Source organism: Ambystoma mexicanum, chromosome 2p (assembly GCF_040938575.1).
Source record: "Ambystoma mexicanum isolate Mex_15411 chromosome 2p, UKY_AmexF1_1, whole genome shotgun sequence".
In the NCBI taxonomy this organism is placed as follows: domain Eukaryota; kingdom Metazoa; phylum Chordata; class Amphibia; order Caudata; family Ambystomatidae; genus Ambystoma; species Ambystoma mexicanum.
Window position 1 is genome coordinate 624,773,339 of NC_090923.1, and position 576,716 is coordinate 625,350,054.

Sequence of the window (576,716 nt, forward strand, 5' to 3'; positions counted from 1 at the left end):
AAGCTGGATTTAGAAATGATGTGAAGTCTTCACGTATGGGAGTCTCCCGCAGCCAGGTCTCCTGTAAGCAAATGATAAATGCACTATCCAGTGGCACCTCGAAGTCCTGATAAAGGTGCATGAAGCCACGAGTGTAATATCATACTTACCCCAATATAGCAACATTTTTGTCCAATTTACAAATTTCACCTTAAAACTCTGCCATTTCCCACCTTCAAGCATCATTTTTAACACTTCGATATGCTTTTTGCAACATTGTTTTGGGGTTTGTCGACGTTCGCGAACATCTGACGTCATTGCACACTTTTCAGACGGTATCACAGGACCACGCGCAGCATGATGACGTGTTCGCAAACGCATCCGCGCTTTGGGAACAGGTCTGTGCTTCACAAACAGTTCAGAACTGCATTTTCAGCTGATCTAGAAACTTTGAAGCTCTAAAAGTATCCTTCACAGCTCCTACACCTATTCTTATTCATTATCCGTTAACAATCTAGCACACAGCACATACTTGGAAGAATATTTGCAAAACTGCTATTTATCTTAAAAATGGCATCAGCTATTACCATCCCTCCTCCCCAAGAGCCACCACCAGCTGGAGGACCCACACAAGCACAAAAAGCACAGTGCTTCAAAAGACAATGAAGAGGCCCAAGAAGAGGAGGTAGAGGAAGTGCCTACCTCTAGCACCCAGAGAGAAACACGGGTGTGGCAGTTCTTTACCATTGTTGGGAATGTACCAAAGGCTAAAGCTACCAAAGAGAAATGTACTGAGTGCAACGTTGTACTCAGTCACATACTGCCTGGATAGTACTTGTATAGGCTCACCTCCATGCGCCTCCACACCAAATCCAATCACCTCAATGCTCTCAGAAATGTTGTTCCTTTCTTGGGCAGTAGTAGGCTGTCTTCCTCTACCTCATCTTCCTCAACCAATACTGTAACCACACAGCCTACTTCTGTGGGACACAAAATCCCACCAGCTACCTTACAAGCGAAAAAAGAGGCTGTTGATCCATATCTTTCAAACACAACAGTACTCTGTATATACTGCAGCATACCACTCTGTAGGGGGGAGCAATTTCAAAGTGTTTTTGAAGCTGTAATGAAGGAGCATGAGAAACACTGCCCCCTACCTGAAATGTAACACACGCATCTTCCCCTGTCCACCTTCCCCTTCATATTTGTGGTTGGCGCCTCTTCCCTCATTTCCCTCCCCACCTTAATTTCTGACCTCTCCTGCAAAAAAAAATGTTTAAATAAAAAATACCAAAAAAAAAGAATGTTCCTTTAAGAACCACCTTTCACAGTAAATAAAATAGAACTACAAATCTTATAGACTCCATCTAATTTACATTCCTCAGTAAAGCAGATAGCCTCAATAAGATTCCAACATTTCTATTAGCATTTTGTTTTATGCTAATGGTAACAATGGACAATTGTATACTAGAGAAAAATATAAAAGGATAGAAACAAATTTCTGTCCCAAATACTTTTCTCTAAAATACAATAAGGACAATAATCGATGGACCTTTATAACTATCCGCAGTCTCCACAGTCCCCTTTCCAGGCCATGGATGATTAAAAGACCCGGATGGCACATGCACACAATAACACAGGGCAGTCCTTCTACCCTTTTTTAATTTCATATTTGTAACACTCCCTGAATGCCTGCTTTGAAACAGTCACACATCCATCCACCAATCACTTCCAGAAACAGTACATATAACCCTATAACCCTATTAAGCTTCCACACACCAACTGCCACTTAACAACCTTCTAAAAATCTTTTGCATCTGCATTTCCCTTACTTATACAAAACAAATTGTACACAGTGCTCCTATAAATGCGCATATGCATTGTTCAGTGGGAAAAGTGCATAAATAGAAGGGGCAGTACGGATGGGCAAGTGCCATAAGAATCCAGGAGGGAAATGCCAAGGGATGCCAAGGTGGGACGCCACTGGCTAACTACTGGAGCAGAGGAGTCCCAAAGGTGGGATGCATCTTAACCGTAACATCCCTTTAACAAAGATTTTTCTGTCAATTTAATAGGTTTTTATAAGTGAAAATGTTTCATGGTATTACATCGCTGTATACAAGTTATTAATAATTCCTCTTTTCATATGTATCTCGACTGGGAAGAAACAGAAAAAAGATGAGAAATTATAACATCAATTTATAGCACCTAATGCTCTTTTGTCCTAGCCTAAGATCGAAGAGAACCAAACACATGGGTGATTTAATCACCAGAAATTACCAGCTAACTGTAGATGAATGGTGGGAACCCTGTCAGGCAGGACACTATTTTAAGCTGATTTTTGAGAGAACTAATTTTATGAAAAGAATATTGAAATTTACCTTAATTCATTAAAAACATTTTAGGTTCTGTGCATTGTAAGTGTTTTAAAAGATAAATGAAGTATTAACTAATTGTCAATAAATGATGTATGTAATATTGCTTTTTTTAGGTAAACGTTTGTAATAAACTAAATACTTTTAATAAAAAATAAAAATAAACTTTAAGAAACATTTTTGCAACACATACTTATGTCTGTCGTTATGCTGGGGATGGAAATAATTGTTAAATTGCCTACAACATAAAGCTCAATCATGGCCCCAGACGAACCAAACCATCCCCATTATTCATTGCACCTATCCTGCATCCTAGCTCAGTGTCCACTATACCCTAATAATGTAACCAGTGGCCAATGCTCATGGCATTGCTGTATATAAGTTATTAATAATTCCTCTTTTCATATGTATCTCGACTGGGAAGAAACAGAAAAAAAGATGAGAAATTATAACATCAACTCTCTTGTTAAAAAAAAAACTCTTGGATTCCTAAATATTGTGCCAAAGTATTTAATACAATTCCTGAGTTCACATCACAGAAATCTATTTTTAAGATTCAGGTTTAACATTTTCCCAACAAAAGAAATCCTCTTTGCAAGACACCAAGCAGAAACAAACAATGCTTGTTGTAGATTTTGTAGGGAGAACGAAGAATCCTTGCAGCACCTAATGCTCTTTTGTCCTAGCCTAAGATAGAAGAGAACCAAACACATGGATGATTTAATCACCAGAAATTACCAACTAACTGTAGAAGAATGGTGGGAAGTGGGAATGCTGTCTTGCAGGACATGATTTTAAGCTGATTTTTGCAAGAACTAATTTTATGAAAGAAATATTGTAATTTACCTTAATTCATTGAAGACATTTTAGGTGCTGTGCATTGTAAGTGTTTTAAAAGATAAATGAAGTATTAATTGTCGATAAATTATATATGTAATATTGTAAGAACATTTTTTTGCAATACATACTTATGTCTGTCATTATCAGGAGTGCATGCTGGGGATGGAAATCATTGTTCAATTGCATACGACAAAAAAGCTCAACCATGCCCACAGCCGAACCAAACCATCACCATTATTCACTGCACCTACCCTGCATCCTAGCTCAGTGCCCACTGTATCTTAAGAATGTTACCAATGCCCAGTGCTCATGGCTTGCTGCCGTAGCCAGTTTCCAAATCCATGGGGCATGGGCTTTGGCAATGCCACAATCCCAATAAGCAAATCAGAGTACACATTTGCATTTGCCGAGGTCCAGGCCCACTACCCAGAAAAATAAAACACAAGACATATTTCCAAAAACACGTTTTCACCGCAAGCAGAATATTTTTTCTCATTCAAACCTATCGCATCAGCCATGCTGCATGCCCCAATAAGCAAATTACAGTACACATTTCTCCATGCTGACGGCCAGGCCCATTGCCCAGACACCAATGTTATATCACTGCGTTGTGTACTTACATTTTCAGACTTTCAAAAAAATAAACAGAGGACATATTTGCAAATCCATGCTTTCACATTCTTGCTGACCCTCCTTGTGCATATTTGCTGCAATCCCATCCAGCACTTCAACCTGTACCCACGTGCAGATCGTTTTTTCCCATTCAAACCTATCCCAATTTTGAAAAACGTTACCACATAGTTGGTCCCTGATGGCCATGCCCACTTTAACCCCATTGCTGGTCCCTCGTGGTCATGGCCAGGACAATCTGGCCACTGCCAATGGCCACAGGCTATACCCAAGTCACCAAAGGTATATCCCTATTTTTTGTACCTACATTATGACACTTTTCAAAAAATATAATACAGGCACATTTGTAAAACCATGCTTTCAGGTGCTTGCCAATGCTCCTTACACAAGTTTGCTGCAAATCCGACCATGTTGTATTTTTTGAAAAGTGTCAAAATGTACATACATAAAATAGTCATATAACTTGGCCCCCACTTGGCAAAATACATTCAGACTTTGCACAAACATTCAAGGTTGGGTCTATAATCTTTCTGAAAACGTTTGTCCACATTCGTCAAACGGTGACAAAGTTATAAACCATCTAATAAATGTTGAGACCCCCCTTCAATTTTGCCCCCTCTTCAGAAACTCCCGATAAACTTTGCAAAAACATTCATATCTAGGTCTAAAATCGTTTAGCAAACCTTTGTGCAGATTTGTCAAATTGCACCACATTCATAAGCCTTTAAAATATTTTGGGACCCCCCCTCTAATTTTGTTCCCTCTTGATAAAACAGCACCGCACTTTGCAATTCAGAGTTAGATCTAGAATGAAATTCCAAACTTTCATGCAGTTTCATTAAGTGGCGCTAAAGTTATAGGCCATCCAAAAACTGCTTTTCACCAATACTGTAATTCAGAAATAGGCATGTATGCCCCCGAACATATCAGATGTTCACGAACATCACAGGACTGGCCCGTACATCCGGACTGTTTGTGGATGAAAACGTTGGGAAAAAAAAACGTTTGACGGTTTTTAAGGCCATATCCCATCCGATCCTCATCACCACCTCACCTCTCTAGAGATTATTTCATTAGTTTGACAAGTGCAATGTTGTGTTTTTTAATATGTTTTTACTGCAATATTTGCAGACAACAGGCGCTGCACGCGAATACAACATGACAGGCCATTTCCAAAAATCTGACGCACCTCACGCTTTTCACCATCCATTTAGCGGGAGTGTCTAATGTCCGTGGACATCACGTCACCTTCTGGGCCAATCGGAGGCCCATCCACCAACCGAACATGGAAGTCAGTCCGCGGACCAAACCCAGAAATCACCAATTTGTTTTACCTACTTTTTGGGCATTTATAAAAAAAACTACTGGACGGATTTACACTAAATTTACAAAAGCATGCTTTTGGGACCAAGCCTCCGCTCCTGCCGCGAATTTGGTGAAAATCCATCCAGCGGTCTGGGCTGTAGGTGTGAGCACATTTTATTTTCCATTTGGTCTATAGGAAAAACCACGCATTTTGGAACCCCCCCTATAACTTTGCCCACCCAAAAAGTGCTCTTCCTATTGGTTGAGCAACCTAGCCATAACTACACGGCCACTACCGCAGGCCGTGTAATATATAAATATCTAGCTACACATTTGCAGCTGAGCAGTGGAGAGGGGTGTTACATGAACCTACTTAATAAACCTCTACCTGGAAGCATATCTCATGCCTCTTATTATTTTATCTGACTTCACAATTCTTGGTGTGCACAAAAGCCAGTGTCCAGTGGCTGTGCCTGGTAGGAAAGTGGCAGAAAGCTTTCTGGTTTCTACAACAGAGCTCTGCTATCCTTGAAGATCTGAATTGGGTGCACTCGACGAGAGGTGGCTCACCGGGCTGCAACCTGCAGCGGATCCTTGTTCAGCTCGACAACTCGCTGCACACTGGTGACGTCAGAGAGCGGCAAACAGAGTTTGAAAGAGCGTTCAGAGGCTGCTTCATGTGGCAGAAGGAAGTCTCTGTGTTCAAAGAAAAGCACCCTTCAGCGTGTGTTGGTGTGCAAGTCTACAACAGAGACTCCTGTCCTGATAACTTGTCATCAGACGTGCCAGCGAGGGATACAGATATTAGCAGGTCCCAGTACTATGTGACTACTAATAGGGGTGAAGATTACGCATGTGCAACTTTTCACTTGTTTATGTACTGAAGTAAGATGCAAGCAGTGGCAAAGCCAAGGGATTGATGTGAGATACAAGAGTACTATCTCCCACTGTTAGAGCTACTAGTGTTTGTTGTAGGCTTAATCAAATACACACCTACTTCCAAGGAGTCATGCACAAACTATGTTTGTCTTCGGGATATTCAGGGGTACTGTGGGCTCGTGTTATGAAACCATGACTTCCCTGCCATCCCAATTTCTACCCAATTCAGGTGATCCTGCCGTGAAATGGGAGATATGGAAAGAAGATTTTTTGAATTATTTTATGGCCATTCATGGGCCTACGTTCAGCATTGAAAGCCACAGGGCCTTACTCCTGCATTGCAGATAGGTTGAAGGCAGGCGCATACTCAAAAGCTTGCCAGAGCTAGCCACCCCCAATTTAGCCGCTGGTGAGGAAGTTCTCAAGAAGATGGACAAACACTATGAAAAGAGAGTGAGCATTATTTATTTATTTATTTTATTTATTTGCATTTTTAAAGCGCTCACACAGCCCGCGGGCATCGAGGCGCTGTTAAAGGAATTGTTTTTTTTTTGTTGCGCAATTGTTTTTTTTGTCTTAGTTGCGTATTTATAACGCGCCTAAATACCCAGAGGTTTCTAAGCGGACCCGGGGATCAAACCTGTGTTGCTTCGTGTCGTCTTGCTTCCAAGGTGAACACTTTGCTGCTAAGCTATCGTCCCGGGACTCTGTAATTATATTACAGAGATACTATTTTAGTACCAGAGATCAGATTGAGGGTCAATTGATGGAAATTTTTGTCACGGCTCTTTGTGAACTGGCAAACAAGTGCAATTATGGTCTCACTTATGATAAAAGGTACAGGGATCAATTTGTAATGATGGCCTGGAAACCCCCAGATTTATGCAGTAGGGCTGAAGCCAGAATATTCAAACTCAATGATGGAAAAAGTCAAAGTACAAGACAAAACCCAGCATTATTAATATCCAAAAATAAAGCAGGACCAGCATACAAGCAATTGAGTCGTAGGTGAACCCCAGGAGGTCCTTAAATTAGTAACATGTCATACTCAGGATGGGATGCAGAATAACTCTTACACCAATAATAAGACCGACTCAGGAAGTTTGGCAAAAAGTCTCTCCCTTATTTTCAATTGTCTAAAACAGGGAGTTACAACGGACATCAACTGATGTTGTACAGCATTCTCAACACATTTCATAAAAAAGTATACTTTTATAGCAAAAACGTGTCATACGTGACGTCATACTACCTTGCAAACTAAGAAAAACCTATGGTTGTGGTTGGCTTAAGGGGACCATCTAAGTATACTTTCTATATAGGGACGGGTTGTGATTGGGTCTCTACAGTCAGGTGGACAACTTATGCCCACCCCGAGTGCAAGTCATCTACGACAGTTATTAGGTACACAGTGTATCATTGGCTCTCAAACTATAAGGCCCTTTGTTATATGGCACTCTAGAATTGGTTGGCACGCTTGTGCCCTTCTAAAACATTCGGCTCACTAGCAGCTCGTAAGCTGGTACCCCAGGTATCAGAGGGTGGGGTCGACCATGTCTCCCCACCCAATTAGCCCAACATCTCTCATCGCTCATGCCGTCTGCCATTTACATATTCTTTGAACTTGTCCTTGCAAAGTATCCTCGCCCCAGAGAATAAAAGGGAGTATAGGCACACTCTTATCATAGTTCAGGTCTGTATGCCCAACTCCAATTACCATCCTTGACTCACATGACAGGAGACCGTATTTCTGGCTGTTTTGCAGCATTTCATTGTCATGAATTAATAAACTTGGCACTCATGTTGTTCCGTCTTGCACCTTAACAAGGGCTGATTCAGCTTCTCACGTTCACTGTTCCTCAAGGATAGATAACCAGTTATTGGCCGTTCCATCTTTTGACACCAGGCCAGACAGCTCTTCCAGGCATTTCATGCTCTTACCTTCATGTTGCTGCGATGCAGCTTTCCAATCTGTCTTTCTTCGTGGGTCTGAACTTACTAAATATGTGGCACTGATGTTCAGAAATGTATATAATGGCGGCACCGCCTACAGTCTATTCACTACGTATAGCTAGCCTTTAAGATCACTTAGTCTACTTGCGTTGCTGCATCTGTATAGTTATAAAATGGCTTGCATTTTCTGCAATGCTCTTTACACATGCAATCTTCATTCTGCATATGAAAGTCGAGGACTCCGGGAAGGTAAGTATGACTGCGGCCGAGTCGGGAGCAGATGGCGGTGCTTCCGGCGATGAAGCGAACACAGGTTAGCCTTGCGCAGTGACTGCAGAGTGAAAGCAGATGACTGTGCTTCCGACGATGATGCAATCTCAGGTAAGGTATGCACAGCGACTGCAGAGAGGGAAGCGAGTGACAATGCTTCCGGCGATGATGCATTCCAGGTAAGATGGTCATGGTGGCTGGAGGTGTGCTTGGTGGAACCAGGTAGGTGTTGAAGGGTTCCGGAGACTGGAAGCGCACGTGCTGGATTAGGTAAGAGTCTTCTGGTTGGCGGTAAGCGTTACGTTGCAGTTAGCAAACTAACACAAAGCGGCAGTATTCGGGTGGGGCCGGCTTATATAGCCTGGCCCCAGCCACTCCCTGTAAGCTACGCCTTGTGGCCCCACCTAGCTCCTCCTTCTACCTTCTGCATGTGCTTTCCCTGTGATAATCGGGCCTGCCCGGCCTTGCTGCATGTGCCCCTGGTATTCTGTGTGCTGAGCACACTTTGAAATGAGCTTGGTGCCATAAGCGCCAAGACTGGGTCCATTGGGACCCTGTATGTAGTGGAGGGCTGGTCTCCTGCCTAGTGACCATGACAGCACCCCCCCTCAAGGCCCCTCTCATGGTGGGTCTTCCCTCTGGTCCCGGTTTGGTGGGGTTGTTCCAGTGGAATCGCCTGATAAGTCGCGGGGCATTGACAAATTCATCAGGTTCCCATGTACGATCCTGAGGCCCGTAGCCCTCCCAGTCGATGAGATCGTAGAGTTTTGAACTTACTTTTTTGGAGTCAAAGATGTTCTTCACTTTGTATTCAAGTTCACCGGCAATGATCTCGGTGGTGGTTGTGTTGGAATTCGAGTGTCTTGTTCTACTGGCTTTAGAAGGGAGACGTGGAAAACAGGGTGGATTCCTAAATTGGGTGGTAAATCCAATTTCATGGCCGCAGGATTTATGATGGCCTTGATAGAATATGGCCCCAAGTATCACTAAGAGGGGGGCTTAGTTGCCCCACCTGACAGAGACCCAATCACCTTTCCAACAAGTATGGAAGGTATACCTAGATGTTCCCGTTAATCCAATCACTTTCCCAAATAGGTTGTTGTAGTTTGCAACATAGATTGACATCAATGATGATGAGTTTTTAGTATATAAGCTATGTTTTTTATGAAATGCATTCAGTAAGAAGATCGAGCAAGTTCGTTGATGTTCGTTATACTCCCTGTTTTAGACCATTGATATTAAAACAGACACACTTTGTCAACTTCCTGAGTCAGTTTGATTATTGATGTCTGAATATATTCTGCATCCCTATCCATCTCAAAGTATTGTTAGCTTGTCTTAGAGGGCTTGTGTAGGTACACAAGTTCAATGGTGATTGTGGTGATGGGGTTACATGGTCTGTAAGTGAGGTCGGAGTAAGAAAAAGAAACAGAAATAAACCTCACGCTGATGTGTTAAATTCGGAAAACTGCTGACACGGTCATCAACCCCGATTCAAACTATACCATAATAGACTACAGTGTGTGTGCACAAGAGAAGCTTTAAAGAGAAGTCTTTACTTTCACCAAAGATAAAAGCAAGTGCGTATGGAGGAGTGCACATAACATGTGTTGGATACTTTACGGCAGACATTGAGTGTCTTGGCTGGGAGATAGTAGTTAATGTGTATGTGTCTAAGAGGGGAGGTAGTCTTCTTGGATGGTATAAGCAATGTGACCTAGGGATGATCATCAATCCCAAGGTCCGGGTTCACATTTCCACTGTCTCCAAGGAGTTTTGCAAACCAGAGCAGTGCTTCGACTGTGTATTTAGCAATAACATTGGATGTTTGAAAGGATGTTTTCCTCAACATTATGCCACCGAGGGATGCTGTTCCTGTTGCATCCAAAGCACGTTGTGTTCCCATTACCTTGAGAGAAGAGGTTACCAAAGAAATTAAAAAAGTCTCAGGGAATTATTGAAGAGGTAGAGGCATCAGAATGGGTGACACCTATAGTAGTGGTTCGGAAGAGCAATGGCAGTGTTAGGTTGTGTGTCGACCTTAGAGCACTGAATAAGTGTCGTAGTTGACACTTTTCTCTTACTGAACATTTGAGAAAAGGTGGGCATGATAGCGGGGGCCAAACGGTTCCGTACTCTGGACCTTGCCTCTGCCTATCACTATATTGCTTTACATACCACATCCAGGGATTACACTACACTCATAATGCAACAAGAGACTTTCGGATACATAGAAATGCCCTCTGAGGTGGTGTCGATAAAGCCGTCTTCCAGCGCATAATGCATACCATTCTTGGAATTGGTGGAATTAGTAGAGTATGGTTTTTCCAGCATGACATTTTGGTCACAGGGAGGTCGGAGAAGGAGCATGATGCCAGGTTAGCAAATGTTTTGCGGAAACTAATTGAAGTTGGTTTGACATTGCAAAAAAGTAAATGCAGGCTTAGGATGTCCAAGATTGATTATTTGGGACACAAATTAAGTGTGCAGGTTATTTCGCCAAAGGAGAGTCTTGAATCAGCAATTGTAGGCATGTTTATGTTTATGTTTATGTTTTAGCATTTGTATAGCGCACCAGGTACCCTAAGGCTTAAGGGCGCTTAGAAACGACAACACAAACAATACGAAAACATACAGGAGTGGAAACCAACTCCAAGACAGGTTCATATGCGGAAATCTCACACAGGTCTGGTCCGGCCTACGAGAAGAGTGCGGTTTTCAGCCCCTTTTTAAAGATTTCTACAGAGGTGGTAGTCCTCAATGTAACTGCCAACGAGTTCCACTAAAGGAGTGCTGCTGAGATGAAGGCTGAGTCTCTGGATTGTTTAGTTTTCAAACGTGGCATAGCCAGAGTGTTTGTTTCATCCGAACGAAGGGATCGGATGTTATTTTTTACTGAGACTAGTTCTTTCAAGTAAAGTGGCATAACTCTGTGTATGCATTTTTGAGTGATAAGGAGAAGCCTAAACATAATCCTGGCCTGCACCGGTAGCCAGTGCAGGCTGCGCCGAGCCTCCAACACATGGTCTCTTCTTGATAGGCCTTTCACTACCCTAACTGCGCCATTCTGTAGGACCTGCAGCCGATGAATGTCCGATAACGGCAACCCTACAAGTAGACTACAACAATAGTCGACCAGGGTTTCGGCATTAGATTCTGATATAAAAGGTCTAAGGGAGCGAAACAGCTTAAGAAAATATGAAGCAGATGAGACCAAATTATTCACTTGTGCGTTCATACTCAAATTATTGTACAGATAAATGCCTAGAGTTTTCACCTTACTCATAACCTCAATATGGCAGCCATCTGTGATGAAAGATTTGTAGCTGGAACCTAGCTTATCTAATTTGGCCTCTGAGCCAATAATTAGAAGCTCAGTTTTTGAACTATTTATGGCTAGACCATTCAAAACCATCCAATCCTGAATTTTCTTGTATATTTCATTAATTCTTGATTCGTCTTCCATATGGGAACCAGATATGGCGATGACACATTGGGTGTCATCCGCATAATTTGCAAATATGATCCCCTCGTTCTCGAGCATCTGGTAAAAGGGAATCATAAATATATTATAGAAGCATGGCGACACGCAGGCTCCTTGAGGGACCCCATACGTGAGTACAGTCGGCTCTGCTTCTGCAATGTCGCTGGCCACTCTGTTTTGTCTATTCTTCAAGAAAGAGATGACCCAATTAGTTGCTTCCTCCGAAAAATTGGCGTTCTGCCTTAGCCTGGTGGACAGTATGTCATGGTCCACCAGGTCAAAGGCAGCCGACAAATCTAAGATCATAAGGAGTGAGATATGACCACCATCCATCCTCTGTAGGAGATGGGATTTAAGTGCCAGCAGAGCTGTTTCGGTGCCGTGATTCAGACGGAACCCCGACTGAAATGTATGATAAATCTGATTTTGTTCCAGGAAGATCGCAATCTGATTATAGGCCACTCTGTCCAAAATACTCAACAAGAACGGAGTGTTGGTAATGGGCCTATAATTAGAAGCAGTGAGGAGGCAGAGATTAGGTTTTTTTAGCAATGGAGTAATCCATGCTTTTTTTATATTGCCGGGAACTTCATTCGCTGAAAGGGAAGCATTAACAAACTTGGTTAAGGCTGGAATGAGAACTGGGGAACAATCTTTAATTATAAGCGAGGAGCAAGGATCTCCTTTACAGCTTGTGCTTTTTAATTTAGAAATTATCTTAGACAAATCTTGCTCTGAGATGGGTTGAAAGCTGAACACAGCTTGATCCTCCGGTTTTCTGATGGAGGTTAAGGCACTATTTTCTAGACCCTGAGTCGACAGATTGGATTTCTTCGCCTCGATCCCCTCTCTAATTTTAACCAGTTTGTTGGATAGGGCGGATTGAATCTCCGTACACCATGCCTCATCTTTACTAAAAGTGGCTTGAGCAGGTCTAGGTGCATGAGCCTGTTCTTTTAAGATTTTAAATAATTCCCGGGTATCTGATTTGGCTTCTCTAATCCTGGTGTCGAGGATTCCTTCTTGGCATACAGCCAATTAAAGATAAACAGGCTGTTACATCATTTTTGCGAGTGGACGAGTATTAGTCCAAGTTTGTGAACAGTTTTGCAGACAAGTGCAGAAACATCAGAATTTTGGTTTGGTCTTCAGAGTGTCAGAAAGAATATATGGATATTAAAGAATGTTTTGTGCATGCACCCGTGCTAAGTATCTTTGACACAAGTTGGGAGACCTATGTGAGGACTGATGCTAGCAACACTGGTCTTGGTGCTGTGCTGCTACAAAAGCAATTGGGTATGGAGAGAGTCATAGCTTTTGCCTCGATGACACTCAAAGGGGAAAAAGCAAGATACTCGTCTTTGAAAAAGAGGCTGTGTGTGTGGAGTGGAGTATTTAAAGGTTCAGAGCTTTCTCGCGGGGCAAGGAGTTTACAATGTACACTGACCACAAGCCCTTAGTGATCATGTTTACTTCAAAGGGATTAGATGCTTTGTCTCGAAGGATTATAAGGTGGGTCACTTCACTGCAAGGTCATCAGTTTGCCGTGGACCATATTATGGGAAAGGAAAACACTCTTGCTGATTTTTTGTCCAGGGCCAAGAGTAAATGCGTAGAAAGTGAGTGGGAGTCTGAAGATGATTTAGAGAGGTAGATTTTTCTTTCCTGTGGTCCCACCATTTTAGAAAGTAATTGGAAGGAAGCGAAAGTAAAGAAGATACCCTCGGCAATGTAAAAGAATTCTTTGTAGTTACTGGGCGGGCTCGCCTAGTGAGAATGGTTTGGAAGCGTTCCTCAGAGTTAGGGACAAGTTGCGTATAAAAGATGGGAATCTTCTGAGGTCAGGTCATGTTGTACCTCAGCAAGGGATTAGAGCAAAACGTCAGGTCAAGAGTGCAGTGTTTAGCACCAATATCAAATCTCCCAGAATTTGACCGGCAAGGAGAGACTGGCCACGTCCCCGTCTTTGGGTTTAAAATCTGTTGCAAGACCCCACACGGGTGAAGCCAGCAGCAGGTCAAGGGCGCAGCGTTTGGCACTGCAGGTGCTCGGCGCTGGTGGGAGAGACCTGCGACAAATAACATTTGGCAAGTAACTTTGATCCTGCCTTGTTTAATGCTCTCCTGCAATTTATAACAGAGTCAATTGTGATAAGAGTGTCCACTAGCTAAAGCAATAATTGGAAGCTTCGGTGTGCAGCAGCTCAAGACGTCCGAAAATGCCCTGGGGGAGCTGCGCCTATCAATCATTGCCACAGGTGGTGTGAAACCGGTGTTGTTAGTACTCCTTTGGGACAGGTGCCCCTTGACGCTGTACCTGCAGGGCTTGCATTCCTTTGGTTTTATGACCAGTGGCAATCTGGCACTGGTGTTGTGGACGGGCAAAGGATGCGTAGGACCTTGTGTCTTCGCTGCCTCTATTTAGCGCTGCTCGATTGCTCGGATTTAGAAGGCACGGTGAGAAAGAGGGGCGGGATTCAGGCTCTGGGTGCCCCTTGAATCAGTCATATATTCTTTGCTACATTGATGGTATCCTATTCTTAGTCATTAAGAGTTGGTGCAGGCACTTATTGCCTGGTTCGAATAACTAATTTGTTTCATTTTATTTTATGGTAGTGTTAAATTGTCAGTCGCCTGTTTTGATTCTTCAATCCTGTTTGAATTTCGTAATTTTTTATTGATATTAGAAAACAAGCTGCTACCATTGAACCATGTCAAAAAGGAAGGCTGTTTCCTCTGTGTACCCCAAGACAGAGAAAAGAAATGATATAGAATGTGTCAACCTATTAAGGAAGTCAATACCCTTAAATCAGAAATAAAGGGATTACTATATGACAGATTGCCCAGAAGGAAAAAAAGCTTGACGACAAACTCGGACTTGCCAGTTAAGGGTGCTGGATGCATTTGTGTTAGTGAGGATGCAGACTGCGAGCTAATAGCGGGTCTTTCTGACACCCCCCCCCACAATGCCTACTTCTATAAATGTAAGCCTGCAATTTTCCCGAGGCCCCCATTTGAAGTAGGAAAAAGGGTGGGATAGGAGGGAGTGGGAAAATGATGTCTTACCTGTCAATAAGGGCGGTGGGGCGGATGGCAGAGCAATTGATTTACTAGAGGTTCACCCGTGCAATGGGTCTGTGGACCCCTCTGTACTGATTGTAGTACCACAAGCCCCACACAATCAATGGAAAGTCTCTCTCAGGAGGGAAGTGTGCAGGAAGGTGCAGGGGAAGAAATTGATAGAGGTGGTTATTATATATCTTACTATACCACTGTCCAATTGGTTTACCCCTCTTGACAACTTGAGCTCTGCTATTAACTGCCCAAAGAAGGAGCTGGTGAAGCCTGCCAAAAGGAAGATTGTACTCAGGAGCAAGGGCACTAAACCTACTAGAAATAAGTGTACCCGCAGACCTCAAAATGCTGCTAACAGGAGAACCAATGACACTGCAGAATTAAACAATCTGGCTGAGTCAGATACTCTACCATCAGGCCAACCGCAACAAATGGGACCCAAAGCCAAAGAATTATTTTATAAAATAAAAAATGTAATAGCAAATAAAATTGGCACTTACTTGCAGGAACTGGTTAAAGGAATTAGCTCTTTTAAAGACAGCATAGATGCAGTGTCCCTTAAAGTTGAGTATTCCTGTAGCCCTGGGCCATCAAACTTTGAACAGTCAGTAGGGATTCAAAATCCCTTAGTGGGGAGGGAAAACACTAGTATTAGCTCCTTAGGCACTGCAGTGAGGGGCCCGCCAACAGTTGAGCTAATTTACCACACATGCATCCGGGTTTTAATAGTAATTCAGCACCATCCCAACTTGCAAGAGGCCAGGCACTGTCCCCTGTGACTAATCCAAAAAACTGTCACTGCTAATAGTAATTCAGTACTGCCTTTATCCCCAGAAGAAGCCATGTATTACCTCCTTGGACTACACCATTAATAGCAACTATTAGACAGTTTGAGGTCAATACCCCCATCCTTTAAAAGGTAAAAAGCGAATTGGGCACTCTGATGCGTGATGGCAAAGCCTCCTTTGTTACAATGTTTAATATTCTGTGATTAGCTGAGGTCACCTTTGAAGACCAAGATTCTTTAAAGAATAAATGTATCCATTGGATCAGATATGTTAAAAGATGCCTATCCATTATCAGAGCAGACATTGTGAATTGTAACCAGGTGCATATAAATAACGATTTGCATGATTGTATTCAAATTTGTTTTCAGGACTTGGGATCTGGTGGATGGTCTATTGGCCATCGCCCTCCAGACATACCCGCCAGCAGGCTTGTCAATAACCATTAGATAGTATGCCCCCAGTCAGAACTATTTTAGGAGTATTACAAGCCAAAGGCAATGCCTTGAGGATCTTCCTAGGTCACAGAGTATTTTGCCCTGCTATCACTCAACTGGATTTTAGGAAAGTAAGAGCCAGAACCTGAAAAGGAGGGGGATTTAGAAGCAGTAGACTGACTGAGGCAGGGAATCACCAGACCTGTACATTAATCCCCCTTGTAAAATCCTCTCATGGAACATTGCAGGGATTGTAAAGCACTTTGCTGAAACCGGTTGGATCGATTTTTGTAAGGGGTTTCCAATTAATCTCAAGAAACATTGGCCATCGAGTCGGTTGACCTGCAAGTGTACCAATCCTTTCAGATTCCATCCAGGGAAACAACCTTCAACTGGGAAGTAGCTATAAGACCCACTGGCCTGAAAGACCTGAGCATCTAGTCATGCATACATCTGGGGGAGAATGCATGCTTTTGTTTAATGTTTACAATAGGCCTACATTGCCTCTAGGGCTGGATACAGTAGAACAAATACAAGATCTGGTTAGTTCTGGGGTAAGGACTGTCCAACAGAAGACTCATTAGTAGGGGGGGTGATTTTAATCTGCAGCTGGAGCCCATTATTGAATTGGACAGGCTGTGGGAGAACCAAGACATTGCGTCGGATATCTATCCATGGTGGCTATTAAGTCAAGGAGGGTACATCACCACATAACATATATGGTCCGTATTTTGTAGAGTGTGGAACTAAAGGCCTGTAATAAGTGATTTCCAAATGATCAGCCAGCTAGTGTGACTTATGTTGCTGCCAATGGCTCCTATACAATTGACTATATCCTGGTGATGGCCAAAGACTGGAGCAAGGTGAGCTGCTTTGAAGTGAGGGAGACATTTGATAGGGATCACAAACCATTGTGTATAACATTTAGATTAGACAGCGGTCCACAACCTTATCCCAGCATTCACCATGGTAAAGACTAGTACTGTGGCTGGGCATGCCCATAAGACCGGAAAACGGTCTAGTGTTACGGAACAAGATCTCAAGACAATTATTTATGATGCTGTCCTGAATAATTTTGGAGAAATTTGCAGAAAATTTGGCTGGGTTGGGGTTACCCAGTCTACTGGAAGGACCTAGTGGGAGTATCCCGTATGTGTTGATAGTAATTTGTAATAATACCTTTAAGGCTTTTACAATATATTAGTTCAAAATACAAGTTCTTTAGAAAAAGAGTGTTCCATTTTTATAAAAATGAAGCATTCATAGGACATAGGCATTTCTTTTTGTTGTCCAAAGCATTTCAGTCTCGAGGACCATCTTTAAGGACCCAATTTCTACAAGCGATAAACAAATATCATAATCAGTTTAGGGGGAATCAAGATAGTATCACATTGAGGTGTTTCATACATGGGTAGTAGTTACCTGCCTGTGGTTCTAATCCTCCTGTATATGCTTCATAGCGTGTGGTCCTTTTAGCATCATGGCTGTGCTGTTTTTGATATGTACGTTCTAGTACGTCTCTGCAGTCTGGTGGTGACCTGGAATGTGAATACTGGAAGTTGCGGTCTGATTCTGGTTATATATACAGGGTTTAAGAAATTACTTGTGTAGTTTTAAGTATCAAATAGTTTGCACAGAGCAAGAGGTTACCCAGATGAAGAAACCACAAGGTCTCTAGAGAAAATAAAAACACATCACAAGAGAGACAAGAGTAACACTAAGAAACAACCTCCACTTAACTTCATCACAAAGTACTCCCTACAAAGCAACAGGATAAAGAGAATTGTTAACAAACACTGACACCATCTCTCACAGGACAGACATATGGGGAAGCTGTATGAAACGCCAACTGTATTTGCCTATATGAGGAGCAAGAACATAAACGACATGGTGGTCAGAAGTGAGACCCACAGACTACCAAAGAAATCGCGCAAGCATTGACCCTTCCCATGCTTACAGTGCACCAACTGAAGTCTAGTACAGAAATGTGGTGCCATATTCCACCCTAACTCATGTAAGAAAATGTTCCTAAAATGTCACGCCACATGTGACGGCAACAACATCATCTATAGCATAAAGTGCCCCTGTGGGAAATACTATGTTGGGCAATCCACAAGAAAAGCTAAACTACGATGTAACAAGCATCAGTCAAACAGTCAAACATCAGGACAGGTAATACCAGATCCCCGGTCACAAGACACTTTCTCGAAGCCAGACATCACATATCTCAAATCAGATTCCAAATATTAGAAACCATTGAAAAAAAGAGAAGGAGGATACAACATCCCAAAACTTCTGGACCAGAGAGAAACCTTCTGGATAGAAAGATCAAGTCATTACAAACGGGAGGAATGAACGAAGAATACTATTAGGCTTGTTTTCTTCAGAAACCCCAAGCAACCAGAAGCAGACAGCACTGTCAATTACCTCCAGACCACAAACAGCATTAAGTGTACCTTTAAGGCTTATAGAAATCACCTTATAGGTGGCATATGTATTGAGTAAAAGCTACCATAGCACTACTATCTTTTGACTTCCCTTAGAAACATTGTGCATATCATATGCCCAAACAGTACATTTTCTTAATGCAGTAGACCTATGAATGAATGTAATGTAGAAATGTATACCACACTGCGCAACCAGCTAAACCCATTGCACCAATGGCTAGAACCAAACACCATTGGCACTAAGAATACAGTAAGTTAGAATGCAATATGTGTCACCATTTGAATGTAATGTAATACTCAACGTATTGTAAACCTGAAACTAAAAACCAGATATCTATGACTGAACTTTCCACCTATACGAACCACGACAACATGAGTAATGGATGGAAATTGAGACTGGCCAATAGCAGATCTTTCCCACCAAACCTTACATCCTATAATATCATTCTGTATTTTGTTTACCTCCCTAAGCGTACAGTCAAAATAATCCAACATTCTGAAAATGCATATTTTATTTTGATAACTTTACCCCAATTGTGTAAAATGTTATACGTGTTTACACCTATTTTCTCAAATTCAGAATGCTGTATGTGTTAGCACCCCCAAGCTGCCATCACAATGATATGCATTTTACCTTTTCCTATCTCCTATATTGTGATCAATCACCTGTACTGCACAATTGCAATGTCAGACATTTGTTAGGATGTAAATTCGATCTCACCCATATTATGTCATAACGTTATTAAGGTCCTCCGGTACTCCAGTATTTACCCACTGGTTGATATTCTGAACCACAACACCTGAATCTGACTTTTTTTACAACACGCATCATACCAACTAAAGAATGTTCCAAATACCATCATAAATAAACAACATGGGGTCCGGCGCGCAATGTCATCGACGTGATGATGTCATCACGCACGCTAACTTCGGCGCAGTTTTTTCACATAAAATGCTGATCTCTAGTCACACAGGTCCATTCCCCACGGATCCTGCTGACTGGAGGCAGATAAATCAGAGAAAGCACATGAGGTAAGAACCAGCACTAGACCAGGCACCATATAGTTTACTCATGGCACTATGGGGAATTCAAAAACGAAGATACTGATTAGGTTTTCATCCCCCAGATATAGCCACCAAGTCAACAAGAAAAGAGGAGCAGTGGGATGAAACCTTGCTAACACAAGGTATGTATAAATTATTTGATAAGGGCCCGTCACAGTGAAATGCGCTGCGAGCCTGTTGAAAATGTTGGCAGGAGAGCGCTTCCGACACCAATATATTTAAGGCGGCTGGCCAGCTCATCATTTGCGCTACAGCTCAGCCCAGTGGAAATGTGCACGTCACCTTTGAGAATAAGGTGACCCGCCTATTTCCAAAAATGGGTTATCAAAAAATAGCATATCCTCTGCTTTATTTTTAGATGACCAATTTTTTGAGGATCTGGGCCAAAATGTACATTTTTTTAATTTTTTTAAAATAATCACAATATGAGAGGGAAAGGAGAGAGAGGGTGGAGTGATGGGTCGGATGGGGATCAATTTGAAAGAAAGCAGAGGGAGACCATTGGGTCAAAGGGGAAAGCAGTGGGCAACAGAGCAGAGAAAAAGCAGTGGGGCAGTGGACCAGAAATCAGAGCGGGAGCAGTTGACCGAAAAGAGGCAGTGAGTTGCAGATTGGGAAAAAGGATGAGTTAAGAGTGCAATAGAATGGGAGAAAGCATGCAAGATGCAGAAATAGCAAGAAAGAATGAAGGACTGTAGACTGCGGGAGAAATTGAGGAGCGTACAGTGCAATTATGATTTGGAGTGTGGCAGGGACTGTGGAGTGCAAATTGTGACTTGGCAGTGTGACAGCATGTGGTATGTGCATCACTGAAAGTGAGATTCAGGAGTTTACATTGTGATACTGGTGAGTGTCAGGGGTGTTGGTGAGACAGATGTATGTGGGTATTTGGGTGATTGGAGAGCATAAAAGGGGAATATTTCCACCATTATAACTTATAATGATCAATTGCAGAGAATAATATTAAATAGGCATGCACATTAAACCAGAAACATAGTGCAAAACTAACACTTCTGTCAAGCCAGGGACATCTGGGACTCTTCTGATTAAATTGATACAAAAAGGTAAACATAATAACAATCTGGCTCTCTTGTAGTCCTGAACACTGCCTCTTTCCTGCTAGACTTATACCCTCCAATCAATAAAAAATGTGCTGACAAATGGTGTAATAAATACAAGTTTGTGAAGCAAACCTTTCTTTTTTATGCAGCAAGTTTTACAATTTCATGCCGCAATATCCTGGAGGGTCTGCTTAATGTGTTAAAAAAACAATGGGCATGGCCAAAGGCTGTGGGCACTGCCCATTGCCGGTTAGTGTTGTAACGCAATCAGATAGTCCAACAGTGATGTCATAGATGATGTAATTAATGATGTCACCAGTGATATCATCAGGGATGTGATCATTGTGGTCATAGACTGCACAACAGGGGCGCAAAGTTAAGTTGGCTTATCTGAATTTCAGGGGTTTTGTTGCGTCAAGTTCTCACCTTAACATCGCTGCAACTAATGATTTTTCTTTGAATTCCAAGGGTTTTTTTATTCCATAGATTTATTAACGCACCACTGGCCATGGCCAGTAGGCACAGCCTTCAGCCATGCCCACTGTCAATTTTACAACACTACCAGACCACTAGCCATGGCCATAAGCCATTGTGACTGTCCATTTTAAATCACTACCAGACCACCAGCCTTGGCCTTCGGCCATGGCCAGTGCCAACTCTATATTTCAAAATACTTGCTATACATCGCTCAAAGACATTCATCAATCACAGACTGAGTCTGACCTGTTTTGACAGTGGTATTGTTATGTATAACAGATGGCAGGCTATGAGAACTGTCCATTTTAAAACACTATCAGACCACTAGCCATGGCCTTCGGGCCTGGGTGTGTGCAAACCTGTCCAGTCTTTGAGGTGTGTAATATAGTCTGTTAAGGAGCTTGTATTGCATACACCTATGCCTGGCATTCAGAGAGGTGGTCCGAGTGTGTGCACATTTTCCCCCACATTGTGTCCGTGATGGGGAGGCCCAGCTCCTCACTCCACGTATCTCGCGCCTTGATTGGCACGTCTGTGGGGTCGGCCATCAACAGTTTGTACAGCGCGGATACTATCCCCCTAGCACCAGCCGAGTTGGATATATACTGGATCGCAGGTGAGTCTGGAGGCTCATCTGGGTATAAGGGCCACCAGGCGTGGAACGGCCGCTCTCAGCGTGTAGTATTGTAGCAGTTCCAATGCAGTACCTAGGTGTCCGGGGCGCCACGTCTGCGGAGTGATAAACTTCCCGTCAGGGTAAAAGTCGGTCAGGGCCTGATAGCCTAGATCATGCCAGTGTTTCATCAAAAGCTTATCATGTGTAGGGCTGAGGCCCGGGAACTGCCAGATGGGCAGCCATTTGTAGTACGGGTGGTGATCAGGTTGTATCTGCAAGATATGTTTCCAGGCCCTAACAGTGGCCGCCACAGGGTCTGCCAGGGCGTCGTTGTGATATGTGTGATGGAGGATGAGGGTGTTAACGCTCTTGCTCGCTAGTTTCTCGAGCTTCACATGCGGGGTGGGGTCGGAGAACGTGTACCAGTATGTGGCGTGTTGGGCCTGCGCAGCTGTCCAATATTTGGCAAAATCGGGGGCGGTGAAGCCCCCGTTACCATAGGGGAGAGTCATGTGTTGCCATTTCTTACGAACGGCGCCCGAGTGCCACAGAAATTGAGCACACGCAGCGTGTAGATTCTTGAAAAAGAGAGTGGGGGACTGCGCCATTTCAACATTTGAGCCTCAGCAAGCTGCGCCACAGCCGCATAATTGTCAGCCAACAGTGAATCTTTAGTGAGGGACACCTGCACTCCAAGGTACCTGATGCCTCCCGGTGACCATCGAAGGGGAAATTCGCAGGACGGTTGTGTAGTGGACGGGGTGAGCGGGAAGATTTCGGATTTGGAATAATTTATGGTGAAGCCCGAGAAAGTGCCAATTTTGGTTATGTCTCCCAATATCGGATCTAGGTGGGCAGCCGGGTCTCTAATATATAGGAGCACGTTGTCGGCGTATAGAGAAATGATCTCGGGAGAATCACAGAGACGTATACCTTTGCGAGTATGTTTGTTCCTTACGTTATCAGCCATGGGCTCTATGGCGAGCGCAAAGAGTATCGGAGAAAATGGGCAGCCCTGGCGGGTACTTCTGTGGAGAGCAAAGGGGGCCGAGGCCCTGGAGTTGACCAGGACTCTGGCAGCGGGGCTTGTGTAGAGGAGTTTGATGTACGACCTCATGCGTGGGCCAATTCCCATTTTGTGGAGCACCGCCCACATGTATTGCCAGGACACCATATCAAATGCCTTCTGGGCATCGAGGATGACCGCCACGGCCTGTGCGTTGGGGTCAATTCTAGCCAGAACATTGAACAGGCGATGGATATTTAGGGCGGTAGATCTGCCGGCCACAAAGCCACTCTGGTTGGGGTGGACTAGGTGGGGGATAATGGGGAGAAACCTATTGGCAATGATCTTGGTGAATATTTTAGTGTCAGTATTGATCAGAGAAAGGGGCCTATAAGACCCACATTCGTCCAATGGTTTGCTTGGCTTGGGTAGTACAGTTATAAGCGCCTCACGCATGGATGGGGTAGGATGTTTGACTCTAGGGATTAGTTCCACACCTCCAGGAGTCTGGGTGCCAGAATGGCTACATGCTCCCGATAAAACTCCTTGGGGAGGCCGTCGGGGCCTGGCGCTTTGCCCCTGGGGCAGTTCGAGATGACCGTGGTTATTTCATCAAGGGTGATAGGGGCCTCAAGGAGGTCACTGGTCGTGCGGGAGAGGAGGGTCATGGGGATCTGATCTAATAGGGCGTCGGTGTCTTGTAGGCTGTGTTCTTGCTCTGGGCCATATAGGGTTGTGTAGAATGTGGTGAATGTCCCGAGGATTTCCTGGTCGGACCAGCACATGGTGCCTCGTGTGTCCTTGACGCAATCAATGCGGTTCCTGCCCCCCTCAGTACGGACCAGTCTGGACAGTGTTCGACCCGGCCTATCCCCCTCACCATACTTCCTGGCTGCCACAGGGCGGGCGAAGTACCGAACCTCTCTCAGGGCGTGTGACTCGAATGTTTCTAATTCCGCTCTAATTTGTGCCAGTGCAGTCGGGGAAGGGGAGGAGGCATATGCCCTCTCAAGCTCTTTAATTTCGCTTCTGACTGTTGCAAGCTATTTTTTCTGGCCTTGAGGACCCCAGCCTCTCTAGATATGCACATCCCTCTGATGAAGACCTTGAATGCCTCCCAGCGCACTCCATCAGAGGTGTCATGCATGTTGTTGCACTCGAAGAAGGTGTTGATATCAGCTAAGATATCGGCTTTAAAGACTATGTCTAGCAGGGCCTCCGACTTAAATCTCCAAGAGGAGCGGGGGGGGGCTGGTCGTGTCCCAGTGTTATCTGGAGTGTTACCGGTGAATGGTCTGATAGTGTGCGCGGTAGTATCTTGGTCTCCATGACCCTGCCCATCATGCAGCTCGATATGAGGAACAGGTCGATCCTGGAGAGGCTATCATGTACTGATGAGTAAAAAGTGTACTCTAACTTGTGGGTTGAGAGCTTTCCATGCATCTCTGAGATCCAGTGTGTCGATATGGGCGTGTAGCCTGGGGGCTGCGCGTGGCGGGGCTCTGCGGGCCGTCCCGGACCTATCCAGGTCTTTGTCTAGGATCAAATTCATGTCCCCGCCCCAGATGATGGGAAACCCAATGTATTTCAGAAGCGTGGTGGTGATGGCATCAAAGAACTCAGGGGCATCAAAGTTTGGGGCATATGTGTTCACTAGGAGGCATTCCATATTGGCAAGTGAGCAATGGAGGATCACATATCTACCCTCAGATTCAATATGGCTGGAGCGCAGGGAAAACTGGACTGACTTATGGATTAGGGTTAGGACCCCCCTGGATTGGGTGGAGTACTTCATGTAAAATCTGTTGTTGCCCCACGTGGGGGCGAGACATGCTGCTAGGCGGCCGAGAGCGTGGGTCTCTTGGAGAAAGAGGATTTTGGCGCCATGTCGCTAGGCATAGGCAGTTATCCTGCGGGCCTTAGTGAAATTGCTTAGGCCGCGAACATTCCATGTGACAATGTTTAAAGCCATAGCAATATATTATGGAACATCCCAGTAGTAGTATTCGTAAGGATTGTCCCTCATGCACCTGCCGTGTGCACAGCAGTGTTGAGTTAAGGTCAGGCATCTCTCAGCCATGTTTTTAACTGTTAACACAACCCCAATTACGCCACCCCCCACCCTCACTGCCCAACTCCAACATGCAGTGCAGCTCCCCCACCCCAAAACACACCCGATGCCCCTTGGGCTTGCTCCGACCGGGAACCAAAGGTCGGAGGACCAGATCCAACGTGGATAGGGCCACATCCTAGCCCAACAGGGGCCAGTCAATAGGAAGAACAAAATAAAAGTGAAAGCAAACATTGCAACGGCAACGGGGGGCGCTAGTGCCGTGCGGCCGGCATGTGTGGCTTGATGTGGGGCAGCAGACGCTTTCCCGAGTGTATTGTTGCAGTAAAACAGGTATCATAGGCAGCCTCCGAGAACCAGAGAAGACGCTCTGGCAAGATGACATCGCAAGAGAGAGCAGGGCACAGGGATAGCTCCAGTAGGCAGGTGAGGGAGAAGGCAAAGAAGCAGTGCAGGAGCTAGCCCGTGGCCCGCATACACATGGCAAGAGGCCGCCGTTATTGAGTGGACATGGTGGGGTTGCCATCAACACATCAAAAAAGTCATGGATCCGTGGACATTTTGAGAACATCGTAGGCTGTGTAGTCTATGGCGTGTGGTCGGCTCGTGGCCCGGGGAGAGGTATATGTAGTTCAATAAACTTCACCGCTTCGTCAGGGACAGTGAAGAAGATCTTACCATCATGGGTAAAGCTCACCTGGTCCGCGGCAGTGGGACGATGGGATCCTCTGTGTCGTCGGCGCCAGGGGGGTCTCAATGATCACTGACGCAGAAGGTGGCATCCACAGTGTGGCGGCGTCTGCAGCAGGACCCACAGGCACTTGCGCGATTTCACAGAGAGGCGGGGAGGGGACCCAGGAGGCAGGCAGGCCAGGCGGGAGGGCCGGATGTTAGGCAACAGCCGGGGCTGGGTGGGATGCTAGGCCCAAATCCGGCAGGGCCGCCAGCCAGGTCCCAGGTGGGCCGATCGAGACCAAAATCGCACAAAATGTCCAGTGCAGTGGCAGAAGCAACTCGGCCAGCTGATCCTTCACAATATTGGGAACCGCAGATGGGAGCAGATGAATGCCGAGGCCGCATGAAGCTGAAAGGCTAGGCAGCCATCATGGGCTGCTCCACAGCGCCACCCTCCGGACTCAGATACATTCTTAACCAGGGAATGTTGTTGCTACTAAATCCTGCTCAATGATTTAATTTTCAGGCTCTGCTGGTACAGCATTTTGCTCCTGGGTAAACAGACAGCACACGCACCCCCAGATCAGTGTTGGTTTTACTTGTTTAACACATCAATGCCACAGATAACGAGTACTTCTGTGTCCATCGATCTATAGATGTTTCATACACTAGCTGTAGCCTGTGTTAGAGATTTTGGTTACCCTGTTACCAGTACTGCATTATGTACGTTTTACATATAGGCCCACATTGAATCTGGACAATGAAATTCCTCAAATGTGTGATCGTGGACAAATCACACCTCCCTCTGTGCCTTGGTTGTTATATCTGGCTGAAATGAGAGCGCCTGGATACACGGGTGTTAGACGCATCTGAAGGTTGTGTGCCATCACTTCCCATGATGTCGCATGACCCCACTTCCTGTGATGTCATAAGAGGCCAATGGTCGTGTGATGTCACTTGCGCCACCCCTGGCATTTAGGTGAAATGACGCCCCTGGAGTACCTTTTATTCAACAACAATTACAGAGAAAACCAGTTCCAGGTGCTTGTTCTCAATCATGAAGGATTTCGAAGGAAAGCCCCAAAATATCTACATCATTATTCCTCGTAAGACTTCTAGGCGTCTGTGCTTTTCCAGCTGAACCTGAGCACCCTCTTGCCCTCCGGATCAGGTGCTCCACATTTTGGGACAGAAGGTTTGCTGCTAGAGGGGATTCATGGTGCAATTCTATAACAAGACTGGAGGCGAGCATTATGCTTCATCTTCACTTTATTCTACTCTTCACAGCAGTTCAACAAACACAATAAAACTCTTGAAAAGTGTCCAACAACAAAACTTTTCTCTTAAAACTACAAAGTCCATGAGCCTCTGCAGTCCAGGCTCCTTCTGACAGCCACAACCCACTTCCTGTACATGGGCTCCTCCTCTTCTTTTACTGCTCTTCAAGCAGATAAGTACCATATTTTTCCTCTCCGTGTGTCTGGAGGGATTGACTGGAGAGAGTGGTTATTGGGACAGCTGATAGCTTTACCAGTTCAGGGCTGTGCGCTAATAGGCGAGCAGAGATTGTTTCTGCCTCTATAGGCAGTGTTCAGAGAGTGCGCGTGGGTGGCGCGTCAGGCACGGTAGGTGTTTGGTGTTAGGGGACGGCGACCTCGTCGCAGGATCCCACAGGTGAGTAGCGTTCCCGTGGGGACGCAGTGGAGTGGGCTCGCGAGGCGGCGACCCCGTGTCGCATTACCGGCACTTCGGGGGTGCGGCTGGCCTCGCGAGCGGCGCAGGGAGCTCATTGCTGCTCGCGCAACGGCCCCCTCCTTTGGAGGGGAGGAGCCAGCACACGCAAACGCGGGAAGCGCCGATCTCAGAGAGCCCCCACCCGCGGGTGGGCGGAGCTACGATCGGGAGGACGAGCGAATAGCACTCCCGCGAGCGAGCCCCCACCCGCGGGTGGGAGGAGCCAATCGCGAGTTCTGCCTCGCGCAGAAGCCGATCGTCGTTTGAAGCGACATTATTGAAGGAAAGGCTTCGAGAGGTAGAGATCACAGCTTTAGCTGTAACTCATCACGCGATCCCTCGGTCGCAGCGCTGCAGAACAACAGCTGAGGGAGATCAGCTGGAGGAAAGGGGCAGTGAGAAGCCTGGTACAGAGGAAAGACAGCGCATCGAAGCGAGGTGTCTCGCAGCTGGCCAGAAGGCAAAGGAGGTCGGTGCAGCCACGAAAATAAAAAAAAAAATATATATATATATTCTATAGCAGTGCATCTGAGGGAGCAGGGGCGTGCTAAGACACCTGTGGCAGGTATTTTAGGCACAGAGCACAACAGCATAATGTCGGAGTTCGAGTGGAGCGAGGAGGAACAGAATGAGGACCTCGCTGCCAGCTTCAAGAAAGTGCTGGGTACCTCCCTAGTAGATGCAGTGGCGGAAGGGGTCAGGCCCCTGCAGATGAGACTGGAGTCGTTGGAAGCGTGGCTATCCCAACCCAGTACAAGCACCAAGACCTGGGAAAGCACGCCCGCAGAACCCTCAGAAGAGGGGAGTAAGGGGAGTAAGACAGCCCTTAAGAGAAAATTCTCTGACGACCCCCGGGGCTCTTTGGAAGGGGCAGAAGGCAAGGCCCCAGAGGTGGTTGACGCGTTTGCAAAGTTGAAGGAGGCTTATTTGCAGCGTCAAACAGTGCCGCACCTCTTGACCCCATCTCCAGGGGAAGAAAAAGCTGGAGAAGACCCTAGCTCGGAAGAAGAGCTGGGAGAGGATCGGACCTCTCAGGGAGACGAGGAAGTCGCGGAAGACGACTGGGCCATCCCAAGCGGGGGAAAGAAGGTGCGAAAAGAGAAACATCTTCTGGAGCCCCAGGACGATATGTTCGACCCAGACAGTATCCGCAACCCAAGGTCCTCGGAATGGCAGCCATGTCCCCGGGTGACGCAATATATGGCAGCAAGGTTGTGCAAGGCGCTAGACAAAGAAGTAAGACAGCGCCTGCGGGCCGAGTGTCCACGCCCGGCCTTCCGGGTAAGGTAGCTGAGGCCCCCGAACTCGACCCAAAGATGTTGACCTTTGTTTCGAAATCAGTCAAGGACCCGCGCAAGGGCATCGATAGATCCTGGAGAAGCTGCCAGGAAAAAGTTTTGGACCTGGCCGGCCCGCTGGCGAAGATTATGGACCTCGCAGAGAGGGCAAAGGATACCGGGGAAGAGGTGGACCCAGAGGCTCTCGCCGGCTGGGCCCAGAGGGCAGTCTGCCTTCTTGGAAACGCTAACAGCGCCATTGCGTCAGAGCGGCGAAGAGGTCTCCTTCTGAAGATAGACCCTAAGCTTAGTGATTTGGCTTCTTATGAAGCGGGAGAAGGAGCTCAGGGCCTCCTGTTTGGTGAGTCTTTTGGGAAGGAGATGGGACGCTTTGTCGGAACGTATGCGTCCTTAGAGAAGGCCCAGGCATCGATCCGCAGGATCTTCCCAAGTAGAGTTTTTGGCGGGACCGGCCGTTTCAGGGGTCGAGCAGCCGGTCGCGGCCAAGGGGGAAGAAGATCCCATACATCCAGAGCCCAGTACTGGGAGAACAAGGGCCAAGACACCTTTTTCCCGTCCAGAGGGAGGTTCCCGAGAGGACGCAGGTCCAGAGGATCAGGGCGAGGCCAAGGTTTTACACCAGGTGAGAGCGAAGGTGTATCCCCCCGTAGGGGGGAAGACGCGCAGGTTTTTAGAAAATTGGCGCGCGCTTTCAAGCGATTCCTGGGTATTGCAAACAGTCAGAGGTTTGCTCCTAGATTTTGTAGAAAACCCAGTACAGTCCAGCAGACCCCAGAGGCAGAAGCTAGCGCAGGCAGAGCAAGCATGCTTAGACAGCGAGTTAGCGCAATTAGTGCGCAAGCGAGCGATAGAGAAGTGCGAGTCAGCGCCAAGGTTTGTGAGCAACATGTTCCTGGTCCGCAGGAAGGAGAAAGTGCGACCAGTTATAAATCTCAAAGAGCTCAACGGATGGATTGTATACCGACATTTCAAGATGGAGGGTATCCATCAGCTAAGGGACTCCCTGAGAGAGGGAGACTGGTTGACGCGTCTCGACTTGAAGGACGCATATCTGACAATCCCAGTTCTCAAGGAGTACAGATCATTCCTAGCTTTTCACTGGCAGGGACAGTTCTGGCAATTCAAGACGATGCCATTCGGTCTTGCATCAGCTCCTTGGGCTTTCACGAAGCTGATGAAGCCGGTAGCGGCGGCAATCAGAGAGAAGGGAGTGAGGATGATCATTTATCTGGACGATCTCTTACTCTTAGCAGAGGATCGGGCGGTGCTGGTTTATCAGACACAGTGGGTGCAGGACCTTCTAGGATCACTAGGGTTTCTGGTGAATACAGAGAAGTCCGACACCACGCCAGCACAAAGGTTAGATTTCCTGGGGTTTGTGCTAGATACCAGGAAAGCGACTCTAGAACTCCCACCTCGAAAGATAAAAGATATCAGGAGGGAGATCAGGGCATGCTTAGAGAAGCAGCAGGTATCACTCAGGACTTTGGCGCGGATAGTGGGGTTGCTAGCTGCATCTATCCAGGCCATATTTCCAGGCCCGTTGCATTACAGAGCGCTGCAGAGGTTGCAGATCAGACACCTCCAGCAAGGGTTGAAGTATCATCAGTCGGTACCCCTAGATTCGGAATCCATTACGGAACTAGAATGGTGGTTGAGGAATATGGACGCCTGGAATGGGCGAGCCATATTCGGAGACAGGCCAGATCTGATCATAGAATCAGATGCCAGCCGGAAGGGCTGGGGAGCCAGATGTGGGTCTTTACAGACCGGAGGCAAGTGGAGCGAAGAGGAACTGCGCCTTCATATAAATTGTCTGGAGCTCCTAGCGGGTTCATTTGCGATCAAGGCATTCACGAGAGACAGAGTAAAATCTTGTGTCCTGTTGAAGATGGACAACATATCGGCGGTACGGTATATCAACCACCTAGGGGGGACAAGGTCCAAGATGTTAGCGGAGCTAGCAAAGGATTTGTGGCACTTCTGCCTAGAATCGAAGACGTCAGTGACAGCAGAATATCTACCAGGCGCCCTGAATGCGGTGGCGGACTGGAACTCGCGGTATCTGACGGACTCCAGCGACTGGAGACTAGATCCGGTAGTCTTTCGAGAATTGAACGCGAGATGGGGCCCGGTGCACATAGACCTATTTGCCTCCCGGCTCAACGCTCAGACAAGGAATTACTTCAGCTGGAGGTTAGACCCAGGGGCACAAGGAACAGATGCCTTCCTGCAGGAGTGGTCCGGAGGCACCCACTACGCTTTCCCTCCCTTTGTGATGCTGAACAGAGTTCTAGCGAAATGTCGGAGGGAGAAGGCGGAGCTGGTGATAGTTGTGCCCGGGTGGAAGTCCCAGGTATGGTTCCCGACGCTCATGGAGTTAGTGACGGACATACCCAGGGTACTACCAGATGGAGAGCGACTACTCACGGACCCAGTTGGGTCATCTCATCCTCTGAGAGTGAGAGGGACACTCCCGTTAGTCGCGTGCAGGATATCAGGAGACGCTGGGCGCTGCCAGGAATTTCGAAGCAAGCTGCGGAGCTTATCGCTGAATCCTGGGCGCCATCCACTAGGAGGAGCTATGACGCAGCTTGGGCTAGGTGGTCCAGCTGGTGTAAGAACAGAGGTGTTCATCCCATTTCAGCGCCTGTAGTGGAAATTTTGAACTTCTTAGCGCATTTGTTGCAGGACGGAAGGGCCTTCCGTACTATAGGAGTATACAGATCGGCCATTTCAGCAGGCCATTTGCCGATTGAAGGAGGGCTGGCAGGAGAACACCCTGCAGTAGTAAGGCTCATTAGAGGAGCAAAGTTTAAAGTGCCACCGGAGCCCAGATATAGCTCGACGTGGGACGTAGCGATAGTGCTACGGTTACTAGCGGATTGGCCATCATATAGGTATCTCTCACTCAAGCAGTTATCGGGCAAGCTAGCTATGCTATTGTGCTTGGTATCCTGTAAACGAGTGTCGGACGTGAGAGCATTGGAGGTGTCCAGGAGGTCGTTCGGGCCGGAGGGAGTGACTTTCTCGATAGTGAAGAGAACTAAGACAGGGACCACCTCGGTACATTATCCCTATTTTCCGAGTAATGTGAAATGGTGCGTTGCACGTTGCATTAAGGAATACGAGAGCAGGACGGCGGAATATAGAGCAGTAGGTACCACGCAGCTTCTGATAGCTCGTAGGAAGCCTTTTCACGCAGTAACTGCTGCAACTATCGCGAGATGGGTCAAAGAGATTATGCAGGCTGCAGGAGTGAATGTGAGCATGTATGGAGCTCATTCTGTGAGAGGGGCAATGGCCTCGAGGGCCATAAGGGCCGGTGTATGTTTAAGGGAAATAATGTTAGCAGCAGACTGGTCGTGTGAACGCACGTTTAAAGAGTTTTATTTTAAACCAACAGAGAATGTAGCAGTTACGGTGTTGGGGGAGCTTTGAACAAGCATAATGCTCGCCTCCAGTCTTGTCATAGAATGTAGATTACCCCTGCTAGCTGCGCAGGGAGTATTCATTCTATTAAAGACTAGGAGGCGAGCATTAAATTCCCACCCGAGTATTGTACTGTCGATTTACATTTGTATTGCTCTTATGTTAGTAAATACAACACGTAGACACCATCCTAAAGATTTTCTATTTGTTTTGATTATTAGGGGAAGACCAGAAGAGTAACTGAAGACAAAGGAATCTAGAAGGCCGAGTTTCCGCAGTTGAGTTATCAAGTTGATGAAAGCCTCGCGTCGTTAGCGAGGAACAGTTATGAGAGTTATATGGACATTCAGAGCAAGTAAAAGCAGAGGAGGAGCCCATGTACAGGAAGTGGGTTGTGGCTGTCAGAAGGAGCCTGGACTGCAGAGGCTCATGGACTTTGTAGTTTTAAGAGAAAAGTTTTGTTGTTGGACACTTTTCAATAGTTTTATTGTGTTTGTTGAACTGCTGTGAAGAGTAGAATAAAGTGAAGATGAAGCATAATGCTCGCCTCCTAGTCTTTAATAGAATTAATACTCCCTGCGCAGCTAGCAGGGGTAATCTACATTCTCTCCTAGACTAGACAGCACAGGCAGTCAAGTAAACCTCTCTAATGTTCGTAAAGTGGTAAAAAAACAGACTCCTTACACAAGCCTTCAACTATTCTGTCTCTCTCTCGCTCTACGCCCTATGCCATCCGGCTGGTGCCTTGAAGCATCTTGCTATATGGTTCCGGTATTCAAGGGCGGTTTTATAAATAAGCTAACTGCACACTTTTTTTCTTTTCCCATCCTTTAACCTACCACTGTTTTGATCCGTTTTCGCTTCGCGTTTTCTTATATATGTTTCATATATCACAACCCATCATTTCAAACTAATGAGCGGATAGTAACCTATGATCCATCAATAACGTTCTCCCCTTGTCTAAACACCTACAGCACCCCTTAAAAGTTTTTCATAAATAACAGCAGAGTAGAAACACAAATCATTGCGTTAACGGCTTTTATTAGATTTATTTAGCTCCATTTCATGTTGCACTGAGTTTAAAATCATGAGCAGAAGTTCATAGCAGGTGGATCAGGGCGATTTCATTCTCAACAAAGAGCAGGGCCTTAACATTTGGCTCAGCTGGACAACTGAGCACCCAACAGACCCTAGGGGACTCTGACCATTTGGGTATACATGCTCAGAAGAAATGTAATCACTGCAAAAGATTAGTCCAACCCTTCCAACCCTCCCAAAAGTAGAGGGTCTTCTTAAAGTGACATATCAGGGCAACGTCGGGAGACTAGCGTTTACGTGGGAGGGACTGCACATAGGCTTCCAGGTTGAGCCTACCCATTCATAGAGTGAGGTATCGACACGTTGTCCACCCTCTCACTGTGGCCGGAAAATGGAGGTCAACATTCCATCGGTGTTATCCAGCTCAGATGTTTGCAATGTACTGACTTCTGGAAGACGAGAGTCTCCAATACTTTGGATAGTTACACAATTGTTATGGTACACCTAAGATCACACTATCGCTATATCTCACTGAAACACTAAGAAATCCTGACGCACCTACAGCTAGCAGTGCTTATATCTTATGCCATAGTGTTCATCTCCAGCAGGTCATGTGAATGTGGAATGGGGACTTTCCCCACTTACACCCACACTGACCAATGATGTCAGTTTTCTACTGAGACATCCAGCTATGTTCTCTCTACCAGAGCGGCACGAGGCTAAGTGCAGTCTCAATCACAAAATCACAGCATCAGTTTGGCTCTTATATAGAACATTTATGCAAGGTTCTTTGCATTATATGTGCTCTATTTAATTATAACAATATCCGTATAGAAAAACCTGTAAAATAATGTTGTTAATGCATAGTAGCTGTGACATAAAAAGAAGCACGCAATGACAACATGGCATGATCTCTGAACAGCGAAAATCTAGCTTTCTACATTTCACGGTTTGCCATAGATAATTGTGCCATTGGGTTGGCTGTATGTCATATGGTACAGTAAACGGGTGTGTTTCGGGAAGGTGGCAGGGGCAAGCATGTGATCAGAACACTACAAATTGATTCAGTTGCGCATACAACAGTTTGCACTGAATAGTAAGGAATAAAATACTTCCAGGCATGCACACATTCCAAAACTGGCACGTTCCTGCAGAGTTTAGTACACCCAAAGGCGAGTGGCGATTGTCGGCACAGAACTACTAAGTAAATTGCAGTATCCAGTTTATCTCATATATGATGCAGTTTATCTCATATCTGATGAGGGAGTTGAAATTGGTCCTGTCAAGATTTGAGCCGCTACCTTGAGCTATAAATCGATTTTACACAAGTGGCAAGACCTAAAATCCTAAAAGAAAAAAAAAAAGTGGCGAGACTCATTGAGACTCATTAACTTACCAATTGACTGTGGTGTCACCGGAAATTGACATATAATGGTGACCTCTGCAAAAAAGTGTGGGGGGGGGGGCTTCTGAAAAATGGGGGACTCTGTTCACCCACGTGTACCCTGGACTTTAGCCCTGATTTTACATCCGTCTGAGCTGCTGGCCACTGTACGGTGACAAATACGCACGGTCTTAAATAACAAACCAGCGGGAAAAAAATACTGTTGAAAATCAAAAAGAAAATGCATGACGACAAATTCAAGACCAAGCAAAATGTCCCCTGTATAAGCAGATATCAACAAAGAGGAGAGTTGGAGAATAGAGGGATGCATTCAAGGTGATTCTGACGGCCAACATGTTTGGAGATTCTAAGGTTGGCTTGGTTTCACAATGATTTAAGTGCTCATGTATAGCGCTGTTCTGCCACTTGTGGTGGCCTCACTGTGTGTGGCAGTAGAAAAACGGGTTTGGAAGGCATTCGTGAGGCAGATGCGAAACTTGTGGTGGGGATGAGTGCAGGTTGGAAATACATGTTTCCTGTATGCCAATCTGGTTGCTACTGGTTTGGAGGAACCTCTTGGGAGAATGTCATCCACATGGAAGAGCCCAAAATCTAATAGAGTATGTTGTGAATAATCTAACATTTCTGGTTGTTTCTGTGCGATTGTTTTAGCATTTACTTTAGCATGTGCCGGCATAGCTGCCCTTACCACACTCACACCAACAATAGAGCTACTTCCCACACTCACAGTTCACTGCATGATGCTCCCACTGCTGTCAAAGCCCACTGGGAACTGCCTATATTTCAATCACATTGCACTGGCAACTGGCTTCCCTGAAGTCACATCATACAGAGAATTAAGCTACTCTTACTAGAGGCAGAAAACCGTGCAATATATTGCTATTGTACCAACATCACTTGAGTTTTTTTTGTTTAAAAAATCTGCTGTAAAAACACCCGCAAAAAAAAATCCTGCAATGAAATTACATGGAACCGTTTTGGTACCCAGTTTATTTATATTTGAAGAGCCAAATACCTGGCCTGGATCCGAAGAGACGAAAGCCCAGGTTAACAAGGAAAACCTCCTGGGTACTACTAGGTGCACCCCAGTAGTCTTAACAACATTCATTTCCAAACGTCTATCCTTTTCTACAGTCAAGAAGTCTCACATCCAACAGAGCTCTCTTAAAGGCCTTTAATACACCCAAGTGTCTTCTTGCAATTCAAAGAAGGCAGATGTCGTGCCAAAGCATTACAGACTCAAGAGTTCACCATCAGGGCAAAATCTGTCTAATACATAAAGCTAAATGTAAGTCTGTGTGTATGTTTGTCCGGCTATACAAATCCACACCGTTGAACCCACATCTACCAAATGTTGTATGGATTGCTCTTTTGTCTGGGGCAATATCGTAGTCTATGTTTGGATGCAAAAATCTTATATGCAAACATTTTTGGGATGTGTGTGTGTAGTTTTGTCCGGATATACAAATCCACATGGTTGAACACACTGCTATCAAATTTAGCATGGATTACTCATTTGTCGGGGGCAAGACTTTAGTCTATGTTTGGATTCAAAATATTCACTCCGTAGACACCCTTATTTTCTGATGCTCATCCCGATTCACTACAGTACGTACTAGAAGGAGGCAACATTTGGAAAAGTCTCTGAAGCAAAAAGTTCGATATGTTGGTTATTCCTTTGAAATGTATTACTACTTTATACAGTTTGAAAGTGTTCATGAAAGCATTTTCAAAGGGAATTTAAAAAAAAAAATGTTCACGCCACTCCAAATATTGAAAATGGCAAGGTTACATTTTACTTAAGTTCATTCACGAGAAGAGAGCACAATCAATCAAGCTTTCTTGGAAATGTTCTCAAATGTGCTGAAGCCATTGAGTGACTGAAACATGCTGCACAAAAAACGAACATCACTTGGAAAAACTCCATCTGATGCAAAGCGAAAAACAAGATCAAGGGCTTCTGAAACACAACAACAAACAGCAGCATGAATTGCCGACCAGAGGACAAGAGCAACTTCCTCCAGGGCAAATAAGATGCCAGTTTAAACTGAAGCAAGACTTGCTGACATGAGGAGAAGAGCAACATCCTCAAGAGCACATGAGACAACAGAACAAACTAAAGCAAGACTTGCCGACAAGAGGACAAGTGCAGCATCCTCCAGGGCACATGAGACACCACTGGATCAAGACAAAGGGCAATGCTGGGTACCGCAGCTAGTCGTCTATATATCAGTCATAACTTATGGGTCTCATCACTGGGCCACCTTTGTGTCCACTGTGACAAATCCCTAGATGTCGTCACTTCTCCCCAATGGGGAGCACCTTCCCATGAGGCCATGGTGGTGAGGCCACTACCCAACAGTCCCCTTGGGGGTGGTGCATAAAGGGAGGATCTCATGGTGATAGGCTCTCCCTCTGGGAACAGGGACAACCATCTAGGGTATTGCCGAGGACACCACATCCTCACTCTTTCTCCTCTTCTGAGAGCTCAGTACCTTATAGAAACATGCACTATTGTAAGACTCAAAACCTGGTCTATCTGAGAAGTACTGGGATGAAAAAGAACATACTAGCCCCAAGTAGATCTAGGACTGAGAAGAGATGGTCCAGAGGAACGATAAACATCACACACGGGAAACAGAAGGACTTAAACCTGTTACCAAGAGTATGTTGACAACATAGTATAAAGGTCGCTAAAAGGACTAGACCTTTTGTCGAATGCAGCCGAAGGAGGCATCAGGTGCAAAGGATCTCCAGCGCAGGAGATTTGAATCCTCTCCGGGAACAGGTGCAGGACACAGGCAGGGAGCCACAAACCTTTCTGGAGGGTTTTGCAGGAGTGTTCCCGTGTCAACAGCTCAGAAGAAAAGGAAGCTGAGCAGCCAGAGAATAGGAGGCTGAATGACCACAGACGAGTCTGGTGAAGCAGAGAGGCAGAGTCCAGCCCCAGGACACCCCAGCAAAGTGCTGGGCGATACAGGAAAGCCGGATGGTGCACAGGGACAGTCACCAGGTTGGCGGAGGCAGCACCCTCGCAGCCTACTAGCATGGAGGCAGCTACAGGATCCCTGGAGGTCCAGAAAGGTGCGAAGGCAGCACCCAAGGCACATAACAGGGGTTGGGGAAACCCCCAAAAATATAGAAGGTTTGGGGACCCCCAACGGTTACACAGAGGCAAGTCCTCTTCCTTGTGGCAGCACTTGGTAGGAGAGTGAATGAAGTCGGCCAAATCATCAGAGCAGAGAAATATGGGTATGGCACCCGTACCCAAATCGAGAGAGAAGTAAAAGTCATCTTCCTTGTGGCAGTACTTGGTAGGAGAGGCAAATAACAAGGACAGAGAAATACAGGCCTGGAACCCGCACCCAAACAAGGAGAATGATACAAGTCTTCTTCTTCATAGCTGTACTTAGCAAGCAAGGAGACCAAGTGGGCTATACTGGGGAAAATGTGTCAAGGATCATACTTGTCCATGAACTCTTGAAAAATAAGGAAAACAGTAAAACAAAGTTCATCAAGAGAAGCCAGTCATTCCCCTTGAGTATGGCTGATGGTAAAGTGTCTGTGAAACCAAGATAACAGGAGAAGGCAGTCATTCTCCTGGTAGTGCTACATCCACAGGGAAAATACAAGAAGCCTGGGGAAGGGAGGCATTCCCTCAGGTTGGAGAAAAGCCACAGTCAAGCGAAGGGAGTAATTCTCTTGACAATTGAGAGAACTAAATAAGGAACCTTGAGACCAGGGGAAGAGAAATCATTCTCCCTGGCAAGACACATACTGTGTTGGGAACAAGTGTTCCAGGGGAAGAGAGTCATATCCCCTGGAGGGTGTGCAGTCATAATGTCGAATTCAATATAGTCGAAAACAAAAATGTCGACAATATTTAGTCGAAAAAAATAAATGTCGAAAATAAAAATCTCAAATTTTTCTATGAAAATGTAAGTAATACAAACATATAAATAATATACTAATACAATTGTTATATTTAAAATATGCTTTTTTATTTAATAATAACAATTTCTAATATAATATTTTTTTATTTAATATATATATGATGTAATAGTTTATTTAAATTGTAAACTAAATATATTAATAGATATATAACATTCAATAACATGTATGCTTTTAACTTCAATGTGCATTATACTTTTTGTCATGTAGAGGGTGTTAGAGGATTAGAAACATTCATATAACTATATATATATATAATGTTTGTTTTTGTTGTCTTACGCACGTTACGTCCCGTCCCCTTACGTTAACTGAGCGCCATTTTTAAAGCCCATTTGCAAACCGTTTTCCTTGCGTTCGCGTCTCCGATACTTCGTGCTCGTGATTTTATGATTTTTTTGAACCAAGTGGGTTTTTTTTCATTGGATTAAGTGCCTTTTTCATATTTTTTGTTCCGGTTCATTGTGGATTGTGGATTTTTTAAATGTATGGGTTAGTTTTGGAGTTCCGTATATTTTTCCTTCCTGGATTGTTTTTACTTTGTCTTTTTGTGGATATTTACATGGATCGTTGGTGCAGACTCGGATTTATTGAGCTTCACGTCGGTGTTATTGGATGTACTCTCGTGCCACACTGGATCGCAGATTTCCACGAAGCGTAAATTTTATTTTTTTCTTAGGTTAAGTTCCACTGTACTTTTATTTAACATTTCAAATTAAATGCCACCGAATTTAAGAATGTGTCTTTATTTTGTTTGTTAAAATCTTGTATTATTTGTTCTAGTTTATTTTCGTAATGCCTGTATTTTTTACGTTTTGGTTCTTGGTTTGCTAATGAAATTCTTTGGGATATTCTAAATTCCTGGTGTTGTTCTTCCATTTGCAAGTCCTTCAAAAAATGCCACAAATTAGGATTCTTTGTATTGAAATTTTTGTTTAGTCTACTATGCCACCCCTCTAATCTATTATTGGTGCGTGGTTTACTTTCTAATGTAGCCTGGTAGCAGTTCCACAAGTGTACAGGGTATTTTGGTCTGCGCCGCGTTCCACTTCGAGTTAAATGTCCGATCCAAGTGGTCTCAAAATAGTTTCAATAGGTAATAAATCTGTATTTTCTGCTTCATGATCTTTGTAGTATTCACTCTCAATTAAATTTTCGTAAAATTCAACAACATGATTCTCCTGTACAAAAGCTAATGCAAACAGTTTTTTAATGTTGTATTGGTAACAACTGTCCTCTGTATATTTACTGCTTAATCCTAATTTCTGTAATTTTCGCCATATACTTTGCGTAAAATGAAAAAAACACCCCTGAACCCTTGTTTCTTTGTACACTGATTGAAAACCCTTAATTTGCGCCATTTCGTAGTCCATGATTATTGTAGTCGGTTTAGAATCAGGTATAGTCTCTTTGATTTTGTCGAACATGATTTTATATGTTTCCTCACTTTTTCTCGGCATTAAAATATATACAAGTGGAATGATTTTGTCATTTATTGTCCCATGTACGGTAAAAAACTGGTGAAATGGTTGCTGTCACTTTGCCAATGTTGACTCCTATTTAGATGTTGAAAATTAGCAGCAGTAGAAAATATCTTTTTTCGTTGTTTACCTCCAGTGTGGCATGGTGGAAATGATCTCCTTTGGCGGTTATTTTAAAAACATCCGGGATTGTTATTTCATTAAATAGCATTGGCGCCGGTGGTAGATTTTCCTTCTGCTCCTTTGTACGGTTTATTGTTCTTTGCATTAATTTCTCCGCTGGTAAGTGAGCTGATATATGAGATGGCAATTTATCACACACACCGGAAAGTACTGATCCACTAGTTTCACCCTGACTGTCCAAGGCTTTTCGTTTTAGTTCCGATATAGTTTTTTTAATAATAATATTCGTCTGATCAGGTAAATGATTGTGTTCATTTTTGCTCTTTACATCGGAAACCTCAGTAATAACTCGTGCGCTGCATTTACTTTTGGCGTACTCTACGCACTTCCAGTAAGTGCGATTTTTTTTTCCGGACTCTTTATAGAACACGTATCCATTTAAAACTAACTGTTTTCTGCCTTTTTGTGTGGTGATGTATTCCTCTTTTTTCCCCATTGTTTATTCTAAAATAAACGAGAAAATAAACTGTTTTACCTTTTCTGTTATACATAAACGAGAAAATAACGTATTTTACCCTTCCTGTCATACACTATTATATTGTGAGATACCTAAATGTTTAGTTATGACAACATTACCTGTTTTAGTCAGAAGCAACTTCAATCGATATCCTGCAGTATGTTCTCTAGTGAGGTTCTGTCAGGTAATGACGGTTTTCCACAACCGTTATTGGGTTTGTGGTACCTATGCAAGGTTCTTTACTCGTGGTTGTCACCTACTAGTTTAACCCTTTTTTATCCTTTTGTGTCAGGTATGAGGGGTCAGGCGTGAGAGGGTGGCCGGGGAGGTGGTCCTGGTGGGTGGTGTAGGGTGAGGGGGGACTGGGGGGAACCCCCCCCTATTAAATGGTACTAGTGTTGATGTTTTACATTCGGTTATAGATATTGTTTTTTTTTTTTTCGACATTTTTTTTCGAAAAATTGACTTTTTCAATTATATGTATATATTTTCGACATTATTATTTACGACATTTTTTTCGACATTTTTGTTGTTCGACGTTATTTTTTCAACATTATCACTATAAACCCCCCTGGAGAGAGGAAACTGTGAATGTTCTGATACAGAGTGTTATAGGGTTGGCAGTCCTTTGCTTGTGAAGTATTAGGACCAGAAGAAGGGAGTCATTCCCCCGGGTTAAGAACGTGCAGTCAGAACAGTGCCACCCAGTCCAGGAGAAGGGGGTAATTCTCCTGGACCAAGAACATTGAGGCAACCTTCTACTTAAGTTGTAAGGGACAGAATTAGAGATTTTGAAACGGGACGGTGGACTCTTCAGTTTACAAGGACATTCTCACAGACCCCCTTAGTATATTAGTTGAGGCAATAAAGAAAGTTACGGTTTCTCTTTATTTTCTGGAATAATAAAAGTCTATAACAATCACTATACCACTCGTGTGTAAGCCCCGTCCTTCTTCACCCTTACACCACATATGATAAAATGATCCCAAGGGAAACAAAAATAAATTGTAAAGTAGGTAAGATTATATAATAATTTTGCAGTAGGCAAGATGCTCCAAATAATGCGCTAATACAATATGAAATTGCCCGACTATAAACTCACCATGTCAGAGATGAGCACTCAACGGTGAGCTTTCTACCCACATTACATTGCAATACTGTGCAATGACATCAAACCGAGACGATGCTGCTGCAGTGACTTTTCTAACCCATATTATTTCCCCTAACCCCTCCTGGACCCCAACCTTAACCTTACAGCTAACCCTACCATAGCCATTGCACCTTGATAATGTAAAGATGCAGACAATGTAAAGATAAGAAGAAGCAAATGCATGAAGAAGTAAATGTCTGAAGAAGTGAGCGAAGAAGTCGTTTTTAGGTGAAGTAAAGTGGGGATACCTAACCTGCACTTAGTGCAGAGGCATCACACTTGGGAACCTTTCTATGTGCCTTAGCACCGCATTAGAAACTTCTCTTACTTCAGTGACTTCAATGCTTACTCTAGTGACATTGCACTCTGAGCTGCTCTTACCACGCTAACATCCCAGTGGGAGCATCCTCATTGCAGTAAAATCACACGGGAAGGTGTACTTATTGCAGTATCACAACACCAGGAGCTGCCATATAACAGCATTTGTATAAGGGATACTGTACCAATGATGCACACAGCAAGAGCAGAGACACACAAGTGTAGCAGGAAAATAAAAGAAACACAAATCCCACTAGGCTTTCCAGAAGGAAAATTAAAAGTGAAAAACAGACCAAAAAATGCAAACACTTATGAAACTGGTTTATTACAAGCAGCTAAACTGGCCCTTTAAAATGTAAACTCGGAGAATACAAACATGACCCCTTCCCTTCTCCCCTGTCAAGTGACTCCAATCAAGCAATCCCACTAAGTCAGTGCCTCGTCTGGGACGCCCAAGGGAAGCCCTTATTTATATATTTTTATGACAAGTTATACTCTGGATGATAAACCCTTGTATAACACCCCTCTCTATGAATCCCCCTGACCTCACTGAGCCAAGAAGTAGGTTTGTTTTGCAATTTAAAAGATTTATTGGAAAAATTAAACAATATATATATATCACACTTTTATAATAAATTAATATTTGATATCACACTTAGGCATATGAATATAATGTTGATCGACAATAGATAATCTGACACTAGCACACTTCTTTACAATCAATGAGGAGTTAGTATAGGAAGGATAAGGTAGCAGAAAATACTTTTAAGGTTTCAAGGAAAAGCAATGAGGGAAAAATGCAGCACAGAAATAAACTTGATATGATTTCAACAAAAGATAATATGATCACTTTTTCTTTGACAATTCCCTCCCCCCCTATGCAAGGTAAGGAGATGGAAGGAGAGCCCACAATTCTCAGGAATACAAATGCAATACGAATTTCCAGTTCCCCCCAGTGAGCTTAGAGGAAAACGGGTATGATTTTAAAGCAGGCAAGATCCTTTTAAATGTGGTGGCAATGAAATGAAAAATATGCTGAAATGCTTTTAATTCCCTCTAGAGGTTCAGGGTGAGTGAGAGATACTTTAAATCAGTTCAGGTCAGCCCTAGCAATAATTCAGGGATGGTTATCAGGTTGAAAACGGGATTCAGTAATGGAAACACGTGGTTGAAATGAAGCAAACTGTCAACTCGTGGCATTTTTTTCCGAGTGCGTCAATCGCGATTACGGAGGAACTATAAGGAGTAGCTTAGAACTATAGGCTTGTTGGAGAGCTTAGAATCTTAGCTTTAAGATGAAAGTTAAACCACGTTCCTAGCACCTACGACTCCAAAGATACGGACGATTTTATGAAGGTAGTTTTTCAGAAATGAAATAATGATTCAAAATGGCAAAATGACACTTTACAGGTTTAAAATCGGAGAATGAACACACGATTCCTATGATGCAGTTCTGGACAGGTTCAAATGTTTTGAATCAGATTATTTTAAGCTACGAAATTGGTTTTGCACAGTTCTGGCTGAGTACTCACACTATGAATTTGAAATAGGCCGTCAGGGTCTGGTCAAGTTCGCTCTCTCTGGTACTGGTTCTGCTCATAGCGATCTGGTCTTGGTCTGCTAGCGGCACTTCACAGCGGTCTGGTCTCTGGTTCTGGCAAAAGTTCTTGGCACTGCACAGCGGTCTGGTCTCTGGTTCTGGATACATCTCTGCTTTCTGGGTGTTTCTGGCACAGGGTTCTAGCCAGAATCAGACAGCTCAACCCGGCTGTTTGAATAATTTGCAAATGATTTTGAGGCCTGCTGAAAAAGGATTTAGTTGGTGGTCCAGGCCTCTCTGCTTTAAGTTCTGGAGTTAAGTTCTGGATCTCTGGATGTAAAGTCTGGAATCTGGATGTAAAGTCGTCCGTCAAAACGCTCCGCAAGGAAGTGGAAAGTGAATGTCTTGCCTGTCCAAGCAGTCTCTTTTTATGTGTTTTGAAAGTGGGTGTGTCGGCTCATTCTGCATGCCCAACCCTCTCATGATTTGATATGTCAAGAATTCTCTGTGACCTGATTTGAGAAGGGATAGTGTGTCAGAGTGAGTCAGAGTCTTACAGTCTATTGAAGAAACGCCCCTTTTCTTTTACTTAGAAAATGAATTTTTCATAACAGGTTTCCCAGATACACACGTTGTTGAAATTACATACACATTTCACAGATTAATTTAAGATACACTCTCGCCCAACACTGATCCCCCTCAGAGTCTGTGTTAAAAAATGGCAACATTTTGTGCTTTTTAGTGACTTTTACCATATTGGTTTTTCCTCAAAATTTACACAGACCTGCACCCCTTCCCTGAGCATATTACTGGAAATTACTATGTCTCTATCCTAAACACAGTGTCTGCAATATTAATAAATAGTGGGGTTCGGTCCCAGAACACCGTACAAAGTGGAATTTGGGCTCAAATCGTGAGGGCATTTTTCATTTTCAGGATCCCCAAATTGTACATTTCTGTGAGCTTAATACAAGATTTTAGAAGCATTTAACTTAAACATATATTTGCTGCAATATGAATCCACAGTCCTGTCTGGCCCGCCCCTAGGAACTGTGGGAGTCAGGGATCACATGTCTCTCCTTTCAGGCAGAGCTTAGTTTACAGTCCACACCCAAAATCAGCATACTCCATTCAATTGAAAGGGTCTATTGTGTTGGGTCCAGCAGGCTGCAGGGAAGTCCCCTCCCTCTCAATCAACAGGGCCATGTGATATTGCCTCCTGGTGTGGGTCTCTGGGGTGTTAAGAGTTCTCAGGAAAGGCATGTCTTTTGAACTTTTAATTACATAAGACCCCCTTCTGTTCACTGCACAGTTCTGCTCAGGATTTATAGAGCGCCAGCGCCGGTCAGTGTCCAATGCCGGTACTGCACCTATTTTTGACAGCTGTCTTGAATTAATACATTTCAAAAGGAAAGGATTTTACTTGATAGTATATGATCCTTGCTTGACGTGGCATTGATGTGGATCTGTAGTAGAGTAAAGTAAAACACTCAACCATAGTTGGATTTTTGTTTGGTGGTTCCGGGCCCATGATCTTAGCAATTTTTGACATTAATAAAAACGGGTTTTCAACAGAACCATCTTTCTTTGCACTGGTGGGTGGCAGGTCAGGGGACCATTTTGCTGTGTGCAAAACTGCACGGTTCTCCTGGATTCTGGCGCAAATGTGGGCTTTTCCGCCATCTTGGATTTCCACAGCACCAAATGTTGCAGCATAATAGTCCAAACATGGGTCAGGACACCCAAAACCCCTCCCCGCAACTGACACAGGTAAGGTATTAAAGGCACAAGGAGAATTCACCATCTCCCGCCTACTCAAACGATCACAAAGAAACAAGGGGAGGGCCGGCTCACTTAACATCTTGGGTTTGATGCAGGGTTGGCATCTTTGGGAAACTGTACACAAAACAGGTTCTGCAGCTTTCCATCTTTTAGTATTCGGGAAGCTGCTCTATGAAGAAATGTTTCTTTTTCAGCAATAATAACCGTCACCCTAGTTAAGGATGGCTAACAAGGTCTTTATGGTTATATTAATGTATACCACGCACTGCTACCACTTGCATGGTCTCCAGGCGTTGATATGGCTCTGCAAGAAAGTGGTGGGGTAGGTTAGTGAGGGAAGGAGGATAAGGTAGAGGTTGTGCTCCTATGTTCGTGCTTGCAGAACCAGGAGAAACTAGCATCTGTGCCCGTCTGCTTTGAGTGTGCTTGGTTGTGTGCACTGGGGTTGTGTCTGGAGGGGCAATGTCGTGTCTGGTTGTTTGTTTGTGGCAGTGTGTTCATTCGGCCATTGTGTGCATTGTGTGTAGTAAGACTGGCCCATTAGGGCATGTGTGGGAGGTATACTAGAGAGGAGAGAGGAGCAGGGATGTTAGTAGTTAGTACAGTGTTGTCGTCTTATTGTTGGTCCAGGGTCCATACTGTCCCATGATTGCCTTGTGTCCAAGCTAAGAGTAGTGGAAAGTGCCTGTTTTTATGATCAGCTCGGTGAGTTGAATAGCCAGGTTTTCAGTTGTTTTCTGAAGGTTAGGTGATCTTCTGTCATTCTTATTTCCTTTGGGACTGAGTTCCATAATTCCGCTATCAAACGGGAAAAGGCAGCTCCTCTGAATTCTTTTTTTTCGTAGTGTTCTTTCGATTTGGAGGTGATTGCTCGATCTTAGGTTTCTTTCTGGTTGGTAGCGGTTCAGTTTGGCTTGGAGAAATGTGTCTCCTTGACCATGTAGTGATTTGTGAGCAGTGCAGAAGGCTCTGAAGTTAATGTTCTTTTTTTCTGGAGGCAAGTGTAGGCATCTCAGGACTGGTGTGATGTGATCTCTTCCATTTAGTCTGAGGAGTAGTCTTGCTGCAGTATTTATGACACAGTTTTTTGCGAGACATTCGGGCATTCCAAGGTAGAGGCTGTTTGCATAGTCTTGATAATATCAAGGAGATGATTGTGAGCATTCATTGTGGCAAGGAGAGGTAGGGGAGTATCCCGCTAATTAGCCAGAGGAGGTAGAAGCATTTATTTGCTATTGCGTTGACCTGTTGGTCTAGTGAGAATCTGTTGTCTACGAGTATGCCCAGCTTTTTTATCATAGCGGATCTCTCCGGTGGGGTTCCCATGCATGGCAGCCAGTTCAGGTGTGTGTTTTGCGTCATCTTTGGGTGGCTGAGAGTGGGATGAGAGGGGGGGGGCAAAATCATGGTTTCTTTTTTGCTCATTTTTAATTTGAGATTGTTGATTAACATCCAGGTGTATATGTCTGTGAGACTTTTGTTGAGGGTATTTGGGTCTAGTAGATGAGTTGGTTATCGTCTGCGTAGTTGTAGGCAGTCAGTCCATGGGTTGGAATGAATTTCATTAGCGGGGGGACATGTAGATGTTGAAGAGGAGTGGGGAGAGGCTAGATCCTTGTGGTACATTGCAGGTGATGTTTTTGCTGTTAGATGTAAATGGCAGTGTAGGGGATCAAGAGTAAGACTCAGACACAGTGGCATGTTAAGTGTTGGTTACAGACTTTCATTTATCATAAAAGAAAAAGGGGTTTGGAGAAATCCCATCTATCCATGATACTAAGAGGGGCTTCCCTGTCTCAACAAAATGAAGGACCATCTGTGTCTGGATGTTAAACCAAAAAGCATGCTCTGTCCTGTGTCCAAAAACCCTAAACTGATCCTTACACATTATACTCAATATAATGTGCAACTCCTGGAATTCTGTAAGCTATACACTTATAGCTTTCTTTCAAAGTTCCACAAGGAAAGAGGTCTGTCTTCCCTTCCCCTAGATTTCTTCTAGTGGTTTGAATATCGCGTTCTCATAGTTCAAGTTAGCTCGAGGGGGAAGACTCTTCCCTTGAGTCTGCTTTAAGCACACATTTCTTTTGAATGTTTCCTTCTATCCCTTCTCTGGATCTCCGTTATCCTTAAAGGTGTATGGTTCTTCCCTTGTCTATTGACGGCGTCTGTTCCACAATTTCAAGAAGGGGTTTTGATCCCTGAGCTTTCTTAATCCTCTCCTGCCAGGATATTCACAACTTTGTTACGTATCCTTAAAAGAGGTATAATACTTCAATTTTTATATTGGTTATCACTATTCAACAACTTCAGGACGGGGGGGGTTTACCCCTGACTTTGTTCACTTCTCTTCTTACCCCTGGTTTACTCTCCTGCCAGGGTAGGTGTAAGTGATTTCAATCCGGCACACACCTGCATCAATGCCTACCATGTAATGCACAACTGAAATCCTTATTTATTTTTGTCTAAAAGTTCTTTTATTCTGAACGATGTACCACTCATATCACGCCCCTCTCCTGGAACCCCCGCCCCCATCCGGTCACACTGAACCAGGAATGAGGTTGGTTTGCAAAGTTAAAATATTTATTTATGTATTTACAATTCAATCACACTATGTTTTAAGGGGTATACAATGATCACCAATGGGGTGATGTAACACTAAATAATCTCTTTAATACACAAGGAGTAATAGTGAGCAAAACAATTCAGCACAGAAACAATACTTTTGTGTGTGTGTTCAGATCAGATAGCACTGTGGTTAAGGGTTCTCCCTGCACACCCCTCAACCCCCAATAGGCAATGTAAAGAGATAGGAGGAGAGAGCAGGTATTCAGGAATGTCAAAATTCAAACAAAATGTCAATCCCACTTTCCCCCAGCAAACCCAAGAGAAACGGAATTTACTGTCTAGCTGTCAGAATGGCTTTTAAAGTTATCTTGAGAATGGATTGGGCAAGAACACTAAATATGATATAAATTGCTGAAATTGTTAAACATTCTTACGGGAGCCGCTTTGGATAGTTGCAAACAAACACTAGCAATGATTTGATAGCAAGAAACAATTTGAAATCTTTAAATTCAAGTCAGAAGTTATCAACGTGTCAGAATTTCCCGAAACGAAAATTTGTGGCAAACTTTTCACTGTGCAATAATCGCAATAATGGGAGAACCGTATGGAATTGGGATGCGGTTTTAGATGCGATTTAAAGCTGTGGATGTTAGCTACAAGCATTTTTTTCTAGCACAAAAACTGAGGCGTTATGGACGTTTTAGTGGAGGTTGTTTTTTCGAGATAGGCGCATGAATGGAAAACAGGAATGCACTTTTAAAATGACAAAAAGGGTTTCTTAAACTAGGATAACTATGAATACAACAAATACCACACAGGAACACAGCCACTTGATCAGAATGACTGCCTGCAGTGGTCCCGCCTTTTTCAGATGAGAAAAGATCAGCGCAAAGATAGTTTTAGCAATACTAGTCAAGAGGAAGATAGGAGGGATTAGATAGAGGGTTCAGACAATTCAAAAATGCTCCTAACAATAACAGGCTCTGAAGACAAGATAGGATGGGTTTAAGATGGGGATTAACTAAGCAAGGTACATAGGCTCGTGACACAGTTCTATCTATAGATACTCACTAGATATATTTTTAAACAGAACCATCAGGATTCTGGTCCGTCAAGATTCTGGTCAGGGAAGGGAATCTGGTTCTGGGACAGACAGCTGGGCACATCGGATTGGATCTGCAATCAGCAAGGCACTCTGGTCACAGCACAGGACTGGACTGGATCTGCAATGGCTCTGGTCACAGCACGGTACAGGACTGGATTGGATCTGCCCTTTTTGGCTCTGATGATAATTATTTCAGCAGGCAAGCAGTACATGTCATGATGCCTACCTCCAAGGAGCCAGGTCCGACCCAGCAACCCCAGAGGCAGGCATCATTTCCCCCAGGGGAGTGCCAGCGGGCCCAAGCTGGGGCCCTTTGGACGCAGTCCTGGCGCCTTAGGCGCCAGGCTCATAAAGCTAGACATGTGTTCAAGTGTTTTAATGTGCACTTTTCTGATGCAGACCATGCTGCCACATCCAGGCCCTCTTGAGGCCTGAATGGAACTACTTTACCTGTGGGACTACTTTCCACCCGGGTGTGGTCGGGGAAGGATACATACCTGATTGGAGGAAGGATACACACTTGGGACTTCTTCCAAAGCTATTTAAACCACACCCGATCAGCAACTCACGCTTCGCGTTGTTCTGCTCCTCGCAGCTGGACGCTCACCGTGTCAGCTCCTGCATCTGGACTTCAGCCACGCCTGTCAGCATCCTGGGTCACCTACAAAGGGAGACAAGAGACCTTACCAGCTAAATCTGCACCACGGAGACATCACCGACGATCCTGAAAGGGAAGACATTATTTTTAAAAGCATTTCGTTACGATCGCTGCAGCGCTGCATTTCACTCACCTTTCCTGGGTTCCTCCATCTTCAGCAGCGATCATCCGGATACACAGCCACTTCCCAGAGCCTAGAGAAAAAGACAAGAATAAGAGGTGAGAGAAGGAAGGGAATAAGACTTACCTGTTGGGTCATTCCCATTTCATTTCGGGTCTTGCCGCTTCCAGGCATTTTCCGGACCTCGGCCCCTATGGGGAAAAAAGACAGACATTGAATGAGCGTATGCAAAGACAGTTCCCGAGCGCTCATCCAGAACTAACCTGCCATTTACTGGAACTGGAACTGCACATTTCACTTCAGGTCGGCGCCATATCTCCGGCATTCCGAACCCCGGCCCCTAAGGGGAAAAAAGACATAAGCATTAGCGCTTGCTGCAAAAAGACAATGAACATTATTATTAAGCTTGGACTTTTGAACTTGCAACAGAACTTTTACAGAGCCTTACCTGAATAGTCAAGCTACCTGAACTCCCATCAATCCTCAATCCAGTGAAGTAACTGGATTTCAACGCGCCCCTGCATCGGAAGCAGGATGGAGAGCTCATCCTTCCTGACCCTAAGGTGAGACTTCACGGGGAATCGTGGAAGGGTATCGTGGAGGGTTGGAAGAGAGTGGGAGGCTTGAGCATAACTCAGTCAGTAGGTAATACTCCCTTTTCACGCACAGGGGAATATTCCTGCGAGCCGGAGAAGCCAGAGTAGAGGGCCCTTCCTGTCCATCTTCAGAGTCCTGCGCTTCACCATTGAAGAAGCATCAGCACTCGAAGCCAGACCTGCGCCTCCGTGGGAATCAGGTGAGCATTACAGTACAGCGCAGCCCGGCTGTATTTTGATGCTCCCTTTAGGTGGTGGGATTCTGGTTCTGGAATTTAAGGCCTAGCTGAAAATGGTTCAGCTATGCAATGGGCCTTTCTGCTTTGCCAAGTTTCTGGAGTCTGGAGCAAGGAAGATGTAGCGTTCTGCAGCAGGGTGCTTCGCCAGCACCGGGATAGTGAGTGAATCTGTGTGTCTTTATCTACTCTCTGTTGTCTCTATTTATGCTATGATAAAGGGGGTATGTGTGCTGGTTTAGCCTAACCTCGCACCTTTGACAGGTGATTGTTCAGGGTCTCCTCTCTGCCTTGATAGGAGGAGAAAAACAGTGCATCACCTTTATGGTGTGGGTTTATGAAGCTTAGAGTCCACCCCTAGCCTCTTGAACACAAAATCTACTTTTGACACAATACATATTTACACGTGTGCAACCTCTATAACAATCGCATATACAGATTACATATTTTGTGTAGCAGCTACTCCTCAAAACCCCGTTGCTGTGGGATCTTGTGTCTGCTTTGCACCAAATTTTGTCCTTTTCATCTGGAACACAATGTCCCATTTATCAGCAAATTTACACAAGTGGGCGCATATAACATAGGCATAAGTGTATAAAGTTTCATACTTCTAGCAGAAATACATATGGAGTAAAATCACATTTCCTGCCGTTTCTTTCCAGAACATGTCACACGATTTTGCCAACTCTTAAAATGTGCAGAAATAATTTAGATTCACAAATCTGTTACTTTTGTATTTTTTTTCAATTTTAAGTGGCAAGTTATATGTATTTAAACAAAATGTTCTTTGTGAATGTTCAGCCACAGATGGCTGTTTGGGTCCGCCTCTTTTTGTCTCTCTTCAGTCCAGAAGCATCTCCTCCCTGTTTGCTCTTGGCAGAGGCCATTTACAACTGTCCTCACACCTAGTATTTCCTGCTTTGCAGCTTGTCATTTTTTCCTTCCCCACTGCAGACCAAGTTCTTCCCAAACCTTATAATTATCACTTTGGTGTGATTTCCTGGTGGAGGGAGAGGCCTTGCCTCTGTGAGGAAAGCTGTATTCCAGTTTGGTAGCTTTAGCCAGCTTATTTTAACTGTTAATTCTGTTGAATTTTCCCTTAGCATGCAACAAACTTGTGGGATCAAATCACAGCTAAATACTTATTCAAGATTTTAAACCATGGAATCAAAACAATTACAAGATCGGTACTCTCAATAACAGGCCTCTTAGATTGCAAACACTTGATTTCAGTTCATACATGGTACTGCGACCAGATTTTGACAGATCCACAGGCAGGCCACTTCTGCTGTGGAAATCCCTTTATGCTTTCAGCTTTTCAGGACCTTGCAAGTTCACAATGATTTCTTATACTAAGTGAATTGTAGCACCCAGCAAGAATTTTGGATGTTTGAGGGTGTTTTGTACCGGCTTTCTGCAGTTTCAGCAACAAAGAAAAAGTGATTTAAAGCAAGATTTGGGCTTTCCTTTAGCAAAGAACTGCTTTCTCCTTCTGTACTCCATTTTCACTTGTTGTGGAGCCCAGTGACATCTTTCAGGAGTGAGATCTCTGTTCCACCACTGACACATGGGTGGCAGATTGGGCAGCCATATTTTTGTGCTTTGCACAGCGCGATTTTCAGAGGTTTTGGCGCGCACAAGGGTTTTGCCGCCATTTTACTATTTTTGTCACCATCAGAACACAATGATTCTGCATAGCAAAGCAAAAAGTGGGTCAAAACATCCCACAGAGCCCCCCCTGCCGACTTGAGTTTGACCGCCCGTCAAGGGGAAGTCAGTAGATTGGGATGTTCTTTCTTTCTTTTTGGTCCAGGTGGAGAAAGTCGCCTGCTTCTCCCATCAGTGCTGGATCGACATGTTGTCCTTGCCGGTTCTGGATGGGAGTATGGAGCGATACTCTGGGCTCCTTGGGTCTTTCCTCCTGGTCTCCGAGTGGTCCTCCTTGGTAATTAGAAATTCTTGGTTCCAGCGCTATGAGACAGAACAGAGCATGGTTATGGAAATTTCCCCACTACTACTCATGTAGTGGGGCAAATGCATACATTGAATACAATTTACAATATTTCCCGCCTGTATTTACTAATGGTTTCCACAGGATGATTCTACTAGGGGGCCGGAATTTCCCCCTCTGGGTTTCCGGTTGGCTCCTCTATTTGCCGCAAAGTATGCCTGGGATAGCAACTGTTCAGCTGATTTATGTGGACCCACTTGTCTTCCCCTTCTGCCAAACTGCCCTTGGGGATGCAGATTTTGTAGGCGACTGGTGAGATTCCGTCCACAATTTGGAAAGGACCCTGCCAACTTGGGAGAAATTTACGCTGTTTGGCTTGGTTCCTTTGGAAATTGTATAAGTAGACCCGGTCTCCTACTTGGTATTCTTTTTTAGTTGTCTTAAGGTCATAGTAGGTCTTCATACTGTCTGCAGATCTTTCCAGAGCCCGCTGAGCATAGGCAAAAGCATGTTGAGGTGTTTTCTCAGATGCTCAACATACTCATGAGTTGTGGAGGCATTTATCAAGGTCTGCTCTTGAGTTCTGTAGAGCAGATGCTGGGGTAGCACCATCCTTCGTCTAGTCATCAGCTCAAATGGAGACATTTTTGTTGCAGAAAAAGGGGTAGATCTGATGGCCATCAGTACAAGGGGTAATCGAACGTCCCAACTTGGCCCAGAATCTGTCACAAACATTTTTAATATGCTCACAATAATTTTGTTGTATCTCTCAACCCCACCACTAGAGGCTAGCCAGTAGGCAATGTGTAGTTTCCTTGTCACCCCAAGTATCTCCCACATCTTTGTCATCACTTCGCTAGTGAAGTGACTACCTTGGTCTGACTCAATCCTTTGGGGTAGTCCAAAACGCGAGAAGATGTGATTGATTATCAGGGCAGCTGCTGTTTCTGCCTTGCAATTTGGGGCCGGGAGACATTCCACCCATTTAGTGAACAAGCATGTCACGGTCAACATGTACTTGTTCCCATTAGAGGAGCGAACCACGGGCCCGATAAAATTGACTTGTACATCTGACCAAGGCAGTGTCATCCCCCTCTTTTGGAGGGGAGCACGGTGTGCGAGTGATGTTGGCTGAAATTGTGCACACACAAGGCACCCCTTCAAGTATTGGTCGAGGTCCTGCCCCATGTGTGGCCAGTATGCAACCTCCCGCAAGATTTCTAGTGTCGTATGAAACCCCCGATAACCGGCTGTGGCCGCATCATGGGCGTGACTTAGCATCAGGCTTCGGAATGAGGTAGGGACCACCCACTGGTCATGGCCAGCTATGGATCTCTTTACCAGCAAACCGTCTTGGATTTGGACATTTTTTGGACATTTCATCAACACACTGAGGTCCTCTTTCCCAATGTAATCGGTATCCGTTAGGGGAAAGTTCTCAGGGTCCTCAATGTGTTGATAAAACTTACCAATTATTGGATCCCCTTTTTGAGCCGTAATCAAATCAGCATCTGGGGCCTCCTTACTCTATTGTGCAGTTCAGAGTGCATTATGAGCATTTGTCTGGGACCTAGTGATAGCAGTGACCTGGATTTCCCCCAACAGGGACTCGATCTCAAGTAGATCCCCTTGGATGGCTCCGGTTTTGGCCAGCTGATCAGCTAGGTCATTTCCAGTTTTGTCTGGTCCCTCTACTTTAGAATGACCCTTGATCTTTTTCCAGTAGATGGTCATCCCATTCGAGGTAACCAGATCATCGATATTTTGTATTAATATTCCATGTTTCAATGGTTTATTAGCGCATAGCATGCCTCTGGTTTTCCTGTTAACCAGGTGCTCCACGAACCCGTTCCGTACATAATCTGAGTCTGTGATTATGACCAGTTTGTGAAGTTGTGGTTGGGCAGCAGTGAGGATGGCTTGATGCACAGCCATCAGCTCTGCCACTGGACTACTTCAGGGACCGATTTTGGACCAGCGGAGGGTTCTGGGGCATCATTCACCCATGCATTGCCCACGCCGGCCACAAGTTCCTTTTCCCTGTTGTTGTCAACATGGTAGGAGCACGCATCCACATAGACAGTGGGCATTCCCTCACACTGGTCTTCTTCATAGACTTTGTGTGGGGAATTAAGTTATGCCTCCATGTTGTCCTTGATTTTAAGACTTTTGTCCTCGAGACAGTTTTCTCAGGCACAATCATGCAAGTCAGCCAGACCTTGCGCGAGGGGACTCTTCTTGTTTTGGCCATATCTGACCTCCACAGGAAAGCCCTGCATTGACAGAATCCAGGAAGTAATTCGGGAATTACTCACATTTCCGGGTCGTATTCTGTCACTCTGAAGATATTGCAAAGGTTGGTGTGGAGTCTCCACGATGATGTGTTCCCTCTGGATAAACAGGCGGTAATTCTTCAATGCCCACACCGTTGTCAGGAGTGCCTTCTCACAATCGTTAAATTTTTCCTCCACAGAGGATAAAGTCTTACTCGCATAGGAGATTACTTTATTGACCTTGTCATGCTTTTGATATAATACTGCAGTCAAGCATGTTTTTGAGAACCCTGTCTCCAAGAAGAACTCCTTGCTTTTGACAGGGTAAGCTAGGCAAGGCGCTTGTGAGAGGCTTCTTTTGAGTTGTCTTACTGCCTCGGCTTGTTCTGGACCCCACTCCCACTTGACCCACCTCCAAAAGATAGATCAGGGGTCTTGTGATCTCTGCGTAATCCTCAATGAACTTTCTGCTGTAATTAGTTAGTCCAAGGAGGCTCCTTAGTTCTCGCAGAGTTGTGGGGTCTTTTATTTTCTGGAGGGCTTCTACTTTCTTTTCCTGGGGACAGAGACCCTGAGGAGTTCTCTCATGCTCCAAGAAATTGACACGGGTTCTACACCACTGTGCCTTTTGAAAGGAGAGTTTTGCTACGGCAGCACTCAACTGTGTCAGAACTAACAGATCTCCGCTATGTGTTCCTCCACAGTTCAGCTTTTGACTAGAACATCATCTACATAGGCCAGGTTACCTCTTTCACCACCCAGGTCGGGCATGGCCTTATGTAGAAAGATGTTAAATTCATTGCCGAAGTTGATTTATCCGAAGGGAGTCCGGGTCCAAGTGTACTGCTGCCCCCCAAAGGTAAAGGTCAGCTTGTATTGGTCCTCCCTACTGACAGGTACAGTCCAGTACCCATTGGTCAGGTCAATGGCCGTGAATACCTTTGACCCCCTGAATCTGGGCCAGCCCTTGGTCAATGTAGGGAAGAGGCCATCAGGAAGTATGGACCAGTTTGTTGAGCTGCCTTAGGTCTGCACAGAGTCTCCACTGGCCGTTTGGTTACAAAATCCTCAGCACCGGATTATTGAAGGTGCTGTGGACTGGACGAATTATCCCACGGGACTCAAGGTTCTTAATTATTTCAGTAATGGACTCCATTGATGCGAGAGGCAAGTGATAATGCCTCACAAACACTTGAGTCATGCCAGCGTCCGTGGGAATTGTTGTTGTGTCGATGTCGGTGCGACCACAGTCATATGAGTCCACCGCAGAGATCCTGAAAATCTAAGAAAACTTGCTTCCATTTTTGCTTTTGCTCCAGAATCTCACAGGCATTAGCTAGGTTGACTCTCTCTTCAACCATCTGCCTATGAAACATAGAAAGACTTCTGGTTTTGCTATCTCAGCGGCCTCCTCCAGCTGGGTGGAGAAGTCTCTGGTCAGAGTGCTGATTTGGACTTATGGCTTCTGGTGGGGGAGGCAGTCCTTGTGGACTTGAAAGATCACCTCATCCCGCCTGAAGGCACAGGTCACATCTTCCTTACCATAAGGGCAGGAGTACAACACCAGGAAATTCCCCCCATGTCGAGTGAAGATCCCGTATGGTGTTGTGTCATCATCGCTATCACTGTCAAAACAGTCCTTGGGTATTGGTCCTAACAGTTCATTACCTAAATCTATGGAAAAATGTCTGTCATCAACCGCCATTCCAATAATGGTGCCTGCGCCCAGAGTGATACTCTTTAGGTCACTGTAAGCCACCTCTATTGGAATGGTGTCGTGTTCTAAGTTGACTAGAGGTGTTGGGTTTACCCCCAACCCTTGCTGTTGGGAATGAGCTTTCAGATGTACATAGGCATCAGGATTTTTCAGTTTCTGTCCTCTTTTAATTTTTACTTCCAGTGAGAATCTCCAATATGAATCTCAACTGCATATGGCAGCAGTTGCGCTGACCGAAATGCTTTCTCTGGGTCATCAAAGTCCATGGGATTACCCGCTAACCGGGACCAAGCTTTGAAGTTTATCAGGTCCAAACTAATGGCAAAGCGATTGAGAATGTCACTGCCTAAGTAAAATGCAGCTGGGACATCTTGCACGACCCAACAATTATGGACTATGCACTTGTTACCTATGTAAGTTTTGAGCATACACCTGCTAGGCAGGAGATGTTTGGAATTGGGCGTTTCCAGGTCCATTTCCCATTTGTCTACCAGTTGAAATGTGGGAATGGCTGGATCTTTTGGGAGTTTGCAGAACATGGCCTCGCTGATGAAGCTCTTACCATTGTTCACACACACTCGGGCAAGACCAGAGTCCTTCCCCTCATTTAACTTAATAGGGATGAACAACTGCTCTCCAATGTTCTGAATATCAGCCAAGCCTTGAGCTGATTTCTCATCTTTTTGGACTATAGGAATGGGAATTTCTGATTGTGAATTCGTATAGAATTTCAGAGTGTTTCCTTCCAGTGTGGAGTGCCACCTTAGACTGGAAGGAAAGTTGATTTTCAGAAATAGAGAGGACTCCCCATCACCAGTTTGTCATCCTACTGCAATTACTGTCACGTCTGGGATTTGATTATTCTGGAAGTGGAAATCAATTTGGTCAGGTTTTTGTTCAACCATGTGGCATGTGCCATTTGAATTAACATGGTTGACACTCTGTTTTAATTTCATTGGTCGGTTAGTCTGGGTCCAGAGGACCTTGTTTACACAATCTAGGAGGGGAGACAATCTACGCAGATTGTCATTCCCTAGTAAAGATGGTGTTCCCTCTGGAGTCACAACTATGACCGGGTGCTTCACCTTGTGTCGCCCAATTTTAATGTCTAAATCAGCAGTCCCCTCGACAGGAATTTCCTTCCCGTCGAAGTTCTGAAGTTGTCCAGGAAGAGGGGTGAGAGGAATTTGGTACTTCTCCCCGCTTCCCGAAATCAGTTGGTCAAAGGCCCTTTTTGACAGAAGGGTAGCTTGGGATCCAGTGTCCACCAGTGCCAAAATTGTACATTTCCCCTGTATTTGGACAGGGGCATAAAATCTTCCCTCCTTTTCCTCAAGGGGGCAAAGATAAAGCACATTTTTGGCCAACTGGTGGGTTAATTTCCTTGCTTTGGATACCGACAGAGTTGTGATTTGGGAAGGATTCTGTTTGGGATCTTGGGAACCTGTAAGAAAAAGGTGACAGCTAGATATGGGGGAAGTATTAGGTTCCACTGGTTCTGATTCTGGGCTGCCCCCCCCTTTTGGAGGCAGTCACTAGAATGGGTTTTCACAAGGGGATTTTTGTGCTGGTCATTCTGGGGTTTGATGATGGGCGGTTTTAACTTGGTCCCCACATCTACCCAGTCTGGATTTGGATCCTTTGGGACCCATTTTTCTTTGGGAGGAGTTCCCCCATCGCTGAAGGAGAAGGGCCTTTTCCCAGGATCCTCTGAGGACCCCTCCCCTTCAAATTGGGAGATTTGCACCTCATCCTCAAAATGAGCCTTTTTAGGCTCTTTATTTCTCCTACCTCCCTCTGTTCCTTGGGTTGCAGACTTTTGGGGGACAGGAGATTTTGGTTCCGGTTCCTGGGTTTCCAGGGGCTTTACACAAGTGGGAAGGAAGCTTCCTCCAAGGCTTCACACCCCCCTTCCCCTTGTGCCTCCTCCCTGGGAACTGGTGGGTTGTCGGGGTTCTTCCCCGTCATTGTTCTGGAGCACCAGACCCTGAATTTGAGGAATTCTGAGCCGCCATGCTCATCTGAGGGTTCTGTTGAGCCCTCAGCATGCGGCCCAGATCCTGTGCCATGTTCTGGACCTGGCACTCTAGTTTGGACACCTGCTCCGGCTGGTACGGGGTCCTCAGATCTACTCTGAGTTGATCCCGGGAAGGGTAACTATCCCTTCTCGCATAATACCCCTGGTTAGGAAAATATGGGTATCCTTCCACCCTTGGCCTCCCCTCTCCCAGATAGGGCTGTCTGGGCTCAGGAAAGTGGGGAAAGAAAGAAGGGTTGTTTTGGGGGTTGAAGTTTGGCGGATACCGGGGAAAGAAATTTGGTCCGGCATTTGGGGAATTACTGCCCTCCTGGAGAAAGTGAAGAGGGACATTTACTGCTGTCTGGTTGGATCCCCTCACCCCCCTTGGGCTGGAGGAGTCCACACATAGCCCACGATGGGTCTATTTCCCTTGTAGCATGGGCTGATGTAGTCAGGGGAGTTAGGGGTCCCATTTGTGGGGTTAACTCCCTGGCTCCCTGTTTGGGATTGGCCCGAGGGCCTTCTGAGTTTGGGGTTGGTCGGATTCTGAGCAGGAAGGTTCTTAGGCCCCCCATCTCCAGATCTAAAATGGGGGCAACCTTCACCTCTGCCACCTTAGCAGCAGCAGGGGTGCTGGTTGGTTTGGGGCTCTTGCTAAGATTTTTACTTTCCAACGGCTTCTGTACTTCATAGATGTGCATTGCTTGTTCAAAGACCCAGTCTAGTGATCTTTTCTCATGAAAGTCCCTCACTAGCTGGGTCATAATGTACTTCGGGAGAGCATGAAAGAAGGTGTTCACAAATTCCTTACTGTCAGTGCGCACCCTTCTAGTGGTCTGCGCAAAGGCGCATTTCAATTCCTGAACAAATTCTTGTGGGGCCTGGTCTTCCCCACATTGTAAGTTGTAGGCTGCCTTGCGAGCCTCTTGAGGGTTCCTATGAATGGAAAAATGTTTCAGGATGGCCGCCCTATAGGTGGACCATCTGGAATGGTTCTGATACTCCAGCCTCGCAAAGAAGCTGGAGTACTCAGGAGAAAACGTCCCCTTTACATACTGAATACAGCTTTGGCTGTCCTTCAGATGGAAAGTCTCCATCATCTGCTCAAATAATTCAAGGTGCTCCCAAACCGAATATTTGGTATTTTTGTGGTAAGGCTTGATGACGCTCCTAATAGCTTTTATTTGTTTCAGGGGATCCTTGAGTAAAGCCCTCTTAACTTTGTTAGCCTTTTTAGTTCTTGTCACCCTGGTCCACTCATCCGCTGACTCAGAGGCACTGCTACCAGAGGTGGCTGTCTGGTCTTCTAGACTCTCCCAGATTCTGCGAGCTTGGGAATGGCTGGGAGAATGTGGGGGCCTAGTTCCTCTGGTCCTGTGGTGCTCAGAAGAGTCTTCTGACTCTTCCTTGCTCCCCGCATTGACTGAGTACCCCCCCCCCACTGTCCTAGCTGGGAAGAGGTTTTTAGTATGCTCTTAGTGGGCCTAGTCTCATGGAATTTCCCACCAAATTCTACTGCCTGATCTCTTCGTAAGTTATATTTCTGAGGATCCATTTCTCTGATTCTCCCCTCACTGGAGTCTCCCTGATCAGAGAAGATGGCCCTAGCACTTGGGAACCTGTACATAGATGCCCGCCCATCCATTTCTGGGAGGCGCTGACCTATTAGCCCCATATTTCCCATTGGGTTGAAGTCTACCATCCCCATGGCCCTTGGCTCATGTGAGCCAGTGGACATGGGAGTGGCAGAGTCCATTGAATTGAAGAGATTAAAGTCTCTGGTGCCAGTGTTCCTGAGGTTATGCTCAGGGGTTTCCCTCTCCCATCTGACCTCATCTCTCTCAGCTCCGACTCCCTGATGGCATGCAAGAATCTGACCGTTTTGTTCTTCTATTAAGGCCTTACTGGTCTCTATTAGTTGTTCCTGAATGGCTGTCTATGGAGCCTGTCATTTTTCTCACAGAGAGCCTCACTGTCTCTCTGTGCTTCTTGCCTGCATTGGGAGTATTGGCCCAATTTTTGCTGCAGGAGACTCACCCCCTGAGTTCTGTCCTTACTGGCCTGATTACTCTTTTCCAGAGCATCTTCCACCCTCCTGGTATGCTCTAACAGCTTTTCATAGTCAATTTTGCGTTCACCCAGTCCCTGAAGGGCCAGGTGATTTTCTTCCACCTTGGTTTTTAAATGACTGACTTCCTGGCCTAAGGCATCCCTTTCCTGAATTAGAGTATCCCTCTGTGCAGCCAGATTGTCCCTTTGTTTTCTAATGGCACATAATTTCTGGCGATCCTCATCAAAATCTGTTTGAGTGTGGAGATCCTTCACTATTAATTTATTATTTTCCTCCTTCATTTCATCAATCTGATTTTCTAGGGCAACTATCTGCCCTGCGCAGACTCTATTATAGCTTAATTGCTGCTCCAGATTTTGTTGGCTCTGTTGTAGAGAATCCAACCTTTCTTGGCACTCTTTTTGCAGTGTCAGTAATTTGGTATCCTGCTCTACCTTCTGTTGCTGCAGGAGACCCAGATCTTCCTTCAATTTTGTCAGGTACTGTCTGGTTTCTCTCTCTGAATCTTGGCTCTTTTGTAGCCTTTGCTCTACAGAGTCCAAATCAGTTTGGGTCTTCTCTAGGGATTGTACTTGCCTTTTTGCCAGGTCTAAGTTTTTGGCATATTTTTCCTGTATTACTCCAATGTGGAGGTACAGGTACGCCGCTATTTTGGCAATTTTACATTGCTCTTCTTTTACCCTTGGAGCCATATACAGTTCACCAAGTGCCTGGTGTAATGGACCCTGGTCCTGCCATGTATCTAATTATGTGGCAGTGGTTTGTTGTTTGATTTTTTTGATTTCCTGCAGCCAAACATTCTCGTCCTGCTCAACCCATTCACCCCTGACAAACAATTTGTGGAGTAGGTGTTCTTTTGCCATATTCATTTCCACTGGGTCGCCATTCCGGAAATATTTATTTCCTTCTGACCTCAGGTTATTTTTACATTTGCAAACAGGCCAAACTCCTTTGAGTATTTCTATTGAAGGGTGTTTTTACAGTGTAGCACAGTATGGTAGCCCAACAAGGTGTATGTACCCCGTCAGTAAGCACGCTGTGTTGGACTGTCACAAGTGGTATGTCTAATTCAGGATCTCGCGACGAGCCCCCAAGCTGTAAGTGATTTCAATCCGGCACACACCTAAGTCAATGCCTAGCATGTAATGCCCAACTGAAATCCTTATTTATTTTTATCTAAAAGTTCTTTTATTCTGAACGATGTACCCCTCATATCACGCCCCTCTCCTGGAGCACCCCCCCCATCCGGTCACACTGAACCAGGAATCAGGTTGGTTTGCAAAGTTAAAATATTTATTTATGTATTTTCAATTCAATCACACTATGTTTTAAGGTGTACACAATAATCACCAATGGAGTGATGTAACACTAAATAATCTCTTTAATACACAAGGAGTAATAGTGAGCAAAACAATTAAGCACAGAAACAATACTTTTGTGTGTGTGTTCAGATCAGATAGCACTGTGGTTAAAGTTTCCCCCTGCACATACCTTCAACCCAAAGATAGGATGGGTTTAAGATAGGGATTAACTAAGCAAGGTACATAGGCTAGTGACACAGTTCTATCTATAGATACTCACTAGATATGTTTTTAAACGGAACCGTCAGGATTCTGGTACATCAAGATTCTGGTCAGGGAAGGGAATCTGGTTCTCGTACAGACAGCTGGGCACATCGGATTGGATCTGCAATCAGCAAGGCACTCTGGTCACAGCACGGCACAGGACTGGACTGGCTCTGCAATGGCTCTAGTCACGGCACAGGACTGGATTGGATCTGCCCTTTTTGGTTCTGATGATAATTATTTCAGCAGGCAAGCAGTACAGTATTTTGATGCTCCCCTTAGGTGGTGGGATTCCGGTTCTGAAATTTAATTTAAGGCCTAGCTGAAAATGGTTCAGCTATGTAATGGGCCTTTCTGCTTTGCCAAGTTTCTGGAGTCTGGAGCAAGGAAGACGTAGCGTTCCGCCGCAGGTTGCTCCGCCAGCATCAGGATAGTGAGTGTATCTGTGTGTCTTTATCTGACCTCTGCTGTCTCTATTTATGTTATGATAAAGGGTGTGTGTGTGCTGGTTTAGCCTAAGCTCGCCCCTTTGACAGGCGATTGGTCAGGGTCTCCTCTCTGCCTTGATAGGAGGAGAAAAAAAACAGTGCGTCACCTTAATGGTGTGGGTTTATGAGGCTTAGAGTCCACCCCTAACCTCTTGAACACAAAATCTACTTTTGACGCAATACATATTTACATGTGTGCAACCTCTATAACAATCGTATATACGGATTACATATTTTGTGTAGCGGCTACTCCTCAAAACCCTGTTGCTGTGGGATCTTGTGTCTGCTTTGCACCAAATTTTGCCCTTTTCATCAGGAACAAAATGTCCCATTTATCAGCAAATTTCCACAAGTGGGCGCGTATAACATGGGCATAAGTGTATAAAGTTTCATATTTCTAGCAGAAATACATTTGGAGTAAAATCACATTTCCTGCCGTTTCTTTCCAGAACATGTCACACGATTTTGGCGCCTCTTGAAATGTGCAGCCAAAATTTAGATTCACAAATCGGTTACTTTTGTATTTTTGACAATTTTAAGTGGCAAGTTATATGTATTTAAACAAAATGTTCTTTGTGAATGTTCAGCTAAAGATGGCTGTTTGGGTCTGCCTCTTTTTGTCTCCCTTCAGTACAGAAGCATATCCTGCCTGTTTTCTCTTGGCATAGGCCATTTACGACTGTCCTCACACCTAGTATTTCCTGCTTTGCAGCTTGTCATTGTTTCCTTCCCCACTGCAGACCAGGTTCTTCCCAAACCGTATAATTATCGCTTTGGTGCGATTTCCTGTTGGAGGGAGAGGCCTTGACTCTGTGAGGAAAGCTGTTATTCCAGTTTGGTAGCTTTAGCCAGCTTATTTTAACTGTTAATTCTGTTGAATTTTCCCTTGGCATACAACAAACTTGTGGGATAAAATCATATCTAAATACTTATCCAAGATTTGAAACCATGGAATCAAAACAATTACAAGATGGGTAACTCTCAATAACAAGCCTCTTAGATTGCAAACATTTGATTTCAGTTTATACATGTTTAAAGTTTAATCAGGCAGGCCCCTGACAGCTGTCATTCAGGAGGCAGAGGGTACTGCGCCCAGATTTTGACAGATCCACAGGCAGGCCACTTTTGCTGTGGAAATACCTTCATGCTTTCAGCTTTTCAGGACTTTGCAAGTTCACAATAATTTCTTATAATAAGTGAATTGTAGCACCCAGCAAGATTTTTGGATGTTTGGGGGTGTTTTGTACCGGCATTCTGCAGTTTCAACAACAAAGAAAAAGTGATTTAAAGCAAGATTTGGGGTTTCCTTTAGCAAAGCACTGCTTTTTCCTTCTGTACTCCATTTTCACTTGTTGTGGAGCCCAGTGACATCTTTCAAGAGTGAGATCTCTGTTCCACCACTGACACATGGGTGGCAGATTGGGCAGCCATCATTTTGTGCTTTGCAGAGCGCGATTTGCAGAGGTTTTGGCACGCACAAGGGTTTTGCGGCCATTTTACTATTTTTGTCTTCATCAAAACATCAGTGATGCCGCATAGCAGAGCAAAAAGTGAGTCAAAACATCCCACATATCTCACTTGGGTGCATGTCATAGACTCGCACACTGCCTGGTTCACTCTCCTGCCAGGGCTTTCCCGTTCTCCATCCACTCTCTCTCTTGCATCCAGGGAATAATGCTTATAAAGTACTATATCACCAACCCTTTCTTAACAAAACTATTCCAGTACCTTTAATTAGACTCTCTCGCGCTGTCGAGGGTACGCAACAATTGTCCTGAAGCGCCCCAGTGTCCCATTTGCTCTCACTAGGCTTACAGGTCTTCACTGGCAGCTTCGGCATTCCTCATGTCTCACTGTCTTCTTTGCTCTCGGCTTTCTGACTGGGAGTGTGTCCCTTTAGCCGCTTCATTCCCGCTTTACCTTCCTCTGATTTTGCCAGATCCAGCTGCCTGTGACAATAATGCAGCAAATTTCTCTCGACTCAGTTTCTCTGCATGCCGTTCTCACCAGCTTCTTTGCTGCGTTCCTGCAGTCTGCTCGCTTCCGGCATCTCAACCAGCGTCAGAACAAGTTGGATTCAGCAGCAGTCTAGTCTCTCTCCTTCTGTTCAGCTGTGTCAGTTTTAAATGTGCTAACATTGGTCAACATTTTCCAAAGACTAGAACGCAGCATTGGCTTACGGTTTCCTACCAACCTCATTACTCCATCCCTCTTCCTCGTCTCACTACGGGACAAAGTGGATGGCAGGGTAAACATTTATCTTAGAAATGAAGACCCAGGGATCTACAACACAATAAGCCATATGGGAATTTTGCAAAGGCACATGCGTGTCATTAAGGAATTACAGCTGATGGCTTATTCAGATTCAGTATTCTTCTGTCTCCCTGGAGTTTGTCCTCCCTTACGTGGTCTTCCCACAGATAGCCAACCCCAGAGTCAGAGTCAGATAGCCTTTGCCTTTCATTGGCCACAGAGAAGTTTCTCGCCAGGGAATCAGTGATGATGTTGCTAGATTCGTCCCAGGTGGGAAGTATGTTCAATCCATTCGGTTGGTGAGGAAAGATATTAGCCACTATAGGGCAGAGTATTTTAATGCCGCATTCCTCCAGTCTCTGGATTAGTGTTGTGCTGTTGTCTGCGTTTATTTTGAGGTCGTCCCATATGGATGGACGTGCTGATTCCTCTCATGGGTCTGAAGCCGACTTGGGAGTTGTCAAGTGTTCCGTTGGTTTCTAAATGGTTGAGTAGTGTTTTGTAGATGTGGTTCTGCAGTAGTTTCGCTGGGTAGGGTAGATTTGAGAAAGGTCGGTAGTTTGTGGGGTCTTCCGCACTTCCAGTTCTGTGTTTTAGTAGGGGCTTGATGTATGCTAATTTGAAGGTTTTAGGTACTATTCCTGTGTTTAGGGATAGGTTCAACAATAGCTGCAAGTATGATGCTGGAGTTCCGTGGTTGAGGATGTCTATGAAGATGCCTGGCGGGCATGGGTCACTGGGGATCTAGCGAGGTTGGTGTCTTTTATTAGTTTGATAAATGTTTCTTCGTCTATGGGCGCCAATCGGTCGAGTGTTGTGGTGGTGTGCTGGTTTCTGGTGGTTGTAGATTTGTGTTTATTGTTGCATGGCTTGGGTCAATAGTCTGTTGAACTATTTCTATTTTTGTTCTTCGATGGTTTGTGATGTTGTCACATAAGGATTGTGAAGGTATGACGTATTTGTTGCATGATGTTGGGTTTTTGATTTTCTTAATGATTCCAATTAGTTATTTGTGTGGGTTTGTTGCTGAGTGGAATTTTGCAGTGTAGTATGTTTCTTTGCTTTAAAGACTACCGATTTATACATTCTGAGTCTTTGGCATTTCTTTTTGTCCGATTGGTTGTAATGGTTTTTCCATTGTTTTTCGAGTTTGCGGTTTAATTTCATGAGTCCCCCTCAGTTCTTATGTGAACCCTCTTTCTGCCATTTCTTTTGCAGTGGCTTTGAAGCATTTTGCTGTTGCTAATTGGTCTAGGGCCTTTGCGATGCAGGTGTCAAGTTTTTCTAACGCAGAGTCTGGAGTCCTTCTGTTTAGCTGGTAGAGGTTTGGTTTGGTTGAGGATCCTAGGTCAAGACTCTTCCAGTTTGTTTTGTTAGTGGCATGTAGTATTGAGTTTCTGGGTACATGCGGTTTGGGATTTTGAGGGTGGATGGGATGAAGTTGTGATCAATCCCTATGATTGGTATCGGTGGGGCGGTGGTCGAGAGTCCATCTGTGCAGAGAATTGCGTCCAAGGTGTGTCCAGCACAGTGGGTAGGTCTGTACATTTGTCTGAAGTGTGCCCATTAGGGCGCAGAGGGAGTTTGCTGGGGTTTCGTTTTTCTCCTTCTATCCAGATGTTGAAATCCCCCAGAACAATAATGTTATCATGATAAGTGGATGTTAGGAGGTATGACATATTGTATTTGTTCTTCATGTATAATGGTGTAATGTACAATCCTTGGTGTGAGTTACTCTAGCTATAACTTCATTTTAGGTCATTTTAGCAGTGCATCTCATAACCCATGGTTACTGTAGAACTCAGGGGCTACCCTCTGCTAGAAGCCCAAGGTTCTAGAGTGGGAAAGGGGATTTCTGTGAAGGGAGGAAGATGGTTGTGCTGCTCCTGCTGGAGGCTGTTTCTCCCTTGGATGCTGAACCTTATCTTAATAAAGGTTTTAAGACACACACTGAGTCTCATGTGGGTTTGTTCCGGATTTAACAGTTGGCGACGAGGATGGGATAAAAGGGAGACAGCCCCCGGCATTCAGATCCAGGTCGTGACTTTTGGTGATTGAGGCCTGCTCAGTTATATGCGAGCTTACCATTGAATAAACTGCATGGGTTGTGATTTCTGCAATTCTGCGATTTCTACAGTTGGCGGTGGATTTGGGAACCAGCAGCTTGCCTAATCAAGAGAGGACTGACAGCACAAATCAGCGGTTTGATCAACAGAAGTGAGCTAAATGAGCTGAAGTTTTGTTCCACACTACACCTGGAGCCGCCCAGTGACCGCAGAGTGATTTTGGAGCCGATTTTGGAGGTTTAACATTGGAGTGTGGGGATAAAACCGCTGCAGCATTTTTTACAGAAGCGGCCACGCACAGTGTTTATTTTCAATACAACCGCTCGAGCGTGTGGCGCCCACGGCTTCGGGAACTGTTTACTTACGAGGGCCGCATCTCGAGCCAGAAGTCCCCGCAGATCCAAAGGTGACTAATAGCAGCCACACGTCATCACGGTCTGCAAGGAAAGGACCTACGACGTGACGGCCGCATTGACCCTGCATTGTTTGTGCTGCCGCACGTCATCACGGTCCAATGAGAAAAGGACCTTGAAGCGTGGTGGCCATCTTTGTTTCGTTTCATTTCTTGTTTTGTTGGTTCCCTTCTACGTGTGCACGTAGCTTTGGTACAGCAGCAAAATTGGCTGATGGAGGATTCAATAATTCTGTGGTGAGTGTTAAACAGGTTATTTAATCTGCATATGTTGGAACACACTAGTTGAGAAGGCAGTGTGTTGTCCACAATAGTTTATATTTTTTGGTGTTTTTTTTGGTGGAAGTGGCACTCAACTAAGGAGCGCCCATAGCCATGTCTAATGTGCCTTCTCCATTTTTTTTCCTATCCACACCAGGTGACCCCAAGGTGCGCTAGGCAGACTGGAAAGAGGGCTTCAATAAATATGCCCTGGCTGTATTTGGTGCCAATTTCTCCAATGAGCACAAGGAGACATCATTGTTTCATTGTTTGGGAACTGCAGGACAAGAGGTTCTAAAAAAGCTGCCAGAACCTGTTAACATCCCTGATGCAGGTCCTTTTGAGAGAACATTGGCGAAGTTGGATAAACATTATAGCATAGAGGAGAACATTATTCCGGAGAGGTATAAATTTGCCACGAGAGGCCAAAAGAGTGGAGAGAGCATAGAGGATTTTATTACAGCTTTAAGAGGTTTGGCAGTTAAGTGCAGATTTGATCATTGTCAGGATGAGCACATAAGGGATCAGTTAATGATCAAGTGTTCCAATGACACCATCAGAAAGGAGTTATGGAAAGAAAGGAACCCCACTTTGGATTGAAATTGCAAAAACTGTGGAACACACAGACAAGTGTATAAAACTACTCCAATCAGACACAGTGAGCAATGAGACGTTCAAGTCAGAAGATAGCGAGGTAGCAATCCAAAAGGTATCGAAGGCTACTCAAAGACAAAGCGTAGGGCCTTCCAGGCCTCCTATGCATATGCAGAAAAGATTTGAGGATCGCCGGCAGAATAAAGGCTTTGCTGGCAGAGGCTGGAGTCGACAGTCGGCACCACTGAAAGATTTCAGAGGAATGTTTAAGGAGACAAATCCTTACAAACATTTCAGGGAGAATGGTCCGTCCAGGATTCCTCCGGGAAGGAGGTGTTTCAGATGTGGGAGTATGTCGCATCTTGCATTTGATAAAGAGTGTTTTGCTATACATATCATATGCAATGATTGCGGTATGAGAGGGCATATTGCCCGCTGTTGTAGGAACTTTAATAGTAATTCTGGTCAGGTGCATGAAGTCAGTGCAGATCAGGAGGATGATTTGTACTGTGAAAATGGCAGGGAAGTATTGTTTTCTGTGAATGCTGTTGATGGGAAGATAAAAAAGAAAAAACCTTATGCATTGTGTTAGTTCGAGGAGTGCCAGTATCGATGTTTATAGACAGTGGTGCAGATTACACACTTATAAGCGTACAAGTATGGAAGGAGAAGTTTGGTTTGTGTACATTGTGTGAGAGTTCTGTCAGAGCGAATGCGTATGGGGATGTTCCGATAGAGATCATAGGAAGTTTTTAAGGTGATCTGCAGTTTAAAGACCGGAAGTCTGTAGGGACTGTTTATGTTACCAATAGAGGGGGAGAGTTGCTTTCATGGAGCGACCAAGCTGAATTGAAGATAAGGCTCGAAGCAAGTCATCCAGAGTAAGTGTTGTCGGTAAAGGGTGACGGCACCACCCTAACACAGGCAGATTCTGTTTCTAGCAAATTGGGGTGTTTGAAGGGGTTTGTCCACAAAATTCGATTAAAAAAAGGTGCTATCCCCAAAATTGCAAAATTGTGCACCATTCCCCTGGCACTCAGAGAAGATGTAGAAAAAGAATTGAAAAGGATGGAAGGTGATGGAGTAATCGAAAGGATTGATGCATCAGAATGGGTTAGCCCGATAGTGGTTGTTAAAAAAAAAACAATGGATCATTGAGATTATGTATTGATCTAAGACATCTGAATAGTATGGTGGTAGCGGACAGGTTTCCCTTGCCTAGAATAGATGACCTATTGGTGGTGTTTCTAGCTCTACAGTGTTTTCCATGTTAGATTTAGAATCAGCCTACCATCAGGTGGAATTGCATGAGGATTCTAAAGATCTTACGGCTTTTATTATGCCAATTGGGCTTTTCAGGTGTGTTCGCATGCCATTCGGCTTGATATCGGCAGCCAGTGTCTTCCAGAGTATAATGCACAGATTGCTTGGTGGAGAGAAGGGCATCATGTGCTATCAAGATGATGTGCTTGGGTGTGGTAGCGATGAGGTTGAACATGATGAACGTTTGAGGAAAGTATTAGGCATTCTGAAGGAAGCAGGTCTCACAGAGGCCAGAGAAAAATGTATTTTCAAAGCAGACAAAGTGGTTTATTTAGGCCATGAAATCACTGGTGAGGGTGTTAGGCCCAAAGAGGAAGCTGTAGAAGCTATAAGGAGGATGGAAGCACCTAAATCTAAGGGAGATGTTTTGTCCTTTCTTGGCTTAGTAGAATTGTATGGAAAATGTATCAGAGGGCTTTCAGATATGTCAAGGAATGTGAGGAGGCTTTCACGTAAGGGAGTTGCTTTTAAATGGGTTGATCATGGTGAGAAAGAATTAGTGAAGATAAAGCTGTCCATTGTCAATGCACCTATTTTGAGTATCTTTGAGGTGAGGAAGGGAAACGCACCTTACTCTTTGGAGATGCCAGTGAATACGGCATTGGCGCGGTACTCATGCAGGAAGATCATGTTGGTTTGCATACTGTGGCATTCGCATCTAGATCTCTGATGGGCCCTGAGATTAGATATTCTGTTGTAGAAAAGGAAGCTCTGGCATGTGTCTGGGGTGTAGAAAAGTTTAGAATGTTCTTGTGGGGCAGAGAGTTCACGATCTGCACGGACCACAAACCTTTAGTTGGGATTTTCACTAAAGGTGGTTTGGAAGGGGTATCGAGGCGCATTATGAAGTGGGTAACGGCCCTGCAAGGTTTACAATTTACCATGCTTCATGTCAATGGTGAGACCAATGTTGTTGCAGATGCATTGTCTAGATCGGTGCATAGAGAGACACAAACCAGTGACAACGACTTGGGTTCTGAAGAGAGTGTGGACATTTTTCAGGTTCATGAGACATTAAAGAAGGATGATTGGGATGCTGCATGTAGCGAAGATACCATTTATCAAAGACTGTTGTCATTGGAGTTGAATGGGAAAATGAAAGGTTACAAGGGTGGTGACTTGTATGGATTTTCTAAAGTGAAGGAGGAGCCGTGGGTTCAGAATGGCTACTTATCTAGGGGACATCAAATGGTGGCACCCTCCAGCATGAGGAAAGTGATAATAGATTTGGCTCATGTTGGTCACCTGGGTCTTGCTAGGACTAAAGGGTTTGTGAGATCAGAGTTTTGGTGGCCGGGGGTTGACAAAGATACGGAGGAACAAGTCAAGGATTGTACAGAATGTGTTGAAGGTAATAAGGGGTTCAGAGTACAAAAGATGCCCATGGTAGTGAGGGAATGTCCTCGTGTTCCGTGGGATGAGATTGCTCTAGATCTTTTGGGACCATTTAACATAGGGGGTGGAAGAGACAGTTACTTACTAGTTGTCATGGATTTGTTGTCCAAATGGCATGAAGTCTGTGTATTAAAGGACATCTCTAGTAGCAACATTGTAAAATGTATGGAACAGTTATTCTGGAGAGAAGGATTTCCCAGGAAATGTATATCGGACAATGGTTCCCAATTGGTGTCCAAGGAATTTAAGGAGTTTCTGAGCAGACATGGGATAGTGCAAATGAACACAGCGTTATACCACCCCCAGAGTAATGGGTGTGTAGAACTCTTCAACAGGACTCTTATGGAAGCCATCAGGATTGTGGTTGCCACTGGTGGAGATTGGATAAGAACAGTGATGGAAAGAACATTTCAATATAGGTTAGCCCCTCACAGCGTCACAGGGGTATCTCCCTTTGAGGTATTACGAGCTAGGAAGCCTAATTCACACATATGTCCTGGTTGGATGGGGAGGTCCAAACTTGTTGGGGTAGACATAGAAGATGTGAGAGGGAAGTTTCTGGAAACTGGGACCAGATCTAAAGAGCGATATGATCATAAGCATTGCTGCAGAGAATTCAGAGTTGAGGAGGGTGACTGGATTAAAATTAAACTACCTACTAAAGTGCGAAAAGGGGCCTTGTTGTTTTCAGAGCCCAAACAAGTTGTTAAGGACTTAGGTTCTTCGGTATTAGTCAAGGGAGGTGGCATTTGGAACAAGGAGAGAGTGGCTCCTTTGAGGTCAACTAAGAAAGGTTGGGTGAGTGGTAGTGGGTGAGAATGAGAGAAATGTATGTATATTTTACATCATTTGAGGGTTTGCTAGGACAAGCACATGTATTGCTTTACATTTTGTGTAATTTTCTATTTGTTTTTCTTTCTTTTCAGTTATACATTTTAACAATTTTGGTTAAGAAGAGGTGGTGTTAGGAGGTATGACATATTGTATTTGTTCTTCATGTATAATGGTTTAATGTACAATCCTTGGTGTGAGTTACTCTAGCTATAACTTCAGTTTAGATCAGCTTAGCAGTGCATCTCATAACCCATGGTTACAGTAGAACTCAGGGGCTACCCTCTGCTAGAAGCTCAAGGTTCTAGAGTGGAAGAGGTGATTGCTGTGAAGGGAGGAAGACGGTTGTGCTGCTCCTGCTGGGGGCTGTTTCTCCCTTGGATGCTGAACCTTTTCTTAATAAAGGTTTTAAGACACACACTGAGTCTCATGAGTTTGTTCCGGACTTAACAGTGGAGAGGTTTGGAATGGCATCAGTGAGCCTTGTTAAAAAAATTGGGGTTGTAGGATGGCTGTCTTTAGATCATGGGGAACAGTACGTTGGTTTGGTCCTTGAGCTGTATGTTGATTTCGGAGTGATTCTCAGTCTTCTATGTCAGTTGGCGGGGTGGCGTGATGCAGATACGGTCTTTGTGTGCCATTGCAATTCCACCTCCTCTTCGGGTTTTCCTCTGTTGGAATGCATCAATTTGAAGTTGTCTGGTATGGCTCTGTGGGAGATTGTTTTGTAATTATCCAATAGCCATGTTTCTGTGAAAAAGAGTGTTTCGGTGCCATCCTCGCTTAGGATGACATGACGTACCAGACAGGACAACCTGCCCACCAATATAGTACCCCTGTGGATACCTGTTGCAACCTGCACATGCTAATGAGATTTAAGGGGGGTAACTTACATTTTTTCCCCTAGGATTTCTTTGATTATGATGCTGCCTAGTCGTGTAGTCCTTTTAAACTCTTCATTATGCTCACGTATGGAAAAACAGTGAAAAGGGACTAATGCAGCCCAGAAGCAGCAGAACAAAAGGCACTTTTTCTTTTTAAAAAGACATGGGAGCTGTGCATACAGTACACATCTGAGCAACCTGATTGGCAGCCGCACCAGACCAGTGTGTTAATGGTAGGTTACCCAAGAGGGTGCTCATCAAATTTGGATGCATTGCTAAGAGCGCAAACCAATTTTCCTTACTGACACATCTGCTTCACTAAGAAATCCATGTTGCAATGAAGACCTGCAGGCAACTCTCATGGTTTGTCCGAGAGCTGTGACACAGCCAACAACTGCAGCTAAAACATTCCCAAAAATTACTCTGCCATACATTATCACCTTAGTTTCTCATCTAGATTCTCACAAAAATGTCAAATGTAAAGTCTGGCAGCCAAAACCCCACCTGTAGTTTCAGTTCTGACATATCTTTATTAAGGGTTTTTAGAAGAAGCTTCATTAGTTTGAAAAGGGCACAAAAAAAGTGGATTAGTTTTTCAGATGCACTACTATTCAATTTTTCTAAAACATTTTATTTTAAAAGGTTTATTCATTTATTTTAAAAGTTTCTCTTTTCATTAGAAATAAATGTTTTTAAAAACACAAATTTCTTTAAATATAGGGAATATTTGGAAGAGGATAAAAGTCCTGCAAAGCCTTCCCCAGACTCATCTCAGGCTCAGTGCTGTAGCATTTGTATTGAGAGCAGACCTGCTCACGCCTGTCCCTCAGCGGGCTCACTTCTGGAATCATAGAGCAGCCAACTTGGGACAAGTCACCACTGATTGCATGTTTGTGTGTTTTACCTGGGACACATGGAGAGTTGAGAGAGACCTATGTCACTGTACACCATTTTGAATACATATTTGGGTGCAGACAGCCTGCACCAGAGATAAAGTCAGCTTGGATACGAAACTGGTAGTGCTTGTTTAAAACTTAAGTGCCCGCCCACCGCCCCGGGAACCAGACTTCTAGGACATAAAAGTAGTGTCCGGTGCTCACTTGGACTGGGTGTTGGGGTTGACATAGATTTGACTGTGTCCCCATTGTCTCCAAATTTCAAAAATATTCTATATGCATTGTGGAAAACCGCACAATTTCTTATGACCCATATATACATTCTAGGGGCAATAAAAGGTTTAAAAATCATACACAATGCTTTGCATTTCCATTTGATTACAGTGACTGTGCTGGTTGTTACTTTCAGGGCTTTAACAGCACTCTCTAGGGGAGGGACAACTTTTTTACCTTCGTTTTCCTGTCTACCAAGGGAGGATACAGTGGATCAGGCCAAGGTTTGTCCACTCCTATATTATGACAGGAGGGTATAAAATGCAGGCACACAAGGGATGATGGCACACCTAAACCAAGAGAGGTTGGGAAAATACTCCATAACTGTTACTCTGACATACTTCAACAATCCTTATTGCTAACACAGAGAATCTCGCTATGTCGAAAGGTGCCAGGAACACACCACAAAGAGGCTGAAACATCTGCATGGCGTATAGGAGGAACAAGAATCAATAAAGAAACCGGGTATTGCTCATTTGCAGCTTCTCTGACTGACAGGGTCACCCAACCGCCCTCCACAGTTTAATCCTTCTCCCATCCACGGTGAGACTTGATGTCAGTTCATGTTTAAAGACTTTGAATATCCAACACTTGAGGTACACTCCTGGGGCTGTAGTCGTAGGAATGCAATTAGCAAGGTTCCTTGGGATGTGGAAGCATATTGTGAAAGTTCTTCAACATCACTAGTCCAACTCTATGGTGCACCAACATGGTAGCTTAATGCATAACACTATGACACTGCTCTGATCCTCACATCTGCATGTGGGATATGCAATACCATTCAAACCCCAAAGATGTGGAATACTGCATTCTGTCAAATCATCTGAAGCACACACTCATACTCAACGCCCAATGATAATACATATTTCCTAATACCACCATAAAACATCTAATATACGCCTTTGGTCCTTGACTTTGCCAGTTACATGTCTTTGTAATACATTGAGGAATTCCACCTCATCAGTGTCCCTAAGAATATGACATTATCATTGAACATGTTCCCCCTTAGGTTTTTTAACACTATTAAGCAATCAGATTGTGTAGCTTTCTCCATAGATAGCACGCATCCATTATTCTATACTTTTATAATGGCTTTTCTGGACAGACGTTTGCCAAAGACAACTGAGGCCAGTTATTGCATACCAGCGTTCCTCTGGCCTTCTAAACATCCGGCTAGCACTTCCTTGCAAATTCTAAGTCCTTAGTCCCTCAATTTGATCATAGATACCAGGTTTATTGTGCAAGACCAAAAGAGAATCATGAATGTGAGTAATGCTAGTGTCAAAGCTTCAAAACCTCTGGGAATACCCACAGACAGAGGTGCCCATTAGTTTTAGCTTGTCTGTGCAATGAAAGAAGGTGTCCTCTCATTGAAAATCAGTACAGCTCCCAGGTAAAATGAGAGAATCTGCTACAAACCTCTACACCAAGGCCTATCCTTCATCAGATCTAGGGAATGAGGATAGGAAGACAGACTGGGGGAACGCTGAAGCAAAGGGATACCCTCTGTGTAACCCAAGCACCTCCACTTCCATTAAGAGGTGAGATAAAAACAGGGCTCTCCTCAGTGCCACGCTGGAGTGAGCGGAGCCCCTCAACCCCTCCAAAGAACAGAAGAATCTCCTGCAGTAGGTGGGGGTAATAAGAAGGGTCCCATCCTCTGTGCCACAAAAAGTTGAGCAACCAATACCAGAGAGGTTACCACACCCCTAGAATCAGTAGGTCTGGGGTGTGAGGATGAATAGGCGGTCCTCCTCCTTGCGGATCCACTTCATTAGTTTGTTGATGCCGCTGACAGCTGAGGCTTTGGTCCCCAATGGGCTGTAACACATGTAGAGCTCAAAGGCGTTGGTCACCTGCCATGAAAGCAAAAAAGAAGTTAGTTTCTCTCAAATTCTGAAAATAATTAGTACAAAATGTCTAGATTTTAATTAATGTATTATATATGGCATAATCAAAGTCTTACAATCCATGCAGAAATGATATGATATGCATTACTCACCATAATAGCATTTCTGATGATTGTATCTGCTTAGATTCACATGCAGCGCCTACAGTCCGACATCTAGTGGTAATCGCGGAGTATTGCATCTTTCTTTCGCGGATCGAAAGGGGACGTCGACATGGGCGTGACTGTAACACTATCCCTAACGTGACGTGTAGTGTACCCAAAATCCCTTACGCGTCGCAGTCACTCTTTTTTCCGCTGTGAGGGAGCATTATAGTCAGCGTGAGTGAGTACAGAAGAGAAGATGTAAGATGTCTATGTTCCTTCTACTCCATGAGGGGAGGAACGGTGGTCACATTTGAATCCAAGCAGATACAATCATCAGAAATGCTATTACGGTGAGTAATGCATGTCTTCTGATGCTTGTTAATCTGCTTAGAATCACATGCTGTGCATAGACTAGCAAGCAGTACCCAGAGATAGTGGTGGGATGTGAGAAGGAACAGTAGCAAAGAGACGTCTTAGCACCGCTTGTCCCACCTGAGCGTCAGACCTAGAGTGTGTATCTAGACAGTAGTGTTGTGTAAAGGTGTGTGCAGAACTCCAGGTTGCTGCTTTACAAATGGACTTGAGAAGAACATTTGCAATGAATGCTATGGTAGCCCCTGTGCCCCCAGTAGAGTGTGATCTAGGCGTGAACGGCAGATCTCTCTTGGCAAGAGTGTAGCACAGTGTGATACAGTTTAAGATCCACTTTGAAAAAGATGATTTAGAGACAGGTTCCCCTTCTCTACCAGCTGCCACTGAAATGAAAAACTGGTTTGTCTTTCTTAGCGGCCCTGTCTTTTCCTGGTAATAATTTACCGCTCTCCTCGCATCTAGTGTGTGGAGGCTTCTTTCTGCCACGTTAGTGGGGTTCTGGAAAAAGGTGGGTAGTTCTATAGACTGGTTCACAAACCATGGGAGAGTGCGCAGGACCTCCTTATCCTTGTGAATTGTAACAAATGGGTCTTGAACTGAAAGGGCTTGCAGTTCTCCAACTCTGATCACCACCAAGAAGGCGGTCTTGTAGGTGAGTGCTTTAAAGCTAGCCTTGTGCTTAGTTTCAAGGAGAGGCCCCATCAGTTTAGTGAGTACAACGTTCAGGTCCCATTTGGGAGCTGGGTTGGAAACAGGGGGATACATTCTCTTTACCCCCTCCATAAATGCCTTTATTACTGGAATTTTTCCACCACAAAATTTTCTTTTGGGACGTGGTGTATGCTGAAAGTGCAGCCAGGTGGGCCTTTAAGGAATTGAAAACTAGGCTGTGAGATAAGTACAGGACAATATATGTTGGTGTGCATTCAATTGAATTGATGCTCTTGCCATTACACCAGATGACAAAGCGTTTCCATTTGCTGGAGTAGCAAAGTCTGGTGTTGGGTTTCCGTGCTTCTCCAAGTATGTCCATACATCTTTGAGGGAGTTGGAGGTGCCCGAGTGCCTGAACTCTATGACCTTTGGAGCCAGGCTGCTAAATTGAGAGTTTGAGGGCATGGATGTAGTGTCTCCCCCTGATCTTGTGACAGCATGTTGTAAGGGCGTGGCAGCTTCCTGGGAAGGGTGACTAGCATTGCCATGAGATGGGAGAACCAAGGTTGGCCGGCCCACATCGGGGCCACCAGAATCATCCTGACTGGTTCCTGGTACATCTTGTGCACTATCTTGTTGACCAGGGGAGTCATGGGGTGGGGAATAGCATAGACACATTTCCCTGACCATGTTATCCAGAGACCATTCCCCTTGGAGTGGTTCTGCAGGTACCTGGAGGTGTAATCTGGGCATTGTGCGTTCTCCAGAGTTGCGAATAAGTCGTTCTCTGGGAAGCCACAGGCTGCAAAGACGTTGAGATCAATGTCTTTGTGCAATCACCTCTCGTACTCTATGGGTAGTGGGAAGTCTCTGCTGAGTACATCCGCGAGAAGATTGAATTCCCCTGGAACATGTGACAGAAGGAACATCTTGTGTTTGAGAACCCATTTCCAAATGTTCTGTGACAGTTTGGATAGCCCTGGAGAGTGAGGGCCCCCTTGCTTGTTTAGGTAAAACATGGCTGTAGTACTGTCCGTGAGGAGTAAGACTGTCTTACCCTGGAGGTGTGTTTGGAATGCTTTCAGGGCCTTGAACACTGCTAGCAGTTCCAACAGGTTTATGCGATTGGTGGCTACCGCTGGGGGCCACACGCCATCCGCCATCTTTTCCCTTGACCACCACTGCAGAAACTGATCGAGGGCTGCCGAGACAACCACTAGATCGTCCCATTGTCCGCTGGCCTGACACCATTGGCTCAAAAACCGCTCTTGCATGGGGCGCATGTGCGCATGTGGAGCTAGATAAATGCCGGAGGCCATCATCCCTAACAGTTGCATGGCCTTGCATGCCTTCACCTCATGGCTGGCCACATAGTGAGGGATCTGGAACAGCATATTTTGAACCCTTTCGTTGGAGGCAAAGACAAGGCCGTCTTTGGTCAGAATTAGAGCCACCAGAGATTGTTTGACTTTGCTGGGGTCTAGGCTGGACTTGTTCTTGTTGATCGAGAACCCTAGATTGAAGGAGTTTTATCGTCTTCTGGGTGTTTGTTAGGCATGTTCTGTATGATTCCCCTGTTAGCAGATGGTCGTCGAGGTAAGGGTAGACTGGGTAGATGGATTGCCTGCATAAGTGAGCGGCTACTACCGCCAGTACCTTCGTGAATACTCTGGGAGACGAGGCAATGACGAAGGGAAGAACCTTGAACTGATAGTGCGCGTCCTCTATCATGAACCTTAGGTACTTTCTGTGCGCTGGCAACATTGAAATATGAAAGTATGCACCTTTCATATCCAATGTTGCCATCTAATCCCCCTGCAGCGGGATTACGTCCTACAATGTTGTCATTCTGAACTTTTGCGGCTTGACATATTGTTTCGCTGGGCGCAAGTCTAACACAGGGCATGGTGAGATCCTTTTTGGGTACAAGGAAGTACACTGAATAAATACCATTGTTTACCTGATGAATTGGGAAGACTTCTATGGCGCCCTTTTCCTGTAGGATCTGCACCTCTTCCAGCAGGATTTGTAGTGTGCTGGTGAAAGGGGTCTGCTCTTTGGTGGATGGTATCAAGGTGGCCGGTGGAATTCGATACAATAACCGTGGGTGACTGTCTTGAACACCCACTGGTCTGATGGATGCGTGAATGAATGATGACAGCTGTCCCCCGACCGGCGTTGGAGGGGACCCGGACTGGTGAGTCATTTTGATGCAGAGACCGGGAAGCCTCTCGGGTGGACTTTCTGCCTCTACCCTTGCCTCTGCGCAGCCCACTTTGTTGATATTGGCTGTTGCCAGTTGAATCTTTTTCCGAAGGACCATGGAGTAGCCCCTACGCCATATTGTCAGTGTGGAGATAGGAGAAGGACTGACCCCGAAAGGAACTGCGAGAGTTAGCACCACCCTGCTGTTGAAAAGGTTTGGCTGTAATCAGATTGAGGGATTCCAATGTCTCATGTTCCTTTTTAGCAGTTTCCAAGGCGTCGTCCACAGCCCTACCAAGCAAGTTAGACTCCTCTACTGGCTTATTTATGAAGAAGGCCTGGGTCTACGGTTTGAAACCTTAATTATTTACCCAGGCATGTCTCTTGAGGAGAGTTCCCTGTGCTAGAGTGTGTCCTGCCGTTTCAGCAGCGTCTAGAGTGTTTTTGAGGATGTTGTGGGTCACCTGTCTAACCTCAGTCATAACCGCCAGCAGGCATGATCGTGTGGGTTCAGGGACCTATTGGAGGCCTTTTTGGAGCAGGCCCCATTGCACGCCACTATATTTAATCGAGAATGGTGGTATTGTTTGCAATTCTGGTAGAATAGGCTGCGGACGTGGTAATGTGTTTGCCCAGGGCATAGCGTTTTGTGCAGTCCTTGTCGGGGGGAGCCACTGCAGTAGACAGTGGTACCACAGCCCTTTTTCTGGTGGTTTTAACAACCAGAGAGTCTGGCATGGCCTCGAATGTATATACAGTCAGACGGAGAGGGGCAAAACTGTTTCTCAACTCTAGGGTTGACAACCCTTTTAAGGGAAGTAGACAGTAAGGAAGGAGCAAGGCGTTTCTTCAGCAGAGGAATAGCTTGACTTGTAGGAGGTTTTTCCTTAAGAATGTCCTCAACAAAATCAGAGTCCTAAACCAGCCTTCTGTGTAGCGATCTGAAAGTGGTCTGCTGCCCTCTTCAAGATGGCATTAAATACCATCTGTCCATCTATTGGCGATGGCTGCCTTTGCTGAGGTGAGGAAGGCTGGTCCAGATAAATATTGTCTGGGTCTGGGGTAGGAGTGGGTGAGAGCCAAGGCACTTCATCAGCTGGTTGATCTTGTCCCCAGTCTGGGCCCTGGTCAGTTGCGTCCTGACCAAAAGGATTGTCCTCATGAATAAAGGGATCTTCATAAGCGTCTTCTGACTCCGAGAACTACTCAAATACCTCCTCCTGATGGGTCTGTGTCTGACATGGGAGCTTCTGCAGTTTTGGTAAGATGGGGCAGGAGTCCTCCTCCCTAGGTCTCTTGGGAGTAATACACCTTTCAGAAAAGTCTACGAATTGTGACATTTTATCCATGTAATTTTCAAACCTCTGTCTAGTCCACAGGGATGACATAGGAACCTGGAGTAGGTAAGGGCTCTTCATATGGTGAGTGGGGGGGGGGTTACCAGTTAAAACCCTAGGGGGTGCTTCTAGGCCATTCCACTGCTAAAACAATAGCCGTGAGATTCTCACATAACTTCGGCGGCTGTAGGCACTGTCGCGGCTGTGGACTCTGCCGAAACCATAGGAGCTGATGCGCTCTTAGACAGCGTGTCAGCACTCATGTATTTTTTAGTCAAACGCCTTTATGAGTGGATTGCCCAGTCGCATACTGAGAAGACGGTTGTGAGGAGGGCACCGGACCGCGAGGTTTCGGAAGGCACCGAAGTTTTCAGCCGGCGTGTGGCGCTTCCTCGACGTATCCGTCGAGGAGGGTCTGGAGTTTGTGTGCTTTTCCTTGGGTGGTGCGTGTTTGCCCCTATCGTCAGGGTGTGAACTCTCCATAGCAGTACCGGTGGTCTGCCTGTTGGGCCGGGGACAGGCACCTGGGAAGATTCAGTTGAAAGGTCTATGGCCTCCAGATCGAAGCAATGCGATGGGTGTCGTTCCGGGGGTATTTTCAGTTGAAAGATGGACAAAACCTAAATGGTGTGCTCTCCATAGCAAAGGTAAAAGGAGGCAGCCAGACCAGACAGGGTAAGGGAGGTGAAAAGGATATGCATTCTCAGAAAGAATCAACCCATTGCCCCACTCTCCCTACTGTAAGGGCCAGGCCAGACGGTCGACAGACGTCAATCGACGCACCAGTCGCTGAACAGCAGTGGAGGTCTTTGGCGTAGGGGTCCAAGAAGTAGTCATCAGGGAGAATAGTCAAGGACTAGACGACCATCGGTTGTGGGACAATGCAAAAACTATTTGCAATATCAACTATTTGCAATATCAACTCTTGCGAGCTCTGCATAAGTCGACCAACTAGTTGGGCGGAAAAAAAAATCTGAGGGACCTTGACACATGATGGATTTTGGGTACACTAGAGGTCACGTTTGGGATAGTGTTACAGTTACGCCCATGTCCACGTCCCCTTTCCATCCTCGAAAGTTGCAATACTCTGCAATTACGCACATCATGTGATTACAAGCAGGTTAACAAGCATCAGAAATATATATATATATATATATATATATATATATATATATATATATATATATATATATACACACATATGCAAATTTAATAAAAACATTATGGGCCGAGTTGCTCAAAAGTTTTGTCCACTTCGGTGTGACCTATGCATACAGATTTGGACAAAGCACCTGCATTCTGTATGTGGGTCGATCCACCAAAGGGAATCTGTCCATGCAAAATGCTTTTGTGGTTTAAGATGAACTCAGACGCAGAACGCGGACAAGAGCTGGCTTTCCACAGAACAAAATACATCTCAATTCACAACAGGGTGTTTGATCTGCAGCTCATTTCCCTGCACCTTAATTCCCCCATTTCAAGCCAGGTGCAGGGAAAAGGGCAATGCTGCTACCACTGATCTGTCTAAAATACAAACTCTCTACTTTCAACTCACAAGGGTACACATGTATTAATAATGCATTTGATGTGTTTGATTGTCCTTTCAAGCGTTAGTGACTGCAAACGCTCACTGACCGCACGTGGGACGTAGACTGACCCTCGTACCTACCCATGAGAGGTGAGTGAGCAAATTCAAGATTAGGGAACGCTAGTAGCACATGCAGCATGTCACTCCATCTTACAAAACACATCCGTGAATTGGGAGCATGGCAGGTTAAATCTGGTAGCACAGAGGGGCGAGGGAATAATGCCCTCATAACTCTGCACCCACGGATATTTGAGAATCTGCCCTCTTATATGTTAATGTATTTTATCGAGGTCTACATTTACATTTGTTAGTACTATATTTGTACTCATCTGCCTTACAAAATGACTGTCGCCTCAATAGGCACTTTTAGCTCTAACTAAATCAAATCAAGTGACATAATATGTAGATTAGTTCACATTTCAAGATCAATAGGTTTAGATGATCATACATATTGTTTAGGTTCATTTCAAAGATATTGCCTCATGCCAAGCGCAATTTTAATTCATCATCATCGTCATCTTCCTTTTATTTCGGGGAAAAAAACATCCCATGAATAGTACATACAGAAAAAAAGAATATAGAATATAATTTATATCATAAAATATAATATACAAATCCTCTCATGTCATCAAACAACACAAAAAGAAAATATAACAAATTAGGAATAAAAATGATAAAATAAATATTATCATCTAGTTCAAATTTGCATTCACATATAAGAGGATGGTCCTGCACACCAATTAACATAGCAGTTAATGCTCCCATAGAACAATGAACACCTAATTGATGGAATAAACTCAATGGAAGAGAACTCAGTTTTCAGTTCAATCCACTTAAAACATTCCCTTATTCTCGTTGCACCTTGTAGGAATTTCATCAAAGGCAATGCTGCGACTTCTGTACTAGATCACAATAAATTAATGTTGACTGGTCGATACTGTCGGAGGCCAGAGTTCCTCTATAGATAAAAAAATGTTGCGTCCTGAGAGGACTATTTGGAACAAAATGACAAAAAATGCAAAAGAGTTTCAAAAGAGGTAATACAATATGGACAGCTGCTGTCCAAATCGATGGTTGTTTGCCAACTCTCTCAGGTTGCATTTGGGTTAGACAGTTAAATTGTGATTTGGTTACTGAATATAATAATGTATGTATAAAGAAAAACCTCGATATGAAGCCATATGATTTGTTACGAATAGTAGTTCTACATGGGACTGATAGATTTTTTCATGATTTCAGCCTCTAGTCTATTGTAAATATAATAATTAGGGAACATAGATTTCCATTTCGTTACAGTACCTTTCCCAAAAGGAACACTAATATCATAAAAACAATAGAGGTTGAAACAGTGGCTAATTCACTGTGCACATGTGCGAACCAAGTAATTGTCAAGGCCCTCTCTCAATGAAACATAGCTCAGGATTTGTTTACATAACAAAGACTGTGGTTTATTACAAACTGAAAGATAAAAGGCTAGAGGTATTATGCAGCAAGTCCTCAATAAAATAAATATTCAACTCCCTGAATACTGCGTAATTAGCTGCAGAAGGTGGGAGACCCGATAATAGTTTACAAAAAACATTTTCAGATACCATGCAATTCTCTAGGGTTTCCATAGCCAAATATGCCACTCCAAAATGTGCACATGATTTTGCTTTCGCAATATATATTCTGAGCAGTAAGTCCATTGGTTGTACCTTGTAATTACATGCAAATTTAAAGATTGCACCACTTTCTTGCCTCATTTTCAATGCCTCTTGATTAGCTTGATTTTGGTAGTTACGATTCGACAAGAACCAGAATACCTAGGTAGTCAAAAGATGTACCTACGGGTGCCGTTTTTATATCCGAAAAAGTCCTCCCCTTCTTCTGCACCTTCGTGGAGGAACACATGCTTAGATTTACTGTCATTGACTTTTAAATCTCAATTGGCCATACTGTCTGTATGTGCACTGAATAAGCTTTGCAAAGAGCTGGGGATTCTGGCCAAAAGGACACAGTCACCAGCGTACAACAAATTTGGAACACCTTTGTCCATAATCTTTGGGACATCCTTGTTCAAATTCAACACAGAATGTATAAATTAAATAGAAGTGGAGCCGTGTTGCAGTCTTGGTGCACATCCGATTGATTTGAAAGTAAGGGGTGTAATTACCAAAATGTTCTACTCTTACCTTAGCATAGTTGTCTCCATGGATGTAAATAAATACACTAAACAGATCTCCTGACATTCCCATTTGGCTCAAAAGGGACCATAGGTTTTGATGAATGATTGAGCCAAAAGCTATTCTTAGGTCCATAAAGGGGAGATAAAATGGATCCTTCCAAATAACAAAAAATGTACTTGGCTACTAGCAAGTACAAATTTAATGTTTGATATTCCATGCCTTGGCATTCTTTAAAGCCAAATTATGTTTCTGGCAGAATGTTGTCACTAATCCAGTCCATAAGTATATTTAAAACCACCTTTCCAAAAATCTTAAGAGGAATCCAACAAAGAATTGGCCTATAACATGCAGGATCACCTGTGTCCCCCCTTCTTGAACATTGGATAATCAGAGTTTTCCAAGATTTAGTGTAAGCACCTGGGTTAGTATTGCATTAAATAAATTACATTATAAAAGGCCCCCGAGGTCTAATTGATTTTTAAACATGTCTGCAGGAATGAAATTAGAACCCAGAGACTTGTCTTATTTCATAGAGTGAATTGAGTTTGACACTTCTAATGGTGTACATGTCAAATAGCTAGGATTACCAACTTCAGTATTGATTTTAGACTGATTAGCAACATTGTGTAACTGGTCCGATTCCCCCGCATACACAGAAGTACATTTTTTCCATGATTCAATGTACCCTACTAAATGCTTACAATGTGCCATTAGATTAATCGGAGTATCAAAATTGAACAAATAGTTAAACATTTCTCTCACAATGTCATGATAAAAAGCAGACCTTACATGGTTTCTTAAAAAGGTGATCACAGTGAATTCTACAGCAATTAGCAGGTACGTTTCTACACTAGTGACATTGGTACAATGTAGGTGGAACTCTTAATTGATAAGTACTAAACTGATAATGGTTTAAAACCTAGGTTATGGATAGAGGTGCGAGGCTGCTTCTAAACACACCGAGCGATCAATTCATGGTGTTCGCCACTGCTTAATTTTGCAGCCGTGCCTGAAAGCGGCCCCAAGGCTTTAAATACACAATGAGAACCAGGTGGTATGCGGGAAATAAGAACATAGTATAGTGCTTTTTTTCAACAGGACTGTTATAGATGTATGTTGAATAATTGTATGATGGGTTGTAATTATTACATGGTTTTAAGATGAGTTGTCGTGATGAATCAACATTTCGGAGAGAGACAAAGCAAAGACTTACCTCAAAAAGTACATTTTAGCAATCCTTTTGTGCAGCAAAGTAACAGCTTCACGAGTAGTTTCACAAAACACAGAAAGATTAGCGACCACAATTCAAGAAGGACGTTTGGGTATTGTCTGACCAGGCATCACTTGACCTTATGAAGCATGTCACAGGAAGCAGGGAGCAGCACCGGATGCGAAAAAGTGGCAGAGCTAAACACCCCAGAACTGATATAATTTGTAATAAGGGGACAGAAGTAACCTACAAATCAAGGTTCAGGAGAAGTGTAAGAAGAGCAAAATTGCAGGAAGGAAGCCAGTTATCTAGAGGAAACATCAGACTGTTGTACAATGAGGCTGACAGAGACAGCATAAGGTTCCAAATATGTGGCTGCAAATCAAGGATGCTGGTGCCTGAAGAACCTCCTAAGCACTCTGCAAAGTGCCATAAGGAGCACTGAGAACCATGAAGTGCACCTAGAAACAGGAGCACAGAACCTTTCAAAGCATGTAGGGACAGAGAGGTGTGCTGGAAATCCTGAACATCTCCTAGATGGGGGTGCTGAGAACTTGGGTGTTATGTGCTTGTCCGAGAAGGAGACCCAGAACACGGGAAAAGAAACTATAACCTGAGAGGGGCACTGGGACATGTCAGAAGTGTTTAGAATGAGAAAAAGGGGGGGTGCAGTACAAAGTGAAATTGCGTGAAGCAGAAAGTTACTGGAGAGAGGTCAAACAAGAAACTCACCTTCCAATCATTTGCGTGCTCTCAGCCACAGGTTTTTAATGATGGTTTTGTGGATCTACCCCCCCCTCCTCCCCGCACCCAATATATTTTATTGCAGGATCATAATGCATTCCAGTACAAACAGTGCCCATTCCTTGTATGCATAGCATTTTCTAAAGAATGGAGAACATGGCCAGTCAATGGTGAAAGCAATCCTGAAGCCAACTAGATGAATAGGGTTAGTAGCGTAATCACAAGATGCAGAAGGCCGAGAGGTGGAGGTTGTTACAAAGGATTGCAGCACCTATCAGGAAATACCCATATCCCACCTCCATTTGCCTTTTGTCCTTCATAGTTTGTATGTTATCGCTATGGCCAACATACACTGGTTGGAGGAGTCATAGCACTTCTTCAATATCCGAAGCCAATACAACACTTGCTCATGCATGCAGACCGCCCAGCAATGAATTCTCTTACCATTACAGAAACCTTTGCTATTTTATCTATTATGTAAGCTAATACTTTTTCTAGTGTGAAGATGAGGTAAGTTTAGGCTCTAGGAATAGAACCTGCCTGTGCTAAGCTCCATTTGCATTGTGATTGTGAGTTTTGGCAAGATCACAGGAGTGGTTTCAGGGTTTAGCCTAAGCCCCAGTTTGGTAGGTAGAAAAAAAGGTCTTTTTACTCCCGGCTATCTTGTTTGGATTGTCCGAAATAATTATTTGTAACACTATGGTTAGTACAAAAAAAATTGCTTTTTTATTGGTGTTTTCTTGAGTAGTTCATTCAAAAGAAACATTTGTGTTTTAAGAAACACTGTTTGAGACTTGCTGTGCAAGTTTGGTCAGCCGACACGTGTTTCGCCCCATAGGGTCTTTCTCAAGGCTGAGCAATGTTCAAGAGTGCCAAGTGATATGTGGTTCGTGACAATTAGGTGACAAGTAGTAGTACATTCATTTGTGGTGTTTAAGTGATGTGGAAAAATAGTGACAGGTTAAGTACATAACATCAAAACACATTAATGTGTTGAAATTGAGGAAATTGGTTTTCAATTTGAAAGAAAAGCGGAGAGGAAGAAGAGAGAAAATTCAGCAAACTGTTGGGTTCAGTTAATTGGTAAATAGGGATGAGGTGGGATGCCTCTTACCATGTACTAATTGCTGTGTGCCCTCAGTGGGGTCCTGTTGTATTATGGACTGTCCTTAAGGCAGTCCTGGCTCCTGTTGGGCCCTGGAGGGAGAGGTGAAGAAAAGATTTGAGGAATGGGCTGAGGAGTTCCATTTAGAGGCATGGCTGGGCACTAAGTCGGTGTGCCCAAGTGGCTCTCCCTTAACGTGTGTAGCGTGTATAAAGGGTGCCCCAGGCTGGTGTTGCTTGCTGGGGCCAAGTCCCATTGGCGGTGTGGAAAATACATCAAGGGCTTTTCTTGAAGAGCTCTTGTGTGTTCCCAGCCGTTACAATGTCTGCTGTTGCTAATGCGGCATTAAAATCACACCACAGGCATTTTGCAGGGCTCGTGTGTGTTTCTCCGCCGGGTTTAAAGGATAGCGAAGTAGAGAGCTGTTATTAGCTGCCGGTTCCTGTGGAATACGGCCGCATGCTATCAATACGGGTGGGAGGTGGGGCTTACCTGTGTGCTCTGTCCGGCGTCCTGGGCGGTGCTGTGCTGCTCTACCATACCGCGCAGGGAGCCTCCATTTAAGAATGGTCCAGGTTAACGTTGAGTCACGTATGGTCGCTAATCGCGCATGCACGATTGCGTAGTGTCTCTCGGCTGATCCCAGCGCATGCGCATCAGAACTAAAGACCGCGCATGCGTCGCGGATCAGTGGGGGACACTAATGTGTTTGAGTTGTATGTGTGTATTATGGGAAGATAGTGGCTTCCCTGTGGCCCTGTGGGGAGCAAGGAGCGATGATCAAGGGGATCATGATAGGGAGACCCATGGGTATTGAGGCTATGTGTTAATATAGCCTGTGTTTTTTATTTTCTGGCTGGGATGGTGGTCCCAAGATCGCGATGATGGTCCGAAGTGTCATGGAAGGGGTTTCACTAATGATGGTGGTTGGGTGATGCAACTCGGGTGGTTGATGTCCGAGTGGCATTTGTCTAATCTGACTGGTAGGTGTGAACCTGTACATGGTCTGAGTAGCATAGTCGTGTGCTGGGCAGAGGTTGCCTAAAGAATGTCAAGTCCTTGTTCCTAGGGGAAAAAAAAAAAAAGGGGACAGATGAGAGAATAGGAGATTACAGAAAAACATTCAGGTCATGATCTTTGTTCAGGCCGTTTTTAACACATCTGAAGTGACAAATCAAACGTGCTTCCTCTTGTCTCAGTTTTTGGATTCTGTCTCCTCCTCTGGGGCCCAGCCGGACAGTCTTGAGTCCGATGAACCTAATGTTGGAATGATTTATCTGTATTACAATTTCTTCTACGCAACTCTTCGCAGGAGGAACTTGCTGAGCCCCTATTCCTTTCAGACAAACACATCATAGCACAGGATTGGCTCAGTAAACTTAAACCAATTGTTTTCACGAGATGCGGGACATGCTCAATGTGCAAGTATGCAACCCAGACCAAATGTGCCACATTTTCAGGCTGCCCAATGTTTAACATCACTGCGCACATCAACTGTAAAAGTAAATTTGTGATATATGCAATAATCTGTGTTTGCAATAAAATATACATAGGCAGCACCATCTGAGAAACACGCTTCAGGATAAGAGAACATATTAACAGCATATATTCACAAGATCCTAAAACTACCATTGGCAAACCACTGGCAGAAGAATCATCAAATGGACAACAAGAGTGACATTAGGTTCATCGGACTCAAGACTGTCCGGCTGGGCCCCAGAATGTTTTTCTGAAACCTCCTATTCTCTCATCTCTCCCCTTCCCCCCCCCCGGGAACAAGGACTTGACATTCTTTAGGAAACCTCTGCCCTGCTACTCAGACCATGTACAGGTTCATACCTACCAGTCAGAGATTAGACAAATGCCACTCAGACATCAACCACCCAAGTTGCATCACCCAACCACCATCATTAGTGAAACCCCTTCCATGACACTTCGGACCATCATCGCGATCTTGGGACCACCACCCCAGCCAGAAAATCAATAACACAGGCTATATTAACTATATTAACACATAGCCTCAATACCCATGGGTCTCCCTATCATGATCCCCTTGATCATCGCTCCTTGCTCCCCACAGGGAAGCCACTATCTTCCCATAATACACACATACAACTCAAACACATTAGTGTCCCCCACTGATCCGCGACGCATGCGCTGTCTTTAATTCTGACGTGCATGCGCTGGGATCAGCCCAGAGACACTACGCAATCGCGCATGCGTGATTAGCGACCATACGTGACTCAACGTTAACCCGGACCATGCTTAAATGGCGGCTCCCTGCGCGGTATGGTAGAGCAGCACAGCACCGCCCAGGACGCCGGACAGAGCACACAGGTAAGCCCCACCTCCCGCCCGTATTGATAGCATGCGGCCGTATTCCACAGGAACCGGCAGCTAATAACAGCTCTCTACTTCGCTATCCTTTAAACCCGGCGGAGAAACACACACGAGCCCTGCAAAATGCCTGTGGTGTGATTTCAATGCCGCATTAGCAACAGCAGACACTGTAACGGCTGGGAACACACAAGAGCTCTTCAAGAAAAGCCCTTGATGTATTTTCCACACCGCCAATGGGACTTGGCCCCAGCAAGCAACACCAGCCTGGGGCACCCTTTATACACGCTACACTCACGTTAAGTGAGAGCCAATTGGGCACACCGACTTAGTGCCCAGCCATGCCTCTAAATGGAACTCCTCAACCCATTCCTCAAATCGTTTCTTCACCTCTCCCTCCAGGGCCCAACAGGAGCCAGGACTGCCTTAAGGACAGTCCATAATACAACAGGACCCCACTGAGGGCACACAGCAATTAGTACATGGTAAGAGGCATCCCACCTCATCCCTATTTACCAATTAACTGAACCCAACAGTTTGCTGACTTTTCTCTTTTCTTCCTCCCCGCTTTTCTTTCAAATTGAAAACCAATTTCCTCAATTTCAACACATCAATGTGTTTTGATGTTATGTACTTAACCTGTCACTATTTTTCCACATCACTTAAACACCACAAATGAATGTACTACTACTTGTCACCTAATTGTCACGAACCACATATCACTTGGCACTCTTGAACATTGCTCAGCCTTGAGAAAGACCCTATGGGTCGAAACACGTGTCGGCTGACCAAACTTGCACAGCAAGTCTCAAACAGTGTTTCTTAAAACACAAATGTTTCTTTTGAATGAACTACTCAAGAAAACACCAATAAAAAACATTTTTTTTCGTACTAACCATAGTGTTACAAATAATTATTTCGGACAATCCAAACAAGATAGCCGGGAGTAAAAAGACCTGTTTTTCTAATACTTTTTCTAGCTCTGACAATCACCTTGTTTTATACCGTCACAAATCTATATACAGCACAAATAAAGCAACAATTCATTATTCACATGTCCATTATTATCTTGACTGGGAACAAATGAGGATGAGTCCCCTCTACGTATGTACACAGTATGTATAGGTGATTTCCTAAGAGACAATAGTGGGGCCATAATGTGTTTTTGTCGTTACTACAGTACAGAACGATAGACACCAGTGCTAAGGAGACATATACATGTCTCCCGAAAGCATAGCACCTTAACATTCCTGTTTATATAGAATGCCATCAACACACTCAAGGTTGCCCATGGGGTAGTCCTTGTTGAAAGAAAAGGTGTGGCTTCTACCCATAGCACAGTACTTAAACTCTAGTTTTACTAGGGTCAAATGTCCAGCTTTTCAGCTATCATGCCAATTCTGTCTGCGCAGAGCATTAATCCGAAACTCTTCTTCCCCAAGTTTTTGTATATTTTCATTATCTGCAATGCAGCTCTTCTAAATTCTGCGATGGGCACACCTTTCGATCCTGCATCATCTTTTCCCTTCTTTCCAACCTCCTCATGCATGATGTGTGAGACAAATAATAAATGTTAGACACCTTTTTCAACAATATGCAGTTACAATACTAACATATTCGGAGGGCCAGCATCATAAATGCTTTTTAAAGTGACAATTACCTACATTGAGGGCACCTGCGACATGACTAACTTAAAGTAGCCATGATGAGAATGTGGGCACTAATGTCATATTATTGTTTTATAGTGGCAATGAGTAGAACTAGCAGGGATGCCACCGTTAGGAAAGGATTTTTACTCTGGCAGTGATTACAAATATGATGACAGCAAAGTCAGGAAAGGGTTTTTCAGTGCCAGTGGTTACATGTATTGTGAGCAGAGGCATCCCGAACCACTGTTTTATATATGATATATGATATGATATATGGCATTTATAACGCCAGGGATGGTTTATATTGTGAGAAGAGGTGTAATGAAAATGTGTTGTAAAAAGGTCTTGTGTACTTTGGTGTCCTTGCATCTATTGTATTTTTGTATGTGCTATTTGTAAGCTGTATGGCATTTTATCCACTGTTTAGCAATATAAAGTGCTGTGAAATTTCACAATTTCTACATATTATTTAAAACATTTTGTTGAAGGAAAAATCCCGGTCCCCAAAACTACCCTGACATTTAATATGTTGCTGGATAAAATAGTCCCTCAGTAGAGAAAAAAAACAAAAGCAGGATTTAGCACATGGAGGACCTGGGACTGTAAGTAGACAAAGATAGAGAGCTAAGGGAAAGAGAAGGGCAGTAGAAGGAAAATGAAAGAGGAACGTTAGGGAGAGGCCAAGCAATGAAGAAATGTGATGACCAGATAGAGAAAATGAAAGAGAAGGTGCGATTCAAAGGAGAGATGAAATATAAATAGAATGGAGAGTAGTCAGATGCGTGGCAGGAAGGCCGAGGAGAAGATGAGAAAAGTCAAATAAATTCGAACAAACCAGGGCGGAAACAAGGATTTTCGTAGCTTAAAAAGCTGGAAATGCAAGAGCGCGCAATAGCAGAGATGTGAGAAAAAAACATAAGAGAAGTGTCAAGAATAACGCTGAGGTACCAAGCAGAAGAATACATATTAAGGGCAGTGGGAGGAGAAGAAATGGAAGGAGGAGGCAGAGGAGTAGGAATAGTAGCATCAGCCAAGAAAAGAACCTCAGTCTTTAGATGGAGTTAGTGGTCTTCCATCCAAGACCGGTTAGCGAGAAGAGGCGAAGAATGACCAGAGTGACCAGAAGCCGAAAAAGAAGAGAAAGAAAGGAAAGGCTGCGTATCATCCACGTTACAGTGGTGGGAAAGACCAGAGGCTGAAATAATAGAAGCAAAAGGAATCGCGTAGAGAGAGAGAATATAAGTGGACTTTAAACCTGGGGACACCATATTGAAGTGGGGCGATAAATGATGTTTGGCCAGCCTAGGAAACAGAAAGCTTGTGATTAGTGAGATAGGAGTGGAACCAGTTTAAAACAGAATCCTTAAAGCCAAAACGAGAAAGTGAACAAAGAAGAAGAGAGTGATCGACAGTGTCAAACGTTGCTGACAAGTCAAGAAGAATTGGAACAGAAGATTACCTGGAGCAGTGGCCATAAAGAAGAGAGTTGCAAACAAAGAGAAGAGCAGTTTCCATAGAGTGAATAGGGCAAAAGCCTGATTGATGTAGTGGGAGAAAAGAGGCAGTGTTGAGGCGAGTGGAGACTTGAGAATAAACAATGTGTTCCAGAAGTGAAGAAAGAAAAAGTAGAAGTGAAACAGGGCGATAGTTGGAAGGCAGCGAAGAATCTAATAAAGGTTACTTAAGAATAGGGAGAGTAGTAGCCTGTTTAAATGAGGATGGTAAAGTAGAGGACTGGAGATATAGATTTAAAAGAGTGACCAGATAAGGAAGGAGAGAGGGACAGACCTTGCGAATAAGAGAGATGGGGAGAGGGTCATAGGGAGCGGCAGTAGAATGGGCCTTGGAGAGAAAATATGAAATCTCTGAGGCCAAAAGGAGAAGCAAGGAGGACACGAAAGGGAAGCGAGGGAGATAACATAGAAGAAGGGTTAATGGACGAACAGAGAAGATTGACTATAGAACAGAAATAAGAAGCAAAATCGGAAGCAGAAAGGAAAAAAACAGGTCAGGGGGAGGGAGAAAGAATGTGTTTCAGAGTTTGAAAAAGACAATGAGGATGAGAAGAAAAGGAGTTGAGAAGATCAGTGTAGTAATGTTGTTTAGCTGGAAGTAAAGCTGAATCAAAATCTGTATGAATAGAGGACCAATTAAGAAGATATGGGGGGACTGGGACTTCATCCATCGACGTTCGGTGCAACATAGAATATGCCTCGAGGAACGGAGGGTAGGTCTAAACCAAGCTGAGGTGATGTATGTGATGAAGAGGAGAAGGAGCATAATAAAGAGAATCAAGAGTGTCAGAAATAGCCGAGGAGAAAAGAGGGAAAGAGTGGATAGTGTTTCAAAAAGAGGAAGAAGAGACAAGAGTATAAATCAACGCAGGACTGTCAAAAGAGCAAAAGTCCAGGTGGAGAAAACTGGGGGGAAAGGAAGGATAGAAAGTTGGAGGAGAAGGAATAAGTGAAACGGAAAGGATACAATGATCAGAATAGTACATGGGAAGAGCAGATACTGACGTAAGAGATAATGGAGAGAAGATCAAGTCCAGAGAAGATCTGATGATTTAAGAGGGGTGAGTAGGGACATTTGTGGGATATATTGACCCACTCAACAGTATTTCTCCACATCACCAAGCTGCATTTGTGCAGAAACAACAAAATAGCTGCACTGGCTCCTGTGAGCGTCATGGCCTCAAAACTACATTTTGCATTAACAAAATAAACAAAAACAAGAAATGGCTGCATCGTCCTGCCAAGAACACATCAGGCAGGATGGAACAAGGGGACACACGGAAAGAGCGTGCCAGTGTGTTCTGACATATACAAAAGGAAGAAAGTGAAAAGGCAGCACTGCTTTGCTGAAAACCCCAAAATTCCCATTGAAAAGGACACTTTTTCACCTTTTAAAAAAATGCTGCTTTGACCCTAATTGCATCTGTTCTTTCTTAAACCACTGTGATCAATAAGGCCCTCCCATGTCCAGGATATCTCATTGGGCTTCAGCAAAACCAGGCATGATTTCTGAATGGCAGGCTCTGTCAAACCAACTTTGAGAAAAATCAACAAGGAGCTTCACTTTTCCCACACAGGAAAATGCGTTCATTTCTTTACAAACGTATCAAAGCTCAGTAGTTCAAAAGAGACTCCAGCTATCTGATCCATGTCAGTTTCAATGCATCTCTGCTTCAGACAAAACCCCTGCACTCAGGAAAATAACCACGGCTGCAAGGCAATATTGGGAAGTCAGATGGCAAAATCGAATTTGAAAGGAAATGCTAGCAGTTGACCACATATATAAAAATGGGCTTTGCAAAACTAAAGGAGAAAAAGTAAACTGTTGAATGAGAGCCTGCTATTAAAGCTTCCCCCTAGGAAGGGAGCCACACCATAAACTTTCAGCTGAGACTAACACCCCACTGATAATTACTAGGTTGGAAAGGTTTTAGGCTGGGCTGAACCCACTGACAATGGAACTACCAGGGCCAGGAAGTGTGAAGAGGGGTAGGGGGCAATAAACCTTCAATCAAGCTGTAACCCCCCACCTTGCTCTGGAGGAAGTGACAGTTGGTGGCAGCTGAAGAAAGAAAGAAATGGTCCAGTGACAAAGGATTGCCATTTGCTTCCAGAGACCATTTCATAAATAAACCTTAAAGACTTATCACTGCAGCAAGACTTTGTAAAAATCCAAAAATGTTATAGTTTAACTATGATTTCATGGGCTTTCCTTTTAGACATGGTAGAATTCAATGACACTTTGGGGATAAAATGGCAAAGTATTGCAGATTACAAGAAAAGCATCCATGTTGCAAATGCACATTTTTGTACATACATCCCTTATGATCCCATTGAAAAGCGCAAAAAACTGGTAGAAGGGCGAAACAAGGTCTCACAAACTGGAGGATTGGACCGCTATGTGCTGCATAAAATATGTAACCTGCTTATGTAAGTGTTTAGATGTTTCCACTGTATGAAGGTGCCATTTAGGGCAAACAAGGATTTTAAGTAAAGTAAGTGTGGGAAGTTTTGGACATTGTAAAACAGACATCATAAATCTGACATCATTTTCTGGAAATCCAACCAGCTGAGACCGAGTCGGAGACTATCACCCTTGATGATGTCACTATGCACTATAAATAAGAGTCCCTGACAAGACTCTAGGGACACACACTCTTCCCGACGTTCCTGTGCTGTGTTCCCGATCCTGATCCATCCAGATTCCAGATCCCAACTACAAGGCCAAAGCATTGCTGACCCTACTCCAGGGCCCACTGCAAAACCCAAGCAGTGCTGATCCTATTCCCAGCAAGGCCTCAATTCTGAAACCTCACTAATCTCCCAGTAAGAAGGGGAAAGCTGTGGTATTCTTTTGGGAAGCATCCTGCACCAGCCTGACTTACTGCCCCCTAACTGCATGCCATCCAGCTGACCTATAGTATCCAGTGACCAGAATTGCCATTCCAGTCCAGTGCCCTCCGGTGACCAGAACTGTCCAGCTGTGGACTGCGAGTATAATCGTCACCCCCTAGAAACCCATAGCCTATCTTGTATTTGTCCTTATCACACTCTCTAAGTCATCCTATCCTTATCCTGATAACTTGTTAAAATTGTCAGAATCATTCTTGCAACCCTGCCCTTTATTTCTAGTGCTAGCACCATCACTTTAGTAATTTTGTCTTGTGTAATCCTTAGCCATTAGTCCTATTTCGAGTGATTGGACTGGTTCCGCCAGGTTTGGCGCTGGGGTGACAGGGTTGAAATCGCTAATCAACCCTGGATCTGACTGTGTCCTAGTCTGAATACTCTAGTTTAAAGTAAAACTGTTCCTGTTGTCACAACCGATTTCCTTCCCCCTTTCACAACTTCATTTTTCTCAAAGCAAACCTTTCTATATCTTGTATAACTCCACCAATTTACCAGCTAGAGATCAGTATATTTCACCCGTTTTTATAAAAAATGTTTGGGTAATTTCAGGCGGGAATTGAAAAAGTGTAAAGTTTCCAACGTATCATTTTGCTGCAATCTGTTTTAAACTTTCCACTCATTTTCAAACTGTATGCTCTTGGTAATCCATTCTTTGTGATTATTAGTGTCTTTGTATTGTTGCTTTAGTGAGTAATTATATTTGCTTCAAGGTTTTTAACACACATTCATTATTTATTTCTCAATTTCTGAGTGTCATTTCATAACATTGCAAGGGGTTTAAAATCTGTTTTTCTCTCTTATTTGGGCAGCGAAGGTCTGATTTGGATTCAGTTTCCTGTTTCTTTTTCCTGATTACCTCCTGCTTCTGTTTATCCACTCAGAATTGATTATTTGTGGGTTGAGGGAACATTGCAGGGGGAAATTCTAACTTGGGTGCTATCTTTCCTAAACCAAAAGGTGCTCCTATTCCGCTCTGCTGTGTCTATGTTCCACTAGCAAGTTAAACCCTGTGCATTGCTCACATTCTCATTGTAATTATCACCGCATTGGTGATTGCTGCCCCATGTTAAAAAGTGTACGATTTCTTCTGAATTTTAAAATAAATAAATATTGTATTTTACCAACCGGCCTGGTTCATGGTCCATTGTGACCCGGGGTATTTGAAAAGGGGGTGCGATATGAGTGGTGTACCATCTCAATATTGAATCTATATAATTGAAAGAGATAAGCATTTCAGTTGTGCGCTGCATACTAGGCCAAGACCAAGGTGTGGGTCACCTGATTGAAATACCTAACAAATTTGGGGGCTCGAGTCCGGGCTTGAGTTTGGTTACCACCCGTGCAGTCTAACACAGCAGACTAACCTGCAAGGTAGTGCTACTTTGTGTGGTTGGAATACCGGGTTACACTGTACAAGCACCCCCCAAAAACAAATACTCTAAGTACCAGGCCTGTGTCTAAAAAAATTCAAGCTAAATCAACCCCAAAATAGACAGAAAGCCACTGAATACAGGTTACCCATAAATAAATAAAGAACATGTCCAAAATGACCGTAGTAGAAAATCAAAAAGGCTAGGGAGCACCTTCTGCACAAGATATTTGTCAGAGGTAAATGGCCAGAACAGGATGAAAAAGTCTGGCTACAAGAAATAACACAACAGGTCTCCACCATAAACCTCTTTACATGGCAGGACGGTGGCCTATTACACCAAGCTTTGAGTGTTTTATATATGACCCCAAAAATTAAAGAGAAGCAAATTAAAATTGCCAGAATCATGGCCTACATGCATCGTGAGTGATGCAGGAAAGGCATGAGGAAAATGAAACTCTAGCGCAGAATCAATCTGAACTAAAATTAGCAGACCAAGAATTACAAAAGAGGCAAGAGTTGGAAGTAGAATCTAGAAATTACATCATAAAATTAAAAGAGGACTTGGCCCTCCAACAACAGAAAAATGTAGACATACAGGCCCAACTAGAAGCAGAAAAAATAGAGTGTCAGGAAAAGGTTGACTTTCTAGAAGAGAGTCAACAGAAGCTGACTCAACAATTAACTTATAACAGGGTCTGCTCAGGACAAAACTATGTTGCAAGACCAGGTCGAATCGTTGAAAGAGGAAAATAATAAATTAATTATGAGAGACCTGCACTCTCGAGCAGAATTAGATCAAGAGCGCCAAAAAAATAAATACCATCAAGCAACAAAAGGAGGACCTGGCTGAACAGAGAGGCACCCTGAATCAGGAGAAAGACGCCCTATGCCAGGAAGTAAGCAAATTGAAAATAGAGTTACAGGGGAGTGAGTTAGCCCTCTAGAAACTAAATGAACTCAAAACAGAGTATCGGAATCTACTGGGGCACACCAGACGGGTAGAAGGTGCTCTGGAAGGGAACACCCAGACCAAAGATGCAAAATCTCAGGAGGTGAGTCTCCTGCAACAGAAATTGTCTCATTATTCCCAAACCGTACAGGAAGCGCAGAGATATGATGAAACCCTCTTTTAAAAGAATGATGGGCTCCACAAACAAGTGGCAGCGCAAGAGTGGGTCATAGAGGCCAGTAAAGCCCTGATAGCTGAGAAAAAGGCTAAGATCTTTGCTTACTATGAAGAAGTAGGGGCGGAGAAGGAGAAACTAGCAAGGTTGGAGAAAGAGGATGCTAGATTTAATCCTAACTGAAGGGACCCTGAACAGGTAGAGAGGGACAGGGCAACCCATGATCATAGCATAAGGACCTCGGTACTAAGGGACTCAAACCCATTTAACACTTTGTGCACTGCTGACTTCATGGCTGCCGGTTCGCATGAACCGGAAACCATGAGGCCATCACAATTTAATAGACCAAGCATTATGGAACAGACCGGTCAGCGCCCCCCAGAAAGTGATGGACGGGCGTCCCTGTATAGATACCCAAACATTAAGGCTGATGTCTCTGACAAGGAAGTCTCCTATGAGGGGAGAGTCAGGGAATTAGATCCATAGAAATACTACTTTCCAAGGGACCAGTTGGTTCAATTTGATGAAAAACCAAGTGAAATGAGGCCTGAAAGGAGCATCCTGAAGACCTCTACCCAGTTAGGGCAGTTGGGGGATACTCTGCCAACCCTTGGAGCAGGGAAGAGTCAGAAGACTACTCTCCTGAGCACCACAGGAATAGAGAAACTAGGCCCCTCCATTCTGCGAGCCCCTCTCAGGCTCACAGAATCAGAGAGTGCCTAGATGACCATGAGGGGACCTCAAGTAGTAGCGCCTCTGAGTCTGAGGAGGAGTGGACTCGGGTGACTAAGCCAAAGAAGGCAAATAAACTCAAGAGAGTTATGACAAAAGACCCCATTAGGCAAATTAAGACCATTAGGAGTGTCATAACCCCATACCATAAAACACAAAATGTTCTGTTTGGGAACACTTGGAACTCTATGAGCAGATGATGGACACTTTTCATCTAAAAGACCACCCGAACTGCATAGAGTATGTAAAATGGACATTCTCCTCTCCCCTCACCCCCCACCCCCCCTGAGTACTCCAGCTTCTTTGCTGGACTGGAGGTACCAGAACCATTCAACATGGACCACCGTCATGAAACACTTTTCTGCCCACAGAAAACCCCAAGAAGCTTGCAAAGCGGCCTACAATCTGCAGTGCAGGGAAGTTCAGGTCCCACGAGAATTTGTGCAAGAGCTCAAGCGCGCCTTTGCACAAACCACTAGGAGGGTGCGCACGGATAGCAGCTTTCATGCACTCCCCAAGTATATCATGACCCAGCTGGTGAGGGATTTCCATGACAAAAGATCTCTGGATTCGGTCATAGAACAGGCAACCCGCATTTATGAAGTCCAAAAACCTGCAGAAAATAAAAATCTGAACAAAAACCCCAAACCAGCCAACGCCCCTGCTGCTGCTAGGGTGGCGGAAGTGAAGGTTGCCCCCATTTCAGGCCTAGAGATGGGGGGGCTTAAAAATATACCTGCACAAAATCAGCAAAATCAAAGACCCAGAAGGCCTTCAGGCCAATCACAAACAGGTGACAGTCAGGGAGGCAATCCCACAAATGCGACCCCTAACTCCCCTGATTATATCAGCCCCCGATACAAGTGCAACCAACCAATCTTGGGGTATTTATGGACGCCCCATGGGGGGGTCCAGCAGGTAAGTAACGCCCTGGAAAACTTCCCTCCTAACTTCCCCCAGGAGGGCAGCAATCCCTAAAAATGCTGGGTTAAGTTTCTTTCCCCGGTACCCACAAACCCCCAACCTGCAGGACAACCCTCCTTTCATTCACCACTTTCAAGAAACCAGACAACCCAATCCCGGAGACGGGAAGCCAGGGGTGGAGGATAACCAAAATTCACCATATTTAGGGTACTACGGGAGAAGGGGTAGTTACCCTTCCAATGACTCCACTAGAGTTGAACAGAGACCCCCGTACCAGTCGGAACAGGTGTCCCAACTGGAGCGCCAGGTCCAAAACCTTACCCAGGATCTGGGTCGCATGTTGAGGGCTCAACAGAACCCTCAGATGAACAAGGCGGCTCAGAACCCCACAAAGCAAGGGTCTGGTACCTCAGAACAATGACGGGGAGAGAACCCTGACAGTTCACCGGTTCCAGAAGAGGAGGCACGGGGGAAGGGAGGTGTAAAGCCCTAGAGGATACTTCCTTCCTCATTTGTGAAAAGCCCCTGGATACCCAGGAACCGGAACCAAAATCTCCTGCCCCCTGAAAATCTGCAACCCAAGGAACAGAGGGTGGGTAGGAGAAATTAAGAACTCAAAAAGGTCCATTTTGTGGAAGAAGTTAGTGTCCTCCGATTTGAAGAGGAAGAATCCTTAGAGGATTCTGGGAAAATATCTTCTCCTTCAGGGATGGGGGGGGACTCCTCCCAAAGAAAAATGGGTCCCAAAGGATTTAAATGAAGAATGGGTGGATGTGGGGACTAAGTCAGAATCGCCCATCCTTGAACCCCAGAATGAGCATCCAGGAAACCAATAGTAACAGAGGAATCCCAAACCTCACGAAACTTCCCAAATAGCAGAATGTAAACATTTTCTTTCAGCTCACCAAACTCCAACACAGAACTATACCCAAACTACCCCTGTGTCGGAGTCAAAAATAAGGAAATTGACCACCCAGCTTGCCCAAAATGCACATTATCTTTGCCCACTTAAGGAGAAGGAGGGTAGATTTTAAGGCCCGGTCCAAGGACAAGGTACATTTTCGGCACTGGTGGACACTGGATGCCAAGCCACTCTTCAAAAAGGGCCTTTGAGCAGCTAAATTCAGGAAAGGGGGAGAGATGCCAGATCCCTCTCACTCCTCTTCCTGGACAACACCAGAACTTCGATGAGAATGAAATTCCTATTGAGGGGACTGCGGATTTGGAAATAAAAAATTGCCCGACACAAAGTGAAACACCCGATCATAATCGTGACTCCAGAGGGTACACCCTGTCTACTGGGGAATGACATCCTGCATAGGTTGTCCCCCCTAATAGACTGTGTGAACAGGGTCCTCTGGACTCAGACTAACAGGCCAAGAAAATTGAAACAGAGTGTCAACCATGTGAGTTTAAATGGCACATGCCACATGGTTGAACTTGGTCATATTGAGTTTCATTTCCAGTACAATCAAGTACCTGACGTGACAGTAATTGCTGTATGACAACAAACTGGTGATGGGGATTCCTCTCCATTCCTGAAAATCAACCTTCCTTCCAGTTTCAAGCGGCATTCCACACTGGAAGGAAATACTTTGAAATGCTGTACCAATTCACAATCTGAAAATCCCAATTCCATAGCTAAAAGTGATGAGAAACTAGCTCAGAGTTTAGCTGACATTCAGAAAATGAGAGAACAGTTGTTCATCACTATAAATTTAAATGAGGGGAAGGAATCTGTTCTCGCCCGAGTGTGCGTGAACAACGGTAAGAGCTTCATCAGCGAGGCCATGTTCCGAAAGCTCCCAAAAGATCCAGCAATTCCCACATGTAAATTGATCAATAAAAGGGAAATGGGCCTGGTAAACCCAGTTCCAAACATCTCCTGCCTAGCAGGTGTATGCTCAAAATTTCTATAGGAAACAAAATCATAGTACATAACTGTTGTATGTATAACTATGCAAGAATTAACTATTACACCGATCAGCTTGACCAAAAAAGAACTGCGACCAGCCTCCAAATTTTTACCACAGTTTCCTACAGACAACATGATTGATGCTTTTTATAAATCAGTAACAAAGGACCTGTATGAAATAGAAGATGGACAGAGAAAACTGGGAATACCGAGAAAACATGAAAATCTGACAACTTTGGAGAAAAATGCTTTAAAGAAACTGCAAGGAAACCGTGCAATTGTGATCAAGGAGGCAGACAAGGGTGGAAATATAGTGATCATGAACCGCCCCGACTATATTAAGATGGCTCTTAACCATCTAAATACACCCAATTGCTATGATAGACTACTTAAGAATCCCAAGACGGAAATTATACAGGACCTTGGAAATGCAATTGACGGATGGTATAGGCAAGGCCTCATAACTGATGAGGAGAAAAGATATCTCTTTATTCCAAAACCAATTCTACCGACGATCTATTTTCTCCCGAAAGTACACAAAACATTTGTAACAATTCCAGAAGGCAGACCAATACTTAGCGGAATAGGCTGGGCCACGGAACATATTTCGGAGTATATGGACAACCTATTAAGACCGAAAGTTACAAATGTACAAGCATATTTGAAGGATTCAACCGCAGCAATAAACATTATTGAGAGTATTCAATGGCAACCAACCTATCTACTCGCAACTTGGGATGTTAAGGCGCTTTATACGTCTATAGGATATGACCTTGCCCTAGATGCAATTGACCATACTTTTAAAAATGAATCAGCATCTTATCTCCCATTTGTTTGCATGCTTAAAGAAATGCTCATGGCTACTCTAGATAATAGTATCTTCATGTTCAACGACAGTTTCTACAAACAAAAACGAGGCGTAGCTATGGGGGTTAAATATGCACCGGCCCTAGCGAACCTAGTGCGGGGCATGTTTGAAGACCTCAAGATCTATACTACAGAGACATTCGGCCTACATGTTGTTAAATGGACCAGGTACATTGACGACGTCTTGTTTATATGGCAAGGAACACCACAGCAATTAGAGCTTTTTCGACAAGAAATAAATGCCAACGAATTGGGTATAGAGTTTACAGGGGAATACAGCAACACTGAAATAAAGTTCTTGGATTTAACAATCTATGTATCAGGCAATAGCCTGAAGACTCGAACATATCGCAAGAGCACTGAAGTAAACTCCACGCTACATGCTACCAGTTGTCACTATGCACCTGTTATCCGCAACATCCCCAAGGGTGAATATATTAGAGCGAGAAGGAACTGCTGTGAACAAACAGACTTTGAGAAGGAATGTGAAATCCTGTCTACTAGATTCAAAGCTAGAGGCTATCCGGGAACAAGCATCAAAACGGCATACCAGAAAGCTCACCAAATAACAAGATCACAAACTCTTTCACAACGCAACAAACCTACTCAAGACAAACAGGTACAATTTATTACCACCTTTTGTACCAATAACCAGTTGATTAAAAGAACCCTCAGAAGACACTGGGGCCTGCTCAAATTGGACCCACACATTGGACCACAAATACAAGATTACCCTTCGATAGTGTATCGACGGGCGAGGACCTTAAAACTGAGCCTTAGTCCATCATTGCTACCTGACGAGAAAGAGGAGAAAACAGAGAGCTGGTTACATCCCAAAGTAGGGTTCAGAAAATGTGGAACATGCACCATGTGCAAGCATGCGGTTCCCATGACTGACTGCTTCGAGAATAAAGATGGCATGAAAATAAGGGAGCAGATCAATTGTCGCACGAAATATGTGATCTATGCGATTATATGCATTTGCAGCAAAATCTATATAGGAAGTACGATCAGAGAAATACGCACAAGAATACGAGAACACTTGGCAGTGATTGGAAACCAAGATAAGAATCTACCATTGGCAGAACACTGGCAGAGTCTTCATCAATTGGATTGTAAGCAGGACATCAAGTTTATTGGTCTAAAAAAGGTATCCTTGGGATGCAGAGGTGGAAACCAGGAACTAAGATTGCGACAAGAAGAAGCAAAGCTAATCAAGTATTTCAGATGTATTGAAACAGGTTTAAACACAGACAATGAGATGTCCAATTTTTTTATAATATTAACTCAAAAAGAGTGAACCAAAAAGGACTTATGCCCGAAAATGTAGAATCATGCCATTGAAAAGATTGAATCATACACTGACCTTTGTGTTTTTACTGAAATAAGTGCTCCATGTACCAGTTGTTTGTATGAAATTGGTAACTATTGAGTTTTCCGTATATATTTGTGGACATATATTTAAAATCAGAACAATTCACTTAATACAGCAGTAACTACAATTCCCATAAGACATTGGAAAAATAGATGTACGTGAATTCACCACATATAAAAACTATATTGGTTTCATTAATGAAACAATGTTTAATTTTAATAATAATCAAAAAGTGTGTGAACCAAAAAGGACCCACGCAATAAAACTTGTAACTATGCCATTGATAGTGTTGAACCATTTATTAAACTTTGTGGTTATACACAAGCAACAGCTCCTATGCATTTACCGTTTGCACAGAATGTGTAAGTAATTGCATTTCCCTGTATATTTGTCCATATAGACTCGCACTAACAATGTAAAAATAAGAACAATACATACTGAGTTAAAGGACTGATCAAAAGCTACTAAATATAGCAGAAACTACATTTCCCATGAGACTATGGGTGAAGGGATTAAAAGCCACTAAATATAGCAAAAACTACAGTTCCCATGAGACTATAGGTGAAGGAGATACACGTGACTCTATCACACAATAATAAAGATTTATTAGGTTTTCACACGAGCCAACAACAAAAAGGGCTCCGTTTGTAAAGTTAAATGCATAACTATGCGTTTAAATTGCATCATGGAACTAAACTTCGTGTAACCTCATGACACAGGTTAATAGAGGCAAAGTATCCCAATCTATGGCTGACGGCAGGGAGAAGGTGGAAAGCGAAGTAGGATGAACAAATTACCTTGGTAACAGCATACATACTCCCCATTCAGTAGGAGGCGAACGCCTAGTAAATACACGACGCTTGATGCCAGAATTGTGACTTTTCAGGTAAGCTCTAACTAAGCATGAGACTACCCATTCCTACCTTCCTATCAGTCTCAGATCCGCAAAAGAGACGAGACGGCCCATGGAGCCGCACTAACTTTAGAATAAAAAGTCAAACATACAATGAACTGCTGTTAAGAAGTGAAAGTGTATATGTGCCGTAGCCGGCTTCCATGCTATGTAAAAAATGCATTGTGAAAGGCAGAACACATAGAAAAAGGATTACTTATGAATGTTGCAATTTTTATCAATTTATAATTTCGTTTTGTAACTAAAACCCTTAAAAAAAAGCAAATGCACCTGTCGCCTAGATTCGAATCCCTAAACCAGTAAATGGCGAATTGCGAGCGGGAAAATGAGGGAACCAACCCATTCCCAATATTTCATTCTTTTTACCTTAGCAGGACGTACCTCGTCCACGAGTCTGACGGGACTCTCTCCATTTGTATCACCCACGTCATTTAGAGAAACCATGAACAACAAAAGATCGGTAAGCTCTATTTTAGACAATACTTGCATTTAATAAACAAATGATTCTTGGAAGGACAAACGACATTAACCATATTGCTAAACTATTTTTGCCCCCCACCCCTCTTATTCAATTTTTAAATTTTGTTTAACCCCCTTTTATTTCTACTCTTTCTTTTTCTTTTAATTTAATTTACCCCACCCCTCTCTTTCTCCATCTCCATCGGAACACTAAATCACCACGCATGCACCTACCTTGCAACTGGACAATATATTGGTATGTGCGCTCTTTTTATTATTGTATTATTTTCTCATGATGGACATTTATGATGACAAATTTGTTTATTTCTGCATTATGATATGGTTTAAAATATTGCTTTTTGAATTTATTTCTTTTCTTTTTTTTTTTTTCTTTTTTCTAAAATAACTGTGAAAATTGAATTTTTGTTGGTTCTTTACTGATTCTTTACTGATCAGTTTGGATAGTAATTTGTATAAGAATAATTGCCCAGATTTGAGAAAGGCAAAGTTAGAGTGCCGAAACACGTGTCATCAATATGGGCTGCAACTAAAAGTAAACAAGGCTGAAAATGAACAAACATAACTGCTTTTGAACAATATTTTTTTGGTGGCGCAGTAATGGATGCGTGTAGAACTTTATAGTTTCATTTTTGACAAGCGAAGTGGGGGAACTCTGTGTCTTCGCTTTCTACACACATCATTGCGACACGATTGAGTTATTACTTTTGTATTAAGTCGCGGAGGTTTAAGAGTGCAGCTAAAAAAGTTCCCCAAATTTGCAAATACATAACTGTTGTGTCGTGCGAGATGTCCCTGCTGCATTTTATTTAGGCAGTGACATTCTCAAACGTTTTGCCATTAATTTGGACCTGATCAATTACAAAGCCTGGTCCCGACTAGGTGGTAATCCCATGGACTTTGATGATTCAGAAAAAGCATTTCGGTCAGCCCAATTGCTGCTGTATGCAGTTGAAGTTCAAATTGGAGAGGAGGTCACCATCCCAGGACGGACACGATTATTCCCAATTGAATTAAAAATTAAAAGAGTACAGAAACTGCAAAATCCTTACGCATATGTACATCTCAATGCCCATCTCCGACAGCAGGGGTTGGGGTTAAACCCAACACCATTAGTCAATGTAGAACACAACACCATTCCAATAATGATGGATAACAGCAACCTTAGGAGCATCACTCTGGGCGCAGGCACCATTATTGGAATGGCGGTTGACGACCGACATTTTTCCATGGATCTAGGTAATGAACTGATAGGACCAATCTCCAATGACTGTTTTGACAGTGATGGTGACAATGACCTACAACCAGACAGGATCTTCACCCGGCAAGGGGGGAATTTCCTGGTGTACTCATCGTGCCCTTACGATGAGGAAGAGGTGACCTGTGACATCAGGCAGGATGAGGTGATCTTTCAGGTCCACCAGGACTGTCTCTCCTACCTGAAACCCTCTGTCTAGGTCAATACTCTAACCAGGGACCTCTCCACCCAGCTGGAGGAGGCTGCTGAGATAGCAAAATCAGAAGCCTTTCCAGGCTTCAGGCAGATGGTTGAAGAGTGGGTCAACCTAGCTTATGCCTGTGAGACTCCGGAGCAAAAGCAAAAGTTGAAACACGTTTTCTTAGATTTTCAAAATCTCCTTGCGGTGGACTCGTATGACTGTGGTCGCACCGAAATCCATACAACAATTCCCACAGACCCGGGAATGACTCCAGTGTTTGTGAACCAATACCGCTTGCCTCTCGCATTCATGGAGTCCCTGATGGAAATCATCAAAAACCTTCAGTCCCGTGGGATAATTCGTCCAGTCCGCAGCACCTTTAATAATCCAGTGCTGGGGATTTTAAAACCGAACGGCCAGTGGAGACTCTGTGCTGATCTGAGGGAGCTGAAAAAATGGGTTCACATGTCCCGATGGCCTCTCCCCTACATTGACCAGGGGCTGGCCCAGATCCAGGGGTCAAAGGTATACACTGCCATTGACCTGATCAATGGGTACTGAACGGTGCCTGTCAGTAGGGAGGACCAATACAAGCTGGCCTTTACCTTCGGGGGGCAGCAGTACACATGGACCCGGACTCCCTTCGGATACATCAACTCCAGCAATTAATTCAAAATCTTCCTACATAAGGCCATGTTCGACTTGGGTGAAAGGGATATCCTGGCCTATGTGGATGATGTCCTGATAAAAAGCTCAACTGTGGAGGAACACATAGCGGAAATCCGTTATGTTCTGACACAGTTGAGGCTTTTGCTGGAGCAAAACTGTCCTTTTAAAAGGCACATTGGTGCAGAACCCGTGTCAACCTCTTGGGGCACGAAATAACTCCTGAGGGTCTCTATCTGTCCCCAGGAGAAGAATGTGGAAGTACTCCTAAAACTGAAAGACCTTACAACTCTGCGTGAGCCAAGAAGCCTCCTTAGACTGACGAATTACAGTAGGAAGTTCATTGAGGATTACCTAGAGATGACAAGACCTCTGATCCATCTGTTGAAGGAGGGGGGGTCAAGTGGGAGTGGGGTCCAGAACAAGCCAAGGCAGTAAAGCAACTCAAAAAAAGCCTCTCACAAGCGCCTTGTCTAGCTTACCCTGTCAAAAACAAGGAGTTCTTCTTGGAGACAGGGTTCTCAAATATATGCTTGACAGCAGTATTATATCAAAAGCATGACAAGGTCAATAAAGTCATCTCCTATGCAAGCAAGACTATCTTCTGTGGAGGAGAAATTCAACAATTGTGAGAAGGCACTCCTGGCAACAGTGGGGGCATTGAAAAATATCTGCCCGTTCATCCAGGGGGAACACATCATAGTGGAGACTCCACACCAGCCTTTGCAATGTCTCCAAAGTGACAGAATCCGGGATGGAAATGTGAGTAATTCCAGAATTACTTCCTGGATTCCTTCAATGCAAGGCTTTCCTGTAGGGGTCAGATATGACCAAAACAAGAAGAGTCCCCTCGCGCAAGGTCTGGCTGACTTGCATGATTGTGCCAGAGAAAACTGTCTTGAGGACAAAAGTCTTAAAACCCAGGACAACATGGAGGCGTACCTGAATTCCCCACACAAAGTCTATGAAGAAGACATGTGCGAGGGAATGCCCACAGTTCATGTGGACGGGTGCTCCTACCATGTTGACAACAACAGGAAAAAGGAACTGGTGGCCGGCGTTGGAAATGCCTGGGTAAACGATGCTCCGAAACACTCCGCTGGGTACAAAATCGGTCCCTGCAGTAGTCAGGTGGCGGAGTTGATGGCAGTTCATCAGGCCATCCTCACTGCCATCCAACACTGGTCGTAATCATTGATTCGGATTATGTCCAGAATGGGTTCGTGGAGCACCTGGTTAATTGGAAAACCAGAGGTATGCTATGTGCTAACAACAAACCGCTTAAACATGGCAAGCTTATGCAAAATATTGATGACCTGGTCACCTCTAGTGGGATGACCATCTATTGGAAGAAGATCAAGGGTCATTCCAGGATAGAGGGGCCAGACAAAACTGGAAACAACCTAGCGGATCACATGGACAAAACCAGAGCCATCCAGGGGGGATCTCCTTCAGATCGAGTCCCTGTTGGGGGAAATCCAGGTCACAGTTATCACTAGGTCCCAGACAAATGCTCGCAATGAACTCTCAACTGCCCAATGGCCTAAGGAGACCCCAGATGCTGATTTAATCATGGCACAAAACGGGGATCCGATTATTGGTAAATTTTATCAACACATTGAGGACCCCGAGAACTTTCCCCTGATTGATACCGATTACATTGGGAAAGAGGACCTCAGAGTGTTGATGAAATGTCCAAAAATGTTCTGAATCCAAGACGGTTTGTTGGTAAGGAGACCCATATCTGGCTGTGACCAGTGAGTGGTGCCTACCTCATTCCGAAGCCTGATGCTAAGTCACGCCCATGATGCGGCCACAGTCGGTCATCGGGGGTTTCACACTACTTTATAAATCTTGCGAGAGGTTGCATACTGGCCACACATGGGGCAGGACCTCAAACAATACCTGAAGGGGTGTCTTGTGTGTGCACAATTTCAGCCGACATCACTCGCACACCGAGCTTCCCTCCAGAAGAGATGGATGACACTGCTTTGGTCAGATTTACAAGTATATTTCATCGGGCCCGTGATTCGCTCCTCTAGGGGGAACAAGTACATGTTAACCGTAACATGCTTGTTTACCAAATGGGTGGAATGTCTCCGGGTCCCAAATTGCAAGGCAGGAACAGCAGCTGCCCTGATGATCAATCACATCATCTTGCGCTTTGGCCTACCCCAAAGGATTGAGTCAGACCGAGGTAGTCACTTCACCAGCGAAGTGATGACAAAGATGTGGGAGATACTTGGGCTAAAAAGGAAACTTCACATTGCATACCGCTGTCCTCTAGTGGTGGAGTTGAGAGGTACAATAAAACCATTGTGAGCATTCTAAAAAAGTTTGTGGCAGACTCTGGGCCAAGTTGTCCTGATGGCCACCAGATCTACACCTTCTTCTGCAACTAAGATGTCTCCATTTGAGCTGATGACTGGACGAAGTATAGTGTTATCTCAGCATCTGCTCAACACACACAGGAGTAGACACTGATAAACGCCTCCACAACTCATGAGTATGTTGAGAATCTAAGAAAACACCTTCAACATGCTTTTGCATACGCTCAGCGGAATCTAGAAAGATCTGCAGAGGGGATGAAGACTCAATATGATCTAAAAACTACCAAAAAGGAATACCAAGTAGGAGACAGGGTCTACCTGTACAATTTCCAAAGGAACCAGACCAAAGAGCGCACATTTTTGCCCAGTTGGCATGATCCTTTTGAAATTGTAGATAGAACTTCACCTGTCGCCTACAGAATCTGCATCCCCAAAGGCTAAATGACAGAAGAGAAATGGGTCCATATTAATCAGCTAAAGAGTTGTCACTCTAGGCACACTTTGCAACAATTGAGGAGCCCAGAGAGAATCAAATAGAGGAGACATCTGAAACATGAGAATAAGAAAAAGAAGACCCAGTTTTCAGTATAATTATGTAACAGAATATTTTTCTTCATTATCAATTGTCATCATTATCAATTGTCATCATTGAATGCCTGTGTATCCCACTGCTGTCAACCTGATTGGAGGGCAGTTAGTGGGAAAAGGTAGTAATCGCTCTGTGTTCTCTTTAGTAGATTTGTACTGGTTGCACCTTCATACCATGGAGGACCTCCTCAAGGACCTGGAAAGTAGAAACCCAAGGAAGTCTGGGGTTGTCGCTCAACACCATAAAGGAAGATCCAAGAGGAAGCTGGTGGTGTCATTCAATGTTCCAACCAGAGACAGCAAGAGGAGCGTGACGCACCTGATGGAAGGACTCATACCTGACTGATCCTGCTTTGCCCCATTGAGGAATCCCATTGGGGTGATTCTCCCTCTACTTAGAATCGCAGAAAAAGTCGGATGAGGGGTATGTGGGATATATTAACCCACTCAACAGTATTTCCCCACATCACCCAGCTGCATTTGTGCAGAAACTGCACTGGGTCCAGTGAGTGCCATGGCCTCAAAACTGCATTTTGCAGCAACAAAAAAAAAATGGCTGCACCGTCCTGCCAAGCACACATCAGGCAGGATGGAAAAAGGGGACACAGTGAAAGAGCGTAACAGTGTGTTCTGACATATACAAAAGGAAGAAAGTGAAAAGGCAGCACTGCTTTGCTGAAAACCCCAAAATCCCCATTGAAAATGACATTTTTTCATGTTTAAAAAAGAAATGCTGCTTTGATGCTAATTCCATCTGTTCTTTCTTAAACCACTGTGATCAATAAGGCCCTACCATGTCCAGGATATCTCATTGTGCTTAAGCAAAACCAGGAATGATTTCTGAATGGCAGGCCCTGTCAAACCCACTTTGAGAAAAAGCAACAAGGAGCTTCACTTTTCCCGCACAGGAAAACACGTTCATTTCTTTACAAATGTAGCAAAGCTCAGTAGTTCAAAAGAGACTCCAGCTATCTGAGCCATGTCAGTTTCAATGAATCTGCGCTTCAGACAAAACCCCTGCACTCAGGAAAATAACCATGGCTGCAAGGCAGTATTGGGAAGTCCGATGGCAAAATCGAATTTGAAATTAAATGCTAGCAGTTTTCACCACATGGGTAAAAATGGGCTTTGCAAAACTAAAGACGAAAAATGCCAGTTTAAAAAGTAAACTGTTGAATGAGAGCCTGCCATTACCTAGCAATGTGAAGGGGTTTGTGGCTGGTGAAAATGCATACATGGGCTATTTTATTCCACAGGCTTGTTTTAATTCAGAACCAAATATCAGAAAATAAAGGTTTTAAACCGCTTTGGCTGGATTTGCAAGCTGTCAAAAACAGGTTATTCCGGTTGGCAGAGTTAAAGCTTTCCCCTAGGACTCTCGGCAGAGACTAACACCCCACTGATAATTACTAGGTTGGAAAGAATTTAGGCTGGGCTGAACCCACCGACAACAGAACTCCCAGGGCCAGGAAGTGTGAAGAGGTGTAGGGGACAATAAACCTTCAATCAAGCTGTATCCTCCACCTTGCTCTGGAGGAAGTGACAGTTGGTGGCAGCTGAAGAAAGAAATAAATGGTCCAGTGACAGACAAAGGATTGCCATTTGCTTCCAGAGACCATTTCATAAATACATTTTAAAAACTTTTATCTCTGCAGCAAGACTTTGTAAAAATGCGAAAAGGTTATAGTTTAAATATAATTTTATGGGCTTTCTTTTAAGACATGGTAGAATTCACTGACACTTTGGGGATAGAAATGGCAAAGTATTGCCGATTACAAGAAAAGCATCCATGTTGCAAATGTGAATTTTTGTACATACAAACCTTATGATCATCCACACCCATGTAAAAAGTTATAGAATTTTGAGTAATATAAATCCCATTGAAAAGCGCGAAAAACTGGTAGAAGTGCGAAACAAGGTCTCACAAACTGGAGGATTGGACTGCTACGTGCTGCCAAAAATATGTAACCTGCTTATGTAAGTGTTTAGATGTTTCCACTGTACGAAGGTGCCATTTAGGGCAAAAATTGATTTTAAGTAAAGTAATTGTGGGGGGTTTTGGACATTGTAAAACTCACATCATAAATCTGACATCATTTTCTGGAAATCCAACCAGCTGAGAGCGAGGCGGAGACTATCACCCATGTTGAATCCAGTTGTTAGAGGCATGTTTAGTTAAGCCTGCCCCAGCCATATACTTTGATGTCACTATGCATTTTAAATAAGATACCTGACAAATCTCTAGAGATACACATTCTTTCTGACGTTCCTGCGCTGCGTTCCTGTTCCATCATCCAGATTCCAGATCCCAACTACAAGGCCAAAGCATTGCTGACCCTACTCCAGGGCCCACTACAAAACCCAAGCAGTGCTGATCCTATTCCCAGAAAGGCCTCAATTATGAAAACCCACTAATCTACCATTAAGAAGGGGAAAGCTGTGGTATTCTTTTGGGAAGCATCCTGAACCAGCCTGGCTTGCTGCCCCCGCTAACTGCACGCCATCCTGCTATCCAGCCATCCAGCTGACCTTTAGTATCCAGTGACCAGAATTGCCATTCCATTCCAGTCCAGTGCCCTCCGGTGACCAGAACTACCCAGCTGTTTGCCAGGTGCGCTGCCGTGTAGTGACCAGAACCTGTTGACGGTCCAAAAATCCCAAAACTAAAAAGTGGACTGTGAGTATAATCGCCACCCCATAGAAACCCATAGCCTATCTCGTCTTTTTCCTTATCCCACTCTCCAAGTCATCCTATCATTATCCTGATAAGTTTTAAAACTGTCAGAATCATGCTTGCAACCCTGCCCTTGATTTCTAGTGCTAGCGCCATCTCTTTAGTGATTTTGTCTTGTGTAATCCTAAACTATTAGTTCTATTTCGAGTGATCGGACTGGTTTCCGCCAGGGTTGGGCGCTGTGGTGACAGGGTTAAAATCGTGAATCAACCCTGGATCTTACTGTGTCCTTCTTTGGTGAGCTAGCCTCAATATTCTAGTTTAAAGTAAAACTTTTCTTGTCACAACTGATTTCCATTCCTATTTCACGGCTTCATTTTACTCAAAGCGCACCTTTTTATATCTTGTAGAACTCCAAATCAGTGTATTTCACCCGTTTTTATAAAAAGCCGTTTGGGTAATTTCAGATGGCAATTGAAAAAAAAAGCAAAGTTTCCAACATATAATTTTGCTGCAATCTGTTTTCAACTTTCCATTCATTTTTTAACTGTATGCTCTTGGTAATCCATTCTTTGTAATTATTAGTGTCTTTGCATTGTTGCTTTAGTGAGGAATTATATTTGCTTCTAGGTTTTTAACACACATTCATTATTTATTTATCCATTTCATAACATTGGATTATTTGGGGAGGGGAGGTCAGATTTGGATTCCGTTTCCTGTTTCTTATTCCTGATTACCTGCTGCTTCTGTTTATCCACCGAGAATTGATTATTTGTGGGTTGAGGAAACATTGCAGGGGGAAATTCTAACTTGGGTGCTATCTTTCCTAAACCAAAAAGTGCTCCTATTCCGCTGTGCTGTGTCTATGTTCCACTAGCAGGTTAAACCCTGTGCATTGCTCACATTCTCATTGTAATTATCACCCCATTGGTGATTGCTGCCCCATGTTAAAAAGTGTACGATTTCTTTTGAATTTTAAAATAAATAAATAAATTGTGTATTTTACCAACAAGCCTGGTTCATGGTCCATTGTGATCCGGGGTATTTGAAAAGGGGTTGTGCTATGAGTGGTGTACCATATCAATATTGAATCTATATACTATAAAGAGATAAGCATTTCAGTCGTGCTTTGTATACTAGGCCAAGTCCAAGGTGTGTGTAGCATGACTGAAATCCTTAACAGATTACAGAGGGGATAATATACAAGAATTGCAAAGAGCGGGACTGAGGAGTGAAGAGAGGACAGATTCATTCAAAGGATAAGAAAAGAGGAAGATTTGAAGGGGAGGGACAATAGAATAGGAGGAGTGATAGAGAATACAACTGCCACTGCATACAAGTTTAGTCGAAGAGAAGTGTCAATGTTAGAGTGGGCTTTATTACATATGGAGCACTCATTCCAAAGACCTAGATTAAGAGACGGCAAACAGTTAGACAAAGAGGGCTAGATGAGATTGATAATATTGGGAAGTGAGGCATGAGTAGGAGCGAATAGAACAGGACATGCCCAAGGAAGAACGGAGACTAAGCAAACAGAAATGTAGGAGCAGCATACAACAGTTTGCCTACTTGGGGAGGTTCATTCCACCCCCAGCTCTACAGCTTCCCCTTGCACCCTCTTACTCATAACTTGACAACCCACATACATTATTTGTTAATGTTAAAAAATAACTTCTTTCAGGAACATGTACTATGAAAATTCAATTCGTTAATATGTTGTTGAGATGATGAAAACATTCAAACTATTTGATGTTTGGATGGTCTGAGAAAGCAAATAAGTTCAACGGGCTACTTAATTCTACCCTGAAACTGAGTGACTTGAAGGACATGTTCCTGGGTGTGAGCACCCCAGACATTTTGAAGTAGAATAGAGACTAGATATTGGACCCAGGACACTAGGCCCTTCTAGAATAGACCCCTCACTTGATTTTAACTAGCCTTCTATCCCGACACTTTTTCCCTTAAGAAATCCTACTCTTTTTTGTGGTTTAATTACTATTCTAGATCCTGTAGAAGTGTCTCCCCCTTCTGTGATCCTAGGACTTTTAAGGGTGCAGAATTGACGGTGATGGATCATGGTGATTATTAGAAACTTTTATTCAAGCGCAAAAAAGGAAAAGAAAACCCTATCTTGCCCTAACTCTAAGAGGGGGTTTGCTGCCTCAACTAAAATAACTAGTGTCAGAATGTTCAAAGCAAAAGTCACAATGTCCAATGTCAGGATCCCAACTCTGTCCCTCACATTCTAAGTTTAAACTAAATGAAAAGAGGGTCTTTCTAACCTAAAGGGGTGGCTCCCTTCCCCTGGGCAAAAACAGTTCTGAAATCTTCTTAATCCTGAAGTATTGGGGAATATTTCCCTACCCCAGCCTTGTTCAGGTTCTTTGCAAACAATCATTGGGGAAACCTGTGTACCCTTGTTGGCCCTTCTCCGGCTTCCTTTTCTGCCACTCGGTCCCCGACCCCGACTGGCAGACCTGGTTCCTTTTCACCAGGCACAACAGGCTCCTTGCAAAGCTCAAATAGTTTTTGGGGAAAACCCTGTTCCCTTGTTGGGCCTTTCTCTGGATTCCTTTTATGTCCCCGACGCTGGTTCGTTACTCCCACCAGATACTGCAACAAAGAAGACTTGCTTGGGATGCACTCCCCAAGCTGTGGTGGGTCCCTGACCCTGGTTGGCAGACATGATTTCCTCCAACCAGGTTCTGCGACGAAGAAGAATAGTGTGTGATGCACTCCCCAAACCTTGTTATCACATACAGACTTGGTTTTCATGCCTGCCAAGTACTGTATTTATTTTAAGTTACTCACAGTTCACTTTGTTTGGGTGCAGGTATCTGACTTGCACTGTGAGTTTCCAGCAGTATCCCTCCAAACTTGGTTCGCAGTTCTTCCAAGCAGTGTTCTCTTTACATAAATATGGGTCCCAGACCCATTAATGTCGCTTCTTAGACTAGTGCCTGTTCCCACTTTCTCCATCCCTTTAAAGAGCTGCTGGCACTTCACCGTTCATCAGCCTACCTTATTTCGTGGTACGCGATGTTCCCGGGACGTCCTGTGCACCTACCGTCTGCGGTCGGGCTTCCTTTGGTCGGCTCGCAGCTCTGCCATGCCTGTTTCCTGTTGGTCAGCCTGGGACGGATCCTCCGTGGCTGCCGACCTTTAGGGGTACCAAGGGCGTCTTCCCTGCTGCTCACTGCTCAGTCCCTGCACACCAGGACAGCTTGACAGCGACCTTCTTGCTCGGCTCCCGGTCTGCCTTTCTTCTTCCCAAAGAGAACTCTGTCTCTGGGATCCTCCAGGGGGGGCTTAACATCTGTTCAAGTGCTTTGATTTTAACGTGGCTTCTTCCAATCAGCTGATGAGAACCACTAGAATGGACAACGTGGTTCCGATAGGCACTCGGTATTGCTCCGTGCATCCTACTCTTCCCAGTATGCTGGGGACCCTCCTTGTATCAGCACTCTCTAGTTCTGTTTCACAGAGCACATGGCATAGGAGGGTAGGGGTGGGGAGGGAGGAGGTGAAGGAGAGGTGGGGGGGTTGTAAGGATACTGCATTCTCCCGATATGGTGGTCACTGGATCCAAAGGGGGCTTCCCCTCCCAACAAGATCTATCTGCTGTGTATCACCCCACAGGGGACTATCAAGGAGCGGCCTCACCACCCTGGCCTCATGGGAAGGCCCTCCGACCCCCGTAGGAAGCAGTGATGACATCCTGGGATTTGCCACAGACTCCTAACAAAAACATTTTACAGGTAAATTATAGGTTTACTGTCTATCAGTGAATGGTTTCTCACATGTAGTTGCCTTACTTTTCCAGAAAGTACATCATCCTTACCCATGCCAGGAGGTTCTCACTGGGCCCTGTGTAGTAGATGTTTTTCAGTGGATGGGAAGAGTTGTGTGCTCTACTGTGCAAGTACTGGTAGAGCCCTAGAAGTCTCTCCTTCTCCTCTTCAGTAACGTACGGTGCTTCTATTTCAGGGCTAGTAAGACAAAAAAGGTCCTGAAATTAAAATATGGCCTCACAGACACAAATTGTATTTAAACCAACTGAGACATTATGACATTCGCCAATTTGTTATCCTTTTTTTTTTCTTTTGTGCCCTTAAAATTTGTCTGATGGACAGCCCAAGAAACTGCAATGTTTCACATGTGAAAAATAAGGTAATCGATTGAAGAAAAGAACAAAGCAGAAATAAGAATATGTCAGCCAATAAATGGCAAAGAGGCCACATATCCATTTAATACAGTAACCCTACCAAAGGTAACAGACTAATCGGGTCTCAAAATGTACCCATTTCCTATCTCTCCTTTGACTTAGTCACCTGACCTGTATCTGATCACTTACAGGAATGACAGAAGTTCATATGCCATGTGCCTCCCATCCTTGTACAATTGCTGACAATTAAAACGAAAGAAACCCACAAACAATTTCATATGGTCCGAACACCATGCTACAGCGCATGAGCCCTGAAATATCAGGAAAGCCAAAAGCACTCTTGGAGAAAGTAAGGAGCTCAAATGTCACAAATGGCAAAGTCCCATCTCTACAACTCCAAGACAATTGCAGTCAGACAACAATTGTGGGTGTTCATGGCACAAGACCTTCCCAAAAATAACCAAAAGACATAAGGAAACAGCAGGTCCTGAAAAGGATAACACGTTCTTAGTTGATAGTTTAATGGCGGTGGAGGATCATGATCAACAAACTGTCACGCAGTCGCTATTCCTTACTATTTAGCATATATGTCAGACCCCAGAGCACTGAAGGAGACGATATGTTGTCAGTCAAGATATAAGTACTTAACAGTAATGTGCTGCACTTTCATAAATATGCCCAATTACCAAACTCTGGTAGAACGAAGGTGTGTTTATAAGAATGCCTCAGGTGAATAATACATGTGTTCATTCTAGTTATCAATCTGATGACATCTCAATACAGTGATAGGTGGAGATCATGAAAAATAGTGCAAATCGCTGCTCAGGATTAAATAAACATACTTAAATAGTAAGGCGTGATGTGGCAGATGTCTTGCCCTGTCAGAAAGTGTTCAAAAACTGAAGATTGTGATAGCTAGACACACCCTATGTGATGATATACTGGAAAAGAGATTCAACGGTACTGGTCAATGATTGACTTCAGTTCAACACTGTGCACAAAGCAGCTCAACACTGGCTACATACATATTCTTTCCAACAGGCTGAGAGTTGGCCCTTGCCAGGTGTGCTGGATTTTATTTTACATTCAGGTAACGGAGTACTCTCTTTACAGTGAGAAAAAGACATAATAAGAAGTGTCATAACCCAAAACAAAAACCAAAGTTGGTTGAACGACTTGCACAGGGCAAGGGGCACTCGGGATCCCTTCCACATGCTTCCTTCTCACTTTGAGGTGCCAGGACAATAATCTCCATAAGCGGTGGCCTTTGATTAATCGTTGCCATGAGCCCATTCTCTCCAGGGTCACTTTCCTTCATGTTGATTCCTGTATGGCATTCCAATTGTAGGCAGGTTGGAGCTTGCAAAAACTGATTTGATCTGCAGAGACATGCACTCTCTTGCTCTTTTACTCTCAGATAAGGTTTTAAAGCAGAGCTATGTTATGTTATCCAACTGAGTTTCTTGATGGTGTACTTGTCAAAAGGGAGCTAACACCTCACAGTGCTCATCCCTGCAAGAGGAAATCCCTACACTCAAAATCTTTAGAAGCATTCTGAACTTTAAATTAATGATTTTCCGCTGAAATATCTCCATCCTTCAAGTACCATAATTCTGATAAATCTGCTTAGATTACAGTGTTATCCCTAACTCCGATGTTATCTATAAAACGCTAAACCATGTTTAGCAGGCAAACAGCATAGACTCCTTAAGAGGTAAATGAAGTATTCCTTATGAAAACCCTTGTAAAGGTAATTATATAGCCATGTACTCCCCAAGGTCAACAACTCATTTCATACATGGCGGCATACAGCTGGTAGTAATATTTGGTAAAGTATGACTTATGTAAATAATGTACCAGTAGGAAAAGAATCAGTCTGAGCATAAGATTAAGGTTATGCATGTAGATTGCAATTTCAGAATGTGTCACTCACTGTAGTGACCCTTGCGCTGACACTTTTTCGTTCGCCATCCCCGCAGACTCATTGGGATACCCTGGGCTGGCTACCAGGAGCCATTCTTCTTTATTTTTGCTTGCAGAGTTATCCGTTCTTATGTTCATAAAAAAAACAGATATTCAGTCTACTGATAGTCCGGTTGGACAGATGGTAGTTACCCTTAGGATTCATTTTACAAAGGGCATTTGGTCTTTTCTCGTAAAGCACTGCTAAAACTGGAATCCCTACATCCTTTGCGATTCAGGCTGTGAGGGACACCGCTGATTCTGCAGTACTATGTCCCTCTAGTTCCAAGACCACTCATAGGTTCTCGCGACATTCATCCATGAATGTTTGCCCCAGATACGATGTTCAATTTCATAAACTGTTCTGAAGAACCTCATCGGTCGGGGTGATAAAGATGCTGTCTTCAGCATGCTGCACCTGAGATCTAGGCTTTAAAATTCCCTCAAAATAGAGACAGGGGGCACCAATCAGGGGAAAGGGTTTCTGCACCTTACTTCCGAAGACGTGTCACCTATTCCTCTATCTAGGTTTTCAATTTGGAGAAGAGAAAGGACATAGATTCAAGGAGTCAGTAGATGCGCAGATGACCGGTCTGTGGCTGTGCATGCCCACTCAGAGCCAGTTTTCTAAATCTTTGATTCATGCCAGGAAAGCCATATTCATTCCTGTGTTCCAGGACCCAGGGAATCCCTATGAAGGTAAAGAAAGTGGGACAAAAGGTACCAGTATCTCTGCACCCATATAGTAGCTCCTTTAGTATTTTGATCATGTTACCAAGCAACTCCCACGAACCATCGAGTCCAAAGTGATGCTGTTTTTCCTTTATACATTTTATAATAAGTTCGAATGATGAAAGGCTTTGTGTCAATGTGGCAACTACAAGAGAACTCCAGTTATGGTGGTAAAAACAGTACATGTTGAAACCAATGACAATATATCCAATTCTGGAAGTGACAGTCAGCAACCCTGTAGCAGTCCCCTGGACTGATCCATTTAGTTGGCGACAGCTATTTACATCTTTGCACTAATTACTTAAGTCATCAGAGAAACTATCTATGTACCAACCTACTATGCCCATACTATTCAAGAGGTAAGATTTTAATAATCTGTCAATCAATTAAGTCAACCAGGCCTAATGGCGAGAGATTCTCTTTCCCTGGTGCGTGTAACACAAGCCACCTCCTAGAGATGACCAGTACTTTATTATATCTGTACCAGTAGCCTGCTCCATCCAGCCTGAATAAAGGAAGAGTTGGAGCCTATGTGCCCATCGTTTGGTGCAGTCTATAAAAAAAGCCAGAGACTGACCTTTTTTGCAGCCTTCTCTGCCAGTGCTACAAAAAATGACTGCAAATAGTTTTCATGTGCACAGCACACGAGGTTGCAGCGGCAGCATCCCCATGGCACACCCACTCCCAAGACTTTGAGGATAGGCAACTGCATTTACATAAAAGGGAGCAGAAAGGATAATTTTACATGGCTGATTTAGAATTCTCGCCACACCTTTTATTGGCATACTGACGGATAGGAGTGCAGATGCATGTCGGATCAGCACCACAGAGGTGTGTCCTCTCCAATCAGATTGTTTGTAATGTGGGCAATAACCGCATGCATTGCCCAGCAATTTGATAGGAATCGGTGCACTGCGCAGCAGCTGAGCTTCTGCTGGTACCTTATTCGCTTTGGCGAGTCCTCTCAAGTGGTCGCCATCCACGATAGAAATGTGTGAAAAAGTTCCTTTTTAAGCAAGCTAATAGCATAGCCATTATATTTTATAAACGTGTTTATGCTTCAAGCATATCGCATTTGAAGTTATTGAAAATATTAAATAAGGGCATACGTTTTTGGTGCGGTGTGGATGGGCCGCCAAGCTTTTAACTGGTGAAATGGCTTACTATGATGGGCTGTATGACAGCTGTAGTAAAATGCATCATAATGCAACCACCACAAGCTACCCCCTCCGGCTGTTTCTCAATTCCACAGTTTATGAATCAATCTGCAGCCAACACTTAACAAAAAGAATACATTTTGATTTTTATATTTTCATACAAAAAACTGGAGACTCGCATGCAGTTATTTATCAAGACACATTTCTCATCTTGTAGCAATTCATCTAATAAAATAACTCGCAAGACATACACATTCAACATTTCAAAGTGCAATAGAGTAACTCGGGGTTAGCTCCCCTTGGGAAGATTCCTTACTTGCTTTATAGGGCCCTCCTGGCTCCCTTGGATCTCTGCTTCTCACTGTCTCACTTGATTCATAGGGGTATCTGTATCCCCTCTTAATATATCTTGGTTTTTTGTGTGCGGCTTTGAATCGTTTGGCTTCCTTACTTGCTTTATAGGGTCCACCTGGCTCCCTTGGTTATCTTGTCCCCAGGCTCGAGTTTTTTTAGGGCTGCAGTAACAACTTTTTATTTATGTCTGCCTCCCTCTCTGGACCCGGTTGTCCCTCATAGGATCTACCCTCTTCGTTTCTTCTCCCGTTCTCACGGTCTGGTCTCTGTGCCCCCCTCTACTGTGAGCAGCCCACGTCCCTTCTCTGTAGCAGGTCCTGCTCCAGCAAGGTGGCTTTTGACCCGGTGACGCTGGTATTCTCCCAAGCTCCTGGGCATGCTCTCCTGAACACAAGCAGGAATGTTTCTTTAAATCGCTGCTATGTTGCTTCCTCTCTGGTTTTGCATGGTGCAAGTCGGGGACTCGTTCCTCTCTCGCTCGCCGGGTTCCTGGTCTCCAGGCCCACCACATCCTCCATGTGGTCACGCCTTCCCTCAGGGCTGGCTCTGCATAGCCTTGTGCCTCGTTGGCCATATTTCCCGTTCTCTCGGTCTCCCTCCCCACCCCCGGTTTCTCCTCAGGTCTCTCTCCGGACCTCCTTCCGAGTCCTACACACCACAACCGGCTCTGCTCAATGATGTCGGTACGTATCACTTCTCCTCCATTCAAGGGTGAAAGTCATTTTATTCTTGTTACCAGATACCAAAGGGGTGTATTCAACTGCTGTCAAGTCTATTGAGAGGCTAGTATTGCCTTGAGGCAACTGTTTAAATGTACTTTCTAGATCATTTGGAGTTGCAAAGCTGACAGTCAGATCCACTTCTGGTATTCCTATATAAGCAGACAATGTCTCAGTTGTAGGGAGTCCCTGTTGCTTAGAGCTGTTTTACATACTGTCTCACATCTAACTATCCCTAAGAAAGTGTTGAGCATAGTTTCAAAATTGGAACATGTTGTGTTCACATATAAGCAACCATAAAAGCACCTTCTGGACTGCACATTGTCCCCTGCTATGTTTCCCCATCTAGGTGTCCCTGAGATGGCGCATTGAGTTGTCTCACTTTGAATACTATTGTGTTTCATATCTGGGAATCCCTGTGAAGTACATCACCACATACTGTACCCAGTGCTGTTCACACAAATATCCGCAACAAAAGGCTCACCATTGCATTAAACACTGTCTCACATCCAACTAACGCTGGGAGGGCATGCAGCATTGCTATTAGGTTGTGCCATGTTGCGTTCCCAGATACGTATCCCTGGGAGGACCTTTGCTTTGTGGTATATGTTGTCTTGCTCCACTTCACATCTGGATACCCCTGCAATGGCACATTGCATGGTTTAATTTTTATCTAGTATTAGGTCACATTTCTGGAAGGTGCGTTGCCTCATATTGTGCACTGTGTTGCACAAACATGTGTATCGCTAACAAAAAGGCTGACTGTTCTGTGTTCTTGCAGGGTCCCTCGTCGCGGGAGGTGGTCACTCCTTCCGGCTTGGCACCATTCTTTGCAGTTCACCAGTTTTCTCTAGCTTTGCTTGGGTACCGTGTTTCAGCACCATTGGCTTGCTGCTTCAGTTGCGAAGCGGCCTCTCTCCCCGAGACCGCAAGGGTGAGAATCCCCAGCATTCCTGGAATCGTCAGAGTTGCGTGGGCTCTCCGTGTGAGTTGTGGTCCTGCCTCCAGGCGACCTAAGCTTCGCACAGCAGCAGCTCCTGCTCGGCATGGTCTCCCTCTTGCTGGCTTCCTTCCAATGGTTGCCCTCTTCTGCCGGGGCTCCACCTCTCCTACAGGTAAAAGACTTGCTCCTTAAATGCTCCACTTGATAATGTGAAAGCTTTTATTGGTCATGGACTTTTGTCCCATAGAGGGGTTAGCAACCAGATCCAGCATTTTTAAAAGGGCTCACTTCTTTAGCAATATGGTCAATGGGCATGTATACAACAACCCTGCTGGACATGGAGTTTAAGGGAGAAGGTACAGTTTGTTTTACCGTGGGTTCCCCACCAGTGAGATCCCGCTTGCCCAAACCCCTAGGTAGTGGCTCACCTCCCTAGTCTCAAAGGGGGTGGCTCCCCCTTGGGCAGAAGGGGCAAAGTCCCTGGATTCATCACAGTGGTTTGTTGAAGCCGATGATGGCCACTCTTACAGAGCCCAACAACATCTTGCACAACCAAAGGTGGGACAGAAAATGCAGTGCTCCAGAGTTTGATCCTTTATTTCTCAGAGGAGATCCACCACCAGGCTCCAATTATGTCAGCAGCTAGAAAAGATTTCCATTTGCCTCGTCTTGTTCTGCTCCTCTGGACAAGGAAACGGGCAGGATGTATTCTATAGGATATTCAGGTGGGGTGTTTTTTTCTCTAGAGCCCTGGGATTCTTGGGTAGTGGTGATGTCAGAGAAGGAGGCAGTGTTTTTCATTTCTATTTTATTGTGCATTTGTTAGTAAAAGGCCTTCGGTCTAAATGGTTGGGGAAACATTTCAGTGAATTTTCAACTCCATCTCCTGATGATTGGTGGAGGGGTGGAGGGTGGAGGGTGGAGGGCGGGAGGGATCTCTCTGACTTTGGCTATGTTGGCCTTTTTGAAAGAAGTTTTTGAATTGATGGCAGACAAGCAACAGCTTTTACTATGACTTAGGACCGGTCAAAAGGGATAGGAAAAGAACTGAAGCTACAAAGTTTTAGCTTTTTCCGCTCTTGACTTTAAGACGGTGTATCTGGCACTGGTTTCTAGTGTCTCTTTAGTATTTAACCCCTTGCTCTTGATTCGTTTCTGACTTGATTTGATTAATTTCTGTACAGGGAAAGGGAAAATTGTTGTGTATTCTGTAAAACATTTGTTTTTTTTATTTCCGTTTTAATTACTGGTTTTGCTACTTGTTTTATATTTCTATTCTAAAGCTGTAAGGTTTACTTCTAAAACTAAAAGCGAATGAAAAATAAAAAATTACTTTATTGTGCATTTGTTAGTGCATCTCTTTATACATGGCTATGTATTGCAGCCAACACGTTTGTATCCAATATAAAACATTTGTACTGCAATAACCCAATGGTACAGACAAGAGGATACTGGTTAAATGCATTGTTGACATATAAAACAATTGTGCATGTAATTTGTACACAATGGCATGTTATTTAGCGCGCATGTGTTCTGCAAATGTGGTATAGCAGAGTGAAAAGAAGGGCCGGAATGGAGGCAGGTAGGTTCTTTAGTAATCGAACCTGCATCGCGCAACTCCCTGCTGTACAGTCTCCAAATAAATGTCACCAACTACAAATTAAACAATTACAAACTGTAAGCACATAACATTCTAAATGGAATTGCCCAGAAAGAACGTGGTTACTTAACATAACTCAACACATATTTCCCCTCAAAATAATCAAGGGAACAGGACAGAGGGAAAGGAACAGGTATAAAAGATGCCACAACTGGGAAAGGTGATATATACAAAACTCTGGGAAGAAATAGCACGACAGGGTGTGAAAAAACATATGTACAACAGAACAATTGCTGGGGCCCATTGGGCTGTTGGGGTTTACACAAAGTCCTTGAACCTAGCAGACACTTTCTGTATCCTCTTACCCTGATAGCAGTACCCTCCTTTTCCGCCATGCCCCTTGCAACACTCATCCCCACATCTCTCTTACATTCTAATTGGTCGTCCCTACTTACTGCAGTGCTCCCCTTATATGGACCCAACCTACCTATAGACCATACTTCACCACCCTCAACAATGACCACTCCATCTCTCATTGCCGTGATCCTCTTGGGACCTACAAACCAGTGCTCAACACATTTGAGGCATTCTGGGTATTTTCATGAAGACCAAATCACCCAGTGCCCAAATGAGATCTTTCACACCATGCCAGTCATCAACCACTTTCTTGTAAGGTTACTGTCCTTGTTCCACCACTTTCACAACAGCCAACCGGTCCACCAATACAGGCACAGCTGCACACATCCACCCAGGACACAACTTAGTTCCTGGTTCACGACCGTTCAGGGACAAAAAAGACGATATTTTGGTCACTGAATGGGGAGTTGTACAATATGCCTATACCATTTCCCTCAACTCAACCCACAAGGGCAGTCCAGATCTTAACGCCAACTGAATGCCACCCTTCAAGAATCTATTTACACGCTCCACTAAGCCATTGTCCCTGGGATGGTACAATGTGGTGCAGATGTGCAAAATGGACTACTCCTCCAAGAATTCCCTCATTATCTCAGAGCAAAACTAAACAACATTATCAGTCACCAATGTCATGGGAACACCTTCCCTGAAAAACACATCCTCAAAATACTGTATTAACTCCACCATGGTAGCCTCCCTTACTACTCCCCATTCGAACTCGCTTCCCAACCCTCTTAGAACAGAATCCTCTTTCCACTCCTTCAAGAGCAAAGCTAAACTGTGGCTTATTGCGCAAGACACTCAAAATCTCCACCGTCATAGCATTTTCTTCTAAGTAACCGGAATGTATAATCTGTGTCCTGCTCTTTTGTTTTTAGTTGTTTGTTATGTCAATGTAACCTAAGATATGCACCCAGATGCATTTGGGCCAGGCGCGCTATACAAATAAATAAAATACAAATACAAATCTACCAACTTCTCTCTGATACTTCCAGGGGGAATACATTGTGTTCCACTTCTGAGTTTCGTACCAAACAAAGACAATTCATCCTTAACTTCAAGTTAAGGTTCAAGCTTCCTCCCCAGAACCTCCTTGCTGGGCCACCCTACCACAGCCCACTCCATAACTGATCTTAACACCTCTTCTTGTAGACGTGAACTTTCCCATTCCACCTCGTCAACTGCTCCTTGTTAAATATTTCCTACTACACAAACCTCTCCACCCAACAATTCTTCTCCTACAGAGTACCATACTGGCAATGTCAACAAGCAAGCTGTCACACAGTTTAGTTTTTCCCCCGAGGTAGCCCCACCGCATAAGACAACATCTGAACGAACAGCTTGTGATCAGTTCTGACTATGATGTTCTGGCCCCCAAACAAAAAAACTTAAAGGGTAGCATTGGCCAGTACTCTGCCAGGGCCTCCATTTCTACTACTGAGTAGTTACTTTCTGCACCCCTGAGGGTTCTAGATGCAAATGCCACTACATGTTCTTCCCCACCACCATCACTCAGTTTAAGGGATGCTCCCAATCCCAAAATACTGGCATCTACTGTCAAATATGTCCTTTTGACACTGAATTTACAAAGCGAGAGGGCTCCCGCAATGCTCTCCTGTATACTTGCAAATGCCATCTTGCATTCCTCTGACCACACATACTTCGTGCCCTTCTTGAGGTGAGACCGGAGACGAGTCGAAATCACAGCAAAGTTTTGCAAAAATGTGTGATCGTACTCCGAAAGCCCTAGAAAATACTGCAATTGATCCTCGTCTTTGGGCTCTGGTGCAAGAGGGATTGCTTCCACTAGACTGTGTTTGGGCACAATACCAGATAATGAAATGCAGTGACCTAGGTATTCTACCCTTTCTACCCCAAACCTGCATTTACTTCACTGTACTGTGAGCCCAGCATCCTTCAATCTGTACAGCACTTCACTCAAGATGTTGTCATGCTCCTCAGCCGAATTAGCATATATTAGCACGTCGTTGTAACGCTCACCTGATTCTCGCAGAGGCGCCGGTCTTGACTGGGCGACTACCGTATCTTCAAAGGTGATGTGCAGCACCCGGTTGGCTCTTTGGGCTGGACCTCTGTGCCCTGTATGCCTGATGTGCAGAGTGAGATGTCTGCAGATAGAAAATACGGGGTTAATGAACTGGGGTTATTGGGGTGTCCCTATCTCTTTCCTCTTCTCCTCTCCTGTAGACCCCCACAGGTTAACGCTCTCACCTTAGGTAAGTGAATGCCGAGCTCTCCATCTGCCTCGGGGCAGGGTGCTGTAACCAGTTTCTTCACTGGATAGGTAGCGCAGGCCTCTTGACTTCAGAGGACTGCTGTCCGTCGTTTACTGCACGAACGGTAAGTTTTGAGTAACTCAAATGTCTTTAAAGTCTTTAATAATGATGTCTCTTGTTTTGCAGGGTTCCGGCGATGGCGGATGACGGGCTGAAGTGAGTTGAAGATGGAGCCCGTGTGACGAATAGAAGAGCCTGGAAGCACGTAAGTAAGCGCTTGTTGCCAGCTTCACGAAGCGCTCTAACTGTCTTTTTATTTTGCAGGTACAAGTTCGGAGCGGCTTCAGGGTGCCGGGATACCCACTGGGTTAGATGTGGAAAGGAGTAATGGCACGTGAGTATTAAAGTTCCCCAATGTCTTTAAACGCACCTTGTTTTGTCTTTCAGATGCGAGATGCAGCGCCGACGGCCTCCGGAGTGCACGAAGAGTAGGTAAGCCTTTGCCTTTCAGATGCCGGAATGCTAACCTGTTCTTTCTTGTCTTTATAGGTGTTGCTGAAGACTGGATTCAGGATGGTAAGCCTTTTTCCTTAGGCCCAGGACCGGATGCAGAAGACACAATGAGCGTTCTGCTGCAGAGGGTGCAGAATAACGCAAAGCAAGATTCATCCACCGGGTGTGGTTTAAATAGCCTCCTGTAGTGCTTAGGTGTCTCCTTCCACAGCCACGCCTAAGTAAGAAAAGAGTTCCTGGTAAAAAAAAGAGTTCCTGCCTTCCAGAAGAGTTCCAGTGTTCTGAATCTAGGGAGTGGCTCCAGCCCCACGCAACAGGAAAAGTAGTTCCAAACAGAAGAGGATAAGAGGCTCAACTGGCAGGCAAGTAAGCAGCATGGTCTGCTGCAGGTAAGTCCACCCAAGCATTATGAGCCCGGCGCTTCCAGCGCTAGGACTGGGCATATTTATGAGCCTGGTGCCACTGGCGCCAGGACTGGGTCCAAAAGGTCCCAATTGGGACTGGTTGGCACTCGGAACCTGGGTTATGGATCTGCTTCCAAGGGAGTTGGGAAAACCCTGACCTTTTGGAAGCAGAGATCATGACAGTACCCCCCCTCAAGGCCCCTCCCAAACCGGGCTTCTCCGGGGGTTTTGGCTTGTCAGGAAATGTTCGGTGAAATCTTTTGATTAGGCGAGGAGCGTGGACATATTCAGCAGGTTCCCAGGATCTCTCTTGGGGGCCGTAGCCTTTCCAGTCAATTAGGTAGAATAGTTTAGATTTGGAGATCTTGGAGTCCAGAATGCTTTTGACTTCAAACTCGAGTTCTCCATCAACTAGGATAGGTTTTGGAGATTTGGTTAGTCGGGTTTGAGGTTGCACGGGTTTTAATAGAGAGACGTGGAAGACCGGATGTATCTTCATGTGCGGGGGCAAGTCCAACTTGACCGCTACTGGGTTTACTATGGTAGTGATGGAATAGGGACCAAGGTATCTTGGGTTGAATGTGCGTGGCCCTTTTAGAGATAGATATTTGGTGGATAACCAGACTTGATCCCCTACTTGATAGTGAGGGGCTTCCTTCCGATGTTGATCTGCTCCTTTCTTGTATTGTTCTTTAGCCCTTTGAAGGTGAGAAACAGCTTCCTTAAAGGCTTGGGTGATTGTAGAATGCAGGTAGTCTACTGCTGGTGTTTCAAGATCTTGGAGGGGATCCAACTCCGAGGTTCGAGGGTGACTGCCGTACAAAAGAAAAAACGGGGTTTTCCCAGTTCCCGAATGGACAGAGTTATTGTAGGCATACTCGGCTATCCAAAGGATATCTTTCCAAGTTTTTTCAGTTTGTTGCAGCATGCAGCTTAAATACTGTTCCAGAGTTTGATTGGTCCTCTCGGTTTGTCCGTCGGTCTGAGGGTGGTGACTGGTCGATAGTCTCACATCAATTTGAGCCGACCGACAGCAACTTCGCCAAAAATGAGAAATAAATTGACTACCTCGATCCGAAATTAGAACCGAAGGAAAACCGTGCAGTCGGACGATGTTTTCGAGAAATTCTCGGGCCAGAATTGCTGCTGTTGGCAAGCCTTTGAGCGGAATGAAATGCGCCATCTTGGAGAATAAGTCCACGATTACTAGAATCATATTGTATCCGGAGCATGGAGGTAGATCGGTGATGAAGTCCATAGAAAGCGTATGCCAAGGGCGAGGTGGGATGTCAATAGGGCGTAAGAGGCCTGCTGGTCTTTCCTTTTGACTCTTGTTTTGGGCGCATACTCCACAGGACATTATAAAGTCTCTGATATCTTTTTTCCAAGACGGCCACCAGAAGTAGCGCTTGATCTTTTCTGAGGTCTTGGCTATACCGGGATGACCTTCCATTAAGGAGTCGTGATAACAAGAGATTACTTTTTTCTGTAAATCTGTGCTGGGTAGGTATAATCGTTCTTGGAAATACAATAAGTTGTCCTTTACTGCAAAGTCCTTTCCCTGCAGATGCCAATTCTGTATGTCTGCTGGAGTTACAAGTTGCCTGGCTTTATCCTTAACTTCCTCTATGGATTCTGTGGTGATTACACCCAGAATTCTCTGTTCGGGAATGATTGGTACAGGTTTAGGGTTGATCAAGTGTTCTTCCACTCCCATCCGAGAAAGGGCATCGGCTTTACCGTTCTTGGTACCAGGTCGATAGGTAATTATGAAGTCAAACTCGGCAAAGAATAATGCCCAACGGAGTTGTCTAGAGGATTGGGCTTTTGCGGTTTTCAAATATTGCAGGTTTCGGTGATCCGTAATCACAGTAACGGTGTGTCGGGCCCCCAGCAGATAATGCCGCCAAGCCTTAAAGGCAGACTTGATAGCCAGAAGTTCCTCGTGAGTAATCGTGTAATTGACTTCAGGAGGCGAGAATTTGCGGGACCAAAATGCCACGGGATGCAACTGATTGGTTACCGGGTCCTTTTGTGATAGAACTGCCCCCATGGCAAGGCTTGAAGCATCAGTTTCCACGATATAGGGGAGTTCGGGGCGAGGGTGTTTTAAGATTGGTGCAGAGATAAATTTAGTCTTCAAATCCTGGAAAGCTTGTTCCGCCTCGGTAGACCATTCAAAACGTTTGTTTTTCTTTAATAAGGCAGTGATGGGCTGGACTATTCGAGAGAACTCGGGGATAAACCTGCGGTAAAAGTTAGCGAAGCCTAACATGCTTTGCACACCTTTTACGGAGGATGGTGATGGCCATTTGAGAACTGCATCGACCTTCTTTGAATCCATACGCACTCCGCCAGGTGATAATATGAATCCCAAGAATTCAACTTCAGTCACGTTGAAAACACATTTTTCCAACTTAGCGAAAAGTTTGTGTTGACGCAATCTTTCGAGGACCATTTTCACGTGTTTCCGATGTTCAGATTCCGATGAAGAATAAACGAGAATGTCGTCGATGTAAACAACAACACACACATCTATGAGCTCTCTGAGGACATCGTTCATAAAATATTGAAAGGCGGCCGGGGCATTGCAGAGTCCGAAGGGCATGACCTGATATTCAAATAGCCCATACTTGGTGCGGAAGGCCGTCTTCCATTCATCGCCCTCTTTTACTCGTACCAAGTGGTAAGCTCCTCTAAGATCCAGCTTTGTATATATGCATGCTTTTCTGACTTGGTCCAGGAGTTCAGGGATCAAAGGTAACGGATATCTATTCTTGACGGTGATCTGGTTCAGGGAGCGATAATCGATACAAGTTCTAAGGTCTCCTTCCTTTTTTGGAACGAAGAACAAAGCTGAAGAGGCAGGGGACTTGGAGGGACGAATAAACCCATTTGCCAGGTATTGATCCAGGTATTGTCGAAGGTGAAGGTTCTCAGGCTCGGTGAGGGCATAAATTCTACTACAAGGAGGAGTAGATCCAGGTATCAGGTCTATCTGGCAGCCATAAGACCTATGAGGAGGTAGAGAGTTAGCCTGCTCCTTCCGGAAAACATCTTGGTATTCTAGGTATTCGGGAGGTAACTGGGGAGTCTCTGAAGAAATTGCTGCCAGTGCAACACCAGGTGGAGGGTGACACGTAGAGACACATTCTGGAAACTGGACCGTTCTTGCTCGCCAATCGATCAGAGGATTGTGTTTCTCTAACCAAGGTATTCCTAGAATAATCTGGAACTGAGGGGCCTTGATCACATCGAACACGATCTTCTCATGGTGTCCATCTTGACTTACTAGCGTCACCTCTTGAGTGGTATGCGTTACTGGCCCGGAGGCTATCTCCGTACCATCCACCGTAGTAATGACGTCCTTTACAGCCTTGGGACAAAGAGTTAGATTCATCCTCAAAACCATTTCATGATCCACATAATTGCCGATGGCACCGCTGTCGACGTAAGCTTCAATTGCATGTAATCGACCCGGATTATCAGGGCTAATGAGGACCATAGGTATCACGAAATGCGAGGTCACGGAACTGGTTTTCACGCTTGGCAAGAGGACCTCTATTCTTGTCGGGCAAGGTCGTTTCCCTGCTCAGAGTTTGTAACTGTGGTAACTGCAGCTCCTACTGCCTTCTTGGCAGGTTTCACCGGACAGTCTCGAAGAAAGTGCCCTGAGTTTCCGCAATATAGGCATAATTGCAACTGTTTTCTCCTTTCCCGCTCCCTTTGTGTTAGAGGACCTTTCAGACCCCCTATTTGCATGGGTTCCCCGGAGTCTACTCCTTTGGAAGGAGTGGGCGGTTTGGAAAATACTCGAGCATCAAACTTGGAACGATCGGCCTTCCTGTTCTGCAGTCTGTGATCTATTTGAACGACCAAGTCTATATAATCCGAACAGTCTTGTGGGGGATTCACTACTTGGGCTAAAACGTCTTTGAGCTCTCCACGTAGACCTCTATAAAACAGCGTAATCCTTTTGTCCTCAGGCCATTGAGTTTCCACTATTAGTCTATTGAAAGATGCAATATAAGCCAAAAGGTCTTGATTATCCTGTCGCAACGAAAGAAGCTCATTGTCCAAGGCCTGCCCCTGTGCATGTCTTGCGAACAGTTTTTCCATACTAAGCTGAAAGGCTTGAAAATCATGGAGAACCGGATCATCTTGATTAACTAGAGGGATCGACCAGTCTGCCGCATTGCCACTAAGGTACGAAAGTACAAAAGCTACTTTAGCTTGATCAGTTGGAAAGGCTGCTGGCCGGCATAAGAAGTGCAACCGGCACTGATTGATAAATACCGCAAACCTCTTTGGGTCACCAGAAAATCGTTCGGGCGGAGCCAGAGGTACATTCCCAGGTAGGTTGATCTGCACTGGATTCATAGAGGATGTTGAAGGAAGATTTGCCCCTGATGCGGGTAGCGGGGTCTGTCCGGCTTGTGACTGTAGCAATTGTCTAGCAAGATCATCTGTTCTCTCCTTGGAAATAATTAGTTCCCTTCTTAGAGCGTTCGTTTCCTGACGAGCTGCATGCACTTCTGCCCTTAGTTCCCCAAGTAACCGGGCTAGGTGGTCAGTATCCGAGGTTTCCATAGCGCCTGGGCGAGAGTTTTGCGGTAGGCTTTGCGTTCTGTAACGCTCACCTGATTCTCGCAGAGGCGCCGGTCTTGACTGGGCGACTACCGTATCTTCAAAGGTGATGTGCAGCACCCGGTTGGCTCTTTGGGCTGGACCTCTGTGCCCTGTATGCCTGACGTGCAGAGTGAGATGTCTGCAGATAGAAAATACGGGGTTAATGAACTGGGGTTATTGGGGTGTCCCCATCTCTTTCCTCTTCTCCTCTCCTGTAGACCCCCACAGGTTAACGCTCTCACCTTAGGTAAGTGAATGCCGAGCTCTCCATCTGCCTCGGGGCAGGGTGCTGTAACCAGTTTCTTCACTGGATAGGTAGCGCAGGCCTCTTGACTTCAGAGGACTGCTGTCCGTCGTTTACTGCACGAACGGTAAGTTTTGAGTAACTCAAATGTCTTTAAAGTCTTTAATAATGATGTCTCTTGTTTTGCAGGGTTCCGGCGATGGCGGATGACGGGCTGAAGTGAGTTGAAGATGGAGCCCGTGTGATGAATAGAAGCGCCTGGAAGCACGTAAGTAAGCGCTTGTTGCCAGCTTCACGAAGCGCTCTAACTGTCTTTTTATTTTGCAGGTACAAGTTCGGAGCGGCTGCAGGGTGCCGGGATACCCACTGGGTTAGATGTGGAAAGGAGTAATGGCACGCGAGTATTAAAGTTCCCCAATGTCTTTAAACGCACCTTGTTTTGTCTTTCAGATGTGAGATGCAGCGCCGACGGCCTCCGGAGCGTGCGAAGAGTTGGTAAGCTTTTGTCTTTCAGATGCCGGAATGCAGTGTGAAGACCTCCGGAGTGCACGAAGAGTAGGTAAGCCTTTGCCTTTCAGATGCCGGAATGCTAACCTGTTCTTTCTTGTCTTTATAGGTGTTGCTGAAGACTGGATTCAGGATGGTAAGCCTTTTTCCTTAGGCCCAGGACCGGATGCAGAAGACACGATGAGCGTTCTGCTGCAGAGGGTGCAGAATAACGCAAAGCAAGATTCATCCACCGGGTGTGGTTTAAATAGCCTCCTGTAGTGCTTAGGTGTCTCCTTCCACAGCCACGCCTAAGTAAGAAAAGAGTTCCTGGTAAAAAAAAAAAAGAGTTCCTGCCTTCCAGAAGAGTTCCAGTGTTCTGAATCTAGGGAGTGGCTCCAGCCCCACCCAACAGGAAAAGTAGTTCCAAACAGAAGAGGATCAGAGGCTCAACTGGCACGCAAGCAAGCAGCATGGTCTGCTGCAGGTAAGTCCACCCAAGCATTATGAGCCCGGCGCTTCCAGCGCTGGGACTGGGCATATTTATGAGCCTGGTGCCACTGGCGCCAGGACTGGGTCCAAAAGGTCCCAATTGGGACTGGTTGGCACTCGGAACCTGGGTTATGGATCTGCTTCCAAGGGAGTTGGGAAAACCCTGACCTTTTGGAAGCAGAGATCATGACAGTCGTCTTGAAAAATTACAATAGTCGCCACCCCCACTGGTGCTTTTTCCATCACTCGTTGAAATACTGCAGCCGCTAATGCCAATCCAAACAGCATTCAGCAGTATTTGAAGGCTCCCTCTGGGTGACGAAAGCTGTACGTTCTTGAAAACTCCTCGCCGTAGGCTGCTGAGAGGTCTATTACTGTAAAGCGATTTGCCACCCCCAACATTGCTAATACTTCTGAGATGATGGGCAAAGGGTGCATATCCACTAGAATGCATCTGTTGAGGTCCCCGAGGTCTACACAAAGTCAGAATTTCCCATTTCTTTTTGCTACCAGAACTACATGGGACAGCCAATCAGTACCTTCCACCCTTTCAATGATGCCCTTCTGTAAAAGCATATTGAGCTCATTCCTCAGCAGCTCTCGCAAGTAGTGGGGAACAGGGCGCACCTTGTGGACAGCAGGAGAAGTGCCAAACTTCCCTCTAATCAGGTATTCAAAATCCTTAAGTCTTCCCAACTCTTTGGAGAACACCTCAGGGAATGTCTGCAAGGCATTCCTACCCTTGTATTCAATGCTGGTCAGGGATTTGCCCAAATTTTCGATTTCGACCTCAGCATAGCCATATGGTCGAATGCTATGCTTGAGAAGATCCTGAAGGTTTCCTTCCAAAAGGTTTGTGAATGTTTCCCCTGAAATTGTAGTCCATGGGGAGCCACTGTCCACTTTCATGTTCAACAATTTGCCGTTTATTAAAAAAATCATCCAGCGGTCCCTTATTGCGCCCATCAACCTCATAGACTGCAAACACGTGCTGGGCACCCACCTCTGCAACGGTTGAGTGGTTTGATTGAGTCAGTTCTTGCTCTGGCCTAATCAAAACTTGTTCGACAGCATGTATTGCTCCCTCCTTGCAGACGTGGGCGAAATGTCCTTTACATTTGCATTTTATGCAAATAGCATTGCGGGCTGTATAGAACAGGCTGGATTAAAGATGCCTGGGGCTGCCACACTTGAAACACTTTGTATCACTGTTACCTTCATTCACTCTCCTGCTCCTGATTGTGGACACTTTGTCATACTGTTTCTCGACTTGCATGTTTCTCATATATTGGGCTGTCTGCTCCATACTCCTGACCAACTCAACTGCCTGCTCCAAGCAGAGATCCTTTGCTAACAATTTCTCCTGTACCTTGACACTATTGATGCAACTCACAGGCTGATCCCTGATAAGGAAGTTGGTCAGGGGACCAAACTCCCAGACATGGCTCAGTGTTCGCAATACTGCAATATATCTTTCAACGGGCACCAACGGTTCCTGGTGCCTCTGAAAGAACTTGTGCGTTCAAAAGTTACATTTTTCCTGGGTTCATAGTGTTCATGGAGTTTCCTCACAGCTACAGCAAAATCATCCAATGCTCTCAGTCCAATGCCTGCAAGCCGAGGCAGGCCATCAAAAACCCTGCGTCTTTCAGTTCCTAAATTATGGAGCAATAGAGCTTGCTTCCTTGAGAGTGCAAACTTGTCCCACACACCCATTGCAAGCATATACAAATCGAACATATTCTTCCATCTCTCCCACCTGATTAGGAGAGTGCCGGGCTCAGCCAGGAAGAGGGAAGGAGAAGGATTTTCTGCAGCCGCCAATGTTCCACAGGAGGGCAATTGGACGCTAACACAACTATAGATAATGACTTATAGAGTTCACAGGATTTGCTGACAGTGTTCAATTTCTGCGGGGACAAATCAGCAAAATTGAGGCAACAGTTATTAAGGATCCTCTTTACAGCATGTGCTGGCTTGAGCAAAGGCTGCTATCTTGACCGGTGCACACAAAAGCATCCAAAACAAACCCACCTTACAGCACCCGCTTCCCTGGGTAATGCTGCCTTACTTGCGTGTGCCAGCTGAACTCAACTACCAGTTCTGAAAGGCTGCCTGGGACACGCTCCTCTGGCTAATACGGCAACGTGCCACGTTGCTAAGGAGAGTCAGAGAGGACACACAATGCGGTGGGGGTGGCCTTTTCTGTAATCCGTAGCGCAAACTCACACGGATCAATCTGCAGAATTGGCAATGCCTCCCCCTGCAGCTTCGGAAACTTCCAGGATGTGCCGGCAATGCGCCGATCCTTCAGCACACTATCGAGAAGCCCGGGCAATGTGCAGTTTCCCCGTCACAGCTCCCCTCAGCACAACAGCAATTGTTGGGGCTTCACAGCTGCTGCCAACTTCAGGGAGGGGGGACCTCCACAGGTCCCTTGATCCGCCGCCTCCAATGACCACGAGCCTGTCCCCATTGAAAAGAAGGGCCGGAAATGGAAGCAGGTAGTGTTCTTTATAAGTAGGACCTGCGGAGCACAGCTTCCTGCTGTACAGTCTCCAAATACATTTCACCAACTCCAAAGTAAACAATTCCAAACTGTAAGCACATAACATTCTAAATGACATTGCCTAGAAAGAACGTGGTTACGTAACAGAACTCAGAGAACCTTCAACTGTAGACTGTCGCCATAGGGGTTGATAGACTATTTGTAATAGAAAAGGACCCCCCACACACTGCCCATGGTGAGGGCAGCACTGCCCTACAGCAATAGAGCCACAATTCAATGTTACTTGTCAAACAACTTCTTAGAAATGTTTTTATTTTAATGTGAACTCCAATGGCAATGCATTCCGGACCACTAGGGTCCTTCTTCAGGGAAATATCTGCCAAAGTAACATACAAGAGTAGTGAAAGGAAAAGATACAGAGTATAATGGATTAGTACATATTGCATGCCCACCATATTGTATAGCAAAGTAAACAAAAAGTAAACAAAAGAAAGAAAAACGAAGTGAAAAATCAAACATGATGAATAAATGTACGGTTAACAGAATTTTGTCAAACTACTCATAATACCCATTCTCCTTATTATGCTGCAGAATACAGCAGAGTTGCATGAAAAATGTGGTCCAGCTGTCACAGTCACTGATATAGCAGTCATCTCTGCGCCTGAACACAATGCGCTGCATGATTTTTATAATGTTTTAAACTAGTCATCTCTGCTAGTAACTGAAGTCACCAAATTCGAATTACTATTCGCATTCAATGTGTAATGCCTTTTTATTTTCATGTTTGCACAGACCACACACCACAGCGCTTCGAAGCCCTAACAATGGCAGTGGGTGCTATAAAAATAACAAATAATATATCTCACAGCTGACTATGCTTAGGAAAGTGTGCTGCATTATTTCTGCCTTGTGCTCCGTTATGTTCCCAGATAGGCATTACTAAAGTACTTTGCATTGCTGCATATTGTTCCCTCTTGTTTGACATGTAGTTAAGGAAACCAGACTGAACATATTACCTCCACCACTTTATAGTCCAAAATCCAGACATTCTTGGAGTAAAGCATGCTGCGGTGTACTCTCGTTTCATGCTTTCAAGTTCCCATAAGTAAGGGATAAACCATGAGGGCTTGTCCATGATGGGCATGGTCTGGTCATTACAACTTAAAAGTCCACAATGGCGGGTGCTCCTGCACCATGCCGTTAAGAATACAGAGAACCGAGAAAAAAATGGCTGCCTATACTCCAATGAAAACGGGTCCACACTTTGGTCGCCCTCTCTTTTACTGTGACAAGCACCTTCAGCAGGGACATCAAAAAGGCTGAATCGTAAGGCTAAGGCGAAGTAAAAATGACGCACTAATGACTAATTGCAAGATAATAGTGATGGGCACCAGTAGCAACTCTACAACAAGAAGATGCTAAACACTGATTCACTGAACTGGACTCTTTACCAACCAGCCAATTGGCAATTTGACAGAGTATAGAAAATGGACACAATCACAATATTGGATTTGTAAAAACAGAATGCCTTCAGCTTCCACTCAGCAAGCAGAGTGACCTGGAATGTGGCCTGAAGGTTCAAAGGAGCAGCACCATCGAAGAGAAAGGAGTAGTTTCTTACCTGTAACTCAATTTCTCCAGCGTTGCTATCATTCATATATTCACAGCATGTGAATCCATGAAAGATCCAATGCTGGAGAAGTGCGGTATCCTGGCCCTACCTTCCTCCCTCATTGTGCACATGCTACATGCCATACAATATATATAAAAGTAGCCGCGGCACTTTGGACTGTTAAAGGCCCGCCCAGGAAACAAAACTAATGACGTTGCTAAATCAACACCAATGCTGCAAAACAGTGTAGCTAAAAGAGGTTGCACGATTGGCCAAAAATAATCATGGCGCTAAACAACCATCTATGAGCTGAAACTATGCACCTTCGTTAACTATGCACAAAACATATTGTGGCATTAAATCGCTCTCTATGAGACAAAGTTAATTGTGGATCTAGAGCACCATCTCTGAGCCAAAAAATGTTGTTGCTCAAAACACCACCTATAACCTATGAGCCAAAGCTAATTGTGGAGTTAAAGCATCATCTATGAATCAGGACTGATTGTGGCCCTGAAGCACAATCTATGAGACAAAGCACATTGTGGTGTTAAAACGCAATACAGGAGCCAAAACTAATTGTGACACTAAAGCATCATATGCCAGTCAGAGCTAATTATGGTGCTTAAGCATCATGTATGAGCCAAAGCGAACTCTAGTGCTCAAGAGCCATCAATAAGTCAAAAATAATTGTGATCCCAAACCATCACCTATGGACTAAAATGTATTGTAGCACTAAAGTGACTCCTATGAGAAATATTTGTAGAACTAAAGCACCACCTAAGATCCAAAATAAACTTTCACTAAAGAACAATGACTCCCAAAAATGTATTTCTGCCTTCACCATGCCATCCTTCTCTCACCTTCCATACAAATATTTCTGCTCAACTAGGTGGCACGATGGAACCACCTATGTGCCAAAACTATCATGATAAAGAGAAGGCTTTCACCGCAGAACAGACTTTTCTCTTAAACCATATCAGACGTCATGAGTTGTGGGACTCTCAATTACTTCTCAAACATTGCATCAGGATTCTCAGTCATAATGTAGGATTCTCAGCTCTAAAGTAGGAACTGCCACGTCTGTAATTTACAAACTCTAACCAGTAACCTTGGTGGATTGTGTGATGTACATTGTGATGGTTGCAGGGTTCAGAGTAGCTGCACGGTGTGAGGATGCAAATAAATTGAAATACTTTTAAAGTAGCCAGAAGTACAGAACCACTTGTATCCTCAAGGACATGGTCAACAAGTCACTAATACTGCAATAGCTACTACAGTAAGTACAGGATTCCGCTGTTTATTTCTGAAAACTCAACCATGGCATGCTCCAGCATAAGGCATAAACAAAAAGTCTAATCCAAACTATAACATTGGATCTGACCCCTCTCCCCGTCCTATTCCGCTGTCAAATATATTTTTGTAAACTTTTGAACATATGTCAATGAATATGATAAACATGCTGTAATGGGTAACCTACAAAGATATGGGGATGAAGTATATATGTCCTATTTTTTTGAAAAAGACTTAGCACAAAGCCGAAACACGTGTCAACAGTATCTAAGGGCAATCACACAAATTTATACAATTTGCAAATACAAGATTGTCGTAAGAGTGCGGATGAGAAAAGACCACTCTTGAAACAGGTTAGGTTGAAACTAGTATGATTTATTAAGCTTGGTGTCAATAAACTGTCTCTTGTAATAGTTAGGGCAGTTGGCTCTCTCTCTCCCTCTTCCTCTCTCTCTTGACAGTCCTTGAAAGGTGGGGTTACGATTTATGGAATGTGTGTCCTCGTGAGCTGTTGCAGCAGCTTGTAGTTCAGGGCCTCAACCCCGGAAACGACTTCTTTATCTAGAAACTGGACATCACCCCATTCAAAGAGTGGACGTGGTGATAACTGACTGGGTCACATTTCTTAGAAGTAAAGATGTATTGCTCTTTTAAAAGTCTATGGCCCTTATTGTCCCCAGTAGGCCTCTTCTCATAGTTCACCCTTTTAAATGTCTTCTCCTCAGTGTACACAACAGGTCTCTCCTCACCGTTCACTTTGGCCCTTTATGAGCGAGTTGCGTTTAGCTTTCTATTCCCCTTTTGAAACACAGAGGAATCCTTCCCCTCCTCACCTCGTCAGGCCGTCTGCCTCCGCTGGAAACGGCTGCTGGGAACGAGTCTCCTCCTCGTTTTTCTCCACTTCGGCGTCTCTGCGAGACCGACTGTCTCCGGAGACCTTCGTCCCTTCACTTCCCTGGGCACACCGTCAGCTGTTCTCTGACGGATCAGCTCACAGCGTGTTTGGGAGCCGCGCCGCATCAGTTCCCTCACTGCGAAGCTCTGCCCCTCCGACGGTGGGGGCCGGAGCGCAGGAGCGAACACCGCTCAGCTGTTGGGTTGTGCGGCCAGGACGCACAGCTGACTGTCAGTTTCGGCTTCGTGCTTCGGATTCCAACAAAGGCGCTCTGCATCGGGTAACTCGGGAACTTAACTTGTAAACGTTTAACGTTATCCAAACGTGCTCAACAGGAGCATTTAACTTTAGGAAAACAGTCTCTTTTCCTAATATGCCCACTCACACGAGGCCGCTTCTTCGTGCGAGTCTCCTTCCTCCTCACCACTTTCAGCTACCTGCCGGCCCAAAGCGAAATACAAAACAACAATCAAAAGAAAACCAGAATTGTTCAAGGAAAGTTCCTCTTTTTCCAATCTTTCATTTCTCATTGGACTAGAGCCCTGACTTTCCATGGAAGACCCTCCCATCACGACATCATGCCTTGCTGACATCACAATCCACTCAGCCTTCCTGGATGACTGACTGCACCATCACTTAATTGGCTCTGATTAATGCTCTGATCTGCACCTTTCCTTCTTGATTTGTCACAATTGTGTAAAGACTAACCCAACTGTGGCGCAATTCTTTGGTGTGAAAAAGTATCGATCCAAACTATAACATGTCTTTGGTCATGAACGCATATTTTCTCTGATATGTAGAATTGTCCCTCTCGGGTCTGAGTAACTTGCATAGCTTGGAGCGTATGCAGCTTCCTTAATGCACGATGCAATTACTTGCAAGTTGTTAGGCTGCTGCTCTTCTTTATTTTTACTGGGCACGGCCATCTGATAAAAGAGCATGCAGGCTTCCACACTATGGGCCTCATTACAACCCTGGCGTTAACCATGGCGTTAACCATGGCGCTATTAGCGCTATGGTTGACACCGGTATTTTACCAACTCCGCCATGGTGAATGGTGGAATTACCGCCCCATTCCAAGGTTGGCGGGGCGGTAATTCCTCATTCACCATTGGCCCTTCCCCATTCCCATTTTTGCCCCAGAGGGCTCAATGGGAATGGGGAAGGCGGTAATTACGGTACCGCAAATTGAGGTACCGTAATTACCTCGAAAGTCCCTTTGCGGGTTCCTTCCTTAACGGCTGGTAAAACCAGCCATTAAGGTCGTGACCCGCAAATGGACCTCGTAATTAGGCGCTAAGGGTTTAACGGCGCCGACACCTTTTACAGCGCCGTTAACCCCTTACCGCCTGGGTCGTAATGAGACCCTACATGCGTAATCTTACCAAATTTAAGTTAATGCAACAAGTTAAGGTATCCAAAATGTGGAGTATTTGAAAACGTGTAAGAGAAAATGTGGGTTAGGTTTAGTTAGCAAAACATTTGTTGACATTTGCACCGAACCTCGCTGGAAACGCATAAGAAAGCAACAGACAGGAATAATAAAACTTAATGATATATAAAACACAGGAGAGTTATACAGTCCTGGAAAGGCGAGGTATCTTCACAGGATAGGGCCCTTGCATGAAGAGCCATGTTTTGGGGCCTTTGCGGCAGGACCATAGGAGGATTCAGATCTTAGGGAAAGCGGAAAAGCATTCCAGTGTTTTGTGTTCACGACTGGGAAGCTGTTGACCCCTGTTCTGTGAAGCTTGAATCTAGGGATGGATAGGAGGCGTGAATAGGCAGCCCTGGTAGGTCTATAGTGTTATCACGTCTGCATCATCAACTACGTTCAAGAACCATCTGTTCTGCTGTAGTCCCAGATTTTTCTGCCCGACAACATGCAATGGCAAGCCGTTATGTTGTTTTGATGTTTGATTGACCCATAATCACATTTGTTTCTTTAAAAAGGTATAAAGCGCACACCAGAAAATAAACTGTTGCAATGCGCTGGGAAGAACAAAATGGACGTTGTGTTTGTTAAGGATCTGTCTAAGGGATTCAACAAATAGGTTGAAGAGGAGTGGAGATAGAGAGGAACTTTGTGCAACGCCGTACTTGACCGGAGAGTGGTATCAGATTAAAAATGGGGCATGGAGACAAAGTGTGTCCTGTCAGTTAGGAAGGAGGTGCACCAGTCAAGGACAATGCCTGTGAGTTTCATCCTATGGTCTAGAATGCAGAGTAGAATGGAGGGGTCGATGGTGTTGAAGGCTGCAGAGAGGTCAAGGAGTACAAACAGTGCTGTGTGTCCTTTGTCAGTGATGTTGTAGAGGTCATCGAGGATGTGAAGTGTAGCAGTCTTGGTGCGTTGTCCAGGTCGAAAGCCAGATTGGAAGAGTGGAGTAGGTGGTTTGTGGTAATTTGTTGTTGTAGTTGGGTAGTGGCAAAGCGTTCCATGATTCTCGCAACGCATAACAGGATAGTCATGGAGCCGTAATTTTCAGAGTTTAGAGGTTGGGGGATGGTTTTGAGTGCAGAGTGAATAGTGCCATGTGAGAGACACGAGGTGATAATGTTGAGCCAGTGGGAAGCAAGGGTGGTGATGCAACTGGATGCAACTGGAGGGGCCATGCATCAGCTAGGAAGTGCAGAATTTCTTTTGGCAGTAAGGGTGATGAGGACATTTGCATCAATGGTTAGGAAGGAGTATGTTGGTATGTTTGGGATTAAGGGGTGGGAGAGCAGAGGGGAGGATTTGTTTGATGATGTGTATTTTGGAGTTGAAGTAGTCCATGAGGGAGATGCAAACTGCGGTGGATGGGGGTGTGGAAGCTGCAGATTGTGGTTTGGAGAGAGATTTGACAATGTTGAATAGTCTGTGTGTGTGAATGGTGGCAGATTGCAGTTGTTGGAGACAATGGGTGGCTTTGACACTCTGTATGGCTGTTTTGTATTTGAATGATATTCTGGTGGTGGGGCATGGATTCTTTTGCCAGGCTCTTTCTAGGCATCTGGTTTCCTGTCTGATAGACAGAACCATGGTTGATGATGGTGGGGGCTGCAGGGTTGTTGTGTTTTATTTGTGGTGGGGGGCAATTTTGTTGGGTGAGTGTGTGGTGATGGTGTTGTAATTGTTAAGGATAATGGAGGGATGTTTATTTGGAGAGGTAGGAGGTGGTAAGAGTGGTGCTAAGCTTGTGTCTGTAATGTGTTTGATTTGTCTGAATGGGGGGCAAGAGGGATGTGTGGCAGGTTGGGGGATCCCGTTTGTATAGAGGGTGAAGGGGTTGCAAAGTGGTCTCGGTACTAAGTGAGTGCTGATGTGATAACACACTAAGACTCCTCACCTCAGTACCTTCTATTTGTACTGCTTTGGATAAGTATATAGGGTATGAGGGAAGGTTTTGGAGAGGAATGAGGTGAAGGAACGGTGAGGTAACTGGAGAAAGAAGGACTACGGTCATGCGCCTGGTGGGAATACGGTGTTCTCCCGATGTCGTCACTGGTCCCAAAGGGAGTTTCTCCTCCCATGAGATGCACCCGCTGAGTACCATTCCCAAGGGGACTATCAGGTAACAGCCTCAACACCCTGGCCTCATGCGAAGGTGCTTCCCCCTTCGGGAGCAGTGACGATACCATAGGATTCGTTACAGAGGTGAAACAGTGTTTCATAATTTTAATGCTTTTTAATAACTGTTACCAGTTGGTGAATTATTGCTGAACTAAGAGTAACTGTAGTACCACATAGAACTATATATATTGTGCTGACTATTTGAGTAGAATTTCATAGTACAAAGTGAGTTATTTATTTGTATACATCCACAAGAAAATCCAAATGGATGAGGCGAAGGACAATGGTAAACTGGCTATGCTCCTGCTGTTAGACCTATCGGCAGCATTTGATCTGGTCGATCACCAGATCCTCACTGATCACCTGTCCACAGCAGCTGCATTCTCTAGCAACGCCTCTACTTGGATTCAATCATTCCTGTCCAATCGTACCACCAGCGTCTTCACACCCTCTGCCAGAGCCGACCCAATTCCCATCTATTGCGGCGTGCCGCAAGGCTCTTGTGTCTCGCCGATGCTTTACAACATCTTCACGAAGCTCTTCTTTGACCAGCTTGACAACCTGGGTGTCAAATATACGAACTACGCTGATGACACCCAAGTTCTCATTAAGCTGTCAGGGTGCTATGAAGAGGATTTCAAACTAATCAATGACATATATTTGGAGATCCAGGCACGGAAGGCAGACCATAGCCTATAACGACGAGAAGACTGAACTCTTGATCGTCGGATCCCAAATACGGTTAAACAAATTAGACCCACTTTACAAATCCGTCAACATTGATGGAAATTTGATTAAAGTTGCCAAGGAAATCAAAACTCTGGGGTCTACATAGACTCCACCCTCTCACACAAGAAGCAAGTGAATGCAACCGCCTCCACTACTGCATACACCGACAAGCTGATTAACGCATGCAAATAATTACTGTCACCTAACAGCTGCATTACATTAGCGAGGGCCCTAGTACTGTCCAAGATCGACTATTGCAACACCCTCTATTTATGCACCTTTGAAGGGAACCTCAACAGACTCCATGTCTTACAAAATAACACCCTGTGATCTGCATTGAACATCCCCAGATCCAACCATATCACCAGCCACAGACAGGATGCCCATTCGCTCCCGGTACACAATAGAATATTCCTCCGTACACTAGTCATAACCCACAAATGTCTGACAAACTCTGCCCCTAAGTACCTATCAGAGAAATTCAACAAACACCAATCAGCCAGACCTACTAGAGCTCTGTACTCACACTGCCTTTCTATCCCGAGGTTCAATCTAAAAAGAGCTGGAGGAGCCAGCTTCCCGGTACTAGCCGCCAAACATTGGAATGCCCTCCCCCTCACCATCAGATCGGAACCTTCATTCTGGACCTTCAGAGCCAAAGTAAAGAGATTGCTCTTCGATAAGAAACACTAACAGTCAGCTAACTTGCTCATCAAAATACGTGCCTGCTTCATCCTTCTGTATGTCTATTTATAAAACTGGCAGCCTAGTACTGTCGCCTCAACTGTAACCCCCGGCGATTCGTCCTCTGGCATACTTGTATTCTTGTCTGCATTTTATCAACCTTTTGACCAACCTGTAACCACTGGTCGACTTGCACTTATTGTTTTTTGTAATTCCTGTATTAGCCTGTAACAATTGCCTAAGTTCTAGCACCCAGTTACCTCAGGGTTCGGTGCATCTTACAAATAAAACTAAACTAAACATAACTTTTATGTTAATTAAAAACAGTGTGTTGACATTCCTTTGTGGGAGCTTGGGGATTCACTGTACCCAAGAACCATCCTGCATCATCTCCCTTGAATCTCAGCCTTGGCTGCTCATCCAACATTACCAATTGAGAGCCTTGGTTGGGTGCCTCTGTGCCTCTCCCCCAACCATATATAGGGTAGTGGTACAGATAACCCCTCCAGTCTTTACAGGTGGCAATAAGTCCGAAAGTATAAAAACGATGCCAAAGTCAACCCAGACAAACCAGCTACTTGCTCCAGACATTTCATGAAATAAAGGTTTCAGACATTCCCAAATGTAATCACCAAGTCAAAGGGTATGCGCAGGGAGGGGTCACCCACATTAGCCGAGGCAAGATTATCATCCCAGACATCGCCCAAGGCAGACTTTGTACCATGTTTGAGCCTGAAATGTCACCAAAATTCCTCCAAAAGAGTATGAAGGTGCAGCTATTTTTTAACAAATTATTCAAGAACTTTGGGAATTCAATGTAAGCCAGGAATAGGACAGTATTCTGAAAAACCTTGTGGGCCAAGAGATGTGCTCTGTAATGGGTTAATGTGGCTGCCTATCACTCGTACCCTTTTTTTCTATTCATAGGTTTTGGTTTTACAGACTGGTGTAATAAGGCACTTACGTGTAATTCCTCCAACTGAAGGAAAACTGGACTGCAATTCCCACAATCAAATAGTTTGTAAAAGCAAATGCATGTACTGGAAACATTGCTAACCCAGTAAAATGGAGCCATAGAAACACCTTAAGATTGGGGCATCAACCCCTTCACAAATTTGGTCTCAATGCCTTTATATTTATAACAAGACAAGTGAGAAGCTATGGTTTAAAGATTTGAGAGCAGGCGGTGCTGTGGTGAAGAGACCAAGATGGCTGCCTCACATTAGAGCTCTGTGATCTGGGTTGCTTACTTACCTTCATATGCCTTGTTAGCGACTCCTAGTGTCTGCACATTGAGACTCCATGGTGTCGACAAGTGGTGTGCTCCCCATACCCTGTACATTACGGACGCCACAATCTTAAACTGAGTTGCTGGTGCTAGCTCGAGTGTGCTGCACAGAACAGACGAGTTGGTGACCCGCTGAGGCCGTACTGTAGGATCGCCACCGTTTGCAGTGAGCCGCGGCGCTCCAGGCATGTGGCGAGTTGGTGGTGTGCTTGACAGGGGGACTCCCCGAGCAGTATTTTAACTCCCTTTCTCAGTGTTGGTGAACGCAACGACATGTGGAAAGTCTGCTGCAATTGGCTGCCCTGACCCTCCTTCGGAATATTATCCTCAGTGATGTCCTAGCACCAGCTCGGACTACCATGAGCCTGTGGTACCGCTCATTCATTAATCAACGCACAAGCGTTCTGTGCCAAATGCTCCTGCCTGGGAATTTGCTGGACTAGGATCCCTTGGATGTTTCTGTGATCCTCTCCTGCTGTGCTGCTTGCATCCAACCCTAGTAGGACTATTCTGAAGCCCTTTTTACACCATGGATGGACTTTGGCCCTCCTTGTCCTTGGTGGGCACAGCGTCGTGAAGGATTACAAAAGGAGCAGCTAAAAAAACAGGGCTGTACAGAAAGTGTCACTAAAGCTAAGGCAAAAACAAGGGGGGGTTCTGGTTGAGACCCTAACCCAGGACATAGGCCGGTAGTAGAGAAACTCTCAGAAGCCCCTTGTTTGTGCACTAAAGCTAAGGCTCCTCAGGACAAAATGGCTGCGTCGACAAGCGTCACTCACTCTGCTCCCCCTGATGACAGATCAGAGATGCAAAAACGTGCAACATACATGCAGGATGGTTTCACTGTGATTAATACGAAATTGGATGATATATATATATATATATATATATATATATATATATATATATATATATATATATATATATATATATATAACTTCCCTCACGGCACAACTCAAGAAAGTGGACACAAGCCTCAGGTTAAAACATGAGTGGGGCTGGTGGAGGGTAATGTGACTGTGCCCCAAACTGCAGTATCCTTCCTCACGAAGCTGGAGCAATCCACCCTCAAGAAATGTGACGATCTTGAATCCAGATTGAGACATAATAATATTATCTTAATTGGGATTCCTGAGATACTCTCCAAGGGCACCAGAAACTTAGGTGGAGACAACCTTGCACAAAATCCTAGGTAACCCCATGTTGCCATCTACGTCGCGACAGAAATGTGAATATTAGCTTGTGTCGCATCTAGAAAGAAATGTGCATACATCTTGACAGAAATGTGAATATTAGCTTGCATCACATGTAGACAGAAATATGAATATCAGCCTGCGTCACATCTAGACTGGAATGTGAATATTAGCTTGCATCACACCTAGACAGAAATGTGAATATTAGCTCCCGTCACATCTAGACAGAAATGCAAACATTCGCTTGCGTCACATCTAGAGAGAAATGTGAACATTAGCTTGCGTCACATCTAGACAGAATTGTGCATACTAGCTTGCCTCACATCAGACAGAAATGTGAATACTGGCTTGTGTCACATCTACACAAAAAGGCGAATATCAGCCATTTGTCACATCTAGGTGAACTGCATTAGTCAGCCATTTGTCATCTTTGGGCAAACTGTGGTGCTTAGCCATCACCCGCATCTGGGTGAAATAATACTAACACTCAACCCTTCGCATACACCTCTCACATACTGCACTAAAGACAACCAGAACTCCTCAGTACAGCAAATCACACGTAAATTACAACACTGCAACAACAAGACATTGCACACATAACCTTGCACAACACCACACAACAGCCGCCTACGAATCTCGCACCAAGCACAGTGAACGGTCCATCCGAACTGAAGCTGCCAACAGCACATCACGGCTCCCTTGCTCTTTTCCCATTCGTCCCACTAACCATACCCTCTGCGCTCCTTATTTTTTCACAGAACGGCCAGAGCACGGATAGACCACGCAAGTGGCACCCGTGCGCAGTATAAAAACCTTTAACATGAACATTAGATGGGGCTCACAGATCCCTGGTGCCACTACCGAAACCAGGCACGGCCGTGCGACCAATCATTGCCCGGTGCCTAAACTATAGAGAGAGATACTATCCTGCGCACAGCCAGGGAGAAGGGTGAACTTAACCTGGGGATAAATAGGATACCTATTTATCCAGACTTTTCGGTGGCCATTCAACAAGGGCAGAAAATATTACTTGGCATCAAAAATGTTTGTGTGATGAGGGGGGTGAAATACTCCATGCTATATCATGCGAACTTGAGGTTTGAGTTCTGCGGCAATATGTATTTCTTCCCCATTCCGGAGGAAGCAATCTCATTTATAGAAGTCAACTTTATTGTCTCTAATCTGGATTGATGTAATTCCCCTGATTGGCTACTGTAAAGACTGGAGTGGGGTATCTATACTCCTGCTCTCTATATGGCAGAGTAGAGGCACAGAGCGCCCCAGCCAAGATTCTCTATAGGGTAGCGAAGGTCGAGCAATCAAGGCTAAAGCTCTCAGTAGATGATGCAGGCTGGTTCTTAAGTACAGTGTAGTCCCCAAGCACCCACAAAGGAATGTCCACACACTATTGTAGTGAAAACACAGTTATTTATATAAATAAGGTTCACGTTACGTACACAATTATAACAACACACTTCGTGCTCCGACAATTCTAGAACGGTAAATATATACAGTTTCTTTGTGGTACCACTATTACACCGATTCCATTAAAATACATCAACTGTAGACAGTTCAAATAGCATACAAATCAATATAGCAAAAAGTATCGACCATAGATTTAGGAGGAAAACAGGTTAATAGACAATTGGCAGAATGCTGTGTCCCGTTTACCTAGACACAGTTCTGTGCGAGGATTCCACCCCGCCTGGGCAACCTGTAAATAAAGATATAACACAAGCCCAGTCCATATATTGTCTATTAGCGTCTTATCTCCTTCTATAAAAGTTCTACCGCCCCAATGTACCTGGTTTAGCAGAGTTCGATGTTGGGTCGTCGACGGATCCTGCTTGAGTGACCCCGTTTAAGCCAGGAGTCACGGATCATCGAGATCCCACAAAGAAAAGGTGAACAACAGCGTCGGGGCAGCAGCTTCGGTCCTGGCGGTGCTCGTCGATGATCGATCGTGGACGTTCTGCGAAGATGAGGCGTGCGGTGCACCTTGACAGTGATAGTTCGTTGCCGCAAAGAGTTACTGAAGAACTTCGGGTGGCGGGAAACCCAACGGCGGATTCTCCTCGGCACATCAGTGGCCTTGACTTTCTCTGGCGGGACAAAGCGGTTGTCGTTGAGGATCGATGGGAGTCCTTCGTTCAAAGTGTTCTTAGGCAATGGAGCGTTGCAGCTCCGGTCGACGACGATCATCGTCGATGGTGATGGACTTCAAAGTCTGGGTGCTTTGCTTTGTGATTCCGCAGCAGTATCCATCTCCAGTTGGCAGCCTTTCGAGGACTGACGTCCAGGGTGCTTTGGCGCAGGTTAGCTGGTGCACGCTGGTCCCTCGTATCTCTGGGAGAGGTCTCCTGGCCAGGTCCTCTCTTGGATTAATTCCTTGAAGACACAGCAGCTTTCAGATTGGCGAAGGAAAGCAGCAGCAATTCTTATTCTTCCAGTGGACTTCCCTTGAATGCATGGTGTCTGTCTCTGAGGGTGCCGGGCCTGGTTTGGCTCCTTGGAGGCAGGCATCATGACACCATTCTCCTCCCTCCAGACACCCACAACAAGGAATGTGTATTGGGACAAGTACCCAGCCATTCAGCACTCCACACTGCATTCATACCAGTTTCGGGCAGGGCTGTCTCAGTCTTTGTGTCACATACAGAAACCAGACACCCATAACATGAAGTGCATATTGGTCACACACTCCATTCACCCAGGTCCCACCCAAGGGTGTACCCACAACATACAGTCACTGGGAAGGCTCTAGCCAGTCTGGCCTGGACTTCCCCACAATACCATACATGGAACTTCCACCGAACTGCCATTCAGGGGGAAGGGACAGAGTCAAGGCTTTCCAGGACTTTGGGGGAAAACAAGGTAACAGGCAATAGACAGAAAGAGGCCACAGGGGACATCTTGTCTCCTATCAGGAATCAACTGAGTCCAATGGCAGGGCCTGGGTATCCCAAAACAGAGGATACTCAGAGCACCTGTCAAATTCAGCATGGAGCTGCCACCAGCCCACACCCTGCTCTGTGTGCAACCCAGAGGTGTCCAAAACATACACTCGGCGTAAAGAGTTGTATCCCCACCCATGGGTGCCATAAGGGTATCCCAAAGGTCTGTTCACCAAACCAAAATGTGGAAGAGCCGCACCGCCAGGAGTCCCACATGAACTCCTGCGTGGAAAACAAGACATAACATACATGATAAAAGGACTACAGGTCATGTCCCTCCAAAGCATTTCCAGTATCACAGCTACGATCATGAATCTCCTTTGCTATATACTCTGGATAGTCTCTTGATGTCACCCTTGTTGGCTATGCAATTAATGCAGCAAACGCAGACTGTCAACTATGTGACAGGGCACAACGGATGCAATACCCATCATTATCTTGCTGTTTGAGGGTTTATTAGGGTTCCCGGGTCATGGCCCGATGGGGAATCTACCCTCATGCCCCCCAAACAAAGTTGCTGGTTTGTGGGTAGAGTCTACACTGCCTATGTTCAAAGGGTGGTGAGGGTGAAGGGTCTGGGCTTGTTTGGGTTTAACATTGGAAAAGTCATACTTGTCATGTTCAATACAATGTTAGCTTGTTTATTCCTCATAAATCATTTCTGCAATGTTAGACTATTTACATACTTGTCTTTTAGGTTGTGCTGGTTCACATATAATGTCAAATGGGGGTAGAGGTGAAGTGCATGAGCTGAGATGTCTGTGGTTTGAGTTGTTGGCCATTAAGATGCAAAAACTGTTTACCCATTCAGAGCGTCACAGCACTAAAATATTTTTTCTACAAGAAACCCATGCTCTAGATGGTTTAAGTGTTGGTTTTGCAATGTCGTGGGGTTCACACAAGTACTAAACATCATACTCTTCGCAAGGGAGAGGAGTACTGATGGTCATACACAAGTCCCTGATGTTTCAGCACAGAAGGGAGCATATTGATCCCCTAGAAAAGTATGTGGTGGTATACAGTAGACTGTTTGGTAGAGCAATTCTGCTTGTAAATACCTAGGGTCCCAACACGGACGATCCGCAGTTCTATATTCATATCATTGAAATATGTGCCACCTAGCCACTGGTTCCTATACTATGGGGAGATTTAATACTATTTTGGATTTCACGCTGGACCTTCAATCCGAGGGATCTATCCAAGGCAGCCTGCATGATAGTAGAGGGGTTGAGAACGCCGTCAGTCCTGGATGCATGGCACACAATTTATCCAGACACCCGTTACGATACGTTTTACTCCTCTGTACAGGATTACTTTTCAAGGATAGACCTATGGCTAGTGTCTTCTACTTTTATGACTGATGAGACCTCAGTGCAGATGCACCCTAGAACTTACTCAAACCATTCGCTGTTTTACTAACTTTGAAGCTCTGTATCCAAGCTACTCTATTCTGCCCCGGGAGATTCAAATCCTATGCTCTTCGAGATATTGTGTTCGAGGCAAATATGCACGATAACATTAAGCTCTATTTTGAAAATAATACAGGCACAGTTGATACATACAGCTCCCTGTGGCAGGGATTTAAGGTTTCCATTTGGGGTATTTCTATTGCCACTGAATTTGGGATCCTGAAAACAATTAGAAATGATATTAGACAATGCGAGGAGACATTGCACAACTTGGAACTTGAACAGGTTGCTACTCCCTCCCCCTTCAGCATAAGCACAGATTAAGGAGACAATAGGTGAGTTCTGTCGACATGCAGACGGAGGTGAGGTTTTTATGGGGTGCCAGCTGTTGCAAAGCGCGAAGGGGAAATGCCCGGCAGAAGGTTGGCAACGATGCTGCAGCAGGATACGAGGCACGGCGGGATCCCACTCATTATCAATAAGAAAGGACGCATGGTTCACACAAGCAAGGAGGTCAACACAGTGTTCCGTGAATTCTATGCAGCACTCTGTGCTCAGGCAGATAAAAGCACCATAACTAATGTGGTAGGTTTTCTGCAGAAACTGCCCCCAACGAGTCTCTCTCGAGAAACCCGCAATCAACTCAACCTACCTATCACTATCGTTGAGGTGTGCCACGCAAATGATGATCTACCTTCGGGGAAGGCCCTAGGCTCACATGGCCCGAAAGCAGAATTTTATAAACATTACAAACTCATGTTGGGGCCCCACCTCCTTGAGGTTTGGGAGGAAACCTTAAGTAAACAGCTACTCCTGTCATCCATGGGGGAGCCGATCCTCACTGTCCTTCTAAAGTCTAATAAACCAGTGTTGGAATGAGGATCATATAGGCCCCGGTCTTTGATTAACACTGGTATAAAAATACTGAGTCCGGGCTATCCGGTTGCTTCCTGTAATAAGCCATGTTTTTGGATACTATTGCGACTGAGAGGGGTACATGACAAGGGTGTCCCCTCCCCCCGCTGTTAATAATAGAACCTCTAACAGACCTTATTCATCATAAGCATTCATGTAGGGGTATTAGTATAGCGGGTGTTCCCGAGATTATATGCAGATGATGTGGTCCTCTTCATCAGGAACCCCCAGGTCAATATGAGGCGAGTTATGCAGGACGTGGTGCGCTTTGGCAATTTTTCCGGTCTCCGTGTCAACAGTAGTAAATCGGAGCGGTTTCCTCCAACACCATTGACTCAAAAACCACTGGCTGCATCAGGTTTTACCTGGTTCTCGAGTACCATTAGAAACCCAGGGATAATCAGGTCTAGTGACCCAGCCGTTTTATACAGTGCCAATTATAGTAGGTATCTGACCCATTTGTCTACTAAATGGTCAGGCTGGGCACCTAGCTCCCATATCTCAATAGCAGGCAAGATAGCCCTATTGAACATGATTGTGTTAACGAAACTATTATACCTCTTTCAAAACATTCCAATGCCAACAGGGCAATATTTACGCAAGGAACTGGACTTGTTGTTCCAGGCGTACATGTGGCACTCTGGGGTGGTACGACTGAAGTGGTCCAAGCTGGCTCTGCCATATGATAGGGGGGTTTTATGGGCCAGACTTTCGATTGTACTACCCTGCTGCGCAGGCGCAATACACTGCTTACTGGTACATGCACAATGCTATGTATGTATACTCATGTACGTATTGTCATAAATGCAGCAGGGAAGAACGACCTTCACACCCTTATGCTTGCTTCTGGTGATTCTGACAATTGTCGCTTTGATCTGGCCGGTGCTACACTTTTTGCCCAGAGAAGAGTCCAGAAACTTGCTAACTCACTGTATTGCATTGTAGGGATGTCCCGCACTAGAATTGTCACCATCTCCCCCCTGCTTCTAATGAAGCAATATTTAAAGATTGGACCAAGCTGGGTGTCATGACAATAGGGAGATATGTAGGTCAATGGGCATTTCATAGACAAAGATGCTCTACCCTCCACTCCTCGACATGGGGTGCTTCTCTTGCTGCAATATAATAGGCTGTGAGCAGCGTTTCAGAAAGCGTGCCCTATATTTCCTGCAGAGCCGGTAGCTGATCCTTGTGTGGCATGCATTACACGGGTAGGAGGGGTTTGGAAAATTGTGTCAATTAATATAAATGGGCCGAGGATCTACACGTAGACATCAATGATGAAATGTGTCAAAAAATGTGCATGCTTACACGTCATGTATCTATGAACTCCTGATTCAGTCTAATCCAGCTAAAGGTGCTCAGTAGGTAACACTACACCCCAGGTAGGCTGGCTTTGTTTACACAGAATCCTAGCGGTAAATCTCCGAGATGCAGAGACGATACTGCCTCATACCTAAATATTCTGTGGTCCTGCCCTCTGCTTAATACATTCTGATGTGCCAGTTGTACTACCCTGAGCGATATTACAAAGCAACATATACAGCCCAACCGAGTCATATGCTTGTTCGGTCTATTCTGCGGATGGAGTGGATGGAACGGATGGAGTGCATGGAACGGATGGAGCGGATGTAACTGATGAAGTGAGTAAAACACATGGAACAGCTCGAATGAATAAAAAGGATAGAACAGATGGACCACACTAAACAGATGAGAAGGATGAAATGGATCAACAGATTGGATAGAGTAGTTTATGTAGATGAAGGATCGAATGATGGAATGGATGGAAAGACTAGTAAACTAAATGATGAACCGTATGAACAGACGAAGCTGAGTGAATGGACAGAGTGAATAAAACGGATAGAATAGATGGTACAGATGAGCACTAGATCTCAAGCGCCTTACTGAAAACCACCATATCACACTACCACGCTTACTCTCTCCTATACACCACCACTCAACTAGAACACAGCGATACTATGACACATTCGGTATAGCTGTTCTCATACTAACACCCGCCACATACTCCACATCATCCTAATTAAACACAGCTAGCTGAGCACACACCGCTAGTCTAAGTAAGTGTCTCCACAGGCCTAACGCAGCCAGAAATCAGTCTGGGTATCTCTCAACCACCACACCTACCGCTAAGAAGCAGCTATCATGCAAGTGCCACACCAGCTGCACACATGTCCGGTGCACCCACACACCTTATGACTCTCTCTCTCTACTGACTTGAACTACGGTTCCAGAGGGCCTTCCACCTACCAGCGCTTTGAGATCATACCAATAATACATAAGGCGCTATATTAATGCAAAATAACATAACATAACATATCCCCCATTACTCGTAGATTGTTTAATCTTGGCTTTATTCTAGTCATGTGATGTATTCTATGGCAGTGGACGCATCCTGCTGCCCCGCGCATTGAGCAGTGGATGAAAGATGTGCTTTGGGCCAATGATCAAGAGGAACTGTTTATATCACTGCTTTCTATGGTCGGCCGACACAAGGACATCTGGTAGTCTTTCAGAGATTATCTGCTTACATTGCATATCCCACAGTCTTGATGAATACTGGGATTTGTATGAGATACCACCTTTGTGCAAAACGTACAGGGTTTTATATTGTGATTTTGAATATTATGATTGTATTATGTGCCTATGGTCTGATCATTATGATATGATGGGTTATTTATAACGCGCTTAATACCCTGAGGTTTCTAAGCACAGACCCAGGGATAGAACCTGTGTTGCTCCGTGTCGTCTTGCTTGCAAAGCGAGCATGTTGCCCCTGAGCTATCCTCCCAAGACAAGCACATGGTGACTTAATATGCACAGCTTGATCATTCTGTACATTGACTGAGTATTTCTGTAATGCCAAGTATGTAAATAAAAGGTAAAACATAAATAAAGGTGAGAGCAGTGTCCTGTGTCTTCCACTTCTGAATGGGCCAAATGAGCTCCCAGCGGGAGCAGTGGGCAACATCGTAATGGAAGTTTAAAAGTTCCAGGATACGCAAAAGGGTATGAGTATTTAGGAGCAGCCAGCGTGGATGGAGTAACTAAGGACTGCCTCAGTTACTAGAGGAGTTTGGCAATGGGACCAAATAGATGGACCTGGTGATCCTTTGCTGCCATAACTGGGGATTCGCCAGTGATAGTATCAGATTCTTAACTGCATTATACTATCATTGCTTCCCATTTAACGTCATCTACAGAATTTGCAAACAAAAATCGAAAGCGACAATTGCACAACATTGGAGACTCTCCACTTGAAGTGCCTTCTGAATAAAAAATATATTTTCAAAGTTGCGTCTTACGAGGATTGATGGAATTAAAAAGAAAGCTCCTTTTAAATTGCGTAACTTGCACTAGAAACTCGTCAGTCGGAACGATAGAAGGAAGCTTTGTTAAATATGATGAGAATGTGCAATGTTGCCCAGAGATCCCAGTTAAGTAAACACGATGCTCCAGTAGAACATGTGCTTATACTTGTACTAACAATTACTCCACTGGCTACAAGCCACATTTTCCAATTTTTGGACAAGAAGCCAAATCACATGGTGACTTCTACTTTGTTAAGTAAATTGATGGCACTGAGCCATGACTGGAGCTCCAGCAAATCTCACATCGCAGATGAAACGTACCATTAAAACATTTTGCAAGTAACTGTTAAAGGGCTGATTGATTGGGAATAAAGCACATTAATAATTGACGTTATGAGAGCTGCATCTGGCAAATCGTATTCCAAGTTTTAAGCAGGAATCTAGAATGAATGTGTTCCTTATTTGGTGCAAGAGTAATGCTCAGCTAGCAGTGGGTCTCCTTTATAGCTTTTCAGAACTCACAATTGTGAACCTTTTTTTTTCTATCCACAAACCTTTATCCCAGCAAATGTGATCACCGACTAAGTGATATAACATGCAGGAATATTGTGAGGAGCAGAATGCAAAATGGCTCAGTGGCCTACTTGTCAAAGGGAGATAAAATCTTTCATTTTGGCAATAGTTCTCTTTCCCCTGACTGAGATACCAGAGTTTGATGATGCAAGCCAATGATGAAAGTTCGAGGCCATGAGAGGGTGGAATTTCTCCCCGCCCCTCCTCTCCCACACACCAGACATTTCACATGCCAGCAGTAGGACTAGCCAATAATCTCCCACCCAGCCTACCAAAATATAGAGGCAGAACTGTGCAGTCCTCGAAGGTTGTATTACTTGGAGAGGGTGGGTGTTGTGTCAGTATGAGGCAGCAGTGTTGCACATTTTGTTTTGTGTTTCAAGCCAATGTCATTGTTCATACTTGGATTATATCCTAAGGCTGGGCGAGCACAACAACCTTTATACTGTCTGAAGCCAATAACATGGATTAAGGGTAGCAGGAAAAGGGGAAAGAAACTGCACCGACAGAACCAACCTACATGGCAGGGTTGAATACCTTACCAAAAGGATGGTCTTTAGACCGCAGAGTCCTACCGCATAAGAGTCAGTGCCTCGTGTACCTGGTAAACCTCTAGACTTGCAGGGATAGTTCTCCCCTCATCCTCTATTATGCGCTGAAGTAGTCAGGGAGCAATGGCTTGGGCTGTCCCAACCCTTGTATTTTTTATCTTACAAGTCCTAGGCTCAGGGTAGGGTGGATGAGACACTTCTACAAGATCTAGAACAGAAATAAACCAGGGGAGAAGAGGGTTTTTTAAGGGGAAAATGCTAACTGAAATCCAGTGGCTTATCCTACAAGGTCCTGGGTCCAAAGTCCAGTCATTATTCCACTTAAAATATTCTGGGTTGTCCGCACTCAGGAAGATGACCTTCAAGTCACTCAAAGTGCCCCATTACACTTTTGTCTTGGCCTCGTCAGACAATTGCAATATTAAGTAGTTGGAATTCTTTAATTATCCAGACAAAATATTTATTAATTGCATTTTCAGAGTACAGGTTACCAAAACAAGAAATGTGTTGACATTAACAAATACATATATGTGGGTTGTCGGGGAAAGGGATTTGGGGATGTGAGAAGACGAGGTGGGGCTGGTGGAAAATAGGGGATGTAGTAGTCCCCTCCACTCCCGCCCCTTTTAAACAAACTCAGGGATAAGAGAAAGAAAATTGGGAAACTGCAGATCGGAACAGTGGCGGTCAGGGTCCTAGATCAGAGTAGTTTCCTTGGATGCTGTAGCCTTGATGAATGCCTACTGTGTGCAAGTCCTTTTCCGTCACACCTCCTGCCCTAAGGGTCCATCAATGCTTAACTGAGGAAACACCTGTAGCCTCCCCTCTTGAAGAAGGGGTTCTTGATCCATTATGAAAGAAAAACCTGTTGCTTCTTCTCTTGTCCTAGGAATTTTTGTATTGGGCAGGCTCCATTCATTCCCCCCAGCCAACAGTTTCTCCAAGGATGCAAATTTCTCTAGTTGGCGCTGAAGGATTTGTAGTTACCACCTGTATCGCTGGAGACCCCTGCAGGCAATGCTCCAAATACTCCTCTCAAGTACTGGCTCTTGCCAATTATATGCCAAGGCTCCCAGCAGGCTTTCTAGCCTAGACTTCCTTCTGAGCCTTGGCTGTTATACAGCATAGTTCAGTTGGCTTAGCCACTCCAGGTTCTGCATTTTTCGCACTACAGTGGCCTGTGTCTTGGCCAGTTCCAGTTATGTCTCTCTAGCTCTTCTCTTCCTCCTATCTTTGCTACACAACTGACACCCTGGACCACCCTCCCAATATCCTCAAGGTCAGGAGGCTTCTGCCTCTTTTCATAGTCAGGCTTTGGCAAGAATTGCTTCAATGAGTGTCCTGAATAACAAGGTTTGCCCCTGCCATGTCCTCCACAGCCCGAGGTCTCAAAAAGCTGGTATGCTGTTTTGGGATCAGGCAGCAGTGTCCTGGTGGTTGACCGTTCCAGCGTCTTCACTGGAAATGCTCTGTGTACATATGTATGGCCACAAAAACTCTTCATGCATGACATGAGTGCCTATGCTTCGCCTGCTTCATTTTTGCAGTTACCTATATTTGCAGTGCGGCTGTGTGCTTTAATCCATACTGGGGCTTGCGCACCGAGGTGCGCCGATTGCAGTGTCCTGCGCCATGCATGGATCCGTAGTCTGGGCCAAGAGCTGCTGGAATACATTTTTCCTGCATGGGTTTGGCTCACAAAAAAAATGTCATAGGGTCGATTTTCTTGTTTTTTTTCTCCAGTTATCACTACTGGCAGAGTTAAGAGCACCTCTTCCCACTCGGCAAAGTACATGTCCTGGTAAGCAAATTAAGGCACAGCAAGCAAAGTCGCAATTTCCTAGCACATAAAATCAGCTGGGATGCTAAGAAGGGCAGATTCCTAATCATTACTCCCAAATTTAAATAAATTTAAACTGGAGATAATAAATCTATGAATTTGCCAGAGCAAATGAAAAGCTTTATATTAAACCTGGACTTCAACCTTTCTGACGTGAACATATGAAATACCAACATCGTCCAGCCAGTTTCTCCCTGGTCATACATTCAATGGCTGAACAGGTCTAGATTATAGACTTTCCCCTAAAGAAAAGAACGCAAATTCTTTCTGGATAGCAGAAACAAACTGACAAAACTGGAACAAATCATCTTGAATGGCAATTACTTCTTACAATGAATGTCACCTCATTGTAGACATCAATGGGGTACAAGTAAGGGATTGGCGCATTATGAGAACCACAAAACACATTTTGACTTGCTTTTTACTACAGTACAAATAGTTTCACGATTAGCAACAGTTTAAAAAAAAAACTAAATTGTAAACGAAAATGTTAGTCATGTTTTTTTAGTATAGTTTTTTAAAAATTAAATCTATTTCATTATTTTCATAGTGCAATAGAACAGTTACAGATAGCATGACTATGTCGTCATTAGCACTTACCAACATTAGTTGCCGACATGAGTTTTGCTTTTACTTTCTCACCAGTCTCGGGTCCAGTCCCTCCCCATCGTCTTTCCTTTTCTATCTTATTCGTATCCTTAAAATTACCTGTACAATTAATAATCAGCAGAGCAGTGCTCAAACTTCTCAATGCATATCCCAGCATAGATGCCGAACCGTATTCTCCAGCTCCCCACCCGCTGCCCCCGTCTTCCGCCTTACATGCTCCCATCAGTCCCACGTTCCAACCTCTGTAAGTTCTTCAGTCTTACCATCTTGTCTCGCCTTGATTAAGGTGGCTTTAGATCCGTTGTTGATATCCAATCATTGAGCATTTGTCCCCAATCCATCCCTGCCCCCTCCTCCTCCTCCTCCACCCTCATCTGCGTTTTCAATACAGACATCTGCGCAAATCCTCACTTGTGCACACCTCTAATCCATGCTTGCACCTCTGGTACCGGCTGGGTTTTTCCAGGATATCGCGATGCGCAGTTTGGCTAGTATTAATAAAAATTGGGTCATTTTTCTCTTGTTCTGTCCCTCCTCTTCTTCCCCGGTAACAACCCTAGCAAGCAAATCGTTGGTGTTCACCGATATGTCCCTCGCACCAGCACATTGATCTTTTCCATCACCATACCCCAGAACGCTGTGATAATTGGAGAACCCAACACCATATGCCAAAATCGTGCTGAGTTTTCTCCACATCTAGGACAAGTGTCATATAGGCCCTATGTAAAATGTTATATTGGATCAGCCTGAAGCATGCGTTTCTAGATTTTTTTTTTACCTGTTCTAAAATCCTAATCCATGTGCCCTCCGTTATCTCCTGCCCTATATCCCTCTCTGACTTCCCCTTGATCTTCATATCCAACCTCGTTTTTCCCTCTCGAAGAACCCCATATAAATGACTGATGGCTCGCTGCTCCCTTCTAGTGTTAATAGAGCATGTAACTCCAGATCTGTGTCCGGCTCATCCGGAATCCCCTCCCACATAGCTATCTTCTTCACCACCCATGCATACAATAGGAAGGATCCCCAGTGCATTGCATATTTCTCCCTCCATTGCTCAAACATGAGCAACCAACCACCTTAAACAATATCTCATAGTTTGCGGCATCCTCCACTCTGTAGCCTTGAGAAACATCCATCTTTCACCAACTCCCATAATCTGCCATGAAACCCTAGGGGGGAGTTCAGGGTTGTATACCGCTTACCCTGGGAATTACATTTGTAACTGTTCCACACTGTCTTCAGAACCTTATATATATTCTCCCACCCCACGATCCTATAGATTCTCTTAGTAACTCAATTCCCTGTCGATGTGTCAGGAGTGTTCCCAGCAACAGCCTCACTTACCCCTTCTCCGAATCATCCCATCTTCCGACCGCCTGCAGCTGTGCTGCCATAAAATAGAATTCGTAGTCCAGATGGGACAACCCTCCGCTGTGAGAAACTGCAGGGTATCTGACGCGCTAGTCCCTGGGGATCTCCCTCTCAGGTGGCCAGGGCACGGCCATCGCCTTTGGATTCAGACCCTGGGGTTGGACCAGTGCGGGAGGATCACCTGGGTGGGGGGGGGGAGGGGGAGTCTTCGGGGAGTGGGAGACCTGATGGAGAGATGCGGTATCCCCACTCTATAACACCTTTACTCGATCCTACCAGGTAGAACACCAGGGAACTCTAACTCCCTCCCCCCTTTCCTACACAAACACTTTCACACAGACAGCCCGCTCTGGGAGAAAACAGACTCATACCCAAGCATTGTACCGGACATGTCCCACTACTATGGTCAGGCGAATTCAGGCAATCACTGTTAACAACTCACACGTGACTTCCATTAAGCTTCCCCACACGGATAAAAGGCGGTCCACGAGAGCACACTCAATGAGGCAAAGCACACGAAGGAACAGCATTTTCCAGATGGCAGCTGAACGAGGGGAGAAAAGTGGCAAACCGAGAAGGGAGAGCAAAGAGGGAGATACCCTTGACCTTTCCGGCGAGAAACGTTACTTTCCAGAAACCTTCAGATTAAAAGGCGCAAGGCCAGGAAACCAGACTGAAGCATCCTGCATTGGGTGTCGGAGATACCCGGAGCCCACCTGCATGACTGTCCGAGTCAGGGAGGAGCAGCAACTGCTGGGGTATCGTCCTTGGCTCCAGGATCAAAGCAGAGCCAGAGAAATCAACACAGCCGGTGAGACCGATGCAAGACCTGTCTGGGTTGAAGTCAAGGTTGCAAGCGGCACCAATGTATGAAGAGCGCAAGGGCGAAGAATATTAACGCATGTGATGAAAGACGCAAGTAAAGCTCAATTGCAGATGAATGTTTGAACTTACATATGAATTTGAGAAGGAACAGAGTGGTCCAGCACTGCGGGTTTGCTCAATCAAAGGTCTCTGCATGATGTATCCAGCAAAGAAGTGGCAGAACCAAAAGCAATAAAGTGCAACATATGGACAAAGTGAATCGAAGTGGTCCAGTGATGGTTTAAGAAAAATCCATTGCACAGTCGAAAGTCTGCAAATTTGGATAACAAAAAGAAAGAAAAGTAAGTGAGATTAGAATTGTGAACTTGTGTTTAAGGGGATCCGAGCCCGACTGAGGGAGACCCATGGTAAAAAATAAACTTGAGAACTTGTCAATGTGAAAATCCTGATGAGAAAGGAACTTTGGTAGTTGTTTGTTATGCCAGGCACTCGGCAATAAGAGACTTTTAGTGGAAAAGAGACTTTGGTGCAGAAAGACCAGATACCTACGTTTTGAACTGCATCCTCGTGGCAGAGAAGCCATAGTGTGCCCGAAGCTCGGGTGTGCCACCTTGAACTGTGCTGAAAACATGGGGAAGGAAAGCCAACTGCTCAACTATCCTGACATATTGTTTCTTGAACACTTTTCTTTTTGCATACATCATTGTCCCGCACCATTTGTATTTGAAAGTAATGATTGGCAATAGATATATTAGTATAGGCCCTTTTATTTTGACAGAGACCCCCACTAGGACTTATTATTTGATGGCCGTAGCTTGCTCCCAACCTTAGATTTAGGGTTAGATAGGTGTTCAAACAACCCATTGAAGTTCAATAAACACTCTTGAACTGTGGAAACGTGTGCCTGTCTTCATTGTTTGACACCATGGGCCTCATTACGAGGTTGGTGGTAGTCATGGCGCCATTTGCGCCATGACTACCACCAATAACGGTGCCGTGTCTGGTTTGGTGAGATGGGGACTTACCGGTCCAGTCCGACCTTGGCGGGACCGGTAAGTCCCCATTCACCAAACCATTCCCCATTCCCATTTGAGCCCCCATAGGGCTCAATGGAAATGGGAAAGGCGCTAATAACGGTACTGCAAATTGCGGTACCGTTATTGGCTCTGATTTCCCTTAACGGGTCCCGTCCATAACGCCTGGTCAGACCAGGCGTTAAAGGAGGGACCCGCTAAGGGAACTCATAGTAGGGCAGTAAGGGATTATCGGCACCGGTCTCCTTACCGGTGCCCGGTATACCTTACCGCCCTACTCGTAATGAGGCCCCATGCCTTCCTTACAGTCCGCACGGACATCCTCCGTCTCCCATTACCCCACAGCAGCTGCCCTATTTTACTGTCCAACATCTTACAAAAGACTTACTCCATCATGTACGGAATGTCAACAAAATAGAACAATAATCGGACAAGGCTCACCATACTGCACAAGGCCACCCTTCCCATCAGAGATATCGGCAAGGTCTTCCAAAAGTCAATTACATCACTCACGCCCGCTAATGCCCTTCCCGTATTATATTCAACTGTTTCCTCTATCTCATGAAAGATCTGCACTCCCAGGTAGTAGAAGGACTCACAGTTGCACTTAACGCCCCAATCTGGGAGCTCTTCTCTCTCTTTCCTCCTTAGGGATACCAGAGGGAACAGAACAGACATGTCCGTTTTTATGAGGAATCCTGATAGCTTCCGATACTGCCCCAGCACCTCCAACAAGATTGGCACATTGACCAGGGGGTTGCCCACATACAATAAGGCATCATCTGCATAAAACGAGATGCTGTGCCTAATACCTCGAATCGCGATCCCTGTTTCCAGCATACACTTCCTGAGAGGAGTGGCGATACCGGGCAACCCTGCCTTGTTCCCCTCTCCAGCACGCATCGCTGAGAAACTCAACTGGGCACCTCCCTCCTAATTTACCACGCCAGTAGGAGACCCGCCTCATCCCCTCACTGTGTATCCCTATGGCGTACCATTCCCCGTCATATCAGAGGGGTGTCTCCTGCAAGTCTTGATGTCTATGAAACTCCACAGCTAATTCCTCCCCTACCCAGCGCCCACCAATTTACTCTGCTTCAAGGCATTTAACTTTTTGCTCCGCCTGCTTCAAAGATTCAGTGAGGATCCTGCATACTGCCACCACCTTAGATATACATCCTCCCCCCTCAGTTGTACCTTGAAGGCGTTGCATATCACCCCCACATTTGCGACCGACCCCTCAATCTCGAAAAACTGAACTATTCCTCTCTACAAGGCACCTCCTCCAGCACCTCCATTTTCAGCAGTCGCCACAGTGGTATATGCAGGTGCCTTCTCGACCATTTGTATTCTGTGACCAACATGATCTGATAATATCCGCCCCAGGTACTCTGTATTCAAAAACCTACCCACATGCACCCTCCCAACGAATAGATAATATAATCATGAGTATACATCATGCACCGGGGAGTAAAAATAGTAACCCCGTTCCTCCCAACGGGATACCCGCCATAGTTCTACCAAGTGTAAATCCCGTATAACCCCACGAAGCGAGTCACAAGACGTTGATCTTATCGGGTCATATGGGTCTGTGTGATCTGTGCCATCCAGCCAGCAATTAAAATCCCCTCCCCAGATGAACATCCCCATCCTATCTTCCCTGCGACCTCTGTCTTGCTGATTAAAAGTTTGTCGGGGTGTCTGCGTTTGGTGCATAGGAGTTCACCAGACAGAAGGGTTGCCCTCCAGTGCCCCGCGCAGTATCAACGTTCTGCCATCCGAGTCCATCCACGTGTCCATGATGTGTATCGAGGTATCGCCCCTTATCCAGATCAAGACTCCCCCCACATAAAAATAATATGTGGACCCAAATACTCTACCTCCCCACTTACAACTGAGTTCCGCCTGGTCTGCACCTAACAAGTGCGTCTCCTGGAACAGCACTATCTGTATTGCATTCCGCTTCAGGAATGCCCCCACTTTAACCCACTTTACCCAGTGCCCGAACATTCCAGGTCCCCATCTTAATTGTTGTAGTACCTGGTCATTTCCGTGTCCATGTATGTCCATGTATGAACCCGCCATCCTTCCTACATTGTTCCCACCCGACCCATGCGGTGTATATCACATTCAACATCGAAACAATAGCACCATAAACAAACACTTTTTTAAGCTGTAACCTCCCAACTGCTTTCCCACCGCATCCCTAACTTCACTCCCCACTTACCTCCCCATGCTCCTACAGTAACACCTTCTCGCCATTCCATATGCCCCAACGTTCCTGAGAATCAATCACTGCCCCTTTTCCACCTCTCCCCTCTAATGTAACTCACTCAGTCACACCAACTCGGTCCCACAAATACTGTTTTCTCATTCTTAAAGACAGCAAGGTCAATTTGCCACAGCTCCCCGGGTCAAACCGAACCCCAATCAGCCTTCCCCATTCAAGCCGTCGGCTTTTGCAGGTCTTCCATCATTCCCCTGGCTTCCAGCCAGCTCCAGACTTATGCTGCTGTCAGAAAAAAGAAGGATTTGCCATCTGCTAGTACTCAATTTTGCAAGAAAGAACATCATATAGCACATATTACAGTCTCTCAGTTTGCTCTCGACAGGGAAGGATCTCCTTTGTTTCCAGATTTCCTTTGTCAAGTCTGGGAATATGAGGATTTTCACGCTGTCTCAAAACATTTCCCCAGTGTCTTGCTTACTGTAGAATGGAATCTCTGTCCATAAAATGTAACAATTTTGCCACAATTGCACATGGAGGGTCGCCCGGAGGCGGCGGGTGCACCATCCCCAGCACCCTGTGCGCCCTTTTCACTGTAAACAGTTTGTATATCCCTCTCAGCTTAAAGTCCTCCAGTATACGCCTTTCCAAAAACAGCTACATGCATTGGCCTTTTTCTCCTTCTGGTACCCTGATCAAGCAGATTCTACACCTCTTAGAGCGGCCTTCCGCATCTTCAGATCTCTCTTCGAGCGTCCTGGTCGCCCCCACCTGGTCCTTTACCTGATTCTTCAATAGGGTCAGAGCTTCCTCAACATCACTCATTGTTTGCTCCACTTGCGTCACCCTTTTCAGTCATCTTCCTAATGTCCACCCTTATAAGGGTCACATCCACTCCAACTTCTTGGATCTTTCCCTCCAGGGACACTTGCGATTTCCCTTTTGCCAACAGGAGGCTTTCCATGGTGACCCCCTCTGGGGTGTCCAACATCCCCTCTTGGTCGCTTGCTGCGTCTCACAGGGGCGTCCCCTGCATGGGTCCTGTCCCCACAAACTTCATCTTCTGCTGCCCTTTTACAATATCTGTGGCTTGCAACTCCCCTTGCCTCTCCTCTGCCTGCCCAGGTCCACTGAGGCTCACTGCCAGCTCCTAGAGAGCACTCCACTACCTGAGCGTGTTGCTACTCACTTGCACACACACTTCCCCAGCCTTGGCATAATGTTCTGAGGGCTACTGGGCAGCAGAGCCTAAATGCACAGGATGGCCCCCGTTCTGCTTATGTTCTGGGCAACTCACTCCACCAGCCATGGCTTAATGTCCCAAGGGCTGCAGGGCAACAGACAGGATGGGTCTCATTTTGCTTATGTCCTGGGCAACCCACGTGTGTTAGCCTGGAGCCCCACACCGGCTCCCCAGTGCCGACGCAGGTATGCCGGCCAGTTACACCATCTAATCCACTATTCTAATGCCGTCGTGCCTCTGGAGCGCACCCTTTCTTGTCCTCCATGCCTCGGATCCCCAGGTAAGGACCTTCGACTGGAAGTCGCCTCCGCTGTGTGTCTGTCTGTTTTCGCGGCACTCAGTTGCCCCTGCAGGGCTCGCGACTAGTCGTCCTGGAGGCAGTTATCTCTGCGCCGCCATTAGCACACACCCCAGTTCCATAAATATCCTCTGTTCTTCCTCCCCCTGTTACTATTGGGAGCTGCCAGGGCCTCTCTGCAATTGCCGACTGGCCAGTACACAGGCCCGCCACTATACTCCCGACAGCGGTGTGTGCAGGCCTTGATCCTCGTCGTACGTGGACCTGTCAGCAAGGGAGAACCCACATCCAGATTGCCCTCACTCGCTCCTGGCACTGATCTGAGGGTCAAAGTGGTGTGATCCGTGTTGAAAACTGATGTTTTAGCAGGATTTCGGTCAGGGGGCCACAGAGCTCCCGAGCTTCACTGCCTCATTGCTCGGCTTAGGCCAGGCCCATCATGTTACATTAATCTTTAAACTCACCTTCTGAAAGAGAATATTATAACTCAATACTTTGCCTATGTATAAGCACCTTTTAAGAAAAGTTTACAATCCTAAACTGTGTACTCATAGGTCCCACCGAGTAAATTATTCCTTCCTCCTACTGTCCCCTTCTTTGGATCCTCGCACAGTAAATTGAAGTGTCTTCTATGGGAAGGGGTAGTGAATGGCTTCTTAGGAAAGACCAGTTAGAAAGATGAGAAGGCCATAGTAACCATGATAGAAGGCCTGGTTTGGTACTTGGAGGATGCCAGAATAGAAGGACTGTTTGATTAATGGGACAACTGTGCTGGCCAAGAGAGAGGTGGGGGGAGAGGAGGGGTAGTCACAATGCCCAGCATATAGAGTCATTGGGCTTCGATACAACCTTGCCGGTAAGCTTACCAGCACCGTTGTTTCCAGACCGGCAAAGTACAACTCTGCTGTGCGGGTGCTGTCCCACCCAGAGATTTTCACGGAAGCACCGGCACCGTTATTACCGGTGCCAGTGTTTCCATCGTCCCCATTCCCATAGGGACTTTCCGGCCCCCGTGGTTGTAATACCCTAGTGTTACCGGCAAGTCAGGTGCCAGTAACTGTCTGTGGGTCCGGTGGTTACCTGCCGGTTTTACCAGCACGGTTACCGTCGGACCCGTAATGAAGCCCATTGAATATTATAGTGGTGATAGTGGGTGTGGACAGACCAGCAAGGACCGAGAGGCTTGGCTTCTAGTACAACCTTAAATAAGGTTGATATGTAGTTTAAAATGTCCTTTGCACTTGCCAACCCCTACCCTCTTCTTACCTAGTCCTCTTCAGTCCCACATCCATCGGGGAGTAGGGCAAATAACTGTTAGGAAGAAGATTTTTGATCCAAGCACATAGTTATAAAATCTCTATCTAGAGGAGCTTATCTTTGTATGCTTCCGATCCCAAAGACTTATGGCTAAGGATTACCATGCATTTTAGATATGTGTTTGAGGAAGTGGGTGTGTTAATGCACCTTCAAAAGAATATTAAAAGAAATGTTTTTTCTCCTGTAAATAAAAATGTTGCTCTATTTGTGGCAAAGGTGTGGGAAGCAGCACTGAAAAGAAACGTGTTAACTTTACTATAAATTATATGGCCTTAAGCAAAGTAGCATAGTTGTGCTGTAACTCAACTAATACGCACATGGGATACTTGGACACTGATATTTCACCTTCTTGGAGTGAATATTGTATGTTAAATTAGAAACCTACAGGACAGTACAATATGAACTAGTGGAGGTCTGTCTATTAATTGGCATCATGGTTCCAATTTCAGAAAGGAGCTCATTCCTGTGCAAGGATAAACAGATGTTTAGTTCTCAAACAAGAAAGCTAGCAAAAGTCACATTTACAATGAGAATTCCTAGAAATGAGATCCATACCTCGGGTGGCGCGTCTGCATACATTATGTGCCAATTGCGGTCTTTTGTATGTTTGCAAACCATAATCCAGCACTGCACTTTCCACTTATGTATGAACACTTGCTCAATTTCAAACCTACACACATGGATTCAGATGGGTTTCCCAGTTTATGTAAATAAACATTCGTAATGCTGAAAACATGGTGACACTGAACTTTTCTGTTCCCTCCCTCCTGGATACCAAAGCAGTGGTGGTGCATATCCAGGACATTAACTAACTTGCAGTTTCCCGCAGACTCTCCAGCAGTCAATCACTTCAGATCAAGCAAGGGCTTATTGGCGTTTGCTGAAGAGGCCCCCCCGCCTCCAAGGGGATGGAGCTTCACACATCACCAAGTCAGAGGATCAGTCCTAGCATCATTAGAAAGTCAATTGATAACCCCTATAACGGTCATTAGAACACAGACTCGATACAAGACGCATAACGCCATTAAGATGGGTTCAGTCGCCCTGCTGCTGGCACTGCCGTAACAACACAACTCTGCAGATCATAGGCCAGCAATTACAGGGAGATGCACTGTTGCAGGCACCTGTCTTTGCATATCCTAAGAAACAGGCACGCAGGTAGTAGATGAAGGGGTCAAACATCAAGCCAGGAAGAGTGATGTGTAGGGACCCCGATGTAGAGGTAGGGAAAGGACAAGATGCCAGTGATTGAGAAGGGGCGGGGGGGGACAAGTCTGATGGATGAAAAGGATTCAAAAGGTGTATAGCAAAAGATGTCGCCTTCCACTCAAGAATACACTGGGCTTTCAATACCACAATGTTTCAAACCAACTTTGAGGACATCTGAACATTTGCATCAATAACACACCAGCTCGAAGAATGAGATATGGGCATGGAAGAAGCCACTGGAGTTGAACTTGGGCAGGCAGATGGGTGTCCAGGTCCCACAAACGAGTTCCCATTGAAAAGGAAGACCTCTACTTGCTGCTTTCAAACTTTCTCTTCTCCTCGAATAATAAAAGATTTGGTCCCCTGTTAAGCTAAGTTTAAAACCAAGACTTTTCGAAGACATCATTTTTTTTATATATGGCATCTACAAATGAAACCAAATCATGTGCATCATAAAAAATTCCACAAGCTCACTTACCAGGTAAATAGCCCAGAGCTCTTGGATTTGTAAATGAAGTGTCGGAGTTCTGGGATGCCTACTTGGGAGACACTATAAAAGGGACACTCCAGTGCCTCCTGTAAAGGTGTATAGGCTCCCCGCTTTTTTAGGCGCTCCAGGAATCTCTGCTTACAGTCCGACACAGTGAAAAAGTCCTCGCGGTCAGTGGAGATGAGAAGAAGGCAAAGATCTGTCTTCTGCTCGAGGTATGAGATATGGGCATGGAAGAAGCCAGTGGAGTTGAACTTAGGCAGGCAGATGGGTGTCCAGGCCTCACCTTCTCGGAATGAAGTGGAAGAGCTAATGAGGTTAAACAGTAAATGGAGATCAATAGGATGGAGGAATTGGTCCTTTTTCCTCACCAAGGTAACCAGCTGGTTCTTGGACAATAAAATAGAAAATACTAGGTTCTTATCCTTTGCTTGCTGGAGGCTGCTGCTCACAACATCCCTGATGCTAGCGCTGAGAGGCAGGCAGCGGACTGCACCCATTAAGAAGCTGGGGTCATGGGACATTAGGTCCAATAGGTTGTCTGTGATGCGCTCAGACCCTGCCAAAAGACGTCGGAGATCATAATTCTGCTTCTGCTGGAAGATATGGTTCAGCTGTGTCCCAGTTAAAAGGCTGAGGATCTGGTAGTATATGTAGAGGAGCTCCTGTGCAATCTCTTGCTCAGACTGCCGTGTACGAGCCACCGCCACTAGCACCAAAGGACTTCTGCGAACGAAGACCACCTTGTACCCATCTGTTCCCGTGGGAAAGTAAAAAGAAACATCAGATGAGCACCTTCATATGCAAGACATTGGTGGGATTACAAATGCAAGTCAGTCAACTCATGACATAAATAAGAGGAGGAAGCGGTCAGTGAGGATAAACAGTAATGAAGTAGTTAACGCAGATAGAGATAACTGGGCTAGATAACGCAGCATTGAGATATGTAACAACATTCCTTGTTCAGTTATCAGCCACTTACATTAGTTTACAAAGGAGTAGTGATCCACAGTAATGTACATGGTAGTTTCTTAAAACACCACGAACAAAACTGGAAATTGTATGATTTGCATTGACGTGCCTATTTTGGACAAGCCCTGCATGTATGCAACTAAAACAAAAATGTTAATATTGTATATGTGGGCTAGTATGTTTCCAATTAGTTGACTTTGGCACCCACTACATTGTAAAAACCATGTAGAAATCTCTATATTCCTGCTTTTCGCTCCCTCGTGTGTCAAAATTGATAACACTAAGAACAGGTACTCCCACTACAAAGCCCTACATACAAATTCAAAGCTAATATGTAAAAAGGTTTCTGCAGTGTTCGTATATAACATTATGTTATTCCCGGTGAGGAGGCTGCTGCTTGAAGCAATGCATTTCTATGAGCTTTATGGGTTATGTATGAATGTATATATGGGGTTGCTTATGTAGGGGATACTTGGTATTCCTTCTCTATTAGTGGGTTTCTCATACTGATTATGTGTATGCACACTCCTGATGAAACGCTATGAACATACAACACATTGCCATGACAGTCAAGTCGTATAGATGAACGTGTTTTGCTTTGTGTCATGGATGGCTTTAAAAAACTCCAGAATCCAAATGATTGTTCAAGGGTTATTATGTGCAGATCATAAAAAGTCTTTATAATGATTGTGTGAAGCTACAGGTTGGCCAACCTAGTGAGTTTCCCTGCATGGTTCTCCTACTTCCCGTTGGCTCCCTCCACCCTAACCCACACTTCCCTAACGCCCAGGCAAAAATCAAAACTAGAGCTTGGTAACCCGTATTGTTTAGTCTAGCTGAACCTTTACGTGAGGGCCAAAACATGCTCTGTCTTACGCACTGTCCGAAAGGTTCTTTGTTCTAGTGTTCTCCCAGGATTATATCAGCATGGTTCAAGATTATGCCCGTTTCAGATGCTCTCCCTCTTGCTCCCATTGACTCCTCTCCATCATCTTGCAGCTCCTCCTACTTGCTTCTCTCTCCATTAGCCTCTATTCCAACTACCCTCAACTCACCTCCTATATTGTCCCCCACTCACTCTCCTATCTCGCTCACCCCTCTCCCCAACACTTACCCCCAACACACACACACACACACACACTACGTCAAATTTTCACTCAGCTAAGTACCGCTTTCCCACGTGCAGTACCTTGACCTGCACTTGCATCCACCACTGCCACCAACTCCTCGGCACTCAGCTACTATGTCCCCCATCCTCTTGATCTTTTGGTCCACCTCCTGACCAAGCCCAGACACCTTGCACTCTGGTTTGTCTTTGTGGGCACTTTATACCCATGGCTTTCTATTTCCTCCCCCTCATCGTCCACCGTCCAAATGCTCTATAACTTACCTGGCCCTAAGGGCCAATTTAATCCTGTATTTCTCCTAGAGTGTGGGCCTATCCAAGGTCATATTTCATAAAGCCCAGGTTGTGTGGCCCCCGCATTCCTGCAAGAGTGAGGGCAATACATACAGATAGAGGCAGTTTAAGAGCAAGAAGAGAACATCAACAGAAGTGGGTCTGAGCAGAGGGAGGACAGGAAACAGCCAGAAGAAAAAGGGATGAGGAACCAAGCAAGTGACTGGCTGAATAGAATAGTCAGATTTAAAGGAGGAGATATGAGGCACAAGTCCATGGAGATCCTTAAAACAATGAAATGAAGAACAGGAAATAAACATGGGCTGTGTCGAACAGTACATTTAGAATAGAAATGCACTTAGGATATTCATCAGAGAAGGGTGGCAATCAAGTTCCATTACAAATGAGATCAGGGTAAAAATTATCTTCCTATTAATGTGCAAATAAAAGCAGAGTATGTATGATCAGTAGAGATTATATTACTGAAACAGTTACCGTGTGTCCCCTCTTGATATTTTATATAACTACAAGTTGAAGGGAGCCACTCAGAGAACTACTGGGTCACGAGCCTGCATGCCCTGCTATGCCAACAGTAAGACCTGAATGATTCAGAAGGAGAAATCTGTCAGAGCTTCTCATGAAGCCGGGGCTGTGTTTACCATTCACAGGAAACCACAATCATCAGCCGAAAGCACAAAGATTTGATTTACATTTTATTCACCAGTATCGCCTGAAAGATTATGGGAATCAAAACTGCAGTCCTACTAGTTTCAAATTGGTGACCAGACCTATTGTAACATCAGGAGGCAGAGCTGTGGATTGTCCGCTCTCCAACTGACCCCACATGGGGAATTTTAAGTCCACATAGCTGTAAATCAATTCATGGACACTTGAACAGCATACACACCTGCACACAATCATACAACCCAGCAGCCCTATTTAAGCAGATGCTTAATGGTTAAGTGCAGGTGTTCAGTGTTGGAGTATGTAGAAGACAGTGTGGTAGGCAGTGCAAGAGAGTAGAGTGTGATTGGGCAACAATGAGGTAGAAAGGAGAGAAAGAAGTAGATAGGATGGTGTGGGAGAGAAGGGGAGTGTGATGGAGCAGCAAGGAGGTTGAGAAGAGAGAAAAGGAGAAGGGGTTGTACATGGCAAAAGAATAACATGGTGGAGCAGGGAGGAGGCAAAGGAGGATGAGAGGAGGAAAGAATAGTAAAACAGGGCAAGGTGAAAAAGGACGAGAAATGTGGGATATTTTGACCCTTTCCAATGTGCCTCACTACATCACTTTACTGCCATGGTGAGGGAAACAGCCCAAAATGACTGCGCTGACTCCTGTGCGCGCCAAAATCTTGAAACTGCGTTTTGTAATAACCAAAAAATGGCTGCACCGCCCTGCCAACCCTATTTCAGGTGGGGTAAAACCAGAGTAATCACTGCAGGAATGTGCCAGTGTGCTCTGCAACATTCAACATGGACCAAAGGAAAGAAGCAGCAGTACTTTGCTGTAAACCCAAAATGCCTCTTTAAAATGTCAGCTTTTCAACCATAAAAAGTGCTATTTTGGTGCTAGATCCATTCATTTCTACTGAACCATTGAGATTAAAAGGGCCCTGCAATGCCCAGGATCATCCAGTGTGGTTCAGAGGAACCGGGCCTCATTGAATGACAGCTCCTGGCAACAGTATCTTTGTAAAAGCAAACCAGGGACTTGGTTTTCATTTTTCCACGGGAAGGCAAACGGAGCTAAAACTTTGCAACAAGTATAGAATCAGCTGTGCAGAGAGAAACTCTAAACAAAGGCATGATACATGTATCCAGGCTGCAAACAACTCCAGCACTCAAGGGAAGAACTAATGCGGACTAAAATGTGTATTTGCTGCCGATGAAAATCGGATTTAAAGAAATAAGTTTAATGTGCTTTTTCAGGAATGAAGAGCAAAATCCCCTGTTGTAAAGTATATTTTTGTGTAAAGGCTTAATTCTTAAAGAATGTCAAAGGATTGCTAATGTTAAAAATCCACCTATAAGCTGATTTAATTTTATAACTTTAAATGAAAGATTTAAAAGATGAAACTTAGAGCTAAACCCAGTGTAAGTTAATCAACTATATAAAAAAAACAACCCTGCTCTGACAGTTCTTAGCCTGAGAAAGGTTGACACGTCCACTGCTGGCAGGAAAGGCTAATTGCTGCTGGGAGGCCTTGATTACCCATGACAAAGGGACTTCATTAGACATTTGTCTTTGCCTCAGGCGAAGACAATAGCAGGCTTGGACACTCACCCTGCCAGGGGAGGGGCAGGAAGCTCCACTCTCCAGGGAGGGGGCACCTCATTCAACTTCAAAGGATTTGCCATTTGCTCACAAAAAAAAAAAAAACTGACATGTGACTTTTGGGTTTAAAATGCTAATTTTGCCACTGAACTTCAAGACATTTAACTTGGCAGCAAGAATAAGAAAAAGGATGAAAAGTACATACACCTAAATTTGAATTTCTGCTATTCATTTGAAAACTTGGTAGAATGTCTTACTGCGTAAGGAACAGAAGTTATAAAGAATGACCAATTGCGCAGAAACTATTAATGTTGCAAATATAATATTGTGTACTCATATTCTAGGGGTAATCGCGCATATATGTATAGAATTGGGAAATGTTAGGCCAAACCTTTTATGGTAAAAATTGCCAAAATTCAACAGAAAGACTAAACCAGGTCCCACCGACTTGGGAGTTGGATTGGGATGTGACCCATGAAATATGTAATTTATGTATCTGATTTTCTTAGAGAGCATAAATACATAAATATTTATTTGTGGGAAAGTTAGATTTTGGTCCCAATAACTATGGGAGGTTTCCAGATCATCTCATAAAACATGACAACCATTTCTGTCATCCAACCAGTAAAGAGCAAGACAGAAACTGTGCTCTTGACCAATCATAGCATTGTGGGTGTGGATAGTAAGTCTGCCCCTGCCATAATCTTGATGATGTCATTTAGCATGTTAAATAAGGGAACCTCACAACACACAGAAACACACTGATTCTGATTTCCGCGTGGCGCCCTGTTCCTGAATTCTCCATCTTAGTTCCTGATTCCAGATTTCTTTGCAAAGCCAAGGCCTCTGCATTGCTGAACTCCTTTCCAGCTAGGCCCAAATTCTGAAGCAATCCCAAAACTTAAGGGAAGCATTTTTGATCCAGTCTGGCTTGCTACAACTAAATACTTGCCTACGCCAAACTCACCATCCCACTGATCTCCGGTCTCCAGTAACCAGTGCAGTCCAGTCCAAGGTGCCAGTCCAGGTGACCAGAACTCACCAGCTGACCCAATTCCGCCAGATGTGCCCTGCTGTCCTTTAGTCCCAATGCGTGTGATGACCAGAGACCCTGACAGTCCAAAATCTTAAATTAAAGTGGACTGTAAGTATTAATAGGAATCATAGTAAACCATAGCATATTTTGCCTTGCCCTATCCCAATCTCTCAACCATCCTATCTTTACCTAAAGAACCTATGATATTGTCCGAATCATTCTTGCAACCCTGTTTGTAATTCCTAGCATTAGCGCCAATGTTCTCTTCATTGTTTTACTAGACCATAAGCCATTAGTGATTTTGATTAAATGAAGTAATTCCCATAAAGAAAACGGGGTATCCGCCACATGAAGGGTTACAAGCGGCCATGTAACTGCGGAGATTCACGGGTGGTATTCTCTTTTTCTAAGCCATTAAATCTAGTTTAAGTAAAATTAACCTGTCATTTTCAAACCGATTTTCGGTTTTTCTCTGCTCTATTTTTCTAAAAACATCTCTCATTCAACCTTGCATTACTTCCTCAATTTAATAGCTAGAGACTTCATTTCAACTCTGACAACCATAAGACATGTAGCTACATCCCAACACAGAAACCCTGTTTTTCTTAAAAACCCGTTTAGTGAATTTTAGGCGGGAATTCGCATTTCTGCAAAAGTGTACATGTGTGATTGTTTTCCATCATTTCCAAACTTCCATTAAGATTCAAAGTGTTTACTGTTGCTCATACTATAGCTTATATTTGTTAGGATCTTTCCAGTGTTGCTCCCATAGGAATGTATATTGATTTAAGGATTTATGCACACTTTTCATTGTTTTGCTCAGCTCAGCAATTTTCGGATGTCATTTTGAAAGTGTAAGATTTCCAAATCGTTTTTCTCTCTTGTTTGGGGAGGGAAGATTGTATCTAAATTCTGTGACTTGTTTTTTATTCCTGAATACCTGCTGCCCCCTTATATCTGTGTAGAATTGCTCATTTGTGAGTTGAGAAATTTGCAGGGGGAAATCTTAACTCAAGTGCTATCTTTCCAACAAGCCCAAACTGTTCTTTTCTCTGTGTTTTATACTTTGTGTTGCTAAAAGTAAATTCAACTGCATTACCTACTTTCTTATTTGTATTGTCACCACATTGGTGATTGCTGCCCCATATATTAAAACGTGTGATTTGAATTTTAAATAAATAAGTATTACCTTTACCAACCAGCCTGACACCTGGGGGTATTTTGAGAAGGGGTGTGATACGAGTGGTAGATCACTCAGAATATTGAAAATATAGACACTAAAATAAGTATTCAATTTGCGCACTGAATACTAGGCTGAGACCAGGGTGTATTGCCTGATTGAAATCCTTAACAGAAAGAACAGAGGAGGGGTAAAGGGTGAACAGGAGGGAAAGACAATGATGGAGAAGGGGGAAAGAGGAACAAAGAAAACAGGATGATAGGACATAAATGGCAGTAGGAAAGTGGGCAGACATTAGCAGAGATACCGGAGAGAAGGAGAAATTAGGTGGGGGGGGGCATCTGGGGGTGGAGACTGTAGAAATGTGGAAAGGGGTGGGAACTGGGGGAACACATCTACTCCCCAGAATGTCACTCCAAATAACGTGTATCCACTGGTGGGGAGGCTTACGCTAACAGAATGCACTTAGAAGCCAACAGGCCAAATGATAAATTACACCATTAGAGGTAGGCCTGATAAACTCTTAGGGTGGCACCATTCGTGCATTTAGCACAGTGAATGGTCCGATCAAAAGGCTTAAGGATATCAGGAGTGAGTGCCCAGTGGAAGCTTACATGATGACCACTGCCAAACTTTGAGGGCTGAAGCAACAGCCAAGACACACTCTATGAAAGCCAATAAAGAAGTGTGGGGCACTATAGTTCCCAGTAACTGAGTCAATGTTTTTCTAACCAGAAGGCGGGTCTGAACGGAGGACGGAAAACCATGCTCCACTCCGTCATTCATCTACGCAGAAAACCATTCAAGTGTAACTAAACTGCATGCACCTTAACAGCTTCGCACCTTACCTGGCCCCAACTGCCAAATCACTTGAGTTCATTATATACCACATGCTCTCCTTTTGACAACAAATCAACAAAAAGGAACAACCCAACTAGTACTAGATAACGCTCCTACAGAAGATAAAAACCCTGCCTTCCACCCGAGGACTTCAAAACCGCAGTAAAGGTCCTGCTAATCTTCCACATTAATGTAGGGAATGCCCTCCTCAATGCATTCCGGCAATGCACCTAGTCTCACCTATTACGGAAAGTGAATCTGTTGTCTGTGTCTTGCTTCATGATGCCTTCACAGAGCCCCTAGGACTCCAGAAGAAGAATTGGTTCCAGTGAGGAGAGCTCCTTGAGCCCAAAAGAAAGAAATCCAGGTTAGACGTAGAGAGACAGAGAGAGAAGGGGGGAGAGAGAGAGGACGGAGCCAGAGAGAGGCAGTGAGAGCGAGAGAGAAAGAGAGACAATTTGACCCCAGAAGAGAAGACGTGTAGTAGAAGAAGAGAGCCCTGTGAACCCAGAAGCGGGGTGTGCTTCAGTGAAAAGAGTGAGGAAGGCACTATATGCCTAGGTGCAGACTGTATCCTTAGGGCACTATATCCCTGGGTGCAGATTAGTGAACAGGCTAACATATCCCTGGGTGAGGGATATGGTAAACACTTTTTATGCACTAAGAAAATTGCTTAATTGTTACTTTGAATTGATTGATTGTGAAAAGTTCTTAATACATAGGAATATTGGTACATGCCACGAATAGTAGGCGGTCGATTGACCCCGTTAGACTGCAAAGGGGTTACCTGTTGGTGACAACAGGGTAGATTGGTATATGAGTAAGCAGGGCACTATATCCCAGGGTGCAGATTAGTGAGCAATTCACCACATACCTGGGCAGCATAATCCTGAGTAAAAGAACAGAGGCATGAGCCCCTGGGCCCTAGAAGAGGGAACTCAGTAAGAAAGGGACACTTGGCTTAGGGAAGGAGAGAGAGAGAGAGAGAGCGAGAAAGAGAGAGAGAGCGAGAGCGAGAGCGAGAGATCTCTCTCTCTCATATATATATATATATATCTATCTCTTGTGGTCCCCAGAAGAAGTGATAAACACTGAATGTTAGAGCGACAAAAACAGGAAACCTTCCTGTCTGGAATATTCTGAATGCCTTTTTGGTCAATGTCCTTCATTTATAATCCTCAGTTTAAGAACTACAACTCCAGAGAAACGTTATGTTGCAGCCATCCTGGACCATAAATAGTCATATGTTTTACTATTGTTTGATAAAAGCCTTTACACTTATTCTGCTGTCAGTAGTTGTGTACTCCCTCGGCCATGTGACACTTGTCAGACAGAAATAATGCACCTGAAACCATTTTGGTTTGTGCTCTGTAATAAGGGAAACGAGAAAGTGAAAAGAAAGAAAAGAAAAAGGTAAATAACTTTTCATGTTTAAATTGCAGTAAGGTACACCACTTTCACATGAGAAGCTTTACAGAGTGCATGTCGTAATACTCATGGACTTCGCTGTCTGGCACTGGTTGCTTATAAACACAGTGATATATCACATTAACCGAATACACGCCATCATAGCTACAGCCTTATCTGCCTAATAACAAAGCCCACAAATGAAATGCCCATGGTAGAATGAAGAACACTTTACTAATTGAAATGTAAGACCTTCACTTTGCACTGCCTCACTAATAACATAGAATGTTCCAGCAAGCTCCTATATTTACCACAATTACGATCTAAATCTATAACAGAGTGTTGAAATGTGAGCGAGAGGCGACTCCCCTGAATTTCCTGGTGAAATTGTCCTGTCTGGACCCGACTTTTGACAGATTGAAAGAGTTTTGTTTAATCTTATTTTGATTCTTTGTTTTCAAAAATATACGTGCAACAGGCAATTCGAAAGTGTTATGTGACCGCCACGACTACCCTGCCGTCCTCACCAGGCGTTATAACCGGGGATAGGTTCTGGGTGCCAACAAGTGACTCGTATGAGTGCATTTATCAGCGTTTTGTTGGTCTTCCCTCAGAACCTAGTATATATGTGCTGCGATAGATCAGAGACCACAAGCCACAGTTTCAGTTCAGCTGTATAACAGGCCATGCCTAGGTAAATGTGACTTTGGTGGATTTATATGAGTCTTCTTTCCATTGCGAGTTGTCTCAGATCCTATGTCCTCCGTAAGATGACATTTGTAACTTTGACCTCATTTGTTTATTTATTTTATTCTCTGGTTTTCTTTCTTTCTTTCTATAAACCGCTTCCCTTTCTATTTTTCCCGATTTTCACCTTTTGGATTAGGCTTTTTCCGTGTTCTGTCTTTCCTCACCATGTGTTTTCAGCTCCTGTGTGCTTCCCCTTTATCCTTGTCTCAGCACTATGGCAAGTGGCATGGTGAAAGAGCAACACTAACGAGCCGATGTCGGATCAGAACCCTGGTCTTGCCACAGTGTGGAGAGGCATTGTGTAGAGTGGTATGGACCCATGTGTAATTCTTTCCTCTTCTTACACTGGTAAGAATGGGAATTGGTCTGTCTAAGCAAGTGCCACTCCTCCTAAAGGGAGTCCAGCTTCTTATATGTACATACATTACTTGCTTAAAACTAGTACATTTCTGCAACAATGGTGATATTTTACAAAGGATAATGCCACAAAGCAATTCCCTAAAGGGAGAGACCTACATTTGATTTGAATACAATTATACGATTACAAGGCACATTGGAGTCGCATGGAGCCAAGGCCCACCAAAAGCAATGCAATACTTTTTTTGACTGGTCCACTGAAACCACTAAACGACAGAATCAGACAAGAGCACTAAAAAGATGCACATGGCATGTTACAAGGCCACCTAAAGGAATGAAAAGACTACCGAGTGCCACAGATGGTATGAATACTCGTGAGGCTCAGCATCAGTACAAGGGCTGTCGCCCTGGTCTTCCTGGGGACCCTTCCCTAGCACAGGCGTCCATGTCTTCATGTTAGAGCTATTGATCGGTGACCTCTAATGTATGTCTTTATCTGGACTCCATAAGACGCTGGCTAACTGACTCCCCAGGGAATTTCCATCTGTCCCTACTCTAGCCAATCGCTAGTGCTCTACGGGATACAGGGGTATGCAGCAGAGGAAGCGCTTTTTTCATTTGCGCTCATTTTAGAAATGTGCAGGTCAGCTTATTCTCAAAGGTGACTTGTGCGTTTCAAGGGTGGCTGAACAGTAGCACAAGTATCCAGCACCTACGCGAGTGCTTGGAGCTTATTTCAGAGGCACAGCACCCCCCCGCCCTGACACTGTGAAAGGCAGTACAAAATAAAAATGCATTTCTATCCTTGTTTAAAGGCGAATGGGAGAGCAGTTGTTAGTACCACTGCTCTCCCACTTCAAAGAAAAAGCGTGATAGGTTCGGAAATGAATCTATTGCATTGGGCCTTCCCCAGCAACTAGTTCAAACAGGTTCAACTGAACAGATTTCAAATTTGCGTATTCCAAAGCGCATCCCATCTGTGGATTCGGGATGCGCATTGAAATGCACAAAAATGCCCTCCAACTAGCGCAAATGATCAAAGGGAGTGAAAAAAAGCATCTCGATGTCAGCATCTAATATGCAAACATTCAGAGGCCATTTATGGACTTGGGTGCACTTTTTTAGGCACAAAGGATGAGATAGGTTAGTGCATTTTCTCACTGGCGCCAAAAAAAAAATAATTTGTGAACCAGGCCCATTGTGTGTTCTATAGTGAATGCAGAAAGCTGTACAGGATGAATTGGTCAGAACAGAATGTAGTTGTGAACAACATTCAGGCAGCAGTTTTAGAACTTGAGCAGAGCACCATAAAACATCCCGACACCTTTTGTAAATAATGGGCACCGAATTACACAAGCCCCTTTTGCCAGCCCATAAGGACATCTCTGGACATGATCATTGGCCTTGTCACAAGAACCAATTTGACAATTTCGAAAACCAAAAAAGGTTATAGCCGGCTCTATCCATCATGCAAGGCGAACCTCGCCAACAAAATCTTCTGAAGATATTCCAAACCTTGTTGAATCCACCATCTGACAGACCACTAGCACAGGCATCAGCACCCTCTCTTCAGCCTGATGAACAGACTGAGCTAAACAGCCCAAATTCTACCATTCGTGACCCTCCCAAAATACATATAGTCAATCCACTCACATACAATCACCAGTGAGCCCCTGAACCCAGCCACAGACAGCCCCCACTCTGGAATTTCACAGAATGAAGCACTGAAATATATTTGATACCCAGACTCAGAATGGACAACGCCAGCTTTTGATGGGTGCCTCCAACCCCTCTCCTTAAGCTAGCTCCCAAGCAGTCCCGCTGCGACAACTGTCCAGCTTTGGCAACACGCTAGTGACTGGCCATGTTCCATGGAGATCTGTTTAACCCTGCTCAGCAATTCCAGGAGAAAGCAGACAGTCCCGTTAGGTTCCAAGTAGCATTTCTGGTAATAACAGACTGTTACAATCCGATTTGCGTTGACCTACAACCCAACTACTCTGAGCTGCTCTACTCCAAGAAGCATGTACATTTGCGTAACAAAAATGCAATGGGCCTCAATAGGAACCTGCTCAGAAAATAGAAAGCTGTCACGTTGACATCGCCATGGGTACGGGAGGCGGGTGTTGGAAAGGGGAACTGATATGGGGAAGGGAAGTGACAGGGAGGGGGCGGGGGAAGGGGCAGAGTAATGTTGGAATTGAATAAAGTAAGACATATTGTTGAAGACCTACGTCCGTGTTATTTCCTGCTGCGTCACACGCACTCTCTGGCCTACCCACGCCACAACACTGACGACGAGGAAGGCAGCCTGGAGTGCGCGGCTGCACCGCAGGAAGGAGAGCAAGTGGTCGCTTGGAGGCGTCGCACACATGGTGAGGAGCGGGTGCGCCCGAGGCCGCGAGAACGAAGGGGGGGGCGTCCCACAACGCTGCAGAGAGCAGCATCCACACCCAGGCCGCAGCAGCGATCACGACGTGGCGGGAGCTGTGGAGCGTGAGAAGGAGGCAGCAGGGAGGCTGAAACATCACCCGGGCCGCAGCGGTGATTCAGAACAGAGGCACGTGCCATCCTACGGAGCTCCAGATCACAGCAAGTGCTGTGGAAGCCCCGCCCACCCAACCAGAGACACGGCTCATGGTGCTTGTGCCTTTTAAAGGCGGCCATCAGACCCCAGCGAGTGCAGGCTCGACTAAGGCCCAAGAAAGGTGGCATAATGAGGCAGGGGGCCTCACCCCAGGGACTACTATAACTGATGGTGCTCGTCCCTAAAGAAGGCTGCCATCTAAACTGGGGGAGCATCGGCAGGAAGCAGTTTTGATTCAGGAAGTACCCAATGCAAAGATCCATCCCCAGAACAGGAGAAATGTCGGGGCAGGAGAAAAATCAAGGGGCACACGCCCAGGACAACGGGCCCCCGGCTCCAGGTCCACAGGCACCAGATCAAGCACCATACCGTTTACCAGACACACTGGCCGCACAAATGCCCAGCGTTTTTGACGTCACCGACACCAGCAACATGGGTCCCAGATGGACCAAGTTGATAAGAGACTTCGACCTATACATGGGGGCCACTGGGCCAATCGCAGATGCACAGCAAATATGCCTGTAGAAGCTCGCAGTAGGGTCCGCCATGCGCGTCATCATTGACGAAATGCCCCCTGACTCCATAGACTCCATCCAAGACCTCAAGGATGCGCTGGCAGCCTATTTCGCTCTACACACCAACATGGATTATGAGAGACACCTGTTTCACAGTACCAAACAAATCAAAGGTGAGACGATGGATGCTTACGTAATGCACCTACGCACTAAGAGGAAACACTGTGACTTTCCTAACTACTCCAAGACCGAGGCACTGAGGTCTCAGATCATATCAGGGTGCGAATCACAGGCCTTCCGGAGAAAGCAGTTACAAAAATCCTGCACGCTGGAGGAGATACTGGCACTCGCCAGGGTCAAGAGGGCCATAGAGTCAGGTGGAGAGCTTCGGAAGGGCCAACCCGGGAGAGAACCTTCACAGGCTCCAGTTAGAGAGGAAGGCGGAATAACTTTTGTGCTGCAAGTGCGGGTTTGAATATCCCCATGATGGTACATGCCCAGCCATTGGACAACGTTGCGCCTCCTGTGGCGAGGACGGTCACTTCAAGGCGGTCTGCAGACTGTTCAGGGATAAAGGGAGAGACCGAACCAGAGACAACCCATCCCGACCCAAGGTGCGAGGCACCGGATCATCAGGCCTTCTCCCGAATGCAAGCACCCAAAACCTGCCTACTCAACCAAACCCTGATCCACGAGAAAGACTCAGGGGAGGACAAGCAGAAGAGAGACGAAGATAGGTCATGCGTGCAAGGCCAGAGCGCAGATCAAGGCGCCACGTGCGGTACCTAGTAGAACAGTTCCTCACAAGCTCGTCGGGGAACGACCAGAAGAAGAGAGCATATGTGTACGCCCTAGGCAACCCCACCGCCATGGCGCATAGCCCTACCCTAATCATCAAGTTGAATGAGCAACCGACATTCTCATTGACACGGGAGCCACAGTGAATGCGGTCAGTGAAAACATCTACAAAGAACTACCCCAGCAGCCAAAGCTACACCCCGCAACAGTAGACATATACGCCTATGGCGCCAAAGCACCCCTTAAATGTCTAGGACAATTCAATGGTCCCTGTCACTACAAAAGGACACGAGATGAAAGTACCCATACATGTTCTGGCCACCAAGACAGACAGCGGCTGCGTTCTAAGCTTCAAAGCCGCCGCTGACATGGGACTCATTTACATCTTGTACAACATCATGGTCCACAAGTATATCGACCCAGTGGAGATGGTCAGCAACCTATATCCCTGTATATTCAAAGGCATTGGCAAGCCAAAAAACAGACAGATCAAACTTCACGTGGATGACTCAATACGCCTGGTAGCATAGCCCTGTAGAGGGATCCCCGTCAACATCCAGAAGAAAGTAGAGGATGAGCTACACAAACTGCTCGAGCATGACATCATTGAGCACACCATGGGCCCCACCACCTGGGTATCCCTGATTGTGCCCGTGCCCAAGAAAGGGTCAGAAGTCATATGACTGTGCGTGGAAATGAGGCGCCCAAATCAAGCCATCAGACGGGAGTGGCATCCGGCTCCCCGCATCACGGACATGATCCACCTACTGAACGGAGCCAAGGTATTCTCCAAACTGGACCTAGAGAAAGGATACCATCAACTTGTACTGAGTCCCGAAAGTAGGAACATCACTACTTTTGCCACGCACATGGGCCTGTTCCAGTACAAGAGGTTGAGCTTCGGGGTGTCCTCAGCCACAGAAATATTTCAGGCCGAGGTGCATAGTGTCATCAAACACATTACAAACTGTCTCAACTACAGTGACAATATCCTGATTTTCAGCACAGACGTAAACAAGCACGACGAGATATTCATGAAGTGTGCAAAGCCCTGAACGACGCAAATCTCACCCTGAACCGCAACAAACAAGAGTTTTGTAAGAGCACATTAAAATTCTTCAGACACATCTTTTCAGAGACGGGCATGACACCTGACCCGGAAAAAGTGGCAGCGCTAAACGAAACCTCAGCCCCAGCAAACGTATCCGAATTGCGCCCTTTCCTAGGCCTGGCCAGCTACTGCACCGATACATTAAAGACTTCGCCTCCGTCAGTGTGCTGTTGAGACAACTAACTCGTCAGAATGTTGCATTTCACTGGACGGGCGACTGCCAGAGAGCCTTTGAGGTCATCAGGGAAAGAGTCGCAAAAGCGGAAAACATGGCATACGACCCAAGCCGCAAAACTGAACTAACAGTGGACGCAAGTCCAGTGGGAAAGGGAGCCATATTAGCCCAAGTGGACTCGAGAGACCCCTCCCAAAAACACATTGTTGCATATGCTAGCAGGAGCCTCTCTTCCACAGAACAAGCTTACTCTCAAGCCGAGAAGGAAGGTCTTGCGGTAGTATGGACGTGTGAGCACTTCCATCTTTTTTTATATGGGAAGCCATTTCGAGTCATCACAGATCACCAGGCCTTGCTGTTCCTGTACGGAAATCCCCAGTCAAAAATGCCACCTGAATTTGCCGGTGGGGGTTAAGGCTACAGAACTATGCTTTTGAGATAGTCCATCGGCCGGGGAAAGGTGAAAACCCTGCGGACTTTCTGTCCAGAAGGCCCCAGGAGGGGTGTGCGCTGGAACCCTCTGTGGCGGACAGGTACCTCAGATCCCTTATACACCAGACCACCACGGAGGGAGTCGATACCGCGATAATAGCGCGAGAAACAGAAAATGACCGAGCCTGTCAAACTGTATGTGAGGGACTCGAATCGGGCATGTGGTGGAGGGTAAAGGAGAGAGGGAGAGCAGCAGGGGACCTGATACATGCGGAAGTGGAGCGCCTCATACAAGTGAAGGACGAGCTCGGACTATCTGATGACCACTTTCTGCTGAAAGACTGCAAACTGGTAATCCCCTCAGCCCTGATGACAAAGATCATCGAACTAGCTCACGAAAAACCACAGGGGCTTGGTATCCACCAAGCGCATGCTTCTTCAGAGCGTTTGGTTCCCCAACATGGACTCAATGGTGGAGGCTGTTCTGAAAGCTTGTCCCACGTGCAGCCTCATCACCCCAACTGACACCCAGAACTGCTGATCATGTCTGGCCTGCCGCAGGGAATATGGGAAACGGTGATGGATGAATACTCACGATATCCGGAAGCCCATTTGATATCATTGACCGCAGCTCATCACGTCATCCCTGCACTAGATTGCATCTTCTCTGCGTATGGAGTTCCCAAGGTTCTCAAGACAGACAATGGCCCTCCCATCAGAGGGCATCAGTTCGCCCTGTTCACAAATTACCTGGGGTTTCACAATCAGAAAATAACCACCCTCTGGCCCCAAGCCAATGGCATGATAAAACGCTGCATGGCAAATCTAAAGAGAGCGTTACAAATAGCCAAATTAACGGGACAGCCGTATGAACAGGTACTGAATCAGCTAATGAGAGATTACAGAGTAACACCCCATAGCACCAGGGGAAGACTCCTGCGGAACTAATGTTTGGACGGAACACACAAACGCAGCTTCCACAAGCAGACCAGGTCAGTCACCCGCCTGAGCTAGACAAGGAAGTGCGGGAGCGGGATGAGACGGCGAAGACTTGAATGAAGGCATACGCAGACACAAGCCAAAGTGCGAGAGCGCCTCCGATTCAGGTGGGAGATGTTGTAGCTGTGAAACAGCCACAAACGCATAAGCACACATCCACCTATCGGGAGGAACCCCTACTAGTCACGCAAAAGAAAGGCTCCATGACACCCCCCAATGTCAAGAAGGGACAGTCACTCGGAACTCCTCTCACTTTAAGGGAATCCCGGCCCTGGGATCGAGGCGTCTAAGTGGGCTGGCGCGGGGGCGTGGCTAGCCGCCATGTAAGCAGGACTCTCTCCTTGTAGCTCCGTATGATGTGCCCTTGATTCTGCTGCCGAACTGCGGCTTTATCCCACCACTGCCGCTGCAATTCGCGACACCCGAAGCTAAGCACCCAGAGCACCTGCATGCCAAGTCTGGAGACGCTACGACCTTCGGGAGCAAAGATATCCGATCAGCACTGAACTACGCCGGCACCCGGAAAATGGCGCCCACCTAGCCGAGGACGTCGCACAGGAGACACGGCGCACATGAACTGACTGCACCGTGGACTGGCGAAGCCTGCGACACCCGAGACGAAACTGCACACCCCCCGCGGCGACGGCCTGCACTCCGGAGTCCCCCCCGAGTCCCGCGGAGACTCTTGCGGGGCTCGACACAGAGTGACCAGCGACGGGCGAGGGGGAGCGGACGGCAACCAAGCCCCGAGCGGCCCGAGAAGAGACGGGTCGCCGGAGTCCCGGGGACCAGACCAACACCCGAGTGGAGGGCCGGCACCTGGGGGGAGGACTGTGCGCCCTCCGCGGCGGCGTCGTGTGCGCCGGCGCCCCCCCCGAACCCCGGGGGGATTCTGGAGGACTCCGACGGAAACGGCCAGCGACGCGCTACGAGACCCCCTGGGAGTGAAAGGCCCCATCGAGCCCGCCCACAGAGGAGGACCCGGAGTCCGGAGCTGCTGGCGAGGGCTGGGGAGACCAGACGGCAATCCGGCTCCGAGCGGCCCGACACGAGTCACCGGAGCCCCCACGGACCAGACCAGCTCCACACCCGGGGCGAAGCGAGCGCGGAGAGGACCGCCCAACACACGCGGTAAGGAGGGGAAAAAGGGGGACTCCAACCGCCACCACTGGCACCCCAAGAAGAATAAGTGGCCCCCCCCCCTACATAGGCGCCCCAGCTCGCTACACCACATCAGCCGCAGAGACAATTGAGACCCGTGGGACGCCGGCCGGGAGCCTGCCCCGGGGTTGCCGCACTGGGGGGCCGGCCCTCGACCCGGCTGGTCGCTGACCTACGACTGCGGCCGCCGCCCGGGGCACGTACGCCAGGCCTGGAGGCGCGCCCCTCCTCTACTGGACCAAGAGGCACAGCACACATAGACTGAGGGAGTTACAGCCAAAACACTCCACTGGCCCCACAGTACACACCGGCCTGCCCGGCCCAGCAGATCAAAATGTCAGTAAGAGGCAACAAAAACAAACAGCGGCAGACAACCATGGAAACATATGCGGCCTGCGGCCCAGCCAACCAGGACACTGACACCACCAGTATAACATCTCCTCCGGAAAAGACCCAGGAGCCGGCAAACTCACAGCTACTGGAAGCCATTAAAGCCTTACAGAAGACGATGGAGACCAAAATTGACGCCGTGGCAATCGACCTAAACCTGCTACGACAGGATGTCTGCGCCATAGCTAATCGCACCGAAGCACTAGAGACCCAAGTCCGCGAAAACACGGAGGCGAAAACCCAATTGCTTAACGACATGGACACCTTGGCGCAAAAGGTGCAAAATTTAGAAAACAGGGCAGAGGAGGCTGAAGGGCGGGCGCGCCGCAACAACGTTAGACTCCTCGGACTCCCTGAAGGTATTGAGGGGAATGACCCCACGAACTATATCGAAAACCTCTTATTGCAAGAAATCGGAGCCGGCAAGCTGTCGCAGGGCTTCGCCATTGAACGGGCGCACCGGTCCCTCACCAAACGACCACCCCCCGGGGCCCCGCCCAGGCCTGTAATAGCCAAAGTACTCAATTACAGAGACAGGGAGGCGATCCTCGCATTCTCGAGAGCGGGTGGCCGCATACAACGAGACTCAGCCAAAGTGGCCATATACCCGGACTACACATTCCAAGTCCAAATGGCGAGAGCCCAATTCATCAACACCAAGGCACGACTGAAAAATGCAGACCTACGCTATATGCTACTCTACCCGGCCAGGTTGAAAGCGCTACACAACAGCAAAATACTACTGTTCGACACAACAAGGGAAGCCTGCGAATGGATGGACAGGGAGCAAATCCCAGACATTGAACCCAGAGAGCACAAGCCGCGGAAGCAACGCCCCAGATGACACAGGCCACTCAACCCTGGAGCTCGTCCGACATGTGAATCAGGACGCATCGCAGCAGCATCGATACCCACAGGAGCGATATGGGAGTTTGTTAACTCCCCACAAGGCAACAACCGGAGAGCTCCTGCTGAAGGACCCCCAGAATTTTGGGTGCATTAACCCGCCCGTAGGGCGCCTGAAGACCTAGGTCAATGGTGCGGAAACGGGAAAGTCAGAACGAGGGGGACCTCGCTAGACGTGTTCTGTTAATGGGAAGTTTAAGTTTGTTGGGAAGGGAATCCCAGTTTAGAGGACCCAGTTGGAAAGTAACGAACGTTAAGTTAGTGGTTATTGTTCGCTTAGATGGGTACCCCAATAGAGGTACCCAGTTACGGTTACAAGGGTTACAGACCAGGCCCAACCGCTGCAGGCCCGCCTCGGGGTTAGCTGAAGCCACCCGCAATCAAGGCATAGACCATGGCTGACAAAATTAGAATAATGTCCTGGAATGTCCGGGGTCTAAATAGTTATGTCAAGCAGCATCGCATCCTCTCCTTCATGAAGCGACACAAAACTAGTATCGCCCTCCTCCAAGAGACACACCTTAACGCACCCAAACTCGCCGCACTGGCCAAAGCCTGGAGGGGAACCTGTGTTGGCACCACGTTCTCCTCATACGCAAGAGGAGTCTTGATTTGGATTGCGCCATCCGTCCCCATTGTCCTAACGCACACCAAAACGGATAACGAAGGCAGAATGGCCCTGATACAAGGCACCATAGAAGGAAAAGACCTGTGCCTAATCTGCACTTACGCCCCCAATCATAACGCCACCGTCTTTTTCCATTCACTATATGCTCGCCTGAGCCCTTACAGGGAAGGCCTAATACTATGGGGAGGTGACCACAATTGCACCCTAGACCCGCGCATAGATAGAGCAGATAGCAAACACTCCCACCCCTCCCCCCCAGCCAAAGTACTCAACGCCCTAACACAGCAATTCGCCCTGAAAGATTTGTGGAGAACACAACACCCTGACGCCAGAGCTTACTCCTTTTACTCCCCACCGCACAACGTGCACACTAGAATCGACACCCTTTTTGTCAGCGAGGAACACCTGCCCCACTTTGAGCACACCCAATACTTAGCTAGGGTGCTTTCTGATCACTCACCGCTGATCACCACAGGGTCCCTGACAACCCCTAGACCCCCTACCCCAACATGGAGGCTCAGAAGTGAGGCGCTCCTCGACAAACCCTTTAATGAACAAATACGACAGGGTACAACGAACTACTGGCAAACTAACATTGATAGTGTCCAACATATAAGCACAGCGTGGGAGGCATACAAAGTGGTAATAAGGGGTGAAATGATAGCTGCCACAGGAGGAGCCCAAAAGCACATCACATCCCTACTTGAGCGCACCGAAACTGAGTTGAAGGACCTGGAATCTGCACCATCCCCTGACCCCTCCCACTTACATAAAGTGATCGAACTCAAACAGGCATGTCTAAAACACTGGGAGACACTAGGGAAGCTAAGTCACGCGAAATACACCGAAAGAAACCACGCTCTAGGTGACAAACCCGGCAAACTACTAGCGTGGCTATATAAACGTGAGACCCCTAAAACACCCATCTGCCTACTCTGAGACGAGGAAGGCCTGAACATCCACACGCAAGCCGAGATTAATCTAGCGTTCCAAAAGTATTATCAGGCCCTATATTCCGACCCCACCCCCCCCACGGACACGGACATAGAGGACGCCCTCGACTGTATCAGGCTACCACACCTGGACGAGCATGTAACCGAGGCCCTAGACAACCCCATCACACCTGAAGAGGTCATGGCCACCATTAGATCAATACCCACGGGGAAAACACCAGGACCCGACGGGCTCCCCGGGGAGTTTTATAAGAACTACGAAGATATATTGGCCCCCTTGCTATCCCAGGTATACAATGAGGCATACAAATTAGGCCACCTCCCCGACACCATGAACGAAGCGGTCATCATCCCCCTGCTGAAGCCTGGCAAAGATAGCCTGGACTGCGGTGCATACAGGCCCTTATCCATGCTCAATGTTGACTATAAGATACTAACGGCATTACTAGCAAAGAGACTACAGGCGGCCATCCCACATTTGATACACAGAGACCAAACCGGGTATGTGCATGGACGGTCCATCACTGAGAACTTACGGAAACTACACCACGTCATACACAGCACGGACAACAAGCCTGATAGGAGTGCAGTGGTGTCCCTTGACGCCACTAAAGCGTTTGACTCGGTCAGGTGGAAATGGCTCTATGCCACCATGACCAAGATGGGAATCGGGCCCACCTTCTTAAACTGGGTCAAGCTCACCTATGCACACCCCACCGCCAGAGTCCGAACCAACAACACCTTCTCAGATAAATGGTGCCTCTCCAGAGGAACCAGGCAAGGGTGCCCCCTATCCCCCTTACTCTACATTCTGGCCATTGAACCAGTGGCAGCATACCTTAGGCTCGAATACGGAGACGGGGGCATAACAATAAACGGAGTGTCCCACTTGGTGTCCATGTACGCGGATGATATGCTTCTCTACCTGAAAGACCCCGAGCACATATTACCATACATACTTGAGACCCTAGAAGGATTCTCTAGATGCACGGGGATCCTAATTAATCAGGATAAATCCTGCCTATACCCCTTGGCAGCCCTAAGCAATACCAGGGTAGAAAACCTCCCCCCATTGGCACTCCGGTGGGAACCCACCACATTCAAATACCTGGGCATCAACATCCACCGCGACCCCAAAACAGAGCACATGATAAACACAGAACGGGCTAAGGAGGGCCTAGCTAAATCAATCGACTTCTGGAGCAAGCTGCCCCTTTCGGTGGCCGGTAGAGCGGGGCTACTCAAAATGGTGGCACTACCGCGACTGCTGTACTACTTCACCAATGTCCCGTTCTACATCCCACCACAATTCTTTAAAGAACTTAACAAACTCTGTCGAAAATTCCTATGGCACGGGGGGCGATGCAGAGTAGCCCTAGAAACTACACAAAGACCGTACGACAAAGGAGGCCTCAAAATCCCCAACTTTGAGCTCTATTACCTGGCGGCCCAACTGAAACATGTAATACAATGGATGGCGGATGATGCCACCACAGACACCCACCTACTACAACCCAGAAACTCCCCGTGGCTGCTTAGAGACTTACTCTGGACTGAGCCGGAAAGGAGTCATCGAGACACATACCTAATTCACCTGGGCATCCGTACCTGGAAGAGGGCCTGCAGAATCGCCAATCTGGCAGACCCCTACTCCCCACAAATTCCAATAGTCGCAATGATGTCACACAGACCAGAAGACCAGAAAGTGATCCGGAACATATGGGAACCCCTGGGCATAGCCACCCTTGGAGACCTGGTAGACGACCGAGGCATTCTCAGTTTCACCGAACTGCAAGAGGCTACGGGAATGCCGCCCGGTCAATTCCTCCTACACAGGGCAGTAGCGAACAAACTCACAAAACGATGGCCAGAGATAGAGACCCTTGACACCGGACATGAACCCATCGAGAACCTGTTAAGCGCGGCGGAGGGAGGCCACGAAACCTCGAGGCTCTACGAAACCCTACTAAACTGTGCCACGCAACAAAGTCTCAAGAGTAGAGATAAGTGGGAACTCGAACTCGGCGAGAGATTCGAGGACAAAGAGTGGGATGCAGTGATGCGCTACCACAAGAAAGTTTCCCGGAACGCACGGTTCCAGCTTATACAATTTTACATTATTCATAGGGCTTACCTCACCCCACGAGTCATCTCCAGATTCAACGACACAAGCGCCGCAACTTGCCCCAAATGCCAGGATCCCTCTGCGGGAATGACCCACATGTTCTGGGGATGCCCGGCAATCCAAACATTCTGGTCACAGATCCAAACCAGGGCAGCAAATGCGGATATAACGCTGGACGTGCAATCCCCCAAAGCCTGCATCCTGGGCCGATACCCCAGGAACAAAAAAAACAGGGCACTGAACAGACTCAAAGACCTCATGTACATTTTAGCAAAAAGAAGAATTGCTATGGCCTGGAAAAGCCCCAGGGCACCCGGGGTGGCGTTGTGGTGGGAGGACCTACACAGATGGACCACAGCTGAGACAGGAGCATGGGAACTGGCGCAAAGACACCAGAAAATCGACACCTCAGACGATCTACTGCAGTGGGTGGCTCTTACGGTATCCCTGTTCCACCCCAAGGAGGACAGCTCCACTGAGGGAGATATAGACAGCGCAAACTGACCTGGAGGCGCAAGACTGCAGCGTGGGGTTATGGGCTTGGTCAGGGGGGAGGGGGGAAGGGAATGAATCAATCCTCCATGGGTTAAGAGGATACTATGTTTGTATGTTCTTATTGTTAAGAAAATAATAAAAGAAATTTAAAAGTGGGCTGGCGCAAGCTCACCCGGACTATGAATCTGATGACCCATTATCAGGGAGACCACGGGGATACTGAGGACTCTGATCAAGAAGCTCCGTTGGAGAGTGAGGTTGGTGGGCAGTCTCCAGTGAACTTCAGTGCACATCCGCAGAGGGCTCGGAACAAGCCGTGCCGGTGGATCGAGGAAATGGACTAGTGTGGTCCACCAGAACGACACCCGTTGTGAAGAGTCTGGTAACTGTTTAAAATGAGGGAGTGTCACGTTGACGTCGCAATGGGTACAGGAGGTGGGTGTTGGAAAGGGGAACTGACATGGGGAAGGGAAGTGAGGGGGAGTGGGCGGGGTAAGGGGCAGAGTAATGTTGGAATTGAATAAAGTAAGACGTATTGTTGAAGACCTGCATCTGTGTTATTTTGTGCTGCGCCACATGCAGTCTGTGGCCTACCCACGCCACAACAAAAGCCAGTGAAGCTCCCTTCTGTGGGTAGAAATGTGCTTCTGTCTGTTGAGTTTATTTACAATTTATTTATTTAATGTATTAATTTATTTACTACACGGTGTGTAGTAAGAAGAGGTATTTCCATATGCGGCTTAGATTGCGGATGACAATTAATATGCATGACATTTCTGTGAACTTTGCACTCCACTCTGGAATTTTGTCAAATGATTTTGCCGTCCTGTGTGGTGGGTGTTCGGTTATATGCAATGCAAGTAATGCAGAATGCCTTACGGATTACGGAATCAGTGTTTAGTTAAGGAGACAGCGAGTTCGGGAGTCACCCACTGTCATTTTATTTATAAATAAATGGAAAGGGAAAAAAACGTGCAGATGCACTGAGATGATCGGTCCTCCTCATCATCATGCCGCAACGTAAGCCTGCAAGGTGCACTCCTCTGTGTGGCGGCGGGGAGTCGCCTACGTTTAGTGGCTCCCCGCTGCCAAATTAGTGGGAACACCAAAACTAACCCTTGGTGTGTATGCATTTTGTCCTCTATGACGAATGGACAAGCCTTCTGCAGGGCAGTAAATGGCAATGGTGTGCAGGACAGGTTCTGTGGACACAGTTGCTCTGGATATGCTATGTGGTTTTAACAAGGCTAGTAGTCGTTCTTACATAACGTCCATTTCCCAGCAAGGGATTTCAGAGGCTGTTTTAGACTCCACATCTACCCACTCATATATATTTTAGACTTCCTAGTTAAAATATATTAATACTAATATCAGGGAGTTTCTCCGATGGGAAAATATTTTCTGAATGCAGTTAGAGGCATCCGGATATATTGGCAATTAGCCATGTTTATGTAAAGCGAATCCTAGCAACTCGTGCCACCGGACTCTTCTCTGGGGGCACACATGCACTCGGATGTGGGTAGCAGTGGCACTCACATCTAAGCTTCAATGGTGAATCTGTGGCACGATCATTTTGGCGGTCTATACACCTTCTTGCATTGCAAGAATAATGCAAACACTCATGGAAGGTTATTTATGACGCGCAGCATGTAAGGGAGAGCTGCACATTGAGTTAAGCGCTGTCTTACATATGTAAGCCAGCCTACAGTTTACAAGTTCGAGTCGCCTGCTTCCAAGGCCGATAAACTGAGGGCTGTTAACTGGCATAATAAAAGGCATCTACTTGTTAATGTGATTAAAGCGGGCAGAATACAGCATGAATCGCTATATAAAACCCAATATTTGCAATATATTTCCATGTCTATTGAGCAGAGAATAGGTCTGATGTGCTAAGTAAAGAACGCTCTGCTATAGGTGCACACACTCACTGGATGGGACGCACGTCCAGAGCTTGAAACACATCGGTTATTGTGTTCCCTTTCAGATTGGCCTGTAATCCTGACGCCTCTTTAGCCAATAGATCAGAAACATGTGTTTTCAAATACATTACTTGTTGTTGCATAATTTTTATTAGAAATATTGGACTAATTCTTCGAATCCTCCTTACCAACGGCAACGGTTAGTTTGCTTGCCAATGCCTGCAGTCTGGTGACTCGGAAACGGTTTCTAAACCCCAGGCTGGGCCTGATTCACAGAGAGGGACTACGGGGCTGGGACTCGCGAGGAGATTTGCGCCATACCGATTCCTCCATTGCAGGTCCATTTAAAAAAAAAAAAGCAGGCCTCTCTAAATATAGATGACGCAGTGTAATAAGCACACCTCCATAGGACAAGAGAAGGAACCAGGCACAATTCCTGGTTCCTGTTTTGTGCTGTATGAGAGAGGCACCAGAGGCCGCCACTGTAGTGGGTAGAGTGAGGAAGAGCAGAGTACGGACCATTTGGGGCGACAAGGGTTTCGGGGGTGGGAGGGGTGGCCAAGGCTATCTGTGCCCTGGACCCCCAAAACTGTTTAGATGGCCCTGTTCTGGATGTGCTGAGGGAGGGCGTTCCAAAGTGTGGGAGTGATGGAGGTAAAGCAAGCGCCTCCAGCTCTCTTCCTGGCAAATCTGAATGTGCAAGGCAGATGTGGAGGAGGAGCGGAGATTGCGTGTGTTATGGTTCTTAGAGATACAGTTCATGAGGTAGTGGGGTCAGTATTGAGTAGGCAACGGTGGGTGATAGTGACAGGCTTAACGTCAATACGAGCTATGATGGGGGAGCCAATGTGCCTCCCGTCTGATTTGTGAAATGTGATCGGAATGCTTCAAACCCCAGACAGCTCAGAGCATTATTTTGGAGCAGTTGAAGTTAGTTGAACTCTTTTGAAGAGGTCCCTGCTAGGATGGCATTGCAATAGTCAAATGTGCTGCCTATGATGGCTCTGGCTAGCGTGAGGCAGTTGTTGGGAGTAAGCAATCTTCTGGAGAGGTTAATGAGTTTGGTGGAATAGGCTGCAGAGGAAGCGATTCCTTTGACATAATTTTGTTCAGCGTCCAAATAAACACCTAGTGTTTGGACATGGGTGGAGACGGGGATGGTGTTACCATCGATGCAAAAGGAGGAGAAGGCAGGGCTGAGGTGTTTGAGGTGGTGTGGGGAGCCCACAATAAGGATCTCGGTTTTTTTGTCATTCAGGCAAAGGTGGTGAGTGGCCATCCATGCCTGTATGATACTGAAGACACAGTTGATGTTGGAAGAGTCTTATTTGTAGCTTCCGGTGATTGTGAGGAGGACTTGAGTATCATCGGCGAAACTGGTATAGGGTATGTTGAGGCTGTCTATGTGGCCAAAGAGGGGTTTGGTATACATGTTGTAGAGGGGCGGGGAAGAGGCAAAAACCTTGTGAGACACCATAGGAGACTGGTTTTGTGGGGTCAGCTGATTCAGACCCTGCAAAGATCCCAGTGGACCGGCCAGAAAAGAAGGATTGGATCCATAAGGTGGCTTCAGGGGAGAGGTTGAAAGTTGAGGCAAAGTGTTTTCAGAGGATTTCATGATCTACCCGGTTGAAGGCTGCAGAGAGGTCAAGTAATAGGAGGATTGTAAGTTCTCCATTATCCCTGACGTGGTCAAGCTGGATCTTGAGGTCGAGAAGGGCAGATTCAGTGCTGGGTTTGGATCTAAAGCCTGATTGGCGGGTGCATAGCAGATCGTGTTTTCAAGGTGCGATTGAAGTTGTGTGTAGGCAGTGCGACTTTGAGTAGATATGATATGATAGTTTATTTATATAGCGCCTATACATAATGTGTTTCATAGGGCTTAAAGAAAGGCTACTGTGGTGATAGGGCGGTAGTTAGTGAAGATGGTGGGGTCTAGAGTGGGTTTCTTTAGGAGGGGCGTAACCCATGCTTCTTTGATAGCAGAAGGAATTGCATTAGATTTGAATGATACATTAATGAAGTTGGCTATGGTAGGAGCCAAGGGTTCTGCACACATTTTGACAATGCTGGCTGGGCATGCATCGCCAGCACAATGGGAGGATTTCAGGTGCTGGACGATAGAGAGGACTTCAGAGGGTAAAACAGCTGAGAATTGGAAGTGAGGAGGAGGGGTTGTGGGTGTGGCGACTCAGAAGGTCCATGGCAGGGATGGAAGTAGGGATTTTTTGAGAATAGCTTTCTCCATTAATTGCTGAGTTTTGGTGTGCCGGGACAATCGGGTGAGTGTACACCATGATTTCTCTTTGAAGTTATCGGAAGGTGGTGTTTTTTTTTTCCAAGCTCTCTGAGAATTATGAAGAGCTCTTTGGTATTTGAGCTTGCATCACAGATTCTGGTGTTGAAGAGATTGACTTTGGTAGTAATGATAGCTGTTTTATAAGTGTCAGCTGAGCACTGGAAGGCTGTTTTGTTTTGGGAGGTAGGGTTCTTTCTCCAGAGATGTTCAAGGGCACGTTTATTTTTCTGGAGAGAAGCTAGGTCATCGGTAAACCAGTTATGGGGGGCTCCTTTTGTTTTTTTCTGGAGGTGGTTTTGAAAGGGGCATGTTCGTCAAGGGCATTTAGTAATGCAGCTATAAGTAGGCTAAGAGGACATTGGGTGTGGACTTATCTGGGACTGATGTGAGTGAGGCTTGGATGGTGGGAGTTAGAAGGTTGGCTGTGAGTTTACGGGTGTGTCTGGCAGTGAGGCAAAGGGGTTGTTTGCTGATAATATGAGTGTTTTTGGTGGTGGGGGTGAAGGAGAATAAGATTAAGGAATGGTCGCACTGCATTGTTTTGCAGCACTTGACATTTCTTTATATTGGTAGATGAGACTCCTGGCAATAACGAGTTACAGTAGTCTACCCTTGCCAAGACAGCGGCTCGAATGATAATCGCAGTATTGTCTCTAGTAATAAAATGGACGTACATTTTTTAGTAGGTGGAGATAATGTTTACAGCTTTTTGTCACTAGATTGACGTGGGCAACTCAATTTAAGGAGGCTCCCAGATAGATGCCCAAAGTTTCCACCTTACTTATTACTGGAATACAACTTGTGGCTATTTGAAAACTAGAGTAGGCAGTACTTCGTTTAGCCTCTGCAGCCTTTGAACTAAAAATCAACAATTCAGTCTTGCTGCAGTTCAGGCAGAGCCAATTGGAAGACATCCAGTCTCCGATTTGAAGATATATAGAATAAAGGGCTGCAGAATCAGTTGAATAGTCTCCTGTTGTCTCAATGACAGCTGGGTGTCATCTGCGTCGTTGGTAAAAAACGTGCCTAGATTGTTGAAGAGGAAACATAGTGGCCGGATGTAGAGGTTGAACAAGATCGGAGACAGACTTGCCCTCTGCGGTACTCCGCACCAGATGGGTGTGGTAGGAGAGCATGCCTGACCACACTGGATACATGAATCATGGTCAGACAAAAAGGAGAGGAACCAATCAACGGCTTTGTCGTAACATTGACCTAGGTGGCGCAAGGTCTGTTTAAAGGTGCCGTGATCCACCAGATCAAATGCCGTGGATAAATCCAGAAAGGCCAGAATACCTGCTTTGCTCTCTTCTGTGATGTGGAGCATGTGTGCCTGAAGGTCCACTAGAGCACTTTCCGTACTGTAGTTGGGCCAAAAGCCTCACTGTCTAGGATGGAGGATGCAATTTGCTTCGACGAAGGACTGAAACTGCGTATAGGCCACCATATCCAGGACTAAAGCAGGAAGTTACAGTTGGTAATAGGTCTGAGATTATTATGGTCTTTGGGGTCAAGGCTGGATTTCTTTGGCAATGGTGACAGTTTTGATACACGTGGGAACCTTTCCTTCTCAAAAGGAGGCATTAACAAACCAGGTAAGCAATGGGCCAAAGAGCACCTGGCGTTCGAGGATAATTTTAGGGACAATAGTATTTTCTGAGAATGCTGTAGGTTTCACGGACATGAGGATTTCTTCCATCTCACATGTATTTATTTCTAAAAGGGAGAATCAAGGGTGACTTGACACTTCGTGATCTCTAAACGAAATGCTTTTAGATGTTACTTCTATCTTCTCTCTTGCCTTAATGATTTTTTCCTCAAAGGCGGCCTGCACTGTCAGTGTGTCTTGAGTTGTGGGTAGGAACGGTATTTGGAGAGCATTAGGTTTCTCAAGCAGTCTTAAAGTTTCAAACAGTTTTCTGGTACTGTTGGCTGCTTGTTTTATTTCGAGGTAGTAGAAGTTCTTTTTGCTATCGACCACTTTGTTTTTGTACGTTTTATCCACCTTTTTCCAGGCCTCTGTTATGCTCTGTTTGATGCTTTAACCAAATGGATTTAAGCTTCCATTTCACCCTCTTGAGTGCAATCAATTCAGGACTAAACCATTTTTCATGGCCGCGGTTATCTCTAATGAGCCTGGTTTTTAAGAGGCGCTTCCTTATTAAGAAGGGTGGTTAACCTTCTTTGATATAGGAGAGTGAGATGTTCGGTTTCTGATTGCAGCAGTACACATTCGTATTAATGTAACATACCATTTGTTAAAGTCCCAGTCTGGCCACAGGAAACAGACAGACAGAGGGAGTTCAAAGAAACTAAAAACATCGGCAGAACATTTGAGAATACTTCTAAAGCCCAACAACTGAAAATCTCATTTTAAAATCACTGCAATCTTGGGTCATCTTTTACTTAGTGTCTTCTTTTGTTCTTGGAAATCTTTCGCTATGTATCGACTTCAAACTGTGCACAAATGCTTAGATGGAGCAACATATTTGTCACATAGACCTGCTAATAGTCAAGAGGTGGAGAACATCGTACTTAGAAGGATGAGTGAAAACGTCTGTGCATTAAGATAGTAAAGAAAAGGGTGGGGGTCGCTAGGGGGGGGCCATCAGACGAGATGGCTTCCTAAGTGGCTCCGACGGAGTGACAGTGAAAGAAGCTGCTTGGCCCCTTTCCCGGCGACCTACTGCCACCAAAAAGCATGCTGGTGTGTAGTACAGAGTCCAGCGCTGTTATGGATCCGTCTCCAAGCTCTTGATGTGGCTGCAATGAGAGGATCGCCTGTGATGGTCCCTGTGCCGCGTTGCCGAGAATAGGCATCCCACCCCATGGCACAACCTGCCTATAGAGCCACGTGAATCAACTTTGGAATGGGCCCGGTGTGGCGGGGTGCTCCGGGCACACAGCTGCTGTCTCGCCACCCCTGGCTCACCCATCCGGCTAAGTTGCCTTGCGGGCGATGAGCGCTGGGGCCGCCAGCTGTGAAGGCGGATCTGGGACTGATGGACCTGGGCCGGGATGGTGAGGGATGTCTCTGGTTGAGTAGCGTGGGCCTGCCTGTGGCACTCAGCTGAGATCCCACACTGGGAGAGAGGCAGTGAGGAGCGGAATGGACTGGGTCCTGAAGGTGGGCTGCCAGCAACTTCTGTGTGGTGCACTCGAGCCAAGGGGGCTGCGTTTCTGGCCCCGGTGGTGAGGCGGAGGATGATGCCTGGAGCGTGGCTCTTCCTTTGAGACTGAGCCTGAGAGGGAACCAGCCAGCGGATGGTCTGTATACCTTTTATGGGCATATGATCCCCTGGGCACCGCTGGCACTGTGTTCAGTGATGGTCCGCTCATTATTCATGAAGCTGCTGCTCCCGGTGCAGTCCTCCTGGCCACCCTCATTAGTGGATTATGTGGCTGGACTGTTGATAACAGATCCTCAGTAACTCTCTCCTGTGGCAACTCGGCCTAAGTGCTCCCCTGTCAGGGTGCGATATCTGTAGCGGGTGCTACATATGTGAGGTTTTGTCCATCTGCAGCACATTGTGGAGTCATTGTGTGACTATGTGAGAGGGGACATTGGGGCTTTAATCTGACTTCTCGCTGTTCCCCTCCTGCCCATTGTGAGGGTAATGTTGGCGATTGCTGGGTGGCCTGCAGCCTTCATCACCTGTCTATTCGCCCTGGCGCATCTTTCTCAGTGTTTTCTCTGGCTGGCTGTTTTGGAGCAGTGGAGAGGGGGCTACCTCCGGGCTGGCTGTACCCATGACTGCAGGTAGTGGGTGAATTACTGTGGCTTGCACCTTGGCACTAGGAGTAGCAGGGCCCACTCCTGTGTTTGATGAGTGAGGGTTTGGCGGTAGCCTTTAATCCAGATTATGGCTAAAACGCTGAAAACAGGGAAGCAAGGAGACATCTTGGCTATGCTGCAGGCCACAGACAGGAGTAAGCGCACTGATGTTGTAACTGCCCAGGTACATGGGGTTGACCATCTCCCAGCTACGTTCACGCAGATGTCCACGAAGTCTGACCTGCTGAATCTGTTGGTCGAGATTCGGAAGGAGATTCATAAAAGCACGGAGGAACTCTTCCATAAAATCCTGGCACTTGACAAAAGAGTCTCTAAGACGGAACACAGAGTGTCAGAGGTGGGGGATGCAGTCTTATGAGGTGGGTGAGTGCTCCACTCGTCTGGAGGCTTTGGAAGCCTGATGCAATGCCCTGGAAGATAAGCAGAAGGTGGGAAAAGTAATTCCTGCAGAAATAATATTCGGATCAGGGGGATTTCTTCAGCAGTGCGGCACAACGACCTGTCTGTCTTTGTCACTGCCCTCTTTCACTTCATTCTTGAACTGCCGGAGGACCAGGAGATGGAACTTGACAGGACTCATCGGGTCAGATCTTGCACAGCTCTACCCCCAGGATAGACCTGCAGATGTTCTGAACCGGGTCAACTTCTTTAAGCTTAAGGAACGCATTATGGCTGCAGCCAGGCCTTTGACTTCTGTCACCTTTCGCAATATGTCTCTCTCCCTGTACCAGGACCTACCATCAATGACCTTGGTGAAGCGCAAGGCACTGCAACCGCTGACTGAGTGTTTATAGTCAAAAAGAGGTGCCATATAAGTGGGGCTTCCCTTCAGGGTAGGTGCTGGGTGATGCGCACCTGGTGGAGGCGGAGAGCCTGTTGAGCCCGGAGGGGGCAAGTGGGGCATCCTCTGAGTGGGAGCATGGTTCCAGGGGGGTGGCTGCTTCGGTGCCCTCACAGAAGTGGCACAAGGTGGGCAGGGGCAGGCGGGTGAAAGGCCCTTGTGGAAAGCCCTGACCACTCTGTGGGTCTGGAGCATTATCCATAGACAGAGGTGGTTCCCTGGTGGGGAATATGTTGGTGCGCCTGTGAACATTGAGTTGAGTTGTATCAGGTGGGAGGGGGCCATTGGGTGGTGGGGGGGCAAGGCGTCACTTGAGGTTGTGATTTTCTCTTTTTTTCTTTTTTCACCCTCCAAGTCGGGTTCCCGACGCAATTTCCAGATGTCTGGGAAATGCTCATGTTTGAGTTTGCTTGGGGCTTGGAGGATAGGGTGAAGCGGAGGGGGGGGTTGATTTGTAAATGTTTGTTCTGGGTCAGACGGTTATGTTATGCAACTAAGTTGTGGGTAGGATGGATGGTTACGACTGGTGGGGCGTGTTTTGGTCCATGGGGTGATGCTGGCTGAAGTAGTGGTTGACACTGAGGGGAGGATCTGTTGGTGACGGGCCCATGGAATGTACATGGCTTGAATTCCGCTATGAAAAGGAAATCAGTGTTGAGTAAAATTAAGGGATGTGTTCCTCTCTGTTGTGTTTCTACAGGAGACTCACCTACTGGTGCAGGATGAGAAGCGGGTGAAGAATAGAGCATTTCCGCTGCAGTTCTTTGCCTCTGGCGTAGAGAAAAAACAGGGGGTGGCTGTTTTGGTGGGGGAGCAAATCCCGCTCTCGAAGGTTGAGGTCCTTCGGGACCCGCTGGCATGCTATGTATGCGTCAAAGGTCTACTATGGGATAGGATGTTTACGTTGGTGTCCCTCTATCTTCCAAATGTTGGTCAAGATGCATTTTTGGACAATGTCATACTTAATGTTCTCCCTTTTGCTGAGGGGCAGGTTCTGCTAGGTGGGAACTTTAACTTGGTGCTCAATCCCCGATTGACAAATCTCTCCCCCCTACCAAGTTGGACTTAAAAAATTCAGCAGCCTTTGGACTTTTCCTTTCCGGAACTAGGGTTGGTTGATATATGTAGACTTGCGCATAGAGAGGATAAGGACTTCTCTTTTTATTCACATATATGACCCAGTACCTAGAGACTGTCTTGACCAGTAAGTTGGGTGAGCTCATCTCCAATTACTTTAGGGAAAACAAGGATTCCTGACCCTCGCAGGACACAGTGTGGGACACTGTGAAGGTGGTAATCAGGGAGGAGCTAATTAGCAAAACAGCAGCCTACACTGAAGCAAGGCAATTGGTTTGGGTGAGATTAGAAAAGGAGGTTACCCGAGCTGAGCAGGAGCATAAGAGGTTGGGCTCTCGCAGGGCATTGCGTCAACTCCAGGTGGCACAGGAACAACTGGAGTTGCATCTGTCTGACAGGACTGCTCAGGCAATATTAAAAACCAGGTAGTTTTACTATGCCAATGGAACAGAGCCAACCGCCTCCTGGTGGCCCAAGTGCGCAAGCTCGAAAACCGGAACTCAGTGTTAGCCTTGCGGGACAATCAAGGGGTGGTGCACAGGGGAGAGGTCGATAAAATGGGGATTCTTGAGGCTCATTTTAGCTCTGTGTTTTGGGGTGACATCCCATTGACGGCGGCCCAGGGAGAATATATGGGAGATGCACTCCTGCCTACTCTCTCCTGCGAGGATCGGGAGTCCTTGGAGGCATTGATCTCAATGGATGAAGTAGCGTGGGCAATTAAGGCTTTGAAGAATAAGGCTCTGGCTCCCGATGGTTTCACAGCTCCCTTATACAAGAAGTTTCGGGACCTCCTGGTTTCCCCCTTGGTATATCTATTTAACTCTTATGTCTTCCGGATGAGTAGCTTCGTCCATGGGGAGCTCTACGACCGTTTTGATCTCCACGCCGGATAAAGATCTGGTACTTTGTGACTCGTATCACCCTATTACCCTCACTAATATGGACTCAAAGCTCTTCTCAAAGATTCGGGCCCGTCGGAAGATTGAGGTTCTTCCCAGACTCATAGATAGTGAACAGACAGAGTTTATTGTGAGTTGTAGTGCACAGGATAATGCGCAACAAGTCCTGGGTCTGCTGGAAGCAGGGAGTTGCTAGAGGATAGATTTAGGCATTTTCGCACTGGACACCCATAAGGCTTTCGACAGGGTGGACTGGGGATACCTCCATGGTTCTGGTGTACTTCGGATTTGAGCTCGGGTTCATTAGTTCGGTCATGGCAATCTACCAAAACCAATATACACACCTTAGGGTTAATGGCGCACTGTCGTCCCAACTGTCAATCACCAGGGGCACGAGACAGGGCTGCCCGTTATCCCAGTTGATTTTTGCCTTATGTATGGAGCTGTTTGCTAGTCGAATTAGAGCTAATTAGAGCTAATTGGAGTCCCGTAGAGTCCCAGTCTGCCCAGGATTCTTTGGTGAGAGGAGCTGCAGCTACGGAGTGCTTTGCTTTCCTGTGTTTTGACTTTGGAAAACTTTGTTAAACTGGCCCTTTAACTGGTTGACTCCACCTTAAATAGGTGTTGCTGGCGCAAAGCACCGCGCAGAGTCCCGTAGAGTCCCAGTCTGCCCTGTCCGCTTCAGGACGGTGAAAAGGACGGTGGAAAGCAAGTAGAAGTCTCTTCTGCTAACTGCGGCAGAATGGCAGTGCCGGGCCCTCAGACACGGCTAAAAATGTTGTTTGAACGCTGGCAGTCGAAACTGTCCAAAACATCCGGACTTGGGATGACCTCCAAGGCAAATGCTGAGGTAAACGCTGGAAAGTTATTACCTAGTAGCACGCAGATAGTCTTGCCATCCTTACAGTCTCTCGCCTCAGCCCATTTAAAAACCAATATGGAGTAAATGCCATGCACGCAGCTTACTATCTTGCAGCTGCGTCCCGTCGTATAGCTAGAAGGCACACCATGTCCATTGGGAGGGGATATAACACAGGCACCACAACGTTCACATGCCGACTCACTTGGAATCGAAGTCATGCCTCTTAACGGCAAAAGAAATGACTTAATATGTGAAGCCCTAAATAGTATAATCATCGATCGCACGCAGTTCCAATCTCCGTTCGATGTCACGGACGTTGAATTAGTGGAAATACATGTGCCTACTAGCTCTTTTGAACAAAGGAAAGTGTCGTTCGACCCTCAGCTACAAGACGAACAAAAGAAATACATTGTGGGACTTGAAGTGTTTCAATCACCAACGCAGGTTGAACTTGCAGCTGCAAAACAAACGGTGTCCACTTCGCTGTCAGCTGACCAAGCTACGGCATTACTGTCAGTGACATCGGATATGCCTGGCACATGTATTAGCATTCATTCACCATCTCATTCCCAGCAGATGGTGTTTGCTTTTCCGGACAGCCGAGATGAGGCACGGCCCATCAATCATGAGGCTGTCAACTCCAATGATAAAGTCAGCCTGAACTGTGAGTCGGGTGAAAGACCAAATGATTGTGGAATTGGTGTGGCCGGTTTACAGCGAAGCACTGCTACTGCATCGAACAGGGAGGCACCATACCGGCCTGATACTGACTTAATCAAAGCAAAAACCACAGTTTCCGACCTTACCCAGAGAAAAATGTCGGACCGACTTAAATCGAGTTTCGACGTTGCCGAGCGGGAAGCTCGTTTGACCAAACACCTGACTGAAGATTATCTGCAAATCAAAGACAAATTGGTTAAAAGCTTTATACTACCAGGTAAAAAATCATCCTTAAAAAGTGCTAGCTATGCAGAAGCTCGCTTTTCAGCAAAAAATAGAGAAAGAACAAGCACCCCAGAGTTGAAAAATGTGCGAGCGAATGAAATCTCTCATGCTGTAAGAGGACTACCGAATCTGTCAATGCACCACAATTGTTATGATTCCATACCGGCGATGTCACAAAATAATGTAGACGAATCAGCAGCATCTAACGATGATCCAACAAATCAGCCATATAAAGACCAGACATATAAAGAGCAAGACACGGAAAGCGCCCAGAAGGCAAACATATCAGTGGCTGCCTCAATCCAGATACGCAACAATGTGTTGGCTGCCACATCCTTTGCACTGATACCTTTCGTAAAATTGTACGAATCTTTGAATGAATCAATAAGAGATCAAGGTGCACTGCTGTCCAACTTGGACAACAAATTGACCAACTTGACACACAGCTACTCCTTATTACAACAAAAGAGTAAAATGGAGGCCAACCTATCACTGCAATGGCAACAGATTGGGCAATTTAGCAATGAAAGAGCAAACTAATTCTGCTGACCTCATGGACGCCTTTCTTGAATGCATGAAATGGTTTCGCCATCTTGACAAAAATCGTCTAAATGATCTTCCCCTTTGTAATAATTTACACGCATGTCATCACGTTAGTGCCAGTGTTAAATCAGATAAAATAGTCACCCCACGAGAAGAGATGGGACACATTGGTCAGCAAGCACCTTCACCTGCACAGGCTGTACCAGCAAGGGCTTTGTTATCAGCTGTTGTATCGGCAGACTCATCTAAAACGGTAGAAAAAACCCAGGATCAGACTCCACCTATTGTGATAGTGGAGTCGGGTACTTCTCCTGATCTGCCAGTAGCAAAAGTGCAAAATGCGACAAAAGAAAATCAGTGTAATACCTCTGGTATATTTCTGGGTAGCGCAAAGACATTGGATCTATCCACGGAAAATATTGACGTAAACAACAAGCAGAAGGTAGCTGCAAATAAACGTCGCAAAAGCAAAATCCGGCAAAAACCAAACAATTCACCATGTCAACACCATGCAAATTGGGTCTATTTCAGCGAGTGACCACTGAGAAGACTCAAGCGCCCTTAGTAGATAAAGCCAAACAGGACTGTGATTTGAAGAAATCTGAACGATTGAATGCTCGACTAGAAATACATTTTTTTTAAAAACACCTACGGTTGGACTCAGAATCAAAATCAGTTGAGATAATAAAGGAGCCAATGGATCTAGGTGAAAGATCAACATACTCTATTGATGCTGATGACGAATCCCAAAATAGAGGAATATAATGGTTCCCATGCAGTGAACTCAAGTGCTTTGACTCTTGTGCCAGAATCATTAAATCACTCGCCTTGCGGCTGTAGGGCGAATAAAAGTAAAATGAAACCAATCCCCACTGGAGATGGGGACCAAAATTTGGATCCTAAAACGGTTTCGAGGAGTCTGAATTATCAACCAAAGGTGGCACCAAAAAAAAGAAACCAGGTAAACGCAACTTTAAATCCAAGACTAACACAAGCGCAAAGGTCAAAACAAACTGTCCAGCAACCTCAATTGCGCGCTAAAAAAAACTGTGTCCAAAACAGTGCGACTGGGAAAGTTTGGATTGAAAATATCTTTCTGGACGGAAATTAAGTAAACCTGAATAGAAGAAATGTGATGCGCTTACTTCACGTAATTCCATCATTGCGAACAATTACCTCAGAGGACATTCGAATAGTAGAATATATATCGGAGACCTGTTACGAGAAAGTATTACTACATATTAGTTCATAAGCGGTAGAAAAAACATTGCTGTTGGCAAAAGACGAACTTCTCTCTTATGGATTTGAGATTTCATTCCAGAAAGAAGAGAGTATAAAACAGCGGTCAGAGAGCACGTCTTCGGTTGAAGATTTCCGTACTACAAATGAAAAGCGGAGAGATATACTAAAGGAGGCATTTAAAATACATCCTGCAGTGTCTGTCAATGCTCCTCAGACTAAATTGGGAGCAAAAGTGGACATGAAGCGTCGGAAGTAACTAGACTTGCACAATGGAAAGGTTCTTTGCGGGTTGGTTTCATGGAATACATGTGGCTTTATCCATCTCTTTCAAGAGCTCCCTTTTTCCCTAGAAAACAACGTTGCGTTGTGCTTACAGGAAACGTGGCTACGCGAGCCGCCGGTAAGAGATGGATATTCCATGCTATTAAATCATGCTGGGAAAAACCGGTTTGGTTGCCCATTCTCTGGGCTACTAATAATGGTGAACAATTCTTTTGGATGGGTAATAAACAAAACATACATGCCTAATCTGTTTGTCCAAGGGACTTCGATGGAATTTAAGCCAACTGACTTCAAAGATCCCAAAAAGTTACTTTGGATAAATACATACTGGAATCCGAAGATGATCACAAACCAGCTGCTATTTTAAAGCAATAACATCAGTCATAGACAACAGTTTGCTGATATGCCACAAATTGCAGATAATCATATGTGGTGACCTAAATTGTTCTTGGTTCGATGACAATCAGTCGGGGAACTGGTTTACAAAAGAAACACCTGACTCTAATGCAGAGCGAAGACATCCATGGAGTGCGGCTATGAAAACCCGTGATTGTGAAATGTTAAATGGGACGACGAAAAGTGATAATCCACCTAGGTCAATCTGGCACTGCGGATCAATGCACAAAACCTTGGATTACATATGGATCTCAAACAATGTGTGGGCCGAGATTGAAGACTTTGAAGTCTGTAGGTGCTCCAACAGTGACCATGATCCGTTGCATTTATCCTGGATGTGCGACAGATTTATACCTGAGGGAGTATATGAGACGGCAGTCGAAGTCAATCACGGTGGGAACTGATTAAGAATTAACGCAGCCCAACTAGACGTGCTTTCCCAAAATTTACAGATGGGAAGCCTGTCTCCAAGAAGCAAAATAAATTATGCGCCGATGTTAACAAAATTTCGTGTTACAAATAAACCAGGAGTTAGATCATCCCATGAACGGAAACATGATTTTAGCCATACTGTACACAACAAAAAAGAGATGTTACGTAACGATCCAAGACATGTCAAGAGACAACAAAGATGGAACGTAGAATCTGAAATTAAAAAGAGGAAGTCGAGATACAGAAATTGGTTAAAATCTTTTTCCTTTTTCAGAGATCAGGAAAGAGGCAAACAAATGTTAAAGTTGATCTTCAATCATAAGTCAAGAGAAATCTGGAAGATCTTAAACCAAGAGGCGTTGCAGTTCAACGGAATTTCGAAGATGACTTGGGAAGAACATTTTCACAAAGTATTCGGAACTGCACCATCTTGCAGTAATGTCCAGATGGCTGGAAGTAGTGAAAATTGGGATGTGATCGAGAGTAATTCAACATCTAAAAAACTCAAGAGCCACACGACCTGATGGCATTACAAATATCATGCTGAAAGAAAAAAAGAGCAATGGTCGTGCTTTATCGCATACCTGTTCTAACTAATTGCATCAGGTAAAGAAGTACCTGACTCATGGCGAACAGCGGTTGTCATACCGGTGTTCAAGAAGGGCAGTCGGGACAACCCCGCAAATTATCGCCCGATTGCTCTTCTTGATACCATTGGAAAAATCTTTGCAACTTGCTTACAACATAAACTAATGAGATGGGCCAATGGTGCAGGCCTGATGGACTGCAGACAAACAGGTTTTACCAAAGGTGTGAGGACTGAAGTAAACCTCCTGATACTAAGTTTGCTGAAATTGGAGACGCTGAAAAAAACGTCAAAGCTCTTTTTGGTATTCACCATAGGCTGCATGACACGTGTTGTGGCACCATAATCCAGAACTTGCACAGCCCACATAGATCACGGTCCACCCTTCCCCCAGGACCGATGAGAAGGGGCACTCTTTTTAATCATATTGTATTAAGTACAGATTTGCACTAAGTTTTCCGTGCACTTGATAAATGGCATTTTGTTATTCCACAGAAGCCCTTTTTATCCCATTTAAGCGCACTCCACGTTTAGTGGGACCACCACTAGGTCTACTCTCACCAGATCTGCTAAGACCTACACCACCACCTCCCTAGTCGCACACCAACTATGGGCTAGAGAGGAACCGCACCCCTGGGGCACCATTTAGTAATCCTACTTCCTCATCCCCTTACAGACGTGACCGCGCCTGTTGACAAGATGACGACTGCATCCTAAAGAAGTGGATCCTTCCACCTCTTAATCTGAGCCACTAAGCTCCTCGGATTCGGTAAGCACCGGCATCCGCCCTATATAGTATTCATAACTTTTCTCTGCTAGATCTTTGCTGACCACGTACATCCTGACACGTTCTTTGTCTGTTTCACTCCTACAGACCACATAGGACCCTCCACTTGTAAAGACACTCCTGTCCTGATGAAGGCCTACACCATTAGAGCTCACCTAGCTCCACGCAAAATGGCCGAAACACTGTCGTGTTGACATGTATTATATGTTGTTGTTCAACTCCTGATTGTGCCCACACTCTATGCCGCCCCCTGTTTATGATTCCACTGAATTCTCTAAGCTTCCTTCCCAAGGAACCTATAGAGAATGAACAAACTGTACAAGTAGATGTCTCAAATATTGACTACTCGATCATTCATACTTAAGTACTACACTTTGTATGTCCTCAAATGTGAATGTCCTATGTTTTTTGAAAAATACCAGTGTATTACTACACCACTGCACTTCAAAATAAAACCGTTTGTACAGAAGAACAGTTTCATGAGAATTCTGTGATCACCCACACAAAGGGTCACCCACTCAGGGTGTAGCAGTGGTTACTCTTCAGCAGAGATTGACCTGACCTTGCTCATTCATTTTTTGATGGGATTGAAACTAATTCTGGGTTGAGGCAGGAGTGCCATTTCGCCCCTGCACTCTTTAATCTATATGTCTCAGACATTGCTGAATTCCTCTCTCCCCATCTATTTGTTTCCCCAAAACTGGCTCACTTGGCGATTCTATGGATAGCATTTGCAGATGATTTTCTGCTTCTAGATAACACCAATATAGGGCAACAAAGACTCCCATCTGTTTTCTCAGGTAATGCCAAGGACAATGGTCTTATAATAAAGCCCACTAAGACCAAAATCCTGGCTGTTCTAGAGGCAGAAAACACAGCATAACTTCATGGGTTTTTGAACGCACTACAATTAAAAGAAGCCAGAGTGCTGTGTATTTAGGTTTCCATATCACATCGCAATCTATACATTCTAACATTACTCTTGTCCTTGCGCAGAAAGCTAGATGCCTGTCTAAACGGCTTTTAAAAATAGATTGAAAAAGTGTCTGTTTTTCTATTTAGCCTGCTATTACTTTTTATGAAGGAAAGGTGGTTCCTAAGCTGATTTACGGAATGGAACTATGGTATGATGCACCTTTATTACAGCTCGATCTAAAAGCTGGTTTTTGGAGGCATATTCTAAATGTTCCAAATGCCGTTGCTCAGGCAGCAATCCGATTTGAGTTGGCCTCATCTTCTTTACGGGTGAGAGTATCGTCTTTACGGGTGAGAGCACTATGGAGATTATTATCGCTGTTTAGGAATATTGTTTCTCCAAAGATGGACACATTATATGCAGAATTGAATAAATGTATGATTAATATACCCCTAGTAGGGTCTGCAATGTGTGCCGAAGGAGAAATGTGTTAACTATCTTGAGTGAGCTAAACTTGGTATTGAAGATTTGGGTAAGACTCCTATGAAAGTAAAGAAGGCTTTGATGCCCACTGGGTAATTACTGTAGAAAGCTTCAATGGTTATACCTCACTAAGGCATTTGGTCTACAAACATAAGAAAAGAGGACAAATAGCACAATTATATGCAATTTCGTTGGACTCTGTTGCCAACAAAGGATGTTCTTTTAAGAAGGGGCCTGCTAACCAAGCAGAATGCAACCTGCAGGTACTGCAAAGTTAAGGAGTGTATTGAAACAACTAAGCACTTGATAATGTACTGCAGTGTGTTTACCCGCTTAAGAATGGATTATCTCTTGAAAGTATTCTCCTTGATTAAATGGCCTGAAGAAGATAATCTGTGGAGAGGTTGTCTCCGTGGTGAAATGAACTCTGATCGGCTTTCGGTTGCTGCCTTTTTAAATTCTTTGCAGCTGGGCATTTTATGATTTGATGAAATTGTGTATTTGCAACTAATTCTTAAACGCAATATGTACATTTTTTATATTGACTTTTTAAAAATAGGTCTATGAATTTCATGAGGTCTTTTGTGTAAACAAAGAATTAAGATGTTTTTAGAAATTGTGGTCACGTGAATATCTAATGTGTTTGTATTATGATGCTTTTTTGTAAAGGTTTTTTTTAACCATACACAAATAAAATAAAAAAATAAGACATTCTATGCTAATTGCTCAGTTCACAATAACAGAAAAGTGAACCAGATTACCTATTCTTACAAAGTCCTTGTCTCCCCATGGAGGCACCTTTATCTGGTCAACAAAATAATTCTCAAAATGGTGGTCAGCAAAACATTCATAAACCTACTCTTAAGAAGTCCTTTAAGCTTCCTGGTTACCGTAGCCTTACAACAGAAGTCCCATAATGTTGAGCAACTGAAATTCAAAATCTACGCTACACATTTCCAGCCGTAGTATAAACAACATTGTATTATCAGTTCTGTATTCAGGCTACTCACACTCTCGGGCCTCCCTTGCTGCCCTCTCTGGTATCACCAGATGTTACTCTTTAGATTAGATACTCTCTCTGCTCTGCAACAATCAGCAAGAGGCTCCTTGCTGGCCCCTTGGCTTCTTGAGCTTTACTCTGCTCGGTTTTAATTGTCAAGAGTATTTCCCATGCTGGAAGTCTCCAAATACTCCCAACTGTCCCTTTTGCACCTGGACTCTCCCAGGATTCCTAACAAGCCACTTGGGGATCTTGGCTTTCTTGTTTTTCAAAACAGGTCCTTCCTAGACCTAGGCTTTCTTGGAGTTCACAACAGGTTTATCCCAGGCCTTCTACTTCTCAGAATGTGCACCAGGTCCCTCCTAGACTGTTCTCAAGGGTTTACAACAGGGCCTTGCAGTATGTCGGCCATCTCTGGATTCGCAATAGGTCCCTGCAGAGACCTCCATTGCAGGCTTCCCAGCAGGTCTTTCACTAAGTCCTAGTATCAGAATACACAATAGGCCTCTCTCCCAGTGCTTTCTTTCCAATTGTAGATCAGGCCTTTTTCCTTAGCCTTGGTATCCACCTTGGTGGAGGTCCTAGCCCTTGTATATCCCTTTCAAACAAGGGAAAGTGGGAGCACCATCCACGTTCTAGGTGGTTTGTTCAAACCACAATCCTTTCTAAATGTGTCCCTCTGATCGGATTCAACAGCTTCTTGCATAGCCTGATTGGGCTTCCCCAGTGAGTCGTCTTAGCACAAGTACCCTCCTCCTGGCTCTCCCCTGGGTACAAGGGAGTAGGGACAAATACGTCCATGTCCCTCATGATCTGTGCCTTCTCTGGGCTTTCCTTACCTCTTTTATTCCTCCCCCTGCGATTGGGTCTCTCGTCATAGATTGCTCACGATTTGTCTTTAAATCTGCAAGTCCCATTGGTCATTCCACTCTCGGTGGTAACTGTCCCTCCTTAGCCACGATTTTGCATTGGTAAATTATCCGAGGGTTGTAATTGATTTTCCTTAAGCTCTGTGAGGAGTTTGTGTGAAGTAGTCACCGGTGCCATCTTGGGTTTCACCATGTCTCGGGACATGCAGCATTGCTGCGCGTCTCTAAGGACCAACCGTGCCCAGCATCCTTTTAGATACGAGGATGCTCTATGCAATTAAGCTTTGGATTCTTCTTTCCCTGCCTGGCAATCTTCCTCTGGGATTTTGCGGTTAGTTGCTAGTGCCATTAAAAAATGCTCGTATGGTTTTAATCCAGTCTCCTACCTGGGGTCCACGGGGGAGGCTGTGCCTCCAGCAGTACCACAAGAAATGATTGTCCAGTTCAGATAAATTTCCCAGAATAAGTATACCATCACCTTTTGGCTCATAATTCTGAGTCGTGTTGACCACTCTACTCCTATTCATCAGGCACGTTGGGTAGTGGTTGGCCGACCCTGTCCCTAATGGCCCGCTACTCCATTAGGAAAAGATGGGGAGTTCAGCAAAACGCACCACACTAGGCACCCACAATTCAGTAGACTGAAATGTGTCTGAAAGAGTTTGTACAACCTCTAGAGGAAAGAGGTAAGTCCCAAAAGAGAATGCAACAGGAAACAGTTTACAGTGGTCAACAAGGACCCAGTGCAGATAAGTGAACAACACTCCCAATGCAGGACCAAGTCCTAACAGCCAAGCAGAATCAACCATTTACAACACAAAAGTGTCCATACTTAGAAAGAAGGTAGTATTGCGCAGGCATAAGCATTCGTTAGTCATGACTGGCTTGAAGTAAGAGGGAGCCAGGGTCATCTTGTTTTGTCGTGCTGTGGCCCAGTTCCCCACAATAAAGTTACAATCTGCTCCAATACACCAAGAGGTTTGGGTGCCACAGCACAATCAACAATGAGAGATGCTCGAACGTTTGAGGAAGCTTGCAGGCTCTCGAGAGAGCAAGTACACCAATTCGGTGATACAAAACCAGCAAGCTGCCATTGTTAGGTTAACTGATCAAGCCATTGAGTTACACATCAGGTGGAAGGAGGTTTCTAAAGGGAAATTTGTGAAGAAGTGCTTGGGGAATATACAGATACAGCATAAGAATGTGCAGGGCAGAAAAATACCACAAATGTCCCACTGACAACTATCCAGGGTCAGGAATGGGGCACAGAGGAGCTGCTGGGGGTTAGGGGGAAGAGTCAATGATGAAGGGCTCATAGGCGGACATTTAGTAGCATAAAACACATACAAAAGAAATAAACCGGCCAGGACAATGATTAGATTAAGACATCACAATCAAGTAACAACATTATAATTAGATACCATTTTTATGAAGGACATTAAAAAGCACCACCTCAGAAACCAATCTGACATTGGAAAGAATCAAATGTAGGCTCTTTAAATAATATAGGACAATTAAGCAGCTGGGGAAAGGCTTCTTCTGAAAGGCTGGGCCACCACCACTGCTGTTCTTGCAATCATGCACTTGGCACTCATGATTGCCAAAGATCATCAAGCTGGTTAACAACACAGGTTTTTGCTGGCGGGTGGTAATCTCCCCTAAACCATTTGTTTCTACAGTGATGTGCTTACTCTACATTTGTGATCACACAAAGTTTCACAGTCCAATGGCGAGGTGGCCCAGGGCTCTCCGGGTCTCAAACTATTGGGTGTCCTTCAAAGTGGCGTTTGCTGTGCCCTGCTTAGAAAAACCAGGCAAACAACTGAGATGCACTTGTTGGGTCAGTGGTCCTTTCAAAATATTATTTTTTCTTTTTTTTTAATGTGTTAGTTTGAAACAAACTTTTACATTAGGATTACTCGTCTCAAGAGTTTCTCTTCATTGGTTACTTTTGGTCCTTGGTCAGCTTTTCTTTTGTTTTGCGGATTAAAGTTTTTTCTTGTCCATTATATCTGTCCAGAACTGAATTATCATAATAATCAGCTTAATGTTTTTGCCAGATGTTATTTGTTGCCAAATTTCCTCGCCTCCTCAAGCCATTTTTGGATGTCCCATCGCGCTTGCAAATAGTCTCCTGCGCTCGGTTAGTGCAGGACATTCCATGATGATATGATACGTGTGTCTTCTTGGTTTCTTTGTTCACAAAATCTGCAGACGTTTTCTTCTATAGATATTTGCTTTGTGATTGCTGGATATTCTTTGGTATGTAGGACGTTCAGTCGAAATCTTATATATATGTCTCGAATTGATCTGGACGGGAAATAAATCGTTTTTCTAAACATTTGAGTTGTTTTGAACCATTTAGCCATCCCTGCACTATCCCACCCTTTTGACTCTTTGTTAAGCTTTCACCATTGTTGGGATGGAAGTGAGCCTATCCCACCCCCGAGGCGCTTCCAAGTAAGGCAAACTCCATATGCAGCAATATAACCAACCATAACCTATGCATCATAAGACACCATACAAAGACCCTGGCGCGCATAGACGTAGGTGCTCAGCACTAGAAAGGCCCGCTCCCTACGACTCCATTTTATATTAGGCATAGAAAGGGCAAGCTGCAAACTCACACTGCACACTTTCAGAGTTCACACAGAGTTACCAGGCCCAATTTCTGCACAACATGCTCGCTCCGCTTGAACCTTGTTTCCACTGAAGTCTATTGTGAATATTTTCTATCGCCTCTAGGAATGCGCCGACGAAGAGCCGAGACAGCACCAGGCTCTGCACCGTCACCATTCATCTCCACTAACCTGCCATCGGGCCTCTAACCCCCACCCAGCTAGATTGAAGCCAGCCCCACACCACTCACTCGACCCCTACACCTCTGATTTCTTGATAAACACAAGAACCTCAGGTCCAAACCTCCATAAAGTGGCCACCACAGATCTAAAAGCCCACACAACTTTATTTCTCTCCAGCTGCCACACACGTCTTCTGTAAAATGAGGTACCGGGAAGGGTAAATCAAAGATCAATCCCCTGGGGGGAGGCATTGGATGAGGGAACTGCGGTATCAAGGAAACCCGGAATGTATGGGTCAGCAAGACTATATTTAATTCTCCCCTCTCCTTGGCACTCCTTTCCTGTGCCGCACAGGTGCCTGCCATAAGGAGTGAATAGTCGGTTTTAGTTGTTTAGCTTAGATAAGATACATTTTAGTTTATGTATGCCCTGACCTTCCCCGCAAGGGTGAAGCCAGATCGACGGGGAAGAACCAGTCATTTACTGCTTGGCATCCCCTATGGAGCAAACCCATGTGTAGGGTGCCTCCAATCAGCGGCCCGGAGTGTACCCTATGTTGTGACGTTTTTTTGAAGTTATAAACCATTGTTTGCTAATGTAAGACTAAAGCGCTCTTGAGCAGCAAAGTTCTTTGCTGGCACTTTTATTTTGTACGAGTAAACCTCGTTATCCTTGCAAAGCTATCGCTTAGCTTATTTCTCTAGTGGGTTGCATTTACTCTGGAGTGTGCGTACAAAGGGACTTGCCTTCACCATACCTAAAAAAATCTTCCGTGCTCTTCTTCCCAGAGAGAGACACGATCCGAGGCCCAGAGGAAGTCATTGAAACACCCAGGGAAACATTTCCTGATGTAGACCAAGGATTGGTCTTTCATTGTTCTACAGAAAAATATGACACACATACATATTCATCCATGCCATGGTTGTGTGTTATTATATGTTTTTTTTATTAAAATGCCTAACGTTGTGAGATGAGAATTGGTTAATAGCCACAAATATTGCACTAGCACTGAAGTGGAAATAAGTGTTGGTGCGATTTAACTTTATGTTACACATGTTTGTATCACAAATGCTCAGGTTGTTTTGTTATGTCTTTAGAAAATTAATTGTTTTAGAAAAATGCTGAAAAGAAGTTCCCAGCAACATGAGAAAAATGAAAATAATTGCCGTTGAGAAATGCAAGAAAACGTGTTTACCAATGGAATAGTACATGGTTAACACAAATTAGTACCCGGCGAGAGTCAAGCAGAATGTAACACGCATTCTGATTTGCTCTCGCCGGGTCCTTACCCGGCCGAGAATCCTTCGATTCTCGCCCAGGATTCCAGCTGCCTTGACTTCGGTGGGTGGAGTGGCAGCCCCTCAGCCAATGAGGAGGCTCGAAGCGGGGCCATCCCCGCTCCGAGCCTCCATACGGCTGAGAGGCTGCCTTCGCCACCCGCATGGGACTCAGGTAAGCTTTTTTTTTTTCTTCCCTTCCCTCCCTCCTCCCTGCCCTCCTCACCCCACTTACCTGCTTGCTCCTGCGTCCCCGGTGGGGGATGATAGCAGCCTCCAGCAGGGTGGAGACTCGGAGCGGCTGGAAGCTTCCATCGTCCCCCGCCGGGGACGCAGGTATGTATTTTTTTTTTCTTCCCCTCCCTCCCAATCCCACTTACATTCTGCTTCTTTTTCTTTTTCGGGAGCGGACGCGCTGGGAACACTTGGTCGTTTTTTTTTTTTGTTTTTTTTTGTCCCCAAACGCCACAGCGTTTCGGGATAGAAAAAAATGCTTTTAGTGCCCCGGTCACGCACATAATGCGGGCCGTGGTACTAATAGCAATATGACCCTCGCGGCGGGGCATTACCTGAGTCGGTAATGCCCCGGCCGCTCGGGTCATATTGCTTTATAAAAGCAGTTTGACCAACTTAGAAAAGGCCTTACTGCTCGTCATTTTGGTGCAATTTATACACCCAAATTTGGATAATCTGTCTCCACCGTTGTTGCAGGGTGATTGGTGGGCTAACTAACTCCAGCTGCGACTATGAAGAACCGTTACATACATGATCTATAGTAGGTCTAACTTTGAAAGTGGCAGGACTCCCCTCCCCCCTTTTTTCTTAGCCATGCACTTGTTGCGAGGCAGGGTGTGGAGGGATGGTGGTTCTATGCCAGCGGGCGAGTGTAGAACGAGATTGGGGATTATCCTGTGCGGATTGAGAGCAGTGTTTAACCTGTGGAGGTGAGGAAGGAGCAGGCCTTCAGATAAGGTGCGTACTAAGCCTTTTTACGCATGCAAATCTTGTAAATACGACAGCTTTATTACTTTACTGTGTACATTTACACACAGGTTTAGAGCAGAGGGCAGTGCAAAGGTCAGGTTACTTGACAGAAACCAGAAGGCTTATTTTGATTTTTATCTACAGGGATGTAATTGCAAGCCACCTCTGAAACAGAATGTATTTCTCTGAAGCCTTTCAAAAAAAGAAACAGCACACTGTGATAAAAGGAATGGTTTCTTTCCATTCAGCTTCAGAAGCACTGTGCATATTTTCCTAGAATTTTAGGAATGTATCATTAATAAGATGGAAAACTAAGTTGCAATTGAGAATTCATATTTTGTAGCAAATTATGTTTTTTTTTTTTTACAGTGAAAGCAAACCAGTATTGCACAATTGTATTTTTCAGAGTTCCGGTGCTGTGTAAATAATCGTGCAGAGGCAGATCATTTTTACACTTATGATTCTATTTACACTCTAATTATAAAAACTGTGTAAAATGATGACCATGCACAGTATAGTTTACATCCATTCAACCTTGCAGTCAATGGGGTACATTATTATAAATGGTCAGTGGCAGCAGAGTCTTTGCTCAAGGGCGAGTGTCATTACACCAATCACATCACAGGTGTTCTAGCCTTTCAAATCTTCAAGACTACAATTAAAACATTCAAAATCTGACTCTCCAGGAAGTGCAAGCGCTGTTCAAAAACAAACAAAGGAAAGTTACATTGATAATTGAAATAGAAACTTAGCAAAACATGTCCCTGTGATAATCCAGATAGGTATTTAACTTTATATAGCCCTTCATAAATGGTTCGTCCAACATCTAGGTACTGTGATTATTATACCTCAGTTGATACTTTGTTAACCGACCGCTGAAGAATGTTAGCCAATAAGATAGCTCAGTCGGTTGAGTACTTGTTGCTGCAATCTGTGCATGATCTGTAGGTTGCAGGTTTGAATCCTGGCAAGGCCAACTCAGCCATTAATCCTTTCGAGGTCCCTAAAGAAGTACTGACTTTGGTTTGGTGATAATTGTGATAAATATGTTCCATATACAGCGCTTTGCAAAAAGCGCTATATAAATAACCGTTTGACCATTAGATTAGATATAGAATTTAGCACGGAGTCCGTGCCTCTCTGCACTGTTGTATCCTAACATTGGCATACCATTGGGTAGTAATAACTCCAGGAAATGAGGACTTTCATTAAACATCAAAAGACAATTCTGCTATCGAACCTCAAAACACACAAAACAATTCATGTTTGCTTTACTATGTAATTCGCTAGGTTTTTTGATTTCAACATTTAAGTATGTACAGGAGAGTTCAAATGGCCAGACCTTAGAGAAATAATGAAAGGTGTATTCTGTTGCAATGCAGAAAGCTGCAGAATAGTAATGATTTCCATATAGTTTTTGCACACGTCGGCTGGATGTCACATACATTTTACTGTCTTGCAAAAGAGAAAAGTAATTTTTACTCTCTTAAAAATCACATTTACTCTCAAAGTTTAAAAATAGGCAGTAAAATACTCCCACCTCAAAATCGTATCTGGAGAACTGGGAAGGAGAGGTATAAAAACGGAGGACGGAGAGGTGAGTGGGCAGGTGGGGAATATGGATGTAGGGTGGGGATGTGAATGCAAGGCGTGGTGGGAGGAGATGAACTGAGTGTTCCTTTGGGGAGGCAGTTTGGGGGGAGCGTGGGTAGGGCTATGCAATACGCGGTAGAGGAGCATCAGAGAGCATGACGTAAGCTGGGTGCTGGACTACTGAGCAGCAGGAGGTGGAAACAGGTGCTATTGGGTGGTGCTGCTTACTTCCGCTGCACCAACTGCCCAGTGCCTGCACCCTTGGGATCCACACTTAAGCTATACCTATGGGGCCTAGAGGATAAATGTATGGTGAGGACGAGCCCATCAGAATGGCTAGGTGCCTCTGGGCATGTGAATGGAAAATTGTGCCGCGTCTACGGAAGGGAGGAGTGGTTGTGCCTGTAGCAGAGGTTGCGCAAGGATGGTGCTTTAGCATCAAAAGGCATTAATAAAGCAATACAAACTGAAATAGGGGGCTGTTAATGGTGAACAACAACATAATGGGACCAAAATACTAGAATCAGAATGTGTTACCCGATTAATTTCCAAAAGGCAGTGACATTTTGTCGTAATCCTATTATGACGGATACTGAATTCCAGATGACAATTGTATGGGTCACAAATTATTCACATCGGCACAAACCCTTGTAGTTCTACGTCCTTCAAGGAGGTTACTGGCTAAATTACACTATTTGAAATGCAGATCTTCACCCTGTTTTTGAAGAAGTGGGGTGTAGCATGCTCAAGAAATCCTTGTGGGCCAGGTTTAGCGTTTTAAACTTTGTTCTGGCATGAAATGGCACCCTGCATCATCCAAGCATTGACAATATATGTTGCCTTCCAAAAAGGCTAGTAATTGCAACATTCTGAAGACTCTGAATGCAGTTTGCAAAGTGCCCATTCTTAAAGCATTGCGATACAAGATTTTGGATGTAACTAATGGCGCAACTAATACTCATATCCTCACAGACAATTGAAGGGTTTTCATAACATTTTTAATAAACCCTGTGGCTGTTCCTCTCTCTTCCATCTAGCACCTCCTCCTCACTAACCCAGGTGTCCCTAACTCAAGGTTAGTAGTTAACTATTCTTGACCGCTACGGTCTAGGTTATGGCTTTTACTGGAGGTGAAGACCTCAATGCAGGATGTCTTTCCTGTCCAAACTCCCTGAAGGACTTCCTAGACTGTCTGTACAATATCCATTGGTAGGAGTATTAGAATTGTACCTTACAAATACTCTGCCCAACTTGTTCTTCTTTCTACCATGCCCATGTAGTCCTTTCGGATTTGTTTCCTGATGTTCTACATCAAGATTTTAAGCTCCGCCTAGTGATTTCTAGAGTTTTCTTATCCTTTCTTCTGGGGACCACAGGCCTCTTTGCCTCTCAGGATTTTAGTGATTCCTCCTTTGCAAAGGGTCTCAAACGTCATTACCTTATTGGGGCTCTCCTTCTCTCTGTTACTTACTGCCCTCTTGCAGGGCCAAGGGACTCTTCCCCCTCTCTTACACATCCTCTCCCCTGGGGATCAGTCACTCTCTGTGTCTCTCTCTTCACTGTAGCACACCTCTCTTCTGGGTTTACAGGACTCCCTGGAGCACACCCCTTCTCTCTATACATATAATTTTCTGGGGATCAACGTCCTATCTTTCTACTTCTTACCTCCCTTCTCTTGGGTCAGGGATCACGTTCTTCTGGTCCCAGGAGTCGCACCTACTCCTCACTGGAGTACAATCCTCTTCTGGGGTTCCAGGGGCTCATCTCTACCTCACAGGAGCATACCCCTTTTCTAGGTTTTAGGGGGCTCTTTTCCCCCCTTCCCCAACTCACTGGGGCACACCCCTCTTCTGGGGCTAAAGGGCTCTTCTCCACCTCACTGTAACACACCCTTCTTCTGGGGCTTAAGGGGCTTGTCTCCCCTCACTGGAGCCCAACACTCTTTTAGGATCAAGGGCTTCCCCTTCTCTGATACTAGCCATCTTTCTAAAAAAAAGAAAAAAGAAACTCCTCTGTGGATCTTAGCCTCAGTTTTCAAGCCCTCAACGTCTTTACACTGGCTGAGGCAAACCTTTGAATTGATTTACTAATTGGCTTCCTATTCCAAGCCAGGGTAAGCAAGTCTTTAAAAGGCGGAACGCCGTTTTGCATTTCACTCCATTTGTTTTCCATGCAGGAGCTGGTGTTTGCATGCTGCTGTGCTCCCGCTTAATGGCTGTCCCACTGCACAGATGTTGGCTTTAAGGATTTTAATTCATTGAAAGCCCATCACAAGGGACAGGAAAACCTCTTAAATTCCAGCATGGACAAAATAGTTTTTCCTTTGGGGCATGGGAAGGAAGTATTTCGCTCCTCAAATGCTGCAGGGCAGGGAGAAAACAGTTGTTCTTCGCAAGCACTGCTGCTGCGAGGTGGGTGGGGTGTTAGGATAAGTAAGGTTTTTTACTTCCAGGAGCCGCACCAGTTGACTAAGGGGGGGGAGGTCTCTCTTAATGTGCTAGTGTTTCCCAATAACATCTCTTTCGGGTTCCCTGAAAGACATTCTGGAATCGGCTCTGGGTTTTGGATTTCAAACATTGATGCATCTTGGGAGATACAGTCCATAATACTGTTTCTCTTTGTATCTGATAGTTCCTAACTGGTTCTCTCTCGGGAGGTTTAGGGGCTGGATGCGATGTTGGCACTGTGACTTTGTCACGTATGGACACTATTTCTCTTTGGTTCCCACTGGCTTTCCCCACCCTAGAAGATTTCCACTGTATTTTATTAGATATATGGAGCATACCGTTCCATGATTTCCCAGTGGGTTGACTAAATGCCTGTTGTGCCCTCGTCAGAGGTTTTCCCCAATAGCCTGTTCTTTTTTTTTTTGTCGGGTTCACCAATGGTTGAATTCGGGAAAGTCTGTTCTTTTGTGCTGGTGTCTGAGGTTCTCTGGGTTATGGGGTTCATCCCTCTTATATTCCTTAAGAAGTTTCATCAGCTCCCATGGTGCCTCATTCAAGTACAGAGATCTTTCAACATCCTTTTCCCACCCCGGGCCACCGCTGGCCTTGGTAGATTACTTCCTCTAATCGTGGCTTATCTTCTAAATCTTTTGTATTTCCTAGGATCTTTTATCTGGCAAGCTGCCCAGAATCTTACTTTTCTTTTGCTATTATCTGGACATGGGGGTGGCCCCACTGGCTCTCTAGCAACCTTCTGAGGGGCAGTGTTTTCTCCTCTCAGTTCTTCTCTTCTTTGCTCTTCCTTTAACTCTTGGGAGGACTCGTCACATTGGAACTGGGCAATGATTTCTGCCTTCTATGGGGAACCTAACTTAAGTTTTTTAGAGGGAGGCTTAATAAAGGTGGGTGGGCAAACTTGATCTCTGGTTTTAAGGAGCTTGGACCGAACTTTGTATCCAGTTCAGTGATCCTACAAATGACAAAACATGTCACATGGCAGAGGAAATGGACAACTACTGACACCAGAATAAAGTTAAAGGTTTTTACTGAGCAACAGTAACGCATAAGATGATTGCATGGAAATGGTTTCAGAATGGCTGCAACGTAAAGGTTCTTGGGAAACATAGTTCTTGAAAGCTTAATTATATATGAAGTCGGCAAAGAAAAAGGCATATAGAAAGTTCCAGGCAGGACGGTCTCCTGCTTATTGATTTCTAGAGCTCAGTTCTTAATCTTTTTTTCTGAGGACCACTCTTGGCCTCCCAGGATTGTAGGGCTTCCTTTGCCAAGTGTCCCAAACGTCCTCCCCTTATTTGGGCTCTCCTCTCTGTTACTTGTGCCCTTTATGCAGGGCAAGGGTATTCTCACACTCTGTTGCACATCCCATCTTCTTGGAATCAAAGCCACGCTCTCGTTCTCTCTCTGTCTCTCTTTGCTATAGCACACCCCTCTTCTGGGCTTATGGGACTTTCCTCCCCCCTACTGGAGCACACCCCCCTCTGGGATTCAAGGCCTCTCCTCTTTCACATCCGCATCTTCTGGGGATCAAAGTCACTCTCTCTTACTACTTCTCACCCACCCTCTCTTGGGTCCCGGGTCTCTTTCCTGTGGTACCAAGAGGCACTCCCCCTCCCACTGGAGCACACCTCTCCCCTCTTTGAGGGGTTCAAGAGGCTCTTCTCCCCCTCACTAGAACCTATCCCTCTTCTGAGCTAAAGGGGGCCCTTCTCTCTGGTGTTCTCCAGCTTTTTCTTCACACTTCCCTCTTCTGGTACCAGCTCCGAGACATGGGGGGGGTCATTCCGAGTCGGGTGGTAGGGGATACCGGGCACCGGTAAGGAGACCGGTGCCGGTAATCCCCTACTGCCCGATTGCGAGGTCCCCTAACGGGACCCGTAAGGTACGTTTGGTCGGACCAAACGTACCTTACGGGTCCTTTTAGGGGACCAGGGCGCAAATAACGGGCTTGCCATTAGCGAGCCCGTTATTTGCACCCTCCCCATTCCCATTGAGCCCTATTAGGGCTCAATGGGAATGGGGAATGGTTTGGTCAATGGGGACTTACCGGTCCCTCCAGGGTCGGAATGGACCGGTAACTCCACATTGTACCAAACCGGAGTTGGCTCCGGTATGGGAGGCAGACATGGAGCTAATTGCTCCATGGCTACCACCATACTCAGAATGACCCCCATGGTCTGTAGATCCTAGCCTTAGATGTAAAGCCCTCGCCATCCTCCCATTGGCTGAGGCAAACTTTGCTTCCATTTTGGATTTCAATGAGTTTGTTTCTCGTGCATGAGCTGGTGTTTGCTTGCTGCTCTGCTCTTGCCTTGCCACCTTGTTGCCCCCACTCCCTGCACAGAAGTTAGTTGTATGTGTTCCTGGTGTTCAAATTCCTTCACAAGGGGCAGGGAAACCTCTAGTAAGTTCTAACATGTGCAAAATAGTTTTTCATTTTGGGGAAGGGGAGGAAGTATTTTTCTCCTTAAATGCTGCAGCGGATGGAGGGAGCAGGGGTTGGGATAAGTTCGTTTTTTTCCCTTTGAGGAGCCGCACCTGTTCACTAAGGGGTCTCTCCGGATGTGCTAGTGTTACCACATAGCATATCTTTCTGAATCCCGGAAAGGCATTCTGGAGACCACTCTGGGTTTGAATTTGCAAACCTGATGCCTCTTGGGAGATTCATTCCTGAATACCCTTTTTCTTTGGGACCTGCTAGTTCCTAAGTACTTGCTCTCTCAGAGGGTTCGAGCATAGTTCAGGGCTGATCCTGCCAGGCCTACTCTTAACGCAGGCCAGGGGCAGAATGCAATATTGGCACTGAGTTTGTCACACAGGATGAAAACTGCTGGTTGTTGTATTGCTGTTTATTAGCTTGCTCGCTTGATGTGCTGGTTCTGAGGCCTGGGTGGGCACAGTCTTGGGACTAGCTTGGTTTTGGCTTTCAGGCATCACTTGTCCCTCCTAACATGGACAATTCAGTTTTGTTAGCTTAGCTTCCAAATCCTCTAAAGCTGCTCATTTGCCTTCTAAGCTTGTGCATGTAAGCAAAAAGGCGTAGTCATTATCCTAAAGGGTCTTATTTGCAACATTGATATGTTTGACCATCCTTCTCAATGCATCTGGTTTAAGTATGTTCATACCAGTTTGAACATTACCTTTTTTCCAATGTCTCATCCTTTTTCTCTGAAATAGTTGACAATGGGGAATTTTTGATTCCGGTCTCCGGGACCTAATAGTAATGCAATGTTTACCTGTGTGTTACCCCTAGAAATGACACAGACAGACAGACAGACAGACAGACAGACAGACACACACACACACACCACCCCCCTCCTTCCGGTTCCAATAATCTACCCATAGGCACAGCCACACCGTACATGCACCAAATCACATTCACAGGCAAAGAACGTATCTCCATACAAAACTCTGCTCCTCCACAGGGATTGTTGAATACAACAAGATGCTTATCAAAATCATTAGACAAGCGGTCCAGCTAATCATACACAAATCAAAAGGGGCCAAAATGTCAAATTTAGTGCTCATGGCTAAAATCATAGTGGCTCAGGGGCTTGATCAAGTCAAACATGAGTGTACAGAAAACTAGAGATCAACTACCAGACTTCTGGGGTTTCTAAAAGAATGGTATCTGTAATAAATTGAGAACCCTGGATGAGAAACCTTTGATCTGAAAATAACTGTTCTGGTGACTTAATATACTCCAAGGACTAGTGAAAAACTGCTCCTAATAAAGATGAAGGTTTGGGGGCGTGGCTCGGAGCTGCCACGATCGGCATGGTTTCCTAGGAGCACCTGTGTGGCGCAGTGCATCGCAGCCAATATCGCCGGATCTAACCCCCGTTTATTGCTGCAAATGAAATATATCCTAGGGGAAGGTCTACCGCAGCTGTCGCTTAAGTTGGACCCATCTCCACGGCCGAACCATCACGATGCGGCTCGAAACCCCAGGCAGAGCCCACGCGGCAAAAAAATGGTGGCCGCCATCACAGATAATGCAGGCCAACCGTGAGGTGGAGGTGCAGGCGAGCTGAAGCAGCCCGGGCCGCCAGACAAAACTAGCTTGTTCACCCCCACTGCCGGATGCAACCCAACACCTCGGCTCCCATTCCCGCAAGGGACATATGGACAATTGATTCGAATGGAGGCCCCAGCATCATAGTCCAGCTTGCCCCGAAGACCCACCACCACCCTCGGCCCGCATCGTAGCGAATCATCCGATGCGCCTCGGGGCTGGGAGGACCCAGCGGTAAAGCTCAGCAGCACCCCAGAGCATAGCGTCCTCTCGTGGGAAAGCAGGCGGCTGGCCAGGGCTTCCCTCTCCCTCCCCAGGCTGCATAGTCCCTCCGCCGGCAGGTGATCCAACACAGCCGCCAGTTCCACCCCGCGGCTCCGCCCCCTGCGAGACTCCTGGAGCGGGATTGCAATCAGCCCGCATCATTCCAGGGCCCCCCGCGCCTCAACATCTGCGGGCGCGCCCCCCCATAGGCCCCGGGGGCACGGTGCGGCATCGCTGCACCTCGGACTTCCCGCTGGGCCCATCAGAGCCACTGGGGGAGCCAGCAGACGACGCCCTCGGCGGCTGCACACTGCTCAAGCCCAGCACTTCGGAGGCCTGGACCGCTTCCAGCAGCATCCAGCATGGAGCAGCCGGAAATCACTCCAGCCTCCGCCTGACCCACACGGCTATGCCATCTACTGCCCTGGTGCTCAGCTCCAACTAAAGAAATTCAGAAAAGCACGGAGGAGGTTACGAGAAAGATCAACTCCCTTGATAAGAGAGTGGTGGATGTGGAAAGCCGGACTGCTGAACTCGAATCCGAGATCTGCGCCCAACGATTTGAGGGTGAACAAGACCGGGACAGGACTGCAGCCCTGGAAGCGAGGTGCGACTTCCTAGAAGCAAAGCAGGAGGATGCAGAGAATCGGTCCCGACGGAATAATATCCGCCTGCGAGGAATCCCATCTTCAATCCCAGATGCAGATTTAAAGAATTATGTATCAGACTTACTCAGGTTCATAATCACCCTCCTGGACAAGTCGCTGTTGGAACTGGACAGGGTCCACAGAACATCGCCTAGACAGACATCTGCTCTTCCCCCGGATGTCCTGGTGAGAATACACTTTTTCAGAGTTAAGGCGGCAGTCATGCGGGAGGCGAGGCAAATGCACCAAATCACCTTCCAAGGGTCCATAATCTCGCTCTATCAAGATCTAGCGAACTCCACTCTTCAGAAACGAAAATCTATGCGCACATGCGCGGAAGGAAGATACCATACCACTGGGGTTTCCCGACCTCTGTCAGATTCACATGGGAAGGGCCCAGAAACAAATCCAATCGCCAAAAGAGGCGGACTGATTCATGGGCGTCAGAGGGGGAGAGGGGGAATCAGAATCCGAGGGACCAGGTCAAGTGGTCCCCAGAAAGCAATTGGAAGGATCCTGGTCGAAAGCCGGCTGACAGTGCAAACTCTGAGGTCCCCCCAGGAAAGATGCCAATCCAGGATCCAGGACACTATTTTCCTGACTTGGGGAGTCAAAGGGGAAGGGACCAACAGCCCTCACAGAGTTAACCTCCTCACGGCAAGCTAGATCCACAGCAAGAGGAGCCTTCTCTTGAAGTTGCAGCATGGGAGCAACGTTAGAGCTCCACCACATTTTATTTCGGCGGCCCAGTTGGCCACCTTCTAGTGCACTAGTGCCACCAGTTTTCCCAGTGGCAGTAGGATGAGCTTTTTCCTACTAGTTCAAGAAGGGGGAGGGGGGCGGGAGAGGGACACAGAGGGACAAGTTCAAAGCACCGAGAGTTGGGACGCTCAATGTCCGTCCTCTCAAACCAACATCACAACATGCTGCAGCGACACCATTGCCTGAGTTACGCCAATGCAACAACCTTGCTCCGCACTTAAAGAAGCAGGAATCAGCGGGGGACAAAGATCTAACTATGGCCAACGCAGAAAAGAGAGGGGATGGCTGACACAAGCGAAGTAGTAATCCTCTCATGGAATATCCAAGGCCTCAACTCACCAAGGAAGCACAAATAAATGGAACATAGGCTGGGGCAACTAGCTGGGGACATCTTTCTCCTTCAAGAAACTCATTTGCTGCGTGAAGATGAACATCGGGTTAGATTCAGCCAATATAAACAAGCTTACTTCGCCAGATCTGGTGTGAAGAAAAGAGGGGTGGCAAAACTGCTGAGTGACAGGGTCCCACTATCAAAAATCACAATGAGAAGAGATCCGGGAGGTAGTTTCCTCCTACTCAAGGGCCTATTCTAGGAACTCCCCATCACTATTGTCACAATCTATGGCCCCAACACGTCCCAAGCTAACTTTATCGCAGAACTAATCCCAATTATTTTATCCTTTCAGGAAGGGCACTCGATCATAGGCGGGGATTTCAACACTGTGCCAAATCCCCAAATGGACAAAACTCTGCCACCCACGAATGCAGACTTCGCGCAAGCACTATACCTGGCTAAGCTGCTCAGGGAAACTGAATCTGTCGATGCCTGGAGGCTATTCAACGGAACATCAAGGGACTATACCCACTACTCTTGCGTCCATAAAGGATCTCATACTAAACTCCGGGGTGCTGTTCCCATGTCTAAGTAAAGCAGAAATTCACACATGCATGATATCTGATCATGACCCAGTGTCCGCAAACCTCATCATTTTGGGCCACAAGCATCCTATTCAGAGACATTGGAAATTGAACGATTCTCTACTGCTAGACGAGTGCATCAGAACGGAAGTCGGCGAAACAATAACCAACTATTTTAAGGAGAACTTAACTGCCCCATCAACATGATCTGGGATGCTATGAAAGCAGTGGTCAGTGGATCCCTAATCAGCGCCGGGGCGGAACAGAAACGGATCTCGAATATCGCTGCAGCCAAGCTGGAGGAGAAGGTAAAATATTTAGAAGCGGAGTTGAAATCTCGCAGCTCCAGGAAAACAGAAAGAGCCCTGAGGAAAGCCAAAATAGCACTAGAAATGCACTGTGCCGATCGAACTGCCAAATCTTTAGCCTTCACTAGGCAGTTTTATTATAGTAAATGGAATAAAGCAAACAAGTTGCTAGCGCAAAAAACTGAAAAAGATCTGCAGTAGAAACAATATCCTCAAACTAGTGGGAGCCGACAGTAAATTTTGCTACTCTGAAGCGGATAAAATTAGCGAACTAGTGAGGCATCATAAATCCGTAATGTCAGGGAAACCTTCTGTATTAGACAGCCTGCCAGAGTATCTGCATACAATTTGCCCTCAAAACAAGACCCACCTAGATTCCCTAGAATCCCCCATCTTCACCGAAGAAATCTCTGTCGCCATTAAATCCCTCAAATCCACTGCACCTGGCCCAAATGGCCTATCCGCAAACTTCTATAAAAAATATGTGAGCATACTTGCACCGCAGATGTCGGCCCTATTTAACTCTTTCCTGTCCTCGAACTCGGTCACCGGGTCAATGGCGGAATCGCTCACAGTTCTGCTGCACAAAACTGGGAAAGACTCCGAACTGGCTACCTCTTACCGCCCGATTACACTACTGAACAATGACGGGAACATTTTTGCTAAGGTCCTAGCCAGTAGACTGGGGGCGGTCCTGCCGAACCTAATACACCGCGATCAAACAGGTTTCATTCCAGGGAGGGGGACCCAAAACAATATACGGCGGATGATAAATATCATATAAAGCGCCCACATGCTGGGCATGGGTATGGCGGTCCTATCTTTGGATGCACATAAAGCCTTTGATTTGGTGGACTGGGGGTACATCCGAGGTGTGCTAGCGCATTTCGGCTTCGGCCCAAATTTTACCACATGGGTGATGGCCAATTATCAAACCCCCCCACTACACAATTGCGGGTTAACAGCACCAGATCTGAGGCAGTACGCATATCTAGGGGCGCTATGCAGGGCTGCCCACTCTCGCCCTTAATTTTCGCCCTATCCATGGAGCCTTTCGCAGCGAGAATTAGGCAGAACATGAAGATAAAGGGGATCACTGTGTGCGACTATGAATACAAAATTTCTTTATATGCGGACGACGTATTAATAACAGCGTCAAACCTGCCGTCGTCTCCGGGTGCCCTATGGGAAGAAATCAAAGAATTCGGAGCTCTATCTGGGTTCAGGGTAAATCTGGACAAATCCTCTGCCCTAGCAATTAACCTCCCTAAACTGGAAAGAGCCAGCCTTAAACCCCTAATGCCGATCCCATGGGCGAAGGGTGCACTTGAATACTTTGGGGTACAAATCACTAAAGACCTGTCACGCTTGTACTCGAGCATCTTCCCGCAGTTAATTAAGGAATTTCAAAACGACTTAAAGCGATGGAAGACCCAAGAAATCTCCTGGTTCGGGCGGATCACGGGATCACGGCCATAAAAATGAACATAATCCCCAGGTGGCTATACTACAATCGTTCGCAGCTGGAAGGACGTAGCCCGGAAATGGGGACCCTGAGGTCCTTTGGGTCCCCTGACCCCCATCTGGAACAACCCCGATTTCTCACCAGGCAACCCCCCGCTTGGCTTCCAGCCCTGGAAGGAGGGAGGACTGTTAAAAACGAGCAACTTCCTAGAAGAGGGAGGACCCATACCGTCCGAGAGATGCAAGACAAAATTTGGGGTGAGTGAGCAGGAAAGATTTCATGATGCTCAAATTCGACATTGGCTGTCCCACAGGGTAGTCAGGGAAAAATGGTCTAGAGAACTAACAGCACTAGAACTCTCTCCAACTACCCCCACCAAAAGAGGGAGAACCCTAAGCTCTTTATCGACTCCTAGATATGTCAGATCCCTCCAAGAAATAAAGGTACATGCTGGAATGGGAGAAGGACTAGGGATGGGAAATAGAGGTTGAGGAATGGGAGGACATCTGGACTAGACTGCACAAGAGTTCACAGTGCATCACGAACAGGGAAGGGGGATACAAACTATTATAGGTATTATGTTACCCCAGCTCAGCTAAACAAGGCTAACCCGGACATCCCCACGACCTGTTGGCGCGGATGTCTGGTCCCTGGCTCACCATTCCACATGGTCTGGACCTGCCCTAAAGCAGAGGCATACTAGAGAGAGGTAACAAGCCACATCAAGGAAATCACTGGTCTTTCCATTCCCTGGGACCCCAGGATAATCCTTCTGGGTGAAACGGGAGGCGGGGTGTTCCCAGTTTCGGGCCACATCCCTCGCTTATGCACGCACCTACTCCTGGCAGCAAAAATTGCAATGGCCCGGTTGTGGAAAAATGAAGATGGACTCTAAGTAGCGTTATGGTGGTCCAAGTATTGGGACATAGCCGTTGCTGAAAAAGTCACAGCAATTCGAGCAGGCTTTCTGAACAGAGCCCTAAACCCTAAAAATTTGGGACCCCTTTATGGACTACTCAGCTAAGTTCCCAACGCTCACCAGAAGACCCCCCACTAACCAGATGGCTCCAAGGCAGTCCACTTTATTAAGCTAAAGACTTAGGCAGGATTGACCCAGATCAAGGGGGCCTACTCGGACTCTGCGGCTATCGCATGGTCAGGGTCAATTACGGACAGGACACTAACTATTGCATCCCCTATCCTCTGGCTTGATCTGCAATGGTGTATTGGCGTGATTATTGTTTATTGCAATGCTGTTGATGTTGTGCTCAACTGTAAAACCAAATAAAATGTCATGAAAAAAAAAAGATGAAGGTTTCATAAATGTGTGGTCATGAAATACAAGGGGCTATATACATTTTACAACCAAGCATCCACCTTAGATACTATATTACCTATTACCTCATGACATCTTTTACAGAAAGTCTGGCATTTAAAAAAGGCAGTTATTGATGGATACACCTTGATATTGGAAACCGCAACAAAAGTGAGTAAGTGGTACATCCAGGTGATGTGGGAGTCGATCAGGAGGCTTTTGATGGGGGCAGAAAACAATCTAGTACATCGGGAATAGAGTCATTTGAAAATTGTCTTGTGGTACATTTAAGAATAGAGGGGAAGGCATCACACTAGTGAGGATATTCTGTTGTATACGAATCGCTGTCTCCATCCAATACAGAGAAAATGGTAACATTCCTAATTTATTGGAAGAATAGAATGTGTACCAGAACTCAGACCCAATACTCCTAGTGGGGGATTTTAATGCAATTTTGTTGCCATGTGAATACAGTGTCCAATACTGTAACAACCATATTCCTACGGGTAAACTAAAACAGAAGACTCATTCGGTAGACTCTAGTCACATCCATTAACGCAGTGATCCCCAGCGTGTAGCTCGGGAGCAACATGTTGCTCGTGGCCCCGTAAATTGTTGCTCGTCAGCTGCTCTGGGCCATGGTGTGGAGGCCTAGAAGGAGGTGCTGAAAGGTTGAAACCTCAGCAGTATAACCAGGACAGAGTCTTCGACTGTGCGAAAATGTTGGACAATAAGCCTTCTGTGGTTCAGGTTGGCTCATTTTTGCAGCTGCATGATTTGAGCTTGTTGCCACCATGCACATTATTTTTCAGTAATGTCCTTACTTATTAGTGTCATCATTAAAACCCTGTCATCTTCAGATACTTCACAGCTGACTAATGTATTAATGAGCAAAATAAATGAACCATGATCCCATGTTTGTGTCCAAGGGAAAACTCTTCCTTTGTACAGCTAGTAGGAGCATAATGGACAAATAAATGGCATGTATACCATACTTTCTTTAACTAATTTGTATGCGCTGATTTTTGTACAAGTGAGGTTTGTGTTTGATGCCACCATGAATTATATTAATCAGAAATATCACTTTTAGTGTCACATATATTTATTATTAAATAGTGTCCTAGTGGAAAAATTGTCATTGTTTGGTACCCTGCCCATCTGGCACGTGGATAAAGGGCAGATGAGGCAAATGCATGCCACGTTTTACATAATTAATTCACCCTTGGGTTACTGTTAAAAAGTTTAAATTAACAAGCCAATTCATTAATCCAAATACCTATTTAACACCACCACGGCCCACTACGAATTGGTCAACAAATGCTCAAAGTTTGGATGAATGTTTGTCACTAGGTTTTGTGTAAATTCACTTTTGGGCAGAGAAAAGACACTCCTAACCCTTCAGGAAAATTGTATACTTATTCCTAACTACTTTTCACCAATGCAACAGGCCCCAGATGTTTTAAAAAATGCATTGTTTGCCATTACTGTGAGAAACCTGAAGGTGTCTCACGTACTGGTCCCCGCGATCTGTCTTCCAGGTGGCCAGGAAACCGCCATCGCTATTGGATCCAGTTCCTGGGGGTGGACTAGTGAAGAAGGATCACCTGGATGGGGGAGTCCTCGGGGAATGGAAGTGGGACACCTGATAGATGAGACGCGGTATCCCCCTTCTCATAACACCTTTTCCCCATCCTGCCCCCATAGGATATGCAAACAGTCTACATCCCCTGCCCTTTTCTGACACGAACACTTAAGCACAATGCGAAAGATGGCGGACAAACAGAGCCGTTTACCTGATATGTCCCAACACCAGGGCCAGGCAAAGTCAGGCAACTGACGAGAATCACACACACCTGACAGCCCTTTCCCTTCCCCACAGGGATAAAAGGCAGAGCACTAGAGCACAATACGAGCAAGGCAGACCGCACAATGAGACAGCTATCCAGACACGGCAGTTCAAAAGGAGGAGAAAGGCAGCGAGACGTGAAAGGATGACAAGGTGAGAAGCTTGCGAAACCACAGCAGAAGAAATCATAAGACGGCGAACAATAGCCCAAGTGTGTTGCAGCAGATGTCAACGGTACATGGAGCGTGCCTACGCTTATAAGCAGGATAGAAGGAGGAACCTACAAAAGTGGTACTGGCCTTGACCCCCGATACGAAGAAAGCCAAGCGGTTCATCACAGCCGGTTAGTTGAGGCATAAAGAAGCCAAACTGTGTTGAACAAAAGTAGCATGAAGAACTGTAAATGTGAAAGGGGAAAGCCAGCTGCAGATGAGCCAGGCACTGCGTGGATGCTCGCTTGAGAAACTCTGGGCAATTGAAACTACTGTTACCTGAAGATTAGGCGTTTTTCCACCCTACCTATACAGTTTAATAAACACCCTTGAACTGTGATTGCTTTTCGAATTCGTAGTGGGTAACCTCCAACGAACCCAGTGATGTCATATAATGACAAGTATTAATCAAATCGTAATTCTCTATGATGGTGCTCAGAGTGAGGCAGTGGTCTACTGTAATACACCCTCCCCTGAAACCTGCATGGGAGGGCTTCAATATATTGTTACTCCTCCAGTCTGAGCAACCAACATTTGGAAAATATCTTACTGGTAATGGCCAGAAAGGAAATTGGCCTATAACCATGGGGGCCAGTAGTCCAAGGACAACTTGTCCAAGGAGATGGCATAATCCCTGTCTCAACAAATGCATTACACAAAACATTTTGGTATCATTGGAAAACACGTCTTTCTCTAAAAGCTCCCATTGTTTCTCAATCATTTTTGTTGTTGTTGTCTTTTAGCAATTTTTATATGTCCCTTTGAAACTATTAATATGGCCAGTCGTGTACACACCACTTCCAATCATGGTTCAATTTTCATTTTGAGATTCTACATTCTGCATCGAACCATGGGGCATCTCTGGAAATCCTGAACTAAAGGGCGCTGTTTGCCAATAACTCTGTCCCGGATAGTTGCAACTAAAGACTCAAACAAACAAACACTTTCCTTTGTGGCCTCCGAACTAAGAGAATATATTTAAATTTCTTGTGAATTAGTCATTCTTTCCAATGCCTCCTTGTCCAGCTTAGGCAACGCCAACCAGCCCCTCTGCATGCAAGACATCATCTTCATGGTGCTTACCCCTGGCCATTGGAAAATGTACTTGAGGCAAGTTATCACTATCTGTTCGATCAGAAATGCTAATTTTCTTAACATTCTTGAAGACAGAAACAGTCCACATTGACGGAGGAACACTATTGCTGGTCTTGCATTTGCTCTAAAGATCCTGGAAAACCACAGGCAGAACCACAAAGTACACCTGAAAATCAGTGCTCCATTTGTAACCAATTTTACTGTCCCAAAATTTGCACTAAATGTCTTGCAATTTTTTGCTTGAGAACCTGAAGCCCCTGGTAAGGTTTATTTAGTCCTATATCTTTTAATAACTTGACTGGTCCTATTTGTCTAAACATGTCCTACTGACCACTCAATTTCATCAACATTTCCTGTAAACAACCAGTTAATGTCAAATGAATTTTTTTTAAAGGCCTTGCAAATGTCCTATGCTAGAATTGCACATGGTCTAGATAACTGTTACGTACTACAAATTAAAATCTTCTATTTGCAGTCTTAGGTTTATTGCATTTCTAATTTGTATTGCAATAATGTTTCCATCAACTGAACGCCGATACGTTCGGTCGAAGAATGGATGTTGTCCACCATTTCATTTGATGTGCACATTTTGCTCATTGTGCACAAAAGGTTGGGGACCCCCGTATTAACTGATTGGGGATTTTATAGAGCTAATGGTCGAACCAAAGAACACATACCCAGGGAATTGACTGGAAAAGGTAAAACACCTTTACATTCTGAGAGTTTGCTAGATTACCATTTTGAATGCTTTGCGATTTGATCACTTGGAAAGTTTGATGCAAAGGGAGAACTTGCTCTGTGATCACATTTTTTCTTAGCTTGCAGCTAAAAAGTAAAAACATGAACCCATAGCAGTACAATTCACAAAGAAAATCATTATCTCATGGTGCAATCAATTTAAATGGTCAAGAAACAACATACAGAGGGTGAATTAGTAGATTTGCATCATTATGGTTCACTGGGCACAGCAAATTTACATTAAGGATAAATTAAATGATCCCTACTAATTCTGGAAGAGTTGTTAAGTGCAAGGTGATTCTGCAGAATCTACTTTACCCATTTAATTGGGTTATAGCAACTCAGAAAAAGTTAAGAGAACAAATACTTGGATTATTGGATGACCTTAGCATGTCGTTAAATGACTACAAAGAAACAAAAAAGGAAACATTTCTTCTAAAAACTGGTGTTTTACATTTGTTTTCTACTGTGGGATGTTTTTACCCATGCATACAAGCCCTACCATAAAACTGTGCAGTACTGGCATGGAAAACATCATGATGGCCAGAACTCCCCAGAGAGTGCACAGGGAAAACATGAAGAATAGGCTGCCACCCATTTTTGCCTATGTTGTGAGCACAGGAGGGCACTGCCTAAAACCACCATTGGGCTACACACACAGTAGCCTGAAACCATTGGGAATGGCAATGCTGATTGCCAAAAAAGCAACTCAGAACTGTGGGGAATTCATTTTCTTAATCCCAAAAATGGTTGCATTACCAGTACTCACCACTATCAGAAAGCCGGCGTTTTAAAACCACCAGACTTTTGTGTAAAACTGAACAAATGAAACAAAACCAGACCAAGGAAAGACTTGCTAAGAGGTGGATACAATGTAAAACTATATTCTGAAATGACTTGAAGGAAGTAATTATTTAATGTATATGTAAAAATTGGAAGTGATTTAAACTGGGAACTAAAGTGACATTTAGCTGAAACCTGGCTTAATGAAACTGAATTCTGCCTGACAACTACCCCCAACAGGAGTTGAAACTGGATCAACAGCTGTGCTCCCAGCCCTGGCTGCCAGGCCTGGCTGCATCCTGAGGTCACATGGCCCTGTTGATTGAAAGGGGAGTGGCAGCTGGGGACTACAGGAAGTTGAACAAAGGCCTGTCCTGGACTCAGGCAAATGTTATATTGGGGGCGTCGTAAAATAGCTTCCTCTTGGGAGAAACTGGGGGGCAGCTGTGCCTCTGTGAACAAGCTAGCTTGGGGGAAGTGGATAAACCATTATTCCACCCTTTGATGTGGGAAGCCACACCCCTTTTTGACCAGAGCATAATTTTAAAAAGATGGATAATTCATAGTACGGACTTGTCAGAATTATATAAGTAATACCATTATTCTTGTGATTTTTCGGTGCACATTTTAAGAGGCGTTAGGACCCTGTGGTGTATTCTGGGGGGTTGCTAGCGGAAAATAGGGTCTCACTCCAAATGTATGCATGTTAAAAATCTGACACTTTATCATCTGTAACCCATATCCCTGGTGCACATTTGTGTAAAATCTGGAAAGGTTTAGAGGTCGTTATCTGGATGAAAAGGGGAGAATTCTGTCATCAGTGGACACGACATTGTACAAAGACAGGGATCGGATGGTTTGGTGCTACAGAAAATATGTTAACTGGACCTATAATATTATAAAAATGGTACATAAATAAATATGTATTTGGGTCAGAAATAGATTTGTGTGAAATCTGACAAGGGGAGGTTCCTCTGACCATCAAACCTACAGCATCACTCTGACTCACATGTCCTTCCCCCAATCAAGGGAGAGAGGAGGAATTGGCCAATGATAAGTGAGAGGGGCAGGTTTAGTTATGACCAACGCACACACCCACTTTCCAAAACACATAAAAAGAGACTGCTGGGACAGGTAGAGACATTCAATTCCATTTGCTGCGGAGCATGCTGACCAACGACTTCACATCCAGAGATCCAGACTTCAAATCCATCAATCTCCAGAACCTGTAGCAGTAATTAACTCCAGAATTTGCAGCAGAGAGGCCTGAATCCACCAGCTGAATCCTCTTCAGCAGGCCTCAAAACTAACCAAACTATTCAACAGCCGGGCGAGCTGTTTGAAGTTTTGCCGAGAATTTTTGCAAGAACCTGTAGCAGTACCCAGAAAGCAGTGTTACATCCAGAATCCAGAGAGGCTAGACCAGCAGAGCAGAGCCGACCCAGATCGCTGTGAGCAGAACCGGTGCCTGATTGACCCGCCGAGCAGACAGAACCACAGCCGGACGTGTTGACCAGATCCGTGACGGGGCCTAGTTCAAATTTATATTGTGAGTACCTAGCAGAACTGTGCAGAACCAATCTCTTAGTTAAAATAATCTAATCCAAACTATTTTAACCTAAGTAGAACTGCCTCCTAGAAATCGTGTCATCTGTCATTTTTAAAGCTGCACAACTGTCCCCTGTCAATTCTGCAGCTGCAAGCTGTCACCTGTCATTTTGAGTTTACTTTAAATCCGAAAAACTACCTGTATTTAATCGTCCGTATCTCTGGAACCGTTTGTCCTAGGAACGAGATTTAACTTTCCTCTGAATCAACTTCCTACTCACGAAATTTACCGCGATTTGCGATTTTGGCTCAATTTCTCCACTTGTCAAAATAGCAGCTCCAATCTTTCTTTTGTTAAAATCCGTTTGCAACTTGGTAATAACTCATAGAGCATTGCTAGCCTGAACTAATACCAACACGCATCTCCCACTCACCCTGAATCTCTAGAGGGAATTAAAATCAGTTGGCACATTTTCCCATCCATTGCCATCACATTTAAAAGCATTTTGGGCCTGTGTTTCAAGCTCCTTCCTGTTTCCTCTAAGCTTGCTGGGGGGGAACTGTAACGCTCACCTGGTTCCCACGGAGGCGCAGGTCTGGCTTCGAGTGCTGATGCCTCTTCAATGGTGAAGCGCAGGACTCTGAAGATGGACAGGGAGGGCCCTCTACTCTGGCTTCTCCGGCTCGTAGGAATATACCCCTGTGCGTGAAAAGGGAGTATTACCTACTGACTGAGTTATGCTCAAGCCTCCCACTCTCTTCCAACCCTCCACGATACCCTTCCACGATTCCCTGTGAAGTCTCACCTTAGGGTCTGAAAGGACGAGCTCTCCATCCTGCTTCTGACGCAGGGGCGCGTTGAACCCAGTTACTTCACTGGATTGAGGTTGGATGGGAGTTCAGGTAAGCTTGATTATACTGGTAAGGCACTTTAAAAGTTCTGTTGCAAGTTCAAAAGTTCAAGCTTAAATAATAATGTTCATTGCCTTTTTTCAGGTGATGAATGAAGATTCCTTTGGAGACTTCTTGCAACAAAGCGCTAATGTTGATGTCTTTTCCCCATCGGGGCTGGGGTTCGGAATGCCGGAGATATGGCGCCGACCCGAAGTGAAACGTGCAGTTCCAGTAAAGATCTGGTAAGTCCTAGATGAGCGCTCAGGTAATGTTTTTGAATTCGCTCATCTAATGTCTTTGTCTTTTTTCCCCATAGGGGCCGGTGTCCGGAAAATGCTTGGAAGCAGCAAGACCCGAAATGAAATGGGAATGACCCAACAGGTAAGTCTTAGAAGGAAACTGAGCTTTTCCTATTCCCTTCCTTCTCTCACCTCTTATTCTTGTCTTTTTCTCTAGGCTCTGGGAAGTGGCTGTGTATCCGGATGATCGCTGCTGAAGATGGAGGAACCCAGGAAAGGTGAGTGAAATGCAGCGCTGCAGCGATCGTAACGAAATGCTTTTAAAAATGATGTCTTCCCTTTCAGGATCGTCGGTGATGTCTCCGTGGTTCAGATTAGCTGGTAGGTCTCTTGTCTCCCTTTGCAGGTGACCCAGGATGCTGACAGGCGTGGCTGAAGTCCAGATGCAGGAGCTGACACGGTGAGCGTCCAGCTGCGAGGAGCAGAACAAAGCGAAGCGTGAGTTGCTGATTGGGTGTGGTTTAAATAGCTTTGGAAGAAGTTCCAAGTGTGTATCCTTCCTCCGATCAGGTATGTATCCTTCCCGACCACACCCGGGTGGAAAGTAGTCCCACAGGTAAAGTAGTTCCTATTCAGGCCTCAAGAGGGCCTGGATGTGGCAGCAAGGTCTGCATCAGGTAAGTGCACATTAAAACACTTGAACACATGTCTAGCTTTATGAGCCTGGCGCCTAAGGCGCCAGGACAGAGGTCCAACATGAGCCTGGCGCCTATGGCGCCAGGACTGCGTCCAAAGGGCCCCAGCTTGGGCCTGCTGGCACTCCCCTGGGGGAAATGATGCCTGCCTCTGGGGTTGCTGGGTCGGCTCCTTGGAGGTAGGCATCATGACAGGAACTGAATTTCGTATTGTATTTGATTGCATTCCTGAGAACTGTGTGCTCCTCTTTCCATCTCCTTCCATTTCTTACATTGCATAGTGGAGGGGGGGGGGGGTGAATTGCCAGAGAAAAAGTGATTATCTTATCTTTTTCTAAAATCATATCAAGTATTTCTGTACTGCATTTTATTCCTCATTGCTTTTCCCTTGAAACCATAAAAGTATTTTTGCTATTTTATCCATCCTATACTAACTCCTCATGGATTGTAAAGAAGTGTGCTAGTGCCAGATTACCCATTGTTGATCAACATCATATGTCTAAGTGTACTATCAGATATTAATTTATTATAAAAGTGATATATATATTGTTTAATTTTTCAAATAAACCTTTTAATTTGCAAAACAAACCTACTTCTTGGCTCAGTGGGGTCAGGGGGATTCTAAGAGGGGGGTGTTATACAAGGGTTGTCATCCAGAGTACTGAACTGGATATAAAAATACATCAATAAGGGTTTTCCTCAGCATCCCAGACTAGGCATTGACTTAGCTGTAGTGTTGATTGAATATCGCTTACATTACAAAGTACTATAACAATACAATGTGCTACGGTCTATGAGCTATAATGAGGCAAGGACATTTGGGATCCTATAAACAAAATCTGCCCCAACCTTAGAAGGGGTAAATAATCGTAGTTTATTAGCAGACCAAGCAATCCTCATCTCATTAACTCCCTCTGGCTTGACAAACAGCTCCACATCTTCTGTGAGTTTTGCATCGAAAACGGTCTCAATATCAATACGGGCAAAATGAAGCCCATGGTATTTTTCAATTAAAAAAAAGAAAAACAGCTATCCAACAAACTAATGCTAGAAAGCAAAACCATAGAGAAAGTCAATCCTTAGGACTTACTCAGACCCAGATTTACCGGTACATGCAAGTGGCACCATCACTTAGATAAGACAAGAGCAACGGTTTCTAGAAATTGTGGTGTGATCACCAAATTTGCATGCACCCATGGTAACATTGCCATGAGGCCATTATTCGAGGCTTAAAAACTCCAAGGTAGGCAGGCTGCCCTTTGCGTAGCAGAAATGTCAGAACATTTATTTAATTTTATTTATTTATATACAGGAGGAACAATGCTCTTTTGTTCACAAAAGAAGGTACAACAGATAGGAAATCCGATTTGACGGGAAGCAGTGAGCTTCTTACAATGGGGTGAGCTTGAGGGACATTCTGACCAGGTTGTGGAGGGGAGTAAATTGAACAGTCACCGGGGACAATATATAAGTGTACATACATAGATCAAGGCCAACCAACATTGGGCATTTCTAAGTGCAGATAGGCGGTACGGCCAGCTGTGCTCGAGATGGAACCCTGATGGGTTTAATGCTAGAGTGGAGGCAGAAGAAGTGTGGTACAGAGGCAGGTTAGAAGCGAGGGAAAAATGTTAACTGGCAGGCAGATGAGAGGTAGGTTAAGAGGGTAACTCGGAGGCGAGGAGGTAGACTTTTAGTTTGATTTTGTGGACGGTTTCTTGGATGTCTGGAGGAAGAGAATTCCATGCAAGTGGAGCAAGAAGAGAGAAAGAGCGGAAGCGAGAGGAAGTGCAAGGAGCGTGATGAGCACAAGGGTAGTCAAGGAGGAGAGGAGAGATTACGAGAAGGCTTGTAGAGTTGGATAGCGGATAGACACAGTGGTGCCTTACTGTGAATAGTTTTCTGAACCCAGAGAATACATTTAAATCTGGCCCTGTTTTGCATAGTCAGCCATCGTGCGTGGTGACAGTACGAGGAAGTAGGTGTGAAGTGAGGGAGTCCAAAGAGAGTCCTGGTAGCGAAGTTAATGATCTTTTCGAGAGGACCGAAAGCATAGTTGGGGAGACCAAAGAGGATGCTGGCAAAGTAGTCCAGTTTAGAGAAGGCAAGAGTTGTTAAGAGATGCTTGGCAGTGTTGAAAGGAAGGAGGTGCCCGATTTTCCTAATATTTAGGAGGTTGACGCTGTTCCAATTTTAGAGATGAAGGTAGAGAAGGGGAATAGATGACGCTGAGGTTTCAAGGTTAAGAGTAGGGAAGAGTGTCAGGTAGGAACTGGATAGGCAGAGGAAGAGATGAGAGAGCTTTTGGCGGGGAAGAAGAGCACCTCTGTTTTGGTAGAGTTTATCAGAGTGTGATGCCCTCCAATATTTAATGGCAGAGAGACAGTTGGACATTTTGATAGAGAGATCAGAGGAGAGTTCAGGAAAAGAGAAGAAGATTTGGGTGTCATCCATGAAGAGTTGGTATGAGAAGCCAAAGGAGGAGATTAGTGCCCCAAGAGCAGAGGTGTATGGTGTAAAGAGGAGTGGAATCACGAAAGAGCCTTGAGGAACACCAACAGTCAGAGGAGTGAGTTGAGAAGTGTTGTTGCTTCAGGAGACAGAACTGGCGAGGTGCAAGATAGGATTAAATCCAGGCAAGGGCTTGTCCCAAGAAGAAAGAGTATTAAGGAGATCATAGTCTACTAACTGTCGTGAATTATGTTTAATGGAGAATGGTTTCTTAAGGAAATGTCTAGGATTACCAATCAATACATCCACACTGTTACACAAACGACTAGGCCAGCCTTATTTTAGGCATACAGTGGCCCAAGGACCAGTCCTATACTAGATCAGGTTGCAGAATGGACCTGACAGCATATTTATAGAGAGGCCACAATAGATGTTCTAAGCCAGATGGACGGGGTCATCACTAGTATGGTGTGTGCATGTTGAAAAGATCCTCTCTGAAATGGGGGATCTGGATGATTGGTTACACCTTACTCACATCAACATCAATACTAAAGAAATTGTTAAGAGCATTTTCACCCACACTGCCTTCGGGACCTACAGAATACTAATTCAACCTCATTGTCCCCGTCTACCTACTGGAAGAATAGGCTATTCATGGGAAACAAACCTTACCTGGACAAACTGTAGCCAATGTATGGGATACATTACTTGTTTTCGAAATTCAGAAAGGGACAACAACAGGGCGTGCCAGTAATACTATCCCTAGTGTGACGTCCACTGTACCCATGATCCTTCACACGTCGAGGTCCCTCAGATTGTTTTGTTTCTGACATGAGGTAACATGAAACATATCATGAGTAAAGGTGAATCCAAGCAGATAAATATCAGAGAAGCTCATATAACATATATGCACCTTCTCTCAGGGGAGGAAGGGTGGCCACGTTTGAATCGAAGCAGATACAAGCATCAGAAATACGATTACGGTGAGTAATGTATCCCTTCTGAGGCTTGTGGAATCTGCTTAGATCACATGCTATGTATAGATTAGCAAGCAGTGTTAGGAGAAGGTGGTGGGTTGTAAGAAGGAGCAGAAGCAAATAGATGTTTTAGAACCACTTGTCCCACCTGTGCATCTGCTTTGGAATGGACGTCCATGCAGTAGTGCCGAGTGAAAGTGTGTACTGAGTTCCATGTAGCTGCTTGGCAAATGCTATCTAAGGGGACATTTGTAATAAAAATCAGAGTACCTCCTATGCTCCTTGTTGAGTGAGCTTTTGGTGTGAAAGGCAGTGTTTTGTTTGATAATGAATAGCATAGTTGTATGCATCTGGCTATCCATCTGGAGATGGTATTTTTGGAAATGCGGTCTCCCTCTCTGCCTGGTGCTACGGAGACAAGCGGTTGGTCTGTTTTTCTAAACGGTCTGGTCTTGTTTACGTAGTAAAGGACCGTCCAACCTCAAATCCAATCTGTAGAGTTTTACCTCATTTGAGCTAGTTGGATTCTGAAAGAAAGCCGGTAGCTCAATGGATTGGTTCATGTGGAATTTGGAAATGAATTTAGGAGAGAACCTCGGATTTGTACGTAAAACCAATTTGTCTTTATGAATGATAAAGAAAGGGTCCTGCACTGACAAAGCTTGCAATTCACTAACTCTTCTTATGAAAGTAATAGCCACTAAGAAGGCAGTCTTGTATGTCAGGTGTTTAAGACTTAACTTAAGCATAGGCTCGAATGGGGGCCCCATGAGCTTAGCGAGTACAACATTGAGATTCCAGCCTGGTGGTGGGTTTAAAATTGGAGAGTGAAGTCTCTTTACCCCCTCCATGAATGCCTTAATGACTGGAATTTTCCACCACAATACCTTACTCTGAGAGGTGGTGTACGCTGATAAAGCCACCAGTTGGACCTTTGTGGAGTCGAAAACTAACCCAGAGTCTAACAAGTGGAGCATATAATTTAGAATGTGGGATGGAGTACATTGTATGGGGTTTATTTGTTAGACTGGCACCAAATTACAAATCTCCTCCACTTGTCGAAATAACAGTATCTGGTTTGTGAGCCTCCTTGAGGATATCCATACACCGTTGTGGCAGATCAAGGTGTCTGAACTCTATGACCTCAGGAGTCAAGCTGCCAGGTTCACTGAATGTGGTTGAGGGTGTACCATTATTCCCCCATGTTGGGTCAATAGGTATGTCTGGCACGGCAGTTTGATAGGATTGCACATCGCCAGTTTGCGCAGATGTGGATACCATGGTTGTCTTGCCCACATCGAAGCAACTAGGGTGAGTGTCATTTGTTCTTTGTGAATCTTGTTCACTACCTGTTCATTTAGGGAGTCAGGGGAAAAGCATAAGCAAATCTCCCTGACCAGTTCATCCATAGGGCGTTCCCCCTTGGAGCCCGATTGGGGGAACCTGGACGCGAAGTCTGGGCATTGCTCGTTTTCTCCTGTAGTGAGCAAGTCCAGCGTGGGGTAACCCCACTGAGAGAAGATGTGGTCTAGAACACTTGAGTCTAGCTGCACTCGTGTTCCTCTGGTAGAGGATCTCTGCTAAGAGAGTCCACTAGAGGATGGAGTACCCCTGGAACGTGTTGGGAGGATAGGAACATCCCCCGTCTGAGTGCCCATCTTCATATTTTCTGTGCCAGCTTGGTGAGACTTGGAGTGTGTATGCCCCCTTGTTTACATAGAACATTGCAGTGGTGCTGTCGGTTAGGATCTGAACCTCCTTGTTCGTCAGCTGTGCTTTGAATGCTTGAAGCGCTTTAAATACTGCCAGGAGTTGCAGCAGGTTGATATGGTTCTGTGCCATGATGTGAGTCCACAAACCATGTGCTGTGTGTTGAAGGTAATGTGCCCCCCACCCGGAGAGTGATGTGTCTGTTGTAACAATCGCTTGCACTTCCAGTTCGTGGAAGGGTTTTCGCTTTAACAGGGTTTCCTTTGTCCACCTGCGTAGGTATGTACTAGATTTGACGAAACCACCACTAGATTGTCCCACTGACCACTTGCCTAGGAACACTGTTTTGCCAACCACTCCTGCATGGGCCGCATGGGTAGGCATGCATGCAGGAGCAGATATATGCACAACGCCATCATGCCTAGTAAACACATCGCTTTGTGTACATTTATCTGGTGACTGGCTTGATACGGAGGTATTTGTTGTAGAATGTTTTGTACTCTTTCCATGGATTGAAAGGCCAAGCCTGCTTCTGTGTCTAAGACAGCTCCTAGGAACAGTTTTGTTGTGTTTGGCACAAGGCTTGATTTTTGTTCTCGTTTATTGGGAAGCCCAACTGGAAGAGAAGGTTTATGGTTCTTTGCATGTTTTGTTAGCAAAGATGGGGTGTTTCCCCTGTGATCAGCCACTTGTCCAGGTAGGAGTTTACTGGGATTGCCTCCCTGCGTAGGTGCGCTGCCACCACCGCCAGTACCTTGGTGAATACCCTTGGATCTGACGCTATTCCAAAAGGTAGCACCTGGAATTGGTAGTGCGTGTTTCCATCTTGAAACGCAAGGTTTTTCTGTGTGCTGGTAACATTGAAATGTGAAAATAGGCATCTTTCCTGTCCAGTGTTGCCATGTAGTCTCCCCGCTTTAGCAGGGAGATTACCTCTTGTATCTTTGTCATGCGGAATTTTTGTGGCTTTACATAAGTGTTTGCAGGGCGTAAGTCTAACACTGGGCGCATCGATTTTTTGGCACAAGGAAGTAGGTTGAATAAATCCCCTTATTTACCTTGTTCGACGGTATGATCTCTATGAGGTGCTTGAGAAGCATCGCACTGACCTTTTCGAGAAGGATGAGCTGTTCTTCCTTCATTGATTTTCTCTAACGCAGGGGATGGTTTGATGGTTTTTGGATGAGTTCCACACAATAACCTCCCGCTACTGTCGATAGCACCCACTTGTCTGTGGTGAATCCCTCCCATGCGTGGGTGAAGTGTGAAATGCATCCCCCTACTGAGGAGGCATGGGAGGGGACCTGTAGTGGGCTGTCATTGCTTAGGAGTGTACCTCCTCCTCTAGATGTGGAGGACCTCCCCAGCCGCGAGATCAGCGCGGGCCTCTTTGTTAACCCTGTGAGGCTTGGTCCTGGTTGTTATTCCAAAAGGAATTCTGACCCTGTCCGTGACCAGAGCCCTTTTGGGAATTTTGGCCACAAAACCAGCCAAAATTGCTTCCGCCCCTCTGGCCTGGTGGTTTGTCAGCTGGCCCAGAGATTTTAGGGGGTCGTATTTCTCTTTGGCGGACTTTAGGGCGTCTTCTACAGCTTTGCCGAATAAGACTGTTGGCTCCACCGGCATATTAAGTAGCATAGTCTGGGTTTCTAGCTTAAAGCCAGACTGGCGTAGCAAAGTGTGGCGCTCTATTATGGTCCCTTCAGCGATAATGCTGCCCGCATTATCTATGGCATCTAGAAGAATGCAGCTGGAAATTGCTTTGCCGTCAGCCGCTACCAGAGCTAGTTGCGACTTTAGTGGTTGGGGAGCGGAAGCTATTAGGGTAGTTATTTCGTCGCATTAGTGGCAGTTGTAACTAGCCAACAGTGTCGAATTGCTGGCGATTCTATTCTGAAAAGCTACAGAGGTCGCTACCTTCCTCCCCACAGTATAGAGCGTTTTGCTCTCCTTATCTGGCGGTGTCTCTGAAGAGGCTAGTGGTGTCCCTGCCCTTTTACGGGTTGTGGTAACCCCAAACGAATCTGGCTTAAGCTGGTCCCTGATACAGAGCGAGTCAGACGGTGCTGGGCGGAAAAGTTTCTCTACCCGCTGGTTTACTGCCCTTGTCTGGTTTGGTGTCTCCAGGCAAAGGTTGAATCCTTCTTTGGACAGACTGTAAAATTGGGATGGAGTGTGTTTGGATACCAAAGTGTTCAGTTGCTTTAATTAACATGTCGTTATGAAGAGGCTGATTGTCCACTGGATAATTGGCCACTGGCGAGTCCTGATGAATTGGTGAGGCCAGGGTATACAACTCCTCCTCCTCCTCATAATAATAATAATGATGATCAGACTGCTGGTAGTTTTCATGATCATCCTCAGTGTCTGTATGAAAATAATACAGATCAACTAGTAATGGTTGAACTGTACTTAACACAGGTAGAGACTCAGGACAAGCTTTTTTATCTGGGTGCTGGAAGCCTCAGCTGAAGGAGGTGTAACTTGAAAGTTCTGGTAAGCCTGTGGTTTGTTTTGTTGAAGAAATTGGCCATGAAGGTCATTCTAGTAATGACCCTGTCTATGTCTCCCGCAGTCCATTTGGCTGAGCTGGAAATGACACTGGGGTATTGAGGGGTAGAGTCTTGTCCTAGGGGTGTAGGATGGCTTTGGTGTGTGGACTGGCCCTTGTTATTTAAGGCTTCTGCCAATGAACCTTCTTCTTGTGGGACAGTAGTAGGGGTAGGCTTGTCCTGATTTGACCTATCTTTATGATTTGATTTTGGCTCTTGGAGGAGTGTTTCTTTGACTGCTTGGACTTTAGCAGGCTCTCAGCGATGTGCTGTACTAGGTGGGATAAACTAGTATTTTTTGAGCCTATAGCCGTTTTCGACGAGGGATGTCGACTTTCGGCACTGGAGCGGACCACCGCCTCTTATTCCGACGTTCAGTTGATGTTTTGGGCGGTCTTTAGACTTGTGGGCCTGTCATGGAGCGATCGGGACCTGGAGTGCCCAGAGGACAGGGATTCAGTGGATATCCCCTTGTCGACGCCGTATGTGGGCATTTGGTCGACAGCGGTACTGGTAGTGCTTTCGCCGCCGGGTGTCGTCCCCGTAACAGTGCCGCTGGCCTGTCTCTTGGGGTCGGGGGCCTGCACTTGGGAATCTAACGGTTCCCCGTCACCCTCGCTGTCTGTAAAGATCGCGACACTGCCATCACTGGAGGCTCCCTCCACGTCCATGGTGGTCTCGGCCTGCATGGCGTGATGGGCCCAGCGTTTCGGTCTCCGGCCTCGAAGAGTGTTTGGTTTGACGAGCTTGCAGGCTCGACAATGCCCCTCGTCGTGGCCGCGGGCTAGACACAAGTTACGCACCCCGTCCCTATCCATCCACAGGAATTTTTTATTGCACGTGGGGCAACATTTAAATGGGGTTCTATCCATGTCTAAGGGGAATGGCAGCCAGGCAAAAATGGGAAGAGAGGGGAAAATGCATTCTGCAATTACTACCCCCCACTCTCTCTACTGTAAGGGCCTAAGCCCGGTGGGCCTTCCAAGGCCGAACGGGTCCGTCGAGTCTGACGGTTGTCTTTTCCACCGCATCTATGAATTTGTCAAAGTCGGTAAGGAAAAGGACAGAAAGAGTATACTAATTTGAATTTGTCATAAGCAAATGGTGTTAGCCGAAATGAACTCCGCGATAATCGTCCGCTCGCAATGGCAGAAAAAAATCAACCTGAGGGACCTCGACACGTGAAGGACCATGGGTACAGTGGACATCACACTAGGGATAGTATTACTGGCATGCCCTGTCGACGTCCCTTTTCACATTTCGAAAACAACTGTAATACTCTGCAGCTTCCACTAGATGTCACCCTATGCATAGCATGTGATCTAAGCAGATTTTATAAGCCTTAGAAATAAATATATATTGAGACGATCCTTCGGTTTGCATCACTTCTCCCCAGGAAAGAGCCCCTTTTTATGAGGCCAGGTAGGTGAGGCCACTAACCTATAGTCCCCCAGGGGGTGGTAACATGCGGGAGGACCACATGAGGAGAACTCCACTCCTAGGGATAAGGACATGAGTCTGAGATACTGCCCCTTTAAACCCTCAAGCGGACAGTCACACCACATCCACTTGGGGATAAAAACCCGACTCTGTAAATGTAGCCAAGGCCTTTGACAAGGTGGACTGGAGTTACCTATGCCTTACCCTTGAAGACTTTGGCTTTGGCCCAACCTTCCGCAGAATGGTTCTAGCAAATTACCAAACACCTAGGGCCCGGCTGAGAGTCAACGGCCTCCAATCAGACCCGATCGTGCTTACATGAGGAACCAGACAGGGCTGGCGCCAGTCTCCTCTGCTCTTTGCCTTAGCTATGGAGCCCTTGGCCCAGCGGATCCGCCGAAGCCCCCAGATTAGAGGCCTACAGGTAGGACTCGGCCAACATAAAATTGCGCTCTACGCAGATGACGTGCTACTGACTGTCACTGATATCGCAGCTTCCATGCTGATGGCCCTCACTTGGATCCAGAACTTTGGGAGAGTTGCAGGGTTTGAGATCAACTTCGGGAAATCGGTGGCTCTGGGGGTGGGACTGAGCCCGGAGCAGAGGGCAACCCTAGAGCAACGAAGCCCACTCCAATGGAATACAGATCTATCCCATCCCTGGGGGTTCAGATCACTGCCCACCCAGCAAAAAGGTTCCAAACAAACTCCCCCCCCCCCACTTTGCAGAAATGGAAAAGGACCTAAAACGCTGGCAGGAGCAGGAAATCTCTCTTGTGGACCGTATCGCAGCATGCAAGATGAACCTTCTCCCACAATTCCTCTATGCATGCTCAGCTCTTCCTGTCTCGAACCCACTCGCCCCACTTCAACAGCTGCAACGGAAGATAGCTGACTTTGTCTGGAAGGGCAAGAAAGCACGCATCCCGCGAAGGACAATGATGGGCAGTATGAAAATGGGTGGTCTGGGTGTGCCGGACCTTCGCAAATACCAAACCGCAGCGCAGCTGGCCCACCTTCAGGCGTGGGAAATCGCTCAGGGGGGCCCAAATTGGGTAGAAATTGAACAATCCCGTCTCCCTCTCCCCCTCCGCTTTTTACCGTTCACCTCCCCCCCCGCCCTACTCCGGGCTTGGCCAGATCTGCTGTCCTCCACCAAATATTCTATCAAGGCCTGGGATTGGGCCCGCAGGCACAAAAGTATTCCAGGGAACCTGAATTGCCTCGCTACAATAAAGGAGATCACCCAAACGGTAATACCATTGGCCGCTGAACAGGTCCTACTGGGGATCCCGATCCCAGATGTCTACCCAAGAACAGGTTGGAGGACAGCACTGATAACTCAACTCCTGCCAGCGGCCAAAGTCACGATAGCACGCACCTGGAAAGCCGAGGAGGGCCCCCTGACGACCCTGTGGTGGATCAAAATCTGGGACATTCTCATAGCTGAAAAGGTCACCGCGGCCAAAGCGGGCTTACTCCACCGCTTTATGAACATCTGGACATCGCTGCTAGATTATGACCAGAAATATCTGGCCCTGACCCACTAGCCACGCCTGATCGCGAGAGGCTTTCACTCATCCGGCGAAGGCGCAGAGTCAGGCTCGTCTCAATGGGACTGAAAGACAAGACTCAGCCGGGGACACGGACAGAGGGGGTGGGACCAGGGGAGGGACGTCCTGGGGCGCCTTTTTAAGGGGTTCTAATCAAAGGTTAAGATATGTTAATATATAGGTTCTCTGATGTGCTGAGTTATAAATCAACAAATAAAAAATTAAATAAAAAAGAACCCGACTGAGGCACGGCCTTGCTAACCCTCAACCCCAAAATCTGATAACACTGGGTTGTTCCAAGGGTAACAATGATCATCCCATGCCTGAGCCTTACCATTCTTTCACTGTGGAGACCCCAAAGTCTATAAAGAACTCCTTGAGCAATGCTAATGCTTACCACTGTGATATCACTTCTTCTAAGGGCCTCATCATGAGTTGGGCCTCAGCCCTTAAATGAGGCGGTAACGCTATTACTGCCGCATTTAAGGGTTGGCCCAATCACAAGTCATGTGTTTTCGGCCATTATTGGCGCTATTACCGCCGGCACAATTAACACTGGCGGTAATAGCACCTCCGCCCCATGAGTCATCTTCCTTGTGGCAGTACTTGGCAGGGAAGTGCACTAAGTGGGCCAAACCAAGGAAGAAGAAACAAGCCAGGGTCGCCGGCAGAAGTGTTGCTAAGGGGCTTAGGGAGCTATATCCCCAGGACTATTGGATGTAGCCATGGATAGAAGCTCAGGGGATACAACCAAAAGGCTAGCTGGCCCTGAGTCCCAACAGTCCCGACAACAGAGTAGCCCCGGATCCTTTCCAAAACCTAGCAATACCCATGGTCGCAGGACCTCATAAAATTCAGACTTTGGTGTTGTAAGTGTGAAACCTACGGGGAAGAAGACCAGGAGAAGGGAGTCATCCCCCCTGGTTGTAACAGATTGGTTTGGGATTACCAGGAGAAGGGAGTCATTCTCCTGGCAACCTGGAACGGGAGAATGGAACAACAGGCCTGGGAAGGGAGCCATTCCCCCGGGCTAATTTCAGACTGAGACCAAATGCCAGGAGAAGGGATTAATTCTCCTGGCACACAGAGAAAGTGAATATTATTTGGAATTTTGTGACCTGGGGAGGGGAGTCATTCCCCTAGGCTGTCTGAGACTGAAAGCCAGGAGAAGGGAGGCATTCTCCTGGGATCAGAACAGTACTGCTTTATTCCTTGGTTATAGTGTAAAGGCCAGAAGTAGGCCATTCTTGACACAGGACAGTGTACACTTACTTTAACAGACATCCTGGCATTCACGTTAGATCTTTAGTTGAGGCAGGGAAACCCCTCTTAGGAATAGGGAAAGATACGTTCTTGCTTTATTATTTACTAAAGGTCTTTAGCCCCAAACATTCCACCTTTGTGTCAGAGTCCTTTTTTAAATGTATTTATTAATAAAGCACAGAAAGCCTGCAGGCATCGAGAGCTAAGACAAATACACAAGGACAAAACCATCAATAACATGAAAGGAGCAGCAGAGGTGGATAAGGGGAGGCAGGGAACTACTTGAATAAATGGGTTTTCAGAGCTTTCTTGAAGGTTCTCAGGTTATCATCACCTATGATGACAGTGGGAAGGGAGTTTCAGAATTTGGCTGCTTTAACAGCAGGGTAGTATTGTGGTATAAGAGCTTCCAGGTAAGTTGGGGCAGTTCAATGTACACATTTGTGAATGATTGATCCTACCTTGAGGTGAATTCTTTCTTGGATGGCTAACCAATGTAGATTTCTCCTATGGTGAGTGATGTGTTCATGTTTTGTAAGTTTATGTACAATGCAAACGGCATTGTTTTATAACACCTGACATTTCCCAACATTATTGCTAGAAGCACCGATCATTAGGGAGTTACAGTTGTCCAATTTGGACAAGACTGTTGCTCGGGCGATAGTTGCTACGTTGTCTTTTGTGATATATGGCCGGATGTTTTTCAAGAGGTAAAGGGAGTAGATGCAGCTTTTGGACATCTGGTTGGCATATGCATCAGAGTTGAGAGAGGCTTCCAATTGTATACCTTGGGCTTGATTCTTGGAAGTGCTTTATAATTGTGCAATGCCATAGGAAAAAGTTCTGTGAATCAGGCCCTATATGTCTTCACCTTGTCAAGAACCGGAATGCAGCTTGTGCCTATTTGAAATTTGGTGTACTCAGAGCCCAGTTTGGCACGTGTGGATGTTGAGCCAAAAATCATTCGCTTTTTTTTTTTGCCATTTATGCATAAACAGTTTGTTGACATCCAGTCCTCCACAAGACGATATATTGTTGATAGAGTATTGGCATACACTTCTGTTATTTCAATGACCAGCTGAGTGTTGTCAGCGTAATTGCTAAAGAACACACCCAGATAGTCCAGGAACGAGCAGAGGGGTCTGATATATAGGTTGAAAAGAAATGGTGAAAGACTTGCCCCCTGCAGGACTCCACACCATGGGAGCAATGAGATATCGTACTTTGCCCGCATTGGATTCTTTTCTCCCTACCGGACAAGAATGAGAGGCACCAGTTCACTGCTTAGTCTGAACAGTGACCTGAATGACCCAGTATTTGTTTGAGAATACCACTGTCCACCAGGTCAAATGCATCGGATAAATCTAAAAGATTCAGGATGCCCACTTCAGCGCAGCAGATGTGACTGAAGATCTAGGAGGGCAGTCTCAGTACTATAGTCTGGTCAGAAGCCTGCTGTTTAAAGTGAAGAATGTTTTCTGCCTCGATGAAAGATAGAAACTGCATGTATGCTGCTTTGCCCAGTACTTTGAGAAGTATATTGCAGTTAGTGATAGGTCCTAGGTTGTTTGGGTCTTTAGGATCCAGGTTGTTTTTTTTTTTAGTGGGGTGATTTCTACAATCTTGATGTCCTTAGGCACCCTTCCTTCCCTAAAGGAGGCATTCACAAACCTAGTAAAAAAGGGTGAGAATATTTCCGGATGTTGAAGGAGAATTTTAGAAGGGATAATGTTTTGAGAACATGCTGTAGGTCTCGTTGATTTGAGTATTTTTTCCATATTACGTATCTCCATTTTAGAGAATGAGAATGTGGGGTGAGGCTGGTTTAGGGTTTGACAATTTTTATGCAAAGCAGAGTCGCCAGGGGCGACACTGGACTGTAATTGGTCTTTAAATTTCTTCAGCGTCTTGATAATTTTCTCCTCAAGTGCGGCATGTACCATCAAGGTGTCTTGGTTGGTGGGCATTAGGTTTCTCTAGTGATTTTACTATTTCACAAAGTTTTCTAGAGCTATTTGTAGCTTGCTCAATTTCTGAATTATAGAAATGTCTCTTGTTCTATGTCACTTTACTTTTATAACTTTTATCAGCTTGTTTTCAAGCATCTTTGTTTTCCTTAGATTGATATTTAGTACATATTGATTCTAGCCTGCGCTTCTCTTTTTTTCAGAGCAACTAGTTCCTGACTAAACCATTTGTGGTGAGCAGGATTTTCTCGAATCAATCTGTTCTTTAGGAGTGCTACCCTATTAACCAGAGCAGTGAATCTGCCTTGGAAGATGTACTGCTGAGTCATCTTCTGACATTTCCCTCAAGATGGTGTTGAGGCAGGATGAGAGCTCGGCAGGATCTATGTTTTTGTAATTCCTACCATGAACATATTTAGCTGGGTTAGGATACTTAGTGTGTTCCTTAGGCAGTTGGATATGCCATTGTATGGAATGGTGATCCGACCAAATGCATGGTAGGGTTTGGTCAATCTGGGCGGCTAGGTTTCTGGTGCATATCCAGTCAAGTGTATGATTTTTGTCATTGGTAGGTGCGTTGTTGATCACTTTTAATTGGGCGTTATTTAAGTCCCTTTCTAGTTGTATGGCTTCTTTGTCCGTTTTGTCATCTTTCCAGCAATTAAAGTCGCTGAGGAGGAGTGTGGCACGATTTGCGCCTTCTAGAGAATTCAGGATGTTGATTAGTTCCTCATTGAAATTAGGCATTATGTTAGGTGGCCCTTATATTAAGACAATGTTAATACTGCTATTGGGGTTTGGAGTCATTTTGGCCAACAGTATTTCACACTCTTGACAGGCAATGGGAGAGGAAAACAGGCCTAGCTCGGTTTTTGCAATTATTGCTACGCCCCCCCCTATTCCAGATTCCCTATTTTTGCAAAGCATGGAGTAGCCTAAGAGGCCTGCGAGATTGATAGCAGGCCCACTTGTGTTTTGTATCCAGGTTTCAGTTAAGCATAAGATGTCCAATTTATTCTCAACAATCATGTCATGTATTTTGGTTGCATGGTTATTTAAAGATCTGGTATTTAAGAGAGCCATTTTTAGGTGCATTCCTGACATGTATCTGAGTGAGGTATGGTATAGGTTGGTCAGAATATTTGGCTTCTGAGTTTGTGTCCTTATTGTGACACCTCCTGTTGTTGAATTTGCTTTTTGCTGTTGCATTGGGATAGAAGGGATTGGGTTGGTTTGTTTTTCTGTGTTCATTCAGATTGGCAGGGAGGCGTTTGTAACTTGAGGCCTGTGTGTCCATCTGATTTGAAACCAAGACCATGTTAATGGGTCCCATATTGCCATAATCTAGTTTGGTGAGTTTTAGTTTATTGATAAGGCCGATACGATTTGCACAGACTGGAGCCAAAGTCAATGATTCGCCCTCACGGTATCCCGTATTGGGGGAGGTATGAGTCTAAATGACAGAGTAGATAGTAAAAAAATAAGAGATTTGTTTTACCTGACAACTGAAAGAGTCTGGTGCGTTGGTACGCAGAAAACATCGATGACCGGCGAAGACAAGCTTGTCACTGAAGTGCCGGCGCTGAAGTGCCTGACGTTTCTTGAAATGTGACAGTGGGAATTGTGGAAAATGTAATTTTCACATGGAGCGTTGCTCCGTGAATAATTCTGAGAGTGCTTTTTCTCTCTGCGCTAAACAAGGTTTCAATGCAAAGTTGTAATTCATTGGGCCCTTACAATACCCTATTAAATTAAGGTTCGGCATTCTCTAAGTTGGTTATAGCTGGAACTCATGGGAAGCTAGAGTATAGAATAAATGCATATACTGTACAAATCAGGGTTGAGACAGAAGAAAATGTCTTCCATTGTACTCAATCTTTAGAAGGACGCATCTAAGACTGAGGTTTCTATTTCTAAAAGTTGCTCTAGCAAGGTCACGATTCTCTGCAAAAGGACTAACAATATAGCAACTGTTTTTGCAGTAGCAAAATTCTTGCACATATATCATGGGTTAGAAGAGCGCAACACTTAAGGCCTGATTATGGAACACAGTAATTTGGCTGATGCAGACCATATGCTCAGTTTAGCAGTAAATTGTGATATCCGCCTGTTCCGACAGTTGGGCCCAGTCCTACATATAAAGGGTGTATCGACAACTTTCACTCCCCAAAAATCGTGAAATACTCCCAAAAAATAAAAATAGGGAGTAAAAATACTCCAAACAAAAAATAGAAAACAGAAGTGTGGAACCTTTTGCCCCAGTGTCACGACCCTCGCCCAAAATCCCCTCTGGCAAACCCATTGGCCAGGTGCAGTCAGGACTCGGACCTCTAGAGCCTGGCATCCTCTTCAAAAGCTCTCATTGGGTCAGTCCTGGCGCCTATGGCGCCAGGCTCATACACCATGAAAAACAATGTGCTTGGGAACTCAAGGCATAAAATAAGCAGTGTCGCATTGCAATTTGCTATGCAATTCTGTAGTTTTGCTAATCAAATGAACACTTGTCTAGCAAAGTTAGCTATTTAAGTTGCCCTCTTCAATGACAGCACAGCTCGCCCTGCATTCGTCTCTTGCCGTTGGTGCTCTCTTCACCCTCTTCTCTGTTCACTTCAAGTGCTAATGGAGGGAAAGTGCAGCTGTAATCCACTCCTCTACTCTTAAGTACCAAATGCATGTGTAAGGGTGCAAGAATTTGTTTTTTCAAATAATTGCAAACCAGAAGTAAAATCGGGATGATACTTTTATTAAGCTTTTTATATCCTGTCTGGCAAAGACAAGTATGTGTCAACATTATATCTTTTAAAAAGACGGTCATGCAATTCCATTCCTAAAATGTAAGTTGCCAGATAAAAACTAATTACAGTATTGAGACTGTAAAACCTTGCATCAATGCATGCTTTACAGTAAAGTTTAGGATAGAGTATCTGAATTTCATAGTTTCAACTGCATTTCATTTTGGGGTAGATGCACCGACTAGTGAACTTTTTAAAATGTACATTATCACATGATCAAATGCTTTTGATGGCACACTTAGTTCTGTAACCTGCAGTTTGCATACATCTTGCAACTAGTGCTCAACTCATGATCTAACCCATAGTCTGACATTCTATATTATATCCCTGTTGCTTTATACCAGTTACCCTGAAACTGAGATGACCACAAACTACAATATTCCACCTAGCTCTGCTTAGTCGCTTTCTTTCCTCTTACATAATAAATGCACACTGTGAGCTAAATGCTTACACAAAGAAGTGATCAATAGTTCCATCCAGTCTGTAGATCTAGTGCAATACCAAACACTGTAGTTCGCCTCTAGAAGTTGCTTTGCTTAATGAATGCATTATATATAAAACCACCTGCAGGAGAGAACAGCCTTTTTATGATATCTATTTGCGTCCATTCATGCAGCTAACCTGTTATTTACAGCCACTCAACTATGGCTCGCAAAGTCGTTTTGCCCACTCGGTCAAATATATTTTATGAAGGGCGATTAGCCTTTACAAGTGATGTTTGAAACTTTTATTTAACATCTAATGTCCAGTAAATGTCAAATAAAAGTTTCACTGCATGGTTGGACTCTGGGTGGCAGCAGTGTGCCAAACATAAAGTGGGGTTGTAGTGACATGCACCATTTTACAGACATTGCATTATAATGTGTTGTCCTCTGTTGCTATGGGTCAAGTCAATTTCTCTTAGTTTGAATAGGTAAACTAACTTACCTGACCTGCAAGTCTAACTTAAGTTTAAAGAATTAGCAAGGCCTGACTCCTTTGACGAAGGTCTTATTTCAGCGTTAAGCAAAACTGCTGTATTGTTGCTCATTTCATGTCTTGGGTACAAATAACATCCGGTGACATTAACACTATTAGTATAAAATTGCTAATCAAATGGGTCTGTTCGCTAATCAAAAACATTTTAATGAGCAAACTCTGCTAATCCATTTTTGAAAAGTAATTTATGCCTTGGGAACTACTTTATTGTATTGTCAGCCAACATGGAGGCATCCACATAGCTTGGTTCCTAAGAACCAAGCTATGCGGTCTAGTGTTTTGGGGGTGGTAGCCTAGGGACTACCTTACGTGGACTATTTAGTTGGGGTTATTTAAACCACACCCGAGCAAGACAACACGCTTCGCGTTACTTTGCAGCTTGCAACATGACGCTCACCATGTCCAGCTATTCCCTCGAACCTCGGAGAAGCAGAACCTGCAAGGAGACAAAATGAACATCATTAGCAGCAGCATCTTACCTGCAGTCTTCATCTTTAAACACTTGCAGCTACTGAGAACAGCTTCCTCGAATCTGCATGCCTCCCAGACAGAACGACCTGAAAAAGAAAGATAGAGGCAGCATTAAAGAAAGCAGTAGAGACATTTACAAATTACGAACTGCTCAAAAGGCATACCTGGCTGGTCGCCTCTCGGCTGGCACCACTCCAGACATTCACTTGCGCTGAAGAACACCACGACCTACAAGGAAGAAAAAAACACAGGTTAGCAAAGGCAAGACTTTGCAGCGCTGCGCATAGTGCTTACTTCCCGCATCATAGCGCTCTTAATGCGCCATCATTTACCAGCGGGGCTCAACCAAGCCTCCACATACCTAATGGAGAAAAAAGAGACATTTTAAACAAAGAAAGGCATGCAGGATAGCAACAAAACTAAAGAACAGCAATAAGACCTACCTGAACAATATCAAACGGGCCGGCGTCAGTGAAGTAACTGGACCGCACTCCATGAAAGACAATGCACCCCTGCAAAGAAGGCAGGACGGAGAGCACGCCTAATTCTACCACAAGGTGAGGAGGAGGCGCCAGAGGGACTGAAATCATACGGGGGTGGAGGGAGGATACTTAGCCCAGTCGGTCAGTCTTGAGCACAGTCCTCCTGTATTTTCAGGCAGAACCTTCGCCGCAGACCACATCAGGGCAAAGCTGAGAAGCATACCAGCAAGTAACCCAGCTGGGTGGCGTCCCTGTGGATACCAGGTGAGCGTAACACCCAGCTCTCACCCACAAAGATCAATGGATAGGTTTGGACAAGTAGTGCACGTCGTACCACAGGAAGATACTACTATTATTACTCCCTGTTTAGAAGAAGCAAACATCTCTTTTAATGGGTATGAATAATTGGATGCAAAGAAAAAATATTTCCTCTTTCCAGTTAAAAACATATTTTTACTCGCTTATAAAATACTCCTACTGGGAATTGGACTTATATTTTTTCTCCCTAAAAAATAATTTTAACTCCACACTTAAAATAAATAGGGAGTAAAATACTCCCACTTCCAAATCTTATCTGCAGCACTCGTTGGGCCATTCGACTTGTTCAGATACTGGGAAGTGTGATGAATATGATGTCACCACTCCTTTCTCCGAGATCGCCTCCCTTCATGTAGCCAGGTGACAGCAGCCGCTACCTGAGCCTCGGGCGGCTATACGAGGGAGGACCACATGGGGGGAGGCGACCCTCAAGGGGACAGCATGGTGTCATCAGAATGAGTCACATGCCCCCCCATTCCCTTTTAGGGATGTTCCATCTGCTCCTCATGCCTTGATGGCATATTTTAACGCTCTCCCTGAAACACTTACCAAGTCTACTTCAATTATCCGACAGTATCCCCTAAAGACTGGTTTATTAACAACAGAGACAAGGAAGAGGCAGGGAGCAATGATGATCACTTCAAATGAAGCTCAATGTCAACTTTCCCATCATATCAGAAACAATACAACTACTGAGACGAAAAAGAGGCGCGGTGTGATGATGATCACTCCCCACAAGAACCATGTGCCGTGGTCTAGTCACTGGGAAAACACCATTGGCCCAACATAGTTTAAAACCATGCCGGGAACAAGAACATGGAGTTCTCCAGCTCACGGTGGAACAAGATACAGTTGGCAGTGCAGGAGTCCAGACAGCTACGAGGTGCGAAGGAGCAGCCCGATGAGCAACGCGCTTTGGAGAGGTTTGCAGAGCGCAAGGAAGCATGTCGTGCTTCCTTAAGCCTGCAGAGGCTTGGACGCCGTCCCGAGTGCAGACACTTACCGAAGATGGCGACAGCAACAAGGAGAGCCGCAAGAGCTGGATAACCACCCGACTTGGAGACGGGAACACAGAAGCCACAAACAGAAAGCCGGTGGGCCCAGGGAAACGGTTGGGGCACCAACGCAATGTTAGGCAGTGTGACAAGGTCCTAGACAGTGGGACTGGGGTTTTGGGACCCTCAATCCAAACTTTTGGAAGACCAAGGGAGAGACATTGTATGTTGAACCATGATGAAAAGATCTACCGAATATGTGTAGAATAAGCTGAGTGAATGAATGAAAAGTGCTAAACATACATTATCAATAACATGAGCAGAGGAGAAGTACCATTCCAGTGTGTTGAAAACAAATGCATTCAAGTCCTGGCTGGAGACTATACCGGGCAGACACAAGTGCTTGAAAGGAGATGCACACAAATCTTGGCAGGAGAGTACACAAGGCAAAGCTAATTATATGAAAAGCAGTGAAATAAACTATATACAAGACCGGGCAGGAGAGTACCAGGCATAGTCCAGTATGTGTCATAATCTGCTGTAGAAAGGAAATGTTGTGGAAGAACCATGGGGAGGAAGGATAGCGCAGGGGGCAATGTGTTTGCCTTGGAAGCAAGCTAAAGCAGAGCAACACAGGTTTGAATCCCGATCCCACGCTTAGAGACCACTAGTTGGTATTAAGCTCAATGTAAATGAACTATTATTATTATTATTACCCTTGAGATGCTGAACTGCTGTAAATCTGGAAAAGAACCTGGCGGGGCAGTATAACAGATATTCTGCAAGTCTATGACCAACACCCAATGTGTGATACAGTAAGAATTCTATGGAGGACTCATACCCTTAGGATTGTGACCGGCTTTGAATGTGAAGCGAAATCTGGGGAAGGAAGCCATTTCCCCGGGAGTGGATTGGACTAACCAAAGGAGAGTTATCCTTTTGGTCATTAAGGAACTTGATTATTCTCAACTTGAACATTTTGGTATTGGTAAAAAGAACCTGTGATAGGCGCCATCCCTTTGAACTGTGAACATTGGTCATTTTGAACTTTTGGGTTGGATGTATACCTTTTGTGTTGGATTGCAACATGTTCACACTCTTGAGAGCAAGAGACAATACACTTTGGACATTAGAGCTAGTTTTAGAGTGTTAGGACCAGAATAGGATTTCGGACATAGGACGTATTCTTACTTTGGGACATCTTGACAAAGGACAGACCAGATTTTTTTCTTTCAGCCCTCTTTTCCTTAAATAAAAGTTTGTAACCAAAACAATGAGTCCTCTGTGTCCGCATCTCATTCATGGCTCCTCACAGAAGGTATACAGCTATTCTGTCTAATACCGCTACTGCAAATAACAAGGGGGGGTCCTGGGAGTCCCTCTGCCAGACATTAGTCCTCGTTACGAGAGCCTTACCCAGAGTCTTTAGCTCACTATCTTTCACAGAGGAGAAATATCCCAAACATATCAGTCTTTGTCCTGCCCTGGGGCAGTCCAGCACCGTGACAGAAATGCTAGGCAATTCTCTTCAGAACAAGAGTACTAACAGCAACCCCAGACTCGTGTTTCGTCCAATCAGACTCGTGTCTGATTGGACCTCATCAGTAGAGTGGAGCTGTTGGTACTCTTGTTCAGAGGAGACTGATAAAAGGACAAATACTGATATGCTTTGGATATTTCTCCTCTGTGAAAGATAGTCTGATTAAGGCCTTTGTAACCAGGACTAATGTCTGGCAAAGAGGCTCCCAGGGCCCGCACTTGTTTTTTTGAATTATACTGCTACTGTACATGTAGCTAGGTAAAAGTTAGCATTTGTGATTAAAATTCCCACGATTTAAAAAAGGTATGCTTAACAAGCATTTGCACTTTATTAGTAGTCCATCTTCTCATTACCCAGAGCTGGAACCTCAGTGTGGTGGTTTCATATTGAGCTGTGTTTGTGCCTACAAATGGAAGGGTTTGAACAAATACTGCGACTTAGAAATGCTGCCTATACCGAATACAGCGCCTTTGCGCATACTAAAATCCTGATCCCCATTACTCTGACTAATGGGAGCAGGAGTTGCGGGGATGTCCCCCGCTCCCGTTAGTCAGAGTAATGGGCGTCAGGGGTTTCCCCCGCTTCCGTTAGATGGTAGCAGGGACAATAAAGAGAAAAGTGAAAAAACAACAACAAAAAGAAAAAATGACCCTGCCGCCCCAGTTCAGACCCACGTTAGTTGGACAGAACTGACGCCGGAGGGATGTAGTTGTGAGGCCGGCACACTTCAGTGTGTGAAGCCAAAAAGGTAGGTGGGTAGGGGGTACACAGTGATGTATGCGATCACTGCACAACGCCATAATGTCAAGTCGGCTTTTTGAAAGTCTACATGGGCGGTGCAGTGATCACATGGATCCCAAATGTAATACTGCCTTTTATATTCAACCTGTGAAAAATGTTGAAGGTTTTGATAATGTTTGTATGCAACTTCCTTGTCTTGTAGTGAGGATAGGATTGTTAGCACCTATGAATTGAAAATGTTATTTTTATCTAACTTGTGAAATAACTTTGATGGGCTATAATGTTTGTATGTAGCCATTCGGCGTGATGCCATAAACGTGTAAAATCAAGTACAAATAAATTATCTGATGATGGTGATAAACAAAGGAAATATAAATTTCATCTGTGAGACGGAATGGGCCAGTCATGTAACTAAAATATATGTAACTACCCGAAAAACATTAGACAGGTATCTGCCATGCCAAGGCAATATGTGCAAGCAACAGACCTAGGATTCATAGGTAGGGACAATAAAACATATTACTCCCTCACCTGGACGGGCTACCTACTATAGTTATTAAAAGTAACCCAAAATCATGGGCCATGAGAAAGTTGGAATAATTAGGCAGATATTATGACATGGAGATGTTCCGAAACGTTGGATAGAAATCATTCTGGTGCCAATGGATCCATAAGATTATAGACGGATAGCACTACTTGACACCTCCGGCAAAAACCTTCTTTACTCTAAATCGTTATGGCTTAGAAAATATTCAAGCAATATTTAAACAATATTATTGCCCTTTTAAACAGGTTTCCAAGCAGGCAAGTCGACTCCGGATAACAGCATGCTGTTAACTTGCCAATGGGCCAGAAGAGCTTTAAAATTGGACAAGTCCTTGCAATATGTAGAATTTATAGATCCAACCACAGCCTTTGAACGACTAGATAGCTGTAGACTATGGTATAAGTTAGCATCATGGGGAATTGAAACGTTTATTAAAACTGATACTACAACGTCATGAGAGCTTTACAAGAGGGGTTGGGATTTAGTGGGTAACGACCCAATCAATAGCAACATGAATTAAAACAGAAATGCATTTGAGCACCTTTGTTGTTTAATCTCTAAATGGCTGATATGGATACCTATTTAAAGGATCTAAATATTTTCCCACCGAAGACCAGAAGCATGCAAAGGGGCCCAGATATACAGATCATATGCAGGAGGGTTTATAAATAGAAATAGATAGAGTCATTCAGCACATCAAAGCAATCAAACTCGAAATCAATACAACAAAAACAAAGATGGTGGTCATTACTGCCGCTAAAAAAAGGGAAGCTGTCATTGTATGGGTTTTACAGGAAGAGCCAAAAGAAATAGTGCCTTTTTACCTATTTATCTTCGGTTTCACTTTGATATTAGATTTAACAACTCCTGCCTAAATAAAAAAGCAAATGCAAAAAGAATGCCTCACATGAGCGCTCCGAGAAGTTTCGATAGAAAATATGAAGGGTTATCATGGTTGTCGTTAAGCAAAGCATAGATGCAAAAATAAAAACTATTCCGTTGGATGGAATTGCAGTTAGATCGAAGGCTAAACAAAGCGGGCGTGACAAGTTTAAAGGGACATTTTGAAGACCATTATCAGGACTACTGCAGTGTACAAATATAAACTTGATGATCCCATTAGTTGGGCATTGCTTCACCAGTACTTAAGTCAATATTAGAAAAATGCAATTTTTTATGACAGACCTGAGAGATTTATTATTTTTCAAAACAATAGAAATGGAAATGGGGCATATTCATTTTTGTAAACAATTGAATGAGAATTCTGAGGAATTTATTGGCAAAATTGGCTATCACCTGGAAATCACTCAACGGTATAACTCAGAGTGTAGATCTAAAAAGGAAATCAAACATCTGACTGGAATAATAAAGTTGATCACTGACAGCACCCTTTATTTATTGAAAATTACAGGGAAAGCAATGCATTTGTGGCACAAAAAACGCTTACAAAACATGACAGCACTGATTACAGAGCGGAGGACTAGAGTCCTTAAAAATGGGTGAGAGAATGTGAATTTAAGACCAGATGTTGCAGTGTAAAGTGAAAACATGATCCAGAGACGAGGACAGTACAGAACAACATGGGATGGGGATGGTGGAGGAAGTGCTAAATTTGGAATGGAGGGATGACAGAGTAGTGCTGTAGGGTTGTCATAGAAGGGTAGGGAGAAAGGACAAACAGGGTGATGTAGTATTGTACAGTGCTAGGAAACTAGCTATTCAGAAAGGAGGAGCAAATAGTGCAGAGACGGAGAGGAAGATCATTCTAGAGAAGGGAAGCGAGGAGAGAGAAGAAGCGAAAGAGCGCAGCGGGCTCGAGAATGAGCAAGGAGGTGAGCTGAGGAAGATGGTAACGAACCAGGAGGAGAGTAGGTACTCAGACGAACAAGAGCGAGATGTCCAAGAGGCTATATGTGATTAATTCAATATAACCGTACAAAGCAGCAATATATGCAACTTTTTTCAGTTTATGAGTGGAGCACACTGTTTATGTTGTTTCGAGTCAATTTGTGGGAAACCTGCAAGTTGCCGAGTGCCAAAAATAATATTCTGCGAAGTTATGCACCGCAGTGACTGTCGGTTGCCATGGCACCTGCATGACATGCATTGCCAGAACAGAGACGTAGCATCTTGTACATAAGATGGCATCATAACGCGTATGCACACGGAAGCAGCGCATTACAACAAAATAAGCAGACAAAAGCAAGCAGTCACGTTTGGCAATGGATATCATCCGGTTCCCTGTGAGTGGCTTCCAGGGATATGATGGGCGTGATGTCCTGCTAGCTTCCAAAAGGCAGTCGGCAAACTATGCATCTATGCATTTTACGCCATTCTGACACTGTGGTACAAAGTACCCCGCAGCTGCAGTAGATATCTGCGTTTACAACATTTACAAACTCGTTAGACATATAAATCAACTGTGCAAGCTCAAAGGCGAGGACTGCAGGGGAAGGGTGGGGCTGGCAGTGAGATATGAAATATGAAGTTTGAAGCTGGCCAAAGTCCAACTTTTGAATAGCTAGTGCTGAACCTTGCTAGAATTTGACCTTCCCATGAGATTACAAAGACATGTAAGCCGTCCTGTCAAACAAATGGGATCACCGGTGGCTCAAAAACCTTCAAATTTTCTGAAAGGAAGCTTCCACCAAAAAATGAATAATTTTGACAGCTTGGAGCCTGTGAAATCTATGCACATTGATGACGCAAGTCCTTTAGAGCAATCGCCCGAGACATCGCTGACTCAGAGTTATTACTTGGATGAGATCAGCAGCAAGTAGAGGAATCATATTATTGCTAGCTTTCTAACATAATAAAGAATTACATTAAGTAACCAGAACTATACGTCTTCCATAAAGGAATGTTTATTAAGGTAACTAGATGACTCCATGTCACCAGGCATTAAACACAGTCCAGTCCAGGCATGGGATTTGCTTTTACTTTAGTCGTTTTATTCAATTGACATTTGCAAGCTCTACAGCTCCCAGAATGCAATTGATGAAGAAATGGAATCTCAGGACTAGAGCATGTAACTGAATAATTTGGTAACTGTACTGTTAATGCGAAGACTCTGTACAACTGTGAATACTGTAAATTGTTTAAGAAAGGTCCTATATATTACAATATAACAAAACATTGTTAAAAGGGACGTTGTGGTTAAGTTGCACTAGCAAAAACCTATGAAATTCAATGGAAAAACGTTGTTGCATGTGGTTGGGAAAGCGCTGTATGTGCATGGGTTGCACAGAATAAATGGCTTTGTGGCAAACGTAAAGAAGCTGTGGTTGGCGTTGTTGTAAACATTCTTGTATTCCACAATGTATGTGTATCCGCAAATGGTACTGCTAAAAGTAATGGCGTAGCATAAAATGTTTGTACTGCGTGTGACAACTGAAAGTGAAGGGCACATAAGCAGTGGGCCGGCTACCGCCTTTCAAAGAATGACGTTGGGTTCTATCATGAACAGCATTTGCCACATCCGCGGGGGGCAACAAGAGGGGCACTCCTGTGGGGCAGCAGAGCTGTAAAACAAAATTTCCAAAGCATATGCTGCGCTATAGACCCTTACCTGACAAAGGGCATTGTATTCTACATGTAGTGCAATGCGCTACTGTGCAGAGGGAAGGTACTTGGAAGTGCATTGCAATGGTCGTTACAGGAGCATTACAATGAGTACCGCCTATATAGGTGATGGCCACCCAATAATTCTGTCTCCCAGCACGCCCACTATAATATCTAGGCAGGTGCTGCATCCCTTCCATACCAGACTTTTCCTGGCTTTCCTTCTGTGGCGTGTATGAGAACACGATAATAAATAAAGATGCACTGGGGAACGAAAAAAGGTAAACAAAGAAAGCACCTTTAACAGATGAACAACAGAATTGCCAATTCACGCATGCAGGGTGGGAGGCATGGCATTGTGGAGAACACTGTAGTGCAGTCAGTTAGGAAGGAGAGCGCTGTACAAAGAGGTTTCTTTATGTGTTGCAGAGCGTTTTGAAGACAGTCACAGCGCAATACTTACTGTAAGGAAATATCACTACTTGCAAGAAAGGCACCAAGCCAATTTAGATGGTGTGTGCAGAAATGGAGATAGCTGGCACAGTAAGTTGAACGTTGTAGGTAGGGAAAAGTATTCGTGCTGTGAAAGGTCATAATGGCATGGGCGAAGTATGCCATTGGCACATGACAAAGAAATACACAAATACACTTCTTTGCAATGTACTCCGCTGTTTCCATTGACGGACCAAATAGAAAATGACGCTGCCACATCGGTAGCTGCATACTGCGATACAAAGTTATGCAAGAGATCGGAAAGAAACGCATGAACTGGGCAAGTGACTCCTTCGCAAACGGCATTGTATTTGTATTTTATTGAATTTACATAGCGCTTTAATCCAAAGCCCTTTACAAGAGGAACAGGCAAAATACAACAAGCATTACATAATTGAATCAAAACCTGAAAACAGTACAAGGAACAATTTACATTATTGGTAAGGTTAAGTGTGAGTGGAGAGGGTAGTGGTAGTAGTAGCAGAAGTAAGAGAGGAAGCAAATGGTGATAGGGAGGTGAGTGAAAGAGATAAGTGTGGAAAGTGAGGTTGGAGGGAGTAGAGCTGAAGGAGAGGGTGAGGGGGTACTAAAGTGAAAGAGGGAGTAGGTGGTGTGGGTAGAGGTAGAAGCAGAAGTAAGAGAGGAAGCAGAAAGTGTTATGGAGGTGAATGGAAGAGATAGGATTTTAGAGAAGTGCGGAACGTAGGGTAGGAGGGAGCAGAGCGAATGGAGAGGGCAAGGCGGTTCCAGTGGAAAGGAGCGAGTAGTTGGAAGGAGCGAAAGCGGTGAGGGGCGCAAGGTGGTGGAGATGGAGAGAGTAGGAAAAGATTAGCAGAGTGGAGAGAGCAAGAAGGAGTATAGATAGTGAGAAGGGAGGATAGGTAGGGGGGGCTAGACCATGGAGGGATTTGAAGACTAGACAGAGGAACTTGAATTGGAGTTGGGAGTGAAATCAGAGCCAACCCAGTGAGGTGAGAGAGGAGGAAATGGAGTCATGAGGTGAGAAGAGGCAAAGGGAGGAGATGCATTGGAACTCCTCTAACATGCTCTGCAATGTTCCCTGCACAATGACCAACAGTAATGTCGGCATATTGGCGTATCACACACACAAATCAAAATCAAGCACTTCATTGCACCTAGTCCATAGCAGTACACATGTACATCATAGATTGGTAAATGAGTAGCGAGTCCACAGTGTTTTGCATTCCCTTTCACTGAATGTATGTCGGTATACCATGAAATCTGCACGCCGTGCCTCGTAAAACACACACCCATAACAGCACCCTGTGCATTTCTGTAAACAAATACACAGTGTAGCTCCGTCGGGGTGTACACACCACACCCACAAACTTGATTGCCCAATCCCGTAGCCTCTGCAGGCCCATTTCTATGGGCGTCATCTGCAAAAAGGGTGTATGTACCATGTGACACCCTGCAACTATTATGATATTTGCTGACTTTTCGTACTACACGTGCGCGGGAGTGGGGGAATAACTTTATAACAGGGGAGCGCACGTCGTTGGGTGTGGTAGCTCGTAAAAAAACCTTTTTTTTCTTTTTTTTTTTTAAAAAGGTGCTTCCCTAGAAACTCTTTCTTTGCGGTTTTCATACCTGAATGTGTGTTTTGAACTGCAGCTCACAATCTTACAGTAGGGTCTTCAGGGCAGTCTGTAGATTGTGCACGAACATTTCATTCCCACTGGCTGACAGACATTCCATTTCCCTTGAACAGGTGTATGTATCGGGAAGCAATGTTTTAATTCTCACAGGAGAAAATCCCAGCAGCACTTAGGAAGTCACACATGCTTCTGTTGATGAGACCCCTTCTGACCTCTGGCTGTGGACAGGAAGCATTGGAATAATGCCAGGCGATTCTCAGCAGTATACATGTGAAAAGCACATTGGCAGTAGGAGAAATGCACTGCACTGCTTTCATCAAAATCTTCAGCTGACTGAACACACGAGAACAAGGCATGGAACCAAAAAAGAAGCCCCCAAAATACACGATCACAACATGTACAGTTGCCGAAGAGGCCACGCGTCGACATTCTAGAAGCAGTCCGCCGACACAGCACGATTCCATACCGCTCCACAAAACGTCCACTCCCTCCAAACCTAAATTGCTAGACAAGTCTTCTTGGAGGGCATACACGCACAGATCTTCCACAAAGTAATTACCTACGACAAAAACTGTGCACCTTGCCATGTTTGCCAGCTGCAGTACACAAAGTTCTGGAAAAGTGAATGCCTCCCTTTCCTGTGAAGCATACCTGATTGGCCAAAGGCCATAGTCCCATTTCCATTGGCCAACATGGTGATAAGGTCAAAATGTGGCACATGCCTTTTCCCCAATCAACGCGAGGGAGGCGCCCCGCTGAAGCAGGAGGACTTGTTCTCCCTATTGGTGCTCTTTTCTGTAACGTACACCCTGACCACCTCACTGGCCAAAGGGCACAGTCCCATTTCTATGGGCCAGCATGCTCACAAATGCATAATGTGGCACGTGCCTTTCTCCAAGTACCGCCAGGGCCGTCCCCCAGTTAAGCCGCTGGAATCCTTCTTCCTATTGGCACGCGTTCCTATGACGCACACCCTGAGCAGCATATGATAGGGCAATCACTACAGTCCCATTTCCATAGTCCAACATGGTGAGGAGTGTCGATTGTGGCAGGTCCACGTCCCCAAATACATCGAGAGCCAGGCCCAAATGAAGCAGGAGTCCCTCTTCCTATTGCCGCACATCCTACGCAACTCAGTGGACAATTACCACAATTCCATTTTCGTGGCCGCCACCCGCAAAATCCCTACATGTGACTTTCGTGCTGCGTGCGCCCATGGGGGAATAACTTGCATCCAGGGCAGGGGGAGTTTGTACTAAGGGGGGCGACTCTTAAAAGAGTCTGTTTTTCTGTTTTTAGATCCTTCTACAAAAACACCTTTTTTGTCTGTTTTCAGTAGCTTTTGAGTTTTCTTCTACACACATTAGTTCAGTAAACTCTTCCCCGCATCCTGTAGATGAGCAAACAAAACTGTTTTGCCAATGGAGGACAACAAAATGCCATTTTCTTGGAAACACCCCGCATGTCCACAAGTAATAGGGTGACTGTTGCAGAAGAACATTCCACTTGCGGACAAAAAAGTGTACATGCTTCCGTTGATGTGACTCTTTCCTTCGCCTGGCTCGGCACAACATCCATGAGCAGTAGGCCATGCTCTTCGCGGTAATGTAGATAAGAGAATGACCTTAGCGGTGGGAAAAAGCGTCCTCACGACACCCTGCAACCTCCTCAGTCTACGGGACAAATGTAAGCAAGGCAGGTAACCCATATGCATGCTGCCGTAAGAAATTACGATAACATCTACTACTAAAACCGTGGCAATGTCTTTGCAAAGTGCATGCATATCGACGAAACGGTACTCATACACAGCGTTCCACAATGTGTCCACTCCTTCCAAACCCAAATTGAGTCAAAGTGTCTTTGCAGAGCACAGTTGTGCACATCTATTGCAAAGGAAGCACCTACAGGAAACGCAATACATTTCACCATGTAAGCCACCCTCAGTATGCACAGTATAATGTGCAACCGTTTCACCTCCCCTTCCTGTTAACCACACCCACTCTACTTGATTGGATAATCCCCCACACTGCCATGGCAATTGGGCAAGCTGGTGTAAAGGGCAGATTTTGGCATGTGTACCTCCCAAAGTAGCGCGTGGGCCGCAGCCCTGTACAACTAGAATAGTCCTCCTTCCCTTTGCACTATCTTCTCTGCAGCTGTACCTCATTAGGTTATACTGGTAAACAGGCACACACGCATCCACCAATCGCATTAAAGGCGTCATCATCGAACACTATCACTGCTGTGCAACACTTCAAATGTACTGTTACAAATTCACAGTACAAATGTCGTGCCATTCCAAAGAACGTCCACTACAAAGTTCAATGAAAGTATGCACGATTTCTCCATCCGCATACATCCAAATAGCCACCCAGAATGTGGCACGTGCCATCATGAAAGTACTGCGTAATCCACTACCTTTACGTGATAGTCAAAGTGGGGGGGTGTGGTGGGTGGTAAACAATATGAAAGTAGGCAAGGGATTTAGTCTTCTAGCTTATATGTGTGAATTTATTTATTTTTTTACGTGCTAGCAAATTTTTTTAATGCATTTTCTCTTTGTATGCATTTCGGTTTGCCTGGCCTCACATTTTTACAACATTCTGGTCAATGCTTCTTGCACGGTGCGAAAGAAACGGCATTGCCAATGGTGTTCAAATAAATGCCATTTCTACGGAACCAACGCTTATTTTGCAACCTCATGAAATCATAGTAGGTGGAGAACATGCCAGCAGTCTGCGTAAACCGTCGCATAAATCTTTTCATGACACATCTTCCGACCACTGGCTAGGGACAAATTACACTGTCATGGAACCACACTGCTCTTGGTGTGATGCATGAGAAAACCACCTGGGCAGTAGGAAAAATATGCATCACTGCGGTCAGCAACCTCAGCAGTAGACGGATTAATCGTCCACACGACATGCAACCCAAATGTGCACTTCCATAGTGCACCAGGACACAGTCCACGTTTGTGACGGACGCCACATATCTGCAAAGGCGAACCATCCGGCCGAATCGTCATCCTGATTGACCCAGAAAGCGTACACTCCTTCCAATCCGAAATTACCAGCAACGCCTCTTTACACATAACACCTGTGCAGATGGTGCGCAAAGATATCACAGACGATAAGCACGGTTCGACTCTCCATCTCGACCACCCTCACAACACAGTGTTGTGATGAAATGCTAACGCCCCTTCCTATGAACCACACCCTAAACTCCTAATTGTCCATTTCTCACAATTCCATTTCCATTTTCACCCTGCTCATAATGGGAGGATGTGCACTTGCGCTCCCCACCCCACCCCCCCCATCTACAGTGAAGGCCATGGCCCAATAAAGCTGTGCCAATACTTCTTCCCTTTGCACAGTCACGTTTTGCAGCACTCCCCAAATTGGCTGCTGTCACATTTCAAAACACGCATGCACCAATCGCATAGAAAACCTCTGCACTGTCTACTGTCATTTCTGTACACCACTCCTTTTTTACCGTTCAACACTCTCAGTACACGTTCTGTTTGTTTGGAAAGCCCCTCCACCAGAAATGTCTGCTAAAGAAGGCAGTATTGCAGCATCCACAAACATCCTAACATGCCCCCACCAGCACACCTTTAGGTATGCAGGCAACATTGCAACCCTTTCCACACCCACCTTCACAACATTGAGTCTACTTCAATAAATTTGCACACAGCAGAGTAACCAATCACATATAAGCTGCTCTTCAACCATATCCACTTCCATAGTCACATTACGCATGCATTGAACCCTGTGGCCACACTACCCAACTTTTCACTGCACCATCTCCTGCTGCACACCAAATACTGTGGCATGTTCCAACTATCACCACAACCGTAGAATGCACAATTCACGCTTTGGAACTCACTTGGTCTGCTGTAGCATGTCGACAATGTGCTTCACACGCATTTCCCAAACATCACCACCCTGCGCTGCATGCACTGCCAAACCTGCATCGCTTCAGTGGGTCTGCTCCTTGCACTCATTCCCCCCCACCGTAAATGAACAATACATGTCAGCATATTGCCAACTACCAGTATGCACCGCTGGCACAAGCATTGCACACAGTGCCCACACATCGTGACTTTTCTCTGCAGCAACTCCAACCACAGAGCACCTCCATGGAGGTATGCAGTAACAAACAGTTACCATAATGTACAAATAAGACACTCTCTCCTGCATCCCTAAACACTTTCAATCACATACTGTGGGCGTACCCACTGCTATTCACAAACTATTGTGCCACTGCCAACCTACCCACAATCTATTTGCAACAGGGGCCTATAACGGCTGAAATGGGCTCCACACCCATTCCTTACATGTCACCATCCTCTAACTCATTCACATTGAAAAATGCATTGCTGGCGTATGTGTCCTCAAGGCCTAGGGTCTTGAATTCATGGCCGAAGGCCGTAGTAATCTAGGCCTTGAACACACACTCACGCCAACGTAATGCCACCATGCATGTCTCCATGTTAGCTTCTGTGACAATGCACATAGACACTGATGCCACCAACACCCCTAGCCAACATATACACTGCCACGGCGCTACGCGGCAGCAAATGCCAACAGGTAACATCATGGCCACGTGGGCAGCTACCATTTTGCCTTAATGTACCACACGTAGGTAGCAGCACTTCACCCGAACTCCCCCACACCATAATACATGCAATCACGAACATAGGTCGCACTTACCAGAATGCACACATACCACATCCTCGACCACCTCTACCCACAGCCATTCACAAAGTACTGTGTCGCTGCCAACCTACCCACAATCCCTTTGCAGCAGTAACGCTACTGCAACCAGTTGGCACACACCACACTTGCCAACACCACCATGTGCCGGATGTAGACTGAAACATGCCTTCCTGCGGTGTGTATGATGCAGCCCTACGCTCCTCAGTGCATGCCCTACGGGCTACGAGCTTCGCCCATGCACCCAATAGTGTAATCCTTCCACAGACCCAGCGCACCTTCATTCACCCATACATGCCTCCATGTGCCCAACTACCTCATTCCATCGCAGCGCACCGCAACCCGCGCTCCCACCCAATCTCATGTGCAATTCACTCCTCATCTGCAAATGAGCTGCGACCACTCACCACGAAAACAGTTCCCCGCAAACAGGTTGCTGCAGGAACTAAGGGACCGTTACTGCAGCTGCCTTCAATCACCACAGAAAATACTAGCCTACCTATGTCACATGAACCACTTCAGTCCCCCAGCCATTCCTTCATGGCCACCGACACAATGGGTACGGTACATTTTACAGACCCTGCCGACCCTGCTACCGCTGCACTGTCCTCCGATACACCATGGCGGCTTCCCCAAAAAATGTTGACGCACAGCAAGCTTCCCGCCAGCCAACCACCGGCTGCATCCAAAATTCTCTGACGGCACGCCATACCGCGATCCAATGACACTTCTATCTGCGGAGCGAACAGGGAAATGGGTCCACGTAGCGGACCTAGATAACATAGCGTAGCGGACATTTCAGTGTTTTGTAACAAATTTACCGATCCGATTTCCACCGAACACACAAGCACGCTTTCTGGGACTGCCCCCTATAACTCCCTAGCCCCCCCACCCCTGCCGCACGAAACCTCACCTAACTTGGCGAAAACATTCAGAGCCGCCCATATACTTTTTTTGCAAAGTTTGGTGAGGATTCGTCCAGGGGGAGCGAAGTTATAAGCAGCCGGAAAAAAAAGTGCTCTTCCTATGAGTTTAGCCACTTAACCATAACTACACGGCCACTACCGCGGACCATGTAATATAACATTGTTTTGCACTTGTGAGTTGGATAAAAGATTGAAAGTGGAAGTATAGCACGTTTCTATTGCTTGTTTACGACTATGCCACTCCGAAGTAAATGTCTATTTTTTAGGCAGTGCTGTGTTTTATTTTACCAGCAATAGGTTCGATATACACCTATATCATTTGTACTCTTACCTATAATTGATGTTATACTGCATTACCCATTATCAGTGTTTTCTGTTCTCTTGCACCCTTTACCATGTGCTTTCTCCCTTTTTTGCAGTTTGGAATTACTTGTGATTTTGCACTACACAAAACTATACACATTTTTTTTTTTTAAACTGCATTTTTTTTGCTAATTCTGTGGGATTTCGCTCTACATGGAAGGGCAGACAGAGAAGGAAATTCCATAGCCACAGAGAAGCTGTGTGTGAAATCTCTGTCTACAAACCCGCAGGCGAATTCTCCAATCTGCATAGAAATCGGTAAACCTGGGCTCATTAACAAATCTGTTTTCTGAGAAAAAGCTTTCCACCGATTTGGACTGTGCCCACCAAGGAGTACATGAGTGAACACAGGACCAGTACCTCCAGCTGCATGGTTTGCAATTCAAAGTGGCGGCAATTTGCTTTTTCACTGCTCAAGGCAAGAAGGCACGCGCATTTAAATGTGAAGACCTAGAGTCTACGCAGGAAGTCTTCATTGAACAGGATTTAAGTTAATACCATGCTGGATTCTGGGAACAATTGGTCATTGGTGCAATTTTGAAATCACAGGTAGTATAGCTCAGTGGCAACACGCGCATCTTGAAAGCAAGATGACGCAGAACAACACAGGTTTGAATCCCGTGTCCGCGCTTAGAAACCTCTTCCGTATTAAGCGCATTATAAATAACCAATCATAATTCAAAAATCAATGTTGCCTCCAGTCTCTGCATAGAAGCATCAAATGGAAACCTCCTACAACGTCACATATGATAAAAAAGCTAAACTTGTGAACCATCAGATGGAGACCTGCTAAATTGTACACACATAGGAACCACGTCATCAGGATCTCCTTCATCCCCTCCAAGCGCAGTTTTGCAATTGTAATTCTCCTTTTCCATTAAAGGAGAGGGGGCCTCACTGCTTGTAAGCCCGGAAATAGCGGTGATGGTTGCACCGTATTGGCACCCTTTTCCGGACCACCTACGAGTCGCCATGCCGGAAACACCATTACCGCAAACAAGACCCACAGTGCCACCGTTGCTGGCAGTACCGTGATCAGGGATCGCACCCAGAGCCTGTGCCTGAAACACCAGCACGTTGGTCATATGGGAACATTTTAACTACAGCCAACACAGAAACATTGGTATAAAAATGCTGGTGCCACTGTGATTACCGTGCCAGAAACACTAGCATCGCAGATCAGGCAAAAAGCAGTCTCATGTCATGATCTCAGTAAAGGAGCACCGTTCCTATTCAGAAATACCAGGGAAGCAAGGAACTTCATATCACTCAGTGGGTCAATGTGGCTTCAAACCTGGCACAAAAGGCATTTGTCTCATTAATAGCATTGCACCCATGGGCTCACATAGCACTTACATTGGTTTTTCCTACACTCAACATGGCTGCCACCAAGTCCATTGTAAACTCACAGTACATACTACACCTATTGCAGAGGGAGCCACTTAAGCCCCGCCTCTGCTGGAGTACTCGCTTTGCGTCTTCTCTGCTGACAGCGGGTAACGCTACAAGCGATCGCCTGAAAGAACCTGTCAAAGGAAAAAAGAAGTTAAGAGATATTAGTTTCTACAGAAAATGAACATAATTCCATAGTCTACTGAAAAGACTTACTGAACCGAAGTGTTTCTTCAGTCAGCTGTTATTTTCGTAGTCTCTGCATCTTCTGTCAGACGTTTCGTCACAGCCGCAGCATCTTCCTCAGACCAGTCTTCGTTCGCGGTCACAGTGCCTACATTCAGAAGTTTTCCTCAGCAGTCTCTGCATCACCTGAAGGTACTTTATCTACAGTTTTCTGAAAACCTGCAAAACAAAAAGGTATTTTCGTTAATGAATGAGCTTTGTGAATAAGAAAGTTTTACATATTTTGCTTACCTGAAGTCCCGGCAAGGTATTCTTCGCTTATTTGTCACCGCGCTCGTCTGAAGGCTGCAATTACTCAGTTTAAGACAAACTCACGTTTATTAAATGTTTCCTCAAACCAAGTACAGTCGCAGCCATACTGCAGCATTTAACCTTTTCTGAGAACCAGGAACCTGCAAAATAAAAGGGGAACATTTAGAAAGGGAGATCTCTCCAACGTAGGGACTGCCCAGAATCTGAAGAACTATATATATATTTTTTCACCAAAGAAACCACCCAAGATAGCTCTAAAACGGAGGCCAGGACATTATCCTGACAAGAATCTTTTGAACACAGCAGCCTCTCAAGTTAAAAGGTTCAAAACAACGCGCCCCTGTAGAATACAGGAAGGAGAGCTCCACAAAACATAAGCACAGGTGAGAAGGGAGGGATTTATCAAAGGCACACTGCAATACAGTGTTGTTTTTCCTGCCAATAGAAATTACAGTAGTTCTATTGTTATTATAGTTGTTTTCACAGAATAAGAGCCCAGATAACAGATCCTCTTGCTGTGAAGGTATTACACTCCCGAGGAGTCCCAGGTAAGCGTTACATGTCAGGAGTGCAGCAACAGGCCACATGTGTACATAAGCAGCCGAGCTGCACACCATTAGCATCAAGAATGCTCAAAAGCACCACACCTACAACCCACACACCTCCCAACACAACCATGCTGGTAGCTGCAGTAGCAGTTATGGAGCTGGGGGCCCTGCACGCAGGGCTCCAATATGAGGAGGATTTGGAAGAGGCAGAGAGGCAGAGGAGGTGGCAGAGGAGCAGAAAGAGAAGGAGGATGATGGCCATAGCCATGAACCATGGCCAGCAAGTAGCACCCTGCAATCATCCACCCATACCCTGCTTAAGGGCCACACCCTGGAATCTAAGTGCAGCACAGATCCACGTGGGCAGGGAGACCATTACACATATTGTTGATTTGATCCATGATGACATAAGCAGTCTAATCAACATCAGGTCTGCAATACCCCACTTTCTCAAGGTAGTATCAGTGCTGCATTTCTTGGCCACTGGCACCTTTCAGCACACTGTAGGAGAGCTGCACAGGTTTTCCCAACCCCGTTTCTCCAGGGTGCTATTCCAGGTCCGGGATGCACTTCTGCGGCACGTGTCAGACCACATAGCCCTGCCTAGAATACCTGCCTGGGAGAATGGGGTACCACGCCCTGGCAGACATGCCCAAAGTCATCGGTGCACTGGACTGCACACATGTTAAGCTGGTGGCGAGACAGGCAAATGAGGCAGTTTACCGCAACCGCAAACTGTACCACTCCCTGAAAGTGCAGATTGTGTGCGATGCAGACCCCTTCACAACCCACTGCTGCACATGTTTCCTTGGTTCCACGCACAATTCCATGGTGCTGTGGAACTCCAGGGTACATGTCATGACACCGCGGAGAGCGGACCTGGTTGTAGGGTGAGTTAAAGTACCATAGCATGTGCACTCTGGAAAGACGGGGGATGTCCACTGTCAACAGTGCATGTGTGTAATGCAATGCCATGTACACAGATAGAATGCATGAGCGGCGGGCATGTCTGGCATGTGGTGCATGGGCAAATGGAGCACACCCCATCACAATTTGTGCACACATAGACAGACACAGCACATGCACTACAGGTACCAGAATGTATTTCACCTATGCCACTCACCCCAGCATCTACATACAGCACATCCCCCACCACCTGCGCCACAGCCATGTCAGACTAATGTAACTCCCCCAAAAGCACTGTACCCCACAACATGTAGCCAGATCACCTGACTGTCACAAGTGCACATGTCCATATGCATGTGAAATGAAGCATAAGAATGTTTGAACACAGATGAACAAATGGGTGAGATGACCATTGTACGACAAGCAAACAGAAACAGAAGTGGCACACGCAATGGACAAGGTAGAAGCTGATGCTGCCACAGGGTCAATGGGCAAGGTGGGTTTGAAATGGTGAGGGAAATTTGAAAGGAAACCACTCCCCCCTTGCATCATCATTAAGGTTTTCGGTGAATGGCATTAATTAACTGGCATATCCGTCTTTCTGGGCCTTTCATTCTGTATTCATCCACATTTGTTTCTTGGCCTTTCATTCTGTATTCATCCACATTTATTTCTGGGCCTTTCATTCTGTATTCATCCACATTTCTCTGGTGTCATATAAAGATAATTCACAACCAGTATTGATCTGCTTTCATGGAAAACAAAAATCCATTACTTGAAGCACACATGCAGACATATAGGAAAGAAATCCTAACTTCATGCGTTCCATAGCAACAAACGATATCTCTTGTGACTCCTGCTGCCTTAAGATATATGCGGTCAGCAAGTGTACAATCTCCATATAACAATTACAACTATCCATGTTGCCAATCTGCTATAAGATTTCCTTGCGATGTATGAGTCACATCATAGAGAACCAGACAGAGAACTGTTTTACCCTTATTTTCCATTTACATAAATAAATGCAGACTGTAAGAAGGTTGATTTCAGTCTGCATGAATGTGTAAAATTCAGTAACAGGAAACTGGAAGCCTTAAACGTAATGCACTGGATACTAGGGTCATCTGTGCCATTGCCTACGTCTTGTGCCAATCCCATGTGACACAGACCAACATACAGACTTGGCTTCCACGACACTACCACCACAATGACTTTGTCCCCTTTGCGTCCCTCCCATGCAGGTGATGCAGGATACCCCTTGATGCCATGGCTGATGACCCCTGTCAGGCAACCGCGAGACCACCATGAGCATGCCTACAACCGTGCACACATCCGGACACAATGCACCATAGAACAAACATTTGGGCTGCTGAAGGCAAGGTTCTGCTGCCCGAGTAGGTCTGGGGATGCACTCATGTACAGCCCCATAATGGTGGGCAAGATAGTCCTGGCCTGTGCCATGTTACATAACATGTGCATCAGGCGCAACAGTCCCCTTCCCCCAGAAATTGACATGCACCCAGCGGAGGCTGAGGATGACACCGACAACGAGCATGAATTTGCATTGCCCCGTAGCAGGGATGCCATGGATGGGTGTGATGCATGCTACAAACTGATCAGCCACTACTTTTGAGCACATCACACATACACATGGCCTAGGTTATCAACCACAACGTACACTGAACACCAAATAAATCTCACACTCACATGAAAAATTAATGTCCACTCGTGATTTCTATGCAACACCCAGTGTACTGATATGTATGATTAGAAATAACAGGTTGACCAACAACCCATCCCCAACTATCCATCCCCACACCCTCTACCAACTATCCCTCCCAACAACCCCCCACCCCCGACTTGTGTCACATTGTCCTGGATGTGTCAGCCCAAGACATACCCATGGCACATGTTAGTACTTGGCCCATTTACGAGCACGCTTGCCACCTGGGGTGACTTTGTGTGGTGTGCCCGACAGGTGGATCGACCTCCGCTTTGGGCTGCCACGGAGAGAACTGGTGGGGATGGAGCTAGTGGATGGCGTGTGTGAAGGGGCACTGGCCCGCCGATGCAGGGCCATCTGCAGGGACATTGCCATAGACTCTGCCATGACCAACATGATGCCGTTGCCCTCACGGACCATCTTGCCCATGAGGAAAATAGCAGACGTAGCACGTCCAATGGGGTGGGTGCAGGGCGCCGCCCATTGTCCTGCATGCTTTCACGCATCAGCTGGGCCTCAGTGTGTAGCAGTGCTGCCTCCCCAAGCATCAGGCGGGACTCCTCAAGGTGCTGCTGAACCAGGGCGGTTAATCCCTCCTGCCATTCCTCAATGCAGCGCAGATGGCCGTGCATGTCCCGGACACTGGGGAATGGTGGGTGTTGGGGACTTTAGAGGTTCATGGGGCTGAATTCAGGCTGCTCATAGGTGTTTTGGTTGGTGGTGTCCCCTGTGGTGTCTCCTGTATCGTCAGCATTCTCCTCTGCACTGGAGTCATGGACATGTGTTATGTGGCTCCTGTGGTGAGGGTAGTGTCTGTCCTCCTGCTGTTGGTCATGCAGGCAATTGCACCAGCACAGATGCCGCCAGGGTGGAGGGGGCAACAAGCGTAGCCAACACAGGTGCTGGAAGGGTGGAGGGGGCATCAGGCGTAGCCAATGCAGGTGTGGACTGGGTTGGAGAGGCTGTTGTGACAGTTGCAGTGGTTTCTGCAATGTCCTGGGTGGTGGTGATCCGTGGAGTTGTCTGCCAACGGCGCCTGGTGTCCCTTGAGGCACCTGGTTGCACTCCGTCACTGTCAGATGAGGTGCCTGAGGGTTGAAGAAAGGCAGGATGTTAGGGACCAGTGTGGGTTCAAGATGCACTGATACATGCAATGTGTAGGTTCTGAGGCGTGCAGTAGAGGGGGCATGTCGTTGAACATGGCATGGTGCACACATGCATCGGTTGAGCAGTCTCATCTGTGGGTTGTGGGATGTTGGTACATGATACACTGCTCTACTGGGACTACTGGCGTGGTATCCAGGCATTTGCTGGGGATGGTGGTATGGGGACTAAGTGTGGGGTGTTGGGATGTGGAGGCGGGGTGGAGGGGTTTGAATGGGGCAAGGCTGGGCCTGATTGATGACCCAGTTGCAGGGCCAGTATGTGTATTGGGGGTCTTTGGCAGGTCTGGCAGGGACGTGGGGGGCATGTGTCATTGCCATTGTATGGGAAGGTGACCATGTGTGGGTGGAGCTGAGGGACAACATTGTTGTGTATTGGTGCCAGTGGTGGCAAGCCAGGCACGCATGCAGTACGCTGTGGCGGGGTGCTGTGTGTCTGTGTGGGGGAAGATGTCTCTACACTTGGCAGTACAGCGTGCCTCTGCAGTGTTCAACATGCATTACAGGCATGGGTCATTGTGAGGGGTCCAGGGTGTATTGCCACAACAGTGCCCTGGGTGTTTCAGGTGTCGTGTGTGTGCCTGCAGGGTGTATTCTGGGGGATGGGGACGGTGCAATTCCCATCTCAGTGATGTGAGTGATGTGGTGGTACTGTGGTGGGGGCAGGGTGGCCAGGGGAGTTGATCAGTATTTTGGGACTATGTGTACTCACTGCCCACGTCAGGTGTCCTGGCTCCGGCCTCCGCATTGCCAACCCTTCTATGGACTCGATGTGCAGCACTTCAATTGGCGAGGAGGGTCCACCGCCTGTGGCCATGCTTTGTCTGCGGTGTGCTGACAGAAGGTTCCGGGCTCTCAGGCTCTTCTGTGCCACTTCTTCCCATATGGACTTTTTCCGCTGCTGTGATTGGCAGTGCTGGTCTGTTGAGAGCAACTCCCCTGCATGCAGGACAATTGTCTCAGCAAGCATGTTCTGCTCGCCTCAGAGAAGCACGGCTTGCGCTGCCGGGTCTCATGGATGCGAGTTGAGATGGTGCAACAATGGCATGCAGTTAGGAGGGGTGGATGGAAACTGCATACTGCAGATTGCAATGGATTGTGTATTTATGATGGCCACCTGACCGTTTCCTGTTCCGGCGATCATTTTATTTCCGGTCGCGGTAATTGCGGTGCCGCTGTTTCCGGTGCCTCTGGCTCCGGCATCGAGATGCCATATCAAAAGGCACCTGCACCGGTGGTGGCGGTTCAGTCGTTTTTGGGCACTTTTCACATCATTTCCATGATGCCGGTAACAACGGATTTCTTACTGGAAAACCTGTAATGAGGCCCAGGGTCTGAATGCTGGTTAGGAGATCCCGATTACGAAGGTCAGATGGCAACTATGCACTTAACCTTCAAGGGTAAATGAAATGATTCAAAGTGTGGGCGGGGAGATGAGTGGGATGGGAGTAAAGTGGAGAAAAGTGGTCACAAGATCATGCACCAAGATTCATGGCATGAAACTCATGAGGGTGCAGTGCAAGAGGCAAATACAACAATATTGCTGCACCTTTTTAGGATGCCCAGTTACCACCCCTATTCAACCTCATAGTGACTGGCCACAAATGAGTGGCGAAAGTCTGGAAATGTGCCAAAAATTAAAATGGCGTGAACAAACAGCTTTTAATGCAATTTCTGAGAGTTATTGGTGCTTTTACGAGAATTACCAACAAATTAAGTAATTTACAAAGGATGTCGACAACTGCTGCTGAACTCCAATCTATTTCTGGAGGTTTTTTCATTAAATATGCCTAATACAGTGATTGAAAAAAATTAGGCCCCTTGCAGAGGGGCGCGAATGAGGAAATAAATGTTACTCTCCGTAGTGACTAGCGTACTCATAGTCCCAAGTCCCCTTTCCTCCATCAAAATTGAGCTTCACCTTTAAATTCAGTACAGCGCGAAGGGGCATGGCCCTGGGCGTCGGACCACCCACTAGCCCCGCCCTCCAGCGTCTCGTCTCAGTCCCATTTTGACACATCGGATGCTGTTAAACCTGCCAATACTGTTACTTTAGCTACTGGCATACTAGCAGGGGAAGGAGGGTCCTCTATGGAGGAAAGGGGACTCTGGACTCGGAGTACTCTAGTCACTACAGAGAGTAACATTTATTACTCATATGTCCAGCCCCCTTTCCTCCATCCTTGTGGGCGATTGTACCGAAACAAGAGAACTGGGTGGATCTGACAAAGATGTTCCTGAGAATCGCCTGTCCAAACTCTGCATCCCTCCTGGAACTGGTGACCACAGAGTAGAGTTTGCAGAATGCCGGCGGCGTGTCCCAAGTCGCCGCCTTGCTGGTTAACTCCCAGGAGGCATGCCTTTGAAAAGCTACTGCAGTCGCTTTGGCCATTACAGCATGGATACCTGGAGGCACCATTTTGCCCGTGGCCGCGGAAACCTGTGAAATGGCCAGGACCATCACAGGCGATCGAGGCCTTGAATGCTTGGGTACCTGGGGCGGAGCCGCCAAATGTGACAAACAGCACCTCTGACCTCCTAAATGACTGTCCAGGAGAATTAAAACTTGAGCACCCTCTGCAGATCCAAGGAATGGAGTGCTCTTTCCGCGTCAGACTGCGAACTAGGGAAGAAAACCAGCAAACAGATCTCCCGATTTAGATGAAAGTGGGAGAACACCTTGGGCAGGAATTTGGGATGAGAGCACAGAATAATTTTATCATTGTGAAAACCCATGTACAGCTCGCACAATGGCAGCATCGGGAGGCCAATAATTCTATGCGCTGAGGTGAGCGCCAGCAGCAGAACCGACTCGATCATTACCCACTTGATGTGGGCTGAAGCCATCGGCTAAAAAGGCATATGCTGCAAGGCTGCTAACACCACCTTCAGGTCCCAGATGGGATGGTGGCCTGTGCACCGGCAGAAACATTCTTGTGAAGCACTTGAGGAAAGTCTCATCCTCTGAATTTTTGTAGGACTGATGGTCGTCAGATACGTTCAGCAAGTATCCACTTGGACCCTGGAGCGGGCCAGATGTGCAGGAAAAGAGAGAACATCATCAAGGGGGCAAGTGAGAGGGTCCACGGCCACACGCTGAGCCCAGTGGCAGAATCTAGTTGACTTACCTTTGTATTGAGAACAAGTAGAAGACTTCCTGGCCTCCTGGATAATGCCCCAAATGCTTTTCTGAGAAGCCTTAGCTGATCAGGAGCCATGCTGAAAGCACCGGCTTGCCTGCATCTGAGTGTTCCACTGCCCATGCTGCTGCATGAGGAAGCCCCTGCTGAGGACTGGAAGATGGATCGGGTCTTGTGGCCTGAGCTGCAGGTGGTGTGAAAACACCCCTTTGACGGCCACTGAGGGCCTATAATTATTAGTCTGCAGCCCAATGAGTTCCGAAACTTGTGAAGCATCCTCTGGAGCAAGGGAGGAGGATAGACAGCAATTGTGGTTGTCCCAACACGGCTGGACGGAGTCCCCCAAAGAGCCTTGACCCTGCCTATAATGCGGAAAGGGGGCATTTGGAGTTCTGTGGATATGCCAACAGGTTGAGATCCGGGAGGCCCCACCTCTGAAAGAGAGCCAACAAGGAGCTGACGTGCAATTTCCACTCATACGTGACGTAGCTCACCCTGCTCAACATGTCCACCTCCACATTGCTGTCCCCCGGGAGTTGAACTGCTCTGATCCAGATCCCTTGTGAGAGGGCCCATTCCCAGATTGAAACCGCCTCCATGCCGAGGGACGGTGACCTGGTCCTGCCCTGTTTGTTCAAGTAGCAGATCTTGCTTGAATTATCAGTCCTGACCAAGACCACTTTGCACCTGATCAACGGCAGCGAGGCTCCGAGACCTAGGCCCATTGCCCTGAGCTCCAGGAGATTTATGTGGGCTGAGATCGACTCCCTGGACCATGAGCCGTGACTGTAGTTGCCCCCTCAACCCTGAAGGGACAAATCTGCAGTCACTTTCAGAGCAGGCTCCAGCTGTGAGAACGGAGCACCCAACGACACATTGCTGTTGAGGAGCAACCAATGCTCTGGGTGAAGAGTAGGTGGGATGAGCAGCCCGTCTGACTGATACCCTGTTTACTGGTCCCATGAGAAAGTTAAATGAACTTGAATGCGTCTAATTTTGAGCCTGGTGTTTTGTACTGTTAGGACACACAAGACCATGAGCCCCAGTAAATGCTGAAACCACCACTCTGAGGTTGTAGTACTGGAAAGGCAATGTGGGGAAGACCCTCTGAGCCACTGTGTCCCACCTGACTCACAGAAACAAGAGGTCCTGCAAGGGGTGTAGCTGTGATTTCTGTTTGAGGGAAAATCCCAGTTGGTGGAGAATATCCACCTACCTCTGGCAGGAGTAGAAGACTCCTTCGGGAGAGCTGGCTCTTACTAGCCACTCGTCCAAATATGGTTCCATGTGGTTGCCCTCCAACCGAAGAAGGCCCGCCACCGCGTTCATCAATTTGGTGAGCACACGAGGGGACACATTGAGGCCAAACGGGAGCACCTTGTATTGGAAATGGTACGACATAATTATGAACTGCAGGAATTTCTGGGGTGTTTGGTAGTGCATCTCCTAGGTCTAAGGAACACATCGAGTCACCTGCGCACAGAGACTCTGCTATATGAGCCGGTGTTATCATCTTGAAGAGTTTAAGAGGGAGCAAAAGATTGAGGAAAGAAAGATCCAAAACTACCCTGAGGCCCACCTCGTTGTTCTTGGGCACGGCAAAAATCCTAGAATAATATTCAGAGCCCCTGTCTGGAGGAGGCACCGGCTCCACCGCCTGCATGTTCCACAGGTGTAGATCTCCCTCAACAGAACATATATGCAGGAACGGTGGGGAAAAAGGAAGGGAAAGACTGAACCCCATCGACACCAAAGACAAAATCCAAGGATTTAAGAAAAAAAACCTCCAATTGCTCATGAAAAGAGCCAGCCGGCCCTCTGAAGGGGAACTGTGGTCCGGATCCGAACCTCATTAATTTTTATTACAGTGGCAGGCGTGGAGGAGGAGCAGCGGAAGAAACCCTGTGTGGTTCCCTGTTCCTTCCTTCTGTGCTCACTCTGTGACCTGTCCGGTTGGCAAGCTCTGCGATCCCAAAACCCAGTGAATCTGCCAAATGAGCGCGGCTTGAAGTCCGACCTACCCTAACCTTGGATGAAAGGTCTGGGGCCTGGTTTTGTAAGAATCACCAGAGATTTAGCCGTCTGTGTGGGCATTTTCTTTTTTTGTCAGTTCGTCATCCGTGGACGAGTGGAATAAGTCGAGCCATCGAAAGGGAGGTTGAGGATCCTGTCTTGCACATCGACTGAAAACCTAGTTGCGTGCATCCAAGCGGTTCCCCGCTTTTCAACTTCAAGGCGCATGCCCCTGCTAGCCGTGCCGATGTGGAACGCAGTGGACAGCGCGGACTCCAGAAGATCTTGTGCAACTGTGCACGCTTCCGCCAAACCCACTTTAAAAGCAGCCTGGCTATTCAATGGCAAGCAGGGGGGGGGGGGGGGCAGGGGGGGGATTTCCCTCCACAACCTTTGATTTGCACAACGAGGATGGCGTCTACGTTAGACTGCCTGAGGTGCAGACCCGCACTGAGGTAGGTCATTTTCCAGAAGGACCCGAGTTCCTTGCCCTACTTGGATAAGAAGCTGATCCTGGATGCAGCAGCAGATAACAAGCAGGGTTTAGAGTACAGGACGCTGCTGCAACGGCGGAGGATTGAGGCTGAGGGGGAGCTGCCAGCAGCCCCTATTCACTTTCCAGCTGCCGAATGCGGCTGTCAAGTATCAAGTCTTTTGTTCAGCCGAGTGTTGGCCCTCGGTTCTTCCCCATACCTTCCTTGCAAGAGTAAGGATGTCCTTCTGGGATGTCTGTACGGCGTGTTGCTCGAAAAGCCAGGACCTCTGCTAGGACCCCCCCACCCCAGTTCTTTCTGAGCCTGTTCTGGCTGCTGAACCCCCAAGAATTCAGCCAGGCCCTGCAGACAGTCGTTGAAGTCCTTGACCGAAGCAGACACCTCATCGTCCTCTACATCGTTGCCTGCTTTATTCTACGTAGGAGGAGGGGTGTCCAGGTCCTGTGGGAGTGCAACCATAGTACCCTCCCCCCCACGGGCTGCACCGGCAATAGAGGGGCCTTTGGCGGGGGCAGAGGAGGTGGAAGGGGGGGTGGAGGAGGAAGCTTAGCCGGCACTGGAAGCGGAGGCAGCACTGCCAGCAGCAGAGGGTCTGGGGGCCCTGCTGCGACCACATAAGGAGCAGGAAGCACTCAAAGAACCTGTCCTCGCAAGCGGTCAAGGAGCGGGAGTCCAGCCCTCTGAAGCTCTGAGCCTTCTGTCAAGTTTGGCACGCCTAGAGACCTGTGAAGTATACCCAAAAGGCTGAATGCTACACAGATACCCTTTTGGAGGCCAGTTACCTGAAGCATGTGGGCTGGAACCGAGCTCCGGAGAATGCACGCTGCTCTCCCCCTGCGCTGCCCACTCCAAGGGAGAAGGAGCCGTAGGCGGCATAATGTCTGGATCTAAAATGGCTGCTGAGCATGTAGGCTCTGCTGCGCGCATGGCTGCCATTTTGCAGGTTTGTGCCACGCCCTGGGGCAGAAGGCACAAAGGCATGTTGTACTCTGTGGGGTCCAACATTTGTGCGGGAGGCACGGGTGTGTTTATGACCCGACTCTGAAGAATTTGCACTGACCTAGGAGGGCGCAACGGAAGGCAGTAAGCCCTCAGTCGGATGACTGGTAGTCAAGTTGTCATGCCCAAAACCAACCTCGGAGGTAGTCGTGCAAGGCCCTTTGCAATCAGCTAGAGAAGTGGTAATCAGAAAGCAGGACTGCGCCTCAGGCTTGCATCCAGATCCAGAGCCTGAAGGCCCCTTGCACCCCAGTGCGTTAACAGAAGTACAAGATGCTAGCAGGCAGGCCCAGGAGAGTCCCTGGGCCCTTTGGCACAGGGGTGGGTAACCTAGACAGGCTCTACCTACCACCAGTAACAGGGCCTGGGAGACCCCTGCCAGCCAGCGATCCCGGGAAGAGGTTTCCGTCCTAGGGTGCCTTGGAAAACAAGTGACTTACCTTCTTGTGGCGCGACAACCTTGACACAAAGTCCTTGAGATGATTTGAATGGAACTTGAAAACAAATAGCTCATAATGAATGAACTATTTTCACCTTGCATAGCCATGCTTATTTATTTGTATTACACAAGTTAGGTTATTAATATAATTCAGTGTTCTGCAGGAAAGCAGGTTTCCAGGTCTCTAATGACAGATTTCACTATTTCCTATTTAAAAACTCGAAGATTCATGCGACAGCCATTGAAAAAACAAAATGGAAATAGTGCCATTTCAACTAAGGGTATTTTGTTAGCATGCAAGTTAATTCTATTTACAATGCCTAATCAGGGGAAGAGATTATTGAAAGGTTTCTTACTTCGTGTATTCGAACAAAAAAAAAAAATTGAGTTTCATAAGCAGCAAACGTTCATTAATATGCCTGAAATCAAGGAAGCTATTACTATTTGTTTATCAATGGAGTTCCCGTGGACGCGATTGGCTGCCTGCAGAATTATAGAAATCCAGCTTACACACTGTATCCCATCATATATTTGGAACATTGAATACTTTCTCAAACTACGAATTTATTTTAATTTGATCATTTATAGCACACACCTAGCTCAAGAGCATGTGGAAGCCAGATTTTGGCAGTTCGTTTTTAGACATTAGCGCATTCATGTTGGCAGAAGTGTGGAAAAACGTGGATTTAGTCACGTGGGAGTTATTGATGGAAGAGCCATGTTTTCAGTATTTTATGTAAAACAAAAAAACAAAAAAAAGAGCTGAATGCTGGAAGATTTGGAATTTATCCCAACCTCTGGCATTGCTCTCGGCAACCCTCCATACCATCGTTCGTAAGACTGCTAAGCCATTACAGAAAGGGAAAGACCATGTACAAATCAGGCTTGGTTCCACCCCAAAAGGGGCAGTCCAGCCCGAACTGCTAGGTCACATCCCTTTTGCACAATACCACAAGCATCCCCAGACATAGTTCAGCGAGGAGAAGCTTGGGTCTCTAGGCCCAGCAGGCTCGGAACCCATGTCTGGGCATACCCGTCCCACTCGGTGTGACAAAGCAAAAACAAAGAGGTGATGGCTGGAATGTTTAGACTGAATCTTAACCACTGGCATTGCTCGGGGCAACCCTCCAGACCATCGTTCTTCGCCTGCCAAGCCATTACAGAAGGGGAAAGACCATATGCAAATCAGGCTTGGCCCCACCCCAAAAGGGGAAGTCCAGCCCGAACTGCTAGGTCACATCCCTTCTGCACGAGACCACAAGCATCCCCAGACATATTTCAGCGAGGAGAAGCTTGGGTCTCTAGGCCCAGCAGGCTCGGGACCCATGTCTGGGCATACTGGGGTGACTTATGCAAAACAAAAGGAGGTGATGGCTGAAAGGTTTGGAATTAATCCTAATCGCTGGAATTGCTGTGAACAACCCTCCAGACCATCATTCTTCAGCCTGCTAGGCCATTACAGAAGGGGAAAGACCATATGAAAATCGGGCATGGCGCCACCCCAAAACTGGCAGTCCATAGGGAACCAAGCTGCACCTCACTGATGAGGCCCAACAAGGACGAAATATGTCTGGGGTTGCTTGTGTTACTGTGCGCAGGGGACCTGGGCTAGTAGTTCGGGCTGGGCTGGTCCCATTAGTTTCAGTACCGGACTGATTTGCATATGGCTGGACTCTTTTGAAATAGCAGAGACGTGCTAAAAAACGGTGGTGTGGAAGGAAGCCCAGAGCAGTGCCAGTGGTTCAGATGCATTCAAAACTTCCCCCACCCCCCAATAATTTTTTTGATTGTAGGTTTTTAGTGTTTTGAAGAACTGGAAAATGATCGACGTATTTCGAGCCTGCAGTGAGATGGAGTTCCAGAGGGTTGGGTGTGGCAGGACAGTTTGCAGCTCTTCTTTTTACAGTCTAGTTTGACTCCTACCTTTTCAAGGATTTGCTATAGGTGGCACAAGAGCATCAAGGTGTAGAGTTTAGCCGCCAGGTATTTTGGTGTGCCATTCAAGACAGATGATGCATGAAGTTTTGAATAGGACCCTGGTGAGAAGATGAAGTCATTAAAGCTTTCAAAGTAAAGAAGGGAGAGTTGTGGTGGAATTTGAGGGCGCCTGTAATGAGGCAGGCTGCGGTATGGTGGATAGCCTTGATGGGGGCCAGATGGGTGACTGGGAGCACGGTCAAGAGGACATTTCCCCAGTCAATGTGGGAAAATCACAAGCACCTGAACCACCATGCGGAAGTGGTGCAGTGGGATGAGGGATGAAAGATTGTATTGTGCAAAGGAATGAAGGGTTTGATTTTGCTGAGTGTGAGCCTTGTAAAAAATGGAAGGCTCACTTAATTAAACATTAATTGTTCTGCCTATGAATGGTAAAGAGAATGCTGTACTTTCTAATGTCAAGTATAGATCTTTGCTAAATAACTATGACATATGCCAAGGTTTTAGCCTCCTGGATAAAGTTAAAGGTAGTATTGTCAAGCCGGCCAATCAGATTTAGAAATGGCAGTCCCTCTGTAAACTATACTAGATGGGAATTCCGTAGGGACTGGTAGTAGTTGATGCTGAAAAAAAAACATTAAACTAAAGCTAATCTCTTTTTTTAGTTTTGATAATATGTTTATAAATAGGACTGAAGTCTGCTCCATCAGCGAGTACATTCATGAATCCTTGCTTTTCTGAATCTTTCTCCCTTTATAAAAAAAAAAAAAAAAACTCTTCAGTGATGCTCCCTTTTTCCAGTTTTCTTGTTCGTTATTGAACCCTTAGTCTGTCAAATTTGCAATCGAGGCACATTAATGGTATCACGATTAGAAATATAAATATCAGTTCATGACGATGGATTGCTGCTGTATGCACCGAATATTGAAGCTACAACTGAATCAGTTCAGGGTATTGTGGAATATATTGGGGCCTCATGATATTATAAATGTGTTAAATAATAGTAATACAATTTTGTATCCCGAAAAACATAAAAAGGAGGCATTATCTATACGGATTACTTAAAACAAACATTAGTAACTTGTACCTCAATGATCTCCAGGGTTAAAGAATGCATAGAAAATGGCTACCACTTTGTTATGTACTACAATCAAAGCCATCATATTTCTCAAAAAATATGGGCACATCCTCTTACCAGTATGAATGTCAAAGCCTTATTTTTTTTCAATTATTTAATTGGTTTCCAATTTTTTTTGGAATACTAAAGGAAATGGAATAACGTATTGAAGTCTAAGAATTTGGAATTTGCGGGATGCCATCCGATACATCTATATTCGCAAACATTTTGTAAAAAGCCTTTATTTTGAGAAAAAGCTACTTATAATATATGAGCAATCTGCAGTAATTTTCTCCATTTTACTTATTATTGAAACACACACCTGATAGTCTTTTTCCTTCACCAACATTAAAACTATTTATTAGAGATACTAAAATATTCCTGAATACTATCCACCACAGAGAAAACGTTGTGACTAACTTAATCATTAATTCCACAGAATTCATATGCCCGTTTCTTGACTCCTTCAGGTGAAGCTCGGCAATGAGAGGCTGGGCCCGGCCGAATGAAGGACCGTTTAGTTACAAAGTTGTGCCATGAGAGTTGCCCTGGACATTGTGTTAACTGCTGTGCGACGGTGGCCGGGATGCCGGATCGATTGCCTTCCCTTGAGCTGATAACCCAGACGTGGTGTTGAGCACTGTGCTAAACGGTGGGGCAAGGCTAGCTTGACAAACTGACGGAGAAAGTGGCCTAACTGGAAATTAGAGCTTCTACTCTGGAACAGAAGACCAGAGAGCTGGACAAACAATGCACATAAACATTATCCATGGTGCAGAAAAATCAACCGTGAGGCGCAGTCGATGGTAAGGGGTAGTAAGATGACAGACAACAGACTTGAATTCCTCGAGAATGCAATCCGAGCTTCACAGGTGCATGTTATCGGTCTCCCAATGGGAGCGGAGGGGAATGACCCGATCGTTTTTTTCTCAACCTGGCTCCCTGAACTGCTTGACCTTGAGGTGAAAGACATCCTGATATACATAGACAAATGCTTAAAATGCCTACGTCTAAAGCGAAGTCAACCTCATTGGTGGGCCCCACACTTTTGGAACAGCGGAGTGACTCCTGAGATAGAGACAAGATTCTGAAAGCGGCAGAGGTTAAGAACATTTAGACATTTCAGGAGCATAAAATTAATTTATTTCTGGATCTCCCACCAGCAACTGAAAAGAACAGAAAGTCCCTGAATGTCATAAAGAAAGCCTGTTTGGATTGTGGTATCAAAGCAGGTCTGCTTCAACTTGCCAAGCTCAGGGTATTCTGGAATGGGATGGACTACCTTTTTTGGGGACATTGAAGGAGCTGAAAATCTGTTGCAATACATTCCTATTGAGAAGCCACCCAATGCTGATACAGGATGAAGGGATCAGGGGCAAGTGAGCATCATCTCCTCCTATTTCTCTTAATATAGTCTGGTCTTTTTTCTAAACAACATGTATGGTCTAGTTAGTGTACTTTTGTAGTGTTTTGGTGATCCACTCCCCTGCTGCGAACCTTCCATGCCATTTGAGCATAATGCCAAGTATGGTCCCTTTGCAGGCTTGGTGACACCCTGTTAGATTTCCGTGGACATACCGTCTGCACCATCTGATGACGCCTTAGGTGTCACGAGTTTGAACATATTGGCCCCCGGTTAACGTGGACTCTCAAGGTGGTTGCCATGTGTGACCAAGTGTCTGAACTTGCTAGAGGTTGTAATATGTTGGAGCTGCCTACTTTTATAACCATGTATTGTTTTTTTCGCTTACAAGTGCAAAATAAATAAATATATATATATATATATATATATATATATATATATATATATATATATATATATATATATATGATACATTACTCACCGTAATCGTATTTCCGATGCTTGTATCTGCTTAGATTCACATACTGTGCATAGGCCGACATCTAGTGGAAGCTGCAGAGTATTACAGTTTGTTTTTCGAAACTCGAAAATGGGCGTCGACACAGGGCGTGCCAGTAATACTATCCCTAGTGTGACGTCCCCTGTACCCATGATCCCTCACGCGTCTAGGACCCTCAGATTGTGGTTTTTGTTTTCTGACATGAGGTAGCATGAGAAGTAGCACGAGTACAGATAGAAGGTAGAAGGGTAAGACAACAAGCATCCATGCACCTTCTCTCAGAGGGGAGGAAGGGAGGGTCGCATGTGAATCTAAGCAGATACAAGCATCAGAAATACGATTATGGTGAGTAATGTATCCCTTCTGAGGCTTGTGGAATTTGCTTAGATCACATGCTGTGCATAGATTAGCGAGTAGTACCTGAAGAAGGTGGTGGGATGTGAGAAGGCTCATGAGCAAATAAATGTCTTAGAACCGCTTGTCCCACTTGTGTATCTGTCTTGGAATGAATGTCAATGCAGTAGTGCTGAGTAAAAGTGTGAATAGAGCTCCAAGTAGCTGCTTTGCAAATGGAGTCAAGGGGTACATTTGCAATAAAAGCCAGGGTGGCCCCAATGCCTCTTGTGGAGTGGGCCCTAGGCGTGAAAGGCAGAGTCTTTTCAGAAAGTGAGTAACACAGTCGGATACAGTTAACAATCCACTTAGAGATGGCACCTTTAGAGATGCGATCCCCCTCTCTGCCTGTGGCTACGGAGACAAACAGCTGATCTATTTTCCTTAGCGGTCTGGTCTTGTTTACATAGTAGAGGTCCGCCCTACGCACATCTAGTGTGTGTAGTTTCACCTCAGCCGAGCTTTTGGGGACTTGGAAGAAAGCCGGAAGCTCGATGGACTGGTTTACATGGAATTTAAAAAATAAACTTAGGTGAGAACCTAGGGTGTGTACGTAAAACCAGTTTATCTTTATGGACAGTAAAGAAGGGATCTTGCACTGACAGAGCCTGAATTTCACTGACCCTTCTTATAGAGGTAATAGCTACTAAGAAGGCAGTTTTATAAGTCAGGTGTTTGAGACTGCTCTTATGCATGGGCTTGAATGGGGGGCCCATGAGCTTAGATAGCACCACATTAAGGTCCCATCCTGGAGGTGGGTTAGAAATAGGAGGGTGAAGTCTCTTTACTCCTTCCATGAAGGCCTTAACTACTGGTACTTTCCACCACGACACCTTGTTATGGGAAGTGGTGTATGCTGACGGGGCTGCCATGTGTACCTTCAGTGAGTTAAAAACCAGTCCCGCATCCAGCAGGTGGAGCATGTAAGTAACAATAGTGGAAGGAGTGCAATCAACTGGGTTGACTTGCTTACTCTGGCACCAGATTACGAATCTCTTCCATTTGTCAAAGTAGCAGTGCCTCGTGTTGGGCTTCCTAGCCTCTTTTAGGATGTCCATACACCTCTGTGGTAATTTGAGATGTCCAAACTCTATGACCTCAGAAGCCATACTGCCAGGTTCATTGAGTTGGGTTGAGGGTGCACTGTTTGACCTTGGTGCTGGGACAATAGGTTGTACCAGCTCGGAAGTCTGATGGGTTTGCACACCGCCAGTCTGCGTAAGTGTGGGAACCACGGTTGTCTCTCCCACATGGGAGCAACCAGGACGAGCGTCATCGATTCTCTGTTCATCTTGTTGACCACCTTCCTGATTAGAGGAGTTGGTGGAAAAGCATACGTAAACATCCCTGACCAGTTCATCCACAGGGCATTCCCCTGGGAGTCTGGTTGGGGGAACCTGGATCCGAATCCTGGGCATTGTCTGTTTTCGCTTGTGGTGAATAGGTCTATAGTGGGGAAACCCCATTGAGAGAAGATATCTTCTACGACTTCTCTGTGTAGACACCACTCGTGTTCCTCTGGGAGGGGGTCTCTGCTCAGAGCATCCGCTAGGGAATTGAGATCCCCTGGAACATGTTGCGATGACAGGAAGATGTTCCGTCTGAGTGCCCATATCCAGATTTTCTGGGCAAGCTTGGACAGATTTGGCGAGCGAGTCCCTCCTTGTTTGTTCAGGTAGAACATGGCTGTAGTGCTGTCCGTCCGGATTTGCACTGACAGGTTTAAAAGGTAGGGTTCGAAAGCTTGAAGCGCTCTGAATACTGCCAGAAGCTCTAGAACAGGGGTCTCCAACCTTTACGTTAGGTAGAGCTACTTGTAGTGGAGGCCAACAGTGGAGAGCTACGAGCAGGCAATATCAGGGTGGGGATATTTATAAGCCTCGGAATTTTTACCAATGTTTTTTTGGCTCGATTATTTCCCCCTCTATAAACAGATGGAATAACATATGCCTTCACGAATATATTAAGAACTTCAAAAACCTCTTTGTTGCATTATTATTTATTAGTAGCTGTCTCAAAAAGACAGATATTTGTTGGACTACCACACAAATATCCTGTAATTTTTGTGCCCCTTCCTTTGCGTTTTATGCAGGCTTTCTACATGCTAGGCACACTATTATTTTCCAAATTAAAAAAAAAAGTAATTTCCAAATTGAAAAATGTTGCTTGCGTTCACAAAAGTTTTCTTTGAAATGTTTTTTTTTGTCAGACACCACACATACTCTGTTATTTGCCAGTAAGATAGCTCAGCGGGTTGAGCGCTCGCTGCTGCAATCTGAGCGTGATCTGCAGGTCGCAGGTTAAAATCCCGGCAAGGCCAACTCAGGCTTTCATCCTTCTGAGGTCGATACATGAGTACCAATTTCAGTTGGGTGATATTGCATGTAAATATGTGCTCTGTAAAGCGCTTTGGATTAAGGCGCTATATAAATAACACATCATTATCATTATTTGTGTGCCCCTCTGTGTTTTAGCACAAGTTATATTTATAAAGATGTTATATGCTTGTCAAACTGGTTAATCACAAATGCTTCTGTTATGCTGACAGCAGTTTTTAGGAAATTAAACTGTGGGTTCATGGATGCCAACTTTTGATTTTCTCAGGGGCAGAAATATCCCCACATCAGCCCTGAATATCAGCAAGCAACCAGCCCAACCCATACCATGGCCAAACGCATTGTATAGCACTTTTTTTTTATAATGCATTGCAAAAAGTCATACGATTAACAACCTGTAGTTTTGAATATATAACATCTCAGCATCGGTCTGTCAACCTGCTGAGCTACCCTGGTAGGCTTCTACTGTACAGCGTGTCTATGGATTGCTTAATATACTAAAAGTGGGTGTACTTGTGTCATGGAAGTGATTTAAAGTGGAAATGTACGTTGTGGAATTTGGAAAGAAATTGCACCATTTTTTAAATATTATTTTGAACATTTCCAGGCGAGCAGCAGTGCTACTGTGATATTTTCATTGCGTGGTCACAATGATGCTGATCCTGCCCCAGCCCCTCCAACATCTCTGGCAAACAAGAGCAGCTTGCTTAAGAAAGACTGTCGTGGGGGCGCACAAGGCCAACTGTGGTACTACAGGCGGCCTGCAGAAGCATAACGTGATACTGACATTTGTCAGTGGATTTACAAGCAGTTCAGAGTGGCACAGTAGCCAAGCTCTCTGCCTGCAATTGGGCAGACTAGGGTTCGGATCCTGAACACGGAACATGGCTGCAAAAAGCACCATTAAATAATATAACTTAGGATAAATGTTTGTTTTTCGGTATCTTCAGCGCGGGCGACTGAAAAGGCTCAGACGAGCTACTAGTTGCCCGCGATCGACTGTTTGGCGATCTCTGCTCTAGAAGGTTGATGTGATTCTTTCTCCACTGCGTGAGACCAGAGACCCTGAGCTGTGTGGTGGAGATGGTGAGCTCCCCACCCCGTCAGGCATGCATCGGTTGTGACTACCACCTGTATCTCGGGATCGTAAAAGGGTTTCCCCTTGGACAGATTCTCTCTTTTCCACCAGAGAAGGCTTTGTACCAGTGTTGGCGAAACGACCACTAGATCGTCCCACTGACCACTTGCCTGAGACCACTGTTTCGCCAACCATTCCTGCATGGGACGCATGTGCAGGCGCGCGTGGGGGACCAGGTAAATACATGACGCCATCATGCCCAGCAAACGCATTGCTTTGCGTACCGTTATCTGGCGACCGGACTGGTATTGCGGAATTTGCAGCAGTATATTCCGAATTCTTTCCTCTGGAGGAAAGGTCAACCCCTCTTGAGTGTCTAGGATAGCTCCTAAGAATTGTTTGGATGTGCTTGGCACTAGACTTGCCTTTTTATCGTTTATTGAGAAGCCCAATTCGAAGAGGAGGTCGATCCTTTGAATGTTTGTTCTGCAAATTACTGGGGTTTCCCCTGTGATGAGCCAGTCGTCCAGGTAAGGGTACACCAGGATTGCCTCCCTGCGTAGGTGTGCTGCCGCCACCGTCAGTACCTTGGTGAATACCCATGGGGCCGAAGCTATCCCGAAGGGCAGTACCTTGAACTGGTAGTGCCGACTGTCCACCTTGAAGCGCAAGTATTTTCTGTGCGCTGGGAACATGGAAATATGAAAATAGGCATCTTTCATGTCCAATGTTGCCATGTAATCCCCCTTTTTTAGGAGGGGGATTACCTCTTGGAGAGTTGTCATGCAAAACTTTTGGGGCTTGACATACTTGTTGGCAGGCCGTAAGTCCAATACTGGGCGCATTGTCAAATCTTTTTTTGGCACAAGGAAGTAAGTTGAATAAATACCCTTGTTTACCTGGTGTCCCAGGACGAGTTCTATCGCGTCCTTTGCTAGCAGATTGACGATCTCTTCTAGGAGGATCTTCTGGTGTTCCAAAGAATGTATTCTTTGTCGTGGAGGATGGTCTCGGGGACGCTCTAGTAGTTCTATACAGTACCCCCCGGATACTGTTGACAGCACCCATCTGTCTGATGTGATCCCTTCCCAAGCTTGGGTGAAGTTGGAAATGCGTCCCCCTACTGGGGTTTGCGTGAGAAGGGACCCTAAACGGAGCATCACCATTTCGGTGGAGGCGTGCCCCCTCCTTTATTGGGGCTGCCTCTACCTCTACCACGTCCTCTCTTATAACCCCTGCCGTAACCCTGGGTAGACTGCTGGTTATTATTGTTTCACTGTGTACCCTGCCCCTGGGAATAGTTAGAACCCCTCTAGGAATTTTGGCCGCGTGGGCGACGAAAATTGCCATTCCCTCTCTGATTCGGGGGTTTAGTGGTTAGCTGGCCTAGGGATTTGAGTGTTTCATACTCGTCCTTAGCATTCTTTAGTGCATCCTCGACCGCCTTACCAAACAACAGATCCGGCTTCACCAGTTTGTCCGATAATGACGCTTGTGTTTCAGCCTTGAAACCAGACTGGCGTAGCCAAGCGTGTCTCTTAATAACAGTTCCTTCTGCTATTAATCTGCCGGCGCTATCCGCGGCATCAAAGGTTGCCTTTAAAATGCAACCGGACACGGCTCTTCCCTCTGCTGAAACTCGTGCCAATTGGCTCTTTAAGGGTTCTGGTGTGGAGTCTATGAGTGCCGCGACCTCTTCCCACTGATGGCAGTTGTAGCTGGCCAACAGGGTGGTGGAGTTGGCAATCCTTGCCTGGTAGGCGGAAGTGGAGGCCACTTTCCTGCCTAACCCGTACAGTTTTTTGCTCTCCTTGTCGGGAGGAGCCTCGGACGATGATAAGGGTGTTCCAGCCCTCTTACGAGTGTTAATAGGCCTCCTCTCCCCCACTAACTCTTCTGCGAAGTCTCTTTCCTCCTGGGCACCCTGGGTGTCAATGTGGAAATGTTCGGCTGCTCGAGACAGCACTTCATTCAGGAGCGGCTGATTGTCGACAGGGGAGTCGGTAACCGGGGCCTCTCTTTCTACTGGGGAGTCTACCCTGTATGGGTCTTCTTCCTCCTCATCTTGATCCTCATCTTGATCCTCATCATCCCCATAGTAGCCTGTCCCAGTTTGTTCCTCCACCATGCCCAAATCTGGATCTTCAACAAAGGATGTCTCTCCCTGGTAATGAGAGTAGGGCTGGACGTAGAAGGGGTCTGAAGACCCTGTTGGTGTCTCAAAGTGGGACTTTGTACTTGGAGGTATAGGATCCTTAGAGCCAGAGGGTGCTGACCCGTCGGGAGTATAAGCAAGAAAATGCTCTGGGTTTTGTGCATAGAAATCTGCCAAAGATGACATTCTTGACATTACCCTATCTATGTCAACACTGGTCCATTCTCTGGAACTGGGAATTACCCTTTCTGGGAGTTTTTCAAATTTATCCTGACTAGACTTGGTAGCCTTTGCAGGGGTTTTGGTGTTATCAGAAGACCTGGACTTGTCTTTCTGTTTTTGAGGAGTGGAGTGTTCTACGGGCTTGGAAGTGGGTAGAGACTGCTTCCTTTGTTGTTTCCCTCCCTCCGCGTGACTGGAGGAGTGTTTCCCGTGTGTTTTAGGGCCCTCTCAGAAGCGCTCGTGTCGCCGGGGGTGTTCCCCATAGCCGGCCTGCCGGTCGACCTTCCGAGGTCGGGGACTTGCGCTCGGCTGTCTTTCGACGCCATAAAGCCCTCGCCGTCCGAAAGTATGGCGTCGCTGCCATCGCTGAAGGCGCCCTCCGCTGCCATGGCCTCTTGACACCTGGCGTGGTGGGCCCAACGCTTGATTCAACGGTCCTTAAGTGTTTTAGGCTTAAACCTACTACAGGCTCTGCAATTTGCCTCGGGGTGGTCCCTCGGCAAGCAGAGGTTGCACGTGGCGTGCCTGTTGACCCAAGGGTATTTGCGATTGCACTTGGGGCAGAATTGGAAAGGGGTACCCTCCATACGCACCTTGTGGCAGCGGGCTGGTAAATGTAGGAATATATAAGTGTATCTATATATTACAAGAGTGTAGAGTATGACCACCCCCCACTCTCCCTACTTGCAGGGCCGAGGCCAGCGGCCCAGGCCCGGGCCGAGAGGGAAGCCTCGAGGCCCAAATCCGTCGTGCAGTCGACGGTCGAAATCCTCTCCGATCCGGCGTCGAGTGTAGAAATTCAGTATCTCGACGTTGGGGTGGAGAAAGGGGTAAAATGATCAATATTTTGCAAAACTATGGCTTAAGCCAGGGAACTCCGCAAAATGCTTGCGACCAGTTTGGCGGAAAAAAACAATCTGAGGGTCCTAGACGCGTGAGGGATCATGGGTACAGGGGACGTCACACTAGGGATAGATAGTATTACTGGCACGCCCTGTGTCGACGCCCATTTTCGAGTTTCGAAAAACAAACTGTAATACTCCACAGCTTCCACTAGATGTCGGCCTATGCACAGCATGTGATCTAAGCAGATTCCACTAGGCATTGCAACACGATTGATGCTTATTTAAAAGAGGTTATGTATAAATGTGTCAATATTCAAACCATATGTACGGTATCAGAGGTTATACGTTGAATTATTCCTATTATTGCACATATCCCAATAACCTACAATTGGAGAAAAAATTAATCGACTTCCTAATATCTACGGCTATAAAACATTTGTATCGCCAAGTGGACAGGTATTACGTTACTTTCTGTTTCCTGTTGGCGGTTCTCAACACATTTTTCAAGATAAACTGCAGCAGTTTCGCTTATATTTGAAAAGAAATAAACCTAAATCTCACACTAAACTTTGGTATTGCATCAGAAAATACTTGAATTCCCCAATATTGATTATCTTCCAACATACATTGGATAGCCACCTTATTTATTTGACTTTGTAACTTAATGCATTCGTGCCTAAGAAACGTATTCAATAAGTTTATTTGATATGCCAATTTAAAGTGTTAATTTAATGCAACTTCTAAGGAACTTATTACCTATATTTATTATTTGCAATTGAAAAATGTAGTACTACTATATTTTTTCTGATTATGTCCCATTGCTCTCTACTCACCTGAAAAATGCTAATAAGGTTTTAACACACAGAAAATGAAAGAGTAACCTTTGTTGGGCAGCCTCCTGCACACAGTGAATGAAGGGTCTGCAATGGAAAGACTGAATCTTGCTCTTCAAGTGCCATCGATAGCCTAGCAGTTGACGAATAGGCTGGAGAATTATAGAGTGCATTAATGGTCAAGACGACTGCATTCATTAGTGCATTAAACATGGCATTGTGCAAGATGATTAACCTCCTAGAGCATTACATGTTGCCAGCAACTAAATTATACACTGAAGGATGGCAGAGCTTCTCTGAATACGTATCTACGACATCCTGGTTAGGTTCCCTCTATGCATGTCGGTCATGGTTGCGTGTGTGTCTAATTGTGATGTAAGTGTGTATGGGAGGTCATCCATAGATACCTCTGGCCACTAAGTGTTCAGCTGGTGCAGACATACCTGGGTGGTGTGAGCAGGTGGTTCCTGTGCCAAGTACTTGGCCTTGTAAAATGCTGGAGATCTTTACTTGCAACACTGATGTACTTCAAGATAGCGGCATACTTCTGTATGAAACAATCTCTTTTACAAGACTTTTAGCATGCTCAAGGACAGAGTCCAAGTGCATCAAGGAATTGAATTTAGAATTGCAGGTGCCTTGTGGCAACATGACTTTAAATTCATTGGCCATAGAATACGTTTTCGATCATTAATGTTCAGGATTCTTCACTGCATCCAAGTAGTCAGAGAGAATATTCTAGACATGCCTGGGACTCTACAGCCTTGTCATGGCCGCCATTTCAACACTGCTGACGCCGATGTCTAAATGGCTTTAAAAGATTCTGTGTGGACCTTATGTGCCATCACAGCGAAGACCCTGTGAAACCAGCCCTACTGTGACATGTCCACACAGACCAAGAAGAATCCTTACCCACGACTACGCATTCAACCCGAGAAGATACAGTAATGCGACTCAAGCCTCAGTATCCAAAAATCACTGCTGATGGATAAAATCTATCAGCAACAAGAAGACAGACAGCTTACGTTAGGGGTGTGAAATAAATGGATGGTGCAGTACTGCACACCACACCACAGCAAAGAGGGTTCGTTCAAACTTCTCTGTCTATTAAGATCCAAAAAGAAGCTGGACCCATCAGGATAGTCCAAAACCAATGGTGACCTTTCTAAACACCCCTAAAGAAAAGGTCATGTGCAAGTAAAATTAAGTGAGCAAAGCTAGCAGCAGAACTAAGCCAGTAATCATATTGGATGCAACACAGATGCATTGAAACCACAGGGCTGTGTTCATGTATGTTTTGGATTGACATGGGTCCTGCTGAGCAGTTTCTTCACGTACTGACTAAGAACTGCCATTACTTGTTTCACAATTACTTGTCCAATTATGCAGTTTCCAAAATGAGCCAGCAAAAACCGCCAGCCAGGCTCTGACTGGCCCGTAGGGCATTTGCAAATGTACCTTAATACAACCCCGTGCAGTAATCCCAACAACACTTTTTACAATTCTACCATAGGGCATTAAATCAATAAAACCAAGGCCATAAAGTCTATACTTGTTTGACGTTAAAAGTGCTAGGTCTTTACCCAAAAGCATAAGAGGGCAGTATTAGGGAAACTAGATAATATTCGAACGATGGCGGTATTACAGTACATTTGCACAAGTATACGCACAGTTTGCACGTGAGTAATCACATTAACGCCCGTGCAAATACACTTGTCACATGTAATGACACTCAATTTATCGACTTAGGAACGGTGAAAGGCTAAGGCGGTCCTGCAGACATTTTAGCCTGTGATGTGCACATACACCTCTCCAGTGAGTGCTTAACTCACACAGCTCTCCTACTTACTGCAAGGGAAATATTTCCAAAGATGGGTCCTGTTGATATTCTTAACAACAAAGTGTGGACGAGACAAGGCCCAACTCGTAAACCCTGCACGCTGCCCACCCTAACAACAGGGTTGGATTATGATTGGTTATTTATAATGCGCTTAATACCCAGAGGTTTCTAAGCGCAGACCGGGGGATCGAACCTGTGTTGCTCCGTGTCGTCGTGCTTCCAAGGCGAGCGCGTTGCCCCTGAGCTATCCTCCCAAGACAGGGTCTTTGAAGTAGCATCATTGTGATTGTGAAAGTGCAGACATGTGTGCTGGTGCCAATGTGAATGTGCATGCATGTTCAGACAGCATTTGCACTTGTTATTTCAAATGGGCAAAAAGCACGTTCACATGTGGAAATGTACCATAGTTCCAACCCTGGTAGTGGAAGTGTCCAATTAACATTCATTTAAGCCTGCATTAGTGCAACCAAGACCTTGAGCGGGGAAGGCGTGATGCCTAGTGTAGATGTTCATCGAAGTAGACACTTGTTTTTATACAGCATTATAGGATATGATGTATGATATGGCATTCATAAAGCGCCTATACACAAGTGTTTCAAGGCGCGACGAGGCAAGGGAGGGGGAACAGAGGGAAGACAGACAACGATCATACTAGGCCAGGTGTCATTCAGATCGCGCAAGTGCATGGGAAGGGGGAAGTGGGAAAGTGCGGGGGGTGGAGGGGCAGTGCAGTACATGGGATAATACAATAAATAAGCAATAAATACAAATACGGCCAGCAGGTGGCAAGTGCATGGTTAAGTGCAGACATATAATCTAATGGTGTGTCTGCGAGGTTGTAGCTGCCTGTTACCCTAACTAATGGCACTCCATTTGTTGACCTCAGAGGGGTGAAAGATAGATTAGGCCTTGCTCACATTTTAAGCCGAGAGTAACTTGAGTAACTCACAAAGCTTTATTGCATGAGTGCCTGGGGACCACAGCAGTGGTGACCGTACGCATACAAATACCTTTAACATATGAAGTCTTTACAAGCCTAAGACCTGACCATATACTTGAGCCAAAAGTGTGGCCTAGATGAGACCAGCCTAATACACAGTGTATGCTTGCTACCCCTGAAGAAATCATGTTGTATGGTGCTATAAAATATCCAAGTCTGTTAAATCTTATTTACCTGCATGGATAGAGCGTATTGCATTTTTTTCGGACTCCACAAAGGACACCAATGCCATCATCACGCCAATGGTGCTGGAGAGGGATTCCTCGGACCCGTAACGGGAGTACACCGGTTTACCAGCCTCGCTGAGCACAAACACATGCTTCTGATGCAAGCGCCAGGCATCCATGGTCATGTCCTCTTCTTCCTTTTCCACAGACAGGACAGAGTGGCGGCGGGAGGATTGAGGAGGCGGCTCCAGCTGATTCTCACTGCCATCCCGCATCTCCTCCTCCATGTCCACGGGTACGCCAGTCAGTTGTGTGCTGAGCTCACTGAAGTCTTTGCTGATTTGCCTCATGTTGGTGAAGTGTGTCCTCTTCTCTTCTCCTTCCTCAGACAGGTTCTCCGAGGCTGAACCCTCATCGTCTGCTGTGAGATCTTCATAGGACTTTGTGTGAGCAAACATTGTTCCATCCTGACCAGCCCCTGAAAATAGACAAAGATCAGTAATACTTCAATTCAATGGGATTACACAGACGATGTAGTAAGAATAATGTGAGGGAACCAAAATGGAGGAGTCGAGAAAAAAATGAAAGCACATGGGAGGAATGAGAAAGATTATGAAAAAAAGTTTAAAAGACTAGAGAAACTAAGTTCAAACGAATGAGCATACGGAAATAAAGAAAAAGATGGTGAGTGGGTCACAGGAATGGGGGAAGAGAATAACATATTAGACAAAACAATGACAGAAGTTGACAAAAGAATTAGGTTGTTAAAAAAACGAAGAGAAGCGTCTGTTGTGACTGACTCTCCTATGACTGTGTGTGCAGTGCTTTCTGGTTGTGAAGCGTGCTTGTCTGTGGTGTAACGGAAGGAGGTATGTTGTGATCGACTTTCCTGCTTGGCCCCTGTGTCCTGAATGCATGGGGAGTGAACGGTAGGTATGATGTCATGAACGGAATGCTAGGAGAGTGTCTGGAATGTTGAGTGTGAAGGGGATTCCACCCACGGAAGTTGGAAGATGTAGCCTGGGTGGTGGGAGCCAGTGGGCTCCCCTGTGTACTTCCCTATCTAGGTATGAAAATCCAGGAGTGAAGACATAAGAAAACAAATATATGAAGGAGAAGGGACCTCCAAACAGGAGTGGAGTCACGAGTTGACATTACTTCAAAAGAAGCCACTAGTAATGGGCCATTTCCATCACAAAGAACAGAGCAGAGCTTGTTTTTTTCATAGGGTTTGATGAGTGCCCACAATAGCATTGAGTACATGCATGGAGTCAGAGAAGCCTCTCTTCTCCAACTACAGTCATGGGACAGGGACTGTAAGCACTGTGGCTGGAAGAAAAGGTAAACAGAGAGGAAAGTGAACAGGTCAGGACACTTGCATCTCTGCAAGTGTCAGGAGTTATGCTGTGATGCAAATGTCAGCAAGAAGTCTGTGTGGAAGCAAAGAATAGACCGAACTAGAGAATTGGAAGATGTCAGACAGACGCACAGCAGAAGTTTGGATGAGAATTAAAGAAAGACACCAGAACCGAGCGATGGTCCAAGAAATTACCCAGATGCCGGGGCCATCGTGAAATTCCTGATGGGAAGGTGTGCAAAGTAGAGCAGACTAAGAGAGGGTAACAGATCAAAACTGAGATGGAGTGGAGGTGCATGAAAGGAAGCCTGTGAAAAGAGGGAGGAACCAGAGTGAATACAGAGTGAATAAAACATAATGAAGGAAAAACTTCGGACACCAAACCAAACTTATGAAGATGAAAAGTAATGGTGAAATGCTGCTTGCTCGAACTTGAGGTCAGAGTTACTAGAATGCATCGAGAAGGTTAATATGAAGAGAAATTCTGCAGGGTGGAACTTGGAATCAAACTTTGAGAAAGTAAACAAAGAGAACCAAAGTATGTTGAAACTTGGGGGTCAACTTTCTTAAAATATATATATTTTTTGTTTATTTTTTTTTTATTTGAGCTTTACTCAGTGAAAACTGAGTTTTGTCAAAAACTTCTCATTCCAATCTCTTTGTATTTCGATACACACATTAGATCATAAAAATCATAAAAAATATATTGAAAATCGTAATACAAAGGTAATGGCTGAGAGTTAGGACTGGCTGTCAAAGTTCTTAAAAGTCATTCAGAAAGTGACTAAGGCAGAACTAGCCTGATGGAACTGGAAGACAAATCCCAGATGACATTGCAAATTAAACAAGACAAACAATTGAACACTGGGTTCTGTGGCGAGTCAGAAGGGCGCAGACTCTGGTTAGCCATTTCACAGAGAATTTTATTAAACCAAAAGGGGTAATTTCTAACCATCCCAACACTATAATGTGTCTCTACCTTACAAAACTATCTAAGGTGTTCATGCGTCATCAGGGAAAGTCCAACTCAGAATCAGCCCACTGTCCAAACTAACCTGCTGTGACCCTGTCACTACTATAACACCACAAATCAGGAGAATGACTCCCTTCTCCTCTAGGCTGATATTCTTCCCACTGCAACTCAACAGGTTATTCTCAAGTAGTTCTGGGCAACTACTATTGTTAAGTCACACAGTCCCGATATCACACTTTTCAAACTTGTAACCCTCTCTTGCTTTGGTTTACTCTTCTGGTCCTTAGGACCTTCTTCACTCTAATTCAGATTTGGCCTTTTCTCCTCAAAGGGCAACGTTATCCAATACTGAACACGACTCCCTTGACTTCCTGGGTTTTCAACCTTTTCACAAAGCTTTCTATTGTACAAAATTCCTATTTGTTTTGACTTAATGTCCGTATCTAATACTGGGACGAGTAGGAACGTTCCAATAATAAAACTGTCGCCCTTCCCGGGTCTCCCACCTTTCCCGATACCTGTGGTGTACCGGGATAGCGTCACCGGGGTTCTCGCTTGGATGGGAAAAGTCAGTTCCTATGTCCGGTTGACTGCCTCTATTCTCTCTGCTTGCAGCCACAGCCTTTGCAGCTCTTCCCCTATCAGAACACTCTGTGTCGGCTCTGCAGTGGTCTCAATGTTGTTAACGGAACTACAGGTCCAACCTCTGCTTCTCGGTCATGCCACCACCGGTTTCCTTCTTCCAGTAAGGACGCTTCCTGTTGATCTGTTTCCACTTCTGCTACTCTGGGTGACGTTGTGCGTCAGAGTCTCCTTCTAGGTACTGCTCTGGAACAGGATGTTGCGTGTCCTCTTCACACGCCTGTGAGCAAACTGGAATCTCGCTTGCTTTCTCTCCCTTTTCCCAGTCTCCACCTCTTTCCGTTATTGTGCTGCTGTGGGCCTTGCCGCGGCACAACATTGTAGTCCCTTCTTTCTGTTTGTTTATCATGTATTCCTCCAACTAGGTTTCTCTTTGTCTCAGTATGAGGTGGTCTTTCTCTTAAAGGGATAACTAATATTTCTTGAATACAATAACACATCTTCGTATTTTCTTCATATTTCTCTTTACTGAATGGTTGTACAAGTGTACCATTGGTATGGCTCCTAGGAAGCGCTTCACCATAATGAAGAGTCCTTATCCCCCCCCAAGGGGGGAGTCTCTCCTAGTGAGGTCCCGCTTGCCTCTAACACAGGGAGGGTATTGCAGAGCAGGCTCACCTCCCTAGCCTTACAGGGAAAGGCAACCCCTTGGGGAGAAGTGACCGATTTCTGTGATCCGTCACAGTTCTTAAGTCTAAGAACCCAAAAAGACAACAAGAAAGAGAAGCCTTGTGACATTCTCATGGATACCCCAACTCTATGGTCGAGCTTTCCCAATTATTTTTGGAGTTCGTCACATGGTTGAACAGTACAGAAAACACTATTCACACTACAAACACATAATTAACTCAAATCAACAAAGGTTGTCACTGATATCGAATTCCAAATGTCAGGGTGGAGGGGCGGGAATCCCAGAGAATGAGTTTTGGTCATGTGAAATCTTGGTGCCACTTACTCTTGGCAATTAACATTCTTGCACTACCTGAGATTTTACTCCTTTTCAGAGACCCACACTAGTGATCCAATATTAACATCTTTAAAGGCAAGAGGCATTGTTTTAATGGAAACTTTTTCTCAAGGGAAACACAATGTAGTTCTTTGAGGACGGGGGATAATATAATCAAACTTCCTTGCTCCCTCCCATTTGGCACCAAGTAAGCCACAGGATGAAATACTGTGCCCTGAGCAGATATAGAAGGCACTGTTTCACAAGTTTATTCAGGCCTTCAATACAAGAATCTGGACCACAGCTCTGAAATCTTAATCAAATACAGATGATATAATGTAACGAAAAGAGTTTATGATTTGAAGATTTTATAATGTCATTTATGTTATGTCATGTGACATTTGTGAAGGGCCTCACTGTCATTGTTATGGTCTTGAAGTGCTGTTTGTGGTTCACTATGCCCAAGCCTGGAATATGCAATAAGAACACTTTGAGAGGCATACAAAAAGTAAAACAAGAAGCATCTCCTCCTTATTGCTCGATCAAACAACACGAAAATCTAGTTAAAGTCAAGAAATAACCCAGGACATAGTGCTTCCCAAAACTCATGATGCAGCATATATTTAGGGAGCACCTAAAAAGAGGCATTGCAGCATACATTTTGCAGACGATTCAGAGGATGGCCCATCCGGACTGAGCTTACCTGCCTGGGGGGGTGTCAATTTGTGTTTTGTCAAGTACTGTGTGGCCACTGGCCAGTGAAGATGGCTGCAGCGCCCATGGACTGTAAAGCACCAGGGAAGGAAGTTAAACAAGAAAGCGGTAATCTTCCACAAAGCAAATTCCTACGACACCAGAATTTCAATTGCAAGCGCCTATGCTAAAGAAATCTTCTCCATTCTAAGACAGCTGGAAAACCCCATCTCATCGAACACCTCAGGTCTGGCAAAGTGTGGTGCTCCACAATCCAATACACCCTCGCCAATAAAATTGACCTGCTACGCAACAAAATCAATACTAAGAAAACATAACATGCCATTAAATCCCCACCTCCGGCTACCCTGGCGCCCTCTACTTCAACGGGCCACATACATTCCCCTTCTCCCAAGTAACTCAAGCAACTGTTTTGGATACCATCCAGACCTTAAAACCCTCCAACTGCAAGGGAGACTTCCTGCCCAGCACATATTGCTAAACTTTGTGCCTCCACCGTGACCCCCCCATCATTACTGACTTTGTTAACGCCTCCTTTAGGACCAATATCACTGGACCCCTCCCTTCCTACTAACCACCATCCCATTCCTGCTTAAAATGTTAGACTGTGTCCCCTATACCGAAGTACAACAATTCCTTCAACACCACCAAATTCTTGGGGCAAGACAATCTGGCTTCCGTCCCAAACATAGTATGGAAACCGCCCTAGTTGACCTGGACATGCAGCTTAACAGTATCCGTGACTCTGGCAACTTAGCCATCCTCCTTGACCTCTCAGCAGCATCCGACCATAACACGCTATGCCAGCACCTTAGCTCTCACTTCCACTTCTCCATAGATGCGATCACCTGGGTCAAATCATTCCTTAGTGAACCAACTTCAAGAGTCTTCAATGAAGTTTCAGCAGCTGACCCCCATCCCAGTTCCATTCGGTATTCCCAAAGGCTCATGCCCGTCACCCACCCTTTACAACACCTACACCAAACCTCTCTTTAACATACTTACTCGCTGTGTATTACTTCTACCAACGTCACAGATGATGCTCAAATCCTTATCCCCATCAGAGGCAACCACCCAGAAAACATTACCACCATAACAGCATGTACAGCTCCATTCAAAATTGGATGGCCACCCATAACCTCTGCCTCAATGATGACAAAACAGAGCTATTCATTGTAGGCTTACCCCATCATTTAAAAAACCTTGACACAGCCTATTCTTCACTTCTAATCGATGGCACTGCAGTACCGGTCCTCAAACAGGTCAAAACTTTAGGGGTCTACCTGGATGCTGTAAGGAAGGCATGGTATCAAAGTAAGACAGACAAAAGTGCCCACAGTTCAAGGGTGTTTATTGAACTTTATCAAGCTTGTGATAAACACCTATCTAAACCTAAATCTAAAGATGGGAGCGAGCCACGACCATCAAATTATAACAACACAGCCCTAGTGGAATCTCATCAAAATATAAAGGGCCTATACTAAAAAAACGTATTGATAATCCGTGCCGCTAATTTACAAATAGTTTGGGAAAAGGTTCATGAAAAAGAAAGCAGTGTTCACAAAATGATTAGTCAGGATGTTCAGGCCGTTGGCCTCCCTTCCCCACATTTTCAGCATGGGACAAGGCGGTTCACTCGAGCATAGCACACTCTTGGCCTTCTTCGGCACAAGGACACAGTTCCATTACCAACATCAGGGCCTTTTGTGCCCAAGTCTCTTAAGTTATCAAAGTCTCTTGATTTGGAGGGCCTGATGAACCAACAACGAAAAGTTCCTCTACAAATATTCAAGTCGGGTGATTCACTCTTCACCTTGGATCCCCCCTCAGCCGGGCACAGATCCTCTTATCCTCTGCTTATAGAATATCTTTTCTCGGGTGACTCACGGTTCGCCCCTGATCCCCCACAGCTGGGCTCAGATCCCTTTTACACAATTAGTCTCCCACAGCCTGGCTCTGACCTATTACAGTTCATATTAGCCATCAAAGACTTTTGAATGTGCACAGGGTTTGTCTTGACCCGTTGCAGGACCACTTTGATTTCACAGTTCACAATTGTACACTCTCCGTTGGATGCCTAACAGAGACCTTTGAATGAGCACACATGTGGCGCCAGACCACTCTGTACATGGCATCTAGCTTGGTTTCAACATTTCAGTCACTCCATGGATATTCTATTATATTCGCGTTGTATCACACACGTCTTAAACTCTGTTCTTTGCAGATTTCTTCATACATACTTGCAACCTTGGTTCTAAAACAGAAAGGTCTGCTATCAGTCTTCCTGACTCACCAGCTGTGCTGACTTTACTGGAGTGGCTGTGTTGTAGGAGCCAAGGAGAGTACCACAGCGGCACTCATTCCTCCCCGGCTATCTATGAAGGAGAGACCCAGGTACCTTCAACACACAATGCACCTTTCTTCAGCTTTAATTCCCGGTCTTATGTTTCTTACTCTTGAGGGCCCGTGAAAATAGCGGTTTTCTTCCTCTGAAAAGGCGAAGAGTAATTTCCTCCGTGGAACCCTTTCTTGTCTTGTCGTCTTTCTCCTTGTATTAAACTGCCATCTCGAAACTCCTGCTTGCTTATGTATGTTGCCTTGCTCAGTGTGCTTTTGTGCTCCGCCTTTTAACCGTGTGGGGAAGTGTGATGGAAGTCAGGTGTGTTTAATTATCAGTAATTGACTGACTCTGCCTAACCCTTGTGTTGGGACATATCAGGTATACGGCTTGGGTGTTAGTCCGTTTTCTCTCACAGTCAGCTGTCCGTGAAACAGTGTTTGTGTCGGGAAAGGAGGGGTGGGGGGGGTTAAGTTCCAAAAGGTGTTACAAGGAAGGGGATACTGCATCTCACCCTCCGGTCTCCCACTTCAACTGCCCAAGAAACTCTCATCTAGCTGATCCACCTGCACTGGTCCACCCCCACGAACTGGATCCAAAAGCGTTGGCCGTGTCCTGGCCACCCAGATGACAGATCCCCGGATACTACCTTCAGGTGTCCCACAACACAGTTATCTACAACTAAACACATTCATGCACTTGCCTTGTCCACAGCGTATTCCACCAATATTTCCACAAGCATACAATTCCTCTCTCAGATTTACTGCCTCACACTCGCAAGAGCCATTATACTCAGCAAACTGGACTATTGTAACGCCCTACTTAAGGGCACGTCAGCAACTAACCTGGCAAAGCTTCAACTGCTCCAAAATAAAGCCTTACGTGCAGCACTCTGGCTTCGTCTCTTTGACCACATCACAGCAACATGTCGAGATGCCCACTGGGTGCCCATTAAAGCTTGTATTGACTTTAAAACCCTATTGCTTTCCGTTGTACTTGCAAAAAAGCCCCTCACAACCTGAATAACAGCATCACCAAGAAATAGCAGTTGTGGTTGCTGCAATCATTCAACATCTCCTCACTGATCATTCCTCGATTCAAATGTTCCAGAGCAGGCAGTGTTAGCTTCTGCGTCACAGCCCCTACCCTCTGGAACTCCTTACATCAGAAATAAACCCTCCTACCTGGCCTTCAAGAAACTTGTGGAAACATGGCTGCTTACAAATATGACTGACTTATCCACTTACTAACTGCTACTTGATCATTTACTGTCTCCTCTGTACAAATGCTGTGTTACCCTTGGGTCTGGGTGTTACATAAATGCTATAAATAATTAAATAAGGAAGGGTTACACCCAGGTATCGACTAATGCTCTTCGGGCACATGTTTGTATATGTAGTGTGTTCCACTGTGAGCATATCTGATGCCCTATTCCTGCCCAGGTCTGGGTGCTTGCAGAAGGAGGCAGGCGGAGACAACGTTTGCGCCCTGCAGCATTTTTCAGTAAATTTGGCAAATGTATTTAGGCCAATGGGTCTGGTCACAGAAACAATCTGGATGAAGGGTGGAAGGGTGGACACACTCAACTGACCAAGTCTGGGGCACCACCATCCACCTTGCCTGTCCCTTTCTTAACAGTGAAGCCGCTATCTGCCACACTGATGTGGCATTGGTGCTGACAGCCAACGTGTAAGGGGCTCATGTATCTGACATTTCCTACTTTTGTTCCATCCCTTCTTACCCGATTCTCAGTCCCACTCGTTGCTCTCCATTCCTCTTTCCCATCGCGATCTCTGCTCTTAACTCTACTTTCTCTTCTTCTCAGTTTTTTACACTTCCTTCTCTTAGCCAGTTTTCACTTCCTTCTGTGGATTTTGCCTCTACTCCTCTTGATTCAGCTTTACGTTCTACAATGGATCACCTCTATCCTAGTCATTTATTTTGTCGAGCTAAAAAAACCTTCTGAACCGTGGCTATCTGGTGCTCTTTTTTGCATAAGGCAGAACATGTTGGAAGAAGTATTGCACTCCTAAAGACTTACTTACTTTATCTTCTATTCATTCCTAATATGATTCTTCTCTTCTATCTGTTAAGACACAGTATTTCTCTTCTCTTACTTTCCCTTTCTCACCATCCTCAACGTCTTTTCCAATTGTTAAGTTCCATTCTATCTTCTACTCCTTTTCTTATTTCCTCTTCTCTTTCTGACATTTCTCCTTCGCTTTCTTCTTTCTCTCTTCTATAAGATTCTCATAATTCTTTTTTCTTGACTCGGGTGCATCATACATGTCCCCAGCTGACCAGATATCCTCTACTTAGATTTCAAACATTGATCTTGTATCTTAGCTCTCTAACTGTTTGCTTGTTTCTGCTTCTTTTCCTTCTTCAGTTAAACATGCAGTTAGCATTCCTATCCTTAAGAAGCCTTCGTTGGATGCTTCTCTTCCATCTAGATTTTGACCTATTTCTTTGCTGCCTTTTTTATCTAAACTTCTTAAGTGGGTTGTATATACTCAAGCCTATTCTCTTCATCTTCAGTCTCTTCTTCCTCCTCCTCCTCCTCTGCAATCTGGATTCTGTCCTGCTCATTCTACTGAGTCTGCTTTGTTACATGTCTCCAATTCTTTACTCTGTGCTAGACACAATAAGCAATCTTCTATTCTTATTCTTGATCTTTTGGCTGATTTTGATATTGTTCAACACACTATTCTACTTTCTTCTCTTTCTACTGTTGGCCTATTGGGGCCTGTGATTAGATGGTTCACTTCTTATCTTAGTGACTGGCTATTCATGTGTTTTCTCTCATCTTAACTATTTCTCGGTTCTTCTTTTAGGCCTTCCCAAGTCTTGTCTTACCCCACTGCGTTCTGTTTTTAATTCTGCTATTAGTCTTATATTTCAACTGTCTTTTCGATTTCCGTTACTCCTTCATTGCATTCAACGTCTCTTCTTTTTTTTATCTTTATTTTCTTTCATTTCCTTTGCTTTGTTTTTAAAGCCAACGGTCATGCTCCTTATCTTTGGTTTCTTGTTTCCTTCCATGTTTCTTCCCGTTCTCTTTGTTCTCAGTCTTTTCTTCTTCTTTCGGTTCCCAAGCCACCTTGTGCTTCTTGTAGATTACATTCTTTTTCACCCCTTGCACTTAAGCATTGGAATGTCCTTCCATTACCTATTCAAGTTTCCCCTGCATAAAAACCCATCTGATTCTTTCTCTTTAACTTGCCACTGTTGATTTTACCATCCTTTTCATTTTATTGTACTATTTCCTTAAAGCGCTTTGGCGAAAGCCCTTTATAAATAAAATAAATACAATACTATACAAAATACACTAGAAAAGATACATTAAGCATTATGATGTGCAGAGATTCAAACAAAATATAGCACAGAAGATCTCCAGCTTAAAAAGGAAACAGTGTAAACAACAATCCTACGCCACCCTCAACTCAGAGATCACAAGTGCCAGCAACATCAGCAGCTGCCTCACAATACAGTATTTGTCTCTAATCACATGGAGCAATGTGGGGAGCTCAGTACCGACTGCCAAATTGCAAACGTTTGTTAGCTGATGAAGCCGATACTATTATCCATGCCTGCCATCAGAGTACTGCTGTCACGGGAAGTACAACACAATCCATCAACTGGAACCTATACAACTTCACTAGTTCACTTGTAAAGAAAGCATTTTGTGTGCGAGATCGTGGAATGTAGGCCAAGAGGCATGATTGAGTTGAGGCAAACAAACTGGGCGATTACAACAGGGAGAGCACAGCAGAGCAAACCAAGCCCATAGAGCTCAGATGCAGAACGGCATTAGTATCTGCATCAGCCTCGCAGAACAGGCAGGTCATGACGGACATGGACAATGAGAACAATATATCCTGTGACAGTGAGTGTCCTCTCCAATCTATACCTCAAGAATCTGATGTCAAAAGGTAAATCACTAGAAAAATACACACTCTTGGAGTAACAGTCATACTTCTTGGGGATTCAAGATATGCAGAAACACAGAAATAGAGCTGCAGAGGTGGCGCACAAGGTCTTGGATATGGATGACGCCTGTATGCACAAAATGGCAACCAGCGAGGCTTGGTTTGACTAAAGCAACAGGGTGAAAACAATTACTCCCGATAATGATCCGCCACCAACAATGCATTATAACGGGCAGAAGACTGTCCGTCTGCCAAGACTTTGTTACCGACTAAAAAAAAACTTGACCAAGCAAAGCACAAAAAGAGAGGATGCCATTTCATGTGTCCATTTACCACCAGCTAAGAATGTATGTCCAAGGAAACACCAAATTCTTCATATCCCAGAAGAAGCATCCACTGCCCGAGAACAGGGGTTCCTTGATTAATCCAAACAAGACGCGCAAGAAAGGTGAAATACGGATTTAATGGGAGGAACAAATGTTTTGTGTTTCCAAAACCCCACATATTTCAGTCACCGTGATAAATTGCTGTGATCGTTTAACATTATGGCAAAAGAGGAGGGCGTGGGTAGATGTGTCCCAGGAGGTAAAAACTCAGACCTCTTTCTGTTGGATTGCCCTCCACCTTGCTCGGGGACAGATTGGTTATTAGATGCGAGGCAAAGCCTATATTTATATCGAATGGAGGTTCAAATTACCTTCATGCTTAAAAAGGGTTGTCTTTTCATGCTGAGGTATGCATGTATTTGAATCCAGTTGCCACAGAGATGTGGGCCTTCACGCAATCTTGAGTTGTGGTGGCGTCGATTGCATGGGAGAGTGTAGAGAGCGGAGGAAAATGTGATACTACTTTTATATTCCCCCCCGACCTTAAACCACAGGAACTTGCTGTGCCTCGCAACCTTGTGAACTCAGCAGGCAAATATGGGTAAGAATGAACTGCTGATATGCAATGTCAAAAGGCATGAACCCCGATTGCAAATAGCAAATAACACGGTCAGAGGAGTGCAGAAGAGGCATGCAATTCTTGAATCTGAAAAATGTACCAGATGTCTCCAGAATAATAAGAAATAAGGACAACACTTAACGTGGCATTCTTTCTCCTCTTTATCAGCAAGGGAAAACTTATGTGGATGAGCCACACTACCCAACTAAAGCACAACAGAGTGCACCCAGATGGAAATGTCAAATATGCCTGTTTGTGGGAACATTAATTGGCAAACCAATTTTATATATGGCCACAACACCGGAGAAATACCTTGCCAATATCAAACCTACTACAATGCAGGTTTTTCTGATGGGAGCCTTACAACTAAAAAATAAAAACATTTCTTTAATAAAAGTACACAAAAGGTCATACAACAGTTTACTAAACCATGATATGGATAAGTCCTCAGTGAGTGGCTGGCCCTTGAGTAATGAATCTATGGAGCTGTTTAAGAAGGGTCATCAACTGAGCCTGGTTGGTTGAGATAGGGCCACACTTCCAAGGGTGACTTTCTACTCAACTGTTCTAGCAGTACAGAACTTGCCTCGACCCAAGTGGAGCAGGTGAATAGATGGATAGAATTCCAGGACATGTTTTGACACTGTTACTTCTCACTGATGAAGCCCAATGAGCCCCAAATATGTTTAGGGATGCTTGTGGTCTCGTGCAGAAGAGATATGAACAAGCAGTTTGGGCTGGACTGACGCTTTTGGGGTGGGGCCAAGCCTGATTTGCATATGGTAGTTCTCCTTTTGTAACTTTTGTAATGGCTTGGCAGGTGAAAAACGATGGTCTGGAGGGTTGCCCAGGACAATGCCAGAGGTTAAGATTAATTCTAAAGCTTCCAGCCATCACCTCTTGCTCTGCTGTTTGCACTGTTACTAGCCCGATTTGGCACATTGCCTGTACCAAACTGGAGACATCAATGGCACTTGTGGAGATGACATCTGATCATGTGGGGTGCAAGGTGATACACGTTGCAGAGAACAGTCATGATCTGAGGGATATTGAAGTCGACTTTGCTTGATTCTATCTATGTCCTCTTTGTAACTTTCTATTCAGAGGAAGAAACTCCCTAAGTTACTCACTCGCAACCCACCATTGACAGCTACACCGCCAAGAAGACAGGAAGAACGAGCTGTTTGTTACTGTGATGTAGAACCATTGTTTAATCATGATTCTTATAATACTGAGAAAACAAAGAGGGCCTGAGTAATACAGAGCACTCAGGCAAACACACACTACGAGGCTCCTCTGGGGAAGACCCAGTAATGCCTCATAAAAGCAGAAGGAATACTTCTATTGGAAGGAGAAGTCAGCGAGTTTCAAGTTGCCTGTGCAGCGAGAGACTGGGATGTGCAGCGTTTAAACCTGGACAAAAGCTGGAGTGTGAATCTGACACAAGAATAGCTAGAAGCAGCAGAAGCTGGGGAAAGGAACTCCAACGAAGATACTGATCCTTAGGTGGTGGCGTGACTGAGAGTCAGTGGACTGTTAAGTCCTGCTACCATGCCGAACCACAGGCCTGCTCAAATCACGGAGTGGACACTGAGGGAGAGAAAGAGAAGCAGAGAAGCTCAAAGACAACCGGACAACACAAGATAAGCTTTCTGACCTGAGTGCAGGCCTGGTGACACTAACCCCAGTGAAAAGAGGTAACGGGAAAAGTGGGAGACCCAGGAGGGATAAAGAATAGAACGAGTGTAAGCATCATACTCGTCTCAATCAAAACAACTGATAAGACTGAGAATTACTATGTGAACTCTGATACAAGTATCAATAAGAGCCCCAAAGAATCAAGGGAATCATTACTGGAACATTCATACTTGACCCGGTAAAACCAAAGAAATAGAGGAAAGAGAATCCATTTGGGTCTGTTTCTAACTGCTCCAGGCAGGAAAAAGGGTGGTCACTGTGTAAAGTGACTGTGCTGAAAAGCAGACCACAGGAGAAGAGAGTCATTCTCCTGTGCCTTAATTAATTTTGATAGTGTAAGGGACAGAATAGCTTAGTTTTGGACAGAGGACAGATCTTCCATTTGGACTCACTGGCGACTGACCAACAACCTAGTTCGTTTTGGAAAACCCTTAGTTTAGGTTTAGTTAAGCATTTGTACCATTTCATTTATCAATTAAATAGTTGGAAATGGACGATATCAGTCTCCGTCCTCCTGACCCATCAAACTACCGTCAGATCATACTTCTGAATTATGAAAGAGTATTCCTTATTTGAACAATGATTACATTATCCAGTGTGAAGAATTACATCACCTTTTGCATATTAATAGGTATCAGTCTTGGGGAAAATGAACGCAGTTGATCAGTTGACCATTTTTCGGATTTGCATATGATGAAAACATGGAGGTGAAACAACTAGAGCTTGATTAGCCAGATTAAAAAATTGCAGCGTCCTCTAAATATGAGGTAAGGACTACACACACACACACACACACACTTTCCACGGTTTGGTATGTAAAGAAGACATGGCTCACTAGCAGCCCCGCTAAACAGTCTTTGTTCTGCTTCCCATGCTTGCTGTTTGGAGGTGAAACGGCGTGGAAAAATACAGGAGTCAATGACTTAAAAAAGCATTTGTCTGAAAAAAGCAAGAGACATGAATCATGCAAATATCATATCAAGAATGTATTACAGCTGGCCATGCTGGGAGGGAAGTGTTAACATAGCAACACAGATGAACGATGCCTATTGTCAGAGAGTGATGAATCATGATGATGATGTGGACAAAAAATGGTACATCTTGTCAAAATTAATTGGTGGTATGCGCTTTTGCCTGGTGCGAGTTAACTTTACTTGAGCCATAATGAGACTGAAGATCATTTGAATCCAGGTGTATTTATAGGCCTAGTTGATTTTGGATCCAGGATAGACAGTGCAATATAAATGCATTTGAAAAATGCAACAGTGTTTAAGGGAACTTTTAAAACAATACAAAATTAGCTGCTAGAATGCAAACTCAGTCACTAGAGAGTTCATTGTAGTGCAATTAAACAGCACAATTTATGTGGCTTTTCAGGCAGATGATACAACTGTTTCCACTAAGACTCAGTCTGTGCTAGTCCATCACTATATTGATGAGTGATTCAGAGAATTTGAAATGTTTTATGAATGTATTCATCTGAAAGACTCTTGTACGCAAACCATTGCTACTGACTTAATAGAAAAAAGTAACCGTTTCCCTGAAGATTGACACAAACAGAAAGTCATTGCTCAAACATATGATGGTGAAAGTATGAGTGGGGTCTAAAATAAAATCATTGAAGTGTATCCAAATGGCCATTATGTGCATTGCTATGCACAGCAACTTAACCTCATCATGCAACAAGCAGTTTCCAAAATAACACAACTTTTGTGATTTGTCTGGCGTTTGTGGGTTTTTTTTTCCACTCTCCCCAAAAGGAACCGAATTTCTAGATGAGGTATCGGATAAAAGACCTGCAAGACCATCGCACACTCAGTGGAGCTACCATATTCAGGTGGTAAAGTCCATCTATAAGTATAGGGACGCACACTTTACACACTTTGAGATCATTGAAAGCTGGAGTGATTTTGAGAGTTGTTCTATGAGAGGCCCAGGGATTCATTGTAACACAAAGAGAGGAAGTTCCTTTTCTTCCTTTATTTGGCCAATTGCATAATGCCATAATACACAATTTGTATACAAACTCTCAAAATGATTGACAGTTGAATGTTGTTCTGTTAAAAGCTAGGTGCAGTTATGTTGTGGGTTATACCATCATTGAATTATTTAATAGTTTAAATCACTTTACATGTTAGGATATTGTGTAAGGTTGCAGTGATCTATTTGACAGAACTGTTTGACTTGCCACAGCACTGTCGTTTTCCCATGGAATTCCTGAATGTTCAAGAGGGCTATTACAGTAGATATCCCACTAGCTCCTTATGTGGGTTGGGGATGAAAGTTGAGTGCAGACCAATACTGTAACGGCCCTTAAGAACATTTCAGAATAGTACTTTAGGAATATATGGTTACGAAAGGCATGCTCATTATGTCTGTGCCAACTTATTAATGTTCATGACTGATCAGAAATGTGAAGTTCATGTTTAGCTGCACAACATTGTTTATCAGACTATGGGGTTATGGTTCATGGTTGTGATAATATCACACTGAAAATATTAAACTTAAAAAACAATTAGTTGCGTTTTTCTCTGTGCAATGCGTATTTGCTATTTCTGTGACCTCTGCATTCCACGGGTTTCAACTTTGAGCAACCAAAGCAATGGCGAGGCAGACTGACATTAGAGGTAGGGTAAATGTTTTATTAATTAAGTGGTAAACAAGTAATATTTTAGCTTAGTTTATCCCCTTTCAGAGAATGCCTAAAAGCCCACCTAAGAGGATGAACGCATGAATGCCAGTAACAGCATGAGAAAATCATTATTTTTCCAGCATTAACTGGAGAACTACATAATGAATTTCTTTATGCATGCAACATAGTACCAGCTATGCTCAATACAAACTGGTGTAAAATACACCATCGCACTTTCACACGTAAGAATAATTTATCATTAGTGTCTAAAAAATGCATTTTAGGTGATGTTTGTGCGGTTTGGGGAATTAAATTGCAAGTTTGGATGCAATTTTTTACCTTTGAGAAACGGAATTTCGCACCCTAGCTTTACAACGAGACAGGAGTAGCAGATATAGCAAGCATATTATTCTAAGGTAAAAGTGTTCGTGTATAGTCCTAAACACCTGTGGGAATAAGAATGCTGTAAGAGCATTTAAGAGAAACCAGTGGTTGAAGTGCACGGAAAGAAGTAGTGGAGCTATATTACCTACTGGCCTGCCCCCGCTCCCCACAAACCCCATCACCACGCCCCCTAGCATGCACAATACAATCCCCAAAAATGCCTGTTTCAACTTCTTAATACACTGATTTTAAAACAAAACCATTCCGGAATGGTTTCTTTTTAAAATAAAAGTATTAGAACAGCAAAACTTAATTTAAAAAAAAGCAGAGGATAACCTCCCCGCGTCGATCACTAGGGGAAACCCATGTAAATTATGTAAATATAGAAAATACAAAAATTTCCTATTTTTAAAATCTTCAGAAAAAGGCAGGTTTTCAGTAGCATTGGGAATGTTAGGCTTGTTTTCCTTGCAAGAACGCCATCCCAAGTTTGGGACCCAAAAAACAAGAACGTATTTCCTCCTGTTTGTATCTAGGAATAGTTTGAATGAATGCCGAAGAAGAGCGAAAAGTTCTGGAACAGAGAGATTGACAAGGTCGCAATTTCATGTATTTAGGCGCTTTACCATAAAGAATAAAGCCGCCTTCAAAAAAAATCTTGCAGTTTACAGCGCCAATGCAATTTTACTATAATATGACTTGCTAGAGTATAAGAACTACATTTACTAAGGCTCGAGGCAAGTTATTTTGGAGAACCTTGAGTCACCTTTGGGACGCCCAAGTACAATGAATTGCAGTAGCCCAGTGTTGAGCCAACTATGGCTTTAGCTATAGTGGCTAAGGGATTCTGTACAATAAACGGGAAACTCTGTTGAAGTCGGATGTAGTGATTGGCAGTGCTAACAAGTAGTTTGTGTGGGCAACCAGGTTTCGACGATAATCTAAAAGAACGCCAAAGGCTTTGACCTCAGATAAAATAGGAATGCTCAGCTTCTGTATTTAAAAGATTGGTGGATTAAAAAAATATATTTACGATGCTTGGATAGGGAACCAATAATTACTGATGCAGTCTTGTTCAGGCTCAGCCAAACGTCATAATGTGTGCAAGGGTGTGGCAGGCATTTATGGTCCAGTCCTCTGCAAGTTGAAAATAGAGCTTCACCTAATTCTACTAAAAGATTGTTTGGCACAAATATTTAGGAGTAGGGGAGATTGTGCAAACGCTTGTGGTACTCTACATTGCACCGTCAATGGATTAGTTTCCAAACCCTTCAAACATACTACAATAAAGCCGTTAGATTAATATGATTGAAATCAACACAAGGCAGCGTCCGAGACCATGGCCACCAAACCAAATCATTTTAGGATGATTTGGTGGTCCAAGGTATTAAATACCGCTGCTAAATCCACCACAGTCAGAAGTGTGTCTGGAGGACAGTCAATACAAGACAGTATGAGACTTGGACACCTGTTTGAAGATGGGAGATTTGGTTCATCTGTTACTTTCAGCAGGAGATGAAGTGCCAGTTAAGAGTGCCTCCTTGTATTGCTGCATCAGCAAAATATTATATATAGTTAAATATTATATATAGTTGTGTCGTGCAAAAGAAGCACAACTGTAAAAAAAAATGTGCGAGAAATGGGAGAGTGATCCAGGGAAACTGCTTGAGGATGTATAGCAAAGGAAGGTTTACAGGCAGCCAAGTCAGTTTCTCACAACGCAGACTTCCACCCTGTAAATAGCCCCCTTGGTCCATCTTTTGGCCCTGGAGACCGGCTGGGTCGCATTAGTCCTTTTTGCAAAACAAGAACATATCCTTTTTTAATGCTGTGGTTTTAATTGCCTTTTCTACCCCGGTCTCATTGCACAGAGTGCTGCAACTTGCTATTTTGCATATTCAGTTTTCATTCTACGTTGGTGGGTCTTTGTAGTATTTTCTATTTGTTATTTTGTAGTGGGGTGGGGTTTTGTAGTGTTTTCTATTTGTTATTATTGTACAAGGTGTGTTTAATTAATATATATATATATATATATATATTTATAGAACCGTGATTGGACAGGTTGGGAGGGGTCCCTGCTCTCCTTTGACAGGGTCAAGCAACAAACCCTGTCACAGATAACACATTCTGATTTAATAAGGGGGTTTCCTAGCATATCTGAATACTATCTGGGAAGGGTCATTAAATTAGGGTATATAAAATGTGAGCAAGATGGAACAATTTCTTAATGCTGTGTCATCAGCTATGCTGATGGTGCAAGTCCTGCTGCCCCCCTCACCTTGCCACCTATGAAGAATTTCTCCTCAATCCTCTAGATTTTGCTAAATCCACTTATAATAGAGACCTCATTTCATCATCCGACTCATTTGACACGGTTAATGTTGGCCAACCCTCCCTCTGCCACTCACCTGTTCGCTTGCCATGGGTTCCAGAACACTTAGCTAAAATAGATTGCCAAAACGGATTGCCTTTTAACTTTTTTAATCAATCCTTCTCCATCTCCTGGAATGGTGACAGCTCCTCAGAAACCCCTGTCCCACTGTGAGTCCCCCCCCAGGGTCCAGCCCATGCCCTGGCCCTCTGCCCTTTACACCTTCTTGCTCAGTAACGTGATCTACTCCCTGGATTTCTATTAACACCAGTTTGCAGAGGATAACCAAATCGTATTCTCCTTCAACCCTGAGATATCCACTCACATCTTCAGTTGTCTCTCAGTCATCCATCTCTAGATGTCACTTGGCTTAATATTATACTCTCAGAAAATTGAAGATTTTTCTTCCTAATCCTAATAGCCCAATCCTTCTCCCCCTTTTCTATCCCAAGTCAATCTGACCTGTCAATCCATCCAGCATAGCTTGCACCCTTAATCCTTTGTCCCAATCCCAGTCTTGATTGCGACCTTAATCTCCAGCAATGTTCACCAAACCAGCAAGGGTGGCAAAACTCTACATCTCGGATTTCAGTTCTAGTCTCCTCATAGGTTTCCCCCTTTTCCCATACAACAAAGTGCTAACCTTTGACACCCACACATTGCTTCACCCCTTCTCCCATAACTGTCCATCACCTTAGCACAAGCTGGCTCACCATGCAAAAACGTTCTCTCTACGGTCAAACGCCTGTTTTTAAATCTATCCACAGGTTGTCCCTGCAACCTTTCATTCTCCATATCCCAAGGACCCTTAATATCTCTGTGCCCAACCCTCTCAGCACTATCCCAGATTCCGTTCCTTCTCCCTCCCAACTCCACACTACTGGAATGCTTCACCACCTCCTATGCCTTGAAGGAGCTCCTGAGATTAACATTGGAACCACTCCTCCCATTTGATGACCCTTCCTATCCCACCTCTAGTTCTACAATGTATCCCCGGATGCGAGCTGCAGCACCCTATTAACCGCTCACTGCCCTTGCTGCCAGTCACATGCTTACCAGTGCAACTACTATCATGCTCTGCACATCACAGTGAGGTATGCACTAAACACGCCCGATACTCCTCGCAGCGACACTGCCACACAGCCCCACCTCTCGCCTACACCAGGCAGGCTTTTACTCTTTCTTCGCACACAGCGCCTGGTCTAACCTCTCCACCCCCCATTCATGCCCCATCGATCGCAACGCTCTATGCACAGTGCCCCCCTGCCAAGACACACGCACTCCACTTTTGCCGTGCATCAACTTTACATGGGAACTAATTCCTTCCCTGTCTTGTGGGATATCCTTGATCCCGTTCCCCAGCACCGGCTTGAGCTTGCCACCAGCACTGGCATATCCTCATCCCCACCTACTTTTTTCATTCCACCCTACAGGTTATTTAACTGAGCCCCTCTTCCTGAGCTCACTATTCCTACTCCAGACAATTAATACATGGTAAGGGATCACATCTCATTAAGGATTCAAACCCTGGGAATAACAGCCCAGCTTCCCTTTCCACATCCATTTATAACTAATCTACCCCCTTTTTCCTCTTTCTTTTTTTTCCTTCACAACATTTTCTTTATCTTGCTGCCAATACACACATGATACTTGCGCCGTTATTCTTACCGTATTAAAAAGTTTTGCATTCATAATGGTTTACAACATGCTGAAATTTATTATTTTCTAACTTGATCACAACGCAATGAATTTGTTAAAATCATTAACTATTTTGATCACGCTTATTGGCAAGCAGGGCGCCTTTGTTTACACCCCACAGTTTATTTCGCTACATGTGGATTCATTCACAATTGTCACATAACCTCCAACTTGTAATATGTGTACTTGGGCCCCGTCACATGGTGCAATGATGCATAATCTAATACCCATTACACTGCCCTACCACCACAGCCTTGAAAAAGACCCCTGTTGGATCAAGACGTGTCGGCTATAGTGTTTAATAAATTCACCTTGAATATTAGGCACAAGGGTCTAATTAAAGCACTTATAATCTAACCACTACGCAAGACTCAGCTCTCATTCATCTTAAGAGCCCAAAGTAGTGCTGAAGCAGAGACACAGGGCGAAGGTTAGGCAGTAGGTTCAGGTCAGCCCCAGGCTTTTATAAGCGAGGGATGACCGTGGCTTTTTGTTTAAAACAGAGGGAAAGCAAGTGGAGGTGAAGCACAGGTTGGAGAGTTTAGTGAGGAGATCAGGCATAAAGGGTCAATAGGCTTCAGTAGCTGAGGAATAAGAGGGTCTGGTGGGGCACGAGAGGGGTAAGCCTTCATCAGTAGAGATAGCACTTTGTCAGTATTAGCGTGACTAAAGTGGGAGATCGAGGCAGAGGATGATGGTAGAGTAGGCAGAGTATAAAATGTAAGAGGAGGGAGTGTGACCCTGGAAGGTCAGGAGAGAGTCTCCAATTTCTTTTTTTTTTTTTTTTTAACATGTTTTTATTTTATTCATCAAACAAATAAATACAGTCAAGCTTCACCATGGCATTCCAGTAATACAGGCATATATCAATTCAGGCATTTCCCCAGGGGGGTTTGAGCTCAAACTTTTCAGCAGATCCACCACCTCCCGCAACAATGCCTGCCCACCAGACTGCATGTTCCCCGTCGCATCAGTCCTTCCTGTTCCTGCATCAACTTCTCTGGCACCAACTGCCTCCAAGTCTCATCTTGACCCGGGCTGAACATATTCTGTACCAGGGCGTTCAATGCCTCAATTCCCTCATTCCCTTCGTATATACCTTTCTTAAGCGCTTTATGCCATACAACAGACTCCGCTAGTGACCATCGCCTTCGATCCGCCCACCAGGCTTCTATTTTAGGGCTCTCCGACAATTTCCACGCCATGGCAATTCTGCGTTTCGCTAATAAACAATCCAGGTCCTTAATTTTTGGTCAAGTGAGCCTTTTGTCTTTCGCCCATAGGAAACAATCCCAGTAAACAGTACGCTGGAGGCCACAGAGGCATCTGGATACCTCCCTGTGCTAGCCTCCCCGCTACATCCCCCCAACATTTCCATATTACCGGGCACAACCAAAACATGCGTATCAAGTCCGCTCTTCCCTGTGCACATCTTGGACAGGCCTGGTCCCCTTGGTTTGCCATAAGGGATACCCTATAAGGAGTCATACGCTCTGTGAGCGACATACAATACAGTGAGTTTGAACCTGGCATTCCTAGATACTCGCTTTGTGTAGAGAAGTGCCCTTTTCCATTCCACATCTGTAAGTGCTCTACCTATGTCCATCTCCCACTTGCTGTGCACCTTCAGCTCCGACACACCCAACCTGCCCAGGAACAGATCATATAGTCTAGAGACCACGTGTCCCCCTTCTAACACATCGTACATGGTGTCTAATTTCTCGATGGTCCCCACTTCACTCTGCGGGCCAAGCCATCTTTCCCCAATTCTCTTGACCATGTCTAAGTATAGTAGGAATTGCCCTTCATGTATACCATATTCGCTAGCCAGGGCCTATAACTGTCTTCTCCGACTAGGTCCCCAATCGTGGCTATCCCCTTGTCCTCCCATTGGCGTCTATATTGTGCCAGTGTCCCATCCAGTTCACCTAGGATTCCGACCAGGGGAACATGCACCGAGCAAGGATCAGAGTCACCTAGGAGTTTCCAACTTCTCCGCCATATGTCTATACCAAGTTGCAATAACAGGGAGGGTCTCTACGGAGCAAGCTCCTTAACCCACAGTACCACCCTCAAAAAATATTGCTTCAGCAGCAGTTGTAATAGCGAAGTGTCCTGTGAAGCTTTGTCCCCCAGCCAGCGCAACACGTGTTGCAGCTGCCCCGCCAGGTAGTAACACTCGAATTAGGGTACTTTAATTCCACCCGCCTCATAGTCTCTCTGTAGGGTGCTCAAAGCAATTCTGCTTCTCCCCCCCCCGTCCCACAGGAAGTCTCTCACCATCACATTCAGCCCCCGAAAGAAAATAGCAGGTACATTATAGGGGACATTGATGAAATAATACAGGATGCGGGGGGCGTATGACCATCTTCAAGAGGGCCACTCTTCCCGGTACCCTCAGGGGCAGTCTCCTCCAGAACTTCATGGATCCCGCCACGTTATACACGGTCGTCTGTGTATTACTCTTGTGCAAAGCCACTGGGTCATGCCAAATGTGAATGCCTAGATAGTGAAAGTTATTTTACTCCCACCGAAGTCCCAATCGGGTTAGCTGCTGTTAATCAAGGTCTCCAAGCCCTGCGAGCGGGAACAGGCAGGACTTCTCCCTGTTCACCCGAATCCCCGACAGCTCAGCAAACTGTTCAATGAAATCCAACAAGTACCGTAAGTTATCTTCTGGCCCGTTTACCTACAGCAGCATGTCCTATACGTACAAGGAGATTAGGTGCCCCACTCCATCTAGCTTTATCCCCGCTTCCCCAAACTCGTTCCTGAGGAACAAAGCCAGTGGCTCCAATGCATGAATATATAGCATCAGCGGTAATGGACAGCCCTGCTTGGTGCCTTTCTGCGCTTCCCACACCTCAGATGTCTGTCTGCCTGTCTTCACACACACCCTGGGTGCCCTTTAGATCAGCTTTACCCATCTCAAGAAAGCTTTGCCAATGCCAAAATGCACCAGGGCAGCAACATCCAGTCCCAGTGGACTGTGGCAATGACTGCATCTAATGAGACCACTGCACTTTTGTCAAATGATTAGTGCCGTCTACGACGGTGTAGTTTCTGGAAATTCCATGCAGTGTTCCGCCCTGAGACGTACCCAGTTTGGTCTGTGTGTACAAGGTCCCCTATTACTCTCCTCAATCTGTTTGCCAACACCGCCGTCAGGATTTTTCAGTCTTGGTTCACCATAAAGAGAGGCCTGTACGATGTGCAGCACTGCAGTGGTTTGCCCGGTTTAAGGATTGGTATGATAGTGGCTTCCCTCAGGCTGCTGGGTAGCACTCCCAGCAAAACTCGCCTGGGAGTCCATCCAGTCCTGGGGACTTAGAGGCCGGGAGTTCCCTTATCACTTACATGATTTCCTCTTGTGTCAGTTGGGCATCTAGTGCGTCCACCTGGCCTGCTCTCACTTTCAGTAAGTCTATTTGCCCTAAGGCCTCCTCTATGTCCTTACCCCTTTCCGTTGAGTAGCCCATGTATAGAGATTTGTAGAATCTAAACACCTCGTTTATCCCTGCCTATGTCCTGACTAACTCCCTGTGTGCATCTATGATGGCATTAATCCCGTCTCTGTTTTTCCAGCCTGCATAGCCACACCAGCAGTCTCCCCAGTTGTTCCCCTCTGCATGCAGTTTTTGGGTGTATCTATCAAAGTCAAAGCTTCCCAGACTTGTCCATGTTTCTGCACATTCCTGCCTCAGTTCCGTCACCTGCCCCAACACAGCAGGCGGTCCTCCCTCATCATTTTCCACTTTTTGCTGTTTTATTCTCGATGTCTCTCAGGGTTTTTAATATGTCTGCTCTCAGGCCTCCCATTTTCCCCAATCGCCTTTCCCCTTGTGACCACCTTAAATGTGTCCCATACTGTGCTCATCTTCGCCACGCTGTCTATGTTAATACTGGTCCCTCAGACAGTCAAACAGTTCATCTTGCAGAGCTTCTATCCTCAGACGCCAGGTAGGTATCCGGAGTCTCGGATCCACGCTTTGCCATGTTGCCATCAGTGTCGCATGGTCCGATAAAGCTCTGGCTTCATAACCTATGTGCACAAAGTCACCCAGCCTTTCTTATCCTGTGATCATGCAATCAATTTGCGTGTGTACCGCGTGAGTAGCCCCGCTCATCCACGTGCCTCGCTCTCCATATGTCCACCAGTCTCAAATCCCGCAGTAAGCTGCCGTAAACCTTGGCCGGTGGTGCCACATTCGTGTGCTTACTGTCTAATTTGTCCAATAGTGTCTGATCTGTCCAATACGGGGCTAAGAGTGCAAATAAAATCGTCTCCCCACACCCATGTCGCCTCTCTATACGTGGTCAACCTCGAGTATAATGATCTGAAAATGGTTTTGGCATCGTGATTCGGCGGGTGTTTACAAAGCATATTTCCCTGTTTTCCCACAGTCCGTGCACAACCACCATCCTCTCCTTGTCATCATTTTTAAACTCCAGCAATTGGAAGGGGGCCTTTGGAGAGATCCAGAAGAGGACCCCCTTGCATATGCTGAGAATGTTGAGCCGTATAGCTTGCCTCCCCACTTTCTAGCCGGCGTGACCTGCCTGTCTGCTGTCAGGTGTGTTTCTTGCAATAATGCTATTTGAACGCTTTTCCTATTCAGGTAGGGGGGTACTCGCAGTCTCTTGACAGTTATTGAGGCCTCTCACATTCCAGGTGACTATGTTCACTCCCCTAGACCCTGCCATAACCGAGCACATACTGGCCCTTTGTTTCCCATCGCCCTGCCAGTCTGCTGAGGAGTTCATCCCGTATCCGCCCCACCCCCCTAGCCATTGCCAATCTCTGTTGCCTTTCACCGTTATACATTTCTTTCCGAACATCCAATTTCTATGGTCACGATTTGTCTGCCAACACTGGTACTTCTCGCACTTGCACTTCCTCCCCTCCTTCTCCCCTTTGGACCCCAACCACAATCCCCCCACCCATTTATACTCCCACCCAGCGCCCCCCCCCCCGCGTTATTGTCTCTGCTCAGGAGCTGCAGTATCCCCTGCTCGTCCATCCAGGAGCGTGCTTCCACAGTGCTTTCAAAAAAGTGCAACCTTCCACTGTGCAAGACTTTCAATTTGGCCGGATAGATCAACATTTAGCGCATATTCACTCACCTTTAGGCGCCCTTTGGTCGGCACAAAGTTTGTTCTGCGCCGTTGGACCGGCGCAGTGTAGTTCGGATAGATTGCCAGCCTCGAAGATCCTCTTGTTATGGTTCCTCCTTCTTTGGAGAAGGCCAAAATCCTGTCCCTGTCCTTGTAGTTAATGATCTTTGCTATGATTGGCCGCGGAGGGTTGCCCGGTGGAGGCTTCCTCAACAACGATCTGTGTGCTCTCTCAACAGTGAACCCCTGCATCTGTGTGCCCGGGCCCACTTTCTGCCGGAGCAGGGTCTCCACATAAGCTGTCGGATCGCCACCCTCCTCTCCCTCCGGGAGCCCTATGTTATGACCCCAAGTGGGGTCCACAGGTAAAAAGGACACGCTGGATGCCAGGAGATTTTCAGTAGGTCACTTTAAATCAGTTTACATCAGGATATTCAGTTATAGGATCAGAGCGGAGCCCACTGGCTCCCACCACCCAGGCTACATCATGTCAACTGTCCTGGGTGGAACACTCAACACACAGCATTCCACTCAATCATACCCAAACGTTCCATTTGTGACATCATACCTTAAGCACTCAGCATACATGCAGGCAGAAGGCCGAACAGACTACCACGACAGGAGATGTCAATCTTTACACCCTAACACCCTAATATTCTGACATTGTTCCTGCACGCTCTTCCCTCTGCGCCCTCCGCTCGGTGTTCCTGAATCTTCACTCGCTCGAGTATGCCAACCACCTGGGTCTGCGTGCTGACAATGTTGGTCGTATTGTCCTGCACTCTGAGCTCTGCAGTACCCATGCAATCCGCCAATGCACGTACATCCTGGTGCAGTAAACTGACATCCACTATAACCGCATCAATTTTATGCTCTTGTGACGTCTTCAGCGCGGCTATTGCCGGCCATGTTGGGGGTTGTCTTCTTGCGGGGTCACCTGTGATGATGCAGCCATTTCCTCAGGGGGACCCCGCTGCAGTGCGTTATTTTCCTCCTTGCACAAGTAGGCATCTATACCAGTCTGTCTGGCCTTCCCTTTGCGATTTATGTCCAGCATCTAGATTGAAGATTGTGCTGACTTAGTGCACGCATCACAACAGTGTGTCCCTTATGGCGTTCAACTCACAGGAAGAGCTCTTGCTTGTCCCCTTCCTGTGCTCACACCTCGCGAGTGGCCACCTCGTCGGGGTATTGTGCGCTTCGTCTTGCAGTGACTTGTATGGAGTGCATCCCTCGGTGGCCTGGGTCAACCGGCCTGCTTGGTCTGTTAATGCTGGCCTGTTCCCTCCCTGCCTTCACCACCTCGCAGCAAGGAAGGATGTCAGTGCCGCTCCTCCAGCCCAGAGCTTCTGTATATTTATCTCGTCCTCTAGGCTTTTCCACCACACCTCGATGTGCACCGCTGTCGTGGCCCACGCGCCTTGCGCATCCCACTATCAGGCCTCATTGGATCGCCCAGGGTAAGTCCAGCTACATAGGCCCAGCACTGCTCGTTTCCCTTCACTGGGGCGAGCAGGCCGTCACACGGGCTGCTTCATGCCCACCTTGCCACCTTCTGGTCTGCTCCATCACTCTAATCGCTCGTTGATCGGGGGGGGGGGTCGTTGAATCTCAGCCCGTTGAATGCTCACCGGGACACAACGGCAGCCATCTTGGGCCTTCTTGCGGTATTCTTCTACCACTCCGATCTCCTAAATGCAGCACCAGTCCACACAGCATCAGACCCCGTTCTCATGCGGTTTCATGTGAAATCGAGCTGGTAGAAGGATCGATGTAGCAGGCTCATGTGGGAGCTGTTCAGATAGACTATCTCACAGCATGGCCGCTAGCCATGCCCCGAAAGTGTCTCTAATTTTGGAAATGTTTGCAGCAAAGTATTCAGCTAGGCCATTAGCTGTGAGTGGAGTTGATAGCCATATACCTAGGAGTCCAATGCTTGTCAATGGAATGCAATGCAATATGATATGTTATGCTAGATATGTGTCAAATAGCGAAGGCATGTCTGGAAGGTGGCATATTGTGCTCCCATTCAGAGTATACAGTCCGTAGCATGATGATGAGTGGAAAAGGGAAACAAGGCTCAAATAAAAATAACGAGGGATATGGGGAGGATTCAAAAAGAGGTGGGATATGAACAGGAAAGATAGTGTCTGCAATAGCATTGTCGCATGTTGATACAGCCATGAAGATCTCAGCTCACATCATCAGAAAATTACGAGAGTATATTCTAAGGTGTCTGAAGGAGAAGGGAATATTTACATGAGGGCAATTTCAGATTGATTAACAGGGTTGGCTTAAAGGAAGAGTTCACTCTAAAATGTTAATGTCCCAAAAGATGGGCAATAATCAAACATACATGAAATATCTTTTTAACTTTTGAGCAAACGAGGCTCAAATCGTTTACATGGGAGCATCCATTTTGTCATTTCAGGCAGCCTCCTCTGCTCATGTTAAGCTCTGCCCTGGCGGCACTAAACAAGCAGAAAAAGCCCCTACTGGGTGTTTTTGCTTACTTCAGCCAGAGCAGAGCTGTACATGGAGGAGGCTGCCTTCACTTTCATTTTATGTTTTCGGTGCTCCCCAAGCCCAGGGAAGCACCGAAAATGTAAAATGAAAGGCAAAAAGCAAAGGCGCTGCAATTGCGGCGGCTTTCGCTTTGAGTCTCCTGAGCCCAGGAGACTCAAAGCGAAAGCTGCCGTAGTCAGAAATAGAACGTTGTTGTATTTGTAAATGCCAAGGCTGACACCATGCACTCTTTTTGACCTTTATTGAAGTCATTCTAAAATCTAGCTCCTCACGAGCGCCGGGCCCCAACAATCTTTCAAATATATTATTAAAAGGGGACCCAGCGACCTGGGCATCAATTTTGGTAGCCCTATTTAAGAACATTGGATCTACTTGTACTTTTCCCAAAACTTGGTCGACTGCCTATGTTCTTCTGATTTTTAAAAGAAGTTCATGTACCGATCCACTGAACGATCACCCTATAGCGATACTGAACGCCTTTGAGCAAAATGTTCTCGTCCTTGCTTTTACAGCATTTGGAATCTTGGCAGAAGACAATCAGAAGGATCCTGCAACAGCCGACAGGTTTCCGTAAGCATCATTGCACCTCACTTAATGGGTTCATACCCTAAGCCAGGTTTGGCGGAAAAAATATGAATCAGTTTATTTGTCCACGATTGACATATTAACTGCTTTTGATGCAGTTGATCGTGGTCTTTTGTGGGCAAAATTGCAGGGATGAGGAACCCCTTATGGTTTACTTGGGTTGAAAATCGGTATTCATACGGACTCCAACATACAGGTATTATTGGATTATTATGGAACACAATACCGACATCCAGAGACGTCAGGCAGAGCTACGTTCTTGCGCCCTGCCTCTTTAATATTTATTTGAGTGATAGCAGGGATTCCTTAACGTCATCGGCATTGGCTGCTCGACAAATTCACAATTTGAAACCAATTTGGCTTGCCTACGCCGAGGACATTTTGATTTTTGACGTCACCCAGATTGGTTTATAATGCCTATTGGCTGCTTTTTCGAATTTTTCTGTTACTCATAAATGGAAGATAAATCCCAATAAAACAAAAATCATTAACTGTACCAATAAGTTAAATCATTTGTTTGGTGTATTAACCGGGTTCCTCTTGAAAAAGTCAGTTTTCTACACCTGGGATTCCCCATCTTTGCTGCACAACATAAACTGCCAATTAAGCATTGGTTATTGTCTCGTGGGGGTGTACTTAGTAACCAACTATTACGGGTTGACCTAATGTATGGTAGATTTTCTATTTTACCTTGCGTGACATTTTATGAAGGGAACATTTTCTCAAAGCTATTGTATGGCATAGAACTTTAACCACCATGTGTTCTCGAATGATTGCCCATTATTGAGGGGAGGATGTGGAGGAAGGTCCTGCGGGTCTCATCGCTGCACTTCGATATGAGCTGGGCATTTTTACACTTTAAAGTTGAGCCCATTCGAAGTATTTACCATTTTCCTACAAATTGTTAAGCTCAACGAGTGCACCTTCTTTATATAGCGAACTTAATCTGATTCTTAAAGAGAGAGGTGACATTTTTGTTTGTAAAGTCATTTATTTTTGTAATCAGTTACTTGATGATTTGGGACTTTGTCCTGGTGATCTCGCTAATAACCCAATGAGAGTTAAAAAAAAAAAATCCTTTTCAGTCAAGATTGTGCCCTTATAATAAATACCACTTGTATGAGTCCTTAAAACATTTGAGGACCGACTTTAAATTATTCCAAATTTTTGCTCCCTATCTTGCCGTTTACCCTCATCAGTTTGTTAGACGTCTGTTCCTTAGGTTTAAACTGAATTTAGTTTTTACCATGGAGGTGCTCCTTCGCTATAAGAAATTACTTGACAAGTGCGGCTTCTGTCATTTTTGGAATTTGGCTACCTCAGTCGAATCCTTGGAGCACCCATTCAATTACTGCCCCTTTCCACCAAATTTACAAGCTTTGCATTTGAGGTGATTTTTATCATTATTATCTCTGATATCACATGACTCCTTCTGGCAATTTTGCCTAGCCGGACGTTCCACCTCATTGGTCGTGGAAGTTACGTTTTTTGATATTGTGGAGAGAGTCACTGACGTCAATATTTTCATCCTTTTTTTAAAACATCAATTTAATGTTTTAAGATATATGAAATTATAAGTGTTTCTGATAACATTTGTTTTTTCTTCTTTTAACCAATGAAATAATGTTTGTAATGAAATTGGATTTGTTGAAGGTTATTGACCATAAAATATATTTTTTTTAAATTCTCCAGCTCTTCGAGTTTGGTTACTTGTCAACAATTTATAGATTTCAGCTCATAAATCACAGTTCACATAGGATTCCTTTATTCAATCAGGCTTCCTTTATTCAATCACAGCGTGGCTTTTCCTTAGGTGAGTGTATCCGGTCTAGGCGCAGTTGTCGGACTACACTGTCCCCCCCCATTACAGGTCATGCAAATGACACACCTTACTTGGTTCTGTTTCATAGGTTTCTTGCAACAGTTTCAGCTTCACAACTCGGCTTGACTCGGTATCCTTTCAACTGTCTTTTAAGATTTATGATCACAGGTTTTGTTAACATTCACTTTTCAAGTAGCTTTCACTTACAAAACCAACATAGGCTTCCCAGTACACTTTCCTGCTAGAAAACATTTTCTGTTTCTGGTTTCTTGTTCAAAGTTCTGTTGCCCTTTTCCCAGGTTTCTCTGGCATCTAGACTGTACTACTGTTAGGGTTCTCTTGTACCACTTATTCTTGACTCTTGGCAATGATGACTTATTCAATTCTTAGTAATGCTTGCTTGGCAATAATAACTTATTCAGTTCTCCACGACTTCCTTGCTTCCACACTGCTTACTGTGGAGCACCAGTCAGCTGCAGACAGCTTTCCTGCCTCTCCAACACTCCCGGTACCTTCGCTCTGTGCCGCAATGCTTTCTTCGCTCTGCCTCAGACTGCCAATGAGCCCCTCTCGTTCCCTGCACCAGATCGCGCTCCATAAACCTCCCAGCGTCTCGGGAAGGTGCCTTCTCGCTGCCACAGCTTCTGCCCTGGAACTCTCCTTCGTGCTTGCCGTCCTTCTTCCCATCACTCTCAGCTGAGCCAGTTTTAAAGTTCCCGGCTCCATGATAACGAGTCCAACACCTAAACTGCTCAGCCATTACTCTGTTTCAATGGTGGCCTCGTCATCTCGGTTCCTAAGTGGTGTATGTTGGAAGACATTTATCTAGGAACATAGGGAAGGGATTGATAATACCCTACAAAGACCTGGGGAATATTAGGCTAATTTGAAAAGGAAAATGGGGGATACTAGGTCTCACCCAAGGGTGCCTCATCCAGACTCCCTAAGTGTCCTCCACCCAGTTGATCCTCCCTCGCATATCCACCCCCAGGGTCAGGATCCGAAGGCGACAACCTTTCCCTGGCCAACTTGGAGGAGGTTATGTTGGGGAATGAAGTGAGGACATGCTCAGATTACTCATATAACCCAACCCCTGGGAAGAAGGAAGCCAGGGAATCAGCTGAGGGAGAGAACCAATGGAGGTTGAAGGGGAGAACAAAAAGGGCACAGCAAACAGCAAGATGTGGGTTGTTCATCTGAAGTCAAGGAGAAGAGGACCAAGACCAAGCGAAGGAAGAAAGATGCAGAGGAACGTGAAGGAGGCTTGCTAAAAGCATGTGCAAGGTAAGGTGTTGATTGGTGGTAGAAATTGGTACTTGGGCGTTACAGTGCATGCAAGGAGTGTGAACTAAAAGAGGGAGAATACGAGGTGAATGAGAGTGACCGAGAAGGTGACTGAAAAAAGGGTGACTGAGGCAGAAAGTGTGGGTGTAGAGTAGAGAGAGAGTTGTGAGGGGAGAGTAGACATGTGGAGCAGGGGAGATTAGTAGTGTGGTGAGGGGAGAGTAATAGTGTAGCGAGGAGAGAGAAATAGTGTGGCGAGGGGCAGAGTAATTGCCGGCAGGAATGAAGAGTAGCAGTGTGGAGGAGGGTTGAGAGTCATATTAAAAAGGGGAGATTCGTTTTATTTGCAAGGAGAGTAGTAGTCAGAAACAGAAGTGTTGGAGTAAGGAAAAGAAAAGATGAAAAGGAGTGAGGGAGAGACAAAAACGAGAGAAGGAAGGGAACAGAAGGAAAGAACATCAGGACGAGGATTGTAAGAGCATGGACGGGAAGGATCAAATGAGGCCCGAATGATTGGAAGGCACCTGTTCTTGCAACGTTCTTTTTATGGTTCCTAGGTTAGAATTGACCTAGATTGTTCCCAGAATTAGAGAAAAGGGCAGTTGTTAGTAGGTAGAGGTTTCCAATCTCTACGGTATGCAGGGAACCACCCAGAGGACACGAGAGAGGGAGGGACGGCTCTTAGTGGGTATGAAGTGAGTTTAACAAATTGAAAACGAAGAATGAACTTTTAACGAATCAAAAAACAACAAACAAATATTGAATTAAATATATATATTAGGGTAAAGGGTTACATCTGGTGGGGAGGGAGTTTTAAGCAAGGGAAACAGGGGTGTGGGGGTGACCCGGAAAAAGAAATTTTATATTTTCTTTTGTTGTTTTGAATTCATTAAAAAAGCATTCTTCATTTTTTTTGTTTGTTAAAATCACATGTAACCCCCTTAGTGAGCTCTAAACCCCTTGAACCGTCTGCAAGAGTTGGTGTGTTGTTAGCAGAAGGCCATCTGTGACACCTTCTGCTAATGAGAGCTGTACCAATTCCAGCCTGGCCTGAGAGATAACACAATATCACCAGGGGTGCTTAAAGCGTTTTATTGGGGAAACAATGTCTGCTGACAGCACAGGAATCTTTTATTCCCTCAAATAAAACAAAGACTGAATACAAATAAAATGAACAACTTGGAGGAACCCATCTTCTATTTCCATAGTGGCCCATGTAGATGGCAAGGAGTGCGTTTCAGGATTGGAGAGGGCATCAGAAGTGAAGGTTTGTATTTTTCACGCAACTTCACAAAAATAGAAGTGGGCAGTAAGCAAGGGGTGGGCGAGAGGAGCCAAGACCTTGCTCAACGTGGTATTAAACCATAAAATCACAAGTTATTCTTCCCTCCCGGGTGCTAATGTGATTTACTAATACTTTGGTTCATTGCAATAAGTAAGGGGTTGTATCACCACTCTACCAAAATTACCACCTATTAAAAAAAGACATGCATTTCAAGGTTATATCAATTTGTCCAAGTCTCAGTTTCCTTTTGATCATTTCATTGCCCTGAAGGTCTCCAATTGACAGAATGTATAGGCCCCAGGAGTCTTCCGGTATCTGAGGATCTAGGTTGGTGAAACATGGCAGCTAATGCATAGTGCAAACAAATCCATATTTTCCAATATACTTATATTCGAAATTGGTTTATGGAATACATGGTCAGAGTCCATAGCAGGCAAAACTGAAGTGTATAAGTTTGTGTGAATCCTTCATTCTTTAGATCCATTAGCACTTGACCTTAATCAATTCTCACACAGTCTAGGGTCTTATATTGTGGATGAGTAGACTGACTGGTGAACCACCAGGCACTAATGCTGGACACAACTAAGGAGGTTCGGAAGGCGGACACACTGTGCCTAATTTATGTGATTGGGCCAACAGAGGGACTCCCCATATATTAATCAGTTATAACCATATGTACTTCCGGAACACTTAGCCCCACCAGAGACACAGCAATCTCCCAAGCTATAGATCTAATTGGTTCACATCTCTCTGGAAAAGTAATACAGAACTTCAGGTCTGGCAGTACAACGTGGTACAAGTGTCTGCTTTGGTTTGAGCATGAGTGCATGCAGTCCACATTACTTGCTTTAATACCCTTCCCAAATGGTTCATGACTACTAGCACTGAAGAGCAATATATTCACGATTTTGGATTCATGGAGAGAATGCATATTATTGATATAGTTGGTATTACTGGGTAGGAAACTACTTTCATCTTGCAGATTTAACTAGATGGTGGTAAAACAAGATCTATAGCAACCATGTCATATAATCATCTAATAACGAGAAATAGGAGCAAGCTACAAGTCAGACATGCTCAGTTGTGTTGTATGTGTAAGGAAGGCATGGTATTAACAGTGAAGACAGACATAAGTGATCACAGTTCATGGGTGTTTATTGAACTTCAATGGGTTGGTTGAACACCTATCTAACCTTAAATCTAAGGATGAGAGCAAGCTACGACCATCAATTAATAATACTGCAGTCCTAGTGGAGTGTTTGTCAAAATAAAAGGGCCGATACTAATACACCTATTGCCGATCCTTACTTCTAAATACAAAATGTGTGGGACAACAATGTAGGCAGAAGAAAAGTGTTCGAGAAATGACAGGTCAGGATAGTTGAACAGTTGGCTTCCCTTTCCCAGGTTTTCAGCACGGGACAAGGAGGCACGTTTGAGCTTCACACACACTCTGGCTTCTTGGCCACGAGGAAACAGTTCAAAGCATAGGTATCAGCGCCTTCTGCCAAAGTCTCTCTCCCGATGACAGTCTCTTATTGCAGAGGGCCTGACATAACAAACAAACGACAAAGTTCCTTTCTTATCAGGATTTTCACATTCACAGGAATTGGTCTCACTCATTTGGGCTTGGACCACGGATCCCCTTTGTTCGGGCTCAGGTTGTTTTAGCACAATGTTCACAATTGGTCTACCGCGTTCTGGCTTGGACCAGGGATCCCCATCTTTCGAGCTCAGATCCCTTTGTTTCAAAAACCAAAGACTTTCGATTGTGCAATGGGTTTTGCTTAAACCATCGCAGGACCACTTCGGTTCACACCAATTCTTACTCTTTACCTTTTACTTTAATTTCTGCCACTTCCTGGCTGAATATCTTACAGAGACCTTCAAATGAACACACTTGTGGTGCCGGACCACTCTGTCACGAATGTTAGGTCTTCTTTGCTACAGTTCAAACATCCATAAACCGTTATGCTGGTCTTGTGTCTTTCATCACACGCGTTCAACAATCTTTAACCTTGCTCTTTGCATTCTTGCTCTAAGAATTTAGAAGTATTCCCAATAGCCTCGCTGGAAAATTGATTTTTATAGTGCGCCTAGTAGCCTCTCTGTAGAAAATTAAATTTAGATACGAGTCCAATATCCTCTGTGAAAGCTGCATTTAGAAGTGCTACCAATAGCATCTGTGAAAGTTGATTTTAGAAGTGTATCCAATAGACACTCTGGAAAGTTGCATATAGAAGTTTGCCCAATAGCCTCTCTGGAAAACTGAAGTTAGAAAAGTGCCCAGTAGAGGCTCTATGAAAATTGCGTTTAGAACTGTACCCAATAGCCTCTGCGAGAGTTACACTTTGAAGTGTGCCCAATACCCTCTCTGATGAAATGAATTTAGAAGTGTTCCCAATAGACTCTGTATGGAAAATTGTACTTAGAAGTTCGCCCAGTTCCCTCTCTGGGAAAGTTGCATTTAGAAGTTTGCACACTGAAAGAGCATATAACCCATCATACCACACCCCACGCTTACTCTCTCCTTTACATCACCACTCAACTAGAACACAGAGATACTATGACACCATTCGGTATAACTGTTCTCATACAAACATCCGCCGCTTACTCCACATCATTCTATGTAAACACTGCTGGTCTCACATCCCCAGCCAGGCGTTTTCCTCAGGCCTAACGCAGCCACATCCGTTCCGGATAAATCCTGCCAGAACGAACACATTCTCCTGATCTCTCAACCACCACACCTACCGATAAGAAGCAGCTATTACACGTGTACCGCACAAGCTGCACACATATCCGGTGCTCACACGCACCTTTTGACTCTCCCTACTCTTTCTACTGATCTGAACTTCGGTTCCCAAGGGCGTTCAACCTACCTGCGCCTTCAGACCATACCAATGGCATATAAGGCGCTATATAAGTGCAAAATAACATAACATAACATACAATGCTGCTGCTTGCAACCTTAACTTCAAAACAGACTGGTCTTGCATTGGTTTCCCCAACTCACAGGCTCTGTTGATCTTTCTTTGACCTTGGTACAAAGGACGGTACCACGGTGGCACCTGCTTTTCTCCTACTCAATCAACCGTGCAGGAGGGCTCTGGGCATCTCCGACACACAAAACAGGATTCTTCAATCAGGTTTCCTGGCCTTATGCTCTTTAATCCGAATAGGTCTAGAAAGTAATGGCTTCCGCCAGAAAGGTCAAGCTGCTGAATCGAAACTGCTGTTCCTTCGTGTGCTTTGCCTCGCTCAGAGTCTGTTCTGGTGCTAGGCCTTTTAGCCATGTGGGGAATTTCAATGGAAGTCAAGTGTGAATGATTACCATTAATTGCCTGACCTTTCCTGACCATAGCAGTGGGACATGTCAGGTACACGGCTCAGGTGTGAGTCAGTTTTCTCGGGCTGTCGGTGTGAATGTGTTTGAGCAGGAAGAGGGTGGGGTGATATAGTTTCCATATATCCTACTGGGTAGGGTGGGGTAAAGGTGCTGCAGGGAAGAGAGGGCTACCGCATTTCACCATCAGGTGTACCACTCCCACTCCCCGAAGACCTCTAACTCCGGTGATCCGCCCGCACTGGTCCACCCCCAGGTTTTGGAGCCAAAGACAATGGCCGTGCCCTGACAACCTGAGAACAAGACCCCCGCGGGGACTAGCGGATGAGACACGTTCGGGTTTCTCACATATGCTGCTGCTCAATCCGCTCCCCACCACTAGTGAGACCATCTCTTTTTCTGGGGAACATCAATTTATTTTCTTACATGTTCTTAAAGAATGAACAACCTAGAGGCAGCAAAACTGCCAATCTCCATACCTGGTTCAGTGCCCTGCACCAGGGCTGGTGTAGGACTCTCCGACCGCTCTGTGAACCGTGCCTCCATGGGAGCCAAAAAGCAATCCGATATCTCGGAACTCATCTTCATCTAGACATCAGCTGCCATTCCGCCAAGCTACGATCAAGGTAGACATCCTGCACACAAAGGAATGATGGTTAGATCACAGAATTGGTCATTCACATTGTTTGGTAATTCTTGTGTACCCAGACAGCAGTTTCAAATTTCCCAATAAACCACTGACCCAATCTACCCAAAGCCCTGAGTTGAATGGGTTACATGAATAAACACAAATCAATTAGTTCCATTCAATCTTTTCCCTCAGTATGTTTTTTACAAGCCAGTTAATTTCCCCAAGTGCTGCAAACTGCAGATACAAAGCAGAATGCCATACAATGTGTTACTCTGTCTTTCTTTTCCCTAAATAAATGCACAGCACATAAACATTCTATTCACTTATGTCCAGTTAATTGGGCTTTCACAACCAAAGCCTTCAAAAACCCAAGAGCAGATTTTCACACTGTCGACCATGATAAATCCTCCTGTCAATTTCCTTCTGTAGCGATTCATGTTGGATTTATCCTGCTTCGATTCACTATAATCAAAGCTGTTATATTACCAGATTTATTTAAGCAATAACCCCAGAGCAGGGTGGGGTGCGGGGGTATTAACACTTCAGGTAAGGCTCTGGGGTCCATAGTTACAGGGCAGAGCCATGCAGCCTTTGTAAATAGTATTAAAAAAGTAAACAAAAGAAATAGCCGCCATGGAATGACGAGAAGGAACTACAACTAGTCGCTTCTTCCTTTCCATGGCGGCGTGTCACAGATCAGGAGCAGACGCGCTGGGTACAGAAGTGTTTCCAGCACATCCGCTACCTAAAAGGAAACAAAAAGAAAGTAAGTGGGGGTGAGAGGAAAACATCTGAGTAGGGGGAAGAGGAAGAGGGGAACACTTACTTCATTCCCCGGCAGGGGAAGATGACGGACTCCAGCCGCGAGGAAGCGCAAAGGGGGGGTATTACCATGTGGTACCTTGCTGGGTACTAATTAATAGTAATCAACTTCTCAGCCTCAGAATGCTGAAGGGGTGAGTTGGCCCTGCTGCTGAATTCTTATTTGCGCAATAGAGGCAGGCCTCCAGTTATTACTAAGCTCTTTCCTCTCTTTTTGCTTTATCGAACCTCTCTAAATCAATCTCCTTCTTCTACTTTTCCGACTGATTTTAAGATTGCAGTTATTCTCCTTCTTCTGAAGTACCATTGAGCTACGGTCCCATTTCTTTGCTTCCCTATTTTTCTAAAATCTTGAAACGTGTGGTTTATACTGATGTCTCGTCCTACCTCGATCATAAGTTCTTTCTTCCCTGAGGGGGCGTGGCTTGCAGCCACAGAGTAGGTCGACTCTGATGTCTGCTCCCACCTGATCCTGTATAATCCGACTGTAAAGCAAGATTAACCATGCCATCAATGCCGGAACAGAAGCAAGACAGTAGATGAACCCATCCGGAGTGCCCCGCTGAAGGAGGGAGAGCGGAGCCGTTACCGTTTGTCCAGAGTAAGGCACGAAAGAGCGGGACCACCGACGGCGCCCAAAATTAAGATGGCAGCCGCAGTATAAGGAAGGCAGCTGCCAGGCGAGTAAGGCTGAGAAAACAGAAGAGGTCCGGAGCAGTCAAGTGGGGAAGAGGCGAAGCGGTGAGGGCCAGCATTTCCGCACACACAGCAGAGGAGTGTTTGCAGAGGAGGAGGAGCGTGCCGGTACCGGAGGGACCAGCTGTGAGAAGCCACGAGAAGAGAAAAGGCTGCAGACTCCCGTCGGGGAGCACAGATATAGCTGGCGGAGCCCGGACCACACAGCAATCACCAGGCAAGTGACATGCTCGGCTCCCCCATGAACAGATCGATACATAGGGATGGAGGGTGGGAAGCGGGGGCACACGCTGGCAAGCCCGGGTGGGCGGTGACATTTGGAGGCTGCATCCCCCTGGCCCTGTTGCCCATAAAGGAGCCGGCAAGGCTTGGCAGCGCTCAGCCCCTTCCCCCTGAGGAACCAGGCGGAAGGGCAGGGAACCGGCAGCCTGTATGAAGCAAACCCAGGCTGAGCGGGGACTTTAAGGAAGTGCCCTGGGGCCCTGGAGCTCCAAAAGGAGCCGGAATGGCACAATAATAGGCTGGCCACGGCTAGCCCCGGTAACTGGGAGGCCCCAGGGGAAGTATCCTGGGATACATCGGCAGGGGGTTTGCTGACATCCAGACGCCCAAACTCATTTCAGCGGCCAGGGAAATAGGAGCCAGTGGGTTTACCATTCCCTATTTTAAAACCAGTGCCTACCTGGCTCAGTCACCACAGCTGTATGGACAGATGCGCATTTGTGCTGCCTTTGGAGGAGTTTTGAGGCATGGTGATCTGGAAAACAAAAGGACAAGAGTGCGTGTGACGGTGATAGCCCCTCCGGATATGGGTGGCTACCCAGCATGAAAGACCCCCAGACGAAACTTGTGCAACCTGAAAGCCTAGACTGAAACTAGTAAAACTGTGCCTAGCTACTTCATAGCAAAGCCCTGAGCCAATAATAATTGCGGTTTTTCTACTGAAGAAGCAGGCAGACTGGATGCCTTCCAAATCGGCCAAAAGGAACGCAGGGCAATCGACATTGGATAGCTAGGCCAGGGCCACGCAACAGGCTCCTGGGGGGAACATGGACCATGCACAGGCAAAAGGGGGTGAAGCCATGGAACTACACAACCAGGTGATGCAAGCCATAGCGGATCTAAAGGTCTCATTGGAGGCACAGATTTCAGCAGTGCAGATAGATGATGGATTGCTGTGCCAGGATGTGCGTGGCCTGGCAGAGTGCACTACTACTCTAGAATCCCAGTTGAAGGAGAACACTGGGGAGATCCGAGAAACGCATGCTAACATCCATGTCTTGCAGCAGAAGGTCAGCTTGCTGGAAAACAGGGTTGAGGAGGCAGAGGGACGGGCCCGCAGAAACAACATTCGCATAGTAGGCCTACCGGAAGGGGAGGAAGGCACGGACCCTACAACTTATATAGAGAACATGCTGCTCCAGGAAATTGGGCCCGGGAACCTTACGCATGGCTTCACAATTGAGAGGGCACAGAGGGCACTGGGCAGGTGCCCACCCCCTGGGGCACCTCCTAGACTGATTATCGCAAAAGGTCCTCAACTATAAGGATAGGGAGAAAATACTAGCCTTCTCCAGACAGGGAGGGGTACTGAAGAGAGCTTCGACTGACCCGACAGTCTACCCAGATTACACCTTCCAGGTGCTGAAGAACCGGGCACAATTATTTGCGGCTAAAGCTAGGATCCAGCCAGTTGGTCTGAAATACATGCTGATCTACCCAGCCCGTATGAAAGTCATAAATAAGAACAGCGCCCTGTTCTTTGACCTCCCGGAGGAGGTGCAGTCATGGATGGACAGGGAAAAGAAAGGTCCCGGCGAAGGGGACGGAGCTGATGATCATGTGAGGCACAAGGGAAGTTCGATTTAGCTGGAGTCCAGACAGGTTAAATATCTGCCAGCTGGTTTTCTGGCTCCGCTTGCTGACACAACGTCTTCTGTACTCTAATAGGCACCATAAGACAAAAGGTCCCCTGTGAAGGGAATGGTTCCTTCTTAGAGGAGATATGAAGAATTTAAGCTTTATTTAAATGGCGGGATACTAATGGGTCAACACCTTAAACTACAGGGCGGAGACCAGACCTATGGCTGAGGTAGTCGCGCCCTCCGAGTTCCATTTTTTAGGAGCAGTGTTTTTGTGCCCACCCAATGTGCACCAGCCCCCCGGATGCTTACTGGGAGAGAATGCGAGAAGCGGATATGCCCAAGCGAGGATAAAGATGCTGGGCTGTTATTGTTTTTTGTTAGGAAAGTTGAGGAAGTTAATGGGGGTGGGATTTTGCCTTGTATGCATGTCACAGAAGAATACTAACACTGTAATTTTGACTGGATCACTGCATATGGAGAAAAGAGAATCATCTGCTGTGTTGGATGCAGACACAGATGGTCTGTTAGAAATGGACACAAGCTTATGGCTGGAACTGTAAAGGTACTCACTTGGAATGTACGGGAACTGAACGCTTATGTTAAGAGAAATAGGGTCTATTCATACCTAAGGAGGTGTAAAGTGGACATTACTTTGTTGCAAGTAACACATCTTACGGTTGAAAAACAAACACTATTAGCAAATAAATGGAGAGGGCAAGTATTTAGTTCCCCGTATTCCGCTTGCGCAAAGTGAGGTCCCGATATGGGTAGCGCCCACGGTACCCTTTGAGGTCACCCATGTTAAAACTGATGAGGGCAGGATAGCGATGATGCAGGACCTCCTCGAGCAAGTAGACGTTTACCTGGTCAACACATATGCTTCTAATCAAAACGCTGCTACGTTTTTCCGTTCGCTATACCACCGGCTTGGCCGATATAGGGATGGCAACATCATAGGGGGTGGGGGTAATTTTAATTGCACGTTAAACCCGTCCTTAGATAGACCTGATACTAAATACCTTAAATCTGCCCTGCTGGCCAGACGAACCTTGACTCACTTGCTTTAGTGGATGCTTGGAGAGTACTCCACCCGGATACTAGACACTATTCGCACTACTCAGTGCTGCACACAGTGCACACACAAATAGTTTACTTCTTTGTGGGACGGGAGTTGGCACATCTCATCACAAGTGTACAGTATAAAGGAAGCGTCCTGTCTGATCATGCCCCTCTCAGCCTACAGTGGCAATATGTACCCCCAGTAGCCCCAATACCGACGTGGAGACTCAGAAGTGAATCCCTGAAAGATCCCCCATTCCGAGGCGAAGCGTTAAAGGTAGTAATCAGGGGAGTTGCCATGGCTGGGTCATGCAGCGTCCAAGCAACCATCAACAAAGTATTGGCCTCTGCGGAGGCATGACTGAGGAAATTGGAGCAGTCCCAGGTGAGGCTACCAGGCGAGAATAATGGGGTTGTGGAGCTGAAACAGAAATGTATGGAGTGCTGGGAAAGGCATAGTTACGCAAAATACATTGGGAGGCAGCATAAAGAGGGGGATAAACCAGGCCGACTGCTAGCATGGCTATATAAAAAAAAAAAGGAGAAACAGGGCCCCACCCACTTCATACGCACGAGACATGGGATATTATGCGACACCCAATCTGGGGTGAACGAGCCTTTCCAAGTATTTTACAAAGATCTCCACCAGGAGGCACCCCAGACACCAGGGGCTTATCTAGAGGAAGCGTTAGGTGAGATGGTACTCCCCAGGCTAAGTCAGGAAGCGAGAGACAGTCTTGAGGAGCATATCACCCTATAAAGACATACAAAGCACGATCACAGCTTTGCCGACAGGGAAGACCCCTGGATCGGATGGGCTGCCTAGTGAATTTTAGAAGGAATATGCTCTGGAGCTGGCCCGCACTAGCTCAATAATTTTACAAACTCATATGAGGCAGGCATCCTCCCCCTTAGTCTGAGGGAATCCATGATTACACCACTTCTCAAACCCCACAAACCCCCAATGGAGTGTAGCTCATATAGGCCCCTCTCTATGCTCAACCTGGACAACAAGATACTGATGTCTAGTCTTGCAAATAAGTTGAAGAGGGTGATACACACCCTGGTACAGCCAGACCAAACTGGCTATGTGCAAGGCCGTAACATGGCATGGAATCTGAGGAGGTTACACCATGTGATAGACAGCACAGCATCCAGGGAGACTCCAGGCGCCATAGCCACGCTAGAAGTTGTGAAGATGTTCGACTCAGTAAAATGGGACTGGCTTTGGGCAGACATATTAAGTGGGTTCAACAAGACATATGGCATGGGTGAAAAGGACAGGTGCATCTCGGAAGCATGGGAATTGGAAAAAGGAACAAGACAAGGCTGTCCACTGTCCCCGTTGCTTTACATCCTTGCCATGGAACCCATAGCACAGTACCTCAGGGAAGAATACATAGAGGCAGGTATAGAGATAAATGGGACCAGACATCTGATATCATTGTATGCCGATGATACGTTGCTATACATCCAGAACCCAAAGGTAATTTAGAGTTGTTATTTTAGTTGTCATTAGCGCTGTTTGCGAAACGGTCAGGGATCCCAATCAGCACAGACAAATCAGCCCTGTTTCCAATAGCAGGGTTGCACAGGACAGGACAGGACAGAATAAAGGGCGTTGCCGGTCCGGGCCCTGCAATGGAAAAAGTCCACGTTTAGATACCTAGGGGTCAATGTATACCACGATTTAACGTTTTAGTGATGTGAGTTTTTACTCAAATGCGCCAATTTTTACCATTTTGGTTCATTGTGGTGAGTATTTGGAAATTATTAAAGGTGAAAAAATAAAGATAATCAAATCTTGAGTTTGTTGATGCTGATATGTTATTTTTTATTAACAATTCCACATGTTCCCATCACATGAATGATTCCATTTTCCAAGTGTTTATTCAACATTTGATACTCGACAATTCAAAGAGCAAATATGCATATCCCAATCTCTCTCAACACGTGTTTACCCATTGCTAATTACAATGGTTCTTCAGGAGAGCAACCTTTGGTCTGTTAATAGTTTTGTAGAAAAAAGAAAAGAACTTTAAAACGAAAGAAAAAGAGAAACCATTTTAGCAATTGTATTTTGCCAAAAAAATAAAAATCTTAAAGGTAAGGAATAATACATTGTTTCTTAACTCACCCCAATTAGTTCCTCAGCTAAGCCCAAATTCTGAAGACGCTTTTGGTAGTGCATTCACTTTAACCATGTTTATTTGGCTTATCTATCATTTTTTATCCATCAATTTTATTTTTTTAAACAGATATTTTTCCAACTCTCTGCTAATAATGTTTTGTGAATTCTGTAGGGACAGAGAAGGATTTCTTAATAGTTGTTAAAGTATTGCTAATTCTTTTTCTGAAAATGGCTTTGGAAATATTTTTTAGAAAGTTACCATCACAAAAACCCTTTAGGGAATAGCTAGTTTAACTGACCTGTTTTTCCTGTTGTTTTTCCTCTTAAGAAACGTCCTTTTGGTCCTGGAGTCTAGCAGAGTGCTGCTGAAGGCTTTCGCAGCAACTCTGTGTTCAGGCGCTGTTTTTATGCTACCTTGCGAGCCGCGATGACGTCATCACGTCGCGCGTCACGTTATAGCGCATTACGCGATGATGTCATCGCGTAGATTACGTTTCGGCGGCCATTTTTTATTTTAAGTTCGTAGCGATCTATTTATGTAGAAGGGGTTTCTAATTTGTTTATAAAGACTTTGAGTCAATGGATCAATTTTGTATTCTGTTTTATGGTGGTTTATTGCCAGATAACTCAATTTTCTATCATTTATTCGTGTTGGGCAACATTATTATTAAATTATCACTTTTTACTCTATTTATTGTATTTTTAGTACTAACATTTATTTACAAAATAAACAGTAAAATGTAGCAGGGTGTCCTTTTGATAGATCGAATATCAAGATAAAAAATATAAAAATCATAACCAATTATACATCTCTGTGTCACAGTTTAGACCAGTTGAACATGTGTCAAGAAAAACAATATAAAAGTCATAAGCAATTATACATCTCTGTGTCACAGTTTAGACCATTAGAACATGTGTCCATAATACAAATCCATTTGCTTTCCTGTTTTCTCAAAATGTCTTCTTTGTTGCCTCCTCTTGGAGGTAAAGAGATTTTTTCCAAGCCAAATATTTTTAAATCTGTAATGTCCATTATTGGATGATTTTCTATTATATGGGCTGATATGGGGGATCTTAGGTCTTTGTTTTGGACAGCTCTCAGATGTGTAGCAGCCACACAAGGATATGAGAAAAACTCATGCAGACAACATTTGAAAATTGAAGTAAACTTTTTATGGTTAAAAAAAGCTGTCGCCAGGGAATTTTCTTTATTTTTTATTGGTTGCAAACTATTTTACAACGGTATACCACGATTTAGCGAAAGAACATACACATAATATGTTGAATGCCCTAAGCGGCATCAAAAGCTCAATGAAGTTCTGGGCTAAACTGCCCCCGTCCCGAACGGGGAGGACGGCCCTGGTGAAAATGATGGTACTCCCTAGACTGCTGCACTTCTTTGTCAATGTCCTGTTCTACATACCCAAACCCTTTTTCAAGACACTGGACAGCATTTGTAGAGGTTTTCTGTGGCTAAATGGGAGGAATAGGATAGCATTATCAACACTACACAGGCCATATGACGGAAGCATCAGGATCCCACATTTTTAGCTATATTACATACCCTCAATCTTCCTACAGCTATTCTGTATATCCCCCTTTCGTGACTTTGGTGCTTGTATCTCAACTTCTGTCCTCCATTTCTCAAGAGTTACTCGATTCACCTACCCGAAGTTACTGCACAAGGGGGAAACCTGGTTGCTCCAGTTACCTACAGTTGTCTTAAACAATCCTCTGAATCCCACTCTATGCCAGTCACCACACTTTCGCTGTGAAGCACATTTTCCCTCTCACGAGTCCCATCTTCGGTAGTCGCTTGTTTTACCAGTGGTTTAGCTTTCTGTTAACACAGTGGCTTCTGAAAGTGACTGACTATTCTTCTTCACTCTACAGCCCTCGGTCAAGAATCAGCCGAAGACAAATACAAGCCATCCACCCTGTCAGGCTTGGCCTGGGGCACAGAAGTAAATAGCTCAGGAGGAGGACGCAGGAAGGGGTCCACCCGGCTGGCTGCTCTCTGTTCACTTGTAGATGACTTGTAGATGACTGCGATGCGTTCGGAATATGCAAACAAAGGAACGCCCCTTTTCAAGCAGTCAAACCGTACACGGACTGCGTGGCGAGCAAGGCCCACACACGCACCCCCTGGACAAGAGACCAAACAAAAAGAGGGCAAAGAAAGGCACAACCCAGAGGCACTGGAAGACCCTACCTCCACAGGGACAGCCACTGTTAAGGCCATCGCACCCAGTACCCAAGAGGTGAACCCACTGCTCATAACATCCTCCTGAACCCTAGAGGAGAAGCCACCGACAGGCAAAGGGGGCAGGAAGAACCCCCTGACCCCCAACCACTGAACTGGATTTGCACCCCCAAAGTGCCACAACACACAAACCATGTCAGGAGATGATGTCTCATCCACCTCAGGCGGTGAAGCCTCAGGACCCATGCTTCCCTCAGGTGGATGCTCTCAAATACTGCACTTGCCACATGCCTTCAACCTACGTGACACCAGCAACCTGGGGCCACGATGGACAATCTGGCTAAGGGATTTCAAATTTTATGTAGGAGCCATAGGGCTCCATGACGATGAAAGACTCAAAAATACCCTGTCCATGGCAGTTGGGCACACAGTCAGAGACATCGCAGGTGAACTACTCAACCTCGTAACAGCATCATTCTAGGACCTACACTCAAAATTGTCAGAATACTTTGCACCCCACATCAACATCAATTATGAAAGACACATCTTTCACACAACACGTCAAGATAAAGGCGAAATCACTCGACAATTTTGTTAAGAGACTAAGGATAACGTTAAAATACTGTGAATTTCATAGGAACCCGAACAAAGAGGCCCTAAGATCCCAAGTCATTGCCGCATGTGACTCAAGCATTCCACAAGAAACTCCTGCAGAAACAAATGTCACTGGAGGAGATCCTAGACCTGGTTCGCATGGAAGCGGCGGTAGAATCCCAATTAGACAACCTGGGCAAGGTCACAATACAACCCAAAGCCCCTCAACCTGACACCGTCAATAAACTGTACGCCACACCCAACCAGCCAGACGCTCTGAGGCCACATGTTTCAGATGCAGATATGAATACCCTCACACAGGAGATTGCCCAGCCTTGGGTCAAATATGAGCCACATGTGGCAGCGATTACCTCTTCAGAGCCGTTTGCAAAAAACGCACCCCTACACCCAGCCGGCAGAAGATCACTCAGGGAGCGACGGAAGACGTCACTTATGAGCCCACAAAAGGCCAGACCCGACAATGAATCCAGGCGAATGAGACATGAGGAGCACGAACACAGCAGATCCTACATTCGAGAGGAATATCGACCACCCGAAGGTTCCAGACACAGTGGCCCCAGGCGCTACGTCCAGTATATCGAAATGAGATCGCCCTTAAGCAGTGACTCGCCCTTGTCGGGTCGAAGACCAACGTTAGAAATGATACCTAATGGGCCCTGAATAACAGCACAGCGACTCAACATAGCCCAGTTCTCATGCTCCAAGTAAATGACACCGCCCTGGAATTCATCAGAGACACAGGGGTGACTGTCAACATGATCAGCGAAGAGGCCTACAACTCACTCTCCAGGGCTCCAAAACTCAAGAGATCTACCATTGACATTTAACCATACGGAGCCATCTCGCCACTATCTTGCAAAGGCGTCATCACAGCCAAGTGCACCCACAAAGCCCATGCAGCGACAATCCTGCTACATGTCCTGTAAACAGAAGTGAATAGTGGATGCAACCTCAGTTTTAAAACTGCGGTGGAAATAGGCCTTGTACATATGCTCTACCAACTAATGGCCCACAAATACTTCGCAAGGCCCGAAGACATTGAAGCGTCATTCCCAAACCTATGTAAAGGACTCTGAAAGCTAAAAAAATGGAATATCCAGGTACACATCAACCCTGATGTCAAGCCAGTCACCCAACACTACAGGGGCATACCCATAAAGATATGACAACAAGTTGAAGAAGAGAGATCAGCCGAGTCCTGAAACAACAAGTCATAGAACCGGCAACAGGACCCCACCCCACGGGTGTCAAAATTAGACCTCACAAAGGGCTACCACCAGATCGAGATCGCCCCCAAATCAAAGTACATTACCAACTTCATCACCCACATGGATTTGTTCCAGCACAAACGGCTTAGCTCCGGCACCTCGCCCATGGCAGAAATCTTCCAAGAGGAGATCCACAAAGTCATATATCAGGTCCCCAACTGCCTCAACTATTCCGACAACGTCCTTGTGTTTGGCAAAACGAAGGAAGAACATGACACAGCAGTACACCGAGTTTGTGCGGCACTCAAGGCAGCAGGTCTGATACTCAACAAAAACAAATGCGAGTTGGAGGAAGGGTTCGCTCAGGTTCTTCTGACACATTTTTGAAGAAAGGGATGCGACCCCGACCCAGACAAGGTGGCGGCACTGAACACGGACCAGCCACCTCAAAACGTCTCGGAACTTTGTTACTTTCCTTGACTCGCGATCTACGGCTCAAGGTACCTACAGAAGTACGCAACAATCAGCAATCCTCTTCGCCTACTCACGAGAAAGGACCACCCCTTCGAGTGGTCAGCGTACTGCCAGCACACCTTTGAGACCATCCTGTGGGATACTTTGACGCATTCCAATATGCTCCACTGCATCACTTTACAAATGGTGAAAGAAACAGCCCAAAATGGATGCGTTGACTCCTGCGCGTGCCAAAATCTTCAAAACTGCGTTTGTAATAACCAGAAAATGGCTGCACACTGCCAATCCCATTTCAGGTGGGGTAAAACCAGAGTAATCACTGCAGGAATGTGCCAGTGGGCTCTGCAACATTCAACCTGGAGAAAAGGAAAGAAGCAGCAGTACTGCTGTAAAACCAAAAATTCCTTTTAAAATGGTAGCTTTGTAACCTTCAAAAGTGCTGTTTTTGGCGCTAGATCCATTTATTTCCATGTGAATTATTGAGATTAGAAGGACCCTGCAATGCACAGAATCATCCAGTGTGGCTCAGAACCGGGCCTCATTGGAGTGACAGCTACTAACAAATGTATCCTTGAGAAATCAACCAGGGACTGTGTTTTCATTTTTCAAGGCAAACGTAACTATTTTCTTTGCAACAAGTATCAGAAAACAGCTGTCCAAAGAAAAATTATAAACAAAGGCTGGATACATTTACTCAGACCGCTAACAATCCCAGCACTCAAGGGAAGACCTAATTCTGAATAAATATTTGTATGAGCTGCAGAGGAAAATCTGATTTAAAGGACTCCGTTTAATGTGCTTTTTCATGAAGAAAGTGCAAAATCACCTGTTTTAAAAGCTCATTTTTATTTAAAGGTTTAATTCTTTAAGAAATGTCAAAGGATTGCTTATGTAAACATCCACCTATAAACTGTGTTCATTTTTATATGTTTTAATGAAAGATGTTGGAGTTAATTAACTATTTATTTTAAAAAAACAATTCTGCTCTGACAGTTCTCAGCCTGGGAAAGGATGACACTTCAGGTTGGCACCTCACTGCTGGCAGGAAGGCCTAATTGCTGCTGAGAGGCCTTGCATACTCACAACAAAGGCCCTCATTAGACATTTGTCTTTGTCTCAAGCAAAGACAATAGAAAGCTTGGACACCCATCCTCCCGGAGGAGGGGCAGGAGGCTGGGAGAAGCTTCCCAGTGAGCTTCAAAGGTCTGGCCAGTTGCTCACACTTGGGAAGCAAGGAAAGAAAACTGTGATTTCTGGAGTCAATTTACTTATTTTGCCACAGAACCTCATGACATTTAACTTGGCAGCAAAAATAAGTGAAAGAATGAAAAGTACATACATTGAAATCTGAATTTATGATAGACATGTGAAGACTTGGTAGTATTTCTTATTGCGTAGGGAAAAAAAAGTTATGCAAAAAGACTAATTGCGCAGAGACTATTAATGCTGCAAATCTAATATTATATACCCATGTTCTAGGGGTGATTGCACATATATGTACCGAATTAGTAAATGTTAGGGCAAATCTTTATGGTTGAATTTGCCAAAATTCCACAGAAAGACAAAGCCTGGTCCCACCGATTTGAATGTTGGATGTCAATGTAACCCACAAAATATGTAATGTATGTGTCCGATTTTATTAGAGGGCATAATTATATAAATATGTATTTATGGGAAAGTTACATTTCGGTCCAAATAACTATGGGAGGTTTCCAGACCACATCATAAAATATGACAACCCTTTCTGTCATCCTACCAGCAAAATGCAAGGCGGGAACTGTGCCTTTGACCAATCATAGCCTTTTGGGAGCATGGGTTTCAAGTTTGCCCCTACCATAAACTGAGTGATGTCACTTGGCAGGATAAATAAGGGAACCTCACAACACACCACAAAGCCACACTGATTCCTGACTCCATCCCGATTTCCACATGGCGCTCTGTTCCCGACTTCTTCATCTTGTTCCCGATTCTTGATTGCTTTGCAAATCCAAGGCCTCAGCATTTGCTGGACTCTTTCTCAGCTAAGCCCAAATTCTGAAGCAATCCCAAAACTGAAGAGAAATAATTCTGATCCAGTCTGGCTTGCTACCATTAAAGCTTGCCTGCTGAAACTCACCATCCCACTGATCTACAGTGTCCAGCAATCAGAAGGGCCAATCCAATCCAGTCCAGTCCAGTCTGAGGTGCCAGTCCAATTGACCAGAACCGCCCAGCTCACCTATCCCAACAGAATTGCCTTGCTGCCTCTAGACCCGATCCGGTGATGACCAGTGCCCTCGATGGTCCAAATCTTAAATTAAAGTGGACTGTAAGTATCAATAGGAATCATAGTAACCCATAGCATATCTTGCTTGTCCTATACCAATCTATAACCATCCTATCTTTAACTTAACAACCTTAAGATCTTGTCAGAACCATTCTTGCAACTCTGTTATTCTTAGTGTTAGCGCCAATATTTACTGATTTTTGTTTCTCTTGAACATAAGCCATTAGTGATTTGGATTAAATAAAGTAATTCCCATAAAGAAAACGGAATATCAGCCACGTGAAGGGTTACAAGTGGCCGTGCGTAACTGTGAAGATTCACGGGTGGCATTCTTCTTTTTCTTAGCCATTAATCTAATTTAAGTAAAATTAACCTGTCCTTTTAAAACCGATTTTCTGCTTTTCTCTGTTATGTTTTTGCAAAACGCATCTCATTCAAACTTGTATAACTTCCTCCATTACATAGCTAGAGACTTAATTTGAACTTGGACTTAAACCTAAGAACTTTAGCTACATCCCTACCCAAAACAATGTCATTGACCCGTTTTTATTAAAAATCGCATAGGGAAAATTAGGCGAGAATTTGCATTTCTGCAAATGTTTTACACATGTGATTTCCAATCCAAAGCTTTCCGAGCTTCCATTCTGATTCAAAGTGGGTACTGTTGCTTATATTATAGCTTATGTTTGTTAGGACCTTGTCAGAATTGCTCCCATAGAGATTTATATCAATTTAAGGATTTTTGCACATTTTTCGTTGTTTCACACAGCCATTTCAACTGTCCTTTTAAAGTGTACATTTCCAAAATGTTTTTCTCTCTTGTTTGGGGAGGGAAGATTGTATTCAAAACCTATACACTGTTCTATATTCCTGAATACCTGCTGCTTACTTCTGTGTAGAATTGCTTCTTTGTGAGTTGAGAAATTTGCAGGGGGAAATCTTAACTTAAACGCTATCTTTTCCACCAACCAAAACTGTTCTTTTCCCTGTGTTTTATCTTCTGTATTGATAAAAGTGAATTCAACTGCCTTACCTACTTTCTAATTTGTAATGTCACCACATTGGTGATTGCTGCCCATATATTAAACATTGGTTTGCTTTGAATTTTAAATAAATAACTCGTACCTTTACCAACCAGCCTGATTCCTGGTCCATTGTGACCTGGGGGTATTTTGCGAAGGGGTGCGATATGAGGGTTATATCACTCAGTATATTGAACCTATAAACACAATAAATAAGTATTTCGTTTGTGCATTATATACTAGGCTGGGACCAGGGTGTGTTGCCCGATTGAAATCCTTAACAATCCGAAGCAACATCTCAAAGGCGGAAAACATGGCTTATTTCAATGCAGAAAGGAAGACTGAGGTCATAGTTGACGCCAGCCCTGTAGGTCTGGGAGCCATACTAACGTAGCGGGACTCCATGGACCACACCAACCTGTTCATAGTGGCCTATGGCAGCCGCAGCCTTACAATCACCGAACAGGCGTACTCCAAGGCAGAAAAGGAAAGACTGGCAGTTGTATGGACCTGCAAGTACTTCCATCTCGTCCTGTGCGGAAAGGCATTCACCATCATCACAGACCACCAGGCCCTCCTGACAATCTACGGAGACCCAAAATTAAGAATGCCACAAAGGATAGAGCTATGGGGCCCAAGGCCACAGGACTACAAATTTGACATTGTACATCGTCCAGGCAAGGAAGACAACCCTGCGGACTACCTGTCAAGACACCCCACAGGGCCGCCCCAGTGGGCCCCTCTATCGCTGATGCATACATCAACTATGTGATACAAAACCTAAAGCCCCTGCCGGTTGACTGGACCACCCTCGGAATAGAATTGGAACGGGACTCTAGATTGTGGCTCACTGCATCCAAACTGGAAAGACATCCCACCTAAAGAATCAGGCCAGAAATGCACAGGAATCGGTGAAGGACGACCTAAGATGCATGGAGCTAGTGAATGACGAACTGACAGCTGTAGATGAGCACATCATCAACAAAGGCTGCAAACTCATCATCCCAGAAACAGTAAGAGAAAAGACAGTCACGATAGCGCATGAAGGCCACCAGGTGGTGGGGGGAGGCAGTATCCACAAAACGCCTCCTATGATAAAAATGATGGTTCCCTTAATTGGACGCCATCGTGGAAGACGTCATAGGCAGATGCACCATCTGCTCACAGGTGGCCTAGCCCCCGCACCCCAACCCACTACAGAGGTCCCACTTCTATAAGGTGTCTAGGAGGAACCAGCCATAGACTTCTTTGGACCATTACGAAACAGAGCATACGTACTCATACTAATTGATGAACACTCAAGCTTTCCAGATACCCAGCTGATAGAATCCACAGCAGCCACCTGTGTCATCCCTGTGTTAGATTGCATGTGATCAACGGGCTACCAAAGATCATAAAATCAGACAACGGCCCAACTTTCACCAGCCATGATTTTGAAATCTTTGCGGTCTACATGGGATTCCAGCACAGGTAGATAACGCTGCGATGGCCCCAAGCCAACGGCATCGTGGAACGATTCATGGGCAACATCAAAAGGACTCTACAGATAGCCAGCATCGTGAACAAGCCATTTCAGCAGGCCTTGTACCAACTCCTGGGTGAATATCGACACACCCCACACAGCACCACAGGGGTCTGCCCATTCGACCTCATGTTCCACAGGACTGTCAGAACACGACTGCCTGAGGACCACAAACAAGCACATAACACCCCTAGAACAACAAACCAGGGCTCGTGATCAAGAAGAGAAAGAGAAAATGAAAGACAGAGCAGACTCCCGGCGAGGAGCGGAAGAGTGCGACATAGAACCAGGAGATCACGTACTAATGCATCAGCCGAAAGCTAGAAAGGAGGACCTTTCGTGCCAGAACGCCTGGTCAAAACCAGCAAAAAGGGCACCATGATAACAGCATGCGGGGACCAGCAGCATTCCATAACAAGAAACTCACTTTAAAAAGATCACGGGCATGCCCAATGTTTGGGAACACTCGTGCAGCAGTCACAACGACCCATTCTCGGATGACTCTTATCAAGGTGACGTCGAGCAGTCAGAGGAAGAGACCAGCAGCCGAGAGCTGGAGGAACGAATACCTGCAAGGGCACTCAACGCCCCCAATGTGACCTCAAAGATGTTGCATAAAGCCTCAGAGACTTATCGAAGAATTGGGGAAAATCGTAAGTGATCCTACATGCTAAAAAGAGGGGAGATATCATGTTGTGACTGTCGGGCTACACACCCTCCTGCCTCCTTATGTGGCAAGGCCCACGTTTGGGCCTGAACTAAGGGGAAGTGACGCAGGCTAGGGAGGGGACAGGACAAGGGAAAAGAAGAGGCAGTTACAGTTATTGTTACAACGGTGTGGAATAAAGACATGTTGTTTTCACTGGCCGTTGTGCGTCCGCCTCAATCATTTACTTCAGGACTCCCAGCTCGGGTGGCCCCCAGAGCACCCGAGACCCAATACTACAGAATGCATATTCCAATCGCAGCATGTGAGATTAAGTCACACAACCTGTGCCCCTCATTCTTTGTGTTGACAGCCTTTCAAGTGGGGCAATTTATAAGTGATGGCTCATTTATGCACTTCACATTTCAGTGTTAAGAACTGAACATGGGGCATTTTTATTCAGAAGGCCAAAACACGTATGTTAGCTGACCAAACCTATGCAGTTCGCAAAGTAAATGAAATATTTTCTTTATTTTCATGTCTCTTTATTTGACGCAGCAACACTTTTTTTTGTATATTATTATATGGCACATCCCTAGGAAGTTTAACTGTCATTTTCTTGCTCAAGTATTCTAGTGGCTGCTTTGGGACATGCGCTAAATACTTACGCTCAGCATCAAAGGTCTTAATTTTTTAAAACAAGCCACCACTGCCTAGCCTGCACACCAGGTGGCACCTCAATGTGACTTGGCAACTTATTTACGAAGCAGGGTTCATTGTGTGTCACCATGCAGACAGTAGTCCATGGCAAATCAATGCAGTGATGTGTGCAGCAACGATTTGGGCACTGCACAAGTCACCACACTTTTGGTTAATGGCATCTATGTGGCGCTCCCCTATGTAACAACACATATGTCTGGAACGTTTTGTGTATGTGGCTCTGACGAGTATGCCATTCTGTGCACACACTTAAACACATACAGCAAAGAAGTTGCCTCAAATTGTACATCTACTAGGCCAAACACCCTTTCTACACTGCCACACCATGTTTTTCACTAGCTGCAGGCCAGCACGAATAAGAGATGCTAATGCCAACTCTGTTAGATAAAGCACAGACCTGCTCTTTTGTGCAGAATAACCCCCAAGGTCTGTGTAATGTTGAGGTGGTAGTGGATGAAGAACTCGGGACCTTTTACCATGCATTAGAAGCTGGTTTTGTTTAAAACGCTTCATCAGCTTATTACTGGTCAGACTAAGGTCTGTAAGAGGTACAATCCCTTCTGTGTATCCTTTCTGTGCATTGTTTATTGGGGGTCTCTTGTAGGGTATCATTTCCTGTCTACAGATATTATTCCCTAAAGACGTTTCTGTATTGCGGGATGTGCATGCTCATACTGAGACCCAGCCCTTCGTCATCTAAAATTCGCCAGAAATGACAAGCAAAAGAGCCTTTGTACCCCATTTGAGTGGCTGATGTTCCAGCAATGTTATACTTGCATCCAAAAACTTAAGCTATTCGAATAAGTATGTATGGTCCGTGGTTACAAACATTTTAATGTTAGGGTGATTGTTGTGAACTGTGATGTGAGCAGTAAGCCATGTGTGCGTTAGGAAGTTAGAGATCCACACTTACAATCCGTTTATCACAGACTTGTCTATCAAACATAGATATCTGTGATTATTGTTCTATTCCTGAAATGCTTTGTGATTTAATGCAAAGCATGCAGGAACCCTCATTTGTGCTGTTTGCCCCCTTTCCCAGAGAGGTATTTTGAAACAGTGCAATAAGAGTGTACCAGACTGTCCATCTTGGACTAAAGTAACAAAAAATAATTCTTATGTTTAGTCTAGTATTGCCCCTTGCGAAATACAAGTGAAGTGGTACAAACAGAACACCTGCAACACATGGCCAGTGGTCAGTGGGCTCTCAGACCCCAGCAGGCTGGTCACACCATAATGTGCCAGTACGAACAGTTTGAAACAGCATTCGAGCAAGGCCTTCCATAAGAGCAAATGACAGAAAAACCATTTACTTGGGCAGCAACAGCTGTGTTTTCATGTCAGATTTCTTCTGTAAAGTACTTGAATTACAATGTAATGAAACCAGCCTCCTTTATATAGCAATTATTTATTGATATTGAGGGGTTTTGTCGCACGACACATTAGTGTAGTTTGGGAGTGATGTGTGCCAGTCATGTGTGGGGGCTCCTTCTAGTGTTTCGCCCTGGGCAACAAGATGGCTCGAAACTGCCCTGCATCCCAGTCAAGACAGGTTGCAGGAACATCTAATATATCACTTGAATGGTTTACTGCCTTTTCTCATGGCGCATTGATGTCTAAGGCCTGTTGCATCATATACTAAAAACTTTATACGGTCACCCAAAAATATGCAGAATCAATTTCAATCCTACCTAAGCAGGTAAGGCCCTTGAGATGGTAGTGCTGATGCCAAGTCCCAGAACGGAGACAGAGTTTAAGGACTCAAGAACGCTCAAAGAAAAAGCCAAAAACACTGCTCTCACACTTATAGATCCCAAAGCGAATCTCTAGAGATGTAAAGAGCACAACCACACCACGTGCATGCCCCAACCAAAATGTTACTTTAGAGATCGATTTTAGTGTTCAACATTAAATGAACTTGCATACAGAGTGATAAGCGCACACTGTGGCCAGCGCACGCGTCACCAGCAGACACAGCGAGTATGCACAGTTGCTGATGTACTCAGGGAGTGTGCACAAAAGTGTCGCTATCTACAACAACAAACGCACACATTCACTGAAATCTCGGAAATAAAAGCGCAAACTCACACAGTCATCAGTATACACAGTGACAGGCACACAACAACTAGTGCACACCATGACAGGTAGGAACAGCAAGAAATGCAGCCAGTTAAGGGTATGCTCAGTGAAACGGCACAGTGACTGGTATACCCAAGAGTACGTGCAAGCATGTGGCGGTGACTTCCTTGCTTAGTGTGACATCTTGAACTGAAGGCGCGCATGCAGGAGCCTCGAAGTGGCCCGCACATGCGCGGTAGGAATAAAGACGGTCCGTGTGGCAGTTGCCGCCGGGACCCTGTATGGCACAGACGTGTTCCTCATTTCTTCAGTGAGTGTGTGCGAGTATGGGGCGGCCCGAGGCACGGGTTCACCCATCACTTTGGAGACAAGGACGGGTATGGCAAGGGAGACATTCTGACATGCGCGGGTGTGTCAACGGCAGATTTCTTCTCCTAACACACCACGGACCCGACACGAGTGGTGGCGGCCATTTGCAATTTCATGCGTGAGGCAGTAGCGGCCCACAAGGGTGCTTGTGCGCTGCCCACGTGCTGAAGGAGATATAAATCTCAATTTTTGGAACCCCTGTGGTTCTCCGACCCGGAGGACTGCGTAGAAGACCTGTGAGGAGGGGCACTTCACGATGGAGCATTGGAGGCGCCTTTGAAGCCAGATCTTGGTACCAGTGGCAGGTGACAAGGCTGATGCACACCAGGGCAGTGCAGTACACACTACAAGGTACGTGCATGTCCACATAAAGTCAGGTTTGCGGCCTCCAGGACAGTGGGAGGTGCCTGTGTGACCTGTGAAAGAATGACGGACAGCAACGGAGAAACAACCGCGCCACCCAGAGTGATGCGTCGGCAACATGGCTCGTTGCTGCCAATGCAAGAATTTGACATGTCTGGCCCACCCTCAAAATTGGGCCCAAAATGGTTCCTGTGGATCAAGAAATTGGACATGTTTTTCACAGCCACCGGAGAGACTGATGATGATGTGAAAAGGGCCACTCTGCTCTATTCAGCGGGCATGGACGTTCTCTGCATATATGAGTCCCTAAATTTGCAGGTGGTGACGTATGCAGCTGTCAAAACAAACGGCGCTCCAGAACTATTTCATTTCGTTATCCAATGTTAACTTCGAGAGGTTTCTGTTTTGTGGTGAGAAGCAGCACGAGGATGAATCTCTCGACAAGTTGTGCGCATGTCTGCGGCAAATGGCAAGCACCTGCAGGTGGGACAACAATGAAAACATGAACCGCAATCAAATAATCCAAGGTTGCAGTTCCGGCAAACTGCGCAGACAGATTCTGCGGGAGCCAGGTATGACTCCACCCCAAATATTAGACAGTGGCAGGGTGTATGAGCTTGCCGAGACGAGGGGTGCGAAGATGGACGCGGCAGTGCGCCCTGGCAAATGTGAGGAGGCGTTTGCAGTAGGGAGGCAGGCCCCGTCGAAAACTCGCTGGAGTCAGAAGCGCCAGGAGGCGGCTCCTGCGCAAGGGAATGCTGCCATATGCCAATACTGTGGGTATGATCTGCCCCACTCCGAGGACTGTCCGGCCAAAACGAGAGTCTGCGGAAGGTGCAACACTCCTGGTCACTATGCCAGGATGTGTCGCGCAGCTGCCACGGTACCACGCATCGAGGGCCGGCGAGGGCGAGTGGAGGTGGCTTCAGGAGTAGCATCGCCTCGCTGGAGCAGGACACTCAGAGGCTCAACATCGCTGAGGAGGAGGAGGAAGATGAAGAGGAAATTTTCTTCATTTCAAACCTCGCGACAGGAGTGAAGAAGAGGCGTCAGCCCACATGCGTCGTGGACATTCAAGGTGCCCCCACCCAGGTTCTGGTTGACACTGGCGCCTCTGTCTGCGTACTGGCCACTGAACACTACAGGCCATCCCGGGCCCGCCCCCGCTGGACGTGTCAAAGGCCAAGATATTCACCTTTGCTGGTGACACACCGCTACCCATTCAGGGTGTGTTCGTTGCACCTGTGACTCGAGGGGACAGATCCATCAAAGCAAGATTTTTCATCACTGACGTCAGCCCACACTCACTCCTAAGCTGTGCCGGAGGCGCTGGACCTCGTGCATTTTGCCCTCGAAATTTACCAGGTAGACACGGATCAGCTCCTAGACAAGTTCTCCAACATTTTTCAAGGGGTGGGCAAGTTGAGGGCTCCCCCAGTGCGTTTGCACATCGATGACACCATCCGGCCCATGGCCCTAAAGCATCGACGAATTTGTTTCCACCTCTGGGCACAGGTAGAGAAGGAACTGTAGCTACTCGCACAGATGGACATTATTGAGGGAGTAGAAGGCCGACGCCCTGGGTATCACCCATTGTAGTGGCGCCCAAACCTAAACAGCCAGGTGCCGTCCGCATCTGCGTGGACATGCGTCTCCCGAACGCTGCCATCAAACAGGAAAGGCACATTACGCCCATGCTGGATGACATTGTGGGAGAGCTGCAAGGGGCCAGGGTGTTCTCTAAGCTGGATCTGAGGTCAGGGTATCACCAGCTAGAGCTCCACCCAGACTCGAGGTACATTACGACCTTTACTACTCATGAGGGCCTCTATCAGTTTAAACGCCCAAGTTTTGGCATTTCCTCCGCGGCGGAAGTCTTCCAAAATGCCATCAGGGGAGCACTAGCCGGTCTCAAAGGGGTACTCAATAGGAGTGATGACATTCTGGTTTTTGCTGAGTCCCGGGCCGAACATATGAAGAGATTGGAGTGCACGCTACAGAGGCTGAGTGAGCTAGGCCTTACTTTACATAGGGCGAAGTGCACATTTTTCAAGGATCGTATTGGATTCTTTGGATTCATCTGCCACGCCAATGGCATTTCGCCAGACCCCGAGAAAATCAAGGACATCCACGAGGCGGCAGCGCCCCAATCCCCCACGGAGGTACGTCGTTTCCTGGGGATGGTGAACTACTGTGGGTGATTTATCAAAGGTCTGGCGTCCCTGTCTGAACCTCTCCGATCTTTGACCAAAAACAACGCTACCTGGGTGTGGGACAAGAGGGAACAGGACGCCTTCCTGGAGATCAAGCGTGCTCTCTCAGATCGACACACAATGGCTTATTTTGACCCCACCGCCGAGTCGGAGATTGTCGATTCTGGCGGGTGTTTCATCAAAGCCTCCCCCGCGGATCGAGTGCTGGATGTTGGCACTCATTGAATATGGGGTCAAGCTCGTGTACAAGCCGGGGACGAACAATCCGACGGATTACCTGTCCCGCCACCCGAACTATGGGAGAGCGCAGGGATCTGATGAGCTGGTGGAGTGCCAGGTATTCGTGAACAATATTGTGGAGAGTGCGATGCCGGTGGCGCTGTCTCGAGAGGTAGTGGCTGAAGAATCGTCATCCGATGAGGTATTCTACATTATACAGGCGGCGATAAGAAGTGGGGATTGGAATGAGGTGCTCCAGAACAACGCCAGGTGAGATGTCAGTGCCCAGAGAGATCTCCAGGCACTTTGGAGGGTAAGGGATGAACTCTCGTTATCGGATGATGGGTTGCTGCTGCGTGGACGGCAGATTGTCATTCCGCAATCACTGAGGGCTCGAGTTCTGGAGCTGGCGCACACGGGTCACCAGGGGGTTGCAAAAACCAAGGCGCGGCTGAGACCCAAAGTGTGGTTCCCGGATCTGGAAAACCTGGTGGAACTGCATGTGAAGAGGTGCCTGTCCTACCAGGCAGCTAGTCCCATTGAGAAAGCTCCACCCATCAGCTCCATGGAAAGAAGTGAAAGCCCGTGGGGCACAGTCCATGGGGACTTTGGGTCGACCGGGAGGGGCATGTAACTTTTGGCCGTAGTCGACCAATGGTCGAGATATCCGGAGGTGGAGGTGGTGGAATCGACGGCGAGCGAACACACCATCGTAGCCTTGGACAAGATGTTTGCGACCCATGGCTTCCCGGAGATCCTATGCTCGGACAATGGGCCGCCGTTCACGGGGAACCAGTTTGCGCAGTACCTGAAAGAAAAAGGAATACAGCACTGCAAGGTATCGCCACTCTGGCCCAGGGCCAATGGAGAAGCTGAAAGACTCATGAGGACCCTGAACAAGGTGTTCAGAATATCAGCCAACGAAGGGGGTGACCTGAAAAAGAAACTGGTGGAATTTCTTCGGGAATATCGAACCACACCCCACCAGTCGACCGGAGTTGCTCCGGCAGAAGCTTTGTTTGGACACTGCCCGAGAGGCCTCATCCCGGAAGTCGAGGGCCGTGAGCCCGGGGTCATAGATAACGACAAAGTCCGAGAGGAGAAAGCGGCGCGCAACGAGAAAGAGGGTGTGCGTAGAGGTCTGCAGGAAAAGGAGATTGCAGTGGGAGACTCCGTACTGGTGCGGAACCATCGACCAGAAGGGAAGCTATCACTCCTGTATAAGCCCCAACCGTGGACAGTTACCCATGTCAATTGGGAACCATGGTCACCGCGGCCAATGAGAGAGGGACCGTCACCCGCAACCAGTCCTTTTTCAAGAAGGTGGATGTGCACCGTCATGAAGAGGAGCCGGACGAGGTTTCCCCGCCTGAAATCGGGGCTGAGAGCCCGCAGGTAGACTTGCCTGCGGATATACCGCCACCGATGGATAACCCGCTGCCGACCCCTAGGAGCAGCAGCCGGTATCCTGTGCGACATGGTCGCAGACTGCCCGTTTGTCTCAAGGACTACGTCATGGACTTGGGAGACTGAGCCAACGTTGCAGTCAGGTCAGCGACCCCCGTTGGGTCAGTTTATTGTTATCCTGTTACATGGTTGTTATCAGTTGTGTTTCTGTTTAAAGAAAAGGAGGGATGTGACGTCTTGAACTGAAAGCGTGCATGCGGGAGCCTCGCTGTGGCCCGGGCATGCGTGGTAGGAATAAAGACCGTCCGTGCAGCAGTTGCCACCGGGACCCTGTACGGCGTGTGCGCGTGCGAGAGAGAGAGAGAGAGAGAGAGCGGGGCGGCCCGAGGCACAGATTCACCCATCATACTTAGGAAGGGTAATTCTTCTCTGCATGATCATCCACCATCAGCCAAATCTTACATGTAATGAAAATTGGAAAGGTCCTAACGAACGAAGTGTGAAAAACAGTGAAATATATTAAGATCATTGGCCTATTGGAGTTGAAACAATCAGAGTTCTACCCACAACACGTTCGGCAACTGACATAAGATAAAGGCCAGAGGATCAGGCAGGGTGGACTGGGAACCAATAATATGCCCCGGAAATAATTTTAAAAGTGCCCTATATTACACGTTTTCAGCAAGCCCAACTAATTTCCTATGAGAAAATTTGCAAATACCACACAATTTAATATAATATATATATAAATATATATATATATATATATATATATATATATATATATATAATTGTGTGGTATTTCCAAATGTTCTCATCGGAAATTATATATAATTAGGAGACAAAACAAAGTCATGAGAAATTCAGATAAAAGAAGACACTAAAAGATAACCAAGCTCTGATGAATGCAAACTTTTTTGTTTTTAAATGGAAGAGATTTGCAGTACTACAGTAATTCAGAGACTATATCATGAATCGAAAAATCTAGTACAATTTAACAAATATTAGACAATACAAATAAGAATATCCTCATCTATAAAACAGGGTATTACAGTGACCAAAATCAGAACCAAAATTCAAAAGAATTCCAGGAAATGTTGCATTAACTAAACATCAAGTGAAGGCTCTATCTAATCTATCAGTGGGTATTTGTAAAGCACCTATGGCTAAGGGAACCAAACCACTTATACTTGGATTTAAAATAGGTGCAATGTTAAGTTTTATTGGAAAAGATGAGTTTGCAGTTTGCGTCCGGAACTAAAGGAGCTGTTCAGTAGATCGAAGATCTTACAGAAGAGAATTCCAAAGCATGATGGCTTTAATTTGGAAAGAGCGTCCAATCATTCTTGAGCGATTAAAACAAATTCCAACCAGTGACAAAGAGTAGGCAGATCAGATCTAAGGGTACAGAGTGGACAATACAATTGGAATATACAAAAACTTAGCACCCATGCCATGGAGGGCATTAAACACAAGTGTCTTAAACGTAATCCTTACTGAAACAAGAGGCCAGTGTAATTTTCAGAGAACAGTTGAGATATATGTTCTGAATCATGTGCCAGTTACAATTCTGGATCCTATGTTTTGCATCAGCTGTATGGAATCTAATGTATACTGGGGTCAGTGCTCCAGATAAGACTTTAAAATGGGAGTATTTTTTTATCCCTTTTTTTTTAAGTTGGGAGTAAAATGATATTTTTTTTTTTTTTTTTAAGTAAAAACGTAAGTCAAATTCCCAATGGGAGTATTTTATAAGCGAGTAAAAATATGTTTTAACTGGAAAATGGAAATGTTTTTGGAATAATTATTCCTTTGCACTTAGGTATTGAAACACATTAATAAAGATACAGGTTTACTTCTTCCAGTCGGGCAGTAATAATAGCAGTTTCTTCCTGTGGTACTACGGGCACTACTGGTCCAACCCTATCAATGGAGCTGTGTGGGTGAACTTAGGAGCACAAGGTCCTACGTGTCTGCTTCCCATCTATTTATTGGGAGTATTTTTACACCCTATTTTTATTTTGTGGGAGTATTTTCCTATTTGTAGGGAGTAAAAGTGGCCGATACTCCCCTTATCTGTAGGGCTGATTGGGGTGCTCCCAAAAACAGTGCATGCCCATAGTTGATCTGAAAGTTCATAAAGGCTCAAGCTATGGTAGCGCATGATGTTGCGAGATAAAATGCCTAATTTGTTTAAGTATCATTTCCTTGACATGCTGAGTCATTAAAAGATGGAAGTCAAAGTAGGCTCCTAGATTGCGCACTGATGTCTGCACTTTAGCAAGAGAAATTTCGTCTGGATTATTCAAAGATGATGAGCGTAGGCAAGTAATGACACACTCCGTTTTGAAACATTCAGACAGAATGTCCATCCATGATCAATATTGTTAAAAAAATCGGAAGATCAGCTGTGTAGCAGCATAATTTTGAAAGCTATGTTTTGAGTTACAAGCCACTAATGGTTAGTTGTAAATATATATATATATATATATATATATATATATATATATATATATATATATATATATATATATATATATATATATATATATATATATATATATATATATATATATATATATATATGTTACACAATGGGGACAGGCAGGTCAGGTCCCCTGTGGTACACCACATTCAACAATTAGGTTTTCTAGTATTACTTTGGCAACGTATTCATTTCTAAAAGAATGTATCAATTTGGAGAATTTCCTGAGATTTTGGTAATTTTTTTCAGCCTATTCAGGAGTAAAGTATGGTTTCAGGGTATCAAATGCATCCGCCAGGTCGAATACCACAAGTAGGGCAGCGGAACATTTATCCATGATGTTTGAAGCCAGTCTTTTACATCAATGAGAGCAGTCTCAGAGTTTCCTCCAGGGTGAAATCCGGATGTTTCCTGTGTCATAGGGGTCTAATGTCATTGTCTTAAGTAGGGGAATAATCCAAGACATTTTTAAGATTTGGAGGGATGTATCCTTCAGCAAATGATTTGTTGTGAAAGCCTGTAACTATAGAAACCAATGATGAGACACAATTTAATCACAGTAGAAAGACTAGGATCCTCTGGGCATTTAGGTGGATTTATCGATATTATGTTGGTCATTGGTTCTTTGGTAATAGGAAGAGTAGTTAAGGGCTGATGGTCATCTCGCTAGTTTATTTGCCATCAAGCTTTTGATATTTTTAGTTTTAGCTTGAAAGGCTATCATAAGAGGGTTACACCATTCGCACAATGTGGGGTAAGATTTGAAAACTTGGAGCCCACTCTGCCATTTCAATTTGGACTTCCAAAAAGGCTTGTTCGGCACTGGCTGGTTTATATGTCAAGAACAACTTTTTCAGAGCAAGGTTGGCAATAGGTGAAGGATCCTTTCTCCATTTTTGCTCAAAAGATCTAACGATAGTTTTAATCTCTCCTAAGAGTTTTAATCTATCCTAGGTGATTGATGTACCATTTGCTTGATCTAGGCCCTAGTATAATGGTTTTTATATATTGAGGTGCCATTTGATTAATACATTGTATTACTATTAGAATAGTAAGAATTGGTTATATGCTCTAGCAATGAAGTCTGTTCAATTATTGAAATACCCGTTTTGCCAAGGGATAGATAAAAGGTCTTTTGTATATTTCTGACGGGGACAGGGGGAATTGGATTAAAAGATATCAAAACAGCTGATGGCATGATCAGTCCATTGTGGATGATGGATTATGACATTTGTTATTTTGAGGTTTCTATGTAGGTCCCAGTCTAGTGTTTGAAAGAATGGGTACTCCCTATTTTTTGATATCGGGGGCCAACTCTATCGAATGGGAGGCTATATGACAAAAGACAACAGTGATAGGTCGACTACCCCTTCCTTTAGTCCCTGAGGAACACAAGAATAAGTCCAAACTAATCAAGTTTAATTTAAGGTTAGTGATACCACAACTACTTAGCTGTGAAAAAACAAATTCATTTATTTTAATGCATCATATGAAAGACTTAAAAAAGGCTCTAAGTCCTATACACAAAAAACTAAAACAACCAAATCTGTGCTAAGTAGTTGTGGTATGACTAATCTTAAATTAAACTAGATTAGTTTAGACTTATTCCGGTGTTCCTCAGGGACTAAAGGAAGGGGTAGTCGACCTATCACTGTTGTTTTTGGTCCCAGTCTGGTACGCAAACTTTTAAATGGATTGGATTCTGAATTGCTTGTTCAAACTGTAATGCAGACAACATAAGCCATAGTTGCAATGATAACCTATCCACGCAGTCCTTAAATTATAAATTGAGATCACCCATAATTAAGGATCCCCTTTTTCTATTTATGGACATCAATACAGATGGAAAACAACGTGCTTTCTGTCTGTCTTTATTTGCAAAAACGGAAAAGCAGGTCTTTCTGCTGTAAATCATGCATTGCAGGCAATGGCATTGCCTACCGGCAGAATGGAGAACATATAATGTGTGTGCAAAATAGTTTCAAAGTACTTCTAATTAATGCCAACATATATTTTGGATCAGCAGCAATCACAGGAGAAGCCATCTATAGTTCTGATATAACGGAGCCGATAATGATGTGGAATAGCTGAGTCACATTTGTGTCCTGTATGTCTGCATGCATTTTTGATAAAAACATTGTTTTCATTCAAATAAATGCACAAACATACTGGTTGCAAATTAACTTTTTATAGGACAAATAATACATGTGGATGGATACATTATGACAAAGTGCTACAAAAAGAAACATCTAAAAATACAGACAAAAAAACAAATACCATAAAACCAAGAGCATTACCCGTAATTAATAGCTGTGTTATGGGGCCATTAATCAGGAGAGCAACATCAACAGTTTTGATGAACAGCTAGTTTTAGCGCTGGAGGAATAGATAATCAGGCAGGGCAAGAAAGTAGAATTTGTTAGAAGAACTTTGATGCACAATACCTTGCATCCTTGAATAGTCTGCCTTAATACTATCTGCATTTTCAGGGACGATTTTTGAAGTCTCATAGCACTATGTCAAGGTCGTATTTTATTGATGGCATTTATTTATTGTGTTTTACAATGTTTTACATTTTTGTATGTGGCTTTTATGATCTGTTCTGGATCGAAATAAAGTTTAAGTATTACAGATGATGTTATAAAAGGCAGACCTTCTCAGTCTACACCCCAAGATTCTGCAACCTCCTCCCCATCAACATCCGACTCGCACCAACGCTTCTACAGTTCAAGAAGGAGCTCAATACCCTCCTCATCAAGAAATGGCTCCTCCCTAACACTTATGTCCATACACTGGTCCACTCCCGACCATACCTAAGACTGGGTGATCTGATGCCCACCGTTTCCTAGCAGACCAATTGCTGACAATTGCACTTCCGCTCCTGTTAGAACCCCACTCCCTTGTTTCTCTGCTCCTTAACCTTGTTCTTCCCCCTATGAGTGTAAAGCGCTCCATTGCTTCCTGAAACTGGGTGTGCACTCAAATACCCTAATAAGAATATATATATACATATATATATACATACATACATATAGAAAGAAAATGTCAATTCCACCACTCTGCCACCCTTTGCATATGTAGGTCCCTGAAACTACGAAGACATAGGAATACACACAAAGAAACACAAAATCTTCGTAGTCTGAGCCGTGTGGCTCAAAAGTTCATTTCAAAACATTAAAGCATACATTTATTGCTTTTTCATAAGGGCACATCCCTCTCATATCAGGACTCTGAATTCACCACTTTCAATACCATGATTGTCAAAACAATGTATTAGTAACAACCATGAAACAATTCACACGAAAAAATCATGTTGACAATTGTTCACATACAATCGACAAACTTATTTACAGTATAATTATAAAACATATGTGCAGTAATGCAAGGATACAAAATTAGAATAACACAGCTCATCAATATTATTGTCCAACATCTATATAAAGTGCAATCGTACAAACAATGGTTAAGGTTCAATAAAATACTCATTAATGCAGACTTGCTAGTAAGGATGATCAGGGTTGATATCTCATCTTGCAGGTCTGAAGGCCAGGTAACTATAGCATTGCTAACTAGTAACAAGCAACGAACAGTCAAACTACTAGTAATTAGTCATAAAGCAAATAACCAAATAATGGGTGGTCATGAGTCGAATCATATTTTAAACCAGATAGGCAAACAAAACCCGCTCCACTGGCAGAGAAGAATATGGTGACTGAATACACAGTGCACCAGTGGAGGGTTACTAGTCGACGAAGAGCTGAAAAAGCATGGTCTTCCTCAGGGCCAAATTCAACAACTAAAACATAATAACAAAGAAAACACACAGTTTTCAAAAGGAAATGGGAAGGTGAACTGAATAGAAGCCAGGTGAATATAATTTAACTAAAGTCAAAACCTGTACAGCACCCCTCCTTAATAGTCTGGATCTGTACTCTTCTTGGTCGTTTCCACTATTCTAAAATGCAATGAAACAAATCATTAGCTCCTGTTATGGACAAGAGTACATAAATAGATGCAATGAAATCCGAAATGCCGTCACTTCTCCCTGAGAGGGAGGCCTTCACGTGAGGCCAGGGAGGCGAGGGCTGCTACCCAATAGGCTCACTGGGGGTGGTACTCAGCAGGAGGATCTCATGGGGAATCTGGGGAATCAGGGATAACTTATCAGGAGAATGCGGTATGGCCACTCCCGCCCAACACCTCTTGACCACCCCAACCATGCATACCCCCATAGTACACTCAACAACCCATGAATATGTGTAGGGCATTCAGTGTGACATCCACTGAGATGAGGAAGAGTTGGGACTACCCAGTGAAGACTTGTGTGGGAAAGACTGAGACGAGGAGGAGGCCGAGTAGTGAAGAATGCTCAGCGAAACTCAAATGAACATTCTAGTCATTCATGTAAAATTGTTTCAACAACCAACATAAAAAGGGAAAGACGCCGGGCTGCCAAGCCGTCCTAGGAGGAACGGAGAGCGAAGGAAAAGTTTGGCGTGGAATTTCAAGTGCCTGCCGACCCGGACGCTGTCAAGCAGGAAGACGCATCTCTGTGGGGTCTGACATCAGAAGACCCTGCAAAGAACCAGCGAGGTTGTAACCCGAACTTAGAGAAGAGGTGGACGGTGTGGTATGGAACAGGTAGGCATACTTCAGGGAGCCGAACGGTGCAGAGCCGCCATAGCGAAGGAGATGTCAGCAGGAGGCATGAGAGTCCTGAGCAAGGAGGAAACCGACCCCAGGACTCGCCAGAGCCCGAGAAGTAGACCCCAAAATGTATGGGATTGAATGGGCTGACTGCTGGGGGCAGAAGAGGGGCTTGGTAACTGCAGAGGGGCATCAAGAAGGAAAACATAAAAATCTGGGGCAACCTTAGAACCCGCCCACACAGACCATATCCTAGAGAATCCAAAAAGCAGATATTTTATAATTAAGGGAGAATCCTGAAAATATCCACCTAAAGAAAGAGGACCAAGGAAGAGTCATCCATAATATTCCTCCTGGCAGAAGCTGGCAGGCGAGTAAACCAAGCCTGCCCATCACGTGAAGCTGAGAAATACGAGTCTGGGACCCTAATGCAGAATTAGGGAGACTTGCATATTATATTCCTCAGGGTCTGGCTTGGCAGGAAAGGGAACCAAGTGAAAGGAAGACCAGGGGAAGGAAGTTATTCCCCGGATATGGTGAAGTTGTGAAACAACATGAAATAGAGGCCAGGGGACGGGAGTCATTCCCCCTTGCTGCTGTGCACTGCAGACATTAAAGAAAGGCCAGAGGAAGAGTGCCCTTCCCTCTGGTGGTGTTGAACTGTGCAACCAAGTGGAAAGAGACCAGAGGAAGGGAGTCATTCCCCCTGGTTGTATCGAAACTCTGAAAGCCAAGATACCAGGAGAAGGGAGTCATTCTCCTGGTAAGCAAGGCCAGGGAAAGGGAGTCAGAAACCCTCCCCCCACCCCACCCCACGGTTGTATTGAACTGTAAAATCCACATGCCAGCAGAAGGGAATCATTCTTCTGGTAACCAAAGTTATAAAGACTTTTTGATACAGAGAGTTAAGAGACGGGCAGTGCGTCTGTCAAGGAGAAGTGATTGAACTTTGCATTTTGTGTAGGAGAACAGTTTTGACCCGGGGAAGGGAGCCATTCCCCTAAGAAGACGCAAAAACCTGGAAGTGAAGTTTTATCCCCAGTCCAGAAGAAGGGAGTCATTGTTCTGGACCAAGAAGGTCTACTTTATCTCCAGTTTAGTTTTAAGTAAAAGGGATAGAACTAGGGATTTTGCCACAGGACGGTGGACTATTGATTTACACAGACATTCTGATGGAACCATTCGTGCTTTAGTTGAGGCAGGGAATCCCCCCTTTGAATTAGGTAAAGTTAGGTTTTCTCTTTATTTTCCTGACTAATAAAAGTCTATAGCAATCAACATGCCACCTGTGTGTCAGTCTCTTCTGCACCCTTACATAGACTAAAAGGTTTGTCCAGAGGAACAACAAACAAGATTTACCCGGCGACTGGTGAAAGTAACGAGAGGGAAAGTCCAAGTTGCTCCATGCACACAACGATGCTTGGTTTTGTTTGTGGCCATCTATAACAAAAAAGGGTACACCTTATCAGGAAATTGGGCGGAATACATCACCCAACATTAGCATGTGTGTAGGGCATACATGATAAATATATCTATATATTTACCTACATAATTCAACTGCATCACTTCCAAGGTTCAGAATGATCCAACCGCGAGGCCAGTGGTATCGGATGTGTCAGTAGTTCAATGGGACGTAATAGGCGCAACGTCCATGTAAGTCATAACAATAAATGAAGGACAATTAACCACAAAATTAAAAACCAAAATGGTAGCCATCTTTGAGAAACTACAAGTGGAAAAGCATCACTGTATAATGACAAGTATGTCAGATACAAATCAACGCTGTGCTTCTCGCATGGAAGTATATTCTCAGTCTCACATATTTATTCTATCCAAGTCCCTATTTGCAGTTCCTAAAATTTACCAGATCACCGGTGTGTTGTGAACTAGATACCTTAATCCACAAAAACGTAATAGTGTGCATATGTGTCAGAAGAAAAAAGGACTGTAAGAGTGCAAAATACAGAATATGATGTCTTAAATAGGCAGACATCTTGGAGTGGGGCATGATCAAAATACTAAATGAAGATGCTTCACTGCATTGCCCCAAATGTATTGAAAACAAATAATCAGGACTACTAACAAAAAGAAAGAAAATCATCTCAAAGCAGATCAGAACTATCCATCTGGTCATTAAGGCTATATATGTGTATATGTGATTGCACATATACAACAATTGATAAATCCAATGTTGTTCACATCTAGCTAATAGGGCATCCAAAGAGCCCCCTCTATTGGCAACAACAATTTTTTCAACAATCAACCATTCAAAGTCATCTGGTGTGTGGGGGTGTTCCCAAAAATGTGTGACCAATGGTGTAGTCATTACTTTCTTTCGAATCTATGATTTATGTTCATTGATCCGAATGTGCGCCGATCATTTGGTTTTATCCACATAGTATTTCTTGCATGGGTAATCTTGCAATGCCATCTTGCAATGCATGAAATTCATTTGCCACGCCTTACCCAATACTGCTTGGTATTCTGCAATGTACATTGACAACAAAGGAGCCCTGGGATCAGAGATTAAGAGGAGGGCAAGAAGAAGAGTCGAATGACATCACACTGGGTAGTTGGAACACCAGAGGCTTCACCCATTTATTAGCAAAAAGCGATGTGAATCTGGGAGATTTTGATATCTTATGTCTCCAAGAAACTTGGCTAATAAATAAACCCTTCCTAGAAGGATATGAAACTTTCTTAGCACCAGCTAACTTCTCGAGAAAGGATCGCCCAACGTCAGGTCTAATGACTGCCATTAGATCAGGTGTGGGTATTCAACACATAAAAACAGAACTTTCAGATGCCCATTTTCAAGTAAACATTTTTAGATGGACAAAAACGGCGGCGGACACTAACATTCAAAAAAGCGAAAACAAAGAAACAATTGGTGTGATAAACACCTATTGGAATCCGGCCGCAATCAAGAACGATGTCTTTTTGAAAACAGGAAATTCCATTCTAGAAAAAAATGCACGTAGACTGGGCACCAAAATACGTAATAGTATGTGGAGACCTGAATGCGGTATGCCCTAGCAAGCAATTTAACAAGAGAAATATGAAAAAGGTACCCTTAAATATGGCTCGGGGACACCTATGGATGAAGATGAGGTCAACATGGAACCTCCACAGTCTAGAAACATCTATGCACAGCGAAGGGCCAACGATCCTGACGTGGGAGCGAAACCATCAGAAAGCAAATTTAGACCACATATTTGTTTCCAATGAACTGTTGAAGATAATGGTCAACTTTGAGGTAGTGAAAACATTCAACAGCGACCATAATTTATTAAAGGCGACGTGGACAAACATAAGGTCACCCAGGAAAATTATGATGGCTAAAATTGAAGATTGTAGTGGAGGCACAAGACTAAGACTTCCAGCAAAGGCAGTTGAACAACTGACGAGTATCTATACCGACATATGTAAACTGAGCCGAGACACAGGAATTAGAACAGGAAAAGACAACATTGACTATCATCCTCTATTAAAAATCTATGAAAAAAAGAAAAAAACGTGGCATAATCGTGAGATAAAAGATCATATTCATGAATTCAACAAAAGCATTGTGGAAGAAAGAAAAAAATTAAGAAAACTTAAACGTCTTGCAAAAAAGGAAAACACTCCGGAGATGTTGAACCAAGTAAAAAATGCTGCAAGGTCTTATAAAAGCTGGCTTTGGCTCAATAGAGCAACAATTGAACAAGCAGATGCTGCCGCAATGTTATGGACGAGATGTAGCAGGAAATCAAGAGACTTTTGGTCCCTGATAAGAACAACTTCTAGGGCTCGAGAGAACATAATAAACAACTTTGTGGGAGAGGAGACTTAGATGACATTTTTTAGAAATTTGTTCAAGAAAGTTGGACAGCAGGACACTATAACCCCCGTCTCCCTAGATTCCCCATGGGACACAGCGTGGGATCGGGATGACATCATGAGAAAACTGGTGCGGTTAAACAACTCGAGGGCCCCATGCCCTGATGGTATCAGAAATGCTGATCTAAAAGAAAATAAAGAAGAATGGGCAAATTTCATCTATGAAGTAATAAAGAAGTGCACTCTCCATAGAACCATACCCATCTCATGGACAATGGCAACCAAAGTGCCAATATATAAACATGGACCAAGAGAGGAGCCTAAGAATTATCGCCCAATAGCACTTCTAGACGTGATTGGAAAAATCTTTGGTTCACTTCTTCTGCATAAATTCCAACACTGGGCAAGAGATTCGGGCAATGAAGACCCTTTACAATCAGGGTTTGTAAAGGATGCAGGGACAGCTGTAAACATTTTGCTACTAAGCATCTTAAAAAGCAAGATACAAGAAGGAAGCCCGAAAATCTATCTAGCATTTGTAGACCTGGTCCAGGCATTTGACCAGGTCAACAGGGAAATACTATGGGACAAATTGAGAGCTAAAAAATGTCCGATTGGAATTTTGGCACCGATAAGAGCTCTTCACCAAGGCACTACTATAAGAGTGCTCACTGTTCTTAGAGAGGCATCAGTTTCACCTCACTGATGATGCCCAACAAGGCTGAAACACGTGTATGGGGTTACTGATGGTACTCTTGTTCAGAGGAGAATTGCCTAGCATTTCGGCGCTGGACTGCCCCTGGGCAGGACAAAGGCTGATATGCGGGGAAATTTCTTCTCTGTGAAAGGGACAGTGAGCTAAAGACTTGGTAGAGTCTCTCCCAGGGGTTATTCACCCAAGAACAGGTCATTGGGCTGTGTTCGTGCTGGTAGAGAGATTCCCAGACCCCCCTTTGTTTTGCATAAATTAACTTTGGGTTTCACCCTAAGTTAACAGGGCGATCCAGACGTGGACCCCTTGCTCACTGTTCTTAGAGAGGCACCAGTTTCACCTCACTGATGATGCCCAACAAGGCTGAAACACGTGTATGGGGTTACTGATGGTACTCTTGTTCAGAGGAGAATTGCCTAGCATTTCGGCGCTGGACTGCCCCTGGGCAGGACAAAGGCTGATATGCGGGGAAATTTCTTCTCTGTGAAAGGGACAGTGAGCTAAAGACTTGGTAGAGTCTCTCCCAGGGGTTATTCACCCAAGAACAGGTCATTGGGCTGTGTTCGTGCTGGTAGAGAGATTCCCAGACCCCCCTTTGTTCTACTATAAGAGTATGTCTAAATCAAGCAGGACTACTTTCTGAAGAAATATCTACGGCCAGGGGAGTGAAACAAGGGTGCCCCCTCACCTCAACACTATTTAATTCTTATCTTTGGGACATCAAAGAAGGAGAGGAGGCGACACGTGTTTTTCCACCCACAACAGGAAGATCAAAAATTGCAAGACTGTTATATGCAGATGATCTCATCTTGTTGGATTTGACACCAATTGGACTACAGCGACAACTCAATCAGCTGGCAGACTATGTGAGGAAGAATAACTTGGAAATCAACAAAAGTAAAACTAAAGTTATGATCATGGAAAAACATAACTTTCGTACTGAAAAATTCAGATGGACCCTAGACGGAGAAAAGAATTGAACAAGTGAAGGAATTCAAGTATCTAGGGGTAATCCTCAGTAACAACAGTCAGGAGTCTGCAATGCAAGATCATCTCTTGGAAAAAACAAAGAAGTTGGCGACTCAAGCCAAAATGATTGACGTAAGATTTTGCAAATTCACCATAAATCCCTTGATACAATTCTACAAGGGAAAGGTGGTGCCATCCCTAATTTACTGAGCTGATGCAATGCTAACAATACCACGAAAATTCTGGAGGCGAATTGAAGGACTTTTTTGGAAAACCACCTTAAAGTTACCAACATCGACTCCTATTTCAACAATACGACAAGAACTAGGGTTACAGTCATTAGAGTCGATGGTGGTAAGAAATATATTAATGCTATACAGAAAAATCAAAATTAGCAAATGCCCAAGTGTAGCAAGTAGAAGTAATTTGCTCATAAATTGGGCAATGGAAAATCGAAACACTCTGGTGGATATTGACAGCACTTAAGAAGAGCTGATTCAAAACCCAAATAAAGTCAGAAAAAAACTGTTGGAACGAGACTGGATTCAGACGACGTCTTTGCAAAATAGAAGTAAAATAATAAACCACCAACCGCCGACAACAAGGGGCATAAATGAAATGCCAAATTACTTTAAAAAATTTCCAAACAGACACTTAAGAAGTATCTTCATGCGTTTTCGCTTAAACCTTCTACCCACAAATGAAATCGGGGCGATAAGAAAGATCTCATTGGAAAATGGTTGTCGCTTTTGTAAAAAAAACAGATGAAATTGAATCATTGAGGCATTTGTTGTCGACATGCACAAATCTGAGGGATTGGAGAGATAGACACCTTGGCCATATATTTAAAGAGTCGACAACATGTGGTGAAGAGGACTGGTGGAATAAATTCATAGAGGGAGACAACACCTCCCATGTTATAGCGTTTGCACAATTCCTCACGAACTTGAAATTAGAACTTCAGGAATGAATCAAGGGGGAAATCCTCTTACAATATATTAAGCCGTAAATTAGTCTGGTGTTAGGCTGGAAGGCCTTCTTTCATTATCGTATTGTCCCCTTTGCACCGTTACAAACTCTTTCTCTCATTTTTCTGCCTATTGTTTGTCAGAGGAGGACATTCTCCCGTTTTATTTCACAGGCTGGAATGGACAATTCGGAAGGAGGGGAAAAAATATTTATTATCTTGTAAACATTTCTATTGTAAATTGAATCAAGTAAATAAATGTTTTTTTAAAAAATCAAAAAATATGTACATTGACATACCAAACACAAATCACATCTGTGATGACCTACTATTGGAGGTAATCCTACAAGGTGTCGGGTATATTTGCTCGGTTCACCATACTTGCAAGTGTGTACCAAGGACTGAGGCAGATTCACTCCCTTTTTAACGCAAACAAAGGTTTGGATAGTTCAGAATCATACCTGCAGGTTGTCCAATTGCGCACTATCAAATTCCTCAAAGCATTATTTATGTGACAAAACGTATTTACACAAACTAGTTTGTGGGTCTTTTATCTTTTTGTTCCAGAAGGTTTTCTCTGGGGAAAAAACGTAGCTCGCGTAAGTGACCATTTTAAAAAGTGATTCTTCATATTAGCCTGATAGAAGAATTTGTCAAGGGTGGTGCAATTCCTGCGAACACACAAAAATTGATTGAAAGGTATATTTTTTTAGACTCGCTGGGTGTTGGCTGTCAAAATGAAAGATTTTACTCCCATCTTTGGTTATTCTGTACAGTTTTTATTAACTCTAATGAGTAAATCTAAAAAAAGGGATAATGGACTGATTGGAAGACACAGTGAATTTTAAATTTGGGTCCAAGGAGTATTTGCGGTTGAGATGATATTCTGAACTTCAAAACCTTCCACATACAAATTGGCCAAGCTAGGGGCGAAGGCGGCCCCCATGGACGTGCCATATATCCGCTTGAAGAAAGTCCATACAAAAGACATGTTCAGCAAATGCCATCATTGCTTTCCATTTGTATTCAGCAGGGAGAACCTGTTAGGAATAGATGTGGTGATTGCAGGGCCAGAGTGGTCTTGAAGCCAAGTTTCCGTGAGGGCAAACCAGTCAGTTTGATAGTCGTTGATTAAATCAGCAACGTTAACCACATGACAGGGTAAAGATCTGACATTTAACAGTGTACAGTTGAAAGTACGATTGGATTTTAAGGTTTTGTTTTTTGATGTATCTGTGAGGTCTCAGAAGTACATTCATAGCGCATAGGAGTATCATTGCGGTAGAGCGGTTTTTCAATTTGGAATCTGTATTCATTTCTGAATTAGTTAATAATGTATTGTGCATTCATCATGTGGTGTACAGTGGAAGTAGGTATTCATAAGATCCTACAACTTCAAAAGTTAGAACGCTACCGACACTCCCTTCCCTAGAAAAGGGAGGACACAAACACTTGCCAGAGGCAGATCAACAGAGACCTAGGTCGAACTACCATCAAGGCCCTTAGGATATAAAAGAGAAAATGCATTCCATGATTGTGACAAACAGAAAATCTCCAGGTGTACTGTGGCCCTCAATAAATTCAACTACAACAGAGATCACCGTTCTTAATGATGGATAACTTTACATCCCAACATCAACAATATTGAGTTTTTTTTCAAACACTCAATGGCATGGGATTGCTGTGGAAAATATTATGGGAGCTTTCCTTTACAGGTAGAGGAACTACAACATCAGAAGACAGACAAAAAGGCAACAACATCAGAGGATGCAACAGAGCTATACAGGCTATCAAGTTTTAAACCATTTTCATCCTATTGTTGCCATGTGGTTGAAGAAAATGAAGAGTAGCAAACCCAGCAAGCGACAAAGTAGCATGGGAAATCATGTAAAATAACCAGACCAGACATGAAGATAGAAGTTCTAGGTTGTCTAAAAAAAGGATTACAAAAACCAAGCAGAACACATGCAGCTCCACAGGTAGGATGGCCATTAAAAAAATAATTACAAAAAATAAAATCCCAGAGTACAAGAAGTCAGTGTTGAAAGTTCTACAGAATGAGCAGCATTATTTTTTTTTAAAAGCTGGAATTTAAGGAGGTTATCAACAATTGTATGAGCCATGTTGTACTTATAATTGTCACACAAGATTTTCTTTTGGGAAATACCAGATTGGTATTAAATGATGTAATAGAGTGGTGGTCAGTATGCAACACACTGTGGACTTAAGCAATAACAGTTAGCTGTCTGATGAAGTACATTGCAAGTTGGAGTTAGAAGATCTTATCAATGATTGTTTAACAAACAAGGTGACATTTATAATGTTCATAAAGACATTTTTATTTTTGCAAAATATCTGGGCCGGTGCAATCCTCATTTCTCAGGAAAGTACTTTAACTCAGTAACTTACTGAGCACAGGTATTCCAGAGAGAAAAGTCTTGCAGCACAGATCCTGCATTAACCCTAGACACTAGAGTGCAGGAAGCCTTTTCGCCTACATTTTCATTATTAAAACGATATATATTATATCAATTGAATGAATGGGTAAATGTTCAAACCAGGCTCGAGTGTGACCATTTTCCAGTGCTGCTTGAGCTGGACATTGATGCCATTAAATCGAAAGGTGAACCTACCATAGCATATACCTGCTTTAAAAACCGTCAACAAATTAGATGGCCCACATTAGAGGATATAAGAGTTGTCCCTGCGTTCTCGAGTAGAATGCGACCAATACTCGAGTAGGTTACGGCAGGCGAGAATGCCATCCCTCTGATTATTTACTCTTTTGGGAAATTAGTTACAATTATAAGTTCCATAACAACGAAACCTAGCTCAAGTCTGCAGAGGACAGCATTGAAGCAGGCATTGTAGTTTAATGAGGAATGCAGATTGAAGAAAGCCAATTTGTTGATGCTAAAGGTAAGGAAGGTCATGACCAATCCTAAATAAAGGCCATTGTTAGTATACAAATAGTTGAATTTAAAAAAAAAAAAAGAAATGGTGAATGCACATAAATGCGATTTACTAAACGAAGCCATCTCAAACAAATAAAAGCAAGGAATTCTCCCTGTAGTTTCATTAAGTCCAGGCTCCAGTGGTAACCATTGGGAATTTGTGATCCCAGGATATGAATGGTATACACATTCTAATTACCTTTATAAGGAAGCTAGAACAAAGCGTATAATTTCTCCCACATTGAAGTCTAAATTGAGAATGGATCCCTCCACTCCTCATTAAAAGCAATTTCCCTAAGAGGGAATGTCAGAGGCCTTCGGATAGACTAGAAAAGTAACAGGGCCGACAAGATTCTGGTTGGTCTATTTAAACAAGAAACTACTATCTGGATTCCTTAATTTACAAAGCCATTTAAATTCCATCATCAAGGCCAAAAAGATACAGGAATCATGGCATGAAGCAGAGATAATTCCATATTCAAAAGAAGGACTTCAGATGATAGCACAATTATTAATCCATGTCTTTATTAGATCCTGCCAGCAATACATGAAAGCCCTGCTAACTACACTAGAAGAATCCCTGTCAGGGAGGATTTCAAAGGACCAGGTAAAATATGTGGTTCTTCATAAATTGTCTACTTACACCTTATTTGTAGATTTTAAAATCTGCCTGTGATTGAGAGTCCAAATATCAATTATCTTGTACTCTTGCTTATTGACATATCCCTACCCCACTGTTCAGACAAATCATCAATCTAAAGAGTGTTAACTCAGCTTTAATTAGATGGAGTCCAAATGGTGACAAAGCTTTATCCTTAAGCTTTCTGAACACCCGTTTTAACAGCAACGTCCTTGTGCCTGCCCTTTTCTGACAAATCTTTAATGAATTAGCAGAACAAATAGCTTGTCTCGAGGAAGATGGACCAGCCTTGAAAGGGAAAAAAGATAAGGATTCTCCTGTACGCACACAATGTGGTCCTTATATGTGAAGCATCCTCTGACCTTGAGAAGCAACTAGGAAAGTTCAAAGAAATCTGTAATTGCAAAGGACTGATAATCAAGCTGGAAAAACCTAAAATGATGACCTGTGCAATCATGCAGATGCAAAAAATTAATTTACATTGACATTGGCTGTGGAGATTATTTAAGTAGTATTATGTATTGATTATTTGGGTTTTTGAATCAATAACGAGGTTCTCTTCAGGGGGTGGATTTCATTGATCCTCATCCAGGGGACCTCTTCCCAGATTACATATTTGTGCTTCAATAATCTGTTTGGGTGAAGGAGTGGAATGTATTCAACATGCTACCACCTTGACTGAGCCCATTTTAGTTACATTGCAATTTTCGTATGATGTGATTTAGCTTCAGCCCAAGAATTCATCATTCTCTCTTGACCCTGGAGTTAGCTGGTTTTGCTGTAGTGCGCCCCCATTTAGTCTTCTTTTTTCCCTTTGATGTCCTTGCAAGGTAGGCGGGAGGGAGTTTTTATAATCTAGATTGGAGGATGAGATCTTGTTGGCCTTCCCTGGCAAAAGCTAGTTTGTTATTAGGGTTTCTGGGTAGGGGCCTGAAGAAGTAAAAAACATGCACACATCAAAACCTTCATCCTGCTGCAGGACTGCCAGACTGCAGTACTGGCCCTTGTGGTTTCGCACAACAATGAGGGAAAAGCCCTCCTGATGGGGCCCTGGTTGCTCACTTGGCTCCCCTAAGAGAAGTCCACCGCACTGCAGCACGTCTTGTATTGCAAGTGCAGCAATTTGACCGAATCACCCCTGTCCTAACTCTTCAAGACTGCATGTATTATCTACAGAGTAACCCCACCTGAATATGTCCGTATGTAGTTTGTCCACAGTATAACCCTCCTCACCTCCCCCCGAGAGTTTTAGAACGGAATATGCCGGTAACCCCCTCAGTCCCATCTGTACAGGATAAAGTCGTTGGGACCACCAATCAAATTTATTAAATCCTTAGATATAAACATGTCCTATCCCAGAACAGCAGAACCAGAGGTAGGATTCAATACCCTATTCTAGCAGGGTGTGTGCTTTATCCACCTTCAGAAAAACAGAATCCCGGCTGTCGGCAACCCTCCGAACAGTATGAACAGTATTCTATCCCAGAGCAGAGAACGTACCGTGCCAGTCTTCCCTGCATTGAAAGATTTAATCCCAAACGCGGGTGCACATAATCCACTTTCCGGCGCCAATGTGTATCTGCCTTCGATAACAGCGGTACAACTTGCTGCCTTTGCAGTACCTTCCCCCTTGTTCCTCCAGTAGCCAAGGATCTCCTGCCCCCGCAGCTGCAGGAGTCCCACCCACACCGGCTGTCAGAATGCAGGAAGAAGCTCCACAATACTGACCTTCCGCTCAGCTTCCTGGAGTGGCCTCTTCGATCTTGCAGCCCCTGGAGGCGGGGGTGGGGGCAAAGCAACTGTCAGCGAGTGCACCCACTTCCCCACGAGAGGTGCTGCAACGGCTGTTACGGGAGTGGACAGCCCGTGGGGGAAGCCACCGTGCTGGGTTACCACTGTCAGGAAGCGGTGCTTGTTCCCAAAGGTCCCTTCCTCCCCATCTAATCTCCCAGGCAGGATCACTCCCTCTCTCTCTCTCACTCGCTTGCTTGCTTCCAGTAAGGAAAGCACCCTAAGGTAGCTCTGCTCTCAAAGAACAGTGCATCAGCAGCAGTGCATTGTGGGGATTGTAGTATTTCTCAGAGAGAAACATCCCTTTTATTACGAATCTAGCCTGCCCGATGTATTTTGGTACTGTGGGAAATATAACCCCTTATGATAATTCACTCCAGAACGGCAACATAGGAGCACACAAATGGCACATAATATATCGGCAGAGCTTAGTTAAACGTGATTTTGTCAGCCAGGGACTGATATCTCTCAAAGATGTCAAATTTAAAATAACACAAACTGCATTAATCCTACTAAAGGATGCATTATGTCGAGAACACCTGAAACATGTGAGGCTGTTGTGAGAACAGCCAGATGATAGTTAAATAAAATAGAATTTGATCGACCAGGTAGACTTTTTTGTAATGCACACTGCAAACGGAATCACTTACAGGTGCTTGTAGAAATGTTTGGGGCATTGTTTGTTTCCACCTAAAATGAGCATAGAGGGCCCCTACTTTGCCCCCCCCCCCTCAACCCTCCTGAGACCCAGAGGCAATAAGTACTTTCAAAATAATGACCACAGAGACAATTTATACTTTTTGGAAACAACAGATCAGATTTTTTTTTATTGTGTATGGTTTTATTAAACCTTTACAAAGGTGAAGAATTTACAATTATACAAAGTGAAAGTAATCGGCAGAACAAGAATATCAGCTGTATAACAATAATATAATAAAAATATTACTTTTTAAAAAAGGAACGAGAGAAAACAGAAGAAGGAAAAAAGCAAGAAAGAAGTACAAGACTAAAAAATCAAATCCTTAAGCCCTTTCAGGGTAAACATTACCTTACCTATACTAATATGAGAATAAGAAAAGGAAGAAGAGAAAAAAAAGAGAAAAAAGAGAATCAAGGCAAACAGATCAGACAGCAAATGACAAATGGCAAAGGTGACATGTATATAATTGTGGCCATACAGTTTATCTAGGGCAGTCCAATTGAAGATTGCGGATGAATCCAGACAATGCCAATCCCTATCGCGTATTTTGAATACATACACAACGTTGCCACACCAGATCAACAGATAGCCCCAAGTACAGATCCTTCAGTGAGCTCAGCAGGGGTCTCTTGGAGTATTAAAGGAATAGTTTGGTCAGAAATATTATTGTCCCTATGGTTCGGCCACGTGTTTTTAACCATAAGTTGATCGATCGTACAAACATTTCCTATGGACCTTACCTGAGTTTTCGTCTTTTGAACACAAGCGAAATCAAGCAACAGGGTGCCGCCATCTTGTGATAATCTTATCAGTTGACACATCGCCCTGGGCGAACTGCCTTTGCGGCACTAAATCATATCCCCCGCCCCTGAGCCTGACATCACCAAATCATTGATATTCTCTGCCTCTCTACGTGACGTTACTGAGCAGCGTAGCCAAACACGCCCAGTCGTCACCTACGCGACTGGACGCAGAACCGGGAAAACAACACACACGGTCTCACAACACAGCGCGTCAAATTTGGGATATGAAACTGTACTTTAAACGGAAACAGCAAGACTACAATTGGTAAAGTACATTTATTTTACATTAAATATTTCGAGAACATTCGGCGATTGACATGTTCAATCAAAATGGAACTTTTTTCTTTGCTCTCGATCCGCAAATGTTTATCGTGAGTCACACACTGTTCCTTTTGGGAACACAGGGTGTTCGTTTTGGGTAAATGGAGCAAGCACTTTGGTCGCACAGTGAATTGCAAGGCTGGTGCATCAACTTGGCACTGGACCACCGTAAAGGTTGTTATGTTGCCCCGAATCGCTGGTACAGCGTAAGGGCATATCGGCCCTTGACGATCGTCCAAAAAGAAGAGTCACATAAATTCAGTGATTGACATGTAGCTGCAGCTGGCGGTTGAAGAATCCATCGTTTGGCGTCTGGAATAGATGGGAATCGCAGAATGGCAGCAGGTACCAGTTTGGAAAACATATAAAACAGAAATGTGTCTCAGTAGCCGATCTTTATTACAAGCAATCATTTTATTTATTAGCGCACAGGTGACACAATGTGAACCTAGAGAACACAACGTGGAATATCAAAGTACTCCGCTATTTGCTTCCGAGGATAGTGCAATGGAGTATGTTCAGCTCTGAACGTAATGCGTAAAAAGACGAGGCAACAATTTGCAGTGCACAATGTAATGATTTATTAGCGTTGAAACAAGGGGGAAACGAGTGGTGGTCTACATGCGTGTGGATGCTGGAGTGCACATGTGCCCGGTCGAAAGACCAGCACACAACAGTTGTATGTGCACTTCATTGCAATATGCCACACAGAATTAACAAGTTCAATGTAACCCAGCAATAAAGGTCAGATATTCGTATTTGGACTAGTTCTGGTATAAAATTGTCTAAAGAGAAACTTACAATATATTCGGCATTTCCATTCTCTTGGCGTAATGCAGATCGTAACGCAGCCTCTGTTCGTGTCAACGATTTTTCATAAACTGAACTTACATGTAACTAGGTCCAGTTTCTGAATGGACAACCTTATCATATTTTGTGTTATTACACCCCTCGTTCAATTCAATCCCTTTCGGAACGGTCCCAGTCTCTCAAGGTCAAAAAACAATAGAACCTTATACTGTGTGCACGACAGGTGGGCCTCCCCAGCTCCCAAGCAAAAATTCAAAGCTGGTGACCTTCACTCGAAATGAACATACATTTTCAGTTTGCAACATCCCGTGTCAACGAATCCCTGAGAACTGGAATTTCGAAGCACGGGCCCTGGAGGAAAAAATTGGGGGCTGTCACTGCTTGCTGTTCGTGGTGCTGCTGAGGGGTAGGGGAAACTTGGCAATGACAGAATGCGCCCCACTCCATAATTGTAGTCGATGAAACACAAAAATTGAGTCAAAGTGTGTTTAGTAATAGCCCATGTTTTCACAATCTGTACTTCTTGCGTGCCAATTATGTTATGTGCAATAGGTCTCATCCCTTTTGTGTGACAAGCAGATATTCAGCTGTTTGGGGAACTGTATGGCAAGGCAACTGCCACAAACCAAAGATTCTTATACACTGTTATCCATCGGCACTAACACGATACATGAAGGTCCCACAGTAGCTTGACTAAACGGTGAAATGTGAAAGCAGTGTTACATTGTATGTCAATTGTAATAATTGTACTATTTTTTTAAAAAAGCACTAAGAGAATAGATTTCAAAATAAAAATTGCATACTTTATTTGGACACTTTCTAAAAAAAATGTTGGCAAAAATAAAAACAGATGGTAATCATTTGAACTGGGATTTGAACTGTTCAACAAGCTCTGCTTTTGGTGGACATGGCACGTTGCCAATGTTTTGTGGCAATGTATGTGTGCTCTGAACAGATTTGCGCGCAATTCCATGAGTATGCATCTCTACGACATTAATAATAAGATATTTAACAAAATCGAATTCCATTTCCTCATATACTGGTTTGACCACCCAATTTTTGCTTCTTTTCATAAAGGCCATACTGTAGCGAAGCATCCCTAGGTTTCCTGCAGTCCTAGATTGTTCACGGCCTACATTCTCGTTATGCGCTAATACCGTTAGTAATGTCCTACATTTCATGCCTCCGATGCCGAAATGCAATCTCTTTGGCCGGTACTTTAGGCACATATTGTGGAACACCTCCAAATCCCCTGTGTGACAAATTCTGTGAGTCCCTTCAGATCTCTTGATAGAGTTTTATCAAACACAATCTTCTCAAGGGCTTTGTGTGGAGGTGAAGATGGAATCAACCACTTCTTCTTCTGTGCCTGCTCCGGGGACAAAGGGCCATGTTCACATTGGTGGAAATGTTGGGTTTCTGTCCAGTGGTGAACGTTGGAACAGTGGTGCAATAGTAACCGTCATTTTTCCAGTAGAATTTCCACAGACTCATCACATGTTTTGGAGCTCCACCAAAGATGGTTGCTGAAAGACTGGGACCACTGTGAAATACATTCCAAACCTTTTTTTTTCCCTGCAGCACATATTTTTTTATTGATTGATTTGGCAACATGCCATACATCAAATTGATGTTTAATATTTGGAAACTGCTCTCTCATTGTCTTTGCTATAGAAACGTTTCTGTCCATGGCTATGAGGTGGATTTGCATTCCCCTCGATTGTAGATCTTCCAGTGATTTTATAAAACCAAGTTTCTCCATGGCCACTGAGGATTTACATTGGGACATCTGCACGACCACCGAACTCACCATTTTCTTACTTTCCATGTCCTGAAAGTGGTAGGTGCAGTATTTAGCAGAAAATCTGGGCTGTCACACTGTCCATCACCAGCTAGCCTGAACCGTTTGTCGGGGAATGTACTTTCAATAGACAATTGTTCAATTTTCCAAGCTTCACTAATGGCAGGGAATAGATAATTACGTTGATATTTGTAGTACTGTGTTTTAGAAATGAAATAGAGTCCCACAAACTGACAGAAACTGGATAACTTGCTGAAACTCAAGCCACTGAAAAGTAAACCTGCTGCACACATTAGATTGCCAGCTGGCAGTTTCCCCAGCAGTGGTTGAGCGGACCATGAAAATTTGTTATGTGACTTTTCACTAGTGGCATGTATTTTGATGTTACTGCCTTCCGTTCGACGTGTCACATTCCGAAATGGCTTCCCACATACTTCCCCTCTCACTGAATGCACACATTTCAGCATCTTTATTATCTCCATCAAGCTGCTGTCGAATACTATGTATTTGGCCTCCTTCATTAGACTGTCATCCTGCATCACTGTTCTTTCGGACTGAACCGTTGTGGACATATCAGACAAACCGGACATACTATAGTTGAGATCTTTGTCTAGTTCGTCGGTCAATTGTGTTGATGCTTCAGTCTCTGTCATTTCAACATCTCTTACTTCACCGTGGATAGGAGAAAACATCAATGTCGACTGCTTTTTGGATGGCATTTTTTTGGCGGGTGTCGATTGTGTCAAGTGCTCTGCGACTAATGTAAAACTATCCTCTATACATTCGGTTTCATGTTCATCTGGCGGAGCAGTAGCATTGTAGCAATGGTCCAAAAACACTTTGCTGGATTCGCTGGTAACATTAAATTCTATTTCTGGCCATTGGACAAAGGCATCTCGAGTCTGCGCCTCAATTAATAATTCCTCCATGGTGAAAACAGTTTGGCAAGCAGCATCTCTCATTTGTGTCTCTGTCTTTGTCTGCATAGTCCGTACTCCATTGGGCAACTACAGGACAGATGGGAAAAAGGATGTTCAGTGTAAATCCAACATACAGTATCGTACAATTTACAGTAAAATAAAGCAAATAATGAAGGCCTCAGCACAACACAATTGCTAAAAATGTAAACTATTTGTAAAGTACCTTATTTTTCTTTCTTTTCTTTGAAACCTTCTTTACTCTAACGTCACCATCAGCAAGCTGATGCACCGACTCTGATCCGCATGCCTCCAGTTCAATATACAGATCTTGTACACATCCCTAGAAAAGAGTATCCATTTAAAATAAGTCATTTGCATTACACATAGAAGTAAACTTGCTTTATTTCATTAGAGGGTACTGTAAGTATGCATACCTCTGGCTCTGGAACAAGTACGGGGAATAATGTAATTGTATTGGACGCTTCAGCATCTCCCTGAAACACAGTACTTGCATTAGTATGGATTAAAATATTGGAAACTGAAGACACACTTTGGGATTAAGACAAAGGTACATATCAATAGCAAACCACAAATGAAACGTTGTGTAAAAGAATTACACGACATCTGAATATGAGTAGATTATCTCAATCGATGGAACTGTCAGGGCCCATACCTCTGGCTCCGGATCAACTACAAGGGATGTTGTAATTGTATTGGACACTTCAGCATCTCCCTGAAACACAGTACTTGCATTAGTATGGATTAAAATATTGGAAACTGAAGACAAACTTTGGGACGACAAAGGTACATATCAATAGCAAACCCCAAATTAAACATTGTGTAAAAGAATTACACGATACGTAAATATGATTACATTATCTCAAATTCCATGCATAAAACAAGTCTTGAACAGAATAGCTAAGTAAGATTACCTGATACGCGCTCGAAGTGGTTGATGACTCCTGACAAGACATGGATGTTGAATCTTGTTGCTTCATATTCGGTGGATAGTCATGGAGTTGTAAAGGGAAAGTATTATTTGATATAGAAATGCTAATATTAAAAATGTGCATGTATGGAGATTGAAAACGAGAACATTATGCTTATGTAAATGCATAATATAGCATAGTTATCTGTGCCCATAAATCAATTTTCTATGAGGTTTCTAAAAACAAGGACAGATGTTTAGCAGAATGGTCATTATATAAAAAGCTATACAATCGTATAAATATCTAAAGTATTATAAACTACATTTATACCTAAAATACCAATCAATCCATGTGGTTACCTGCACAATACCGCAAGGCCTAAAGCTAAAATCGAAAATGTGACTCACCTGTTGCGGCATGTGAACGAATAAAGTCAGAATAGCGTTTGGGAGCAATTTTCAAGTCGTTCTGAGCTGATTCTTCTTTGTGTACAAGGATGTGTCGTACATATTCGGGGTATAGTGCCGGCTGCAGATGCGGTATCGATCACCCCTCTTGTCCTCCAAGATTTTTTTAACTCTACTTTCGAGCTCTGCCGGTGGATATCTGCAAGATCTGACCCATTCTCTAATTCGATCTACAGTCTTAGGGAATACATGCATTGTGGTGCCTTCAGATTTGTCATGGGTCCTCGAAGGGCAACCGAAAATCGAACATGCAGGCATTGTTGTAAATTCTGCAAAAAAAAAGATCAACTTTATTCAAAAAATAATGTGCATAAAAATGTGAGAAAGAAGGAATAAGACCATAGATTCTTCGATACAAGCTTTGTTTTGGTCACCAAATCAAAACCAATGCAGCGTGGGTGGCTGTATTATCGGATAACTTTCACATACAAATCATTGATTTGATGAAAATCAGAACATATTACTAGTCTCTTAAATGTACTATCGTGCATGAAAAGGAAACATGCTTATATTATACACGGTCCGCGAAAGAATAAAATTCGATGGCAATTGACACTGATGAAAATTGATATATCGATAACATAACAAATGAAACTCAAGTCAACAGCAATGACACCAATGAACATAGCAGTACTGAGTACGTTACTTCTAAATAGATATAAATTTACAGAAGAATGAGATATGATTCGGATACATGCCCTTACCTTAACCAACAAACAGTTAGATTCAGCAAGCAGAGTAGTTAGTGGCAGGAGAACAGGGAGATGTTTGTTCACAGGTAGCACACTGACGAGTTGTCTCGCAGCAGTCACAGAAGTTCACAGATAGTACGACGTCAAGCAGATTAGCATTGGTCTCCGGGGTTCTCAGGTAGCACGTTCACGAGTTGACTTGCAGTGCTCAAAGATGATCTCATGATAAATATCAAGTGGTTTATAAAGAATTACAAAAAGGGGTGTGTTTGTGAATGAATGACGTGTACATGTCGTGGTATTATGTGGATTGCAGGGGTGCGGCCTGCTTCGAGGGGAGCCTGCCTGGAGACACGGGGTCTGAGGAGGACATGTGAACAATGACCCCTGCGCCAAGTGTTAGCAGAAACCTGTGCAGTTTCCTTAGGGACCACTGCAAAAGGCTAAGGACTACAGGTGTTGGCAGTAAACCCAATTGGTAGCAGTCTGTACCACCCAGATTTACCTGGTAGCTGTGGCTGAGCAGCCAGACTTCTCTCAAGAAGAGTTAGACAGTATATAGAGTATACAAAATAGGTACAAGGATACAGTAGCACAAGCAAACACTGACCAGAGCTTGGGTATAAAAGTATATAATTATTTATTTAAAAACACACTTGTAAAATACACTAACACTAATATGGCAAGCAAGTTCAAACAGAGTCACTATCAATATATATACATCCCTGATTACTTATTGAACAAGTCTTAGTTAAAACACCACTTATTTGCAGACAGAGGTGAGCGCTTAACCTAAGATGGCACTCCAATAAGTTAGTTAAAAAGGGAGGGAAAAGGCAGAATTAGGAAAGTACACAATACCAACACTTTAAAAAGAACCACAGCAAGTCAGAAAAGGCAGAGTCTACTGTTAGAGCAAGAAAGTTCATAGGCCAGGCCCACTCTTGGAGAGCAAGACGGAATGTGTCCAAGATCACACAGTTGGATTATACTTTAAAAGTCTTTGCAGATAATTCAAAAAGAGTTGGATCAGTTCAGAGAAAGTTAGTTAACAGGTCCCAGGTCACCCCAGGATAGAAAGTCAAGGATTTACGGGACACCTTGAACAGTCTGTTGCAAGGGAGACCAGGCGGGACACAGTATCTGAAATGGTGAGAAAGCTCCAGCAGGGACAGTTGTTCCTGGCAGCAGGTGCAAGTCGGTGCTTCGTCCAGGGGAAGAGAAGATCTCGACGTGGAGGAAAGCTGGAGGTCGTTGCACTGCCAGGGAAGAAACCAGCCGCTGAGTTTCCCGGTTAAAAGGTACTACCCTTTTATTCGCTGTAGTGGTGAAGCGTGGCTATCCGGCCACCGGGGTGCTTGGCACGGACGATTCGACCATGAGACGATCCAGGAAGGTGAAAAGAGGGCGAACTGGTTATCCCCACAAGTTCAGAGGAAGAAGACTCTCCGGGATGAAGACCTTCTCTGTCGTCGGGAAGTGGTAAGGCGGTTCAGCAGGGCTCCACCGGTGGTGTCGTCGTTGCAGGTCGGCTCAGCTTCTCCCTCTTTGGATTCTTTGGTCCTGTGGCGACTTCTGAAGTTCCAGTCCCCAAAGCCCTGCTTTTATGCAGAAAACCCCCATTCATCAGTCCTAGCTGTCACTCAAACATGCTAAGTGGTGAGCCGGGCGGCTCACCACTGGGCCAATCACGCAAGAGTGCGACTTGAGTTGCCGAGGCAACTCAGTCCAGGGTGCCTAAACCCCCTCCCACACATCCTGTTGATCCAGACAGAGTGGCACCACTTTTGGTGGCTTCTGTGCAGAAGCCCGCCAAAAGTGGAACAAAGGGCTCGACTTGGGTTGGAGTAACAGAGGCGAACACAAACGCCATTTCAAAACTGAGTTTTGGCAAAAAGACCCAACCGGGGAATAAATATTAAATAAACAACCCAGCGGTATCTTTAACATTGCACCAAAAAGTGGTGCGTTTAAAATAAATGGGAAAATCCCATAGGAAATATTCCGGGGGGAATATTTTGCGTGGTAACCACTGCCACCAGCCAGAAACTCAATGAGGGGGGACTGCACAGTGCCCTCTCAAAAAACAGACCCACGGGCAATCTAATTACCCCTACCAGTACTTCCACAATATGATGGTTTGTACTGGTTCTGTTCACAATTTAAGACTAGTAAAGTCAATGTTGACTTTACATGCCCTGGGAGACAGTAGTCAGTCCCAGGGTATGGAGTCTATGTTGGGGGGGTCACTATGACACCCCTGTGTTACAGCCCTGAGGGTGCTGTGTAACACACTTACCAAAAACACATGAAACCCTATGGAGTAAAAGACCCCATAGCCCATAAAACACATTACAAAGTCACAGGATATCTCAAATCATGTCTAAGAGTGGGAGAAAAAGAGTCTCACTCTTAGCAGGATAAAAAAATAAACCCCAAAAATCCAGCAAAGCTGCTGGGGGACTGACTAGGTTTGGGAAATTAGCCTTAACAGGGAATTCTCCCTAACACCAAGGATAGCTTTGAATTGTACATGGTCTTTGGCACCTTGTCCGGTCGCGCCCCTGACAGCACCCCATGGCAGTGCACATCCACTGGTGCGGACTGCCTTTGATATTGGAGGGGGATGGATGGGCCAGGGGTGTGCAGACAAGGCACCGGAACACTGCTGAATGGAGACACACTTGATTCACTTAAAAACTGAAACAAACATCCATTGATAAAAAATATGTTGTGTTTTATTTTGTTTCTTATTTTGATGGCACAAAAATACTACAATTGTAAAGGTCTGGTTGCAGCACAGCGACGGAAAATCCCCTGCACAGACTGTTGTCACTGGGGAAAGTTTCTCTAATGGCACCAACGACACAGGCGGGAATTACTCGTCGAACGCGGTGTCCAAGCCTCCCATGAAGCCACCATGTAAAAGAACGATAGGCCACCAGCCGGTACCACCTGTGAAAGTGAAAGAGAAGGATACAAACTGTATTTAAATGACCAAGATAAGTGTATTAAACCTTAGTTGTCAATGACAATTCTTGTAGCCAATGGCATTTTTGCCAGGTCAAATGCTAACTAGACACTGCACAATATTGAACGACTTTTATACGACTATTACTAGCGAATTGCAGGACTAAAATGATATGACAATGATACATTGAAGTTACGAGAATATAGGAGACAACCATGAAATAGTAGTGGCCTAACTGACATCACAACCAGAGTATACTTACTCGTTACTTGGATTACGAGGACAAACTGTTGCGCGAAGTTCGTGCATAAGCACCATCAAAATCCTCAACACGGACCGTGTGAGGCAGCCTGCCCTGAAGTCTGGCAGCCCGGTAACACATTGCGGCCGTGTCTCGTCTTCCGATATGTAGGACAAGCATCCAGAGTTTTCTCTGCAGCAGCAGTTCTCCTCCTCGGTTGGCATTAGTGCGCACGATTGCAGGTACACCAGGTGGAAACACCGTCCATGCGACTAGGCCCAGGCTCTTCATCTGTTGAATCGTCCTCCCAACTGTCGTCCGAAGCCCCATCGCTTCTGCATCTTTCTCTTTCCAGTAATTCCTCCTCGGAATACTCGGGCTCGTACTGGTAGGGCCTTATTGTTGCCATTGTGTGGTAAACAAACGAAAATAATTAATAGCGATGGTACTGGTATCTATTCACACAGGCTACAAGCAACAAGGGTAGCTGAACAGAGCACCGAAACGAGTCACAGAATACTCAAAGAAATACAGTGAGAGGAATGGAATAGAAAATCTGCTGTTGTGTGTTGTGAAACGGTCTGTTTATGCTTATTGAGGAAAGAGGCATCCTGCCATTTCCATGGCGACACGTCATTAGCTGAAGCGCAGAAAATGTTGACACGAGACATGCTTTGGCGTTGTGAAATGGGCGGCACGCGTCTAGTGATGACATGCTCAGGGGCGGGGGATATGATTTAGTGCCGCAAAGGCAGTTCGCCCAGGGCGATATGTCAACTGATAAGATTATCACAAGATGGCAGCGCCTTGCTGCTTGATTTCGCTTGTGTTCAAAAGACGAAAACTCAGGTAAGGTCCATAGGAAATGTTTGTATGATCGATCAACTTATGGTTAAAAACACATGGCCGAACCATAGGGACAATAATATTTCTGACCAAACTATTCCTTTAAGTTGCATACAGTATAAAATAAGATGTTTAGCCGTTTCAGGTACTGACTGTCAAAATCTGCATAGAATATCCTCCACCTTGATTTGGTTTCTTCTCAGCTTAATATCTAAAGTAGGAGGGATATTCCACCGTAATCTAACAGGGAGAGAGAACCTCTTTTCTTGTGTTCGTGTGATAGATGGTTCATAGGGTTATATGAGTGGAAACAATCAACAGTGAGACACCAATCATGGTCCAACAACTTCTTTTTAGTTGTCATTGGGTTGGCGGTTAGTTGTTCTAGATTGGAATCAACATTTTGAAGAATCATTTCACACGAATTACAGAATTTGATTAAGAAACCTGAGTACTCAGTATTCTTTCCAACGAGTGTGTATAGTGTTGGGTAGTGGTACCTTAAGTTTTGCATAAAGCGTAAGCATCCTCCAAAGCACACGAGACTTTAAGGAGACATATCCTAATTCATAGCGGATTGCAGTCAAAGGGACCGCATTCGGTAGGCAGAGGACCCGTCTCCAAATTGCACCTTCAATGGCGTCAAGTTTAGAGACAGTTAGCTCCGTACTTAATTCCAAGCCATGTGTCAATTTGGGGGCTATTTTCTCTTCAAAGAACAGGAGGGCTGGTTTTATAAAGAATCGACCGTATTTGCGGTCGATTTTTGAAATCAGATTTTCCAGAGCCTTAGCTTTGTTAAGAAGCACATCAAGCTGCCCTCTCGAGCCCCTGCATATACCAACATAGTAGCCCAGGTAGATAAGGCTGTTGGAGGTGGGCACCCTAGCCCCCCCCAGGTTCCAAGAGTAGCTTAGTTTCCTATGAGTTCTTTTAGATAGTGCAAGGATTTTTGTCTTTGAGGGATTAATAGACAGGCTGTTGGTCTTGGCATATCCAAGAGACGCTGGAGCCCCACCTTGGTGGAGTTTCGAACAGCAGGAAATCATCCGCATAAGCCAACCATACAATCTTAGTGGAGCCCATTCTTGTAGCTAATAGGCCCTCCTTGTCAAGATATTCAGCTGCATCAAAGATGTACTGGTTGAACACCCACAGAGCTAAAACACATCCCTGTCAAACCCCCCAGTGAGTACGGATACGGACGATAGATGACATAACGCCCTTTTGGTTTAGGCATATTCTAATACCAGAATTGTTGTAGATCCACTCCAATAGACTCAATAAGCCCCTTGGCAGACCCCAGAACGCTAGCTTGCACCACAGCCTTTGGCGGTCAACGCAATCAAAAGCTGCCGAGAGGTCGACCGAGGCCATAAAGATAGGGCCCCTGTCCCTACTCCAGGCAGCATCCTGAATGCATTTAACCACAATTCCATTGATGTTAGTAGAATGAGATTTGCGAAAACCAGTCTGGAAAGGGCTCAAGGGATGGCCATTTTTTTCCCATTCCTTAACATGATAAAGAAGTAGGGCAGAAAAGATTTTGCAGTCTGCGTCTATCAAGGCAATAGGCCGATAGTTTTTTAGATCAGACTTACTGCCACATTTAAAGATTGGTATGACATTTGCTAATGACCATGAGTCTGGGCAAACTCCAGATTGTAGAATGTCTCTAAACTCATAACACAAAAGGTTGGCCCATAGATTTGGGTCAGACTTAAATGTGTTGTTGGTTAGCCCGTTAGGGCCAGGGGCTCTAGATCTTTTATATTTTGTAATTAAGCCCAATACAGTATCGATCTCAATGGAGGACTCCCATTTAAGAATGGGACATTTTGGTATACTGTCTATGAAGTTATCATCCCCCTGAGATGGTTTAAGGGCAAATCTATTGATGTAGAAGTCCAACCATACTTGTTCCAGGATCGGATTTGCTAGGGCGGTGGCTAAATAGGCATCTTGTCCATAAACAATGGACCAAAATGCCCCCACATTCAACCTAATAAGGATCTGCAGCATTAGTTTGGCGTCCTGTTGTAAAAGCAGATGCTTAAGTGATTTACACAGATTTTTATACGGTGTTTAATCTTTCTAATAGCTCCAAATAATGTGACCCCATCTAAATTCAATGGCCTAAGTCTCCTAAGGTCTTTATGCATGGTAGTCTTAGCCAGCACTAAGTCAGAATTGTTGCAATGGGTATGTCGAACAGCAGGGACATAGCTAGCAGATTGTTTACCTAATTCATCTACCGCTGCCTTCACAAGAGACATGACAGCCGTGTGTTAAAGGTGGCCATTTTCCACTCAAGAGTAGTTTGATTGAGCATTGCCCTTAGGTTTTGGTTATGGGTGTCAATGTTTTTTGGTGTCCATCGAACAGCAGTACCAGAGGAGTTAGGTGTAACATGTAACTGAGCCTGCACTGTCCCGTTATGGTAGTTTAGCTTAAAAGTGGCTGTTAGAATACCATGATCACTCCAGTCATTCATGTTAATTTTGAACAAAGTACACCTTTTACATAAATGGTGATCCACAAAAATATAATCAAGCATGGAGGTAGAGTCTCCACGTCGCCAGGTATGCCAAGTGGTATCGTCCGTTTGAAATTTTGAGTAGCCCACTAGGGGCTGTAATCCAACATTGCCCAACCCAACATACCATGCGTAGCTTGCTTGTTTTTTCCTGACGAGGAGTCTCAACTGTCCGTAAGGGAGTCAGTGCCAGTCGAACCCTGAACCAGGCTCGGGTGCGGCCATCGGGTACTGCTCACGGCTCAAACACCAGCGCAAAACTCCTCTCTGGCTAGGACCGCCCCATAACTCGACCTGTGACAGAAGAAGGTTCTTTCGACTGGATGTTCCGCCCACGTATTTCTCATCTTTGACATATCCAAGTCTGCTTGCATTTTGCTTTGGACATTTGTTATAGAGTCGAGTGTTGTACGTCGTTGTGTAAATCTGTAAATCTGTAATACGACCCTAACCAAGTATAGATGGTGTATTTATATGGCCGTAAACCAATTGCATCACATAACCATCACCGCGAACACAGATTCGCCAATATAACCATAGGGCGTCCATCTTGTGTAACCTTCGCTATTTTGTTTTCTTTCCTTTCTGTCAAACGCTTTTGCAAAAAAGTAAAAATGCTCTTTAAGCTCATGCAGTAGTATGAGGCCACCAGTTTACATGTTGATAAATCAGTCCAGACAGGAATGCCGAGCAGTGCAGAAATACATTGTTTTCCTCCCTCACTAAGTCCTTGAGAGCTGGCAAGCAGAAACGACGGCATTTAATCAGCAGACCAGGTGCCAGCCTGTCCCGCTGCAGCTGTAGAAATAGGCAGTTAAAAGCATGAATTATACGTTTTCAGCGGTCCTCCTTCATGGATCTTCCTTAGAACAGACTGACCCCTAGTTCAAGAATAGAAACTAGTAGATAAGGTGCTTTGGAATGTGTCTCCCTTTAGAACGCAATATGAACAAGTGCTCTGTGTTCCTAATAACAAAGAACTATGTCTGCAACTGTTGCTAAAGTATAAGAAACTTGTCATAATGTGTCATATTTCTCGCAGTTGTCAATCACCGAACCCTAGCCTCAGAAAGATACATTATAGGCGGTTCTGATATTCCGTGAAGGCTGTTGTTTTGTAGATATGTGACTGTTTGTACGATGTTCGCTCTCGTGCGTTTCACGAGGTCTGGGTGACACACGTTGCGAGACGTTAGACCCAGTCGGCCGACTGAGCACATTCTTTGCAATAAACCATAGTACTTTGGAAAATCGAACCTCGTGTCTGTCATATCACTAAGTGTATGGTGATTATGCCTTGTCTCCATATGCGGAGGTTCTTCAGGGCCTAGCAAAAAATGGCGCCCGAATAGGGACCCTCCCCCTTTTGCTCCATCATATATGTTAAGTTCGAAGAAGTCAAAAACAAATCGAGGACGAGGCCGTTGAGCCGGGAGCGAAAGGTGTTCGGGGCGCCCCTCTGAACGTGATGAGAGACTCCTTTGCAGATCTGTACACAGCCGATCTCTGATTGACGAGCAGCGTCCAGAGAGCATCGAGGCGAGGGTCCCGAGACAAGGCAGATTGAGCCAGATACGCAGTCACGACGGTTTTTGGTTGCGTCTGTATACGGACGATTTGCGTCTTGAGTGATGAATTGACTGATCAGGTGAGTCGTGCCCCGATTCTTAATTGCCCTGATATTGATTGAGAGTTGCTCTTGCAAGATCAAATGCTGTCATGCCTACCTCTCCGCCCTCTCCACCTGGCTCCGTTGTGAAACCCAAAAGTTCCTGTTTTCCGGCTTCCTCAGCCTTGAGAACGGCTAGACCGTTCTACACTCAATGGAAGTTATCTGGGAGGCGCTAATCCAAATGTATGGATCACATGACCAACGCGATGACGTTTACGTTCACGTGTGTCCTACGCACGTCAGCTGACTCCATTTAACGAAGCGGAAGTCTTGCAACCGCGCTTCTGATCGTTTGTTACTCATTTCACGTTCCGGAGCTTACTTCTGCTTTTCGCAGACGTTTTTCTACTACTTCCTAAGGTACGGTTGCCTTCCCGCGTTCCGACACATATCCCGGCAACTTCCAGCTTTTCTTGAGCTGCCTGTTTCCTCCGCGCTTTTACGCAGTTCTTCACTCCTCGTTCAAACGAATCCCACCATTTACCCGCGGCATCTTCCTGCTATTTCTATTGGAAGCTTGCTGCATTGCTGCTCCACACCGCAGCTTCCTATTGCGGTATAGAGACTTTGGCTGTCTACCCGGCAGCACCAACACCCTGCAGATTACGGCTCTGCCTCCATCTACCAAGATCCCGCGCTCATTGAACTTCTACTGTATTAAGGACTTGTACTTCCTGGATCAAGATTCTCATACTCTCCTTCTACACATGCACTGGACTCTAGACGCTTTCCTGTGTGTGCACCAACCCGTCTCTAGTGCGGCCCTCGTTCCGCTCGGGTTAGATCCCTCACTACCCTTTCCTTGCCGTTGTTTCTTTGTATTCTTCGGACTTCTTGAGACTTCCTTGGCTACACATCCAGGTTTCCTTGGCTACACATCCAGGTTAGTGTGTTCTTATCGTCCTTCATTTCAAATCATCATTCTTAATTCGTTCCTCTTTATCAACAGCCTGGTGAATCTTGGTCCACTCACGCCCTTCCCACTAATAGCTCTAGCTGACTGTGGGTATTACTAGTCAGAGAGTGACATTAGTTAGAAGGTTCTCTTTTGATACACTACGCCTTACCTCTGACATCTTCCGGTGGAAGAAGACTTCGAGTGTATCCTTTATTGCTACCAGTCTGTATCCTTTTACAAGAACCTTTGAATCGTTCTCCTGTATCCATTGTGTTTCAGTTCTTAACAAATGCCCAGGGTAAGATACAAGTAAGATCAATTATGCTTGGGAGATTGTCTTCCTGTCTAGCAGGTTTTTTTCCGCTGCGGTAGACAATCTTTAGAAATTGGCCAGGTTGTGCCACCCTAAGGGTCGCCAGCATTTGAAATGTATGTGAAGTATGGAATAGGGGCAATAATGTTTAATGAAATTTGGCATAAGCAGACCAGACATGTAGAAGACTTGCAGTGGCCTAATGATGGGACTTTTGAATTGTCACGTATAGACCACTTAGAATCAGTGTTGTTATGCAAGAAGGCACACCCAGCGGCATTCGATGTCATGAGAGACTGGAGGAAGGAAGCTAATCTCTGTTTAAGAAGTAGAGAGAAACATGCATGAAGACATAAATCAAACACAGAAAAAGCGCTAGAACTAGATGAGCGCAAAGTGATGGAGGGTATCAGAAGACAGGACAGGAACTTTCAATTAGGCATACAAAAAATATATCCACAACAAGATTTGCACACGTCAGATGAACTAATAAATAACATTTTAAATGAACGAAGGAATGAACGTCCTCAAGATAGCATCGAACCTATTGCACCTTTACCCATTGCCCCTCCACCTCCGTTGACACCACTCATTCATGTTGTCCCGTCTGCACCAGCTCCCACTGTACACGTGACACAATTTCCTCCATTGCCAACAGAGCATGAGTGAGTGGCAGCTGAAGGAGGCAGTTCTGCAGAGGTGGGGCCTGTGCTGAAAGGGAGCACAAGAGTAACATGTAGAACGGTTAGTAGAGAGAGGAAAGAGCAGCTGAGAGAGTGGGCAGAGACATATATGGAAGGCAGCGATGAGGGATCCGTGCAGAGTTCCATGTTTGACTTTCAGAAGCTTGCCGAACAACAGGTACTTCTAGAATGCATGGGGGAGTATTTTGTAAAAGAATGGAAGAAATTGACTGGTACAATGCCACCGCAGGAATTGCGAGATTTAAATGTTTTTCCCGAATACGGAATGATGCGTCGGAGGTACGAGAACATGTGGGCCGACTATTTGTATTTAAAAGTGAGCTGGATCTATTAACCAAAGAACTAAAGAAAGGTAAACAACAGGTAGCATCATATGTCCAGCAGCAATTTTTACCACCATTAAAACCTGTTAGTGAAGAGATGAAAAAAAATGTGTGTGAGGCGCTTAGATGGATTACGGATGCCACCATTACCCCTATGGAAGTGCATGAAACGTTTAGCGAGTATACACTAGAGATGCAAAGAAAGGTATTACAGGTAATGGTTGAGTATTTGCAAGATGAGTGTTTGAGGAAGAATTTATGTTGCCCCCCTGATTTAATGACAATATACAAAAGAGCATTTTTGCCAGAAATAGGGAAAGCCGCTCTCTCTTTTGATTTAGCCCTATTGCTTGGTAACCGAACAACTGAGGAAGCAGCTAGTTTACAATTGCCCATGAGTGAAGTGCCCCCTACATTCGTCCCGAAAGTAGAGATAGTCGCCGCTAATGGAAATCCACCACAGGTAATAGAAGCCCACTATACTGCACAATTCGTGCATGTCCCTTTTTCGAGACAGGAGGTAAATAACATAAAGCAATCGATCCCTGATCTTAGGAAAAATCCTGCAGGTCAGGAAATTGAATCTGTTTTGAATTCATCCGTTTTTACAATGAGTGATATTGACTTATTATTTCCTTTGATCCTTCCAGTTGACATATGGAAACAGATTAGGAATACAGATGACAGGGATATTTTGGTGATACATGGCAAAACCTGATTATAAGCGATGCAGATAGAAAAGCTGGCGAAAAACCACCACCGGTCATGTTAGCCTTACCAGCTCGGATAGTACAGAAATTGAAAATCTTAGTATCTGAGAGAAGGATTGTATGGGACAAGTTAACGGCTTGCGTGCAGGGCAAACATGAGGCTGCGACAGATTATTTTAATCGATTTGAACAAGTGTTTACAGATTTCAGTGGTCAAGATTTGAGCACTGAACCAGGGAAGAGGTTGTTTGTCGATAAGTATGTACGAGGGCTGTTACCGAAAATTCAGAATTTAATAATGACATCCGAAAGTGCATGGCAGGCAAAATCACAAAGCGAAGTTTTACAGATGGCCCAATATTATGAGAATAGAGTGAATACAGAGAAGGAGAAAGACATAAGGGACAGAGGGAATCTGAAAACAAAGGTATTGATGCAGCAAGTAGCAAATAATAACAGAGATGGGGGAACGCACAAACAAGATCTAACTTCTCCAAAATGCACGGGGGTCCGACCTGACTTAATCAATGTGCCTATTGTAAACAAGAAGGCCATTGGCGAGCACAGTGCCCGCAGATACAGAATCGGAATGAGAATCTCCTAAGAAGACAGAATAGGGGTCGACCAGGAACACAAGGACAGAATAGAAACATGAGGGTGCCACAGAACGAGAATAATCAGAACCTGAATCAGAACCAGAACGAACAACTGCAAAATAATACAAGAGACGGAAACGTTTTTCGATAACCAGGCAAATGCATACTACTCGAGCGAATATACATCTGATGATGTATTATTCTACTAGGACAGCCCAAGACAGGGGTGGGAACCGGTATCTATTCCCGTAGACCAGAAAGGGCCCTATGTAGAAATGAAGGTCGGGAATAGGGAGCATACTTTTCTAGTGGACACAGGTGCACAGAAATGTTCGATTGACCATCACCTGGTTCCAGATATACCTCTGTCAGGGCAAAATAATGTTTCAGTAGGATTCGCAGGTACACCAGTAGTAAGTCCATTCTCACAGTCAGTGCCCATAACACTAGGTCCATTCACTGAATCCTGTCCATTCCTTTTGACACAGAACTGCGGTGAAAATCTATTGGGTTTAAATCTGTTGAACAAATTGAGCGCGGTTATTCATTGTTCTCCTGATGGAGTGTATTTAACAATATCACCACAGAAAGCTCCAATATCACAATTTTTGTCCAAACCATTACCGACTGAATTAAGTAATGTACCAACTTTCATATGGGCGATACATGATAATGATGTGGGCTGTTTAAAAATTGAGCCAGTAAAAATTGTTTTAAAGGAAGGTATAACCTTGCCACACATTCCACAGTATAAAATTTCAGTGGAAGCAGAGAAAGCATTGAAAAGCATTGTGTCTGATTTGATTAAAAGAAATGTAATTGAAGAGATTACAGCTAGCACTTGCAATAGTCCAATTCTTCCAGTGTATAAGAAAGGAGGGAGTGAAATGCTGTACCGGTTCATAATTGATTTGCGCAGATTGAATAAAGTAGTTGATCCCCAATTTCCATTGGTCCCAGATGTGACTACCATTCTGACTATGAATTCAGCATCTGCATCATATTTTAGTGTTGTAGATGTTAAGAATGTATTTTTCAGCATTCCGGTACATCGAGATAGCAGATATTTATTTGCTTTTACTCTAGGAGGACGTTCATTCACATTCACAAGGATTCCACAGGGCTATACTGAAAGCCCGAGTATTTATAGTAGAGCATTAAAGGAACAGCTAGACATGCTTGAGTTGCCAACAGGTTGTGTATTATTGCAATACATTGATGACCTATTGATTGCAGCAGACTCAGAAGACATTTGTGAAGAAAGCACAGCTGCATTACTAACACATTTGGCGGCACATGGACATAAAGCGTCATTGAAAAAATTCTAGTATTGTTGAAAGGAGGTGGCCTATTTGGGCTACCTACTTTCGAAGGCGGGAAGGAGACTGACACCAGAAAGAAGAGAAAGCATCTCTGGTATGCCTGTTCCAAAAACACAGAAGGAAGTCAGAGCTATAATAGGCATGGCTTCATATTGCAGGCAGTGGATTGTGAATTTTGCGATGATTGTGAAACCAATGGTGGCACTGACAAAGAAGGATGTTGCTTTGCCCTTGCCATGAAGCATGGAATGTCAGGAAGCATTTGACCTGCTCAAAGCTGCATTGTGCTCGGCTCCAGTTTTGGGAACGCCAAATTATGAAAAGAATTTCAAGCTATTTGTACATGAGAAGAATGGTTGTGCTTTGGCTGTTTTGACTCAGGAACAAGGAAGGAGAAATAGACCATGCGGTTATTTTTCTTCCACGCTGGATCCTGTTGCATGTGCTTTACCGCACTGCTTGCGAGCTGTCGCTGCAGCTGCCGCATCGGTAAAACAAACAGTGGGGATGGTTTTGGGTCACGCCTTAACCATAATGGTGCCTCACGCAGTAGATGTTCTTATAAATAGAACACAGACACAACACCTCACATCAGCCAGGCTGACGAGATATGAAATTGTCCTGTTTGCACCGCATATTCAAATTATGAGGTGTTGCGCTTTGAATTCGGCCGAGTTAATGCCTCCTCCCAGTGAAAAGATGGGTGAAAATGAACTCCCCCATGATTTACAATGGTTAATGAACAAGAAACGAAAGGAAGAATTGATTCAGCTGATACCCCACAGAAAGAGCCAGATGGAGAACTGTTTTGTGACGGTTCTTGTTTCAAATTACCTGATGGTACATCAACTGCTGCATATGCCATCACAACACTAAAGAGTGTTGTTAAGAGCAAGATAATTCCATACAATTCAGCACAGGCTGCAGAGATAATAGCGTTAACCAGAGCATGTGAAATGTCTGAAAACCTGAATGTAAACATATACACTGACAGTCAGTATGCATTTGGGGTGGTACACAATTTTGGTCGGCTATGGGCTGAGAGGGGTTTTTTCACCTCACATGGAACTAAGATCCAACATGGCACTCTGATAGTAAGACTGTTGTCTGCTCTAGCACTTCCCAAACGATTAGCAATAATGAAATGTGAAGCGCACAATAAGGTAACATGTAATGTTGGAAAAGGAAACGCATTTGCAGACAACATTGTAAAACAAACAGCCACTGATTTACGTACAAAAATGTGCAATAAAAGATTGATAGAGGTGCCCTGCATGGTAGAAATGGAATTGCCACAGTTAAAGAGATACAAACAGAAGCAACTTCAGATGAAATAAAAGCTTGTTCGAAGGGTATAGCAGAATTGGATTTAGAGGGTTGCTGGGTGGACAAAAAGAGTAGGAAATGGATGCTGCCCAATGCCTATGTAACAGCGATGGTCACTATGGCCCATAGCCCTACACACATATGTGCTAAGAAAATGATCGAGCATTTAGACGCAGTATGGCAGAACCCACACATTAGAAAAAATGCTGAGAGACTAGTTCAAAACTGCATGACTTGTTTGCAACATAACATTGGAAAAGGAACAACAACTCCAGCAGGAGGTTTTGGCCCCCCCTCTATGCCCTTTGAAGTAATCCATTTTGATTTTATAGAAATGGAAAGGTGTCAAAATCTCAAGTAGGTCCTTGTGGTGGTCTGTGCATTCAGTAAATGGGTGGAGGCATGTCCGCTCAAAGACTGCACAGCGATGAGCACAGCAAAAGTGATGCTAAAAGATTACTTTTCCTGATTTGGCCTGCCCCGGGTAATATGGTCAAATAACGACCCGCATTTTTTTGCGGCCGCGATACTACAAATTTGTGCAGGCCTCCAGATTGATAAATGATTCCATTCAGCCAGACACCTTGTTGAGTGCCAGAACAGCATTTTGAAAAAAAAAATAAGCAAAATTTGTTCAGGGAGTCAGTTGAAGTGGCCTGATGCGCTGCAATTAGCTTTGATGTGTATGAGGACGTCTGTGCAGGCAAGGACTGGGCTCTCCCCCTATGAAATTATAATGGGAAGACCAGCGAATGTTTGGAGCGCACTGCAGCCTAAACGTCTGAGTGAAATTGAATATCCGTTGCTCAGTACTTATTGTAAACTATTAACGCAGAAATTACGTTTGATTCATCAGCAGGTGCAGGTGGCTCTTCTGGCCAGATATACAAGCCCGGGGCATTGTCTACAGCCAGGAGACTGGGTGCTAATGAAACATTTCGAGCGAAAATGTTCACTTGCACCGACGTGGAAGGGCCCCTACCAGGTCCTTCTGGCGACACAGACTGCAGTTCGAGTGGACGGTCAGAAGGCAAGGGTTCATACGAAGAAAATTCCATTCCCTCTGGAAGAGCCACCTGAATCGGAAGCCGAAAAAGAAACAGCTGCACTTGATTGCAAAGACACAATTGCCAGAAGTGTCTCCTAAGCCAAAGAAAGGGCCGGGGGAGATAGCAGCAAGGATCAAAGGACAGGTGGTACCTCAGCCTTGTCCGACAGTAGCCACATCATCACATGTTGCATCACAGGCTGACACTAAGCCTGCCTTTGGGAATAAAATTAACTATTCATTGATCACACTGCACCTGGAGCGATAAGGTACAACCTACCTATGGAAGTGAGCTGACCTGCATACTTGTTTTGCCTCTGTTCCCAACAAGGGTGAAGTGGGAATCGGAGGCCTAGGGAAGTGGAGCGTGGGGGCTATATCAATCTGCGTCAAATTGAAAGCTCTGAAGCGCGGCTTCCCCGTGCTACCTTTGAAGGAAGTGTAGGACCATTGCAACCTAGCACGGACAAGCGGGGGAATATGGTACCGACACAACTGACGCAAGCTCCAACGTTTTGGAGCACTGTACATTGGCTTGCTGCTCTTTTTTATCAAGCAGGCCAACTAGAACTGGCATGAATGCTATGCTATTTGAACGCTATGCTGTCTTGCGAGTGCTGCTGTGAAGTAAGGAATTCTTCATGACGAACATTACCGGAACAGACATTGCAGACAATGCCCATACTAACTCCTGCTCCCTCCTGCACCAATGCTGATGATACTATAGGAATAGAGACTAAAGGAATATATAGAAGAAGTTGTAAGAAATTTATGTTGATGATCATAACACTACTCTGCATTTTGATTACACTGGTCCCGATATTATGGTATCTGGAAACTGTGCATCCATTAAGTTCCCCTTTGTCTGCTACCAATACTACTACCACAGACAGTCCGGTCCATGTGCTCTCTTACACTCTCCCTCCATTATAAGAGAGACACAGAAAAGGGTATGACAATAATACATTGCTTTTGATTATGAATGTGACTCACACTATCCTGAATAGAACAAATTGTTGGGTCTGCTCTCATTTACCCCAGCATGGCGGAAAAGGAATGGGTTGGTATGTACAACTATTACCCCTTAATACGTCATGTTATGCATCATTGAGTGCGCTATGTTTTGGGAAGTGGAATAAAAGTGATACTGGTCAATTGGATGGAACCAATATGGATGAGTTTGAAAGGGTAATAATGGAACCAGTCGGTTGCTTCATATTTAACAGGGCAAAAGTAATAAAACCAATGGCCAGACCAGTAGATAGACTCTTCGTGACATATAAATCATCTCTAATCACTTTCCACATGAATCCAGTAGGGAACAAGGACGTTGTGCCCCCTTCCTATACTATCAACTACAGTCCACGTTCTGTCCCATTTTGCTTACGGAAAAAGGGTTCTAATTCGGTAGGAACATTCACTAGATGCATGAATATTGCAATACTTGATAAAGAAGAAGAACCAATATATGTAGGCGATCCCGTATATTTTATATGTGGAGAAGACGCTTATCTCTGGTTGCCTAGAAATTGGGGAAGGACCTGTTACTTAGGGATCCTTTTTCCCGGGGTATTCCTTTCCAAAACATCAGATATATCAAAATTATCCAGATCCAGGCCGCAGCGGGATGATACAGGATTAATTGCAGAGGATATAACCAAATCATTCAAACCATTCTGGGGTCAAATAATAAATTCATGGAAACTATCCAGAGTGTTAGAAAAAAAACGATAAATGGAACAACCAATATATTATATAATATGACATTAGAAGAGAAGGCAGTTAGATTAATGACACTTCAAAATAGAATGGCTCTTGATATAGTCTTAGCTGACCGCAGAGGTGTGTGCAAAATTGTAGGGTCAGCGTGCTGTGTATTTGTAATTGTATTTGTATTTGTAAGCGATTCCTCCCCCCACGATTTTGAAGCAATCAAGAAATTGCACATTCTGAGTTCTGACATTCATACCCCGACAAGTGGTTGGGAGCTGAATATAAGCTCATGGTTTTGGGTATTGCTGCGTTCATGGGGATGGAAGCTAATTGCAATCCTGATAACGTTACTTGGGATCCTCATGTGCTGCTGTTGCTGCATACACTGTCTGCCGATCTTTTGCTCTGAATAACAGATTAATGCGTACATGTGATTACAGAAAAACGAACTCCCAGGTTGAAGAAGGATATAAATATGGAAATGGAAACAATGAAGGAATTCAAAGAATTCATGGCAATTGATATTGAAGATGATGATCACAGTAGCATGTCTAGTTCAGAATTAGATACATGGCCAGATGAAGATGAGGTGTATGGATAATGCTCTTGGCTTACGGCCAACAGGAGGGTTTGTAAATCTGTAAATCTGTAATATGACCCTAACCAAGTACAGATGGTGTATTTAGATAGCCGTAAACCAATCGCATCACATAACCATCACCGCAAACACATATTCGCCAATATAACCATAGGGCGTCCATCTTGTGTAACCTTTGCTATTTTGCTTTCTTTCGTTTCTGTCAAACGCTGTTGCAAAAAAGTAAAAATTCTCTTTAAGCTCATGCAGTAGTAGGAGGCCACCAGCTTACATGTTGATAGATCAATCCAGACAGGAATGCCGAGCAGTGCAGAAATACATTGTTTTCCTCCCTCACTAAGTCCTTGAGAGCGGGCAAGCAGAAACAACGGCATTTAATCAGCCGACCAGGTGCCGGCCTGTCTCGCTGCAGCTGTAGAAATAGGCAGTTAAAGGCATAAATTATATGTTTTCAGCGGTCCTCCTTCACAGATCTTCCTTAGAACAGACTGACCCCTAGTTCAAGAATAGAAACTAGTAGATAAGCTGCTTTGGAATGTGTCTCCCTCTAGAACGCGATATCCTTGATGAACAAGTGCTCTGTGTTCCTAATAACAAAGAACTATGTCTGCAACTGTTGCTAAAGTATAAGAAACCTATCATAATGTGTCATATTTGTCGCAATTGTCAATCACCGAACCCTAGCCTCAGAAAGATACATTATGGGCAGTTCTGATATTCCGTGAAGGCTGTTGTTTTGTATATATGTGACTGTTTGTACGATGTTCGCTCTCTTGCATCTCACGAGGTCTGTGTGACACACTTTGCGAGACGTTAGACCCAGTCGGCCGACTGAGCACATTTGGAAAATCGAACCTTGTGGCTGTCATATCACTAAGTGTATGGTGATTGTGCCTTGTCTCCATCTGTGGAGGGTCTTCAGGGCCTAGCAGTTGAGTCATGGCCTTCGGCGGCCCCCGTAGCATCCCTCGCCGTGACATCAACCTCGGTTCTAGTTTTTCCCCCCTTTTATTCGCATGCTGTGGCATAGGATCAGACTTTCTTGATGTTGCGAGATAGGAAGGTGTAAGACACGGAAATTCTAGGCAAGCAAGAGGAGAAGGGTAGGAAGGCGATGAGGAATACGTGGGAGGAACATCCAGTTGAAAGAACGTTACCACGGCTAAATAACTTGTTCTTTGAATGGATTGTGTCCTCCCTCGTATTCCTCATCTTTGATACACTCCCATAGCAGTTTGTGTGAGGAGGAGGATGCTGAGAATTTCGATTTAATAATGTTCCGGAGGAGGGCTTTGCCAAATTTGACCTCCTCTCCTGATAAATAGTCTCTACAGTAAAATGTACTGAAAGTTTGAAGGGACGACCAGGTTGTCGCTCTGCAGATCCCTTGCACTGACACTCCTCTTTCTAGAGCCAAGGAAGCAGCCACCCATCTAGTGGAATACGCCCTCAAACCTTCAAGCAAATCTTTGCCTGCCAGTGTTACACTTCAGGCTTCCCCGCGGGCCTCCTTGCAGAATACAACTTCTTTACAAGCTCCTCTATGGACCAGATACAGGCTACTATGGCGTCTGTACAAACTTCGACGGACTCCGGGTCACCTGACACGTCTTGTACGTGGAAGACGTACGGCAAGCCACGCCCCTCTTACGACTATAAAACCACCGTCTTCCAAGGGGCTCATTGCTGCTAATTAGTGTTACAAGCTACACGCGGTTTCGTCCGTTTCCTCTTTGTGTCTTCCTACACGATTCCTCATCTGAACTCCTGGTTTTGACCTTTGCCTGACTTCTGGATTGCCTCGTCTCCTCCTGTATTCCAGTAGGGCTTGCCTGGTTGTTTGACTTGGAACGTTACTGGATTCGGCTCTCTTCTGTCTCTTGCGGTACTTCATTCCTGGTTGCCGCTCTGCACTCAGAACCAAATTGCTGTCTACTATTCCGGACCATTTCTACAGCTACTCGGTATACTTGTGTGTTCAGGTACATACTTAATTGGATATCCCCATCTCTGCTATTGTTTACATCCACGACTTGTTTGGATATTTGTCTTCTGTTGGATTCTGGGACATTGAGTCACTCTCCTGTGAGACTGCCCTTAAGTGCAGATAAACGCTTTCCTGAAACTGCACCAACCCGGCACTAGTGCGAAACTCGTGCCGTCCGGGGCTACTTCCCTATACTAACATCCCTGTTTGTTATTTTCTCCTGTCGTTGTCTTTGTTTCCTGGATTCATTTCCTCAATATATCCTTATTCAGGTCAGTTGTTATCAATTCTATATCTATAGTTGGGACCGATATGGAATTAGACCATTTCCACTCATTTTGTGTTATTCCTTGTAGATCATCCCGGGGAAGGTCCACTCCAATATCTATCTAGGTAGTTTCCCATTTAATTCAACTGTTCTAATCACTTGCATTAACCTCAACACTGTCTAATATCTTTGTATTCCTTTGCAGCATTGGTATTGGCGGTGTGTGTTCTCCCTGCTCTTTTATTCAATTGACACCTCTGTCTGTCCCAACTGAAACAGCAGAGAGGTACATTGTGGAAAAGAGCCCCTCTTTGAGGAAGCCTGAGTCTTGTACTCAGGGGAGCTGGGATGGAAGGCTGAATATCGATTCTTGTACCACCATCATCTCCAAGGTCACTTCTCTGCATCTTCGGCCTATTTCGTAGTGGTGAGTAACAGAATTAGCAGCCACGAAATGTCCACGGAGGCCAGTGATGCTTTGAATCAAATCGTGCAAATGGTCACGGATCTACGTACCGACTTGACCAATGCACAAGAGGCACAGCGTCAACGTATGGACGCCATTCAGACTTTGGTTACCACACCAGCGTCACAGATGGCCGGTGCTGGTGCTACAGCATCAGGTTCAGGGTTTCCACCTCCACAGCAGGAATCAAACCCGATCATGCTTACAACCCAGTTCCCTCTAGCTCCTCCTGAACGCTTCCTAGGCGACCCTAAACAATATCGAACCTTCATTAACCAATGCAAACTGCATTTTCTGTGTCGCCCCGCTTCATTTCCCACCTCTACAACTAAAGCGGCTTTTGTTTTGTCTCATTTAGGAGGCACTGCAGCCGCATGGGCTAATCCGTTGTTGGAATACAATAGTCATGTTCTCTACAATTGTGATGCCCTTCTTGCTATGATGAGTAAAGTTTTTGATACTTGTTATACTGCTCAAGCTACTGACCTGGAACTCTTAAAGCATCGACAAGGGAACAATTCTTTATTGGTCTATTTGGCCCGTTTCAATCAGTTGGCAGCAGAAACTGACTGGCCTGAGAAAAAGAAGACAGCCGTCTTCTATCAAGGTCTCTCAGATTAATTAAAGGACATCCTCTCCACTGTTCCTGTAGTCCCCACGGCATTCGGGGAACTGCTAGATTTAGTCCTTCAGATTGATGCTCGTAAATCCGAAAGACATGGCGAAAAGAAACCAGCATTGTTCAGCACGGTTTCAGCAGAGGCCTCGTCTTCCTCACTTCCTGAGCCAGAACCTATGCAGATTGGTGTGGTTAGGGGACCACTTACCCCTGCTCAACGAGAATATCGTAGATCACACAATCTCTGCATGTGCTGTGGGGCCTCTGATCACTTATTGCCTGAATGTTCCAAAAAACCCAAAAGAAAGGCGGGAAACGCCAAATCCCGACAGTAGACAGAGTCCCTACGTCGGGAAACTCGCCTTTGGACTCTACATTACAGAATCCGGGTCATTTAGTCCGCCTACCTGTTACATTTTCCTTAGATCACGGTGTTTCATTCCAGACAACAGCCGTGATTGATTCAGGTGCCACGGGTAATTATGTTGATCAATGCTTTGCCTCCATGTCAAGAATACCACTGGTATGCAAAACTATACCTGAAACAGTGAATGCAGTGGATGGTTCAATTCTTGTCTCAGGAATGGTAACTCACCAAACAGTTCCACTGCATATGAGTACCGATGAAGGCCATACTGAAGACATATCATTCGATATCATTAAAGCACCAGCCTACAAAGTCATTCTGGGCATTCCTTGGTTGAAGCTTCATAATCCTGCCATCGACTGGTCGACATCTCAGATTCAGTTCCCTTCCAATATATGCAATACTCGATGTACTACATTACTCGGTATTACCCAGGATAGTCCAGTCAGGGCGCTGGTTTCTCCTACCATGCATATTGGAGCTGTCTTTAAAAATGTTGTCTCTGTGATACCTTCTCAATATGCAGATTACACAGATGTTTTTGACAAAGGGATGGCGGAGACTCTACCCCCACATAGAGCTTATGATTGCCCAATAGACCTAATACCGGGAGTAAAGATACCATCCGGCAGAGTGTACTCCCTCACTCTCAAAGAAGATGAAGTCCTTAAAGATTACATAGACAAGGCTTTGACCATGGGATTCATTCGTCCTTCCAAATCACCAAATTCATCCCCACTCTTCTTTGTTCCTAAGAAGGAAGGGGATCTACGTCCTTGTATTGATTATCGTGCTTTGAATGCAGCAACCATAAAAAAACAGTACCCTCTTCCTCTGATTTCTGTCCTCCTTGATCAATTGGGTTCTTCCAAAATCTTTACTAAGCTTGATCTCAGAGGAGCTTACAATCTCGTCCGCATAAGAGAGGGGGACGAATGGAAGACCGCATTCAAAACACGTTACGGTCTATTTGAGTATCTTGTCATGCCCTTTGGGTTATGTAATGCCCCGGCCACCTTTCAGGCATTCATGAAAGATCTGTTTTACAACATTCTTGATCAATTTGTTGTTGTCTACCTGGATGATATTTTGATTTATTCACAAAACCAGGAAGACCACGGAAAACATGTCAAAACAGTACTCCAACGCCTGAGAGAACATAGATTGTTTGTAAAAGCCGAAAAGTACATATTTCATGCCTCAGAGGTGGAATTTTTGGGATATGATCTTACTAAAAATGGAGTGCGCATGAGTCAGTCCAAAATTAGTGCGATCCTGGAATGGCCTGTGCTCAATTCAGTCAAATATTTACAATCATTCCTGGGATTTGCAAACTTTTATAGACGTTTCATCAATGGATTTTCGAAATCTCTGCACCTCTTACCTCTCTGACAAGTGCCAAGGTGCCATTTGTATGGTCTTCAGAAGCTCAGAAAGCTTTTGATCAATTAAAATCAGCCTTCACTTCCGCCCCTGTCCTTAAACATCCTGATCCCGAGCTTCCTTTTTTTGTTGAAGCCGACGCTTCAGGTTATGCTCTTGGGGCGGTGTTGTCTCAAACCTGTCCTCATTCGGGAGAGATTCATCATGTTGCCTACTTCTCTCGTAAATCGACAGCTTACGAAAGAAATTATTCCATCACAGAACGCAAACTTTTAGACATCAGAGATGCATTCTTGGAATGGAGACATCACCTTCTGGGGGCCAAACACCTTGTAACAGTATACTCGGATCACCGCAGTGTGTTAGCCTTTAAATCTATGAAATGTCTTACAGCTAGACAGGCGCAGTAGCATTTATTCTTTTCACAATACCAATTTGTTATCACATACCGTCCTGCTAAAGCCCAAGTTTTGGCTGATACTCTCTCTCGCTTACATGTTGATGGCCAGTCTCAACAGATCGAAGCACTTACTCTTCTACCGAACAAAGTTGTTTGTGGTTGTTCGGTTCAGCCCTCTTTGCGTTCAATCATCCTTGATTGGGTCTCAATCCATCCAAAAGAGATCACTGACCTCAACCTGGAAATAATTCAGGGTATGCCATTCATTCAAGGGCGCGTCCATATACCCTCAGGTCAAGCTAGAGATTTAGCGCTTCAGTGGTCTCACGATTCTTTGATTGCTGCACATCCAGGAAGTCAAAAAACTCTTGAAGCCTTACAGTGTTGGGCTTGGTGGCCTTCCATGGTTCGTGATGTAAAGGATTACATTTTGACTTGTTCCATATGCACTCAGTGTAAAACTTCTAGAGCCAAACCAGTCGGTTTGTTACAACCTCTTCCTGTTCCATACAAACCTTGGCAGATGCTGTCAATGGATTTCATTGTGGAACTTCCTGAAGTTCAGGGCTATGATACTATTTGGGTAATCGTTGATTATTTCACAAAATATGCATTGTTCATACCTTGCTCTGGTTTGCCTGCGGCTCCAGAATTGGCGAGACTGTTCTTGACGAATGTGTTTCGTTTCTTTGGATTACCCTCGGTTATTGTTTCCGATCGTGGCACACAATTTACGTCACGATTCTGGAAGGCTCTTACAGCTTCTCTGGGTATTGAGGACAGGTACTCCTGGTTTACCATCCTCAAACGGATGGGCAGACTGAGAGAACTAACGCTACTATCGAACAGTACCTACGCTGTTTATGCCTTCAGTTCCAACAGTCTTGGCTTACTTCTCTGCCTTATGCAGAATTTGCATATAACAACTCTATGCATACATCAACTGGAGTTTCTCCCTTTTTTGCCCTGTATGGTGGTCATCCTAGGGCACTCCCACTTGATCCGGTACTACCGGCCATTAATCCTGCAGCAAGAGATTGTATGAGAGATCTCGTTAAGATTCATCGGGATGTACGCTGTCATTTACTCCGAGCTCAAGATCGTGCCAAGAAGTATGCTGATGTGCATCGATCACCGGCTCCAGTCTATCGCAGTGGCATGAAGGTGTGGTTGTCGTCCCGTAATTTGGGAATTGCAGGCAAACGCTCGCTTCTGCCCAAATATGTGGGACCCTATGTCATTACTGATGTTATCAATCCTGTGGCGGTTAAGCTTTCTCTGCCGCGATCATGGCGCATACATCCAGTCTTTCACGTCTCCCTGATCAAGCCTTTCATCCATGGGACCCGTCTGCCTACTCGTCCTTCGCCGATCTTGGTGGATGGTGAGGAGGAATATGAGGTCTCGCGTATCCTGGACTGCAGGGTGTCTAGGGGTACGTTGTTCTACCTCATGGATTGGAAGGGGTGTGCCCTGAGGGCCGTACTTGGGAGCCTCTCTCCAATTTGCATTGTCCGGATCTTCTGAGTAGTTTCCATTCCGCCAAGGGGTTGCCGGAGTCTTTGGGGGAGGATGCTGTTACACTTCAGGCTTCCCCGCGGGCCTCCTTGCAGAATACAACTTCTTTACAAACTCCTCTATGGACCAGATACAGGCTACCATGGCGTCTGTACAAACTTCGACGGACTCCGGGTCACCTGACACGTCTTGTACGTGGAAGACGTAGGCAAGCCACGCCCCTTTTACGACTATAAAACCACTGTCTTCCAAGGGGCTCGTTGCTGCTAATTAGCGTTACAAGCTACACGCGGTTTCGTCCATTGCCTCTTTGTGTCTTCCTACACGATTCCTCATCTGAACTCCTGGTTTTGACCTTTGCCTGACTTCTGGATTGCCTCGTCTCCTCCTTGATTCCTGTCGCACTCGTCTGGTTGTTTGACTTGGAACGTTACTGGATTTGGCTCCCTTCTTTCTCTTGCGGTTCTTCATTCCTGGTTGCCGCTCTGCACTCAGAACCAAATTGCTGTCTACTATTCCGGACCATTTCTACAGCTACTCGGTATACTTGTGTGTTCAGGTACATACTTAATTGGATATCCCCATCTCTGCTATTGTTTACATCCACAACTTGTTTGGATATTTGTCTTCTGTTGGATTCTGGGACATTGAATGACTCTCCTGTGAGATTGCCCTTAAGTGCAGATAAACGCTTTCCTGAAACTGCACCAACCCGGCATTAGTGCGACCCTCGTGCCGTCCGGGGCTACTTCCATATATTAACATCCCTGTTTCTTATTTTCTCCTGTCGTTGTCTTCTGTTTCCTGGATTCATTTCCTCAATATATCCTTATTCAGGTCAGTTGTTATCAATTCTATATCTATAGTTGGGACCGATATTGAATTAGACCATTTCCACTCATTTTGTGTTATTCCTTGTAGATCATCCCGGGGAAGCTCCACTCCAATATCTATCTAGGTAGTTGCCCATTTAATTCAACTGTTCTAATCACTTGCATTAACCTCAACACTGTCTAATATCTTTGTATTCCTTTGCAGCATTGGTATTGGCAGTGTGTGATCTCCCCGCTCTTTTATTCAATTGACACCTCTGTCTGTCCCAACTGAAACAGCAAAGAGGTACATTGTGGAAAAGAGCCCCTCTTTGAGGAAGCCTGAGTCTTGTACTCAGGGGAGCTGGGATGGAAGGCTGAATATCGATTCTTGTACCACCATCATCTCCAAGGTCACTTCTCTGCATCTTCGGCCTATTACGGAGTGTTGAGTAACAGCCAGAGAGTAACATTCTGTTATGCCCATGACAATCCGTATGGAAATTGTTTGTTTTTCTACTGCTAAACCTAGCATTTGTCCAGCATATGCAACGAAATGCTAGTCATCCTGATGAACATTTTCTGTCTGTGTAATATAATAGCTTACCACCCGCCTAGGGTCCAGATGATGGAGTCTTTGCTCCTCTTTTGAAGGATGGGGAGGAGGATAAAAGGTTGGTAGTACTGCATAAATTAGGTGTTGAGCTAATGGACTTACATAGGCGCCCTGGATATGTCAAGCGCAAACTTTTCGAGAGGGATTGGATTGTCACTGTTGATGAATTGTCTATGTTCAAGACTGATAAGGAGTATGCAAAATATCCTCGAAAAAGGGATGGATGCTGCTCTTATCTTTCTACCTTTCCCTGTAACTATGCACGTATGACCTACTTGAGATTTAGGGGGTAATTAATGGATTATTTGCGCCGAAAAAAACAGGATTTGAGCGCCATTCTGCCCGCAAATCCCTGTTTAACAAATGGGGATTTGCGGGCAGAATGGTGCACAAATCCCGTTTTTTTCAGTGCAAATAATCCATGAATTACCCCCTTTAACTGAATCAGATCCCGACCCTGGAAAGAATTAAACATTCGGGTCTGAAGTCATTAGGTATGCTGAGTAGTAATTGTAGATGTCCATTATGTGATGAACCTGTTGAAACACTCAAACATTTAGTATTAGAGTGCCCCTTTTTCACCAATGCCCGAACCAGATATTTGTCACGCTTTGTAAATGTTAATCTCGATGACTGTATGGAGAAATTATGGGAAAGAATGATGATGGGGCATGGGAAAGCTCTTATACTTGCTCTAATTTCATTTACTAAGGAAATTGAAGCAGGGCTTCGAACAGTGTCAAACGGATGTATTGAAATATCCGATGTATAATTAGTTCATGAATCTTTTCATGTTTTGTAATTGTTATAATGATTTAACTTATCATTTTTATTCTTTTGTAAACTGTACTGTTTTACTGTAAATTTTGTAAAGGTTTAAAATGTTCTTTTCTAAACCATAAACAAATAAAAAAAGAAAAAGGTAGTACTATACGTTCCGAAAGGTGAAACTCTGAGAACTACCTTGTCCTTGAAAAAGGACGTGAAAGGAGGTTTTGAAGATAGGGCTTATAGCTCACTTACCCTGCGATCAGATGTGATAGCTACTAAAAATGCTGTTTTTATTGTAAGAATTCTCAACGGACACAAATGTAAGGGTTCGAAAAGAGCTCCCATAAGACATTTCAATGCTACGTTTAAGTCCCATGTTGGCACAATGAAGGGAGTAGGCGGGAACACATTTGTTAAACCTTTAAGAAATTGTACCACAATCGACACTTTAAAGTACGATCCCTCATCAGGGGATCTCTTAAAGATTGACAGTGCCGCCAAGTAGCCCTTCACCGTGGCCATTTGTAACCCGGAATAGGTCAATTGGAGCAAGAAAGATAGAACAGTGGTAAGTTTACATGTAAAAGGATCAAGTTTCTTTTGCCTGCACCAGCTGCAAAACGTATTCCAATGGCAGGGGTGTAGGGATTTTGTTGCTGGTCTTCTAGCCGAAAGCAACACCTCCATCACGTCTTCCGGAAGGTCCCAATCCTTGTATCTCACCCTCTCAAACTCCAGGCGTGAAGATTGAGAGTCCTGATCTCTGGGTGAAGAATGCAACCTCCTTTTTGGGGAAGACGAATTGGAGGGCAGATGGCCATCTCTAGGAGGTCTGGGTACCACACTCTCCTGTTCCAATCCAGAGCAATCAGGATCATGGTTTTTCCGAATTTCCTCAACCTCCTTATTATGTGAGGAATGACGGGGAATGGAGGAAATGCTTACAATAGTGGAAACTCCCAGTCCACGTCGCAAACAGATCCACTTGTCTGATTCCCCAAAGGGCGAAGATCTCCAGAAGGACTTCCTGAGCTAGCTCCCACCACTCGTGGGAGAACATACTCTGCCTGCTCAGAGCATCAGCCACTGTGTTTTCTTCTCCAGCTAGATTAACTGCCAGAAGTGCCCACAACCAGAGCCCACTGAAGGGATCTCATTCTCAGATGGCTTATGGCACCAGAAAAATGCAGGATACCATCAGGCAGAGAAACCTTAGGAAGACGAAGGCTGGGAGATGTTGGGTACTCTGAACTTTTTGGACCATCTGCGAGAGATGTTGAGCCCTAAACTCGGGTAGCGCAGCTTTTCCCGAGGCTGTATCCAGGACTGGCCCAATAAATTGAAGCTTCATTGAAGGGATCAAGTGGGATTTCTTGAAGTTCAAGGAGAAGCCCAGCTCATGGAGTGGCAGCTGCGACTCAGGTGACTCTGTGCCTATTCCGGAGAACAAGCTCTGATCAACCAGTTGTCATGAACCAGTTGTCATGAACCGTCATCTACGTACTTTCTGGACCCCCTGGTCCCTGACTCGCAGGGGATTGCATGCATTTATCCTTCCAACATGGCCGCCCGGAACAGAATACTCCGGATCGGTCTATACGTTCCACGCTGCTCATCCTACAAAAGGGACACGCCCCCGCGGCTCAGCGCGTCTCAACGCTACCGCTACCTGTAGTCGGACGTGCTTAGCCAGAGTTCGATCGGGGCTCTCGCTTAATTCCTTGTTCCCAGTCCCTTGAATTCCCTCCTGTTCCCTTTCCTCCCCAATCTCCTGGAAAACTTTCCGCGCTCGATTCACGGTCTTCCGTGCCTCCGAGCGTACCTTAATTACTTCCTGGAATTACCCTGGACTTGTAGAACGCTCCTGGAAACTGAACCGCTACTCTCACGCTGGACGCCGAAGACCGGCGTTTGGGACTATACAAATCCCAGACCGTAAAGAAGAAGAAATCCCAGAAGGTCGCAAGTACCCAACAGAAACAGGTGAGAAGGGGAGAGACTTGTGACAGATTGAGACGCCAAAAAATAAACGATACAGATTCAGAAATGGAAGCCGCTGTTCAAGACCTCATACGAGGCATGCAGGAATTAACAACGGAGGTACAGAACCTCAAGGCAGAGAACGCAGCATTAAAGCAGCTAGTTCTATCACGTGATTCCGCAACCAAAGAAAATGTAATATTGGGTGGAATAGTGGACAAGTATGACGGTTCTTCCAAGACTCTCCGCGCCTTCCTTGATTCATGTTTAGTTCACTTCACGTTCAAGCCCTACTACTTCTCCACTCCTAGAGCAAAGGTGGTTTTTATGATTTCACACCTCACTGGAAATGCATTGACTTGGGCAACTCCCCAATCAATACAAGCGACGCTCTCCTGGATGACTATGATGTCTTTGTGAGAGCCCTTAAGGGAAATGTTTGATCGCCCAGAGCAGGTGTATAGTGCTCAAGAGAGACTACTCGAGTTTCAACAAGGGTCCCAGGATATGCTCACCTATGTTCCTAGTTTCAAACAACTTGTGAAAGAAGCAGACTGGTCTCCAGAAGCTAGTTTTACACTCTTCCGAAGGGGGCTGAACAAAGAAATAAAAGATGAGCTTGCTAGGGTGGCCCGCCCCAGCTCCTTCCAGGCTCTTATGGATCTATCCTTACAGATAGATTTCCGAATCCAAGAAAGAAGAGCACAGAAGAGGAAGTCTAAGGCAAGTCTCCAAAAGACCATCACGGAACATGCCCCTAGAGCAGAGTCAACTGTTCCTTCCACCCCGGACCCAGAACCTATGCAACTAGGAGCCTTTCGTGGACCCATTACCCCTCAGGAAAGGATGCGACAAATCCATACTGGTCTATGCATGTATTGCGCTTCCGATAAACATCTTGTTAGAGAATGTCCCATTGCTCCTCCACGGCGTTCAGGAAACGCCAGCTCCCGATCCTAGATGGAGCACAGTGTCGGGAGAGAGATGTTTGCTCCACATCAATTTCACCATTGAACTCTCCTGGACAAAATAACCTTGTGGTTCTGCAGGCCCTACTATCGCCTTCCAAGACAGAATCTTACCCCATCCTGGCATTAGTTGACTGCAGAGCTATGGGCGTATTTCTAGATCAAGATTGGGTCACTGCTCATAACATTCCACATGAAAGCCGAGTTACAATGCAACCAGTAGAGGCAATTGATGGAAGGCCTCTTTCCTCTGGACCCATTACGCTTCAGACTAAAGAGATTCTACTTTCTATTAATCACCATCAAGAGAGAATCAAATTTGACCTCATTAAATCAGCCCATTATCCGATGGTTCTTGGGATGCCCTGGCTGCAGAGGCACAATCCTTACATCAACTGGGCAGCCGGCTCACTGTTTCTTGGATCTAAATTTTGTATGGCTCACTGCCTATCCCTGGATACCTTACCAAAGCCTTCTAGAGACTTTCAAGAGAACCAACAAAGTCCAGTCTCTGTTTCTAACATCATCCAGATGCCCAGGGCCTACCAAGCCTTTTCTGATGTTTTTTCGACCGCGATAGTCCAAGCTCCCCCTCCTCACAGGCCAGAGGATTGTGCCATTGATACCGAACCCACAGCTGTGATTCCTTTCGGCAGAATGTTTATATTATCTGAACCTGAAAAGAAGGCTCTCCGAGAATACCTGGATACTAACCTGGAAAATGGCACCATACGTCCGTCCAAATCTCCAGCGGGTGCTTCATTGTTCTTCGTTCCAAAGAAAGATACCAAAGAACTCAGACCATGTCTGGACTACCGTGGTCTAAATCAGTGCACTCTCAAGGACCGTTATCCTCTACCCCTCATCTCGGATATCCTGGAAGCAGTCAGAGGTGCAGTAATATTCACAAAATTAGATCTAAGGGGTGCTTACCATCTCATTCGTGTAAAGGAAGGTGACGAATGGAAAACAGCCTCTAGAACTCCCTTTGGCCATTTTGAATATCTGGTCATGCCCTTTGGACTTGCTAATGCCCCAGCAGTTTTTCAACGTTTCATGGATAGGGTGTTCTCGGACATGCTGTTCCTCTTCGTTATCGTCTACCTGGATGACATCTTGATCTATTCCAAGGACCTTCTAAGGTATGAAGAGCATGTTAATGCAGTCTTACAACAGTTACGTGAACACAAACTCCTAGCTAAACACGAGAAATGCCTGTTTCACGTCACTTCTGTTCATTACCTAGGATTTGTCCTTAGTCCAGAAGGAATTGGAATGGATCCTTCAAAGGTAAAAGCCATACTATCTTGGCTGGCTCCCACATCCGTGAAACAGATTCAATCTTTCCTGGGACTTGCCAATTTTTACCGAAAGTTCATACCGTCCTTCTCTGAAATTGTTCAACCGATCATTGCTCTCTTGAAGAAATATGCTCCATTTCTCTGGTCTACAGATCAAGACAAGGCATTCCAACGATTAAAGACAGAGTTTACTCAAGCCCCCATCCTGGCTCAACCCGATATTAACCGACCATTCCTAGTGGAGACGGATGCATCCAATTACGCCATAGGAGCCATACTAAAACAGGAATTTGAGGACAAATTGGAACACCCCATTGCTTACCTTTCACGGACCCTGACACCTAGTGAGACTCATTATTCCGTCTTGGAAAAGGAACAGCTAGCCATCTGCCAAGCCTTCACAGAATGGCAACACTTACTCCTGGGAGCTAGGCATCCAGTGCAGGTCCGTACGGACTATCGAAATCTTCAAGTTCTACAATCTTTGGAGTGTAGGAACAGTCGTTAGGCCCATTGGGCCTTCTTCTTTGCCCAGTACCAGTTCCACATCCATCACGTACGTTCCTGGATCACAAAACATAATTGCTGATGCCCTTTCCAGAAGTCCTGACTATGAAAACTCTGAGGATAGGACCTTTCCAAAGATGTTTCCTCGCACAATCTTTGTTGCCCAAGCACTCACCCTCCTGGAGAATATCCAAGGCCAAACTCGACTTTCGGACCTCTGGAAGGAGCACAAGAGAAATAACAGATGGAATCTCACAGCTAACGACGGGTATCTATTCAAAGATAATCGCCTAGTCATTCCCACTCCTGGACTGAGACAAAGGATCACAAGTCTATGTCATGATACTTAACATTCGGGACATTGTGGGATAACCAACACTCTCCATCTAGTACAAAGACAGTTTTGATGGGCAAGATGAAGGATGATATTAGGATTCATGTCCAAACATGCGCAGTTTGCAATCAGAACAAACACGATAATAAGAAGCCAGCCGGACTCCTACTTTAACCAGCAATACCAACAAGACCCTGGGAAATCATTGCCACTGATTTTATCATGGAATTACCACCCTATAGAGGCTACACAACAATCATGGTCACTATTGATTTATTTACTCATATGGCTCATTTTACACCCTTATCCAAACTACCTTCTTCATCAGACCTTGCCGGAATTTTCCTGGAACACATATTCCGACTTCATGGGTTGCCTTCCAAGATCATTTCAGAACGAGGACCTCAGTACATATCTCAGTTTTGGAAGCAAGTATGTCGTATTTTGGGAATCCAACGTGCCCTATCCTCTGGCTACCATCCACAAACCAATGGAGACACGGAGCGTGTGAACCAGACTCTCGAACAATATCTACGATGTTTCACCACCAAAGTTGAGGACGATTGGTCACTCCTAATACCTATGGCTGAATTTGCCTATAACAATTCAGATCATTCAGCTATCAAGACCAGTCCCTTCTTCTGTAGCCAAGGATTCCATCCATCAGTCCTACCCTCCATGCTCCCACATCCTACTCCAGTACCTGCAGTAGACTCCTGGATCGAAAACCTCATCACAGTACATAAGGAGGTTAAGGAATACCTAGAACGGGCCCGAGAAGATGTCAAACGTTATGCTGACTCTAAAAGAAGACCTGGACCTTCCTATTCAGTAGGGGATAAGGTTTGGTTATCCTCGAAGCTCCTTCCTCGACACCTGCGCCCCAACAAACTGGTTTCCAGATACTACGGTCCCTTTTCCATACAAGAAATCATCAACCCAGTAGCCTTTCGACTTCGGTTACCTGAATCTTGGAAAAGGATCCATCCAGTCTTTCACACTTCTCTGTTAAAACCATACATTCAGTCATCCCGAACAGCTCCTAGATGTACCCCCGTTATTGTAAATGATCATCTGGAATACAAGGTTTCCAGGATTTGTGACTCAAGATATTGACGGGGTCAACTACAATATCTGGTTGAGTGGAAAGGGTACCCCTCCAGTGAGCGTACCGGGGAACCTGTGTCAAACATGAATGCTCCCAGATTGGTTCGACTATTTCATCTGATCCATCCGGGCAAACCCAGAGGAGGCATACTGTCATGAACCGTCGTCTACGTCCTTTCTGGACCTCCTGGTCCCTGACTCGCAGGGGATTGCATGCAGTTATCCTTCCAACATGGCCGCCCGGAACAGAATACTCCGGATCGGTCTATACGTTCCACGCTGCTCATCCTACAAAAGGGACATGACCCCGCGGCTCTGCGCGTCTCAACGCTACCGCTACCTGTAGTCGGACGTGCTTAGCCAGAGTTCGATCGGGGCTCTCGCTTGATTCCTTGTTCCCAGTCCCTTGAATTCCCTCCTGTTCCCTTTCCTCCCCAATCTCCTGGAAAACCTTCCGCGCTCGATTCACGGTCTTCCGTGCCTCCGAGCGTACCTTAATTACTTCCTGGAATTACCCTGGACTTGTAGAACGCTCCTGGAAACTGAACCGCTACTCTCACGCTGGACGCCGAAGACCGGCGTTCGGGACCATACAAATCCCGGACCGTAAAGAAGAAGAAATCCCAGAAGGTCGCAAGTACACAACAGAAACAGGTGAGAAGGGGAGAGACTTATGACACTAGTCATCTAGGTAGAGGTAGATGTGAATGCCCTCCCTCCTTAGACTTGCTGTCACTATTGACATAAGCTTGGTGAAGACCCTCAGGGAAGAGGTCAGTGTCAGGAATCAGGACACATAACCACTGAGGGACGTTCCTCTTAACAGCAATGTACGTAATCCAACATTAGAATGTACATGTACCCGTGAAAGAAGCTATAAACATTCTGTGCTTCGGAGAACATCTCCGTTCCTATTTCCTTACGGGTTTCCATGGCGACTCAGAAGGCGTGCTTACTCGCGTCATTCAGCTGGAAGTAAGACCACAGCTGATGCTCGCACTGCACAGGGACACGCACGCCGACTTATTTAGACCCGCCCATTACCTCTGGCAGGTGTTTCTGATTGAAGTTCAAGACCTATAAGCTCTTGCTCCGTACTTCGAGTCTTCAGTCTTTGTCTCGTTCTCTTGTTTTGCTGCCCGTACCTGCTCTTGCCCTGTTCCCAGCTTCCCATTCTCACAGAAACTTTTTGTCTTGAATACGTGTTACACCCACTTGTTTTCCTTGTTGGTTTGATCTTCTGGTTGCCGACGCGGACTGTTTCACGGATTCTCTCTGAAACCTCCTTTGTTCTCTGGTGACGCCTGAATGTGTACCAACCCGGAATGTGAACGATATTTCTCATTTGTTTCCTGATATGTTTGTTACTTTGCCCGCACGTTACCAGACCCAGCCTGTCGCACGGATTGCTTTTTGGTACCTGATTGATTTATGACACTGCCTGCACGTTAACAGACCTAGCTTGATTAACGGATTGCCTCTGTCTCATGATTGGCTTTGAATAGCACCTTTCATCATCAACGTGGATTACAGTACAAACTTGCTATACATCATCATTGCTGCTACGCCCAGGACATATACAGCACCAGGACTAGAGACGCTTGCGGCAGGTGCTGATAGGTGTCCTCGTGCCGTTGGGATAGGTTTTGTAGGGCTTGGACTTGGAACTTACTAGGCGGCCTCGTGCCGTTGGGGTATTCCCTTGGAACTATACAGACTATGCAGGCTGTCCATCTCTGCCAACCCTTCAGTAGCAACATTCATACCAGATGTTACATCGGACTGGTTTCATGGTAAGATTGTCTTATATCGATGTGTTTTCGTTGCATTTCTTGTTCATGATTGCTTAGTCACTCAATGTCTCTGTCCCTTACCCTAGATTCCAGTACTGATATCATGGGGGCACTACTACATCACCCTAGATTTACTTGCCCGTCTCATCTGTACCCCATTAAAGGTTGGTCACGCTTTATGGGAGGCGGAGAGGGTTCACGGTTAACTTTGGTGATACTGATATTGTTCTGTCTTGTTTTCCACAGCGTGTGTCTCCTCTTTCGACTGCTAGATCTCTTTGACTGTTTTGTTTACCACAACAGAGAGTTACAACAGTAGAAATAATTCTTCTGCTACGATACAGGTCTTCGGGAACATGTCTTCCTTCCAAGTGCTTTATCCTTAGCTATGGGTTTATGACATATCCAGAAGCCATATATAATATGGAGACCGCTGACGCTCTCGACAACCTGGTCCGACTGGCCTCTGAGCTGTGTGCTGATATGACAGCAGTGCACCAAGCCACGCATCGGCATATAGATGACTTACAAGCAGCATCACGCCCTGTGGGAGCTCAGGCCCCTGCCCGCAGGTAGCTTTGGGCTCTGGGTTTCCCATTCCTCGTCAGGACCCAGTTCCAGTCCTTATGTCTACTCAATTCCCTCTTGCTGCTCCTGAGAGGTTTCATGGGGATCCAAAACAGTACATAACCTTTGTGAATCAATGTTGGTTGGATTTTCTTTGCCGACCGGCTTCCTTCCCTGATGCGACTTCTAAAGCCACATTTGTTTTGTCATATCTTGGCGGTACTGCCGCCACCTGGGCAAATCCTCTGTTAGAGGAGAACATCTATATGCTTTACGATTGCGATGCCCTCCTCAGCGCCATGGGTTGTGTTTTCAACACCAGGTATAAAACCCAAGCAACAGACCTTGAATTACTCAATTTACGACAAGGGGACACTCCTCTTCTTACCTACTTTGCTAGATTCAATCAGCTCATTGCAGAAACCAGTTGGCTGGAAGACAAAAAAGCTGCTGTCTTTTACAGGGGCTTGTCAGAGTCACTAAAAGACACCTTGGGCATGGTACCTGTGGTACCGACTGACTTTCAAACCTTTGGGACCTAGTGTTACAGATTGATGCTAGGAAGGCAGAAAGGAAGGGGGAGAAACGGCCTCTTGTCCCGGTGCAACCACACCTGGAGCCACCAAGCCACGAGTCTGAACCTATGCAGATTGGTGCAGTCCGGGGGCAGTTCACGCCTGCGTAAAGAGAAAACAGGAGAACTAACAATCTCTGTTTTTATTGCCGTTCATCAGAACACTTCATCTGGTCTTGCCCCAAGAAACAGAGTAAAAAGAAGACGGGAAACTCCAAGACTCGTCAGTAGATGGGGTCCGTCTGCCGAGTCTACCTGATGTGGACCCCAGGTCAAGTGATGGCTGTTCCCCTTTTACAATCTCTATTACGCTCTCACATTCACAGGGCCGGACTTGGTCTGCTGCAGCGATTCCAAATTCCGGTGCTACTGACAACTATATGGACATTTCATATGCTCATGAATCTGGTATTCCTATCATGTCCAAGGATAGACTGGAAGTGGTCAATCCAGTGTATGGAACCACGCTTGTTTCTGGTTTAGTTACAGAGTGTACTGTGGATATCCTGATGGTTACCGAAAATGGCCATTATTTTATCTCATAGCCGCCCCACAGTTTGAAGTCATCCTTGGCCTTCCATCGCTTTCGCTGAACAATCCCTGATTAGACTGTCAGAAACATGAGGTGTGCTTTCTGTCTGTATATTGAGAATCCTGTTGCCTGGAAAACAGTGCCCATATGGCCTCTACTCCTTGTCGTCCTCTCATGGATACGTGAGCAACGTGTTTGACAAGGAGCCTGTTTGAGTACTATGTGCTGCCATTCGGTCACTGTAATGCCCCCGCAACGTTTCAGAATTTTATGAACGATGTGTTTGGGGACATGATTTACAGGTACATGGTTGTTTATTTAGACAACATATTGATCTATTTGTCATCATACCAAGACCATGTTTCCCATGTAAGATCTGTTTTGCTGCGTTTGAGAGAAAATCACCTGTTTGTCAAACTAGAAAAATGCGTCTTTCACATGTCCGAGGTGGAATTCCTCGGATATGTGTTGACCAACCATGGAGTACGCATGAATCAAGCCCAGGTCAAAGCCGTTTTAGATTGGCCAGTCCCGGGCAACGTGAAGGCATTACAATCCTTCCTGGGTTTTGCAAACTTCTATAGGTGTTTTATCAGAACCTTTTCTGGTATGGAAGTGCCTCTTATTGCATTAGCTAGTAACAAGCGCAGGTTCATGTGGTCTACTGAAGCACCAAATGCTTTTGAAGCCTTGAAAACTGCTTTCACCTCTGCACCGGTGTTGCAGCATCCAAATCCGGCCTTGCCATTCCATGACGAGGCGGATGCTTCTAGAATAAACTCACCCAGGGTTTCAATGTCCATGAACATGTAATAAATGCGTGTATGCACTCTGTGCGGTCTGGAGTAAAATCAGTAGTCTCTTCTATCTCCATGCAGCTGCCTCCAAATGTCAACCATCCCCAGCTCCCGCAATAAAGTCTCCAGCACCTATTTGGTGGCCCCTGTTTCCCACACCTGTTATCCGACCTGTCTAACACTGGGTGTAGGGTGTAATTAAAATCTCCTCCCCAAAGCCACCAGGCCCCTCTATATTGCACCAACCGGGGGCCTAAGGATCTAAAAATTAATAGTGGCGATGTGGTTAGGGGCGTATGAGTTAATTATGCAAATCTCCCCCGAATGCAGTGATCCATGTACCAGTCCCTCCCCCACATTTTAGGAATCGTGGCTTGTTTGGCTGCCCCAAGATGTGTCTCCTGCAAGAGTGCCATATACACTTCCTTATTGATATGTAGGTAGCCTGTTCCACTTAATGTAGCAGTTGAGTCCTCTCACATTCCAGGAGACAACCCTGATGACACTCATTTCAGTCATGCAGTCCGTCCCTCATCCAGGCGTCCCACTCGCCCCCACCCAATCGGCTCCCCATCCTGCATACTAGCTTCAAGTGGGAACCCACAGGTCTCGCCCGCCCGACTCTGAGGTTGCCTCTGTTCCTCACCTCCCCCTCCCACCTGGTCCCAGCCTAGCGATATTCTCCCACACAAGAGCACACATTGCACCAGCAACAATATACAGGACGCAGGACTGGTTGGCATACAGTTCAACTCAACATATAACCTTCCCAAAACTCCCAACATCCCCAACAAATACCCAAAGGCTCCTAGGCCGTTCAGGCTCAGCTGCTTTTCACACTTTACCAGTGCCTTCCCTCCCTCCCACTGGTCTCGCATGCAGCAGCAAGGTACCACTACTCGGCACCCCTAAAACAGAACAATAGTCCAGGACAGGGGAAAAAGCACCTGCCTGTGGAACGCATACTGGCGGCCCCAGAGTCAGCATATGTTGGTCCTGCTCCTCCAGTGAAGCTCGCTGTCTCCACCTCCTGCCAACTGTGAATAGCCTCACACCTTGCTACTAATACCTGAAAGGCCAGGCGTACCTGTCCCATTGCGGTTCATCATTGGTCTACATCCTGCCTTCTCCTGAGGGGAGCCGCTCCAATCATGTCCATCCATGCTTGCACTCCTTCTGTGCAGTAAAAAAAAGTGGGAGGGTCCGTTATGCAGTATTTGGCAGGGTAAATGAACATATACTTCAAGCCAGCCTGTCGCAGTCTCGCCTTCGTGGGTCCGAAAACTGCCCTTTTTCTTTGCACCTTCAGTGTGTAGTCCGGGTCCTCCGTGATCTTGGTGGACCCCCTTTCGATGATTTCTCCTTGACTGGAGAAAGCCAGTATTGTTTCTCTGTCCCTGTAGTTCAGTAGCTTCGTAATCAGTTATCTTGACGGTGCCCGCTGGTGGGGGTATCTTAGCCAGGGACCTATGGGTTTGCTCCACCGTGAACCCCTGCGACACGGTTACTGCTCTGATCTCATGCAGCAACATGTTTTCCACGTATGTTGTATGGACCCTGCCCTCCATCCCCTCTGGCAGGCCCAGTATGCTTATATTGTACCGCCATGCCCTTCCTTTGGCATCCTTCGCTCTGCTCTCCAGCACAGCCGCCTTTAAATTTAACTCCTGACCCTCGGACAGCGCACCAGCTATATTCTGCTTGTTTTCATCAGAGTGCATCTCCACCGTCTGTACCCTGTCCGCCAGTGCTTGGACATCTTGCTGCAGCAGACCCCATCTATCCTGACCTCATCAATTCCCCTCTCCAGGGTAGTTTGCAGCATTGCAAAGGCTTTCAGGATTAGGTTCTCCTCTGCCTTGGCTTCTTGCTGCGTGACACGGCCATCTGTCTGGGCTTCGCTGCCACCCCTCTCCTTGCATGCAAATGCCTCCATCTTGGTTTGTCTGGATTTACTCTTGCTCTGCTGTCAGGCATGTGTCAAATGTATCCCACCTTGTAGCACTGCACCGGCTGGCGATCTCGCACCCAATTCCACACCACGTGGAGCAAGGCTTATTTGTTTTCCTGGCCCAAGCCTATTCTGTTCAATCTGTGACTCCCTGACCAGGGGTACCTTCCCAGCGCTGTCCAGGAACCCCTGGCACAGTTACTATAGGCTTTCTCTTTTCAGCACCCAGCCCACCAGCCAGCAGCCATGTGCAGTGTCTTACTCAATCAGGCTATTCACTTCGGAGGGAGTGCAGGTGCATACCGCCCCTCCAGTTCTGGTGTCAGCAGGGTGGCTGGCAGTGAAGTGCCGCCACACACACTCCGCCGTGCTTCACTACTCAGTCGCCAAAGCCTCCCGTCCCACTGTACACAGGGTTCGTCCTAGCCACTGCTTACTGCGATGCTTTGTCTACTGTGCTACAGTCTCCGATATCATGGCAGTCCCTGTGCCCAGTATGGTTGCTGTGTGCTCAGGGGACATTGCATCGTGCTCCAATGCTGCTGCTGCACTGCTTCCCAACAAAGGGCACCTCCTTTCATGGGATGTGGCTCCTAATCCGCCGAACCCCTCCAAGGCCTGGATCTAGCTGTCTCCTCCTGGGGGTCAGGACCTGCCAGAGAGTGCAGTCCACAATATATGTGTGTTGCTGTGTGCGGCCCGCCCATGCAGCAGGACTACTTGTAGGGCTGCGTTGCAGGGTGCTCAGGGCAACATCAATGCTTGGGCTTGCGGGGGTCAGAGGTGTGGTGATGAGCCCAGAGGCACCCATACCTCTCTTGCCAGCTGTCCAATCGTACCTCCGCCCCCCAGGCTCTGTTTCACGGTCCAACCCTTCCTCGGGTGCACGGACCTCTCCAAGCTCTGTGCCTGAGCCCTGCTCACCTGGGTTTGCTTTGTTGCACCGTGCCGGTCAGCTGACTATTCCCCGGTGGTCAGTGGGCTGCTGTGCCGTGCTTTATCACAACCCGCTCCTCTGCCTTATCTTGCTGTCGGCTCCTGCTCGCTCTCCTTCCACCCCTCACGGGAATGTCCTCCCCGTGCTGCACAGCGTCAGTCTGCTCGGTGGGTCTCCCACTCCAAGGAGACCGGCCTCAGCACCCCCTTCGCACAGGTGCTTCTACTGTGCCTCCGTGCAGCATCCGCCAGGCCAGGCCGCTGCCCAGTTTACACACACCGTCAGTCTGCTGCTGGGATTCTTCCCAATCTCCTCTCAGCTCTTGTCTCTGGACACAATATGCCTGCTGCATCTCATCTGCCCAGATCAGCCACTCATGCCGCCGGTGCCTTTTGCTCCCTCCCGCTCCTCCACCGCTGCAGCATGGCTTCACTGCTGCTCTTCAGCTCAGATGTTCCCCGCACTCTCTCACCAGCACGCCCTGTGTGTCAGGACTTGCCGCATTGAGCTTTCGGAGGATTTTGAAGTATTTAGACTTAGCTGGGCTAATCATTTAAATGGATCGGGCAGGAGTACACAGAGCTTGCAACCTCACTGCATGGCTGTTGGCTGTATTCCTCGTGACAAGAAACCACTAAATATTGGAAAAGCAGCAAATAAGTGTGTGTCCTTGGTGAAGCTAACCAAAGGATGGGTCAAGTGGACCATGTATTCTCTTGTAAACTTGTGAACAGAGGAAACAAGTCCACTGCTTAGTATCAGTTTTGGGGAAGGGAACCCTGAGAACCCAAGGACTGGAGAGTGTTTATTGTGGGGAACGGAGTCCCAAATTCACAGTATTGTATGAAATTGGTTATATTTAAACTCGGGGAAGGGAAACCCAAGACCCTCTTTTCATGCAAACTGATCAAACCTCTTTGAAACAATGTTACATTGGAACTATATTGAAGTGGAACACATATTTGGTTGAGGATATTTACCCACTAGATTTTATTGTAATTGTGAGCACAAGAATAAGTTTTGACACAGACAGACAGACTTTTTGATTTGACTTGTAGACACAGACTTACCTTAGATTTCTTTCGATTTCCCACCATAGCATTGTGTTAGTTAGGCGGTACACCATCCCGATCATTAATAAAAGTTCTGTTTAGAAATATATATCTGTTGTTTGCGTCATCTTTCTTGATACCATGCCTGTCTCACAGTGGTTCAGATGGATTTGGGGAATTTACATGTGTCCAGTACCGTAATTCAGTACATGGATGATCTGCAGCACTTCAGAGTAGCAATGTCGAGGTGACTCAATAACGCCCCTCATCCTGCTCGCGGAGAAGGGGTATAAAGTGGACAAAGAAAAATGGCAGTACTGTCAGAACGAGGTAGTATATTTGGGGCAAATAACATCACCTGCAGGAAGAAAGGTAATACCAGAGAGAGCCACCGGAGTTCAGAATATGCCTCAACCAGACATGGTGAAACAGATGCAGCAGTTTTTGGGGCTCTGCAACTATTGTAGGTCACAGATCTTCGATTACTCTAGTTATGTGAGGCCCTTACTGCCGGGACTAAAGGAAGTACAGAAGGTGAAAGGTCTGATTGAGTGGTCTTAGGAAATGTAGACATTCGTTTGGGTACTCAAGGCTGCGATCAGCAATGCTCCAGTCTTGGTGACCCCAAATTTCAAAAAGCCATTCTTTCTGTTTTCCCACTCAAATGGGTAGGTGATGACAGCGGTCCTGACCCAGCAAACATTGCTAAGCACAAACTGTAGCATATTGCAGCAGACTCCAAAACCCAGTGATGCAGGGACAGTTACCTTGTGAGCAAGCTTTAGCAGCAGCGGCTTTTGAGATTCAAATGTCTTCGACCATTGCTATGGGTTGCCTGGTGAAATTGTACGTGGAGCATGCAGTTTTTGCGATTCTAGAAAAATCAAAATCCACGTTGACGACTCAGAGAGTGTCAGGGTTTGAGATCATTTTGTCAAATGCATCAATTCATCCCATGCAATGTCACCTAGTAAATCCTGTGTGAACTTTGTAACAGAGCCAGTGCAGCCTGAGGATATTGTTCACGATTGTGCCACATATGAGGGAGAAGAGGACGGGAGGATGAATGTGAAAGAGGATGTCCTGGGGGTTGAGGGGATTTTTGTTCATGGGCCATCGACCATCAACCAGGAAACAGGGGAGAGGCATATGGGTGCAGCTGGGTTTTGTGGATGGGTAGTACCTTGTCAGACTGTAGAGACGATTGCCTTAGTTTAGTTTAGTTTATTTACTTATAACCCAGGAGACTCAAAGTGAAAGCAGCCGCAGTCAGAAATACAATGTTGTTGTATTTCTAAATGCTACAGTTTTCTTTCTACCTTTCTCGGGCTCTGGGAAACGTAGAAAGTAAACCGCAGCATTTTTAAATAGAACAACATTGTATTTAGGTTTGCTGCGGCTTCAGCTTTCAGTCATTTATTTTCCAGTGCTTTTAAAAAAGAAATTTAAAGCACTTACCAGCAGCAGGTTGTGTTAATCTCTGCTCTCCGGCAATAATGAAGCAAAAGCCACCTGCTAGTAGCTTTTGTGTATTGCAGCTGGCTGGCTTTTTCTTTATTAGTGCTGCAAGGGCAGAAATTAACACAAGTACAGGAGGCTCATCCATTTCACAAAATGCCTCATTTGCTCAAAACTCTACATAGGAAGTTTGTTTAAAAATATTTTTTATATATATTTTTGATCGTGGGTCATCTTTTTAGGCAATAAAATTATTGATAGCACCAAACGTACTCCTTATAAAAAAAAAGGTTAAAATATTTTTCATCACATCAAACTAGACCATGGGCAAATTATTATCGATCAACTAGCTTCGGTTTTTTAAATCTAATGTTATTCCAGAGTGTAAATAGAGTATAACATCAGAGGTAATCTCCAAACATGACATATGGGTAAAATGGATCATTTGTGCTGCTCCAACAGATTAAGGGATTGGATAAAATGTATCATGGCTACATTCACTCTAAAGTTGGAGCTGTTATAGAGTAATTCCCAAAGCATATCTGCGTCCAGCATTCTATATTTAGGGAGTATATATTTAGAAATTGTCACTCTCGTTGACAATAATACCAGGCATTCAGCAATCAGATGCTTCAGGGTTTCTATTTTTGTGACTTCAGAGCAGAAACAACAGTAATTGTCATCACTCATATTTCTAATAAACAGGATCTCTCTAGTATGCCACAAATTAAACCTTAATCTCATATATAGGGCCTTATTACACGGACGGCGGTAAGGGTTAACAGTCACCGTTAATGGTACCGGTGACCGTTAACCCTTACCGCCTTACTACGAGGTCCCTTTGCGGATTGGAGACTTTAACACCTGCTTTTTGCAGGCGTTAAAAACCAACCCGCAAAGGGACCAGGGAGCTAATTACGGTACCTCAATTTGCGGTGCCGTAATTAGCACCTTCCCCATTCCCATTATGCCCTATGGGGCAAAAATGGGAATGGGGAAGGGCAATGGGGGAAGGGGGAATTACCGCCCCACCAACCTTGGAATAGGGCGGTAATTCCCTTTTCCTCCAAGGCGGTGCCGGTATTTTACCGGCATGGACCAAGGTGCTAATAGCCGCCCCTGAATAACACGAGCTTGGGCAATACCTGTCTTTAATTTTCGGTCCAAGTCGTGATGGTAAGGGAGATCCCTAGGATGGCTGCTTATGATTATACCCAGATATTTATATTCCAGGACCACTTCTAATTTCTTATTCTGCAAGAGCCAAGAGATAGCCTTCCATGCCCCTCTACGATTTACATCCCAGATCATGACTTTACACTTAGACTGGTTTATTGTCAATAGGTTCTTTTCAACATAAGTTCCCAATTGTGTAACAAGGTCGCTCAGCCCCCTGGGAGTCTTCACCGGCAACACCAGGACATTGGCGTAAAACAAACAGGGGACCGAAACCCCCCTCAACCTCAGGGAGTCAGAAACAAGGCCTATAAGTCTTGGGGCATATCGGAGACAAAGAAGTTAAACAAGGTACATGCCAACAGGCAAGTCCCTTTTTTAGATAAACATGGTACATGCCAACAGGCAAATATATACAGAATGGAAAATATGCAGTGAATCTATTCACATTGTCGATCAGTGAGAAGAGCCATGATTTGACTTTGCATCGGAACGCTGGAAAGGATGGTTCGTCTCTTAGAATAGGGGGCAGCGCATTCCAAGCCTTATCTGCCAGCACTGGAAAAGTGCAGCCACCAGAGTTTTGCAGCTTAAACTTAGAAATGTTGAGGCAGTGAGTGTAGTTAGTTCTGGTTGGCCTGGTGGAGATTTTTCAGGAGAATTTATCAGCCAGGAATTTGGGGGCCATGTTGGAGAGGCATTTATGTGTGATCATAAGAGATCTGAAGGTAATTCTATCTTTTATGGGTAGCCATTTGATATTGCATCTGGCTTGAGAGATGTGGTTAGTTTAGTGCCACTCTGAGAGCATTATTTTGCAGTACTTGGAGCTGTGAAGATTTTGTTTACTGGTGCCTAAGTGGAGGGAGTTACAATAGTCCAGTTCGGAGAGTATGAGAGCTCTAGCTAATGTGATGCAGCTGATGGTAGATAGGAAGGGTCTGCATGTGTTTATTAATTTAGAGGTATAGGCCATTGACAACGCAGTTGCATTTACTTGTCTCGAGAGGGAGAGGGTGGAATCGAGGTAGACTCCGAGTGTTTTAGCATCCTTGGACACTGCAATGTTGTTGCCATCAATATTGAAAGAAGTGTATTGAGGGTCTAGCTTTTTAAGGCGTTGCCCTGAACCGATGAGTAACAGCTTGGTTTTGTCATTGTTGAGACAAAGACCGTGCTTGGCCATCCAATCTTGGACTTTTTTTTACTTTCTTTTTATTATGCACTTTAACATACAAAGGAGGCCAGGTCATCCCCGGCAACAACAATAAGAAACCAACAAGAGAATGCTAAACTTTAACTTTAATTTGCACGTTGCATGCACTTCCTAGGGGAAAGAGGGGATGTACCCTCGAACATACTGGCCAGTGTAGCCGGTGGGCGGTGTCAGAAGTGTAACATCTTGAAACTATGTTCTATTGCCGAAGTATACAGGGACCCCGAGAAGATAGACCTACAAATCGCTCTCCACGTTTGTTCCTCGAGACCCATCCCCAGCCGCTCCTCCCAAATCTGCCTGAAGGGCTGCCTACCCTCTAGGTTTGCTGTAATTAAGGTTTTGTAAATCTTAGAAAGAGAGCCCCTCCTAGTGGTGGACTCCACCCCAATTTTGGATTTTGCTGTAGATTTCCTTTAAGCGGGTGTAATCTTTCTCGTAGGATCCTGAGAGAGTGATGAGAATTTGCTTGTTGTCTGCATAGTTTGTATAATGGATTTCCATGTCATCTAGGTGGTCGAACAGCAACTTTGTAAATATGTTATACAAAGTTGGTGATACGCATGAGCCTTGTGGGACTCCACATGTAATTGGAGAGGGATCTGCTGTTGCTGACGCTGAAAAGAGTGGTGGGAGGTACATGAACGCTATTCTTGAGCTCAAAGTGAATGAAGTGGTTGTCTGACCAGGCGCATGGGGAGATTGCGAGTAATTTAATATTGCAGTTTAAGTCGGCTACCCAATCCATGGTTATGGTCATTGCTGTGCGTGGGTTCGGTAATATGCTGAGTGAATCCTAGATCCAGGAGGGAGTGTTCTAAGGCTTTTGCGATGGCGTCTTGTGGGTCGTGAAAGCCAAGGTTTATGTCGCCTCGTAGTAGAATTTGGGTCTGTGTTTGATTTGTGCGTGATGAGATGTGTAATGTCTTCATCGAAAGATGACAGAGGGCCGGGTGGTCTGTAGATAAGGTGTATCAATAGTGTGCGCTGATAAGATACCGGAAGTTTGACAGAGAGGAGTTTTCCTGAAGCGATAGGTTGAGTGGCAATTTCTCTCATTCCAAGCTGGGCTTTGGAGATGAAGGCACCTCCTCCACCTTTACTGGTTGTTCTGTCGGCTCTAGTGATTGTATAATTTTCGGGTATAGCAAGCATGAGGGATGGTCCTGATGCTGGGTGTAGCCACGTTTCAGTGACTGCTAAGAAGTCGAGGTTGTTGAAAGAGATGATGTCTGCTATATCTAATTCGTGAGCGCTAAGGGATCTGGCATTTATGAGTGCTCTTTTGATATGGGGATTTCCGGCTGGGGAGGCAATTATGCACGGATGGATTTAGGTGGTAACGGTGATGTGTTGTTGATAGAGCTGTTGGTGGTGGAGGTAGGTTTGATAGGTAATGGCTTGTGACGTGAGGTATTATTGGAGGTAGTGCGAGAGCCTAGTATGGCGTTTCCTCAACCTAGTGATGTGGTTCGATAGCCAAGTCTGGCTTTTCTGCATGCTAATGGACAGGGTAAGTTAGGAGTGGGCTTAATGGCGTACCGTAAAATCCACTGAGCAGGAGTTAGGGGGCTGCTGTAATGCTCTATGACTGGGGTAATAGGCCTGGGAGCATGGACCTGATCAAGTAGTGGGGATGTTGCTATCGCTCTGATGGTGTTGGAGACAGATTGCAGGCTGCCATTGTGAGAATAATCGACCAAATATTAGCCATGGAGAGTGTTGATGAAAGGTTTTTGGTCGTTGTAGTAATCACCGCAGGGAATAGGTGGGTGGTGACTGCGACTGCCGCCTAGGATTAGCTAGGTTGGCAGTAGGCAGTTTGACTGTGGGTCAGTCGGCAGAGGCTGCGTTTTTTGCAGTTAGGGCAACTTGATGGATTTAGCGTGTGGGTGGCCACTAGTCTGGGCGCAGCTCGGCGTGTATGTAATAGGGCATATAGTGGGCAGTGCCAGTCCTAGACTGTTTCATACAAAATCAAAGCAAAATGGCAGTGAAAGCCTTATTGCATATAATATGGCAAATAGTAGGCAGTGTCAGTCCTAGACTGTTTCATACAAAATCATAGCAAAATGAGAGCCAAAACCTTATTGCATATAATAGGGCAAATAGTAGGCAGTGTCAGTGCTAGACTGCTTCATACAAAATCTCCATATTATCAAGCTTGGAGAATGGCAGTGGAAACCTTAGTGCAAGTTATACAGCAGTTGTATTATGCAAGGAGTAGGCAGCATTAAAAACATGATACATTTTATGCATAAGCATGCATTGTGAGTTTACAATGATAGAATCTTGACACAGTTAATGATGTGGCGTGGCAGCAGCGCAGAAGCAGCGCGCAAAGACAGACATGCAAGGGTGCCCATGGCCAGTGCCTATCTAATGGGGTCGACAATGGGATGGATATGGTCGCGGGTGGTTGGGGTGCTGTGCTCAGCTTTAAAGTCAGAGCGGGATATTCATATCTGTAACGCATGGTCAATCCCAAGATTCAGGGTGAGCAGTGGGGGTGATGTCGGGCGATATAAAAACTGGGGATGCGTTGCTAGTTAAGGCTTAGGGGAGGGTAGCGGCCAGCGAGCAGGTTAAAGTGATGGCCTCAAGCGCAAGGGGAGCCCGCAGGCAACCGAGACCTGGGGAGAAGGACAGGCTGTGGGAGCTAGCGAATGGTAGCGCTGGCAACTTAACAATAGGATAGATCTGAGAGCTGGCTCTCTTACCGCATGTCAAAGTGCGTGCTGGTGATATCTGTACAGAGATGCGGCAGTAGCAGTCAGATTAATTGTAGGACGTCAGATGCAGTTTGTTAGAGCCTGAAGTTGCATAGAGGGTAAATGTACAAGAGGAGTAGGAGAGCAAGGGTTCGCACTGGTCCAGTGGTCCTCCTGGGTCTGACAGGTTCATACAGGGCCTTTTGAAGCAGGCTTTTAAAAAATCATGGCCGGCTTCCGCGTCCGTTGTGGGCACTGTGAGTAAATACAGACGGAAGGCCAATCAGCTGTGTAGAGGGGATGCGGCTGCCATTTTAGGTGTTGCTATGGCAACGGTAAACAGGCGCGGAAAACTTTGCAGAGGCCGCGTATTGGAGCGAATATTTCAGTCGAATTTTGCAGATGTCTAGCTTCTAGCAGGTGGAACAGATTATTCACCAGTGCTGATGCTGATGCAGCATGGGAGAGGAGCGGGCGTATCAGCAGAGGCTCCCCTGTCTCACCACTGGTAGTGGGCTGCTCCTTGTAGATCACGCTTCTCCGGTGAGGGTGCAGGAAGTGGAAGGTAGGGCTCCTGCTCTTTTCTGCGTCTTGCTGGATCTGGTGTGCAGAAGAAGGCTCCGACAGGGCCTTTTAAAGCGGGCCTTTGAAAAATCAATTCTCATCACTCTGCACAAGCGGCAGAACTTGTGGCACTTATAGAGGCACTAAAAATGAGCAAGGAGAAGGCAGTCACTGTTTATTCTGACTCCGCGTATTTCACCTCCACTGTCCATTCTGGGTTATCAAATGGCAGAGAAGGGGACTTAGGGGGTCTGACAGGTCCCCCGTGCAGCATGCTGTGCTGTTATCCCAGCTAATTGAAGCGTTAACCTTGTCAGCAGAGATAAGTCAAGTAAAGTGCACTGCCCATACTAACTGCACTACTTCAATAGTTCTCGGCATTCCCAGAAATTGGAAACCGTGTCCCAACAGGTACAGTTACCAGCCCTGTACACCGCAGTCCCGGTGCTTCAGATAATAGAAATGCAAGGGAAGCCCCTAGAAACGATCAATCAAGAGCTCTGGAAAAAGAGAGGATGTGTTCTCTCACCCACAAAATTGCTTTGGAGACAGGTGGTGATGTTGAAGGTAGTGTGAGAAACCTGAAGGTCTCAGCCGCTAGTCCTGAGGGACCTGTCATCCAGGTGGCCAGGACACCGCCATCACTTTTGGATCCAGTTCCTGAGGGTGGACCAGTGTGGGAGGATCACCTGGATGAGGGGTCCTCGGGGAGGGGAAGCGGGACACCAGAGGGTGAGACGCGGTATCCCCTTCCTAATAATACCTTTTCCCCATCCTACCAGGTAGGATGCATAGGAATTCAAACCCCCCCATTCCCCATTTCCGACACAGACACTTTCTCACTGACAGTTCACCATGAGCTACAAAATACTAACACCAGAGCTGTATACCTGACATGCCCCAACACAATGGACAGGCCAGGTCAGGCAATTATGGATTATTACACACACCTGACTTCCATCACACTTCCCCACATGGATAAAAGGCAGAGCACAAAGGCACAAATGGGCGAGGCAAACTACACAAGGAAACAGCAGTTCCAAGATGGCAGTTTAATACAAGGAGGAAGACAGCGAGACCAGAGAGAGTAGCAAGGAGGGAAGTACCTGTGACCTCTAAAGACTGTTACTTTCGTGAGCCTTGGAAAGTAAGAAACCGAAGACCAGGAACTAAGGCTGATCAAACCTGCAAAGAGTGTTGAAGGTGCCTGGGGCTCTCCGGCATCAATATCCAATGCGGGGAGGAGGGATTGCCGCTGTGGTACTGTCCTTGGCTTCTTTAATAAAGCGGCGTCAGAAAAGACAGCACAGCTGGTGAGTCAGAGAGACTAATACCAAACTAGCCTGTGTTTTGTACCAAGGTTGCAAGCAGCAACATTGTGTGAGGCATTTGCAAAGACCGAAATGGATATAATTGGAAACCAAAAGGAGTAGTTGAACTTTATAATTGAACTTGGGGAGCCCAAGAAAAGATACCACACACAGAGTGGTCCGGCGCCACGTGGGTGCTCATTCGAAAGTCTCTTTTAGGTATCCAACTGATGGGGGGGTGAGAAAAAGGAATATTGAGATTGAAGTGGTCATTCAATGGGTCAGGCTAAACCCTGTGCACTTTCGAAGGTCTACGATAGTTTAAAGTACATCACAATTGGTCCGAGCCCAGCTGAGGGGGATCCGGGCTGAACCATGAGTCACCCGAGAAAGTGTTATCTGAACATAGTTTGAAAGGGATCTGAGCCCAGAAGAGGGGGATCGAATGTTGAACTTTTGTTGTGAATGGGATCTGAGCCCGGCTGATGGGGGATCCACAGTGAACACCCACAATGAATACTGGAGAAAGGAAAATAATGTTTTTGTGTTGTTTTTGTATACCAGGCCCTGTGAATCCAGAGACTTGCAAGAAGTAAAAAGGCTTGGACACAGAAGGTCTTGAACTGTGTAAATGGAACTGTAGCCTTGTGCTGCAGAAGCAAGAGTGTGTGCTATGCTCGAGTGAACCGACTTGTCCCTTGCTGAAAATGTGAGGAAGGGAGGCTGACGGGCCGAACATCCTGACTTATGATTTTGTGAACACTTCTTTCTTTTTCATGAGCATCACCCCACATTATTTATAAATTAGTAGTAAGGATTGGCAATAGGTTTTTTAGTAAGGCCCCTTTTAATTTGACAAGACTCTATTATTTGATGGTCGTAGCTTGCTCCCATCTGTAGATTTAGGTTTAAATAGGCGTTTATCTCACCCTTGTGAAAGTTCAATAAACACCATTGAACTGTGGTCACTTGTGTCTGTCTTACTGTTGATAACATGCCTTCCTTACAGTAGTAATGCCTTTAGAGCAGCTTGTTTTGGCTCTAGAGCAACTACATTACTCATCACATACTTCTCGATGACAAATCGCAGCAGAGCTCCAGGAGGACTAGTTTATCTTTGTAGGGAATTGTGTAGTGTGCAAGGAGTTCAATCCAGGAAATACCATGAGGTCGATGAGGGGGAGGAGGGTCTTGCCCAGTCCCGCTGGTCCATTCAAGGAGCTCCACATCGATTTTGTGGACATGATAACGAGGCGCAGTAACTTCAGAGATCTAATTGTTGTGGCTTGTCCATTCTCCCGGTGGATTGAGGTTGGTCCCTGCATACATTCTGATGCTAAATTGGCAGCAAGATTTCTGGTGAGAGCGGTATTTCCAAAATGAGGAATTTGTGAGGTCCTAATATCCAACAACGGAACCCACTTCTTTAATGCCTTGTTTGCAGAAATCACTTTGCTGCTAGGAATAAAGCATAGGTTGTGCTCGGTGTACCACCTGCAAGCCAACTGACTTATGGAGAGGTTCAATGGGGTCCTTAAGGACTGTTTAGCTCAAATATGCGCAGAGTTTAAATAATCATGGTATGCATGCCTCCCACTAACCCGGTTATTTTAACGAAACCAGCCAAGGAGGGACCACCATTTTGAGCCCTCACGAAATCATGACTGGGCGTAGGCTACATACACCTCTCTCACCTACATGTATGACATCAGATGCACACAAGACTGCAGCGGTCCTAGGAGAAGAGTTTAGGGAATACCTTAGGGCGTTAACGAAAAGTGTTAAGATGATATCTTCACAGGTTGTTTCTTCTCACCAACAGACAACAGGAGAAAACAGCGAGACTACTGACGATCAGCACAAGACACAGCTTCTCCCAGGGGACCTCATCTATATCCGCTGAAACAAGCGCCGTTTCATAGGCCGCATGGAGTAATCTACGCGATTCTAACTGCCATAAAGGTGGAGGGCAGCAAGAGTTGGATCCACCTAAGGGATACTCGAATGGATACCGGCAGCCCTCCACCTGCATAGGAGCAGGCATAGAAGTTCAGTACGCCCTAAGGATTCACTGTTTGTTTCAGTGTAAAGGGGGTGCAAGTAGAAATCTGGAATTTAAATAATTTTTTGTATAGGGAAAAGAATGTATTCAATTGTAAATTGTGTAAAAATTAATGTTTTTGTTGTTTTCTTGCTGAAGATGACAACCGGTATAAAAAGGGGAAATTTAAAATGGTCTAGTTTTATGAAGTCTGAGGAGAAAATGTTAAGAGTGAAAAGAAATGTCGATAATAATCTCTTTGATAATGACGATGATTAATTTGATCCTACAATGAATGCACATGGTTTCGCAGTAGATAAGACATGGTATAGCCATATGAAGAAAATGGGGAGAGAGAGATCCGGCGGATATTGCTACATCTGCTCTCTCATCCCCAATGCTTCTAGATTGAGGTAGAATATGCGCTATGTCTAATGCACCTAGCCCTGTACAGGGCGCAATGGGATTTTAAAGGGCAGTCAATTACGGCATCAATCATACCAAGTGACAACGATTGTTCAATTGACGAGTGTACAGAACAAAAAAATATCATGTGTGTTAAAAGAGCCCAATTGGGCTTGGAAGGAGCTATTTTTTTCTAAATATTCTAAGAAACCAAAGTGTGTCTCACCGACTAGTCCCTTGGGATCTGTCATCCAGATGGCCGGGCACGGCCTTTGCCATTGGATCCAGACCACAGGGGTTGAACAGTGTGGGAGGATCACCTGGATGGGGGGTCCCTGGGGAGTGGGAATGAGGCACCCAGAGGAGAGACGCTGTATCCCTATGCCCATTTCCCTGTAGAACACCCTCATTCTATATACAATCTAGTAACCTTATCCCCCCTTTCCTTCACACATCCTGCTGCACGGACTAAGTGTGCTTCAGAGAAAGACCGACTCATACACAACCAGTCTGTTTGACATGTCCCAATATCAGGGTTAGGCAGAGTCACGCACTTGATCCTGATGACCCGCACCTGAATCCTGTTCCCTTTCCCCCCTGGGGTAAAAGGTGGAGCATGAGAGCACCTAGGGGGCAAGACCAGAAAGGCGAGCAAGGCGAACAAGGCGAGCAGAACCAGCAAAATGGCAGAACAGATCCCGTGACATTGGAGCGAGCCTGGAAGCAGAGCAACAAGGACCAAGAGGTGAGATAAGGGCTGTGGTCTGGCCAGCTGCAGAGTGGAGGTCGCACAGACTTTTCAAAGGGAATCTTCTAGCTAATGCACAAGGTGAAGGCAGGCCGTCCTTCAGGCGAATGACGAAGTTGGGAGGAGGCGAGCTATGCTGTGCCGATAGCCTTTGCTTCAAGGAAATGCTGGGTGAATGGTATCGAGCGCTACTGGTGAGTGAACAGTGAGACCGGTTGGCACTATCAGGTGAAAGATACCAACGTGTTTGATGACGCTCTCATGGTTTCGTGAAACTGCAAGCGAAAGTACATTGTAACCAGAACGATGAATGCAGAATCTGCGCGTGTCATGCAATACCGCGAGGGAGGCCTGAATCATTTATAATGTGTTTAAGACTGACATATGCTAAGAATAACAGAGTGGTCTGGTAATAGAGTATTACCTTCTCGAAAGGCTCTGTTAGATTGAAAGTAAGATAACTGGAAAGACTGCAAATACCAGAAGGCCTTAGGAGAGGCTAACCAAAGTAATAGAAGGTCAAAGTGGTCATACGAAGGTGCAAGCAAAATCATTGTACAATCGAAAGTCTTTGACAAGTGGGAAACACAGTGAACAATTGTAAAGTAACGCATTGTGATAAAGTTGCTAAAACAAGTGTGAACCCAATGGAGGGATGCCAAGAGAGAGAGAGGGGGGGGAGAAAGCTGCATTGTGATAAAGTTACACAGGCAAGTGTGAGACCGAAAGAGGGATGCCAAGCAAGAGCTAATGGGAGCAAATCCTGCATTGCGACTTGAAGGCTATAATGAACCCAACCGAGGGATGCAGAGTGAAAGCAAGGGAAAGTGAATTCCTCATTTTGTTAAAGTGACTGAACAATGGTGTACAGATGAAGGTGAACCCAACGAAGGAGGTATCACGAGGAAGCTGGGGTATAGGGGAATCTTGAATGGTGAGAGCTTGGGAAAGTCTTGTGACGTCAAGCAAAAGACATTGATTCCAGGGACCCTGCCTTTCCCAAAGAAACTGCTTCCTGATGCCTATAGACTCAAGGGGTGCTCACAGTCATTGTCCCACACCCTTTTGCTATATAGAGTAAGGAGTTGGTAATGTTTTTTTTTAGTATTGTCATGGGGGGGCTGAGGGTAGAGGCATGCCCACTAAGCCAAAAGGGAGAAAGGTACACAAGAAGCTGGATTACAAGGAGTCCTGCAGACAAGAAAGGATAGGCAGCAGAGGCTGTGAACAAAAAGGGGCAGGGAATACAACGATAACAAACACGTTGGGTTCCCTATTGGGGTGTATGCAGAATGGGGAAAGAGTGTTCCACAGATCATGGGAAACTCCAGCCTTCTGAACAGATTGCTATTACAGGGGCCCACTCTGAATGCTCATGGCTCTGAGCAACAGCAGTGGGTATCTGTATTCTGAACCCGAAGGCACGAACAAGGTAACAGTACTCACAAGTCTGAAGCCTGTACAGGTCCAGCAGGAACCGAACAATGACTGCTCCCTGAAACAGGAACCAGTACACTGTAAACAATGACACAAAGTACAACACTGAAACGCGACAAGGGAAGGGGCAGAGATTGTCTGCTGGAAATCCAGCAGCCAAACTCTGTACATAGGAATTACATAAAACACAAGTGAAGACAAGAACAGAAATATCCAGGGAAAAGGAAGTCAAAGAGAGCAAGGTTCAGGACAGAGAACCGGAAGAAAGGAAGGGCAGAATACTAGTATCTAAATGCTGGGAACGGCGACCGAGAAACAGTGCACGGGAATCAATAATGGTAACTCAGGGCTGGAAAGACAAGAGAAAGCTAGCAGAGAGAAATGAAGGAAACAGTACAACTGAAGTGGATAACCAAAGGGGAGGACTGAAGACTCAAGGAAGTCAAAGACAGGAATCATGAACAGAGGGCTGCAGGCAAGGAAGAGAGCAAGGGAGCAGTAGCCAGGGAACAGAGGGCTTCAATCAAGAAAGAGAGCAAAGGGACTGTAGCCAGGGAACAGAGGGCTGAAAACAAGGAAGCAGGGCTGCAGTATGGGAAGCACAGAGGTGCAGGCAAACGGCAGGGGAGAGAAGGCTGGGAAGCAGGGCTGCAAGGCAGGAAACACAGGGCTCTGGAACAAGAGCAGGAACTGGAAATCACAGGACAAAGCACATTTCCAAGGAACAAGGCAACAAAGGGCTGGTAGAAGGCTCAATGCAAGAGAACTGTGCTCTTGCAGGCAGCTGCTTAAATACTGAGCTGCGCTGAAGTGGGATAATTAGTAGCACCTGGAGCAGCACACCTGAATCTAGTTGGCCTCCGCCCTCTCTAGTCCTGGGAAAGCGAAAGTTGCACTGTTCTCCAAGGCTTCTGGGGAGTGTAGTGCTAGAATTGCTGCATAAGAATAGCCAGAAAATGGGAACAGCCATAAGGTGCATTATGGGACATGTAGTTTGTAAAAGTAAATAAGAAAGTTCCAAAGCCTTGCAAACGGAAAGTAAAGACAATAATATGAATAGGTGTTGTCCAGGGGGTATTACGGAAACAAAGGAGTCCCAAATAGTCCACAATGGGTGCCAATTGATGCGCCAGTGACACAATCGTGACAAGTATAGGCCATTTTGTTTTGACACAACACCACTAAAACAGCGTTTTCTTTATTTTGATGGCTGTAGCTTGCTCCCATCTTAGAATTAGGCTTAGATTTGTTTTGAATCCTTATACTATTTAATAAACACCCTTGGATTATACTCCTTGTGTTGGTCGTGCTTCTGATAACCATGCTTCCTTACAATATGGATGGCAGCAAGGGGTGAAGCGTTGCAGAGGTGGGGGAATGAGGGGATTCTCAAAAGAAGGCGTGGCATAAATAAACAAAGAGTGTGGGGCAGTATGCAGTATCTGATATGGCTCAAGGAGCCATAAAAACCTGTTAATATACACATACTTATCAATTTTTCCTTGTGTTTTAAGGGTGATGGCACAGGGCCCATTGGCACAAATGGGAACTACATTTGCGTGCTTTGCATCACAGATCTGGCTGGAGGTACAGCTGCTCTTCCTGATAATTTTTGGACCTGTGGACAGAATGCGTACAGGCAGTTGCCTACAGTCTGGCGAAGTATGTGCAGTTTCCCTACCTTTCATGTGCCCATCCTTGTGATCCCTGAAGAGCACCCGAGTTTGGCCCATTCAATGCCCGAAGTTACATCCATGCCCTCTTTGTCTCCTGTGCCCCTTGCATCCCTTTCACCACCTTATATGGATACATTAAAGACTATGGGCCTCATCACGAGTTGAGCGGTATCCCGGCGGTCTGACCGTTGGTATACCGCCCGCACTAATAGTGTTAGCACCACTATTAGCGCTGGATCAAGGGTTGGGCGGTAATGGATATTCTCCATTCCCCATTGAGTCCATTGGACCCAATGGGGCATTTTCAGCGCAATTAACACGCACTAATAGCGTTGCGCTAATTGCGCCTGAAAATGGGCATTTTTCTGGCGCATTCACCCCCAGCTTGAAGCTGGGAGTAAATGCTGCCAGACTCATGTTTGGGTGGACCCTTAAATGCGGCGGTAAAAGTGTTACTGCCACATTTAAGGGCTACCGCCCAACTCGTGATGAGGCCCTATGTCTGACTTGAAAGTCACAAACAATTGCAACGCAGGAGACGATCCAACTACATTTCAGCAGCATCATCACTGGCTTTAGCAGACATTCCTGATTTACGGCACTCCTGGCACTTGGCGCCCAAGCAGTGGCTCATGCCAAATGGCTCAAGGTGACCAGGTATGAACTCCTACTCTTTATGAATGCATCCGAGTCAGCATTCAGTGCTATAAGGGAAGAATTAAGTGCACTCAGGCTTATGACTCTGCACAACCGGCATATACTTGACCTCCTAACAGCAATGGAAGGTGGGGTATGCCGGAAGATAGGGAATACCTGTTGTACGTTTGTTCCTCCCAACGATACTGAAAATGGGACACTTATCAGAACTATTGCTGCACTGCATAAACTGAAAGTGATCATGGAAACAGAGGCTGGGATCAGCAATGACTCATGGATTGGGTCTCTGTTCTCGTGGGTGATTTCTTGGTTGAGCCTTACTGCAAAGATCCTGTTGCCTATTTTTTTCTCATTCTTTTTTGTTCTTGTCAATTGCTCCTATGTTGCTGGTTTGCCCAGATACCAACAGTTGCTGCCTTGATGACCATTACCCTGCCCAAGGCTAGGGCCACCACCACTTCATCCCATATGGGTACTGTGAGGAGCCTAGGAGTATTATCCCATTTGGACCCAGATAATCCTCTATTCGGGTGGCCAGGGCACGGCCATCGCCTTTGGATCCAGACCCTGGGGGTGGACCAGTGCAGGAGGATCACCCGGGTAGGGGAGTCCGGGGTCATTCTCATGGGACTACCCTAGGCGAGACACAGCATCCCCCTCTCACCCGTTATCCACAACCACACAACAACCCACCACCCCCCCATTTTCACATAATACTGAGAAGAAGAAGAGGCAACCTGGAGGGGTGAGGATTACCAGTGAAAAACACACTAAGACACAGAAGACAGACTACAAGACGCTGACAGCAGGCTGTCCCCTTAATGAAGTCAGGCAAGGTCAGGCAGACCCAACCCTAATCACACACCTGCTGCCCATTAACCCCACACAGGTGTATAAAGGGGGGTTGCTGAGAGAGAAAGGTCAGATGTATTTTGGAGAGCAAGAGGGAGGCTGCAAGGCTGAGACTGGCAGAGGATCCCGCTTCTAATCCCAAACACCTAAAGCAAGCTGGGAAGATTGTCTGCAGCTAAACTGTCAGGTAAATCCAGAGGAGGACAGCCCGCGGTGACGCTGGCCCAGTGAGAAGGAAGGGCTGCAGCATGTCACAGGTGCTGTGCCTTCTACGTGTTGGATTCAGGCAGACAGGACCTTGCTTTTGAGGTCCAGACAATTGCTTGTTATCTTGGGGCCAGTGCCGACCCCAAGGATGAAGAGGGGCAGGTGGTGAGACCATACCCTCATCCTAACACCAAAGGATGGATCCTCTGACCGCGTAATGCTGCCCGGTGAGTCTGATCAATAGAGAGAGTGAGAGCGATTCGGGCGAGCAGGTGGGAAGCGGAGCGCATGAGGGAAGGCACCAAGTAAAGTGGGCAAGTGGCCCGAACCCAAAAGGGAAGGTGAAAGTTGATGACCAGATAAATTAATTCGGTTCGAGCCCGGCGGAGGGAGACTAATTGACTTCTTTTTTAATGTTTTATTGGTTATCTTTCAACCTTTAACATAAAATTGAACGAACGTCATTCCTTTACAGAAAGATTAGTTCTTCTATACATTCAAAGTTAGTCCAAGCATTTATTTCCCGAGGTGGTTCTTTGATCAGTTCTTCTATATCTTAGTCATTTTATAGATATTATTCCAAACATTTTGTTTCTCGGGATAGTTCTTTAATCTCAAACTTTAAGATCTATGGAATTATATCCACTTTCAATAGTACCTCTAAAAATTTCAGAGCATCTATTGTTGAGCCAATTTTAGTTGCCGTTAGAAACCTCTCCCAAAATTGTTTTTCACCAAATAGATCTAAATCGGACATGAAGAGTGGCATTGCCTTTATTCTTAGCTCAGTTAGCAGGGGGCAGATTAATAACAAATGTCGGGTTGATTCAATTGTGTCTGTTCCGGGGGGGCGACGTTGCGCCGAAGCAAGATGGCTGCCTGAGTTCTGTGCTCCGGACGAGGAAAGCAAATAAAACCTGAATTAATCCCTTTAACTTCAGCCAATCCTCTTAGCACCGATGGTGCCTCTGTGAGAACCTCTCCGCTGCACCCCTGTGGACTTTTGGATCTTGGCGTGTCCTGAGGGCTGAGCTGTGCCCCCCGTTCGAGCTGGGGCTGCGGGTGCCTAGCTCGCCCCCGATCGCGGCTCCGGGGAGCGCAGCTCTCCCTGTCACCTGACGGCGCGGCGCTGCGGGTCACCGTGGGGGAGGGGCGTCTGAGCCCCCGGAGCGTGCCGAGCTGCTGTAGCCGGCTGGATCACCCTGCGCTTCCCCCGCCATACCTCTGAGGGTTGCCCTGGGCTCCGGGCCCTTCCTGGGGCTGCCGCTACCTCCTCCCGCTGACTTCATGGACATTCGGAGGAGCCGGACCCCCCACACTGCTTGGCTGCGTACTTCGTGGGACTGAGCCATCGCCACGGGCCCCGCGCCTGCACACCGCCTGCCTTCCCCCCTGCCGCCCTCCTTTCCAAAGAACACTGGACCCTTTCAGATACAAGGTAGGAGGCGCAGGGGGGTGAGTGTGACCGGCTCCTGCGGTCCTGTGCTGCCGGCCCCGGCCGCTGCTCACGCGCCTCACAGCCCACCATCCTCCATACCTGCTGCCACAGGGGCACCTCGCACTGATCAGGTCGGCGCGGGCTGGCGCTGGGGCCCTTGTGTTAAAGAATTGCGGCGGCACTGCTCTCCCCCCGCAGACTGCGGGGACACCCACTGCGGCCGTGCCTAAGCCGCGTTACACCATTGTCCCTGGTGCTGGCGGCCCACTCCTCTGAACAACTGTGGGTTGCTGTGGGCTCCCCGGTCCGTTGCAGGGCAGCACACCTGTGAGCACCCCGACTGCACACCTCCATTACTGGGACTATAAGAATTGGGCTTCTCTCGATTTTGCTACTGAACTGTAATTAGACTGGGCTCTCTTGTGGGGCCCCCGCCGTCGCCAAAACCATTTACAACAGCTTGCAGTTACGGATCTTGTGTGTGCCCGTGGCCTCACATGGCCTTGATTATCTCTGCTGTATCAACCCTGCAGTCCTCTAGCTGCACCGCACTGCCTAAGCGACCCTCACAATCCTGCCTGGAGGTGGAGTCCTCCCTAAACCACCTGAACTTACCCTGCTCATCACTGCCCACAGTGATTTCGCCGACTACACTTTGTGCCTCACTGGACCAACCCTCGGGGACCCCCACTGGCATCGCGCCAAACGTGGATTGACCCCCCCTTGTGCTATCCCCGCCAGTACTATTCCAGGGGAGCATACTCCCTGAGGTACCAACGCAACGAAACACCCCGGCGGCCGCGGGGGGCCATCCGTGGTATTGTCTGGCCGAGAGTAGTCACGCAAACACTGCACCCAGCGAGCCTCACCCCCATCCTCCTGCCAGCCCCTCCCTGGGCATTCGCTAACGTGGAAACTTGATAACCCTGATCGCTTGTGCTCTCTGAGGTCTCTGAAACCCTACTCTAGACGTCACCATGACCAAGGGTGCTGGGGCTGGAAAGAAGCAAACCTCCCTAAATATGTTTGCCAAGACACCTTCCAGACCGCCGTCCGAGCCCCCAGAGGAAGCACCTACTGTCTCGACAGGTGGGCAGTCATAATGTCGACAGTCAAAATGTCGACAAATAAATGTCGAAAAACAATAATGTCGACAAACAAAAATGTCGACATTTTTTCGATATTTTTTCGAAATTTTGTATTTATTGTAAGAATAAATAAATAAATATATATATAACTAAGATGTGTTGAGTATGAGGGGTGGGGGGTGTGGGGGGGGGGTGGCAGGGGGGTGTTGGGTGAGGGGGGGTTGGGGGGGACCCCCCCCTGGGGGGGACCCCCCCCAATAGTAAATGATACTCTTTTTGGTTATTTATTTATTGAAAAAATAAATAAATAAATATATAATTAGAATGTGTTGAGTATGAGGGGTGGGAGGGTGGTTGGGAGGGTGTGGGGGGGGTGGCAGGGGGGTGTTGGGTGAGGGGGGGTTGGGGGGGACCCCCCCCAATAGTAAATTATACTCTTTTTGGTTATTTATTTATTGAATAAATAAATAAATAAATATATAATTAGAATGTGTTGAGTATGAGGGGTGGGAGGGTGGTTGGGGAGGGTGTGGGGGGTGGCAGGGGGGTGTTGGGTGAGGTGTTGATAGTTTTAAGTGACATTTTTTTGTCGACATTTTTTTTTCGAAAAAATGACTTTTTACATTATAAGTATAGGATGTTGACATTATTATTTTCGACATTTTTTTTTCGACATTTTTGTTTGTCGACATTTTTGTTTCGACATTATGACTATAAACCGTCTCGACATCCTTAACCCCTGATGACTCGCAGAAAATGCTGGAGAACATGCGCGAAGGGTTCACCTAAATTGGACAATATGAATGGCACCATCTCATCTATAAAAGCTCATATCGAAAGAACGGACAGCCGGGTTGCCAAGATCGAAACAAGGGTTGGCACTGCCGAAGACGACTTGGGTTCCCTTCACGCTGCTGTATCCACACTCACCAGTCGAGTCTTGGCAGTGGAGAAGAAAAACGATGAACTCGAATCCCGCTCTAGACGGAATAACCTGCGCATTGTCGGCGTACCGGAGGACAACATCAAGGAGCCCATGGAGGAATACGTGGAATGCATCCTTTTAACACTCCTGGATACGCTGAAGCTTTCCGCACAATTTGCAGTTGTAAGGGCACACCGCTCCCTGACCGCAAAACCCAGACCTGGGGCACCTCCTCGTCCCATCATTGCCAGAATCCTAAATTTCCGGGACCGGGATGCCCTTCTGCGGGCGGCCAGGGCCAAGGGGGAGCTGTTTCTCGGATCGGCAAGGATCCACCTCCACCCCGATTTCTCCGTTGCTGTGCAACAAGTGCGCAAAACCTTTTTGGCAGTGAAAAAGAGACTCCTAGACTTAGGAGTTAAATACTCCATGCTCTTCCCCGCAAAGTTAAGGATCGAACATTCGAACCAAACATTCTTCTTCACTATTCCAGAAGAGGCCTTGAAATTTATCGACGAACACTTCCCGGGTTGATTTCTTGACCGTGCTACAATATCTACGTCCACTGTGTTGTTGTCTGTACCTATGCCACATATGTGACCATCGTTGGCGTTGCCCCCTATGATTGCCATGCTTTAAACGTAGTACATTAGTTGCTAGTTTTATTCCTGTTGCTCCATCAATCCTCTGCAAATGTGGCCCTTGCTTGCCACACAGACTCATTGTGTTTAGACACGTTTGCTGTCCTGATAAGTCCCTAGTTTGGTAACTATCCTATATCTACTTCCAGGGCCTCGGTAGTTGGACCCCGGGACCCTGGGTTCATCCTCAGCCACTCTGGGGCTACATCATGTTGCCGAGGTGGTGCTCCAAGATCCATGGCTACCTTCCTTTGTTACCAGTTGCCCTCTCTCTCTTTGGCCATGGTCCTCCCGCACCTCGTGCCTATGTTGAACACTCTGGTTAATGCTGTTGTATCGCATAATCTCCTCACACTCTCCCCAGTCCGGCGTGTTATCGCCAGGCTAGCTAACAGACCCCCAGGCGTAGATGCCTAGAAGTTTATGGTTGTTATGGTTCTGTTTGAGTTTCGTCCCTCTGATTGGGGGAGGGATGTGGGTGGGTGGGGATGGGACGTTAGGGTAAAAAAAGTCTTGACAACCACCAGAAGCGCCGCTTGCACCATAGCAGTACATCATGAACACACAGGTAGGGGCCGACAGGCATCCACATCGATTGACTCCCTTTCACTGGTAACCCCTTTACAGGAATACAACCAATACCCTTACACGAATGGCTAATGTTGACCTGACCTTTATGAGCTGGAACATCCGAGGGTTGGGCAATCACAGAAAGATGCGGCAGATACAGTTTCACACTGAACTCCACGGGGTTCAAATTTTATGTTTACAAGAAACCCATGCTCGCTCCGAACAATGTGAACGATTCGCTAAGCAGTGGGGACCCCAGAGGTATTATACCAACTATTCCACTCAAAGCTGTGGCACTCTTACTTTAATACACAAGAGCCTGAAGTTTATTTGTCACCACTCGCACATAGATCCCCTTGGCAGATATGTATTAATCATCGGCAAACTGCAACACCAGGAGGTAGCCATCTTGAACATATATGGCCTGAATGTCGACGACCCTGACTTCTATCTACACCTAGCCTCTATCCTGGAAGGCTACCCCCTGATCCCGATTTTATGGGGAGGCGACTTCAACACGATACTAGATGTCACCCTAGATAGGTCAGGCTCTAGACCTCGCCAACTCTCCAGAGCAGCCTATACCATCCTTACAACGCTCCCTCGTTTGGCACTAGTAGATGCCTGGCGACTAATGTACCCTGATTCCCGCACGTGCTCCTTTTATTCCTCTGTTCACGATTCACACTCCAGAATAGACAGATGGCTCATAACTGACATGCTGGTCAGATGCTTGTCCCACCTGGCTATCCCCCCGAGAACATTATCAGACCATTCACCGGTACTCATCTCGTTGAACTGGGGTCTGGACGCCGATAAAACTAGGCAGTGGAGGATGAGCCCCCATGTGCTTCTCGATCAGGTCTTTGCTACCGAACTCGAATCCTCCATCGAAGAATTCTTTGAGATCAATACAAACTCTGTAACAACGCAAGCCGTCCTCTGGGAATCCTTCAAAGTGTATACGAGGGGAATTGCCATCTCCAAGGGATGCGGCATTCTGAAGGGAATCCGTGCGGACATTGCAGTTAGCGAGTCAACTCTGGCTAACCTCGAGTCCCAATACGCTCAAGATCACTCTCCAACCACTCTAGCATTACTGGGCTCGGAACTGCATAAGTTCCGTAGCCTTGCAGAACGTGAGGTTAAATTCTTGGACTCCCCCCAGTCGGTAAGGAAATACGGTGAGGGAGAGCGACCGGGCCGAATGCTGGCTAGGCTGCTGTGTCGTGAATTCGGTGCCCCCAATATTCCGGCTATGGTGAGGCCTGACGGCTCACTCGCCACATCCCCACAACATATCAACTCAGAGTTTCTATTGTTCTACACCTCCCTGTATTCCGAAGTCGACAGCCCCCATATACAAGAAATCGACTCCTATTTAGAAAATCTTCCCGTTTCAGTCCTGTCCGCTGACGCCAGCATCTTCCTGGAGAGACCTTTCACTCCCGAGGAACTCACTGAGGCCATTGAGTCGCTGGCATCTGGGAAGGCCCCTGGCCCGGACGAACTCCCCATGGATTTTTATAAGCAATACAAGTCTCACCTGGCCCCACACTTACTGGCCCTATGGGAGGAATCGTGCGATAGGGGTATACTTCCCCCATCTCTCCGGGAGGCACTGATAACAGTTCTCCTTAAACCTGGCAAGCTCCCTACCCAGTGCGGCTCATACCGACCACTCTCGTTGATCAACAGCGATGTTAAAATATACGCTAAACTACTGGCCAACCGCTTAGCCCAATACATGCCCCACATCATCCACCCTGACCAGGTGGGATTTGTCCCGGGCAGGTCCACATCCCTGAACTTGAGAAGGCTCTTCAATGTGATCAGCCGAATCAACCCGTCCACACAGGCGGTAGCAGCCACTCTGGATATGCAGAAGGCATTTGTTTCGGTCTCGTGGAAATACCTATGGCGAGTTCTCGAGAAATGTAAGTTCGGCCCTAACTTCCGAACCTGGGTAAGGCTACTCCATACCGCCCCCTCGGCCAGAGTTCGCACTGAGGACAGGTGCTCCATTCCCTTCCAGATATCCAGAGGGACGCGACAGGGATGCCCTTTCTCCCCACTCATTTTCGCCATAGCCATGGCGATAGCCTTTGCTGACATGATTCGCCAATCACACTCTCATAGGGGATTGCGCACAGCGGGCCAATACGATATAGTCGCCCTATACGCCGATGACGCCCTCCTGTTCATCCGCTCCCCTGAAACCAACCTCACCCCTATTCTAGCAGATGTTGCCCGTTTTGGAGACATATCTGGTTTAAAAGTGAACTGTTCCAAATCTATATTATTCCCATTTACAGACTCCACACAACCGACCTTGGATTTATGTGGATTCATCTGGTCTCAATCTAGAACTTCACTTACCTGGGGGTAGTAGTCTCCCGTCATACGGCGGAACTGCGTGAGGACAATTACCAGAATTATCTAACTAACCTGGCTACGAAAACTTCTAGCTGGACTAGACTCCTCATTTCGCTAGCAGGTAGGATTGGAATACTTAAAATGGTAGTATTACCTCAACTTCTTTGTCGATTCACCAATCTGCCTATATGGCCAGGGGAAGCATTCTTCAAATCACTACGCTACATAACCAACACCTTCCTCTGGCAATCAGGTGCAGTCCACCTCAAACTGTCCATGCTGACCCTCCCCCCCCCAAGGAATTGGGCGGGTTTAGCTCTCCAGATTTCACTAGGTACTGGGTGGTAGCCCAATCCCAATTCGCCTCTCATTGGTTTAACACCATTGACCCCCGCCCAGCATGTTCGGCTGGAGAAACTAACGGTCAGTGACCGAGTGATTGGCTCCCTTATCTTTAAACCTATCCCTCCCGATCCAGATTCCGCAGACCCCGTGGCTACCACATCCTTAGCATAGGCCAAACTTTGTGCGATGGTCGGCACATCCCACCCATTCCACTGGGACCTACCATTATGGAACTTCTTCCCTGATGTCCCACATATCTCACAATCGATTGTATCTTGCTGGATGGAAGCTGGCTTTCTGACACTCCGTGATGCCTACGAACAGAGCAACTTCATTGAGTGGTCTGAACTCCCTCTATCCCTCAAGCGCCGGCCCTCAGCGTGGCTACAATACTCCTCACTCCGGAAGAATCTCAAATCCAGATACCCCGATTTCCCCACCCTACCACCTGACGAACCTATAGTTGCGGAGCTCTGTTCCTTTTACTCCTTTAAAGGGAAGGTGTCGAGGCTTTACTCCTTATTGCAGACTAGAGCAGCCCCCTCCTTTACCAAGCTGAAACGCAGTTGGGAGGAGGATTTCGAGGTCGAGTTGGCTGACGAGAGATGGTCCCGAATGTGTGCTCGCATCCACGATGTGTCCTATAACTCTAAATTTAAGTTAATTCAATTCAAGGTTCTACACAGATACCATCATACACCAAAGAGACTACATCGTATGTTCTGCAACTTTCCTCCCAATTGCCCTAGGTGTGGTACGGATCAAGCATCTTACATACATATGCTATGGTACTGCCCTCACCTGACCCAATTTTGGTCTGATATCTGTTCCACACTATCGGACATACTGGAGCTCACTATTGTCCCCACCCCACTGCACTTGCTTTTCCATGACCTTCCTCAGCTGGGCCGTGACTCTAAGAAATTAGTAGGTCTTTGCATGCTGTTGGCAGTCCGCTGCATATTGATGTGTTGGCTCCGCGCTAGGGCACTTACCAATACACAGTGGCTCAGAACAATTACATGGGCGCATGACACTGAAGAGGCCTGGAGCGCAATGCAACAACCACATTCAAGGCCAAGAGATATCTGGCGGAAGTTCTGTGATTACATGTCTGCCATGACTTCGCCCCCAAACTCTGCCTTGTCCTCCCCTGGTTGTTCCCCGTAACATAATCGCTTTGTGTATGCTGTCCCCTTTGATACAGATGCTAATACTCTATCTACTACTTCATCCCCCTGCCTGCTACAGATGACCCATAGTATACTGCTGTATATGTATCTTGCTTGGTTTCTTGCTGCGGGTGCCATGTGGCTCCCTTTGTTTCTTGTGTGTTGTTAAGTCAAATAAATAAAGTTTTTAAAAAAAAATCATGTCTGTTCCTCTACAGAATTGACATGCCGCTTCCTGCACCGTTATCTTTTTCCTTACCAAAAGCAGTTCTCTAGAAGCCAATATGTTTAATCAACATCGTAGGAGCAGATCTCTATAATAGGGCGATAAGAATCTCATCAAATAAGCTGGAAGTTCATTCACTTTTCGCCGTTCCCAGATGATATTAATGCGCAATTTGGTCAGATTTCTTAGTTCTATAGTTTCGATACAGTCCCTCTCCAATTCAAACTTTTTTGCCTTGTTCGGATTATTTTTCAAAGTTTAGAGATCTATATTTAAGCTGTCTAGTTGCTCTTTACATCGCACTTTCCATCTCGACAGATTTTAATTTTTCGTTGCATCGATCCCTTTTAGTAACACGCAGGGTTCAGGAGGAGAGTCCATGACATATTTACGGAAGAGGGAGAGTGATTTCCATAGAACAATCAATGTTAAGGACTGTAATCTCAGCTCATATCTTATTAAAGCAGCTGATATTGCATTCGGTAGTCTCTGAATTTTCCACCAAAAGAAGCCTTCACATAGCTCCCAAGTTTTCCAAGATAACATTGAACATTGTGTTAAGAGAATCTGAGCCTGTCAGAAGGAGATCCGAGGGGAACCGTGAATCACCCAAGAAAGTGATACCTGAAATATAATAAGAGGCAAAGTAACAGAGTGACCCCATGTGAGTGAACACGATATTGGAAGTCTCTGTAAAATGAAAGTGAAGTTCCTGAAGTGAAGGGAAGGGAAGTGATGTGAACACTGAAAAGCAGCAAAGTGACAAAGCACAAAGCCAAAACAGGGAAATCGCTAAGTAGAGGAAAAGTTCATAGAATCCCCAAGAAGGCTTGTTTGAAACAGAACTGAATGTAAAGTAAAAGGGATTGATCTTAAGAAATACAAGTACCTGAATTCAGCAGTGTCGGAGTGGTCATGTAAGGGAGTAAAGCAAAGCCATATAGTTTTGAAAGTCTCTGACAGTAAAGCAAAGTGAATTTGGAAGTAAGAAGGTTGGGGAAGGCTATCCCGTTTCAATTGTGTAAGCCTGAAAGAGAAGCAAACTTTAAATATTATTTTGCACTGCATGGTATTCTAAGCATGAGAGACTTTCAAGGGGAAAGAGACTTTGTAGCAAAAGGCCCTGGTGTTTGTTCTGAACTGCATCCTCCTGCTGGAGAAGCCAAAGTGTGTGCTAAACTTGAGTGTGCCGCATTGCCCCATGCTGAAAACGTGGGAAAGGGAGGCAATGGACTGAACATCCTTACATATCATTTTGTGAACACTTTCTAACACTGTTTCCCACACTATTTGTATTTAAAGCTAAGGATTGGCAATAGGTTTATTAGTATAGGCCCTTTCATTTTGACAAGACACCACTAGGACTGCGTTATTATTATTTGATGGTCGTAGCTTGCTCCCATCTGTAGATTTAGGATTCGATAGGCGTTTATCAAACCCTTTTTTCAAGAGAACTTTATTTTTGTTCATTTGCATATCTGGGATAGCATTACAATGTTACATACGTAGTATCATTGAGCAACAAGACAGAGAACGTATGGAAGGATTTTTCTCCCCTTACCCTCCTTTAAATTTCACTGCCCCTCTGCCCTGGCCATCCCAGGTGCCATAAGTGATCGGCGAGGAAAGCCCTTTTTATGTGTTGTCCCATAAGACCAGGCTTGGCGGCCAGGGCTTGTAAGTTTGTGCTGGAAGGTCTCGGTCAAAGTCCAGGACCGGGGCCAACACCTACGTAAACATTGGGCAATAGGCCCTCCTTAGCCGCAGTGACCTTTTCTGCCACCAAAATGTCCCATATTTTGACTCACCAAAGGGCTATCAGAAGGCCTTCAGAGGTTTTCCGGATCCGAGCTATCGTGATTCTTCCAGCAAGGAGCAGCTGAGTGATACGTTTGGCGGTTGCCCCGGATTGTGGGTAAACCCATTGAATTGGAGAACCTATGAGGATCAATCAGGTTTTTTCGGGAGTTTTACCTGAGTGATGGCCTTGATTGCGGGGAGAACTATGTCCCAGAAGGCCTGGGCGGTGGGGGGTCCCACACTTTCACCAACAATGCTATTCCAGCTGGTTTCTAGATGGGGTGAAGATGCACTGGGGGATAGTGCCAAGGAAGAAGTAATTTAAGGGAATATTCTTTGTTTGTGGCTCAGGTCGATGAGGAATAGTTCCTCGTCCAGATGTCCACCCAGGTGTGGTCCTCGGCTGAATGTCCAAAGTCCGTTTTTCCTATTGTGCCATATACGTGGGGCGGATGGGTCAGCATGTCAACTTGCAACAATTAAACAAGTTATAGAGTTTGGATGTGTTCCCCCCCATCGGATCCCACTGCAAGGTGAGTTCGATGGGACTGAGGTCACGTGTAGCTCTTTGCTGAATCAGCACCCAGTGACGGAGTTGGTCGTAGGGAAATCTGTCCGTCTCAGTCAGTCGGAAAGTAGTTTTGCAGCTCTCAAATGTACGTGGTTGACCATTTTCAAATAGCTGTACTAGTGTTCACAGCCCACCTCTCGCCCCATTCTTAAGATTTGTGGGATGGGCACCTGGACTGAAGGTCAGGTTGTGAAAAATCGGGGTATTCGGGCCCTGGCCACTCGGAATGCCTTTAGATTTCACTTCCTAGTCCCACATTCTCACGGTGCATTTTGTTGAGGAGAGTATGCCTGGCCAATGCTTCCACGCAGAAGGGGGGACGTAAGTGAGGGAGCAGAGGGGTAGAGGCAGCCTTGATTGTTCGATCTGCAGCCATTTCGGGGGATCTGCTGGGGACAGCCACGCTTGGAATCGTACCAGCTTTGAGGATGCATGGTATTTGAGTACGTTCGGGACACCCAGTCCTCCAAGTCGAGCATTGCCCATTATAACCTTTTTAGGGATCCTGGCTTTTGTCCCTTTCCATATGAATCAGAGCATTTCCTGCTGTAGGCGAAGAGGTGGGGAGAGAACGGAATTGGGATGGGCAGAGAAGAACAGAAATAGAGGACCGTGTGAGCAGTTTAATTTTGCAAGCCATGATTCACCCCATTTGTGATACAGCTTGGGAGGGCTAGCTTTCTATGTCTTTATCCAATTCCTTAAAGAGAGGGGGAACGTTTACTGTTGTGAGAAACCTGAAGGTATTCTCACAGGTAGTCCCTTATTCAGGTGGCCAGGGAAGGGCTGGTGCTCTCAGATCCCAACCTTGAGGGTGGACGAGCGAGGGAGGATCACCTGGGTAGGGGAACCCGGGTGCATGTTTGGGGGAAATACCCCAGGTGAGGCGCGGTATCATACCGGAAAAGAAGGTTAGGAGGACTAAGTCCATATAGCTTTTATATACTGTTCTACATCTACCTCCCTTCCACCCAATAGATCTCCCCTACTAAAATCCAACAACCCCTCTGCATCTGATAAACCCATTAGAAACCACAACTCCCAGAATCCCTGCTATCCTGTCTTCTATCCGGATATTCCCAATCATTCTTCTTCCTGTCCCTCTGATTACCATTTCCTGCATTTCCAACCTGCTCAGATAAAACACTACCATTCCCACAAACCCCCTTGTTTATTTTGTGATCATAATCCTAATGACTCCTGTTTTCCTCACAATACCTTTTCATCTCTTATATCCCGTAGGATACTCGAATACTCTAGCCCCCCCCCCCCTTCTGCCAAAAACATCTTCGCACAACACTAAGGAAAACAGACTAATTCCAGAGCTGTTCACCTGACATGTCCCAACCTAAGGGTCAGGCAAAGTTAGGCAATTGACCAAAGTCACACACACCTGACAGCCCTTTCCTTTCCCCACAGGGATAAAAGGTGGAGCACGAGAGCACAGGACGAGTGAAGCAGACCGTACGACGTGAGGATTGACTCAGCAGGCAGTTCAAGAGGAGGCGTAAGATGGTGAATATCTAGAGGGTGACAAGGAAAGACGTGACCTTGCCCTTTACGATCCAGGTTCTTGAAACCTCTGCAATCGAGACATAAGACCACAAACAAAGGCCAGCGTGTGTTGCAGCAGATGTCTAGGATACGCGAGACCCTCCTCCACTGATAACCAAGCCAGGGAGAGACGTTTGTCTCGGTGGTACCAACCTTGATTCAAAGGAGAAGAAAGCCAAGCGGTTCATCACAGCTGGTTAGTCGAGGGAAGAGTCGGTAAGAAACCCAACTGTGTTGAACAAAAAGTAGCAAGAGTTGATTTGAACTTTGAAAGGAACTATTGAGAAAAGAGGGTGAAACCCCATAACAGAGGCAACCGGCACCACGTGGGTGCTCACACAGGAAATTCTGGGCGATTACCCGATGATAAGAGACTACCGTAACCAGAAGGCTTTGGGAAGTGGCGAAGAGAGGTCAAAGTGGTCAAACAATGTCTTGTAAAATCCTCTGTCCCGTCGAAAGTCTTTGAAGGCCCGATGATTGTGAAAGAAATGGAAGTGAATCATGCATGGTGAAAACTACTACATGAACTGTTTGTTCAAAGTTGGCAAGAGTGAACGCGGCGGAGGGATGCCAACGAGAAGGGGTGAACTCTAAAGTCCTATAGTGTACTGTCCGTAGAGGTTGGCGAGAGTGAACCCGACAGAGGGAAGCCGACAACCAGAATAGCACGTTAAGCGGAGTGAACCTGACCCAGGGGTGTCTACTGAGAACTGTCTGTAAAAGTTGGCAAGAGTGAACCTGGCAGAGGGAAGATGACAATCAGAGGCAAAGCCTGAAGAACTATTTAAAAAGACATTAAGACCTGTTAAAGTAAGAAGCATTGGAAGACCAGGGGAAGTGTATGGTTCCCCTTGTCGAGTGGGTCCGAGCCCAGTCGAGGGAGATCCAAGAGTGAAAAGTCCTCACCCAAAGTCCATTGAGAAAAGAACTTTTGTTTGTTTGTTGTTGACTACATCAGGCACTTGAAGGCAAGAGACTTTTTATTGAAAAGAGACTTATCCATCGAAGAACCTGATAGCTGGAACGGAACTGTAGGCTCGTGCTGAGAAAGCTCGAGCGTGTGCTGTCCTCCAAGGTCCCACCTTGTCCCGTGCTGAAAACGTGGGGAAGTGTCAAGATTACACGTGTCAGAAGGCAGGAAAGGCAACCTGTGCCAACAGGTGCGCCGTCTGACTTCATTCTGCCAACCATACAATCCTGTTCCTGAATAGCGAGGTTACCAAAGCAACGGCAGCAACAAGGTTACACACCGTTGTGGTCTCGCTGGAGGTTATCCTGACGATGAGTGAAGTCATTCCGTGCTCGTTTCCATAGCAACTACAGGAGCACGCTTCCCCGTTCACGTGACAGATTGACACATGATTTCATGGGAATAAAGACTGTCTCCACTTTCAAAGTGTGCTTCTAATTGAAGTTCCTCTGTGTTCTACGTTCCTGCTTCGCTCTGCATATTTCATGGAATTCTGACCCTGGCTACATTATAGGACTGACTTCGCCTGATACTTATACTTATTGTTTCGTTTTGTTACTGCACTTGAAATTATTGTACGCTCAACATACTTCTCGATCCTTTTCCTCTGTACCTCATTGGCCGTATCATTGATGACTGTTTATATGGAATTATACTATAACAATGACCTTTGCCTGTTGAACAGATTCCCTTGTCTTTTGTTTGGTACCTCGCCGCCTGCTCTGTTGTCAACCTCGCCTGCATTAAGGACTTTTTGGTCTTATCAGATCTGTTTTCTGTTGTACAGATAACTCCTGCTTCCAGTGTTTGGGTCTTCTCCCAACGTTCTACACGTTTCGTTGTTTCCTCCGCAAACAGCACCTGCACTAGAGACGCTTGCTGCATGTGCTGTTGATTTCCTCAGGCGTCCGCGTGCCGTCAGGATAGGGATACAGTTTGACTTTGGACACTGGATTGCCTTAGGCATCCTCGTGCCATCGGGCAGGCTTTCTGGACTCTGGAACATCAAAACTGCACTGCGCCTGGTCCTGTCATTGGTAAGAACTTTGGAATCTTGATATTTCCTATTTATTCCTAACTCTACATCCAAAGATAACTGTGGGGGGTTTGTTGTTTCAGGGAGAGATATCCTCATGCTGGAAGTTATATTGGGGCACTAATATCATCTGACCCACCTGTACACCAGTTACCAACAAAGGTCTACTTTCATATACCCTGAGCTGGGTTCCTCATATTTCATGCTTCTTGGGGTAGATACTGAATACTAATCTGTGCACTAACTCTTATTGTTTTTGCTTCCTCAGCCGGTGTGTCGTGGGTCTGTGTTCCGTCTTCGTCTGTTAGATCCTTCTGTCTGTTTTACATCAACAGCAGAAGGCTGAAATAGTAGGAAGAATTTGTCGGCTACCATACGTCTCATCTCCTCTGGTCAGACGCTCCCTCCACAGTGCCATTTTAAGCACTTTTGAGGCCCTGGGCACGGACATCTTTGGGGCCCTCTCTACCAAACCAAAGGAATTAAGGGATCAAGAATACTGTTAAGGTTTACGGACTCGCAATATTGAGAGGATAGGCAATGCAAGATTAAATGAGATGCCCAGGATCACACATTGGTTAAGGGGGAATGGGTGAAGCCGGGATTTGTGCCAACTCTGCAATGTCTGCATTTGAACCCTTTTTTTTACAGTTCTTACCATGAACTAAAACAATCAAATTTTATTTAAAAAACAGACTTGGAAAGTACACAAATCACATTACCAAACATGACCATTTTTAAACAAAATATTATAGAAGGGTGTTATGAAAAATGGGAAAGAGTCTAGCTTCATTCTCTCCATCATCAAGAGAGGTATAAAAGAACCAGCATACCAATCGGTGTGATTTACCACATTTAATCTGGGTTTGTCTTTTGTATTTTAAAGCTTTAAATACTTCCAAAACAATGGAAGTGACATTTTCATTTATAAACATGCATAAAAACCTTTGACTTTTACCAAAAAGCAACCCGTTTTTTGCGTTGAACAAGCAGACCTTCAAATATGCTTGCCTGAGGCCTGCAACATATGGTTCGCTCTTTTCTGTCTACCAACATTTCCACCCAAATGGCCTACATAAGAAGAAAGTTCAAGTAATGGGCTTAACGATACCAGTAATACCAGCAGCATGCAAGAAGGCAAACCTCACAGAAGACAGCACAGTAATGTAAGATATATTAGATGATTTGACCAGGATCACTGCTGGCAAATCCAGGATAAAAACATGAACGCTGTTGTTCCATAGTCTTGAATTTGGATACATATTCACCTCTTGGACTAACAGTTATGCCATCGTTGGATGCGATTGGCTAGGTTTTACCACACCCCATCTGAACAAACCAATTTCTAGACCTTCACCATACTGATATGTTCGTTTTTATAGTAACCCCTATCTGGTACAGGTACATTGCTGACAATAGCAGATGTTGTTCTGCAAAACCAAGTACATATGCAGACAGGTTTATAAACTTCAGACATCAGAATGGCTCTGCCAGCCTTGCTGGAATGTGATATTCTAATTTTGCATATGAAATCATATCTCTGCAATGGGTGCTTCACACACTGAGCTAACTTCTGAACCATTGTGGCACTCAATGTATCAATATGCACTTCACCATTGCCTATTGCACATGTTCAACATAATTCCCACAGGAAGGAAAGAATGCTATAGAGTTTTGCCATAAGGAACACAAGCTATGTGTACCGCAGTGAACACAGGAAGCAATGCATGATGAATTGATCAAGGCAGAATGTACTTGCCAAAACAGAAAGGCAATGGGTTTAGAGCCTCAGCAGCACTGCATAACATATCCTGACGTGTACTATATAAGACTGGTGAACAATGGAATCTTACTTCTGCAGATCAGCCAGCCTTGTTGAGCCCCCTCCAAGGTGGGGGCCCTGGGCAAGTGCCCCTTTTGCCCTCCCATAAAAACATCTCTGTCCCTCCACACTGTGGGACAGTACTAGCGGTGAGTCCCAACATAATTAGAAGCTGAATAATATGGAGACAGCCGACGCCCTTGATACACTCGTTCGTTTGGTATCAGAGTTGCGTGCTGACATGACGATGGCACATAAAGCCACGCATCAGTGCATTGATGCTCTTTAGGCTGCAACGCAGTCTGGCGGAGCAGAGGATTCTGCCCCTCCAGTGGCTTTGGGATCGGGTTTTCCGATACCACGACAGGATCCAGTTCCTGTACTTATGTCAGCCCAATTCCCCTTGGCAGCCCCTGAAAGGTTCCAGAGGGACCCCAAGCAGTTTAGGACCTTTATTAATCAGTGACGCCTTCACTTTCTATGTCGCCCAGCTTCGTTCCCCGGTTCTACCACCAATACTGCTTTTGTCCTGTCGTACTTAGGGGGAACGGCTGCGCGTTAGGCAAACCCATTGTTGGAGGAAAACAGCTTTATGCTTTATGACTGTGACGCCCTCATCACAGCCCTAGGTCGGGTGTTTGAAACTTGTAACAAAACCCAGGCTACCGATCTGGCGCTGCTGGGGCTCCATCAGGGGGACTCATCGTTGCTCACCTACCCGGCCAAATTCAATCAATTGGTAGCCGAGACAGGATGGCCAGAAGACAAAAAGGCAGCTGTCTTCTATAAAGGGTTATCTGAATCCTTAAAAGACACACTGGCCACAGTTCCGGTCGTGCCTATGGCATTCGCAGAACTGCTGGATCTTGTTCAACTCCAGAAGAGCTGAATGAAAGAGTGAGAGAAGACCCGTAACCCCAGTACCCTCTCACTGCGAACCCTTAGGAAGCAGTGATTCTGAGCCAATGCAGATCGGAGCTGTGCATGAGCCTTTATCCCCTGGTGAACGGGAAAACTGCAAAAAGAACAACCTATGTTTTTATTGCGGTTCTGCAAAACATTTTATCCGCTCGTGTCCTAAAAGACCAGGGAACAAACTGTGAAGCGCCAGAACTCGACACTAGATGGGACCCGTTTGTCGATTTCGGTTCTGCAGGGCTCCGACCCACCCAGTGGGTTTTCCCCGTTCACGTTCCCAGTAACCTTGTCTTTCCCAAACACCCTCGATTCCGGTGCAACAGGCAACTACATTGACATCCAATACGCACATGAATCAGGGATTCCCACTGTCGCCAAAGACAGGCCGGAGGTGGTCAACGCAGTTCATGGCACCACATTGGTGTCCGGATTAGTGACAGAACGTACTACGGTTCTTGACATTTTCACTGAATGTGGGCACACTGAAACCATAGCATTCGACCTGATTGCTGCCCTGCAATTCAAGGTAATTCTGGGTCTTCCATGACTCTCTATGCATAACCCGAGCATAGACTGGCAATGATTCGATGTCTGCTTTCTGACAGAATACTGTGAAACCCATTTTACAAACTCATCCACCCGTGCGCCGGTTAGCCCAAGTCGCTTGCTTCTCGAGGCCGCTCAGGTGGTTGGTTTAGTCGCCACTGCAACAGTCCCTGTCGAATACCAAGCCTACATGGACGTGTTTGACAAAAAGAACGCAGACCAGTTGCCACCTCATAGGCCATATGATTGCCCTGTCGACTTGATCCAGGGAGCAATTTTGCCTAACGGACACGTATATTCCCTTACCCAGATGTAGAACACAGTGTTGGAAGATTACATCGAAAAGGCTTTGCTCACAGGGTTCATTCGTCCTTCAAAATCCCCCCTAATGTCAGAGCTGTCCGATACACTGTTCCCTTCCCCCAACTCCTCCTCACATGAATGTTCCAAAGTGTCTTCAGGCAATTCAGTCTTCTTTCTCCTTCTAGGTCTTTGTGGCTTCTTTTCCTTCTTTTCCTTCTTGTGATGTAAGTAGGGTCGTGACTCCCCAGTGGCCACCATGACCGGAAGGTGACCTAGTCTCAGGGGCCCCCGAGGAGTCAGCCCCCAATCCCAGGGAAAAAGCTGATTGGCTGAAAAAACCCTGTTAGTTGATGGTGTATTGGATTGGTTCCAGTGGTTCCAGTAATCTTGGTCTTCTGTCGTGAAGGGCAAATGAACAAATGTCCAAATACAGATCGTTGGTGACAGAAATCCCTCTTGAAAATAAAAGGTAAGTGATGTTCAATTCTATGTTCAATGGATAGATTTTACTGATCTGTAAGCAGCGCAGCATCAGGAACACCAGAAGATGCTGTCTGGCAGCGGAGAAAGGTCTGCAAGCGACACGGCATCAGAAAACACCAGAAGATGCTGTATGGCAGCGGAGAAGGGTCTACAAGCAGCGCGGCATCATGAAACACCAGAGGATGCTGTCTGGCAACGGAGAGGGGTATGGCTGTGCCGAAAGTGACACAGTCATCAGGTAGATCGGTAGATAGAGGGGAAGCTACCAACGGAAAAGAAAGGATAAACACAAAAGTAGTTATAAAGATCCTACAGAGGAAAATGACGAACAAGTAGTATAAAATAGATAGTGAAAGTACGAAGAACGGAGATCCGTTAAAGAGAGTAAGGACAGAGCCGTCAAGACCGAGAGGAAGGAAAAATATGGTAACGTAACTAAAGAATTACCTTACCTCCTTGTCATGATTCCTGCCTCTCATGTCCCCATCCCTCCAAGATGTCAGGCTGGAGCCAGGCCACGATGACCTACATGGCCCTCAAGGGCCTCTCCATCCCTCCAAAGACCCACTTGGAGTCAGACTTGGCGCTTGTGGCACCAGACTCACTCACTCCCATAGGATAACATTGAAGATTGGACTTGTAGTGCATTGATGGGGACAAGATGGATGCCCCCACATATTTCGGTTCCCAGAACTGCATAAGCAGTCTAGTCTTTTGGGTGTGGTTCAGCCCAGAGACACCTGGGATACCCAGAGACTATTTAAGCCACGCCCAGGCTGAGAAACATGCTTTGCATTTTCTGCACCTGCAGCGTGACACTCACCGTGTTCGGATCGGTCTCCAGTAGGCATGCATCTTTCTTCTGTGCTCAACTCCTGCAAGAACAAGAAAACCGTTAGGAACAGCCTTACCTTGCGGCGCTTCTGCCCATCATTCATCGCTCCTTCTGTTCGGTGAGCATCTTCGGCGGTGTCATTCCCATCCCGGCACGCCGCTTCCTAAGGAAAAGGGAAAAGAACAGAAAAAAGGCATTAGTAAGCATTCTGCAAATCTTCGCTTATTTTTAAAGATTGTACAAGCTTCAAACGCTTACCTGAATTCCAGCCGCTTCGGAACTTCTCATCCATCTGCAAGAGGGAAAAGACACTCCAGGTTAGCGTGGAAACATCGAGAGGCGCCGCATACCGCGCTTACTCACCGCATTTGTTCTTCATAACCGGCATCCACGCTGAAAACGTCGCAGCACCTAAAAGACACAGAAAAAGAACGCAGTTCAATACAAATACGAAAGGGGTGCATCCCGCATCGCGCTCTCACTCACCTTCAGCGCTACTCATCTCAGCAGCACGCCGCCATCCCCAGACGCCGGCCATCATCTAAGGAAGGAAAGGAACGAAGTTAGAGAACTGTTAAAAAGACTCATTATACTTACTTGTCGGACTCTTGTCAGTGAAGTAACTAGGCAGCAACAAGCCCGCATCAATCAACGCGCCCCTGCGCTGAAAACAGGACGGAGAGCACACTATCCAAGAAAACAAGGTGAGCTGTGGATCAAAGGGAAGGGTTGGACCCCGGGGAAGAAGGGGTTCAAGCACACAGAGACAATAGGGAGTTAAACTCTACCAATCCTGTGTTTCAGGCCCAGTCTCCAGTCGAGTAGCCTCCAGGGAAGGGTTCGAGGTCGTAAGAGGTCAGAACAGGCTGAGTGACGTCCCCGTGGATACCAGGTGAGCATTACAGAACGCAAAGAATCACATCAAAATCCACCTGGGCATCATGGAAACATCAGAAACTGACCAGTTAGCCCACATGTTGGGGCAGCTATGTTCCAAAGTACATGCAGCCAGGCAGGAGACCAACACCCTGAGGAGCGAGCTGATAGTAGCCAAAGAACGCACTGATGATTTAAGCCGGCAACTTCTCCAGTCACAAGCAGGGCATGCACCATTGCCGGGAAGCGTGCCCTCGATGCCAGTACCATCAGCCAATTCCATTCAGATAACCCTTCCTGGGGCATTTCCCTTGGCCCCGCCCGAACGATTTACGGGGGATCCCAAGAGGTTTGCAATGTTCATGAACCAGTGCCGCCTGCACTTCCTTTGTAGGCCAGGGGTCCTCCCGAATGACCAATCAAGGGTCGCTTTTGTGCTATCCTACCTGAGTGGTAGCGCCGCAGACTGGTCTGTACCCTTTGTGGACCAAGACGATCCTTTGCTGCATGACTTCAGGGGCTTCCAGCAGGAGATGGAAAATCTGTTCGCCTGTCGTACTCATGGGCAGGCATTAGACAACGAACTTCTGTCCCTGCGCCAAGGGAATCAAGACCTATTAACATACATAGCCACCTTCAATAGACTTGTAGTTGAAGCAGAATGGCCAGTGGAAAAGAAAACCACGTTATTTCATCAGGGGTTGCGGGGGGTAGTGAACCCCCCGAAAGACTGCTCAGAATTCATTGACCTTGTTGTTCAACTGGATCATAGGTTGCAGGACAGAAGAGCAGAGCGAACCAGACCGGACCCTCGCCCTATATATGTGCGTTCAATGGACAATACTGCCCGAACAACGGAAGGTTCAGAAGAACCAATGCAAATCGGGGGGGTCAGATCCCCCTTGACTAAAGCGGAAAGGGATAAAAGGAGAAGGCAGCAGTTATCTCTGTACTGTGGAAGGTCAGGTCATTTCCTTAAAGAGTGCCCTGTGAAGCCACCGAGGAGGACGCTAGGGGCCACGCACAAGGAAGATACCATCAAGGAATCGGAAAACTCCCCAGCCCGGCAAGTGTAGGGGTCCACTTGTCGAGCGAAGAAAGTGAACCACAGACCTGCCATTTTGCAATATCTGTGGTCGTAATCAACCACCAACAACCATCTCGGATGCACGCAGTAAGAGCGTACATAGACAGTGGAGCCGTTGGGAATTACATCGACCAGGATCTTGCGGCAAAGATGGGGCTTCCGTTATGCCCTAAATCAACCACCGACACTGTTACCACTGTCGACGGCATGGAAATAGCTTCTGGTCCAGTATCCCACTGCACTGCAGCTTTAACCCTTCTGTGCCAGGATGGACAGCAAGAATCTATCGTTTTCGACCTCATTAAGGCACCACAGTTCCGGTTGATTTTGGGAATGCCATGGTTGGTAGCTCACAATCCTCGAATCGATTGGCGAGCAAAAGAATTGGCCTTTCCCGAGACTTGTGCCCACACATGTTATCGCCAAGAGAAACAACCTATAGACACCAGAACCTCCACGCTTGCGACTGTGGCAATCAGCGCCCTACCAAGTGAATACCAGGACTTTCAAGATGTCGTTCAGAAAGAACAGGTTAATACCCTGCTACCGCATAGACCATACGATTGCCAAATCGACCTGATACCCGGCGCACAAATCCCTTGTGGGCGAATTTACGCACTCACGGAACCAGAAAACCAGCACATGAAGGCCTATCTTGACCAATACCTGGCCAACAGGTTCATCCGTCCCTCGAAGTCGCCAGCAGCCAGTCCTCTATTCTTCGTACCGAAAAAGGAGGGGGACTTGAGAACGTGCATCGACTATCACGCACTGAACCAGATTACCGTAAAAAAACGCTACCCCATGCCACCGATTCCTGAATTGCTTCATCAAGTCAAAGATGCCCAAATCTACACAAAACTAGACCTGAGAGGGGCATATCACCTTGTTCGCGTAAAACAGGGGGGACGAATGGAAAAGCGCTTTTCGCACCAAATACAGCTTGTACGAATATCAAGTAATGCCCTTTGGCCTTTGCAACGCGCCTGCTGCATTTCAATACTTCATGAACGATGTCCTACGGGAATTGATTGATGTCTGGGCTCTAGTGAACATCGACGATATCCTAGTATATTCCGCATCAAAGCAGGACCACGTTAAACACGTCCGATCCGTATTGGAGAAACTCCGTCAACACCAGCTCTACGCCAAGCTCGAAAAGTGCTCATTACATGTCTCCGAGGTGGAATTCCTGGGCTTTATTCTCAGCCCAAATGGAATCCGAATGGATGTACACAAGGTAGATGCTATTCTGAACTGGCCATCCCCAAATTCATTCAAGGGGGTTCAAAGTATGCTGGGTTTTGCAAACTGCTACCGCCGGTTCATCCCAGGATTTTCGCAAATAGTGCATCCCATCACGTCATTACTAAGGAAAAGCAACAAAAAGTTCCAGTGGACAACAGAAGCCGAGGAGGCTTTCCAGGAACTCAAAGTAAGATTCAAATCTGCCCCAATCTCATGCCACCCTCGCCCTGATCTCCCATACCTGGTGGAAACGGACGCCTCAAGCATGGCTATGGGACCGTCCTCTCACAAAAGGACCCCGAAATGGGCCAGTTACACCTTGTTGCCTTCTGGTCGCATAAATTCACACCCCCTCAACTCAATTACGCTATCACAGACAAAGAACTCCTGGCCATTAAGTCAGCCTTTAAGGCATGGCGGCACTACCTCTTGGGCGCCAGACACACAATCACTGTAATAACTGACCACCGGAACCTCCAGTACCTAAAAACGGCAAAGGCCCAATCCTCACAACAACTAGGTTGGGCTCTTTTTTTTTACTGAATATGACTACGTGATTACATTTCGACCAGGGGTGAAAAACGGGAAGGCCGATGCCCTTTCCCGTATGGGGGTGAAAGAGCAAGGGTATCAGACCCCTGACCCAATAGCAATCATCCCGAGTGACAAGCTCCTAGGAATCACAGCAACCATAACTCAGAAGGAATTACATGAAAAAATCCAAAACCTGATGAGTCTGGAGCAATTACAAGCTTGGAGTGCACAAGGAGAACATTACATGATAAAAGATCAGTTGCCCTACTTCAGGAATCATTTATTCTTACCAAACTAAGAACTACGAGAACAAGTCATGTCCGGTTATCATGATTGCTTGATCGAGGGCCACCCCGGAATCGCTAAAACCCTAGCCAAGGTAAAACGAAATTATTGTTGGCCCACGTGGTGTAAAGACATTATCCAATTCATCCTATCTTGTGGAGTGTGTGCTCTAAACAAGTCATCCAAGCAGAAACTGGCTGGGCTATTACAACCCTTGGAAATCCCACCAGCACCCTGGCACACATTGTCCTTCGATTTTGTTACTGACTTACCACCCAGTCAAGGGTTTAACACTATTCTTGTGGTTGTGGACCTATTTTCAAAAATGGCACATTTCATTCCTCTTTAGGGGCTCCCAAATGCTTCCACTCTGGCAAAGGTATTTCTTGAAGGCATCGTACGGCTCCATGGGTTTCCTTCAGTTTTGGTCTCAGACCGAGGTACTCAATCCGTATCTAACTTCTGGAGAAAATGCTGCTCTATTGCCCAGATCGACATCCAGCTATCCACCAGTCACCATCCCCAAACGAATGGTCAAACTGAGAGGACAAATCAGACGCTCGAGCAGTATCTGCGTTGCATGTTACACCAAGCTGAAGTAAGCTGGTTCGACCTATTATGGATAGCTGAATATGCTTATAATAATTCCCTACACACCAGCACTGGGCAGACACCCTTATATACCATGTATGGCAGGCACCCACGTGCTTCTGAGTTGGACGTTCCTACAACCCTGGAAATGCCAGCAGTCAAAACCCTGCACACAACCATTTCTCAAACCTTTAAAAGGGCTGCTGAACACCTACTTCAAGCTAAGAATTGCCAAAAGAAGTTTGCTGATCAACACCGAGCAAAGGCCCCCAACTATCAAGTGGGAGACAAAGTCTGGCTGGCGTCTAAACACATGTCCATTAAAGGAACCCGAACTTTCCGTCCAAGATACCTGGGTCCATTCACTGTAACCTCTGTGATAAATCCTGTGGCGGTCAGACTAGCTTTGCCGTGAAACATGCAGATTCATCCTGTGTTCCAGGTGTCTCTCCTTAAACCTGTTCAACCTGGGACTCGGGTAGCAACGCCACCGCAGCCAGTAGTACTCGCCGGGGAGCCAGAATTCGAAGTCAAGGACATCCTAGATTCAAAGTACGTCAGATCCAAATTATACTACTTAGTAGACTGGAAGGGGTATGGTCCACATGACAGGACATGGGAGCCTTGTGAGTACATCCATGCACCTCGCTTGCTTAGACGATTTCATCAAAATCATCCAACCAAACCAGACCCAGACAGAAGAGCCACCTTGAGAGGGGCCTTGGGGGGGAGTGTTGTCATGATTCCTGCCCCTCATGTCCCCAGCCCTCCAAGATGTCAGGCTGGAGCCAGGCCACGATCACCTACATGGCCCTCAAGGGCCTCTCCATCCCTCCAAAGACCCACTTGGAGTCAGACTTGGCGCTTGTGGCACCAGACTCACTCACTCCCATAGGATAACATTGGGGATTGGTCTTGTAGTGCATTGATGGGGACAAGATGGATGCCCCCACATATTTCGGTTCCCAGAACTGCATGTGCAGTCTAGTCTTTTGGGTGTGGTTCATCCCAGAGACACCTGGGATACCCAGAGACTATTTAAGCCACGCCCAGGCTGAGAAACATTCTTTGCGGTTTCTGAACCTGCAGCGTGACACTCACTGTGTTCAGATCGGTCTCCAGTATGCCTGCATCTTTCTTCTGCGCTCAGCTCCTGCAAGAACAAGAACACCGTTAGGAACAGCCTTACCTTGCGGCGCTTCTGCCCATCATTCATCGCTCCTTCTGTTCTGTGGGCATCTTCGGCGGTGTCATTCCCATCCCGGCACGCTGCTTCCTAAGGAAAAGGGAAAAGAACAGAAAACAGGCATTAGTAAGCATTCTGCAAATCTTCGCTTATTTTTAAAGACTGTACGAGCTTCAAACGCTTACCTGAATCCCAGCCGCTCTGGGGGAACTCTGTCTCCGGAACTTCTCATCCATCTGCAAGAGGGAAAAGACACTCCAGGTTAGCGTGGAAACATCTAGAGGCGCCGCATACCGCGCTTACTCAACGCATTTGTTCTTCATAACCGGCATCCACGCTGAAAACGTTGCGGCACCTAAAAGACACAGAAAAAGAACTCAGTTCAATACAAATATGAAAGGGGTGCAAAGCGCATCGTGCTCTCACTCCCCTTCAGCGCTACTTATCTCAGTAGCACGCCGACGGACGCCGGCCATCATCTAAGGAAGGAAAGGAACGAAGTTAGAGAACTGTAAAAAGGACTCATTATACTTACCTGTCTGACTCTTGCCAGTGAAGTAACTAGGCAGCAACAAGCCCGCATCAATCAACGTGCCCCTGCGCTGAAAGCAGGACGGAGAGCACACTATCCAAGAAAACAAGGTGAGCTGTGGATCAAAGGGAAGGATTGGACCCCGGGGAAGAAGGGGTTCAAGCACACAGAGACAATAGGGAGTTAAACTCTACCAATCCTGTGTTTCAGGCCCAGTCTCCAGTCGAGTAGCCTCAAGGGAAGGGTTCGAGGTCATAAGAGGTCAGAACAGGCTGAGTGACGTCCCCGTGGATACCAGGTGAGCGTTACACTCCTCTGTGAAATTCATGCAACCCGCAAAAATATACCTGAAAGATGCAAGCCTCCGAAAGTGTCAGAAAGGACAAAACGCAGCTAAACTTAGGGTGAGGAAGAAAATAGTATTAAAGGCAAGTACAAGGAGCAAAACAGAGCGCTAGCGTATTGAGTTAGGAAAACTTTGATCCAACGCATCAGAGTTACTGTGCGTGAGACATAAATACGTCTCAGTGGCCATATTGGAAAAGGCATAGATCGCTAAGGCGTAAATACCTGCAACCATCTTAGGTGTATCTCCATTTGAGCCAAACCCTCTATGGCTGATGCATTACACCTAACCTCACCATTGTTCTTTGTTCCGAAGAAGGAGGGGGATTTGAGGCCATGCATCGATTATAGGGCTCTGAACGTGGTAACCATCCGTAACCAATACCCTCTAACCCTGATATCCATTCTGTTGGATCAATTAGGTACCTCTGTCATCTTCATGAAATTAAACTTGCGTGGTGCCTATAACCTAATTAGGATCCGTGAGGGTGACGAATGGAAAACAGCGTTCAAAACTCGATATGGCCTATTTGAGTATTCTGTCATGCTGTTTGTGCTTTGCAATGCCCCAGCGACTTTCCAAAGCTTCATGAACAAGTGTTCCGTGATATGTTGGATGGACCAGTATGTGGTGGTATATTTAGATGACATACTGATATACTCGACCTCATACCAACAACATGTAGAGCAGGTTACTTCTGTCCTTCAGCGTCTGCGGGAGAACCATCTGTTTGCCAAAGCAGAGAAATGTGTGTACCACGTAACCGAGGTGGAATTCCTTGGTTACGATTTAACCAGTAAAGGAGTGAAGATGAACCAATCAAAGGCCAGAGCAGTCCTTGACTGGCCTAGCCCGACCACTGTGAAAGAACTACAGTCCTTTTTGGGTTTTGCAAACTTTTACAGACGGTTTGTGAGATCCTTTTCTGAGGTGGTTGCCCCCCTGACTGCCCTTACCAGCAACAAGCAGTCATTTTCATGGTCCGATGAAGCTCAACATGCCTTTGAAACACTCAAATCCACATTCACCACAGCTCCTATTTTGCAGCATCCAAATCTGGCCATGCCTTTTCATGTAGAGGCAGAGGCGTCAGGCATCGCCATCGGTGCAATACTCTTCCAGCAGTGCGCTGACACAGGAATCCTCCATCCATTTGCCTACTTCTCCAGGAAGCTCACGCCGTATGAACTTAACTATACTGTTACGGAACGAGAATTACTTGCGGTACGTGATGCTTTCAAAGAATGGAGGCATCATTTGTTGGGTGCACCCCATCCAGTCCAGGTTTATACGGACCATCAGAACCTCTTAGCCATGAAATCAGTTAGGTGTTCAACAACCAGGCATGCCCCTTTTCATGGGTTTTTCTCGATGTTCGATTTCACAGTAACATATCGTCCCGGACACCTACATTCCAAAGCTGATGAGCTGTCTCACTTGCATGGGGTTCCGCCCCCTGTCACATCTGAGGCTGCCCTTCTTCTCCCTCATCAGGTGGTATGTGGGTGTACCCCTCAACCATCTCTTCATACCACTCTCCGCTATTGGGTTTTGGGTCAGCCTGTTGAGATCCATGAATATAATTTGGATGTGGTAAACTCCCTACCTTACATTCAGGGCCGCATCTATATGCCTGACATTGGGTCTCGTCAAACGGCACTCCACTGGTGTCACGACTCAATGTTTTCAGCACATCCTGGAGGAGAGAGACTCTTGACCTTTTATGCAGGTGGTGCTGGTGGCCATCAATGGAGCGGGACGTGGTGGAATACATCTCTTCCTGTGCCGTATGTGCCCAATGCAAGTGCTCTTCATCTAAACCTGTGGGTCTACTCCAACCTCTGCCAGTACCATGTCGACCCTGGATGATGTTGTCCATGGATTTTATTGTGAAATTACCCACAGTTCAGGAATACAACACCATCTGGGTAGTGGTAGATTTCTTTACCAAGAGGGCACTTTTTATTCCTTGTCGAGGACTCCCATCCACCACGATTCTTACAGATTTGTTCATGAAACATGTTTTCTGCTTCTTTGGCCTTCCCTCTATCATTGTATCCGATAGAGGATCACAATTCACGTCCCACTTCTGGAAGGCACTCACGGCTTCCTTTGGAATTGACGACCGCTACTCCAGTGCATATAATCCACAAACCGACGGGAAAACAGAGAGGCTTAATGCCACCCTTGAACAGTACCTCCTCTGTGTCATCCTCCAGCACCAGGAGTCTTGGTTGTCGGTTTTGGTGGCAGCCGAGTTTGCATATAATAATATGGTGCACACTTCAACCGGTTCTTCACCGTTCTTTGCCCTCTACGGTCAGCATCCATGGGTTCTGCCTTTAGACTCGTCGTTTCTTCAACATAACCCTGCTGCTCTTGACTGTGTCAGGGAACTGATGGATGTCCATAGGAACATCGAGCAGCGTCTGCATCAAGCGCAGGACAGTGCCAAGACCTTCGCTGACGTGCACCGCTCCCCCTCACTGGATAATCAGGTCAGAATGCAGGTTGGGTTGTCCGCCTAAAAGCATCGGATACCTGGCAGAAAAGCGCTATTGCCCCGTTTTGTGGATCCCTATGAAATCAAGGAGGTCATTAATCCGTAAGTCATGAAATTGGCTTTGCCCTTGTCCTGGTGAGTACATCCTGTATTGTACGTGTCCCTCTTGAAGCTCTTTGTTCCTGGGACTCGTATTCCAGCCCAGCCGACTCCAGTTTTTGTTCAGTGCTCTAATGAGTACGAGGTGCAGGCCATTTTGGATTCTAAAGTCCGTCAGGGTGTCTGGTATTTTTTGATTGACTTGAAGGGTTACAGCCTCGAAGATCGGACCTGGGAACCTGAGTCTAACATACATGCTCCCCGTCTTCTGGCTCGTTTTCTTGGTTCTCGGGGGGTGGATGTGCCTTTGGGGGAGGATGCTGTCAGGATTGCACGTGACAGAAGGCAGGAAAGGCAACCTGTGCAAACGGGTGTGCCGTCTGACTTCATTCCACCAACAATGCAATCCTGTCCCCGAATAGCAAGGTTACCAAAGCTATGGCAGCAACAGGGTTACACGCCATTGTGGTCTTGCTGGAGGTTACCCTGGCGATGAGTGAAGCCATTCTGAACTCGTTTCCATAGCAACTACAGGAGCACGCTTCCCCGTTGATGTGACAGATTGACACATGATTTCATGGGAATAAAGACCGCTTCCACTTTCAAACGGTGCTTCTCATTGAAGTTCCTCTGTGTTCTACGTTCCTATTTCGCTCTGCATATTTCATGGAATTCTGACCCTGGCTATGTTATAGGACTGTCTTCGCCTGATAGTTACTGTTTCATTTTGTTACTGGACTTGATACTATTGTACGCTCAATGGACTTCTTGATCCTTTTCCTCTGTACCTCGCTGCCCATATCGTTGATGACCTTTGTCTGTTGAACGGATTCCCTTGTCTTTTGTTTGGTACCTTGCTGCCCGCTCTCTTGTCAACCTCGCCGGCATTAAGGACTGCCTTTGTTTATTCTTATCAGATCTATTTTCTGTTCTACGGACAACTCCTGCTTCGAGTGTTTGGATCTTCTCCCAAAGTTCTACACGTGGCATTGTTTCCTAGGCAAACAGCACCTGGACTAGAGACGCTTGCTGCATGTGCTGTTTATTTCCTCAGGTGTCCCAATGCCATTGGGATAGGGATACAGTTTGACTTTGGACACTGGATTGCCTTAGGCATCCTTGTGCCGTCGGGGCACGCTTTCTGGACTCTGGAACATCAAAACTGCACTGCTTCTGATCCTGTCATTGGTAAGAACTTTGGAATCTTGATATTTCCTATTTACTCCTAACTCTACATCCAAAGATAACTGTGGGGGTGTGTTGTTTCAGGGAGGGATATCCTCACGCTGGAAGGGATATTGGGGCACTAATATCATCTGACCCACCTGTACACCAGTTACCAACAAAGGTCTACTTTCACACCCCCTGAGGTGGGTTCCTCACAGTTCATGCTCCTTGGGGTAGATACTGAATACTAAGCTGTGCACTAACTGTTATTATTTTCTCTTCCACAGCCAGTGTGTCGTGGGTCTGTGTCCCGTCTTCCGACTATTAGATCCTTCTGTCTTTCTAACATCAACAGCAGAAGGCTACAATAGTAGGAAGAATTTGTCAGCTACCATATGTTTCCTCTCCTCTGGTCAGACGCTCCCTCCATGCTGTGGGACCGTACTAGCGGTGAGTCCCAACAGGAAGGGGGAACCCTGGCAATCACATCCTGACTTATTATTTGAGAACACTTCTTTCTTTAGTGAACCCTTAGACCACACTCTTTTTGTAATTAGTTGCAAGGAATTGCCAGTAGGTTTTTCTTAGTACAGGCCCTTTTATTTTACATAACGCCACAAGGACTGCCTTATTTGAGGGTCGACGCTTGCTTCCATCTTAGATTTAGGTTTAGATTAGGCATTTTTTCACCCTGAATTTACGGTTAAATAAACACCCTTGAACTGTGATCACTTGTGTCTGTCTTTACTATTGCCACCATGAGTTCCTTACACTGTGTATACACTGTGTACACCTCTCCAGGTAGGGCAGGGATGTGCACCCTTAGGTAGTCTATGGATTTCTCATTCCATTGAATAGGGCAGAAGGGCCTAAGGGTCTCTCTCTCCTCTGGATTCAAGCCCACCCCCAAAGCTGAAGATTTCCCATAGTTAATAGTGAACCCTGCAACCATGCCAAACCTATGCAATTCCTCAATGGATTGTACCAGCAAGCGATGGATAGTCATTAAGGTGAGCAGCACATTGTCTGCATAGAGAGAGTCTGTGCCGAGTAGGGCCTACCTGCAGCCCTTTAATGGCAGAATCATTCCGAACCCGTTGAGCTAATGGCTCCATTATTAGGGCGAACAGTAAGTGAAACAGGGGGCACCCCTGTCTGGTCTCACAGGTCAGTAGTATGGGTTCTCTAAGTCTTTGGTTAACCCGCAGAGAAGTCCTTGGTAAGTGATAATTGGCCAGGACCATTTCACGAAAAAGTGGGCCGAACTGGAAGGCCTTGAGGGTCAGTTGCAGAAAAGGATCAGTCCACTTTGTCAAATTCCTTGGACGCGTCCAGGGCCAGTAGCACTATTTTATGGTGGTCTGTGGCCACTACCTCCACCAGATTCAAGGCCCGCTGAATGTTGTCTCCTGTTGATCTGCCCACTACAAAGCCGGTTTGGTCCGGGTCAATAATTTTGGGTAAGACTATTGATAAGTGATTAGCCGGTACTTTGGAATATATGTTGGTGTCTATATTGAGCAAGGAGATGGACCTGTAGGAAGTGGAATCCCTAGGGTCTTTACCTGCCTTTAATAGCAGGATACTTAGTGAGTCCTCCATTGATGAGGTTATAGAGCCCGACAGGTGGAAGGAGTTAAAGAGAGCCGTAAGGGGGGCCAGGAGCTGGAGACGAAAGAGCTTGTAGAATCTAGTTGTGAACCCATCAGGGCCAAGGGCCCTTGTTTTTAAGGTTTTAAACACAGCATTTACTTCTTCATTAGTGATTGGGGCATCCATGGCTTCGATGTCTGCCTTTGTAATGTGTGGTAATGTCGCTCCTTCAATATATCGCACCTGTTCCGCTAGGTCACGAGGAGATGCTGACATAGTTTTGGTTCGGTGGGCAGCTGCCAGCTGTAGTTTGGCTTCTTCCGCATATTGAACCCTGGCTTGAGGGTCTCATAGTCCCGTTATAATATTCAGTCGTTTTATCTTTGCTAGTTTTTCAACCAGGAATTTATTTGCTTTCTTGTTTTTGCCATAATAGCCTTGTTTGGTTCTGCACAGAGAGTGGGCCACCTCCTTGGCAGAGTGGGCTTCCAGCTTGTTTCAGGCGATTTGTAGGGAGTGATGGACCTTGGGGGACCATCCCTTTTTATGTTTCCCTTCGGCTTCTATTACTTCCCTCCCCAGTCTAGTAAGGGCCTCCAGCCTACGCTTTCGATAAGCTGCTGCCTGGGCTATGAGCTCCCCCCTAGTAACGGCTTTCATGGCGTCCCATGTATTTGTTGGTGGGTGAGTTCTGTGGGTTTCTCCTGAAATTAGGCCCGGGTGGCTTTGGCAATGGCGTCTCTCAGTGCCATGTCATTCAGGATTAGGTCGAATATGCTCCAGTAGGATCTCAGAGGGGGTTCTGAGTCTTGAAGACAGGATGCCAACAACACTCGAGCATGGTCTGACAATATTCCTTGGTTTTATAGCTGCCTCATCGACAAAGGACAAAAGTTAGGGGATGTCAGGAGCAAGTCTATTCGGGAGCAGGTTCTGTGTACTTGTGAGAAAAAAGAGAAGTCCTTTTCTCCCTGGTGTAGTACTCTCTAGGCATCGACCACTCCCAGGGTCCTAAATAAGTGAAGGAGCCCCATAGCTTTTCTAAAGTCTTTCGAGGCGGGTGGGTGAGATTTGTCCATTAGGGGGTCTGGGACCCGTTGAAGTTCCCCTCAATGAAGGGAAGAAGCCTAGACTCCAGTTCCAAGTAAAAGGTTTCCTGTCCCTCATTGGGTGCATGGACAGACTAGAGTGTATAATTGTCCAAACATCATACCTTTGACTTCTGTATAGCATCCCTCTGAGCAGTACTGCATTTCCAGTTCCTTAAATTAGACCCCTTTCGCCAAGAGGATTGCTGTGCCACCTCTCTTCAAGCCACTGGAGGCTGAGTATTGAAGTGGAAAGTTTCTGCTACAGAAATGGATGAAGTCAGGCAGAAGGAGGTGAGTTTCCTGTAAGAAAGCCCCTGAGCAGTTCAGGTCCCGCAGGCGTTGGAGAATGGATTTGCACTTTGTAGGTGCGTTTAGGGTCTTCACGTTAAGCGACACAAAGTTCCGCTTCTGATGGGGTGGGGGCATTGCGAAAGGATCTCACTCTGCTGGGTGAGGGGGTCTGTGCCAGTCTTATCCACCAACTAGACCTGTTGTTATTCCAATCCCACTATGCAACCACGCTTTTAGTTTATAATTCCATCTGTGAAGCTGCAACAGTAGAACAGCAGCAAGAGTCAACTTATGAAAAGTAACGATAACGTGGAACTGAGCTTGGGGTATTTACACTGTCTGCCTTTGGACACCATAGGACTCCTGGTCAGCTATAGGCAATGAGAAGCCAGGATCAAGAAAATCGTGTTGCCACGTATTGTAATGGGGAGCCCGAGGTAGTTCAGCAGGACGGGATGAGAAGGCTAGAATCTTGTTGGGGGAAGCAGTCAAGCTTGTTGTGGGGAAGTTCCGGGTTTATGCCCCGTGGCCACCTTTGCCCAAGTGTTGCATTTCGGTTTGGGTGCTTCTCTCTTTGTTGGTGTCGTGGGTTTTGTCAGAGAGCTCACCTCTGTGTCCGGGGTGGCCAGCCTTAGGATGTTTTCTGCTTCCTCCAATGTGCTGATGGGGCGGGTTGTGTCACAGAGAGTGAATTGTAACGTGACAGGGAACAGCCATCAGTAACAAACCTTCTGGTCCTGCATAAATCCTGTCAGGGGTCTGAGCTCCTTCCGTCTTAGTATCGTCGCGACTGCGAGGTCCTGGAAAATGTGCAGAAGCGCCCCCTGGAATGTCAGGTCTCCTTGAGTCCAGCTGGCTGCCAGGATTTCTTGCTTAGTAGTGAAGAAGTGGACCCCTGTGATCACATCTGGGGGCCTGTCCGAAGGCCGCCCCCGCTCGGGTATGCAGTCTATGGGTACGGTCGAGGTGGAGCATCGCCTTGTCAAGGTGCTGCCGGAGCATCTGGAAAATCCCTCCTATGTAGACAGGCAGGGCTTGGTCTGTGACTCAGGTGGGTACCTCTTTGATCCGAAGGTTGTTTCTGCGGGCCCGGTTTTCCATGTCCTCTTGTTTACCTGCCATCTCTTCACTTTTCCCTTCCCACACCTGGATCCTGCACTGAAGCTCTGCTACTAACGTGGTCTGGATTGTCACATGGTCTTCCACTTCACCAAGCCTCTGTTCAACCTCCAGGACTTTTTGGTCCAATTGGTCCACCTTCGATGAGATCCCTGCCATGCAACACCGGAATTCCACTTTTATTTCAGACATGAAAGACTGTAGGTCTTCCTTTGTGGCTAGATACCCTGCAGGTGAGTACTCGCAAGTGGTTTGGGGTTTTTGTGGTGTCCATTTTCTTACTTTTGTACTCGGATTGAAGTAGAGTAGTGATGTCTGCATTTTTCTGGGGCTTCTGCTGTTTCAACATCGCTGGAGCTGTCAGGGTCCCCCTGTGGTAGGGATAACTCAGCTGCAGCCTCCTCAGGGTTGGGAGGGCATGCTGTCTACTTCCGGAGTCTCCCTTTGCCAGGGGGCTCCAGTTTCAGTGGAGACAGTGGTTGAGGTTCTGGGCCCCAGGTGGGGGGAGCCCTGTAGTGGGAGTATTGCTGGAAACCCAAGTGACTGCTCCTCAGCCCCCCATCTGCTCTGCGGTGGATATATGGGGTGGCCTGTAGCATTCCCCGCTGCTCCCTCTGTGTGCCCTCCTCAGTGGGACCCAGCCCTGGCTCAGTCCATGATGCCTGCTTCTCCTGCATTGCGCATTGCCCCTCAGTTGCAGGATAGGAGGTCTGTCCTTCCCCTCTGATTCCCCTCTCGTCATACTTTGCAGGCTGTCAAGCTGTGGCCAGGAGCACTGGGTAGCACTGAGGCCTCCGTGGTATGGGAGTCTTCCTGACAGGCGATGGGTGCTCCCCGCAGCTATGCCCTTTAGGTGGGTCTCGCTGATGGGGGCAAGCGCCGAGGCTCGGGAGCTCCATCGGGATAGCAGGAGGGGGCCATCTTGGATAAGCCCTGCAGTGGACGTGACAGCCGTTTTGTTGATTTGCTCAGCTCTCGGGCGGCTGCCCCCCTCACCGCCTTTCCCCGTCCCTCACCTCAGGCTCCCTTTTCACATTCTGGCTCTCATCGAAGCCATATCGTGCTGGAACCAGCATTATCTGTGTTTGTCCTTACAGTACTCAAACTGAAGGTGTCTTGTGTCCTCCATCAAATTGGCAGGTAGATTGCGGGAATGGTGGGGGAATGAGTTGTGTTTGTTCGGCGTAGGAGCATGCCCATACTGAGACTCAGAGATGGTGGTGGGGTTGTTCCCCAAGAAGATGATTATGATTTGGTAAAGTATTAACTAAGGGGGGATTGTTGGAGTAGTCAGGAAAGGTACCCATGATTACGAGGGGTTCATGTTGCATGCAGCGTATGACTTACTGAGGGTTGCCCCAGGATGGGCACCATGTTGCAATTTCATAGGTATCAATGTGTAGTTAATTATGGATCAGATATGTTACTTTAGTGTTCCGGTTGGTCTAGAAATCGATAAATATTAGCTTGTATGCGTGCAGAAAGATAAAATGTTAAACCTACTAAATGTAAAAACATACATATACAATGATACAAATACATGGGGAATTCATGAATCTCACAACTGAATCAGGAACACTGTGATTGGGACCCCTTTTGCAAAATCTACTTCGACTTTTAAACTAACTTTGCCAGGTTTTCAGAAGGCAAGTGAATGAGTAACCAGCATGGTCAGTAGAGCTGTAGAAAATAGCCATGGGTTTTAATGGTCTGATAAGTATCGTAGATAGTAGATGCGTTATTTATTTTGGTCTGTAGTAAAATGCGGGACAAGCCAGTGCCTAAGGCTTTTCAGGAGTTTCAAGTGTGTGATGAAGTGGGAATTTTTGTAGATTGGAAAGTTTCAATGGAACAGTGACCTGGGGAATGAGATTGCATCACTAACAAAGAAAAATCATTTACCCAGCCTTCCTCATATGACAGGGAACTGTGAGAAACCTGAAGGTGCCTCCCAAGCTGGTCCCCGGGGATCTGTCAACCAAGTGGCCAGGCCACGGCCATCGCTATTGGATCCAGTTCCTGGGGGTGGACCAGTGAGGGAGGATCACCTGGATGGAGAGTCCTTGGCGAGTGGGAGTGGGACACAGACGGGTTAGATGCGGTATCCTCCTTCCTCTTACACCTTTTCCCCATCGTCTCACAGAGAACATTTCAAACCACTATTCCCGCCCTTTCTAACTCTAAAACTTTCACACAACACAAAGAACAACGGACTAACACCAGAGCTGTTTACCTGACATGTCCCAATACAAGGGTCAGGCAAAGTCAGGCAATTGATCAGAATCACACACACCTGACAGCTCTTTCTCTTCCCCACAGAGATACAAGGTGGAGCCAGAGAGCACAGTACGAAGAAGGCGAGCACGGCAGACAGCACGACGAGACGGCTACCACGCAGAAGTACAAGAGAAGGAGAAAGGTGTCAGGAATCGAGAGGGTGGCGAGGAGAGAAGTGACCTTGCCCTTTTCATCCCAGATCCGCAGAACCTTTCGTGGAAGAGGACCTAAGACTGCGAACAATAGCACAAGTGTCCTGCAGCAGATGTCTCTGGTACACAGGGCAAACCTATAGTGATAGGCAGGAGTGAGGGAAGCTCCCGCGCCTGTGGTACTGGCCTTGACTTCAAATAAGCCAACAGCCAGGTGGTTCATCACAAGTCAAGGGGAGAACTGATAAGAACCGTGCTGTGATGAGTGAGAATCATAAAGTGTCAAGTTTAAAACCAGAGCTGTTAAAAGTGTGAAGGGGAGACCAGCTGCAGCCCTATATGAGAAAAACTACAAGTACCAGAAGGCCGTAGGAGGGCTCACGACATAGGTCAAAGTGGTCATACAGAGGGTCAAGCAAAATACCTGTACAATCAAAAGACTTTGATCTACAAGCAGTGTGACAAAAAAAGGGAAGTGAATCCCACAGTGAAAGTGAACATTGAGAAACCAAGGGAAAAGAAATTCCGCAAAAGGCAAGAGGGGTCCGAGCGCGACCGAGGGAGATCCAGGGGTGAAGCTGTCACCCAAAGTTGATTGATAAAGGAACTGTGATATATTTTGGAATACGATTGTTGCGACCCACAAATACAGACCTGCAGTGACTTACCAAAGTAGACCTGGACCAGCTCACCAATGTGTTTGCTGCTTCCCCTGTCCGTGTGTCACGGGACCCCCAGACAAGAAGGTCTGATTCTTCTCCCTTGACTATGCTCTTTGGATCAATGCTCCCCTCTATCAGTTATAGGCCACTAACAAAGTGGTTAATCAATTGAAAGAACAGGGCTAAAAAGCACCACCAACAACGCCAGCTGTAGATCAGAAAGAACAGCTGTTATTGGACTGGACAGGTAACATGGGCAACATGGAATGTACTCAAAATATAAGAGTGCGGCTGACCTCTAGAGGAAAAGGTGAGCTGCCTTGGTAGAGTCGTGACTTTGGGTTTTCTGAGGTGGTTAACGGCCAGGGCCTCTCTGAGATCTAAATCAATACAAGAACAATAAGGGAGTTAGCTATCAGATGAAGAAGAGAGTGAGAGAGTATGAGCAGATACGGGTGCAGATCTCACCCAGGATTGGTGTTGCTGAATGTCAAGGACAAAGGTGCTCCAAGTAATCCAAGGAAGAAACCAGCGTACGTAAGAGGAAAGGGAAGGTTAATAGGGACCTGGCTTTCTGTAGGTACACAGATGCCTGTTTGGCCAGGGAGGTGCACCAAAGTCGGTTTAGCGTCTCTGGTCCGTGCACAAGCGCGAGAAGGGGTCAAAAACAATCCTGGATGTGCTGAAGAGGTGTCTGCGCAGAGCAGGCAGCAGCGTCCAAATGAGAAATCAAGGCAGTCCAGGGACGTATGCAGGGTTGGCTTTATGCGAGCAGAGTGGTATCCGAACATTAGACAAGGCAGTCCATGTACGCGAAGCAGGGTTGGCTTTATGCGGGCAACGTGGTATCCAAACATTAGACAAGGCAGTCCAGGTACGCGAAGCAGGGTTGGCTTTATGCAGGCAGCGTGGTATCCAAACGTTAGCCAAGGCAGTCCAGGTACGTGAGCAGTGTTCGGTGTGCAGCAGTAACTAGGAGACAAAACAGTGATCCACAGCAATCCAGAGTCGAATGGCCAAAACTGGGTTAGTGAACAGGAAATCAAGGAATACAAAGGTCTCATAGAATAGGAACGCAACTTCAATCAGAAGAGTTAGCTTCGGGTTGACTGCAGCGTTATATCCGGAACGGAGGTGGTGCACCTACATTCTGCTGCGTCACATGACAGAGTTTGCGGCCATTCCCCTTGACAACCCTGTAAACAGATGTATGATGCCAAATGTATAACGGCCTCCACCGCTGCCACGCCAACTTCCAATGCCGTAATACTGGTGTAGAAACAGGACATGGTAGGAGGCGTTTTACAGTAGAGTGTTGATGCGCCCCAGACTGTCTAAGCTGGGCAACTGATGGAATCCTAACAATGATTGAGAAGGGTCAGCACCCAGATGAGAGGGACCCAGGGGTGAACCCATCACCCAGCAAACATTGGAAAAGAGCTTTCATTTGTTAAAGGAACTTTTGTTTTGTTGTTTGAACACATCAGGTCCTCAAAGGCTAGAGACTTTAACTAAAAGCTTGATGGTTAAAAGCTGAACTATTATCTTGTGCTAGAAAATCCTGAGGGTGTGACCTGAGAGCTGCCATTGGAACTGTTGTCTCGTGATGGAGAAGCCCGAGACTGTACTATGCTTCAAGCTCCCATCTTACCCGTGTCCAAAATGTGGAGAAGGGAGACCCAGGCTACTGCATCCTGACATATTATTTGAGAACACTTCTTTCTTTTCTTGAGAACTATCCCACACCACTTTTTCATATTAGTTGTGAAGTTTGGCAATAGGTTTCTTAGTATGGGCCCTTTTATTTTGATACAACACCACTAGAACTGCTTTATATTCATTTGATGGTTGATGCTTGCTCCCATCTTAGACTTAGTTTTAGATTAGGCATTTTTCCAACCTGCATACATCATTTCATTGTTCAATAAACACCCTTGAACTGTGATCACTTGTGTCTGTCTTACTTGCTGTCACCATGAGTTCCTCACAGAACATTAATGCAAGCCATGTGCAAATCAAGAGTTAGGGTTTAAACAGCTTAGGCCAGTTATTGCTAGTAATGAATTATATTTCAATACCAATGTTTAACCATGTACTGACGTCATGACCTACTACGGACAAATCCTAGGAAGAGGTGTGTTATGAATATGATCTGAAGATGACTATTAAGATAAAACTGGCCAATGAAAACATAGGAATCGGAAAAAGATGAGATTTCTTTGAAAGGGGTTTTGTCCAATCATGTTTGGGGGGTGGATTGCAATAAAGTACTTGGAAGTGTTTTAACTGTTGCCAAACTGTATAAGAGATGTGAACTGATGTGGTTTGTTGAGACTTGGGTTAGTTTGGTCCTGCAACACCATCTAACTGCTCCCCGAGGACGTGTATAATAAACTTGCTTTATGTACAGCCATGTAACAGATGCTGTAAAGCAACTAATAATATTTAAAATAAAATTATAACTTTTTTCCCTGATTTGGTGTAGATAATAGATAGATTTGAATGCAGATTTGTATATGTTGGAGAAGCAGTTTATATTGAAGGCTAAGGAGTGGGAGTGGTGTAGAAATTTAACATATGTACAAGCCAAAAAATATTGTCTGATTATATATTAAATCCATCAAGACAAAAAGGGAGGCATGAGGGAAATGGGAAGCAAGCCCAAAAAGCAGCCCCTCAAAAGGTTATTAACCTATAAACTAGACATGAATGCTTATGGGTCTATGTTATTTCAGGGGAGTAAAGTTTGGGTGTATTGGTAAATTTGTATTGACTCAAACATGTGTCAATCATATGCAAACTCTAATTCTGCAACCAATAACAACAGCAGTTAAAAGACAACATATTTTATTGGTATAGATAAAGATAAAAAACAGTAAAAAACACACACATGGCAGGAGAATCACAGAGCTTAAACATATCTACAATAAATAAAGTGCTTCGTGGTGCGCAGTATTATGTAAACAATTGCACACATCAATCATTCGCTAGCCATACTCGTTCTCTCCCATTCATACCATTTTGCCAAAGAAAAACCCAAAATGTTTCATTTCCTTGTGTCAGATATTCTATTGACATTCTAGGAATTTCATCAGGGGATGACTGACATATTCTGTGCAATGCAGCAATATCTATAGCATTCCTTCAATTTATTTTATTCTTAAACGGACTCCATTTTCATCTCCGGATTAGAAAAAAACTCAGGAATGCTTCTCATGGACCCAACATACTCTACTGAAATGGATACTACGCTGCCCAGATGGAGGCAAAGTCTCCACAAGTCCTCTTTCTATCTCTATAGCTCAGGTCTCGATTACTATAGACACGAATGATTCAGCCCGTGTCTCAAGGCTTTGCCATGGGGATCAGTTATTCTGGTGGGATACCAATCGAATGTAACCTGTCTATTGTTTAGTGCTACGCTAAACATTCAATAAATAGAATTTTCAGTGACAGGCTGCCACTTTGTCAATGGAACCCCGAGTCACACCATGTGATCTCTACTGATAGTGTAAGTAGTCCAGTAGTGTAACTGTTGTGGGCTATTAACTAGTCTGCGTCATAATCTCGGTACTTGACTTGAATAATTAGTTAATTGCGTTCTAGTGCACTGGATTAGCCTACACCATTTGTGTGTCTATGTTATGAAAGCCAACCCCAATTTACTGGGGTGCCCCTTAAATACAGGGGACCCATAATCACGCTTAAACCAGAGTAAATGCACCCCTCTAGGGAATTAAAGCCATGAGTCTATCTTGCAAGAGATAACAAAACTTTAATCTTTACAGATCATGAGGATTGGGGGAAAATGGCAGAGGACTCTGCCATTTCCGACCAGCATTCTGTCTTCCATGGCTGGCTCCTAGGTCCTGAAGACTGGTGCTGGGCCTGGTGATGAAATACTCTTGACTTGGTTACTGAATACGAGCAGAGTGTCATGATGCCTACCTCCAAGGAGCCAGAACAGGCCCAGCTACCCCAGAGGCAGACATCATGTCCCCGAGGGAAGTCTCAGCAGCCCCCAAGTAGGGGCCCTTTGGACTCAGTCCTGGCGCCTTTGGTGCCAGGCTCATATTGGACAACAGTCCTGGCGCCATAGGCGCCAGGCTCATAAAAGATGACTTTGTGTTTAAAGGTGCTTGGTGCAAACTTACCTGATGCAGACCATGCTGCAACATCCGGGCCATCTAGAGGCCTGAATGGGACTACTTTATCTTTGGGGACTACTTAACCACACGGGTGTGGCCGGAGGAAGAATACATACCTGAGAGGAAGGATACATACCTGGAACTACTTTGAAGGCTATTTAAGCCACACCCAAGCAGCAACTCACGCAGCGCCGCATTCCACTCACCTTTACTAGGCGCCTCCATGTTCATCAGCGACCATCTGGATCCGCAACCACATTTCAGCGCCTAGGTAGAAAAAGACAAGAACAAAGGTGAGCTAGGGAAGAGAATAAAAAAACCTTAATTTGCCATCATAAGACTTACCTGTTGGGTCATTCCCACTTCATTTCGGGTCGGTGCCGCATCCTGGCATTTCCGGACCCCGGCCCCTACGGGGAAAAAGAGACATCAGCGTTAGTGAGCGAATGCTAAGACATTACCTGAACGCTCATTAAAGACTTACCTGATATCTACTGGAACTGCACCTTTCACTTCGGGTCGGTGCCATATCTCCGGCATTTCCGAACCCCGGCCCCTATGGGGAAAAAAGACACAAGCATTAGTGCATTAATGCAAGGACACTAAAGGAACCTCTCATCAAACAACTCACCTGAGTTTCCTTCGTCGGTTCCATTGCTCATCTCGGAATCTTTGTTCTGCACCTGAAATAGAGACAACGGACAATTATTATTTCGGGCTCATACTTATAAACAGAATTCTCACAGTACTTTACCGGGAAGGTCAAGCAAACTTGAACTCTCTACAATCCATGATCCAGTGAAGTAACTGGATTACAACGCGCCCCTGCATCAGAAGCAGGATGGAGAGCTCGTCCTTTCAGACCCTAAGGTGAGACTTCATGGGGAATCGCAGAAGGGTTTCGTGGAGGGTGAGAAGGGAGTGGGAGGCTTACACATTATCCCGCAGATGGTTAATACTCCCTTTTCACACACAGAAGGATATTTCTGCGAGTCAGACAAGCCAGATTTGAAGGTCCGGTCCTGTCCATCTTCCGAGTCCTGCGCTTCAACATAGAAGAGACAACAGCACTCCAAACCAGGCCTGCGCCTCCGTGGGAGTCAGGTGAGCGTAACACAGAGCTCCTCCAAAATTGTGCTTCTTGCCATACAAGGGATGCTCCAATTTTTCCTTCTGGCATGGCTGGGTTTCGTTTGGGACAAGCTACATAACATTATGCTGCATATGCAGGAATACATTGTGCTCTTACTTAGCATCATTTGCTATGTTACAAACATTCATACATAAACACATCTTCCCGCCATTTTCTCAACACTTAACTCAACATAATTATATTTGATCTGGTCCAGTAATTCCTCCAAAAAACCCTTATTTTTACATATTGTTGAATTGTGTGCATGAGCACATGCTATTCTTAGTCTGCATGGGCTTTTGATTGACAGAAACAGCTGCTCAGCCACTTCATGCTCTCTGCAAGCCTTAGCCTCAGTGACGCAACACTGTATGAGCTTTGCAATCCATTTTTAGCGCCAGCCACAATCCTTTTTGGCAGAGAGCTGCTTTGAGATTTAATTTAAAAACTACACAGAATAACATTTACACGTGTTTTCAACTAATTTATTTGCACCTTATATTTTAAATACTACCTATCTATATTTAGTGAGTGGTCACGCCTGTGTGTGATTATTTTTGCATGAAAAAAGCTTTCTCAGTGCTATAGTGCTAAGAGAAGTCTTGCCTAATTGGGCAGGGAGGCGCTAGTGCCTCCCCAACAGTTATTATTGTGTGTCTATGGTCTAACAGATTTTCCACAGGCTCTCTAAATGATTAGAGTTCTGACCAATCCATTTTCTCATTTAAGCCTTTTTCTACGCTTTTGGCCAGATAGATGAGTTGTTGTTCTTGTCTGAGTAGTTTCCTTTTGTCCAGATTTGTGTCTCTCCCTTTTTTAAGTTGGAATAGTACTGTCCACCTTAGTTCTTCAGGTCTATGTATACATTCAATCCAATGGCCTACAAGAGGAGCATTAGGAGTCTGGTTTCTTATGCAACTTTTGTGTTCAGTTATCTTGGTTTTTACATTTCTCTCAGTTTTTCCAATATAGAGTTTTTCACAAGGACACTAGATCCCATATATAACCATTGTGGAGTTACAATTCGTGGAGCTTGTTTGTTTCCACGGTTTTGGGAGGCCAATGTCTATCTCAATACTTTTAGTGGTTGAATGACTGCACAAGCAAGTTCCACAGGGGTAATGTCCATTCAATTCCGGCATCCCTCATTTCTCTGGTAATGTTTTCTGTATTGCTGACTTCATACTAATATCATTACGAGCGATCTGATCTTTCAGATTTTTACTTCTTTTGAACGCTACTATTGGTCTACTAAGTGGATTTACACCCTTTTACAAGATCTTCCAATTTTTATTGATGATCTTTTTAATGGGATTCGAGAGATGACTGTACGTGTTGATGAACAACAGTTTCTCTTCTCCTTTGTTAGCTCTCTGTGGCACTTTGTATTCCAAAAGTGACTCTCGATTGTTATTACTCACTCTTTTAAGAGCTTGAACGATCAGGCTCATTGGGTAACCCCAATGATGTAGCCTTTCTCTTAGATCTCCAGCCTCTTTTTTGAAGTCTTGTTTATTAGTATTATTCCTCTTGAGACGTAGGAATTGTACCAGCGGAACGTTATCCCTCATGTGACGTGGATGAAAACTGTCATAGTGGAGTAACGAGTTGCAATCTGTCGGTTTGTGAAAAGGTTTCACAAAAAGTGTTTTACTCTCTTCCTCAGCCATAATGGTGACATCAAGGAAATTCAATTCTTTTTTACTGGAATTGGAGTTAAATTGCAGATATCTGTCTTGTTGGTTAATCCATTTGCAGAAGTCTTGAACTCTGTCTCATTGCCCTTTCATATGATCAAAATATCATTTATATAGCATCTACACGACCGTATGTTTTTAAGATACGGGTTGGTCGCCTTGTGGGTTTTGTTAATTTCAAATACTTCCATGTAGAGGTTGGCTACACTGGGAGGTAAGATTGCCTCCATAGCTGTTCCATGCGTCTGTCGATAGAAACCTCCATTGAAATGGAAGTAATTTTCAGTGAATGTCATCTCGACACACCACAAGATGAAGGAGACCAGTGTTGTGGTTTCCATTTGTTCTTAAAGTAATCTTTCTTCTAGCATTTCTACGGTCGCCCCTTGAGGAATACTGGTATATAGGGCTACCACATGTAACCCCAGTAGGATTTCTTCTTCTGGGTTGAAGTTCATGCCCTCCACCTCTTTGATGATTTGTTTGGTATCCTGAATGTACGAAGACATCTTGCGTACTAGGGGTTGTAGGAACACGTCAAAAAATCTGGACAATGGCTCTAAAACAGAATTCACTCCTGAAACTACAGGTTGACCAGGAGGACCCTGGAGGGATTTATGGATTTTGGGCAAGATATACAATTGTGGTATCTCTGGTTTATCCATTATCAAGAATTCAGCTTCATTGAGAGACACCCAACCTCTTTGTTTGGCTTTCTGAATCTTATTAGAGATGTTTTTTTGTAGTCTTACTGTGGGGTCATCAGTCAGTCATTCATAGAAACGCACATCAGATAGTTGTTTATCACCTTCTCTCACATAGGCCTCATGATCTTGAATAACGATTGCACCTCCATTATCTGCTTTGCGAATTATAATGGTTTTATTTTCCATGAGATTTGACATGCCTGCTCTTTCTTCATTACTCATGTTATCAAAGGTTGAGGTCCCAGCAGTCCGTTTTTCTAGTTGTGCTACATCTCAAAGTACTATGTTCTCGAATACCCTTGCTTCAACACTCTGTGCTTGTAACGGCACGCAACATGTAGATATATTATGGAGGCCGATATCTCTGCCAACAACTTCTGGCTCTTTATCTTGGAAAAACGGACTCAATTTTACTTTTCGCATGAAGCCAAAGAACTCCTAATGGAATAGGAATGTGTTATGTTGATTAGTATTCACAAAATCCATCCCTTTTTCAAGAACCTTAATTTCTTCTGAGGTTGGTGTATAACCAGAAAGATTCACCAAAAGGCTCGAATGCTCCTTGTCACACATGGCTCCATATCCAAAGCCTCGTTGCCACTCTCTAAAAAATGATCCCCATTGACTCTTATTCCTCGGGTAGGCCGGTGCCACTCCTTCTATCTCTAAAGTTGTTTCTTCTCGCTGGATAGCGTGAATTGTATCCCCCTGGGTTGGGACCTGCTTCATCATTGTTACTCCCATCGCTGGAGCTAAAAGAAGTTGTCCTGTATTTGACTCTTTTCTTTAGTACATTGCATGATTGCTCTGTATAACATCCTATTGTTCGTTATGGTTATAGTTCTCTTGTGTATAACGAAAAGCCTTCCCATGTGTAAAGTTTGGCAGATCCTTTTTCATTCTCCTCACTCTATCTTTTGTTGTTTTTTCTTTGAATTAATTCATTTCTGTTAGGAGTGTATCAAGTTTGTTTTATACAGGTCAAGCGGGACAACTTTTTTGATCACTTCTTCCAATGTTTGAAGGTCTACCAAAATGTTTTCGTCATTTCTGTCGCAGTGTCTACTATAAGGATGACTCAATCGCGTCCACATTTGTTTGCAATGTAACTCCAGTGCAGAACAACATTTTTAAATCTAGAAATAATCTCGGTTCATTCCTTACTACTAACCCTTGGGGAAGTTTCCCTTTACGTAAATATTCAAGCATAATGGAGCCATGTAACTCAGTGCATATGAGTGTTTTTCTAAATTGGGTCAATTCGTCCCAGTTTGTTATATTCCTTGCATCTTTAACTGGACCACCAAATAGGGATAACTTCTGTAGTAGTTCAGTGAAGTATTGGTCATCATAACTTTTACAGCGTTCTAATGCCATTGTATATAGGGTTTAGAGAACGCTAGGCGGAATAGTTGATGATCTGAAGCTAAAAAGTGTGTATGGGTATACAGTTGGGGAATAGAATGGGAACTGGCCAAAATGGGCAAGCTTAAAAGCCTGAATGCGTGATTTGGCAGTATTTCGGCCGTTTGAAAATTCTGAGCGGCCGAAAAGTTTGACCAAATCCCGCATTCGTTGTTGGAAGCTGCAGGGGTGTTCCCCGCAACCTTGCTCACTATATTGTAAGTGGGGGGTTGCGGGATGTCCCCCACAGCCATCCGAAAAACAAACAAAAATACAAACAGACATTGCGGCACCGGTTCCTGATCACGGAAGTGAAAGGGAACATGCATTGCAGGGACACAAGGTAAGTAAGGGTGTGTGTACAGGGGAGAAAAGACAGAAGATTATTTCAGTCTTTTCTCCCTCGAACATTTGCATCGCGGGCTTTCAACCCCAATCCATATATTGTATACTATCTGCAACTTAGAGGAGGAGGCACACAACAAACCCACATGTGTCTGCAAGTTCTGCTTTTTTCAACAACAAAGGTTAAGCCTCACGACCAAGTGGCCGTACAAGGAACATCAAGATGAACAAGGGAGGCACGAGGGAAATGGGAAGCAACCCCAAAAAGCAGCCCCATAAAGGTTATTAACCTATAAACTAGACATGAATGCTGATGGGTCTATGTCATTTCAGGGGAGTAAAGGTCGGGTGCATTGGTACATTTTTATTCACTCAAGCATGTGTATGCAAACTCTAATTTTGCAACCAATAACGACAGCAGTTAAAAGGCAAACTATTTTATTGGTATAAAGATTAAAAAACAGTAAAAAAACAGAAACATTGCAGGACAGTCACAGAGTTTAAACACGTCTACAATAAATAAAGTGCTTCGTGCTGTGCAGTATTATGTAAACAATTATACACATCAATAAGGATTACCCCTGCTAACTGCGCAGGGATTATTAATTCTATTAAAGACTAGGAGGCGAGCATTATGCTTCAACTTCATTTATTACTACTCTTCAGCAGTTTCAACAAACTATAACAAAAAACAACAACATTGGAATGTCCCAAGTGACTTTCCCACTTTTGAACTACAAATCCCATAGCCTCTGAAGTCCTTCACACTCCAGCTCAGCTGTGACCACTTCCTATTCCGGAGCTCCTCCTCTCTTTTACGTGCTCTGAATGTCATTAAACTATTAACTTTTCCCTCCCGCCAACAGAGCGAAAACTTCTTGCACTCCAACTGGGTATCAACTCTTCTGACTGTTCTCTTGCCTTCGCCTTATTAGCCACCTCCTCAACTATTCTTCTGCTCTTCCCCTAAGGAAATATAAAATAGAGCATCAAGGTGGTGTCTGACTTGTTATCATATCATCACTAAATATGCATACAATATACGATTAACAAAACAACATTGGGTGGGAATTAATGCTCGCCTCCTAGTCTTTAATAGAATTAATACTCCCTGCGCAGTTAGCAGGGGTAATCTTTATTCTATGACAAGGCTGGAGGCGAGCATTATGCTTGTTAAAAGCTGTCCCAACACAGTAACCGCTATACTCTCAGCTGGCTTAAAGTAAAATTCTCTAAAGGTACGATCATTCGCCCAGTCTGCTGCTGACATAATGGGCCTCATTACACGGAATGTGCTAAGGGTTTACCGGTACTGGTAAGGGCACCGGTACCGGTAAACCCTTACCGCCTTACTACGAGGTCCCTTTGCGGGACCCAATCTCAACGGCTTGTTTTACCAGCCATTAAGGAATGGGCCTGCAAAGGGACCTTGGTGCTAATTATGATACCGCAATTTGCGGTACCGTAATTAGCTCCTTCCCCATTCCCATTGAGCCCTATGGGGGCAAAAATGGGAATGGCGAAGTGCCTTGGTGAATGGGGAATTACCACCCCCACTCTCCTTGGAGTAGGGCGGTAATAATTCCACCATCCACCAAGGCGGACACGGTAATACCGGCGGCAACCATGGCGCTAATAGCGCCATGGTTACCGCATACCGTGTAATGAGGCCCAATGTCTTGTAAGGGTACCCCTGTAGTATATGCTTTGGACCCCATTGCTCCTCTTACAGAAAGTGCCCCATACGTCTGCAAATCAATCCCTGTTGCTTGCATTATCTCCCTGACCCATCTCGCAATGGTAGCTGTCTTTATCGCATGAAAAGGATTTCTACGCGCTATGAGCAATTGAGTCATACTCGCTGCTCTATTCTCCGCTGTCCTGGCCTCATACTCCTTGATGCAGCTTGCTACGCACCATTTGACATTATTGGGAAAATATGGGTAATGCACTGTGGAAGTGCCTGTTTTAGTCCTTTGTACTATCACAAAGGTCACTCCTTCCGGCCCAAATGTCCTCCTACTGATTTCTAGTGCTTTGATATCCGACGCTCGTTTACACATATGAGACATAGCAGCATTGCTAGCTTGCCTGACAGCTGCTTGAGGGATAGGTACCTGTTTACTGGCCAGCTCTCTAACAGCCGCAGAACTACTGTCACGTCCCATAGGACCTTGTATTTAGGTTCTGGAGGCACCTTAAACTTAGCTCCTCTGATGTGTCTGCAAACAGCCGGGTGTTCTCCCGCTGGCATTCCTTCAATTGGAAGGTGCCCTGCTGAGATCGCTGATCTGTACACCCCTATGATGCGGAATGCTTTCCCGTCTTGCAGAAGCTGAGCTAAGAAGTTCAGTATAGCCACTACAGGTGCTGAAATGGGATGAATATCTCTCCTTCTACACCAACTAGTCCACTTGGCCCAAGCCGTGTCGTAGCTCCTCCTAGTCGATGGAGCCCAGGATTTTGCAATGAGTTCTGCAGCCTGCATCGAAATGCCTGGCAGTTCCCATCGTCTCCTGATATCCTGCACGCGATGAGCGGGAGTGTCCCTCTCACTCTCAGAGGATGACACTGCCCAACTGGGTCCGTGAGCAGTCGCTCTTCTTCGGGGAGGACTCTCGGCAGGTCTATTAAGCGCTCCATCAGCGTCGGGAAGCATACTTTTGCCTTCCACAAAGTCGCTACTAGTACCGGCTCCGCTTTCTCCCTCCGACATTTCGCCAACACTCTGCTCAGCATCATGAAAGGGGGAAATGCGTAATGGGGGCCGCCTGTCCAATCTTGTAGGAATGCATCTGTACCGCTTGCGTCTGGGTCTAGCCTCCAGCTGAAGTAGCTAGGTGTCTGCGCATTGAGGCGTGACACAAATAGATCCGTGTGAATCGGACCCCACCTCTGATCCAATATCTGAAATATTGCTGGATCCAGCCTCCAGTCACTGGAGTCTGTGAGGTACCTGGAATTCCAGTCCGCTACAAGGTTCAGTGTTCCGGGCAAGTATTCCGCTGTTACTGATGTTCCTGTCTGCAGACAATAGTGCCAAAAATCCTTTGTTGGCTCTGCTAGCACCCTGAATTTCGTTCCGCCTAAGTGGTTTATGTAACGCACTGCTGAGATGTTGTCCACCTTCAGCAATACGCACAACTTCACTTTGTCTCTCGTGAAGGTCTTTATTGCGAATGAGCCTGCCAAAAGTTCCAGGCAGTTTATGTGTAAATTCAGCTACTCTTTGCTCCATTTGCCTCCTGTCTGCAACTCTCCGCACCGTGCTCCCAAGCCTAAACGACTGGTGTTTGACTCTATGATCAGATCCGGACGGTCTCCGAAAATGGCACGCCCATTCCAGGCATCCATATTCTGCAACCACCATTCCAGTTCCGTGAAAGACACCTGGTCTAATGGTATCGATTGATGATTGTCATGATTCCTGCCCCTCATGTCCCCAGCCCTCCAAGATGTCAGGCTGGAGCCAGGCCACGATCACCTTACATGGCCCTCAAGGGCCTCTCCATCCCTCCAAAGGCCCACTTGGATTCAGACTTGGCGCTTGTGGCACCAGACTCACTCACACCCATAGGATAACGTTGGGGATTGTACTTGTAGTACTTTGATGGGGACAAGATGGATGCCCCCACATATTTCGGTTCCCAGATCTGCATGTGCGGTCTAGTCTTTTGGGTGTGGTTCAGCCCAGAGACACCTGGGATACCCAGAGACTATTTAAACCATGCCCAGGCTGAGAAACATGCTTTGTGTTTTCTGCACCTGCAGCGTGACACTCACCGTGTTCGGATCGGTCTCCATGTTATATATCATATGCTATTTTCACGTGCGTTCCGTTCCACCTGAACACAGAACGCTTGTCCTTTCGTTCCACTACGGAACGAATTGCTGATTCCCTCGCCGACTGCTCCAGCCTCCGGGGGCCGTTGAATAAAGCTCACACTCACCTCAATCATTGTCGCACTTTATTACATTTGGCGACGAGGCTCCTCTTCCCGTGACACCCGGCCCCCGGAGCTTCAATACCGTGCCCCAACCTGCCTCCGGCAACAACCACGGTCTGACGGTTTTTCCCCTCTTGCCGCCGCCCCCCCCCATCGCCCCAGTCTTGCCATCTGTGGGGAGGGGGCCGTCCGGCAGGCCACCCGGCAAACTCCAGGTACCTGATCGAGGCAAAGAGGTACAATTTCATTTTATATTTTATGTACGGCACTGCATTGCATCTTACGAGCGCTGTCCAACGGCCGTTCGAGGAAAGGACCTCGCAACGTGCCCGGCGTGCGGCCATTTTGTCTGGGCCAGCCCCAGTTCTTCGTACATTTCATCAGCTGTCCCCAGCGACCGCCCCAAGGCTGCGCACCACGACGCCCCCGCAGGTCGCAGGGGGCAGAGAACAACATAAAGAGACCAGCCAAGTTTTTAGAGAACGCTAAAAAAAAGAAAAAAAAAATGTTTCTCTCTCTGGAAAAAGCATATAAAGAATTCCCGGCGACCACAACAACGCCACACACATCAACGTTCCCCGCAAATTCAAAAATGGTGAATTTCTAAAACTTTGAGACTACAAGTTGCGCAAACGATCATCTCAACATGCAGAACGTGCCGCATCCCACCAAATTTCTTCCTTGCCCCGGAATCCCAACCTGCCCCTGGGAGCAATGGCTGGACAGCTTCCAAATATACCTCAGGGCCATTGGCGGAAGTAAATTTAGCGACGACCTTAAGGAAGCAACCCTCCTGAACTGCTTAGGAACCGAGGGCCTCAGGATATTCAGAGCGCTCCCCGAACCTGACAGCACAAGTGGACATAACAACCGGAAGTTCGACACTGCATTAACAAAGCTCACCAAGCATTTTGGCAGCAAGATAAACGTTGTACTAGAAAGATATACATTCTTTTCTCGGAAACAAACGAAAGGTGAGCCTGTCGACGCATATTTAGCCTCCCTCAGAGTACTCATGTCCACGTGCGAGTTCACAGGTGTCAGTGACGAGTACTTGAGAGACCAGCTTGTCCTCAATGTAGCAGACCCTCGCATACAGCAAAAACTATGGCAAACAAAAAATCCCTCGCTCGACCAAGCCACTGAGATAGTGAGGAGCATGGAATTCGGGGACCATTGTATGAAAGAGAGGCAAGTCCTGAAGGAGGGTATCGGAGTAGAGGTGAAATATGTAGAAGGCAGTTCCGACTACGAACAAGATAGGGCATTAGTAGCGGCTGTAAAAAATGCCCCCCAAGATACCAGGAGAAGTTCTAAAAGAGGTAGAACATCAGTGTACGATAATCAAAACTCCACGAGTTGTCAAAAGTGCGGATGGTATAAACGCCATGTAGCTGGGAGGATGTGTCCGGCCAACAATGTTGAGTGCTATAAGTGTGGCCAGATAGGCCACTTTGCCAAGCTCTGCCGAAACACCCGAGGGAGACCACGCGGATCTAGCAACGGCAGCAGACGACCCATCAACAGATATGGGTCCGTCAAAACTGTGGACTATGAGCAAATGTCAGACAGTATGCTATCTGTCAATCAGACGCACCCACAGGTACAGATTCTCACAGTCACTTCCTTCCAAGAGGCGAATGGTCCATGGGTTAACATGTACGTCAATGACATACCCTTAAGAGTGATGGTAGACACCGGATCCCCATATACTATGGTGGATATTGAAACCTTTGTAAAGGTACTTTCTGGCAAGATCCAGGACTTACGGAGCTCCTCAGTGAGAGCCACTGGGTAAGCGAAAACACCCATTGACATCATGGGATACACCTGGGTCAAACTCAAATTTCGGGACAGACAAACATACTGTAAGTTGTTCGTAGCAAAGAACGGATCCTCCGTAGTAGGATGGGAAGAACAGGCAGCCCTCCAAGTGAGAATACATCCCGGAGAAGATATCCCCATACTGAGTGTGCTCAAGAACGATACCGACATCAAGGCTAACTTGGCTGAACAATTTCCCAAAGTGTTTTGCGATAAGATCGGATTGCTCAAGGGCTTCCAGCACAGAATAATATTGAAAAGAGGTGCTGTTCCGGTGGTCCATCGGGTGCGCGGTGTGCCCTTTGGGACCAAGGCGGCACTCAAGGATGAACTCACGCGCCTGTGCAATGAGAACATTATACAACCCATAGAGAGTTCTGAATGGCTCGCCCCCATCGTCCTTGTAAAGAAACCCGACAATTCCATACGCATGTGCGTTGACCTAAGAGACCTAAACAAAAACATATGGGTTGATAGACATCCTCTTCCCAATATAACAGAACTTCTTTCAACCATGGAACCAGCAAGTTTTTTTTAGCACCTTAGACCTCTCCTCGGCATACCACCAAATTGCCCTAGATGACAATTCAAAGGCCCTCACTTCTTTTGTCACACCCTTGGGAGCTTATATGTTCAACAGAATGCCGTTCGGGCTTGCTTCGGCTGCGGCGGTGTTCCAGAGACTCATGTCACATCTCTTTGGAGGTCTTGATGGAGTACGATGCTTTCAAGACGATATTCTTATATCAGCCAGAACCGAGGAAGATCACGATGCCAAACTTATGGGTGTGCTACGGATAATACAAAGAAGTGGACTCACCCTCAAGTTAGAGAAATGTAACATAAAGTGCAATCAAGTCTCCTATCTTGGCCATTCCATCGACGCCATAGGCATCCGTCCCAAGAAAAAACTATTAGACACGATGTTGAGTTTGGCTGAACCCACCAATAAAGACCAGTTGAAAAGTTTTTTTAGGAATGACGCAGTACTACTCCAAATTCGTCAGTAACTATGCTAATAAGACAGAAAACATGAGGAAACTCATGAAGAAAAGTAGCAGATTTCAATGGTCCTTAGATTGCAAAAACGAATTTGAAAGTCTCAAGTCTGACATCAACCAAGCTCCAGCTTTAAGCATGTTTGATTACAAGGCTAAAACAATAGTGTCAGTGGATGCCAGTAAGATCGGCCTTGGTGCGATACTAGAACAACAGAAGGGCAACATCGTGACCATCGCATTCACATCAAGAGTGCTCAGGGATGCGGAGTTGAATTATTCCACCATTGAGAGAGAAGCTTTGGCTGTTAAGTGGGCCTTACAACACTTCAGAAATTTAATTTGGGGTCTACCCATTCTATTAAAAACTGATCACAAACCTCTTGTCAACATCCTACAATCCAAAACACCACATCTAATATCCCCTAGAATAAGACACTGGTTCCTGGATGTGATGCAATACAATCTTCAGGTTCTCTACAATCCGGGCCCACTAAACCAAGTAGCAGATTGCCTCTCCAGACTAACCACCAATCAAGACAAAACTGACACCGAAAATGAAATTCAAGACGAAGACATCATAGCCACCATCCATTCTACTATTCCCTCCAATGAGTGGACACGCATCACCAAAGCCGACATGGAACAACAAGAAATCAGAAGAGCCGTAATGAACGACTGGGAAGATATCGGACAAGGCTTGGCAAAATTCACTCCATTCAAAAACGAAATATCCATTAATGACAATCATATCTTGAGAGGTAACAGAATAATTCCAGCCGTAGCACTCAGAAAGAAACTACTTGAGCTAGCCCATGAAGGACACCTGGGAAGAAGTCTCACAAAGAACAGGATAAGGGCTAACTACTGGTGGCCCAACATGTGGAAAGAAGCAGAAGAAACAGTAAAAAACTGCAGTGCCTGTGCTTCCAGCGACAAATCAAAAACCTTAAGAAAAACACCACTTCAGCCGGTAGAAATCCCCAAACAGGTATGGTCAAAACTGGCCATAGACATCATGGGTCCTTTTGAAAATCTGGAATCTGAAAAAATATTCATCATCGTGATCGTGGACTATACTTCCAAATGGACTGAATGAGGTGTGGTAGAAACCAGTGCAACCACGAAAAAAGTAATCGACTTCTTAACAGAAATATTCAACAGGGAAGGTGACCCCTGAGACATAGTGTCAGACAATGGGTCCCAGTTCACTTCGTTAGAATTTCGCGAATTCCTTGCAAAGAAATGCATCAACCACATCACCACATCACTCTACCACCCTATGTCCAACGGATTGGTGGAAAAAATGAACAGACTAATAAAAAGTGTCATCCAACTAGCCACAGCCAATGGTATGCCATGGAGAGGAACCCTCAAGGAGGCTCTGCTCGCATATAGAACAACGCCGCATTCCACCACCAACTCAGAACCTTTCACCTTGATGCGTGGAAGAACAGCAACCAACCAACTGAGACCAGCATGGATTTTCTTAGATACTGGCGAAGCAAGAATAAACACAGAACAGAAGATGGACATGGAACAAATACATAGAAATATAAAAGAGAAACAAAGGAAGTACAAAAATTATTATGACCATAAGAATGGAACTAGACAAATGACACTACAGGAAGGTGACTGGGTCTGTGTCAGAGAACCCAAGAAAATACTCAAGGGTGAATCGAAATTCAGATCCCCACAAAGAGTCACACACTGCCACGGAAAGTCTGCCACTTTAGAGGATGGAAAGAGATGGTCCCACGACGATCTCGTGAAAATAACGAATGACAACCACAGACCTAGCACTTCCAAAAACGACCACATTGATACTAGGTCAAGAGAAGATGTGGAAAAAACAACCACAGATACCAACGGACCCAGTACGTCCACAGACTTACACATTGGCACAAGCTGGCACAGCGAACACCGTCCCAACGATGAGAGATCCTCAGCCAGAAGCTTGTCGAGAAGGAACCGGATCATCATCCAGAACTTCAAGAATGATTTTGTTTATTATTGATCAACATCCGTTCACCCCTCCCACCCTGCATTTCCTCTCCCAGTTTCCCCCCCCCTCCTTCCCCTTGTTTTTCTGTTTCCATAGATGAGGAGATGTTATATATCATATGCTATTTTCACGTGCGTTCCGTTCCACCTGAACACAGAACGCTTGTCCTTTCGTTCCACTACGGAACGAATTGCTGATTCCCTCCCCGACTGCTCCAGCCTCCGGGGGCCGTTAAATAAAGCTCACACTCACCTCAATCATTGTCGCACTTTATTACACTCCAGTAGGCCTGCATCTTTCTTCTGTGCTCAGCTCCTGCAAGAACAAGAACACCGTTAGGAACAGCCTTACCTTGCGGCGCTTCTGCCCATCATTCACTGCTTCTTCTGTTCTGCGGGCATCTTCTGCGGTGTCAATCCCATCCCGGCACACCGCTTCCTAAGGAAAAGGGAAAAGAACAGAAAAAAAGCATTAGTAAGCATTCAGCAAATCTTTGCTTATTTTTAAAGACTGTACAGCTTCAAACGCTTACCTGAATCCCAGCTGCTCTGGGGGAACTCTGTCTCTGGAACTTCTCATCCATCTGCAAGAGGGAAAAGACACTCCAGGTTAGCGTGGAAACATCTGGAGGCGCTGCATACCGTGCTTACTCGCCGCATTTCTTCTTCATAACCGGCATCCACGCTGAAAACGTCACGGCACCTAAAAGACACAGAAAAATAACTCAGTTCAATACAAATACGAAAGGGTTGCATCGCGCTCTCACCTTCAGCGCTACTCATCTCAGCAGCACGTCGCCATCCCCGGACGCCGGCCATCATCTAAGGAAGGAAAGGAACGAAGTTAGAGAACTGTTCAAAAGACTCATTATACTTACCTGTTGGACTCTTGCCAGTGAAGTAACTAGGCAGCAATGAGCCTGCATCAATCAACGCAGCCCTGCGCTGAAAGCAGGATGGAGAGCACACTTTCCAAGAAAACAAGGTGAGCTGTGGATCAAAGGGAAGGGTTGGATCCCGGGGGAAGAAGGGGTTCAAGCACACAGATACAATAGGGAGTTAAACTCTACCAATCCTGTTTTTCAGGCGCAGTCACCAGTCGAGTAGACTCCACAGAAGGGTTCGAGGTCGTAAGAGGGCAGAACAGGCTGAGTGACGTCCCCGTGGATACCAGGTGAGCGTTACAGTGATATTTCAGTCCTTGCTGGAGATGCTTTATCTTTAACCCTTGTAAGGCTCGATAGTGTAAGGGACCTGGAAAAATGGCTTGAATGGAGGCTGCTAGGAGGCCCACTATTCTCGCTAAGACTCTGAGAAATCACCTTCTTCTTCAAACACATCCTGATCTCTCTCTTGATATCCTGGATCTTCCTTGCTGGAAGTTCTAATGTGGCTTTCCTTCTGTCTAACACAAAATCGAGGAAATCTAGTGTCTGTGCTGGCTTGGTATCTGACTTCTCTATGTTCACCAGAAACCCCAGAGACTGCAGTAGGCTTAGGACCCACTTCGTCTGATATTCTAGCGTTCCTCGATCCTCTGCTAGGAGCAATATGTCGTCTAGATATATTATTAATCTTATGACTTTCTCTCGAATGGCTGCTGCCATGGGTTTCATCAGTTTTGTGAAAGCCCAAGGTGCTGACGCAAGCCTGAATGGCATCATCTTGAATTGCCAGAACTGTTTCTTCCAGTGAAAGCTAAAAATCTTCTCAATTGCTTCTGCACTGGCACCGTCAGGTAGGCATCCTTTAAGTCTAGCCTGGTCAGCCAGTCTCCCCCTCTCAGGGAATCTCTGAGCTGATGGATCCCTTCCATCTTGAAATGATGGTAAACTATCCATCTATTCAATTCCTTTAAATGTATTACTGGTCGAACATTCTGCTTTCTGTGCACGAGAAACATGTTGCTTATGAAACTCGGGGCCTTCGGGCACCTTTCTATGGCTCTCTTCTTCGCCAATAGCGCTAATTCTACATTCAGGGATTCCTGCTCTGCTTTCGCTAGGCGTGTGCGCTGGGGTACTCAGGTGTTACGCTCACCTGAAATCCACGGGGACGCCACCCAGCCAGTTGGTCGCTAGTATCCTTCTCTATGGTCCCCAGGTGTGGTCCGTGGTGTAAGTTCCGCCTGGAAATACAGGAGGGCTGTGTTTAGGGCGGGTTGACCAAGATAGTATTCCCCCCACCTCCCACGTGACCGGAGTCCCTCTGTGCCCTCTCCTCACCTTGTTGTAGAAGTGGGCGAGCTCTCCGTCCTGCTTTCTTGGCAGGGGAACGTTGTCTTTCGTGGCCGAGTGTGGTCTAGATACTTCACTGACAGCAACCCGCTTAATGTCTTTCAGGTAGGTCTTATTGGTGTTTTGAGTTGTTATTCCTGCATGCCTTTTTCTGTGTGGTAATGTCTCTGTTTCTGCTCCCTTAGGTGTGCGGAGCGTCCGTGAGGCGAACAGGCTAAGTTGGAACTCGCCGGTAATGATGATGCCCAACGAGCGCAATGATGCGGTAAGTAAGCGCTTTGCGCTGCGCTGCTATGTCTTTATTCGCTGACCAGTGTTTTCCTTCTTTTTTGTAGGTTGCGGTAGGCTCTCAACGAGTGTGGATTCTCGAAGCAATGCCATCGGACAGTGACAAGCCAGGTAAGCCTTTCGAATAGTTCGTACCTTGCTATGTCCTTAATGCATCCTTTAATGCTGTCTTTTCGCTTCTTTCAGGTCCTTCGGAATGGGAGGTGCGCTGATCCAACGGAGCTGTTCAGGAGCTGAGAGCGAAAGAAGATGGAGAATGCGGGTAAGATGCTACTGCTAACAATGTTCTTTTGTCTTTCTGCAGGTGCTGGTTCTCCCAGGCTCGAAGGGTAGCTGGACACGGTGAGCATCACGTTGCAGACTCTACCGTAAATACTGCTCGAGGGTCTGATTGGTTCTCTCGGTTTGGCCGTCCGTTTGGGGATGGTGACTGGTAGATAACCGGACGTCAATCTGTGCCATTGCACAGCATTTTCTCCAAAAGTTGGATACAAACTGGCTGCCTTGATCAGAGCCCAGGACGGATGGGAAGCCATGTAGCTTAACAATATTCTCCAGAAACACTTTTGCTAAAGTGGATGCGTCTGGGAGGCCTTTAAGGGGAATAAAATGTGCCATCTTAGAGAATAAGTCCACAACTACGAGAATGGTGTTAAACCCTTGACTGGGAGGCAGATCAGTTATGAAGTCAAGGGAAAGAGTGTGCCATGGAGTGGGAGAAATGTCCAATGGATGTAGGAGACCAGATGTTTTTTGTTTTTGAGATTTGTTTTGTGCAAAGACTCTGCAAGACTGAATGTACTGGATGACGTCCTTACGCCAGGTGGGCCACCAAAAGTTCCTTTTCACTTTGGCTAGGGTTTTGGTGATCGCAGGGTGTCCTTCGATTAGTGAGTTGTGATAATCATAAACAATATGCTGTTGTAATTCATTCTTGGGTACATATAGCCGATCCCTAAAAAAGGGTAGTTGGTCCTTGATGGAATATTGTTCTCCTTGAGTTTGCCATGCGAGGTAAGCATCAGGGTTAATTGTCCTCAGAATTTCATCTCGTAGCTCTACTTGTGTTAAGGTTGTTGTGATACCCAAGAGTTTGTCTTCAGGTATAATGGGTACCGGGTGTGGGGTATATATGCTGTTTCATCTATGCCCATACAAGATAAGGCATCAGCCTTTCCATTCTTGACTCCTGGTCGGAACGTAATTACATAGTCATATTCGGTGAAGAAAAGGGCCCACCGCAACTGGCGTGGGGACTGGGCTTTGGCTGTTTTGAGATATTGTAGGTTTCGGTGGTCTGTGATCACGGTAATGGTGTGTCTAGCCCCCAGAAGATAGTGCCGCCATGCCTTGAAAGCAGATTTTATGGCAAGGAGTTCTTTGTCTGTGATGGCATAATTAATCCCCGGAGGTGAGAACTTCTTTGACCAGAAGGCCACAGGATGTAGTTGGGCAGTTTCTGGGTCCCTCTGTGAAAGGACAGCACCCATTGCCATACTAGAAGCATCAGTTTCAACGACATAAGGGAGGTCTGGACGAGGATGTCACAGGATTGGGGCTGAGGTAAATCTTCGTTTAAGTTCCTGAAAAGCCTTTTCTGCTTCTTCGGTCCAAGCAAACTTTTTATTGTTTTTTCGTAGTAGTACAGTGATCGGGTACACAACCTGAGAGAAGTCTGGAATAAATCGGCGATAAAAGTTCGCAAAGCCCAGCATACTCTGTGTTCTTTCAGATACGTCGGTGACGGCCATTTCAAAATGGCGTCTACTTTATGTACATCCATTCTGATGCCTCCTGGCGTTAAGATGAAGCCATGAAACTCTACTTCGGTGACGCGAAAAAAGCATTTCTCGAGCTTTGCATATAAACGATGTTGGCAGAGCTTGGTGAGGACTGAACGAACATGCCTGAGATGATCTTGTTTCGAGGCTGAGTACACAAGGATGTCGTCTATGTACACTAAGGCACAAACGTCGATGAATTCTCTCAAGACGTAATTCATGAAATATTGAAACGCTGCGGGAGCGTTGCACAACCCGAAGGGCATGACTTGATATTCATACAAGCCGTATTTGGTACGGAAAGTGGTTTTCCACTCGTCACTGCTTCTGACTCGGACCAGGTGGTACGCTCCTCGCAGATCCAATTTAGTATAAATCTGGGCATCTTTAACTTGGTCTAGCATTTCAGGGATAAGCAGCAAGGAGTAGCGGTTCTTCACAGTAATCTGGTTTATCGCGCGATAATCAATACGGGTCCTCAAGTCCCCGTCTTTCTTCGGTACGAAGAACAAAGGACTGGCACCCGGGGATTTCGATGGGTAGATAAATCAGTTTGCAAGGTACTGGTCTAAATAGGACGTCAAATGAAGGTTTTCCGGTTCTGTGAGTGCGTAGATCCTGCCGCAAGGGATTTGCGGACCTGGCACAAGGTCAATCTGACAGTCATAGGGCCTGTGTGGCAGCAACGTGTTAGCTTGGTCTTTTTGGAATACATCCTGGAAATCGTGGTATTCAGCTGGCAAGGTATTAGTTACTCCTAGGGTTGATACTGCCACTCCAGGAGTCATGGAGATACAGAAGTCAGGTTTCTACTCTGGATAATAGCAGGCGGGGGAGCAGTTGCCGGGGAAGGTTAATTTCCGTTCCCGCCAGTCTATCAAAGTGTTGTGAGCAACTAACCATGTCATCCCTAGTATTAGCCGGAACTGAGGTGCCTTAATGAGATCGAACGACATACACTCCCGATGTCCATTCTGGCACAGCAAGGTTACCCTGGCTGTGCACTTGGTTACTGGTACGGAAGTGATTTCTGTTCCATCCACGGTGGTTACCTTCTCCCTGGTTGGCTTGGAACATAAAGGAAGCCCCATCTCTGCTGCCAGCTCTTTATAAATATAATTGCCAACTGCTCCGCTATCGATGTATGCTTCCACGACATGCATCTTTGACGACCGTTGGTGGTTTATTAAGATCACTGGTATTGCAAAGTGCGAGGTCAGCAACTCTTTCTTCTCACTCGACAAACGGACCTCTACGTTTGCCGAGCTTGGTAGTTTTCCGATTCCTTAACTTCATCTTTTTCTGTGGCCCCGACTATTCTCCTTGGGGGTTTTACTGGACAGTCCTTCAGGAAATGTCCTGGCTTTCCACAATATAAACAAAGTTGTTGTTGTCTTCTTTTATCCCGCTCTTATTTTGTTAATGGAGGCCGTATCCCTCCAATTTGCATGGGTTCTGCAACATTTTCTGGCACCCGTGATGCGTTGTCTCTTGGTCGAACATACACTACTGGAGAGTCTGTTTTGGACCGGTCAGCCTTTCAGTCCTGCAACCAGTGGTCTAGCTGCACGACCAGATTTATAAACTCGGTACAGTCTCTGGGGGGACAACCACTTGGGCTAAAACGTCCTTTAATTCGCCTCGCAAGCCTCGATGAAATAACACGGTTCTTTTATTTTCTGGCCACCTGGCTTCGGCAAGTCCTGGTTCCCCTGCCGAAGGGATAAAAGTTTGTTGTCTACTGCTTGCTCTTGGGTATGGTGAGCAAATGTTTTTCCATTTCTCTCTGGAATCCCCCATAGTCATGTAACAGAGGATCATCATGGGTCACCAACGACACCGACCAATCCGTTGCGCTTCCACTGAAGTATGATAAGACAAACGCTACACGAGCTTGGTCGTTTGGGAATGCTCCAGGTCGACAAAGGAAATGAAGGCGACACTGATTTATGAATGATGCATACTTCCGTGGGTCGCCTGAAAACCTTTCTGTTGGTGCCAGGGGAACTGTTCCAGGTAGCGTGATCTGCACTGGTGTGGGGGTATAAGATGGTAGGGTAGGATTTTGCATCAGTGGATTTCCCCCAGGCGGAGGAGTCTGGCCTGCCTGCGATTGCAAGAATTGTCTGCCAAGCTCCTCGGTGCGATCTTTGGTCACTATTCGGTCTCTTCGGAGTGCATTAGTCTCTTGTCGGGCAGAATGAACATAGGCATGAAGATCACTTAACAATTGTGCCAATTGGTCAATGTCCGATGTTTCCATGGCGCCCAGGTAGATTAGCTATGGTAGGCTTTGCGTTCTGTTACGCTCACCTGAAATCCATGGGGTCACCACCTAGCCAGTTGATAGCTGGTATCCTTCTCTATGGTCCTCAGGTGTGTTCCGCGGTGTAAGTTCTACCTGGAAATACAGGAGGGCTGTGTTTAGGGCAGGTTGACCAAGGTAGTATTCCCCCCACCTCCCGCGTGACCGGAGTCCCTCTGTGCCCTCTCCTCACCTTGTTGTAGAATTGGGCGAGCTATCCGTCCTGCTTTCTTGGCAGAGGCGCGTTGTCTTTCGTGGACGACTGCGGTCTAGTTACTTCACTGACAGCAACCCGCTTAATGTCTTTCAGGTAGGTTTTATTGCTGTTTTGAGTTGTTATTCCTGCATGCCTTTTTCTGTGTGGTAATGTCTCTGTTTCTGCTCCCTTAGGTGTGCGGAGCGTCCGTGAGGCGAACTGGCTAAGTTGGAACTCGCCGGTAATGATGATGCCCAACGAGCGCTACGATGCGGTAAGTAAGTGCTTTGCGCTGCGCTGCGATGTCTTTATTCGCTGACCAGTTTTTTCCTTCTTTTTTGTAGGTTGCGGTATGCTCTCAACGAGTGTGGATTCTCGAAGCGATGGCGATCACAAGGCGACCAGCCAGGTAAGCCTTTCGAATAGTTTGTACCTTGCTATGTCTTTAATGCCTCCTTTAATGCTGTCTTTTCGCTTCTTTCAGGTCCTTCGGTACGGGAGGCGCGCTGATCCAACAGAGCTGTTCAGGAGCTGAGAGCGAATGAAGATGGAGAATGCAGGTAAGATGCTACTGCTAACGATGTTCTTTTGTCTTTCTGCAGGTGCTGGTTCTCCCAGGCTCGAAAGGTAGCTGGACACGGTGAGTGTCACGTTGCAGAATGCAAAATATCGCGACGCGTGTGGTCTTGTCCGGGTGTGGTTTAAATAGCCCCCACAAAGTAGTCCAGGTAAAGTAGTCCCTAGGCCACCACACCCAAAACACTATACCGCATAGCTTGGGTCCTAGAATCAAGCTATGTGGATGCCTCCATGTTGGCTGATAGCCTAAAAAAGTAGTTCCTGGACACATGTCTCTCACGATGTATGAGCCTGGTGCCAAAGGCGCCAGGACTGGCCCCAAAAGGGCCTGGGAAGTGGATGCCAGGTCTTATTTGAGATCTGAGTCCTGATTCCACCTGGCAAATAGACTTGCCAGTGGGGATCTGGGATGAGGGTTGTGACATCGGGTTTGCACTGGTGTCTGCATAAACTCTATTTGCAGAAATCTGACGGTTTGCAAAATCCAGGCATCCCTGGAAATCATGCGCCAGATTTCCCAGAACATACTGGTCCTCCCTCCTACTGGTGTGTAGATTATCGCTCTTACCTGGTGTAAATCCTTGCCCCCGTCCAAAGCCTCTGCGCCCTCTGGCTGGGAAAAACAAGTCTTGCTGCCTGTTCTCCCATTACTGTGCTCTGTGATTAGGGGTTTTTCTTCCTCCTTGTTGCCGACTGGTCGTGCGACCCCTGTAACGGCTGGTCCCGGCAAAAACTCTATGCGGGAGGATCTTTCAGATGGATGCTTGGGCTTTCTCCAGCGATGTGTAGGTGCCTACGAAGCGGCCCATTTCCTTCCCGAATGTTTCTCTGAATAGGAGACCCTGCGCTTCCTCTCCAGCTCCATAGGATGCCAGGTCACTGAGCTTTGAGTCTATTTTTAGCAATAGTCCTCTCCTTCTTTCAGATGCTATAGCGCAATTCGCATTCCCCAAAAGGCAAACTGCCTGCTAGAGCCTCTGGGTCCACTTCCTCCCCTGTGTCTCTCGCTCTTTCCGTTAAGTCCATAATTTTTGTGAGGGGGCCAGCCAGGTCTAGTACTTTCTCCTGACAACTCTTCCATGACCTATCTATCCCTTTCTGGGGATCCTTGTTGGTCTTTGAAACAAAGGTAAGCATTTTTGGATCAAGTTCTGGGGTCTCTGACACTTTCCCCGGCAGGTCTGGCCGGGGGCATTCTGCCCAGAGGTGCTGTCTAACCTCCTTATCTAATGCTTTCCTCAGCCTTGCAGTCATGTATTGAGCCACTCTTGGGAATGGCTGCCAGTTGGACGATCTCGTATTACGAATGCTCTCTGCATCAAACATGTCGTCCTGCTCCTCTTCGAGGTGCTTCTCTTTGCGGGTTCTTTTTCCCCTGCTGGGCTTTGCCCATTCTTCCTCGACTGGCTCTTCCGATTCTTGGGGGGAGAGGTCCCCTTCTACTGGCTCCTCTTCAGAGCCTAGGTATTCATCTCCTTCATTGTCTTCCCCCGGAGTGGGGGTTGTGAGGTCCGGCCCTGCCTGACGCTGCAAATAGGCTTCTTTAAGCTTTGCGAAGGCGTCTGCGACCTCCGGGGCCTTATCTTTCGCCCCTTCCATAGGGCTCTGGGGCCTGAATACTCCCCTTAGACCCTGTTCCGGAGGGTTCGATGGGTAAGCTGTTTGTCCTCGTGGTGCTCTCTTTAGACTGGTGGAGCAGTGCTTCTAAGGTCTCCAGCCTTTCTTGTAGGGTCTGAACCCTTGTGTACTGCATCTACTAAGGAATTGCTCAGCACTTCCTTGAAGCTGGCGGCCAAGTCTAGGGACTGCTCCTCATCGCTCTGTTCTAATTCAGACATGATTAAGGTGTGCTGTGTGCCTTAATACCTGTAAACAAGTTTCTTTGCTGCCTACTACCTAGTAGATGTCTTTTCTATAATTAATTCAAAGAAATTATTTATTTATTTTCTTGTGGCTGGACCGGACTTCTATACAGTTCTTTTGTGGCTGTGATGGCTTATGTTCTTCCCCCTTCCTTTTCTGGGTAGCAGTCTGTGTCTGTTGGAAGGGTAAGGCCTGCTGCTGTGCAGTGCCCTTCTCAGCCTCCTTCTTGGTGGGGCTGTGCTTCTATCCTCGTGGAGAAGATCTCCGTTCTGTGTGTTGCCTGCGCTTCGTATTTAAACTGTATTTATATTGCTATGCGCTTGCAATCCGGGATCTCCGTCCGGCAAAAGCTCTCTCCCTCTACTGCGTTGGGAGCCGCGTCGCAGAGTAAATGCGACGCGGCGCAGACACAGTGAGGACAGCTCCGCCCACGCGAGGTTGGGGGCCGGTGCGCTCTTTCTCCAGGCTCTCAATGAGAGCTATTACGACGCACTTAGGAGCCTGACTCCACCTCTGCGAAAGAGGGGATCAGTGCTCCGCGCCCTTGCCTCCACCCCCCCAAGCGTGGGGGCCTGTGAGGGCGCTCGCGTTGTCCCTGCTGCGAGGTCAGCGGCGCTGGCGAACCCCTAGTGTGCCGGGCATGCGACACTGGGATACGTGCCGCCGGGGCTCCTCCACTGCGATATGTGCAGTCTTGCTGTGCAATTCGCTGAACTTCTAAAACGGCCGCAACGAGTGCCTCATACGTTCTACATGATAGCCTAATAGACTCGCTGTTTTTTCTGCGCAGTACTAAACTAATGCGCTGTAAGGGCTACGCTTGCCTGTTCTATGCTTTTTTTCCACTCTCCCTCTATACTATGTCACAATAATACACAATTTCTCATGTCAGTTGGGAAACAAAGGAAAACACTACTTATCTGCTTGAAGAGCAGTAAAAGAAGAGGAGGAGCTCAGGAACAGGAAGTGGTCATAGCTGAGCTGGAGTGTGAAGGACTACAGAGACTATGGGATTTGTAGTTTAAAAGTGGGAAAGTCACTTGGGACATTCCAATGTTGTTGTTTTTTGTCATCATTTTGTAATCATTCACTAGCCATACTCATTCTCTCCCATTCATAGATTAAATACACCACTAGATTTCCACCCTTCAGCTTACACTATACTATCAAATTTCCTTCAATGAAATATTGCAGATTGTTTATGCTACTATATGAACTTGCTGCCTACTTTAATGGTAACAGGACCTAGACTTGGCATTCTGGTGCACAAGAGATTATGTCGGTTCTGCAGGTTGTTAACCGAGCAAGAAAACATATGCCACCTTTTGACACAGGCCCTCATTACGACCCAGGCGGTAAGGGGTTTACGCTGGCGTAAACATCGCCGACCCTTACCGCCTGAGTACGAGTTCCCTTAGCGCCATGGCGGATTTAACACCTGCTTTTAGCAGGTGTTAAAATCCATGGCGCTAAGGGACCTTGTTGTTAATTACGCCACCGTAATTTACGGTGGCGTAATTAACGCCTTCCCCACTCCCATTATGCCCTATGGGGCAAAAATGGGAATGGGGAAGGGTAAATGGGGATTGGGGACTTACCGCCACGCCAAGGTCGGAATGGGGCGGTAAGTCCGCCAACCACCATGGCGGAGTTGGCAACTTAGCGCCATGGACCATGGTGCAAATAGCGCCATGGTCCTCCACCAAGGTCCTAATGAGGGCCACAGTGTTTTGAATTGGAGTCTATGGGTGCACAATTTGACCAAAATAAGATCGGATGAATTCTGGTGTCAGTGATTAGCTGGGCGTTATGATTTCATATTTTGGATGTCATGCTGCAGAGCAGGACCAACAAGGATAAGAAGCGTGGGACAAAATTTGAAGAGTGTTTACATGGGGAGGAACACACCAATGTTATTATTTGGCAGATGTAGAAGATCATTCTACACAAGATAGTACCAAAAAAAGGTAAATTACAGAAACTGTATTAATCAAATAAACATAAACCAAATAACACATAAATGCTGAATACAAAAAAGGTTTGAACATAATAGTAATCTGTTTGGAATTAAACAAAACCACAGGTGTGCAAGGAGATACAACCATGAATTACATCAAAAATTGAAAAATGCTGGGTACAATTCATAAAATGCTATATATTACAAAATCAGTGTGTGCCAAAACGGGGCACACTCACTCATCCACTGAACTCTCAACCTCAACCATTCATCCTCATGTATACCTCATGTATACCTCAACACTGCTAGGCATGACATGGTGAAAGATGTTCTGCAGACAATTGCACATATAGTACATCAAACACTGCTGGTATAAATTCCAGCTGACGCCACCCGTCCTTGTTGTGCACCAATAGTTAATGTTTCACCTGGCGTTTCAATACATATGATGCCCCTGGTCGTATTTTCACCATAATATGCCATGGAGAACAATCCTAGAGGAAAAAGTAAGAATAATGCCAACTCAAGTTTTGGCCTTCTGGTGTATGATATGATATGGCATTCATAACGCGCCTATACACAAGTGTTTCAAGTTCTTGTAAGAACACCCGACCTTCTTCAGGGCAGACACAATAGACTCATAGATGGTAAATGGATTATTCATGGACAGTCGTGAGCATCACCACTGCAGTGGGCAAGAGATATATCAAAGAAAGAAACCATTATTAGTAGGAAAATGGTCCTCGATGCCTAGCGGGTTGTCACAATGTTGTTATATGATAAATTCAATATATTCAAGCACAGGAATCTAACCTGTAATGTATCTTAAGAACCATGGGGGTCCTCGGAGTCAGATGTTGCAGCACTCAGCTCAGCATGCAGCTGTGGGGAGGGACGCCCAGCTCTGTGCCATCATCGGGATGGGAGCCTGGATGAATCAAAGCTTCAAGCATTCTAAGTTTACAAGAGAGGAACACTATCAGTATGATTTTGTGATCTGTCGGCCAGCTCCATAGCCCTTATCATAAAGGGGGGTGGCGCACCCCAAACCCACTGGTACGTGAATGTGGGCAGGCCCCCTCGATCCCCTCCTTACCTGAAGCAACAGCGGCCTCCGGGTCGGGACAGAAGACGCTGGGGGTGCTGCAGAGCAGCACAGCAGTACGCCGACAAACGAGAGACATCAGCGGTATCCCTTTCACAGGATGCCACAAACTACACAACAAGCAACGAGTTGGTGGTAGATCTCTCTCTTCGGCAGGGGCCTCCCTCTGGAACAGCCTTCCAGCCTCCCTGAAACCTGAGGAGAACCATCTCTGATTCCGGAAGCACCTCAAAACCTTCCTCTTTGCTTCTGCTTTCTCTCCCCCTCTCCCCTGCTGAATTCCTGGCTGAAACTGCACTGGTTACCTGGCCACCCTTTCTGATCTCAGGCCCGGGCCCCGCCAGTTGCCCACCCGCACTGCCTCCCCGGCAACCCCTGCACCTGGGGACTGTTTTTTGTATCCCTACAGTCCCCCTACCAGCACTTATGTTTGCACTTGCCTTGCACTTGCCACCAGCCGGCCGTTTTTATGTATCTTATTTATTCTACTATCCCATGTGCTGCACTTTCCCCTTTCCCTTCCCCCACGCACTTTTCCCTTTCCCCCTTCCCATGCACTTGTGTGATCTGAATGACACATGGCCTAGTAAGATTGTTGTCTGTTTTCCCTTTGTTCCCTCTCCCTTGCCTCGTCGCGCCTTGAAACACGTGTATAGGCGCGTTATAAATGCCATATCATATCATATCATCATAACAGTCAGAAATGGAACGTGTCTCCAGTTGACAACTATCAGCTGGACGCCACCACTAACCCATGACGGCCCTGGGAGGCCTAAGCCACTAACCCACCAGGGATTATATTTTAGTAGTAGTGGCAGAGGTAGTTGTGGTTGGGAGTAGAGGTAGTAGGTGGCGGAAGTAGTGAGCATAGGATATTAGTGGGAGAAGGGTGAGTAGAGCACCATATCTCGCGGTGAGCAGGGCACCGTACACCTAGGGGTTTGTAATAGTGAGAGAGGTGTGCAAGGCACCATATGCATGAGTAATCTGGAAGATGGTAGAGAGAGGTAGTAGTAGCAGAATGGGAACAGTATTTGAGGTAGTAGCCTGAAGAACGACAGTGAGTGGGAGACTAGGAGTAGCTATTGGGACAGAATTGAAGAGGAGTTAGAATTAGAAAAATAGTAGGAGGCAAAGAAGTAGAGAGAGGAAGGAGGGAAAAGGAATAACAGAAGGATAGTTGGGAGTAGAAGCATTAATAAGAACAGGAGTGGGAAAGAAAGTAAGATCGAAGGGTGGAGGTGGAAAGGTGGAGTGAGAGGTTGGAAAGGACAGTGACTTGATGTGAGGAGATTAGCTTACTCGGTTATATTAGTGAAGGGCCAGGAGTGAGAGGTTATGGAAGGAGTGTACATGATGTGGGGCAAAAGAAGGCACCATTCCGTATTTACAAGCAACTAACCAACGATAGAAGAGGGAGAGTTAGAATTTCCCTAGGGAGTCAGATAGCCAACGTTTTAGGGAGAATGCCATTAGTCATATTGAGAAGAGAAAAAGCTAGAGGTTACTGATTGTCACGGTGTACAGGCCAGGTCGATGTGGTCATCATGGTGACTGTCTCCGCGTCTGTCCGGTTGCATTTTCCCCCCAATACGGCGGCCTGCAATGCCGAAAAGGTAGGCTTGGCTTGCGCCATTTCCCCCACCCCAATATGGCGGCCCGCAATGCCGAACGAGTATGCTTGGCTTGCTCCAGTGTTTTCATGTCTGCTTCATTCCTCCCTGTTGTTTCCATTCTCTGTGGTCAAAACACAGGACCCGTGGTGTGGAACCTTGCTCAGTGCATTGTTACTTTCTTTGTTTGGTTCCTTTCCTTCAATTCCCATATTTTGTCCTGGTCTTTCTCACCCACTTAATTTTTCCCTTCCTTGCCTTATCTGTCCCGTTCCTGGTTCAGTCTTGGTTTCTCTTCCTCCGAGATATTAATTTTTTGTTTCTGCTGGTTGCCACCCTGAACCTCCATATTCCTGCAGGACCCGCATCGCTGCACAGGATTTTTCCTTTCTTGTGGAAGGTTTTTTTCTCCTGTATTACTGCACTCCACTCCAGACACTACTCTGCCTAGGTGTTCTCTTACTTGGTCAGGGTTGTGTCAGAAGAGACTCGCCCCTATCTTCACGACACCCGTTCACGCCAAAAGACACATCTGGGACTCTCTTCAGCCAAGTCACTGTGACACTGATAGGCACTAACAGCCCAGTAGGGACATCTGAGGCTGGGTCCTAAGCCCAGAGAAGTCGAGAGAGGAAAGGGGCGGCCCTAGCGCCAATATTCCCATTATGTCCTGAAGAACCAGAAGATAAAAGATGCTAATCTGACAATTTATTTTAATAAACAATCTTGGATTTTGTTCAAGAGTCAGCGTGGTGTGGCGGACAGCCCCGCCACATGACCAATCACGGTGCAAAGCAGACATAAGTAAGAGCTCCATGACTTACAAAATGTAAAAGTGAATGATATATCTTTATCAGATGGGAGTCCAGGACAGTTGACATTGAAGTTTACTTTACCAGGTGGGGGTACTAGCAGGAGTATCGTTAGGCAATTGTGTTAATAGAATTGTAAATATTCCAAGTAAGAGTTCAGCAGCAGAGGAATTACAGTACTTCAAGGAGGAAGTTTGGGAGTGAAGAAGTGCCGCTACTCGAGGGGCTGGATTTTGTAGTAGTCCAAAGAGGAAGTACATTGCTCTCCAGAGTTTTAATTGCATCAAGGAGTGAGTTCCGCAAATAAGGACTGCCAGAGTTTGAAGGCATACCCAATCTGTCCTGAAGGATTACAGATAAACCCACTTTATAACATTGTTCTCTCCATGTGGGTGGAAGAGGCTGTTAATGTTAGGTTAGGGAGGCCTGTTTATCTTACTGATTTAATGCATTTGTTTTGTGGCCTCATGTTTTAGTGAGGTGGGTACAGTAGCCATTTTTACGTTTTTTGGTGAAAATGTGGATTTGGACATGTAGGTGCGGGGTGGTATGTGTGTGGCAGTGTGAGTGTTCCGAGGGTGACAGTTACTTCTGAGGCTGCCAGTAGTATGCATGTCAATGCCATTGTATCTACTTACATTTAATTGTGGATTTACCGTATTGTGTCTACCTCACTTGTCTGGTGTACCAATGGGCATTAAAACTACGTATAGAAGAAGCTTGGATCTGGTGTCCTCTGTAGCAGAACAAACCCACATTAGTACAATGGCAAATATATTTTGCTTATTTTGGCACTAGCCTACGGCTAAGCAGTGATAAAAGTCAAGGCACACTGTAATAGTGATTGTTTATTGATAGTTGATTCAACGTTTTCTAAAAAATGTTGATCACTTGTTTGGAATATTTAAATTCGAGCTTGAATAATGTCATAATAATGAGAGGATCCAGGTTATAGAAGATAAGTACAGGTTTATTCCAGTAAAAGACCCCAACACAGGTTTGTCTGCTCTGAGGAACAGTTATAGATTAAACTGTCACACTGTGTGCAATGGCATTCCAAAATGGAAATTTTTGATGTCATTGCGCGCTGTGAGAAACTCACAGTGACAAGTAAAACAGACCAAGTGATCACAGTTCAAGGGTGTTTATTGAACAATTAAATGTGGTGTGCAGGTTGGAAAAACGTCTAATCTAATCCTAACTCTAAAATGGGAGCAAATGTCAACCATCAAATGAAAAATAAGGCAGCCCTAGTGACGTTGTGTCAAAAGAAAAAGGACTTATACTAAGAAACCTTTTGCCAAACCTCACAACTAATACAAAAAGGGGTGTGGGATATTTCTCATGAAAAGAAAGAAGTATTCCCAAATAATATGTCAGGATGCGGTAGTCTGGGTCTCCCTTCACCACGTTTTGGACACAGGATAAAATGGGAGCTTGGAGCACAGTACATTCCCTGGCCTTTCCAGCACGAAACAACAGTTCCAATGACAATTATTGGGACACCCTCTCGGGTTTGTCTAGCACGAGATGACAGTTCAGCTTTAACTCTCAAGCTTTCCGTAATCAGGGCCGCGGATGGTCAAGTCTCGTTTCACTTGAAAGTCTCTTGCCTTCGAGGACCTAACTTGTTCAAACAATAAAACAAAAATTCCTTTAACTAATGATAGTTCTTTTCCCATGTTCACTGGGTGACAAGTCACCATTGGGTCCCCCTCTTCTGGGTGCTGACCATTCTCAATTGTATTCCAAAAATGTATCAACCAGTTTTCTTCTTGTCTTGGATGACAGCTTCACCCCTGGATCTCCCTCTGCTGAGCTCGGACCTCTCTTGACTGCCAGTACGCAGGTGTTGGCTTCATCCCTGGATCTCCCTCCGCTGGTCTCAGACCGCTCTTGACTGCATCCCTCCATCGGGTTCACCCTTGCCGTTTCTTCAACTTCTACTTCTTTCAATTGAGGGTTTGAACAACTTTTCACCCTTGGATCCCCATCTGCCGGGCTCCGACCCCTTTCAATTCTTAGCCTACCTTCACACCTTCGGGTTTACTGTGGCTCTGGATCAGGATGATAGTGGCTCAACCCTCTTCACTTTCATTATTCACTTTCTTTATCCTTTTATACAGTTCGTGGTTTTCGGGATTCACTTCCCTTTCTTTCACAGTGCTTGTAGATCAGTGTCTTTCGATTGTACAGGGATTTTGCCTGACCCTCTGTATGACCACTCAGACCTATTTCGCTGGCCTTCCCACGGCCTTCTGATTCTTAAGGTTTCTCTCATATGGGACTTGACCAGAGTCTCTCGAATTAGCACCTATGTGGTACCACTCTCCCTCTGCAGCTGGTCTCCCCTTCACACTTGCAAAGTTCAATAGCTTTGTTTCGAATCTTGCCACTCCTACGATTACCACTGAACATAGCCCGGTTCTTATCGGTTCTCCCCTCGACTCACCGTTTGTGATGAACTGTTTGGCTTTTGGCTTCTCTGGAGTCAAGGCCGGTACCATGGGCGCGGGAGCTTCCCTCGGCCTGCTAATTGGCATATGCTTGCCCCATGTACCATTGACATCTGCTACAGGACACTTGTGCTATTGTTCGTGGTCTTCTTCCTCTACGAAGGATCTGCGTGCCTGGGACAAAAAGAGCAAGGTCACTTCTCTCCTCGCCACCCTCTCGATTCCTGCTGCCCTTCTCCTTTGTTTGAACTGCTGCGTGGTAGCCGTCTCGTCGTGCTGTCTGCTGTACTCGCCTTGTTCGTACTGCTCTTGGTTGCTCCACCTGTTATCCCTGTGAGGAAAAAGAAGGGACGTCAGGTGTGTGTGGTTCAAGTTAATCGCCTGACTTTGCCTGACCTTCAGGTTGGGACATTTCAGATACATAGGCTTAACATTAGTCTGTTGTTTGTGGTGTGCGTCAGTGTTTGTTTCGGAAAAGGGGAAAGTTTGAATGTCAGAGCATCGGAAGGTAAAGAGGTGTTGTATGGGATCATATCCTTTGTATTTGGGTTTGGGGTGCTCTCAGAAGTGTAGGTTTCGCAGGGTTTGTTAAATGGGCGAGAATGACCTGGATGAAGAACAGAGCATAGGGGATCGTGGGGAAGATAGTGTTCTGTCATAGTAGGTTGGAACTTTGGGAAATGACAATCAGGGGGGTGGGATTGGTAGGTCTTACAGGGTAAGTGGGAATACCTGGGAGCGCGATATGAACAAAGGGGATTGTGGGAATTGTGGGAATTGTAGTGTTTTGTCTGATCAAGACGGGAATGTGGAAAATGATACTCAGAGGAACGGAAAGAAGAAGAATAGGGAGCATTCCAATGAGACTGGTGAAACAAAGATTCTGGGAGTTATGCTTTTTGGATGTAACCGGGTTTGGGGCCTTAGAGGATTGATTACATATGGAGGGTTTGTTGGATCTGGGCCAGAGAGATCTAACAGGAGGAAGGGAGGCAGATGCAATACAGCCCATGAAAGCCTCAGATATCTTGCCCTTCTCTCCTTCTCTGCTACAATACCGCGCCTCACCTGGTGTAGTCCCCCGAGCATAACCCTGGATTCCCCTACCCAGGTGATCCTCCCCCACTGTTCTGCCTTCAGGAACTGGATCCAACAGCATTGGCCATGTCCTGGCCACCTGAATAAGGAATCCTCGAGGTCTTACTGAGAGAATAAAAAAGGACATTGGTGTCCTTCTGCCGCATGCGCATAAGCCCCAATATACATGTTCAAAGTTAAAATGGCCATTGTTTTTTATTTTTATTTATTTATTTATTTTTTATTTTGTTGGTTTTGAAAAAAATTCTTTTCCGGTTACATCACATGTCATAATACAATCCCACACCCTCACGCATTAAGTTCCTTAGTGATGTCAGCCGTCCTCATAGGTCTACTAAGGCTGTGTTGATTGCCATGCAGATGTGGGATTTGCTTCAGCTAAGCAAATTTTTAAATCCTTCAAAAACGTTACCAGTTTGAACATGACTTTTTGATTTGTTCCGTTGAACATGGTTTTCCACCAGTCAGTTGCGCTGTAAGTTTGACGTTCTTCAAAGAGTGGTCCGAATAGTTTAGTTCGTAATGATCTAAACTTTTTACAGTATAGGGTCAGATGTTTTTAGAGTCTCCGCTGAGTGGCTACAAAATCGACATGTTGTATTTGCACTTTCGTTCCGCTTCCATGATTTTGTGCGGTCTTTGGTAAGAAACAGGTTGAGTCGAAATTGCAGAAATAACAATCTTGTGTTTTGATCAGGTGATTAGTTAGATAAGACTGTAGTTTATCGTACTCGCGGGCTTCTGGAGGGGCATCCTTCATCAGACGTGAGCTTTCTTGCTCTGTAGAAGTTCGGTGGCAGTCTGATCTCCATAGCGTCAGTTTTGCCTTTTCTGTTTTTTTTTATCAGAGTTTCGATTTGTATATTATTTGTGTCCATTAACTCTATACAAAGATTACTCCACTCTGATAGGACAGTGTGTTTTAGGTCAGAGACTGGATTTTGAAGAATTTTGAATTGTGGAGCTGGGTTGTCTAGCAAAGTCTTCCTATAGAGGGTAAGTGCGTTCCAACTCACCCTCGCTTTTATTGATATCAAACCCAGTTCATATTGTATGTTACTGGTAGGACAGCCCTTGGGTAAATGTAACGCTCTAGTCCAGAAAATATTCTCCAATGTGTCCCATAAATCGTGTGGGCAACCAAACATGTTTTCAGCACCATATATTAAAGCCGGAACAGCCTTTTGTCAATGGACAATAGTAAGCAAAAAGTCAGAGCACGTATCAGGAAGCTAAGAATCGTAAGCAAGCATACAGGTTGAGCGGCGCTATGCTATATGCTGTATCAGTAAGAATGAGATGCTAACGTGATAGCTCCAGCACTAGTTCTATATTGATACAGCAATGCCCTGAAGAGGACCCAGGTGTACGATCAAAACACATGTTGTCACATGACCATTTGATGACAATTAAATATCATAGGTTTACAAATTGACAACTTATGGACTTTTTGCTTACTATTGTCCATTGCGACAAAGGGCATTTGAACATGTATATTGGGGCTTATTCGCAGGCGGCCAAAGGACACCAATAAGCTTTTTTGTGTATTTGTGCCTGAGGGCTCCGGTCACGTTTCTTTGCCCGCTGCAGCTGCTCTATAGGTTTAGGCTTTGGGTGTTAGTTCGGTAGGGGTGAGCCCAGTTTATATAACCAGCGCTTACTGGGAGAATACCCTCAGGTTTCTCAGAGCACACACTGCAATTACAGCATAAGCAAAGGACACAACATATGTTTCCTCTTATACTTACCAGAAAGTAGTTTAGACATGAGGAAAATAGTAACAGGCAATACATATAAAGCATTATGTACTCATGACATTTCATACTCACTGAATGTCAAAGGTGGTTTTCTTGTTCTTCCAAATGATGAGTTTGAACACTTATCGTCCCCCTCTCACCATTCCCTACAATGACATCATTACCACCCACAGTTCCCTCCAGAGTCTCCTCCTGCGGTCCACCACACTCCGCTCCCTCAGGTGATGATTGCATACTTTCAACAACCAATCTATCTGCATCCCCAAGGTAGTGACCTTTGTACCACTCTCCACCTCTGTCCTCCCCAACATGATCATGCACCTTATGCTCATCATTGACCACAACATCAGGATGCCGTAGAATGGCTACACGGTCCATACTCCAACGTCTACCATCACTAGTCACCACATATTCTTTTCCTACTTTCATCACTTTCAACAAACTCCCCCCAGCGGGCCTCACTTCACACTCATACCTCGTGTCCACTGCTAACCATTGGAAAAACATGTGTGAACACATGTTCCTACCTCTAATTTTCTCAAATGGTAACACACCTTTTAGCACATGCGGTGTGCCCCTATATGCTTGCACCATTTCTTGTATACAATTCCTCCAATTAAGGCTGTTGGCAAATGCCAATTGTAAGGGCTCCTTCATAATTCGATTTACACATTCAACCAAGCAATTGGCTTTGTGGTTGTACAATGCTGTTCGATGACTCTCTATGGAGTGAGCCTGCATATACTCACACATTTCTGCTGAAACTAGCTGCACTCCATTGTCCGAAATTATTACATTGGGATATCCCTCTGTAGAGAACAATCTTTCCAAGAAGTCGATGACCGACTTAGTGCATATGGTGGCCACAAATTCCACCTCGAACCACCTTAAAGCGTGATCCACCAGTAGTATGGCAAATCTGTGATCTGGTCCAAACATGCTCATGGGACCCATAAAGTCAATCAACACTTTTTCCGATGCCCTCTCTGGGATCGCTACACTACCAATCTCACATTTCTGGGGCTCCAATGACTTATCACTGGCACGACATGGATCACAAATCCCCACCTCCTCATCTATCATGCTGTCCATGGACGGTCACCAAAATTTTGACCTTAATCTGAATTTTGTTAAACTCTTACCCAAATGACCCTCACAGGTATGCTTGATAAGCTCCTTGTGGAGAGACATAGAAGCCACTAACCTTTCCCTGCTTGCCAAACCCCACAGAACTACTCAATTAATCTTTTACCTTGTAAAATGGTGAACTCATCTCATCCCCCAATCGCCACCCCATTTCAGTTTTGGCGATAGCCTCCTTTAAATCCATATCCTCCTCAATAGCTGTTAACCAAACATCTTTAGAAAATGCTGCATGTACTGTGTTTCCAACTTGAGCTACCAATTCATCACATACCCCTTCCTCCTTAACCACCTCCTCCCTAGGGGATCTAGATAAACAGTCAGCAACAAGGTTACAGCACCCAGGCAAGAATTCCACCACAAAATGAATCCCCTGTAAAGCTGACAACCATCTGGCAATATTGGGGTTAGCCAAACCCAAACCCCAGGTGGTAAATAAATGCACCACAGGTTTATGATCGCTCCTTACGATGTAAGGAATCCCCCATACATATGACTTGAAATAGTTTGATGCCTAATGACATGCCAAGCTCTCTCCTTCAATGGTGGAATTTCTTGAATCTGACGATGACAAAGAACGTGACGCAAATGCCACAGGAACCTCTATACCTCTTTTGCATTGGGACAGTACCACCCCCACATACCTAGAACATGTGTTCACAGTAACAATAGTCTCATCTCGAGGATTGAACCTATGTAGTGTGGGGGCATTTGCCAGTTCCTGTTTTATCTTTTTGAAGACTTCCTCTTCTCTCCTACTACACGCAAACTCCACTCTTCCCTTCAAGAGATCTCTGAGAACTACACATTTGGTACAGAAATTTTCCACAAATTTAGAGTAAAATTCCACCATCCCCAAGAATGATCTTAACTCATCCCTGTTAAACGAGGACTTGATATTCAGAATGGCATCCACCATCTCAGGGCGCGTCTCTAATCCATTACTAGTCAATATGTGGCCCAGAAATGACACCTGGTGAACCTTAAATTGACACTTCTCCCTCTTGACAGTCAACCCTGCTACTTCCAACCTATTTACGATGTCCTTTACTCTACTATCATGCTCTGCTTCATGCTTCGCCCCCACAGAGATGTCATCCTGAAAACACTAAACTCCAGTTATGTCCCTTAAAGGAATAGTGTGCTCAAAAATATTATTGCTCTAAAAGATGGGCAATAACCCAAAACATGCATTAAACATCATTTTAATTCCTATGTAAGCTTTGAGTAAACGAGGCTCAAAGCGTTTACATGGGAGCATCCTTTTTGCCATTTCAGGCAACCTGCTCAGCTCATGTTAAGGTCTGGCCTGGCGGCACTAAACAAGCAGCAAAAGCCCCCTATTGGGAGCCTTTGCTTACTGCAGCCAGAGCAGAGCTGCATGAGCTGAGGAGGCTGCCTTCACTTTCATTTTACGTTTTCAGTGCTCCCCAAGCCAAGGGAAAACATCAGAAAACATTAAATGAAAGTGAAAAAAGCAAAGGCGCAGCAATTATAAATACAACAACGTTATATTTCTGATTGCCATGGTAAAACTACGGCAATCACAAATACAACAATGTTGTATTTCTGACTGCGGCGGCTTTCGCTTTGAGTCTCCTGGGCTCCCCTGGGTCGGGGGAACCCTGGGATCCCCGGGTCGGGGTTACCCAGGAGACTCAAAGAGAAAGCTGAAAGAAAAAGAAAACTTTTAAAAAAGAAATTTAAAGCACTTACCAGCAGCAGGTTGTGTTCATCTCTGCTCTCCGGCAATAATGAATCAAAAGCCACCTGCTGGTAACTTTTGTGCATTACAGCTGGCTGGCTGGCGTTTGCTTCATTAGTGCCGCAAGGGCAGAAATTAACACAAGAACAGGAGGCTCATCCATTTCACAAAATGGATGCCTCCTAGTGCTTGACATTTTTGAGTTTGATCCTCATTTGCTCAAGACTTTACATAGGATGTTTGTTTAAAAATATTTTTTATATATATTTTTGATTATGGGCCATCTTTTAAGACAATACAATTTTTGATAGCACTATCCCTTTAAGAGATTCATCATAATCTTCTGAAACACTGAAGACGCTGATGCCAACCCAAATAGGAGTCTTTTAAATTGGTACGCCCCTAACGGCATAATAAATGCTATCAGAGCCCTGGATGATTGATGTAAGTCTACGTGGTGGCATGCAGACAATAGGTCCAGAGTAGAATACCACACAGCCTCCTCCATGGTAGTAGACATCTCACTAACCTTAGGTAGGGGATGTCTATTCACCAAAATATTTCTTTTTAAATCCTGCAAATCTACACACAACCTGATCTGCCGATCAGGACGCTGCCTGACAACAAAAGGAGAAAGCTACGCACTACTCTCAATGGATTCAATGACCCCCTGATCACATAGATTGCATAACTCTAACCATAACTCGACCAGCCAGGTAAGCCTTTCGAATAGTTCGTACCTTGCTATGTCTTTAATGCCTCCTTTAATGCTGTCTTTTCGCTTCTTTCAGGTCCTTCGGTATGGGAGGCGCGCTGATCCAACAGAGATTTTCAGAAGCTGAGAGCGAATGAAGATGGAGAATGCAGGCAAGATGCTACTGCTAACAATGTTCTTTTGTCTTTCTGCAGGTGCTCGTTCTCCCAGGCTCGAAAGGTAGCTGGACACGGTGAGTGTCACGTTGCAGAATGCAAAGTAATGCGAGGCGTGTGGTCTTGTCCGGGTGTGGTTTAAATAGCCCCCACAAAGTAGTCCACGTAAAGTAGTCCATAGGCCACCACACCCAAAACACAATACCGCATAGCTTGGGTCCTAGAAGCAAGCTATGTGGATTCCTCCAAGTTGGCTGATAGCCTAAAAAAGTAGTTCCTGGACACATGTCTCTCACGATGTATGAGCCTGGTGCCAAAGACGCCAGGACTGGCCCTAAAAGGGCCTGGGAAGTGGATGCCAGGTCTTATTTGAGATCCGAGTCCTGATTCCACCTGGCAAATAGACTTGCCAGTGGGGATCTGGGTTGAGGGTTGTGACATCGGGTTTGCACTGGTGTCTGCATAAGCTCTATTTGCAGACCTCTGATGGTTTGGAAAATCCAGTCATCGCTGGAAATCATGCGCCAGATTTCCCAGAACATACTGGTCCTCCCTCCTACTGGTGGGTAGGTTATCGCTCTTACCTGGTGTAAATCCTTGCCCCCGCCCAAGGCCTCTGCCTCTGCGCCCTCTGGTGTTACGGCCTCTGGCTGGGAAAAACGAGTCTTGCTGCCTGTTCTCCCAGTACTGGGCTCTGTGATTAGGGGTTCTTCTCCCTTGTTGCCGACTGGTCGTGCGACCCCTGTAACGGCCGGTCCCGGCAAAAACTCTATGCGGGAAGATCTTTCGGATGGATGCTTGGGCTTTCTCCAGCGATGTGTAGGTGCCTACGAAGCGGCCCATTTCCTTCCCGAATGTTTCTCTGAATAGGAGACCCTGCGCTGCCTCTCCAGCTCCATAGGATGCCAGGTCACTGAGCTTTGAGTCTATTTTTAGCAATAGTCCTCTCCTTCTCTCAGATGCTATAGCGCAATTCGCGTTCCCCAAAAGGCAAACTGCTCTTTGCGCCCAGCCCGCTAGAGCCTCTGGGTCCACTTCCTCCCCTGTGTCTCTCCCTCTTTCTGGTAAATCCATGATTTTTGCGAGGGGGCTAGCCAGGTCTAGTACTTTCTCCTGACAACTCTTCCATGACCTATCTATCCCTTTCTGGGGATCCTTGTTGGTCTTTGAAACAAAGGTAAGCATTTTTGGATCAAGTTCGGGGGTCTCTGACACTTTCCCCGGCAGGTCTGGCCATGGGCATTCTGCTCAGAGGCGCTGTCTAACCTCCTTACCTAATGCTTTCCTCAGCCTTGCAGTCATGTATTGAGCCACTCTTGGGGATGGCTGCCAGTCGGACGATCTCGTATTACGAATGCTCTCTGCATCAAACATGTCGTCCTGCTCCTCTTCGAGGTGCTTCTCTTTGCGGGTTCTTTTTCCCCCGCTGGGCTTTGCCCATTCTTCCTCGACTGGCTCTTCCGATTCTTGGGGGGAGAGGTCCCCTTCTACTGGCTTCTCTTCAGAGCCTAGGTCGTCATCTCCTTCATTGTCTTCCCCTGGAGTGGGGGTTGTGAGGTCCGCCACTGCCTAACGCTGCAAATAGGCTTCTTTAAGCTTTGCGAAGACGTTGGCGACCTCCGGGGCCTTATCTTTCGCCCCTTACATAGGGCCCTGGGGGTCTGCAGAGGCCTTCGTCTTGCAGGCCTGAATACTCCCCTTAGCAGGGGCGTTGCTAGGGGGGGCTAAGGGGGCTATAGCCCCTGATCTTTTGGTTGTAGCCCCGGATAGAATCTCAGGAGCTACAGCCAAAAGACTAGCTAGCCCCCAATTCCCAACAGTTCCAACATCAGCTTAGCCCCGGGTCTTTTACAGACCTAGCAACTCCCCTGCCCCTTAGACCGTGTTCTTGAGGGTTCGATGGGCAAACTGTTTGTCCTCGTGGTGCTCTCTTTAGGCTGGTGGAGCAGTGCTTCTAAGGTCTCCAGCCTTTCTTGTAGGGGTCTGAACCCTTGTGCCACTGCATATACTAAGGAATTGCTCAGCACTTCCTTGAAGCTGGCGGCCAAATCTAGGGACTGCTCCTCCTCGCTCTATTCGAATTCAGACATGATTAAGGTGTGCTGTGTCCTTAATACCTGTAAACAGGTTTCTTTGCTTCCGACTTTCTAGTAGATGTCTTTTCTATAATTAATTAAAAGAAATTATTTATTTATTTATTTTCTTGTGGCTGCACCGGACTTCTATACAGTTCTTTTGTGCCTGTGATGGCTTATGTTCTTCCCCCTTCCTTTTCTGGGTAGCAGTCTGTATCTGTTGGAAGGGTAAGGCCTGCTGCTGTGCAGTGCCCTTCTCAGCCTCCTTCTTGGTGGGGCTGTGCTTCTATCCTCGTGGAGAAGATCTCCGTTCTGTGCATTGCCTGCGCTTCGTATTTAAACTGTATTTATATTGCTATGCGCTTGCAATCCGGGATCTCCGTCCGGTAAAAGCTCTCTCCCTCTACTGCGTTCGGAGCCGCGTCGCAGAGTAAATGCGACGCGGCGCGGACACAGTGAGGACGGCTCTGCCCACGCGAGGTTGGGGGCCGGTGCGCTCTTTCTCCAGGCTCTCAGTGAGAGCTATTACGACGCACTTGGGAGCCTGACTCCACCTCTGCGAAGGAGGGGTCAGTGCTCCGCGCCCTTGCCTCCGCCCCCCCAAGAGTGGGCGCCTGTGAGGGCGCTCACGTTGTCCCTGCTGCGAGGTCCGCGGCGCTGGCGAACCCCTAGTGTGCCGGGCATGTGACACGGGGATACGCGCCGCCAGGGCTCCTCCACTCCGATATGAGCAGTCTCGCCTCGCGATTCGCTGAACTTCTAAAACAGCCGCAAAGAGTGCCTCATACGTTCTACATGATAGCCTAATAGACTCGCTGTTTTTTCTGCGCAGTACTAAACTAATGCGCTGTAAGGGCTACGCTTGCCTGTTCTATGCTTTTTTTTTCACTCTCCCTCTATACTATGTCACAATAATACACAATTTCTCATGTCAGTTGGGAGACAAAGGAAAACACTACTTATCTGCTTGAAGAGCAGTAAAAGAAGAGGAGGAGCTCAGGAAGTGGTCATAGCTGAGCTGGAGTGTGAAGGACTACAGGGACTATGGGATTTGTAGTTTAAAAGTGGGAAAGTCACTTGGGACATTCCAATGTTGTTGTTTTTTGTTAGTATTTTGTAATCATTCACTAGCCATACTCATTCGCTCCCATTCATACATTAAATACACCACTAGATTTCCACCCTTGAATTTACACTATACTATCAAATTTCCTTCTATGAAATATTGCACATTTTTTATGCTACTATGTATTAACTTGCTGCCTACTTTAATGGTAACAGGACCTAGATTTGGCATTTTGGTACACAAGAGATTATGTCGGTTCTGCAGGTTGTTAACCGAGCAAGAAAACATATGCCACCTTTTGACACAGTGTTTTGAATTGGAGTCTATGCGTGCTTATTTTCGGGGGCAGCATGTGCATAATTTGACCAAAATAAGATCGGATGAATTCTGGTGTCAGTGATTAGCTGGGCGTTATGATTTCATATTTTGGATGTCATGCTGCAGAGCAGGACCAGCAAGGATAAGAAGCGTGGGCCAAAATTTGAAGAGAGTTTACATGGGGAGGAACACACCAATGTTATTATTTGGCAGATGTAGAAGATCATTCTACACAAGATAGTACCAAAAAAAAGCAAATTACAGAAGCTGTATTAATCAAATAAACATAAACCAAATAACACATAAATGCTGAATACAAAAAAGGTTTGAACATAATAGTAATCTGTTTGGAATTAAACAAAACCACAGGTATGCAAGGAGATACAACCATGAATTACATCAAAAATTGAAAAATACTGGGTACAATTAATAAAATGCTATATATTACAAAATCAGTGTGTGCCAAAACGGGGCACACTCACTCATCCACTGAACTCTCAACCTCAAACATTCATCCTCATGTATACCTCATGTATACCTCAACACTGCTAGGCACGACATGGTGAAATATGTTCTGCAGACAATTGCACATATAGTACATCAAACACTGCTGGTATAAATTCCAGCTGACGCCACCCGTCCTTGTTGTGCACCAATAGTTAATGTTTCACCTGGCGTTTCAATACATATGATGCCCCTGGTCGTATTTTCACCATAATATGCCATGGAGAACAATCCTAGAGGAAAAAGTAAGAATAATGCCAACTCAAGTTTTGGCCTTCTGGTGTATGATATGATATGGCATTTATAACGCGCCTATACACAAGTGTTTGAAGTTCTTGTAGGAACACCCGACCTTCTTCAGGGCAGACACAATAGACTCATAGATGGTGAATGGATTATTCATGGACAGTCATGAGCATCACCACTGCAGTGGGCAAGAGATATATCAAAGAAAGAAACCATTATTAGTAGGTAAATGGTCCTCGATGCCTAGCGGGTTGTCACCATTTTGTTATATGATAAATTCAATATATTCAAGCACAGGAATCTAACCTGTAATGTATCTTAAGAACCATGGGGGTCCTCGGAGTCAGATGTTGCAGCACTCAGCACAGCTCTGTGCGATCATTGGGATGGGAGCATGAATCAATCAAAGCTTCAAGCATTCTAAGTTTACAAGAGAGGAACACTTACAGTATGATTTTGTGATCTGTGGGCCAGCTCCATGGCCCTTGTCATAAAGGGGTGTGGCGCACCCCAACCCCAATGGTACGTGAATGTGGGCAGGCCCCCTCCATCCCCTCCTTACCTGAAGCAACAGCGGCCTCCGGGTCAGGACAGAAGACGCAGAGCAGCACAGCAGTACGCCAACAAACGAGAGACATCGGCGGTATCCCTTTCACAGGATGCCACAAACTGCACAACAAGCAACGAGTTGGTGGTAGATCTCTCTCTTCGGCAGGGGCCTCCCTCTGGAACAGCCTTCCTGCCTCCATGAAACTTGAGGAGAACCATCTCTGGTTCCCGAAGCACATCAAAACCTTCCTCTTTGCTCCTGCTTTCTCTCTCCCTTTCCCCCGCTGAATTCCTGGCTGAAACTGCACTGGTTACCTGCCCACCCTTTCTGATCTCAGGCCCAGGCCCCGCCAGTTGCACACCCGCACTGCCTCCCTGGCAACCCCTGCACCTGGGGACTGTTTTTTGTATCCCTATAGTCCCCCTACCAGCACTTATGTCTTCACTTACCTTGCACTTTCACTAGCCGTCCGTTTTTATGTATCTTATTTATTCTACTATCCCATGTGCTGCACTTTGCCCTCTCCCTTCCCGCACGCAATTTTCCCTTTCCCCCTTCCCATGCACTTGTGTGATCTGAATGACACATGGCCTAGTAAGATTGTTGTCTGTTTTCCCTTTGTTCCCTCTCCCTTGCCTCGTCGCGCCTTGAAACACGTATATAGGCGAGTTATAAATGCCATATCATCATAACAACGGTCAGATATGGAACGTGTCTCCAGTTGACAACTATCAGCCGGACGCCACCACTAACCCATGACGGCTCTGGGAGGCCTAAACCACTAACCCACCAGGGATTATATTTTAGTAGTAGTGGCAGAGGTAGTTGTGGTTGGGAGTAGAGGTAGTAGGTGGCGGAAGTAGTGAGCATAGGATATTAGTGGGAGAAGGGTGAGTAGAGAACCATATCCCGCGGTGAGCAGGGCACCGTATGCCTAGGGGTTTGTAATAGTGAGAGAGGTGTGCAAGGCACCATATGCATGAGTAATCTGGAAGGTGGTAGAGAGAGGTAGTAGCAGAATGGGAACAGTATTTGAGGTGGTAGCATGAAGAGCGACAGTGAGTGGGAGACTAGGAGTATCTATTGGGACAGAATTGAAGAGGAGTTAGAATTAGAAAAATAGTAGGAGGTGAAGAAGTAGAGAGAGGAAGGAGGGAAAAGGAATAACAGAAGGATAGTTGGGAGTAGAAGCATTAATAAGAACAGGAGTGGGAAAGAAAGTAAGATCTAAGGGTGGAGGTGGAAAGGTGGAGTGAGAGATTGGAAAGGACAGTGACTTGATGAGAGGAGATTAGCTTACTCGGTTATATTAGTGAAGGGCCAGGAGTGAGAGGTTATGGAAGGAGTGTACATGATGTGGGGCAAAAGAAGGCACCATTCCGTATTTCCAAGCAACTAACCAACGATAGAAGAGGGAGAGTTAGAATTTCCCTACGGAGTCAGATAGCCAACGTTTTAGGGAGAACGCCATTAGTCATATTGAGAAGAGAAACAGCTAGAGGTTACTGATTGTCACGGTGTACAGGCCAGGTTGATGAGGTCATCATGGTGACTGTCTCTGTGTCTGTCCGGTTACATTTTCCCCCCAATACGGCGGCCTGCAATGCTGAAGAAGTATGCTTGGCTTGCGCCATTTCCCCCACCCCAATATGGTGGCCCGCAATGCCGAACGAGTATGCTTGGCTTGCTCCAGTGTTTTCATGTCTGCTTCATTCCTCCCTGTTGTTTCCATTCTCTGTGGTCAAAACACAGGACCCGCGGTGTGGAACCTTGCTCAGTGCATTGTTACTTTCTTTGTTTGGTTCCTTTCCTTCAATTCCCATATTTTGTCCTGGTCCTTCTCACCCGCTTAATTTTTCCCTTCCTTGCCTTATCTGTCCCGTTCCTGGTTCAGTCTTGGTTTCTCTTCCTCCGAGATGTTCATTTTTTGTTTCTGCTGGTTGCCACCCTGAACCTCTGTATTCCTGCACGACCCGCATCGCTGCACAGGTTTTTTCGTTTCTTGAGGACGGTTTTTTTCTCCTGTATCACGGCACTCCACTCCAGACACTACTCTGCCTAGGTGTTCTCTTACTTGGTCAGTGTTAGGGGGAATTCTCTGTTTAGGCTGAATTTCCTAACCTAGTGAGTCCCCCAGCAGCTTTGCTGCATTTCTGGAGTTTGTTTTCTTCTCCTGCCAAGAGTGAGTCTCTTTTCCTCCCACTCTTGGACACGATTTGAGGGGTTCCTTTGACTGTTAATGTGTTTTATGGGCTATGGGGTCTTTTACTCCATAGGGTCTCATGTGTTTTGACTATGTGTGTTACACAGCACCCTCAGTGCAGTGACACAGGGGTGTTATAGTGACACCCCACCATAGACTTCATACCCTGGGACTGACTACTGTCTCCCAGGGCATGTAAAGTCACCATTGGCTTTACTAGTCCCAAATTATGAACAGAAACCAGTACAAACCATCATATTGTGGACGTACTGGTTGGGGCAATTGGATTGACCCGGGGTCTGTTATTCGAGGGAGGCACATCTCCGTGCCCCCTGATCGAGTTTTGGCTGGTGGCAGTGGATACTACTTTTTATATTCGACCGCGAATATATCTCTATGGAATTTTCCCATTTTTCGAGGCTACCAACTTTAATTATTTAATTCCTATAGCCTCGAACATACCGCCGGGTTATTTATTTAATATTAATTCACTGGTTGGTATTTTTTGCCAGAACTCGATTCTAAAATGGCGTTTGTGTTCTCTTCTGTGACTCCAAACCAAGTCGAGCCCTTTGTTCCACTTTTTGGCGGGCTTCTCCACAGAAGCCTCCAAAAGTGTTGCCATTCTGTCTGAATACCACAGGGGGTGTGGGAGGGGGTTTAGGCACCCTGGACTGAGTTGCCTTGGCAACTCAAGTCGCACTCTTGTGTGATTGGCCCAAGTGGTGAGCCGGCCGGCTCGCCACTTAGCATGTTTGATTGACAGCTAGGCTGAATGAATGGGGGTTTCTTGCATAAAAGCAGGGCTTTTGGGACTGGAACTTCGGAAGTCGCCACAGGACCTGAGAATCCAAAGAGGGAGAAGCTGAGCTGACCTGCAACGACGACACTACCGGTGGAGCCCTGCTGAGCCGTCTCACCACTTCCCGACGACAGAGGAGATCTTCTTGCCGAAGAGTCTCTTCCCCTTGAGCTGGTGGGGACACCAGTTCGCTTTCCTTTTCGCCTACCAGGACGTCTAGTGGTCGAATTTCCCGTGCCAAGCACCCCGGCAACCGGATAGCCACTTACCACTGAACCGCAAATAAAAGGACCACTCCTTTGAATCGAGAAACTCCGCGGCTGGTTTCTTCCATGGCAGTACAACGACCCCCTGCTTTCCTCCCCGACGAGATCTTCTCTTCTGCCGGACGAAGCACCAACGCGCAACCGCTGCCAGGAACAACTACACCCGCTGGAGTGTTCTCACCATTTCAAGGTACTGTGTCCACCTGGCCCCCCTTTTCTATAGATTGCTACAAGGTGACACTAAATCCTTAACCTTCTAAACTGGGCTGGCCTCTTGACCATCTAACTGGTCCCTTTCTTTTTGATCCAACTTCTTTCTGAACCTTTTCGAGACTTTTGTGCACTTTTCAACCGTGTGACCTTGGCCACATTTCGTTCTGATCCTCTTAAAGTGGATCCGGCTTCCTGAACTCTAACTTCACGGTTTGATTCTGCCTTCCTCTCTTGCTGTGTTCCTATGAAAGTGTTGGGATCTGTTTCAATTTATGCTCTGCCTTTCTCTCCCTTTTAAACCAAATTATTAGAGTGCCATCTGCGTTAAGCGCTCACCGCTTTCTGAAAATAAGTGGTGCTTTACTTAAGACTTGTCTAATATTCTTTTAAGGGAGTGTATATACTTTAGTGACTGTGTTTTGTAACTTGCTTTATATTAGTGCCAGTGTGTTTGCATAGATGTGTTTTAAAATAAATAATTATATATCTTTTACACCTCTGGTCAGTGTTTGCTTGTTCTACTGTGTTTAACTGCCCTATTGTGTATGCTCTGTATACTGCCGAACTCTTCTTGAGAGAAGTCTGACTGCTCAGCCACAGCTACCAGGTAAATCTGGGTGGTGCAGACTGCTACCAATTGGGTTTACTGCTAACTCCTGTAGTCCTAAACTTTTTGCAGTGGTCCCTAAGGGAACTGCACAGGTTTCTGCCTAACAGTCAGGGTGGTGTCAGAAGAGACTCGCCCCTATCTTCACGACACCCGTTCATGCCAAAAGACACATCTGGGACTCTCTTCAGCCAGGTCACCGTGACACTGATAGGCACTAACAGCCCAGTAGGGACATCTGAGGCTGGATCCTAAGCCCAGAGAAGTCGAGAGAGGAAAGGGGCGGCCCTAGCGCCAATATTCCCATTAGGTCCTGAAGAACCAGAAGATAAAAGATGCTAATCTGACAATTTATTTTAATAAACAATCTTGGATTTTGTTCAAGAGTCAGCGTGGTGTGGCGGACAGCCCTACCACATGACCAATCACAGTGCAAAGCAGACATAAGTAAGAGCTCCATGACTTACAAAATGTAAAAGTGAATGATATATCTTTATCAGATGGGAGTCCAGGACAGTTGACATTGAAGTTTACTTTACCAGGTAGGGGTACTAGCATGAGTATCGTTAGGCAATTGTGTTAATAGAATTGTAAATATTCCAAGTAAGAGTTCAGCAGCAGAAGAATTACAGTACTTCAAGAAGGAAGTTTGGGAGTGAAGAAGTGCCGCTACTCCAGGGACTGGATTTTGTAGTAGTCCAAAGAGGAAGTACATTGCTCTCCAGAATTTTAATTGCATCAAGGAGTGAGTTCCGCAAATAAGGACTGCCAGAGTTTGAAGGCATGCCCAATCTGTCCTGAAGGATTACAGATAAACCCGCTTTATAACATTGTTCTCTCCATGTGGGTGGAAAAGGCTGTTAATGTTAGGTTAGGGAGGCCTGTTTATATTACTGATTTCATGCATTTGTTTTGTGGCCTCATGTTTTAGTGAGGTGGGTACAGTAGCCATTTTTTTACGTTTTTGGTGAAAATGTGGATTTGGACATGTCGGTGCGGGGTGGTATGTGTGTGGCAGTGTGAGTGTTCCGAGGGTGACAGTTACTTCTGAGGCTGCCAGTAGTATGCATGTCAATGCCATTGTATCTACTTACATTTAATTGTGGACTTACCGTATTGTGTCTACCTCACTTGTCTGGTGTACCAATGGGCATTAAAACTACGTATAGAAGAAGCTTGGATCTGGTGTCCTCTGTAGCAGAACGAACCCACATTAGTACAATGGCAAAGATTTTTTGATTATTTTGGCACTAGTCTACGGCTAATCAGTGATAAAAGTGAAGGGACACTGTAATAGTGACTGTTTATTACATCGTCGATTCAACGTTTTCTATAAAATGTGATCACTTGTTTGGAATATTTAAATTCGAGCTGGAATAATGTCATAATAATGAGAGGATCCAGGTTATAGAAGATAAGTACAGGTTTATTCCAGTAAAAGACTCCAACACAGGTTTGTCTGCTCTGAGGAACAGTTATAGATTAAACTGTCACACTGTGTGCGATGGCATTCCAAAATGGAAAGTTTTGATGCCATTGCGCGCTGTGAGAAACTCACAGTGACAAGTAAAACAGACCAAGTGATCACAGTTCAAGGGTGTTTATTGAACAATTAAATGTGGTGTGCAGGTTGGAAAAACACATAATCTAATCCAAACTCTAAAATGGGAGCAAATGTCAACCATCAAATGAAAAATAAGGCAGCCCTAGTGACGTTGTGTCAAAAGAAAAAGGGCTTATACTATGAAACCTTTTGCCAAGCCTCATAACTAATACAAAAAGGGGTGTGGGATATTTCTCATGAAAAGAAAAAAGTGTTCTCAAATAATATGTCAGGATGCGGTAGTCTGGGTCTCCCTTCACCACATTTTGGACACAGGATAAAATGGGAGCTTGGAGCACGGTACATTCCCTGGTCTTTCCAGCACGTAACAACAGTTCCAATGACATAGGTTTGTCTAGCACGAGATGACAGTTTAGCTTTAACCCTCAAGCTTCCCGTTATCAGGGCCGCGGATGGTCAAGTCTCGTTTCACTTGAAAGTCTCTTGCCTTCGAGGACCTAACTTGTTCAAACAATAAAACAAAAATTCCTTTAACTAATGATAGTTCTTTTCCCATGTTCACTGGGTGACGAGTCACCCTTGGGTCCCCCTCTTCTGGGTGCTGACCCTTCTCAATTGTATCCCAAAAATGATTTAACCAGTTTTCTTCTTGTGTTGGATGACAGCATCACCCCTGGATCTCCCTCTGCTGGGCTCGGACCTCTCTTGACTGCCAGTACGCAGGTGTTGGCTTCACCCCTGGATCTCCCTCCGCTGGTCTTGGACCGCTCTTGACTGCATCCCTCCATCGGGTTCACCCTTGCCGTTACTTCAACTTCTACTTCTCTCAATTCGGGGTTTGAACAACTTTTCACCCTTGGATCCCCATCTGCCGGGCTCCGACTCCTTTCGATTCTTAGCCTACCTTCACACCTTCGGGTTTACTGTGGCTCTGGATCAGGATGATAGTGGCTCACCCCTCTTCACTTTCATTATTCACTCTTTATCTTTTATACAGTTTGTGGTTTTCGGGATTCACTTCCCTTTCTTTCACAGTGCTTGTAGATCAGTGTCTTTCAATTGTACAGGGATTTTGCCTGACCCTCTGTATGACCACTCTGACCTATTTCGCTGGCCTTCCCACGGCCTTCTGATTCTTAAGGTTTCTCTCATATGGGACTTGACCAGAGTCTCTCGAATTAGCACCCACGTGGTACCACTTTCCCTCTGCAGCTGCTCTCCCCTTCACACTTTTAACAGTTCATGCAAAGTTCAATAGCTTTGTTTCGAACCTTGCCACTCCTACGATTACCACTGGACACAGCCCGGTTCTTATTGGTTCTCCCTTCGACTCACCGTTTGTGATGAACTGTTTGGCTTTTGGCTTCTCTGGAGTCAAGGCCGGTACCATGGGCGTGGGAGCTTCCCTTGCCCTGCTAATTGGCATATGCTTTCCCCATGTACCATTGACATCTGCTACAGGACACTTGTGCCATTGTTCGTGGTCTTAGGCTTTCCTCTACGAAGGTTCTGCGGGCCTGGGACAAAAAGAACAAGGTCACTTCTCTCCTCGCCACCCTCTCGATTCCTGCCGCCCTTCTCCTTTGTTTGAACTGCTGTGTGGTAGCCCTCTTGCCGTGCTGTCTGCTGTACTTGCCTTGTTCGTACTGCTCTTGGTTGCTCCACCTGTTATCCCCGTGAAGAAAAAGAAGGGACGTCAGGTGTGTGTGGTTCAAGTTAATCGCCTGACTTTGCCTGACCTTCAGGTTGGGACATTTCAGATACAGAGGCTTAACATTAGTCTGTTGTTTGTGGTGTGCGTCAGTGTTTGTTTCGGAAAATGGTAAAGTTTGAATGTCAGAGCATCCGGAAGGTAAAGAGGTGTTGTATGGGATCATATCCTTTGTATTTGGGTTTGGGATGCTCTCGGAAGGGTTGGTTTCGGAGGGTTTGTTAAATGGGTGAGAATGACCTGGATGAAGAACAGAGCATAGGGGATCGTGGGGAAGATAGTGTTCTGTCATAGTAGGTTGGAACTTTGGGAAATGACAATCAGGGGGGCGGGATTGGTAGGGTTTACAGGGTAAGTGGGAATAGCTGGGAGCGTGATATGAACAAAGGGGATTGTGGGAATTGTAGTGTTTTGTCTGATCAAGTAGGGAATGTGGAAAATGATACTCAGAGGAACGGAAAGAAGAAGAATAGGGAGCATTTCAATGAGACTGGTGAAACAAAGATTCTGGGAGTTATGCTTTTTGGATGTAACCGGGTTTGGGGCCTTAGAGGATTGATTACATATGGAGGGTTTATTGGATCTGAGAGATCTAACAAGAGGAAGGGAGGCAGATGCAATACAGCCCATGAAAGCCTCGGATATCTTGCCCTTCTCTCCTTCTCTGCTACAATACCGCGCCTCACCTGGTGTAGTCCCCCGAGCATAACCCTGGGTTCCCCTACCCAGGTGATCCTCCCCCACTGTTCTGCCTCTAGGAACTGGATCCAACAGCATTGGCCGTGTCCTGGCCACCTGAATAAGGAATCTTCGAGGTGTTACTGGGAGAATAAAAAAGGATATTGGTGTCCTTCTGCCGCATGCGCATAAGCCCCAATATACATGTTCAAAGTTAAAATGGCCATTGTTGTTTATTTTTTTATTTTTATTTTTTTTATTTTGTTGGTTTTGAAAAAAATTCTTTCCCGGTTACATCACATGTCATAATACAATCCCACACTCTCACGCATTAAGTTCCTTAGTTATGTCAGCCATCCTCATAGGTCTACTAAGGCTGTGTTGATTGCGATGCAGATGTGGGATTTGCTTCAGCTAAGCAAATTTTTAAATCCTTCAAAAACGTTACCAGTCTGAACATGACTTTTTGATTTGTGCCGTTGAACATGGTTTTCCACCAGTCAGTTGCACTGTAAGTTTGACGTTCTTCAAAGAGTGGTCCGAATAGTTTAGTTCGTAATGATCTAAACTTTTTACATTATAAGGTCAGATGTTTTAGAGTCTTCGCTGAGTGGCTACAAAAACGACCTGTTGTATTTGCACTTTCGTTCCGCTTCCATGATTTTGTGCAGTCTTTGGTTAGAAACAGGTTGAGTCGAAATTGCAGAAATAACATTCTTGTGTTTTGATCAGGTGATTGAGTTAGATAAGATTGTAGTTTACTGTACTCGCGGGATTCAGGAGGGGCATCCTTCATCAGACGTGAGCTTTCTTGCTCTGTAGAGGTTCGGTGGCAGTCTGATCTCCATAGCGTCAGTTTTGCCTTTTCTGCTTTTTTTTTATCAGAGTTTCGATTTGTATATTATTTGTGTCCATTAACTCTATACAAAGATTACTCCACTCTGATAGGACCGTGTGTTTTAGGTCAGAGACTGGATTTTGAAGAATTTTGAATTGTGTAGCTGGGCTGTCTAGCAAAGTCTTCCTATAGAGGGTAAGTGCGTTCCAACTCACCCTTGCTTTTATTGATATCAAACCCAGTTCATATTGTATGTTACTGGTAGGACAGCCCTTGGGTAAATGTAACGCTCTAGTCCAGAAAATGTTTTCCAATGTGTCCCATAAATCATGTGGGCAACCAAACATGTTTTCAGCACCATATATTAAAGCCGGAACAGCCTTTTGTCAATGGACAATAGTAAGCAAAAAGTCAGAGCATGTATCAGGAAGCTAAGAATCGTAAGCAAGCATACAGGTTGAGCGGCGCTATGCTATATGCTGCATCTGTAAGAATGAGATGCTAACGTGATAGCTCCAGCACTAGTTCTATGTTGATGCAGCAATGCCCTGAAGAGGACCCAGGTGTACGATCAAAACACATGTTGTCACATGACCATTTGATGACAATTAAATATCATAGGTTTACAAATTGACAATTTATGGACTTTTTGCTTACTATTGTCCATTGCGACAAAGGGCGTTTTAACTTTGAACATGTATATTGGGGCTTATTCGCAGGCGGCCGAAGGACACCAGTAAGCTTTTTTGTGTATTTGTGCCTGAGGGCTCCGGTCACGTTTCTTTGCCCGCTGCAGCTGCTCTATAGGTTTAGGCTTTGGGTGTCAGTTCGGTAGGGGTGAGCCCAGTTTATATAACCAGCGCTTACTGGGAGAATACCCTCAGGTTTCTCAGAACACCCACTGCAATTACAGCATGAGCAAAGGACACGACATATGCTTCCTCTTATACTTACCAGAAAGTAGTTTAGACATGAGGAAAATAGTAACAGGCAATACATATAAAGCATTTAAAGAAGATGTACTGATGACATTTCATACTCACTGAATTTCAAAGGTGGTTTTCTTGTTCTTCCAAATGATGAGTTTGAACACTTATCGTCCCCCTCTCACCATTCCCTACAATGACATCATTACCACCCACAGTTACCTCCAGAGTCTCCTCCTGGGGTCCACCACACTCCGCTCCCTCAGGTGATGATTGCATACTTTCAACAACCAATCTATCTGCATCCCCAAGGTAGTGACCTTTGCACCACTCTCCACCTCCGTCCTCCCCAACATGATCATGCGCCTTATGCTCATCATTGACCACAACATCAGGATGCCGTAGAATGGCTACATGGTCCATACTCCAACGTCTACCATCACTAGTCACCACATATTCTTTTCCTACTTTCATCACTTTCAACAAACTCCCCCCAGCGGGCCTCACTTCACACTCATACCTCTTGTCCACTGCTAACCATTGGAAAAACAGGTGTGAACACATTTTCCTACCTCTAATTTTCTCAAATGGTAACACACCTTTTAGCACATGCGGTGTGTCCCTATATGCTTGCACCATTTCTTGTATACAATTCCTCCAATTAAGGCTGTTGGCAAATGCCAATTGTAAGGGCTCCTTCATAATTCCATTTACATATTCAACCAAGCCATTGGCTTTGTGGTTGAACAATGCTGTTCGATGACTCTCTATGGAGTGAGCCTGCATATACTCACACATTTCTGCTGAAACTAGCTGCACTCCATTGTCCGAAATTATTACATTGGGATATCCCTCTGTAGAGAACAATCTTTCCAAGAAGTCGATGACCGACTTAGTGCATATGGTGGCCACAAATTCCACCTCGAACCACCTTAAAGCGTGATCCACCAGAACCATGGCAAATCTGTGATCTGGTCCAAATATGCTCATGGGACCCATAAAGTCAATCAACACTTTTTCCGATGCCCTCTCCGGGATCGCTACGCTATCAATCTCACATTTCTGGGGCTTCAATGACTTATCACTGGCACGACATGGATCACAAATCCCCACCTCCTCATCTATCATGCTTTCCATGGACGGTCACCAAAATTTTGACCTTAATCTGAATTTTGTTAAACTCTTACCCAAATAACCCTCACGGGCACGCTTGATAAGCTCATTGTGGAGAGACACAGAAGGCACTAACCTTTCCCCGCTTGCCAAACCCCACAGAACTACTCAATTCATCTTTTACCTTGTAAAATGGCAAAATCATCTCATCCCCCAGTCGCCACCCCATTTCAGTTTTGGCGATAGCCTCCTTTAAATCCATATCCACCTCAATAGCTGTTAACCAAACATCTTTAGAAAATGCTGCATGTACTGTGTTCCCAACTTGAGCTACCCATTCATCACATACCCCTTCCTCCTTAACCACCTCCTCACTAGGGGATCTAGATAAACAGTCGGCAACAGGGTAACAGCATCCAGGCAAGAATTACACCACAAAATGAAACCCCTGTAAAGCTGACAACCATCTGGCAATTCTGGGGGTAGCCAAACCCAAACCCCAGGTGGTAAATAAATTCACCACAGGTTTATGATCGCTCCTTACGATGTAAGGAATCCCCCATACATACGACTTGAAATAGTTTGATGCCTAATAACATGCCAAGCTCTCTCCTTCGATGGTGGAATTTCTTGAATCTGATGATGACAAAGACCGTGACGCAAATGCCACAGGAACCTCTATACCTCTTTTGCATTGGGACAGTACCGCCTCCACACACCTAGAACATGCGTTCACAGTAACAATAGTCTCATCTCGAGGATTGAACCTATGTAGTGTTGGGGCATTTGCCAGTTCCAGTTCTATCTTTTTGAAGACTTCCTCTTCTCTCCTACTACACGCAAACTCCACTCTTTCCTTCAAGAAGTCTCTGAGAACTACACATTTGGTACAGAAATTTTGCACAAATTTAGAGTAAAATTCCACCATCCCCAAGAATGATCTTAACTCATCCCTGTTAGACGAGGACATGATATTCAGAATGGCATCCACCATCTCAGGGCGCGTCTCTAATCCCTTACTCGTCAATATGTGGCCCAGAAATTACACCTGGTGAACCTTAAATTGCCACTTATCCCTCTCGACAGTCAACCCTGCTACTTCCAACCTATTTAGGATGTCCTTTACTCTACTATCATGCTCTGCTTCATGCTTCGCCCCCACAAAGATGTCATCCTGAAAACACTAAACTCCAGTTATGTCCCTTAAAGGAATAGTGTGCTCAAAAATATTATTGTCCTAAAAGATGGGCAATAATCCAAAACATGCATTAAACATAATTTTAATGGAAGCTCCTATGTAAACTTTTGAGTAAACAAGGATCAAAGCGTTTACATGGGAGCATCCATTTTGCCATTTCAGGGAACCTGCTCAGCTCATGGTCTGGCATGGTGGCACTAAACAAGCGGCAAAAGCCCCCTAGTGGGAGCCTTTGCTTACTGCAGCCAGAGTAGAGCTGCATGAGCTGAGGAGGCTGCCATCACTTTCATTTTACGTTTTCAGTGCTCCCCAAGCCAAGGGAAACATCAGAAAACGTAAAATGAAAGGGAAAAAAGCAAAGGCGCAGTAATTATAAATACAACAAACTTGTATTTCTGATTGCTGTACAACAATGTTGTATTTCTGACTGCGGCGGCTTTCGCTTTGAGTCTCCTGGGCTCGCCTGGGTCGGGGGAACCCTGGGATCCCCCGGATCGGGGTTACCCATGAGACTCAAAGAGAAAGCTGACAGAGAAAGAAAACTGCAGCATTTTTAAATACAAAGCTGTGGCTTCAGCTTTGAGTCTCCTGGGTTCCCCCGACCCAGGGGGAGCCCAGGAGACTCAAAGCTGAAGTCACAGCAAACATAAATACAAGTTATAAATGCTGCGGTTTTCTTTCTAAGTTAGAAAGAAAACCGCAGCATTTATTTTCCAGGGCTTTTAAAAAAGAAATTTAAAGCACTTAGCAGCAGCAGGTTGTGTTAATCTCTGCTCTCCGGCAATAATGAATCAAAAGCCACCTGCTGGTAACTTTTGTGTATTACAGCTGGCTGGCGTTTGCTTCATTAGTGCCGCAAGGGCAGAAATTAACACAAGAACAGGAGGCTCATGCATTTCACAAAATGGATGCCTCCTAGTGCTTGACATTTTTGAGTTTGATCCTCATTTGCTCAAGACTCTACATAGGAAGTTTGTTTAAAAATATTTTTTATATATATTTTTGATTATGGGCCATCTTTTTAGCCAATAAAACTTTTGATAGCACTATCCCTTTAAGAGATTCACCATAATCTCCTGAAACACTGAAGACGCTGATGCCAACCCAAATAGTAGTCTTTTAAATTGGTATGCCCCTAGCGGCATAATAAATGCTATCAGAGCCCTGGATGATTGATGTAAGTCTACGTGGTGGCATGCAGACAATAGGTCCAGAGTAGAATACCACACAGCCTCCTCCATGGTAGTAGACATCTCACTAACCTTATGTAGGGGATGTCTAATCACCAAATCTACACACAACCTGATCTGCCGATCAGGACGCTGCCTGACAACAAAAGGAGAAAGCCACACAGTACTCTCAATGGGTTCAATGATCCCCTGATCACATAGATTGCATAACTCTAACCTTACTTTTTCTCTAACACCCAACAGGAGATTCCTCACCTTATGCACGTTAGGTTTGTCATTTTCTATCAAATTAATTTTATGTGTGTATCCCCGTAATCACCCAATTCCTTTGCAAAACACTTTACTGAAACTTCTGCCTACCTCATCATAAATTCTAACTGACTTGTCTTTCCCCACCATACTGTGGGATATTTTTACCCATGCCGATGTGCCCCACTGCCTCACTGTACAAATGAGGAAAGAACAGACAAAAATGGATGCGCTAACCCCTGTGTGCGTAAAACTCTACAAAACAGCGTTTGGGTCACGATCACAAGAGGCTGTACACCCCTGCCACACAGTATTCTTACTGCAGGAGCATCCCAGTGGGTGCTGTTACATGTAACATGAAGCAAGGCCATAGAATTGGGCTAAAAAACGAAAATGCCTTTTAAAATGCAGCTTTGCAACCTTCAAAGTGCTGTTTTGGCGCTAGATCCATTCATTTTCAGTGAATCATTGAAATTAAAAGGGTTACAGATCCTCCAGGTGGCTGAGAGGAGCCGGGCCTCATTGACTGACAGCAGCTAAGAAATGTATCTCATAAGTAATGCAGCCCAACACAATTTCTTTTCAGTTGCATGGGAAGAAAGCAGCTAAAAATTTAACAATTTCAGCTGTGCAGAGAGAACTCCAAGCAAAGGCTGCATACATACATCCAGACTGCAAACAAATCTCAGCACTTAAGGGAAGAACTGGTGCTGTTACGCTCACCTGGTTCCCACGGGGGCGTCGACCGGAACTGGGCCGCTGTTGTTTCCACCAGTGTGACGTGTAGCGCCGAGGAGATGACTGACTGGACTGGCCCGCTCAGCCTAGTTCGTCTGGCTCGCAGGAATATTCTTCTGCAAAGGAGAAGGGGAATTAACCACCCGTGGAATTGAGTGTCAACCCACCTTCCCCACTCCCGTTGTCTTCCCACAGATCACTCTTGATGTCCCCTCCTTATTCTCACCTGATGGTTTGGAAGGATGAGCTCTCCATCCTGCTTCGATCGCAGGGGCGCGTTGATGACCAGTTACTTCACTGGCGTAGAGGAATTGGTGAGTTCCAGTATTGACTCTAAAGTCCAATTGTTCATAAGAGTTCAAATGTCTGATCTTCACTCTGTCCGATTCCTTGCAGGTTGCCGATTAATCCACTCGAAGATTTCCAAATGGCAATTGGTAAGATTCAGGTAAGTCTATTGTGGTTTTCCCCTTAGGGGCCGGGGTACGGCGATGAAGCAGAGTTGACTGCGCCGACCCGAGATGAGGTGAGACCCCCGTGGTAAATCAGGTAAGTTTTGTGGGGGGTAACTTGTATTGTCTTTGCTTTCTCCCCTTGCTCACCTTGTTGTCTTTGTCTCCTTAGGTGTCGGAGGGCGGCCGCGAGATGGCGAGAGCGTGATGGAATGTTGAAGTACCGCCAAGCAGGTGAGTTCAGCGCGGTGCCGTAGGAATGCGAATCGATGCTTCAAAGACTTCTGTCTTTCAGCTCCGTGGCGAGATAGATCAGGATTCAGGTAAGGATTAAAGTTAAAACTCCTGTTCTAACCTTTATCCTTCTTTTCTTCTTGTTTCAGGAGTCCCAGGACTGAAGCGGGCGTGGCTGAAGACTGGAGCTGCTGAAAACATGGTGAGCGTTACGCTGCAGCAAGCAGAATAACGCGAAGCACGTGTGGCTGTCCGGGCGTGGTTTAAATAGCCTTGGAAGAAGTTCCAGGTAAGTATTCTTCCACAGCCCCACCCAAGTAACAAAATAGTCCCTTCAGTAAAATAGTCCCTCCTAAGCCTCATTTGGCTTGAGTCTTCATGCAGCATGGTCTGTCTCAGGTGAGTATGCAGCATGGTCTGCTTCAGGTAAGTTATCAATAATGAGCCTGGCGCCCATGGCGCCAGGACTGACTTTATCTTTATGAGCCTGGTGCCATAGGCGCCAGGACTGCACCCAAACAGCCCCTAACTGGGGCTTTTGGGCATGCTCCAAGTGGCATGATGCCCGTTTCCGGGGCTGCTGGGCCTGGTCTGGTCTTCCGGGGGCAGGCATCATGACAGCACTCCCCCTCAAGGCCCCTCCTAAAGTCGTTCTCCCCCTTGGCCGTGGTTTGTCTGGAAATTCCCGATAGAACCTCTTCACTAAACGAGGTGCATGCACGTGGTCACTAGGTTCCCAAGACCTTTCCTGCGGACCATAACCTTTCCAGTCAATTAGGTAAAAGAGTTTTGATCTCACTCTTTTTGAGTCCAAAATATTCTTGACTTCGAACTCGGGCTCTCCGACTATGAAGATAGGTTCAGGTGGAGTGGTTAGCCTAGTTCCTGGTTGCACTGGCTTCAAAAGAGATACATGGAAGACGGGATGGATTCGCATATGAGCAGGTAGGTCCAACTTGACGGCCACTGGGTTAATAATTGCCTTGACAGAAAAAGGTCCCAAATACCTGGGGTTAAAGGTCCGAGTCCCCTTGAGTGGTAAGTGCTTAGTGGCTAACCATACTTGGTCCCCTATTTGGTATTGAGGAGCTTCACTTCTGTGCTGATCCGCATCCTTTTTGTATTTTTCCTTAGCCTTTTGCAAATGGATGGTTGCTTCTTTAAAGGCTTGTGTAATAACAGCGTGGAGATGGTCCACTGCGGGCATCTCTAAATGCTGGGGTGAGTCCAAATCCGAGGTTCGAGGATGGTGCCCATGAATGGTAAAAAAAGGACTTTGTCCAGTTCCTGAGTGTACGGAATTATTGTACGCATACTCTGCGATCCACAGAATGTCTTTCCAATTCCCCTCAGACTGATGTAGCATACAACGGAGGTACTGTTCAAGAGTCTGGTTGGTCCTCTCCGTTTGACCGTCAGTCTGAGGGTGGTGACTGGTCGAAAGCCTAACATCAATTTGTGCCAGTTGGCAGCATTTCCTCCAAAAATGTGAAATGAATTGACTGCCCTGATCTGAATTAACACTGAAGGAAAGCCATGCAGGCGGACAACATTTTCAAGGAATTCCTTGGCCAGGATTGAAGCTGAAGGTATCCCTTTTAAAGGAATGAAGTGGGCCATTTTAGATAAAAGATCTACAATAACTAGAATGGTATTGTAACCTTGGTACGGGGGTAAATCTGTGATAAAGTCTAATGACAAGGTATGCCAAGGGGTAGGTGGTATGTCTAATGGTTGCAATAATCCAGCAGGTTTTTTCTTTTGCCCTTTATTTTGTGCGCAAATGCCACAAGACATGACAAATGACTTGACATCCTTTCGTCAGGTGGGCCACCAAAATTGCTTCCTAATTTTAGCTTCGGTTTTTGCAATACCCGGATGCCCTTCTATTAAGGTGTCATGGTAATGGGAAATGACAAGTTCCTGTAGTTCTTTTTGTGGTAAAAATAGCCGGCCTTGGTAATAAGGTAAATCATCGATGACAGAGTACTCTGGACCTTTCTTTACCCAGTCCTGTAGGGTAACGGAATCAAAGAGTTGGTGGATCTTGTTTTGAATGTCCTCCAGTGTCTGTATGGATGTCAGGCCAAGGATTCTCTGTTCCGGAATTATGGGTACGGGTTCTAAAGTTATTTCTGCTTCTCCCATTCCAATCCGGGACAAGGCGTCTGCTTTACCATTCTTACAACCTGGTCGATAGGTTATTACAAATTCAAACTCGGCAAAGAACAATGCCCAACGGAGTTGGCGCGAAGATTGGGCTTTGGCTGTCTTTAGGTATTGTAAGTTGCGGTGATCGGTGATGACCGTGATGGTATGTCTGGTATCCAGTAGATAGTGCCACCAAGCCTTGAAGGCAGATTTGATGGCCAGCAGCTCCTTGTCGGTTATAGCATAGTTTAATTCGGGGGCTGAAAATTTTCTTGACCAAAACGCCACTGGGTGAAGCTGGTTAGTTTCGGGATCCTTTTGGGAAAGGACTGCTCCCATGGCTGAACTGGATGCATCTGTTTCCACTATGTAGGGAAGCTCGGGGCACGGGTGTCTTAATATGGGAGCAGATGTGAATTTAGCTTTTAACTCTTGGAAGGCGTTCTCGGCTTCCTCTGTCCACACAAAGCGTTTGTTTTTTCGTAATAGCGTTGTAATGGGATATACAATGTGCGAGAAGTCCGAGATAAACCTGCGGTAGAAATTGGCAAAGCCAAGCATGCTTTGAACTCCTTTGATTGAACTTGGCGAAGGCCAATTAAGAATGGCATCCACTTTTCGCGTATCCATCCGGATTCCTCTCGGGGTCAGAATAAATCCAAGGAATTCCACTTCCGTAGTGTGGAAGATGCACTTTTCCAGTTTAGCATATCATTTATGCTGGCGTAACTTCTCTAGGACTGCTCGGACGTGTTTTACATGCTCAGATTCTGATAAAGAGTATACTAAGATGTCGTCGATGTAAACGACCAAATGTCGATAAGCTCTCGGAGGACATCGTTCATGAAGAACTGGAAGGCTGCCGGTGCATTGCATAGTCCGAAGGGCATCACCTGGTACTCAAATAGTCCATACTTGGTGCGAAAAGCAGTCTTCCATTCGTCACCCTCTTTGACACGTACCAGATGATATGCCCCCCGAAGGTCTAGTTTCGGGTATATACAAGCGTCCTTCACCTGGTCTAGTAGTTCTGGGATCAAAGGCAGTGGGTATCGATTCTTGATGGTTATCTGATTCAGTGCGCGGTAGTCTATACATGTTCTAAGGTCGCCTTCCTTTTTCAGTACGAAGAACAAAGCTGAAGATGCAGGGGACTTGGACGGGCGAATGAAGCCATTAGCAAGGTACTGGTCTAGGTACTGGCGCAAATGGAGATTTTCGGGTTCCGTAAGGGCATAGATTCTGCTGCAAGGTGGTTGTGCTCCAGGTACAAGATCTATTTGACAATCATACGATCTGTGAGGTGGTAAGGTGTTTGCCTGTTCCTTTTGGAAGACATCCTGAAAGTCTTGGTATTCAACAGGTAATTGTATGGCTACTGGAATTACTGGGGCCAGGACGGAGTTTTGAGTTTTCCTTGGGTAGCAGGTGTGAGCACATTCTGGGAAGGTTAGTCTCTTCTCTCGCCAATCAATACAGGGATTATGTTTTTCCAACCAAGGTATCCCAAGTATCAGCTGAAACTGTGAGGCCTTGATTAAGTCAAACACCATAGCCTCTCGATGCCCATCTTAACTCAGCTTTGTCATCTCTGCAGTGGAATGAGTTACGGGTCCAGAGGCAATTTCCGTTCTATCTACAGTGGTGACAACATCGGCCGTAGTCTTGCGGGTGAGAGATAGATTCATCCTGGTAGCCAATTCCCAGTCCAAGTAATTTCCTATGGCTCCACTGTCTACGTACGCCTTTACCGCATGCATGCGTGATGGCTGCTCTGGATCTACAAGGACCATGGGTATGGTGAAATGCGAGGTCAGAGTGTCCTTCTTTAAGCTCGGCAAGTGGACCTCTACGCTTGCCGGGCTTGGTCGTTTCCCGAGTCAGATTTCACATGGTTTTCGTCTGCTGCTCCTATAACTTTCTTGGGTGGTTTTACAGGGCAGTTCCGAAGAAAATGACCAGTAGTTCCGCAATATAAACATAATTGCAGTTGCCGTCTTCTATCTCTTTCCTTCTGGGTTAAGGGTCCTTTAACCCCCCCGATTTGCATAGGTTCTGAGACATCTACTCCCTTGGAGCTTACGTGGGTTTTAACCAACACCCTGTTCTCAAACTTGGTTCGGTCAGCCTTCCTGGTTTGAAGTCTGTGATCGAGCTGGACCACTAGATCTATATATTCAGCACAGTCTTGAGGCGGGTTCAGGATTTGGGCCAAAACATCTTTGAGTTCTCCCCGAAGTCCTCGATGGAATAATCTGATTCACTTGGCTTCAGGCCATTCGGTTTCCACTACTAATCTATTGAAAGTTGCAATGTAAGATAAAAGATCCTGGTTACCTTGTCGTAGGGATAAAAGTTTGTTGTCCAAAGCCTGTCCTCGGGAGTGTCGGGCGAATAGTCTTTCCATGCTTGTTCGAAAACCCTGGAAATCTTGAAGAATCGGGTCATCCTGGTTAACTAGTGGAATGGACCAATCCGCTGCACTGCCGCTGAGATATGACAGTACAAAGGCTACCTTTGCCTGATCGTTTGGGAAAGCTCCAGGTCTACATAAAAAGTGCAAGCGGCATTGATTCATGAATGTTGCAAACCCTTTTGGGTCTCTGGCAAAGCGTTCAGGCGGAGCCAAAGGAACGGCTCCAGGTACATTTATCTGCACCGGGTTACTCAATGGTACAGGAGCTGGACTTGCCCCAAGTCCTGGTAGAGGTGTTTGTCCATCCTGGCTCTGTAATAGTTGTCTGGCCAACTCATCAGTTCGTTCTTTTGACACGATCAGTTCCCTCCTGAGGGCATTGGTTTCTTGGCGGGTGGAATGCACTTCGGCCCTTAATTCCCCTAATAATTGGGCCAACTGATCAGTTTCCGAGGTCTCCATGACGCCCAGGTGGGTATTTGTGGGTAGGCTTTGCGTTCTGTTACGCTCACCTGGTTCCCACAGGGGCGTCGACCGGAACTGGGCCGCTGTTGTTTCCACCAGCGTGACGTGTAGCGCCGAGATGACTGACTGGACTGGCCCGCTCAGCCAAGTTCGTCTGGCTCGCAGGAATATTCTTCTGCAAAGGAGAAGGGAAATTAACCACCCGTGGAATTGAGTGTCAACCCACCTTCCCCACTCCCGTTGTCTTCCCACAGATCACTCTTGATGTCCCCTCCTTAGTGTCACCTGATGGTTTGGAAGGATGAGCTCGCCATCCTGCGTCGACCGCAGGGGCGCGTTGATGACCAGTTACTTCACTGGCGTAGAGGAATTGGTGAGTTCCAGTATTGACTCTAAAGTCCAATTGTTCATAAGAGTTCAAATGTCTGATCTTCACCCTGTCCGATTCCTTGCAGGTTGCCGATTAACCCACTCGAAGATTTCCAAATGGCAATTGGTAAGATTCAGGTAAGTCTATTGTGGTTTTCCCCTTAGGGGCCGGGGTACGGCGATGAAGCAGAGTTGACTGCGCTGACCCGAGATGAGGTGAGACCCCCGTGGTAAATCAGGTAAGTTTTGTGGGGGGTAACTTGTATTGTCTTTGCTTTCTCCCCTTGCTCACCTTGCTGTCTTTGTCTCCTTAGGTGTCGGAGGGCGGCCGCGAGATGGAGAGAGCGTGATGGAATGCTGAAGTACCGCCAAGCAGGTGAGTTCAGCGCGGCGCCGTAGGAATGCGAAGCGATGCTTCAAAGACTTCTGTCTTTCAGCTCCGTGGCGAGATGGATCAGGATTCAGGTAAGGATTAAAGTTAAAACTCCTGTTCTAACCTTTATCCTTCTTTTCTTCTTGTTTCAGGAGTCCCAGGACTGAAGCGGGCGTGGCTGAAGACTGGAGCTGCTGAAAACACGGTGAGCGTTACGCTGCAGCAAGCAGAATAACGCGAAGCACGTGTGGCTGTCCGGGCGTGGTTTAAATAGCCTTGGAAGAAGTTCCAGGTAAGTATTCTTCCACAGCCCCACCCAAGTAACAAAATAGTCCCTTCAGTAAAATAGTCCCTCCTAAGCCTCATTTGGCTTGAGTCTTCATGCAGCATGGTCTGTCTCAGGTCAGTATGCAGCATGGTCTGCTTCAGGTAAGTTATCAATAATGAGCCTGGCGCCCATGGCGCCAGGACTGACATTATCTTTATGAGCCTGGCGCCATAAGCGCCAGGACTGCACCCAAACAGCCCCTAACTGGGGCTTTTGGGCATGCTCCAAGTGGCATGATGCTTGTTTCCGGGGCTGCTGGGCCTGGTCTGGTCTTCTGGGGGCAGGCATCATGACAGGTGCTGAATAAAATGTGTGTGCTGCAGAGGAAACTCTGATGTAAAGGATTCAGTTTAAATGTGTTTTTTCCATGAAGAAGTGAAAAATCGCCTGTTTAAAAGCATGTTTTGTGAAAGGCATAATTCTTTAAATGTCAAAATACCCTATAAACTGTGTTCATTTATATGTTTTAATGAAAGATGTAGGCAACATAAAGTAACCCAGTTTGGAGTTAAATAGTTAATTCTGATCTGACAGCTTCAGTCTGGGAATGGTTGACACTCCACTGCTAGCAGGAAGGCCTAATTGCTGCTGGAAGGTTCCTGCATACTCAGAACAAAGAACTCATTAGACATTCGTCTGTGGCCCAGCCAAGGACAATGGCCTGCTTGAACACTGACCCTTTCAGGGGAGGGGCAGGAAACTTCCCTCTGGACCGCACCCTGATCAAAGGAATTTGACAGCTGTTGCCAGTTGAAAGAAGTAAAAAAGAAACTGCTAAAGGACATTTGTTGTTTCAATGCCTATTTGTGATTAAGTTTTGAAAACCTTTAACTTTGCCACATGAAGGAGGACAAATCTAAAATTTGGTAGTTGTAAATCTAATTTGATGCCCTTTCTGTGAAGACGTGAGTGAAACCTGTACTACATAAGGAACAAAAATTACACAAAAAGAATAATTGTGTCAAGACTATTGGTGCTGCAAATATAATATTGTACACCCGTGTTCTAGGGGTGATTGCACAGATATGTACTGAATTAGGAATTGTTAGGCCAAAAACGTTATGATTAATATTGACAAAATTCCACAGAACAACAAAGCCAGCTCTCACTGAGATTGGAGTTAGAGGTAAATGTAACCCACAAAATTGGTAATGTACGTGTCTGATTTTATTAGAGGGCATAATTATAGAAATGTGTATTTGTGGGGAAGTAAAATTGTGGTTGAAATCACTGTGGGAGTTCCCAAGTCACATTGTAAAATATGACACGTTCTTTCTGGCTTCCAACCAGAAAAAGGCAAGTGCCGTTGACCTATCACAGCCCTTAATGTAATGTAAGGGTGTGGTTTGTAATTCTGCCCCTATCATAAACTTAGTGATGTCACTTGGCATGAAAAATAAGGAAACTTCACCACCCACAGGACACAGTGATTCCTGACTCCATCCTGATTTCCGCGTGACGCCCTGTTCCAGAATTCTTCATCTTGTTCCTGTTCCAGATTTCTTTACCAAGCCAAGGCCTCACCATTTGCTGAACTCTTTTCAGCTAGGCCCAAATCCTGAACCATCCCAAACTTCTCGAAAATAATTCTGATCCAGTTTGGCTTGCTGCCATTCATGCTTGCCTGCTGAAACTCGCCATCCCGCTAATCTACAGTGTCCAGTGACCAGAAGGGCCAATCCAATTCAATCCAGCCTGAGGTGCAGTCCAATTGACCAGAACCGCCCAGCTGACCATCCCGCCAGAAGTGCCCTGCTGCCTGTAGACCCGATCCGTGATGACCAGAACCTGACGGCCCAATCTTAATTTACAGTGGACTGTAAGTATAAACAGGAATCCTAGTGACCCATAGTATATTTGCCTTGTCCTATCCCAATCTCAGCCTACCCCATCTTTAACTTAATAACATCTAATATTGTCAGAACCATTTTTGCAACCCTGTTTGTAAACCCTAATGTTAGCGCTGATTTTCTCTCATTTGTTTTACTAGACCATAAGCCATTAGTGATTTGGATTAAATAAAGTAATTACCATAAATGAAAAACAGAATATCCGCCACATGAAGGGTTACAATCGGATGTGCGTAACTGTGGAGATTCACGGGTGGCATTCTCTTTTTCTTAGTCATTAATATAGTTTAAATAAAACCAATCTGTCATTTTTAAACCGAATTTCTGCTTTTCTTGTTTAATTTTTTAAAAATTACATTCTCATTCAAACTTGCATTACTTCTTCAAATTTATAGCTAGAGATGTAATTTCAACTCTGAGTTAAAACTAAGACCTGTAGCTACATCCACAACCAATAACCCCATTGTTTTTGACCCATTTTTATTAAAAATCGCATAGGGGAAATTAAGCGGGAATTCGCAATTTTGCAAATGTTTTACACGTGTAAAATTCCATTCAAAGTATTTCCAAACTCCCATTCTGATTTAAAGTGTGTATTGTTGCTTATCTAGTAGCTTTTGTTTGTTAGGACCTGTTCAGTGTTGCTTTCATGGGAATTTATATCAATTTAAGGATTCTTGCAAATTTTTCATTGTTTCACAAAACCATTTTCAACTGTTATTTTAAAAAGTGTAAAATTTCCCAAAACACTTTTCTCTCTTGTTTGGGGGGGGGGGGTGGATTATATTCAAACACGGTATTCTGTTCTTTCATTCCTGAATACCGGCTGCTTACTTATATCTGTGTAGAATTGCTCATTTGTGAATTATGGACTTTGCAGGAGGAAACTTTAACCTAAGTGCTATTTTTAAATAATGAATAAATAATACCTTTACCAACCAGCCTGATTCCTGGTCTGGTCCATTGCGTCATGATCACTGCTTCCAAGGAGCCAGGATCAGCCCAACGTCCTTGGAAGCAGGCCCCTAACCCTGATCCTAGGCACCAGCCGGTCCCCACAGGGACCTTGTCCTGGCGCCGGTGGCACCAGGCTCATCAGAAGCATCGGTCCCGGTACTGGAAGCGCCGGGCTCATCATTGGTGTGAAGGTGCTTGGGTGGACTTACCTGCGGCAGACCATGCTGCTTACTTGCCAGACTCTTAGAAGTCCTCGGTGAACTGGGACTACTTTCTTACCTGGGTGGGGCAGCTGCACTCCCTGGATACAGCACTGGAACTCTTCTGGAAGCAGGAACTCTTTTCTTACCTAGGCGGGGCCGTGGAAGGAGACGCCTCATCACTCCAAGGCTATTTAAACCACACCCGATTGATGAAACGTGCTTCGCGTTATTCTGCATCTGCAGCAGAACGCTCACCGAGTCTGTTCCAGCATTTCTTCTTTGGATCCTGAACCTGCAAGAATTATACTTACCATTCCGGTACCCGAGCAACATCAGCACCTGCAAAAGACCAGAAACAACAGGTTAGCAGAACGAACTTTCACACGCAGTGCTTGCTTACCTGATCCATCGGCAGCGGCCGTGTCTCACGCTGCACCTTCGCCGGCAAAGATAAACAGCATTATTATACTTACAGGCACGCTGTGCATTCCAGATTCTTCACGCTGCAGCTGCACCTGTAAAGATAAACAGCATTATTCTACTTACTGGCACGCTGTGCATTCCGGATTCTTCACGCCGCATCTTCACCTGCAAAGACAACAGCAGTGTCACACTTACCGGCACGCGGCGAATTCCGGATTTCTTCCTTCTGCATCGTCTCCTGCAAAGACAAAGAAAGAGACAGTAAGAGCGCTGGCCATACTTACGCAACTCCAGGCGCTTCAGTGCCACGCATAAAAGACTATAAAGACTAAAGGTGTCTAGAAACTTACTGGTCGTGCAGTCAACGACGGTACCCATCCTCTGAAGTCAAGAGGCCCACGTTTCACCAGTGAAGGAACTGGCAACGGCACCCTGCACTAGACGCAGATGGAGAGCCCAGCATTCACCTATCTAAGGTGAGCACGTTGACCTGGGAGGGGGGTTCAACAGACAAGCTGGGAGGAGAGAGAGATAGGGACATTCAACAACCCAGACCTTTAATCCCCATATTATTTCACCTGCAGAAACCTCACCCTTCGAGTTCGACACACAGTACGGAGAGGGTCGACCCCAGAAGCCAACCGAATCCTGCACATCACGTTTCGTGTTACAGACACCTTCCTGCCAAGACCCGCGCCTCCGTGGGAATCAGGTGAGCGTTACAGAACGCGAAGCCTACCACTAAACTCCTACCCAGGCGCAATGGAAACTTCAGATACTGATCAACTAGCCCAGTTGCTTGGGGAATTAAGAGCAGAAGTACATGCAGCTCGCCAGGAAACGAGCTCTCTAAGAAGAGAACTGATAATTTCTAAGGAGCGAACAGAGGACCTTGCTAGGCAGTTGTTACAAACGCAGGCAGGACAGACACCTTTGCCTGTTCCAGGAGGGAGTTATCCTTCTGCCTCAGCTTCAAATCCAGTGCAAATCAATCTGCCCGGTAATGTGCCCTTGGCTCCGCCCGAACGCTTTGCTGGTGATCCAAAGAAATTCGCAGTGTTCATCAACCAGTGCCGCCTGCACTTCTTATGTCGACCAGCTGCATTCCCAACAGACCAGGCCAAGGTGGCTTTCGTGCTTTCTTATCTCAGTGGCAGCGCTGCAGATTGGTCGATCCCGTTAGTCACCCAAGATGATCCGGTTTTACACGATTTTCAAGCCTTCCAGGCCAGCATGGAGAAACTGTTCGCAAGACATGCACAAGGGCAGGCCTTGGACAATGAACTTCTCTCATTACGACAGGGTAACCAAGACCTCTTGACTTATATAGCCTCTTTCAATAGACTCATAGTGGAAACACAATGGCCCGAGGACAAGAGAATAACGCTTTTCTACAGAGGTCTGCGTGGAGAGCTCAAGGATGTGCTAGCGCAGGTTGTGAATCCTCCACAAGAATGTTCAGACTATATTGACTTAGTTGTCCAACTAGACCATAGACTACAGAACAGGAAGGCAGATCGTTCCAGATTTGATACCCGAGTGTTTTCCAAACCACAGACCTCGAATAAGGGAGCTGACACTGTGGAACCCATGCAAATAGGGGGCATGAGAGGACCTTTAACCCAGAAAGAGCGGGAAAGAAGAAGGCAGCTGCAATTATGCCTCTATTGCGGTAATTCAGGACACTTTCTTCGGGACTGTCCCGTGAAACCAGCTAAGAAGACTGTAGGAGCCGCAGATACCTGTACCACATATTCTGAGCAGGGAAACGACCTCGCCCGACAAGAGTAGAGGTCCTCTTGCCGAGTGTTAAGATCTGTCCCGTGACCTCGCATTTCGTGATACCCATGGTCCTTATTAGTCCTGAACGTCCGGATCGTTTGCACGCAATTGAAGCTTACATTGACAGCGGAGCAATCGGTAACTATGTGGACCGTGAAATGGTGTCAAGGATGAATCTACCCCTTGCCCCTAAGGCAGTAAAAGACGTCATCACTACTGTGGATGGCACGGAGATAGCCTCCGGACCAGTAACGCATGCCACCCAAGAAGTGACGCTGTTGAGTCATAATGGACACCGGGAGAGAATAGTGTTCGATGTAATCAAGGCCCCTCAGTTCCAGATCATTCTGGGAATCCCTTGGTTAGAGAAGCACAATCCTCAGATTGATTGGCGAGCAAAGACGGTTCAGTTTCCAGAGTGTTCTACCACTTGTTATCCTCGACCTGATGTTTCACTGGCGGCGATCTCTTCTGAGGAGATTCTCAAATTACCTCCCGAATACCAGGAGTTCCAAGACGTCTTCCAGAAGGATCAAGCTAACACCCTACCCCCTCATAGGTCTTACGACTGTCAAATAGATCTGATACCTGGAACAACTCCTCCTTGCAGCAGGATCTATGCCCTCACCGAGCCAGAGAACCTTCACCTCAGACAGTACCTGGACCAATACCTAGCTAACGGGTTTATCCGTCCTTCCAAATCTCCAGCCTCATCGGCTTTGTTCTTCATTTCGAAAAAGGAAGGAGACCTTAGGACTTGCATAGATTACCGCGCCCTGAATCAGATGACTGTTAAAAACAGATACCCGTTACCTTTGATCCCTGAACTCCTGGACCAAGTCAAAGATGCCCGTATATACACAAAGCTGGATCTCAGAGGAGCCTACCACTTGGTAAGGATCAAAGAGGGCGATGAATGGAAAACGGCCTTCCGCACCAAGTACGGGCTATTCGAATATCAAGTGATGCCCTTTGGACTGTGTAATGCTCCTGCTGCTTTCCAATATTTTATGAACGATGTCCTTAGAGAACTCATTGACGTGTGTGTAGTTGTCTACATTGACGACATCCTCGTCTATTCATCATCTGAAGAAGAACATCAGAGACATGTTAAAAAGGTTCTCGAGAGATTGCGTCAACATAGTCTTTTTGCTAAGCTTGAGAAATGCATCTTCAACGCAACAGAAGTCGAGTTCCTGGGATTCATATTGTCACCTAACGGAGTCCATATGGATTCAAAGAAGGTTGATGCAATTATCAAGTGGCCATCACCAACCTCTGTAAAAGGAGTTCAAAGCATGTTAGGATTCGCTAACTTTTACCGCAGATTCATTCCTGAATTTTCCCGGATAGTCCAGCCCATCACCGCTCTGTTGAAAAAGAACAAACGTTTTGAGTGGTCTTCTGAAGCGGAACAAGCTTTTCAAGACTTAAAAGCTAAATTCATTTCTGCACCTGTTTTAAAACATCCTCGCCCAGAACTTCCTTACATCATGGAAACGGATGCTTCTAGTCTTGCTATGGGAGCAGTGTTATCAAAAAGAGATTCGGTCACAAACCAACTACATCCGGTTGCCTTTTGGTCCCGCAAGTTTTTGCCTCCTGAGATCAACTATTCAATTACGGACAAGGAACTTTTGGCCAACAGATCGGCCTTTAAGGCCTGGCGGCATTATCTTCTAGGAGCCAGACACAGAGTCACCGTAATGACTGACCACCGCAATCTACAATACCTAAAGACAGCCAAAGCTCAGTCTTCCAGACAACTTCGCTGGGCTCTGTTCCTAGCAGAATTTGACTTTATAATTACTTATCGACCAGGTAGTAAGAACGGAAAGGCGGATGCCCTCTCCCGGATGGGAGTAGATGAACATTTGATCAATCCAGATCCAATACCCATAATCCCAGAACAAAGGATTTTGGGTTTGGTCAGCACTCAATCTTTTGAAGACATCAAGAACACGGTGAAATCGCTCCTAACTCCGACCGATTTGCAGGACTAGCAATTAAAGGGAAAAGATTTCTCAGTAGATCAAGACCTACCATATTTCCGAGGACGATTGCACTTGCCCTGTGAGAGACTACAAAAACAAGTAATCTCCGGTTATCATGATTCTCTAATGGAGGGGCACCCTGGCATTACCAAAACCATGGAAAAGATTAAAAGACATTTCTGGTGGCCATCGTGGAAAAGGGATATTAGAGACTTTGTAATCTCCTGTGGTGTGTGTGCCCAGAATAAAAGTCAAAAGCAAAAACCAGCCGGCCTATTACAGCCACTTGACATCCCTCCCTGTCCATGGCATACCCTGTCCATGGATTTTATCACGGACTTACCTCCATGCTTGGGATATACTACCATCTTAGTAGTCGTGGATCTATTCTCGAAAATGGCTCACTTCATACCCTTGAAGGGTCTGCCTTCAGCCTCAGTACTGGCCCGGGAATTCTTGGCGAACATCGTTCGCTTACACGGTTTTCCTTCGGTTTTAGTCTCCGATAGGGGAAGTCAATTCATCTCCCACTTCTGGCGCAGTTGCTGTCGTCAAGCCCAAGTTGATGTAAGACTTTCGACCAGTCACCATCCCCAAACGGACGGACAAACCGAAAGGACAAACCAGACACTAGAACAATATCTACGCTGCATGCTCCAACAAACAGAAAACCCCTGGAAGGACATTCTTTGGATCGCTGAATACGCGTACAACAATTCGACTCATTCTGGAACCGGGAAGACTCCTTTTTTCCTATTATATGGACACCATCCTAGAACCTCCAACCTGGATCCTCCCCAAGAAATTGAAGCACCTGCTGTGGATCACTTGCATTCGGAGATTACCTGTGCTTTTAAGGAAGCCACTGCCCATCTGCAAAGAGCTAAAGCTCAATTCAAAAAGGCAGCCGATCGGCACCGTAAAGAGGCCCCTCACTACGCTGTAGGAGATCAAGTCTGGTTATCCACTAAGCACCTGCCTTTAAAAGGACCCCGCACTTTCATCCCGAGATACCTTGGGCCCTACCTCATATCTGCCATAATTAATCCGGTGGCTGCCAAATTGGAATTACCTACGCATATGAAAATACATCCAGTATTCCATGTCTCCTTATTAAAACCAGTACAACCAGAAACCCGATTGACTGAACTCCCAGAACCCGTTTTGGTAGACGGAGAACTCGAATTCGAAGTGAAGAACATCCTAGACTCCAAAATTTCCAGGTCTAAATTATACTATCTGGCTGATTGGAAAGGATACGGTCCCCAGGAAAGGTCGTGGGAACCCTCAGAACACGTCCACGCACCTCGTCTGGTCAAGAGATTCCATCTGAATCACCCCGACAAGCCAAAGCCCCCGTGGAGAAGACACACTTAGGAGGGGCCTTGAGGGGGGATACTGTCATGATCACTGCTTCCAAGGAGCCAGGATCAGCCCAACGTCCTTGGAAGCAGGCCCCTAACCCTGATCCTAGGCACCAGCCGGTCCCCACAGGGACCTTGTGGACCTTGTCCTGGCGCCGGTGGCACCAGGCTCATCAGAAGCATCGGTCCCGGCACTGGAAGCGCCGGGCTCATCATTGGTGTGAAGGTGCTTGGGTGGATTTACCTGCGGCAGACCATGCTTCTTACTTGCCAGACTCTTAGAAGTCCTCGGTGAACTGGGACTACTTTCTTACCTGGGTGGGGCAGCTCCACTCCCTGGATACAGCACTGGAACTCTTCTGGAAGCAGGAACTCTTTTCTTACATAGGCGGGCCGTGGAAGGAGACGCCTCATCACTCCAAGGCTATTTAAACCACACCCGATTGATGAAACGTGCTTCGCGTTATTCTGCATCTGCAGCAGAACGCTCACCGAGTCTGTTCCAGCATTTCTTCTTTGGATCCTGAACATGCAAGAATTATACTTACCATTCCGGTACCCGAGCAACATCAGCACCTGCAAAAGACCAGAAACAACAGGTTAGCAGAACGAACTTTCACACGCAGTGCTTGCTTACCTGATCCATCGGCAGCGGCCGTGTCTCACGCTGCACCTTCGCCGGCAAAGATAAACAGCATTATTATACTTACCGGCACGCTGTGCATTCCAGATTCTTCACGCTGCATCTGCACCTGTAAAGATAAACAGCATTATTCTACTTACTGGCACGCTGTGCATTCCGGATTCTTCACGCCGCATCTTCACCTGCAAAGACAACAGCAGTGTCACACTTACCGGCACGCGGCGAATTCCGGATTTCTTCCTTCTGCATCGTCTCCTGCAAAGACAAAGAAAGAGACAGTAAGAGCGCTGGCCATACTTACGCAACTCCAGGCGCTTCAGTGCCACGCATAAAAGACTATAAAGACTAAAGGTGTCTAGAAACTTACTGGTCGTGCAGTCAACGACGGTACCCATCCTCTGAAGTCAAGAGGCCCACGTTTCACCAGTGAAGGAACTGGCAACGGCACCCTGCACTAGACGCAGATGGAGAGCCCAGCATTCACCTATCTAAGGTGAGCACGTTGACCTGGGAGGGGGGTTCAACAGACAAGCTGGGAGAGAGAGATAGGGACATTCAACAACCCAGACCTTTAATCCCCATATTATTTCACCTGCAGAAACCTCACCCTTCGAGTTCGACACACAGTACGGAGAGGGTCGACCCCAGAAGCCAACCGAATCCTGCACATCACGTTTCGTGTTACAGACACCTTCCTGCCAAGACCTGCGCCTCCGTGGGAATCAGGTGAGCGTTACACATTGTGACCTGGGAGGTATCTTGAGATGGGTGTGATATGAGTGGTATATCATTCAGAATACTGAACCTATAGACACAATAAATAAGTATTTCATGTGTGCATTACATGCTAGGCTAGACCCGGGTGTGTGCCTGATTGAAATCCTTAACAATACACACTTGCAATTCCTTCCCAGGATGTAATTCAGCCCAAGCTTTCTCTGATGTTTCTGATGTTCCATCCCAAAAAGCAATCTCCCTTTGCGACCACAAAGTTTAGCATGAATATTTATTTTGCCATAAGCAACATTGCACCACACAAAGCCCTGTATATCAATCCTTCCCCCTCCATATGGCTTGGGTTGAATGTCAGTGTTATGCAACGTGCGGTTCTTGTCACCCAAAATTTCCCTATATTTCACCTCAGGAATGATGGTATATGCCAATGCATCCTGTAAAGGAAGGTGTTTTGCCTACCATAACCTGTCCTGTATTTTAGGATTGGATGTATGCACCATAAACTGGTCTCTGATGTATTCATCCTCTCTCCCTGTAAATTTGCATGATGCCAATAACCCTTTTAGATCAGCAGCAAACGAGTCCACCATCTCCCCGATGCCTTGCCGCCTTCAAAAGAATTTGTATCTTTCCAATATCACATTTACCTGTCTTCCATACTGAGCTTCTAGCTTCCTCATAGCTTTACCATATAACCCATCCCCACCACCACCCACTTCCCCATCATCTCCTTGTACATCAGGCAATTTTTTAATCACCCTGACCACCTCAGCTACCACAGAACATAAGAGTTAAAAACTTTATTTAAGCTAAAACCTTTCAAAGCCAGATGCAATAAAGTAAAATTTGAATAGGTCTTTTCAGTCCTCCCACGGAATTGGCCGTGGGTTGCTAAAATGTCGGGGGGGAGGGTCCAAATTCTGCACAATCAAAAAACGAACAAAATGCACAACAATACAATATGGGATGCTTCTGGGTTCTCCTTGACCATAAGAACATTCACCCAACAAATTGGTAAGAAGGCTTGAGCGACCTCCCACTACCCCCACTCTTTCAAACTACTGGGTCCTGTACATACCAGCATGTGGCTAGCAAATGATACTACTTTTTTTTATTGGATTGGTTGAATAACAAATCATCAATCTTTCAACGTTTATATCTTTACAATGAACAAAAAAAACGAAAATTCAAAGGACAGAGAAAATTAAAAACCTATTAACAAATAGTGTAAGTGAAAATAGTTAATCAAATATGCATATCCCCCTGGCTAGAGAGCATCATCCTTCGGCTAGAGTTTAAAGGTACATCTGCATTGCATGGCTAGGGATGGCAATTCAAATTAGAGCAATTCAAGCAAGCAGTTCAAGCAAGATTCAGTGAGACCAAGAATCTGACAATAGCAGTCCTCAGAGCATTCCGGGTAGTGGTAAATAATTAATTCCACATTATATGATTTGTCATTATTCTTTTTTCCTTGAAATACATTCTGAAATATAAAGTTCTTTCTGTAGCTAAATTAGGACATTCAGTTAACAGATGCTTTACAGTTTCGGGTTGATGTACATTTTTACAGAATCAAAAGAAATTTTCAATTTTAGGTATCTTTTTCCATCTCGCCATTTGATCTTTTGTCTGGCACAGATTTAATCAAAAACGCAGATATGCCATTCTATATTTAGGGGAAGGAAATTTTACCAGACAGGATTCTGGAACTCCAAGCTTTTTTAGACCATGACAATTGTTGTTGAATGAGGCATAATTAAGGCACAACTCCCGTGTGGCTATCCAATCGCTTTGCCAGATTTATTTCTTTTCTCGCATTGGATGTTGACCAATAATTCAGGGAAAATGTCTGCAGTTTCCAGAATGTCCACAGTCCGTTGTTTCCATTTGGCTACAAAGTGATGTTCTGAGGTGGCCAAATATGACAAAAGAATTTTCAATAAGGTTCCTGGCTTGGAGTTGATCAGGCATTTTCTGTAAAGGCAGCATAGCTTCCATACGTATATACTATACAGAGAAAGCAAGCCCAATTTATGCCTAATGATGCATATAGGTTGCAAAGGAGGTGATTTTAATACAGACTTCCAAAAAGAACTCTCCGATTGGATCCAGAACACTTCAGTTTTTGATGGTTTGGAGTCTGCACCGTATAGGACCGTTGGTTGACCTTCTGCTTATAGAAGGTAATTACGGCCAAATAAGAAAATGTACCGTACCTATTATGAATTATACATGCCTGTGAGGTAGCCGAAACCATTTTGAGTTCCACATGATACGGGTGGTCAGCAATATGGCTGTTTATATTTAGACCTAGATAGCGGTATTCATTGATTACCTCATCTAGTACCGTGCAGAGACCCATGTTCACCATTCTTGTGATTCATCCATTTTAAATTACATTGCAGAACTTTAGCCTTCTCTGGGTTTATTGTGAGATGATTGTTATTGGTATAGTGCTCAAGTATGGTTAGTCAGTTCTGGAGACCTTTATGGGTCTTTGATAAAAGGATGAGATTGTAAGCATAAAAAAGCCAAGGCAGAGAGTATGAACCAAGCTTAGGGGGGTCAGTTATGATTTCTTTACATTTTAAGCCTATGTCAGAAATGAAAAAAATGTAAAAGGGCCGATGCCAGGACACAGCCTTGCATTAGCCCTCGGTGGGTCATTATCCGTTGAGATAAGTTGCCATCCAATGACAAGCAAATTTGTACTGTAGTGTCTGTGTGTAAGTGGGCAATAAGAGTCAGAAGGGATTGTGGGCAGGCGGCTTCTGAGAGTTTGCTGGTTAAGAGATCCCTCGATATTGAGTCAAAACTTGACTTAAAAATCTACAAAAGCCACGTAGAGAGGCTGGTTTCTCTGGAGTCAGTACGCTTTTATAGCACTCATAGCTGTGAGAATAATGGCAATGTCCATCCCCGGGAATAAAGCCCGTCTGGAAAGGGTCTTGCAAGTTTTGATTTCCTATCCACCAATTGAACTCTCTAAGAATAAGACGTGCAAACAACTTGCTGGGGGCATCCAAGAGCGCTATAGGGTGATAATTGCTAGGTTGTAAACAATCACCCTTTTTAAAAAATGGGAATTAAAATTGACTTGCGCCAGGAAGGAGGTATAACTTGTGTTTTGATAACCTGTTTGAATACACTATTAAGTATTCTAGCCCAATGTTCAGGGTGGGTTTTAAACATCAACTTACTCAGACCATCCGCCCAGGCATGCTGGATGAACTTAGTTGCGTAATGTAGTTCTTTATGTCCTCCAGATGAAAATCAATAGTAAACGTCTTGTTTACATAAGCACTGATGGAAAGCCCCTCATGCGGTACAGGGGAATAGAGATAACAGTAATATTCATCCATGCACACTCTGAAACTGCATTAATCTGTATGATGTGATTGAGCTTGTGCAGAGGTTTCCAGGTCTGAGCTGAGTTCTTGGATGCTAACGTTCTCAATATGAGTTCTCCATCTCTCTGAAAGAGAGTAGCCTTATGGGCAACTAGCCACTTCTTGTATTGAGTTTTTAAAGATCTTATTGTTTGGATTTTAGAGTCGGGAGAGAGACAGTATGCTTGTCTTTTGGCTTTGCAATGTGCTGCCTTCCTTTCTTGCAAGACAGCATCATGACCATGTCCATGCTTATGTATTGGCTTGGATGCATGACAGGATTGTTCCTCAAATAATTGTAGGGCTGCAACATAGAGCCCCTTCTCGTGAGTTGTTCTCACACTTAACTTCTGAGGATGATCCTGAATGGAGGAGTGTAAGCGATCTAATTGCTGAGGTGTCCAGTGAAAATAATGTCTGCCTCAATTGATCCTCAATTTGCCCTGATAGGGTTCAGAAGGTGTAGATGATTGGAAGTCACAGATCCATGTCAGTACTAACAGCTCATGATCGCTGGTCTTCTGCAAAATAATTCGAAAGGTTTCAGCAGAGGCGAACAGTGCTCATCAACAAACATGTAGTCAATTATGGTTTCTTGATTTGCCCGTCTCCAGTTGTATTGAGGCAGTGTGTCTCCCAAGAGAGAGCCATTAACCATGACTAAGGAGCGTTCTTTCATAAGCGAGGTCCAGCGTTTGACCAAGGAGGAAGGTAAAGTTCCCTTCTTCAGGAAACAATGAATGTTTAGCTCGCCCACTAAAAAAACATAGGTGACCGTAAGGTCGGACGCTATCAGATCCAAGATGTCGCTCATTTCTTGAAGAAAGATATCAACCTTAATGGCTGGTCGATTCCAATAGACATTGACTAGAGCAAAACCTGAGTTTGTGATTTAATCTTCACAAGTTGTATACATTTGTTAGGTTCTGCTCAGTGCTCCAGATTTAGTCCCGCAGCCTTCCTGGTGGCAGTTAAGAGTCCAGCCATGGATCTTCCCTTAGGTTGGGTCACTGCAGGTAGTAACAACAAATCATAGCCATCTCAAGTTGGCGTAGTAGACAGCCAAGTTTCTTGTAAACTAACAATATCATATTTGTTCAGTTCCTCGCCAGATATTCCCAACAGGTGATTGTAGCCTCTAGTTTTCCAGGAAGCTAAAGTGTAGCGCTTGTTTGCAGAAAAGGTGGATTGCTAGGTGGAAGTAGTAGGTCATGGAGCATGCAGCTGTGTTTTCTTCTGAGGAGGATAGAAAGAATGCAGTACTCGCGACTGGTTCTACAAGCAAGTGATCTGGATTTGTGCACAGGGATGTTTTTGTCAAAGCGACTTCTGCCTGTGTTACATTCCACCGGCTTTGTATCAGGCTGTTCTTGCCTCAAGTGAAAACCCAACTCATATAGTGCCGGCCTGGCCTGTCAAATGGTATTTGAAACAATGCCTGATGGAATCCATATCCTGGCTACTCAGGGATCTGTCTCGTTCATGAATTCTACTCTATGGATATCTGTTGTAGTGAGGTCCTCTAAGGCTGGAATGTCACCAAAAATGTTGAGTATACAAGTCCTGTTCAGATCATATATATGGCAAGGACTGGGTCTACATTCGATGATCAGTTGATAACAATGTGCTGGGCGTCCGAACTTAGAGTCTTGCTTATTCTCAAAAAAAGATAATTTGGGGACCATAAGATTTCTGGAAATATGAGGGTCCAATGAAGTCGTGGGCTGTAACTTAGTAACTTGAGGTTCTTGAGGGGTGCTCACGGTTTGCCGCAACTGCTGGCTAATTTGTGTAGATTGAAAATACAATTTTACTGATTTGTTGATTTCTTCTCTCCTTTGGTCTAAAGTCATAATAGGGGCTGACAAATATGTGTGATTTTGTTTGGATTCGATAAAGGAGATAAGAGTGATGACATCATAGGGTCCCTTATTTTGGTTGATTTGAGGAAAGAGTCTCTGCGCTGTTCTAATGTGAATTTGATGTTTTGATGGCCATCGCCGACGTAAGTGGGGAGTGGCTGAGGAGCCAGAGGCAAGTTCACCTCTTGTGTATGATCTGCAAATTGTTTTGTTTATGAACTTCCTGTAGGCGTTTATCTAACGGTTCATAACGTAGATGTTGATGGAGATTCATTTATTCACTGGCTTCTTACTTGCGGCTATAGTGGCATATTTCTTAATAACTGATAAGGATGCTGCTTGAGAAACCTTTCTGGGTAATGATAGAGCCTTTATGAAGTGCTTTGACGACGAGCCTGCTTGTAAATTCATAATTTTCATATTCTTTTTGACAGGATTGTTGGCGTTGCTGCCTACTTTTATTTTTTTTGACTGAGCAAATATGTTGAAGGTGGGTTTACTAGTGTCCTCTGGCAGGGATAGCCCCTGTGATAAGATTTCTATAGGAGATTCAGCAGGTCCACAAGGAGCTGCAATAGGTCCAACTGAGGGAGATTCACCAATGTTAATAGAGCCACTTTCTGCCAATTGCAGAGGCAATGTTGGACCACTTGTGATGAGGGGGTTTATGCACGGCAAACATAATGCAGTCATATTTGGAAAATCTCCCGTGCCAGTGCTTGGTTGTGTTGGCTTGGATTGTAAAAGTTGCATAAGCATATGTGATTGAGAGCTAATTTTGTTATCCAAGATTTCGTACATCTTCGTAATCGACATGAGAGCCGTATTCATGGCAGTAGGGGTGTGTTCCAAGTAGGCAGTTCTATTTTCGCAAGACTGTGCAGGATGTCCGGAAGGAAGTTGCTTCCTAGCCATCGGATTTGCAAATGAAATAGACAAAACCGAGGAATTCTGTTCAGACTGAAGGAACATAATAGGGGACTGTGACAGTGTAGCCGTAGCACTGGGGGAAGTGCAAGATGTAATTGACATGATAGGGTTAGGTAGCAATTCCGACACACAAATGACGGCATCCTTGCAAATATGGGCATCAGACTCACCTAGTGACAGTGTTGGAGGGGCAGGGTTTTGAAGCGGACAGATTTGTAATTGGGAAATGGGGCTGCTGCCGAGAGGGACTTCAGCACAGTCATCTGTGAACCTGAAGGCCCTTTAAGACGAGGTAACACTCTACAGGGTGGATGGGGATGCAGAAATTACTCAAACATCAATAATAAAACTGACTCAGGAAGTTGGCAAAAGACTTGGTCTGTTTTAATAAAAATGATCTCAATCATCGGATGTCTGACAGTAAGATCTCAACATATTTCATAAAAAACACACTTATATACCAAAACCTTGTCATCGTTGATATCAAACTACGTGGCAAACTAAGAAAACTTAAGTGGAACTGCGATTGGGTAACGGCAAACATCTAGATAAACTTTCTATGAGGGTTGGTGTTGTGATTGGGTCTCTACTGTCAGGTGGACAACTCTGCCCACACCCTAGTGCAAGTCATTGTGAGTGTCATCAAATACACAACATTTTATTGGATCTCAAAACTATAGGGCTCTTTGATACGTGGCCCTTTATAATTATAAAACCCCAGGTGCTGGTGGGTCGGACTTGACCATGCTTCCCTAGCCAATTAGCCCATCATCCATCATCACTCAAGCTGTCTGCCACGAGAATAGTCTTTTGAACTTGGCCGTGCAAGAATCATTGTTCCTGGGAATAGAAGGGAGTGTGAGCATGTTCTTATGTTCTGGTCTCGGTGTAGCTTGTCCAAAGTCTATTTTCATCTGACCATGTGGCGGGAGACCACATTTTGAGCTCCTTTGTTGTATTTAATAACATTTAATGAATAAAACTTGCCACCCATTGTCCTTCCGCCACACCGTAACAGGAGCTCAGCTCTCGCCTTTTCGTTCATTGTATCTTTCCGTTTCTTGGCTGACCAATCCTTGACACTGGGCCAGGCAGGCCTTCTCGATTCTCCTTTCATCTCCAGCCAGGCTTATTCTGCTGCTCCACACTTCAAGCTCTTCCATTCACAAGGTTTTCAGTTTGCTAAAGTACGATGTGGAACTTCCTGATTCCTATGCATATATATACCTTGGAGGCACCGCCTGCACTATTCACTACATATAGCCAGCCTTATGTCTACTTTCGTCTACTTGCGTTACTGCATCTGCACAATTATTATAAACACAAAAAGACTCCAACCATAGAGTACTACGGTGGTTCTTGACTTTACAACCATATCACTTCATAACAGTTCACAAACCTGGAAAGTATCAGTGCGTGGCCGACTATTTATCCAGAGCAATAGACATGCCCGAACGGCATGGGTCTTCGGGGGGGGAGTATGTGATGAGGAACCTGTAGCAGCGGACCTGTTAAGGGAAAATGATAAAGAACAGAACAGCAGGGAGGGGCATACGTTACCAATCACGGCAGACAAAATGGTGATAAACCTAAGTGAAACAGTCAAGAACCGGACTACATTTCCCAGAATGCCTCACCAGATGCATCCTCCATATAAAAGCCAGCAACGGGGAAAAGAAAGTAGGGAAAGAAGGCAAAAATCCACATTCCCTCATTGTACTGGACTGTCACAGTTAGGGGTTAAAACAAATGCCAACTCAGCGCGGATGAAGCAGGGAGGAGGGGTATTAGCTGCAGCGGTAATGAGCCCAGGGAGAGGAGCACCTGTGATTAATTGCTGGCGAGGAGGGGCACACGGGGTTAAAGCTGCACCAAACGTCTCTACATGTATCTCATTTTACAGGAGTGGAAGGCGACAGCCGGTGTGGACTCTGAGTGGGAAGAGGTCAGCTGCCAACATTGGTGGGTTTATTAGAGTGAAGAGGGAACTCTGACGGACAAACCCGTACCGAGACGGCCAACATCTCGGGGAGCAAAGCGGAGGACAGTCACAGCGAGTAGGAGTTGTGCACAGTGTGAAAAACAACTCCGGAAAGTTTTGAGTTCATTTTTCCAATTCCGAGGGCGGCAAGGAGCAGCCGTATACTGGAGAGACTGCGACCGCCAGCCGGCAATCAAAGGCTGGAGCTCTCCGCCTCGGGTGATCAGACGGGCGTGGGAAGAAAACGCTCAGCACGGCACGAACGTTGTTAAAGGAGGACTTTAACCCTTGAAGCTCAAGGGACAATTTGGGTTTTGTCTATTACTGGACTTGCCGTGACGAACTGCCTTAGTTCAATATCCCGCAATTCTTGTTTTACACGGTATGAACTTATTTTCTTAAAGGCACATCCTAACTCTTGTTTCCCGGTCACATTGTGGAAAGGGAAAACACTGAGAGCCTTGTTTGCACTATAATTTTGCTTAGAGACTTTTGCCGAACCATCCGTATGCAACTCGAAGTGCTGTATAAATAAATATTATTTGTCAAACTCCTTTGGTGTCTCCGGCTCGCTACTTTTTTTTTTTTTTAAATGTATTTTTATTTTATCTCAACCAAACAACATTACAACGAAACATAAATAAAACACTTCAAACAACAAAGCCAAACGAACAAAAAGTAAGGCACTGCAATCCCCATCCCTCCCCCCTATGAGCCTGTAGAGTGTTCACCATCAGTGTCCGTTCCGTGCGGTGGGGCCTCATCGCTCTCAAGTCCAGCCGAGGCCGATCCCGCACAAAACAGTTCAGCTAACAACAACTTCCATGCCATGAGAGAGCCTATTTCTTCCCCATCGCCTGCCATACTGCCATCTTGCCACGCTGTCGTTTCAGCATCCGCCCATTTTTGGAGATCCCGCCACCAGACCTCCACTCGCGGCTTGTGACATTTCTTCCACTCCATGGCTATCCTACGTTTGGCAAGCACATAGGCCAGATCTTTAAGTTTATCAACATGTCGAAGCTTACGCGCCCTGGGATACCCTCCCAGCAGACAAGCCCACGCCGAATCCACCTTAAGTGTAATACCCCTTCCTGCCAGCCTCTGCGCCACTTCACCCCAATAAGTTGCGATCACTGGGCACGCCCAGAACATATGTATCATGTCCGCATTCTCTTCGTTACACTTGGGGCACGCCTGGCGCCCACTACCTAGGAATTTGGAAATTCTGAGGGGGGTCATATATGCCCTGTGCGTAATATAGAGCTGTATCTGCTTGAACCTGGCGTTCCTCGATACCTTTTTATGGTACCCCAGGGCGCGCTCCCACATCCCATCCGACATCGGAGCCCCCACCTCTGCATCCCACTCCAGTCTCAGGTACCCTAAATCCTTCCCAACCTTTGTCATCAGCATCTCGTACAACCTAGAGACCTCGTGTCCGCCCTCTGATGCGTCATACATCGTCTCCAGCGTGGCATCCGGTTCATCGGCCAAAGTAGTTTCGGGCCACGTGCTCCGGACCTCCCGGGCCACCCTGTGATATGTTACATATTGACCCCTGTGTAGTCCCGACCCTGCCTCCAGTTCATCGAACTCCATCAGGGTCCCCTCCTGCCAGATGTCGCCCATTGTAATCAATCCCACTGACTCCCAATACGTCCGGATAATAGTTCTCAGCTGCCCGTCCTCCTTTGCCAGGGCGATCAGAGGGAACTGCGGCATACACGGCGCGGGGTCACCCATCATCCGACAGGCACGCCGCCATATGTTCCTGCCAAGGGCCAGCATCTTAGGACGCTCTCTCATCCATGAGCCAGTCACCCAAATCACCTCCCGCAGATAGAAGGGGGAACAGTCTTTCCCTAGCAGCCTATGTTCGGGGGTCTCTTCATCTGAAAGCCACCTGGCCACATATTGCAGTTGCGCCGCGATATAATAGGCCTCAAAGTTCGGCAGCTTCACGCCACCTTTCTCGTAAGAGTTCTGCAATTTCCATAATGCGACCCTGTTGCGCGTGCCGTGCCACAGGAAATTCCTACACACGCTATGCAACCTGGCGAAAAACTTCCTAGGTATCATATGCGGGATGTTATTAAAATAATGCAGGAGCCTGGGCAACACCACCATTTTAAGCATAGCTCCGCGACCCATCATTGCTAAAGGCAATCTTTCCCAGAACCTCATGCACCTCTCAATCTTTCCCACAGCTAGTTCAGTATTATACTTGTGTTCTTCCTCGGTCGTGTGATACACGTCAATGCCCAAGTACCGGAAGGAGCTCGTTGCCCACGGAATCCGCAGCACCGGCAACCTCTCCGTCGGTATCCCCACATAACTGCCCAGTGGGAATAATACGGATTTCTGAGGGTTAACCGCTATGCCGGACAACCAGGCGTACCTCTCCAATACCTCCAAGATATACTGCAAGTTCTCTTCCGGGTGTTTCAGGTATAACAGCATATCGTCTGCATACAGGGATATAAGATGACACTCTCCTCCCACCTCTATGCCCACCGGATCATACTGCTGCCGGAGGTAAACTGCTAAGGGTTCGAGGGCCAGTATGTACAACATTGGAGACCAAGGACATCCCTGCCTGGTACCTCTGCCTAACTGCCACCTGTCTGACACTACTGCACCCGTACGGACCCTAGCCAGAGGCGCACTATATAATAGCTCGGCCCACCTCATGTAGCATGGTCCCAGTCCGAACCGCCCCAAAGCCGCCAGGAGCCATGGCCATCGGACGGAGTCGAACGCTTTAACCGCGTCCAGCGCCACTATTGCCATTTCGCTGTCGTCACTGCCCCCCTTTTCCACCACCCTGTGAAGGCGCCTGTGATTGTGGGTAATATTCCTGTTCGGGACATAGCCCGTCTGGTCAGGATGGATCAGCTTGCCTATTACCCTCCGCATTCTGGCCGCCAGGACAGCTGTTAGGATCTTGCTGTCCTGGTTCAGCATCGACAGGGGTCGGTAGGAGCCACAATCATGTCCCGGTTTATTGGGTTTGGGGAGCGGTACTATAATCGCCTCCCTGAGTGATTCCGGCAACCGCCCCACCTCGAACGCTTCATGAAACATCTCCAGCATGGGCGGGAGCACCTCCTCCCCATATGCTTTATAAAATTCACTGGGGAACCCATCCGCTCCTGGGGCCTTGCAAGTGGGTAGCTGCCGCACAATCTCCTGCAGCTCCTCCAGAGTGATCGGAGCATCCATCTCCTCTCGCTCTTCGTCTCTTATCTTGGGCAGGCCTATGTCTTCAAGTACTACCTCTATATCCTCCCGGCTTCCCCCCTCTCGATCCTCATATAATGCTTGATAATATTCTGCGAATGCTCCATTCACCCCTTCCTGGGTGTTCTGCTCCATTCCCTTTTCAGTGATAACTGACCGGATCGGGGATCTTGGGGTCTCGCTCTTATACAGCCAAGCAAGAAGTCTGCCCGTCTTGTCTCCCCCGGCATGCAACCTCTCGATGTACTTCTTGTAATTCAGGTTACAAAGCCTGTCCCAATGTTCTGCGCACCTCTGTTGCAGTTTAATGACCTCCTCCATGTCCGTCCCCCCCTCCCCCAGCTCTCTCTCCAACTCAGTCTCGGCTCTACGCAGATCTGCCAGGACTCCTCCCATTAGTCCTTTGGATTTAGCAATGGCAACCCCCCTCATTACAACCTTAAAGGCCTCCCACAAAGTACCAGCCGACTTGACACTGCCTGTATTCGTTTCAAAATAAGCAACAATCTCCTCCCTCACTTCTTCTCTGAAGACTGGATCCCTGAGCGCTTCCGCCCTGAGGCGCCATGTTGGAATACGCGCACGTGGGGGACAAAGCTGCCAACGCATGACCAGGGGCGAGTGGTCCGAAAGGACTCTCGCCCTGTAGTCTATCTGGTCACACTCCGCGACAATGTCCGGAGTGGCAAAAAAGTAATCCAGCCTTGTGTGTAACTGGTGCGGGGCCGAGTAATGTGAATATTGCCTCACGCCAGGGTGTCTCGTCCTCCACACATCTGCCAGGCCGAGGTCTACCAGCAGCGCCTGCAGTACCCTAGCCGCCGGG

At 45.6% G+C, this 576,716-nt stretch overlaps 1 protein-coding gene across 2 annotated transcripts; it reads right to left on the reverse strand.

Annotated features, from left to right (window-relative positions):
- Positions 1 to 61,779: 61,779 nt before the first annotated feature.
- Positions 61,780 to 384,353, reverse strand: MON1A (MON1 homolog A, secretory trafficking associated). 2 transcript variants are annotated; one of them, XM_069644145.1, is made up of 6 exons: positions 384,069 to 384,353; positions 341,097 to 341,252; positions 304,035 to 304,505; positions 169,930 to 170,695; positions 116,776 to 116,923; positions 61,780 to 75,605 (listed from the first exon to the last, which is right to left on the reverse strand). In XM_069644145.1, exons 2-6 carry the CDS (start codon positions 341,203 to 341,205, stop codon positions 75,465 to 75,467), a joined length of 1,635 nt encoding a protein of 544 aa, XP_069500246.1. In that variant the 5' UTR covers positions 341,206 to 341,252; positions 384,069 to 384,353; the 3' UTR covers positions 61,780 to 75,464. The 2 variants fall into 2 exon arrangements, with proteins under 2 accessions (XP_069500246.1, XP_069500247.1); XM_069644146.1 differs by having other exon boundaries at positions 383,841 to 384,353.
- Between the last annotated feature and the right edge of the window lie 192,363 nt (positions 384,354 to 576,716).

Coding starts and splice junctions, on each gene's coding strand:
- MON1A (XM_069644145.1), bottom strand. CDS start 341,205: ATGAAGATGAGTTCCGAGATATCGGATTGCTTTTTGGCTCCCATGGAG. Junction 116,924..169,929: donor AGCTCTGGGCTATTTACCTG/GTAAGTGAGCTT, acceptor TTGTCTTACTAG/CCCTGAAATAGAAGCACCGT. Junction 75,606..116,775: donor GTGAGAACCTCCTGGCATGG/GTAAGGATGATG, acceptor CTTTCATGGCAG/GTGACCAACGCCTTTGAGCT.